This window comes from Puma concolor, chromosome B3 (assembly GCF_028749965.1).
Source record: "Puma concolor isolate L17-30 chromosome B3, mPumCon1.1.hap2, whole genome shotgun sequence".
Lineage (NCBI taxonomy): Eukaryota > Metazoa > Chordata > Mammalia > Carnivora > Felidae > Puma > Puma concolor.
Genome location: NC_141672.1, coordinates 40,729,721 through 41,292,588, shown reverse-complemented (window position 1 = coordinate 41,292,588; position 562,868 = coordinate 40,729,721). Strand labels below are relative to the sequence as shown.

The following is a 562,868-nucleotide window of genomic DNA, read 5'->3' as shown; positions in this document are numbered from 1 at the left end:
TAAAAATAAATTAAATAAATAAATAAAAAGTGATGCTAAACTTTAAGTTATTCCATATAAATACATATTATTAATAGAAGTGTCCATGCAAAAGTGTTTCATCATCAAAGAGATTTACAGGAGACTCTGACAAGTACAGGTTTCTGATAACTAAGATCAATTTACTTTCATGTGGGAAGGGTAATAATAGACCTTTCAAGTACCTTCCCAGAGCTACCTGCACAGCCCCACATTATGTTATGAGATGATAGCCTGAGACCCAGCCTTTTTCTTCTTCCTCATATCACTAAAGTGGGCTCATTATATTGAAAATACAATGTTAACATGTATTAAAGCCTTGCTTCTGCTGTAGGATACTCTTCAGACTTTGCTGGAACATCTGTGAGGGAGAGGATGGGCAGTGAACGCACAGAAAATTCCAGGACCAGACACTGCTGTAAAGTTTCTGTGAGTTGTTTGGTCAGGTAAGATGCATGTTATCCCAGAAGCTGTGATTGATGAGGTGCAAACCTATCCAACCCCTAAGAATATGAAAGAGGTGCAAGCTTTTATAGGGATTTTGGGGTTTGAAGGACTTTTATTCCCCACTTGGTACAGAATCTCTGTGTCTTATACCATCTGGTGAAAAAAGGGAACATGTAGGACTGGGTATCAGAACAACAAGCCAGCTTTAAAAAGGCAAAAATACTAGTGAAGCAGATTAAAGTTCTGGGCACCTCCCACACAGACGTACCATTTGAGTGAGATGTGTCTATGACTCCAGAAGGTATAGGTTGGACACTGTGGCAGAGAAAATAGAAGAGAATACCTTTAGGATTTTGGTCCCAGCTCTGGAAGTGGGCAGAAACCCAATATACCCCCCAAAGAACAATAACTCCTGGCAGTATACACAGTACTCCTCCTGGTAGAGTCTCTCACAAAGGGACAGCATAACATAGTAAGAATTTCCCTTCCTATCAAGCAGTGGATGGAGAATATGGTCAACTGACCCACCTCTGCCATACCTCAAACTCCTACTGTGACTAAGTGGCATGCCTATTTGCTGCAGAAGAGTACCCAGTTTTCCAGCACACTGTCTATAAATGCAGGTGTTCCCAACTCCTGTAAAGTATGTAGATCTGCCAAATGCTCCTGCTCCTATTTTTGTGATGACACCTGCAACCTGTAGAGAGAGTAAGGGAAATTCCCACTGGTATATAGATGCCTGGAAAAAGGAACCAACGAAACCAGCCAATGGGCTGAACTCAGAGAAGTTTGATGTTCAATGTGTGATGTTCGCTGGGCTACAGTCAGAGTCATAAGCTTGACTTGTGAATCCTGGCCATTAACCCTCTGCAATGATAGCTAGAAATTAACCCTATGGTTTGGACAATGGCAAGCTGAGGGGTAGATGATCCTTAATAAGTCTTTGTGAGATGAAGATATGTAGAAAGATATTTGGGTTCACCTGCAAGAGCCTGAGGCAGTCCTCACTGTCTTCCATGTTCCAGCTCATAAAGTACTGACACCTGCTGGCAATCAGGAATCAGGCTTGGGTATGGGCCCTAGCAACTGACCCTTCAGTAGTTATGCAGACTTGGTGCATAGAGTGGCCACCATAGCACCCAGCTGGGAGGGCATATTGATAAGGATGCTGGATTGCCCTTGAAATACAGTGACTTGATTAATGCTGTAACAACATGTCCTGTATGTTCTGAATGCCTGAAGCAATTGCCAAAGTTGTATGGGGCCATCCACCAGAGCTCTCAACCTATGAGGAATTGGCAGATTGATTATATTGACCCCATCCCTCAGAATGAGAGTTCTAAATATGTCTTGGTTTAAATTTTTTTTTTAACGTTTATTTATTTTTGAGACAGAGAGAGACAGAGCATGAATGGGGGAGGGTCAGAGAGGGAGACACAGAATCTGAAACAGGCTCCAGGCTCTGAGCGGTCAGCACAGAGCCCAATGCGGGGCTCGAACTCATGGACCACGAGATCATGACCTGAGCCGAAGTCGGACGCTTAACCAACTGAGCCACCCAGGCGCCCCTAAATATGCCTTGGTTTATATTGTTACTGCATCTGGCCTAACCCAAGCTATCCCCTATTGCTGCACGAACCAGGCTGCATTACGGCATTAGAGAAGCCAAGTACCATGTACAGATATCCTTATTGAATAGACAGTGATTGGGGGTCACATTTGGTAAGTCATAAAATGCAAAACTGAGCAAAGAACATCACACTGAATGGAGGTTCCATCTCCCCTACAATCCACAAGCAGCAGAATTTATAGAAAGGAGAAATACAATATTAAAGCAGCAGATTAAATTACTAACAGGTAAAATCACGTGGGCCAGATGGACTAAAGTACTGTCCCAGGCTTTAATACTTTTGAATAATCAACCAGTAGGGCCTATTGACCCATATGCCAGACTGGGGACCCCTGCTGAGACACTCAATACCATAAATGGGAGTTGTGGCAAATAGCCATTGCCCCCACCCTCACTGTGGATCAACATGCTATGCTACTAAGAACACCAAAGCCCTATCACACCTGGAAAGGCATCATCTACTGGAACTTACAATGGTATGTCCCACCAGAATGGCCAGATAGCCACCAAATGAGCCATCTCTATGCTAGTGAAATCCCTTATTGACTGTTCAGGGCATAATGTGGAAGAGGGATGAAGTATTAGAGAAGGCCATTAAGAGGACATGCCTGCTCATTGACCTGAGAGCTGGACCCAGTCAACTGGAGCCTCCTCACCCCATTCCCTGTCCTTGGAATGTAAGTTCTGTCTACCATTTCCACAGTGGGAGCCATTTTCAAGGACATGGTCTTGAGAGGTTAAGATATGGTTGAGACCCTCTGGACTGAATACATGATTAAACCTGATTAAGATATCTATATAAACTTGTTTTTTTTTTTAATTTTTAAAGAAGTTTTTATTTATTTTTGAGAGAGAGAGAGACAGAGACAGAGTTGGGTAGGGTCAGAGAGAGAGGGAGACACTGAATCCGAAGCAAGCTCCAGACTCCCAGCTGTAAGCACAGAGCTCAATGTAGGGCTCGAACTTGTGAACCACAAGATCATGACCTGAGCTGAAGTCGGACACTCAACCGACTGAGCCACCCAGGTGCCCCAAGATCTCTAAGTTGTAGTGAACAGGGACAGAGATCTACTGGTCTTGTGGCTGCCCAAGGCAACCCTTGTAAGTAAGTTCCCTTGCTTATTAAATCTGCCACCTACCAATCTGGAGTAGTTTGCCTCTTTCATTGGTCTCTTCCTGCCTTCTATGCATGGGGCCAGTTTGCAAATAAACACAATTCCACAAAAACTCTCATTGGACTCTCTAAGGGTATGAAAAAGATGAAAATGACCTTCCATCTGGAAGAAAATATTCATTGAACAGCCAAAGAATTTTCTTTAAAAAATGCTGAAGAATAATTTGTCTTTTCAAATATTAAAAAAACTTAAAAATGTCTTAATGTAGGCAGAATAGAAGAATATACAAATTATTTCTATAACTTGAAAGGGAGGCTATACTAAGCATGGCATCCAAAATTGAACCAGATTTAATATATCTATGTAAAAATTATAAACCTACAAGGAGAACAACACCATAAAGCTAAAAGGCAAGTGAAAAAGTAAGAAAAATATTTGCAACATACAATAAGTAAAAACAGATCTTTAATATTTGGAGAAATATTACAAATGAATAAAGGTTTAAAATATCCCAATCAACAAATATAATTGAGAAGTTTTCAAAGGAAAAATACAAATATAATCTTATTAATAACCAAAGAAATGCCTATGTTTAAAAATGAGAAACTATTTTTTCACCTATCAAGCTGACAAAGATTTTAAAGAATAATAATAGCCAGGGCATGGGGGGAGAATGCCCTGAGTAGAAGTAAATGAGTAGAAGTAAAAATCCTTTAGGATGACAATTTGGCAATATGTATCAATTTTCCAAATGTGTAAACCCTTTAACCTGTTCATTTCACTTCTGGAATTTGAAGGAAAACAACCTACTGAATGGAAGAAGATATTTGAAAATTACATATCAGATAAAGGATTTGTATCAAAATATATACAACTGATACAACTCAATACTCAAAAGACAAATAATCCAATTAAAAAAATGGGCAGAAGACATGAACAGACATTTCTCCAAAGGAGACATACAGATGGCTAACAGACACATGAAAAGATGCTCAACATCACTGATCATCAAGGAAATGCAAATCAAAACTGCAATGAGATATCATCTCACACCTGTCAGAATGGCTAAAATCAAAAACACAAGAAACAGCCAGTGTTGGCAAGGATGTGGAGAAAGGGGAACCCTCTTATACTGGTGGTGGGAATGCAAATTGGTGTACCATTGTGGAAAACTATATGGAGGTTCCTCAAAAAATTAAAAATAGAACTACCCTACAATTCAGGATCACACTAGTGGGTATTTACCCAAAAAATACAAAAACACTAATTCAAAGGGGTGCATGCACCACTATGTTTATTGCAACATTATTTACAACAGTCAAACTATGGAAGCAGCCCAAGTGTCCATTGATAGATGAATGGATAAAGATGTGGTATGTATATACAATGGAATATTATTCAGCCATAAAAAAGAATTAAATCTTTTCAATTATTTGGATGGAGCTAATTTTTAATTATTTATTTAATCAATCAATTAATTAATCCATTAATTAATCCATTAATTTATTATTAAGTCAGAGAAAGACAAATACCACTGACATATGACATTTAAGAAACAAAACCAATGAGCAAAGAAAAGACAGAGACAAATCAAGAAACAAACTCTTAACTATAGAGAACAAACTAGTAGTTACTAGAAGAGAGGCATGGGGGATGGGGATTAAAGAGTACATTTATCATGATGAAAAAATTAAAATGATTTTTTAAATTTTTAAAAAGAACTGCTTTAGCTGCAGGGAAAAAAAAAGAATTTGAAGGGAAAAAATTGGACAATGCATAAAGATGCTCATTGCCTCATTGTTTATAATTGTGAGAAACTGGAACCAATTTAACAAACATCAGTAGGGACTGGTTCAATAAGTTATGGTATGTATGTTGTGGAATTCAGTGCAGCCATTCAAAGGGATAACATGTATTTATTATCAGGAAAAATATTCACAAAATATTATCATAAAAAAAGAAGGTTAAAAAATAGTGTGGATAATGTGACATTTCTGTCAGAAGAAAAAAATGTGTATCTCTGTATGTAGGAAAAAAGGTCCATAAAAGTATGCACTTAGCATGAATAGTGATTATCTCTGGAATAATAACATTATAAAAAAACTTTTACTTTTGACTCCATATAACCTTAGTATATGGATATTTATTGCAATAAGTATGTATTGCTTTTATAAGAAGAAAAACAAAAAAGCTATTTCTGGGGAAAAAAAACAACAACAAGCACTCCAGATAAGGAAAATACATGAGAAAAGAATCTAAATGTCAATAAATGAACAAAGCAGAGAGAAGAATGGAGAGAAAGGTATGTGTCTGTGTGTTCTTAATAAGAATAGACTGTCTAGAACTGTGTGCCTGTAAATATTCTTAACACAGAGGGGCACACTTCAAGGGAAACTCTAGGTACTGTACCATTTCAGAAAACTTTGGGATTGGGGTAATAGAGGAGGAGGAAAGTGGGAAAGTGGAAATACTTTAAAAGTCTGATCCTATTAGGATGGGAAGAAGAATGGGAAAATTAATGTCATGGTAGGAAAAACAGAGCATCTTTATGGGGGAAATATTAAGTGTCCTGTTTATAAACAGTAGTAGAGTCATATGTAACAAAGAGAGCAGGGAAAAGATAGATAACCATTGATGAACTAAAAATGACTACAGAACTTCCAAATCATTATTTCAACTAATTGAAGTAAAGAAAAATACAAATAAATTGCAAATTTCTTCTCATATCTGTGAATTGTACATCAGCATCATACCATGACATGTTTTCATTTTACACTAAACACCTGCAGAGAGGGATGGAACCTTATCTTTTATCTTACCCCAGAAGATAAATCTACTACTTTAATTGTTTAATTCAGTTAATGTCCCAAGGGAAGGTTTAAAAGAAAGCTTAATATGAAAATGAAGAAATTAATGAACATTGTCTTTTGTTTGGGATCATGCCAATCTTGACTTTGAATAATGATGAGGTGAAAAGTATATAATTTGTTATTTTCCTACTTGTACAGATTGGCTACTTTTAATTTTCTGTTCTCTTAATTTACTTCCAAGAAACATTTAAGACTAGTACATTTGTCATATAAGTGGGTGTGGTAGGCTGAGGGGAAAAAAACCCAAAGATATATTCACTTCCTAACCCCTAGAATCTGTGACTATCACCTTATATGGCAAAAGATATGAGGAAGTTAGGGATCTTGAGGAGTTTATCCTGGATTAAACAGGTAGGCCCTAAAGGCAATCACATGCATTTATAAAATACAAGTAGAAAGAGTTTTCACAGAGACTGAGAGCAAGAGCAAGAGAGGAGAGGAGGATGTAGTGTTATTTACAACAGCCAAATTATGGAAGCAGCCCGTGTCCATTGATAGATGAATGGATAAAGAAGATGTGGTATATGTATACAATGGAATATTATTCGGCCATAAAAAAGAATGAAATTTTGCCATTTGCAACAACATGAATGGAGCTAGAGAGTATTATAACTGAGATAAGTCAGTCAGAGAAAGACAAATACCATATGATTTCACTCATATGTGGAATTTAAGAAACAAATAAAGAAGAAAAGACAAACCAAAAAACACACTCTTAACTATAGAGAACAAACTAACGGTTGCCAGAGGGGAGGTAGGTGGGGGGAAGGGTGAAATAGGTAAAGGGGAATAAGAGTGCATTTATCATTGGGGTACCTGGGTGGCTCAGTCAGTTAAGTGACCGACCTTGACTCAGGTCATGATCTTACAGTTGGTGAATTTGAGCCCCTCGTCAGGCTCTGTGCTGACAACTGAGAGCCTGGAGCCTACTTCTGATTCTATGTCTCCCTCTCTCTCTGCCCCTCCCCTGTTCACACTCTGTCTCTTTTTCAAAAATAAGTATTTTTTAAAAATTAAAAAGAAAGAGTACATTTATCAGGATGAGCACTGAGTAACGTATAGAATTGTTTTATCACTATATTATACACTTGAAACTAATATAACTGTATGTTACCTACACTGGATTTTTTTTAAGTTGGGGGGGAAAAAAGGAATGGAGAGAAGAGAGGATGTGGTGTGAAGAAGGAGGCAAAGATTGGTGAAATGCAGCTACAAAGAGAGAAGTGCCAGCAAGCTATCAGAAGATGGAAGAGACAAGAAACTCATTCTTCCCTAGAGCCTCTGGAAGTAGCATTGCACCTTCACTCAGACTTGTGGCCTCCAGAACTGTGAGAGAATACATTTCTGTTGTTTAAAGCCACCAAGTTTGTGGCTTTTTGTTACAGCAGTACTGAAAACCAATACAGTAAGCATTTGGGGAATTTCATGTAAACTATTTACTGGCTTCTTTAGACTAACTTATTGGGACAACAGTAATCCACAGAACAGGAAGGACTACTTCAAAATAATTTATTGCTTGGAAAGTTTCAAGAAACCTAAGCAGAATACCAAGGGATTATGAGACCAAGGACAAGATGGAAAGTGAGCCATCACTAAATATAGAGGGTCGAGCTAGAAGATTATGTGGATGGTTTTCCACAAGAGGGGAACTAATACTTGTTGTGAATTTACTATAAGCCAGGCACTATGCAAGGAATAGTCAGGCATAATCCAATAAGGAAAGTGGGGCCTAAAATCATGGGGTTAGTCCAATGCTATAAACTTAAATTATTTAGAGTCCTTGCTGTTTCTACTATTTTATCTGCTTCCACAAATTTTAGCTTGAGAAGCATCGCTTCCCTGAAACATCATTGTAGTCACTGATGACTTCTCTGAGAACCCTTCTCTGAGAACCACTCCCACTCCCATTCTACTTTCAGGAGTGAGCACTTTGTCTCTCACAACTTTAACAAGGCTTAGTTTAGTGAGGAGGTATTTGGCAATGGAGAATGGGAAGCAGAAGGAAGGAGTCATAGAGTCAGAACAGTCGGAAAAAAAAGAGAAAATAAATACAAATTATTACGATAAAGAACTACAATCATTGGAAAATATGAACTTTCAGAGTCCACAAAAAGGACAGACAAGGATAAAAAGTAGGTAATAAGCACAAAGGAGATGAGAGGAGGTAGGAAGAAAATTTACCTAAATGAAGGGTAAAAATTAAATATTAATATTCCAAAAAGTCAGTTCAGCCTCGATTTTAATAGCTGTAATGACAAATTATCTTACACTAATTTCACCAAAACCCAGGAATAATAGAGAAAGTAATAACAGAATACAAAACAGAAAAAGAAGAGAATTAAAATTCCATAGTTTGTGAAATATCTGAAAAAAAAAAAAAAAAGAAAAGAAAACCTCCTGTTAGAGGAAACATGCACACATTTCTCTGTCCCTAGATTTTTTTCTAAATCTATTCCCACTGTCTGTCTATGTAATTTCCTACCAGAGCTTTGCAGCTGGTCCCCACTGGGGCTTAAGCAGACTCCTCTCTGTGTTTCCATTTAAAAATCTTTATTTCAATAGGTGGGCCTAGAGCATCTGCACTTCCAAAATTACCACACAACTGATCCAAAATGATTGAAACAAAATTGGTTTCAAAAATTGCCCTTAGGCTGAAAAGAAGATGAAGGCTAACGTTTCAGACCTAAAGAAACATTTATCACAATTCTGTGGTCTGTAATAGACTTCTGTGATTGTAATAGAAATGTTGACAGCTTGTTAATTATAGAAATGCTAGTGAGCATCACTGTTATTCTTTTGAAAAACCTGACAAAAGAGTTCAGATTTTTTTTTTTTACTTAAACCAAGCCTTATAGCACCTCAACTCAAATCTCTCCTCCCCAAGAGGCTGGATTTAGTCCCATTTTCCTGTAGTATACAGCGTGATGACTCAGAGAAAGGTCTTCAGTTAACCCTGACGCCAACATTCCCACCCCCTCAAAGAAGTCCTCGAGTCACATTTGAGATTCAGGGCCTTTTTAGGGCCTGCAAGGGTATAACACTTGACAAGACCCAGAATGGTTTAAATCTCTCTGAGATCCATGAACTAGAGTGCACCTACCTCTGACAAGTCACAGCAACAGGAAGTAGCATAAGACTTTACAGAGAGCAGTTCAGATCCTCTGTGCTCAAACTCATCTGGAATTATACCATCTTCCATGGGTAAGGAAAGCAAGGTATATAATGGACAGAGGTTTGAATCTGTGTTTTAGACCTACCTCTGCCACTAATAGCTCTGTAATATGGGCAACCGTTTAACCTCTTTGATCTTCATAGTTTATTCATTTGTAAAATAGAGAAGGGTTGAGCAGTAACTTTTCAACAATTGTTGCCTGTCCCATCAATTAAACAATATAAATTCCAACATGATAGAAGGAAAACTCCACCTTTCCCAGAGACATTTCTAAGTGTAGAAGTATTCAGTCACCATAAGTATTATTTACAGTAAATTTTAAGAAGAAATAAAATTACAGTAGGCTCTTAGGAACAGATTTCAATGGTGTGGACTAAGCCTAAGGTAAAATTAAAAGGGCACTGATTCCTTTGAAAGTGCTTCAACTCCAGAATAAACAGAATTTTAGCAGGCTTTATATGTCTGTGCCTTGTTGATTATTTTGAGACCCTTTGAAGCTGGGTTTCCCAACAGTGGCACTATTGACGTCTTGTTGTGGGGGAATGTTCTGTTCATCGTAAGATGTTTAGTAGGTCTCTGGCCTCCACTGCCATTAGATGCCAGTTGTGACAACCAAAAATATCTCAGGCATTGCTAAATGTCCCCTGAAAGGGGGAGTAATATTGCTCTTTGTTGAGATTTGCTGTTTTGAAAGGTAAGATGCCATGTAAATGTATTTTTACAACACAATATTTTTATGTATGTATATATGTATTTTAAAACTATTTTCTGCTAACCAACTGGATTCTCCAACTAGCAGAATTTGGTTTTTATTAGAGGCTAATACCTCTATTTGATTTTACAGTATTAGAAGAAAATGATTATTTACTCATATAATACATGTAATCAATACATGTATGTGCCACACATACAATTTACATGAATAATGTTTGGCTCATCCCAAAGGGCATAAACAAACTTGCATTCTTTCACTTCATTAAATTTTAAAGTTTCTATGTATGTGTTAGATCTGGGATTTGAAAATGGCCAAAAATAATTTGCTGGTGGAAAAAAATAAAGTTCTAGTAGAGAAGTATGAATTAATCGTTCTTTCACTCATTCAACTAATTTTCATTACTGATAATAAAGTGTTTATTAGTGACATGCGGGTTACATTTTAAAGCATTAATCTTTCATACAAGAGCCCATTGATATATAGTCTTAAGCAAGCTATGCTGTGGTATAGTTAGTCCCATGCAGATTTAGACTTATGCCACAGAAGCAGAAGAAAGAGAAAAGTGAATTTAAGAGCATAGTTTAAATAAGAAATAGGCCTTGAAATATACTCTTTGGTTTAAATACAAATGCCTAGGATTAACCACAAACTAGAATTCGAAACAGAGTTGTATAGTCAGCCTAACATTTTTTAAAAAACACATTACTGCTAATTAATAACCACTTTCAAATGGTACATTTTCCCACATTTAAACTTATACAAATTCCCTCCACTTGACAACATATGCAATTTTACGTCATTTAAAAAATAATTGGTGAATAATTTTGCAAATAACAACAAATATACTTCAATCTCTTAAATTATTGAATTGTAACAATTTTTGCCAGTCAATCTCACAGTGCCAGGAAATCTACAAAATATTTCTTAAATGGTGTTTGTTCTCAAGAATACACAATAAAGAGGCATCTCTGTTCTTTGTTACAAGGTGCATACTGGCAGGGGAAGAATGCATGAAATAGCACAATCTACCTTGGGATCTTATTAGGACAGTAAGCACTTTAAAAGTAGGATATTGAATTAATTCTAAAATCTAAAGATTTAGACAACCAAATAGAGAAACAAACATTTCTATATTATGCATATGGTATCATCTGAAAATCACAATACTAAATATATGAATAAATGTTTGAAAGTGAATTTAATACTGTAAATTCAAAGACAGTAAAATGCTTTTTTAAACTTTCTAGATCTTAAAAATAAACCATGGATAAATTTCCCAGATCCTTTTTTATGTTATTCTCACCCACCAGCAACACACAGCTTTGAGGTCAAGGAAAGGGAAACCAAGATCTCTCCCCCAAAAGTCAAAATGAACTTACACAAAAGGCTAGGACCTCATTGTCTTTCAGTCTATGACTCTCACATGCAGCACAAATGTCTTTATCAAGGAATTCAGATGCCTCAATGACTACATTCTTCAAATCCCTGACTATGTGAAATTATGTAGGAAAGAAAACGAAAATATACCACTTATTTTACATGTGTTTGATTTAGGAAAAAGTCAAAGATAAAACAGGACAACAGACAAAACAAAACAAGAGATAAGACTGTATTGACCTCTAAGCAGCGCTCTCAGCTGGCAAACCATTCAGCAAGGTGTAACGGGGGCTCCACGTGTGTCTCTACTCTAGACGAAAATCAGAAAGAGCAAAACGAGGGGTGAGATCGATGAGCACAAGAAATCCCAGACGGAACTCTGAAGATCTCTGGTATGAACCTCACAACCTCCGGGGGTGGTGCGGGGTGAGTACTTTGCTCTGCTGCTGCCGCACTGAATAATTAAACACAGAATCTGCCCAGGGGCATTGTCTTCTACAAGCTTTTTTCTCCATATTTTTCCCTTGTGAAGTAAAACTGAGTCTTCAGAAAGCGGAATAGAATCTTTGGATTCCCAGCGAGAACCTAGCATCTGCCCAAGGCCTCCCAAATCTACTAGATGCAAACCAACCACAGAAAGTTGCAAATCTGCCCAGATAGGCCCGACGCCAGGGGCGGCCGCTGAGCTTTCTAGGTTTCCTGGTCAAATGCAAAAGAAAAATAAAGTTGGGGATGGCAAGCAGGCGGTTGCCCGGATGGTTGGTGCAAAGTTTCAAAACTGGTAAAAATCTATCTTTCCGTAAAATTAAGCAGTCAACCCTAAGGTACAACTTTCACCTGGCGCTTTAAGGGGCGGGGGGGGGGGGGGGGGTCACCGCCTTGTCCACAACGGGATTATTTTTAAGGAACCCGGCGGAGCTTTTTTCATTATCAGGGATTGGGGTGTGTGGGGGCGTATGTATTTCTTCTGTTTGTGATGAATGTATACGTGATACCAACTTTCCCAGAGGTAGTTTATTCGTTTGAGTTAATAAAATTAAACCAAATCCCCTGGGATGGAGAAGATAGGATCTTCTGACAGTAGACCCCGGCCTCTAGACACTTCTCATACCCCGAACGCCTAGCGTCCAGACAGGGAGTCTTGGAGGAACTGGGACTTTGCAACCCCTGGCCGGCGCCCTTTTCCCTCCGCTCCAGCGCAGCCAACCTAAGATTTTGGTCCCGGTTGCCTGAGAGCCCCAAACACACGGAAGCCAACGCGCCCTCTCCCCCAATATTTGCAGAACCGTTGTCCAAGAAACGGGATATTCCCATTTCCTGGAGAGTGAAGGTAGACTTGGAAAATTAACACAACTTGCTCAAGAAAACTAAGGATAAGAAGCCAGTTTCCCCCGAATTCGCAGTTTTCAAACTGTTCAGCAAAAGGGCGGGGGAGGCGAGGTCCCCTGGGTGTACCGGCAACTTCTCACCTCCAGCGGCTAAGTGCAGGTGTTGGGGTCCTCTCTGGGTTCGGGGCTGTAGGGTGTCCCAGACTTTCGGCTTCTTCCGCGTGGAAGGTGAGCGTGAAGCCATTCTGCTAAGGGGAGCCGGCAGGGGAGACACCCCGAGAGGGAAAAATAAGAAACTTCCGCAGACTGGAGCGAGGCGATTCTTTCCTTCCCTGGCCAGAAGTGCCGGGAACCACCGCCTTCCTGGGTTCCGCTTCACCCTTGCCCGATCCCCAAGGCCCGGGTTTTCTATAGTGCGTATTTTGGGCACTTGTGTTCGATGTTTCCACTAAAAGTTGTTTCTTCTGCGAATTTGGAAATCGCCCCAAGCTAGGGAAGATTTGTGCTTTGACATTATACTCACCGCCCTCTGTATTTTGCCCCTGCCCTGTCGCATTTCAAGAAAATGAACTCTTAGAAAAGAAAGCCTCTGCATCGAGGCGGCTAGCAATCTCACAGAAATGATGTAAATGGTTGCAGGGCTTCCTCCTCCCCCCCCCCCCCCCAACCTAGGCTATTTTTTTCGAGTGAACTGTGAAGATCTGTGAAAATAATATCAGGGTTTTCCGTCAGAACGAGCTTTGCCCTGCACTCAGGCGTAGCATAATCTGACCTGACACCTCCAACCATCTGTGCTATCTATCTGCCTTCTGATTTACCAGAGCTGTACAAGCCGCATACAAATTGTACTTGATACTAAAGAAAAGACAGCCGGGTCCAGTCCAGTTCGGAGGTGAATATTCCCATCTGATTCCTTTAGGGATGGACCCAACGATAGTTTTCCAGGCATTTTCAAAGGACTCCCCTCTCCCAATTATTTTCTTCACACTACACAAGCCCCTATCAAAGGCCCAGGTGAGATCATGGTTTCTTTTGACAGAGACCTCAGTAAATGGTATGATGTGGATGTCAATTGGGAATCAATAAAAGTTGCCAATTCAATCTGCTGGCCCTAAGGCAGAGCTGCCTAGAAGGCCCTTCCTCTCTGCAGGAGGGGTCAGTGCTCAGCAGCTTAGAAAGGGTTTTCTGCTCCACCACCACCCCCATTTCTGTGATTCCCCTTTCTCTACTTGTACTGAATTCCTCTGGGGCAAAAAGGCCAAGGTTACAGTTTCTATTCCCAGCTCAGCTCGAGTTAAATGTTCTAACACAGGGTAGGGCAAAATCAGCCTGCAAGAAGAGCAAATCAATATTTTTAAAAAAGATCTTTGAAATAAGCTTTTAAGTTGCTGTCCTGACCTACCCGTGACTTCTCACTCTAGATGTGGCTAGGCTGCACATTTGTTGAAGTCCATTAAACTGGGGCGGGGGGTTACTGCTGAAAAGTATAAACTTTTGGGGAGGTGCAACTCCCTTTCTTGAGTGTTTGACTTCATGGTCAACACCTGTGTTATCAGGTGTGACAGTTGTTCTAGCTCGTATTTAAAATGATTTCAGGAGGCTTTTGAAGATGGTGGGGATAGCCCAAACTGACCTCTTAACAGATCCCTGGTCCCGTTCCTTCTGCTTCAGATTCGCTTCCCACTCGGCTGCTTTGCAGCTGGAAAAGGGGAAAATGCATGCGGGGATGGATACTGGGGGGAAATGGGGTGATCTACTTCCCTCCCTCCCCATTCGTGCGCTCCCCCCAAAGTTTTCTGTTTCATTACAATTAAACTTGGCGAATTCTTGGAGGATTTCGATTTGGCCCAGTCCTCATTGTCCTCTGGAGACCTCTTGACCCAGGCAGCGCATCACTCCAAAGTGGATTCCTGTAGCACCACTGCCTCTTTTGGCAAGGGTGGGGGGCGGGGGTGGAGGAACAAGGCTGGATGAGGGTATTGAAAGGCTGCTGTTCTTGCCTTCCTCTTTCTCCCAGCCACTCTCCAGTGTTTTCCTCCTCCAGATTCTGCAAAATACTGAAGAAAAGTCCACGGGTAAACGGCGGGCGCTGTCGAGAGCGGGGAGGTGCTGAAATGACCCGGGCGCGCTGGTCGCAGTCTTGATTGGCAGAGAGAGCCAGTGACTGACAGGGGGTCTCCATGGCGCCCGCGCCGCCAATCCGCCCATACCAGTAGCGGCGCCAGTTCGCCGGCCTGCGTGCCCTAACGGAGCCGAGCCGAACCCGGGCGGCGGGGCCGGCACCTCCTCCAATCCCTCCTGCTCGCTCGCTCCCAGCCGTTGCGCCGCCGCGCTGCCCGGGTCGTGCGTCCCGGCTGCCCTAAGCCGCTTCACCGAGGAGAGCCTGGCGCACCCCGCCAGGCCCGCCGACATCTGCTGCGTGTCCGGTTCCGCTCTCCGCGCCCCCGCTGCAGTCGGCGCTGCCTCGATGTTCCAGTTGCCCATCTTGAATTTCAGTCCCCAGCAAGTGGCCGGGGTATGCGAGACTCTGGAGGAGAGCGGCGACGTAGAGCGCCTGGGTCGCTTCCTCTGGTCGCTGCCCGTGGCCCCTGCGGCCTGTGAGGCCCTCAACAAGAATGAATCGGTGCTGCGCGCGCGAGCCATCGTGGCCTTTCACGGCGGCAACTACCGCGAGCTCTATCATATCCTGGAAAACCACAAGTTCACCAAGGAGTCGCACGCCAAGCTGCAGGCGCTGTGGCTCGAAGCGCATTACCAGGAGGCTGAGAAGCTGCGTGGACGGCCCCTGGGGCCGGTGGACAAGTACCGCGTGAGGAAGAAGTTCCCGCTGCCGCGCACCATTTGGGACGGCGAACAGAAGACACACTGCTTCAAGGAGCGCACGAGGCATCTGCTACGGGAATGGTATCTGCAGGACCCATACCCTAACCCCAGCAAAAAGCGTGAGCTCGCCCAGGCAACCGGACTGACCCCTACGCAGGTGGGCAACTGGTTCAAAAACCGCCGACAAAGGGACCGGGCGGCTGCAGCCAAGAACAGGTCGGTACCTAGAGGCCTACGCTCCTTGCGCTCACCCTGGTGGGTCGGGCGAAGGCGCCCCAGGGGCCCTTTCCCAGGGCCCAGCGACTTGGATCCGAAGGAGTTGAGAGCTCAGTCTGTCTTCAGTTATGAGCCCACTGCGTTCTGGGATCCTGGGCGGGTAAGGGGGGCGGGGGGCGGGGGGAGTTCCTTCCGGGCTCTTGGTTCTCCATTCTCTCCCTCATTCTTGGAACTTAGGGGGTCGCCCCAGCCGCTGGTTCCAGTCATAAAACCAAGGCTGCATTGAAAAGAGGAAAGATTAAACATTAAAATGTGTAAACATTAAAATTCCAGCAACATTTAGGGACCCTCAAGGCCCAAAGCTAATTCTTGTCAGCCTGGGCCCAGGCTCCTATTAAGCGAAGCCTGACTTATTAGCAATGTGGCAGGTCAGTGTTGTCGTTTTAAAAGCCCAGATGCATTCTCTAATGATTTGAAAATAATTTTCGATAGACTTCTGGATGAAAGATGAGTTCTCTTTCTGCGTGGACAACTCTGCCTCAAAATAGCAAACTATAGTCAGTTGAGGTTTGTCGCTTCCTCAGCGTGTGGCTCTAAATTAGCCAAACATTTTGTCCAAGAACCCAGCCTCATCTCCCAGGACCAAATGCTCCATGCAATCCTCAGACAGCCCTTTTTGCCTTTAGCTTTGGTCCGACCGGCTTACTGTAGGGCACTGACAGGAGCGTGCGCCTGGAGGAGACGCACGATGGGAAATGGGTTCCCTATCCCGGAGCCCGATATGCCTTTGTCACCCACACTTCATTTATCTTGACAGTATTGTAAATCTCACAAAGGCGGCCAACAACCGCGAACGAACCTGTGAGCCCAGCATCTCAGATGGGGAGCCCAGAAAGGATTCAGAAGAAGGATGGGACAACTGCTGGGCTACTTGGAGAGGCGGCCAGCTGTGGAATCCTTCCTGGCTTCCGTTGCCTCACTTTTCCTACTTTAACTGCCGGGGTCTGTGGGAGATCCGCTAGCCTCTGGGCTTAAGGGAAGCAAAGCGGGGGAGGGGGGGGCAGGGGGGCGCAAGGGGAGGCTATGTTATGCGCTGTGACTGGTGTCCCTTTCCTTCCCATAGACTCCAGCAGCAGGTCATGTCGCAGGGCTCCGGGCGGGCTCTAAGGGCTGAGGAAGAGGGCACGCCCGAGGTGCTGGGCGCCGCAGCCAGCCCGGCCGCCAGCCTATCCAGCAAGGCCGCCACTTCGGCCATCTCCATCACGTCCAGCGACAGCGAGTGCGACATCTGAGCTGCCCATCCAGCACACTGGGAAACAGAATCCACTATTAAAACAACACAAAATGAAATAGGAAGGGAGGATGAGAGACCACGCAAACCCAGCGCTTCCGAAACCAGGTGGCCAGGGACCCGCGGGCTCGGGTTGCGCGTTTCCACCCGGCGGCCGGCCTGGCTCCACTGGCGCCCTCCGGCCGCTATCAAAGGGGCCCGCGGTGAGGCTCAACCCAGCGCCACGTTCTCCTTGCTTTGCTTTTTCCCAAGAATTTTACTGCAGAGATGCCTCCGGAACCCGAACTGCACGCTGAGCGCCTGTCCTGAATCTCCCGTGGGTATTTCACGTCGAAAGGACGCTGTTATATATGTATAACTTTTGCTTTGAAGTTTAAAAAAACAAAACAAAACATATATATGCTGTTTATTTACTTATTTAAGAGAGTACCTTGGTAGGTTTCTCTGTATCTTGGGAACTTGCTGTTTCTAAAGGCGCAGGGTTTCGAACAGATGGGTTCTGTGTGAAGAAGCCAAACAATAAAAACCTGGTGAGCAACCTTTCTTAATTAAGTGAGCTGCTCTCAGATTCTTAAAAAAACAAAACAAAACGAAACAAAACATTTCACCAGGTAAGCGGGGGGGGGGGGGGGGGGGGGGGGGGCCCTTGTGCAAATAGTCTCCGGAGAGTCTTCTCTATACCTTTTGCTTTCTCTGAGGTCTCCTGGTATATTTTTTTAAATGGCCCATGGTAGATTCATAACCACCTGCCCAACAAATTGTACGTTTGTATGTATATATGTACATGTGCATATGTAGCATATATTTAAACCCAGAAGTTGGCAACATGAGCATCCCCTATAAGGCAACTCCACACATCCCCAAGCACGGTTTACTATGGCTTGTCCACCTGACACTCACTTTTATGAAATGTTAGTGGCTTTCAGGAATAATTTAAGAAGCCAAACTCTGGGACTCAGTCGTGAGTCCTATTTTATAAAAATGCAAGACTATTCTGACACAGGCTCTGCAATTAGAAAGGCTTTCCATCTGCTTTTAGGCCCTCTCCCATACAAAATAGGCACCCCCCCCCCCATCATGCTAAAGTGGATATATACTACATTTAGAATTAAACTCATATTAAAATAAGACAAAAGATAGGAGAAGTTTTAATAACTAAATGAACATCTTGCTGCAGAAGGTTTTTATCAAACATTATTTACCACAAAAAGGATACTTAGATGAAGGAAAGGATGTTATGTCACATATTGAGGTGAAATAGAGGCTGCAGAGGATGGCATTTTAAAAATCTGATCTCTGTATCAAACATGAAATAAGTCATCTAGAGCTTCCTTGTCCTGCAATGGCCTCAATTAAAACTATCAAATATTCTTAGGATTCAACTTGTGCAGGCACACACACATACCAAAAAAAGAAAACTAAACAATGTCCTTGCACTAAAAAAGTAAATGTTATCCAGAGTCTCTTAAGCTTTTTTTCCTAGTGAAATGGGTTGCATATTATAAAATTTGACATTGATCTTTAAATCACTTAAGCTGAACTTCTCTCCTTGAGCTCCTCCTGACACACACACACACACACACACACACACACACACACACACACACACAGGACTCTTTTCAATTTACCTCTCTGTCCTTAGCAGATGTCCTCTGGTTCAGAAGCCTACTAACTTATTTAGGTAGAAGTGCCAATGTCCAAACCTAAATAAATAAATAAACAAACAAACAAATAAGATAAAATAAGTGAAGCCATGGAAGACAAAAAGCAATCATATGACAAGATATATGAGAGAAACCAAAGACATGAAAAAGGGTTGATTTTTGGTTTCTAAATCACTTAACCAAATTTGGCCTCATTTGGGTTTTATAAATTGTTGTCATTGTATACTGGGGCCCTTATCCAGAGAATTGTTAACAACCAAAACTCTCTTGCACAAGAGCTCTAGATGGAAGGAGTGGGAATATCTTGGCGTTCTTCGGGAAGGCAAGCAAATGCCCTTCTGTGGGTCCAGAAAGGCTACTACCATGGTAGAGCTTCCTGAAGACTCTTGTTTCCTGGAATGCCCTCCCTCCCCACCTAGTTCCTTGAATGCCAAGGAGCAAGGCCAGGACTCCTATGAGGCAATGGAAGCACCTAGAGTACAAAATTTAAGGAGGCATTCACTCCCAAGGTCAAGCAAGTACAGCAAGTGCAAGGCATCTAGGAATGAGTGCCGTTTTAAATTTTGCCCTGTAGGTGCTTGCCTTGTTTCACTGTAGTCCTGAATCTGCAAAGGAGTATTGCGCTTCAATGAAATATCAAGAGACTTCCATTCTTGTTCCCCAGACCCTCCAGACGCTAACAAAGGAGCTGCCCAGACCAGCATTTGGAGAAAATAGCAAATTTTCTCTCTTAAACTGATGTTTCCAGGTACAAGAAGGAAGGGAAAGGACAAATTAGTAAATGATGTAGAGGCATTTGAGATTCTAAGAATCCCATCCTACTCAACCAGTTCAAATGATGCCTAAAAGCAGAAGAAAATGTCCATTCTGCATTCTCAAGAAAAAAAAGGGTAACACTGATAAGAGCTAAGCTTTCTCTTTACAAATAATTTTTAAATAACATTTACAGCTTGACAAAAAAGAGAAAACCAAACAGTTATGGAGGGCTTTTTTTCCTGCTTGGGTGAAAGCCTTTAAAGTACACCTAATTTGCTTGAAGTAACATGTTGCCTAAGGATTACGTTATAAAGTAGCTATTCTGTTTCACCAATCTGTAGGTTCATTTATCTAATTTCATGTTAGAATCTTAAGGGGTGACACATTACTTTAAATATTTTTAAAACGTTTATCTGAAACCTGGTGGCACTTAACTGCTCTTGTGAGTAGCCAATTCTTTGATAATCTTGTGTTGGAAATTGTTCCAAATCATGACACAGATATTTATGTTAATTGGTCCAAAAATTCCCATGGGCAGGTATCGTAAAAATTCTCTTTTTCTAAGATTTTTCCCCCCATATCAGTTTTATCCTAGTCTAGAAAGGTTTTTTGTTTGTTTGTTTGTGTTTAATTCCAGGTAGTAGCAATGCTGAAAGTTTCCGAATTTGGAGAAATCTCCATTTGATGGGTTTCCTTTCTGTCTTCTCATGAAATTTATTTCCTGTAACAGTTTCCCCAAAAGCAATTACTCCAGCAGAGTGGAAAGAAGCTGCATTCTAACAATTCAACGGATCTGACCAATGTGAGGATTTAACCAACTCCGGCCCCTTTATCGGTTATAAATATTTCAACCACCCGCCAGTTCCACCAAAAGCGCGATGGCTCCCGCTCCCCAAATGCCGCAGTTCCTCTCTCCTCCACTTTAATGACCCACTCCTCTTGCACCCGCCGCGCTCGCCACCACCCCCCCCCCCCCGCACCGCCCCCTTTCCCTCCTCCAGTTTGTTTATAAAAATCCGGGAGGGAGGGGATGAGAGGCTGGGGTGGGGGAGGACTTGCTCTTTGTTTACATTAAACAAATGACAGGCAAAGAGCTCAATCAAAATCTTCCTTGACCCCGTTCTCTCTCCCTAATTTTAACAAAAAGGAAAAAAATATTGTATCCAAAGAGAACGTGAATGGGGCGGGAGGAGAAGAGAAGCAGCTTTTTTGCTCTATTCAGCCGGGACGCGGGAGCGCGGACGATTTCCGCTCCTATTGTGAGGCGGGGCCCGGGGGCGGCAGTGAATGGGGGGTCTGCCGAGCGGCCCGCAGGGCTGTCAGGCGGCTCAGCGTAATCAGGGCTAATGACGGTGGCCGGGAGCTCCGCGGGACAATGCGCGGGGCCGCGGGGTTTTGTCGGCCTGAATGGCTAATAGGTTTGCCTGGGGGTGCGAGGGGGGCGGTGTCGGGAAAGAGGCGGCGGTGAGGGGAGAAGGGGTCATTGTTCGCACACTGGCCCGGGCGCCGAGGCGCGTCCCACCCCGCGCGGGGGCCCGGAGCGGCCGGCAGGAAGGCCGCGGCCGGGAGGCCCCCTGGAGGTCTGCTGGGAAATGGCGGCAGGGGCGGCGGGTGCGTGGGTCCCCTAGGGAAGGCAGCCCTGAGAGAGGAGGTCGGCACGAACTTTTTTCCCCGGGAGAATTCCATAGTGCGTCCCCAGTATCGGGAAGGTGATTCCCTCCGCCAGGGTTCGAATCGCGCCTCCGTGAGGTGACAACTCCACACACCCACCTTTTCCGTCCAGCGCCCTGGGAGCTCTGAGACGTGTAGGCCGGGAGCCACTCCTATTGTTAGACTGCCTGACCCAAAACAGCTCGAGGAGAGAAACCTCTCAAAATCAAGGGGGCAGGGTGGGGGGGGGGGGCGAAGGGTTAAAAACCCAGGTGAGGCGATAAACAAACGCGCGCCACAGCAGCAACTAAGGCGCACGCTCGCCCTCGAGCCTCTGACGGCGCTACGGCGGTTCGCCAGCCTCGTGCAAGACGATGCGCCGCGGGTCTGGGCCTGCGCGGGTTGCTGCGGCGCGCGTCCGCCTTGCGTGTGAGGAGGCTGCGCGGGCAGGGTCGCCCGCGACCGGCAGCGGTAAGCGTGCTGGTGTCCCCGGACCAGGGAACGGCAGTTGTCACCGCGGGCTCTCGGCGGAGCCGCGTGAGTTGCCCAAGCGGTGACCGGAGCGCAGAGAGGCTCCATACTCAGGGAGTGGGATCTGCAGGCTCTGAGGCCTCGAGAGGGCTTTGCGAGCCCCGAAGATCCGCGGGTCAGCCGTCGGGGTTGGGGACCCACAGCAGAGCGTCCTGAGAGCCAAATGCCCGCAGCGGCACAAACTCCCGCAGGCCCCCGCTGCCACCGGAGCCCCGGACTTTCAGAAACTTGGCCGCTCCCATTTCGGCTCCTACAAATCTCCCCAGAATCATGCCGGGCAGCTCTCTATCTGCTAGGATTTATATTCCCAAACCTCTTTAGACCTACCCCAGCGTCAGGGATCGAACTGGTTTCCTCCCCACACCCCTCCTTTTCTCCTGGTTCGAAGACAAAGCGGTGTGAGGGCCACCCCAGAGCACAGCAAGCAGTTTCACGCTGTGTGCCTCTGCTCGCGCGGTTTCCACTTCCTCTGCCGACCTAACAGCCCCCCGACACCTCGACGGCTAACCGTTCGATCCTGGAAGCCGATCCCACTTCCCAGGAGTCTTTCTTGATTCAGCGGGCTCCCCACAGAGACTTCTCTACTTCCTCTTTAGCGGTCTCACAGTACCTTATCTAATTTTAACTGCTGTGATATATTTGTGCATTTGTCTATATGTTTGAATCCCCCCCCCCCAACCTCCCGCTAGAGTGTAAGCTCTTTAAGGGCAGGGATTGAATTTTATTCATCTTTATATTCCCAGGGCTGGCCTAGAAGTAGGTGCTCAATACATGTTTTTAAACTGAAATAATTAATGGATCTTCGTTAAAACCTGTCCCAAATTAGTGGAGGAGCGCTGCTAGTTCTGAGTTTATTTGAACAGCGAAAATGGCAAATAGAACCTGGACCCAGAGTTCACTTAAATACTTCAGGTTACAAGCTCTTACCTACTTGTCAGGTTCTCTGGGATGATACCCCCTCTAAGTGTATGGTGTTTTTAGAACCCTGTGGCTTGGAGTTCATAACATGAAAATTAACTTCTCACACACACATTTTTCCCAAACAGTAAGGTAAGAGTCATCTCCTTAGGTTTAGAAAATTCTATTTATTATACCCTCTGAACCCTATAAAATATAATTCCTAATATTTTTGTCTGTTATGAAAAAGGTTTCTTCTTACAAAATAACTTTCTTTGTCTCTCTCCTTCCCCCACCCCTACTTTAGTCTTGACCTACAAATTAAAACATAAACACACAAAATAACAAATTCAAAGTGTCCAATTTTAAGATCTTGGATTGGTATTCCACCTCCATGCTTAGGCTAAGGGGTGAAAAACAGAATTTTCATTACAATCTTAAATCACAAAAGCCCTGTGAAAATCCACTGGTTGCTAAACTCATCTGAATTTTAAATTTTAATGGACAGAAGGAAGTGAACTGTGTGTAATCTTGAGTTCTGATAAAGTATAGATACAGCTGCCTCTTGGAAAGTCATTTTAGCCTGGCACTCTCAGTCTGCAACCTCAGAATGTTGATTTACTATATGTTTTTCAGACTGAAGAGAATAGCCCTGAGTTTTTTAGCATGAAATCAAATATCTAAGTTTAGACTGTGCATATTAATTTGATACATGAACAGTCTGGTTGGTGGCAACTAGTTTATTATGCATTTCAAACATTTTCAGATATTTAAAATTCCTATTAAAGATTTGTCCATTCAAATTAAGTACCATTTAAGGCAGATTCTATTGCATTGGATATACTGACTTTCCATAAATTCATGATAAAGTATGCATTTGAACTAAAGGCGTATGCATATACACTAGACATCTGATCTACAAAATAATTTTTGCAGGCAAATGTGATGCTATGAGCTGGATTCATCAATTTAAAACAGACAAATAGGAAAAGGAAAACTATACTGTAAATAGCATGTAGCAATAGACTGATGCCTAAAATGGTGGGATCAAAGAGACCTTGCTAATCACTGTGGATTTGGGCAAGTCACTCAACTCTTTGAGCCTTCACTTTTACTTCTACAATATGCAGTTGATAATATCCAGGGATGTCGTGAATGTTTGCGATAAAGCACCTAGACCAGACCCTCACATATAATAGGTATTCAGTGAATGGAACTTCCCTTTTCCCATTTTTCCTGGTTAAATGCTAGGCCACGGAAATAAGCTGTACAACTCCCCTTAAAAATTGTGTTTTAATAGATGTCATCTACACATTTGGAATATTATTGAATTTGAATGCTAAATGCTGTTTTTAGAAGCAGCTCTGCTCACCACCCCTAGCAGGGAAGACCCAGTATGTTGGTTTCCCAACCTTGATAATGGGTGAACTTGTGCTAATACAACATCACTCTTTCTTAGGCTTTTAACTAGGGTTGGCGCTGCTCGTCATTATATATGAAGTTCTCCAAAGGCATTTTAGCCTATCCTGCAATTCAGGATAACCTCAAATGTAAGTATAATCACTGAAAAGATAACCTTTTAGGGAAAGTGCAAGGTCTATTTTTTTTTTTTTTTGAGGAAGAAGCAGTGACCCTGCTTTACTTATATTTACCCTGCTTTACTTATATTTATGTGGCTCTTCATAGCTAATAATGAAGTCCCTTCAGCTGCACCGTCTCACTTCCTCACAAGAATCCTGTGAGGGAAGTCAGCAGGTATGGTTTCTACCTTCCAGATAAGAAAACGGGGCTCACATTACTTGCTCAGCCACAGGACCAGGGAAGAATCCAGAGTTTGTAGGCCTTGAAGTTTAAATAATTTGGAGGGGAGGATGCCCTATAAGGTAAAGGATATAAAATTATGAGTACAAAATTGGACGTAAGAAATCACAACAACTATAAAATTTTTAAACTGAGCAAATACAACACACATTACAAAATCCAAATAACAAAATCATTTTATTAATTGTCACATATACCTCTAGAATAGTTTTTTCCCTACTTTTTTCTCCTATGTGTTCTTTGATTGCTTCTATATATGACAATAATTTTACAGTACAGTCTTGAAAGATAATTTAGTCTTTAGTATGGGTTGGTTTTTAATATTTTTATTATTCAGATTTTAGAAAAGTTTCAGTTTCATAGCTCATTATTGGCAATGCCATATGTAATTTTTTAGATTGGTATCAAATTTGGGAAAGCCTCTAGGAAGTTTCTTTCGTATGTGAACATAAGATGTGAGGACATTTTCAGTTTCCTTGAACGGTGACCCATCTTAAGTAACCTTTGCATTGACAACACTCATTAATCAGTTTGTAATCAAAGGCCTTGCATATTCGTGTTGTGACACATAAATCAACACAACAGAAGTAGGAATATTCCTACAAGACATCCCTGCACCAAAAGAGCTAGCAATAGCCTAACAATACACAGAAATGACAACAAACCATAAAAATATGTACCACTAAACCCAAACTGTATCCCCAACTCAAGTTCACTTTAGCTACCGGATAGAAAAATGACTGATTACTCCAGTGGTGCCCAGCACTAGGGGAAGTGACAAAGGGAAAATAGAAGTGCACAGAGACAGTGGTCTATTATAGTTAAATTACCTATTTTGCAAAGTTTCCAAAAATGCATGATCATGTGAGCATATTGCTAGGATCCCTCCCAGGGCCTTTGAGAAGAGGTCTGTGCAAGTAAGGTATCTTGCAACCTTGGTGTCACTTGCTTCCAGGTAATTCTGCTTCTGCACAGGCCAAGTATTTCTTTTTCTGTTTCTTTTTTTTTTCCTTTCTTTTCTCCTTCCTTCCTTCCTTCCTTCCTTCCTTCCTTCCTTCCTTCCTTCCTTCCTTCCTTCCTTCCTTCCTACCTTCCTACCTTCCTACCTTCCTACCTTCCTTCATGTCTTTCAGAACAGGCTTTCTGACTCCAGGTTTTCTTTTATCCAGGACAATATGTATTTCCCCAGAAAGTTTTTACAAAGTTTTACTCAAAAGCTGTTTTTAAAGGTGTTTCATTGATAGAGGGAAAGTGAGTTTCAGATTACAAATATAGAGCTGGCCTCGGGTAGGACTGTAAGATAGACAGGTTATCCCTTAGAACCCCACCTTTCCTTTTGAGGATTTTTCACTTTGCCTCCTTACAGGTGTCACATCCCAAACTGTCAGAAACCCTCAGTGCTCTGTACCGTCCCTTGATCAAAATCTATTCTCAGTTGTTACCAAAAAATCAGATAAGCCAATTCACATTGACATACAAATAGCTGCTAAAAGCTTAATGAATTACCTACAGATGGGGGCCTAGGAGGGTACTTACTAACTGCTAGGAGATAATCCTTTAATTCAATAAACCCAAATCACTAATGGTAACAATTCAGACATCACTAGTAAGCTAGTACAAAATTATTTTTGGTTGGAAGAGAGCCAGGAATCCTTCAAGTCATTCCATGGAAGTAGATGACTGCTTCTTGGGTCAAATAGAACCAATATTAAAAATAGAGTAAAGTAAAATAAACTTGTTGGGCCTCCAGCTTTCCCCTTAAATTGTAATTCCTTCTCTATCATTAGTTCTACCACCAAACTTTGTAAGAGAGGAAAGAGTAGTCTACATTCTTTGCCTCCATTTCTTCACTAGATACTTCTTAACTTCTTGCAATCTGGCTTTTACTGGCATTATTCCATCATAACTGTCCCCTCAAAGGTCACTCTACTGGGTCCTCAACTACTCAGCCTGTTGATCTTCAACAGTGTTGAGCATCCCTTCCTTCTAAACAGGGCCAAAATTATGTTGAAGCAAGCAAGATGCCTAAGGAGGTCCTTCTCTCTCTCTCTCTCTCTCTCTCTCTCTCCACCCCTCTCTCCCCCCTCCCTCTCTCCCTCTCTCCCTCTCCCCCTCCCTCCCTCTCCTTCTCCCCCTCCCTCTCCTTCTCCCCCTCCCTCTCCTTCTCCCCCTCCCTCTCCTTCTCCCCCTCCCTCTCCTTCTCCCCCTCCCTCTCCTTCTCCCCCTCCCTCTCCTTCTCCTCCTCCACTTTCCTCCCTCTCCCCCCCCACCCACCGTACCCCCTCAGAGTTCTACAGGTTTAGGGGTGGCATCTGAGAGTACCTCCTAAATTTTGCACAACAAATGCCTCACTTCTGAGCTTCTCACCATATTCACATCGTGGCCTGCAATTTGCTGCCTTGCTTTTGTTCATTCTGCAGGGGTAAGTAGACCTCCATGCTTTGTGCCTCCCCTGCACTCCTTCCTACCTTCTGATAGCATCACTCTTAGGAACTGCTCTTCCCAATTTGATGTTTCCAGCGGGGCTGGCAAACATAGTACCTACCTTCCCAATTCACAGCAGAGTATAATCAGCAAACTGGGCCAGTCTTTCCAAAATTTCTGAGTTGGAAGCAGAGAAGTAACTCTCTCTTTACTCTTGGTTGAAAGCAGTTAAGAATATGATGCCAAAGTTATTGACAATCATGTCACCTGTTACAAGAAGGAGCCTGTTAGGAGAAGAGGCAGAATGGAGGAAGGAGAGACAGAAAAGGCTAATGCTGATAAAGTCTTTGTATGCTATTGACACTAAAGGTAGCTCCAGTCTTGTCTATTCTGGTTTTGGTTACAGGAGTGAATATAGTACCCTCCTACTTTTTCTTTCTTTTTTAAGCTACTTTGAGTTTCTGTCACTCTCCAAACAAGACTGCTGAGATCTATCATAGAATGTTTTCGTTTTTCATCATCCCATCTCCATAGGTACCTAGATCCAAGTTTCATGGCTCAGCTCAAAGGTCATTTTCCTCCCAGGAAAATGGGAGGGTCTTCCTTGATCCATAGGATTTAACTAATCTCTCCTTTCTTTGAACTGCTGTGCCATTTTATGCATCTATCATAGTTAATCTAGCTTCATGTCTTATATCTATTACTATACTACATGTTCTTCCAGGGCAAGATCCATAATCTTTGTAATCCTCTAAGAACTGAGTGCAGGATCTTTGACACAGCAAACAAATCAATAGATTTTTGCAGAATGAATGAATCAAATGGATGAATGAAAATAACTAAAGGATGCCTAGAATCTTTATGTTTAATTTTAGGAAACTTTAGTGTGAATAATCTGAAGTTCTATAAAAATGGCCTTTTTTTTCCTAAAAGAACAATAAAAGAAGGAATGGCCCACTGATTGCTAGGGAAGATGGTGAATGTTAAAGGTACAAGTTCTTCAAAATGTGGGAAATGAGACCTATAAGTTTATATTTACTTATATCTGAATACATAAACCCTGGAATAATACACAAACAACTATAAACAGTAGTTTCAAGTTCAAGTCTGGAGGAGCAACTGAGCAGATGGGGACAGAGGTGGAAGAGAGGCTTTTCACTGTACACTTTGTATATTTTAATTTGCTTAACCATGTGAATCATTGCCTATTCAAAAGTTAAGTTAAAACTAAGTGAATAATAATAACTAAATAAAAATGTTTTATTGTAGAGATTAGCAACCTAGAAGACGAAAGCAAAAACCTACCTTCCTAATGTAATGTGCATGTAGTGATAGCACGATGGTCTTGTTTATTTTTTTTTTTTTTTTTTTTTTTTTTAATTTTTTTTTTTCAACGTTTTTTATTTTTGGGACAGAGAGAGACAGAGCATGAACGGGGGAGGGGCAGAGAGAGAGGGAGACACAGAATCGGAAACAGGCTCCAGACTCTGAGCCATCAGCCCAGAGCCTGACGCGGGGCTCGAACTCACGGACCGCGAGATCGTGACCTGGCTGAAGTCGGACTCTTAACCGACTGCGCCACCCAGGCGCCCCACGATGGTCTTGTTTAAAAAGTGAAATAGGGGCGCCTGGGTGGCGCAGTCGGTTAAGCGTCCGACTTCAGCCAGGTCACGATCTCGTGCTCCGTGAGTTCGAGCCCCGCGTCGGGCTCTGGGCTGATGGCTCAGAACCTGGAGCCTGTTTCCGATTCTGTGTCTCCCTCTCTCTCTGCCCCTCCCCCGTTCGTGCTCTGTCTCTCTCTGTCCCAAAAATAAATAAAAAGTGAAATAGCTCAAATAATTTGTATAGAAATGAAAATGATGTGGTCTGGAAAATTCTGTTAGAGATCTCAAAAAATGGAGTAAATAGCCCTGGTAATGATAGTGACATTAATGTTGAAGCTAAATTCAAAGGATTCAAATAATATTGTTTCATATTTTTTTTTAAAAGGATAACAGAAATCAGAATTCTCCATCTACTAATTAGTGTTTTTCTTTCCAGTTAAAAAGAAAAAGGTCCTCTTAGAACTTACTGAAATTTACACTTTCAGATCAGTGAATTTTGTTGTATGTAAATTATACCTCAATAAAACTGATTTTAAAAAGATGTAAAATGTTACATTGAAAGTGACCTTAGAGGCTAGTATCCAATATCTACAAAGATGTCACCAAACTCCACACCTGAAAAACAAATAACCCAGTGAAGAAATGGGCAGAAAACATGAATAGACACTTCTCTAAAGAAGACATCCGGATGGCCAACAGGCACATGAAAAGATGCTCAATGTCACTCCTCATCAGGGAAACCACAACGACACTCAGATATCACCTCACGCCAGTCAGAGTGGCCAAAATGAACAAATCAGGAGACTATAGATGCTGGAGAGGATGTGGAGAAATGGGAACCCTCTTGCACTGTTGGTAGGAATGCAAACTGGTACAGCCACTCTGGAAAACAGTGTGGAGGTTCCTCAAAAAATTAAAAATAGACCTACCCTGTGACCCAGCAATAGCACTGCTAGGAGTTTACCTAAGGGATACAGGAGTACTGATGCATAGGGGCACTTGTACCCCAATGTTTATAGCAGCACTTTCAACAATGGCCAAATTATGGAAAGAGCCTAAATGTCCATCAACTGATGAATGGATAAAAAAATTATGGTTTGTATACACAATGGAGTACTACGTGGCAATGAGAAAGAATGAAATATGGCCCTTTGTAGCAACATGGATGGAACTGGAGAGTGTTATGCTAAGTGAAATAAGTCATACAGAGAAAGACAGATACCATATGGTTTCACTCTTATGTGGATCCTGAGAAACTTAACAGAAACCCATGGGGGAGGGGAAGGGAAAAAAAAAGAGGTTAGAGTGGAAGAGAGCCAAAGCATAAGAGACTCTTAAAAACTGAGAACAAACTGAAGGTTGATGGGGGGGGTGGGAGGGAGGGGAGGGTGGGTGATGCGCATTGAGGAGGGCACCTTTTGGGATGAGCACTGGGTGTTGTATGGAAACCAATTTGACAATAACCTTCATATATTGAAAAAAAAAAAAAAAGAAAGAAAGTGACCTTAGAGATTTTGTCTAGTCATCTCCAGTCTTTTCTTCCAAGCATACTTTTATTTTGTTTTCAATTATGAACTCTCAAATCTTGAAAGATTTTGTGACCTAAATGAAGTTATATAAACCACTATGATGTTAAAAAAAGCAATAAAATTACATAGGTTTACAGACCAAAAAAAAAAAAAAAGTCTTAACCTCGTTCTACTAGTTTAAAAGTTAGAAGTCAGGTCTTTTGACGCATTTTCTACTTAGATACTAATTTATAATCACCTAAAATAGTATTCCGGGGCGCCTGGGTGGCGCAGTCGGTTAAGCGTCCGACTTCAGCCAGGTCACGATCTCGCGGTCTGTGAGTTCGAGCCCCGCGTCAGGCTCTGGGCTGATGGCTCGGAGCCTGGAGCCTGTTTCCGATTCTGTGTCTCCCTCTCTCTCTGCCCCTCCCCCATTCATGCTCTGTCTCTCTGTCCCAAAAATAAATAAACGTTGAAAAAAAAAATTAAAAAATAAAATAGTATTCCTATTAGCTAAAGGAAGCAGCTTGGGTTTTTTTCTTCTTTTTAAATTTTTATTTAAATTCTAGTTAGTTAACATTGGTTTTTGATTGATTTATAGCATCTGAACTAGTAATTTATTAGTTATTCTCTCTCACGAAGAAGCACTTTTTCTCATGAAGAAGTATTTTTACTTTCAACACCCCAATGGTATCACTGTTACAGATTAGCAAACTGGCCAGAAATCCATTCATTCATTCAGCATATATTGAGTACATAATGTGTGCAAGGCATTTGCCTCTTTCCACTCACAATAAAAATCTCTTAATCTTTTGACAGTTTAATTGTTGGTAAATGACTATCTGATAGGTAGAGATCAGAAAGGAAAACTTAGCCACATTAAACAACTTCAGATTTTTAAACCTTAATGAATTACATTATATTTTTTAAGATTGTACTATTTTTTTTAAGTAATCTCTACACCCCATGTGAGACTTGAACTTTCAATCCAGAGATCAAGAGTTGCATGCTGTACCAACTGAGCCAGTAAGGTGCCCCAATGAATTATATTCTTGGACCTGGAAAGAAAGTATTGAGGTAGTGTCTGAGTCCAGAAATCTTAGAGAATCAATGGACAATGGGAGAAGTGCCAGAATCCTGGAATGGGAAGATAATCTCCTTAGCTCAGAAAGAGGAAAAAGGGTAGATTTTAGAAACCGTAAATTGAGCCATTAGTTCTCTAGCTGCAGAGAAGACCACAGTGCAGTGCCACAAGTTACCTTATTTATTTATTTATTTATTTATTTATTTATTTATTTATTTATTTATAATTTATTTTAAAACAATTTTTTAAGGTTTATTTATTTTTGAGAGAAAGACAGCATGGGTAGGGGAGGGGCAGATAGAGAGGGAGAAAGAGAATCCCAAGCAGGCTCCGTGTTGCCAGCACAGAGCCTGATGTGGGGCTTGAACTCACGAAACTGCGAGATCATGACCTGAGCTGAAACCAAGAGTTGGAGGCTTAACTGACTGAGCCACCCAGGTGCCCTTACAAGTCACCATCTTAAGTCAACATTTTTATTCTGGACTTAGATGAAGGTTAAAAAAAGCGTCATGTTTTTTAAAGGTACAGAATTATAACTAAAAATAATAATTAATATGGATGATAGAAACAAAATTCAAGATGATCCCACTAAACTGGAATGATGGGTCAAAACTGGCAAGATAAACTTTAATATGTCTCTCCCAAACTTCTAGGCTTTAAGAACATGTAACTACAAAATAAGGTCACAGGATCACAGGTCACACTTCCACTAAATACAGTGGAAATTACAGTGGACTCAGTTGGCTTGGTTGAAGTAAGCTACCTTGGTTGAAGAAGTTCCGCATATTGTGTTACAAGTGTTTTTATGTTTTTCTTCTATGACCACCTTGTCTTGATACCACACTCTTGCTGATATATGAGACTACTTCACCAGTAGGCACAGCTGTCTCTGCCTATGATCCCTTCACTGTAACTTCTCTGGCTTCAACGAAGAAGATTCTGTTCTCCCTTTTTCACCTCCATCCATGTAGGACAGACTCCCCACTAAAATCCCTGAAGCATAGCTAATGTGAAGCCACAACTTCTGAATAAAATTTTACTTAAGAGTTAGGGGATAACAGGAAATGTAAAGCAGGAAATTCAAGTGCTACTAGAAGTGACTATTATCAGAGCCCATAATTTAGTTAATAACAGTGTGCCAAAGTTAAGCCTGGTTTTTTCCATTGTACAATGGTTAAGTAAATAGTTAACATTAGGGAAAACTGGGTGAAGCATATATATGAAATCTTTGCACTATTTTTGCACATTTTCTAAAGTTATTATAAAAAGTAAAAAGGATACCATCAGCTTTCTGGAGTCAATTAAGAAGGCTTCAGCATGTTTGTGCTTTCAGGTGGGAGTGATAGAGTGTCAAATAGACGTGTGCTTATTCATTTGATGAATCAAACTGCAAAAAAAAAGAAAAATAATTTTGCATAATTTTAATTCTCTCAATGAAAAACATTAAATTGATTTCCTCTTTCATCTCCACCCCCCCCACCCCCACCCCACACACACACCTGAAGAGGCCTTCAAAACATATCCTGTGTTAGGATTACCAAATTACCTTAGCTGAGTCACTATGAATCACCAGGGACATTCTGGTTTTTAATTTATATCTACTTGTTAATAAGGCATTCCCTAATCAATGTTTTTCAGAATTCTTTAAAATGTAGTTTCTTACTCTTGAACCTCTGCCACAAAATATACATGTTGTCTCTGAGTTACTTCTTAAACTTCTGTGACTGCTATTGCCTTCTGCATAGATTCTTTTGTTCTCCCCCTTCTATAAAAGGGGTTTAGCAGTTATCCAAGGATATCAAAGCTGCATGACTATTTTTTATAGTTTAAATTTTTAAAATTTTTTAATGTTTATTTCTTTTTTAGAGAGAGAGTGAGAGTAGGGGATGGGCAGAGAGAGAGGGTGACACAGAATTCAAAGCAGGCTCCAGGTTCTGAGCTGTCAGCACAGTCTGATGTGGGGCTCGAACTCACAGACCACGAGATCATGACCTGAGCTGAAGTTGGATGCTTAACTAACTGAGCCACCCAGGCACCCCAAGATGCATTTTACACCCCAAGATGTAAAATATGACAATAAAGACTATTTCTGGTTCCTTTTCCCCCTCATTATGTCATGTTGGAATTTGAGAGAAGTCCTGGGGACCTTCCCCATCTCAGAGAAAGTTCCAAGGACTTCCAAAGGGAGCTTACTGCTACACTCACTATTGACTAATTGGAGAGAAAGGGTGAATACGTGCAGAGTGAAAGCATTGGCAGGTATTTTGAAGGTGGAATTGGAAAAGAAAACAAGTATCCCTTTAAAGTTTAAAGTCCTCACACTTTCCTATATACTCTTAGAGAATTTCTTTGCTCTATAAATTTTTGGTATAGCAATTACTGAATTTTGAAGACAAATATCTATCATTTCTGGTTTTTGGATTATATTCTAGATAGATTGCCAATCAGATTTCTTCCTTTGATCCAAAGCCTTATTCTTGTAAGAAATAAATCCAAAGGAGTTAAAATTTAGTAAGCCTTTCAATTTGTATCTTATGGAACTTCCTTTGCAGCTAACCAGCAGGCCAAGAGAAAATACTACAGTTCAAATTAAGTATGTCAGATTCAATAGACTGTCTACTCCTCCTGTTTGCAGAATCTCTGGGCAATCATACAGACTTGGGTTACAAATCTGTTTACCTAGTATCACTACTACTCTAGTGGAGAGAACACATTTCTCAGCTGATGCATTAATCAATAATTAATTATAAAATCACAGTAAAGAGCTACACATAAAAGCCAAGGAACTTTGTCCAACTGAATTAACTTGTCTGATTTTCTGTCAATACATTCATCCTTTGTACCTGGGGCCTTTTAGTGGGGACCCGTGGCTTTACTCCTTCCATTGTCTCAAGTCTCCTGACTTCTACTCCCTCCAGCATGGGCTCTGAAGAGCTCTTGTTCAGCACTAAGGGAATCGACATCAAGGCAGCCTGTTTTCCATCTTATACCTCAGATTTGATACCTTGAGTTTGACCGTGCTTCCAAAACCAAGCCCTTGCCTTCTCTCTGGTTCTAGTGCCTTAAATACTTATCTTGATAATCTGCCCACATTCCTAGCCTCTGTACTTTACCTCAGTCTTTACTTCACTCATGCTAGTCTGTGTATTCATTCCCTATCCTATCCACATCACTTGAATACTATCCCTAAGTCCCAATCCTGGAGGTGGAACCCTATTACTAGCCGCCAATTCTCTCTAATGCTGAGCACCAAGAAGCCATACTCTGTCCACCTGGACTTCTTCCTACTGCCCACAGAAAGGTGTGCTATTCAGTCTAACCTTTTCCCCACGAGTGTGTCACCCCATCACCGACCATAGTCCCAGCCCTAACCCCATACCTTTCTCTTTCTCATATTATATTATGTCTTAAGGACAACAGCATATCCCAGATGTATCTTACATAAGTATTTCTCAAAACTATGTTCAAGGTAATTGTGCTAATCATTGCTCTCCTTCTAGTTGAGAGCACTTAAACCAAAGAACAGTATGGTCCAAAAGAACATCAAAATTTGTATGATGGTGCTGATAAAGAATAATTCAAATAATTAAATCCAAAACCTTCAAAATTCAACCTCATATAGGTAATCTTCTTCAGTTTTCTGCTGACCAGATGCTGTAAAACTATACCCAATTTACAAATGTCTTCTACAGTACTACTTTAAGGGTGGTCCCTGAAGCTTGCTTAGAAATACAGAATCTCAGACTCCCACCCCAAACCTACTGACTGAATTGGAAACTTCTGTAACAAAATCTCCAAATTTGAAAAAGCACTTTTCTAGAGTTCTTAGAACCTTAACTATTTATGTTTTCTTCAATAGCTTTGGAAAACATATAACTATTTTTTATCTTTGCACTATTCCAATTTGAAGCACCATCTCTCCCCCATTCTGTGTGGATGTGACAGGGTTGCTAATCAGTATCTTACCTCCACTCCCCATCACCACCAGGGAAGGGTGAGCCTGTGAGCCAGGCCAAGTTAACCCCAGGGAATAGTGACTGGTCTGAATGGCCAGTTTGGCAAGTTATCCAACACAGAGCAATCAATATTCATGAAATTTTCCAAATTGGAGGCCGATAGTTTTCTCTTTCCCTTTAGAGCTGAAAGTGTAGAGCAATGACACCAGCAATGACATCTGCATTGCCAGAGGCCATATTTCTGTCATAGGGAGAAATGCTCTATAAAATAGAAAAGAACAATGAGGCTGAAAGGAGAGACAGATAAGGAAGGAGAATCATGAAAGCATCATTTGAGACCCTGGATCCAGGTATGCCCAAAGTCAGATGTTCTTCAAATGTTCCTCAGTTATGTGAACAGATGAGTCTTTTTTGCATTTAAACTGGTTTGTATTGGGCTTCTTTCATTTGGACCCATGCTTCTTGACTAATACACAACTGATTGCCATAATATTTATTATTTTTTATTAGTCCAATGAGTTTATTTTCTTAATCATTTTTCCCCATTAATTTTCTAAGCTGACAACCATTTGTGGATTTTGGAGGGCTACTATAAGAGCTCCAAACTTGAACTGTTTTTCCTGATAGTATATTTATTCTACCGTCCCTTGGGAACCCCCCTGAATCTCCTAAGAACCCTCTAAAGAGCACCTCTTTCTTGTCAAAGCTGACATTTGTGCAGGTTTTTCCTCCCTGATTGGCAATGTTTCTGAATATTTTTCAAATCTTATATATGAATACTTAGTAGAGAGAACAATAGATTGGCCCATCTATAAGTGGATTCAGAAAACACTTAATGGAAGCTCCATGCATTAATTCTACAAGAAGAGCCACTGGACACATTGTAATAAAGATGAAGGATCTAAGTGATTACAGTGCTTTGCTTTCGAAAACACTGAGTGCATCCAGCCATTTTAAAAGATTGCTTCAGCTCAGATCATTTGGTAAAGCTAAAGCAAAGGAATAGAAACATTTGCCTTAGAGAACCGATTCTAACTTGTTACAGGGCAGATGTGAACCATCACGTTTATCCACTTATCCTTGGAATCTAGAGACAATAAATGTGTATATAGTGAAACAGAAGGGGATCATCTAAAATCATTTTTTTTTTCTGTCTGAAAGAGATGTAGCCATGATAACATGATAAAGCTCTTTTTTACTTGGTTTAAAAATAACCACTTCTCTGTAACACTGGAGTTAGTCTAATGTGTGAGGGGGGGAAACCCTCAGAAACACTTCCAAACCACACCCATACAGTAAGGTCATTAATAGGGCCAACAGTTCTGCATTCAACATAATTGATTTATGTAAACTGGTTAGCATTACTCTATTTCATGGTCACAGAAGCTACCTCAACCATGTTTTACGATTGTATCTTACTTGTTACAAAAAAAGCCCATAAACAGTGTTAGTGGCGATGAGGCCAATGATTCATCTACCCTGTGGTTTTATTTTTCTTTTTTTCTAACTATATAACCTATTTAGGTGGAGAAAAGGCCAGGAAGTCCTCTTATTCTACATATTCTCACTTTCTAAGGAAAAAGGAACTTGATAATAACAAAGTGTCAACCACAGGTAAATTTACAAGAAAAAAATAATAGCAATTCTGTAAATATTTTCATTTAACACACCAATAGGAGTACTTTAAAGCCACAACTTAAGGGGCGCCTGGGTGGCGCAGTCGGTTAAGCGTCCGACTTCAGCCAGGTCACGATCTCGCGGTCCGTGAGTTCGAGCCCCGCGTCAGACTCTGGGCTGATGGCTCAGAGCCTGGAGCCTGTTTCCAATTCTGTGTCTCCCTCTCTCTCTGCCCCTCCCCCGTTCATGCTCTGTCTCTCTCTGTCCCAAAAATAAATAAACGTTAAAGCCACAACTTAAGACAACATTAGTGATGTACTGTAATTATAAAGCTTCCTTCTGAAAAATTGAAAGAATTCCAACTATGTATGCATATAAAAAGTAGGAGCTTTGCAGTATCTTGTCCAGGCTTGTTACTAAGCTATACTGCCTTACATACATGCTGCACTGCCTTATATACATGTGCCCTCCAATACAGTAGCCACTGGCCACATATAACTATTGAGTACTTGAAATACAAATTTTGCTTGACATGTGCTGAAAGTTTAAAATACACACTGGCTGGGGGGCCTTGGTGGCTCAGTTGGTTAAGTGTTCGACTTCAGGTCAAGATCTCCCAGTTTGTGAGTTTGAGACCCATGTCGGGCTCTGTGCTGACAGCTCAGAGCCTGGATCCTGCTTCGGATTCTGTGTCTCCCTCTCTCTCTCTGCCCCTCCCTCGCTCACACACACACACACACACACTCTCTCTGTCTGTCTAGAATAAGTAAACATTAAAAAAAATTAAATAAAATACACACTGGCTTTTGAAGACTTAGTTCTAAAGAAATAATTAAAATATCTTATTAATACTTGTTTATATTAAATACATACTGAAATGATGATATCTTGGATATATTGGGTTAAATGAAAGATATTAATGGGCACCTGGGTGTCTCAGTCAATTAATCATCCGACTTTGGCTTAGGTCATGATCTCACTGTTTCTAAGCTCGAGTCCCATGTGGGGCTCTGTGCTGACAACCCAGAGCTTGGAGCCTGCTTCAGATTCTGTGTGTGTCTCTCTCTCTGCCCCTCCCCTGCTCACACTCTGTATCTCTCTCTCTCAAAAATAAATAAGTATTTAGGAATTTTTACTAAAAATGAAAGATTAAAATTAATTTTTACCTATTTCTCATTAGTTTTTAAGATATGGCTCTTGAAGAAGATATTTACAAATGACATGTCAGATAAAGTATTAGTATCCAGAATCTATACAGCACTTAGAAAACCACATCCCAAAAATGAATAATCCAATTAAAAAATGGGCAGAAGACATGAATAGACATTTTTCCAAAGAAGACATCCAGATGGCAAACAGACACATGAAAAGGTGCTCAACATCACTGATCATCAGGGAAATGCAAATCAAAACTACAATGAGATATCACTTCACCTGTCAGAATGGCTAAAATCAACAACACAAAATACAACAAGTATTGGCAAGGATGTGGAGAAAGGGGAATCCTCTTGCACTGTTGGTGAAAATACAAATTGGTGCAGCCACTCTGGAAAACAGTATGGAAGTTCCTCAAAAAGTTAAAAATAGAACTACTCTATGATCCAGCAATCGCACTACTCAGTATTTACCCAAAGAATACAAAAATACTAATGCAAAGGGAGACATGCACCCTTATGTTTATAGCAACATTATCTACAATAGCTAAATTATGGAAATAGCCCAACTGTCCATTGAATGGATAAAGAGGATGTGATACACACACAACACACACACACACACACACACACACACACACACACACACACACACACACACACACAGGAATATTACTCAGCCATAAAAAAGAATGCAATCTGGCCATTTGCAACAACATGGATAGAGATAGAGAGTATCATGCTAAGTGAAATAAGTCAGTCTGAGAAAGACAAATACCATAGTATTTCACTCATATGTATAATTTAAGAAATAAAACAAATGAGCAAAGCGGAGGGTGGGGAAGGGGGAAGAGAGAGGCAAACCAAGAAACAGACTCTTAACCATAGAGAACAAACTAATGGTTACTGGAGGGGAAGTGGGGCGGGGGGGAGGATGGGTTAAATAGGTGATGAGGATTAAGGAATGCATTTGTGATGAGCACCAAGTATTGGTATGGAAGTGCTGAACCAGTATTATACACCTGAAACTAATATTACACTGTATGTGAACTAACTGGAATTTATTTTTTTTATTTTTTTTATTTATATATGAAATTTATTGTCAAATTGGTTTCCATACAACACCCAGTGCTCATCCCAAAAGGTGCCCTCCTCAGTACCCATCACCCACCCTCTCCTCCCTCCCACCCCCCATCAACCCTCAGTTTGCTCTCAGTTCTCAACAGTCTCTTATGCTTTGGCTCTCTCCCACTCTAACCTCTTTTTTTTTTTTTTCCTTCCCCTCCCCCATGGGTTCCTGTTAAGTTTCTCAGGATCCACATAAGAGTGAAACCATATGGTATCTGTCTTTCTCTGTATGGCTTATTTCACTTAGCATCACACTCTCCAGTTCCATCCACGTTGCTACAAAAGGCCATATTTCATTTTTTCTCATTGCCACGTAGTATTCCATAGTGTATATAAACCACAATTTCTTTATCCATTCATCAGTTGATGGACATTTAGGCTCTTTCCATAATTTGGCTATTGTTGAGAGTGCTGCTATGAACATTGGGGTACAAGTGCCCCTATGCATCAGTACTCCTGTGTCCCTTGGATAAATTCCTAGCAGTGCTATTGCTGGGTCATAGGGTAGGTCTATTTTTAATTTTCTGAGGAACCTCCACACTGCTTTCCAGAGCGACTGCACCAATTTGCATTCCCACCAACAGTGCAAGAGGGTTCCCGTTTCTCCACATCGTCTCCAGCATCTGTAGTCTCCTGATTTGTTCATTTTGGCCACTCTGACTGGCGTGAGGTGATACCTGAGTGTGGTTTTGATTTGTATTTCCCTGATAAGGAGTGACGCTGAACATCTTTTCATGTGCCTGTTGGCCATCCGGATGTCTTCTTTAGAGAAGTGTCTATTCATGTTTTCTGCCCATTTCTTCACTGGGTTATTTGCTTTTCGGGTGTGGAGTTTGGTGAGCTCTTTATAGATTTTGGATACTAGCCCTTTGTCCGATATGTCATTTGCAAATATCTTTTCCCATTCCGTTGGTTGACTTTTAGTTTTGTTGGTTGTTTCCTTTGCTGCGCAGAAGCCTTTTATCTTCATAAGGTCCCAGTAATTCACTTTTGCTTTTAATTCCCTTGCCTTTGGGGATGTGTCAAGTAAGAGATTGCTACGGCTGAGGTCAGAGAGGTCTTTTCCTGCTTTCTCCTCTAAGGTTTTGATGGTTTCCTGTCTCACATTCAGGTCCTTTATCCATTTTGAGTTTATTTTTGTGAATGGTGTGAGAAAGTGGTCTAGTTTCAACCTTCTGCATGTTGCTGTCCAGTTCTCCCAGCACCATTTGTTAAAGAGACTGTCTTTTTTCCATTGGATGTTCTTTCCTGCTTTGTCAAAGATGAGTTGCCCATACGTTTGTGGGTCTAGTTCTGGGGTTTCTATTCTATTCCATTGGCTATGTGTCTGTTTTTGTGCCAATACCATGCTGTCTTGATGATGACAGCTTTGTAGTAGAGGCTAAAGTCTGGGATTGTGATGCCTCCTGCTTTGGTCTTCTTCTTCAAAATTACTTTGGCTATTCGGGGCCTTTTGTGGTTCCATATGAATTTTAGGATTGCTTGTTCTAGTTTCGAGAAGAATGCTGGTGCAATTTTGATTGGGATTGCATTGAATGTGTAGATAGCTTTGGGTAGTATTGACATTTTGACAATATTTATTCTTCCAATCCATGAGCAGGGAATGTCTTTCCATTTCTTTAAATCTTCTTCAATTACCTTCATAAGCTTTCTATAGTTTTCAGCATACAGATCCTTTACATCTTTGGTTAGATTTATTCCTAGGTATTTTATGCTTCTTGGTGCAATTGTGAACGGGATCAGTTTCTTTATTTGTCTTTCTGTTGCTTCATTGTTAGTGTATAAGAATGCAACTGATTTCTGTACATTGATTTTGTATCCTGCAACTTTGCTGAATTCATGGATCAGTTCTAGCAGACTTCTGGTGGAGTCTATCGGATTTTCCATGTATAATATCATGTCATCTGCAAAAAGCGAAAGTTTGACTTCATCTTTGCCAATTTTGATGCCTTTGATTTCCTTTTGTTGTCTGATTGCTGATGCTAGAACTTCCAGCACTATGTTAAACAACAGCGGTGAGAGTGGGCATCCCTGTCGTGTTCCTGATCTCAGGGAAAAAGCTCTCAGTTTTTCCCCATTGAGGATGATGTTAGCTGTGGGCTTTTCATAAATGGCTTTTATGATCTTTAAGTATGTTCCTTCTATCCCGACTTTCTCAAGGGTTTTTAATTTTTTTTTTCAATGTTTATTTATTTTTGGGACAGAGAGAGACAGAGCATGAACGGGGGAGGGGCAGAGAGAGAGGGAGACACAGAATCGGAAACAGGCTCCAGGCTCCGAGCCACCAGCCCAGAGCCCGACGCGGGGCTCGAACTCGCGGACCGCGAGATCGTGACCTGGCTGAAGTCGGACGCTTAACCGACTGCGCCACCCAGGCGCCCCTCTCAAGGGTTTTTATTAAGAAAGGGTGCTGGATTTTGTCAAAGGCCTTTTCTGCATCGATTGACAGGATCATATGGTTCTTCTCTTTTTTTTTGTTAATGTGATGTATCACGTTGATTGATTTGCGAATGTTGAACCAGCCCTGCATCCCAGGAATGAATCCCACTTGATCATGGTGAATAATTCTTTTTATATGCCGTTGAATTCGATTTGCTAGTATCTTATTGAGAATTTTTGCATCCATATTCATCAGGGATATTGGCCTGTAGTTCTCTTTTTTTACTGGGTCTCTGTCTGGTTTAGGAATCAAAGTAATACTGGCTTCATAGAATGAGTCTGGAAGTTTTCCTTCCCTTTCTATTTCTTGGAATAGCTTGAGAAGGATAGGTATTATCTCTGCTTTAAACGTCTGGTAGAACTCCCCTGGGAAGCCATCTGGTCCTGGACTCTTATTTGTTGGGAGATTTTTGATAACCGATTCAATTTCTTCGCTGGTTATGGGTCTGTTCAAGCTTTCTATTTCCTCCTGGTTGAGTTTTTGAAGAGTGTGTGTGTTCAGGAATTTGTCCATTTCTTCCAGGTTGTCCAATTTGTTGGCATATAATTTTTCATAGTATTCCCTGATAATTGTTTGTATCTCTGAGGGATTGGTTGTAATAATTCCATTTTCATTCATGATTTTATCTATTTGGGTCATCTCCCTTTTCTTTTTGAGAAGCCTGGCTAGAGGTTTGTCAATTTTGTTTATTTTTTCAAAAAACCAACTCTTGGTTTCGTTGATCTGCTCTACAGTTTTTTTAGATTCTATATTGTTTATTTCTGCTCTGATCTTTATGATTTCTCTTCTTCTGCTGGGTTTAGGCTGCCTTTGCTGTTCTGCTTCTATTTCCTTTAGGTGTGCTGTTAGATTTTGTATTTGGGATTTTTCTTGTTTCTTGAGATAGGCCTGGATTGCAATGTATTTTCCTCTCAGGACTGCCTTCGCTGTGTCCCAAAGCGTTTGGATTGTTGTATTTTCATTTTCGTTTGTTTCCATATATTTTTTAATTTCTTCTCTAATTGTCTGGTTGACCCACTCATTCGTTAGTAGGGTGTTCTGTAACCTCCATGCTTTTGGAGGTTTTCCAGACTTTTTTCTGTGGTTGATTTCAAGCTTCATAGCATTGTGGTCTGAAAGTATGCATGGTATGATTTCAATTCTTGTAAACTTATGAAGGGCTGTTTTGTGACCCAGTATATGATCTATCTTGGAGAATGTTCCATGTGCACTCGAGAAGAAAGTATATTCTGTTGCTTTGGGATGCAGAGTTCTAAATATATCTGTCAAGTCCATCTGATCCAATGTCTCATTCAGGGCCCTTGTTTCTTTATTGACCGTGTGTCTAGATGATCTATCCATTTCTGTAAGTGGGGTGTTAAAGTCCCCTGCAATTACCACATTCTTCTCAATAAGGTTGCTTATGTTTATGAGTAATTGTTTTATATATTTGGGCGCTCCGGTATTCGGCGCATAGACATTTATAATTGTTAGCTCTTCCTGATGGATAGACCCTGTCACTATTATATAATGTCCTCTTCATCTCTTGTTACAGCCTTTAATTTAAAGTCTAGTTTGTCTGATATAAGGATGGCTACTCCAGCTTTCTTTTGGCTTCCAGTAGCATGATAAATAGTTCTCCATCCCCTCACTCTCAATCTAAAGGTGTCCTCAGGTCTAAAATGAGTCTCTTGTAGACAGCAAATAGATGGGTCTTGTTTTTGTATCCATTCTGATACCCTATGTCGTTTGGTTGGCGCATTTAATCCATTTACATTCAGTGTTATTATAGAAAGATATGGGTTTAGAGTCATTGTGATGTCTGTATGTTTTATGCTTGTAGTGATGTCTCTGGTACTTTGTCTCACAGGGTCCCCCTTAGGATCTCTTGTAGGGCTGGTTTAGTGGTGACAAATTCCTTCAGGTTTTGTTTGTTTGGGAAGACCTTTATCTCTCCTTCTATTCTAAATGACAGACTTGCTGGATAAAGGATTCTCGGCTGCATATTTTTTCTGTCTAGCACACTGAAAATCTCGTGCCAATTCTTTCTGGCCTGCCAAGTTTCAAAAGAGAGATCAGTCACGAGTCTTATAGGTCTCCCTTTATATGTGAGGGCACGTTTACCCCTTGCTGCTTTCAGAATTTTCTCTTTATCCTTGTATTTTGCCAGTTTCACTATGATATGTGGTGCAGAAGATCGATTCAAGTTCCGTCTGAAGGGAGTTCTCTGTGCCTCTTGGATATCAATGCCTTTTTCCTTCCCCACTTCAGGGAAGTTCTCAGCTATTATTTCTTCAAGTACCCCTTCAGCACCTTTCCCTCTCTCTTCCTCCTCTGGGATACCTATTATGCGTAGATTATTTCTTTTTAGTGTATCACTTAGTTCTCTAATTTTCCGCTCATACTCCTGGATTGTTTTATCTCTCTTTTTCTCAGCTTCCTCTTTTTCCATAACTTTATCTTCTAGTTCACCTATTCTCTCCTCTGCCTCTTCAATCCGAGCCGTGGTGGTTTCCATTTTGTTATGCATTTCGTTTAAAGCGTTTTTCAGCTCCTCGTGACTGTTCCTTAGTCCCTTGATCTCTGTAGCAAGAGATTCTCTGCTGTCAGCTATACTGTTTTCAAGCCCAGCGATTAATTTTATGACTAGTATTCTAAATTCACTTTCTGTTATATTATTTAAATCCTTTTTGATCAGCTCATTAGCTGTTGTTATTTCCTGGAGATTCTTCTGAGGGGAATTCTTCCGCTTGGTCATTTTGGATAGTCCCTGGCGTGGTGAGGACCTGCAGGGCACTTCCCCTGTGCTGTGGTATATAACTGGAGTTGGTGGGCGGAGCCACAGTCAGACCTGATGTCTGCCCCCAGCCCACCGCTGTGTCCACAGTCAGACTGGTGCGTGCCTTCTGTTCCCCTCTCCTAGGGGTGGGATTCACTGTGGGGTGGGGTGGCCTGTCTGGGCTACTTGCACACTGCCAGGCTTGTGATGCTGGGGATCTGGCGTCTTAGCTGGGGTGGGTAGGCAAGGTGCACAGGGGCAGGAGGGGCAGGCTTAGCTTGCTTCTCCTTAGGTGATCCACTTCAGGAGGGGCCCTGTGGCAGCAGGAGGGAGTCAGATCCGCTGCCAGAGGTTTGGCTCCGCAGAAGCGCAGAGTTGGGTGTTTGCGCGGAGCGAGCAAGTTCCCTGGCAGGAACTGGTTCTCTTTGGGATTTTGGCTGGGGGATGGGCGGGGGAGATGGCGCTGGTGAGCGCCTTTGTTCCCCACCAAACTGCGCTCTGTCGTCTGGGGCTCAGCAGCTCTCCTTCCCTTTGTCCTCCAGCCTTCCCGCTTTCCGAGCAGAGCTGTTAACTTATGACCTCCCAGACGCTAAGTCGCGCTTGCTGTCGGAACACAGTCCGTCAGGCCCCTCCGCTTTTTGCAAGCCAGACTCGGGGGCTCTGCTTGGCGGCGAGCCACCCCTCCGCCCCGGCTCCCTCCCGCCAGTCCGTGGAGCACGCACCGCCTCGCTGCCCTTCCTACCCTCTTCCGTGGGCCTCTCGTCTGCGCTTGGCTCCGGCGACTCCGTTCTGCTAATCCTCTGGCGGTTTTCTGGGTTATTTAGGCAGGTGTAGGTGGAATCTAAGTGATCAGCAGGACGCGCGGTGAGCCCAGCGTCCTCCTACGCCGCCATCTTCCCTCTCTCCTGGAATTTAAATAAAACTTAACAATTTTTAAATATAAAATGTACCTCCTAGAAATTTAAATTACATATATGGTTCATATCATATTTCTATTGAACAGCACTGTTTCTATACAATATTCAGTGATTAGAAGCACAGGCCGATATCAGTTTGAAATCCAGTTTTGTGTTCTGTGACTTTAGGCAAAATACTCATTGGGGGGGTCTCAATTTCATAATCTGCAAAATAGAGTTAATAGCACCAAACTTACATAATTTTAAAGATTAAAGGAGTACTTTGTATGTACACAGTGTCTACCACATACTAAGCAGTACACACACACACACATACATACATATATATATAATGCCAGTGTATATCCCTGGTAATATAATATCCTTTGTTTGTGGACTCCAAATTTTATAATTTCACTTAATTTTAGTGATTCATTAGTGAGTGTATTAGTCTGCTCAGACTGCCATAACAAAATACCACAGACTGGGTGGCTTAAAAACTGGAAAGTTATTTTCTCACAGTTCTGGAGACTGGAAGTCCAAAAGCAAGCTACCAACAGGAGAGGTCTCACTCCTCAGCTTGCAGACAGTGCCTTCTTCATGTGTCCTCACATGATACTCTGGTGTCTCTTCCTCTTCTTACAAGGACACCAGACCTAATGGATTAGGGTCCTACCCTTATGACCTCCTTTAACCTTAATTACTTTACTAACGGCCCTATCTCCAGATACAGTCACAGTGGGGTTAGGTTTTAACACATGAATTTGAGGGTGGGGATGCAATTCAGTCCATAGCAGTAGGTTACAGGCAAATAGTTCCTTAGACACATAAGACTGAAAGCCAAAGGACTCATATATTTGTATCCATTCATAGTTCACCAAGAGGAGCATGTAGCTACCAATCCCTGAGAAATACTCATTTTAATCAATGGGATTGTTCATGGCATAAAAGGTATTTGGCAGAAGGACATGATGGTTCCCTCTAAAATTAATTTCAAAATACTTATTTGTATTTCTAAACCAGCCCAAGTTTTAAACTTGGTATGAATTGAATAACCCTGAATTTTTAAAAAAAAATATTTATTTACTTATTTTGGGAGGGAAAAGATGGGGAGAGTGAAGGGGAAAGAGAAATCTCAAGTAGCTTCCACACTCAGCATGGAGCCTGATGCAGGGCTTGATCTCACAACTATGATATTGTGACCTGAGCTGAAATCAAGATTGAGCCACCCAAGCACCCAAATAGCCCTGAATTTAATGCAACTCTAAGTCCATATCACTTCTTGGAGTACTGAGTTTAATAACTGCCTGTTGGAAAAAGTTGTTTCTTCTTATTTGTTTTAAAATTCCTTTGTCAGGAAACAATCAACAAAACTAAAAGGCAACCAACGAAATGGGAAAAGATATTTGCAAATGACATATCAGACAAAAGGCTAGTATCCAAAATCTATAAAGAGCTCACCAAACTCCACACCCGAAAAACAAATAATCCAGTGAAGAAATGGGCAGAAAACATGAATAGACACTTCTCTAAAGAAGACATCCAGATGGCCAACAGACACATGAAAAGATACTCAACATCGCTCGTCATCAGGGAAATACAAATCAAAATCACACTGAGGTACCACCTCATGCCATTCAGAGTGCCTAAAATGAACAAATCAGGAGACTATAGATGCGGGAGAGGATGTGGAGAAATGGGAACCCTCTTGCACTGTTGATGGGAATGCAAACTGGTGCAGCTGCTCTGGAAAACAGTATGGAGGTTCCTCAAAAAATTAAAAATAGATCTACCTTATGACCCAGCAATAGCACTGCTAGGAATTTACCCAAGGGATACAGGAGTGCTGATGCATAGGGGCACTTGTACCCCAATGTTTATAGCAGCACTTTCAACAATAACCAAATTATGGAAAGAGCCTAAATGTCCATCAACTGATGAATGGATAAAGAAATTGTGGTTTATATACACAATGGAACACTATGTGGCAATGGGAAAGAATGAAATATGGCCTTTTGTAGCAACGTGGATGGAACTGGAGAGTGTGATGCTAAGTGAAATAAGTCATACAGAGAAAGATACCATATGTTTTCACTCTTATGTGGATCCTTAGAAACTTAACAGAGGACCATGAGGGAGGGGAAGGAAAAAAAAAGTTTAGAGATGGAGAGAGCCAAACCATAAGACTCTTAAAAACTGAGAACAAACTGAGGGTTGATGGGGGTGGGTGATGGGTATTGAGGAGGGCACCTTTTGGGATGAGCACTGGGTGTTGTATGGAAACCAATTTGACAATAAATTTCATATTAAAAAAAATAAAGATGTTATTCTGTCCGGAAAAAAAATAAAATTCCTTTGTCAAATACTGAAGTATACCCCTAAGTTTTTGAATTTTTGAGTTTCATAGGAATTCTCCATATACATCTTAAACAGTGACTTTTGCTTGAATATATTTTCTCAGATTATATTTCTACACTCAAGATCTTTATTGTCAGCCTGTCTTCACTCAGCAGTTCTTTTATTCTCTCAATCATCTTACAGCCTTTACAGTCTTTCTACTTTGAGATTCACCATTCAAGATTTAAACAGATAGGAGTCTATACATGGGTAGGACAACATTTCCTGTTTTCTAATTTTGAGTATGAGTATGTGTTACCATTTTTCTCCTCTGAATTTATGATTTTATTTATTTTTACTTTTCTTAGTTTGGTTTTTTTGGCTGAGGCAACATATTTGGTCAAAATCTTCAGGATACAATCCAGGTGGACTCTTAAATCCTGTCCATCTGTTGGAAATCATAACTTGGAACTCATTAGCTATATGCGTCATTCCCAAATGTATTAGCTGTATACATTATTCCCACATTTCAAGTCTTATACCCAACCCATCTGACTACATCCTCTTTATATCTTCCTGAAGTTTATCAACATACATGCAGTGTTGTACAATCTAATGAGACTAAATGCCATGTATGAACTTCAAATTTTTCTATGTACTACTTTTCCAAATTATTTTGAAATGTTAAATAAATTCAAACACAGATTCTATTTCCATTTCTCTGTCTAAAGAAATGACAGTGGATTTAATCAGATAAATACTTACTAATATCAACTATATGCAAAGCATTAATAGGGATAAAGGTTAATATAATATGGCATTTACTTTTCCTCCTGGTCTAGAGGAAGCAGCCATATAAACAGCCTTGACAAGCAGAATAAAGTAGTGCCACAAATAGATTCAAGTGTTGAATAAAATATTTGTTTCCCCCAAAATTCATATGTTGAAGTCCTGTTCACCAATATGATGGTATTTGGAGATGTGATTGCACTGGGGGCCTTTGCAAGGTAATTAGATCATCAGGGTAGAGCCCTTATGAATGGGGTTGGTGCCATTATAAGAAGAGACAAAAGAGGGTTGACAAGTGAAAAATAAATGTTTGTTGTTTAAACCACCCAAGCCCATAGTATTTTTGTTATAGCAACTTGAACTAAGACATCCAAATTTGAAAACAAGAGAAATACCTTCCAACTTGGTTGAGTGAGTAAGCCTCCACAGAGTATGAAATATTTGAGCTGAGCCTGGAAAAAGAGCAGGTTTTTGATTGATACAGTCATTTGAGGACCAAGTCTACACGTAGTTCGGGAAGAAGCAAGAGTTCTTGAAGGAATGGAGCCAGATCCCTGACCACAGCACAGCCAGAAACCATTCTAGCAAGGACTTTTCTCATCATTTAAGCCAGTTTGGGCTGGTTTTTCTATTACTTGCACTTGAATTGGTATAACCATTCTAAAGCTCTCAACCTATATTTGTATATGTCAGCTAGATGTCTCCAAGTGGATGTCCCAATAACTCTTGTGTTAGCATAGGTTGTCTGAGAAGCAGATGTCAAAACAGGATTAGAGGAACAAGAGATGAATTGGGAGAAATACTAATGAGGGAAAATAGAGAAGAAGCCAGTGATACTGGGAAAGCATCAGAGTATGTACCTGTTTGTGAGGGGAAAAGGAAGGAAGGGAAGTTGAGTGGAAGAGCCCATTGCTGTGCAACTCTAAGAAATTTCAGCAAGACTGATGGAGAGTCCTCAAGGCAAAATTGCTGATTAAAGGAGGAAAATTGTAAATCTCCATGTTCAGTATTCCTACCATGCTCAGTCACTGCCTTAGAGCAGCCCATGGGAGGCAAAGCCTGGGCCTAATTGATGCAAAGGATGTCAGAGTGCCCCCAAGACATAGGGCCCTTGATCATACTAACCCCATTCAGCAGCTTCTGCTAGTTGGATTTCCCTGACCTCTACCCACCTCAGCTTCAGTTTACTCAACTGAATTCATCTTATGCAGCTCCCAGATCTCCCTCTCTTCCTGTGTTCCCTACCTTCCTAGTCAAAGCAGAAATTGTATAGTCATTCTTGATTTCTTCCTCTTCCAAAGCAAAAATTGTATAATCATTCTTGATTTCTTCCTCTTCTTCACCATTCACACCCCCAAAATACCTCCTATTGTAATGATTCTCTTGCACCCACCTGCTATCACTTGCCTAATCCAGGTTTCCATCTCTGCCTGTGCTGTTGAAGTAGCCTGAACTTACTTCTGACTTCCAATCTGGCATTATTTTCACTGTATCAAACCACTTTCAACAAGTTTATAGTTGGAAAGACCATCTAATTCATTCTTCTTCGGTCTTTGATCCACCCTAATATAATTTAGAGAATGTGATATGCCACTGTTCTTCCCAAACAAGAATTACTGTTAAATTTTTTTATACCATTGCAGAGGGTTAAGAGAATCATCTTCTGTTCAGGACACACCATTATTATTTGCCTGTGCAAGATAATCTCTGGTTTTATTTATTTAGACATTTTATTCCCATTCCCCTCTCTGCCAATAGGTAATCATATTAACATGTTTGATGTGTATCTTTTATTCACAGTTAAGCGGGGTTTTTTTTTTTGAGAGTTGAAGAGTTAATCAGTTATTAATAAAGCATTAAAAATAGCTCATTTTTCTCTAGGTGCTACATAAGGGATAATATATATGTGCAAACTTACAAAATCAATTATTAAAACCAAATGTATTTTTTAACTTAATACTTTTTAAAAAAATGTTTAATGTTTATTTATAATTTTTCAGAGATGGGACAAGAGAGGCAGAAAGAGAGGGAGACACAGAATCCAAAGCAGGCTCCAGGCTCTGAGCTGTCAGCACAGAGCCTGATGTGGGACTCAAATTCACAAACCGGGAGATCATGACCTGATGCAAAGTCGGATGCCCAACTAACTGAGCCACCCAGGCGCCCCGAGCCAAAAGTATTTTTAAAGTACTTCTGAATGAGAACAAATTCTAAGAGAAAAGTGGATTTTAGTTACCACAACCCTTTCAGAATTCTCAAGCTCTAAACATGAATATCACTCACTGGGAAGTGCAGAATGGCCTTCAGGGATTTGACAGTCTTTTCTCATCATCTCCTTATCACCAACTATGGTTAAAATCTCAGGGACTGTCTCACTCCTTTATCATTACATCTTCATATACTTCAGTGGATGCAGGTTCAAACCCACAGATTTAATTCTCAACCACCTGACTTCAGCCACCTACTTGGCCCTTCCCTCTAAATGATCCTCCCAGACACTGGCAGCTTTTGGTCTGAAATACTTCCCCCAGGATTTTTGGATACAAAGGTGTTTTGTGTCTTCACAGAGTGGGCAAGGGTTATGGAGATCCTTTGGTACCACCTGTCTCTTTAGTATCTTCCAGATTATCATGATCAATGTCAAAGTCTTACAGTGGGAAAAGCTTAAAATAAAGGTTTCCAGGTATATTGGTTTCTCCATTTTCCTGTGCTGGATCTTGCATGTGCTCCGTGTGTGTGTGTGTGTGTGTGTGTGTGTGTGTGTGTGTGTGTGTGGTTGTTTTTGTTTTGTTAGCTATTTAAGAAAATGAATAGATTTTATTTCTTAGAGCCATTTTAAGTTTACAGAAAAATTGAACAGAAAGTACAAGAGTGCCCATGTATCTGTCTTTGTCCCCACTGCCACCCCCAGTTTCAGTTTCTTCTATCATTAACATTTTACATCAGTATGGTACATTTGTTACAATTGATGAACCTAAATTGATATATTATTATTAACTAAAGTCCTTGTTTTACATCATATAGTGTGTATTTTATGAGTTTTGATGAATGTATTATGACATGTATCACCATTGCAGAAGGATTCAGAATAGTTTCACTGCCCTCAATATTCTCTGCAATCTGAAGGAAAAATAGAGTTAACCCAGTTAAAAATGAGGAGAGCAGTGCTCCATTGCAAAGACAAGGAAATTAGAGATTATTTATATCAAGTTTGAGTAAATGGAAGAAGTTAAGCATGGGGGCACCTGGGTGGCTCTGTTGGTTAAGCATCCAACTCTTGATTTGGGCTCAGGTTATGATCTCACAGTTCGTGGGTTCAAGCCCCATGTCAGCCTCTGTGCTGACAACACAGAGCCTGCTTGGGATTCTCTCTCTTCCTCCCTCTCTGCCCCTCCCCTGTGCTCTCTTTCTCTTAAGATAAATAAACAGGAAAAAAAAAAGTTTTTTAGCCTACAGTCTAAAGTGCAGGAGTAAGATAAATGAGAGACCTGGGGGTAAAAGGCAGTGGAGAGATAATGAAGATAATAGAATCTAGTGTAACTCACTGTCAACTCAACAAAGATCTAGATAAGCCCATATCTAAAACCCCATTCCACAGGAGTTTGGAAAATCCAAAGCCTTCTCTAGGATTTCATCAAATTCCTAGTAGGTTTATATTACTATGAATTTCTGCTTAATTCAGTTAAAGGATTATCACTGCCATGAGCAAGTACTGGTCCTATTCCTGCACAATGTTGACCAAGACATGGGACCAGCCCTTTCCTTTCCTTTACACACACACACACACACACACACACACACACGCATGCACACACACAAGCACGCGCATGCTGACATACACATACACACAATCACTGACTCACTCAGGTAATTTGTGTAAGCAGAAGATTTTACAGAATGTATAAGAGGGCTATAACATTGCCTTGTAAAAATTAAAGTAAATATTAGAGGGGCACCTGGGTGGCTCAGTCAGTTAAGTGGCTGACTTAGGCTCAGGTCATGATTTCACATTCGTGGGTTTGAGCTCTGCATCAAGCTCAGCACTGACAGTGCAGAGCCTGCTTGGAATTCTCTCCCTCTCTCTCTCTGCCCCTCCCCTACTTACATGCACGCTTTCTCTCTCTCTCAAAATAAATGAATAAACTTATAAAGTAAATACTAAAATTCTGATTCCTCAAAGTTCTCAGCCACTTCACTATTAGGACTTTCACCAACTTCATACTTTCATTTATTTTGACTGACAATTATTTTGTTACCTTGACTTCTGGCATGTCATGTCATTCATTAAATCTTCTCTCAGAGCATCCCCAGTAGTTTGCTCAAGTATTTTTCTTAACAAAGACCACTTTTTTCCTACTAAGAAAAACTCTAGTTCCAGTTGTTAGGATAATAAATGTTCCACCCTGCTACACAGGTTTACAGGTTTACCTTTTGTCTAAGGACAACTGGAGGTCATTGGAGGGCTTTAAATAGAGGCGTTCCTCTGAGATGTGTCTGAATGATAGACCAGATATGTTTGGGTGATAGATCACTTTGAGTGCTGTATAAAGAATGGATTGGAGGGCAGTGCTATTTGAAACAGGAAGATCATTTAGGAGACGGTGGAAGTTCTAGATAAGAAATGATGAGAATCTAAATAAGGATGGTGGCAATAAAGTGGTGGTAGGGACAGAGATGTCAATGGATACCAGATATAGTCAGGAGGAAAAAGCAACAGGACTTGAAAATTAGTTGGATACAAATTAGTTTCTAAGTCAGTTTCTGACTTAGAAAACTTATGATAACAAATACTGGAGAAGGAGCAGATATGGGGGAAGATCCTTGGCTCAGTTTTGGTCATGTGGAGTTTAAAGTGCCTATGGGATCCCTGGAGGGATATCAAGCAGACAAATGAGTGTATTGGTTTGGAGATCAGAAGAAATTTCTGGGCAGAAGATACATATTTAGGGGTAACCAGCCTATAGATGGTGATGGATGCAATTGCTTAAGAAAAGACTTTAGAGTAATAAGAGAAGAGGGCCCAAAGCAGAGTTCTAAGAATTCCAGTATTTAAGAGACAAGCAGAGGAAAAGGGACTATGAAATGAAACAATGAATAACCAGGAAAAAAAAAAAGAAAAAAGAAAATCTGAATGGTATGGTATCACAAAAGCCAAGTAGAATATTTCAGAACAAAGGGAGTATTTGAATTCTCCTGTACAGATAAATTGAAATTAAGAAAGCTTTAAGAAAGTTACCCAAAGATACACATTCATATATAGGGATTCAAACCCATATCTCTAACTGTGTTCACAATAGCTCCATCTTTGAGGGCCTCATCTTCCTCATCTATAAAACATGGAGGAAGTAGAGTTGAGGAAGGGAGAGATTGGGCTGGATAAATTCTATGATCCTCTTCCAGATCTATAGTTGTATAAATGGGGAAGAAAGTCTGGGATGGAGCATATAGCAAATCATTGATGTAGCCTTTAGTTCTTTGTTCCTTTACTCCTTATAGTAGGACAGAGCAGACATGCAATACATCTTTGCTGAACATGGGCACACAATGATTATTGCCAAAGCAAATTCATATGATGTCATTAATATCTATTAATACAGAAGGCACTAGAGGCACAGTGAAAACATCCACCCTACCGAATGCTGTTTTCATTCTTTTCCCTGTGGTTCTTACTTGGTCTGGCCCCACAGGTAAGGAAGCCTAGCATCAGCTGCATCTATTAGCATTATTATGGTGTGAAAACATGACAACAGGTTCATAAATGGGATTATTTAATATCCACAGTCACAAGGTGGCTCTGTATGTCTATAATTTGAACAATAACATGATCAGAGATTAGGCCTTGCTCCATTCAGAGTCCAGAAAGAGAGATGTTTGGGTTTAATTTATTAAGAAAAATAACCCTCCCCTACAAGCACATACTTTCTTTTTTTTAATGATTGCTTTATTTATTTATTTTAGTTTTTTATTATTATTTATTTTATTTTTTTAATTTACATCCAAGTTAGTTAGCATATAGTGCAACAATGATTTCAGGAGTAGATTCCTTAATTCCCTTTACCCATTTAGCCCACCCCCCCTCCCACAACCCCTCCAGTAACCCTCTGTTCTTTATATTTAAGAGTCTCTTATGTTTTGTCCCCCTCCCTGTTTTTATATTATTTTTGCTTCCCTTCCCTTGTGTTCATCTGTTCTGTGTCTTAAAGTCTTCATATGAGTGAAGTCATATGATATTTGTCTTTCTCTGACTAATTTCGCTTAGCATAATACCCTCTAGTACCATCCACGTAGTTGCAAAGGCAAGATTTCATTCTTTTTGATTGCCGAGTAATACTCCATTGTGTATATGTGTATATATATATACACGTATACACACACACACACACACATATGTGTGTGTATATATGTGTGTGTGTGTATATACATGTATATATATGTGTGTGTGTGTGTGTACGTGTATGTGTGTGTGTGTGTGTGTGTGTGTGTATACGTGTATATATATACACACATACATCACATCTTCTTTATCCATTCATCCATCGATGGACATTTGGGCTCTTTTCATACTTTGGCTATTGTCAATAGTGCTGCTATAAACATTGAGTGGCACGTGCCCCTTCTAAACAACATACCTATATCCCATGGATAAATACCTAGTAGTGCAATTGCTGGGTCGTAGGGTAGTTTTATTTTTAATTTTTTGAGGAAACTCCATACTGTTTTCCAGAGTGGCTGTACCAGTTTGCATTCCCACCAGCAGTGCAAAAGAGATCCTCTTTCTCTGCATCCTCACCAACATCTATTGTTGCTTGAGTTGTTAATGTTAGCCATTCTGACAGGTGTGAGGTGATATCTCACTGTGGTTTGATTTGTGTTTCCCTGATGAGGAGCAACGTTGAGCATCTTGTCATGTGTCTGTTGGCCATCTGAATGTCTTCTTTGGAGAAGTGTCTATTCATGTCTTTTGCCCATTTCTTCACTGGATTATTTGTGTTTTGGGGGTGTTGAGTTTGATAAGTTCTTTATAGATTTTGGATACTAACCCTTTATCTGATATGTCGTTTGCAAATATTTTCTCCCATTCTGTTGGTTGCCTTTTAGTTTTGCTGAATGTTTCCTTCGCTGTGCAGAAGATTTTTATTTTGATGAGGTCTCAATAGTTCATTTTTGCTTTTGTATCTCTTGCCTCTGGACATGTGTTGAGTAAGAAGTTGCTGCAGCCAAGATCAAAGAGGTTTTTGCCTGCTTTCTCTTTGAGGATTCTGGTGGCTTCCTGTCTTACATTTAGGTCTTTCATCATTTTGAGTTTATTTTTGTGTATGGTGTAAGAAAGTGGTCCAGGTTCATTTTTCTGCATGTCGCTGTCCAGTTTTCCCAACACCACTTGCTGAAGAGACTGCCTTTATTCCATTGGATATTCTTTCCTGCTTTCTCAAAGAGTAGTTGGCCATACATTTGTGGGTCCACTTCTGGGTTCTCTATTCTGTTCCATTGATCTGAGTGTCTGCTTTTGTGCCAGTACCATACTGTCTTGATGATTACAGCTTTGTAATACTGCTTGAAGTCCACAAGCACATGCTTTCAAAAGAACTTCCTTTCTGTTTGGAATACCCAGTGCAAGAGCCAAACAGATATGGATGGCCACATGTTGGCAAAGAGCCCACAGTGAGGGGAAAACAATCTCTTCCTTGTCAAATGACTCAGGCTCCCTTAACTCTGTGCATAAATCAGAGCCCAAAAATCAAGGAGATACATCTGGTCCTGTGGATTCAGTCAGTAGTTGAGTTGCACCTCAGCATTCCACATAGAGTATTTTTAAAATCAAATTTCCTAATGTAAAATTCTAAAGCTTTAGGACAATATGGTGGTTTCCCCCCAAAGTTAAGTATAGAATTACCATATGACCCAGAAATTCCGCTTCTAAAAGTGCCTAAAAGAATTGAAAGCAGGGTCTCAAACAGATATTTGAACACCAGTGTTCATAGCACCATTATTCATAGTAGTCAAAAGTGGAAACAATCCAGGTGGTCATCAATGGATGAACAGATAAACAATTAAATTAATAAAATATAGTGTATATTTATAATGGAATATTAAGAAAGGGATAAAATTCTGATATATGCTGTAGCATGGATGAATCTTGAAAACATGCTAAGTGAAATAAGACACAAAAGAATATTGTATGATTTAATTTATATGAAGCATGTAGAGTAGCCAAGTTCATGGAGACAGAAAGTATAATATAGGTTACCAGGGGCTAATGGGAGGAAGGAATATGGAGTTATTGTTAAAGGGTACAGAATTTCAGTATGGAATAAATAAAAAATTCTTGAGATGGACAGTGGTGATGGTTGCACAACAATGTGAATGTACTTAAATGCTATTCAGCTGTTATACTTGAAGTGATTTAAATGGCAAATTTTATGTTAAGTATATTTTACTACAATTAAAAAAATCCTGTGCCTACAACTTCTAGAGATTGTGTGGTATAGTGGAAAGAGGTAGTTGAGAGTTCTAGTTCTGACATTAATAGGCTATGTGACCTAAGGAAAGTCATTTAGCCTCTCCAATGCTCAGTCTCCTCATATCAAAAATGAAAAAATAATTCCTACACTGCATGGTTGTTCTGAGGTTTAGAGATAAAATATCTAAGGCATCTGGCATCATATATGATATTGAGTGGATGCTTATTAAGTGATATTTTTATGAACCTAAAGAAATGCACACCTCGGGGCACCTGGGTGGCTCAGCTGGTTAAGCATCCGACTCTTGGTTTCTGCTCAGATCATGATCTCACAGTTGGTGAATTCGAGCCCCACATCAGGGGTGTGCCCTGATGCCCAGGGGTGATGCCCCTCCCCTGCTCACTTTCTCTGTCTCTCAGAAAAAAAACTTAAAAAAATGCACACCTCAATTCAGAAAATGACATATGTAAAAAATAAATTTACTTTCCAAAATTTGAAGTTATATGCATAAATTATTTACTCTTGCCAATGACCATTTGCTAAAGAGAAACTGTTTAATATCAAAATACCTTATCCTAAACTCTAGCTTCACCATCATTTCTTATTTCTAATTTGGCCATTAAATTATAGCAGTAAAATGCTATCTCCCTGTGGGTCTGAATCTCTGAGCCCTGAGAGACAAAGGATTATTTTGTTTTTCATCTCCCTTTGGGTTTCAGCTTACTAATATTTTCGTTAAACATTTAAATATTTTGTCATTAAGTATTCAACGCTCAATTCAAAGCTAAACAAGTGGAAGGACTTAATATAACTCTTATAGTAAAATATCTGGGGTTGGAATTGATCCCTAAATTACCTGTATGCAGATATAGACATAACTTTAGGAAGATCTGCTAAGGAGAAAACAATTCCTTGTATGCTGTTTTGCAACGAACAAGAAGGTTAAAGGCAGCAAAACAGCTGTGTTCAGAGAAGGCCCCCAGTGAATTGAGGTTAAAAGGATTTGCCCTTGCAGGACCCCAGGTCTCTAATTGGGACCTTCAATTCCTGTAATCCAGAAGGATTGGGACCAGACACTTCTAGATTATTGCAAAAGCCCACAGGTGACTCATAATGAAAAAACAATTAGTGCCCCCCAACTTCAGATAGAAAAGAGGCATTTAATGAAACCTGATGCAGGCCCAGCCAGGGCAAGGCGCTTAGTGAATATTCGGCCATTAGCAAAGGAGAGGAAAGTATGTATTTCCCTCTTCAATTTTAATCTCACTAAATACCTGAGATTTTTCTTAACAGAGTACATTAATTTGCTATTTAAAGGGAATACAAAGTTGATTAGACCTGTGTTTAGGAAAGATGGTTTTCTTTGTAGCTCCACAATCTTTTAAGTAAGAGTAATAAAAATGAAGCACATCATATAAAGGACTTGAATTTCATGCACATTTGTTCTTCTAACACATAAAGCCTATGTGAGAAGTCTAAAATCTTACAAGCCATGAAACCACAAGATCAATCCAAGCAGGAAAGATTGGTATGGAAGGATGGTTCTGAAAATTAGGCTCCAAACTTACAGTGGTTCACAACCTGGGCTGCACAATGGAATCACCCAAGAAATTGTCTTATAAGTTTTTATTTTAATTCTAGTTAGTTAACAGTGTTATATTAGTTTCAGATGTACAATATAGTAATTCAACAGTTACATACATCACCCGGTGTGCTCATCACAAGTATACTTCTTAATCCCCATCATGTATGTAACCCATCCCCCCACCTCCCTTCTGGTAACTGAGAGAACTGATGTTCTCTATAACTGAGAGTCTGTTTCTTGGTTTGTCTCTCTCTCTCTTTCCTCCTTTGCTCATTTGTTTTGTTTCTTAAATTCCACATATAAGTGAAATCATATTGTATTTGTCTTTCTCTGACTTATTTCGCTTAGCATAATACTCTCTACCTCCATCCATGTTGTTGCAAATGGCAAGATTTCATTCTTTTTTACGGCTGATCTCCATGTGTGTGTGTGTGTGTGTGTGTGTGTGTGTGTCACATCTTCTTTATCCATTCATCTATCAATGGACACTTGGGCTACTTCCATATCTTGACTATTGTAAATAATGCTGCTATAAACATAGTGGTGCGTGTATTCCTTTGAATTTGTGTTTTTGTATTCTTTGGGTAAATACCTAGTAGTGTGATTGCTGAATCATAGGGTGTTTCTATTTTTAACTTTTTGAGGAACCTCCACACTGTTTTCCACAGTGGCTGCATCAGTTTGCATTCCCATCAGTGCAAGAGGGTTCCCCTTCTCCACATATTCACCAATACCTGTTCTGTCTTATATTTCTGATTTTAACCTTTCTGACAGGTGTGAGGTGATATCTTATTATAATTGTGATTTGCATTTCCCGAATGGTAAGTGATGATGAACATCTTTTCATGTGTCTGTTGGCCATCTAAACGTCTTCTTTATAGAAATGTCTGCTCATGTCTTCTGCCCATCTTTAATAGGATTATTTATTTTTTGGGTGTTGAGTTTTATAAGCTCTTTATATATTTTGGATACTACCTCCTTATTTGATATATCATTCTCCCATTCTGTAGGCTGCCTTTTTGTTTTGTTGACTGTTTCTGTCACTGTGCAGAAGCTTTTTATTCTGATGTAGCCCCAGTAGTTTATTTTTGCTTGTTTCCCTTGTCTCAGTAGTCATATGTAGAAAAAAGTTACTATGGCCGATGTCAAGAAGTTACTGCCTATGTTCTCTTCTAGTATTTTTATGGTTTCAGTTCTCACATTTAATCCATTTTGAATTTAACTTTGTGTATGATATCAGAAAGTGGTCCAATTTCTTTCTTTTGCATGCTGCTGTCCAGTTTTCCCAACTCCATTTGTTGAAGAAACTGAGGAATGTTTTTAGATACCAATGCATGAGGGGCACCTGGGTGGCTCAGTTGGACTCACGGTTCGTGGGTTCAAGCCCTGAGTCGGGTTCTGTGCTGACAGCTCAGAGCCTGGAGCCTGCTTCAAATTCTGTGTTTCCCTCTCTCTCTGCCCCTCTCCCACTTGCTCTCTCTCTCTCTCAAAAATAAATAATATACATTAAAATTTTTTAAATAAAAAATAAATAAATACCAATGCCTGAAACTCATCCATGAAGATCGTGATCTAATCAATCTGGGGATAGCCTGTTGGGATTTTCAGAAATTTCCTAGGTAATTCTAGAATGCAACCAAAGAGAAGACTACTTTTCTGAAGAAGGAGAAGGAGAAGGAGAAGGAGGAGAAAACAAAACAAACAAACAAACAAAAAAACAGGAGAAAACAATCATCTATTCCATTCAGTACCAGCTACATAGTTTCCAGGGTCCGGTGCAAAGTGAAAACGTCAGTTCTTTGTTCAAATATTATTAAGATTTCAAGATAATGACAGAGAGTGTTAAACCAAACATGAGATCCATCTAAGCACAGGGCCCTGTGTAACAGCACAGGTAACACACTCATGAAACCAGCCTTGATTTCATTCTTTACTAAACCAAATTACTGTATTTTACTTCATTTTTTTAGGATCAAGAAATATATAATCTTTTCTCAGTGTGGTGCTCACTGTGCCTCTAAGATCCCACAAATAACAAATCCATAAACAATATTATTGTTTATTTAAACAACTTGTCTTGAAAGTTCCCTCATTTTGTCAAGACTAATAAAGGCTAAGCTATAAAACCAATGTGTAGAGACATTTGGACTTGCACTTTGTATCTCCATCCACAATAGAAAAAACATTTTACCTATGAAATATTAATTCTGAATACAGGCTTCTCAGTCCAGAAAGAAAAACAAAACAAAACAAATTCCTGAGTCTGGCATACTGCATCTCTTTAAAAAACTCACTAATTTTCAAATCCCTGCCCTACACATCTGGCAGTTATCACACTACAAATTTTATTAGCCAAATCCATAGTGAAGACTCAAACTTCCAAGCCTGCATTTATTTATTGTTCTTATATTATTGCCCTTTTCTGTATAACAATTAGTGACTTTAAAATCTTGTTATAATTTCAGGTAAAACCTAATAATCAAAATAGTGTAGAAACTCCCTAATTTGAAATTTTGTCAAAATTTCCAGTCTCTTCAGGTTAACAGATCACTTCCTTTTCTTCTGCTAGGGCAGGATGTGTCCGTTTATACAATGTTAGGAGAGCCCTCTGGTGGCCAAAGTAAAATTCCAATGTGGGCAAGTTTAAATAAATGGCTAACAATAGATTTCCAGAAATGAACAATTCCAGGAGAGGCATAGATTCTGTGCCCTACCTCTCCTCACCCAGCTTATCCTCTTGTCACTGCTATTGGAACTACTAGGAGCGATCTAGGATTTGATTAGAGAGAACAAGCTGTGAAAATCAGGGTCTGATTTAGGGGGAAAAAATCCAGTCACATTCCTAGTTAGATCTCAAGATGCTCACTCATTTCACCCCAACACACACACACACACACACACACACACACACACACACACACACGCCACAGCCTCCACCCAGAAGTTCTAACCCTCTACATCCTTTTCATTTTCATTTTGCAGTGCTCCATCTGAGATCCATTTGGGTTAGTAAGCAGCCTCTTTATTTTTTTATTTTTTAATCAGTTTCCTTAAAACTATTGATCACAACTTTGTTTTTTAAATTTGAGTATAGCTGACACAAAATGTTACATTAGTTTCAGCTGTACAACTTAGTCATTGAACTTCTCTATGCATTATACTATGCTCACCACAACTGTCACCATGCAGTGCTATTACAATATCATTGACTATATTCCCTTGGCGGTGCCTTGTATTCCCATGATTTATTCATTCCATCACTGGAAACCTGAATCTCCCACTCTCCTTCTCTTATTTTACCCACCCTCCTCCCACTCCCCTCCGGCAATGTCAGTTTGTTCTCCGTATTTATAGGTCTGGTTTGTAAGCAGCCTTTTTTTTAATGCAAATATTTCTGGGGGCACCTGGGTGGCTCATTCAGTTAAGCTTCCGATTCTTGACTTTTGATCTCCCCTCAGGTCACGATTTCACAGTTCATAAGACAGAGCTCATTATCAGGCTCTCTGCTGACAGCTCAGAGCCTGCTTGGGATTCTCTCTCCCTCTCTCTCTCTGCCCCTTCCCTGCTTGCCTTCTTTCTCTCTCTCTCAAAATAAATAAACTTAAAAAAAATGTAATGCAAATATCTCTGAATTCCATAGAGACTGTATAATAAATCAATGGTTTTCAAAGTGTGTCTCTCAAACCAGCAGCATGAAGGTCACCTAGGGACTTACTAGAAATGAAAATTCTCAGGGCATCTGGGCCGCTCAGTTGGTTAAACGTCCAACTTTGGCTTATGTCATGATTTCACGGTTTGTGAGTTCGAGTCCCACATCGGGCTCTGTGCTGACAGCTTAGAGCCTGGAGCCTGTTCGGATTCTGTCTTCCTCTCTCTGCCCTCCCTCCCTTGCTCATGCTCACTCTCTCTCTCTCTCAAAAATAAATAAACATTAAATAAATAAATAAGCATGTAAAAAATTTTTAAAAGAAATGAAAATTCTAGAGTCTATCCCAGACCTACTGAATCAGAAACCCTGGGGGTGAGGGCCCAGTGATCTGTGTTTTAACAAGCCCACCAAGTGATTCTGATGCATGCCTAAGTTTGAGAAACACTGTTTTATACTATTGGTTATTGTTTTCTTCCTCCTCCTCCTCTTCTCCTCCTCCTCCTCCTCCTCCCTCCCCCTTTCCTCCTTCTCACCACCCTTCCTCCTCCTCCTCCTTCTCCTTTTCCTTCTTCTGATTTTTATTTATTTTTAATAAAAAATTGCATATATTTAAGTTACACAACATGATGTTTTGATGTACATATACATAGTAAAATGATTACTACAGTCAAGCTAATTAACATATCACTCTCATATAGTTACCATTTTACGTGTGTATGGTGAGAGCACATGAAATCTGCTCTCTTAGCAAATTTCCAGTTACAATACAATATTCTTAACTATAGTCATTGTACTTTACATTAGATCTCTAGACTCATTCAGCCTACAGAACTGCAATTTTGTACCCTCTGATCAACATTTCTCCATTTCCCCTGTCCCTGTCCCTGTCCCTGTCCCAGGTTCATCCATGTTGTGGCGAATGATGGAAACTCCTTCTTTTTAAAGACTACATTATATTTTATACTTTTGGCTCTTCTCATGAAATAAGATATTTCATTTCAGAGGTGCCCAATCTAAATGTGGTTCAAGGAGTTTGTTATAAATCCAGATAGATTCCCAGTCCCCATCATTGGATATTCCAATTCACAGTAGATCTAGAGTAGGATCCAGAAATCTGTTTTTAACAAGCATCTCAAGTGATTCTGTGTAATGATACAAAGACCATATTTTCCACATCACTGATACAGTATGTTAGACTTCAGTGGGGAGCCACAAGATGGGAAGCATTTATGATAGCATGAAGGTCCTGGATTCTTGCAAGAAGGGGGCAGAAAGGGAAGTTGGCACTGGCCAAATATACATTTTTCTTATTTTAAATGGTTTGCCTAGAGTTGGCTCCGTCTCATAAAAGCAGAAAAACTCTACTTCCTTCTCATCTCTACTTCCTTCTTATCTCCTCTCATGGCCCCTTATCTTCAAACCCCAGAAATCAAGTTGGAGTTATTAAAAAAGTCATTATAGTTTAATTGAGCTTTTGTTGGGCACCTAGAGAAACTAACCATCATATATGATCTTTTTAATAGGAATGTGTTCTGATTTACAAATATTAAAATGTTTATTTTTGAGAGAGAGACAGAACATGAGCGGGGAAGGGGCAGAGAGAGAGAGGGAGACACAGAATCTGAAGCAAGGCCCAGGCTCTGAGCTGTCAGCGAGAGTCCAACGTGGGGCTCAAACCCACAAGGTGTGAGATCATGGCCTGAGCCGAAGTCGGCCGCCCAACCAACTGAGCCACCCAGGCACCCCTGATTTATAAATATTTAAAAGAAACTTCTGGAACACAATCCATTTATAAGTTGGGTATTGGCTGACTCATTTAATATTTCATAATTTTGTCCTGAACTTACAGATATTGGAAATAGTGACTAGAAAAGTTTTACAGAGAATGAGTTCCAAATTAACATTTAATTTGATTTGAACTTTAGAACACATAATTACTGATTTATACAGCCCGAAGTTTACCAAGTAGTAGTCTTTTTATTGCTTGCTGCATCCCACAATATACAATAAAAAGCACCCACATACATTAATGTATTCATTACCTATGTTAGTGTTGTATACATCACACATACATAGTATATTATATAATTGTCCCATATAATATGCATATATTGTTACCTGTACTTTACATAACACAGTATAATGCCATATATATGTGTATATATGTGTATAATCAATTTAGGAACAAACGGTATAATGAGGTGTTATGTGGCAAGACACCGTTTTTATCACTTTCACACCAAAGAGATTAGAAAGATGTGAACATTGGATCTCATTATTCATACCACTCATTCAAAACAATATTTTGAAAGAATATCTGGCATAATTTTCATAACATATCTTACAGACTTTCCCCCAGAATATTCCAAAACTTGAATGTTAAAGTAATGTATGGCCAAATGTGGCCTGTGGATTCCAAAGTGGATCGGATGGGAGAGTGGACCAAGTTAAAGCCACTCCCTCACCTACCCTGCAAAAACTAATTCAAAGCAACCTCGTCTCCAATGAGGACAATCATTTTCTTAATGTTTGTTTATTTTTGAGAGAAAGAGAGCAAGCACACATGCAGGGGAGGGGCAGAAAGAGAGGGAGATGCAGAAACCAAAGCAGGCTCCAGACCCTGAGCTGTCAGCACAGAGCCCAACCACAGGGCTTGAACTCACAACTGTGAGATCATGACCTGAGCCGAAGTCCGATGCTTAACCAGCTGAGCCACCCAAATGTCCCAGGAAGGACAATCATTTTAATCTAAAACGGTAACCCAAAATTATTAGCCTAAAATACTTCTTTGTGGCCCTTATGGAACTCCGTTTTTACCTCTTCCCATAAGCTTGCTTCCCTCCACACCTCCTGGAGGAGGCAGACAAGTAAAGAGCTCTCCATTAACTGAGCTGGATTTTCCCTGTTTAAGAAGTTGGGTGTGACTCAGTAGGAGGAAAGCCTGTATTCCTGATTCCACCTGGCCAAGCCAACCTATCCTCCCCATGGAATGCTCTGGCAACCCCTTTCCTCTTGGACTGCATCCAGCTAACACCCCCATGTTAGAAACAACTGCTGGTTTACGCTGATCACACCCCTTAGCATTCCCAACCTAGGTTCTGTTCTGAGTGTTAAGGGTCCCCAAGTGGATATTTTAAAATGGAATCTGCTTTTTTTCCCTTGGTCTTTTGAAACATCCATAAACACCTAATAACTTTTCTTACCAGAAATACTGCAGCAATTGTAAAAAACTCTAATGCAATTCAGTACTTTGGGGCCTCCCTCTCCTGCCTCCATTCCACCCTTTCAAAAAAAGTCCTTCTATAGCCAAAGCCATTACAAAAGTTTGCCAGGCCAACCAAAAATCACAAAACAAAACAAAAAACCCAGAGCATGTAGGTAGTAAATACCATATTTCTCAAATGCTCCAGGAAAGCCTCGATAACTTTTAGTGAAAGAAAAAGCATTCCCTTTAAGATGGGGGAGGAATAGCACTTCAGAAATGAAATAGATATTTTTATTTAGAAAGTAAATGCACCTAGGAATTAAAAGCTCTAGAAGGCCTAAGAGGGTAAAGCCTAAAAACTCAGCTTTTCAGCACAAGCCAAAAATGATAGGAGACTCTTACCTGCCTCTAAGAGTGATGCGTGTTCTTGCTACAGAGCAGCAGCACCACCTCGTGTGCAAAAGCTTCTTGTTTTCTTTTGTTTCCTAAAGAACTAACTAGAAACCTACAGCCAGTCTGTACTCTGAATCACAGAGTCTTCACCAGTTTTCAAGAGAGGCTGTAGATGGAGAAAGACCATCCCTGACTTTCTCTGACAAGGAAAAAATAGTGGAAATTTGCTTTAGGCATCATCTCCAGCACAGCCCTTGTGTTGGATTTTTTTTTTTTTATCACCTGACACCCTTTTGACTGTGAGCTCCTGAGAGAAAAGACTGTTGTCCACCTCTGTGTTCCCACGGTATCCTAGCGTTTAGCCCAGGCGTTAGCACATGGCAGAGACTCAACAAATGTCTGACAAACGAAAGGATTCTACTGAAATTTTTAGATGGGACAACAAATCAGCTGGAACATCATTACTAAATGTTTCCACCACCTAGCTCTCCAGGTTGAATTGCAAAACTCACCATTAGAATTTGATCAAATACAAAAAATGAAACCAACTTTGAAATACAAAGATGTACTGATGTGACTGGAAATTTCAATGGTGGAAAATTGATTCCCAATTGACTTATGTGAAGAATAAATTATGATATAAAAGGTAATTTCTTAAATAGGTAATCTAAGCTCTAACACTCAAACAGATACACCAGAATCATCCCACAAATCCTCATGAACCCAATTACATTTCTAATTACAGTTAGAGGTATTTGGGGAAATCTTACAGTGATAAAACAATCTGAGAGCACTCATGCCTACCCAATTTCTTTCTAGGAGTCATAAATGTTCCAACACTGAGAAAGTAAATAAAACTGGTTTATTAAAAGTCACCCAGTGCATAGTTTTGCCTGATACAACAAAGAAATTACAGCCAATTCACACACACCCTTCATCTGTCAAGAACCACAGCAGTGAATTCAGCAAGCCAAAAAAACTAACAAAATTACACAGGCCTTAGCTTCCAAGAACAGTCTCGCCATCCAAAACTCTTACAAATTCCAAGGCCAGAGAACAGTGTGACTAATTCTAACTAAAATAAAAACCAGCTGCCCAAAGCACTATAGTAACTATATATAAAAACTTAAGAACAATGCTCTGTGATTTAAGTAAGGATAAAGAAAGGTACAAGGCATAATTGTAGTGAAGACAGATAAGTTTGAGAGTACCTCCAGTTTGGTTTTGATTCTCAAAAGTTCTGTTTTAACATTAGGTCAAAGGGAATATTCTCTGATGTACTGATTTCTAACCCAAAACCTTCAAAGGTGATAATCATTTTTAATGGGATTCAATGATAAAAATCATGTAGATGACATCATTACAAAGCCCTAATTACTGAAACAACACCACCAATTTCCTGGAAACAAGATTTATTTATTTCATCATGAATGAAAATCATAATCTTCATCTGTTTAACATACTTTTAGTCCATAAAGTATATGAGATTTATATAGTGGCCCTTTGTGCTTCTATAATTATCATTTTTCTGTTGAAGGTGCCAATCAAATCTTAAAAAATAGATGACTTTTGGAATTTTACAAGGAAGAAAATTTTTAAAAAGGTAGGCTTAAAAAGTAGTAGTATCTTAAAACTTAATACTTTTTGTAAGTGGGCATTTATACAATTCATGTTAAAATCATTCACAATGAGATACCACAATGAAGGAAGGTTGTACTAAGATACCTGGTGATACAGCAACCTCAAATAAGTACTTGGAGCTCCAACATGTATTGTGATGAAACACAAGCTGTGATGAAACTTTGTGTCTATTTTCTTTGAATATTTGAAAATTGAAGGCACTCTAGAAATTCTGAGGTGCTCCATAGACATTTTTTTTTTTTCATAGCAGCCCTGGGAAGTAAATTGAAATAACTAACTCTCTCCCTTTCCCAGATGAGGAAATCAAGACTCAAGGAATTTAGAAAACCTAATCAGGATCACACTAGGCAGGACTGAAATTGGCATATTTGGAGCCTGTGTTTCAGTCAAGTTGAAGGTCTCCTGTATATCTAACACTCTGCTGGGCACTGTGATATGAGAACAAAATATAAGATTCAGTTCCTGCCCACAAGAATTAGAATCTAGTTAGGAAGAAGAGATACACCTATGAAACACTTCTGAGCAAGAGATCATGATAGACACTTTCAAAGTACTTCCAACATTGCAGGTCTCTGCAGGTATACCTACACTTTGTCACCACCATCAGGATTAGTCAGAACTGATTATCTGGATGAAATAGCCCACCAGAAAACTGAGGGATTTACATTGTTCCTAATCAAACCATCTGAAGAGAAAAGTAATTCCACCAGCACTCAGTCAGTTTCGGGGACTAAGGATATCCTCTAGCTCCATGGTTGCTAAATGTTGGTGTACATAAAAAACTATAAGGGCTTTTATTCACTAAAGAAAATGTAACTAACATCTATTAACAGCTTACTGTGGGCCAGACCTTGTGATAAGCACTCTATACATATTATCTCACTTAATCCTTGTTAACAGACAAGAGAGTGAAACAGAGTTAACTTACCTAAAGTCACACTGCTAGGACTAGAAGTTGAATCATCAGACCCCAGAGTCCATGCTCATAGTCCATGCTCTACCCTGGCTGTACACTTCCATCACTTAGGAAGCTTTGGGGAAAAAAAAAAAAAACAAAAGCTGTGCTGGATCCTCCACCAAACCCAAAGAATCTGAATCTCTGGGAATAAAGTCAGAGCACTGGTTATTTTTTCTTAAGTCTTGCCCAGGTACTTCTAATGTGCAGCCAGTGTTGAAACCATAGCTATTTCATGCACCCAGAGACTCTGGGATGGGGCCTGCCATCTTTAGCTTCAACAATCAGCCTAGACAATTCCAATACAGGTGGTACACAGTCACAGTCTGAGAAAAACTAGTCTAGGATAGTGGTTCTCCAACTATAGCATCCATCCAAATTACCTCAAGGGCTTATTGACACAGTTTACTGGGCCCTACCTCCAGCGTTTCTGATTCAGGTAGTGTGGGATGAGGCCTAAGCACCTGCATTTCTAACAAATTTCCAGGTGATACTGGTGTAGGGATACCACACTTTAAGAATCACTTTGATCTTGTGAAAATCACAGAGGGAAAAGACAAGTAGATAGTCATTTGAGAAATTATGTACGTGTGTATTTTTTCCGTAGGACTCTGTTCATTCTTTCTTTTGGTAAATGTTTGTAAGTTTCCACAATGTGTCAAACACTGTGCTAGATTCTGGGACCTGAACAGGTATCTTGCTATCAAGGAGTTTATAATCTAGAATCACAATTACATGCTGTGACTGAAGAACATAAGGGTCCATGGGAACTCAAAGAAGGGAGTGCTCAATTCTGCACAAGAATAGGGAGAGGTTAGAACTAAAGAAAACTTACTTCACAGTGGCAGTAATGGTTGGGTTCAATGTTGAAAGTGAAGTAGGAGCTGCCTGGATTGACAGGATGGAGAAGGGAATTCCAGGTGGCTTTGAAAATTTCAAGCCATACTGAAGCTGGTGCATGATGTCCAAAGTAGGCATGGTAAAAATTAAGCCTGAGCAAAGAACTAACCTTGGAGGAGGATGAAAGGAGCTTAGGCTTTATCATGCAGACATTGGGGGAATCCTTGCATGGCTTTAAGATGAAGAGTAACACAGTAAGATTTTCATTTTAAAATACATTGTAGTATAGAAAATAGAGAAATGAAGACATGATCTGAGTCAGGGAGACAAGTTAAGGACAATCCAGGCAAGAGAAGATTAGAGTGTGAACTAAGGCAGTAGCAGTAGCTGTGAAGAAAAAAGAATGGACATCTTAGATTTTGTGGAGGTAAAATCAACAACAAATAGTACTCATGGCCTACAATGACTCTCAAATTTCTGGCTTAGGTGACTGGTGGACCATGTAGCTATCATATAGAGAAAAAACAAGAGGAAGAGTGAGTTTGGTGAGAAACAACAATAGTTAACAAATATGAGGTGATATATGTCAAGCACTGTGCCAAGTGTCTTACATGCTTTATCTCATTGAATCTACAAAAAACCTTGAGCAGTAAATATGATTATTTTCATTTTTAGATAAGAAAACTTAGATCGAGAGAAGTAAAGTAATTTGCCCAGGTGATATGGAGAGTAAGTGGTAGAGCTGAGCTTTGAAGCTAGGTCCATTTAGCTGCACCAGGGGTTAGCAGACCTTTTTCTGCAAAGGGCCAAATACTAAATTATTTTAGGCATCGTGAACCATATGATCTCTGCTGCAACTACTCATCTCTGCCATTGTAGTGGAAAGCTATAACCAAACATAAACAATGACATAAACAAATGGGTAACACTGTTTTACAAAAAAACTTTCCTTATAAACACTGAACTATAAATTTTATATAATTTCCATGTTTTCTGAAATATTATTATTTTGAGTTTTCCAACCATTTAAAAATGTAAAAACCATTCATTTTCCTTGGGCGATATAAAAATAGTCAGCAGGCCATATTTGGCCCTTTGGTCTTCATTTAAAAACTCTGGAGCTACTACTTCTGAAAAAGATTACTTTCCATTTTGGACTGCTGAGTTCAGAATGCCTGTGGAATGTTTGGGTAGAAATGTACTATTGGAAGCTGTGAAAATAGATCTAGATTCCAGAAGAGATCTGGACTAGAGACCTGAATTTGTGAATCACTCACATACAGGTGGCTAAACACAGAAGTTAAAAGATTGGATCGATTTACCCAGGGGAGAGCAAGTAGGGTGAGAAAGGACAGAACACAAATATGGGTGACACCAAAAACAAGAACATAGGAGAGTTAGGAAATGCAGAAGAGGAGACTAAGAAGAATCAGAGAAATAAGAGAAGAACTGGAAGAGAGTTTTGTCACAAAAGCCAAAGAGAATCAAAAAAGGAGTGGGAGTGGTCAGCCAGAGTCAGTGCAGCTGAGAGGTTAAAAAAAAGACCTCAGAACCATGAAGATTGCAAAGCATGTGGCAATTAATAGGTCAATGGTTGCCTTTGCCAAAGCAGTTTCAGGGAGGTTTTATTCTCCCTTTCATTGCAGTAGATTCTAAAGCAAATGTAAGATAAGAAAGGGAGAAAACAGGTGTAGTTTATTTTTTGAGAAAGTTGGTAGTAGCAAATGAAAGATATCAATAAGGAGGTAATTAGGGAGACAACTAGCTATCAGGATCCCAGGAAAGGGCATTTCTAAGGCAGCTCCTTCCTGTCCATTCCCACAAAGCATCTGTCTCTCTTGAGTCACAATGTGCTGGGACCTTCAGACAAGTAACTGAGTATAAGTGAAGCAGTAGCCATTCAGTCTTCCAGGGGAGTGACGTGATGTGGGGCTTCTTTACCTGTGAACCAGACTCAGGGGTGAAGACCAGAGGCAGTGGATACTGGGAAGAGCTTGTCATTTAGCAAACTATGGCTCTTGGGATAGCCTACCTTAACCCCACATGTAAGTATGCTGATCTTCCTGACTCCCAAAATCCAGGAGAGAGCCAATGGCAAGGCTAATCTTCCCTTAATTCCAAGCTAGAAAGGTAGAGAGCAGATGACCTTCTCCAGGTACCTAGGAGGGACTGGTTGCTGGGCCAAAGATCCACTTGCCTTGTACTTCCTGCATTTAAGAATGGCAACCAGGTGTATAAACCCAAGAGATAAATAATGAGCCCAAGAGGAAAAAAGAAACACCTTACCTAAGGCAATCCAGCAACCAGAAATAAGCGAAATAGGTAGGATGATTCGAATGCAAGCCTAATGACATAGACCTGCTCCTGGAGAAAGCAGATGAACACTCAAATAATCAATAAGAGTACCTTCATAAAGTAACACCACCCTCTCTGAGACCAAATGAAAGAAAGTGAGAGAGAAGGCAGATATTGACTGACAAGGTTATAAACATGAGGTGAGACATTGAAGGAGCATGTCCCTAAATGACCTTAATTGTGTGTGCATATTGACTCATTTGCAGAGAGAAGACAGTGATGGGGTAGGACACACAAAAAGCTGCAGTACAATTACACAATTATGGTGATCGGACTTCTACAAATGCAGTGTCTCCAACCTCCAGTGAGTCTTCATATGATTTTTCACCAGCAGTACTTAACAGCAAGCATATTGCTATAGAGAAGGTGAATGTATGGAATGGGATTTTCAGTTAGAAAAAAAGTGGGATTGGCAGTGAGAAAGGGTTAACAGTGCTGGGCCTATGGCTTCTAGACAAGTATTTTTCAAATCCTGGGTCACAATTCATCAGAGGATCATAAAACCAATTTAGTGGGTAATACCCATTTAAAAAAATGAAGCTAAATGGAATGGAAGAAAAAATACCAGAGTAAATCGTACTCTGTCTCAGAGTACTTTGTCTCAGTTAAGTACGTGCATATATGTATTGTATATTCAGTGATGATGTAAAAGGTAGTTTTCATAATGGGATATAGTGAAAAATTTGAAAACCACTGATCTTGTCTATACAAAAAAGGATGTTGTATTAGTCATCAGAGTTTCTGGCAAATATTCTGGTTTCCTTTCTGACAGGTACATGATAGAATTGTACTTCCCTGTACTCCTTGAAGTTAGCCATAGCCATTTAACTTGTTTTGACCATAAAAAAAGCGAGAAGAGATATGGGTTTGGATTTAAGAGCTAGTGTATTATTAGCCACATCTTTTTTGCCCTGTCCCTGCATTAGGCAATGTTCCAGATGTTGCCCCTCAATCAGCCTGCATCCCTGAATAAGGAGGCATGGAGCAGAGCCTCCAGCCAACCTACAACAGATGCATATTATAGGTAACAAATAAATCTTTGTTGTTAGAAACCATTAAGATTTGAGGCTTCACTACTGAAGGATAACTTAACCTATCCTACCTGATATAGAAGTCAAATCTAGAAGAAGATGATGATCCAAAAGAAAATGGAGGAATCAAGGAACATCTTGCACATTGGTACTCAATATGCCCTGATAGTCTATCAGAAAATAGATTGGCAAGTAATTGAGTGATAATAATAGATTCAACAATAGTGACTAGTATCTAGAAGGAAAATAGAATTGTTGGTAGAAGCCCTGAAGTGGGACTCAAGCTGCTCCTTGAAAAACGAATTGAACGGGCAGAGGAAAGTGGACCATTGAATGAGAGGGAAACAATGAGCCAAGGATAATGATAATGGCATTTAAAGCAGGGATGGGGGTGGGTATGGGCAGAGAAATGAGACACAGTACCACTGGAGCAGAGAGTACATGTTAGAAAATGCAACTGAAAAAGGAGGGTAGGATCCAATTTTGAACAGGTCTTCAAATTATACAGAAATATTTGTGATGAAATAAAAATAAGGTATGTAAGACCTTAGCACAATGTCTACTCATAACTAAGGACACGGCTTATATTTATTGCTGTTTTTGTTGACGTTGTTGTGCAAGGAAAGGCCATGAGAGATTTCTAAGAAGAGATTTGCCATGAAAGCAGTGCTTTGGGGCACCTGAGTGGCTCAGTTGTTTAAGCATCCGGCTTCGGCTCATTCACAAGTTCAGGTCCCATGTCGGGCTCTGTGCTGACAGTTCAGAGCCTGGAACCTTCTTTGGATTCTGTGTCTCCCTCTCTCTCTGCCCCTCCTCAGCTCGTACTCTGTCTCTCTCTCTCTGCCAAAAATAAATAAAACATTTTAAAGATTTAAAAAAAAAAGCAGTGCTTTAAACTAATCTTGCAGTTAGTTTTCACAGGACAGACTGAAGAAGAAACAAGTAAATATGACAAAATAAGTGAGGAGGCAGTGGTCCAGGGGTGAGGCAATGAGAGCAGAAGAAGGAAAAAACACATTCCACCATAACTACTATTTTTTTTGTCTATCAGCCACTTCTCCACATGACCACCAAGTGAACACTCATAAGAGCAAAATCTTTCCATGTTAAGAACCTGTAAAGATAGGGCTCAATAATCCTATAACACACTCAGATTATTATAGAAGTCTCTGGGGTGATTCAGAATTTTTGTGTTTTTATGAAAAGTGAGAGACCATTTATCCAACCCTTAGCTTGCTCTACTTAGACCCTGAAATCCCCAGTAGTATCCACAGTAATACCTTGGGGAGTATCCCCATTCCTCAAAAACCCTGCTTTTACAAACTCCACCCAATGCCATAGAATCTGCCTAGCATAGCAGGTGGAAATGAAGCCTGCAACTTCTGAGGAGAAGACAAAACCAGTTAGTCTCCTGGTAACATTCCCTCCCTCACTTAGATAGGGTTGCCTCCATTTCTGCCTAGGAGACAAGCATTCTGATGCTTCTGAAAACTTAGTGGCACCAAGGCCAAATGGCCTTCTTGGAAAAGTTTCTTAATTACTTAACCTCTACCAAGTAACTATATAGTGTTGCAAGTTAGAGCATGTAACTTATGAACAGTCTCTTTCGTTCTTGATGTACTGTTCATCAGGGTAATCTTGGGCAGCCTTTAAAGTATTCTATGTCTCAGTCTGCTGCTCCATATATCAGGAAAACAATCACATTCACCTCACAGGGAAGATGCAAATTTTAATTAACATTTGCAAAATACTTTGATATCATCTAATGAAAAGTGCCATACCTAAGCAAAATATAATTATAGGCAAGTTTGTCCCTATGATCCTTTGAGAGAAGAAAGCCATATAGAAGCAATAATTTGCATGTCTATCATTGTTGCTCACTCATTGATCAAATTCTTGACAAACACATATCACCATCCAACTCTCTGGTTAAGAAAGCGAGTCTTGAGGTACCTGGGTGGCTCAGTCAGTTAAATGTCTGACTCTTGATTTCAGCTCAGGTCATGATCTCACTGTTGTAAAATTGAGCCCCACGCTGTGCATGGAGCCTGTTTAAGATTCTCTCTGTCCTTCTCCCTCTGCCCTTCCCCCACTCATGCTCTCTTTCTCTTTCAAAAGAAAGAAGGAAAGGAAAGGAAAGGAAAGGAAAGGAAAGGAAAGGAAAGGAAAGGAAAGGAAAGGAAAGGAAAGGAAAGGAAAGGAAAAAAGAAAGAAAGAAGGAAAGAAAGAAAGAAAGAAAGAAAGAAAGAAAGAAAGAAAGAAAGAAAGAAAGAAAAGGATGGAAGGAAGGAAGGAAGGAAGAAAGAAATGAAGGAATAGGAAGAAAGAAGAAAAAAGTCTTTAATAACTAAAAATAAAACACATAAATTACCACATCACCTCTTACATCTTCAGCCAAGGACACATAGTCCTTTTCTACCAGACCAGCAAATCTGGGATCCAGTCCAGCTTACTAAAATACAGCAGAGGGGAAGAAAACTCTAGACCCAAAGTGGTAAATGACTTGCCCAAGGTCAGTCTGAATTTGGCCCCAGAAAGTTTTATTCCAATTCTATAGCTGTAATTCTTCTCTCTCAAAATAGTCTGAACTGATGAGTTAAGTTACCAAAAAGAATTAAAAGACAAAAAGGATATCTTTTATTTCTGGTTGGAATATCAGAGTTTTCTGAATTGGAGTTATTCTCTATGCTAACCAGGGTAAGGACTCCTGAAATGTCCTAATTACATGTAGGACGATGACTTCTAAAATAGTTTAAGTTTGCAAGTAATGTCTCTTCCATATCTGGGAAAGTGCATTTCTAAATACATAGCAGATTTCTCATATTTTCTCTGGAAGCCTTCCCCAGGCTGTTTCATAAGAAGTGGCTTGCTGCTAAAGCCCGTTCTCTTTCCTCAAAGCAAAACTCTCTCAGAAAGTTCAGCTCCTTGGCCCCAAAGATATGTACGGGCAGCGTACGGGCAGGTCTGGTAGCAAAAAATCCTCTTGAAAAATTCTACATTCTGACATTTAAATGCCTGATTTGTGTGCTCTCCCATCAAAAAGAACTTTGTGAAATATAAAGTCATTTTAAATCTCATTTGCTTATCAAAAAGGTTGTGAAAGAACTGAGACTTTGCTCTGAAAACGCCGTGATTTATAGAGTAGCTACTTAGATGCTGATGATTCATTTCCTCCAAAGTAGATATTTGTCCCTACAATAGCAAATTTCACAAGATACCTGCAAGAAAATTCTTGAGAAGGGAATTAAATTATAAGAATATTTACTTCATTTCAGTACCTTTTCTTAGATTGCAATGTATGAAACTTAAAGACACTACATTTGCTTGTATATGATAATGTAGGAAGTATCCTAATATTTAATTTTAAGTTTCTACTATAAAAATATATTAGAACTGACCAATCCCACTTTTTCCAGTAGGAAGTTGTAATAATTTTTAAGGAGTATTGAGGAGGGAGACTCTAGATGTAAAATTGCTCATTTCTAGAAAAGAAAAAATTAGGATATTCTTCCCTTGATAATCCACATAATGTGTTTTTACTTCAGTGAAATGAAAATAGCATTAATTATAAATACATTTACAGATTCCATTACTCTATTCAGTTTTTTTTAATCCTGATTAAATGGTATAATAGCCCTGAAATATACAATTGGCTCTTTATTATTTAATCCAGAGGTTGGCAGCACCAACCACAAAGCAGAGCCAACTACATCATGTCACAATAAGGGCACCATAACTTCACGCTCATGGTGAGAATCATGTATGGAGAGCAAATCTGGTAACAAAAACCAGGCTTGGAATGCATGTGGTGCCTGGTGTTGCTTTTCCAGAAAGGTTTTCATTATAATAATTAATAGCATTTTTTAAGGAGGGAAAACAGGAGAAAAGGAGCAAAAAAACACATTGTTGTCGGTGGGCAAGAGTACAAGGAATGCTATCAGGAGTGGGGGTGGGGAGAACAAAGAATGCACATAACAGAGTACATAGGTGTACAGCTTTCCTCCTGGGAACTTTACACACCTCTGCCTTTCCCAGTGCATATGTGGGTGTTACATATTTATGCTTGGGTTCAAACTGCAGCTCCACAGCAACTAGTTTTGTGACCTTGCCAAGTTACTTTACCCCACTCTGCCTCAGTTTCCTCATTTGTAAAATAGAGTTATTAGGATTTACTTCATAGTGTTGATATGATGATTAAATAAGGTGACATATGTAAAGCATTTAATGCATTGCCCAGGGCACAATAGGGCTTTTATGATTAGCTATTTGTATTATTATCATCCACATTTCCATTTCAAAACTTATTTTCAACTGGGGCAACTGGGTAGCTCAGTTGGTTAACCATCTGACTTCGGCTCAGATCATGATCTCATGGTTCATGGGTTCGAGCCCCACATCAGGCTCACTGCTGTCAGCGCAGACCCCACTTCAGATCCTCTGCCCCCCTCTATCTCTGCCCCTCCCCTGCTCATGTTCATTTTCTCTCTCTCAAAAATAAATAAATATTTAAAAATTTAAAAAAACTTGTAAAACTTATTTTCAACTAAAATATCTTTGTTATTAGAGTGAAACCAGTTACTCACATGCCAAATTTTCATTATTGCTACCATTTCTGTGGAAACATGACATCACTGATCCTCTCCTACCTCTTCAATCAACTCTTTGGAGAGCACTTACAGGACACAGACATGTCAGACACAGACATGAATAGAACACAAATCATCTGAGATAAGTACATGGCCGAGAGTCACACAAAATACTAGGCATGCAGAAAAGAAAGAGTAATTATGTTTAATTGGGGGAATCAAAGAACACTACAAAGGAAGTGACATGTGAGCCAATTCTTAAAGGAGAAATAGAGGTTTGAAGGCGAGGAAGGTGGAGAGGCAAGAGTCTACTCTAGGACATAGAACCAAGAGCCTGGGGTGAAAAGAGGAAGGGAGGAGAGAAGGGAAGTGAAAAGAAATGAGCCTAGAGAGTTGGCACCTACAGTGGAGAGCTGTGTGAGAGATAACAAGTGTGATGGGGTATGACGGTTAATTTTATGTGACTGGGACTCAGGGTGCCCAGACATTTGGTCAAACATTATTCTGGAGGTGTCTGTGAGGGTGTTTCTTGGATGACATTAACATTTGAATTAGTAGAGTAACTAAAGCAGATTGCTCTTCCCAATATGGGTGGGCATCATCAAATCAGTTGAGGGTTTGGATAAAATAAAAAAGCTGGCCCTCCCTCAAGTAAAGAGGAACTCCTTCTGACTGACTGCCTGAGGGCTAGAACGCTGTTTTTTTTTCTGCCTGTGGACTCAAGCTGAAACACTGGATTTCTTGGGTCTCAAGCCACTAGCCTTCAGACTAGAACTGCACCATCAGCAATCCAGGGATTCCAAAGTGCCAAGTGTAAATCTTGGGACTTAAAATCCTCCATAATCACAGGATCCAATTCCTCAAAAACAATTAACCAACTAACCAACCAACCAATCAACCAACCAACTATTCAATCCTGTTGGTTCTATTTTTCTGGAGAATCCTGGCTAATACATGCAGGGAAAATACTCAAGTGTCCCTATTCACGGCTCTCTCCCTTGGTTGCCTTCTGAGGACAAGTCTGTGACTGCACATGGATTCTTCAATGTGTTTCCAGGGCTAATAGGTACAACTACAAAATTAAGGAATAAAGATGGGGACAGATTGATTTATAAAAGTGCTGATATGAAGCTTCTCCTAAAGAAAACGTTCAACTCAAAGGCTAGTAAAGAGGATGAAAGAGGTGGACACAGTTTTGAGGAGGAGTTAGCAAAAAGGGGTAGGGAGAAGTGTAGCTTAGTGTGTTCCTTTAGAGAGAAAGCTGTACAAAAAAGGGTTTGGGGGAAGTTTTGCTGTGAGCTATATGTGGCAATTTTCCCTGTGCTCAAGAGGCTTCAATGAACACCATACTGCTTTCTGAAGTCAGATTCATGTTACTTTGAGATAAATCACCATGCTGAGGGAGACCTTAGGGAGGGAACATAAAGATCCAGTTTTATTTGAGCTGTTCAAAATAACCCTTCATAAAAGATAAAAATACAAGTGGAAAGGAAAATAAACTACTCACCAGAATTCCTTTTGGGAAGAGCACTGTATTAGCCAGGATAATGTAATAGATATCCAATAAATAGTGACTTAATTAAATACGAGATTTTGTTCTCTTCTATGACAGTAGGTCCTGAGATTGATAAACAGGGAAAGTAAAGCAGCTCAACAAAGTCTCAAGGTAGCCCTGCTATTTTCCTGCTCTGCTATTCACCTCCAAGGTTACCAGATGACTGCAGCCCTATGAATCAGTGTTGTCTGTTTAGCCAGGAAGAAGGAGAAAGGACAAAAGGGCACCACTGCCAGCTGAGTCTGTTCCTTTATATCAGGAAATCACAGTTTTCCCCAACGCCCCATACAGCCTATATACATCTTATTGGCTCTAAGAAAAGCTTGGGAGAGTCAATACTTTATCTGGGTTCTGTTAGTAAGGAAAACAAGTAAATAGATATTGGGTAGACAAGTGGCAGAGTATGCCACATACAAAATATTTAATTGGAATAAATATCTTGATTAATTAATTCAGATAGAGGCTAAAACCTTGAGTGCACCTGAAGGAGGACAGAACTTCCCTGCTTGAGGGGAGGAAATACTCAACTGCTCACAAAGCAGACTAGGAGAGACTGAGAAGAAGAGAGGGGAAGAGCCAGCAAGAGCATTGCACATCATGACTCCCCACTTTTGTTCTCTCCAAACCTTTGATAAAAGGGCACTACTCCTCACACCACTCCAAAAAAAGTCATAAAACACTTAGTATTAGTGGTTTCTTGTGGAAACCAGAAAGGTATGGACTTCTGCATCTAATACATCATGCACTAAAATATTACAATCCTTGGTTTGGGGAGCATAGAGACAGGGAAAATCAGAAAGAACTAAACCATCAAAAACCCTAGGAAAGGTAAATGGAAGTGCCTTATTCAACCACACATACAGCAAGCACCATGCAAAATATAAAAAACAAAACCACAAGCAAACAAAACTCACAATTACCATTATACCAACTCTCACTAGAACTACATTCCAAAGTTTAAAATCCTGCAATGAATCACTTATTTTTACTTTTTTTCAATTCTAAATCAAAATCACGAGGCATATTGATGACCACCAGCTATACCCTGTGAATGAAGTAATGTGTGTAATTTATGTAACCTCTTTTATTTGTCTAGTAATGCCCTTCTTTTCTGGATACATAAGTGATGCTTCATAATACTCCCCCAACACAAACTTTCCTGAATTTGTGTTCTACTGCAATGTGACAAATGACCACAAATTCACTGCCTTAAAACACCACACATTTATTATCTCACAGTTTCCATGGATCAGGAGCTCAGGCACAGCTTAACTGGATCCTTGGCTCAGAGTCTCACAATGCTGCAATCAAAGCATTGACCAGGCTGCATTTCCCATTTGGAGACTTGACTGGGCAAGAATCCACTTGAATCCACTGGGCAAGAATTCAGGTTGTGGGCAGACTTTATTTCCTTGTGACTGCATGACTGGGGGCTTAGCTTTTTGCTAGCATTTGACTGGAGGTCTCCTTTGATCCTAGAGGCTGGCTACTCATAGCCCTTCAACATAAGGGCTTTTTCAATATGGCTGTTTATTCATCCAGCAAAAATCTGTAGTTCCAGTCTACTAAGACAGAGGCTTATATAATGTAATATAATCACAGGAGTGTTATCTCCTCATCTTTACAATATTACATAACCTAATCATGGGAGTGACATCCAATCATCTTTATATGTGTGTGTGTCCTGCCTACACTTAAAGGGATTACACAGTCATGAAGGCAAGGAGGTAGGAATAGCTAGAGATCACCTTGGCATCTATCTGCCACATAATCCATATTATATACAAATTGCCAACCAGTGAAAATATGTCTATAGCAAGAGTTCAGATAAAAGGCCTCAAGCGTTTCTCCCTCAAATATGTACCACATATATATACTTCATAAAGGATATAAACATCCTTTGTATCATGGAGCTTAAGAAAACAGTGTGTAGAGTTAGACTCCTGGTGTGTAAAATGCCTATCACTAAATAAGTACCTCAAAATTTAGTGGCTTAAAACCATAACCATTTTATCTTGCTCATGAGATAGTGGGTTAGTATTTGGACAGGATATAGCAGAGACAGCTTATCTCATCTCTGCCCGATGTTTGCTGGGGCTGGAATGTCCAAGATGGCTCCTTTACTCATACATCTGGAACCTCAGCTAGGGTAGCTCAAATGGCTGGAGGCTGACAAGAACATCAACTGGGGTCATATTTGTGGGGTTTTGATTCTTGTTGGCTAGATTTTTCAAATCCTTTCATTTCAGAACCTCTCTCTACCCATATGACCTCTGTACATCATCTGTCCATGGGGTCTGTTTAGCAGGGGAGCTAGACATTTAACATGGGGGTTGGACTACTAGAGACAGGCCGTGGAAATAGTTTTCTTAAGGTCTGCACTTGGAAGTCCCAGAAAGTCCCTTCTGCCACATACTACCAGTCTTTATGCCTCCTATACTCTTCTTGTCTTGTTACACTGACTTGGACCTGCAATGCAATATTGAATACAAGTGTTAGTGATGTGCATATTTCTCTCATTTCTGATTTTAAAGGGACTATTTCTAATGTCCCCCTATTTAGGATGATGTTTGTGCTAGGCATTTGGTAAATATTTTTATGAGAATAAAGAGCCCCCCTTCCATTTCTATTATGAAGTGTTTATTTTTTATTATGAATGATTTTTCTGCAACCTTTGAAATAAATGCATAAATTTCCCACATTTATTAAAGCATCCTTGCAAATCTGGGATAAATCCAACTTCATTATAGTGTATTATCTTTTTAATATATTTTTTCAATTCGTGAATGTTTTAAGATTATTGTATTGATATTCGTTAGTGAAATGGGCCTGTAGTTTTTCTTTCTCATAATACGTTTCCTGGTTTTATTTTGTTTGTTATACCGGCCTTGTTAGAACAGATTGGGTAATATTCTCTATTTTTCTATTGTCCCAAATAATTTCATATTTTATCTGTTTTTTAAAAATTTAACAAAACTTTTCCATAAAAATATCAGTGCTTTCTCTATGGGAAGATTTTAACTATTGTTTCAATTACTTCAATTACTGTAATAGTCTAAGACTATTCAAACCTTTTATTTCTTCTGTTAAACTTTTTTTCCTGGGGTTTTGTCCTCACCTCTACTTACAAAATTGTTGGCATAGAGTTGTTAGTACTGTTTTCTTGTTTGTTAATCTCTACTTTGTCTTAGTTATGTTCCCCTTTCACTTATAAAATTGTATTTTCTCCCTTTTGCTCTTGATAAATCTTGTCAGCAGTTTGTTTGTGTTGTTAGTTGTTTTGAAAAATCAGCTTTGGCTTTGTTGGCCTATATTGAATCTTTCATTTCTATTTCATTTCTATTGTATTTTCATTTATGTATATATATTTATTCTTTTACCAATATCTTAAAATTGATACTTGTCTCATTAATTTGTAGGCTTTGCTAACTTGCCTAGAAGCACAATTTTTCTTGCATCCCACAGGTTTTCTATGTAGTAGTTATTATTTGCTCCCAGGTATTCTTTAAATTTCTACTTTTAAAAAATGAGTTATTATGGGGCGCCTGGGTGGCGCAGTCAGTTAAGCGTCCGACTTCAGCCAGGTCACGATCTCGCGGTCCGGGAGTTCGAGCCCCGCGTCAGGCTCTGGGCTGATGGCTCAGAGCCTGGAGCCTGTTTCTGATTCTGTGTCTCCCTCTCTCTGCCCCTCCCCTGTTCATGCTCTGTCTCTCTCTGTCCCAAAAATAAATAAATGTTGAAAAAAAAAATTAAAAAAAAAATGAGTTATTTAGTAAAATATTTTATAGATTTTAAAATATTCAGGAACTTAAATTTTTTTATGTTTTTGTAATTAATTTCTAGTTTAATTGCATTGTGTTGAAAGATTATTGTATATATGATAATTAGTCTTTGAAACTTATTGAAGCTTTCTTTTTTTATTTTTTTAAATGTTTTATTTATTTTGAGAGAGAATGCAGGGACACAGGTGTGAGTTGGGGAGGGACAGAAAGAGGGAAAAAGAGAATTCCAAGTGCTGACAGTGGGGAGCCCACTTCCAGGCTCAATTCCACCAACTGTGAGATCATGACCTGAGCCAAAATCAAGAGTCAGAGTCCCAACCAACTGAGCCACCCAGGTGCCCCTATTGAGGCTTTCTTAATGACCTAGTACATAATAATTTTTGAAAATATTGCCAAAGTAATTGATAAAATAGGTATTCTCTTATTGTTGGATACAGACCTCTACATCTGTACATTATGTTAAGCATATTAGTTGTGCTGCCACTTTTTCTGTATCTTTGCTGCTTTTTGTCTGCTTGTTCTAACAACACTAAGCACAATTGCTTGAAATCCCCCCAAGAATGATAGATTTGTGCATCCATTTCTTCCTGTGCATTTGTTTCATGTATATTGAGCCTAGTTTATTCAGTGCGTATATGTATAAAATCATTATTCACTAGACTGTCACCCTCTCCATCTCTAAAAATATTTTTTGTCTTTTTTTTTAAAAAAAAAATTTTTTTTCAACGTTTTTTATTTATTTTTGGGACAGAGAGAAACAGAGCATGAACGGGGGAGGGGCAGAGAGAGAGGGAGACACAGCATCGGAAACAGGCTCCAGGCTCCGAGCCATCAGCCCAGAGCCTGACGCGGGGCTCGAACTCACGGACCGCGAGATCGTGACCTGGCTGAAGTCGGACGCTTAACCGACTGCGCCACCCAGGCGCCCCTAAAAATATTTTTTGTCTTAAGGTCCATTCTACCTGATAATAATATAGCCACACTAGTTTTCTTGTGGCTTTTGCCCAATATGTTTTTCCATCCTTTTGCTTTGTGTGTCTTTATTTTAAATGTGTCTCTTATAAACAATATATCTGTATTTCTTTGACATAGCAAGTGATTCAAATGGCAGTATTCTTGGGGTGCCTCAGTGGCTCAGTCGGATGAACCTCTGACTTCGGCTCAGGTGATGATCTCCTGTTTAGTGAGTTAGAGCCCCGTGTCGGGCTCTGTGCTGACAGCTCAGAGCTTGAAGCCTCTTTGGTTTCTGTGTCTCCCTCTCTCACTGCTCCTCCCACCCTCTCTCTCTCTCTCTCTCTCTCTCTCTCTCTCTCTCAAAAATAAATAAACACTACAAAAAATTTTTAAACAAAAAACAAATGCCAGTATTCTTTTGTTTTTTCCCTTTTCTTTTCTTTTTCAGCTTTATTGAGGCATAATTGACAAAGTAAATTTGAAGTGTACAACATTTGATATATGTATATATTGTGAAAGGATTCTCACCATCAAATTAATTAGCGTATCCATTAGAAATATTTGCAAATCATATATCTCCTAAGGAGTTAATATCCAAAATATATAAAGAATTCATACAACTCAATAGCAAAACAGATAATCCAATTAAAATGAGCAAACAACCTATATAGTTAAGAGTCTGTTTCTTGGTTTGTCTCTCTTTTTTTCTTTGTTTTGTTTCTTAAATTCTGCATATGAATGAAATCATATGGTATTTATCTTTCTCTGACTGACTTATTTCACTTAGCATAATACACTCTAACTCCATCCACATCATTGTAAATGGCAAGATTCCATTCTTTTTATGGCTGAGTAATATTCCATTGTACATATATATACACCACATATTCTTTGTCCATTCATCAGTTGATGGACATTTGGGCTATTTCCATAATTTGGCTATTGTAAATAATGCTGCTATAAACATTGGGTGCATGTATCCCTTTGAATTACTGTTTTTGTATATTTTGGGTAAATACTCAGTAGTACAATTATTAGATCGTAGGGTAGTTCTATTTTTAACTTTTTGAGGAGCTTCTTTATTGTTTTCCATAGTACCTGCACTACTAACAATTGCATTCCCACCAATAGTATGCTATGGTCCATTTTTCTCCACATCCTTGCAAACACCTGTTGTTTCTTATGTTTTTTATTTTAGCCATTCTGACAGGTGTGGGGTGATATCTCATTGTAGTTTTGTTTTGCATTTCTCTGATGATCAGTGATGTTGAGAATCTTTTTATGTGTTTGTTGGCCATCCATATGTCTTCTTTGGAGAAATGTCTGTTCATGTCATCTGCCTGTATTTGGTTTTTGGGTGTTGAGTTTTATAAGTTCTTTATATATTTTCGATACTAACCCTTTATCAGCTAAGTCATTAGCAAATATCTTTTCCCATTCCACAGGTCATCTTTTAGTTTTATTGATTGTTTCCTTTGCTGTGCAGAAGGTTTTTATTTTGATGTGGTCCAAATAGTTCATTTTTGCTTCTGTTTCCCTTGGAAATGTGCAAACAACCTGAATAGACATTTTTCCAAAGAAGATATATGAATGGCTAACAAGTACATGAAAAATTGCTGCACATCACTATCATAAGGGAAATGTAAATTAAAACCACAATGAGATATCACCTCATGCCTATTTGAACGGCTATCATCAAAAAGACAAGAGATAAATGCTGGCGTGGATGTGTAGAAAAGGAAACCTTGTGTTGGTGGGATTATAAATCAGTGCAGCCACTATGGAAAACAGTATGAAGTATCCTCAAAAAATTAAAAATAGAACTTCCAAATGACCCAGCAGTGCCACTTCTGGAAATATATCTAAAGGAAACAAAAAACTAACTTGAAAAAAATATCCACCCCTATGTTCATAGCAGCATTATTTATAATAGCTATGGCATGGAAACAACCTACATGTCCATCAATGGGTTAATGGATAAAGAAGTTGTAATACACACACACACACACACACACACACACACACACACACGGGAATATTATTCAGCCAGGAAAAATGAGGAAATCCTATAATTTGTGACAATATGGATGGATCTTGAAGGCATTATGCTAAGTGAAATAAGTCAGACAAAGAAAGACAAATTACTGTATTATTTCATTTATATGTGGAATCTAAAAACAAAGCCCAAAAAACCCCATCAAACTCATAGAAAAAGAGATCAGATTTGTGGTTACCAGAGATGGAGAACAGAGAGAGGGAATTGGAGGAAGGCATTCAAAAGGTACAAAGATCCTAGGAGTTCTTATCACAAGTAGAAAAAATTTTCATTTGTTTTATTGTATCTATATGAGAGAATGGATGTTAACTAACTCTAGTGTGGTAATCATTTCAGAATATATGTCAATAAAACCATCATGCGATCTACCTTAAACTTACACAGTGATGTATGTCAATTATTTCTCAATAAAATGAAAAAAATTTAACATATCCATCACCTCATATATCTTTTTCTGTGTGTGTGTGAGAGCACTTAAGTTCTACTTTCTTAGCAAATTTGAATTATTGTCTTAAAGACATTCTGAGCTTTCTTTTATTATCTTTTTTATTTCTGTGGAATGTGTACTAGATATCTGTTTCATTATTAATACTGTTTATTTATTCATCTTCTCTTTTTCCTCATCATGCAGTCCTGCCAAAGATTTTTCTACTGTGTTAGTCTTTCCAAAGAACCAACTTCTGGCTTTGTTGATCCTCTCTATTTTATCTTTATTTTTTCTATTTCATTATTGTCTGCTCTTATTTTTCTTTCCTTCTATTTTCTTTGGGCTTGCTCTGCTGATCTTTTGCTATCTTAAGTTGGATGCTTAGTTTATTAAATTTTCAGCCTTCTCTCCTTGATAATATAAACATTCAAAAATAGACATTTCCCTCTGCTTTGACTATATTTAATTAATTTTGGTTTAGTATTTTCCTTATGGTAGTTCTAGGCATGTATAAATTTCCATTTTGACTATACTCTTATTCATAAGTTACTTAGTAAATACTTCTAATTTCTAAATATAAGGAAGTCATATGGGTTTAATTTTAACTTTTCATTGAAGAATAATATGCATACACAAAGTACATGTTATAAATGCACAGCTCAGTAAATTTTTACAAACTAAATACAGCCATGTCACCAACCCCAAAATCAAGGAACAGAATTTTGTCAGTATCCTGGAAGCCACCCTTATGCTCCCTTCCCATCGCTACCCCTTCCCCAAGAATAAACGCAATCCTAACTTCTAACAGCATAGATCTGCCTGCTTTTGTATTTAATGTAAATAAAATCGTACAATATGTATGTTGTTTTGTCTTCTTTCATTCAACCTTATATTTGTGAGATCATCCATATTGTTGCATTTAACTGTAGTTTGTTAATAGTCCTTGCTGCAGAATACCTCATTGTAAGAATGTACCATGATTTTTTTATCCATTCTACAACTGATGGACATTTGAGTAGTTTCTAGTTTAGGGCTGTTGTGAATAGTGCTGCTGTGAACATTCTAGTACAGGTTTTTTTTTTTGTTGAATGTATGTATGTATTTCTTTTTTTATGCTTTAAAAATAGACTTTATTTTTAGAGCAGTTTTAGGGTCTAGCAAAATTGTAAGGAAGGTAGAGAAAGGTACCCCATACCCTCCCAACTAGTACAGACTCCCTCCACCATCAACCTCCCCTACCAGAGTGGTATATTCATTACAATCAACGAAAGTACGCTGACACATCATTATTGCCCAGAGTCCATTGTTTTCATTAGGATTCACTCTTGACATTATACATTCAATGGATTTGGACAAATGTATCCACATTTGTGGATATCCACATATGTATCCAATACATTCCATATTCTGTTATAATATACACAATAGTTTCACTACTCTGAAAATCCTATGTGCTCCACCTATTCTTCCCTCCCTGCCCCCTAACTCCTGGCAACCACTGATCTCTTTACTGTCTCCATAGTTTTGCCTTTTTCAGAATTTCATGTAGTTGGAATCATTACAATCTATAGCATTTTTAGGTTACCTTCTTTCACTTAGTAATGAATGTATGTATGTATTTCTATTAGAGGAAAAGAATTGTTGGGCCATAGCTATGTGTATATTCAGCTTTAACTGATGTGGCCAAATAGTTTTTCAAAGTGGTTGGACCAATCTATACCCCTACCAACAGGGCTGGTTATTTTTTGTACTTGACTTCTAACTGAAGTGCATTATGGTCAGAAAATATGATTGGTAGACTATGGATTCTTTAAAGTTCATTGAGATTCCTTGATGTTCAATTTTTCAGAGGCTTCTCAGTGCTTGGAAATGTGCATTCTGTATTATGAAAAACTATATGCCAAAAATTTTAACAACCTAGAAGAAATGGATAAATTCCTAGAAACATATAAATTACTAAAACTGAAACAGGAAGAAATAGAAAACTTGAACAGATGGATAACCAGCAAAAAAACTGAATCAGTAATCAAAACACTCCAAAAAAACAAAAGTCCAGGACCAGATGGCTTCACAGGTGAATTGTACCAAACATTTATTTTTTTTTTTAATTTTTTTTTCAACGTTTATTTATTTTTGGGACAGAGAGAGACAGAGCATGAACGGGCGAGGGGCAGAGAGAGAGGGAGACACAGAATCGGAAACAGGCTCCAGGCTCTGAGCCATCAGCCCAGGGCCTGACGCGGGGCTCGAACTCACGGACCACGAGATCGTGACCTGGCTGAAGTCGGACGCTTAACCGACTGCGCCACCCAGGCGCCCCTGTACCAAACATTTAAAGAAGAGTTAATTCCTATTCTTCTCAAACTATTCCAAAAAATAGAAAAAGAAGGAAAATTCTCAAATTCATTCTATGAGGCCAGCATCACCCTGATACAAAAACCAGATAAAGATACCACAAAAAAGAGAACTACAGGCCAATATCCCTGATGAACATAGATGCAAAAATTCTCAATAAAATACTGGCAAACCAAATCCAACAATACATTAAAAAATCATTCATCACAATCAAGTGGAGTTTATTCCTGGGTTGCAAGGGTGGTTCAGTATTTGCAAATCAATCATTGTGACACATCACATTAAAAAAAGAAAGGATAAGAACCGTATGATCCTTCAAAGGATGCAGAAAAAGCATTTGACAATGTTCAATATCAGTTCATGACAAAAACCCTCAACAAAGTGGGTTTAGAGGGAACATACCTCAACATAATAAAGATCATATATGAAAAACCCACAGCTAATATCTTCAGTGGGGAAAAACTGACAGCTTTTCCTCTATGGTCAGGAACAAGACAGGGACGTCCACTCTCACCACTTTTATTCAACGTAGTACTGGAAGTCCTAGCCGCAACAATTAGAAAACAAAAAGAAATAAAAGGCATCCAATTCAGAAAGGAAAAGTAAAACTTTCACTATTTGCAGATGATATGATACTATATGTAGAAGACCCAAAATACTTCACCAAAAACTGCTAGAACTGATAAAGGAATTCAGTAAAGTCACAAGATATAAAATCAAGATACAGAAATCTGTTGCATTTCTATATGCCAATAATGAAGAGAGCAGAAAGAGAAAGTAAGGAAATACTCCTATTTATAATTACACCAAAAACAATAGGATACCTAAGAATAAACCTAATTAAAGAGATGAAAGATTTATAGTCTGAAAACTATAAAACACTAAAGAAAGAAATTGAAGACAACACAAAGAAATGGAAAGACATTCTATGCTCATGGATTGGAAGAACAAATATTATTAAAATTTCCATACCATCCAAAGAAATCTACATATTTAATGCATTCCCTATTGAAATACCCCACAGCATTTTTTACAGAGCTAGAAATAATCCTAAAATGTGTATGGAACCACAAAAGACCCCAAAAAGCCAAAGCAACACTGAAAAAGAAAACCAAAGCTGGAGGCATCACAATTCCAGAGTTCAAGTTGTATTACAAACCTGTAGTAATCAAAACAGTGTGATACTGGTACAAAAATAGACACATAGATCAGATCAATAGAACAGAATAGAAAACCCAGAAATGAACCTACAATTATGTGGTCAATTAATCTTTGATAATGCAGGAAAGAATATCCAATGGGAAAATGTCTCTTCAACAAAGGGTGTTGGGAAAACTGGACAGCCATATGCAAAAGAATGAATCTGGACAGTTTTCTCACACCATACATGAAAGTAAATTCAATTAGTCAATGGACTAAAGGCTTAAATGTGAGGGACGCCTGGGTGGTTCAGTCAGTTGAGTGTCTGATTCGGTTTCATCTCAGGTCATGATCTCACGGTTGGTGAGATTGAGCTCTGTATCGGGTTCTGCACTGACAATGTGGAGCCTGCTTGGGATTCTCCCTCTCCCTTTCTCTCTGCCTCTCTCTCTCTCTCTGCCTCACTCTCTCTCTCTCAGAATAAAAATCAACTTGAAAAAAATAAAATAGTAACACAAGAGGCATGTACTACTGATATGATTTGATGTGGGGTCCAGGAGCAAATGGTCAAGAAAGAATTCTTGAGATGTTTTTGGTACAAAAAAGATGGTTTTATAAAAGCACAGGGATAGGACCTGTGGGCAGAAAGAGCTGCACTGGGATTGATTATGTACTTTTAAGTTGGGAGGGGTAGAAACAAAGCAAACTTCCAAAAGATTTTCATATGTTAAAGAAGACTTACAGGATCCTAGAGGCCTGGCTATTGTCAAGCTAAGGTTGTTTTCTCCTCTAGCAAAGCATTAACGTTAAGACAGTTGGGAGTTCCTGGAGGAATGACTTACTCTGCCTGTCTCAAGTATTTGTCAATGAGCTGCAAGTTGTAAGGAAATTTAATTTTACATTTCCTTTTGCTTTTACTCTCCTCATCATTCCCCCCTGAACAATTTTGACCTTTAAATCTTTAAGGTTGCTGAGGGTACACAGTCTTATCTTCTGTAACTTCTTCTTGCTCAATAGGGGCGTAGAGCTGTCCCTCTCTAGGGGTCAACATTAGTCTGTTGGGTAACTTACATACAGGAGTTACCAAAGGCAGAGGCAGCCTAATCCAAAGTAGACAACATAAATGAGTCTCCTTGAGTACAAAGGATCCTCTGTCAACTTGAAGTTATGTCAGTGAGAGTCTCAACACCAGGTAGAAAGACATAGGAAAAGACAACAAAATATGGGGTGCCTGGGTGGCTTAGTCAGTTAAGCATCCAACTATCAGTTTCAGCTCAGGTCATGATCTTATGGTCTGTGGGCTCGAGTCCCACGTCAACCCCACGTCAGCCCTGCATGGCAGCATGGAGCCTGCTTGGGATTCTCTCTCTCTCTCCCTCTCTGCCCCACCCCCACTTGTGCCCTCTCAAAATAAATAAACATTAAAAATTTTTTTGAAAAGACAACAAAATAATAATCTTTTTATTATTATTAGAAAGAGAAGTCTGAATAAAAGACCTTTGATAGTTGACCAAAATCTTCCTCCAGTCCAGGAATTTAACCAATCCCTAAAGGAAAGAGAGGGATTTTTTAAAGTGCCAGTTTGATTATTCATCATTATTTTAGTAACCCTGTCACATTTTTGTGGTAATCTGGAGTGTATACATAACACTCTGTTTTAATAAAGCATATGTTCCTCCTTGAGCTGCAGTCAGGATATCAAGGGCCATTAGGTTTTAAAGGGCCACCTTTTGAATCTGTAGGTGACTGCATGTTTGGTTTAGGTAAGGGTGATCACTGTATGCTTGGCTAAAGTCTTTATTTGCAATTTTCATCAATAGAGGCAGCTTCTAGGACAAATATGGTTAAGGAATAAAACCATCAAGAAGCCTTCTTTGTTTTATGTCTAGCCTTAACAATATCCTAATTACGAGGAATCACTGGCAAGTGGGAGAAAACCAACTGCCATCTGCATTATCAATAGTACGATCTTAAATGTTCTATTTTTCTAAGCTTATTTTTCATTGCTTTTACTGTCTCATTTTTAGTTAACTAAGGGTTTTTCCCCTCTCACGGTGATGAGAAAAGTATAACCTTGATTTCTATACTTTTACTAATCCTTAAAATTTGAACTCACGTATTTGTTAATATCTAAAGGTAATCAGTGTGTCAGTTTTCCTCTAAACAATCTCAGAACCTTTATAATCATAAGACTAATGTTTATTCAGTGGCTGCTGTTTATTAGGAACTGTTGTGAGCACTTTACTTACAAGTCATTTAAGGCCTAAGAGGTTAAGTAATTTGCCTATGGCTACACAGATAATAAATCACGATACTGGAATTCAAACCAGGCAGTCTGGTTCCATAACTGTGCTCTTGAAGACTATGCTTTATTTAAACTGGAACTCTTGAATTAAGATTACCTCCTCATATCTTACATGCTACTCCTAGTATTTCTATTCAGTATTTTTGCTTTGCTCACAATTCTTTATTGTATTTCATACCTTCCTTTGGAGAACATTTTCCTTGATCCTGATGTAATCCTGTTAGATGTGCGTTAGCATCTGTTGAAGGTAAAAAAAAAAATCTCAGTTTTTGTCAGACGGTGTATTTACTTAATGGTAGCTTAGCTAAACTGACAGTTTTTTTCTCTCAGCACTCTGAAGATATCATTCCATTGTATTCTGGTTTCCATGTCAGAGATGAGAAGTCTGCTCTAAGTGTAATTGTCATACTCTTTGTAAGTAGGTTGTCTTTTTCTCTCTGCTTGCTTTTGTAAACTTTTTGTCTTTAGTGCTCCACAATTGATCCAAGAAGTATCCAAGTGTGAATTACTTATTGAGTAATTGGGATTCATTGTGTACCTGAATCTGAAAACGTATGTCTTCATATTTCTGGAAAATCATTAGATAGGATCTCTTGAAGAATGTCTCTCCCATTCTTTCTATTCCTGCCCTCAAGGACTCCAACTAGATGGATATTGGATCTTCTCATCTTATCCTTAGTATTTGATATTTTTACTCCCAAATTAGGTATGGTTATTTAATTAATTGATGTTTTTTCACCATGTTTCATTCATTTTTTCATATCTTGAAAACTCATTTGCATTTATTTTCTATATGTGCCTGAACATAACCTATTGGTTTGTGGTATTTGTTAATTTTTAAGAGATTCTGTATGCTAAGAAAAGATTTGCCATTGTTAGTCTTTGAAAATATATTTTAAAAATTTATCAATTTTTCTTTTGACTTCATGTTATCTTTTATAGTGCAGCTATTTTTAATCAATATATAGTCAGACCTAACAAGTTTTTACGTTATGGATTCTAAATTTCAGATATTACTTTTAAAAGTCCTTCTCCATGCCAACTCATTAAAAAAAAATCTTCCATGCTTTTGTCTCATGCTTTTATGATTTAATTTCCATTTTTAAATAGTAGATCCATTTAGAAATTATTTTGGTATAAAGAATGAAATTCATCGCAGAGATTATTTTTTTCAAATAACCAACCAATTGCCTTAAAGTATTTCATTCATCAAATAAACCATCTTTCAGCCTCCTTATTTGGATTGATTTCTGACGCTTGCTTTTGCTCCACTGATCTCTTTACTAGTACCAATGGTGTTAATTAGTATAATTTTATAATATGTTTTAAATATCTATTGGGGCTAGTTTCCCCCTGCCATCACTTATTACTCTTATTTAATACTTTAACTAGACTTACATATTATATTTTAACTAGTAACTTTAGAATTTGCCTATCTAGTTAAAAAAATCTTAGGTATTAACCACTGAATTGAAATCTCTTTCTCTCTTTTGAGATTATAAACTCCATCACATCAGGGACTGAGTCTGTCTTGTTCACTATTGCCAGAATCTAACACAAAATGCATAGTAAGTACTCAAAAAATATTTGTTGAATAAACTAATGAATGAGTGGGGCCAAAATCACACTCTCCTGTTTTATAACTCTCTGAAAATCTCATTAATTCAAGAAGAAAAAAATTTACTCACAGTTAAGCTTCTCTTCTTATTCCTGTTTCCTACTCCCTCACCATGTTGATCCTGGGATATTCCTCAGTAAACATCCCTCTGAGTCAGTTTCCCAGGCAACGTGACCTAAGACATAGAGGAATAGATGGCTTGCACACTCTCCAGGCAATACCCCATAAACACTAGTTTATTCAACAGATATTTGATAAGTGTTAGGCAGCAGAATTTCAGGTTATATTCCTTAACAAGTACTTGAAGGTCTCTTTTGCTAATAAAAGGTTTGTCCAGGGGCACTGGGTGGTTCAGTTGGTTAAGCATCTGACTTTGGCTCAGGTCATGATCTCATGGTTAGGGTCTTTGAGCCCCACATCTCTGCTGTGAGCACAGAGCCCACTTTAGATCCTCTGTTCCCCTCGCTCTCTGCCCTTCCCCCACCCTCTCTCTCTCTCACACTCTCTCTCCCTCTCTCTCAAAAATAAACATTAAAAAAAATCTGTCCATGCACTCAAGAAAACTGGTGGCCCATGGCACAAAAACAGACACATAGGCCAATGGAATAGAATAGAAACCCCAGAACTAGACCCACAAATGTATGGCCAACTAATCTTTGACAAAGCAGGAAAGAACATCCAATGGAAAAAAGACAGTCTCTTTAACAAATGGTGCTGGGAGAACTGGACAGCAACATGCAGAAGGTTGAAACTAGACCACTTTCTCACACCATTCACAAAAATAAACTCAAAATGGATAAAGGACATGAATGTGAGACAGGAAACCATCAAAACCCTAGAGGAGGAAGCAGGAAAAGACCTCTCTGACCTCAGCCGTAGCAATCTCTTACTCAACACATCCCCAAAGGCAAGGGAATTAAAAGCAAAAATGAATTACTGGGAACTTATGAAGATGAAAAGCTTCTGCACGCAAAGGAAACAACCAACAAAACTAAAAGGCAACCAAAGGAATGGGAAAAGATATTTGCAAATGACATATCAGACAAAGGGCTAGTATCCAAAATCTATAAAGAGCTCACTAAACTCCACACCCGAAAAACAAATAACCCAGTGAAGAAATGGGCAGAAAACATGAATAGACACTTCTCTAAAGAAGACATCCGGATGGCCAACAGGCACATGAAAAGATGCTCAACGTCGCTCCTTATCAGGGAAATACAAATCAAAACCACACTCAGATATCACCTCACGCCAGTCAGAGTGGCCAAAATGAACAAATCAGGAGACTACAGATGCTGGAGAGGATGTGGAGAAACGGGAACCCTCTTGCACTGTTGGTGGGAATGCAAATTGGTACAGCCGCTCTGGAAAGCAGTGTGGAGGTTCCTCAGAAAATTAAAAATAGACCTACCCTATGACCCAGCAATAGCACTGCTAGGAATTTACCCAAGGGATACAGGAGTACTGATGCATAGGGGCACTTGTACCCCAATGTTGATAGCAGCACTCTCGACAATAGCCAAATTATGGAAAGAGCCGAAATGTCCATCAACTGATGAATGGATAAAGAAATTGTGGTTTATATATACAATGGAATACTACTTGGCAATGAGAAAGAATGAAATATGGCCTTTTGTAGCAACGTGGATGGAACTGGAGAGTGTGATGCTAAGTGAAATAAGCCATACAGAGAAAGACAGATACCACATGTTTTCACTCTTATGTGGATCCTGAGAAACTTAACAGAAACCCATGGGGGAGGGGAAGGAGAAAAAAAAAAAGAGGTTAGAGTGGGAGAGAGCCAAAGCATAAGAGAGTCTTAAAAACTAAGAACAAACTGAGGGTTGATGGGGGGTGGGAGGGAGTGGAGGGTGGGTGATGGGTATTGAGGAGGGCACCTTTTGGGATGAGCACTGGGTGTTGAATGGAAACCAATTTGACAATAAATTTCATATATTGAAAAAAAAAAAAGAAAAAAGAAAACTGGTGGCCCAAAAAGAATTATTAATTCTAAATAAAATGCATCCCAACTATCACCTTTGCACATTTTCTGAACATGTATTCTATAAAATGCATCTTGCTAGATACCAGCCACATACATTATCTCATTTAATAATAGTGAGAAATGGGTATTATTTCCATTTTATAATGAGAAGTTAAAGGTTCTGAAATGTCAATGATTATCACATAGCTAGTCAGTAATCAAACCTGGTTTCAAATCCAGAACTACATGATTCCAAAAATTATGTTTCTTGCCCTAAAATCATTATGCCTCATTAAAAAAAAATCATCTAGTATGGTTCTTAAATGTTTAGATGGTTTTCTAATCCTAACATTTTCAAATCTGTCACTTTAATCAATTAATGAGTCAATAAGCATTTATTGACACTTCGGTACAGTGGGCAAAGGATGATTTTTTTATTAAAATGCTGGATCTGGGGCACCTGGGTGGCTCAGTCGGTTAAGTGTCTGACTCTTGATCTCAGTTCAGGTCTTGATCTCAGGATTGTGAGTTCAAGCCCCGCAATGAGCTCCATGCTGGGCATGGGGACTACTTAAAAACTAAACTAAGCTAAACTAAAACTAAAATGAAATCCCAGATCAGTTGGAAATTGTAGAGAAATAGCTACACCCTGGTAACTTTTATGTATTTACATAGGCCATGCAGGAAAATGCTTGAACCACATCTAATTAGAGTCTTGGTAGAATACTTTGTGATCCTTCCAGGGCATGAGAGGATAGAAGGCCTGTGAAGAGCTACTCCAAAGCCACGTCCCATTTGCTTCTCCTGAAAGGCTGTTGTGAAACAATTTCTCACTGCCTCCTGGGTTCTGATGACATTCAAGACTTTCTCCTCCATCCCTCTAAGAATAATGCAGCAGAATATAAAACCACTTAGCCATGCAGTTTAGAATTGGCTCCTCCATAAGGGGGTATCCCACAAACCTAATTGCCATCATCTAGCCCCTTTTGTTTTGGTATTGTCCTTGGTGTGGGGACAAAGACCATGGGAAACTTTTATGCTTTCACTGTCTGTACAGTAAAAAACTACCCGAATCCAGAAGTGGCTCATTGTATCTTTATGACTAAATCAGTCAGGAATTGGCCTTACCTTGTCTTGTGTGTGCTTGACAGATACTCATATTAAAAAGAGTAAAACTTGATCCCTGCCTCACATCACACATAAAGTTGATTTTAGGTGGATTGTAAACCTGAATGTGAAAGACAAAACAATAAAGCTTCTACTTTCTCAAGACTTCTTCTTTGACACATGGGTTATTATTTTTTTTAATGTTTATTCATTTTTTGAAAGAGAGAGAGAGAGAGAGAGACAGAGCATGAGTGGGGGAGGGGCAGAGAGAGAGGCAGACACAGAATCTGAAGCCAGCTCCAGGCTTTGGGCTTTCAGCAGACAGTGCAACGCAGGGCTTGAACCCACAAACCGCAAGATCATGACCTGCTCCGAAGTTGGATGCTTAACTGACTGAGCCACCCAGCCTCCCTGATACACAGGTTATTTAGTAGTGTGTGGCTTATTTTCCAAATATATTGGAATTTTCTAGCTTTCTGTTTTTTTTTGTTTTATTTTTTAATTTTTTTTTTTAAGTAGGCTTCATGGCCAACACAGAGCCCAACACAGGGCTTGAACTCATGACCCTGAGATCAAGACCTGAACTGAGATCAAGAATCCAAGGTTTAACTGACTGAGCCGTCCAGGTGACTCTCTGTTTTGTTTTGTTTTGTTTTGTTTTGTTTTTTCTAGTTTAATTCTATTGTGGTCTAAGGAACACACTAACATACTTTATAGGATTTGTATTCTAAGTTTGTTCAGGTGTGTTTTCTGGTCTAGAATATGGTCTATTTTGATGAATGTTCCGTGTGAACTTAAAAAGAATGTGTATTCTGCTTTTTTTTTTTTTTTTGGATGAAGTACTTTATAAGTGTCAATATTAGATCAAGATAATTGGTGGTGCTATTCAGTTCAACTATATCCTTACTGGTTTTCTGCCTGCATGATCTACCAATTACTGAAAGAAAGGAGTTGAAGTCTCCAACTATAATGAAGGGGGAGCATACTATAATCCCATGATTGTCTCAGTTTTTCAGTGAGCCTGTATTTCTGGGCTGAGATCTTGTTTTTTCCCATAGGTGAGACAGAAAGGCTAGAAGAGGCTGGAGTTGGGTAATTTTCCTTCCCCCACTTCAGATAAAGCTCTGGTAATCTTTTCTGTTGCTAAGTATGCCTTTGTTAAGGAGAATACACTAGATGTATTTCAAAAGGGTTGCTTTTCCCCTCCCACTAGCAGAAACATGAAGGTTTATCTTGCCTCTTCACTCTAAGAAACTGGTAGAATCAGCAAAACTGAAAGGCAACTGATGGAATGGGAGACGATATTTGCAAATGATGCAAATGACATATCAGATAAAGGGTTAGGATCCAAAATCTATAAAGAACTTATCAAACTCAACACCCAAAAAACAAATAATCCAGTGAAGAAATGGGCAAAAGACATGAATAGACACTTCTCCAAAGAAGACATCCAGATGGCTAACAGACATGTGAAAAAATGCTCAACATCACTCATCATCAGGGAAATACAAATCAAAACCACAATGAATATCACCTCACACCTGTCAGGATGGCTAAAATTAACAACTCAGGAAACAACAGATGTTAGTGAGGTTGCAGAGAAAGGGGAACCCTTTTGCACTGCTGGTGGGAATGCAAACTGGTACAGCCACTCTGGAAAACAATATGGAGGTTCCTTAAAAAACTAAAAATAGAACTACCCTGTGATCCAGCAATTGCCCTACTAGGTATTTATCCAAAGGATACAAAAATGGTGATTCGAAGGGGCACATGCACCCCAATGTTTATAGCAGCACTATTGACAATAGCCAAATTACAGAAAGAGCCCAAATGTCTGTTGACTGACAAATGGATAAATAAGATGTGTTATATATATACAACAGAATAGTACTCGGCAGTCAAAAATAATGAAATCTTGCTATTTGCAAAAACGTGGTTGGAACTACTGTGTATTATGCTAAGTGAAATAAGTCAGTCAGAGAAAGACAAATATCATATGATTTCACTCATATATAGAATTTAATAAACAAAATAGATGAACAGAGGGGAAGGGAAGCAAAAATAAGGTAAAAACAGAGAGGGAGGCAAACCATAAGAGACTCTTAAATACAGAGAGAACAAACTGAGGGCTGCTGGAGGGGTGTCAGGTGGGGGAATGGACAAAATGGGTAATGGGCGTTAAGGAGGTCACTTGTTGGGATGAGCCCTTGGTGTTATATGTAAGTGATAAATCACTAAATTCTACTCCTGATATCATTATTATACTATATGTTAACTAACTTGAATTTAAATTAAAAATTAAAAAAATTAAAAACTGGTAGAATTCCTAGAGGTGAAGCTGATAAAAGTATGAGGGCTTCCTAGGACTGCATCAAACTAAAAAGTTTCTTCACAGCTTTTGAAAATCAAAAGTATGAAAAGGCAACCTGTGGAATAGAAAAAAACAATTAAATTAAATAGAAAAAAATTCTAAAATTTGTATGGAACCACAAAAGACCCCAAATAGCCAAAGCAACCTTGAGAAAGAACAAAGCTGAAAGCATCACACTTCCTGATTTCAAACTGTACTACCCAGATGTCGTAATCAAAACGATATGGTACTGGCATAAAAACAGACACATTGACCAATGGAACAGAACCAAGAGCCCAAAAATAAACCCAGACATATACAGTCAACTAATACTTTGACAAATGAGCCAAGAAAACCCAATGAGGAAAGGATAGTCTCTTCAACAAATGATGCTAGGAAAACCAGATATCCATATGCAAAAGAATGAAATTGGACTAAGTTTGGACAATCATAAAAAAATTACTATAAACAACCGAGTGCAGATTTCTGTGTACATATAAGTTTTCACTTCCTTTGGGAGAATACCAAGAAGTTCAATTGCTGGATCATATAGTAAGAGTCTGTTTCGTTTTGTAAGAAACTGCCAACTGTCTTCCAAAGTGGCTATACCACTTTGCACTCCCACCAGCAAATTATAAGAGCTCCTGTTGCTCCTCATCCTCACCAGCATTTGGTGTTGTCAGTGTTTTAGATCTGGGCCATGTTAATAAGTATGCAGTTGTACTGTGTTGCTGTTTTACTTTGCAATTCTCTAATGACATATCACGTTCAGCACTTTTTCATATGCTTATTTGCCATCTGTATCTCTTCTTTTGTGAGGTGTCTGTTCAGATCTTTGGCCCATTTTTTTAACCAAGTGGTTTTTTTTTTTTATTCTTGAGGGTTTTTTTTAACTTTTTTTAATGTTTATTTATTGTTGAGAGAGAGACAGAGAGAGAACGTGAGCGGAGGAGGGGCAGAGAGAGAGGGAGACAAGAATCCAAAGTCTCTGAGCTGTCAACACAGAGCCCAATGCAGGGTTCGAACTCATGAATCATGAGATCATGACCTGAGCCAAAGTTGGATGCTTAACCAACTGAGCCACCCAGGCACCCCTCTTATTGATGAGTTTTAAGAGCTCTTCATATATTTTGGATAACAGTCCTCTATCACACGTGTCTTTTACAAATATTTTCTTCTAGTCTATGGCTTGTCTTCTCATTCTCTTGACAGTGTCTTTTGCAGAGCATGTATATTGCTTTTTTAAACTGAACTCATATAAGAAGCATTCCTCATACTATTATAAGAAACTTGCAATTTTATTGTGATAAAATATACATAACATAAAATTTACCATTTTAACCATTTTTAGGTATACATTTCAGTGATAGTAAGTACAGTCACATGGTTGTGCAACTATCATCCCTCTGTCTCCAGAACTTTTCATCCTCCCAAACTGAAACACCATACCCATTAAACAACAACTCCCTATTTCCTCCCCCATTCACCACCCCCTGGCAACCACCATTCTGCTTTTTGTCTCTATAAATTTGACTATCTGGGTACCTCATATACGTGGAATCATGCAATATTTGTCCTTCTGACCTTGCAATTTAACATTACAATATTGTTCAGTTAGGACATAATATTAAATACAGTTGACCCTTGAAGGGTTAAGGGTGCCAACTACCATGCAGCTAAAAATCCATGTATAACTTTTCACTCCCCCAAAACTGAACTGCCTCCTGTTGATTGATAACATAAACACTCAGTTAACACATATTTTGTATGTTATGCATATTTTATACTGTATTCTTACAATAAAGTAAACTAGAGAAAAGAAAACCATATTCATATCGTTATCAAGAAAACCATGAGGAAGAGAAAATACATTTACAGCACTGTACTGTAAAAACAATCTGTGTATAAGTGAACCAGCCTAGTTCAAACCCCTAGTGTTCAATGGTCAACAGTAAACAGAATTTATTGACTCTTTTCCTATTGCTGAATATGTCTGTTGCGGTTCTTATGTTTCACTTTAGATTAGTGTATTTATGCATTATATGTTTTATGTGACATTATATCTGTAGAACAGATTCCTAGGGGTGTAATCACTGAAAACGAAGTGTAGCAGTATTTTTAAGAATCTTCATACAGTTTTCCCACTTTGCAAAACAGTCTTATCAATTTGTGCACTCAGAAATTATGTAAGACAGTGCCTATTTCACCACACTCTCACCAGTATTATAATCTTCCCAAAGCTAATTTGGCCAGGGGGAAAAAAGCATCTGTTATCATATAGCTGTGACACTTGTGAGACTGACCAATATTCCATGTTTGTTAGGTAAACTCTCTTTTGTAGACTGTTCAGACCCTTTCTTCATTCACCTAATCTATTCTATGATTTTCTTATAAATTTATATAATAAAATTAGCAATCTTTTGTCTATCATATGTTTTGTGAATACTTTCTCAGCATGTTTGCTTTTACATTTTTATTTCTTTTTTAACATAGAGTGGTTTCCAGGAATTTTTAAAAATAGGATACAGTTAGGAGAAGGAAGAAGAATGGTCAAGGTGAACTTTAGAATTCTCTTTCACGTGTGTGACTTCACAAGACATTAATTACTCATTCCTAAGACAGTCAAATTCTCTAAGTTTTCTACATCTCAGCCAATGCTTTTGCATAATATTTAAAAGCAAATTGGCAATTAACCTTGGACAATAAAGCAATGATGTAAAATGACCTTTGCAATAAACACTGTTTAAGAGTCAGGTGGCTCCAGTCAGCACCAGCTGGAACTACTCTATAGAATAAAATGTGTATTAATCTCTGCTGTTTTCAATCCCAAATACAACTAAGGTCATTACTAATTTGTACCAAAGATTTCAGAGCAACTAATAGACCATAACCAAGATATACAATTCTTATCTTGTGAACAAAGGCCAAACAATTTGAGTTGTCACTGATTTCACTATGTAGAGCCTTATTTTTCTTTATCCATATTTTGAGAATAAGCATCTTTCCTTGGTAGGCCAGATAACAGAATTTAGGAAAGGAGAAAAAAAGACCTCAACATAGAAAATATAAAAATTATTACAATCTTGAGCAAGCCACAGATAGTCCTAGGACATTTGTTTATGCACCTGGGCATTTATGAAAACTAGAGGAAAAGAAAAGCTGCATTTGTTGTGACGGTAACACTCCACTTTGCTTTGCAAGAGGAGGGAGTCTACCATAGTTTCTCTGCCCACACCTGGTATGCAAGGACATTTTGCAAAAGAAATTAGTGAGGATGAAAATCTAAGTCACTCAAGGTCTACATGACTCAAAAGGCAAAACTGGTCTCAGATTCCTCTTCTACCCAAATTGGAGTGAAGATTATAACTCTGGGGGCTTACAAAGGACAAGATGAATGGTGCTGCCACTACCACAGTCCCCACAGTTTCTGAGATCTACGAATGTGAACCAAGTCCAAGCCAGATTTACCGCGGTTCCATAAGCCCAGGGTTACAAAGGTGCAACATTGAAATGATTTCACCTCTGTGCCAAACAAGCAATAGGAAAAGATGAATTGATTTTGTTTTGTTCTTTGTAACAACACTAAAATGTTTGTTTTTAAAGCAGGTTTCATATGAACATATTATCTTATTAATTTATTTGAACCCTGCCACCACCCTGGGAGCCAGGCACCTCTGTATCTCCCATGTATGTGAAGGTGACTTGACTATAGAAGGTATTCAATAAATGCTTTTTGAATAAATACATATGTAAGCAAAGTTCCCTCTTCAAAACTGATCACAAGAATAGGTTAGCCCTCACATCTGAAATGTAAGGAAGTAGTAGTGGTTTGTTTCTTGATAATTCTCACACACACATACACACGTGCGCGCGCACACACGTGTGCACATGCACCAACACAAAGCATGATGCGTTAAGATAAAAACAGTTAATTACACTTCATTAAATGAGTCACATCAGTTACCATGCCTTTCCTTCACTCAAACCCAATTCCACTTTCTTTTCCATTTTTATTGAGAAATAATGAACGTATACGACTGTGTAGGTCAAAGGAGTACAACGTGATGGAATGGTTTACATATACCATGAAATGATTACCATAATAAGTTCTGCTAACATGTATCTTCTTATATAGATACGGTAAAAAGACAAGAAAGGATAAAAGAAAAATAATTGTCTCCTTGTGATGAGAGCTATTAGGATTTACTCTCTTAACAACTTTCCTGTATATCATACAGCAGTGTTAGCAATAGTCATCATGTTGTAATTACATCCCTAATACTCATTTATCTTGTAACTGAACATTTGTAGATTTGACCATCTTTTCCCTCCCCTACCCCTGCCTGGTTACTATTTTTTAATTCTGTAACAAGATCTTCTGAAATGACATATTTTAAAAACTAAGTAAGCATATGGTATAGCATCTAGCCCACTGGTTATCCTTGGGTTGTGATGGGGTAATTGGACAGTGTTTGGAAGTCCAGGAGTACGACATGGTGCTCCATCAAGGTTTGTGAAGGTGATACAAGGAGAGAGGCCAGGAATCAAGATTCGAAGATCTCCTGCAGTCCTCCCCTGCTCCAAACTGGTAATTCTGGGAGCATAAAATTGAAAATGGGAGTTTACAACAACTTCAATGGGCAAAATGTGACTAAGAAAGGATACACATTTGAGAAAATCAAGGAATCTTATGTCAAAATGTGGGCAAAATAGTGTAAAGACACAAAAGTGTGTGAATGAGAAGTAATATATAATACATGACAAACAAATCCACTTCAGAATAAACAAATGAGAAGATATTAGATATTTGGATTGGATTGAGAAACTGAGACCATTGACAAAAATTACTTTGTGTTATAATTCATTTTCTGCAATACATCTTCCATGGCCCTCCTTTAATTCTTCCTCTGTATTATAACATTTATGAGTTCATCCCCCCACCTTGGGTTTTAGCTCCTCTCATGTAACCATGAATCATATATCATTGTATTCTTGGGAATGGGAACATTGAAGACTTTAAAAAATGTTTTTTCTTAAAAATAAATAATAATAAATTTTAAAACTTTTCTGTTTTTTCAGATTTTTCTCTGTACCTTTTTATATAAGGATGTTTAGTTCAAAACAAACAAAACAAGCAAACAAACTCTAGGTTTTAATCCCAATTAATTCTCTGTGAGATTTTAGGAAAATTACTTAACACCATTTTTGAGCCTTGGTTTGCATTCTCATATGATGATGACAATGGTGATGGTGATGGCTATTCATTATTTAGTTGCTGCTGTATGCCATGTGGTATAACAAATTTATGACCGATCTTTGTAGTAACCACTCAAGGTGTGTATTGTTATCTGTATTGTATAGAAGAGGACTTAGAGGCCCAGATAAAAAGTTAGGAAATATATATAGTTAATAATTTGAGAGCTAGCAATTGGACTACAAGTTCTGCCTTTAACACCCATGATACACCTTAGATTTTGCGCCCTAACACCATTTATAATATACCTACAGGGTATGTCCCAGCTCTTCATTACTCCTCTCCTTTGTGTTTTTCTAATTTGGAAGACTTTACTTTTTTTTTTTCTTTTTTAATGCTTCTACATATGTTTATTTTTTCCTTTCTCCAAATTTTTATTTAAATTCCAGTTAGTTAGGGGCGCCTGAGTGGCTCGGTCGGTTGAGCGTCCGACTTCAGCTCAGGTCACGATCTCACCGTCCGTGAGTTCGAGCCCCGCGTCGGGCTCTGGACCGACAGCTCAGAGCCTGGAGCCTGCTTCCGATTCTGTGTCTCCCTCTCTCTCTGCCCCTCCCCCGTTCATGCTCTGTCTCTCTCTGTCTCAAAAATAAATAAATGTTAAAAAAAAAATTTAAAAAAAAAGTAAATTCCAGTTAGTTAACATACTGTATAATATTAGTTTCAGGTATAGAATGTAGTGATTCATCACTTAGGTAAACACCCAGTGCTCATCACAAGTGACCTCCTTAATACCTGTCACCCATTTATACCTGGGTGTACCTGTATATACCTGTCCCTGCTTACCTCTCCTCCAGGAGCCCTCAGTTTCTTCTCTATAGTTAAGAGTCTGTTTCCTGGTTTGCTTCTATCTTCTTTTTTTCCCTCTATGTTCATCTGTTTGTTTTCTTAAATTCCACATATGCATGAAATCATATGGTATTTGCCTTTCTCTGACTGATTTATTTCACTTAGCATAATACTCTCTAGCTCCATCCACATCATTGCAAATGGCAAGATTTCATTCTTTGCCACGTATTTTTGGCACGTATTTGCCAAAAATTTGCCATGTATTTGCATCCATTGTATATATATGCCACGTATTCTGTATCCATTCATGACATTTGTGCTCTTTCCATATGGAAAAGACTTTTCTTGAAGGAATAAATAAACTTATTTTCCATTTTACATCCTGCCTTTTCTCCTGTCCCCTCCTTTTATCCTTTATCTTCCTTCTTTTTTTCTTTTTCTCTTGTTAGAATAGAAATCAAAACACCTGTGTTCCAGCCCTGGTTCAGATGCTAACTCTGTGGGTCACTGATATTTTACCCTATCAAAATAAGGTATAATAGGGTAAATATTACCCTATCAAAATAGGGAATAATAGCACCTATCCTTCTCTAACTCACTGACAGAAATATCACATAAATTCTAGTGAAATCACACATGGGATATCAATCAAGAGAAAGGAATTAGATAAATCAAAGGTATTGTTTTGATAATTTTTATCTAGTCACTAAACCATAGACTTGTCTACAAAATTAAGAAACAATTAGGAAAACCTAGAAATGAGTAAATAGGTGCAGCAAGGGAAGGGTGACAAACTCTCCAAGGGGTGTCCAAGGACCCATTATTGCCCCATCAACTTGTTTTCCTTTCCTAGTTAAAAATATAGCATTACTCAGGGCACCTGAGTGGCTCAGTCAGTTGACTATTTCAGCTCAGGTCATGATTTCATGGTTCATGGGATGGAGCCCCTAGTCAGGCTCCATGCTGACAATACCCAGCCTTCTTGGGTTTCTCTCTCTGCCCTTCCCTGATTCGTGTACTTGTGCATGCACTCTCTCTCTCTCTCTTACTCTCTAAATAAATAAATAAACAAACATTTATATATATATATATATATATATATATATATATATATATATATACACACATATAGCATTAAATAGCATTATGTAGCATTAAATATATATGTATATACATATATATACATATATATTATGTAGCATTAAATATATGTGTGTGTGTGTGTGTGTGTGTGTGTGTGTGTGTATATGATTACTCAAAACATTCTATGGAAAGCTAAGCAAAACTAACCCCAAATTGGACAATTGATCTCAGCATATGTCTGAGTTTACCAAAGGCTCTGAAGGACGATAGCCCTTTGAAAAACCAAATTATTTACAGAAACAACATTTTTCAACTTTGCTTAAAATAGGATTAGAAATAGCCCCTGCACCACCACCACTCCCTCCCCTCCAGCTTTTCTCATTCTGTTCTACATATAAAATATATTTGGGATCTGACTCTTCAGATAATATTAACAGTTCTCTAACAGTTTTTTTTTTCTAATGAGGTGGAGAGGTGTGTCCCTGCTTAGAAGTTGCTACATTGCAATTCCAGATTTCTATGGAATCCTTCAATGGAAAGTTGACCTAACTAGTAATTGGCAAATACACATCATGAAAAAGAGAAATTGTAATAAGAGGAGAAAACTAAGGCATTCTTGGCTCAGAAGTCTTAGCTACTGCCAGAATCACTCAGTATTTGCAATAAAAAAATTAAAAGCAGGGGAAAGGTAACTGCTTTCCTGTAAAAATAAACCTGCTCGTTTGTGAAACAAAACAAAACTTTGGTTTATATGAGTCCTTGCTTCTCACAGATATTATAGGTGTTAAATCTTTGTATATGCTGTAGCAGTAACACAATTATATAGAAAAGTCCAAAGGGTAAGCTCCTTTCTCTATCAAACTTACAGATGTACACTGGTGTCTCATCAGAGCTCCAGACTTTAATATTGAACTGCATTCTTGACATCACTTCCTATATGTCTCAAAGGCACCTTAAATTCAAACTCAATGTGCCCAAAAGCAAAATCATCATTTCCTTCACTCCTCAAAATTTGGTCTGCTTCCAGAAATCCCCAAGTGAATCAGTCCACCATCCATCCAGTTCTACCACTCAGAAACCTATCATGTTTGACAGCATCTTCTTACTCTACTATTTCGATATATCACCAAGTCCTGCCCATTTTACCTCTTCAGTGTCCCTCAAAACATCTGCTGTCCTTCATCTCCAACACCACTACTCCCCCCCCAACCCACTCTCACATGGACAACAGCCCTGGCCTCCAAGCACCCACTCTGTTTTTTATACATCTACTCTGGCCCCTACCAATCTGTTCTTCATACTTTAGCCAGAGTCATCATTTCAGAATACAAAACCAATCATGTCACAATGCGTATCCTGTTTAAAAATCTTCAGATGTCTCCCTGTTGCTCTTGGGATCAGGACCAAACTCCTTAGAGCCATCTACAATGCTCTGCATGATCTCATCTCTACCTACCTCACCAGCTTCTATTCAGACTGCACTCTGTCTTACTAGGGAGAGAGGAAGGGAAGTAGACTTGCTTCCAGGGCATAATCTCCAAAAGTGACAACTTTCCAACAATTTTCTTTGAGATAATTTGTTGACAAGGCAGTCATTGTGACCGATGACATAATTATGGCAAAAACAAGACAAAAAGGCAAACAGAGAAAGTATATGCTTGCTCTAAACTTGACACAGCCAGCCTCAAGCACCCCAGCACCATCCCCACCCAAAAAAACATGCACATAGATGTTATAAACCAGACTTATCTATGCTCTTGCCATCTGTGCTCAGCCATGTTTCTCCTTCCTCAGGACCTTGCAGTGCAGATAAGAATCAAACCACTGACTTGTCTGACTTCTAAGCTAGTGTACTTTCGGCCAATTCATCTTGTCCAACAAGAAGTGTTTCTCCATGTAAATTTAGACATTCTAATGACAAAACTCAAACATACCCAATATTTTTAGAAAAAGCTTAAAGTATGCTCTATTCAGTTTCTTTTCTAATGTAAAATTTCAAATGCATTGAAAACAAAATAGACAATAACCCTCCGTATGCATATCCCCCACACTCAAGAATTGTAAACATTTGCCATTATATCATCTATTCCTTTTTGCTTTTCTTTGATGAAGCATTTTTAATAAAATCTAAGATGACATATCATTCTACCCATTTTTTAAATTCTTTTTTTTTTTCAACGCTTATTTATTTTTGGGACAGAGAGAGAGCATGAACGGGGGAGGGGCAGAGAGAGAGGGAGACACAGAATCGGAAACAGGCTCCAGGCTCCGAGCCATCAGCCCAGAGCCCGACGCGGGGCTGGAACTCACGGACCGCGAGATCGTGACCTGGCTGAAGTCGGATGCTTAACCGACTGCGCCACCCAGGCGCCCCAATTTTTTAGTTATCTAAAAAAATATGGACCCTTTCTTATGTAACCATAAGGCTATTCTTATATTTAACAAAATTAACAATAGTTTTTTGGTATCATTTAATATCCAGTCTATGATCACATTTCCACAATTGTCTCAAAAATCTCTTTTTATCATTCATTTACTGTGTTTGAATCATGATCTAAACAAGGTCCACATATTATATTTACTTATTATGTCTCAAATATCTCCCTTTTTCTCCCCTGTGTCATTGGCTTATTACAGAAACCAGGTCAATTGTCCTGTATAATGTCCCATATTCTGGATTTATCTTATTCCCTGTGATACCATTTAACCTGTTCCTCTCTCCCCCTATTTCTTATAAACTGTAAATTAGTTCTAAAGCCTTGATTAGACCGAGGTTCAAGTTTTTAGCAAGAATATTTTATAGGTAGAGCTGTGTGCTTCAAATTGCATCTTATTAAGAAACTCACAGGGCTCACTGTCTCACTTTTAATTTTCTTTAATGTTTTATTTATTTTTTGAGAGAGAGACAGAATGCAAGCAGGGGAGGGGCAGAGAGAGAGGGAGACACAGAATCTGAAGTAGGCTCCAGGCTCTGAGCTATCAGCACAGAGCCCGATGCAGGGCTCGAACCCACAAACTGTGAGATCATGACCTGAGCCAAAGTTGGATGTTTGACTGAGCCACCCAGGCGCCCCCTCACTGTCCCATTTTTAATGATACTAAGTATCATTTTATTTTTATCATTATTAATGAAGATTGATAAGTTCAACAAATGTTTACCAAATACCTAGCATGAGCCAGATATATTTCCAGGCTTGGGCATAAAGAAGTAAATATAATAGCAAGGTCCCTGCCTTCATAAGCTTCCATATTTTATCATTTTAATGTTTGATCTACAGATTCTTTTTAATGTTAGTGTTCACTGTTTAATATGAATTTTATGTTTAAATCATACATATAAATATATGTATTTGTATATTTGCATGTACGTGTGTAAAATTACATACACACATCTTTTATCTATTTCTCATACTTATTAGATGTTGCCTGATTTGGGGGGGTATCTTTCCAGGCCATAACTCAAGTCCCCTTTGGTGAGAACTGGCCCTCCCCACAAATTTGTAGTAAATGGCCTGTCCCCTTGACCATACATGGTTGAATGAGGAATGGACACCTGACCGGACATAGCCAATCACAATCTCTCTTGAGAATGGTAAGCAGAGAGACACTGCAAGTGCAAATAGTGGCGTGGGTTCTGACAGATTTCTAACTTCTGGTCATTTCCTTTCCATATAACCTTATTTAATGATCAACTTCTTTTTGGATTTCATAGTCTATCTCTGTGTTTTCTCCCCCCTTTCCTTTTTTGGCTAAGCTATTCCCAGTTATTTTCTGTTACTGGCAATCAAAAGAACTTTACAACATTGACTGTGATCCAGTGTGTGAGAAAGATCAGATGTCATCGACAAATAATGTCTTTTTTTTTAGGTGAACACTTTCTTAATGCTTTTGAACGTAAGCCTTTCAGCCAGGCCTGTGTGTAAATTTAGTAAGCTGCAGCCCACTGAGTTAATTGATAGTTACTACATTCAACACCATCCCTACCAAAAAGCTGCCACCCTAGCTTGCCAAGGTGTTTCCCTTCCCCCTATGAATTCCCATCCCTACAGTTATTCTTTTTATGGAACAATAAAGATTAAAGCATTATCTTCAGATGTCAGATATGCATTACCATACAGAGGAAGTGGGATACTAAAAGGAGGACCCTAGACCTTCCCCCTTTCCTTTCATTTAACATACCTGAATAATTTATCAACTTAGCAAACTGACATCAAATTTCAATAAAAGGTACATGAGATTAGTGTCCAACATCACTAATCATCAGGGAAGTGCAAATCAAAACCACAATGAGATATTTATGCCTGTTAGGATGGCTCTTACAAAAGGATAAAAAGTGTTGGTAAGAATGTGGAGAAAAGGGAATCTTTGTATACTGTTGGTGGGAATGTAAATTGGTGCAGTCACTGTGGAAAACAGTATGGAGGTTTCTTTAAAAATTAAAAATTTTCATAATGATTCAGTAATTCTACTTTTGGGTATATACCCAAAGGAAATGAAATCAGTATCTCGAAGAGATATCTGTATCCCCATGTTTATCATAGCATTATTCACAATATTCAAGACATAGGAAAAAACCTAACAGTCTATCAACAGGTGAATGGATAATGAAAATGTTACACACACACACACACACACACACACACACACACACCCAGGAATATTATTCAGCCACAACAAAGAAAACAATCATGCCATTTGCATCAACATGAATGAAACTGTAGGACAATTAGCTAAGTAAAATAAGCCAGACACAAAAATACAAATACCGTAGATTCTCACTTATATATGGGAATACAAAAAAACTCTATCTCTTGGAACCAGAAAGTAGGAAGGTGGTTGCCAGGGGCTGGGGGTGGGGAGAAATGAGGTGGTGTTGGTCAAAGGGTACAAACTTTCAGTTATAAGATGAAGTGAGATCTACTATACAGAATGAGGGTTATAGCTAATAACACTGTACTGTAGGGGCACTGGGTGTCTCAGTTGGGTAAGCTTCCAACTTCAGCTCAAGTCATGATCTCATGGTTTGTGAGCTCGAGCCCCACATCAGGCTCTGTCTGTGCTGACAGCTCAGAGCCTGAAGCTTGTTTTGGATTCTGTGTCTCCCTCTCTCTCTGCCCCTCCCCCACTCATGCTCGCTCGCATGCTCTCTCTCTCTCTCAAAAATAAATAAGCATTTGAAAAGTAAAAAAGCATATTTAAAAAAAATAATACTGTACTGTATACTTGAAATCTGCTAAGAAAGTAAATCTTAAGTGTTCTCACCACACACACAAATAATAACTATGTGAGGTGACAGACGCGTGAATTAACTTTCTTGGCATAATCATTTCTCAATGGATATATATATTAAATCATCATGTTGTACACCTTAAATATATACATTTTAAGTTGTTAATTATAACCCAAAAAAGCTGGAAAAGTAAAAGAAAAAAGAAACAAAAGATGACAACCACAAGTGCTGGCAAAAATGTGGAAAAACTGGATCATCCATGCATTCATTGCTGGTAAGAATGTAAAATGGTATAGCCACTCTAGGAAAAGTTCAGCAGTTTATTCTAAAACCTAAACATAAAACTATCATACTACCCAGCAATTACACTCTTGAGCATTTATTGCAGAGAAATAAAAACTTATGCTAACACAAAACCTATATACAAAAGTTGATAGCAGCTGTATTCATAATAGCCAAAACCCAGAAATAATGTAGATATCCTTCAATGGATGAATGGTTAAACAAATGGTTGTAAATCCATAGCATGGAATATTATTTAGCAATTTTAAAAAGAACAAACTGTTAAAAAAACCAACAAATTATTGATAGAACAACCTGAATGGCTCTCCAGAGAATTTTGCTAAGTGAAAAAAAAGTAATCTCAGAAGTTTACATACTGTATGGTTCCGTTCATGCAACATTCTTGAAATGAAAAATTATAGAGATGAAGAACAGATTGGTGGTTGCCAGGCAGGGGAGCACTGAAGGAAAGAGAGCGTGGTTTTTAAAGGAAAGCATGATAAATCCTGTTGGTAATGGAAATGTTCTGTACCTTGATTGCATTCTGGTACTATAGTTTTGCAGGATGCTACCATTGAAAGAAGCTGGGTAAAAGGTATATGGGACCTCTCAGAATTATTTCCTATAATTGTATATAAATCTAAAATTATCTCAAAATAAAGAGCTTATTAAAAGAAAAAAATTTTTTTCAATAAAAAGAGAGAGTGAGGCCATGCCAATAATTATACCTTGAGAAGTTAGAGGGCAGGAAGGGGAAAGGGTGTTGATGATTAAAGAGTGGAGTATGAAATTCTTGTTTACAAATTATGACTCTACACCATATGAATGTTATCAGTATTCATCTACCACCAGTAATGGTGTTTGTATTGCCAGCTGATAGGCAGGTGATCCAGTTCTAAAATCCCATTTTACATTCTGCTTGATTAGAGCATTCATAGTATCAAGTGTCTAGGTTAGGTTTCCTAGGAAATAGACTCTGACATGGTGATTCGTGCAAGGCATTTTACTGGGAGTAGCCTCAGGAACATACCTGAAGGGAGTGAGGGGAACAAGTTCGGGCAGAGGAAGAAATTGATCTGTGATATAGTCACAACTGAGGTCTTAGTCCCACAGGAAGCTCTGGAGTTGAGATAGTCCTTCAGAGTTGTCCTAAGCTGAAGCAAGAGAGTCAGGCCTTTCTACTCTCTAAACAATTTTTATTTATTCATTTATTTAAATTCAAGTTCATTTACATACAGTGTAGTCTTGGCTTCAGGAGTAGAACTCAGTAATTCATCTCTTTCATGACACCCAGCGCTCATCCCAACAAGTGCCCTCCTTAATGCCCATCACCCATTCAACCTATCCCCCTACCCACTTCCCCTCCAGCAACCCTAAGTTTGTTCTCTGTATTTAAGAGTCTCTTATGGTTTGCCTCTCTCTCTGTATTTGTCTTATTTTTGCTTCCCTTCCCCTCTGTTCATCTGTTTTGTTTCTTAAATTCTACATATGAGTGAAATCATATGGTATTTGTCTTTCTCTCATTGACTCATTTCATTTAGCATAATACACTCTAGTTCCATCCATGTTGTTGCAAATGTCAAGATTTCATTCTTTTTCATTGCTGAATAGTATTCCATTGTGTGTGTGTGTGTGTGTGTGTGTGTGTGTGTGTGTGTATACATATATACCACATGTTCTTTATCTGTTCATCAGTCAGTGGACATTTGGGCCCTTTCCATAATTTGGCTATTATTGATAGTGCTGCTATAAACATTGGGGTGCATGTGCCCCTTGGAATCAGTATTTTTGTATCCTTTGGATAAATTCTTAGTAGTGCAGTTGCTAGATCATAGGGTAGTTCTATTTTTAATTGTTTGAAGAACCTCCATGCTGTAGTCATTAGATACATGCTGTGGGTCTGGAAGTTACAGGAATGAGTGCTCTGGTCATGAGGAAGGGATCTAGGCAGCACACCACAGCATCCACTACATCAAATTTCTACAAAAAGCAATGATATGGGGGGAAATGGAGGGAGCCTATTATAGAGTAAGAGATTTAAAAGGCAGGATGACTAAATGTAATGTGTGGGCTTTGCTTTGATCTTCATGCACACAAACCAACCATAAAAAAGCATCTTTGAGATAACTAGGGAAAATTTTGCATGTGGAATGAATAGTAGAGGAAATTATGTCATTATTATTGGTTTTGTTACATGTGATAATGGCATCATGGCTATGTAAAAAAAAGTCTTGCCTACTTAAGATGCAGACTAAGATAAAGGTGAAATGACATGATGTCTGGAATTTGCATGAAAATATTTCAGGAAAATAGTAGAGGAAGGAGGAATTATAACAAGATCCAAAAAATGTTGATAATTATTAAAGCTGAGTGGTAGGTCATAAACATTCATTCTGCTATTCTCTCCACATTTGCTTAAAACTCCATAATAAAAATATTTAAGGACATATAATGGGTAGTCGTGGTGTGCCACCAACCACTGCCCCCAAGCACTGCCAGATCTATTGCTGCCACTGGAGCCACAGGCTCCCTTCCATGGTGTTTCTCAAGGTAGAAAACTATGTCCAAATTTAAAATACTAGATAGGAATTTGGGGGAGAGTCTAACTCTTTAGAACACAACTAGAACTATCAAAGACTACTAAAGACAAAACTTTTTTGTATATTGTTCATCAAATGATACCCAGAGCCTAGCACACTGCTTGGCCCAGCATAGGTGATGAATAAATGTGGAAATTAAGATGCAAGAAATATTCTCTGGCTTCTCCTTCCTGTCACCACCCACCATTCCCTTAGCTTGTTTCTATCCTTTGGACTCTCTGGATTCTATTAGAATCTGTGCCCAATGGAACAGGGTCATGAGTTCCTGCTGTCTTGTTTTTGGCCTTGTATGAGCATTGGTGCTTCATATGCAACTCTTACTCTTATTCTATCATCAATAATGACCTCCTCCTCTTCAAAAACAACTCCCCTTCCAAGTGGGTGTTCCACATAAGTGAAATGTTGGAGAGGAGCAGTAATAGGTAAAACATGTTTCAGAGAAAGCAAGACAGCAGGAAGCTGGGGAGGGGAAAGCTGAGCTCTACTGCAACCGGGTAGAGAAACAGGGAGGGAAGAGAAAGGGAGTGAAATCAGGGCAGATTCACAAATTCTGAAGATCTGCGGGAAAAAGCGTCAGACTTCTGGCCAGGAACTGAAGTGTATGTCTGCAAAATATGTATAGCCAAGTAACTAACTGCTTCAACATCCCAATATCCTTTCTCTCGGCCCCATAAGAATGGTTTTCCCACACCTTCCACCCCCCTTTCCTCAGCAAAGTCCAAAATCAGCAGTCAGTGTTGACATCAATGTGCAAAGGGCTAGAGCCCCAGGTAAAACAAAAGACGCCTGCAAAAAGGCAAATGAGAAAGGAACTCAAGGAAAGTTCACGATGGAAAAATAAACACAGGCAAAACAAACATCCACAGAGAGGAGAGAGAGGGAAACCAAAAAGACAAGATCAGCCAGAAAAAATAAGAACAAAAACAATGAGAAAAGCCAAGAACAGGAAAAAAAATAAAAAAGGATGAACTAAAATAAAATACAGGCATAATCCTCCAAAGAGAAGTGTAGGAAAAGACAAGGACAGAATTAGCACTGGCGGGGTGGGGGCGGGGGGCAGGCACCGAGTTAAAAGCTTTTGCAGATTGTCTCAATCTTCACACCGTTGTGAAGAGCGAATGTTGGTAATAACCATTTTGCAGAGGTAAAAGTAGAGGCTTAGACTTTTAAGTTATTTGTCTAAAGCTATACAGATAGAAAATGGTGGAGCAGAATTTGAACACCATTCTGCTCATTTCAAAACATACATTGTCTCACAGGCTATCTATCTTAGGTTTGAAAGTATGACAAATACGACTTCTAAATTTGGTTGACCACATTCATTAGTAGTAATAACTATGTGTTCAATTGCTCCCTAATTTGGGATCATTTCTTGAAACAGATCCTGAACATTTTTATTTCGTCAAAAATATTATCCTTTACAACTCACTCAAACTCCTACATTTGATGTAGAAATCTCTCCCCTCAGAGATAAACCATCTAATTATATCCAAACAGCTAAGGTAAAAGGAGACAGCACTACCTGCACCTGTTCAGGTGACTCTAAAGCTGTTTTGTTTTTTTTTTTTACTTCCATTGAGTCCAATCTAAGAAGGCTTAAAATTACAGAGGGAAAAGGTCAGGGCCAGCAGGACACTGAAACTGTCTCCAATATGAAAACATACTTGATGCTAATGATTAGAGAGTGTGGATCTGGTGTGGGTGTGATGCATCTTATGTCCCCATTAGATCATAAGTTTCTGGAGAGCAAGTTCTCATATACTGCACCTTTATTTGTCCTTAAAATCCACAGTTACTCAAAGAGTAGTCAAATAACTAAATGAATATTGGGTGTTATAGCTTTGTGCATTTGGGCAGTGTCAAGACACCCTTTTCCTTTTGAAAAGTAAAGTTACTTTTAAATTTCATTTTTAATTCTAGGAGAGGGAAATCAGGACAATGGCTAACTTTTGGAACTAAACTAGCTTCTTTTTTAGCAAAAAGGAAAGTAGTGAAGGGGGCCCTTAGGAGATATCAGGAAGAAGTGCCAATCTGACAGCAGTCACAGGATATTGGTTCTTTATCCCTTAGATTTCTTCCCTACCAATTTTTCAGTTTGTTCCCAACCTTCAGAGTTCTTTTATATTTAGTAGTATAGGACACATAAGTAGGATACAGAGTCTGTGCAGACAAATGACTAGCAAGTCTGGTCTTCCAGTGAGAATTCTTGAGCCTGTGGAAGTTTAGATCCTTCCACAAAGAGCCCCTTCTCCAACATGACTTTACAGGCCCCTCAGATTTACTGGCTGAGCTCAGAATACAGTGTTGATTTTCCTGGTTCATAAAGCCAGGCAGAGTTCCTGTTGCCAGACAGGTGTATTTGTTTTTGAATGATAAGAACATTCACTTGCTCTCAGTTTAGGCTAATAATAAACACTTTAGACATCCTTCTAAGTCTGAAAGAGAGGAAAGAATAAAAAAAAAAAAAACTCTCAGACAACAAAGTCTGTTAATGAACTCCTATTCCTTAGAGAACATATGGCCTTGTACAAGAGGTAGGTGCTTGCTGGCTAACCTTTCTGGCAAGCAAACCCTCTGCATATTGCTTTTGAAAACTCTCTCCCATCAATAAAGGCCTGAGGTTGGTTTAAGCTAATTAAAAAGAGAGGAGATTTTGAATGTCAGGAGAAATAGAATAATTAAAACAAGAGTATATTGGCCCTAAAAAGAAACCAGAGAGAGTCAGTGCCAGTGAGGAAACCTTTTCCACCACTTTTAGCCCAGCAGGCTGAAAACATGCTGCCTGTGACAGTGGAGGTGTAATAAAATCAACAGTAGCAAAAGCAGACACAGTGAGGTAACCAGGGAAAAATACATGTAACAAAGGAAAATTCAAGAAGAATGAAAACAAAACAATTTTGCTTGTCCTTCAGACAGCTTAAAAACCTAATCCTTAAAACAAGGTGGTTTAGAAAGTGATGTACAGGGGTGCCTGGGTGGCTCAGTTGGTTAAGTGTCTGACTCTTGATTTCAGCTCAGGTCATGATCTCACGGTTCGTGAGTTCGAGCTTGGCATCAGGCTCTGTGCTGACAGCTCAGAGCCTGGAGCCTGATTCAGATTCTGTGTCTCCCTTTCTCTCTGCCCCTCCCCTGCTCATGCTCTGTCTCTCTCTCAAAAATAAATAAACATTAAAAAATAATAATAATAAATTTTTAAAAAGTATTTAGGGGTAAAGTGTCTACAACCTACTTAAATAGCTCAGAGATAGATAGATATCTAGATAGATAGATAGATAGATAGATAGATATGTGTATGTGTATATATATATACATGTGTGTATATACCTATTAACGTGTATTTAATGGTTTTGTATATAGAATGAAAGATAAGGCAAAACATGTAAATAATTTATTGAAACTTAATGGGGGAGTTGTGAGGTATTATTCTTTCTCTTTTTCTGTATGCTGAGATTTTTCATGATTAAAAACTTAAAAATATGAATAGAAAAAAAGAAAAATGGAAAGAAAGAGAAGCGGGTGGGGGAAGGAAGGAAGGAAGCAAGTCTTCCTTAAGACCCTGAAAGATGTGGGTTTAGCTGGTTTGATCATTCTGGAAACTTTAATGGTCAATAATAGCTCATAACATTACATTTTAACCATCCCATGTCCAATTATTGTAGTTTACACAATCCCTTTATGATCATCTGATACTACCTTCCCTGGACTTCTCCATGAACTTTCACAAAGAACCTTCTCTTTCAGAGTCCTCCAAAGTTTAGCTGCAAGACTCTCTACAGCTAATTACTCCATGGGTCTGGTTTGTAGATGAGGTCTGCCTTAGCCAGAGTATTTCACATCTGCTCTTTTGTGCAGTTACAGGGTATCCTCTTATTGTTGACCACCTGTGTTCAGTTAGTTAAGGTAGATATTGTTGACTGGATGACCCAGTCAGCACATGTGAAAATATGTTCTTCTGGATAAGTTCTTGTTTTCTGCATAAAATGGGCCTTTTCACCACTTTGCCCCTAAGCCTTAGCTCCTTTTTTCCTTCTGCCTGAATGGAATACAAACATGAATGATGTCTGGAACCACAGCAGCCATCTTAAGATCCTAAGGTGACCATAATAAGAATGTGGAATGGAAAGAAGAAAAAAGTCTAGGTTCCTGATGGCATCAGTGAACCACCAACCAGTCTCAACAAATAACACCCTGTAAGACTGAAACCTTGTAGAAGGGTTTTCCATAATGTGCAGCCAAAAGCATGTCCAATTGACCTGATGGATTTGCCACCTCCTAGTAGATTTGGTCCTGGCATAATTAGAGTCACTCCCAGCCTCATATTCCTCACTGATGATGCCCTAATCAGAACTTGGGCTGCCACAGGTTGTCTTTCATGTGTCACATTTTCCCCGCTGTAATGGGGGACACGTCTGAGGCTCTGAGCTTGACTGTTTTTTTCTTTTCTTTTCTTTGAATTCTTATTCTGAAAGTACATGATTTTTTTCAAATTATTGGGTTGGGCCAGACTCTTTAAGAGTAGGCAACCTTGCTACTTTTACCCCTAGAGAATTATCCAAATATTGAGCTGAAGAATGGAATACAGTCTATGAGTGCTGGTAAGTGCAGCCATGAAATCTTTCAAGAAATAAATCTTCTTGTGGCCTGTAGAAACATCTGGAGACTCTGGGAGAAGAATCCTGGTATTCTTATTAGACAGAAGATAGGGAGAAAATACATACTTTGGTTTTTTAAACTTCCAAAGAACAGTTTAAGTAAATAAGGTTCAGCTAGTAATTGGGTAGTAATTAGCTAGTAATTGTGCTAAAGTGCAAACCAAGACAGAACAACTTTCTTTATCCTTAGTCTGTAGGCCTCAGCTTTGGACTGGGCCCCAAAATGCTTTCTGTTTTGGAAACCCCAGATCATACAAAATTCAGTAGGTCTGGGGTTTGAACATATGAATAAAACAAGCCAAGTTTCCGCCTGACCTTGGCTAACCTTGAAATCGATCATTCTTCCAGTGCTGGTCTGGCTAACAGTGAAACTTGTGGTTTCATCTTGGTTTTACCACAAAACTTTGTGATGAAACACTAAGACCCACTGAGATTTGCACTTCCATTCCTGTCTTGTTTCAAAATCTTTTTGCAAAATCTGATGACTTCTATAGCATATGACTGTGTAAATCTTCAATTTCTCTTCTGTTCCACAGAAACTCAGAATGAAATTTCTGCCCAGCAACATTTTTGGAGAACCCAATGATGAAAAAGCAGAAAATGCTAAAATCCATTTAGTGTAAAATGAGGAAATTTCTAAGATATGATGCAAATCTACATGATAGTACTATTAGACCAACTATAACAACAATTCAATTTGAAAGTCACATTTGAAAAAATTTCTGGGGGTTGCATATTATGGGATAGAGTTGTTAGAGGACAGAAGCCCAAAAATTGATATATGTCCCTGACTAAGAGTACAAGAAACATATAACTGGTATATTATCCTGAAGGGTCCTGAGAAGCCAAAAATCTGAACATGCAATCATTAGCAAAGTCAAAATATGTCAATCTCATGAGCTGATTGTACCATTGTAAGTGTAAGAAGTAACATCTCCATTCTGTGTTCTGGCTTGGCATTGATGTAGGTACAGACAAGAGTGCTAAATATCATGTAATCTCGTGCAATATAGATTGTTTTTTTTATTAAGGTACATTTGACACATAACATGATATTAGTTTCAGGTGTTCAACATGATTCTGCATTCATATATATTGCAAAAATAAGTCTAGAGGCACGTGGGTGGATCAGCTGGTTAAGTGTCTGACTCTTGGTTTTGATTCGGGTTATGATCCCAGGGTCATGGGATTGAGCCCCACATTGGGCTCTATGCTAATTGTGGAGCCTGCTTAGGATTCTCTCTCCTTCAGTCCCTCTACCCCACTCATGTTATCCCTCTCTTAAAACAAAAGGCTAGTCAACATCCACAATATAGATTCTTCATTTTTTAGAAAAAAATTTAAGTAGGCTTCATGCCCAATACAGACCCCAATGCAGAACTTGAACTCATGCCCCTGAGATCAAGAACTGAGCTGAAATCAAGAGTCAGACACTTAACCGACTGAGCCACCCAGGTGCCCCTCAATAGAGAATCTTGTCAAGCACCCATCATTTTTCCATAAAATCTGAATTCCAGCACCATGGTGTTATAGTCCTGAGCTGCACATAACCAGAAATAAAAACAGAAAGCTCACTCTGCCTTGAGCCCCTTCCAAATCTGAATCCTATTTTGTAGGTTTAAAAATTTTAGCCACAAAAATCCATTAACCAACTTTGGAACAAAGGAAGAGAATTTTTGTTTTAGCCCAAAAGACTCTTTTGTGAATTATGCATGATGTTTTTCCAGTGCTAGGAAAAGGGAGCCAGGGCAGGAGAAATACGTGCCACCAGCTTCTATAAAATTCTAAAAGCAGATAACTGGTTTCATCATGTCAAGAACATACTAAAGACAATCCTTGGGTCAGTTATAACCTAAGGACCAACTTTTTTTTTTTTTTAAGAGCTTTTTATTGAACAGGTTACAGAAGAGGTTTAGCTAAAAAGACCAAAGCCCATGTCATCATCAGACTCCTCAGATTCTTCTTTCTTTGCTTCCACTTTCTTCTCCTCAGCTGGAGCAGCAGTGGTGGAAGAAGCAGGTCCTCCTGCTGGGGCAGATCCACCAGCCCTTACATTGCAATGAGGCACCCGATGTTGACATTGACCAGGGCCTTTGCAAACAAGCTTAGAAAGGTTCAACATTTATACCTGCTGCTTGAATGAGGGCATTGATCTTATCCTCCGTGACTGTCACCTCATCATCATGCTGGATGAGGGCTGAGCAGATGCAGGTGAATTCCTAGACAGAGGCCATGGGCAGGTGAGTGCTGAGCTGGCACAGTGCTAGTTGCTGGATGAAGTGAGGGCCTCACCCCAAAGCAGCCTTAGCTTCCTCGGAAGGACAGAGCACCTTAGCAGCAGCTGAGACAAGGCCCAACTTTAAACTTACTGCAAAAATGATTAAAAATTTTAAATTTCTGCAAAAGTGATTCAAAATAACCCCAGGAGGGGCACCTAGGTAGTTCAGTTGGTTAAACATTTGACTTCAGGTCTGGTCATGATCCCCCTGGTCTGAGTTCAAGCCCCATGTCGGGCTCTGTGCTGACAGCTCAGAGCCTGGAGCCTGCTTTGGATTCTGTGTCACTGCCCCTTCCCCATTCACACTCTGTCTCTCTCTGTCTCTCAAAAATGAATAAACGTTAAAAAATTAAAAAAAAAAAAGGCTAGATGATTGTCCCTTTCCAAGGGCCTCTTTCCCCCTACCTTCTCCTAGGTAACTAGCATGAAAACAATGCTATGCAATTTTCATGTCCTTCCCAAGGACCAAACTGGAAGAAACTTCATAAAGCTCTTGATAGACCAAGGTGTGTATTTATTTCTCTTAAAGAGCCATTTCTACCTTCTTGCCCTCAATGGAAATTACAAATTGTCCCAATGCTAATATAAGCCCCAGGCTACTGAGTCCATAAGTCACAGAGTCCATTAGAGTGATGCAAAGAAACACTTTTTCCCTAAGCCCCAAACAGGGAATTTGGCACCAAAACTAAAATTGATGAGATTACATATTTGGTATTGAAGCCAACTCATGGTCATAGCCAAGGGGTCCCTAATTTCCTACCCTTCTGCAAGATATAGGTATGGCCTCCTTAAGGTAAAAAGCCACCCACCAACTGCCTATGTCACCAATGTATAAAACTCAGTGAGCTCATAATATAAACAGAGAACTATTTACTATATTCTTGGCACTGGCAAGCTTATAAACAATAGCTCAGTGGAATATTTTTGCATTAGGTTTGTTTCCTGAGTGTGTTTTTCTTATAAAATCTGCGCTCTTACCCAAAGATTACATTACTCATTAGGCATTACAGCTGTCCTTGTGACCTAAAATCAAAGGGGTGTTACCTGGGCATTTTCCCAGATAATGATCAGCCATTCTTGGGTTGAGGTAGGGGAAAGTTTTTGTGTACAGCATCCAGCAGGTGGCACTCACATCCAAGGCTACAGCGAGCTTTCCCACTGGCAGAGAAATCTTTGTTCACAAAAGATTGTTCATTACAGCTCAGTAAATAAATAGTAGACAGATGGCTTCTTAATAAAAAACCATGAATTTCACTCCTAGTGTCTTCTTAAATGAAGTTTTGACATTGCATATAAGCAGGAAGCAATTTATGTGGCTTTTTTTTTTAATTTTTTTTTTTCAACGTTTATTTATTTTTGGGACAGAGAGAGACAGAGCATGAACGGGGGAGGGGCAGAGAGAGAGGGAGACACAGAATCGGAAACAGGCTCCAGGCTCTGAGCCATCAGCCCAGAGCCTGATGCGGGGCTCGAACTCACGGACCGCGAGATCGTGACCTGGCTGAAGTCGGACGCTTAACCGACTGCGCCACCCAGGCGCCCCTGTGGCTTTTTGTGTGTAAAGTAATCCGAGACTGGAAAAATTCCACACTGAAAATATAGCTTTGTGGACATTATGAACTGAATGTTTGTGCCCCCCAATATTCATTTGTTAAATTCTAATGCCCCAATATGATAGTATGTAGTGGTGGGGCCTTTGGGAGGTAATTAGGTTACAAAAGTAGAGCTCTCAGGTCACCTGGCTGGCTCAGTCAGTGGAGCAGGCAACTTTTGATTTCAGCGTTGTGAGTTCACACCCCACCTTGGGTGTTGAGATTACTTCAAAATAAAATCTTAAAAAAAAAAAAAAAGAGTAGAGCTGTCATGAATGGGATTAGTTCCTTTATAAGAAGAGGCTAGCTTCTTATAAACACACATAAGAGCTAGCTTTCTGCTCTGTCTGCCAAGTAAGAACACAGCAAGAAGACAGCCCTTTGGAAAACTGAAATATGGGACTCACCGAGAACTTGACCATGTTGGCATCCTGATCACAGCCTTCCAACCTACAGAACTGTGAGAAATAACTCTTGTTATTTAAGCCACCCTGTCTATGGTAATTTGGTCTAAGATATTTCTGTTATCCCTTGCATAATTTAGCAATATTTGCAATAGAATTAACGAACCATATGTTACTTTGAATATTAAAAAACAAGCCCAAACCATTTTGAATAAGAATGAATTAAGCAGAGAAAAACATAAAACAAAAAGATATTCCTTGCTAAATATTCTCATATAACAACAGTGCCTATGGTTGCCAAATCATGTTCACGAAGGCCCAGGAATTGTTTTGCAAAAGGGATGGAATCAGCATGATCATAGACTATGCTTAGGATATATGTACCCTTGGGTCACATGTGGTAATTATGATTATGAATCCATATCATCTCTTCCTGAATAAGCAAAATCAATAAGCAAAATCAACTACTCTATTACTTTATTAATGTAAGGGGAAGTGCAGTAAAGTCTTGTTAGCCGACAAGATCAGGTAGACAAATACGACCTAACAATGCAACTCACCACACACTTACTATGTATCACACAATCAAAAACCTGCCACATAAAGCAATGTAACCTCTACAGCAAGTGTGTGAGGCAGGTAGCACAATTATCTCCACTTTGTAGGAAAGGAAAAGAAAGTTTAGAAGCAAATTACGTAACCCACGTTAGCTTCATCTCCTCATTGTAAAATGAGAGAAAAAAAAGTATAAGCTATTTTTTAGGGCTGTGAAAATTAAATAAAAGAATCCATGTTTACTCTTACTTAGCCTTGTAAGAGTAAATCCTAAGTATGTGATTACTAATACTAGTGCTGCTGCTGCTGCTATGATCACTACTACTATTATGTCATAAAAGGATACAATGTTACATAATATTATTATACATACTATATAATTATTTCTGATGCATTGTTATAGATTGTATTAATATATATTATAATTTTTATTATGTTATAGAAGTAAGTATTTGTTCAGAGTCACACAGACAGTATGTGGCAGAGTCAGAATTTGAACTCAGGTCTTTCTGACTCCAGAACTTGAGTGCTCAGTCTAGAGGAGGCAATGCTTTTGAATGACTAAACCAGGGTAATTCTGAGAGTAAAATAACACTTCTGGAAATAGGAGATTACTTTCTTTTATGGAGAGAATATAAGAACCATCATCAGAAAACAGCCATCTCTCCAAGTTTCTCCTTCCAGATCCAAACACACACATGAACAAGCAAGTGCCTATTCTCCCCAACCCATCCTGTAGGTTAAGATGACCTTTTATCTTTCTGACGAAAATATGATACCTTAATGGTCATAGAATTACATCCTTCTCAAGGGAGGCGGGTAAGGAACTAAAATTTAATGAAGAACCACGACTGGTGTAAGCCAGAACTACTCAGCTTTGAACCAAGGTAACCACACCATAGGATGCATAGCCAAGTCTTGGTCCTGGCTTATCCAGTATCAGCAACACGACCGAGTGAGCTATAATCCAGGCATTTCAATCACAGTGGTTGGTGGTGCCAAATCATGGCATCGAGGGGCAAGTTCTCCTACTAGTAACCTTAATAAGCTGGGCGTGATTTTGAATATTTCTTGATAGGATTCTAATCCACCCACCAAGTTCGTTTCATTCATTTGCCATTCTTCTGACTGCCTTGAAATGTATATGTAAAATTGTTTTGGAGTAGTATATTTTAATATATTACACTGAAACCCCTTTCCTAGTTCATAAGGATAAAATGAATTGATTTAAATTATATTATTTTGGGGGCGCCTGGGTGGCGCAGTCGGTTAAGCGTCCGACTTCAGCCAGGTCACGATCTCGCGGTCCGTGAGTTCGAGCCCCGCATCAGGCTCTGGGCTGATGGCTCAGAGCCTGGAGCCTGTTTCCGATTCTGTGTCTCCCTCTCTCTCTGCTCCTCCCCCGTTCATGCTCTGTCTCTCTCTGTCCCAAAAATAAATAAAAACGTTGAAAAAAAAATTTAAATTATATTATTTTGGGTCTTGGATTCCCAAGATTTCTGTGTATGTCTATGTTTCAAGCTATCATTTCTTCAATACCTATCATGTATTGGGCATTATGCTTAACACTTTAAATACATTTTTGCATCATTTAATCTTCAAGTCTAAGCCAGGAGTTCTTAATTTAGGATTAAGTTCAGGGTGTCCATATATTAGATGAAGAAAAAATCACATCTATGCTTTAATTAACCTCTATTTTTTAAATTAACCTCTAAATAAAATGTAGCATTTCCTTGAATTATCACTGTAGGCAGTAAACCAAGTAGCATATCCATAGTACCTATGTCTTTGTCACCAATAGAAACCACAGATATTTTCAAGTCACATGATAGCTCTTGCAGATATCTCAAAATATGACTTATACTAGGCACTTCTTAAAAATTACATTAATTAGGGGTGCCTGGGTGACTCAGCTGGTTAAGTGTCTGACTTCTGCTCAGGTCATGATCTCATCGTGAGTTCAAGCCCCCCCATCGGGCCCTGTCCTGACAGCTCAGAGCCTGGAGCCTGCTTTAGATTCTGTGTCTCCCTCTCTCTTGGTCCCTCCCCTGCTCGCACTGTCTCTCTCTCTCTCTCAAAAATAAATAAACATAAAACTTTTTTTTTTAATTACATCAATTATTATTAGACCAATTATTGTTGATTACTATTAGGGTCTAATGGTAATTAATAAAAGATAATATATATTAGTAGCTCACAAATTTGGTAATTTTGTCAAGTATAGTTCTTTATAGCTGATTTTAGTGGTATTTATTTAAAAACATTGTTCTCAGAAGGGGTCTGTAGACCTCACAAAACTGCGCCAGGTGTACTTGGTACAAAATAGAGTAAGAATCTCTAGTCAAGGCTAATCACAATAACTCCACTTCCCCCAACCAGTGACTTGTTTATAAATTAGCATATGACCCAATTCTGACCAATCAGACAAAGAAAAATCTGTTAAAGGGAGGCTTCCTCTTTCCAGAGTGCTCCAAGAAGAGAAAGTTGCTCTGATACCTCTGGATGCAGCTGGGCCTAGATAAGATGGCTGGAACAGTTGCAACCACTTTGCAACTAACCTAGGGAGGACATTAACACACAGAAGATGGTGTCTCCAGGAGGACTGCTGTGAGAAGACTGCCTGGAGGGTCCTGCCTGGAACCTGCCCTACTGTTTGGGTTTGGGTTTTCTGATATTTGCAGCCATATGTACCTAAATTCTGCTGCCACACTTAGAGAAAAAGCCTCTCTGAGAAGGTAACACTCAAGTGGCAGGAAGGATTAGGCAGAAGAGGGGCGATCCTCAGGGTTAGAGGAACATAGTACTGAAGTATAGTGACTAAAGGGGAGGATGAAATGAGATAAGATTAGCAAAAAAAAAAAAAATCATGCAGGGCCTTCCAGGCCACGGTGAGAAGTTGAGACTTTTAAGTGTATTGAGATGCCATTGAAGGACTTGAGGCAAAGAAGCGACAAGATCCAAGTTCATTCTGGCTGCTGCTGTTTGGAGAATATACTAGAGAGGGAGTATAGCCCTGGGGAGATGTGGGGCTATTGTAGGAATGAATCTAGGTAAGAGATGATGATAACCTGGACTCTATAATGGGAATATTAATTGAAACTGTTAATCTCAAAATTTAGTTTGTGGAAGAATCACTTCTTGTATTTGTTTAAAATGCAGGTAAGGGGTGCCTGGGTGGCTCAGTTAAGTCAGTTAAGCATCCGACTTCATTCAGCTCAGGCCATGATCTCGTGGTTCATGAGTTCTAGCCCCTCGTCATGCTTTGCCCTGCCCATCCTCCCCCTGCACATGTGTTCTCTCTCTCTCTCCCCCCCTCTCAAAAACAAATAAACATTTTTTTAAAAAGAAATGATCTTATCATTCTCTGTCCCTTACATTCCTGAACATTATTCCTTCACTCAAAAAGCATCTATTAAGCTTCATCTAGGTGCTTGGCACAGACCTGGGCACTGGTCATACCAAAATAAATAAAGCATACCCTCTCTTATGATAGGTGTTTATCATTTTCCCTATCTTTCCTTGGATGCCATTCATGCTATAAAACGTAGCATTATGGAGAAAAGGAAGATCACAAAGAGAAATTAGATTCAGTAGAAAATAGAAGCAGGAGAATATTCAAGAACAAGACTTTGGAAAAATATAAACTGATGAGACTGTCCTGAGATCCTGCATGTGGATCAGGTCTTATTATGAATCACTTACCTGAACCTTAAACAAAGAACAGGCAACCTCTAATATCAGGACAGCATCTGACAACCTGAGAGCACTCCAGAGACATGTACTGAATACTCAGAAGAGAAAAGTATGTGTCTAGATTGTTTTATAAATCACTGGGGTCGAGATTTTCTTGTTGAGGGGAGGAAGAAACAAAAAGAGCTATAATGCCATCTTCTAAAGTTGTCCAAGACAAAGTCCTCAAATCATTGCATGCTGATCCCATCTGAAAGGTAGAAAATCTGAGAATCCATGAGATATTATTGGGATTTTAGCCCCAGTCCTAGACCCTTTGATGTCTAATATACTTGGCTCTCTAACTCTCTCCTGAATAAGACTAGAAGGGGTTTATTGTGAGCATAATTACTGTTTCTCCAAATAATACCAGAAATTCTTTACTAAAGGATAAATACTGAGTTGTTTCGAGTAGGCATCAAAGGTTACAATAAAGCTTTAAACACTTCTGCCAAGAGCCTTAAAAGCAACAATCATTCAGTAAGTAACAGCCTGTTCTCATGAGTTATCTAGAACCTCAAATTTTTTCCTAGCCACCCTGAACTCTTCTCTTTAAGTTTGTTTGTTTGTTTGTTTGTTTGTTTGTTTGTTTGTTTGTTTTTGAGGGAGAGGAAGAGAGAGAGAGAGAAAGAGGGAGGGAAGGAAGGAGGGAGTATTCATGCATGAACAGGGAGGGGCAGAAAGAGGGAGAGAGAGAATCCCAAACAGGCTCCAAGCCGGGCTTCATCTCACAAACCATGATGAGATCATGACATAGGCTGAAATCAAGAGTCAGATGCTTAACCAACTGAGCCACCCAGATGCCCCTCCTAACTACCCTGAACTCTTAACAAGTTGACAAACAATATGTTAGACAAGTGCAATAAAGAAAATTATGTATTGTGTACAAGTCACACTCTCAATAAACTGCCTTTGCTAACATTCTGGGCACAGCAAGGCTTTCAGGCTGCTGGCATATCTCTGATTTCAAATATAGAAATAAATTTAAAAGTATAAAAATATAGGGTGCCTGGCTGACTCAGTCCATAGAGCATGCAACTCTTGATCTTGGGGTCATGAGTTCAAACCCCACTTGGGGACAGAGTTTACTTAAAAAATTTTAAAGATGAAAATAAAATATACAAATATAGAAATTGAATCCTGGCAGCCTAAAAGCTTTATTTTACCTTAATAGACATATGGCTAACTAATAGGTGGGGAAAAGAGGATGAGGAGACTGCCTGCCTAATTTAAATTTAAATTTACAAACTATTTATAAAATTGCAGCATTTGGTTTGCTAAGTATTGTGCTTTCTGTGCTGCCAAATGGCCAGTTTGACTGGGTTTGGGTAGTTATTGTGTTTTGTTGTTCTTTTTTTTACAGAATTATGATACTAGCTTTATATAGACACAATCTTACGCACTTGGAAGAATCTGGTTTTAAAACTGTAACTGTAGCTTGTACACATGCTTATACTTCCTAGCCAATACAACTACAATTGTTCCCAAAAGATACTCTGTTTACATTGGATTTATTTTTCCTGGTTTAATACACAGTTAAACACCCATAAATTCACCAAATCTAGTTAGATAAAAATCTTTCTCTCATTACCTTATGAATATTTACTATGGTTAACACCTTCCTGGGGTGCTCTGGCAGCATTTTTGTGTAGGGTTTGTTAATGAAAAACATTCCTAGAAAAAGTCTAGAGTCACATCTAAAGACAAAGATCTTTTTAAAATTTTTGGTAATAAAAATATTGATCCTCCAAACATGAGTACTAATGTAGGTGAAATCAGTCTATACTTTTTTTTTTTAAGTTTATTTATTTTGAGAAAGAGAGAGGGAGCATGCAATGCACTGTCAGTGTGTAGTCCACTCAGGGCTTGAACCCACAAACTGTGAGATCATGACCTGAGCTGAAACCAAGAGTTGGATGCTTAACCCGTGGAGCTATCCAGGAGCCCCGCCAGTCCATACTTCTGTTATAAAGTATGTGAAGCTACCATGATGCTTTTCTGTGTAATTATGCTTTCCACTTCTCAGGGACAATCTGTCTCAAAGGGAGTCATTTAGCTACCTGAACAGTTTTCTGTTTCCACCAGCACAATCTCATCAGGAGAGATTGTGCAGGGAGATAAGGCTATCCTACGTACAGCTGCATCTAGAGTCCGAGGTCAAATCCTACTGTTAAAGCTACATTTGGCTCAAGAATCATTTTGCAGATTGCTCATTTTGTGGATTAACCATAATTCTGCACTCCTTGTTAGAAAGAAAAGCTCTCTTTATATATAACTGGTCAACTCTTTAAAATAAATGTGACCTCAATTCTATGAATTAGCTAGTGGCCATGGGCAGGTTGTTTCTGAGACAGCCACTTTTTTTAAGTTTATTTATTTATTTTGAAAGAGAGACAGAGATAGAACGTAAATGGGGGAGGGGCAGAGAGACAGGGAGAGAGAATCTCAAGCAGGCTCTGCTGTCAGTGCAGAGCCCAACTCAGGGCTTGATCCCAGAAACTGTGAGAACATGACCCGAACCAAAATCAAGAGTCAGATGCTCAACCAACTGAGCCACCCAAGTGCCCCTGAGATAGCCACTTTAAATCATACTGCCAGCAGGAGAGAGACCTTCCTGAATGGTGGTTTTCTAACTACTGCCAAATTCTCAAGGTAGAAAATCATTCCCATAAGAGTTAAATGTACATCCCTCTGCCCTTTCCCTTGCATACATCATAAACAAAGACAGTACCGAGTTTGAAATCTCATGAGAGGCTTATCGTTTTAAACCTTACTTTTATTATCATTTCTTGTATATACATGGCTACAAATTTCACTTTTTCTAAGATTTCATTCTAGGCAAATGTTCTCATTTAATTGTAACACTGAGAGCATATCTAAATATTTGGATTGATTTCTGTTGAAAGCAAAGGGGCTAGACGTTTAGCAGAGATCACTGTGGTGACATGTCTGCTTTCTATATGCAAAGTGATTGGCTCAACCAAGCAGCACAAGTCCAGAAAAGTTCACTCAATCATCTAATCCCTTCTTGCATTACATTTTTCCATTTTTAAATCTTTGGCTAATTAGAAGCACAACCTTATCATGAAAGAAAAGACGATATTTCCTCTTCTCTTTTTAATCCACCTTCATTCCCAACTGCAATGTCTCCTCCCACCAGCCTTAATTAACTACCCACTGTTGATGAATGAATCAATCGTTCAATAAAGATAGTGTTTATTTCCATTTGTAAAGACAAGTGCATCCAATCTACCTGGAATGGTTATGCAAATGAGTGCAAAAGGAAGAGATAATGAAAAAAAAAGAAAACAGGTTTCAAGAGATAACTACAGAAGTCAAATTGCTGAGAAAATAAATAAGTTACAGTGTTCTCTGACTTCTCATATGTTATGAAAAACTATGGCCATTAGAAATTCACTACTGAGGGGGCCACCTGGATCGCTCAGTAGGTTAAGTGCCTGACTTCAGCTCAGGTCATGATCTTCCGGTTGGTAAGTTGGAGCTCCACATTAGGCTCTGTGCTAAAAGCTCAGAGCCTGGAGTCTCGTTCGGATTCTCCCCCTTTCTCTGCCCCTCCCCAGCTCACACTCTGCTCTCTCTCTCTCTCAAAAATAAATAAACATTAAGAAAAAAAAAATTCACTGCTGGTCTTGTTTATTTTCTCTAAATAGCAGATCCAACATAAGACCTTTTCTGACACTGAGTTGAGACATGGATGCACTTTACCTGAGATGGTACTTCATCCTAATAATCCATTGATTTCTATAAAATCCAATAATTGATTTTTTCCTTACTAAAAAAATTTACCAGTCTGGTACTTCAAATAGATGATATATATATATATATATATAGATATATAGATATATAGATATAGATATATATTTGTACTCATGTATATATATATATACATATACATATATATATATCTGTACTTGCAGCCATTAATATCATAGTCTCAATAATTTACTAAAAATTTGGAAGTTTGTATGTTTTTCTTCCATAAAATAATTTGTAGGGGCACCTGGGTGACTCGGTTAAGTCTGAGTCTTTTTAAAATTTTTTTAAAATGTTTTTATTTATTTTGAGACAGAGAGAGACAGAACATGAGCAGAGAGAGGGAGACACAGAATTCGAAGCAGGCTCCAGGCTCTGAGCTGTCAGCACAGAGCCTGATGTGGAGCTCAAACTCATGGACTGTGATATCATGACCTGAGCTGAAGTCGGACACTTAACCAACTGAGCCATGCAGTAGCCCCAAGCATCTGAGTCTTGATTTCAGCTCAGTTCATGATCTCACAATTCGTGAAATGGAGCCCCAGCATCCAGCTCTGTGCTGACATCGCGGGGCCTGCTTGGGATTCTCTCTCTTTCTCTCTCTCTCTCTCTCTCTCTCTCTCTCTCTCTCTCTGCCCCTCCCCAGTTCATGAGCTAAATAAATAAATAGAATTTGTAGATATAATTTTTTGTCGAGGCATAAGAGGTTAAGTCAATTGAAATATGTCCAAACAGAGTCTTCAAATCTTCTCAACCATCACCTTAACAGCCATCCACAAAAAAATACCACACTAAAGTCTAGAACAGGAAGTGAAGAATAAATAGCACTTCCAGTTATGGCTGGAACATAAACGAGCATGGGGAAGTCTTAAACTTGAATTTCAGCCAGGATACCAGGATTGTTGATACCATTTCCAAGAGAACTAAAGAATATTAAGGCGAATTATGTGGTCAGAACTTGAGGTTTTCTTTCTCAGCTAAGAAATATGGCATGTTAGAACTCTCTTCACTCGATGGATGAAAAGATATAATTTCAGCGTTTAACCAGTTGGTATGCTTGGTCAAAGAAAGCCAATGCTGGAATTACAAATAATAATCTGCATCAAATTAGCCTTCACAATATAGACTGGCCTGTGAACAAAAAAAAAAAAAGAGTTATAGATTAGGCTCCAGACCTTCTTACCCACTCTTTAGAAGGGGATGCAATCGCCACAAGAATTTCCCACAGGAAACCGCAAACCCCAACACCTCTGGTACCACCTGCATGTCCTTTTGCACAAGTATTGGCCCACCCCAACTTTGTTTAATTCTTGAGAGCCAATGGGTATACAACTGTACCAAAAACCACTGAATTTCACAACATAACTTGAGACAAACTGAATCTGAAAGGCTATTTTATGGGTATTTTGCCTCCAGTCCTGCAGGTAATACAATCCCCCGTACCCCCACTGGCTAGCAGTATTTGACTCTCCTAATCCTCATTACCATACTTCTGTTGGCATACTTCTCAAGGGAAGTATGGCTGAGAGCACCAGCAAGGAAAATAAGTCTTTCTTAATCATTTGTGTTATTCATAAGAAGTGCAATGGAAGATTAGAATCAACCTTGAGTCTTGTTTGTGAGTTTTGTAAATATCCTCACAAAAATTTGGTACTTTTGTTTTACTATACTTTACCCACCTATTTTAGGTAATCTTTCAAATTCAAGTCTTCGTAAGTCCAAAGTCACACGATGATTTGGTTTTTAAAAATGGGAGGTGATCACAAATTATAGTATTTGTCATATATGTGTTTTTACAGTAAATTTGCCACCATATAATGCTAAAAACTTGAACTTTGAAAAATAGAGTATTTGTATTTCATTTCATTCCTTGTTTAGCTCAGCTAACTAGTGCTAAAATCTTCAAATTCTATAAGAAGTTTACTTATTTTTCCATTGTTTTTGGCCTTAATCAAAAGGAAAAAAAACATGCTTTCAAAAGTTGAAGGACCAGTCAGGTATCTGAAATTGACCTATAATTAAAATCATAAAATGTCATGCATCATAAAATATACTGAAAACATCTAGCATGTTATCTTCTGAATACTCCAGGAGGGCTAATTCACTTTAGCTATAACTAATTTCCAGTGGAAAGAAAGTTATATACTTCTGAGCATATTGACAAATAAGTCTTTCAGTTTCATGGAGGTTAAGTGGTTGAACAGGAAGTACTGCCTCAGCACATGTATATCAATCCTTTAGAGAAATTCTAAAATCAAGGGGCCTGGATTTCCACACTTACTTTATTCCACTATGATACATCTGTAAAGCAGAAATAAGACTCCCCTCTTTATCCAGCCTTCAAGTTCAGTCATATATTTTTTTATTTGAAATGATCTAAAGCTGATTTAGAGCGGACATGCCTTTTGGAATGCCCTGAGGACTTTCATTTCTTGAATGATATGCTAAAGCTTGGACTCTACCCAAACCTCCTTGAAGCACCCTCTGCAAAGTTTAATCTAATTTAAATTAACTTATTCCTCAGCATAAAATGCTCTTACTTCTCCTTATTTTTTTGAGTGAGCACATGGACATATTTTTGTTTCTGAACATGTAGATGCTGAAAAAATTTAGAAAGAAAAATCCCTACATATTTCTTTATTTCAGTCATGTTAAAAGCAGTGACAGAAAGCGTGATTCTGAGAACTCCTGGCCCTGGCACTATGCAAATCATTTCAGCAGCAATAGTTCCTACCAAATGTTTCTCCGATGGCCCTGAACTCTCATTTTTCTGTCCATCCCTGTCTGTGTACTGCTTACATTCAAATATTTACTTCGCAAATAAAAGTAATATTAGAACACATATTTGCCAAAAATAAGCATTTGTATGGACAAGTGCAATTCTGCGTGCATAAGGTTGAATACATGTATATAACAGAACTTTTTGGTAAATTGCTAAACATTCATCTATTCCCTGTACCTCTACCTCAAGGAAATTGTGAGTGTAATATAGGGTTTATTAAACAAACAAACAAACAAAGAGTGTTGAACTCTTCCTGAGTGTTCAGTGAGTGTATAGTGATTGACTACAAATTACCAACTTCCCTAAACTAAAAACTTAAATATGTCTAGTTTTTAGTTGGCTAGGATAGTTGAAAAAAAATGAAGATGCTGGAGCAAAAGGTTAAAGAATTGAATACAAAATGCTTCTTCCAGTAATGACAATGAAAGCACTGTGAAGGGATTGAGGTATGTGGGGATCCATCCTTTTTTTATATATTTATTAAAATTTTTTAAATGTTTATTTTTGAGAGAGAGAGAGAGAGGGAGAGAGAGCTCATGAGTGGGGGAGGAGCAGAGACAGAGGGAGACACAGAACCCGAAGCAGGCTCCGGGCTCAGAGCACAGAGCGGTCAGCACAGAGCCCGACATGGGGCTCGAACCCATGAACCGAACCCATGAACCATGAGATCATGACCTGAGCTGAAGTCCATTGTGTAACTGACTAAGCCAGGCACCCCTGTGAGGATCCATCCTTAAAGACATCTACCACATGTTTGCTTCACCTCCTCTCTGGGTTTTATTTTTATTTTTGCCGGGATTATTCCTCCTATCAGTAAATTCCAAAACAATCCCAGAAACTTCCTTCTCTGTCTTCTTTCTCTCTCATTCATTTACCCATGCAAATTTCAGCTATGCATATTACTTTCGATAATACCTGAATGAGAAAATCCTTGAAATCAGAGAAGGATATGCAATATGTCAAAATGAGCTATTCATCCCTGGTGATTATTAGAGTGTCACAAGAGAAGAAATGTACCCAAGAGGGTCCTGCACAATTCCATCTCTGGGAATTGTACTCTATCTAAAGACTCTCTGTCATTTCACCAGCCCATTCATTTACTCAAAAAATATTTATCAGGTGCTATTATATCCAGCACTGTGTTAACATCAGCAAAGCATTAAATCTTCAAAGTAGTTTCTTACTCTACACTTATGTTGACACATTTAGGTGGGCCTTAAATTCTGTACTCAGCTGAATGCTTTAGTTCCCTTCTAAGTAATTTGTCATTTTCAGCACATATAAGTGGGTTTTATTTTTCATCAATGGAATTCTACCATATATGATGGCATCTACATAAGTGTTCAAATCATGAAGAATAGAGATGACAAAATCCAAGCATTTTATATCTAAATATCATTCCAGAATTAAATTACTGGAGTTCAACTTCAGTGTTCTAGGCTCGGAGCTTCAAGAAATAAGTTTCAGCTCTGACTACCTCCAAAGGCTAATCAGGCCTTATGTCTCTAGTCTCTATTGCAGTAATTTGTGCATCTTTCAGCGTTTCAGACAAAAGGAGGGAATGGCCATGATCTGCCCTCACTGGAAACGCTAGCATCATGGGAATTTTCCCAGGCAGCTTTGTGCAACTAAGGAGGCTTCAAGCATATTATAATTATAGCTACTATTCATTAAATGTCTATTGTGCCAAGCACTTTACATTTAATACTTCCGCTCATTTAAGCTTCACGGTACCCCTGCAGTGTAAGTATGATAGCTCCTATTTTCCCTGGTGAGGATCAGAGAAGTTGGGTAACCGGTGCAAAGTCTAACCACTTGCAAGTGTGTCTAAGTGATGGATCTGCGACAATGCATCGTTCTGATTCTCACTTCTGTCACGTGTTTCTGCTTTAAAAAAAAAAAAAAAAAAAGCAGCCCACCTGCCTAGACTCCATGAAGGTTGGGGAGAAAGATGGAGACTGACAACGTTGTCTGGGAAAGATTTCTGAACTCTAGACAAAGAGTAACGACAATTTGTAAGACAACAAGTAGTCGCAGCTGTCTCGGTTAAGGAGAAAAACGCAAAAGAAATGAAGAGTATCAGAAATGCGATAAATAAAGGTAAAAATATATATATATGGGGGGGAGGGGGGAAAGCGAGAAAAACGCGCCTTTAGAGGCCTTGGGTTTACTGCCTTCTACCACCCCTGAGGTTGCGCGAGCACAGGGCGCGGTGACTGACGGCAAAGTACGACCCAAAGATTGTTGGCCGCGTGGGAGTCTGCGCGTCACCTCCTCAGCTCCCTTTTCCCTCACTACCGCCCCCCCCCCCCCCCCATCTCCCAAGCGCGGGCAGGAGCTTCCACCGCCAGTGCGGGCGAGGCCCGGAGGCAGATGGACGCTGCTGACTGATGGGGGCGGCCGAGCGCGAGGGCGCTGAGTGAGGCCCGCGCCTGGTCGCCGCTGGGCCTCAGGATCCCGGCCGCTCACCCTTCGCGGGCCCCGGGCGGGGTCGGAAGGGACACCTCCGCCCAAGAACCTCCGCCCGGGCAAGTGCGGGCGCAGAGGGTGGGCCTGGGCCTGCGCTGCGGCCCTCGGGAGGCTCTAGGCCCTGGTGCAGAGGCCGCGCTACCCGGCAGGGGTGTGTGCTAGGCCTGCAGCCGTGAGTTTCCCTCCCCACTCAGGGTTGACCCTGAAGACAGATGTAACTGTGGCGGCAGCGGCGGCCCACGTGGTCTGGAGGCGCAGAGCGCTTGGGACGCGGCGTGGAAGTTGGCCCCGAGAGGCGCCCGGGCCTCTCGCGCCCAGCTCTCTCCGTCTCTGCTCTCCTTCCCTGGCTCAGAAAGCCTGCCAGCCGCAGCCCCAACGCTCTCCTCTCTCCTCCCCCAAAGCCGGGCTCCGCTTTCCCTCCATCAACTCTAGGCCGAATTCAATCCGAGAAGGCTCCTTTGAGCTTTTGTGTTTGCTGGGGGAGATGTGGGCGCAGGAGGGATCGCGTTACAACTTTCATTTCCTGAAATGTTTGAGGGAACATCCAGGGTTTTTATCCCCCCATCAGGCCGGGCGATGGGCTCGGGTTTCAGGCCTTGTCACTCAGCTGTCACCAAACAAACGAAGCTCTCAGAGCCCTGGAGAGGGAGTGCTACCTGCTATTCATGACCCCTAGAGCAGGTGATCGCTCATGGGAAAAACAGGTAGGATTAATCATAGGGCTGTTCTCTGTTTCCTCTCCTTTTTGGCAGACCTGCCCACAGTGTGAAACCTGTCAGAAAACAAATTAACTCTTTCTTGTCCCCCAGGGGAACTAAAAAGAAATTTTCAGAAAACCCAACATGCATTTACACCAAGTGACCCAATGAGAGTTGGAGGGAACATCTATACATCTGGCTCCATTTGGCAATTTCTTAGCTTGTGGGGTTCCCATCCTAGTGGGACTTGGAACCTGAGGCAACCAGGAAAGAATGGGGCATATTCCTATCACCTGGTTCTACCTATTGAAAGGTGCCCCAGGTGTGGTCCCGGAACTTAGGTAGATTCACCTCCTTTCTTCCTGAGTGTCAGTGCAGCTGCGCTTGATCCTAGTTAAAGGAAAACCTCTACCCTATCACAAGTTTCTAAGAAACGTCTTTAAATGGGTGTTTTCCATCCCCCAGACTCTTCCCTAGTCAATCTTGTTGAGCATCCATAATGGCTCTGTATGAGAAAATCCAAACTATTTCATAATTTCCCCCATTCATTTTTATTCCTAACTTAATTTAGAAGTAATTTCTTAAAACTTCTTGCCTTAGTTGATCAAAAACAGAAAGTTAGCATATTGGTGTTCTTTGTTGTGTGGATACTGTTTAAGTGCTCCTTATTAAATATTATAATACAAGATTTAAATTATACCTTTATTTTCTATTTTCCTCTACTTTTCTTTGTCCTATATCTCTGTCCTTCTCTGGGGAAAAAAATGTTTTAATTAGAAGGAAAGAGGAAATGCGTACAGATTTGCTTCTAAGATACATAAATGTTGGAAAAGTTAACAAGGACAGTTTTGGAGCCATAAAACAGACTGGTTTTTTAAAACAGAAGTATGGTTAGGGGACTGCATTGTCATTCAGCCTTGTAGTTTTTCCGTAGAAGTTTTGTGTGTGTGTGAGAAATCAAGAGATATATCATATGTAAAAATAATCCTCTGGCTTTCTTTATGAAGATTTTGTCTGTTTATTTTGAAAACAGCCATTGGTTCCAGATTCCCAGAACTGATTTTGTTAGATTAGCTATTTGTACTCAGAGGTAGAGCCCTGAGCAATATTATTCTTCAATTAAAATCAAGAACTTGACTTTAGAAGGAAGCATGTTATGTTTATATAGCATCAGCAATGCATAGAAAATATTCACCACACATATCTGAAGACAGACAAGGCTTCGATTGTTTAAATGTTCTTTTCACTTCCTAGATACTAAGGCACTTTGACTTTCTATCTGGCTTAATTTTCTTAAGCTTGTTACCTACTTTCATTCACGGCATTCTAAATAAATACAGAGCTAATGCTTCTTCCATGTAACTATCTCCTTGACTTAGAGATAAAGGTGCCTTTTGCAAGGTATTGCAGACTATGCCACCACACTCCCCAAATGCATTTTCGGTACAGTCAACCTAAGTTTTAGTTTTTGCTCCCTTCCATCAACCACACCAGTCCCTGCCACTACTCCCCCAAACACACACACGCTGCAAAAGTTAAGGGAGCATTACTGCATACTGATGCTTACAATTTAAATATAATATCTGTGTGAGGGCTAACTAAAGACGTCACAGCTATGTGGGTTGGGTTGGGTTTGTTATTGTTTTTCACAGTCCCGTTGCCTTTTCCTCGTATTTAGATTATTTGGATAAGTGGCAAGTCAAATTAGAATTGAAGTATTGCAAAGCAGCTAAAGCCATGCCTGAAGTAGGGGAGCAAAAGAGAGAATAGTTGAGTTTGTAAAAACCACTTAATATAAATTGGAGAACACCTAAACAGTTGGTTTTACAGGCTTGCTGACTAGAACCTGCAGACTTTGTATGAGGGAAGCTGACTGACCAGGTCTGTGACACGTTAAAGAACGTTTCAATGTTCTTTAAGAACAATGTTCTTTAATGCCCTATGTTTAGTAAAAATATGTAGTCTAGGACTGTTTTTTTTTTTTCCTTTAAGATCCCACATCTATACCAGCTCAGGTCCTGAACCACCACTCCCCCCAAAACCCATGTACCTATTATAAATACACCATGATATTTTAAAAGCCATAATCAATTTTAAATCCTAAATTAAATTATTATAGCAAATTTAAATAAATTTGACTTGTGTTAATTCATGAGTGCTCCTATTGAGGTCTCCTATATCAGTCCTATAAAAGATTTATCTCTAAGTTAGAGTAGGAAGAACAGGGGACCAGTTGGAGGAAGCTAGTATGCATTTCCATGCCTTCTTACTATAGTAAGTAAAGGGCCAGAATCTTTCTACTTACCTGTCTTTTTAATGACAACCGCTAATGGCAGTGAAGAAAGGAGAGCGGCCAATATCACTTAATAGTATTTTAATTACAATTGGGTAGCCACTTCAGGTAAGCTTAAGTGTGTGTTAAATCTGAAGTAAACCTTTTTTTTCCCCCTCCAAGATAGGATTGTTTGAGGTTTGGTTTTCAGTTTTTTGGTTTTGTTTTTCTTTGTACATTTTCCTGTTTGATCCCCTGGGGGGGGGCAGATTTTTGATTTTAAGAATATTTTAATGTTATGGCAAAGGAAAACAATTAGTGAACACTTTACCAAAAAAAAAGGGGGGGGAGACTCCCAGGTAGCAAAGAAAAAGAGGGGAGAACTATGGTTCTCAGCTCTACCTGCTGAGAACGGGGTCTCAGCTGTCCATTAACAAGTTAAAAGGAAAGAAGCTGAAACTCATACTGAGTAAGAGTCCGGAGTCCACGCGCCTCAAGCAGTCTCTTTCTCTTTGTTTTTAAATGCTACTGTAGTGTTGTTTCTCGCTGTCTGAAAGGACCACAGCGTCTAAAACGCTGATTGTCATCCTCAGTGGGAGAACAGGTTTCCAATTTCATCAGCTGGACGAAGTTGTGTGTGTATACTCGGCTTAAAACACTAGAGAAAACGTGGCCTTCCCAGGGCAGCGCTTTTCCTGGGTAGACAGTAAACCAACAATTCGCCCCAGATTTTGACTCTTTTCGTTCCTGGCTGGCTCATCCATCTCTTTAGAGAGTCTTCCGGGTGGAGTCACTGGAGTCAATCAGACTGGGGAAGGGGTCACTATGATCTTGAGGGGCTCGAGCGTTCCCACCTAAGGCCGCAGAGCATACCTGCTGGCTAAGGGACTGAGCCCTCGGGTAGCCTTAGTGCGAATTGCCCCTTGGGGGCCAAAGGAGCACAGGCACTGGTTCCGCTGGCTTCCGGAGGCTGGAGGAGGGAATCTGGGAGAGTTTTTAGTGTTCTTCTCCTGGGGAAAGCTCCGAAAAAGGAGAAGTAGCTCAGAGAGAGCACATGAGCCACCTGCGACTCTCCTCACCTTAACCCTGACCCTTTTATCCATCTCAACGCCACCTACTCCACCAGAGAAGGGCGGAGTGTGAGCGGCGACAGTCTGGCCCGCAGTGCGCTTCGGGTGGTGCTTTCCCTGCTGGGGCCCCGGGCCGTACGCGGGGCAGAGGTTGATGCTGGGCCCAGGGCCACCGGCCAAGGGAGAAACGTCCGACCGGGCCCTGCCAAAGAAGAGGAGCTGTCGTCCCGACCTGCCAGAGACTCTAGAAACCAAGGCCGCTTTCCTGTGCCGTCGACCTTCTAGCGACAGGGCAGGGAAGAGACGCGCTTTCTGGCTGGCACTCCTCCGCCAAAGGCGCGGGTGAAAAGCTCAGGTCCAAAAGCCGAGGCCGAGGCCTCAGGAAGCAGAGGAGACAGAACATATCGGAAGCAGGGAACAGGCGGCGGGGCCTAGGCCGCCTCCTAAGTAGGCTCCTAGGCCCGAGGCGGCTGCCCTGGACCCGAAGCGCGGCGTCGGAGCACCAGGAAGCGTTCCCCCTGCGGCCGGGCCAGGATCCGCCTGGGACCTGGACGGCTTTATCCCGCCGCCACGCGGCCCGCTCCAACCCCACAGTGGTGCGGACGCGGCCGCCTAGTGCCTCGCCCAGAATTTAGCTCCACAGGTTAAAAAGGAGACCCGGACTTGGGCCTGCAAGGTGGCTCCGGGGTCCACAGGACGATGGCAGCTCGTTGTCCCGCGAGGCTCAGGCTACCACCTCTTTGGCCCTTCCAGGGCAGCCTCGCAGCCTCTGTTCCCAAAGCCTCGGCCGGCCGGGCCACCAGGCCCTGCGCCTGGAGATGAGCTGTGATGAGGTTCCCGGGACGCGCACGATTCTCTGTGAACTGGTTTGAGAAGAGCCTCGGCCAGGGCGGGGAGGAGGGAGCTGCGGCGCCCCGACTCCCCGTGCCTCCGCAGGACAGAGTGGCAAGAGCTGCCTCCGGAGTCTGCGGGTGGCAGGGGGGGCTCCCCCAGCGTTCTGCAACCGGAGACGCGCGGAATGGAAGCCTCTGGATTCCCGGGACCTGGAGTTCTGCCCGCAGACTTTACCAAAGACCTCCCGGAGGGGGAGGAGGTAGGAGCGAAGCCCCCCTCGGCCGCAGCCGCCGCCGTAGCCGCAGAGGCGGCGGCGGAGCAGAGGAAGGCCGGCTGTGCGTGGGTTCAGGGCCAGGTGCCCGCCCGGCCGTCAAGGTGCGGGGGAGAGGAGCGTAACGACGATCACCGCTCAGCAAACAGAGTCCGCCCATAAGCGCCAATGCCAATGCCTCTTCCTGGAAGCTTCCACTTCAGCTCGGGGTCAAGACCAAGCTGTCCTTGCCTGGAGAATTGGTTCAAGACCCGCAGTGTTCGGCCCCAGGGGCGCCTGTCTCCTTGCCTGCAGCTCGTGGGGCTCTGATGGCTCTCGAGCCCCTACTTGCTAAGCCAAAATCTCGGAACGGCCAGCCAAGTCCCTTTGCCTCCGAATAGTTAGGAAGCTTCGTTCTCAGCCAAGAGGTCAACACGAGCAGGCAGCCAGGACCCGAACAATTGTGTGTTCAGATTTAAAACGTCAAAAAAAAAAAAAAATCGCACTAGTATTTGTTTTTTCATTTTACTTGGCAAAAGGCTGTAAGGTTTCGTCCTAAAAACACTATTTATAAGCCGTTGTTCATTACTTTTGGCTATCATTAAGAAACCTGCAGAGGAGAAACGAAAAGTGGCTTTTGATTCAGTTAAACTGCGACGCCGAGAAGATAAATTGGATGTCCCTTAACAGCTGGTCCTCGAAGATTTCCTCAAGGAAAAAAAAATGTGGTTAGTTCCCCCAATGATCGCTCCGAAACGATTGCCAAGAAAACTCACAGCAATATCCAGTTTTCTCGCCTACTCCTGCTTGTCCCTGGTTTCGCCAGACTGAGCCGAGGCCGGCGGAGGGAGGCATATTGTGCAATTTCTTATTAAACACATCTGGAATATGCGCACTCTGGCTCCAGTGCCAGGGATTTTACAAAGAGTTTATGACTGTGACAGAAAATTGTCCTTTTAACGAGTTTACAAGCAGTAATCACAGGGGTTTTTACAGGACTGGCCCGCTCTGCTCCTCACCAGATCTGCAGACATTTCCAAGATTCACCAACCAAGGGAGAGGAAGTGGGCCCGGGAGCCCAGGGAGACAGATCTTCCACGAGTCTAAAATTATACCAAGCAGAGCTGGAAGAGTGGGGGGGGGGGGGTAGTCATCGGAGTAGGAAGAGAGGGCATGTAAGAAATTAAAGTAATTGGCCCTTCCTTATTTTCCAGGGAGATTTCCGCGGTGTCCTTTGAAGCCTGTCAGGGTCATTGAAAGCTATCTTTGTGCAGGGTGTTTGTTTTGGGGAGTGAATGTGAAGAATGTGCAGAGATCCCCTGTGAGAGCCCCTCCTGCAGAGGGTGGCATTTCTCCGTGGCCCAAGACGTGGAGAATAAACACCCTAGTGACTTAAATAAACACCAACTTAATGATCCAAAACACTAACAAGGGAGATTGGGACCCTGAGCTCCCAATCCAAATGATGGTCTCCCAGCGGCTGTGTGCACATCTGTCCATCACTAAGGGGGAAAAAAATGACTTTATAAGTAAAAGTGACTACAGTTAAGTACAGTGATCCTGTCTCCTTTGAACTCAGTCAAAGCTATTTGACATTAAAAAAAAAAAAAAAACCTCATAATAAGAAGGCCTAAAATTCTACCACCACCACCCCTCATACACACAACTCAGTCTCCTAGATCAGGACAGGAAAGACAGGAAAGAGTAAGAAAGAAATGAATATATTAATAGTGACACGGATGGGGAAAAAATCAAAATTATGAAAGTGTCATGTCAGAAAATAAATAGACTCTCTCTGGGGAGCAATATTTTTACAAAGCACAAGCAAGCCAATCCTGTTATCCTGAGTAGAATTTTAATAAATAATGCCATTTGTTTCACTAATTTTAAAAGCTAAATACAAAGATACATCATTTTTGCCCCAGGCAAAAATAATATGGAGCCTACACGATTACTGGGATTTTTCTGGACACTATCTCACAGCAGTGCAAAGAGCCCCTGTCCTGTTGGTCTGCTTTCTATTTATACAGGTTAATTCACAATGTTGTTATCCATGTTCGAGTCCCCCCCACCTTTTTTTTTCCCAAGCAGATATATTATTTTACTTTCACAGTTTTGTCATAAACTCATTAATACAAAAGAGCTGAGTTAACATATGGACGCTGTGGAGAAGAGCTAGTGGTAAACAAAACTGCATATCTAAATAATAAAAAAATAAATAAATACCCTAGAGCTAACTTCACTCTTTTTCTATCACATAATCAACTCAGTCACCACTCTTGGTTCAGGTGGTGGCCTTCAAAGTACCCTGCAATTCATAACCATCATTAAGTAAGAAAGCAAGAAAACTTAAAAAAAAAAAAAATAGGGCCCAATGACAGCAATACACAACTCACCTTTCAGAAACAGAATCGTACTCCTGGTGTTCTACTAAGTTTTAATTTAGACTGGTTTAGGTACAATAGAAAAGAAACCTGAAAACACATGCTGTTTTAGTAACAAATACCAGGTTGCCAGATTTGTCGCATATTTTTGCAGGCTAGAAACTAGGAACAAGAGAAACCCTTAACAGGAGTAGGCTACAGATATGAAAGCTTCAAGGGCATGAGAAGTAATGGCATTCAGGAAAGTGTTTTTGTTTTTTTTTTTCACATTGGTACATTTTTAAAGTTTGCCATTAAAAAAACCCAAGAAAACAAACAACAACCAAAAACCCCACTAAATTTGACAAAAATAGTTGTAGCACTAATGGCCACTGCTATTTCTAACTGCCTTACACAGAGAGCATTAAGACATTTAGGCACTTAGTTTTCCCCCTAATACTGTTCTTTCGTTTTAATCTACATAAAAGTGTTTAACACTAAATAATGAAAAATGTAAACTTAATTTTTTCCCCATCAAAAAAAAGTTATAAGATCATATTTTTCCTATTCACCTTAAGAATGCAAACATTTTCCTCCTGGCTGGAGGCTTTTATTTTCACTATTTTGACTTCTGTCTCTCTCTCTTCATTTCCTTTTCCTCTTCCCAAATGATTTTGCCATAAATAAATTAAAAGGAAATAAGTAAAATTCAGTTGATTTGTAATTCCCATTCACTGAAAAGAAAGAAAGAAAGAAAGAAAGAAAGAAAGAAAGAAAGAAAGAAAGAAAGAAAGAAAGAAAGAAAGGCTACTGAAGCTGGCACATGAATTGCCCAGAACCAAGACTGGGTGAGTGGGTGCTTTTGTTTGTTTGGGTTTTTTTTTTTTTTTTTTTTTTCCTGATCTCTGCACTGGGATGGGAAATGCAAGAGTTGGAGAGAAGAAGGTAACTAACTACGCTTGAGATCGCTGTTGGTTTTGAGTTTTAAAAAGATATTTGTGAAAGTCCACCATTCCTTTATGCGCAGAGAACCCCAGAAACAAGCTGCAAAAATGTTCCTGATTTCTATTTACAAGTGTCCCTAGTCACTGCTTCCAGGCCCAGTACCTCCCCACTTAAGACCCCAAGTCCACCAGACTGGAGGTGAGAGGGCCCAGCAGGGAGTCCTGGAGCTGATGCTGGTGGGCTTGCAGGCCGTGGCTGGGCTGTGAGGCCGTTAAGCCAGGGAGAGAATAGTTTGAGCTCCTGGCGTGGCCCATATTGCCCTGCAGCAGAAGTACCGAGTTCTGGTCTGGACTTTGGGGAGGTGAGAATTCTTCTTCTGAGCTGGACATGAGCGGCTTGCCCCCTTCCAGAGGAGAGAGTTGATTCTGCTTGTTGGAGGAGGAGTTATTGTTTTCGGTGTTCTCCCTGAGAAATAGAGGACAACACCATATGGTTAAAAAACAAAAAAAAAAGTAGGTTAAAAAAAGTGTGAGTGGAGGGAGGGGACCTGGCAGGAGAAGAGAGCCATTGTGCAATCAGTCATATACCCAAATGGAGGAGCTGTGCCCTCCCACCCATCCCCAAGGGTCCTGGGGTGAGTAAGGAGGCAAAGGAGACTGGAGAAATGGGAAACTACTGGCAGAGCTTGTGGGGAGCCACGTCCTTTCCTCTTCCAGATTTTAGAAAGCTAGATCAGCAGGACTTATTTGAAACACAAAAATTATTTTCAAAATTGTGTTCAAGCAGTTATTTTCAAATACCTATCAACTGGCATCACGCTTTGGAGTAATTAAGTTTGAAAATCGTCCAACAAATGGTCGTTGGTGATAAAGAAAATGATCAGAGGACAAACAGAGCCCAACGCACAGATGTTTGGGGTGAATCAAGTCAATTGTCCTGTTCCCATCTGAGGAAACAATTAAACGTCGAGTTTCCCTGCCCCTGCCCGGAGGTTGTGGTTTCAGAGGCACAGGACAGGTCATGGGAAGTGGTGTCCAGAGCGGCCCAGTGACCTGAGTAAACACAGGGAGCGCAGCCAGTCTCTCCGATTTCATCAGGGAGTGGGCCCTCGGGCCTGACTTATAGGAGGGACCTTTTGTAACTAAAGTCTAACTGGAACCAACTGTCCCCGTCCCCGCGTTAGTCGCTCAGTCCTTGGTCCCTCACAGCTCCCTCTGAACCCCCTCCCGGACATCCACAACCGTGCACCGTTTCCCAGCAGAGGAAACTTCGAGGCCCCGCGCAGCCCGAGACCGGGTGCGGCGTGCCTGGGCGTCGGTCCGGATGCTGGGTGCTGGTAAACTTCACGGTTTCGGAGCCCCGGCCGCTTCCGCCTTCAGGGTGCTGGCCCATCCTCCTCGGCCCCAGCGCTCCCCCTTTCTCTCCCCTGCCCTGTCCCTCTCCCAGGACAGCCGCCGCGGCTCAAAGTATCCAGGCTCCGTGCTTTTCCACCCGGAGGGGGAACGCAGAGGCGACATCTGCGGCCCCCAGGCTCTCAAGCGAACAAAGGAAACCCAGCCCTACCAGGCGCTCAGGTTTCCCCAAAACTCCTCGGCTTCCCGGAGCGCGCTCGCCGCCGCCGCCGCCGCCGCCTCCTCCTTGGGCTCTTCCGAATCTTGTTCGGAAACTCCAACAGCAAACGGATGGAGCCGGGCCAGGTGGCCGGGGGTGTTCGCGCGAGGAGGGCGGAGGCAGAGGCAGGTTAAAATAACATTGCCTTCTGAGCTCCAGAGAGAAGTCTGCCACTGGAGACCCCCTTCCTCAGCCGGGGCGGCGGCGCGGACCGCCAGATGGACCCGCCGCGGCCCGGGACACGCGCGAGGGAGCCCGGAGACGAGCAGTCCTTTCCGGGCTTGGGGCGCCGCGTAATGAGTGCAGCGCCAACTCTTCCAAAGCTCTCCTTTCTGTGGATTTCTTTTGAAAGACTCCTCCCTTTGTACCGCTAGTGCGGAATGAAGCGGCCACCTCTCGCCTAAAAGCCTACCAGGAGAGAGCGAGGAAAGGACGCGGCGGCAGTGGGGGCAGAGCAGATGTCTCAGGCCGGCTCCACACCTCTGGGTAGCAAGAGGAGAAAGGTGCGCGACCCTCGGCCCCCACCGAACCCCTTTCCTCGAGACACCAATCAACACTTCCCTCGTAGTTGATCTAGAAGTTCTCCCTGCACCGCCCCCCCACTCGTCGCCCCAGCCAACCAGGGAGGCACGAAAAACAAACCTAGCGCCAATATTTCCTGACACGCACACCCCAAGAAACCCACGCGCGGGCGCTCAAATCAAATGACTCCCCATCCCTAGCAAGCGATATCAGAGTTCATGAACTTTCGCTGCAGTACCGCGGAGGCCCGGGCGCCGCCCCGCGGACGGGCTCCAGCCGGCGGAGAGGACGCGGTGGCGAGTGCCAGCGGGGGCGAGAAGGGGCGGAGGGGAAAGGAAGGCTTCCCGGGGTCGCCCGAGCAGCGGGAAGCACGCCGCGTACCTTTCCTTGGCCTCGGCGGCCCGGTCTCTTTGCCTCCGGTTCTTAAACCAGTTGCTGACCTGGGTGGTGGTGAGCCCCGTGGCCTCGGCCAGCTCCCGCTTCTCACGAGGCGAGGGGTACGGGTTGTGCGCGTACCACTCCCGCAGCACACCCCGCGACTTCTCCTTGAAGCAGTAGCTGGTCTCCTCGCCGTCCCAGATGGTGCGCGGCAGCGGGAATTTTCGGCGCACCCGATATTTGCCCACCGCGCCCAGGGGCCGGCCGCGCAGCTTCTCGGCCTCCACGTAGTGCGCCTTCAGCCACAGTTGCTGCAGCTTGGGGTGGTTGTGAGGCGAGAATTGGTGGCTCTCCAGGATCTTGTAGAGCTCGCGGAAGTTCCCGCGGTGGAACGCAACCACGGCCTTGGCCTTGAGCACGCTTTCGTTCTTGTGCAGGTGGTCGCAGGCGGGCAGCGACCACAGGAACCTGCCCAGACGCTCCAGGTTCCCGCCTTGCTGCAGAACTTCGCACACGCACGCCACTTGCTCCTGCGTGAAGCCGAACGACGGCAGCATCGACATGGTTGGGGCCTGCCGAGATGCACTGCCCGGGCGCACGCGGCAGGGAGCAGCGCCTTAAAAGCAGGGGGGCGGCAGCCGCAGGGAGGGGGGCGCAGCTGCTCCTAACCCCCTCCCTAGGATTTCCGTAGGCGAAAAAGCTAATCGAAATTTAGGGCTGGGCGGCCGAGGAAGAAGGCGGAGGGGGGCGCGCTGGACACGGAGAGGCCGGCTCACTCCGCAGCCTTTTTGGGCCTCTCTGGCTCCGGCCTCCCGCCGGGTTGATGCTGCTCGTTGCCGGGGAACTTGGTTTCTGTTCTCCCCGCAGCGGCCTTAAAGCGCGCAGCGTCCCCGGCGCGCTGATTGGCTGCGGGCGGCGCCTATCCGGGGCTGGCCAGCCCGCGCGCCGCCGGGCCGGGCAGCGGGGCCGCGCCGCCCCGCGCCGCCCCGCGCGGGGAGGGCGCGGCTGTGGAGCCCGGGACAGGGAGTGGTGGGAGGAGAAGGACCGCGAGAGGTGGGAAGCGGGGTGGGGGGAGGGAGCCGCGCTGCCCAGGGGCGGGGGGGGGGGGCGGGTGTGAGTGGGTGAGCGCGTCAGGACCCTGCAACGTGAGCCCCCTCTCAGTGTCACCTAAGGGCAGCCGCGCACATCTCTGCACAAATCAATGACTCCAGACTTTAATATTCCCCTCCTCTCCCTCTATACCCCCGTCCCTGTCCCTTGCAGACTTGCCCTTTCCCGGTGAGCTCATATTTAATTACCTTAATGTTGGAATGAATAAATAATGGGTTGATGAATAGCTTATGGAACGCGATAAATAATACAAGATCAGAGCAGGGCTCCGGGCTGCAGACTCTGGAAGAGCGGCTTCTCCCCGGCTGACTTCAGCTCTAGGAGCCTAATTCCCTCTACCATTCTTCCTTTGCCCCCACTGCCCTCCAAAGGGCACAAGTATTCCCAGCTGGATAGCGCTTCCCTCGTTTTCAAAAGGCCACGACTATTTGGGACCTTGGGAAGAGCTGTTGACAGCATTGTTGCTGAGCAAATAAAGATTCTGAGGGTTCATTTGTGATTTGGTATCTTAACGTTCTATGGTTTGAGCCGGCAGGCTTCTGGACTCAGTTTCCCCATCTGCGCTGTTGCGTTTTCCGAGGCCACCTCTGCTACTGAGGAATGCCCAGAAGCTTTACTTGCTATTAGCAAAAATGCTTTGGGAACCTCGTACGAAAGGCGCTGGATGGGGTGTAAATTAAATAAAACTGTGTCCGGCTCCAATAGCTGTCTGATTGTAACCTAATCCTTGCCCTGCTCTGAGAGGGACACTGCCCTCAGAGCCAGGACGACAGCGGCTCCAAGAAGATGAAATAAAGAGGTGTGTGTGTGTGTGTGTGTGTGTGTGTGTGTGTGTGTGTGTGTGTGTGTAGATTGCAATGCTGGCCTATTTTACTGCGATAGAATGAGAGATGTCCTGCAATTTCAGCCCCATCATCTGTTATTTTGTGTATATGTGGAGAATGTTTAGTAAAACTGCACAAACAAATAAAGCTGTAATTATCTTAAGCCTCATTTGCACACCTTGTTCCAAAGCAATTATTAAAAAGATTTTGAAAACAATTAGCGTCTCTAAACAAAGATAATCTATTGTCAGTAGCTGAGACTGGCAGGAGATAAGAACAATGCTGGCAGATAAGGAGAGCAGAATGGTAGAAGGAGAGTGACTTTATAACTATACTTATCTCTGATTAGATAAGTTCAAAACAGAATTTTAAGTACACTTCAAAAATGCTTTTGATTTAAATGCACCCTCTTAGTGAATGCGAAGAACAGACTCTAGGCTCTTTAAACTTGCTTGTCTTCTTCAAATATGTTTTGAGTCCACGAGCCAGAGCCCAGCTCCACAGAGCCATTTACATATTGAGACATAAGTGGGAGAAGGAACACTGCGGAAGTTTCCCCCTATATAATGTATATATGGTTTTAAAATAATGTGCCCAGTTCAGTGCACCCTGCAATATATATTTTAAACTCATGAAGCGTTTCACCCTCCTGGCTGTCTCTCCAGAGATTCGGAGTAGAGAGAAGCTGCTTCTCCCCCAAACTCCCACACACAATGCATTTTGCATCCTTAAAAGTCTGCAGTATCCTGTGCAATTAGACGTTGGAAATAGATGCTGATATTTCATTACCTTTAGGGTTATTTTTTAAATGCATTTAATGGGTGCATAGTATTTCAAAAGAGCCCCTACCACATGGTGTGCCCAATGACTTACTTTCTAAACTGGAAGCCTGGCACGCCTGAGCCCAAGCCCATGTGTCTGGTAATTTTCCCTCGCCGTCTTATTTTAGTGCTCATGATGTTTCAGATGAAGCCTTAAGGAGCTGCAGTGTCCTGCCAGAAGGAACGTCTCTGCTTGGAATAGTCCTTATTGACATGGCAGCTGTGTGAAGACCGGAACGGAGGTTTAAACTCCGCTCTAAAAATCAGTTAATACCCTCAAGTCTGGAGCAAGTGCGCAGAATTAAAATGTGTGTGTAGGGGGTGGAGGGTCTGTAAGTACAGCCGCCTGTCTTTAAAGACAAACGGTAAGTTGAGTGTGGGGTGGACTTCATAATTAACAATTTTGTATAAGGAAATGAGGCATAGCTTGGACAAATAAGGGCAGGTATAAATTTACAGGGGAGGATGAGGAGCAGAAAGGCGGCAATTAGACACCAATATGACCACCTTTTTTTCCGCTTCCTCCAGACCTCTCTGCCCATTTCTTTTCATCTTTCTTCAAAAGGAACAAAGACGCGATAGACGTTGGCGACGACTGGGGAGACGACTGTGTGGGTGCCGCGATTGCGGGCACCGGGGTTGATGAGCTGTGGTGCTAGTCCTCAGAGGCCGCGCTCGGGCCAGCCAGCATTTCTCCTTGCGTTTAATCCAATAGATCGCGTAACTAGAAAGGAGAAGTGCTATTCGCTTTGCACCAATGAGCCTACCTGCTATTTCGATCCCATGGTTAGGGAAACCAATTGTTATAAATGTTAATTGTTGGCTCGGATATATAAGGTTTCCCAAAATGGAGCCTTTCAGTGAAAACCACTAAAAGAGGTAAAATGACATGAATTTACAAACCACATAAACCAAATGATCCATTTTAAATCGCACACAGAAAGGTTTGAGTTGTTCTAGTAACTTAAAACCTTTGCTGTCAATGCAAATCACACGAAAAACAGAGATGCGTCGGAGATTTAAAGGGAACGAGCAACTATAGCCTCTGCCCTTGCTGCTTCTCGGCGGCTCCCGAGGGTAACGCGGGTGGCGAGGGGAGCCCGACGCCAGGTTTCGGCGCTTCTGTGCCTCCTCTGTGCAGGTAACCGCCACGCGCGCACAACTGGTTTATGGAAAAGGCCAATGCACTAGTTGCTGGTGGGGTTTCTCGGCGGGATCGATATAAGGCCTCAGCTCAAAAATTTCTGTGTGGACCCCACTTGTTTCTCTTATGGCTTGGAGAGAGATGTACTGGGTCTCCCGGCCCTGCTTTCTCGGAATTCCTTTGCCTTCAAGAACCACAGCGGGGATCCTACTCTACCTACAGATACTTGGAAGGAAAGAGCGTCGAGAGGTGCTTCTTCAGTAAATTAGCGTCGTCGCTCTAGGGCGGTGAGGAGACTCCCCAAATCCTGGCTGAAGTGACAACATTCATCTTTTTTCTCCGCTTGGTCGGAAACTCCGGGTGCCCTCGACCCTTGGGATCCCGGGATCCGACGGCCAGCGCGGCGCCGCGGCGGGAGAAGCCGCCCACCTGCCTCCTGGGGGGACGCTGCTCCCCGCGAGGTCTGAATAGGCCGAGGGCTCAGGCAGGGAGATTTGCGGACCCCGAGAAGAGAAACTCAAAACCAGTCCATTAGTAAATGAGTTTTGTGTTGTCAAGGTTCTTTCCCATCCACTTGCTGTTCTGAAAAATAGATCACGTTTCGTTATCTTTAGTGGGAATCTGCAACGTGACACCGGATCCGCGCGGCCCCCGCCTCTCTGCCTCCCTCCCTTCCAGGCTCGTTCGGCGGGGCCAAGGGGAGCCGGTCGGCCTCCTCGGCTTGTTCCCGAACAATGAAGATTTGTCTGTTCCCCTAATATATTTATATATGTAAGGAGGGAGAGAGTTTTCTCCTGGAAGCGGGAAGCCGCGAGTGGAGCCTCCCGCTTCCTTGGTGAGAAAACCCAGCGCCAGCCCACGACGCCGGGAGACCGCCGCCCCCCGCCCACACCTGGACAAACAGAGCGGGCTTCGAGCCCGGCTTGCTGCTAAAAACCCTGCCGCCCCGCGCGGCTCCTGGAAATACAGGCTCCGCATTGTCCCGGGGTCGGGGAAAGGAAAGAGAGAAAGGCTAGTACTGAGAGACAGCGCTGCGAGGGAAGTCAGATTGGAGGACAGAGCTGGGGTGTGTGCCTGGGGGTTTACCGGCCCCTCTGTGTGCATCCCCCTCCGCCTCTGCTCTCTCTCGGTCTCTCTAACTTATTGTCTCTTTTCGATCTGGAAGAGGAAACTCGTTTATTTTGTGTGCCAACCTGGTCTATCATTTCTCTTTCATTCTCTTTCCTCTGCCCCATCCTCTCTCCCTCTTTTCCTCACTCTCATTCTCCTTGTCTCTTGTTTCTCTCTGTCTCTGTCTCTTTCTGTGTGTGTCTCTCTCTCTCTCTCACACAGACACACACACACACACACACACACACACACACACACACACACCCTTCTGGATCTCTTTCTTTCTCTCTCTCCGGTTCCCCTCCCTTCCGCAAGGCTCGGGGCGCCTGCGCCTGTCTCCTACTGCCGCGGACCTGAGGTTTCACAGACAGAGGGTGCTGGCGCAGGGCGAGTGAACTCTCAAGTCCGGGCAGGGGCGTCGAGCTCAGCCTGCAGACGAGCTACGCTGAGTGGTGGCATGGTCAAAAGGTGGGAGAGCCGGTGGGTAGGGCGGGAGAAGTGGGTTGGCCACCTGGAGGACAGTGGCCGACTTTAGCTCAGTTCTGAGAAGGCTGTGGCTCAGGAGCTCACCAATGTTCACATTTGACCCAGAAGATGCCACTCAACCTCGGATGCCAAACACCTTTGTAGAAAGTGAAGGAGAGTGTTGTAAGAATCCCTTCTTAAGAATTTAGGACATTCTTGTCACTTTCTCTTATTAATATCGACTTAGGGCAAATTTACCAAAAAAAAAAAAAATACCATCCGAGAGTCCTTATCTTCCATGGAATTTCCAATCAACTTTTTTTCTCAACTAATGTACATCCTGAATGCCGCATCTGTCTAAGCTAAGAAGAATTTCCTTTTGGGAGGTGAAAGCCTGCAGCTCCTCCTGTTCAGAGGAAAGTGCTAGTGACGGTAATGCAGGGTGACACTAAATAAACAGTTAGGGTGGACTGGAAAGATGGAGTTAATTATCCAGTGAGCTGCGTTTCAGCCCAGACCATCAGGGGCTGATTTGTTTTGGCTCATAGTCCGAGGAAGGAGACAAACCACTCTCTTCCATACATCTCTTAGGGATCCTGATCGCTGATGTCTCAAACAAAACAAAAACCAAAACCACTACTCAGGTATCACTATTTCAATTAAAATTTGGTTTATTACTCCTCTGCAGACTCTGCAGAAAATGTCCACTCCATTACCACCTAGCCCTGGAGAGAAGACCCAAAGTGACCCAAAATTGCACTCCCTAAATTTTTTTTTTTTTTTGGAGGCCCTTTGGTAGGGAAAGTGGACATCTAGCACCCCCTCCCCATCTCTTCACTTAAATTCTCACAATTTTATGTAACTACATGTTTATAAAAACTAAGACGTGAGCCTGGATTTCACGATGGTTTTCCTCCTCCCCCCCCCCCAAATCAGGCCTCGTGAAATTTTAGATGCAATTAGATTTATTGTTTGCGTGATTCACTGACTATCCGGTTTCTTCAGGTAAGCCTGCACTTATATATAAATCCTAGTAACTTAAAACTTCCCTCTCCCCACTTTACTCTTCTCTCCCTCCCCTCTACCTCCCTCCCACCTCCCTCCCACCTCCCCGCCACATTCTGATATTAATAATCCCCGGCTGCCCCTCTTTCCGGGTCATTACGGTACTGCTGGTCTCTAATCAATCCTAATGCGATGGCAATTGGAGTCCCTGATGACTGCGGCTCGGGTTTCTTGTAATGGCTCTACCACATTTTCCTGGACCTCCTCCTTTAACCTGAGATGCCAGGGGGACGAGTCCCTTCTCGGCTGCTGATTACTTCAAGATGTGGGGGCTGGTTTGAGCAGAAGGAGAAAGAGACACGCTCACAGCGTGGCTACCACTGTGGGCTGAGCCTCTGGGGTGAGCAAGGCGTCTGCGCAACGGGTGCCCTCACCCGAACGCCTTTTGCTACACCCTTTTTTCTTTTCTCCCCATTTTCCAGGTCCAAACTCACCCTCGCGGGCAAAGAGGAAGATTCTTAAAACGCTTTCTCTTTTCTTTTTCCTCGTGCGGAGATGCTTCATGGTCTCTGGGCCTCTACAGTTCTCAAGGGTTCCCAAAATGCAGTGCCTGCCTGGCTCCCAGACTAGGCCTGACCCTCGCTCAGAAGTGAACGCCTCTCCCCATTCTTCAGAGCCAACTCCCCTTCCTGCTGGTTATTTTCTCCCAGTACAATCCCCCCCCCCCAATTTTAGTGTACTTATCCCTAAGAAGAACAGGAGTCTTCCCCATCTTTCTCGCTGACCCTCGACGTCTATTTCCTTCCTCACTCCAGTAGTGCCTGAAACTCTCAACCCGTTCCTGATCCAAAGCTGAGGCCAATCCTGCCAGGAAGGTTCATCGCTCACAACCTTTAACCTCTACAGACAAAGGTCCAATACTTCGTTCTGGCTGGTGCCATTGGGAGAGACAACCGAGAGTGGGGAACCTCCTTCTCCCCTTTCGATAGCTCGCTCGCTTCCCCAACCCTGGTCCAGGCCCCGCAGCTGGGAGATCAGCACGTTCGCGGCATTTGTATTCTTCCATTTCTCAGCCTAAAGCCATTTAGCCGTAACCCGAGCCCAGGATAATTGCCACGTTTCTGCCGCGATACTTCTAAAAACAAGATAATGCTTCTGAATTGCGGAAGAAAGTGCTGTGGACAAATTGGGCGCTGAGCTGCCGAGATGGATCGCTTTGTTAGGGGCGGCCGGTGGTTTGTGACTCAATTAGTGCATTTCTGGGAGCTGCTTGCGCTCTGGAGCCGGGTCAGCAAGAGACCAACTACGCCTGTCTCTCCCGGGCGCAAGAAGAGTTTGGAGGGGGGGTGGGGGCGGTGAAAGTACTTCAGGCCTGTACCGGTCGGTGCAAATCCATGCAATAGGAAATGGTTTTGCATTCCAACACGAATACATTGTTTGGGTTCTAAAGGATCCGGACTTTTACCGACAGAAGCTTGACTGCCTCTGCTTCGGAATGGGCCGCGCGGCGTTTGTCTGAAGCACTAGTGCCCTGAGCTGTGCAGAAAGAAATACTGGGTGGAGTGTGCTGAGAAGGTGCCCACTCACCCATGCCCCTCTGCGCGTCTCGCCCACCCGCCTAGACCTGAATTCTGCCACAATTTTTCCAACATCTGGGCTGTAGCCCTTCAGCAACCCCGCAGGGCGAGGCTTCCAGGCAGCCCGCAGACCGCGAGGGATGCGTTTAGGGCTTGGAACAAGGCTGTAAGAGCTTTCCTTGCCTCTACCCAAGTTCACTTGCCAACCTCCCATCACCCAGCTTGCAGGCCCACGTCCACCTTTGGCGGGCCCGTCTTGGGGTCCGGGCTAAGCGACTCTGCCAGGTGCGCGCGCTTCCAAGTCGCCGCGCACGAGCGCGGAGGAGAGCTCGCAGCCCCGCCCGCTGGCAGGCAATGCCTAGCCTGGGGAGCCAGGCCTCCCTAGCGTCCAGCCGCCCGCGCCAAGAACCCCTCCCGGAGGCCACGCGGGAACACTCGGGCGCTGCGTCTACGCCAGGGACAGCTCCGCCCAGTCCTGCAGCCAGAGGTCGCGTGTTCCCGCCGGGCCATCCCCAGGCCCGGACGTGAGCAGGCCTCGGATCCCGCGGCTGTCTCGGGTTGTTCCCCGCGGCGATTGTTGGGACCCAGAGGCGTAGGGGCGTGAAGTAGGAGGGGACAGGACTGAGGAGCGCAGGGGCAAGAAGCAAGCGCGGGAAGGTCAGCGGAGCAGGGATGGGGTGCAGGCCGGCGGCGGGCGCGGCTGCAGGAGAGAGAGGGCGCTGTCTTCCTGGCAAAGGATCACCGGGCTGGCAGGCAGGAACCGAAACAAAAAAAGAAAAGAAAACCTGCCCGGCTGAGTCGCCGGAGTGAGGGGCGCGCGGCGGGGAGGGGTTAGGGTGGCAGAGCGCATATTCTCGGCCCACCACCCGGGAACCGCCTGGCCTGCCGTGGCCTTGCCAACGCCTAGTAGCCCCCAGCGGGACAGGCAGGAAAGGGAGCCTTCTTGGGTTCTTTTAGCTTTTCCCACAGTTGCCTTCCTTCAGCGCCATCCTTCCTCGGAAAACTGGAGATGTTGGGTAGGGTAGGTCGCGCTTCAATGACGATCGAAGTGTCCCCAGTTTCCCTGGCGCGAGCAGGGAGGGGAGCGAATCCGGACCCCCTTTCTCCGAGCGGAGCTGGCTTTTTCGGTTTCGTGAGTTCCATGGAAGGAAACCGGAAAACCCACCAATCTTCATTTCAACGCGCCGCCGTACCAAGTGGTCTCACGCGGTTTGGCCGCGCCTTGACCAGGAACAACCAAGAGAAGACCCTCTTATTTTACTGTCACTAACTAGACGGGACCCACACGCTCAGAGACCGGAGGGTCCGGAAGACAATTGCTATCAACCATTCCCCACCCAAACCCACAAATCTAAAAACTGGATTTCTGTTAATTCGGGAGAAACTGCTATCCCTCCATTCCAAAAGTACATACTCTGTCATCTACAAAGGCCAATGTGTTCTTGTCTTTCCGTGCTCATAATAAACTAGGCAAAGCAAACCAAAAGGATCCCAAACTGCCTCATCTTCTGTCTCGAAAGGTCTCTCTGTATTACCAGATGTAAAAAGGCCCTCCTGGTTTTTACATAGATAACCAGAAATGAACGTCTCCTTACACGTCTGCCACCAGAGAGTCTCAAGCTCCAGCCGCCATGTGTATCTCTTGGGGAGTAGCGACTCTTCCATTCCATAGCCCTTCCAGCAGAATTTAGGTGGCCCTGTAGTTCCGTCTTCGGCAACAGAGCAATTTCCTAGGAGTAACTGGGTGGGCTGCAATCCGCCTGCCTCTTCACATTGAGAAACGCTTCTCTTGTGGGAACGTCTGTTTCTATTCATCCGATTTTCTAATTTCTTTGATCAGCTTAAATATTTTCTTGGCAAACGGAAATTGACCATGCCATGAATATGATAACAACCTGCTTGGAAAAAAAGCTATATTGTTTCCAAGCAGCAGAAGAAAAAGGGGCGGGGGGGAGGAGCTGGCTGTTAGGAATGTCTGTAACAGATTTCTGCACATAACATCTCTGCAGTCTCTGAAGCAGCTTTGTGAAGCTGCCTTTTCCTTTAATATAGTTTCTTCCCTTTCTCTCCTCCCCTCAGATAAACACACACCTGGTTTCCTAAAAGTCTTTGATAGTCTTTATAAAAAAAATAGAACTTCAATAGATGCCTCTGGAGAATTTCCCTTTAAAACATAGATGAAAGGCAAGGTTAATACAATGTTCTCTTAATCCCTTTGCTTTCTGAGTCAAAATAAATATTTTCTTCTGCATATGATTGTACATCCTGCCATTTGGCTGTGGCTATAAGCAAATCGACCGGTAATAAAAGTGTTTTTGCGACCGGGTATTGAATGCAGTTCTCTTGAAATCAAGGGGATGGTGAGGGAGAGGGAGGAGTCATACTTCACAGGCAGGAGTTGGTGGGTTTCTGAAAAAGCTGCAAGAAAAGGACCTTTCACCTCTCATTAGTGATGGCATCAGTGCTCGGGCAGAGTGGAGCTGAGGTCATGTTACATATGGCACACAGTCTGCTCTGCACTTGAAACGTCAGCTTTGAAATTTTAGAGAGGGGAAAGGTCATCTTTAATAAGCTAAAGTCTGGGGCCCCCATTGCCCTCCTCACAAACTGGGTGGGTGTCCATATGCTTCAAACCTTCTGCACAAGTTTTTTTTTTGTTTTTTTTAATTTGTAGTTTTGAGCTGATTTTTGTTTCACATCTTCATTTAAGTCATAATGTTTTCAGCTGTTAATACTCCAAAGGGCCTTTCATTTTTATAGCAACTCTGTCATCTTCCCCGTTCTTTTTATGCAATCATAAAGCCGTCTGTTCTGAGTGATAGCTTTTAGAACTCAACTTCCCAGGAGAAATGAAGTGTATCTGTCCATCTGCATACATGGATCCAGACATGTGAGCTATAGGGTTACTCTTCTGAGTGGGTAATTTAGGCTTCACTCTTGTATACTACATAATTTACTGAACCTTCAAAACATTAAAACTTCCATATTATGTAAAAGCTCTGGTTTCTGAAAACTTCCTGGGTACTACTAAAATTTTTCATGCCAGTTACTGAAATCTCACATTTTATTTTTACCATGTGGGGGAAAACTCTCAAATCAGAATGTATTGATTCTTCTGTAAGGCTTAAAGCGAAGGCTGACTGACAGATGCTATAATGGTAGATACAGCACTGGGGAAAAAAGTGCTAATATCTTACTTCCTCATTCAGAAAATATTAGGAACATTTGTGAATGTTTAATCCTCAAATTTGTTCAAGAAGTGAAGTCAACCAAGCCCAAGCCACTGAACTCAACCCAGATCTCTTTGTGCCACTGTCAAGGTAGATACGAATATTTTTCTTTCATGTAACTCTGCAAGGAACTTCTCAAGAGTGAGTCGGTTCCTGAAACTTTTTCTCCATATGGACTTTCTATCCAAGAGGAGCTGCTTTGCCACACCATTAAATGCATTCCTCACTTACTTGTCTTTATATCTGTCAATGTATTTAATCTGTTTATCACATATTCCAGATTTTGGTTGTTTTTTCCATTTTTTTTCTTCCTTTACATAAAACGTATGTATTTTCTCCTTATGAAATAAACTTTTTAAATATGTTTATTTATTTTTGAAAGCGCGCGCACGTGCGAGAGAGAGAGAGAGAGAGAGAGAGAGAGCAGGGGAAGGGCAGAAAGAGGAAGAGAGAGAATCCCGGTGCAGACTCCGGGCTATCAGCAAGGAGCCCATTGCAGGGCTCAATCTCACCAACCGTGAGATCATGACCTGAGCCGAAATCAAGAGTCCCACGCTTAACTGACTGAGCCACCAAGGCGCCCCAAAATAAACTTTAAAAATATGTTTATTTATTTTTGAGAGAGACAGAGCGTGAGTGGGGAGTGGAAGAGAAAGAGGGAGACAGAGGATCTGAAGCGGGCTCCACCCTGACTGGAAAGAACCTGATGCAGGGCTCAGACTCAGGAACCTTGAGATCAAGACCCTAGCTGAAGTCAAACCCTCAACTGACTAAGCCACTCAGGTGCCCCTAAACTTTTTTTTAAAGTTAACTCTACACCCAAGGTGGGGCTTGAACTTAGGATCCCTGAGATCAAGGGTCATGTACTGTAACCGAATGAGCCAGCCAGGCACCCCTCATCCTTATAAAATAAACTTTAAAATGGAAGACAACTATGTATGATGATCATTTCAAACAGTAGACTTGATTTTTAGAAATTTCTTCTCCCGTTCTGCAATTGAAAAACATTGGAACAATCTACAAACATCCCCTTGAGCCAAATAAGGTTTCCTCATTAATAAAGAATTTAATGATTGTGATATGCAGATAGATGTTAGTTTAGTTTTGTTTCTAGTTAGGTTCTCAAAAATCCTTAATTTTGGAGAAGCGAAAATGTAAAAGAGCAATCTGCAAACTAGCAACTGAAAGTATAGATGAATAGAATGACTTCACAACCAAGGATGACATCAAGTAAATAATTTATTTCTGATCACTTTCATACATTAGGGTTTACTGCTACTAAGCTAGTGGACTTTGTGATACTTCAGCTAACCCAAAGCACTTGAGGCTTTGATGGCCCAAATGGTTTATTAAGTTCAATCAATTGAGTCAATAAAAAGTCAAGACGAAGATGAAAACACTATAGTCTTAGGGAATGCGTGTGTCTTTAGGAGGGAGGTAATGTTGTTTTTTCTGTTTGTTTGGATCTTTCTTTCCTTTTTTTTTTTTCCACTGAATTTTAAAACTTCTAAAAATACTCCAGGAAAATTTAAGAGCTGACTGTGTCACCCAGTAAGCTTGAAAAACAAGAAGTGAAATATTTCAAGAGGCAGGTTCATCACTGACAGGTCGATAATTCATTCAAGGCCCATAAAAGGAATACTAATAATTTCCACTTTTTATAGGATCCCTCACTCAAGAAACTTTAACATTTTACAAGCCTGATCTCATTCATGTTCACAGAACTTTGGGAGATATTATTCTTATTGCAAAGGGTAATTATCCCTACTAAAAAAAATATGACAGAGAGATTGTATAATTTGTCCACGAATTATAATTCAGAGACAGGGTGAAGATAAGAGCGATGAACCTCAGTTCCTTGCCAATTTAGTTTTAAAAAGCAATATTCCATAAAGAGATCAATGATTAGAGTGATTAGGATTTAGCGAGTCCTTGTAAAATATTATTCTCCTTAAGTTAGACTCTAAAATTCAGGTTCAAGATTTGTGAGAAATTTAATAAGTATCTTTAAACTATCATGAAAAAGACAATGAAACATGAAGTGGCATCAGTCCACGTGGGTCTGGTAGTTCTACCATCCTGTCTAGAAGTAAGCAATAGTTTTAGTTGGTACGAATGTCATGTGGGAGGAGACATACAGATTATAGAACCATGAGCTAATTACTACAGCTTAACTGTCCCACAGAGAAACTATTAAGTGTTCATAAACAGGGTTACAATGGAGTATGTATTCGATGCCAAGACTGGCCTGTGCTTTCAATGCTTACAGTTCTTTCTTTGACTTATTTAGGAGAATATTATAAATTCCAGAAAATTAAGGATTTAGTTAATTTTAAGGCCAGTGCTTCACAAATTTAATGGGCAAGCAAATGACCTGAGGCACTTGTAAACATTCAGCTTACTAGGTCCTACCCCTAGAGTTTCTGATTCTTTAGGGTTTTTTTTTTTTTTTTAATTTTTAAGTTTATTTCTTTATTTTGAGAGGGGAGGGGGGAGGGCAATGCAGGGGCTCCATTGTTCTTGACATCATAACCTGAGCTAAAAATCAAGAGTTGACACTTAACCAACTGAGCCACCTGGGTACCCCTGATTCTTTAGCTTTAAAGCGGGACCCTGGAATCTACATTTTAATAACCACCTTGGGTTATTTTAATGCAACTGATTAATGGACTATTCTTTGAGGATAAACATTGTCTATGCCTGAGGTAGGATCAGTAAAAAAGGAAGGTTCTATCAGCAGGAATAAAGTTTAAACTCCAAATTCTGACCTAAGTAGAATTTACTCTTCTCTGTGTAATTTCAAAAGAGGACTCTTAGATGAGGTTTTACTGGTGGGGAGGATCTTTGGGTTTCTGAAGAATTTTGCAGGAATTAAAACGTTTCCAGCTAGTAATTAGATAGAAATTGTCCTCTTTAAGAGATGCTTCTGCTGAATGTGTTAGCAGGCAAAAGACACCCAGCCCAGGAGAATGAGACAGGAGGGAAAAATCTTTGAAGGAACTCTAAGCACCAGTCATAAAAATAAAGCAAATCTCATTGGCCAAAGAACAGTGAATAGGACTGTGGCAGAAAACAAGGGGCCACTATTGCCTCTTGAATGCCACCTGGAATACCAAAAGGTTTTTAAAACATTTCTCAGTGTGCCTGGCCCCTTTAGAATAGTGTAACCCAACTGGGCCCCAATCCCTTAAGATCTTCAAGAAATGAAGACACTCTGGAGAGTTGCCACAATATGATGAAAGGAATGGAAAATAAAATTTAGGAGGAAATTAAAAGTGGCTGTTGACACTGCAAATAGTGGTCATTTGTTAGTTAGAAAGGTATAGAGGGGGGCGGTGCCTGGGTAGATCAGTCATGACCTCTGGCTTAAGTCATGTTATCCGGGTTCATGAGTTTTAGCCCTGCATCAGGCTTGTTGCTGTCAGCACAGAGCCGGCTTCAGATCCTCTGTCCCCCTGACTCTCTCTGTCCACCCCCCCACTGTCTCTGCCTCTCTGTCTCTGTCTCTCTCTCTCAAAAATAAATGAACATTTTTTAAAAAAGGTATGGGGGAGCCTGGGTGGCTCAGTCGGTTAAGCGTCAGACTCTTGGAGTCCATGAATTTGAGCCCAGCATTGGGCTCCGTGCTGACAGTGTGGAGCCTGCTTGGAATTCTTGGAGCACCTGGGTGGCTCAGTAGGTTAAGCGTCCAACTTCAGATGAAGTAATGATCTCATGGTTTGGGAGTTGGAGCACCGCATTGGGCTCTATGCTGAGAGCTCAAAGCCTGGAGCCTGCTTTGGATTCTGTATCTCTGTCTCTCTTGGCCCCTTCCCTGCTCTAGCTGTGTCTCTGTGTCTCTCAAAAATAAATAAACATTTAAAATAATTTTAAAAAGTATAGAAGGGTTTTTATAGTAAATAACACAACCACAGGGGCTCCTGGCTGTCTCAGTCGGTAGAGCATGTGACTCTTGATCTTGGGGTTGTAGATTTGAGTCCCACGGTGGGTGTAAAGATTACTTAAAAAAATATCTTGGGGTGCCTGTGTGGCTCAGTCAGTCAAGCATCTGACCCTTGATTTCAGATCAGGTCATAATCTCACAGTTTGTAAGATGGAGCCCCATGTCTGGCTCTGTGCTGACAGCACAGAGTCTGCTTGGGAGTCTCTCTCTCCCTCTCTTTCTCTGCCCCACCCCCCACTCGTCCTCTCTCTCTCAAAAATAAAAAAATAAACATTAAAAAAAATCTAAATAAGTAAGTAGCACAACCACATAAATCACAGTGTCTTGCTTACAAGAGGGAGATTAAATATTGGGAAAGGTTAACCATCATAATTAATTATTTTTCCTCCTTTAAACATCATTTGAAAATGAGACCATGGAAACATAGACTCCAGGCTCTTTGCCATTGAAGAGACCAAGAGGTCTGACACTCTAAGTAGAATCCCTCAAAAAAATGTTTTTGATGGGACAACCCCAGCTGTGCTTACACACTTGAGTGTCAGAGAACATCTGTTTTGTGTGTTTCACTATTTGCCAAAACAAGAAAGATATGAATGGTGTTAACAAAGTCACATGGAATCCATGGTTCTGTACAAAGGAGATAAAATGCCAGAGAAACATGGAGGGGATCTTCTAATTACTTGTTGGCCAAGTGGAAAGTTAGAGCAAACTGTGCTAGCTAAACTGCTTTCTCCAGTTTCCATTTGAGGCATTTCTGCTGTTTGCCCACTGCCTAGTAGGCTGCTGGAGTTCACTATAGGAAAAGTAAATATTGTCATTTCAAATAAAGAACTGTTTATTATATAACAGAACAGAAGCTGCCTTCTATTTTTGAGACTCTGCTAAGTTAATTGGGGACAGTAACCAAAGCAGTTGCCCAGGAGATGGTGTTTTCCAACAGCTACCGTCCTTCAAGCTAAACTGGGTTCATGTTTGTCCACAAAGTGGCAATCACATTGTTCTTGTCATTGAATGTTCTTTGGCTCCTGTTGGGACTGAGTAAACGGGGGCACCATTTGTACTACGTTCCCACGCAGCCCATTTGATTTCTGCAGTGAGAGCCAACCAGAAGCCAAGACAGATCTAAGCTAAGCCTGATGTCCTGCCACCATTAATGGGATTTAGCCCAGACTCTTCTCAATGAACAGGGAAAGGTTTACTTAATGCTTACTTCTACCTAACTCAGTAGTTCCAAAATTTTGGTAGATTTGGGACGGGGCTCAGTTTTCCTGGTAACTTCTCCACATCCATTTTGATGGAGATTTGTCTGCTGCCCACATTTTGAGAAACACTGGTTTAGGTGCATGATAGGGAAAAGAAATCTAGACTGGTGGTGAATTAAGATAAACACAAAGTTTGGGTTAATAAAAGAGTGTTTTTCAGGAAAAACACTTCAAACAGTTATAATGCTTTCTGTTTTCAAAGGGCTTCTTACATCTGATCCTCACTTGTGAGATGGACAAGGAAGAACAATATTATTAACTCCATTCTACAAATAAAGAAACTGAGATAATGAGTGTAGTAGTGACAGGATATGTGGTAGAATGGAGACTAGAAGCCCGAGTTTTCCTGTTTTGTTTACCCACTTGGTAGTCTCCTTTCTAGTAGGTCAAGATATGTAGATATTCCTCAAACTTTTTGATGGGTATAAGACATTTCATGAATTTAAAAAACTTATCTAACTCTTACGAATGGACATGTCTTTTGTTTCCCTCCAATCTTTTTCTTTTATAAATAATGACTCTGTGACTATCTTCACACCTTTATCTTTGAGTACTTGTGTGAATATGTCTTTACAGCAAATGGCTAAAAGTGAAATTGCTGAGTTAAAGGGTATGTATTTTATTTTTTTTTAAGTTTATTTTTATTTATCTTGAGAATGATACAGAGAGCAAGTGGGGGAGGGGCAGAGATAGAAGGAGAGAGAATCCCACACTGTCAGCACATGAACCTTGAGATCATGACCAGAGCCAAAATCGAGTTGGGCGCTTAATGGATTGAGCCACCCAGGTGCTCCAGAGGGTATGCATTTTAAATTTTAGATGTTTAGGGGTGCCTGGGTGGCTCAGTCAGTTGAACATGCAACTTCAGCTCAGGTCATGATCTCGCTGTTTGTGAGATCGAGCTGCCCCTCCCGCCAGAGTCCCGCTCTGTGCTGATAGCGTAGAACCTGGAGCCTGCTTCAGATTCTCTGTCTCCTTCTCTCTCTGCTCCTCCCCTGCTTGTGCTTTGTCTCTCCCTCTTAAAAATAAATATTAAAAAAATTTTTTTTTTAACTTTTAGATGTATATTACTAAATTGTCTTTCAAAATCTGTATCTTTTTGCATTCCCCTTGACCGTATACAATAGACTATTTTTCCTCAAATGTCCATCTGTTTTGTTTGATCTTTGCAAATCTGATTGGGAAAATGTGACTAACTTTAAAATTTTCATCTTACTATTGTTAAAGTATCGTATATTGGTATATTTTAAATTATGTCATATATATACATACATACATACATATATATATATAATTAGATAGCATAGCGTAAAAATCTGAAGTGCACAGCTCAATAACTTTTTACATAGGTATACAGCTGAGTAACCACCATCCAGATCAAGATATAAAACATTTCCGTCAAAAATACAATACAATACAATACAATACAATACAATACAATACAATACAATACAATACAATAAAACATTTCCATCACCTCAGAAAACTCTGTCTTGCCACTTCACCCACTCACCCCAGGAATAATCCTTCTTCTGACTTCTATCAGCACGAATTCATTTCCCCTGCCTGTTCTTGAATTGAATATAAATGAAATCAGTTTTATGATGTCTTCCTTCATTCAACATATCTGTGGGATTCATCCTTGTTGTTGTATATATCAGTAGTTCATTCTTTTTTGTTATTGTTTTATATTCCACTATATGAATACACTATGCATTAGTAATCCATTCTCCTAATGATGGACATTTGAATTGTTCTAGTTTTTTACTGTAATAAATAAAGCTGCTATGAACTTTCTTGAACATGCCCTTCATTGAGTATATATACTCAGTTCTCTTGGTCGTAAACCTAAAGAATTGCTGAGTCATAGAGTAGCTTTAATAGATACTGCTTAATAGTTTTCTAAAGTTACACTCCCACCAGCAGTTGTATGAGACTTCCACCTTCTCCCCATCCTTCCCGATATTCAGTGTTTTTATGCTTTTACATCTTAGATTTCCCAATGAATATATAATAGTATCTTGTGTTTTTAATTCCCATTTATTTATTTATTTATTTATTTATGTATTTATTTATTTATATTTTAGAAAGAGAGAGTGCGAGCGTGCAAGTGGGAGAGAGAGGCAGAGGGAGAGGAGAGAGAGAATCTCAAGCAGGTTCCATGCCCAGTTCCAAGCCCACCATGGGGCTTGATCTGATGACACTGAGATTATGACCTGAGCCTAAACCAAGTTACTAGCTCAACAAACTGAGCCACCCAGGCACCCCTAATGTACATTCTTCTGATGAATAATGATGCTGACCATATTTTCATATGCTTATTAGCTACTTGGATATTCTCTTTTGTGTGGTACTTGTTCAAATCTTTGCCCATTCTTTAAACTGTTGTGGGGTTTTTTGGTCTTTTTTAAAAATTTGTTTGAACTCTTTCTATGTTCTGATTATAACCCCTTTGTCAGATGGATGGATAGATAATTATTGTAGTTTGTAACTTGCCTCTTTACTCACTGGTATTTCTAATAAACAAAAGTTTTTAATTTCAATTAAGTCCAATTATGTTTTTATTCTTCTTTTATGGTTATTGTCTTTTGCATCTTATATAGGAAATCTTTGGGGTGCCTGGCTGGTTTATTTGGTAGAGTCTATGATTTTTGATCTCAGGGTTATGAGTTTGAGCCCCACATGGAGGGTAGAGTTCACTTAAAAACAACAACAACAAAAAACAAAAAAAACTTTGTCTACCCCAAGGTCAGAAGTTCTACGTTTTCTCCCCCCCCCCCCCTTTTTTTCTTTGCTGCTAAAAAGCTTTATTGTTTTCATTTGGTCCACGGCTTGGGCGAGGGCTTCAGGTGGTTAAAAAGCAGCCTAGTGGCTGCAAGGAGAGACTCAGGCACAAGCCCTGGCACCTGGGGGATGCCAGAAGGACCCTCTCAAAAGCTGCTGGGCTCCAGAGACTTCTAGTCGTGCTTGAGGGTGAACCTTTGGAAGAGATACTCGCCCAGCCCAGCGTGGGGGCCGCACAGCCCGCGGAGATTAGTCAGGTGGTCGCCCATCTTCTTGATGAGTTTCGCTTCCTCATCTGGAAAGTGATTCTCCAGGAAGTCACAGAGATGGGGGTCTGCGCGGGCAGAACCCAGGGCATGCAGATCCAAAAGGGCCTGCTTCAGCTTCTTCTCCAGAAGCAGGGCGGCTTCCATGGCGTCCAGGGTTTTACCCCACTCATCTTGGGACAGTGTCTGCATTTCCCGGAAGAGGGCGCGGCCGCCGAGCTGGTTTTGAGTCTTCAAGAGACGCTCAGGGCCCTCCCGCTTCTCCTCAGACACCTCGCTGGAGAAGTGGTCCAGGCCTTCCAGACCACGTGGTCACTGTCGAATTAGAAGGCCAAGGAGAGGTAGGTGTAGGAGGCCTGCAGATACATGTCGACCCGGAGGTTGACGGCTGCCTCCACCTCGGTGGAGTAATTCTGACGAATCTGGGAACTAGGTTGATCGGTAACGAGGAGCTAAGTTCAAAATCAGGCGTTGGCTGGCTCGGGAGGCAGAGGGTAGGCAAGAAGATGGCCCCGAAGGTTGCAAATGGAAACAAAAGTTGGAAGGTGGTCGGAGGCCGGTAGAAGGGGCGTCCCTGGGTCTGTTCCGTCCAAACACTGTTGAAGCAAGAGACAGATGCGCAGGACCGCGGGTGTACTCTCCTATGTTTTCTTCTAAAAGTTTGAATATTGTAATTTGACAGTTTGGCATTTTTATTTATTTATTTTTTCAACGTTTTTTATTTATTTTTGGGACAGAGAGAGACAGAGCATGAACGGGGGAGGGGCAGAGAGAGAGGGAGACACAGAATCGGAAACAGGCTCCAGGCTCCGAGCCATCAGCCCAGAGCCTGACGCGGGGCTCGAACTCCCGGACCGGGAGATCGTGACCTGGCTGAAGTCGGACGCTTAACCGACTGCGCCACCCAGGTGCCCCCAGTTTGGCATTTTTAATTAAAATTTTTTAAGTTTATTTATTTTGAAAGAGGGGAGGAGGAGGAGCAGAGAGAGAGGGAGAGAGAACCCCAAGCATGCTTCACACTCTCAGCGTGGGGCCGATGTGGGGCTCTAACTCATGAACCTGTGAGATCATGACCCCTGCTGAAATCAAGAGTTAGATGCTTAACCAAGGGAGCCACCTAGGTGCCCCTGGTATATTTAATTTTGACACATTTATACTTATGAGCCATTTTTAATTTTTGTATATGGTCTAAGGAAAGAGTTAACTTTGTGAGTTTTTTTTTTTTAATCCTCGTAGTTCTGGTCTCACATGTTAAAAAAATCCAAACAAACATATTTTCTTGTGCAGAATTGCATTGGCACCTCAGAGAGAAAATAGTCAATATTTTACCATAAATATGTTAGATGTAGTTTTTTGGTATTTTTGTAGATAGCTTTTGTCAGATTAATAAATTTCACATATATTCTCAATTTGCTGAGAAGTTTTTCCTGAGTGCATGTTTATTTTATCAATGAATTTTCTGTATCTAATGAGATAATTATATGGTTTTTCTCTTTTTCTGTTAATGTGGTGAATTATATTAATTATTTTAGAATGTTAAATCAACCTTGCTCCCCTGGGATGAACATACTTGGTTACTGCATTTTTAAACAATCTCTGTATTCAATTTGCTAGTGTTTTATTTAGAATTTTTGCATTTATATGCAGGAAAGATTTTGGTTTTGGCATCGGATTTATGTTAGCGTCATAAGATAAGTAAGCTGGTGTTACCTTTTGTCTAATCTCTGAAAGGGTTTGAGAGAAATTATCATTATTTCTTCTTAAATATGTGGTACAGGGGCGCCTGGGTGGCTCAGTCGGTTGAGCGTCCGACTTCGGCTCAGGTCACGATCTTGCGGTCTATGAGTTCGAGCCCCGCGTCAGGCTCTGGGCTGATGGCTCAGAGCCTGGAGCCTGCTTCCGATTCTGTGTCTCCATCTCTCTCTGCCCCTCCCCCGTTCATGCTCTGTCTCTCTCTGTCTCAAAAATAAATACAATGTTAAAAAAATTTTTTTTTAGGGGCGCCTGGGTGGCGCAGTCGGTTAAGCGTCCGACTTCAGCCGGGTCACGATCTCGCGGTCCGTGAGTTCGAGCCCCGCGTCGGGCTCTGGGCTGATGGCTCGAAGCCTGGAGCCTGTTTCCGATTCTGTGTCTCCCTCTCTCTCTGCCCCTCCCCCGTTCATGCTCTGTCTCTCTCTGTCCCAAAAATAAAATAAAAAAACAAAAAAAAACCAACAAAAAAACGTTTAAAAAAAATTTTTTTTTAAATATGTGGTACAATTTATCTTGAAAGTCACCTGGGCCTGGTTTATTTTTTATGGAATTTTAACTATAAATTCCATTTCTTTAGCATATATCAAAGTATTAGCATTTTACTTCTTTTTGTATCAGTTTTGGTAAATTGTATTTTTTGAAGAATTTGTGTACATTGTCAAATTTATTGCCATAAAGTTCACTGTGTTCTCTTAGTATCTGTAGAATGTGTAGTAACATGACATTTTGAAACTCCTAATACTGATTTTTTGTGTTTTCTCTCTCTTTTATTGACTTTTTAAAAAGATTTTATTTTAAAATAATTTATACACCCAATGTGGGGTTCAAACTCACAACTGTGGGATCAAGGGTTGCATACTCCACTAACTGAGCCAGCCAGGCGCCCCTCTTTTATTGCTTATGTTTGCTAGGAGATTATAGATCTTATTATTCCATTAAAAATGAATTTTTAGCTATGATAATTTCTCTATAGTATGTATACTTTCTATTTCATTGATTACTGTGCTCTCTTTACTGTTTCCTTTCCTTCTACTTTATTTAAGTTTAATTTGTGCTTTTTCAAGTTTTATAAAATGAAAGCTTATTGATTTTAATTTATTTTTATTTTTCTTCAAGTAAGCTCTACACCCAATGTGGGGCTTGAACTCACTACCCTGAGATCAAGAGTCACATGCTCTTTGGACTGAGCCAGCCAGGTGCCCCTAGAGTACTGCTTTTCAGCCATTCCTCTTTTTTTTTAAAATGTATTCATTAGAGGCCATAAATTTCCTTCTAAGCACTGCTTTAGCTACATCCCATAGCTTTTGGTGTGTTTTATTTGCATTATTCTTCAGTTCAAAAAAAATTTTTTTTTATTTAAGTAGGCTCCACACCTAGCATCGAGCCCAATGCAAAGTTTGAACTCGCAATCCTGAGATCAAGACCTGAGCTGAGATCAAGAGTCTGAAGCTTGGGGCTCCTGGGTGGCTCAGTCGGTTAAACGTCCTGACTTTGGCTTAGGCGATGATCTCATGGTTTGCGAGTTTAAGCCCTATGTCAGGCTCTGTGCTGACAGCTCAGAGCCTGCAGCCTGCTTCTGATTCTGTGTGTGTGTCTCTCTCTCTGCTCCTCCCCTGCTTGCACTCTGTGTGTGTGTGTGTGTGTGTGTGTGTGTGTGTGTGTGTGTGTGTCTTTCTCAAAAATAAGCATTAAAAAAAAAAAAAAGAGATGCTTAACTGAATGAACCACCCAGGCACCCCAGTTCAAAATATTCTCTAATTTCCTTTGTGATTTCTTCTTTGGCCACAGGTCATTTAGAAGTGTGTTCCTTAATTTTAACACATTTTGGGATTTTCTCCTTATATTTCTGTGTCGATTTCTACTAGTTGGAAAATATACTCTGTATAATTTCAGTCCTTTGAAATTTGTTGAGTTTTGCTTTATAACCCAGCATATGGTCTATTTTGGTGTGCTCTTGAAAAGAATGTGTATTCTGCAATTATCCGGCACAGTGTTCTCTGAGTTTCAATTAGGTCAAGTTGCTTAACAGTGTTGTTTAAATATATTTTCATTGACGATTTGGTCTTTTTGATTTTGGTTACTAGGAAATGTGTGTTAAAATCCCTAATTATGGGGACACCTGGGTGGCTCAGTTGATTGAGTGTCCCAAGTTCACCTTAGGTCAAGATCTCAGGTCAAGATCTCATGGTTCATGAGTTCGAGCCCCTGGGGCTTGAACATGGGATTCTCTGCTATCAGCACAGAGCCTGCTTTAGATCCTCTGTCTCCCTCTGTCTGTGCCCCTCCCCCACTAGCACGTGTGTGTGCACACACACTCTCAAAAATGAACATTAAAAAAACCAATTATGATTGTGATTTCATCTATTTCTCTTTTTAGTTTACTTAATTTTTGTTTCATATATACATATTTTCTTATATTTATTTTAAAAGAGAAAGAGGGGGCGCCTGGGTGGCGCAGTCGGTTAAGCGTCCGACTTCAGCCAGGTCACGATCTCGCGGTCCGTGAGTTCGAGCCCCGCGTCGGGCTCTGGGCTGATGGCCCAGAGCCTGGAGCCTGTTTCCGATTCTGTGTCTCCCTCTCTCTCTGCCCCTCTCCCGTTCATGCTCTGTCTCTCTCTATCCCAAAAATAAATAAACGTTGAAAAAAAAAAAATTAAAAAAAAAAAAAAATAAATAAATAAAAAATAAAAGAGAAAGAGGGTGGGTGTGAGTGGGGGGTTGGGGAAGAGAGAGAGGAGATAGAGAATCCCAAGCAGGCTGTCAGCACAAACACGATGCTCCATCTCATAAGCCATGAGATCATAACCTGAGCTAAAATCAAGAGTCAGATGCTCAGCCTACTGAGCCACTCAGGTGCCCCTCATGTATATTTTTAAATATTTTATATGTAAGGAATATCTATGACCAATGTGGGGCTCGTACCTACAACCCTGAGATCAAGAGTCACATGCTCCACTGACTGAGCCAGCCAGGAGCCCTAATTTTTGGTTCATATATGCTAAAGCTATGTTATTATGTCCATACAGACTTAAGATTGTCAGGTTTTCCTATTGAACCAGTGCTTTGATTATTATGAAATGTTCTTTCTTATTTCTAGCAACACTTCTTGCCTGAAAGTACATTTTGTCTTATAAATATGTCATGCCAGCTTTCTTTTTTTTTTTTTTTTTTTTTTTAATTTTTTTTAACGTTTATTTATTTTTGAGACAGAGAGAGACAGAGCGTGAACAGGGGAGGGGGAGAGAGAGAGGGAGACACAGAATCTGAAACAGGCTCCAGGCTCTGAGCTGTCGGCACAGAGCCTGACGCGGGGCTCGAACTCACGGACCGTGAGATCATGACCTGAGCCGAAGTCGGACGCTTAACCGACTGCGCCACCCAGGTGCCCCCATGCCAGCTTTCTTTTGATTAATGTTTTCATGCTATGTCTTTTTTTCACCCTTATACTTTCAAGTTATCTGTGTCTTTATGTTTAAATGTATTTCTAATGAACAACATAGTCTTTTCTGAAAAACTGACATCCACTTACTTATAATGAGCTTATTGACATAAATGGGTTTAAGTCTACCATCTTCTATTTGTTTTATTGATTTCATTATCTTTACTCTTCCTTCCTGTTTTCTTTTATAGTAATTAAGTCTCTTTTATTTTGTCTCCATTTAATTTTTGTTATTTAGTATCTTTGTAAAGAAATTACCAAATGGTATATATTTTTTCATTTTTTTTTCTTAATGTTTTACCAAATGGAAAATTTAAAATATTAAGTCCTTGGGACTACCTAGGCGGCTCAGTCAGTTAAGTGTCTGACTTCGGCTCAGTAATGATCTCACAGCTCCTAAGTGTGAGCCCTGCATCAGGCTCTGTGCTGACAGTTCAGAGCCTGGAACCTGCTTTAGATTCTTTGTCTCCCTCTCTCTCTGCCCCTCCCCTGATTGTGCTTTGTCTCTCAAAAATAAATAAACATTTTTTAAAATTAAAAAGAAGTTTTAGAGTTAATTAACATAAATATAGCAAAATTCTTAAATCTATTCCTAGGCTATTAGATTCTATACATATTTATATTAAACATTTATTTTATATATTATTTATAACATCTTTTACTTTTATGTTTTAAAGATTTTTTTTAGTGTTTATTTTTGAAAGAGACAGAGTGTGAACAGGGGAGGGAGAGAGAGAGAGAGAGAGAGAGAGAGAGAGAGAGAGAGAGAGAAAATATCCCAATAGGCTTCTCGCTGTTAGCACAGAGCCCGACTCAGGGCTCAAGCCCATGAACTGTGAGATCATGACCTGAGCTGAAATCAAGAGTCAGAGGCTTGGGGCACCTGGATGGCTCAGTCGGTTAAGCACCTGACTTTGGCTCAGGTCATGATCTCAAGGTTCATGAGTTTGAGCCCCGCATCGGGCTCTTTGCTGACAGCTCAGAGCTTGGAAGTCTGCTTTGGATTCTGTCTCCCACTCTCTCTCTCTCTCTCTCTCTCTCTCTCTCTCTCTCTGCCTCTACCCCACTTGCCCTTTCTCTCTCTCAAAAATAAGTAAACATTAATAAAAAAAAAAAGAGTCAGAGGCTTAACCAACTGAGCCACCCAGGTGTCCCTATATTTTTTATATTTAAAAACATTTGTTTTTTATTTAGATAATCTCTATGCCCAACGTGGGGCTTGAACTGACAACTGTGAGATGAAGAGTTGCATGCTCCACCGACTGAGCCAGCCAGGCACTCCTATGTTAAAAAAAACTTTTAAAATCTTCTATATGATTACTACTGGGAATCTAGAAAAGCTATTATCTTTTAGCTGGCTTCTTTATTGACCTCTCATATTTGTTGTAACTATTTTCATTATTCCCATGGATTTTCTAGTTTAACCTTAAATCATCTGCAAACAATGTTAAATGTTAAAATTCCTTTCAAATATGTCTTAGTTGGGGCGCCTGGGTGGCTCAGTCAGTTGAGCATTCAACTTTAGCTCAGGTCACGATCTCATGACTTGTGGGTTCCAGCCCCACATCAGGCTCTGTGCCTCAGAGACTGGAGCCTGCCTCCGATTCTGTCTCCTTCTGTCTGCCCCTCCCTGTCCATGCTGTCCATGGTGTCTCTCTCTCTCTCTCAAAAACAAATAAACATTAAACAAATTAAAAAAAAAAAGACAAGTATGTCTTATGTTGAACCATATGAAATTGTCAATATTTTGCCATTTTGTCCTATAGAAATGACACTTTCATATGGTTTAACTTACTGTATCTTTTCTGCCCTATATTTATTACCTTAGCTTGAAACTCTGTAATAACACTGGATAAAATCAGCAATAGAGGACCTTTGTGTTCTTCCTAATATTAATGGCAATGTCTTTTAACATTTAATTTTTTAAACAAAAATATGATGTTTAGGGCTGTGTTTTATTACATTAAGCAAGAGTTCTTCTTTTTCTGGTTTCTATAACTCTTAGGAATGTCTGTTAAAATTCATGAAATATCTTTTTGCTCTCCATAAACATGTACTTATGGATTTTTTCCTTTATTAATAGAAATTATATGTGTAGATTGCTTTTTAAAAATTTTCTTTATAATAGTTTTTAAAATGTGCTACAAGATTTACTTTATATGCTTTTATTATCATAGAGACAGTGCATATTCATGTAGCAAAATTAGAAAATGTAGAAAAGCAAGTATAGGAAAATAAAATTTTATTCCCACTATGTAGAGATTAGCAATGTTAAAATAAGTAGATTTCTCTGTGCTGACCATCTCAAATTCCATGTGAAATGTTTTAGGTCATGGTGTAATGGTTTTTTTTTTAAATTAAAAAAATGTTTATTTTTGAGAGAGGAGAGAGAGAGACAGAGACAGTGTGAGTGGGTGAGAGGTAGAGAGAGATGGAGACACAGAATCTGAAACAGGCTTCAGTCTCTGAGCTGTCAGCACAGAGCCTAATGTGGGGCTTGAGCCTGGGGACAGCGAGATCATGACTTGAGAAAGTTGAACTCTTAACCGACTGAGCCACCCAGGCTCCCCTGATGTAATGGTTTTTGATACATAACTGGATTCATTTCATTAATAGTTTATTTATAATGTACTTATTCTCATTGGTGAAATTGTTCATGGTTCTTTTTGTAAGTCATGGACATGTTTGAAAATCTGATGAAAACCTTTACCCTTTCTTCAGAACCATATATATGTGTGCATTTGTGTGACATATACACACAATTATCCATTCGGTTTCAAACACTGATGGACCTTCTTGAAGATCCATCAGGAATATTCCAGGGTCTAGAGACTCCAGCTTAAGAACCATGGTCTGATTTTCTTTTTTCTTTGCCAGGTTCTGGTATAAGAATTGAGCTAAAATTGGAAGCTCTTCTTTCTTTCTTTCTTTTTTTCTTTCTTTCTTTCTTTTTTTCTTTCTTTCTTTTTTCTTTCTTTCTTTCTTTCTTTCTTTCTTTCTTTCTTTCTTTTTCTTTCTTTTTTTCTTTGCCTTTCTTTCCTTCCATTTCCTTGCAGATTTGAAAGAATTTGTGCCTAAAGTCCTCTAAAGTAGGGACACTAATTTCTTCATCTTACCCATATAGAATCAAGTTTTATTAAATAGTTTATGGATGAAGAAAAAAGAGTTTTAAGTATATTTTCGTAAGGTCTTTAGTAACTTACAAAATGATCAAAATTGCATGAAAGGGTGGGGGAAGCTGAGGAGTGTTAAATGGTCTACACTCCGTATCTTTCATTGAGGGCAGTCAAGAGTACTCCTGATTGTTGATAAACCAAATAATAGAGACATAGCATATTAGTTAGAGTCCTAGATAGTTCCATGAGAAGGACCCAAACCAGAAGTGGTCCAAAGTGACTAACTCCCAGGCCCAGAACTATTGGTTATGGGCTGGAAGAAAGAGAGCAGAGAGACTTATACTTGTCAAACTGTACACTCCCTAAATCTGCAGGTTGAATTTTTATTTCCGTGGCCATGTTTTTTAATTTATATATTAACAAAAAGTAGAATGCCATGTAAGAAACCTATAGGATAAAATTTCAGAGGAAAATCCATGGAAATAATTATATAATTATTACCCCAGAAAGACTGATAACAGGTGGCCAAGATTTCAACTCAAGAAGCCAGAAAAAGAACAACAAAATAAGTCCCAACAAAACGGGCAGAACTAATACAGATGAGAGTAAAAACTAATAAGGGAGAAAAAAAAACAGAGAAGAATAGAAACAAATAATAAAATGTAAAGCAAGAGCTGGTTTTTCAAGACAGAGACATTTTAAAACATTAAGAGAGATATTTGTGGGGCACCTGGGTAGCTCATTCAGTTAAGCATCCGGCTCTTGATCTCAGCTCAAGTCTTACAATCAGGGTTGTGATTTCAAGCCCTGTGTTGGGAATGAAACCTACTTTAAAAAAAGGAAAGGAGGGAGAGACAGAGAGATTTGTAACTTTGATCAAAGACAAGTTTCCTAGTTTCAACAGCAGAAGAAAAGTACATTTGCCCACCTTCTGAATATGTGAGTCTTCATACATGGTTAAGACTATGGTAAAACAAAAGCAGTCTTTTTTTTTTTTTTAATTTTTTTTTCAACGTTTATTTATTTTTGGGGCAGAGAGAGACAGAGCATGAACGGGGGAGGGGCAGAGAGAGAGGGAGACACAGAATCGGAAACAGGCTCCAGGCTCCGAGCCATCAGCCCAGAGCCTGACGCGGGGCTCGAACTCACGGACCGCGAGATCGTGACCTGGCTGAAGGCGGACGCTTAACCGACTGCGCCACCCAGGTGCCCCAACAAAGGTGGTCTTTAATGCTACTTCTGTTCTCCTCTGGCATGTGCGGTTCTATAGTCCATCGCAGGAGAAAGTGGTCCCTGGCCTGCTCCATCGCACCACTAGCCACTTCTCCAACCAGAACATCAGGCATCTCCCATCACTGCTCCACTCTACCCCATTGCTTTCTTGCATCTTATGTGACAGTAGGATCCCTGTATTTTATTTTTCTGTAATAAACTGTTTTCCCAATCCTGTCCCAAAAGCTTTTAGCGTGTTCTCTTTATCCATGGTGTTGTAAAATTCCAGAATGTGTCCAAGTATGAATCTTTTTTTCTTTTTTAAATTCACCCTATTGTGTACTTAATAAGCCCTTTTAGTCTGAAGTTTTACATCTTATACCAACTCTAGGGGATTATTATTTTTCTATTACTTTTATGATTTTTTTCCTCTGTTCTCTATTTCTGGAACTCTTATTAGATACAGTTTCTTCTAGATACTCTATCTCTCTTGACAATTTTTTCCCTTGTCTTTTCTCTGTTTGGTCTTTTGCTATATGTTTCTTGCCTTTTTCTTGCATTCTTTAGATTTATGTTTTACTTTGGTGGTTGTTTTTTTTTTTTTAATTGTATTTCTTTTTTTTTAAGTACTCTCTATACCCCATGTGGGACTTGAACTCACAACACCAAGATCCACAGTCGCATGCTCCACTGACTGAGCCAGCTAGGTGCCCCTGGTGATTGTATTTTTAATCTCCATGAACTCTTCATTGTTTTCCAACTGCTCCTTTTTTATAGAGGTCTCTTCTGGTTTAAGTGGATACAGTATCCATGAGAGTATAATGCTAAGTGAAATAAGTCAGAGAAAGACAAATATCCTATGATTTCACTCATGTGTGTAATATAAGAAACAAAACAAATGAACAGAGAAACAAAAGAGACGAACAAAAAAACCAGACTCTTGAATGCAACAGAGAACAAACTCGTGGTTGTCAAAGGGGAGATGGGTGGGAGAATGGGTGAAATAGGTGATGGGTGACCAAGAGTACACTTATTGTGATCAGCACTGAGAAATAGATAGAATTGTTGAATCATTATATTGGACACCTGAAACTAATATAACACTATACATTAATTATAGCTGAGTGAAAATGAATGAATGAATGAATGAATCCAATATCTTCCCTTTTGGGACACTGACTAGAATTCCTTGTAGTTTATTATGTTTTATGAATCATCTATATTTCTACCAGCTGGGGAAGGCCTTTTGATGTTTATTTTGGTTGTTCTCACTTGAGCTACAGAATTTTTCAACCATCCATGATCTTTTGCTTTTTGTGAGTCAAGGACAGTTTGATTGACATAGGTGGCTTGGGATGGGTTTCCTGTGTCCTGCCTCTGAGTTAGAGCCAGGTTTTGTGTTTGTAGGTAGGAATGTGAATAATCATTCACTTTAGAGTGCTGGGGATATGTGGTCAGGTTGGGGGTCTCCCCAAATGCCAAAGAAAAGTGGGTCCTTCTGGTGCTGCAACCCCTATGCTGAGTTGCTATTGCATGAATACCTTACATACACTAAATTTCCAACTTGGCCTGGGGGCAAAAGACATTGCTGCATAGAAAGATAGGAGAAGGGGTTCAGAGACCAGGGCCAGCAGGACTCTGCACTTTGGCTACATCAGTCCTGATGAACGTACCCCTCTTTGGAGATGGAAATGAGGGTACCAGCACTCCATAACACCACAGACTGAGTAGGAAAGTTGTATTCCTCAGAGGAGATCCAAATGCTTTTATCTGAAGATTAGGACAAAAACAGTAACAGTCCACTATAATAGATAAGTGTGATTAACCCCATTTTATGAGTACATTTGGTGAAATACTGTGAATGAATTGTGGAGATTAGGAATGAGGAAAACATAGTAAGTCAACATAATGTAAGCAACACCATTGCTGATCACTGTGTTGATCATTGAGGGGGAAAAGCTAGAGAGAATGGTTAAGTATTTCCATCCATTTAATGGCCCACACCAGTTGGAGGTGGAGAGGAAGGGACTCTGAAGAAGAGACTCTGTAAATCATTAACATCATAGCAAAGATGCTGTAGGCTCCATTTGAGACCAACTTCCAGTTTCTGATTCACTGAATATGTTTCCCTTTTTTTTAATTTTTTTTTTCAACGTTTATTTATTTTTGGGACAGAGAGAGACAGAGCATGAACGGGGGAGGGGCAAAGAGAGAGGGAGACACAGAATCGGAAACAGGCTCCAGGCTCTGAGCCATCAGCCCAGAGCCTGATGCGGGGCTCGAACTCCCGGACCGCGAGATCGTGACCTGGCTGAAGTCGGACGCTTAACCGACCACGCCATCCAGGCGCCCCTGTTTCCCTTTTTTAAAAAAAATATAGTTTATTTATTTATTTTTAGAGAAAGAGAGAGAGAGAAAACAAACAGCAGAGAGGCAGAAAGAGACGGAGAGAGAGAGAATCCCAAGCAGGCTTTGCACTGTCAGCGCAGAGCCTGATGTGGTCTCAAACTCATGAACCGTGAAATCATGACTTGAGCCAAAACCAAGAGTCCGACGCTAAACCAACTGAGCCACCCATGAATATCTTTCCCTTTAATTGAGCATAGAGTCATCTGGGAGCTGAATGTGGCTGTGGAAGAGATACTTGGAATCTTACAAAATGTTAGGGGCCTTATTCACTCCATTTGTATTCCCGCCTTCATTTGTACAGTTCCTGTGCATTTCAAAGACTTTTCTCAGTGCTGACAGGGAAGGAAGAACTGCTAAATTGGAAGCTTTTAAACAGATCAAGATTTTTAGCATATTCCAAACATGGTCAGATTTGATGCATATAAATCTCAACCACATCACAATGTTGATGGGATCGTTCATTTCTTTTCTTCTTAGCAAAGATAACTGTCATTCCCAAACACAGATCAGACATTTAGCCCTCACAAATGTAGTAATCAAAATAGAGAGTGATCAGCTTATCCAGTTTCCCATCTGTGCTTCAGCTGTGATGTTTAATTTTCATTTCCTCCTTCCATTGACATCCTAACCCAGCCAGGGAGGTCTGATAGCCCTTTCCAGGGGATGTTGTTACTTCCTCATTCTTACATAAGAGCCGGAATTCCATTTGGAAAGAGAAATTACACTGGGCTTAATCAATAACCTCAAAGAATTAAGAGAAAAAAAAATTACCTGTTATTTGACTGTAATATGTATTTGATGGCTATGATTTGTGTTCTTGTGTTAATTGTAGGATCCTAGAATTAGATTAACTATTGTTAACATCTAAAATTGATTTAGGGGCGCCTGGGTGACGCAGTCGGTTAAGTGTCCGACTTCAGCCAGGTCACGATCTCGCGGTCCGTGAGTTCGAGCCCCGCGTCAGGCTCTGGGCTGATGGCTCAGAGCCTGGAGCCTGTTTCCGATTCTGTGTCTCCCTCTCTCTCTGCCCCTCCCCCGTTCATGCTCTGTCTCTCTCTGTCCCAAAAATAAATAAACGTTGAAAAAAAAAAATAAAATTGATTTAAATGCAAAAAGAATCAATACATGAGCTAAATGTTTAAATATCACGACACTAACAAGAGACTGAGTCTTCCACTGAATTATTCTTTTCTTTCTGCATTTGAAAACAATGCACCTATCTAGGGGAGATGAAAAAATACTGACTGTTGTAAAGGACAATGTAAATAACCCTCCATCATAAAAAGGAAGGTAGTGCCACAGGTGGTATAGCCAGGGGACAGGGGTGCAAGAGCACCTGACTTCAGGGGTCCCAAACAGACCAGGTTCAACCATTTTCTGCTGACAAAATCCAAAGTCAGAAAGACCAGTGGCAATGAAACAAGAAAGGAATTTATTTCAATGAGGCCAACACTGGGAAGACCGCAGACGAGCATCTCAGAAACTGTCTCCAAAGTGCCAAAAATACTTCCTTTCAGGTTTGTATAAGGAAAATATAGGGGAAGGTGGGTGGGTGGGTATGTAAAGGTGGGCAGTGAAGGTCAAATTGATCTTTGTCTTGGGAGCCAATCATAGATGGGGTCTTGCTGGCTCAGGGCAGTCCTTACTGCTTGAGCAAGTCGTTTCTTCCCAGGTAGGGGATTCTTTGCCCTCAAGGTCTTTCTTCCAGAAAGAAGAATGCAAATAGAAAGTTTGAGGTCAAGGGGCGGCTGGGTGGCTCAGTCAGTTAAGCCTCGGACTTCAGCTCAGGTCATGATCTTATGGTTCTTAAGTTCAAGCCCCACATGGGGCTGCTGATGGCCCAGAGCCTAGAGCCCGTTTCGGATTCTGTATCTCCCTCTCTCTTTGCCCCTCCCCTGCTCCTGCTCTGTCTCTCAAAAATAAATAAATGAAAAAAAAAAGTTTGAGGTCAAAACGGAGGCAGCTAAAGTCCTCTTTCAGTGGGAAGAATAAGGAGTAAGTGTAGCAAAACTAAAAATCTTAGCATTAAATTTGGCAAAAGATTATAGTAATTATAATTGCTAATGTTTTTGAGCACTTACTGGATGCTTGACAGTTTTTGTTCTCATTCAGTCTTCACAACAACCTTATGGAACATGTACCAAGAAGGTCTGGAAGGATCTGCCTCCACCAAGTCACAGGCTGGGTTTGTGAAAAATGATTAAAGAAGACAACTTAGATGGCACAAATGAACTTTATTTAACACTTCATGAAGTGGCAGTCTCCATTCCCAAGGGTCCAGAGAATTGCAAAGTGGAGTGAAGGTGAGGGGCTTTTATTAGGAAAAAGTATAAAGCACAAGAAAGGGGAAAATGAAAAATAAACAAAGAACAGGGGTGTTAAGTATGCAGCCCAGAGTTGGCATGGTGTTGGGGATTGACTGATTGGATGTGCTGTATTTGAATCAAGTGAAACCTTTATAAGGATGCGAAAGTTATCTAAGTTTGTTTCCTGATGTGGCATCCTGGGAAGGAGTGACTCCATCGTGGGTCTGGAAATGTATTGCAATAGGGTTGAAGCCCAGGTCTGCTGACTGCAGATCCAGATCCCTTAACCTGTGTGCTATGTTTCAACAATTGTGATTCTAGATATTCTAAACAAATGGAGTCTTGATGGATTATCTTGACAGATAGTCCAAAGACTGGTATATTCAGAAAGATATTGGAGTTGGCCAATTACTTGCTCTTTTTGTTTGTTTTTGTTTTGTTTTGTTTTATTTTTTATTTTTTAAAATTTACATCCAAATTAGTTAGCATATAGTGCGACAATGATTTCAGGAGTAGATTCCTTAATGCCCCTTACCCATTTAGCCCATCCCACCTCCCACAACCCCTCCCATAACTCTCAGTTTGTTCTCCATATTTGTGAGTCTCTTCTGTTTTTTCTCCCTCCCTGTTTTTATATTATTTTTGTTTCCCTTCCCTTATGTTCATCTGTTTTGTCTCTTAAAGTCCTCATATGAGTGAAATCATATGATTTTTGTCTTTCTCTGACTAATTTAACTTAGCATAATACCCTCCAGTTCCATCCACATAGTTGCAAATGGCAAGATTTCATTCTTTTTGATTGCCGAGTAATATTCCATTGTATATATACCACATCTTCTTTATCCATTCATCAATTGATGGACATTTGGGCTCTTGCCATACTTTGGCTATTGTTGATAGTGCTGCTATAAACATGGGGGTGCATGTGTCCCTTCGAAACAGCATACCTGTATCCCTTGGATAAATACCTAGTAGTGCAATTGCTGGGCCGTAGGGTAGTTCTATTTTTAGTTTTTTGAGGAACCTCTATACTGTTTTCCAGAGTGGCTGCTCCATCTTGCATTCCCATTACTTGCTCTTTTATTTCACTAACTTAAGTCTCAGAAACTCTCTTGTTAAATTTGATACCCTCATAATCCTAAATTTTGTTTGTTGAATTGGATTCTTGAACTCTTCTTTAGTATCTTGAAAGTTCTTAGAGAACTATTAGAATGTATATAAAGTCAGAGGCCATAGAAACATTTATGGATCTGAGTTGGGGCGCTAAACCTAGTTCAGTGTGTGTGCATGTATGGCAAGCACACGTGTGTCCATGGGAGAGTGTGTGTGTTTGTGTGTGTGTGTGTGTGTGTGTGTGTGTGTGTGTAAACACCCACATGTGAGCCTGTGTGAGGTTGCCTAGTTAGATGGAACTGGGACCAAATAAACTGTATTTAAACAGTACCTGTTTGTTTGTTTGTTTGTTTCTTTCTTTCTTTCTTGTTGTTTATTTTTAAGAGAGAGACAGAGACAGAACATGAACAGGGAAGGGGCAGAAAGAGGAGACACAGAATCTGAAGCAGGCTCAAGCGTCTGAGCTATTATCATAGAGCCGGATGCAGGGCTCAAATCCATGAGTCGTGAGATCATGACCTGTGCTGAAGTCGAAGTGGGATGTTTAATGAACTGAGCCACCCAGGCACCCCACTGTGTCCCTGTTTAAAAACATTAAGACCCTTTGGTGCAGATTCTCCTTGTTCTTTTTTTATTTTCAAGTAACACTTGTAAAGCCAAACACAGTTATGCAAATGTATGTCAAGTAGGACCCCTGAGCCCCTGGGGAAAGTGTAAAACAAGATCTTTTGTTACTTGACAAAGGCTACTCCTACCAAGAAACCCGAGGTTTGCAGAGTTGGACCCTGAAGGGTGAAGGTGGAGTTGAAGTGACTATATTTTCAGAAATTCCCAAGATCTAACATTTTCTCTTCTGTGGATCAACATTATTAGAACATCTCTGTAGGACTGAGATAATCCTTTGTTATATTTTATTTTAGAGAGAACAAGCAGGGGAGGGGGCAGAGAGAGAGAGATAGAGAGAGAGAATCTCAAGCAGGCCCCACGCTCAGCACAGAGTCCAACATAGGGCTTGACCCCACAACCCTGGGATCATGACCTAAGCTGAAATCAAGAGTCAGACAGTTAACCGACTGAGCCACCCAGGCACCCCAGGACTGAGATAAGCTTGACCAAGACAAATCCATAGGAGAGGACACCAAGAGCCCCCAGCTGTAAATTATCCCAGGTAAGAAAGTCTGATGTGGTGGCCTCATTCAGCAACCACACTCAGAGGGTGTGGGTGGTCTTGGTACAGCAGGTTGGTGAGGTTGGATGGCCCTCTCGACATTGACACCTTGACATAGAGGGTGTGCTTTAATAGCAAATGACTGAGCTTGTGTGAGGGTAAAACAACACAGTCGGTACCCTAACCCTGTAGTGTTCTGGGCTGAATACAACATTGGATGGAGTGGTTCATCCTTTCTTCTTCCAGTGATTTTAAAACTAGTTTTGTAACCCAAGCTATTGTAGTGTAAATTGCAGAAATATTTTAACACAGACTCCAACTTTCCCAAATCTGATGTTCCACTTCAGATATTCAGGTTTTGACTACATTGATGATTATGTTTTGAGTAAAATGTTCACTTTAGATGAATATATGCTTTATTTGGAAATATCTTACAAGTCTTAACATTTATTTCTTTTGAACTCGATTTGCTTTGCCAAAGATTATTTCAAATTTGGAATCATGAATTCCCACTATTTTGTCAAAAATATTTGTGTTGGATCTATTCAGAACCTCAAAAACCTCTGCCCGTGTTTTTCTATCTCTGCTGCCATGGGAAGGTCTTTCTGCAGAAGCATGTTTGCAGATGTGTTTGGGTTGTGAGAATCACCCAAATCACACTGTGAAGTAGGCAGGAGAGGGATCAGTCTTCCCGTTTTCTGGCTGAAAAGTGAGGTGGGTTATGTGACTTGAAGAAGGTCTCCCAGCTGGGCAGAAGTAGTGCTGGAACTTGAATGGCTCTTTCTGACTTTTAAGCAACAGACCCTTCCTACCCACTGTTATGTGCCGTTGATCCTTATGAATAGTTTTCTAGACTGAAGTGTGCTCTTCAAGGAGGAGGCAGATCTGGGTTCAAATCTTGAAGCTTCCACTTCTCATCTTTGGTTGGGCAAAGTACCTAACATCTGTAATCCTTGGTATCCTCGTGTTGAATGGGAAAAAACAATACTATAAATTTTGCATGGCTGTTAGGATTACGGAGCTGTAAGTTGTACAGCTGGTACTGTAGCGTTAGTGTAAGAAACACCATGCAGTCTCTCTTGATGGTCTCTAACCCTTGCAAATTTGGATATATTTACCACTAGCTTTTTATGAGTACACAAAGGACTGCAGCACTTTTTAGGTTAGCATGGAGTGATACAAAGAACTCCAATCAGTAGACTAGTTCTAAGTACCCTCTACCCCTAATAAAAACAAGGGTTTAACTTTCATTCATTCACTGAACAAATTTATTGAACATCGATTATATGGCAGGTATTGCTCTAAGCCCCAGGGAAACAGCAATAAAGAAAAAAGGCAAAAATCTCTGTCCTTACAGAGCTTACATTCTAGTGCCACTTATTATACACCAGACATTTGTTCCAGTGATCAATGCTGTGTAATTCAATATCAAAATTATGTAAAAATAATACTTGGGGAAAAGTTGGCTATCAATTATTTTGCTCCATGTGGTATTGACTGGGGTCACTCGGTCCTATTCACCTGATAGCTGGTTTAGTCTGGAGGGTCCAAACAGGCTCACTCAGATGCCTGACACCTTGTCAGGATGGCAGAAAAGCTGAACTCAATACAACCCCTCTTCCTCTCTATGTAGCTTCTGGGTCTCTCCACAGGGTAGTCATACTTCTTACATGGCAAGTGGCTTTTCTTGGAGAAAGTGGTCCTGGAGACAGACCAAGGCAGAAGTTGAAAGGCTTCTTCTGACCCAGAGTTGGAAGGCAAGAAGCATCACTTCAACTGTGTTTCATTAGTGACAGGTGAGTGCCTTTGGTCAGTGTGGGTTTAAGGGGAAGGGAATTAGATCCCACCTTTCCATGGCAGGAATGTCAAACAATCTGTGGCCATCTTTAAGATGCATTTTAACTGTATCTCATTTAGTCCTTACCACAATAACTCTATAAGGTAAGTTCTCTTAAATTATACTTGCTTTAGAGATAAGGAAACTGACACGGAGAAGTTAAGTAACTTGCCCAAGGTTGCATAGCCAGTTAGTGGCAGAGCCAGGATTAAAAAGTGGTAATGTAGGGGTGACTGGCTGGCTCAATTGGTTATGTGTCCAACTCTTTGTTTCAGTTCAGATCATGATGATCTCATGGTTTGTGAGTTCGAGCCCCGTGTCAGGTTCTATGCTGACAGAGCAGAGCCTTCTTGGATTCTTGCTCTCCCTCTTTCCTAGCCCCTCCCCTGCTCACACACACTCTCTCTCTGTCTCTGTCTCTGTCTCTGTCTCTCTCTCTCAAAAATAAATAAATAAACAAAAAAGATTAAAAAAAAGTGGTAATTTAGCTCCAGAGTTCAATGTTTTAAACATTACATTTTACTCCCTCAAATGATTCGCATTACCTTGAACAATTGTTTTTTAAGTGGCTGGGTCTCAGTTCCTCATGCACAATATGAAAGGCTAAGGACAGAGTTATTTTCCATCCCATATGCATTAGAATGGCCACTACCAAAAAACAAAAAATCAAGTATTGGTGATGATGTGGGGAAATTGGAACACTTGTGTACTGTTGGTAGGAATATAAAACAGTGCAGCCTTTATATAAAATAGTATAACAGTTCCTCAAAAGGTTAAAAAAAGAATTACCATATAAACAGCATTCCACTTCTGGGTATACATTCCAAAGAATTAAAAGCAGAGTCTTGAAGAGATAATCTGTATACCCATTCTCCTAGCAGCATTGTTTACGATAGCCAAAAGATAGAAGTAACCCAAGTGTTCATTTTTGAATGGATGAGGAAAATGTGGTATATACATACAGTAGAATATTACTCAGCCTTAAAAAGGAATGAAATTCTGACACATGCTACAACTTGGATGAAACTTGAGGACATTGTGGTAAGTGAAGTAAGTCAGACACAAAAGGGCCAATAGTGTATGATTCTACTAATATGAAATACCCAGAGGAGTCAAATTCATGGAGTCAGAAAATAAAAGGGTGGTTTCCAGGAGCTCAGGGAAGGGAGGAATGGCAAGTCGTTGTTTAATGGGTATAGAGTTTCAGTTTTGCAAGATGAAAACAATACTGGAAACGGTTGCTCAACAACGTGAATGTACTTAACACTATTGAATGGTACACTTAAAATGGTTACAGTGGGGCACCTTGGTGGCTCAGTTGGGTAAGCATCTGACTCTTGATTTCAGCTCGGGTCATGATCTCACAGTAGTCAGATCCAGCCCCGAGTCAGACTCTGTGCTGGTTGTGTAGCTGCTTAAGATTCTCTCTCTCTCCCTCTTCCTTTGCCCCTCCTGACCCCAAATAAATAAATAAAACTTAAAGAAAGAGAAAGTGAAAGCAGGGGAGAGACAGAAAGAGAGGGAGAGAGAGAATCCCAAGCAGGCTCTGCCCTGTCACTGAGGAGCCTGACACAGGGCTCAATCCTACAACCCTGGGATCAACCAACTGAGCCACCAAGGCACCCCCACCTCTTTATCCTTCAGAAAAAAAATTTTCTAAATGGTTACAACAACAGACTTCATATTATGTGTATTTTACCACAGTTAAAAGTAAAAATTTCATCTTCAACTTTTATAATTTTGTATAATTTTATCGATAACTATATCTAATATATATCCTAATATATCTAATATATATCTTATATCTAATAGAATAGTAGCTTCTTCTACTAGACTTAGAAATAAATTTGTAACAAGTATTCCAATTATGGGTTGGCACCCATACTCTCATAATTTTACAGAAAGAAGTCATTTAAATCATAAAAAAGTAGAATATATTATATAATCTCTTTTTTTCTAAACATTGAAATAATGAGTCATTAAGAAAGGTGTCTAGTGATGTGTATAGAAAGTGACTAAAATATACAACAGAATTAGCAAAGCAAACAGGATTTTGGACTCCTTACTCATCAGGACAGGCCAAAGCAAACAAGGGTATATTGTATTGTGCTGTAAAGGTCAATAAATTCAGACTTGACCAATTCGGGAGAGGCGGAGAGATGTGGAAACCAGGGCCTTTAGAACTGAGCCTCACCCCAATAATCAAACCATGGAATAGGACTCAGATGTAAGCTGTGTTTCTATTGCCTGGAGGGTGTCTTGGGGAAAAAACCAACAAACCAGGTGCTGGGTTTCAGAAAATTATTTTACCAGGCCATTTAAAGGAGAGCAAGTTTGATTTCAAGTTATAATCAGAGGATGAATATAATTGTTTCTTCAAATGACCAGAAAGCCTATAAGGAAGTATTCCAGAGGCACTAGTAAACCTCAGGGCAAGAAGGAAAAAGAAAAGGAAATGCTGGGTTTTTTTTTTTTTCTTTCAATTAAAAAAATTTTTTTCCTGGGTCACCTGGGTGGCTCAGTCGGTTAAGTGTCCGACTTCACCTCAGGCCATGATCTCATGGTCTGTGAATTCGAGCCCTGCATTGGGCTCTTTGCTGACAGCTCAGAGCCTGGAACCTATTTCGAATTCTGTCTCCCTCTCTTTCTGTCCCTCCCCTACTCATGCTCTGTCTCTCTTGCTCTCAAAAATAAATAAATATAAAATTTTTTTTTTTCCTGATTATCCAAGTAAAACATGTTCACAGGGGCATCTGGGTGGCTCGGTTCATTGTCAGACTCTTGATTTTGTTGAAGTCATGATCTCAAAGTTTGTGGGATGGAGCCTTGCCCTCTCTCTCTCTCCTTTTCCCCTCCCCACCTCTCAAGGTGGATAAGTAAACTTCAAAAAAATTGTTTTGAAAGAAAAGAAAATACAGCACAATGGACAGTTGTGATTTTGATGGCCCAGCAGCTCTTTTATTTTCTGGGTATGTCACACCAACCATCTGGCCCTAGTGGGCACTGCTGTTTTTATTTATTTATTATTTTTATTTTTTTAAGTTTATTTATTTTGAGAGAGAGAGTACGCCCACATGCGTACTTGAGCAGGGGAGGGGCAGAGAGAGAGGGAGGGAGAGAGAGAGAGAGAGAGAGAGAGAGAGAGAATCCCAAGCAGGCTCTGCACTGATAGTGCAGCACTGATGGTGCTCGATCCTACAAACTGTGAGATCATGACCTAAGCCAAGATCAAGAGTCAGATGCTTAACCAACTGAGACATCCAGATGCCCCTATTTTTATTTTTTGAGAGAGAGAGAGCACAAGTTGGGGAGAGGGGCAAAGAGAAAGAGAGAGAGAGAGAAAGAGGACCCCAAGTAGGCCCCACACTTAGCATGGAACCCAACGCAGGGCTCAATCCCAGACCCTGGGACCATGACCCAAGCCAAAATCAAGAGTCAGAGGCCCAACCAACTGAGCCACCCAGGCACCCCTGTACTGCTGTGTTTATTTTTTTTTTTAATTCTGCTACAGGGGCGCCTCGGTGCTCAGTCAGTTAAGTGTCTGACTTCCACTCAGGTCATGATCTTGTGGTTCATGGTGGTTCATGTCAGGCTCTGTGCTGACAGCCTAAAGCCTGCTTCAGATTCTGTCTCCCTCTCTCTGCCTCTCCCCTGCTTGCACTCTGTCTCTCTCTTTCTCTCAAAAATAAATAAACATCAAAAAATTTTTAAAAAATTTCTGCTACAGCATGAGGAATGTAGGCTGTGCTGACTTGCCCAACTCAAGCAGAACAGACCCTGTCACCTCCCCATGGATCTGTCTTCTTTCATTAGCCTGCTTTTCTGTCCACGGTGATTGGCTTAAGAGTAGATAACTGACCCAAGTTAGCCAATTCCATTCTCTGGTTACCACTGCCCTGGCCACTGTGATTGTGAAATTGTTGGACATGTGATCTAAAATGGCCAATGAGAATATTTCATTGGGATTATTTTTGCTGCATCTGTTTTCTCCCAATGCACCCTCCCACCACTGCACACACACACATAAAAAGAATTGGGGGAACATTCTTTATTTCTCTAGTGGCAAAACTAGAAAATGTGAATCCAGGAGCTGCTGGCAATAGAGTCATAAGGCTTGTGGAGAAGGCAGATCTGTGACCCCAATGTACAGAGAGGAACAGAGAGCAGAGATGGAAAGGAGTCCCTGGTTCCACTCAGTTCTTATAACTGGTTCAGTGAGCCAATAAATATTCTTTAAATTAAACTAGTTTGACTGGGGTTTCTGTCACTTGCAATCAAAAGAGCCCTGACTGATATATTTAAAAAAAAAAGTATAAAGAAGCAGAAAAGAACACATCCATAGTGCTACTTCTCAGTGCCAACAACTGATAATACTGTGTGATATGTACTTGTTGTCTTTTTTTTTCTTTTTGGTTTTTCATTAGATCATTTCTAGTATCATCGAAAATTTTAGTAATTATACTTTTCACAACTGGTCCCATAATATTAGACATATAGGTTATTTCCAAGTTTTTGATGCATTGTGGGCATACATTTTTGTTTGTATCTCACATTATTTTTTGGGATATGTTGCTACAAAGAGAATTACAGAGTCAAAGGGTATGAATAGTGACTTTTAAGGTTTTGTTTTTACTTTAAAATTTTTTTTCTTTAATATTTATTTATTTTTGAGAGAGAGACCGAGCGCAAGCAGGGGAGGGGCAGAGAGAGAAGGAGACACAGAATCTGAAGCAGGCTCCAGGCTCTGAGCTGTCAGCACAGAGCCCGATGGGAGGCTGGAACCCAGGAACTGCGAGATCATGACCTGAACCGAACTTGGATGCTTCAGACTGAGCCACCAGGGTGACCCCCCCCTTTTTTTGTAAATTTTTTTAATGTAAAGTTTTTTTTTATTTTTTGGTAAAAGTGATACATGATAACAAGAATTAAACAATTTAAAAGGATATGAAAATGCACAAGTTACCTTCAAGCATGTTTCTTCTTTTCCAGACCTTCTCTCCCTTTCTTTATATACATGTACATATCTTCCTCTGCCACTTTTATTTTTTTTTTTTACTTTTTTATTTTATTTTTTTTTTCAACGTTTATTTATTTTTGGGACAGAGAGAGACAGAGCATGAACGGGGGAGGGGCAGAGAGAGAGGGAGACACAGAATCGGAAACAGGCTCCAGGCTCTGAGCCATCAGCCCAGAGCCTGACGCGGGGCTCGAACTCATGGACCGCGAGATCGTGACCTGGCTGAAGTCAGACGCTTAACCGACTGCGCCACCCAGGCGCCCCTCTCTGCCACTTTTAAAGAACCTACCAAATTATGATGAAAATACTCTTGTGTACTTTGATTTTCATTATTTATTTACTTATTTTTTAATTAATATTTGGTCTATTTAACTGTCTACTAAACTACTTCTGAAGTCAGAGGACACCTTTTTTTAAAAAAAGTAAACTGTACAGGCAACATGGGGCTTGAGCCTTGAGCTCACCACCCTGAGATTGAGTCGCATGCTCTACTGGATAAGCCAGCCAGGAGTCCCAACAATATATTTTTTTAAAAACTGCATGGTAGGGCACCTGGGTGGCTCAGTTGGTTAAATGTCCAACTTCGGCTCAGGTCGTGATCTCACGGTTCGTGGGTTCGAGCCCCGCTTCAGGCTCTCTGCTGTCACTGCAGAGCCTGCTTCAGATCCTGTCTCCCTCTCTCTCTGCCCCTCCCCCACTTGTGTGCATGCTCTCTCTCTCTCTCTCAAAAATAAATAAAAATTTTTAAAAATTGCAAAAAAATTGCCTCCTTCCAATGATGGACATCTAGGCTTTTTCTAGTCTTTTGACACTACAAACAAGCCTGCATCAAATACCCCTATATGTAGGAGTATCAAAATGTGCAAATATATCTGTACAACAAATCTCTGGGGGAGAAAGTACTAAGTCAGTAGTATTGTGCTAGGCCTTGCCAAAATGTCTTCACAATTGCCATTCCAAATGAACTCCCACCAGTAATATATGAAAGAGCATACCCTCATCAAGATAATGCATTAACAAATTTTTGTTAAATAAACAAAATAGTTTTTGTTTTTTGTCTTGCCCCTGTGATCAACAAATATTAGTTTCTTTTTGTAGTTGTAATTTGACAAATTGCCCTTCCATCTGGAATTTATACCTCCATCTGTCATATGTGAAACTATTGGCCTTATTGCATCTTTATCAGCATTAAGCATCATCTTTATATTATTTTATTTGTTTATTTATTTACTTTAAGATTTTACTCTTAAATCTCTACACCTAATGTGGGGCTCAAACTCACCCCAAGATCAAGAGTGGCACACTCCACCAACTGAGCCAGCCACGTGCCCCGACATTACCATTACTTTAAATCTTTAGTAATTTAATAGGCAATAATAGTATTTCATATTAAAAGCTTGTATCTTATTCATTCATGCAACATTTATTATCCAAACACCTATAGTATGCAGATGTTCTTCTGATAACAATGGTAAGACACTGTCCTTGCCCTCAAGGAGCTTACATTTCTTTGATTACTAATGAATCTGGACACTAAAAAATGAACACTTTCAAGTTGTATTTTAAACCAGGAGTTGTACATTGTCTCAAACTTTATTTACTTACTTGCCTACTTATTTAGCATTGTCTCAAACTTTGTAAGGAGACAGGAGATGATCATTTAAAAAATTTTTAAATGTTTTTATTTATTTTTGAAGGAGAGAGAGAGAGAGAGCATGAGTGGAAGAGGAGCAGAGAGAGTGGGAGGCACAGAATCCAAAGCAGGCTCCAGGCTCTAAGCTGTCAGCACAGAGCCCGATGCAGGGCTCGATCTCATGAACTATGAGATCATGACCTGAGCCAAAGTTGGGCGCTCAATCGCCTGAACCACCCAGGCGCCCGGAGATGATAATTTAAAGATGATATTTATCATTCTGATTGGAAGTGGGATCTACAGATGTGTAGTGGAAAAGTGGCATTTTCGGACTCATTTACATAACTACTTCCATTCTGTTATGTAGAAGGGGAAGTCCATAGGCTTCAAGAAAGTGGGCTAAATATAGTGGCAGGTGCCACTAACTGACTGCCAGTGTCTACTGTCCCCTTCTTTTAGGAATAGGATTATTTCACTTTTATTTATTTTATTTTTTTTTTGAACGTTTATTTTACTTTTGAGACAGAGACAGAGCATGAATGGGGGAGGGTCAGAGAGAGAGGGAGACAGAATCGGAAGCAGGCTCCAGGCTCTGAGCCATCAGCCCAGAGCCCGACATGGGGCTCGAATTCATGGATCGTGAGATGGTGACCTGGGCTGAAGTCGGACGCTTAACCGACTGAGCCACCCAGGCGCCCCGGATTATTTCACTTTTAGTGGGGCATATGGCCACTTGCCTAGAGACTATGTTTCCCTTGAAATTAAGTATTGGGCATGTGAGTAGGTTTGGGTCAATTACATGTAAGAAGTGTTATAAGAAATAGCTTGATTGTTTCTTAGAGAGGAAGCTCCTACTCCAGACCTTTTTTTTTTCTTTTTCCTCCTGTGGGCTGGGAAATAACAGAGATTGGAAATCAGTGTTGAAGGTCACAGAGACCAACTACCAGCCTGGGATCCTGGATGAGCTGATGAGGCAGAACTGCCTCATCAGCCTACACCACTCACCTCTGGATTGTTATGTGAGAGAAATAAACTTCTGTCTTATTGAAGTCATTGTAATTTTGAGTCTCTGGAACAGCAGACTGGCCTGTATACTAATTGATATGTATACATAATGGAATAAAGTATGATAGGTACTCAGAGGCCTAAACCATTGGCTCCCCTGGCTCTCCAGCTTGCTGGGTCACACTGCTGATCTTGGGACTTGCTAATCTCTATAAGCAAGTCAGCCAATTCCTTACAATGCCTCTCTTTAAATGTATATTATAAGAGCAAGCTTTGCTCAACGGGGAAAGGGCAGCGTCTTCATCAAATAGTGCTGGGAAAATTGAATATCCACATGCAAAAAAATGAAAGTAGACTCTTACGCAAAAATTAATCCAATGTATTCAAAGCCTAAATATAAGACCCTAAACTATAAAACTCCTAAAAGAAAGGAGACAATCTTCATGATATTGGATGTGGCATGAATTCTTGGATATACTGCCAAAAGCACAGGCTGCAAAAGCAAAAATAGACAAATGGGACTATATCAAACTTAAAAACTTGTGTTCATCTGAGAGTTATAGCACAGGGAATACAGTGAATGGTACTATAATAACGTTGCATGGTGACAGATGGTGGCTGTGCTTGTGAGCATAGCACAATGTATACAGTTGTCGAATCACTATGTTGTAAACCTGAAACTAATGTAACATTGTGTGTCAACTATAATTAAAAAAGGAAAAAACCCTTTTGTTCATCAAAGAACATAATCTACAGAATGAAAAGGCAGTCTATGGAATGGGAGAAAATATTTGCCAATCATATATCTGAAAAGAGCTTAATATCCAGAATATATAAAGAATTCCTATAGGGGTTCCTGGGTGGCTCAGTCAGTTAAGTGTCCAACTTCATCTCAGGTCATGAGCTCACAGTTCGTGAGTTCGAGCCCCCCATCGGGCCCTGTGCTGACAGCTCAGAGCTTGGAGACTGCTTCGGATTCTGTGTCTCCCTGCCTCTCTGCCTCTCCCCCGCTTGCATTGTCTCTCTCAAAAATAAATAAACATTAAAAAAATAAATAGTGAAATTAGTCAGAGAAAGACAAAATTCATATGACTTAACTCATATGAAGACTTTAAGAGACAAAACAGATGAACATAAGGGAAGGGAAACAAAAATAATATAAAAACAGGGAGGGGGACAAAACAGAAGAGACTCATAAATATGGAGAACAAACTGAGGGTTACAGGAGGGGTTCTGGGAGGGGGGATTGGCTAATTGGGTAAGAGGCACTAAGGAATCTACTCCTGAAATCATTGTTGCACTAGATGCTAACTAATTTGGATGTAATTTTTAAAAACAAACAAAAAAAATAAATAAACAATAAAAATTAAAAAAAAATCCGTACAATTTTAAGGGGTGGCTGGCTGGCTCAGTCAGTAAAGCATGCAACTCTTGATCTCAGGGTTGTGAGTTCAAGCCCCATGTTGGGCTCTATGCTGGGTGTGAAGCATATGTGAGAAAAATAAAAATAAATAAATAACTTTGAAAAGGGAAGGTCATCTTTGGAGGTAGCTCAGCTACTTACTTGCTATGAACATTTAGGACAATTACTCACATCCACTGTGTTTCAGTATCCTTGTCTGCAAAACAGGGATTGGAATTATACATACTTCACAGGGTTGTTTTAATGAAAAAAGGAAGTAACACATGTAAAAGCATTTTGAAGAGTACTTAAGTAGTAAATACATACTTAATGTTGGCTATTATTATCTCCAGGTGATGGGATTATGTATGATTTTGTGTCTTCTGTTTTGTTTTCTATAGGAAATAATCTATTTTGCAATAATAAAAAGAGTGAGTTAAAAAAAATAATGCTTTTCATGATTACCATTGCCTTTGAAGTCTAAAATCCTTACTATAAAAGCTGTATCACACACCTAGCATATCCTTTGTCTCTGCCCTGCCAGAGTACTCTTAAAATATATTTTTAAAATGCAGTATTCCTTCTGGACATGCTATACATACCTCTTTTGTAGTACTTTTGCATGGATAGTTTGTATGTCCGTATCAATCCACTTAATTCAGTTCTTAGACGTTAAAGACTGACCGACCATCTTTGAATCCCAGTAATGTACCTGGCACTTGGCCTATGGATGCTGGGGTTTGCTTTAAATGAAGTAAACTGATTCAACCAAGCAGAGCTTTGGGAGCTTTTCAGGGTTCCTGATGTTTCCAGAGGCTGAAAGTGGTCCTTTAGCACAGTTTCGGCTTCAGGTACAGGAACTTGGGCCCAAATCACAAGCCTGGTCTTATGTTTATAACAGGTGCATTGTCATTGCCAAGATTTGGGCTTCATCAAATTGTCACTGGGAAGAGCAAATCTCCACTGAACATTGGTGTATTCTTTATTTGTGAAAAGAAATGGGGGGCATCTATGACTTCTGTTTACTCCAGACCTCTGGGGAGTATGCATGTAAGGTAATATGATTATCGGGCATATAAAGTAATATTTAGGATCGTATATCCAAGGTTGCACCTATTTCCTTTTCTTTCTAAAAATTTCCATGCTTTACAGACACATCTAACAGTTTTCATGGAGAAACCCAAGAAAGCCTGAAAGGAGGTATGTTAGTGTGAATTAATGAACAATTTTGGATTATAGAAAAAAATTAAAAGGACGTTTTATTTATAGACCATATAATAGCTTAGAAAATATTTTCTTGTAGGCTTAATCTGGGGATCTGCTTTGATAAACAGAGAGATACTTTGTATTTAATATTTCAATAGCTATTATATTTGAGAGTACTTCTAAGGAATTAAAAGTGTTTGATAGACTTTCACCTTAGATACTTTACATAGGGACCCAATCTTATTCATACATTTAACTTATATTGTCAATATGCACCATTTAAAATAAAGACAGGTTTTAGCCTAATTTATCCCTCCCCGAAAAAGCACAAATTCTGTATTACTACAGCTTCACTCATACTAGGAGCTCTGTATTACAATACTATCAATTTGCTACCTGATATGAAAATCTGTGCTTGTTCTTGGAAAGACAGATTCATGTTTGTTAAGGTATTAGAGTATGATTGTATAGTGAGACTAGAAGTAAGGGACTCTTTGGGTGCCTTGGGTGGCTCAGTTGGTTAAGTGTCTGACTTTTGATTTCGGCTCAGGTCATGATCTCACAGTCGTGAGATGGAGCCCTGTGTCGGTCCCAGGGCTCAGTGGAGCCTGTTTGGGATTTTCTCTCTCCCTCTCTGTCCCCCTGCACTCACACGTGCATGTTCTCTCTCAGAATAAATAAATAAAACTTAAAAAAAAAAAAAAAAGAATAAGGGACTCTTATTAGGTAAGATTGTATGTATTCTTAGAACTAGTGTGTATTCATTGGAGAGATTTTGGAAAAATCTATCAGGGATGATTAGGATAGGATACTTGATCACTTTATTCATGCAGGGGCAAGATTTCATTAATCTTTTTTTTTCCCCCATTAAATGCTAATAAAATAAATTTGCCAGGGAATGAGTAATACATCTCTACCAAGATATCCAAGGCCATCCATCCATCTTTTAAAGAACACAGTAAGAATGTACTTATTAAATAAATAAAAATGAATACAAACTTGTATTAAATTCCCTAATTTCTTTTTTTTTTTAATTTTTTTTCAACGTTTTTATTTATTTATGGGACAGACAGAGACAGAGCATGAACGGGGGAGGGGCAGAGAGAGAGGGAGACACAGAATCGGAAACAGGTTCCAGGCTCCGAGCCATCAGCCCAGAGCCTGACGCGGGGCTCGAACTCACGGACCGCGAGATCGTGACCTGGCTGAAGTCGGACGCTTAACCGACTGCGCCACCCAGGCGCCTCTAAATTCCCTAATTTCAACCAAATGTGTATTTTGGGTTTTCTTTTGGCACATCTCCTATATAGCTCACATCTTAAAAAGCAAAAAAAAAAAAAAAAACAAAAAAAAAACAGAGAAACCCGGAACAACCTTTGTTTTTCTCTGGCTAATTTTTATGGTTTCATTATAGCTAATGACTTTTCAACACAGGAATCCTCCTGAAGAAAATGTCCTAGACTCTGGATAAGATGCGCATGGGAAAAACTATGCTGTTAATATTTTTCAGAGGACCCAATAGCTCAAATTCCACTCTCTGGTCCTTGATATCCAGTAGGGAAGTGGAGCACACAAAGAAGGGAACTGGAGACATTCTCTCTTTTCCTCTGCTCATCTGTCCTTCTTTCCCTGTCCCCCAAATGAACACACACACACACACACACACCCTTGTCTGCTGCTCTTAGAAAAAGGGAACACCTTGCTCAGTTTTATTAATCTGAAAATTATCATTCATGATCACAACTTTGTTCTTTTGTATCTTTAAAAGCCTTCCTTAAAATGCAAATTCCTGAGGAGAGGTGCTGGGGGAAGCAAAATTCTGGGGGTGGGGGCTGGGCTCATCACATCTTAAAGTGTTAACCACCCACCCCAGGAGGACCACTTAAGGCACTTGGGGAGGTAGGGCAATACCTAAGAGAAGGGGAGAACCAGTGGGGAGCAAAGTAGATACAGGTGGAGAAGGTGGAAGAAAAAACCACACATGTCTCACCCAGCTCTACACCTCTAATCCTAGTATGTTACAGGTTGTTAACTCAGTATCAATTATTTTATCTTAACATTTGTAGTTCTTGGCAGGCCCCAGTGTATTTTCGTTCTGTAACTGATTTGATCTTCTTAACCTGGGTGGTGGTGGGGGGAAGGAAATGTTCTTTTTTTTTTTTTTTTTTTTAAACCCTTGTTCTTTTCTTATAGCTACATGGATCTCAAATATAAGGATACCCACCATACCCATTTCACTGGGGAAAAAAAATAGGTTTCAGAGGGTCAACTGATATCTCCCAAATCTAAAAGCTAATTAGAATCCAGATTTCCTGATGCCTAAATTCTACGTTCCATTTACTATTCCTCATAGACTCTTTAGGCATCTGCTCAGTTCAGATACAAGTAATAGGAATACATCCACAGAGAGAATATTTTTAGAAAGTGTATCTATACATAAGTATAAATAGCTTTTCTGTACATCACTGCTATTTTGAAACATTGATCTAAAAAGGCTTAGTGACTACATTTTGTGCTAATGCCCCACTTGTCTGTCAAACTTTAGCTAACCTCTATCTTCTGGAACCCAACCTCTATTTGGAAGTAAATAGAAAAAACCTTGGAGCAGTAAGGAAGATACCATAAAGAACATCCACTAATGCCAGAAGTTTCAAAGAATCACTGTCAGGCCCTAACCTAAAATGTATCCATTTATTTTTTGTGCTCTAAATAGGGATAATGCTTTAACTAGTTTAACAGTGAAGTTTCTTTTTTTTTTTTTTTAAGATTTTATTATTTTTTAAGTAATCTCTACAGCCAATGTGGGGCTTGAACTAACAACCCCAAGATCAAGAGTTGTATGCTCTGCCAGCCGAGTTGGCCAGGTGCCCCAGCAATGTAGTTTCTTAATCCAGAGCAAGTGAAATGATTTAAAGGAATGGACTGCAGAGTCACTGTTTATTCAGCACTTATTTTTTTAAGTGTCTACTATGCTTTCCTAGACTAAATGCCAGAGAAATAGAGATGAAAGTGCAGAGAAGCAAACATATAATTACAATGATGTGGTAGGTGCTACACTAAAGGAAGGTATAAATCCTTGTCTAGTCACAGAATGAGCCTTGCACTGTTCTGCTTAAGAGGGCGAGACAGAGAGCTTCCTGGAGCACTAGTCTCCCTAGTGCTTTCTAGTGAGCCTTGGAGATTGGGTAGGTGAGAAAGAACCTGGTCCCTTTGGGGAACAGTTTCATGTGGTTAGAAACATGACAAGACAAAGAGGTAGGGGCTGGGTCCTGGGGGCTTTGTATGTTAAGGGTTTAAATGGTATTTCATAGACAATGGAGACCATTAAAGGTTCTAACTGGAATGCGAGGGCTGAAATGTCTTGAATTCTGGAAGTTGCATCTAAGTATAATTGTACTATAGCCTGGAATGAGGACCAGACACTGAGATACCAAATAGGAGGCAGTTGTAATAGTTCAGTCAAGAAATGGTAAATGCTGGGACACCTAGCTGGCTCAGTTGGTGGAGCGTGCGTCTCTGGATCTTGGGGTTGTGAGTTCAAGTCCCATATTGGCTGTAGAGATTGCTTAAAAATAAAATCTTACGGGGCACCTGGGTGGCTTGGTTGGTTAAGTGATCAACTCTTGCTCTTGACTCAGGTCATGATCTCCCTGTTTGTGAGTTTGAGCCCCACATCGGGCTCTGTGCTGACAGTACAGAGCCTCCTTGGGATTCTCTCTCTCTCCCTCCCTCTTTCCCCACCTCTCCCTGCCACTTGCATGGTCTCTCTCTCTCTTTCGAAAATAAATAAAAAAAACTTAAAAAAAATAAAATCTTGGGGCGCCTGGGTGGCGCAGTCGGTTAAGCGTCCGACTTCAGCCAGGTCACGATCTCGCGGTCCATGAGTTCGAGCCCCGCGTCAGGCTCTGGGCTGATGGCTCAGAGCCTGGAGCCTGTTTCCGATTCTGTGTCTCCCTCTCTCTTTGCCTCTCGCCCGTTCATGCTCTGTCTCTCTTTGTCCCCAAAATAAGTAAACGTTGAAAAAAATAAAATTAAAAAAATAAATAAATAAAAATAAATAAAATCTTAAAAAAAAAGATAGGTGCCTCAACTATGGCAGAAACTGTAGAAATGGAAGGGCAGTAACTTATTCAAGAGACAGTAAAGGAGCATTCATGGAGACATGTAGTGATCTAGTGGGGGAGGTGGGAAGAAAGGGAGAGAAGACTCCAGAGTGAGTCCCAGATTTTTTATTTGGCCAATGGATGAATGACTGCTACTACAAATGAGGAACAGGCTTAAGGCAAAGATAATGATTTAAAATTTTCATATGTAGAGTCATAGGTGACCAGGACATTCTGAAAATATCCTTTAGGGAGCTGGATCCACCAGACTGGAGTTCAGGGCACAGGTTCAGACTGGGACAGTCATAGCAGGAAGCTGGCAGCTTTGGCTAACAGCAGGAGGCAGAGTAGACAGAAGGCTTGGAGAGCACAAAATTCTGGAGACATTTGGGGAAAAACTGCCATACGTGCTTCAACAGCTCCTGAAGTATTTCTTGTTCAACAGCTTAGGACAACATGACATAGTTTCCTAATTCCTTCCCTCCCAAGAATGGCCTCCTACAATGCCATTCTCCAAAGAATTGACATGGTGATATTATAAAGCGTAAATCATGTTATATCGTTCCTTGCTTCTCTGACTCAAATCCAAACACAGACCACTTAAGTTCTACCTGTGACCTTGCACCTGCCTATCTCTCTGTCTAGATCTGCTACCAAATGTCTTCTAGGATTAACACTGATTCAGACTCTCTACTCTTCCCCTCAGGGCCTTTGTACCTGCTGTTCCCTAGGTCTGGAATGCTATTTTTCTAGGTCTTGTGGGATGGTTCTCTCTCTTCATTCAAGCCTCTCTGTTGAAAGTTTACTTCCTTGAGACTTTCCTTGACCAATCTAATTCAGGTCCCCACCTCTACCATTCCCCATGCTCAATTTCGTTACCCTGTGTATTGACTTTATAGCACTGATCATTAAGGTACCTTTATTTACTATCTATTTTTATTGAAAGTAGTCATGTGCAGAAGTAGATTTCCATATTTATTATCTTTTGCTAAGTAAGCTCCACACCCAACATGGGGTTTGAACTCACAATCCTGAGATCAAGAGTCACATGCTCCACCAACTGAGCCAGCCAGCCACCCCACACTTGCTATTTCTTAAATATTTTTTTTAAATGTTTATTTTTGAGAGGGAGAGAGAGCGAGAGACAGAGCACAAGTAGGGGAGGGGCCGAGAGTGAGGGAGACACAATCTGAAGCAGGCTCCAGGCTCTGAGCTGTCAGCACAGAGCCTGATGCGGGGCTTGAACCCATGAACCAGGAGATCATGACCTGAGCTGAAGTCTGGTGCTTAGCCGACTGAGCCCCCCAGGTGCCCCACACTTACTATTTCTTAAGGGAAACAGGAAAAGTGGGATGGAATCATATGCTGAAAAGTCTTGAATTCCCCTTGAGGGGTTTTATTTAGTTTGCTAGATTCTGCAGAGCCACAAATGTTTGAAGTACTTCAGTGACCTGTCAAGTGTTCTAAAATATTTGTTTCGTTAGGTGTTATAAAATGTAATTACTCCACAATGCTCTGATCCTATACTCAGTGAGACACTGTTCGCTGTAACTGGCTTAACTACACAGAACATTACTAAACAAATGAAGTGAATGACAAGACTATAACAAAGTCTAGACATAATCTGAAACTAATTTGATGCCTTTAACTAGTTTTGGAATACAATTGTACAGTTGGTCCAATCTCCTTTATCCAAACTCCTCTTCATTTCAGTGTGGGAGGCATACAGAATCAGAGGTCATGTAATTTTAAAAGTAGGATCAAACTGTAGCAGGGCCAAGTCATTTACATACTCAGTGGCGCAGTTGTGTCCATAACTTTATGCCAAACCACTGGTGGACCCCACTGCAGTGGAACCAGACTTTGGCTAATGGGAATACTTTAAAGATGGATTATATCGAGCTCTTCCAGTAAGATTTGGGCATGGAAAGGTCTTTGGATCATTGAATTTAATTCCACTATACCTTATAGAGAATGAGGGTCAGATTTTGGAACACCTCAATGAATAAGACACATTCCTTTCCTTTAAGGAAGATGAAATCTAATTTAGCTCTGAGTATGAAGTACAATTAAGTGAATTGCATAATTTTATACAAAGACCAATAGAGATTGTTCTAAAGTGACTCCTATTGTCCTTGTATCTGCCAACCTATGAAATGTTTGTGTGGGTTTTTGTTTTTTCCCTCCTGTTCTCTGTTTTTCCAGGGATAAATAACTTTTTAAACACAAGGTATGTATAAATATAAAGTTTATTTAGCATAGTGTTTAGAAAAATAAGTTCACATCATTTCAGAAAACAAATAAAACACTTAATTGTCCAGGCATAAACCCCTATTACAGTACAACATACATACTTTAGATCTCTTTGGTTGGGTAATTAAGCACAGAAATGTTCTGGGACATGCTCTGTGTGCCATCACCTAACAGTGCAGTAGAGATTCTGTTACCCCACCCCATGATATACATTCTGTATAGATTTTCTCTTTGTGTAAGGCACAGTAAAACCATATTGAGTATATAACTGGTCTCCTCTAAACATACAGTACATGCAACAAAAGAACAAAAATTGAGAACCCTGAAAGCCAAGAGAGTCACATGCTACATAATTTTGATTAATAAAATGTACTGTGATATTAAATTAACATGAAATGTATCAACTAGATACAAAGTAACTGTTAGGCTCTATCATCTAAGTTCTAGGAAGACTTTGAAACATCTTTTGTAAAATGTAATTCTTTTCCCCACAAATTTCCTGAATTATTTATGTTTTTCTGATGAGATGATCTGTCAAAAACATTGTAAAAGAATGAAGAACTTCTGGCTATGTACTAATGCACACTTGCCTAACATGTAGCAGGGCAGGCTTCAACACATGCCCAGTAATCCAACTTTTGACATGCAAAATGCAAGGGCATATACAGGGAGACTTAAGGTCAGTGTGCAATTTAACTACGAATTTTTATCTATGGCTATAACGTCTACCTGCCTTTCATAACACAAGAAAGGCACTGAAACGTGTACAATTCAGTCTTTTCATTACTATAAATATACATGAGCTATAAAACACTACAACACAGGTGTTCTTGCTTGATTGAGGAACAAATGCACCTTCTCTTTAATTGATAAAACTGGTCTTTACTAGATGTAACTAAGAACTAAATGCCAAATTCTGGCGGATAGAGTGCATAGATAGCCTCACACCAAAAATCCCACAGCCAGCAGCAGGGGTTGGGGTTTGCAGGGAGAGTTTTTACCCTTATTCTGATTCCTCTTTGGGGATCATTTGAGGGTCATTTGCAGCATCTTCAAGCATTGGTTTATGTAAGAGAAATTCTGCCACATGAACTCCAAGGGTTCTGAGACTGGCCCTTGGTATTGCAAAAAACATTTGCAATTCTGTGCAAGGAGATCATGGGGTTTATCTTATTTCATTCACATATGTATGGGCTATACACCAACTGGCCCTTATTTTACTGAAGTATAGAAAAGAACAATAAGTTCTTTATAATGTGCATTGATTCTTACCTGGTATATTGTGTAGCTACCTGGAGTAATTGTAGGGGTATAATTACATCAAGTTGGGAATATGAATGGGTTTCCTAGGTAAGTCTTAAGTTTTGTGCTATTTTTCCTTTTTCTTAAGGGAAAAAAAGAGGAAGAACTGTGAATAAAACAGAGGCTTATTATATTTTTGGAAGACATATGAAACTTTTCCAGTTATATATAAAATATATATAACTTTTTAAACCTTCCCATCTCCCTGATTAGATGGGTATTTTAAAATAATGAACAGAAAATTCTTAATATCTGCAGCCATCAAGTGGAAAAACATCATTTTCATGTAAACTACACTACAGAACCATATAATTAATCTCAGTAACATGATCAGCACACACTTAAAGAAAAAAACAAGCTGTATAAGTAGTGATGGAGTGGAAGAGAACTCGAAAACACCTGACTTTGTAAAAAAAAAAAAAAAAAGAAGACAACTGTAGTTTCAGCAGTTTAAGAACATTCACTAATTCCATAAAGAAGGTGGGATCTGAGTTCTCTAACGAAACAATTGGATAGGGCTCTTCATCTATGCCTGCAAGTTCCATTTGCAATAACAACCAAGGGTAAGTAATCTACGGCCCTTATGCCACATGCTCAGCAGATGGGCACGTAGAGATCAAGAGTACACTCTTCATTCTGATCTTGAAGACAGCAAGATTGGTAATATCTTTTATGTTCAACAACTTTAAGTCATCTCTGAAGAGATCATTTTCTCACATTTCTTGCTTTGCACACACCAGAGACTTTACTCGCTACATAAATTTGCATCTTGTGCTCAGTCCTGATAAAACCTATAACCACAGCTCACAACATGATCAAGCAAGCTTCTTAAAGAAACCCCAAAAGATCGACCTTTGAACAAGACATGATAATATAGTGCAAATAATAGTCGTATGTCATAATGTAACAACTGATTCAAAACATGTAGAACTAAGTTTCACCAGGACAGAATTTTGCTCAAGAGAACTTGCGTATTCTTTGTTTAGTTTAAAATGGTTTTTATAGTCTACAGAATTCATTTTACATGGTATTCTAGGATTGGTATTTCATTGTAATGAAAAGCATCAACAATAATTAGTTGTTCATAAATTTACACCATAAACGTACATAATCACATAAGTGAAACTTAAGTTCTTCAGATTTAAAGCAACTTTGTGGTGAAAATAACCCTGTTAGATAGAAAGAGCCATCAGTGCTTCTGTTGACACTTCTGTACCTTAGTAAGAATAATAAAAAGGCCACAAGGTAAAAAGGCACATAGAATTCTATAGAAAAAATATTTAAATGAATCAGAGAGTTGCTAAATAAAGAACAAGATGTGAAAAAAAGTACCAAAATTCCAATATTGGGAGTTAGATTGCCTGTTTCAGTGTTATTAATAATGACCCTAATAGACTCCTGATAAAAATCATTACTTTTAAAATCCTACAAAAAGTAAAACTTTGTTGGAAATAACTATGTTCACTTCCTGTTCAAACAATAAAAATAAATTAAACAGTAAGAAAACATTTTTTCAGTTCATAGTGTCTGAAGTAGAAGAGAAACATATACAGCATAAATAAAATTCACTGTAATTCCTCAAATCCTTGCTTATAGGACTAATATATTTACACTCATACTGAAGTTTGTTTCAGAGTTTTTAGTGGAGTTGCAAACTTTCTCAGCCCCACTGGACTATTAGCAAGCACATTTGGAAATGTGTAGAGACAAACCAAGACTTTCACAAAAGTATTGAAAAACAGAAATGTATATATTCAAAAAATAAACCCTTAGAATAGTATGGAGTACCATGTATGCTTCTTAACCTCATCAATGCCCGTGGAGTGAAAGTAAACAAAAATAACCGTACTGTTTCTAATGCCGATGTCAGGTGGACACAGTTTTAAAGAACTATCAAGTTCCATTTAACCTTAGAGTTATATTAAGTCAGCCAAATGACACACTTTGACTTGATATATTTCATCTTGTTCCTTTGTCTCCATCTATTTAAAAGAGAACATATGTGAACAAAAAGGCTGCAGCAACGCAGTTCTACTCCTGTATATTTAACTGTGATCTTCATGCAGATCAATCCAAAGTCTCTTGAATTCATTTACTCACAAAACTAGTGTTTTCCCTGTAAATGGGAAAATGCCTTATGTCCTCAGGGCTTCGTGAAAAGATCTGCCTGCTGATGCCAAAAAAAAAAAAAAAAAGAGAGAGAAAGAGAGAAATCAAGTTTATAAGTCTTGCATATCTTCATCCAATTGGACGGTTTGGAGCTTGGCAAGCTCTTTTTTGTCTGTTTCCAGGTCTTCACAGACAGTCTCAACCATGCCCTCTAGGACATACTTGGATTTTGAGTCCAGCATCATTAAGTTGCTTGTGGCTTTGCCCTCAGAATTTGTTAAGAAATTCTCTTTTATATTAGCTACTGATTGCAGAACTAAACGATGTTCTCTGACGAAATCCTGGTGTACTGCTGGGGAGGGGTGACCCACCTGGTCCTCAGCTGTAGGAACAATTTCCCCAAGGGCACCCTGGGTCATAGGGACTGACAATAGATCTTGACCAGTAATAAGGGAGCAGTTCTGAAGAGTTGCATAGTTAGTGTTGCTGACAGATGTCACAGTAGATTTGCTTGCCACAGGTGCAGACATTGGCTGGCTATCAGCAATGTCAGGGTTTAGCTCGGTGGGATTTAGCAAGGTAGGGGGAGTCAGGGAAAAATTGTGAGTTGGGGATACATTAACTAATGAGGAGGCCAGGGGATGGAGGCCACTCCCCGAGATATTTTCAGAAGACAGGTTTGCATTTATTTGTGCATTCTGATTGACAGGCATCAACTGAGAAAATACCAGGCTCCTCTCCAAGCCCTCCTGTTTAACAGATCCTATAGTCTGGCCTGAATTAGGGACAGTGTATACCACTGCACTGGGAGCAAGAGAGCTCAAGAAAACCTTTCCTTGCTGGACTGTGGTGGACTCACTTGTAAATGTGCTCCCATCTGAAGTGCTTGAATTTACTGAAATGTTGCCTAAAAAAAAAAAAAAAAAAAAAGAAAAGAAAGTACAGATTATCGCTGATAGAACTGATAGGGAAAGAAAAAAAGACTTTTTGACACACACGATTTTTCTCAGGTTCAGTAGAATCACCTTGAGCACTCAAAACTACAGATTCCCAGGCTCTACTGAGACTCTGACTCAGTGAGTCTGAGAACAGGTGTATTTCAAATTCCCTAGTAATGCTGATGACATAGTGGGAGTGAGAAGTACTGGTTTAGAAACAAAGTATGAAAAAAAATGTTTTTCCAAGTTCTAATTTCAGTCAAGTTTCCGGTTCATTATTACCAACTTGATTTCTCTCAATCAGTTGATAGTTGTAGCCAGTTCTGCCAGTTAGAACTAGGAAACACAAATGCAAAATAAAATGCCTTTGTTTGGAACAAGTTCAGTAACTGACATAAATGGAAAAGTAGAAAATAGCCATAAAATGAGTTGCCCTGGGGCTTGAAGTTAACCATATAAACCCGTACAGACACGTTGCAAACTTTCACCAAACTAACCATAAAGTAATATCAAGTCAACAGAACGTTCAAGAGTTCTTTTTTCTTTTGTTATGCCAGTTCTGAATTTTCAGTGTTGCAGTTGATAGGAAGAATTAATGATAATAATAAACTGTACTTTTAAAAACACAGATTAATGTGAATAACTAGAGTCAATGCTTCTCTGAAACGTTTATATCTTAAGGCTCTCACTAGAATGGTCTACAGAGACCAGGAACAGGAAAAAACCAAACCAAAACAAAAGACCCCCAGAAACATAAGTAGAATGCTGAGAAGTTCAAAATCAGGTAACTCAGACAATGCAGACGAATTAGAGCCTTCCCCTCCCTCCTATCATCAAATAAAACCCTTTTCTTTTGGAGTCTTTACATAGACCCAGTGAAATGATGGCAATTATCTTGCCACTGTAAGAAAGGTAGACTTGAGGGAATTTTGTGACAGGATTATTCAGATGGGTTGTTTACCCTGATCTTGAATTAGACGTTCAGTAAATTATTATTTTGAGAAGATAGCCCAACGTTAAAAGTAATTCTCCCAAAACATTTCTCTTCTTGAATTAGAATAATTGTGATTATATTACTACCTGTATTGATAAATAAATGTTACTGGGTTGTTTTTTTATATCTTCCACTTTTTAAGCACCTTAAATGCAAAGGAATATCTTCAAACAAACTAAAACTGTATTTAAACTTTAAATTAAATGTAACCACTAGAAAGTATTCGTCACGGAAATACTGGTGTTAAAAAAAAAAAAAACATTTTTATGTATGTTTGGGTTCTTCCCTAACATGAATGTTTGTTCCAGGCCAAACAAATGAAATTAATCTGACTTAAGTATACTTTAAAATTCTTGTTGGCTGCTAAACTGTAACAAAAAACATCTGAAATAGATGTTTATTTTGTTATATGTATATATTTGTGAAATTGTTTGCCTGTGTATAGGTGAACAAAACGATAGTTATTTTTTGAGAGAACCATATATGATATGATAGGACATTTCCCCCAACAGCTATTAAATATAAATAAAACAATATCTTTGAATGTGTAGAAATTATAACACACATAAATGAAGGAGGAAAAGCAGATGTGATCTAAAACTTGATATGTAAGTATAACTGCACTTGAATTATAATAAATTTAATAATAATTTCAAAATGAGTTTAAAAAATTCAAATGAAACAGGACATAGGTGCAAAGTATAACTTTGTAATGATGGTAAGGGAAAAAAAAACACCCTTGTTTTCTCAGATTATGAAGTGAGTAAAAGATACAGATATTCTGCTTTTCCATATAAATCCTAACTACTAAAAGATAATCTATCATGTCTACACATTTTAAGGCAAGGCTGAGTATCTGTTTTTGAGAAAGGCTGAATCCCCACATGCTTTAAAGAGAATTGCAGTCCACCATTGCTATAAAGGAACGCTGCTTCCTGGACCCATCTGGTTAAACTTATGCCTTTAACTCACCCAGACAGTGCAAGGATTGACAGCTATGTCATTTGATCTTAGCTATTTTAACTGAAAATGCTTCTTCTTATTCATATTAAATGTCCCATTTTAAAAATTAGCTATTAGTTTGTAATAATTTTCTGTGGTAGCATATTTCTAGATTACACGTGGAAAGTATTTCTGCTTTTCTTCTCCCCCAATGTACATACCACAGTTTTTGCTCCAACTTTTTGTCTTTAAACTGTTATCTACTGTTTGGAAATTTCCTAAAGAGAGAAGAAACCCTGTGGTTTCTTATATTTTTGTTGGAAAGTGATTTAACTTTAATCCTTTCCATAACTTGAAACAACGAAGAAATACACGGTATGCTGCAGGAGTTTTGTGTTTTCCTACCATTTTACCTGAGAATTGATGTGAGAGAAAGTTACTCAACACTTTTTCCATTAATGCCTCAAATAAGCTGAAGTGGGTCATAGTTGTGCATAAATTGAGATTTTTTTGATAAAGCCATTTTACAGGAAGTTGATCTTTAAAGGGAGACAGTTACTTATTTTGCTTTGATAGAAATCTGGACATTCAGATTTGCTTACAGGAAGGCAAACCTGCATTCACATCCCCCACTCCTAAGTTTAAGGCACTATGCAACCTCCATGGCCATTCTCACCATTCGTGTTTCTATGTACAAAAAATGACACAGAGCCATCCAGACTTGCTTCAAGTCAGTGAAGAAGTGGCATAACAGCCTCAGGCTTCCTGAATTCCAGATCAGTGTTCTTCAGCAAACTGCCTTTAGCAAAACCACAAACACATAAAATAAGGCTAACCCACACATTTGGTGGGGGGGGGGGGGAGGGAGGGAGAGTATACATGCAGAGCAACAGACACCCTATCACATACTCATCTGGTTTTCCTTTAGGTCTGATAGTTTTAATTATAGGAGGAACATGGATCAAACACAATTGATCCAGTCTTTTTAGCTTGCTCTTCTAAAACACTCCTTGGTCAGATAGAAAATGCTTAGGTAAAGTGTACACATTCGTACCAACTGCTTGACGAATTTTGTGTTCTTAGCAATATTATTAATTTTTAATCTTAAAATGTCAAGCAATGGGTTATTTTGTAAGCACCAACTGACTTATCATATTTCTCTAATTGTAGAACTGGCAAGATTTGCTATGAACTGTATTTTTCCATTCAGATGTTAGGAAAATAAAAGCCCATCTCCATGATGCCAGGGAACCAACCAGACTGGATATTACATGGGTGTTGTGAAGAAGGAGAAACAAATCAAGGCTCTTCTGCAGCTGTGGCAGCCAATAAGGTACGTGAACAGTAACATCAATCTACAGCTCTCACCAAATGTGTCATTTACAGCAGCTGGCTAAAACATTCACTAGTGCATTATGGTACCGAATGAGACTTTTACCTTGAGAAGCTGCTACTGAAACAGAAGGCAGCTGCAGTGGAGAGAATCCAATGCTCCCATTAAGGAACTGGCTGTTTGCTCCGGAATTGGGGATCTGGACAATGCCATACTGGTTAATTTGCACTGGTGTAGTAAAAGTCACCACAGAGCCTCCATCTTGGGAAGCCACTGTTTGAATGCCTTCTCTTTTTACCTCAGTGCTGGGTATCAGCCCTGGGAATGACACAGGGGCACTGGGGCTGTAGGAAGTGGTGGCTGCGGAGTTAGCTGAAGAACTCTGGAGGACTTTGAATTCCTTCACATCCTGGGAGGTAGACCCCAGTATGTCACTCATGGATATACCATTGCTCACAATGTTTGATGCAATTTTTGGTGGGTTCAGTGACACTGTCTGTGTATTTCCCACATTTAATCCATTAAGGATAACTCCATTGGGTCCCTGAATGAAAGAATTACCATTAAGAAAGACAGGTGAAGTACTTGGTACCAAGCTTCCATTCAACAAAACTCCAGAAGAGCTTAATGATATCTTAGCATTTCCAATTTGCTGCATATACACTGGTTCCATGTGACTGGAAAGGCTGAGGTTGGTGACACTATCCGATGAACTGGAGAGTGGATGAGGAGACAAGTCCTCATGGCCCTTGCTGGATTCATCTTCAGTGCTGGGATTGCCATCTGACTCACTGCAGAGAAGGGGAAATCAAGACATTCAGAAGGTCAGAGGGATGACATTCTACCTAGTGCCATTTGTTTAGAAAACCAACCTCTAACCCCATTAAAGGTAATATTTTAGGAAAGCAGAGCAGGAAGTCTTTAGTCTTGTTTAAGTTATGAGGCCTTTCAGCAGATTCTTTTTTTTTTTTTTAATGTTTATTTATTTTTGAGACAGAGAGAGACAGAGCATGAATGGGGGAGGGTCAGAGAGAGGGAGACACAGAATCTGAAACAGGCTCCAGGCTCTGAGCGGTCAGCACAGAGCCGGACGCGGGGCTCGAACTCACGGAGTGTGAGATCGTGACCTGAGCCGAAGTCGGCCGCTTAACCGACTGAGCCACCCAGGCGCCCCATCAGCGGATTCTAACCATAAAGACAGAGAACGTGGGAAGATAAACTCTCCTATCCCAATCATTTTACCAATAATAAATTCAGGGAAAGTCCAGAGATCTGTAAGATGTAAATTCAGCTAACAGGATTTTCATAAGAATTATATATACGTTTTCATAGCACTGAAGTTATTCCTTCCTGTTAAATTATGCTGCTACCTATACCACAGGGGGGGGAAAAACCTCACTAGATGAGGCGGTCAGTCTTTCCTGTTAGGAACGCCTTCCCCTCCCTTCAAACCAATTCCGATTAGTGTGATTTTGGAAGTAAATGAAACTGCCGAAGGAGCAGGAGGTGGGAAGTGTTCAGTTTTGTTTGCCAGTTAGTTAACAAGAGATCATTTTCTCACCTGCTCCCAAACTTCTACTCCACCAGACTGACAACTCTCTCATTCAACAAAGTGGCTGTCCTTGATGTAGGAAAGGCACTTTCAACCCAAGAACTGTTATGTGCAGTCGCCTTTGAATCCAAAAGAAGCCATAGGGGCCTATTTAACATACACCATCCAGTGCCCTGGTGAGGTGGGAGGGAAAGGGTGTGGGTCACTCAGCAGCCTTGTAACCATCAGACCCCTTCCCCAGCACCCTCAGTCCTTCTGCTCCAGACAGGACTGGGTTCCTCAGCTCCCCGACTTGGGAGGAAACGCCAAATCCGGGTGAAGGGTGGTGATAGGGTTTCCCATTTGGACTGAGGCTGGGCGAGGGGGGGGGGGGGGGGGAGAAAGGGGCAGTTAGCTGCAGTTTGGAAGCTTGGTGCGACTTGGCCCTGTAGAGGATCCCCCATCCCTGCAGTGCCCGGCGGTCGGTTCGCTTTCATGCGGAGGGGAGGGGATTACCCGGGCTTTGGGCTGCGGGGCCAGGAGCGCAGAAAGCGCTTTGATTTACGAGCTGAGGCTGAGCCGCCGTCGCCGTCTGCGAGGGTGACTCACCAGGGGTGCGGGTGGGAGGTAGATCCGGAGAGGGGCCTAAACCAGGCAACTGGGCCGGGGGCGGGGGTGTGGGGTTGGGGGGGGGGGGGGAGGCGCGCAGCCGGCAGAGTGCGGCTGGGGAGAGGAACGCGCCCAGCCGGGGAGCGCAGGCTGCAGGGCAGCTGGCCTGAGCGCCACGCCCGCTCCCCACCCCCTGCCTCTGGCCCCGAGGATTCCGACGGGGCTCCAAGCGACGGGATCCGCGGCCACAAGCAGGCGCGGGGTCACCAACGTGCCTCCTCTGGGTGTCCCCGCCAGTCTGCGGAAGGATGCACGCAGGTCGCAGTGCGCGTTTTGTTTTGGTTACCGGGAGGCACGGCTCGGACACAGCGCCTCCCTCCCTGCTTGGGCTCCAGAGCCGTCGGGCCCCGGCGGGGGTGCAGGGACAGGAGCGGCAAGGGCGGGCCGCGGCGGGTGATCACCTTCGCTCGGCCGGGGCGGGCTTCCCGGCTCCCAAATTCCTTCCCTGGGCAGAACCTTCGAGCTGCTTTGGGTTCTTTCTGTCTTATGCCCGCGTGGCTTGGAGACACCATCTCTCCAGGCGACCTTCTCCTTAGTTCGCTCAACAATACACAAAACACTCCAGGTGTCTGACTCGAAAGGACGCACAATAGAGGTGGAAAACCCGATCTTTCCCACCAGTTGGGGTCAAAAACCCTGCCAGTCAAAAAGTTGAAACCCGCCAGGGTGGGCGCTGAAGGAGGTGTGGAGCTGATAGCGCCCCCACCCCTAACCGCTGTCCCAGGAGGGAGCCACGCAGGGTTGGGGGGCCGAGGAAGCAAGCCCTCCAGCCCCACTGCCCCGGCGGCTCTGAAATCCGATCCGAAGGAGTTCAGAATCAGGTTTCAAAACACGGCAGAGCCCAGCCGCACCAACACCCCACGTTGCCGCGGCCACGAAGAGAACCACAGCGGGCAGGGTGAATGATTAACTCTGTCACATAAAACCTCGACGTCCCCAACCCCCCTTCTGAAACGCCAGCCCCCATCGACACTCTCCAGCGTCCAGAGCGGCCACCGCGACCTCCAGCGCAGGCCTGGGGCGGGGAGAGGGGCAGCCGAGCCGCGGAGAGGGCGGTCAAGGAGCGCGTGCACGCGCCGGGACGGTGAGACCCGGTGGAGGTGCAGACCCCGGCCCGCCCTGGCAGCCCCGGTGGGCCTCGGGCGGCAACGAGGGCTGCCTTTCCGGCGCCTACACACTACACACGCTCCTGCGCCCCTCCAGACCCCGGGAGAGAGTGGCAACTTCAAAGCCAGCGGGATGGGGGTGGGAAACTGGGCGGCAGTGACCAGCCGAGGTGGGGGCGGGGACTGAGACCTAGGCGGGCGACCAGAAACTTCTGGGGGGAGGAGGGGGAGGGGGAGGAGGGAGGTTCCCCCGCCTCTCGCCACCGCCGTCCCCCCCTTCTCCGGGTCGGGGAGAGGTGGGGGGCGGGGAGAGGTGGGCAGCCGGACCAGGCTGGTGGGGAAGGTAAGCGCCATGTTTGCGAGCACTTGGAGGAAAAGAAAGCTGGGAAGGGGGTGGGGGAGAGGAAGGGGGAGGAGGAGGAAAGTTGGCGCTCACCTTTTGGACTGGGTCTCTGAGGGGTTCCGATCGCGCTGCCGGCGGTTCTTGAACCAGTTGCTGACCTGGGTGAGGGAGAGGCCGGTGATCTTGGCCAGGTGCCGCTTCTCGGCGGGCGAAGGGTAGCGATTCTGCTTGTAGAGCTCCTTGAGCGCGTTGCGCGACTTCTCCTTGAAACAATACACCGTCTCCTCGCCGTCCCAGATGGTGCGGGGCAGGGGGAATTTCCTGCGCAGCCGGTACTTGTCCACGGCGCCCAGTGGCCGGCCTCGGGCTCGCTCGGCCTCGGTGTAGCGCGCCTTGTACCAGAGCTGCTGCAGCAGCGGGTGGTTAGCCGACTCGAAGCTGTGGCTCTCGAGGATGCTGTAGAGCTCGGGGTAGATGCCCTGGTGGAAGGCCACCAGCGCCCGCGCCTTCAGCAGGCTCTCATTGCCACGTAGCAGGTCGCTCTGGGGCAGGGACCACAGGAACCGGGCCAGGCGGTCCAGGTTGCCCCCCTGCTGCAGCGCCTCGCACACGCAGGCGACATGGTCGGGCGAGAAGGCCAGTGGGGTCTGCGCGGCGGCGGCGGCGGCGACGGCGGCCGCGGCGTGGTGGTGCCTGCCCAGAAGTTCCGAGTGGAGTTGTACCTGATCCGCCGCCGCGGCCGCCGCTGCCCCTTCCTCTCCGCTCACCCTGGCGGCGGCGGCCGCGGCGTCCCCCGGCTCCAGGGGGAAAGGGGCTGGAGCCGGGGGGCTCAGCCCCGCCGCCGCCGCCGCGCCCCCCGCCACTTCTCGGGGCGCCTCCTGCCCTTCCGAGACGCTTTCCATCCCATTCTCCTGCTTGATGTCCGCCGCACTTGCGATCTGCCCGGTGGGGGAGGAAGAGGACATTTTTTGTTGTTTATTTTCCTCCCTCCCTCACTCCCTCGCACTCTTTTCCTCTTTCTTTCCCCCTCTCTTACTCCTCCTTCTTCGTCTCCCTCCCTCCTCCCCCCCTCCGGAAAGCCCACTCCCTCCCGCCCGGTTTCGGCTGGATCTGGCCGATCAGGTTTCCCCCCGGCCACGCAGTCACCATTAAGATAGCTGCTAGAGCAAAGTAGTGTAAAAGGATAGCTGCTTTCTGCCGTTCCCCCAACGTGACTCCTCGGGTTGCTGCATACTATATGGCACTGGCGGCCCGGCCGGCCCGGCCGCGCCACCTCATTGGCTATTTCGCATTCAGAGGGAGGAGGAGACACCGTTTCTATCCCTGTCGATCACCCGCCTCGCACTCCACCCCTTGCCTTTCCTTCTCCCCTGACCCCCAGGCACCTATACCTGAAGGGAAACACCGACATTCTTTTTAGACCGTGCTCCTGGGCGGGAAATTACCTAATGTGGCCTGAAAACTGGACAAGAGACTCTTTCAAAGAGAGTCCTTAGGATTCCAGCGGGAGGATTAATTGTGTGGCCTTAAGGTCCGGACGCCAAACTCTTAACAAAGAGACCACCGTCAAGCATCCAGGTGACAAAATTTCAAAGGAGACAATTCAGAAGCTTCTCTATGTCCCTAGTCCCCTTTCCCTCCCTTTGAGAGGTGTCTTTGTCAAGGATTTTGTATTCAAAAGGGTCCAAAATAGAATGTCACTAGGGAATGTTCCCAGGGGGAAACATTTATGGTAAATTAAAAAGGGGAAAGTGCTTGAAAATCTTAAAATAAGCTGTATAAATAGCCCACGGAGGAGACAAAAACAAGAAGACTTCAAAAAGCATTTAACCTTGACTCACCTGGAGAGCTGGCAACACAACTGTGTTGAACACGGTGCAACTAAGCATATAGAGTATTGAATCGGTGTGCTTAGCTCAGTGAGTAGGGTAAGGTGGAAGAGACTTAAGCCTTAGATTGTTATAAAGCATGAACATTTAAGTATTCTGTATGAACAGATTTTCTGTAAGTGTGTGTATAGTTCTCTGAAGGTGATACTCCTCCATTCTAAGTGCAGGTGTCTTCCAGATCAGTGCAGGATCAGCAGCCCTTTCAACAGCATAGACAGATGGAAGGCTGCCCTCTGGTTTGAGGTGAAATGCCTGGGGGTGGAGTCGACTGCTGTTTGCAGTTATGTCTCTTTCTTGGTTTGCATGAGGTCTTAACTCAAACAAGGATGAACCCACCTCTGCTTCTCTGATTTCTGTGGGTCAGTTAGGTCCACCTGCTGATGCCCTTTCTCAAAATCCAACACTTTAATGACATCATCCTAACATCATCCTTCACGGTGGCCTTGTGTTGTTTCTGCTTCCCAATTACCCAAAACTGCCTATTTCGGCATATTATAAAGCAGCTGTTTAGCTTACCTGCTGTCATGATCAACTCGGTGAGGTTTTCTTTTTCGTGGACAGGCTGCATTTTATTGCTGGTCAACCAAGATGTCATTTGATTTTGGACTTGACTTGCTTTTGTACTACCCTGATGGAGCCAGCACTGATGTCTCTGGTTGATTTGCAATTCATAGTCATAGAAAAGACCATGTGTTTTCACCCCATTGGAAATATCCAGTTAGGGATCCAGCTTTAGGACAATATCCGAGGTACATAACTTCCTTGAATTTTAAAAAAATATGCTTTTTGTTTTAGAATAATTTTGACTTACAGAAAACTCACAAAAGAGTATGGAGAGTTCCCACCTACTCTTTACCCGGTTTTCCCTAATGTTAACATTTGAGATTACAATGATATATTTCTCCAAACAAATTAACATTGGTGCAATATTATTAACTAAACTGTAGACTTTCTTTGGATTCACCAATTTTTCCATTGATGTCTGTCTTCTATTTCATAATCCAATCCAGAATACCACATGGCATTTTGCTCCTTGAATTGTTAAAGCATATTTATCGGAGCAAAGTAGACAGGATATAGTATGGTTTAGTGGAAAAAATGTGGACTTGGGGATCAGCTAGCTAGACATAGGTTTAATCCCAGTTCTGCCATTTATTAGCGACTTGAGTATAAAAAGTGCCTGGGATTGTTGTGAGGATTAAATGAGATAAGATGTGCCGTAAAGCAACTGGCATGTAATTAATCTCTGCTAAATGTTTGTTATCTTCTTCCTGATAGTGCAAAGTAGTAAACTTTTCAGTTTTATGTATCTAATGAAAATTCATTTGACTATATTATAGGGCGATCCAAGGTCAGGCCATAGGAATCTTCTTCAGGCTTATTATCAACTAAATATAGTTCATTTATTTGGAAAACTATGTATTGGGTTTTTGCATGTCTTCTGAGTGTGTCGTTTGCTTCCAGAGCACCAAGTGCAATAGATTATGTAGAAGCAGCAGTGGCCTTTATGAATTTGCAGCCTATAGCTACATTGGTATTCTATAGCTCCAGGAGGAGATTCCTGTAGAACCAGAAGTGAAATGCAACACCGGGCTCTGGATTCCTTTAGCAGGCTAAGCCCCAGGCTCATTCTGGCAGCAATTCAAAGTGGGACCGGAAGTCCTGGACTCAAACTTTGGAATGGAACACCAGACTTCAGGGTGTATGGAGTTCATCTCAGAGCACTGGTTTCAAATGATTTGTAAAATTGATGAATACTTCTACTTCCTTTGTCTGCCATGCTGTAAACACTGAGTCTGCAGTACTGATGTGCAGCCTAAAGCAGTGTTGTGATTTGGGAAAACAATTGAGGCTGGGCTTGTGTGAAGGTGAAAACCAACCTGCTTGTTTCCGTATCTTTGCCTTCCTGCCTGAAGGTAGTGATGAGAGCATATGGAAATCTTTTGCCATTTTAGTCTATTGAAGAAAATCTGGCTCAGCCCAAAATTTTACACTTTGCTTAAATATATTTTATGGTGTTGCCACCAAGAGCAGAGATGTTCTTTTTCAAGGCTGACTTTGGCCGCCTTAATAGGCGGATAGATAAAGGGAAGGCCTACATAACTGTGTTTTGGTAGGTTCTTCCTATTTCCAAAGCTTATGTACTGGTACTGTTGAGGAACTAGGTTGCAAAGTAATCTCCCAGGTACCGGAAGTGTTCTATTGTTATTTAGTCATCAATGGTTGATGATATGTAGTTAACATTTCTGAAGGATCATTCCTTTGCCAAATATTTACGGAGTCCTGATTAATAACAGGTATTGCATTAGGTACTGAAGGATAGCAAGATGAACATATTGAGGTCTCTGACCCTGAGGAGCTTAAAATATGGTGGGAGAGATAAGACACATCCATTAGGAAATACAACATAGAGTATGAGAGTGGTGAGGATAAAGAGACTAATTTTGGGAGGCCAAGGGCAATGGGGAATGGATTTTTAGCTGGGCCTTAAGGACAAGAATTTTGAGAGGACAAGGATAGAGCTCACTAGAGGAAGATTGAATGAAATGAGTAAAGCATGGAGCCATGAAGGTATGTGGTATATTTCTGAATATATTGAGTAATTCAGCATGTCTGTGTTGTGGGGTTTATTAATTGTGTGGTGGGAGATTAGCTTAAAGGGCAGGTTGGAGACAGATTATGAAGGTCTTTGAATGGAACGCTCAGTTTGCAGTGGTGCTCACGGTGGTTTGTGTACACAGTAGTCCGTGTGTAATATCATGGTCATGGTTGATTAGCCCAGGGATGGACACTTTCCCCAAACCAAAACATTCAGAATCCTCTTCTGGGGTTTTTCAAATTTTCATGAAGAAAAAAAGTTAAGGCTGGGAGAGGGAGCCTTGGATATAATGCTTGGGACTTAGTAACCAAGCTATCTGCCTGTGGAGGATGCAGATGAGCAGTAGGGAGGAGGGGACCTAGTGAGTCTCATGGGTGGTAGTGGAGGGAGAAGAGCCTGGCAGAAACAGGCAGAGAGCCTGGCAGAGTGAGTGCCAGGTTCTAGTCATCTCCCAGGTGTAGCAGCATTCTTGTCGTTTTTGTGGTGATATGGATTTCCCCGAGGAGCCAGAAAGGCCGCTTGGACTGGACTCAGCAAAAGGATGAATTTATTGGAACATAATATCAAACAACGTGAAAAACAGGAACGCAACTGGTTGTGCTTAGAGACCTGCTGTCTCATTTCACCTGCCTCTTTCAAGTTAGTCTTTCCAAGGGGCTTTCCCCAGAAAGTTGGAACCAGGGCTCCCCATAGTTCTTAATTCACCCTTTCTAGCCCCGTTAAAGAGGTTCTACTGTTTTCCCTTTACTGCCAGTTTGAAAAATATAAGGAGGATCTCTGGTTGTGCCAGTAAGGGTTATGTGTCAACCCCTAGGCCAGAGAGTCCGGATTGTGATTAGCAGGCACATTAAGAACCACTGAAGCCTGTGGGGGATGAGTTGTTTTCCATAAGAAGGGGGAGGGATGCTATCTTTAGTCTTGAGACAAAACCATAAATGTCCCCTAAGGATGGGGAAAGCCCAGCCTGGGTCCTTGGGGCTGGGAGAGAGGGTCTGCAAGAGAGAAACACTGCCCCAAGGAGGTAGAATCTACTGAGATGGGAATGCTAGAGGAAGAGCAGATTTGGGAAGAGAAATAATGGGCCAGTTGGTCCACTGTTGGGATGCTGCTGTTTTTTTTAAAAATATTTGTTTATTGGGGCGCCTGGGTGGCGCAGTCGGTTAAGCGTCCGACTTCAGCCAGGTCACGATCTTGCGGTCCGTGAGTTCGAGCCCCGCGTCAGGCTCTGGGCTGATGGCTCAGAGCCTGGAGCCTGTTTCCGATTCTCTGTCTCCCTCTCTCTCTGACCCTCCCCCGTTCATGCTCTGTCTCTCCCTGTCCCAAAAATAAATAAACGTTGAAAAAAAAATTTTTTTTAAATATTTGTTTATTTTTTGGGTGAGTGCAAGCGGCAGGGGGTGCAGAGAGAGGGGGACAGAAGATCTGATGTGGGCTCTGGGCTGACAGGCTGATGGCAGCTAGCCCGATGTGGGGCTCGAACTCCTGAACCGGGAGATCATGACCTGAGCCAAAGCTGGGCATTCAACCAGCTGGGCTACCCAGGTGCCTCATGGGATGCTGCTGTTTTAAGACATGTAGGAAACCTGATTGTTTAGTGGGTTTTACAAAGATTGAAGTTCCATTTGAACCAGAGTTCAGGTGCTGTCAGGGCTTTCCTTTTTTTTTTTTTTAACGTTTTATCCATTTTTGAGACAGAAAGAGACAGAGCATGAACGGGGGAGGGGCAGAGAGAGAGGGAGACACAGAATCGGAAGCAGGCTCCAGGCTCTGAGCCATCAGCCCAGAGCCCGACGCTTGGCTCGAACCCATGGACCTCGAGATCGTGACCTGAGCTGAAGTCGGACGCTTAACCAACTGAGCCACCCAGGCGCCCCCAGGCTTTCCTCTTGAAAGCCTTCTGATCATTCTATGTTTGTGGACCCCACGAGTAATAATGGTATACATTTTGGAGTTTCTATTATGTACGAGGCATTGTAGTAGTGCCTTCATACAAGTACCTGTCAGGTAATTTAATCATTACAGCAACCCTGTGAAGCGTAGTAAGTGGAAGAAAGTAACTGAGGTAAGTGAGGATAAGAAATTTGGCTCAAAAACCAGTCTGATTTAAGCAAAGGCCAGGTTCTTCCCATTTCATTGCTTCTTTTAGATACTACTACTGATGAGAATACCTATAGTACTGTTTAATAATGGCTAACAGTTATTGAGCTCTTATTCTGTGCTAAGTACTTTAAATGAGATATCTCATTTAATCTTTACGTTGCCCTCAATTTATGGTTGGAAAAACTGAGGCCTGAGGTCATGCAATTACAAAGTAATGAAGTCAGCACTTGAATCCAGCTCTCTTGAAGTCAGATGCCAAATCTGTAAGCTCTACTTTCTATTGCCTCTAGCTTTGTGAGAATCATGCTCATCTGATAAGAGTTCCAAGTCAGCTGTTGCTACCATTCTTCTCTTATAGTAGTTTCCAACCTGGGAAGTGGAGAAAGCTGGTAGCAATGTTTCCTTCCACAATCTTCAGTGCTTTCTTTGTCTTGATGTTAAGGTTTGGGCAAAAGGTAAAACAATTCACAAAGTGGTTGGGGGTCTCCTGTTCCAGGACATGATTAAAAGTGCCTTGTGGTAATAAACAACAATGCCAAATTAATGGATGACTTCTCAATGTATTATTGCCTAAAATTTTTATTTGCTCACTGAACATACTCACTCTTTCACTGTAAGTTTCCTGTTCTATTAAAATATATTAAGATCCTAAAAGTTGTCTTTATTTTTAGAGAGCTTCACTGTGAGTCACATGACTGGTTTGGATGTGGTCTTTTTCAATAAGACAATAGCAGCATAATAAGCCTCCAGGTCAGCACAGCATTTGTATTGCCTATTTTAGTAAACTTATTTGGTTAGCTCCTGTTAGTGAACAATGTTATGACCAAGCTGATGACATGATTTATTAGGTGAATCCCTATGTCTATGTACAAATATAAGCCCTGTGCTTATATATAAGCATATATATATATATATATATATATATATATATATATGTAGTGCTATATATAAGCCCTTTGGTCTGCTGGTTCCCAGATGTGATATCTAGCTGTTTGTCAGGTTCCTCCTCTTGTAACCCATGGAAATCCCAACTGTATTACCACACTGAGTTTCATACTGAGTTCACTGTTTAAAACAGTGGGAGTTGGGAGGTGGCTGGCTGGCTCGGTAGGGCACACAACTCTTAATCTTGGGGTCCTGAGTTTGAGCCCCATGTTGGGAGTGGAGCCTACTTAAAAAAAAGTGGGAGCTGGAATGTCACTTTTTATGTTTTTATTGAAAAGAGCAAAAGTGCTATTGAAAGTTAAACTTACCATGTGTGTACATAGCTAGTATTCATTGTATGGGTTAATTTGAAAAACTTTGCATGTCTACTTCTGATGGAATTTGGACCAGATTACAAGATGATGCTTGGCTTAAAATTTTTTTCACAGTGAACTAGTATTTGATGCTCGTTCATTTATTCTTCACTCTACTTATTCAATAAATATCAACATATCCTTGTTATGGCAATGAACATGTGTCCCTTACAGAGGGAGGAGTTTATCTAATAGATCTGTTTATAGGCTTTCTTTGCAATCCTGATAAATGCAGTGAATGTGGTTTACAACTGCCAAAGAGATTCAGGCTCTCAGATCTTACAATTGCTGAAATACAGTGTGTATGGTTGGGGTGTTGGGGGGGGGGAGTGTAAGAACCAGGTGACACCGGTTAAGCACACTTGACAGTCTTGAATTAAGTGACTCTGCAGAACAGATGCCAGAATTTAGTGAGAATCTGTAGTATTTAGGGTTGGTGTAGAGACTTTTGTTATAGGTAACTTTTTCAAACTTTTATTTGCGAACTTGTGCTTGCATGACTGCAAGTATAAAGGAGAATAGAAAGCACAGGCTTTCAAATTATTCAAAAGAAAATGCTAGTCTGAATTATTGATTATGTACACAGGGCATAAATCTTTGAAATCGTGGTAATGCTTTCCAGACAGTACAAGGTGAAATCTATGTGCCTAATTGTGACACAGTTCCTTAAAAAAATACTTCTACATGCATGGAGATGGAGCTTTGTGTACAATTTGACATTTTAATAGCTCTTCCCCGAAATCTAGGATAGTGCACTGGCCTACGGAAGCTAAGAGCAAGCCCCAGCTGCAGGACCGGAAAACTCGCGGCCGGAACGTTTGTGCTGCAGCGTCTCGCCCCGGGCCGGTGCGCATTTGCAACGGGACCGTCCCAGCCAAGTGCCTGTTGGTAGGAACCCGCTTGGAGGAGGTTTGGGGTTGCTCTGGCTGTAGCTAAAGCAGGCGTCGGGGGAGAATCCACAGGAGGGAACCGCCATGGACGATCAGGGCTGCCCCCGGTGTAAGACCACTAAATACCGGAACCCCTCCTTGAAGCTGATGGTGAATGTGTGCGGGCACACTCTGTGAGTCGGGAGACCGTGGGTTCCATGGGGGTGAAACTCGCAGGGTGGGAGGAGAGAGCTGGGAAATGCCTGGCCTGGGCTCAGGGGAGAAAAGGGCGTCGTTCGTTTCAACACTGGGGAGGAAAATGGGAAAAGGTGACGTTGTTTCTGTAAACAGACGGTAGCCCCGAGCCGCGCTGGCCTGCTTTGGACTGCAGGTTCCCAGATGTAGTACCCAGCAGGTTGTCAGGTTTGCCCATTCATAGCCGGGGTATTTCCAGGTTGTGTTGACAGCTGGGGTCCAGACATGCCGCTGGTTAAAAGCTTGGGGGATTGGAGTGTTTAATTTTACGGAAATGTTTTTATTGAAAAGGGCGAAATTGCTATGAAAACAAAATTACTGTGAATATATACTTCTATTTATTATGTAAGGTAATATGAAAACCGTCTATAAACCATTTTGTCCTGATGGAGTTGGGTTAGATTCTCATCACTAAAAGGGAGTAAGTCTAGATTCTTGGCGGTTTTGGAGATGTAATGGTGGCTGGTATTTATTGAGTGCACATTATGTGCCAGGCAGTGTTCTCAGCGCTTTACCATGAATTGTCTCACTTCATTCCCAAACAGCCCCATAAGGTAAGTATTAGTATCCTTACCATTTCACAGGGAAGGAGACTGAGACTGCTCAAGGTCCTTATTAAGTGGGCCCTACTAGAATTGGAACACAGGATGTCTGACTCCAGAACGCCCATTTTGGGGGAGGGGAGGAGAAAGAAGGAGGTTAAGTTTGTTTATTTTGAAGAATAAGTGCAGGAATTGGTCAGCATGTTTCTTGTCACATTTTTATAGTCACATGTGATTCAGTAAATGTGGTTCTATAAAGCACTTGGGATTGAAGGTGGTGTATTATGGTGAGCATATATTCCTGTAGTTTCTCTGAGGTTTCTTAGAAATAAAAGGTGATGGGTAATCTACGGTGTGATAGACTAGGTCTTTGGGTAAGCATAAATTGCATGGTCAGTTGTAGTTATAATGATTATAATAAGGTTTATTAATGTATTGGTACTTTTTTCTAATGTTTTTGTTATTCATTTATATTTGAGAGAGAGAGACAGATGGAGAGACAGTGTGCGAGTGGGGGCGGAGCAGAGAGAGAGACAGAGACAGAATCTGAAGCAGGCTTCAGGCTCTGAGCTGTTAGCACAGAGCCCCACATGGGGTTTGAACTCCCAAACTGTAAGATCATGACCTGAGCCAAAGTCAGACACTTAGCTAACTGAACCACCTAGGCGCCCTGAGATGACTTATTTTTAATTAGAAATTGCTTTTGTTGTATCCTTAGTCCTTTTTGTTTTCTCATAAGAGTTGAGAATTGTCTAAGTTATTGAGGTGCCTGGCTGGCTCAGTCAGAGTGTTACACTCTTGATCTTGGGGTTGTGAGCTTGAGCCCCGTGTTGGGTGTAGAGATTACTTAAAAAATAAAATCTTTAAAAAAGTAAGTTATTTTATTTATTTTGGTTATTTGCTAACTTGTTAGGTATAGACCACATTTTATAGTTCTTTTTTGACTTGAAATATGAACAAAATGGATAAAAGAATATAGCGTATTGGATAAAAGAAGAAACTTATGATTTTGAATTTTTTACACAGTCCCTACAGGAACTGTGGCTTTGGGCAAATTACTAACACCTTGCACTCATTTTTCTTTTTTGTGAGAGACAGAGAGCACGTGTGTGCTTGCACACACACTCATGCTAGTGGGGGAGGGGCAATGGGGAGAGAGAGAGAGAGAGAGAGAGAGAGAGAGAATCTTAAGAAGGCTCCATGCCCAGCTCAGAGCTGGAGTGGAGCCCGGCTGCAGGTTTTGATTCCAAGACTGGGAGATCATGACCTCAGTTGAATTCAAGAGTCTGTTGCTCAACCACCTGAGCCACCCAGGCACCCCTCATTTTTCTTACCTGAACAATAGAGACAGTAGCACTACCTATATTACAGTGTTTGAGGATTAAATATACAAAATATTTGGAGGTGTTTTGTAGAGTTTCTGTCTCTGTTGTCAAATATAGTATTTGTTTAATATATGTTGGTTATATTATCGTTATTACTTGTGAGTAGTATGTGTGCTAAGCAGAGATGAAATTAAAACAGGAGTCATTTGGGCTACTATGTAGGACTTGTACAATAATGATTATCTTTAAATGAATTTAAGAGACTATAAAATGTCAAAATAATAGCTTTAATTCTAATGATCTGTAATTTTCTTTTTTAAGATTTTATTTATTTTAACGTTTATTCGTTTTTTGAGAGAGAGAGCGAGAGAGAGAGACAGAATGCGAGTGGGGGAGGGGCAAAGAGAGAGGGAGACACAGAATCTGAAACAGGCTCCAGGCTCTGAGCTGTTTGCATAGAGCTCAACATGGGGGTTGAACTCCCGAACCAAGAGATCATGACCTGAGCTGAAGTCTGATGCTTAACCAACTGAACGACCCAGGCACCCCTTTAAGATTTTATTTTTAAGTAGTATCTGCGCCCAATGTGGGCTTGAACTCATGACCCCCAGGTCAAGAGTTGCATGCTCTACCAACTGAGCCAGCCAGGTGCCTCTGTAATTTTTTTTTTTTTAATGTTTATTTATTTTGAGAGAGAGAGGATGTGCCCTTGTGCGAGCAGGGGAGGGACAAAGAGGGAGGGAGGGAGAGAGAGAGAATCCCAAGCAGGTTCTGCTGCTGTCAACTCGGAGCCCGATACAGGGCTCAATCTCATGAACTGTAAGATCATGACCTGAGCTGAAACCAAGAGTCAGACACTTAACTGACTGGGCCACTCAGGCACACCTTTGTAGTTTTCTTAATATGAACTTGTTATCATGTTCTTTCTTGGAAAATGGGATTTATATATATATATATATATATATATATATATATATATATATATATGTATATGTATATATATATAAATTTATATATATAAATCCACCTTTTAAAATATTCGTATATTGGATATCTTTTATAAATCAGTGTGTATATGTCTTCCTCTTTATTTTTAACAGTTGGATGGTAGCTCAGTGTTCAGTTATACTATAATTGATTTAACCAAAAAACATTTTTTTAAGTTTATGTATGTTTTTAGTAATCTCTACACCCACTATGGGCTCAAACTCACAACCCTGAGATCAAGAGTCGCATTCCCCCTCCGACTGAGTCAGCGACGTGCCCCATTTAACCAAAATCTTTTTTTAAGTTTTTTTAAATGCTTATTCATTTTTGAGAGACAGAGACAGAGTGAGAGTCGGGGGAGGGCAGAGAGGGAGGGAGACACAGAATTTGAAATAGGCTCCAGGCTCTTAGCTGTCAGCACAGAGCCCGATGGGGGGCTCGAACCCATGAACCGTGAGGTCATGACCTGAGCTGAAGTCGGACACCCAACCGACTGAGCCACCCCGTTGCCCCCCAGAATCTTTTTGATGAATATTTTATGTTTCTGTTTTTTCACTGGAGTGAACTTGGTAGCTAGCTAGCTAGCTCTTTGAGCACTTAGGCATATTCATAAGATATAACACTCAAGCCATAGGGTAAATACCTAGTAGTGTAATTGTATGTGACTTTTAAGTTTTGATAAATATTGCCCAGTTGTTCTCAAAAAAAGGTTGTATCAATTATACTCCCAACAACAATATGGTAATTCTTTTTGCCACAAATCTTTGCTGATATTGGGCATTATTATTTTTTTGATCTTCTTGTTCTGATAAGTAATACAACATTATGGATTTTGATGTGAAATACTTTTTTTAAATTAAAACATGTTTTTAAAAAAATTTATTTATTTTTGAGAGACAGAGTAAGAGTGGGGCAGGGACAGAGAGAGAAGGAGACACAGAATCTGAAACAGGTTTGAGACTCAGCACAGAGCTCTATGTGGGGCTCAAACTCGTGAACCTTGAGATCGTGACCTGCCCTCACAGTTTCTGAGGGGCAGGAATCTGAGAGTGACTTTAGCTGAGTGATTCTGTCCCATAGTCTCTTCAGAGGTTTGCTCAGGCTGTTGTCTGAGACTGAATATCTTTTTCCAAGGTTACTCATGTGGCTCTTGGCAGGAGGGTTCATTTTCTCCCCGTGGACCCTCCTTGGGTACTCATGATGTGGGTTTTCCCAGAGTTTGTGATGAGAGAGGGAGAGAACCAGAAGCCCAGAACTTTCTATGATCTAATCACAGACATGACATTACTATCATCGTGCTGTTTTATTTGTTAATACTGAGCAGCCCTGTTACAATGTGGAAGAGTACGCACAAGAGTGTGAATACTATCAGGTAGGGATTACTGGGCCACCTGGATGTGGCTACCACATGATTTTATATTTGTTCATGTCCTCAAGTTGGCAAAGGCATTTGAGGAAGCAAGAGAGTGAGTAGGAGTAGTGATACGCAAAAGATAAGGAGTATAGGATTATGATAAGATTAATTAGGACTGCTGTTTATGGGAAAAAATACAGAAGCAGAAAGAAGTGAAAACATAATGAAAAGATCTTCCTCTCTTAATTGCTAGTAACTGAGGAAGCATATTCCCTTTTGTATCAATTCAGTCCAGCAAACACTCAAATGGATTGATTACATGCACATTAAAGATGATTGGATTCCATGTTTGTTGTTTTCCAGTTCAAGGATGAGCTTTGTTTTAATTAAAGAAAAGGAGAATTGTTTTCTTTTTTCAGGACCACCTGTTTCTTTAAGAAACAGGTCTTTCGTAGAATTCTTTCATAGAATTCTGGAGGCGTATTGAATTCGATGGATTCAGTTATATTAACTAAGTTTTTAATAATTTAATTTTTTTAAAGTTTATTTTTTAAATTTTATTTTTTTTAAATGCTTATTTTTGAGAGAGAGAGAGAGAGAGAGAGAGAGAGAGAGAGAGAGAGAATGAGTGGGGGGAGGGGCAGAGAGAGAGTGGGAATCCAGAGGATTCAAAGCGGGCTCTATGCTGACAGCAGCAAGCCTGATGTGGGGTTTGAACTCACAAACCCTGAAATTATGACTGGGCTGAAGTCGGACACCCAACTGACTGAGCCACCCAGGTGCCCCTTATTTATTTATTTTGGGTGGGGGGCAGAGAGAGGGAGTGACAGAATTCCAAGCAGGCTCCATACTGTCAGTGTAGAGCTGATGTGAGGCTCGAACCCACAAACCATGAGATCGTGACCTGAGCCAAAATCAAGAGTCAGACACTTAACTGAGTCACACAGGCGCCTGTTAATGATTTAATTTTAATCCCAACCTTTCTTGGCAAACTTGTTTGTGGAAGCTTTACATGTATTTGATTTTACTAAATCTACTTTTTTCATTTTAAACATGCATAAGACACAAAGTAGTAGAATAAAGGAACATGTCCTGATATATGAAAGTCAGTATTTTGTCACATTTACTTAAGATCTTTCTCTCTGTGTCTCTTTGCTTTTTTTTCTATTTCTATTCTCACTGATGATACTGGGTAGTTTGTCCTGAAGAGTTACTACTCTGAATTTTGCTGATTGCGTTGCTGTGGTATTGTTTAATGTGTTCCTGTATATTTTCTGTAAATTATTAGTTACATTTAGAAGCTTTATCAGATTAGGGTTGAATTTATTTATTGTTGGAAAGAATGATTAATAAGTGGTGTTAATGTATTTGTTTTAACTGAAATTCTGGGCTTATCCAGTACTTTTATGCAAATTAGGAAACAGTGCCTCCTTAGGGCAGGCAAATTAGGAAAAGGCACTCATTCTAGGTAAAAGAATTTGAAAAAAGGGACTTTGTAAGTATTGTTAATTTCTAATTTTATTCTGTTGTGGTAAGAGAACATACTCTTAATAATTTTATTTTATTTTTTTTTAATTTTTTTTTTCAACGTTTATTTATTTTTGGGACAGAGAGAGACAGAGCATGAACGGGGGAGGGGCAGAGAGAGAGGGAGACACAGAATCGGAAACAGGCTCCAGGCTCTGAGCCATCAGCCCAGAGCCCGACGCGGGGCTCGAACTCACGGACCACGAGATCGTGACCTGGCTGAAGTCGGCCGCTTAACCGACTGCGCCACCCAGGCACCCCTTAATAATTTTAATCTTTTGAAATTTTCTGAGAACTTATTTATGGTCCAGTAAATGGTCTATTTTGGTGAGCAATCAGTGTACATTTGTAAAGAATGTTCGGGGTTCCTGGGTGGCTCAGGCGGATGGGTGTGGATGGGTGTCGGACTTCAGCTCAGGTCATAATCTTGAATTTCATCGGTTCAGCCCATGTCGGGCTTGCTGCTGTCAGCTCAGAGCCTGGAGCCTACTTAGGATTCTGTGTCTCCCTCTCTCTCTCTGCCCCTCCCCTGCTTGTGCGTAGGAGCTCTCTCTCCCTCCACCCCTCTCTCAAAAAAAAAAAAAAAAAAGAATGTTCTGTGGCTGTCAGGGGTAGTGTGTTATAAATGTCAATTAGGTCAGCTTGGTTGGTAGTGTTACTCAGATCTTCTATATTACAAATTTATTTTATCTACACATTTTATCAATTACTCCAACTACATGGTGGATTTGTTGGTTTGACCTTTTAGTTTTGTTATGCTTCATGTATTTTATAGCTCTCTTATTAGGTACGTAGGTACCTATGTCTTCTTGATGAATATCTCCTTTTGTCATTATGAATTGTCTCTTGTAGTACTCTTTGTCCTGAAGTTTTTGTCTGAATTAATATAGTCATGTCAGCTTTCTTATGCTGTTTGATGGTATATCTTTTTCTATCCCTTTGCCTTCAACCAATGTATGTCTTATATTAGTAGATACTTATGTCTTCCTTTTTTACTTGGCCCAACAATTTCTTTTAAAATTTTTAAAAAAATTTTATTTTAAGTAGGCTCCACACCCAATTTGGGGCTTGAACTCGTGACTCTGAGATCAAGAGTCACATGCTCTACTGACTGAGCCAGCCAGGCGCCCTCCTGGCCCACCAATGTCTGCCTTTTGTTGGTGTATTTGTCCCTTTATATTTAATGTAATTATTGAGCTCATTGGGCTTAAGTCTACTTGTTTTCCATTTGTCTCTTTCGTTTTTTGTTCAGGTTCCTTTCTTGCCTTATTTGGACTAATTGACATTTTATTTTATTTTATTTTAGAGAGAGAATGTGCAAACAGGGGAGAGTGGCAGAGAGATGAGAGAGAGAGAGAATCTCAAACTGGCTCCATGCTCAGTGCAGAGCCTGATGTAGGGCTCAATCCCAGAACCCTGGGATCATGACCTGAACTGGAATCAACAGTCAGATGCTCAACCAACTGAGCCACCCAGATGCCCCACTAATTGGATATTTTAAAGTATTGGCCTATTAGCAATAGCTCTTTATTGTTATTTTAATATTTTTAATATTTTTTGAATGGTTTCTTTAGGTATAACAATGTATATCTTTATCAAAATCTATTTAGGGTCAACATCTGATATTCCCATTTTTCACTTCCCATTTCATACCTCACAAATGTGAACAATGTAATTCCATTTACTCACCCATCTCATCTTTTATGCTGTTGATGTATCTTTTACTCTTATATGTGATTCAGTATTGTTATTTTTACTTTAAACAGTTAGTTGTCTTTAAGGAAAAGTGGAAAATTAAGAGTCTTTAAAAACACCTTTATTGAGATGTAATTCACATACCATAAAATTCACCCATTTTAAGTGTAGAGTTCAATGGCTTCAAGTTTATTCTCAGAGATGTGCTCGCTTGCATTACCATCATCAACTTTAGAACATTTTTGTCACTTCACAAAGAAACCTGTCATCACTTAACCATCACTTTCCAAACATTCCCTTTCCCATATTGCCCCTCTAGCCCTAGGCAACCACTAATCTTACTTTCTATCTCTATAGATTTCCTGTTCTGGGCATTTTGCATAGATGAGATCATTCAATATATGGTCCTCTGTGATTGGCTTTTACTCAGAATAATATTTTTATGGTTCATCCATGTTGTAGCATGTATCAGGACTTCATTTCTTTTTGTTACTGAATAGTATTCCATTGTATGGCTATATCACATTTTATTTATCCATTCATTTGTTGATGGACATTTGGGTTGTTTTCACTTTTCAGCTATTATGAATAATGCTGCTATGAATATTCATGTACAAGTTTTTGTATGGACAAATGATTTTGTTCCTCTCAGCTGTGTACTTAAGAGTATAATTTTTGGATCATGTGATAACCCTATGTTTAACCATTTGAGGAACCGTAAGACTGTTTTCCAAAGTGGTGCACGTTTTACATTCCCACTAGCAGTATATGAAGGTTCAGTTTCTCTACCTTTTTTGGCAGCACCTGTTAGTTATCTTTTTTGAATTAGAGCTGTCCTAGTGGGTATAAAGTGGTGAAATCGTCCGTTATGTTCACCTTCTCATATACTATATTTGGTGTCCTTCTTCACTTTTTTTTTTCTTTTTAATTTTTTAAAATTTTATTACAGATGGGGGGAGGGGCAGAGAGAGAGGGAGACAGAATCTGAAGCAAGCTCCAGGCTCCTAGCTTCAGCACAGAGCCCAACATGGGGTTTGAACTCATAAACTTCGAGAACATGACCTGAGTCGAAGTTGGATGCTTAACTGACTGAGCCACTCAGGTGCCCCTTTTCTTTCCTTTGGATTATATTTTACAATTGTGATTTTATTTTGCCTAGAGAATTTTCTTTAGTATTTCTTGTAGTGCAGGTCTCTTGGTAAATGATTCTCCCAGATTTTGTTTATCTGAAAGTGTTTTTATTTTGCTTAACTGTGTGAAGGATATTTTTGCTGAATATGAAATTATAGGTTGGCATTTCACCACTTGAAAGATATCAGTGTTTTCTGATCTCCATTGTTTGTGATGAGAAGTTAGCTGTTACTCATATCTTTGGTTCCCTTTACACAAAAATCTTTTGGGGCTGCTTTTAAGATTAAAAGAAATTTCTTTTTCAAAATGTTTATTTTTGAGAGAGAGAGCGCGAGCAAGCACGTGAACGCATGAGTGGGGGCGGGGCAGAGAGAGAGGGAGACATAGAATCCTTAGCAGGCTCCAGGCTGTGAGCTGTCAGCACAGAGCCTGACACAGGGCTTGAACTCACGAACCGTGAGATCATGACCTGAGCCGAAGTTGGATGCTTAACCGACTGAGCCACCCAGGTGCCTCTGCTTTTAAGATTTTTCTCTTTAATTTTGGTTTCTGGCAGTTTGAGTATGTTCTAGATATGGGTTTTCTTTGTATTCATCCTAGTTGAGGTTTGCTGAGCTTAGATCTGTAAGTCAGTGTTTTTCTTCCTATTGGAAATTTCAGTGATTCTTTCTGCACTTTTTACACTTTCTTCTTATTTTGGAACTCCAGTTACATGTGTGTTAGACTCTTTGATATAATGTAAGTCCCTGTGGTACGACTTATTTTTCTTCAGTCTTTTTTCTCTCTGTTCTTTAGATCAGTTACTTCTATTGATTTATCTTCAATCCCATATGCTATTTCCACTCTTTTGGTAAGCTTATTCAGTATATTTTCGTTATTGCACTTTTTATTCTACAGTTTTTATCTTGTTCTTTTTTATAGTTTTCATTTCTTTTAGAATTCCTATCTGTGCATGCATTAAGACTATCTTCATTTAGTTCTTTGAATGTATTTTCATTTAATTCTGGACATACTTTGTGTTAATTCTTTTAAAATATTTATAATATATGAGGTTTGCCTGGGTGGCTCAGTTGGTTAAGTGTCCAACTCTTGATTTCAGCTCAGGTCATAATCTCACAGTTCGGGAGTTTGAGCCCCACATTGGACTCTGCACCAACACTCCAGAGCCTGTTTGGGATTCTCTCTCTCCCTCCCTGTGTGTGGTTCCCCCTGCCCACGCATGTGCTCTTTCTTTCTCAAGTTAAATAAATAAACTTAAAAAATTTTTATAATAGATGATTTTAAGGTTTTTGTTTGCTAGATTCAACATCTTGGCTATTGTAGGATTGATTTCTATCAACTGTTCTTTTTGACTCTTTTTTCTTTTCATTCTTTTCTCTATTTTGGCACATTTAGTACTTTTTTCAGTTGTAAACTAGATCATGTAGATGTTACATTTTAGAGATCCTGGAGTTTATCTTTCTCTGTGTGTGTGTATGTGAATTCTGCGGGCAATTCATTTGCTGGCTGATTACCTTGAACTTTGTAAGCTTGGTTTTAATATTTGCTAGGATGGATCTGCAGAGAGCATGGTGTGTTTCCTTACTTTAGTGCGACTTAACTTCCAAAGTTCTAATTCCTTGCAAAATTTGTTCGGTCTTGATTTTAAGCTTTGTTAGGGGAGTCTAAGAATAAGTCCTATTCTAGGATGTGATACTTACTCTTAGTTGTGGCCTTTTTGGTATCTTAGCTGGATGTCTAACGTGTTAATAAGTTGTAATGTGGTGTCTCTACTCTGGCTGGGTGGGAACTTCAAAGTGTATCCACCACTCTTAACTACCCTCTATCCCTCTTTCATCTACCGTCTTTTAAGCCTTGATTGGTTTTGCCCTGCACATGTGCAGCCTGCTTTTTTGGTCAAGGATTCATGGAGGTTTCGTACAGACTTCTGGACCTTCTGCTTTGCATTTTTCAGCTGTATCAAGTGCACTGAATTCTGATCTCTGACTCCTCAGTTTAGCACAACTACTGTGCCCTTCTCAAACTTGTTGAGAATGGCCAAGGAAATTTTGTCAGGTAGAAAACTGAGGCAATTGTAGGCTCACCTTGTGATTTACCCATTTCTGGAGATTATAGTCTTTGTGTAGTCTATTGTCTAATGCCTGCAAACAGGTGTCTCAAACATTTGTTTGTTTTCTGGTTTCTCATGGTGGGAATGCTAGTCTGGCATCAGTTACTACATTATGTTTTAAAGAAAAAGCTGGCCTTACTATATTGTTGAGTCATTTACTTCCTGTAGTCTCAGTTCTGTGTGTACGTGTCTATTTTCTTACCTCAAAACTGACAATTGCTTGTTCCTCTTTAGCATTTCTTTTGCAGTTTCTCATTTTTTTGTTACTTCAGTTTCTTCCCTAATACTTTCTAGACACTCCCCCCTTTTTTTAATGGAATGTTTTCAAGTTGATTAGAATATAATGTTGCAGAACAGCTCTGGAGAATTAATGTCTCATATGTTCTGAATGGTAATTACAATGAATATCTCACGATCATTCTCTTAATGGAGATGGTTTTTGCTTTCACTACATATATGAGTTGGTGTTCTGTGTATTTTCATAATCCAGATCTATTGAGTAACAGAAAGAATATTCAATCACAAGTTAGAAAATCTAGGTTCTGGGGCGCCTGGGTGGCGCAGTCGGTTAAGCGTCCGCCTTCAGCCAGGTCACGATCTCGCGGTCCGTGAGTTCGAGCCCCGCGTCAGGCTCTGGGCTGATGGCTCAGAGCCTGAAGCCTGTTTCCGATTCTGTGTCTCCCTCTCTCTCTGCCCCTCCCCCGTTCATGCTCTGTCTCTCTCTGTTCCAAAAATAAATAAACGTTGAAAAAAAAAATTAAAAAAAAAAAAAAGAAAATCTAGGTTCTAAGTCTTGAATTGTTCATTTGTTTGGGATAGTAATTTTTAATCCCTCTTTAATTTCTTAAAATTTGGGTAATTTAGTTAATAGTTTTGGTCTTTTCTTTGAGTTTACACCTTTTTTGGGTGGGAAGGGGCAGAGAGGGAGGGAGAGATTCCCAAGCAGGCTACACACCCAGTGCATAGATCTCATGATCATGAGATCATGACTTGAGCTGAAACCAAGATTCAGACACTCAACTGACTGAGCTACCCAAGCCCCCCGGTTTGCAATCTTTCTTAGACACTCAAAATTTCCAGGTTATTGATTCCCAGACTTACCTCATCCTAAAAATCATCTTGGGTGTCGAGTTCAATTACAAATTTCTGGGCTCCGACATAGATCTCTGAGGGAGAGACTTTGTGTTTTATACTACCTATCAAGAGAGTCTTGTACTTAAGCAATGTTGAAAAACTGTGTGTGAGTATACAACAGTGAGTATAGCAGACACGGTTACTACCCGCGTTAGTTTTATGGTGTTTGAGCTCTTCTGAGTCATTAAAAGGAAATTAGTTGTTTTTTCTTTACAAAAAACCAAAGGGAAGTTTAGAGTTATAAAAATATTCTTCGCAATTAAGGTGTGAAAGTCGGTATTATGCCATTTGTTAAACTATTTGTTGAAAAGTGCTATTAAACAAACCTGAACTCCTGAAACCTAATTGTCAACCTATTCCTGATGTAGGAAAAGGGACTTTGGGGAAGCAAATAATTTTGGTGGGTGTTTCCTAAACTTACAAATTTTTGCAAGATTAGCATGAAGGGAACAAAAAAGTTTAGGTGGTTCAAAATGCATAAATGTTTTTGTGAAGCAGCCACTAAAGAGGAAAGATCTAAGTATTAGTCCCATTAGGAAAATGTGATGTCTGGTTTGGCTGTCATGCTGAACATGGCAGCTTGTGTAAAAGTACGTGCCTCAAAATGCTGTTTGTTTTGTCAAAAGAATTGATAGGAGTTGGCAAACTCAGTTAATTTGAAATCAGAAGGAGCCTAGCAATCATCTTTTTAGTTTTGTTCTACACTTGTCCCTTTTTTCTTTTTTTAACAGATGGGAAAACTGAAGCCTATGTAAGGTTAAGTGGTTGCATTTCCCACCTGGCCAGCTCTACTTTTTTGTGTCTGTGTAAATCCTAGTTAGGAATTATTCAATTAAATTTTGATCACGTTTGCCAAATAAAATTCTTATTAATGTAATGCAACCAGATTGCAACTCAAACCCTTTTAAAATATGAAAATACTACAATACTATCAAAATCTGTTTGATACACTTAGAACAATTTTCTTTTTATATTTTTAGTTGCCAGGATGCTAGCATTAAAAAAAAAACACAAAAAAATTTAAATATTCAATAATGATTTTTTTTACCAATTCTGTATTTGCCATATCACTTTATTTGATAATGTATAAACAGTGTCATAGTATTTGGCTTTTGAGGTATACACATGCAAATTAGGAAGACTAAATGTATTATTTATACAATGAAGTGATTTGGAGGGTAACTAGTTTTATAGTATTTTACTTTGCAAACTTCATTTTTTAATTTGTATCAAAAATATACACCTGTATAAACAAATAAGTGTATTCCCTACAAAAAGACAAGAAAATGTAATATTTAATGGACATCATTAGAAATGTTTTGAAGAATTAGGTTTTCTTTCATTCACTGTTAGAATATGTAAAAAAACAGAATTTTGAGATGAAGAAAAGTGGTTGTGTACCTCATTCAATTTTCTTTAGAACACAAATATGATAGTGGCTATATCATTGAAAATTAATGAAGCCTCCATCAATATGGTGCAGTGCCTCTGCATCACTGATTTATATATATTTAATGAGTCTGCTATTCTAATTTCAGGTAACCGAAGCAAACTGCATCTAGCACTAACTCTGATTTACTTACAAACAATTCATTCCATTAAAATATAAATGTCTTGAAATCTACCAATGTTAAGTATAATTTCTTCATAAATAATTCCACAGTGTTTACTTTCAGGCTATAACTAAGTTATCTCTAAAGAGAGCATCATTTTTTATGACTGCTTCGGATAATGTTACCAAAACATGTTTTATTTGATCTTATTTCTTGTTACTGATCTGTGGAGTTGGAATAGAAAATATGGGAGAAAAAACTTAAAAAGTAGTAGAATTGTGGTGTGACATGGCAAATGTTATATTTTTGAGATCTATTGGAGGATACATGAGGAACATTTTAAGGGTATATTTTTATATTTGACATTAGGAATATAACTTTTAATATTTGCTTTTATTTTCAGTCTTATTTTAAAATGTGTATTTTGTTTATTGAAAAGATAATATTAAAAAACATTTCTAAAAAAATTAAAAACATTTCTGACAACAGAAAAATTGTATATAATATTTTTACAGAGCATTTATTTTAATTTTTACCTTTTGATTCTTGGGAGTGATTCTAGTTAGAAGTCAGTTTTATAGTCTGTGGCCATACCACCCTGAATGTGCTCAATCTCATCTGATCTCAGAAGCTGAGCAAGGTCGAGCTTGGTTAGTACTTGGAAAGGAGAAATCAATTTTATATAATGTGTGATTTTTATGGGACTGGAATTTGCTGAGCTACATATTATTTTATTAAAAAAAATGCTCCTGTTGCCAATTGAATATATATTATCATACAGTTTAATAAAATACTGTGTAGGCAGTAAAGATTCTTTATCCATATTTGTTCAATGCCCAGTCAGATCATAGTAAAGGGAATGAGTTGTTTTTAGAAAGCTGAGGTTAGTAAACAAAATTTTGAAGACAAAATTCTTACTTTTTAGGTAGTTTAAATATATTTCTAAGATCTAAAATTAGTATGTTGCAGTAATTGTCTCTGCCTTATTTGTATTGAATGTCTTATTTCTCATAATTGTATTCGGTATATCATTAATATTTAATTCCTTATGGAGGTTGATTGCAGCAAGCAATCTATGTAATGTGTTGCAACTAAATGCAAGAACATACAATTTAAAGTAGGAATGGTGTCAATAATAATAAATTGCTACAGCTAGTATATGTTTAGTGTTTATAATTCCCCCTTGGGAAATACACTATTTGTGTCTCCTGTTTGCTTTATGTATTTGGGTTTATATTATTTGGAATTAGAATAGAAACTAACATGTTATATGCTGAAGTTAGAATGTAACAAACTAGGAATTACTGAAATCATATAGACCAAGTGGATTGATTAGTAAAGTACCTCACAGAGGACAATTACATATACTTAAGTAAACACTACCATGGTGTTTTTGTTTTTGTTTTTTTTCTGTCAAAAGCAAGAGCCAGAAATAAGCTTGTGCTTTTTGACTATATTGTGTTTATTAACACTATTCCCAATTGCTGCGTTCTTTTATGGGTTTTTGGTTTCTACATTTTGCTTACCGAGAGATTTTTGGTGCAGTGGTTAAAAGCATCAACTTTGGGATCAAAGAAATTTGAGTTAAATCCTTGGGCTACCACTTAATAGTGACCTGCAGCAAAGGCTTTTTTGATTCCTAGATTCCTAAATCTTTAAAATGGTGATAAAAATAATACTGCCTGTTTTACAGGCTTGTTGTGAAGGTTAAAGAAATGGCAACTTGTTCAAAGTTTGCTTGGCATATTTGCCTGGCATATAGCAGCTAATATTTGTTAAGTACTGTTATTATGAGTGGTAATGTCAGTCTTAATGGTTGTGTAATGTTTCTGAAAAATTATAAAATAGTTGGAAATAGAGAATCCTAAGTGTGCTGAGGGTACTGTTCAAGTATAATTACAGCTAGCAGTTTATGTGCATATGTATTTACTTTTTGAAGATTAAACACAAACACAGATTGTGCTGTATGAATTTCTCTGCCACTTAGTTCATTCATTTATCAATATATTTTGGATAATTTATGTTTGAGCATATAAATATAAGTCATTGTTTTTTTCATGGTTGCAGAGTATTCCATCTTTTGAGAATGCATTAATCTATTTAGCCTGTCATATATTAATGGAAGTTTTGGTTGTTTTTGGATATTCAATATAGTTTTTCAGTGCACATCCTATCTTTGTGTAAATGCAAGTATATCTATAGGATAAATTAAAAATTTTTTTAATGTTTATTTACTTTTGAGAGAGAGCACAAGCGGAGGAGGGACAGAAAGAGAGAGGGAGACACAGAATCCGAAGCAGGCTCTAAGCTGTCAGCACAGATCCCAATGCAGGGTCCAAACCCACAAACCACGAGATCATGACTTGAGCTGAAGTCAGACACTTAACTGACTGAGCCACCCAGGCGCCCTGTAGGATAAATTTCTAACAGCAAAATGTGTATTTAAAAATAAAAAAACTTTTTTCTAACATTTATTTATTTTTTGAGAGACAGAGAAACAGAGCACGAGGGACCCGAACTCATGAACCGCAGAGGGAGGGAGTCACAGAATCTGAAGCAGGCTCCAAGCTCTGAGCTTTCAGCACAGAGCCTGACGTGGGGCTCCAACCTACAAACTATGAGATCATGACCTGAGCTAAAGTCAGACGCTTAACTGATTGAGCCACCCAGATGCCCCATAATGTGTATTTATAGTTTTAATAGACATTACCAATTTTTTTATTAGACATTACCAATTTTTTCTTTTTTCAACTTTATTGAGATAGAATTGACATTCATTAAACTGCACATAATTTAATCAGCATTGACATGTTAATAGACCCATAAAGTGATCACTACAATTAAGATAACAAATAGTTCTGTCATACCCAAATTTCCTTATGTCTTTTTGTAATCTATTCTTCCCTCTACTCCCATCCCCAAGCAACAACAGTTTTGCTTTTCCTTATAGAGTAGTTTGCATTTGCTATTATTTTACATAAAATCATATAGGCTGCTTTTTGTTTTTTTTGTTTTTTTTGTTTTTTTTTTGGTTTGTCTTGGCTTTGACGCCATTATTCTGAGATTCGTCTATTTTGTTGTGTCTGTCAGTGGTTCATTCCTCTTTATTACTGAATGGTGTTCTGTTGTATAGATATACTAGTTTGTACTAGTTAATTGACAGTTGGCTTGTTTGTGATTGTTAGTATTACAAAAGAGCTGCTATGGAGAATTTTCATGTAAAAGTCTTTGCATGGGGGCGCCTGGGTGGCTCAGTCGGTTGGGCGGCCGACTTCGGCTCAGGTCATGATCTTGCGGTCCGTGAATTCGAGCCCCGCGTCGGGCTCTGTGCTGACAGCTCGGAGCCTGGAGCCTGTTTCAGATTCTGTGTCTCCCTCTCTCTGACCCTCCCCCGTTCATGCTCTGTCTCTCTCTGTCTCAAAAATTAAAAAAAAAAAAAAAAAAAAAAAAGTCTTTGCATGAACATTTTTTTTAAATTAAAAAAATTAAATTTTTTTTAATGTTTATTTTTGAGAGAGAGAAGGAGAGAGTGAGCACGAGTAGGGGAGGGGCAGAGAGAGGGAGATACAGAATCTGAAGCAGGCTCCAGTGTCTGAGCTGTCTGTACAGAGCCAGATGCGGGCTTGAACTCATGGACTGTGAAATCATGACCTGAGCTGAAGTTGGACACTTGACTGAGCCACCCAGATACTTCTGAACATGTGTTTTTGTTTCTCTTGGGAAAATACCTAGGAGTGGCGTGTCTGGGTTATGTGGTACTTGTAGTTTAACTTTTAAAGTTTTATAGTTTTAGATTTACATTTAGATCTGTGATCCATTTGAAGTTAACTTTTTTGTATGGTGTGAGGTAAGAGGGTTCTCTTTTTGAGTGTTATTATTATTATTATTATTATTTTTCCTGCAAGGATATCTAGGGGATCTAGCACTATTTTTTGAAATGCCTTTCCTTTTTCATTGGATTGCCTTGGCATTTTTGTCAAAAATCAATTGACTAAGTAACTATGGATCTGTTTCTGAACCCTCTGTTCTGTTCCATTGACTTATAACTATCTTTGCCAGTACAGCCAAACTGTTTTAATTACTGTAGCTTTATGGTAAGTCTTGGGAAGTGTAAGTCCTTCAACTTTTTTTTTTTTAATTAGTTTTGAAGTTTATTTATTTCAAAAGAGAGCATGAACAGGGGAGGTAAAGAGAGAGAGAGGGAGAGAGAGGATTCCAAGCAGGCTAAGCACTGTCACACAGAGCCTGATGCAGGGCCCGAACTCATGAACTGTGAGATCATGACCTGAGCTGAAATCAAGAGTCAGATGCTTAACCGACTGAGCCACCCAGGCACCCTCAACTTTGTTTTTACTTTAAAAATTGCTTTGGTTATTTTAGGTCCTTTACAATTCTATATAGATTTTAGAATCAATTTGTCAACTTTTGTATAAATGCCTGTTGGATTTGGGTTGCTTTAAATTTGGGGAGAATTGCCATCTTGACAATATTGAGTATTATAATCAATAAATATGATATATTTTTCATTTATTTAAGTCTTTAATTTCATTCAGTACTATTTCAGTCTTCTGACGCCTCGAATGAAGCTGGAGGATCCACTTCTAAGCTTAATTTTGTGGCTTAGTTCTTTACTATTTGTTGGTTAGAGGTCTCAGTTCTTTCCTGTAAGGGCCTATCCTAAGAATTTCTTCACTGTCCTTACAATGTGGTAGCTTTCTTTCCCTAGAGTGAATGATTCAAGAGAGAGAGGCAGAAGCCACAATGTCATAAACTAGCTTTGGAAGTCTGACACTGTAATTTCTGCTGCATTCTATTTGAGTCCTAAGCACAGTCCGTATTTAGGGTGGAGGGGAATTAGGCTTCACTTTGTGATAAGAGAAGTATCAAAGAATTTGTGGACATATGTACAACCACATTAACCATATATCTGTATGTTCATCACTGTTGTAGCCTAAATCCAACAGAGCTCCCAATGATTCTTGCCTCCTGATATTCATGCCTTTGTGCAATTTCTTTCCAAATGGTTATCAGAGTTGCTTGTGTTATGAATTGAATATGGCAGAAGTGATGGTTTGTCACTTCCAAGGCTAGGTCATAAAAAGACTCTGCAGCTTTCTCATGGACCATTTGCTCTTGGGAAGGACAGTTTCTGTGTTGTAAGCAGCCATATAGAAGGGCTCATGTGGTGAAGAATCAAGGCCTCTGACACCTGCCACATGAGTAAGCCCTCTTAGATTCTCTGGCCCCAGCCGTGTCTTCAGATAATTGCAACCCTGGCTAATGTCTTGAGAAATAACCTGCTGCTGGATTCTTGACACTCAGAAACTGTGTGAGATAATGTTTATTATTTTAAGCTGCTGAATTTGAAGGTATTTTGTTACACAGTAACAGATAACTAATAGCAATCACTTCACCTTTATTATAACAAAAGAGACATTACCAAAACTTGTACACTATTTGAGACTCTTTTTATGATAGTGGGAATAGATTTCTAAGGGGTTCCTGTCAAATAAGCCATTGTCATTATGTAGAGAAGTGGTTCTTATTCAGAGACATATAAACTACTTTGGTTTAGAAGTAAAGTAATCTAGGGGGAATCCTGTGATACTGTTTATTGTAACTTAAATTGCAAAGGTAAAGCTTTTATTACCATTTAAGCTTTGATAATAAGGCAGAATGTTTAGTGAGAACCTTGTAAATTTCCTATCATTGACCAAGGACTTAATAAATTTTATCAAAATCCATGAAATAGCAATTTGAGTAGCTAATTCTTTATAAAAATAGTTTATTTTGTTTATAGATTTAATAAGTGATAAATACAGTGATGTTGAATCTTATATGGAATTTATGTTCTCAAGTTGTGTAAGTTAGAAATTATGTGTAGTGAAAGAATTACCTTTAATAAGACCAGAAATTGTCAGTATGGATAAATGATTTTTCACTAAGTTGAGCATAGCCAGTTTCCTTCAGCATAGGAATGATTCACTGTTTTTGCCAAACATCAGCTGAAATAATTGGCTCTTTTCTGGCATTGTATTGAAAAGACTTATTTTTCAATGCAGTCAAATTCAGTCTTCCTCTTCTTTTTTTTTTAATGTTTATTTTTGAGAGAGAGAGACAGAGTGCCAGTGGGGGAGGGGCAGAGAAAGAGGGAGACAGAATCTGAAGCAGCCTCCAGGCTCCAAGCTGATTGGAGCCTGACTTAGATTACTCCAAGCCTGATGTAGGGCCTGAACCCATAAACCGTGAGATCATGACCGCTACCAAAGTTGGCTGCTCAACTGACTGAGCCACCCAGGTTTCCCTCTTTTTTTTTTTTTTTTTTTTTTAAGTTTATTTATTTTGAGAGAGAGAGTGAGTCAGGGAAGGAGCAGAGAGAGAGAATCCCTAGCAGGCTCTGCACCATTAGCGTGGGACCCGATGTGGGACTCGAACCCACAAACCATGAGATCATGACCTGAGCCAAAGCCAGATGCTTAACTGGCTGAGCCACTCAGGTGCCCCAGTCAGATATGGTCTTATTAAGATGTTCATTCTAGGAGAGGTATTAGGAAGTGAGTGCAGCTGAGGGAACAATTGAGTGACATCTCTCATTTTATGCTCACTCTGGAGTAAAGGTATAACTGAGAGGAAAGGCTGGTGATATGGGCTGCTTTTAAAAAAATATCTTTTTGCTGAACATATAAATTTGTGTAAGTAAATGTGCATATAATATACTGCTATTGTATAATAGAATGCTTGTGAAACTTCTGCTTTTCTTTATGGGGAAAATGTACAGTATTCCATTGTGATGTTTAGATTAGACTATTTCATTTTGTGGAAAATGACATGAAAGGTTTGTTGATTTCTATAAAGCACAATATGGGAACCTGTTTATAATGAGGAGTCTATATCATTGAGAAAAGTTTCAGTTATATTCAGCCAGCACAGAACCAGCATACACATTTGTTGGACATGTATTATAGGAAGAGTAACATAAAAAAGTTTAAAATAGAACTTCTGCATTTTTGGAGCATGGTATAGTTGTCTGGAAAATTTACTGTCAGATAATGAATGTGTCTTTACTTTTGGAACATGCTTTATTGTACATGAAACTCTGAACTTATATAGCAGATAAATTACGTGATTTTTTCCCATTGCTAAAGAGTCTGAATGTTCAGAAGTGATCACTAAGACATTTCTTTAAATACTGCATTCTTATATTTTACAATGTCTTATGGATTGCTCACCATATAACAGTTAAGCCATAGGATGGAAAAATCTTGATGCCAGTAGTAGGAACTTTTTCCAGTTGGAAATCATTTAAAATAAAATTAAAGGAAGTGTAATTTTTTAGTGTTACTGGAAAGATATAATTTGACTCACTAAAGTGAGAGAACATTCATGTTCTCTTTCAGGCTCTACACCTGTGGCCTAAAGCTGTAGTCTTGTTGGGACTTTAATTATTAATACAAATGTGTGTTTTATAACATGTAGCCACGTCTACTTTAATACCATATAATTTCCTTTTAGAATGTGTAAATGCCCAAGCAAATTTTTGGACACAATCTGTTGTACTCTTTTGTATTTGGAGATAAGTGGTTTGAAAAGTATTAAGCAGTTTCTCTTCAGTTTAGTTTTGTCTTGTTTAAAGCATTAGTATAATGGTTTCCAAGGGGTGCCTAGCTGGCTTAGTTGGAAGAGCTTGCCACTCCTGATCTTAGGGTCATGAGTTTGAGCCCCATGTTGGGTATAGAGATCACACACAAAAAATAAATAAACAAAGCATTAGTATAACTGTTTGACTTGGACTAGAACTTGATTTTAAGTTGTCATTAGCTATGAATTCCCAGTGACTGCCTCTCAGATTTCACTAAGAGATCAGGCTATATGATTTATCGGTTTTAAGAAATCATGTGCAGCTTTCTGCTAATGCAGAAATTGTTCAGACATATAACATAGAGTTTCAAGAACCTGAAAATTTCCTGTTTGAAACTGATAGTTTAGAGGGTAGCTTCTTTTGTTATATCTGGAGGAATTAATGTTTAGAAGTTCACACTTATCTATTAATTTCTTACTGTCATTTAGTTCTTTCCTCATTTTTTGGTTTTCCAATTTATATCAATTTATAGACTGTATTCAAGTCAATGTGAAAATTTTATCTAAGTGCAGTTCCAAAGTTTGCAGTATTTTTGTGCATTTATTTCTTTACTGTCCACACACACGCACACACATACACACACATGCAAACATGCTAGAATGACATTTTCTGGTGGTCAGTTGAGATATGACATTGAAATGCATTGTCTGGTAAATTTTTTTTTAGAAACTATATTTTATTTAGAAAAAAAATTTTAAAGATTTTTTTTTTTTTTTTTTTTAAGTAATCTCTACACCCAGTGTGGGGCTTGAACCCACAACCCTGAGATCAAGAGTCGCTTGCTCTACTGACTGAGCCAGCCAGGTGCCCCTGAAAATATTTTTAATAGAGTGTTCCTAAGCATTTGATCCGAACAGCAGCCATGAGTTTGGGGTTTTAGGGCAAGATTTTATTTTCTAGAATATCACTCATGTTATTCCTAAATATGTCAGAAAAATATAGGAGACAAACTGCAATTTGATTTCATTTCATACTTTTCAAATATTTATACCCTTGTTATCTTAGAAATTTTGGTAATGAGTCATAGAGCTTCTCTTTCTATCCTTAACCCCAAAATATATTGAGAAAAAAGTTAGGAACAGAGAATATGAAATAGGAGAAGCTGTTCATGCATTTCCTGGGATTTAGATTTTTTTATCCTCTTCCAGGCATGCTCCAAGTCTGGTGCTTTACTTATTTCAAACTTTTTTTTTTTTTTTTAGCACTTCTTATTTATTAGGACTTGATGATCACAGTTGAATATGAGATAATCTTTGCCCTGAGGTTTCACAGTTAATGTATAGAAGGTAAACAAATAAAATGTTACGATACAGTTTGATAATTGTTATGCTCAGTGTTGTTGGAGTCATTTGAGTAACATAATTCGACAGTGGGGTGCTGGGAGTATAGTGGCACCAGCAAGTATATCACAGGATCCAAGTCAGAAACATGGTAGTCATTCTTGGTTTATATTTGTGGCTTATATCCAAGCATCACCAAGTCTTGCCCATACTGTTCCTAAATCACTTTCAAACCACGGGTTTTATAATAATTCTATTGTTTTAAAGGTTTTTTTTTTTTCTTTTTTTTTTTACTTGTAAGAGCAATTTCTACTTATTTAGATATTTTGTTAGGGGAATATACTTTCATGTGGATGTAAGTGCCCTCATTTTATTTCAGTAATAGAAAATTGAAGCCAGTTTGGATAGGGAGAAGATTGAAAAATGAAACAAATGTGTAAGATTAAAGTTGCATATAGCTTTTGTAGTTAGATGATATATGTATTCCAAGTGGATAATACAGATTTATACCTTAAGGAAAGCACATGGTCATATTAATTTGAAATTTGCACAAGGAGCATCATAGTGTATATTAACCTTGCTTTTTTCAATTAGTGGTAGACCATGAGTATTATTAGCATATACCACTTTACCTCCTTGTTAGCACCTAATATTTGTGTGGATGTTTCTCCTATTGATGAGTATTTAGAAATGTGAGGTTTCGATAGCTTTCTAAATTTTTTTTTAATAAAGTACACCAGTTAATTCCCTGAAACAGTATATGAAGGTGTCTGTTCCCTCACCACTTTTGCCCCACCAAGGATTTCACAAAGTTTATTGGTTTTGATATACTGCAGTCACACTTCTACCTACTGCATTTCATATTTGTATTCAGCAGCAAGTCTCCAATATGATTGTAAAATACAGAAATGAAGTATTTTTTCCTTGATGTTTGTGCTTTAAGCAAATGCACTGGGTCAAGTTCTAGTTTAAAATCATTTAACTTTCTGAGTAATAAAAGTCTCAAAGAACATTTAGAAATAGAGTTGTATGAAATAGCTATTGTTTGTAAGCACTTTATCTACCTCTTATTTTTGTAAAAGAGTCATATTACAATTAGTATGAGATCTATTCTTTGGGCAGCTGGAAAGCAGGACAAGGAAAAATCATTCTCCTCTTGTCCGGTAGAAAGTACATTGTGCTCTCTAGTACCAGACTTGGGTTTTTTTTTTCTTTAAAGGATAATGGATTCCACACAGGTGAGTCAGTCAGTCTTTTGTGTTCTTACCAGGTGCGTTATTGGTTTTCATGATGGCAGTCTAGGTGTTCTCATTCAGCAGCAGTTTTTGCAAATTCTCCAAAAGAGCACAAAGGAAAAAAACCCAGAGTCTCTCATGAGTACAAGAAATGAATTTCCTAAACTCTTTGGCCATTCTACTTTTTCTTGTTAGATGTTTATGAACTGTGACTCCTTTGGAAAGTGTATGTAATATATATAGGTAGTTTCTTTTTTTTACTTCATGGACCATGTGTCATGATCTATTTATTTAATTTAGAACATGAAACAAAGTAGTTACTTACAAGTTCTTTTTCTTGCCTATTAACTGGGTTGTTAGAGTGGGAAGGATCCTCTGTTAGAGAAAGTTATCCATGTCCTAGATTCTAGGAACAGGCAAGTTTAGATAGTCATCTGAGGTTACCATTTGTTTGGTATTTACTTGGCCCTGAAATCACAATACTAAAATACATTTTGGATTGTAACTAAGGAAAACATTTCAGAGTAATCTTCATGTAAGAATTCTTTGAACAGAATTCTGAGTAAAAACTATAATCTACCTGAGAGTCCTTAACAATTGAGGAAAAGAAAGTACCTGCTACTCTAAAGTTTAGGATTATCCTTTTTTCAGATTTGCAAGTTGTTTTTGTTTTCAATTGTTCACACTAAGGTAGGAGCTTAAACTATCATGGCACTGAAGAGCATATTTTATGTCCATGTTTAGTATCTACTTCAAACAGCTGGAACTTTATTTAGGTCATATTTCTTTTTTTGGTACATTTATTTTTAGGGTTATATTTTCCTTTTAAAGTTTCATTGCTTTCATTCAACAAATATTGAGTACTACTGTGTGGCAAGCATATTCATGGTTACAGAATGATACTGTCTTTTGCCCTGGTTATTAGGTTTCTTTGGTTGATGAATATAAGTCTAAAGGTTTTATGGGTTGCTTTTCCTTTTTTATATCTTTGTAAATAAGAGCTGAGTTTAAATGTATTATTTAACTTTATTTGTGTGGGTTGACGATTTTTTCCGTATATAAATAAATGGCCTATGGCTAATTGTGGGGTCAAACCATCTAGATCTGTGAGTTGATAAATCCGAATTCTGGTACTTTATATTTTGCAGCATGTTTGTTTTTTTTTTTTTGTCACATGTTCATATTTTCCTACGTTTTATTGATTCTGTTTTTCTTCAGTTTTTCTCTTTATGTAAATCATCCACTTGCTTCTCATAGCAAATTGCTGCTTCAATTTGAGTCAGTGACTTGAAGTTTGTAGTGCAACAACTGGAATCTCTTTCTTTTGGAAATCTCATGCTTAAGTCTCAGGAGAAAAAAATCCTGTAGAATTCTTTGATGTAATTATTGTCCTTTCTGGGTAAGTCTCATCTTTATGAGAAAATTTTTAATTCTTTACTCCAGTACTTTGTAATGGATTATAGTTGCTTTCAAATAGATTATCAAGAAAGGGGGAATGTGGAAAGTATTTCAGTAGATTCTTGGGTAAAATAGTTCTGTATTATGATATTCTTTAAATGATTTTCTATGAGTTTTATATATGTATCACTGAAAAATAAATTATGACTATCACTTGGTGAGAAATTTTTACTGAGCTCTGGTATCGTATAAAGCGAAATTAAAAAAGAAAATGAAACATGTTGCTTTTCTAGCCTAGTTTGTGGTTTGGTTTCTCAGTTGCTGTATAGAGATAGCTTATTCTCATGTATAGACTTTTTATTTAAAAAAAAAATTTTTTTTTTTTAACGTTTATTTATTTTTTTGGGACAGAGAGAGACAGAGCATGAACGGGGGAGGGGCAGAGAGAGAGGGAGACACAGAATCGGAAACAGGCTCCAGGCTCTGAGCCATCAGCCCAGAGCCCGACGCGGGGCTCGAACTCACGGAGCGCGAGATCGTGACCTGGCTGAAGTCGGACGCTTAACCGACTGCGCCACCCAGGCACCCCTGTATAGACTTTTTAAAGCCAAAAATAATCTGTAAATTGTCTAGTACAATTTCTTGCTTTTAATGGATGAGAGAATAGATTTTTCTTTTTTTTAATGTTTATTTGTTATTTTGAGAGAGAGATGGAGTGTGAGCAGGGGAGGGGCAGAGAGAGTGGGAGACACAGAATCCCAAGCAGGCTCCAGGCTCTGAGCTGTCAGCACACAGCCTGACGCGGGGCTCGAACCCATGAACTGCGAGATCATGACCTGAACCGAAGTCGGATGCTTAACCGACTGAGCCATCCAGGCGCCCTGAGTAGATTTTTCTTTTAAAGCTTTTGTGGCATTGAAATTTTGCAGATTCAGATTGGCCTCTTTCTCAGTTAAATTAATAAGTTAGTGAAGTTAAAAGAATAGTATCTACAGAGTTGATTTATATAGTTCTCATTGGTGCTAATGGAAATTTCTTACTGAGGTTCAAATGGACACAGTTATCACCCATTTTAATTGCTGATTTATGGATGAAATGGCTATTGTTGCGTTGCTGGTTACAGCTTTATATTTTAGTGAATGCAACAGCAGTGATAGCCTGTCATTTTAAATGAATACTTAAAGAGGAATGACTTGTGATTTTCCAGAATGTGCATATATATGTTAATTTCTTAGAATCATAGACTTTTTATGTTAGAAGAGATCTCACAGAGTGTCTAGTCCATGTTCCTATCTTATAGATGAATAAACTAAGGTACAGAGTTTTAGAATGATTTGTCTAATCTTCCATGAGTATAAAGCATTTTGTATGCTTACCTCCACTGTATTTTAGTAAAGTTAGAGACCATAATGCTCACTGACTTCAACTTTCACTTGGTTAAATTTCAGTTTATGAATGTGTTATATCATCTACTTTCCTACTTAGTGTAGGTTATCAAGCAGTGGAAACTCAGAATTCATGGTGAGTAATAATTGAGCAGAATCATTTCTGTAAACCTATCATTATCTGTAATTTAGAATTACAATGACCAGGAAGCAGTGTTAGTATAAGCATAGTTTAATACATCCATATTAATCCATCTGGCAGAATATAACATTTTAACATACCTTTTAGATCCACAGTGATGGAAAAAAATGATTAAATTGCTTATTGTCAAAACAAGGAACTGCTTTAGATATGGTCATTTAATAAGCTGTTTTGCTTCATGTAAACTAGTTTTGCTTAAGCTTCAGAGATATAGTCACATGGATTTATCTTACAGTGACAATTGTTTACTGTCTGGGTTTACGTTTAATGCAGGTGCTGGTGACAGTTTGAGATTCTTGACTCATTGCCCAGCATGGAAAATGATTGGTTTTGTTAGCTATCTACCGTACTGTCTTTTAATGTTCCCCTTTTAATGCAGTTAAACCTGACTTAATTATCCTGTCTTTATAGTGTTATGAATATTATGGTAGTGTTGTGATATACCTATTAAACTACTATATACTGTATATGTAAAGTGAAAAGTTTATATGTACATGGTATTTATTGCAGTAATGTAAAATTCAAAAATAGAAAGCAAACATAACAGGTTTATACATTTACACATTTAAATTGTACAGTGCTGTTGTAGCCTTCTTTTTCTGGAAGATGTGTTTGTGTCAGTAAATTCTTCCTTTTTCCTTGTTTGTGATTTTATGTCTGTAAAACAGTGACCAGTTGCTAAGGAAGCCTCTTTTTTCTATTTATTAGATAGTGAAGCTAATTGTCTTTTGATATTGTACTGCTTACTAGCTATCAAATAGTCTAATAAATAGGTAAAGCTTATAGCTTACTGTAAAAAGTTATAAGTTAATTGTTTGGTTTTGGAACTCATACTTTAGCCTCTTGTTTTGTGTTGAATTAACGAATGTGAAGAAGACATTAAGACATTAGACTTGATTTGAAAGTAAGATAGATTTGAGACAAATTTAGGAGATAGATTGAAAAGATTTGGTGATCCAGTGGCTATGAGGTAAGAAGAGGTAGTCTAAGATAATTCTCACATTTGGGATATTGATGATTAGGTGAAGAATGGGATTTTGAGGGGCACCTGATGGCTCACTTGGTTAAGTGTCTGACTCTTGGTTTTGGCTCAGGTCATGATCTCACAGTTTGTGAGTTTGAGCCCTATGTCTGGCTCTGTGCTGACTGCATGGAGTCTGCTTGGGATTCTCTCTCTCTGCCCCTCCCCAGCTTGCGCTCTCTCTCTCTCTCTCTCTCAAAATAAATAAATAAATAAATAAACAAACATAAAAAAATGAGATTTTGAAGATTCAGTGCATTTCCTTCTGTAACAAGGCAGGTTTGTGTCAGTAAATAAACAGGCAAATAAATTAGCAAATGGTAATAGCTGAAAATGGTGGATTTTGGAGTCTAGGTTGGTTATGAAGGGTAGTATACCTAGGAGTTAGCCTGAAATTGGGAGAAAAAGAAAGTATCAAAGTGTTGGAGGTCTGGGTGAGATCAAGGGGAGCAGTAGAGGTAATGAGGGTTTGAGAGCTGGTAATTCAGGTTGTGGCTAGGGTTTAGAATATAACTAAACAGGCGGTTACTATGCTCAGTGCTGGAGAAACTAGTGGCCAGAAAGCTAAACAACAGGCAAAAAGTATTTAAAAGAGTAAAAAAATAGAGCATTCTTTAAAATTAAGATGACCATTGGAAAACAGAGGCACAGCTAGAGTAGTTTAGAGCTGATGGCTTTTATTTACAGTTAAACTGAATATAAAAATCTTACCCTCTAGCCCATGTAACACATAGTGTTCTGTTTTAAAAATTTTTGAGCTTTGTCAGATGACTGGTTTTAGCAGAGATTGGATGTACCTTTAAGTGTAAATCTGCATCTATACAATTTAAACCTGCAATCTTATAAATATATTATTTATAATATATATTATTTCTATATGTTAAATCTTGACATACAAATGTAGAAATAAAACTTGAGAAAAAATTTTAAATGACTGTCTTTAAATTTTCCAGTATTTGTTTTTGGTGATGTTCTAAGATGATGATTCAGTTAATGTAAAAGACTTGCGTATGTTAATACAAGCTACTCCCTCCCCCCTTTTTTGGCACCCGTCTTGTTTTTCAGAATCTTTTTGAGAAACTTTCAGATACAGAACAAATAATAAATTACTGAATAGTTAATACTATTCATTATATGACTATTTGGATTTCATTTTGGGGAGGTTTATTAATATAGTTTAATAATTTAATTATTAAAAACAAATGTATTGGGTAAATTCATGTTAGAACTTAAGATATATTACAGTTGACATTTGAAACAAAAAATAAATGTTCTTTAAGAAATAGGAAATGTTTTCAGATAATATGGAGAGAGTGTGGGGAATTACAGTTCAATAATAAAAACTAATGTTTGTAGGTAAATCAAGTTTGAGAGTTTCTGTTTTAATAAGTTGTTAAGGTTTGGGTTCAGAGATCTGTTTCTCTTATAGTAAACATTTTTAATATAGGAACAGATCAGGGAAATGGTTTCCATATGCTTCTTGAGGTGTTAACAATGCACTTTTGGATTGGGAATGCAATATAAACCTAAACTACATTCTGGAAGGTGAGTGGAGGAACATTTCAATGGTAATATGTACAAGAAGCCCTTATGCTTTGTGGATTTGTGACTTTGGATTTTGTGAGTTTCTGGTACATACAAATTACTCTCCTACAAACCTGGAGTCTAACACACCTTGCTCTTTCTGGCCAGCTTATAGCCTTCATCTGGCCCAGTATTTTTTTACTACAGTTCATCCCTTTAAAATCTTTCTTAGATACCCGTGCTTTTGGGAGAATTGAGGCCAGTTTTGGGACCTAATCTAAAGGGCATAAAATATATAAAACAAAGAGAATGGCTAGGGGAAGCAAAAAAATAAAAAAAATCCAAGGGTTAAATCATCTGTCAGACCTTTCTGAGATTTCTAGTGAACCTAGAGGCAAGAACAGTTAAGTTTTTGAATTCTGACTTTTTTCCTGCTTAAGACTGAGTATATAGTATTACTAGCTGTTTAGTAAGAACTCTAAAATATATCCACTTAAAAATAGAATGATTGTCCTTAATGGTATTTGTAATTTTGAAGAGTTGCATGTTTAATACTTTTCTTCTTGGTTGACTTTTAAAAGTCTTGGTTGACCTTTAAACTTTTTTTTCTTTTTTCCTTTTTCTTTTTTTTTTTTTTGTCTTTGTAAGTGATATGATCCATAGAAACACAAAGAAAAATTCTCATAGGTTTTAGAGTTATATCTCTTAACAGGATTTTTCTAATCTTTCTGTCAGGATAAAAACAAAATCTTTCAAATGAAGGTAGGGCAAGAGGAGGATTAGAATATCCTAGGAAGGTTTTAAAAAGTACTATCATGCCTACAGAAATGCTTACTGTGTCCTAGGCATAGTATGAATGCTCTTTATTCATTATCTCATTTAATCTTTATAATAAGTCTAATTGTTAGGTACTGTTAATATCCTCTTTTTATGGATATGGGAATTGAGGCTTAGAGACTTTAAGTAACTTGCCTAAGGTAACAAAACTAATAAATGTCTCAACCTGGATTCATCTAGGTCTAATTGGTGACAAATCTCTGTTTCTAAATCACCATGCTATAATTTACTTTGCACAAACCCCTTTTGTCTTTTTCTTCTGTATCAGAAAGGGGGTCAATGGCAAGACGTGTACATTTTCAAAAAGTTACCCTAGTTCCCAAGGCTATAATGTTGAGTTTACATTAAAAAGGTTTTTTTGCATACAAAAATGTGCATATAACCTGTATAGCTTAATAAATAATAAATCAACAATTTGTTGTTATTATAATATATAATATAATCTGTGTACCTACCACCTAGATTAAGAAATAGGATATTATAAAAAAAGAAACAGGATATTATTGATAACTTTGAAGATTTTGTCCTTTTTCCTTTTTTATTTTTTAAATATTTTAATTTTTAATTAAACATTTTAAAATTTTAGATGTTTAGTTTTTTATTACGTTTTAAATTTTATTATTTTTTATTTATTTTTATTTTCTTTAAGCCTTATGCTTCATGTGGGGCTTGAACTCAAGACCATGACATCAAGAGTCTGCAGGCTCTACTGATTGAGCTAGCCAGGTGCCCCAAGTGTGTGTGTGTGTTTTTAAATAAATATCTATTCTTGAGAGAGAGAGAGACAGAGTGCAAGCAGGGGAGGGTCAGAGAGAGGGAGACACGGAACCTGATGCAGGCTGCAGGCTCTGAGCTGTCAGCACAGAGCCTGACGTGGGGCTCGAACTCACAAACTGCTAGATCATGACCTGAGCTGAAATTGGACGCTTAACTGACTTAGCCACCCAGGTGCCCCAAGTGTTTAATTTTAATTCCAGTATAATTAATGTATTATGTTATATTAGTTTCAGGTGTACAATATTGTGATTCAGCAATTCTGTATATTACTCAGTGCTAATCATGATAAATTGTACTCTTTAATCACCATCACTTATTTCACCTATCCCCCCACCCACCTCCCTTGATAACTATGTTCTTTATCATATTTCCCCCTTCTCCCATAGAGATGACTGCTGCCCTGAATTTGTGTTATAATCATTCTTCCTTTTTTTCTTTTCTTAAAAGATAGTCCTGGATCTCTAAGCAGTATATTATTTAGTTTTGAATTTTATGTAAGTGTATGTATTATATATGTGTTCTTTTTTTTTCTTTAATTTTTATGTTAATGTTTATTTTTTGAGAGAGAGAGACACACACACAGAGCCTGAGCAGGGGAGGGGCATAGAGAGAAGGAGACACAGAATCTGAAGCAGGCTCCAGGCTCTGGGCTGTCAGCACAGAGCCCAACACAGGGCTCGAACTCATGAACCTTGAGATCATGACCTGAGCTGAAGTCAGATGTTTAACTGACAAGCCACCCAGGCACCCCTCTATGCCGATAGCTTTTATGTTTATTGCTAGTTGACTATATAGTGTGTTATTATGCCATCAAAGTGTCCAACTGAAAATAAAACATTACATTAAGAGTGTATGTTATCTGTAGAAGCATATTCTAGTTGAAAGATTAGGATGAAAGACAAAGTAGACTTAAGTGTAGCATCCATTCAAATGATTAGAAGGTTCTGCCTAGTCTACTGAATTTAATGCACTGGGTTTAGGACTAGACCAAAGAAATCTGAGAATTCATTTTTATGGGCAGTAGCCCAAGGATTGCACATAGGCTTCAAGGTCTTTGCTGAACCTGAACTGATAATACTGGGTTTGATTCTTTATAAGAATCTGAAATTCATTATTTAGCCCAGTTTCTGCTTCATGCTCATTCTGCCCAGACACCTTCAGTGATTTAGTTTTGGCTGCAAATCTCTGAAGGATTTTTGGCCACAGGGTGTGATTTGACATTGAAACCTGGGACTCAAAGTGCAACTACCACCCCTTGTTAGAATGAGAGTGTATGAGAGTAAGGTAATAATAGAGTCTTGGCCCAGATCTAGCTCACAGTGGGTCTGTGTTCTCACCTGATAGTCATTTCCTTGGTTCCCAGATGTGTAATTAGAGTGGGCTTACGTGGTATTTGGCAAAATACTCAAATTGTTTCCCTGACTGATAGGATAAGGGCTGTCCTAGTAGGGTAAGGTCAAATGGAAGTCTCTAAAAACTATACCTTTCCCCATCCTGGAAAGGGCAGCAAGGGATTAACATATATTGAGGTTTGCTTTTTCTTGCTTATGGAGTCACAGCTAGCACCACTATCTGAGGATTTAACACTGTGTTTAACCCACCAATATAGTATTTTGAATATTATTGTCTCTTACCAGCAGTCCCACTTTATAGGAAAGTATATGTGACAGTGGGCCCAAGTTCATGAATCCACTGGTCCTAATTCATAGAGCTCCACTGATACTACTCTAGGTTGATACAACAGTTGTAATGGGCTCATAAAGGTGCAGCTGAGAGGTACCAGATTGGTGGTGATACTCTAAAAGAATGGGCACCATTCTCCAGGATGCTTTCTGTACCGTAAATATTAGATCATCATATGGATATGACCATTGGCTATTCCCTGTGGGTAAAATACATGGGTTCTAGAACCCAAGGATAGGAGGAGGAGTGGCTTCTCTTACTATTGTACCCAGTTATTACTTAGGGAATTTGTGCTTTCCATCCATGTAACTTTAGGCTGTTGTGAGCGTAGATTTAGGTCCTTGTTTTCAGAGGTAGAAATGTCCCACTAGGGGAGTAAGAGCTCCATTAAACTTTAAACCATACCTGCTGTTTGGTTACTTTGGATTCCTTAGGTGAAAAAGACACCAGGGAAGAAAAGGAGTCACATTCTGGCAAGAGTGATTGACTCTGATCATCATTACAATGAGGGCGGGGTAGAATATGTCTGGCACTCACGGGATCCACTTGAGTGTCTCTTGGTGCTCCCAATTCCATTATTATAGGAAATGTGTAAGTACATTGCTGTGTAGAAGGAGGAAAGGGGTGGAAAAAAATTGACTTTCTGCATTTAACTACCAAAAAAAAAAAAGTTTATGTTTAGTTTGGTAGAGGTGTTATGTATAATGCTTTGTTAAAGAATCCCCTTTCTGCACCACTGGTGAATAGGGATTGCTGAATGGGAAGAGTTGAGTCAGATCAGTAAGCCCATTCTGGTTTTCCTGGATATGTTCCCATGTAGGAGGTAAAACCAATTCTGGAAGTATCTGTGAGCTTCCATAAATAACTTTAATTTTAGCCTAATGATGGCCTTGGATTATCTGACCTCAGTAGCTATTACCTAACATCAAGTAACATCTATATCAGACCCTAAGGCCCTAAGGTTGTTAGGCACAACCTAAACAGAGAATGGTAACCAGGGGTTCAGATCTCTTAAGAGATGAGGGTCTGGGTGACATTGTTGGCAAGCTGCCTAGATTAGCCGAGGTGCTAGTAGAGGGTAGGGGAAACTAGAGTGGGATGATGAGGATCACTTATGGCTAGGAAATCAATGGCAGCATTGAGGCTGTAGTTTGTCCCTTTCTCTAGGAAGGGACATAAACATAAGATAAGTAGAATCCTTAAGAGCTGTTCCCAGCTAGGGTGAACTTATCTAAGAAGCAAGCATATTTGCATGGTATAATTTTCCCGTTCATATACTCCACACATTTTTCTATAGCATTGTTTGTGTTACTGATTTATAGAACCTCTTCGTATAGTCTGAATATTATCTTTAATGTATGACCAAAAAGTAATTTCTTTGTATGTGGTGAGTCTTTTTTAGCACTCCCCATGTAGAATTTTTAATTTTGATAAAATGAAATTTATTGGTCTCCTTTACATGGTTTAAGTTTTTTAGTCACTTTTAGGAAATCCTGCTCTGATGTCATAGTTATCTTATAATTTCATTTATGTATATATGTATCTATGTATATAGGCTTCATGCCCAGTGTGGAGTGCAATGCTGGGCTTGAACTCATGGCCCTGAGATCAAGACCTGAGCTGAGATCAAGAGTCAGACACTTAACCAACTGAGTTGCCCAGGCGCCCCTTATAATTTCTTAAATTTAAAGTTTTCAGTTTCATGTTTAGATCATTTATTTATTCATATGGAACTTCTTTTTGTATATAGTTAGTTTGTATATAAGAGTTAGGGCTCTAGGTCTGCACTTTTTCTTTCATGTAGCGAGTCAGTGATGTCTCAACCATTTATTGAGTAGTCATTCCTATCCACATTGATTTGTAATATGACTTCTTCCCTATGCTGGATTCCCATGTATATATGGAATTTTTTTTTTGTATTGTCTGTTTTTTTAACTGAAGTATATTTCATCCTTGAAGTGTGCTGATATATTGGTGGTACATGGGTCTATAGACATCTTTATGGGATGTCAATTTTACCTAAAGAACATGAAAAAAATTTTGGATAATTAAATTAGTAAGTAATTTTTAAAGACATTTTTCAATGAAAATAAATAGGATTGTATTATGGAGACAAATTGAACATTTATGAATTTTTAAGATAAAACATGGTAATTCAAAGAAATATTGACCTTCTAGGAGACCATTTGAGACTTTAAATTAAAATTTAATTTAAAATTTAAAATTTAAAATGTCCCCAGTCTTCCAGGAGGTACATTTTTCTCTGCCCTTTGAGAATACTTTGGTGGGAAAGGGTGAAAGACTACCTTACACCCTTACATAAACTCTTTTTTTCCCAAAGTGTTCTGTTTATTGATCTGTGTAGAAATTGTGAGTATTGATACCTTTGTTCTTGTGCGATTTCGATCTGGAATGTCATCCTTCTTTTGTACTTCAAGGCCATCAAATTCTTCAAGTCCCACCTATATTCAGCCTGTTTCCTGAGTCCTTTCCTGACAGTAATCCTTGATACTGGCTTTTGGTCCTTATTGGTTATTCCTTGCGTTAAGTACTAGTTTAAAAAAATTTTTTTTCTTTAATGTGTTACTTTTGAGAAACAGAGAGAGCATGAGTGGGGGAGGGGCAGGGAGCGAGAGGGAGACACAGAATCTGAAGCAGGCTCTAGGCTTTGAGCTGTCAGCACAGAGCCTGATGTGGGGCTCAAACTCACAAACCATGAGATCATGACCTGAGCCGAAGTTGGATGCTTAACCAACTGAGCCACCCAGGCACCCCTAAGTACTAGTTTTAATAGCTAAAATTTATTGAGAGTGTATTACGTGTCTGGTATATTTCTAATATTTTCCCTGTATTAACTGATATAAATCTTACCAACTTCATGAGTCAAATCAATTTTCCCCCTTCTCCAACAATCTCAACACCTGGAAGGTATTATTTTTCTTTTTCACAAGGAAATGGAGGCATAGTGAGGGTTAATAGTTTGTCTAGGGTTGCAGGCCTAGCAAATGACTAAAGAAAAGGAGGTAAAATGACTCCATTATTGATGCATTTAACCATTATGCTCTCCTCCCTTCCCAGTTGCTTAATAAATAATTAATTGTTCAAGGACTGAATCCACTATTTTGACACTTAGCCAACACAAACTTGTGCTGTTGTTTTATGGGTGTGTCCTCTTGCCTAACTACGTAGTACATCCATGAAGGTAGGGATCAAATATTATACTTTTTTATAATGTAACTTTGTACTTTAGGTAGATCCACTGCATATAATAAGTACCTGGTAGATGTTTATTGATAAGGGTCTGATAGTGACGTAAACCTTATAATTCATTGTCAAATGGATCTAAGCATTTTCATACTAAGTAGTCATCTGATGGCTTGGATACTCTAGCATCACAGATAACATTGAGATTTCCTGGTTCTGGGGCTGTGGGGCTTGGCTAGATCTGGAGAATTACATTGGTAGAAAGGTATGCCTAGGAATTAGATTTCTGGCCTGAACTTAAATTACGACCTTTGACAAGTCATTTTGGTTTATCACCTGTATAAAGGGGAAAATCTAACTTAGCCTCTATTTTTTTAATCATGGTCTTTGTATATCTTTTAAGCTTTCTGGAAGAAAAGTTGTATGCATTCAAAGTAGTATCATATTCTCATTCTTAGTTGTAATAACTTCTATACCATTATGTTGGTACATATTCAAAAGGGTGTATTATCAGCATAGCTATGCTTTTATTTTTAGAATGAGAAATTTAAGATTAAGAAACAAAGTTCTTTGTTTTGAGAGTGCATTATGAACACATGCAAGCAGGAGAGGGGCAGAGGGAGAGGAAGAGAGAGAATCTTTTTTAAATTAAAAAAAATTTTTTTTTAATTTAAATTTTAGCTAACATACAGTGTAATATTGGTTTCAGGAATAGAATTCAGTGATTCATCACATACATACAACACCCAGTGCTCATCACAAGTGTTGTCCTTAATATCCATTACCTATCTAGCCCATCTCCCACCCACCTCCCTCCATCAACCCTCAGTTTGTTCTGTTAAGAGTCTCTTGTGGTTTGTTTCCCTCTCTCTCCTCTCCCTTCCCCCACCCCCATATGTTCAACTGTTTTATTTCTTAACTTCCACATACAAGTGAAATCATATGGTATTTGTTTTTGTGACTGACTTATTTCACTTAGCATAATACATTCAATAGAGCTCTGTCCATGTCATTGCAAATGGCATGATTTCATTTTTTGTGATGACTGAGTGATATTCCATTGTATGTATATACCACATCTTCTTTATCCATTCATCAGTTGTTGGACATTTGGGCTCTCTCCATAGTTTGGCTATTATTGATAATGTTGCTATAAACATTGGGGGTTCATGTACCCCTTTGAATCTGTTTTTTGGTATCCTTTGGCTAAGTATGTAATAGTGCAGTTGCTGAATCATAGAGTAGTTCTATTTTTAGTTTTTTGAGGAACCTTCATACTGTTCTCCAGAGTGGCTGCACCAGTTTGCATTCCCACCAACAGTACAGAAGGGTTCCCTTTTTTCTACATTCTCACCAACACTTGTTACTTCTTGTCTTCTTTTATAATAGTTATTCTAACAGGTGTGAGGTGGTATCTAATTATGGTTTGTATTTCCCTGATGATGAATAATGTTGAGCATCATTTCATGTGTCTGTTAGCCATCTGGATGTCTTCTTTGGAAAAGTGTTAATCATGTTTACTGCTCCTTTCTTTTTTTTTTTTTTTTATCTTTTTGTTAACATTCATTTTTGAGAGACAGAGACAGAGTGCAAGAGGGGGAGGGGAAGAGAGAGAGGGAGACAGAATTTGAAGCAGGCTCCAGGCTCTGAGCTGTTAACACAGAGCCCGACTCAGGGCTCGAACCCATGAACCATGAGATCATGACCTGAGCTGAAGTCGGATGCTTAACCGACTGAACCACCCAGGTGCCCCAATCCTGCCCACTTCTTTTTTTTTTTTTTTTTTTTAAATTTTTTTTTTTCAACGTTTATTTATTTTTGGGACAGAGAGAGACAGAGCATGAACGGGGGAGGGGCAGAGAGAGAGGGAGACACAGAATTTGAAGCAGGCTCCAGGCTCTGAGCTGTCAGCCCAGAGCCTGACGCGGGGCTCGAACTCCCGGACCGCGAGATCGTGACCTGGCTGAAGTCGGACGCTTAACCGACTGCGCCACCCAGGCGCCCCATCCTGCCCACTTCTTAACTGGGTTATTTGTTTTTGGGTGTTGAGTTTGATAAGTTCTTTATAGATTTTGGATACTAAATCTTTATCAGATATGTCATTTGCAAATATCTTCTCTCATTCTGTAGTCTGCCTTTTAGTTTTGTTGAAGAGAGAAGGAATCTTTAGCAGGCTGCATACCCAGCACAGAGCCTGATGCAGGGCTCGATCTTAGGACCTGTGAGATCACGATCTGAGTTGAAACCAAGAGTTAGATGCTTAACCAACTAAGCTACCCAGGCATCCCTGTACCAATTTTTTAAAATGCTGAAAATAATACATTTTTACTGGGCAAAATTACTATATTCTACAAACTTTTGAAGAGATGCTGGAAGACTATGTCTTATTATTATTTGTATACTCCATCTGTCATAGAGCCTTATCATATCCTTATAATACAATATTATATATTATATTATTCTTTTTTGTTGTTTTTTTTGTTATATTATTCTTGATAGAATTAAAGTGTTAAGGAAAAGTCCGTACCATATGTAAAGTTTGTAATTATAGTGATATAGAAAAGTTAAACTGATAAGCATCAGTTATATTGAAAGGAAATTGTATGCAATTTTGGAAAAAGAAAAATTAACAGCCTTTGTAACAACTCAAGCTATCTGGAATGACCAAACTTGGAAGAAACCTTAAATATTTTATAAATGAGTATTCAAGTTTCCCCATATAAAGGACAGTTAGAACAGCAACTTATGTTTTCTGGTTGCCAATGTAGGTCTAATTAAATCATCATGTCTTTAATAAGAGACTTTTATGTGGTCAGGCATAGCTTTATCTTTTTAAAGAAATGTATTCTAGAGTACAAGAGTTATATTTGTAAGAAAAATAACTTTTTGTGGTAATTGCTGGATTTATCATTTAAGGAAGTGTATTCTAGGAAAAAAAGCATTTCTGCCTTGATCTTAAGGGATGTAGGTAGTTTTTCACAGTGCTTTCACATATGTCTCTCATTTGAGTAACATTTCTGGGAGAGAGTTAATTTAGCTATTATTGCTTTTATTGGTAAGATAATTGAAGACAGTTTGTTTTTGAAAGGTCATTTAGGTAGTATATAATTTTAGATGCTTTTGTTTGTAAATAATAGGAAACTCAACTCAGACTATCTTAAAGAATTTATTGACCTGTTACTGACAAGTACAGCCAGTAGATTAGGATTGATCCAGTAGTCCAATAGTATAACCATTGTTTTGTTTTCTTTCTGTATCTTGATTTCTGTTTTCTCTTCACAGTGCTAAGTTTGCATCTAGGTGAATAAAATGGATGCTTTCTTTTATAGGCTTAGAGGGAATGACAGAAACCCAAAAGATACAAAAACACTAATTTGAAAGGATATGTACACCCATATGTTTGTTGCAGCATTATTTACAATAGCCACATTATGGAAGCAGCCCTAGTGCCCATCGATAGATGAATGGATAAAGAAGATGTGGTATATGTATACAATGGAATATTACTCAGCCATAAAAAAGAATGAAATTTTGCCATTTGCAACAATATGGATGTAGCTGGAGAGTATAGTGCTAATCAAAATAAGTCAGAGGAAGACAAATACAATATGATTTTACTCGTATATGGAATTTCAGAACCAAAACGAATGAATAAAGGAAAGAGAGAGAGAGAGAAACCGAAAAACAGACTCTTAATTATAGAGAACAAACAGATGGTTAACAGAGGGGACGTGGGTAGGGAATGGGTGAAATAGGCAAAGGGGATTAAGAGTACACTTATCTTGGTGAGCACTGAGTGATATAAATAATTCTTGAATTACTGTATTGTAAACCTGAAACTGATAGTAATACTACATATTAACTATACTAGAATTAAAGTTAAAAAGAAAAATAAAGGGAATGATGGAAAGCTTTTTTCCTTGCTTTTCTCTCTCCTCATATCTCATTGGGACATAGTAGGTTGCTTGCTTATCCTGATTGTTAAAGAGGATTTACTGTAAAGATTTACTGATTGGATTAAGCCAGTCAGTGAGCACCTCTTGATTTGGGAGTGATATCACATTCATCCAAATTGTTGACTGAGAAATTCAGTTTTATTCGTTTATAATTGGAGAAGGTTTGCCTTGATAACTGGAGAGGCAAACAAAAGATACCTCCTCTGCGAAAGCTAATGTTAGAGTAAGAATCCAGGTTTTCATTCTTTGTTGAAAATGATAAATGAATACATAAAACTTGACCTTATTCTAGGAACATATAACTTCAGTTTCTAAAATTTTTTGATATGAAATTCATATTGCATAAAATTAACCATTTTAAAGTGAGCAATTCAGTGCCATTTTATATCCACCACCTCTGTCTACTGCCAAAACATTTTCATCACCACAAAAGAAGACCCTCTATACCCACTCTCCATTTTCCCCTCCTCTCCAGAACCTGGTAATGGCTAATCTGTTTCCTGTCTCTGTGAATTTACCTATTCTGGATATTTTATATAAATGGTATCATATAATATACAACCTTTTGTGTCTGCCTCCTTTCACTTAGCATGATGTTTTCAAGGTTCATCCAAATTGTAACATGCATCGATATTTCATTCTTTTTTATGGCTGAATAATTCCATTGTATGTATATACCACAGTTTGTTTCTCCATTCATTCATATGTTGGTAGACATCTGGGTTCTTCCCTCCTCTTGGTTATTGTCAGTAGTACTGCTACAAACATGTTTGTATATGCATTGGATTTAGTACTTATTTTCAGACCTTGTGAGTATATACCTAGGAGTGGAATTGGTGGGGAATGTGGTAATTCTATGTTTAACTTTTTGATAAACCAACAAAATGTTTTCCACAGCAGCTGAACCATTTTTCATTCCTACCAGCAATGTATGAGGGTTCCAGTTTCTCCATATCCTCACCCAGGGAGAGAGAGTGACAGAGGATATGAAGTGGGCTCTGCACTAACAGCAGCAAGCCCTGATGCAGGGCTTGAACCCATGAATTTTAGGTTAAGAATACTGCACTGTGGGCATCTAACTTCGGCTCGGGTCATGATCTCACAGTTTGTGAGTTTGAGCCCTGCATTGGGCTTTCTGCTGTCAGCACAGAGCCCGCTTTGTATACTCTGTTCGCCCCACTGCTCCCCTGCTCCCTCTTTCTCCCAAGAATAAACATTAAAAAAAAAACTGCACTGTTATTCACTGGTGTTTTATGTCGAATGAGTAGTAAATTTTGTTTCACCTTAAAGTTTCAGAAAGCTGTTTTGTACTTTGTCATAAAAATAACGCTTCATATTTGAAAATAAACAGGTCATTGTTAATATTCAGATTATCTTTAGAATTAATTCCAAAACAGCAGTGAGCAAGTGTGAAGAAATAGTTCATTTTATCTTAAATTCTTGAAGATCAACAGTGGTTTTATTTTTTTTTTTTGCCAGCTATGGTATCTTTTTGAAAGAAACAAATTTTTCTTCAAAATTTTGATAAGGTAAGCCCAGGTGTCAGCTACAACCTTACTGAGGTTTTCTTCTTCATGCTGAGTTCTAACTTCTTAGGTATTTCCATCCTTAGCATAGGTCTTTGTATGAAAAAAAAATTTTAATTCTGTTGGCTATATATATTTGAATAATTGGACAAATCACTAAGCTAGTTTTTTTTTTTTTTAATTTTTTTTTCAACGTTTATTTTTATTTTTGGGACAGAGAGAGACAGAGCATGAACGGGGGAGGGGCAGAGAGAGAGGGAGACACAGAATCGGAAACAGGCTCCAGACTCTGAGCCATCAGCCCAGAGCCTGACGCGGGGCTCGAACTCACGGACCGCGAGATCGTGACCTGGCTGAAGTCGGACGCTTAACCGACTGCGCCACCCAGGCGCCCCTAAGCTAGTTTTTATTAATGGAGTTAATAAACTTATCCTCTCATATTCTAACAAGAATACTTATCAGGGGGTGCCTGGGTGGCTCAGTTGGTTAAGCGTCCTTCTTCATTCAGCTCAGGTCATGATCTCGCCATTTGTGGGTTTGAGCACTTTGTCACGTTCTGTGCTGACAGCTCAGAGCCTGGAGCCTGTTTCAGATTCTGTGTCTCCCTCTCTCTCTACCCCTTTTTAGCTTGTGCTCTGTCTCTCTCTCTCTCTCAAAAAAATAAACATTAAAAAAATACTTATCAGAAGTAATGCTTATTTGTATTCAATGTTAAAATTTTTTTCTAGAGGTAATTATTTTTAATTATACTTTTAATGGTTTTTGAGACATACTTTTCCCATAAATACTTTTACTAGAATATGCTTATGGTGTCAGTGAAAATGGAAAAATAATGCACTAATTTTATAGAAGTATCAGAATCCAAGATGTTGGAAGTTGCTGAATAAGTGCAAAATATTATTGTGTCTGCACAATTTAAGAATTATCTGGTCAGATGGAAAAGAATTGATAAATGTAGAGATATAGCTAACAGTCATTGAACATTTACTATAAGCCAGACACTGGTTTAAATTCTTTTATATGTAATAACTTATTTCATTAAGTCGATTTTTAAAAGGCTTGAATTTTCTTTTTATTAGTGTTTGAAAATAATTGTCTCTACCATTCAAAAGTAAAAATTAATTACAAATTTAAAATATGACATGGGTTTTAAGACAATCTGAGGTATAGTTCTCAAGCTTGTCTATTATTTTATTGATTGAGCTTCTCTAGGACTTATTGGTACTTAAAATGATTAATTGAAAATGTTAATGAGCAAATGTTGGTATACTTTGCCTTCCTGAAACAAAAATGTTAAGATTATTTTTTCATAGACTTAATTTTTTTAGAGCAGTTTTACATTTATAACAAGAATTGAGAGGAAAGTGCAGAGATTTCTCACCTACCCATTATCAATATCATTCACCACTAACGTACATTTTTTTTTTTTTTACCAGAGATGAACCTACATTGACACATCATTATCACCCAAAGTCCATAGTTTATTTTAGGGTTCAATTTTGATATTGTGTATTCTATGGGTTTGGACAAAAGTATGATGACATATCCATCATTATAATACCATATAGAGTATTTTCACTGCTCTAAAAATCTGTGCTCAGCCCAATTCTCCCGTCTCCCCTCTCCCCAACCAACCACAATCTCTGATCTTTTTATTGTCTTGAATTTTGCTTATTATAGAATGTTATATAGTTGGAATCATATACTGTGTAAGCTTTTCAGATTGACTTTTTTTCACTTAGTACTATGCATTTAAGTTTCCTTCAAGTCTTTTCTTGATAGCTCTTTTCTTTTTAGTATTGAGTAATATTTTATTGTCTGGATATACCAGTTTATGTATCTGTTCACACACTGAAGGATATTTGGGTTGCTTCCAAGTTTTGGCAATAATGAATAAAGCTGCTATAAACACCATGTGCAGTTTTTCGTGTGGACATAAATTTCTACCTCCTTTGGGTAAATACCAAGGAGGGTAATTGTTGTAAGAGTATGCTTTATTTCCTTACTGATTTTCTGCCTGCTGTATCTGTCCATTTCTGACAGAACAGTGTGAAAGTCTCCAAATATAATAGTGGATCCATCTATTTCTCTTTGCAGTTCTGTCAGTTTTTGCTTCATATATATGTATATATATATATATATGTGTGTGTGTGTGTATATGTGTGTATATATATATATTTATGTATATATATGTATATATATATATATATTTAAATATTTATTTATTTATTTAGAGAGAGAATATGAGCCTGTGAGGGGTGGGGCAGAGAGAGAGAGGGAGAGAGGGAATCCCAAGTAGACTCCACATTGTTAGCACAGAGCCCAATGTGGGACTCAAACTCGTGAACGATGAGACCATGACCTGATCTGAAATCAAGAGTCAGATACTTAGTCAACTGAGCCACCTAGGTGCCCTTGTCTCACATTGTTGTCTTCTTAAAGCATTGACCCCATCATTATTATGTAATGTTCTGCTTTATCCCTGATAACTTTCCTTGCTCTGAAGTCTGCTATGTCTGAAATTACTCCTGTTTTCTTTTGATTAGTGTTAGCACAATATATTTTTCTCTACTTACTTATTTTTTTTTTTAATTTTTTTTTTTTTTCAACGTTTATTTATTTTTGGGACAGAGAGAGACAGAGCATGAACGGGGGAGGGGCAGAAAGAGAGGGAGACACAGAATCGGAAACAGGCTCCAGGCTCTGAGCCATCAGCCCAGAGCCTGACGCGGGGCTCGAACTCCCGGACCGCGAGATCGTGACCTGGCTGAAGTCGGACGCTCAACCGACTGCGCCACCCAGGCGCCCCCTCTACTTACTTATTTTTAATATGTCTTTGTATTTAAAGTGGGTTTCTTGTAGATAACATGTAGTTGGGCCTTGTTTTTTGATCCAGTATGACAATCTCTGTCTTTTACTTGGTGCATTCAGATTACTGACATTCAAATTGATTACTAATATTCTTGAATTAATATCTACTATGTTCATTACTATTTTCTATTTGTTGTTTTTGTTCTTTGTTCTTATTTTGTCTTTTTCTGTCTGTTGCAGTTTTCTAAACAATTTTTATGTCTATCTATCTGTATGTATGTATATCTGTTTAAATTCCAGTGTAGTTAACATATGGTATTATATTAGTTTCAGGTGCATAATATAGTAATTCAGCAGTTCTGTATATTAGTGTTCATCAAGTTGAATGCACTCTTTTTAAAAAAATTTTTTTAATTTTTAATTTTTAAAAATTTACATCCAAATTAGTTAACATATAGTGCAACAATGATTTCAGGAGTAGATTCCTTAATGTCCCTTACCCATTTAGCCCATTCCCCCCCTCCAGTAACCCTCAGTTTGTTCTCCATATTTATGAGTCTCTTCTGTTTTGTCTCCCTCCCTGTTTTTATATTATTTTTGTTTCCCTTCCCTTATGTTCATCTGTTTTGTCTCTTAAAGTCCTCATATGAGTGAAGTCATGATTTTTGTCTTTCTCTAATTTCACTTAGCATAATACCCTCCAGTTCCATCCACATAGTTGCAAATGGTGAATGCATTCTTAAAGCCTTTCACCCATTTCATCCATACCTCTACCCATCTCCCCTCTGGGGACCATTATTCTGTATAGTTAAGAGTCTGTTTTTTGGTTTGTCTCTCTGTCCCTTTTTCTTTCTTTTGTTCATTTGTTTTGTTTCTTAAATTCCACAGATGAGTGAAATCATATGGTATTTGTCTTTCTCTTATTTTGCTTAGCATTATATTCTCTAGGCCCATCCATATTGTTTGTAAATGGCAAGATTTCATTCTTTTTTATGGTGGAGTAATATCCCGTTGTATATGTATATACCACATCTTCTTTCTCCATTCATCAGTTGATGAACACTTGGGTTCTTTCCATAATTTGGCTATTGTAGGTAATGCTGCTATAACATAGAGGTGCATGTACCCTTTGAATTATGATTTTTGTACTCTTTGGATAAATACCTAGTAGTAGCAGTTGCTGATCATAGAGTAGTTCTATTTTTAACTTTCTGAGGAACCTCCATACTGTTTTCCACAGTGGCTGCACCAATTTGCATTTCCACTAGCAGTGCACAAGGGTTCCTTTTCCTCCACATCCTCACCAACACTTATTGTTTCTTGTGTTGTTGATTTTAGTCATTTGACAGGTGTGTGGTGATATCTCATTGTAGTTTTGATTTGCATTTCCCTGATCAGTGATGTTGAGTATCTTTTCATGTGTCTGTTGGCCATGTAATGTTTTCTTTGGTAAAATATCTATTCATGTCTTTTGCCCATTTAAAAATTAAAAAAAATTTTTTAATCAAAGAAGTATTTTTAAAGTAATCTCCATACCCAACATGGGGCTCGAGCTCATGACCCTGAGATCAAGAACCACATGCTTTACCTACTAAGCCAGCCAGGCGCCCCTCATCTGCCTGATTTTAATTGGAGTATTTGGGGTTTTTTTGGTGTTTGACTTTTATAAGTTGTTTATATACTTTGGATACTGATCCTTTATCAGATATGTCATTTGCAAATATCTTCTCCCATTCTGTAGGTAGCCTTTTTGTTTTGTTGATTATTTCCTTTGCTGTGCAGAAGCTTTTTATTTTGATGTAGTCTCAGTAGTTTATTATTGCTTTTGTTTCCCTTGCCTCAGGAGACATACACAGAAAGAAGTTGCTATGGCTATTGTCAAAGAAGTTACTGCCTGTGTTCTTTTCTAGGATTTGTATGGTTTCGGGTCTCACATTTAGGTGTTTAATCCATTTTGAATTTATGTTTGTGTGTGGTGTAAGAAGGTGGTTTGGTTTCATTCTTTTGCTTTGTGCTATGCAGTTTTCCCAACACCATTTGTAGAAGAGACATTCTTTTTTCCCATTGGGTAGTTTTTCCTGCTTTGTTGAAGATTAGTTGGCCATATACTTGTGGGTTCATTTCTGAGTTTTCTGTTCCTTTGATCTGTGTATCTATTTTTGTGCCAGTACCATACTGTTTTGATTCCTACAGCTTTGTAATATAACTTAAAGTCTGGAATTGTGATGCCTTCATCTTTTTGTTTTAAACATTTTTTTCATGTAGAGGTGCCTGGGTGGCTCAGTGTGTTGGGTCTCTGACTTCAGCTCAGGTCATGATCTCATGGTTCGTGAGTTTGAGCCCTACATAGGGCTCTGTGCTGACAGTCAGAGCCTGGAGCCTGCTTCGGATTCTCTGTCTCCCTCTCTCTCTGCCCCTCCCCCCTTGCACTCTGTATCTCTCAAAAATAAACATTAAAATAAAAAAAAATTAAAAATTAATAAAATAATTTTTTTTCATATTTATTTATTTTGAGAGATAGAGCAGGGGGAGGGACAGAGCGAGAGAGGCAGAGAGAATCCCAAGCAGGCTCCACACTGTCAGCAGAGATCCTGACGTGGGGCTTGCACTCACAAACCATGAGATCATGACCTGAGCTGAAATTAAGAGTTGGATGCTGAACCACCAGAGCCACCCAGGTGCCCTGGGACTTTTTTTTTCTTTTTCAGGGTTGCTTTGGCTATTCAAGTCTTTTGTGGTTCCATACGGATTTTAGGATTGTTTGTTCTAGCTCTGTGAAAAATGCTGTTGGTATTTTGATAGGGATTGCATTAAATATGTAGGTTACTTTGGATAGTGTAGACATCTTAACAATATTTGTTCTTTCAATCCATGAGCATGGAATATCTTTTCATTTCTCTGTGTCATCTTCAATTTCTTTCATCAGTGTTTCATAGTTTTCAGAGTACAGATCTTTTACTTCTGGTTAAGCTTATTCCTAGGTATTATTTTTGGTGCAATTATAAGTGGGATTGTTCTCTTAATTTTTCTTTTTGCTGCTCCATTATTAATGTATGGAAACAGTGCATTTCTGTACATTGTGTTAGTAGTCTGTGACTTTACTGAATTCATTTATCACCTTTAGTAGTTTTTTGGTGGAGTCTTTGGGTTTTCTATATATAGTATCATATCATCTACAAATAATGAAAATTTTACTTCTTCCTTATCAGTTTGGTTGCCTTTTATTTCTTTTTGTTGTATGCTGTGGCTCATACTTATGGAACTGTGTTGAATGAAAAGTAGTGAGAGTGGACATCTTTGTCTTGTTCTTGACTTTAGGGGAAAAGCTCTATTTTTCCCGATTGAGTATGCTTTTTGCTTTTGCTTTTTGCTTTTGGGTTTTTCCTCATAAGGCCTTTATTATGTTGAGGTGTCTTCCCTCTACACCCACCATGTTGAGGGTTTTTGTCATGAATAGATGACATGAATAGATGTTATATGTTGTCAAATGCTTTTCCTACATCTATTGAAATGATTGTGTGCTTTTTATTCTTTCTCTGTTATTGATATATCACATTGATTTGTACTTATTGAACTACCCTTGCATCCTGAAAATAAAGCCCACTTGATTGTGGTGAATTATTATTATTTTTTAATGTATTGTTGGATATGGTTTTGCTAGTATTCTGTTTAGGATTTTTGCAGCGATATTCATCCAAGATACAGGCCTGTAGGTTTCCTTTATTGTGGCATTCTTTGTTTGGTTTTGGTATCAGGGTAATGTTGGCCTCATAAAACTTGGAAGTTTTCCTTTCTTTTCTACTTTTTGGAATAGTTTGAAAAGAATAGGTATTAACTCTTCTTTAAATGTTTGGTAGAATTCATCTTTGAAGCCATCTGGTTTTGGACTTTGGTTTATTGGGAGTTATTTGATTACTGATTCAATTTCATTTTTGGTAATCAGTCTATTCAAATTTTCTATTTCTTCCTGCTTCAATTTTGGTAGTTTATATAGGTAGTTTATATAGCTTCTGGGAATTTGTTTATTTCTTCTGGGTTGTACAATTTGTTGGTATAATAATCTTTTGTATTTCCGTGGTTCAGTTTTTCTTTCTCCTCTTTTGTTTGTGATTTTATTTGAGTCCTGTTTTTTTTCCTTCCTTCCTTCCTTCCTTCCTTCCTTCCTTCCTTCCTTCCTTCCTTCCTTCCTTCCTCATTGGTCTTTTCAAAGAACCGGCTCCTAGTTTCATTGATCTATGTGTGTGTTTTGTTTTGTTTTAGTTTCTATATCATTTATTTCAATAGCTCTTATTATTTCCTTCCTTCTCCTGGTTTGGGGTTTTGTTTTTTTAGCTCCCTTAGGTGTAAGGTTAGGTTGTTTGAGATTTTCTTGGTTTTTATTATTTTTTTTTATTTTTAACATTTATTTATTTTTGAGACAGAGACAGAGAGAACATGAACAGGGGAGGGTCAGAGAAAGAGGGAGACACAGAATCTGAAACAGGCTCCAGGCTCTGAGCTGTCAGCACAGAGCCCGACGCAGGGCTCGAACCCACGGACCGCGAGATCATGACCTGAGCCGAAGTCGGACGCTTAACCGACTGAGCCACCCAGGCACCCCTTCTTGGTTTTTAAACTAGGCATATATTGCTATAAACTTCCATCTTAGACTTCTTTTGCTACATTCCAGAGATTTTGGACCAGTATGTTTTCACTGTTATTTCTCTACATGTAATATTTAATTTCTTCTTTGATTTCTTGGTTGACCCATTCATTGTTTAGTAGCATGCTGTTTAACCTCCATGTATTTATGCACTTTCTGGATTTTTTCTTGTGCTTGATTTCTAGTTTCATAGCATTTATGGTGATAAAAGATGCATTGTATGCCTTCAGTCTTTTAAAATTTGTTGAGGCTTGTTTTGTGGCCTTTGTGTGATCTATTCTGAAGAATGTTTTTTGTGCATTTGAAAAGAATGTGTATTATGCTGTTTAGGATGGAATGTTATGAATATATTTGTTAAATGCATCTGTTCCAGGGTGTCATTCAAAGCCATTGTTTACTTGTTGATTTTCTGTGTGGATGACCTGTCCATCGATGGAAGTGGGGTGTTAAAATTCCATACTATTACTGCATTATTATTGATTAGTTCCTTTATGTTTGTTTTTAATTGTTTTTTGTATTTGGGTGCTTGCATGTTGGGTGCATAAAATATTTATAATTGTTATATCTTCTTGTTGGATTGTCTGCTTTATTATTATATAGTGTCCTTCCTTTGTCTCTTGTTATAGTCTTTGTTTTAAAGAGTCTAGGGGGGCCTGGGTGGCTCAGTCGGTTAAACATCTGACTCTTGGTATTGGCTCAGGTCCTGATCTTGCTGTTGTGAGATCAAGTCCCGCATTGGGCTTCTTGCTGAGCACGGAGCCTGCTTGGGATTCTCTCTCTCCCTCTCTCTCTGCCCCCCTGCTGTTCATGCGTGTGTGCTCACTCTTTGTCAAAATAAATATATAAATTAAAAAAAAAATGAACTATATCTTGTCTGATATAAGTATTGCTACCTCAACTTTCTTTTGACATCCATTTGCCTCATAAATGTTTCTCCATCCCCTCACTTTTTGTTTGTTTTGTTTTTAATTTTTTTAAATATTTATTTTTGAGACAGAGTGACCGAGTGTGAGCACGGGAGGTGCAGAGAGAGAGGGAGACACAGAATCCAAAGCAGGCTCCAGGTTCTGAGATGGCAGCACAGAACCCAGTGCAGGGCTCAAACTCACAGACCATGAGATCGTGACCTGAGTCAAAGTCTGACGCTTAATTGACCGAGCCACCCAGGCTCCCCTCCATCTCCTCACTTTCAATCTGCATGTGTCTTTAGGTCTGAAAAGGGTCTCTTGTAGGCAGCATATAGATTGTATCTTTCTGTTTTTTTATTCCATTCTGTTACCCTATGTCTTTTAATTGGAGTGTTTAGTCCATTTATATTCTAAGTAATTATTGATTGATATGTATTTATTGCCCATTTGTTACTTATTTTGTGGTGGTTTTTGTAGTTTTTCTCTGTTCCTTCTCTTGCGTCTCTTTAATGTTTTGCTGACTTTCTTTAGTGATATACTTTGATTCCTTTCTTTTTTATTTTTTGCATATCAGCGATTTTTGATCTGGGGTTATCATTTGGTTTATATATAACATCTTCTGCATATAATAGTCTATATGATGGTGATGGTCACTTAAGTTTTAGCCCATTCTTTTTCCTCTTCTCTCCACATTTTAAGTATATGGTGTCATATTTTACACCCTTTTATTTTGTGAACCCTTGACTGATTTTTACAGATACACTTATTTACTGTTTTTGTGTTTTCTACTTTTCATACCCTTACTTGTCTTTTTTTTTTTTTTTTCACTCAGTCCCCTTTAACATTTCTTGTAGGGCTGGTTTAGTGGTCATGAACTTCTTTAACTTTTGTTTGAGAAATTCTCTCTCTCCTTCTATTCTGAATGATGGCCTTGCTGGATAGAGTATTCTTGGCTCCAGAGTTTTTTCTTTCAGCACTTTGAGCATATCCTGCTACTCCCTACTGACCTGCAAAATTTCTGCTGAAAAATCCACTGATAGCCTTTTGGGGTTTCCCTTGTTTGTAACTGTGTTCTTTTCTCTTGCTGCTTTTTAAATTCTTTCTTCTCTTCTTCCCCCTGCCCCCCTCCTCCTCTTCTTCTTCTTCGATAAAGTTTATTTGTTTTGAGAGAGAGAGAGAGAGAGACAGAGCGAGCAGGAGGGGAGCAGAGAGAGAGAAGGAGAGAGAGAGGCCCAAGCAGGCTCTGCACTGTCAGTGCAACTGTGAGATCATGACCTGAGCTGAGATCAAGAGTTGGATGCTTAACTGACTGAGCCACCCAGGTGCCCCTCAAATTCTTTCTTTATCACTACTTTTTTTTTTTTTTTTTTTTTTTTTACCATTTTATTTTATTTTATTTTTTAAATGTTTATTTTTGAAAGAGTGAAAGCAGGGGAGGGGCAGAGAGAGGGGGACAGAGGATCCAAAGCTGGCTCTGTGCTAACAGCAGTGAGTCCAATGTGAGGCTCAAACTTATACAAACCATGAGATCGTGACCTGAGCCAAAATAGGAAACTCAAATGACTGAGCCATCCAGGTGCCTACACAGCCCCAGCACCCTGCCTTTTTTTTTTTTTTTTTTTTTTTTTTTTTTTTTTTTACCATTTTAATCACTGTGTGTCTTGGTGTGGACCTTCTTGGGTTGATTTTTGTTGGGGCATCTCTGCCTCCTGGATCTGTATATATGTCTCCTTTCCCACATTATGGAAGTTTTCAGCTATTATTTTTTCAAATAACTTTTCTGCCCACTTTGTCTCTCTTCTCCTTCTAGGATCCCTATAATGAGAATGTTATTATGCTTGATGGAGTCATTCAGTTCCCTTAAGTCTATTCTCATTTTGCATAACTTTTTTCTTTCACCTGCTCAGCTTGATTACTTTCCATTCCTCTGTCTTCCAGGTTTCTGATTCATTTCTCTACTTCCTCTAGCTGGCCATTTATTTCATCTAATGTATTTTTAATTTCATTTATTGTGTTCTTCATCTCTGATTTTTTTTTTTATTCTCTTTGTTGAGGGTCTTACTGTTGTCCTCCACTCTTTTCTCATTACTCTATCAGGTATATTATTTATATCCATTTTGCTTGCATCTCTTGGCTGTGGTCCAGAGCCACAGGACCTCTGGACTTGTGACATTTAGGAGATATTCCTCTGCCTCTTCATTTTGTTTCTGTCTGTGCCTATTTCTCTGCGTTAGGAAAGTCAGCTACTTCTGCTCTTGAAAGTAATAGCCTTATGAAGAAGAGGTTTTGTAGTGCCCTGTAGTGCATCGTGTCTTGTTTCCTAGAACCTGGTGCTTTAGTGGTGTCTCCTATGTGTGTTGTGTGTGCCTGCTGTTGTGTCCTGGCCGCTTTATCCTTCAGTGAAGTGATCTGCAGAGGATGTAAAGCTTTGCTTGTTTTAGCTGGGGTTTTGTCCCTAGCTGGGGTGGAGTGTACAGTTTTAACAGGATGCACAGATTGGCCTGGGAGATGAGACCTGCGACTGCTTCCTCAGGGCGGGCAATTTTTTTTTTTTTTTTTAAATTTTTTTTTTTTTCAACGTTTTTTATTTATTTTTGGGACAGAGAGAGACAGAGCATGAACGGGGGAGGGGCAGAGAGAGAGGGAGACACAGAATCGGAAACAGGCTCCAGGCTCCGAGCCATCAGCCCAGAGCCTGACGCGGGGCTCGAACTCACGGACCGCGAGATCGTGACCTGGCTGAAGTCGGACGCTTAACCGACTGCGCCACCCAGGCGCCCCGCGGGCAATTTTAACAAGATTGTGCACCACTCTGGCTGCCAGGACAGAGGGCCCGCAGAGCTTGTTGGGAGATGTGGTGGAGGCAAGGTTTGCACAGATCTTCTTGGTGGAGGGATGGGAGGTACCGATAGCACAGGGACTGAGGCAAGCATGACCGGAAAGGGCTGATTTGTTGAAGCACGGCAGGGTGGGGCTTGTAAGCAAGTTAGGTAGTGAGTGCTGGCCTGCTTGTTCCTGTTGGTGGTTGTGTGTTAATGCTGAGGGGCAGAGGTGGAAAAAGGTGCCTGACAGCTCCTTTGTTCCTGGAGGGGTCTTCCTGTGATCCCTACCCCTCGGGATACCTCTGAGATGAGTAAATAGCTCTCACTCCATCCAGTATGCCACAGGCATTTTGCAAACTGCTGATTCTACACTGTATCTTCCCAGGCAGTTTGTAGTGTTGTCTCTTTCAGGGTGGGAACTCAGTTTGTTATGCCCTTTGGGCTCTCCCAGAACTGAGCTTGCTGATTTTTAAAATTTCTGGTTTTAGGTCCCTCTGGTTGTAGGGACCTGACCAGGAGGGGCACCTGGCTGACTCATTTGGAAGAGCATCAAACTCTTGACCAAGGGGTCTTGAGTTCGAGCCCCAATTATGGGTGTAGAGATTACTAAAAAAAAAAAAAAAAATAAAAAAAATAAAAAAATAGAACACATGAAATTTGTTTTCAAAGCTAAGTTTTATGGGGATTTGTGTTCCTGGTAGGGGCTCTTTGGTGTGATAGTCTGTTTCTCACTCCTCTTTCTGTGGGCAGCTTTCCCCCTAACCCCTAGATGTTAGCAGTTAGTTTTGCTCCCCAACATTTCTCTGCCCTTCCTATCCTATTTGATGTGGCCAAAGATCCAAAAAGCTCAGAGAACAAGGAGGACAAATGCCCCCAAAAATCCACACCTAGGCATATCATTAGCAAATTACAGAAAATTAAAGCTAAAGAAAAAATGATGCCAGAAGGGGTAAATAACATCTCACTTATGAAGGAACAAAGATAAAAATTACATTCTTCTGTACCTTTAATTATGGAGTTTGTTCTGCTAGTCTGGGTTGTTTTTTGGGTTATTTATGCTGGTGTGAGTGTTATCTAGTTACATTCATCGGATGAGGTGAGCTTAGGGTCCTCTTACTCCACCATCTTCTCAGCCTCTGTTGTGGTTTTAAATGGGCACTTTATGTGATTCCATTTTCTCTTTTTAGCACATCAGTCTTCTTTTTGTACTTTGGTAGTAGCTGCCCTAGAGTTTGCAATATACATTTATAACTAATCCAAATCCACTGGCAAAAAATACCATACCACTGCGCAGTAGTGTGAGAGCCTTATAATAACAAAATAGTTCCTCCCTCCTATTTCTTGTATCATCAGTGTCATTCATTTCACTTATATATAATCATACGTAGGCATATATACATGCATCTCTATATAGAAATTTATATAATCAAATATGTTATTAGTTTGAACTACATCTTATTTGTTAGATTAATAATAAAAATGAAGTTATTATTTTATCTTCACTTATTTTTTTCTCAAGTGTTCTTTCTTAATGTAGATCTGCGTTTCTGACTCATTATTTTTATTTCTCTAAAGAACTTTTTTAAAACACTTCCTACAAGACAGGTCTTTTGGCAAAAATGTTTTTCAATATTTGTCTGATAAAGTATTCTTTCTTCACTTTTTTTTCTTTTTAATTTTTTTCATGTTTTTTTTTATTTTTGAGACAGAGGGAGAGACAGAGCATTAGCAGGGGAGGGGCAGAGAGAGTGGAAGACACAGAATCCGAGGCAGGCTCCAGGCTCTGAGCTGGCAGCACAGAGCCCGACGTGGGGCTTGAACCCACGAACCATGAGATCATGACCTGAGCTGAAGTCCGAGGCTCAACTGACTGAGCCACCCAGTTGCCCCGTTCTTTCTTCACTTTTTTTTTTTTAAATGTTTATTTATTTTTGAGACAGAGAGAGACAGAGCATGAACCGGGGAGGGTCAGAGAGAGAGGGAGACACAGAATCGGAAACAGGCTCCAGGCTCTGAGTGGTCATCACAGAGCCCAATGCAGGGCTCGAACTCATGGACTGTGAGATCATGACCTGAGCTGAAGTTGGATGCTCAACCAACTGAGCCACCCAGGCGCCCCTCTTTCTTCACTTTTTAAGGGGAGTTTGGCAGGTTGGAGGTGTTTTTCCGTAAACACCTTAAATATTTCAGGTAAATATTTCTCTTGTATGTCTTTTTGGGAGAGAAGTTGAATGTAATGCTTATATTCCTTTATAAGTGAGATGTTATTTCCTCCCTCTGGCTTCTTTCATAATTTTTTCTTTATCTTTAATTTTCTGTAATTTGCTAATGGTATGCCTAGGTGTGGGTCTTTTGGGGGGGAATTTGTCCACCTTGGTGTTCTTTGAGCTTTTTGGATCTTTGGTTTAGTGTCTGATGTTAATTTAGGGGAAATTTTCAGTTACTGTGGTTTCACCTATTTCTTCTGTGTCTTTCCTCTCTTTCTGGTATTCTAGTTGCACATATCTTACACTTTTTGTAGTTCTACAGCCCTTGGGTATTCTGTTCCATTCAGTCTTTTTCCCTTTGGTTTTCAGTTTTTGAGGATCATACTGATACATTCTCTTGCTCAAAGATGGTTTCCTCAGCTGTATCTAGTCTACTATTAAGGCCATCAAAGGCATTCTTCATTTCTGTTACACTATTTTTTTTTAATCTCTACCATTTCTTTTTGGTTATTTTTAAAATTTTTTTTCAACGTTTATTTATTTTTTTTGGGACAGAGAGAGAGCATGAACGGGGGAGGGGCAGAGAGAGAGGGAGACACAGAATCGGAAACAGGCTCCAGTCTCTGAGCCGTCAGCCCAGAGCCTGACGCCGGGCTCGAACTCACGGACCGCGAGATCGTGACCTGGCTGAAGTCGGACGCCCAACTGACTGCGCCACCCAGGCGCCCCCTTTTTTTGGTTATTTTTTAGACTTTCCATCTGTTTATATCGCTCATCTGTTCTTGCATTTTGTCTCCTTTGTTAGGGACCTTAGCGTCTTAATTATGGTTGTTTTATATTCTTAATTAGATAATGCTAACATCCTTGCCATGTCTGGTTCTGAGCTTGCTCTGTGTCTTCCAGTTATGTTCTTTTGCCTTTTGGTGTGGCTTGTAAGTTTTTCTTGATAGCTGAACATGATATACTGTGTAAAAGAAACTGTTCTAAGTAGACTTTTAGTAATGTTGTGGTGAGGTATTGGGAAAAGGGAAGTGTTCTATATTTCTGTGATTAGGTCCCAGACTTTTAGTGAGCCTATGCCTTTGGACTGTGAAGTTCATAAGTGTTTCACAGTTATTTTTTTTCTCCCTACTTAGATGGACTGGATGGCTAGAATCAGCTACAGTTGGTAATTTACCCTCCCCCAGGTTAGTTAGGCTCTGATAATACCCAAGCTAGTTAGGCTTTGGTTAATTAGTTTCATCTGAGAAACCTTGTTGAGAAACCTTGTTGAGAAGGTAGGGTGCATTGGTGTATTTCAAAATGATTTCTTTCTCCACATCCCCTTTTACATTCAAATTATATTTATTTTATTTTTAATTTTTTTTAATGTTTGTTTTTTTTTTGAGAGAGAGAGAGAGTCAGAGTGTGAACCGAGGAGGGGCAGAGAGAGAGGGAGAGAGACACAGGCTGTCAGCACAGAGCCTGATATGGGGCTCCAACCCACGAACCACGAGACCTGAGTCAAAGTCAGACTCTTAACCAACTGAGCCACCCAGGCACCCCTCAAATTGTATTTCTTTGTAAATAACATTTATTGATCACATATAACCTGGTTCTCAGATACTTTGATTTTGGTCTCAGTACCTTTGATAGTTTTAAAAATTACTGAGGACTCCCCAAGAGCTTTTATTTATGAAGCTTTTATCTGTTAATAGTTACCATGTTGGACATTAAAATTGAGAAAATTTGAAAATGTTTATTAAAAATATAAATAATATATTTTATAAAATATATTTTCCAAAACAAAAATTTTAGAGTAGTATTGCTTTATGTTTTATTTTACTTTATTTTACTTTATTTTATTTTATTTTATTTTATTTTATTTTATTTTATTTTATTTTATTTTATTTTATTTTATTTTTGAGAGAGAGGGAGAGAGAGAGTGCATGCAGTGGAGGGGCCAGGAAGAGAGAGAGAGAATCCCAAGTAGGCTTCATGCTCAGCCTGATGTGGGGCTTAATCCTATGACCCTGGGATCATGACCCAAGCTGAAATCGAGAGTCTGATGCTCAACTGACTGAGCCACCCAGGTGCCCCAGCATTGCTTTACATTTTTGCAAATCCCTTTGTTTGGGTTAAGAGAAGACAGATTGTGATATTTGCTTCTGTAACGAATTTACATTGTCACATGTAATTTCCAATGAAGTATATGGAGATGATGTGACTTCCATAGATACATAGTTGGAAAATGGAGGAACCTATTGATACTTTTTCAAATAATGTAAATATTCTTTGGCCTACTTAGGTAAATATACATTTAGTTCCTTTGAGTCGTTGAGAAAGTGAAGGTGATGTTTTACTTAATGTAGGACCTACATTTCTGGATATTGTAGAACTAATTGAATCTGCCCTTAGCTTTCCCAAGGTAGATTTATAGAAATGGTCCTGATGGAGATGCATTCTTGGCTTGGTATCCTGGCAGTTTGTTTTCTTTAAATTCTCCAAGGCTCTGAATGCCCCTGGTGGCCATGTTGTGTTTCTTTACCATTCACATAATTGTTTGTTACGTCTCCCAGTGTGCAAGATTATTTCTGAAGCCCTTCATAAAGTTAGTTGGAGGATTTTTCTTTCAATTTCTAATTGACCTTCACTCTTGTTTCTTCAACCATATGTTGGAAGGGGCATTGAGCCTCTGCAAAACTTGGATGTCAACATCAATACTATCATCTCCACAAACTTTTTGGCTATTCTAGTTCAAAACTTCATCAGTGGCAATAAGTAGAGTCCATGTATTTCAGGAAATACTAGACTCAGGATAGTACTTTTGGAACTGTCATTGGCTTGGAGCATTTGGAGTGTGATGTGTTAATAGTGGTCAAGAGTGTAGAGTGTAATTTGTTCACCTTTTGCTGCTTATTGGCCGAGAGCTTATGGTAGTAGTATTCAGAGTGTACCTTTATTACAGTTTTGTTTCTTCTTTTCTATTTTGACCACTATATTATAAGCCTTTACGTACAAGTTGGTGTTACTCTCTTTGTATCCCTCGTAGAATGAAGGATATTGGTTTTGGGTATATTGAGTTTGAGGGAATTTTATTTTTCTAAGTAAAAAAATGTAGCTGTGGAATGTCAGATAGGAAGTGTGCAATAGGCAGTGTCTAATAGGAACTCAGAAGGTATGTTTGGGCTAAAGGTAGACACTGGGGATTGTTACTTACATCATTGTTAAGAGTAAGAGTGAAAGAGGGGCGCCTGGGTGGCGTAGTCGGTTAAGCGTCCGACTTCAACCAGGTCACGATCTCACGGTCCGTGAGTTCGAGCCCCGCGTCGGGCTCTGGGCTGATGGCTCAGAGCCTGGAGCCTGTTTCCGATTCTGTGTCTCCCTCTCTCTCTGCCCCTCGCCCGTTCATGCTCTGTCTCTCTCTGTCCCAAAAATAAATAAACGTTGAAAAAAAAAAATTAAAAAAAAAAAAAAAAGAGTAAGAGTGAAAGAGAAAATGTGGAATGTGAAGCAGACCAAGGTCAATTCTTGCTAGTTACATGATTTTAAGCCAGCTATTTGACTCCCCAGTGCTCAGTGACCTCATCTGTATAGTAAGGACAGTCATATGTACATCATAAGATGTCTAATGCATATTATCTTTGACTTCCTTCATTCTTTTCCACCCTTTTTCTAGAAAACATATACAGTATTTTTCAACAGAGCATTTAAATTTGGCTTAGGAGTTTACTGGCATGAGGGCAAAAAGGGAAATTAAATGTATTCCATGATCCTTGCTGTTTGTAAGGGGGGCACAAAAACCCATTTTGGTGGGGGGGGGGCTCGTGTTTTCTTGTCACAGCTTACTAAATTACTAGCTCTTTCCTTATCCTCTGTGTATAGCTCAATTTTTCTGGCTCAAAATGGGCTTAAATGTCCTATTTGAATTTGTGCCTTATATTATTTGCTCGTTAGTTATAAATTGTTGTGCTAAATGGTATAGCTTGTTAGTTATAAATTGCTGTGCTAAATGGTAATAGCCAACAGAAGAATGAATGGTTATTTTGAATTCTAAGACAGTGAAAAAAATGGATGAACATAATTTTTCTTTTTAATTTTGAGAATAAGCTGTATTCCCCAGAGTTTGTGGGGAGAAGTTTATAATGTTTTAACATGTGCTCTCCCAGGCCATCCCTTCTATTTTTATGGATGAATTCTTTATTTGACTCCCAAAACACTTTGTGGCAATAGTTTTTTCCCTCAAGCTTTGGAATAGATAAGATTATGAATTCCCTTTTAGGTATAAGATGATACATAACAATGTAACCTTTAGGTTACAGAAAAGTTATTTACAGGTTCTAGAAAAGTTAGGCAGCATATTTTGAGAGAAAAAATTCCCTTAATATCTAGCTCCTACCCTATAGAGTTCAGTACACATGGGTTTAAGGAATAATTTATTATAGGGATAAAATTTTTCTTTAACAGAAGTTATCACTTGTTTATCTTTCAAGACCATAGACTTCTGTTTGGAGTTGTTTCAGGAAGTCGGTGAGCTAAAGAAGAATGGAAAGTCCTGATAAAACTAGATTACTTCCAAGAAAGTCTTAAATACAAAATTTGTGATTATTTACCTTTTTCTAAGTCAGTTAATTCTATTTAAAATAAAAAAAAAATTTTTTTTTATTTGAGAGAGAGAGCGAGTGAGCATGCGAGTGGGGGAGAGGGACAGAAGGAGAGAGAGATAGAATCCCAAGCAGGTTCCATGTAGAGCCTGATGTGGGGCTTGATCCCATGACTCTGGGATCATGACCTGAGCTGAAATCAAGAGTTGGTCGTTCAACCAGCTGAGCCACCCACCCATGTGTCCCTTAATCTATTTTAATAATTACTGAAATTCTACATGGAATATAATTCCTCTTGAAAAACTAAAGGAAATAAGTCAGATAAAAAATCTTGACAAAGGAATATAAGCAGCTAACTATTGATATAAGAAAATAAAATCTAAAAATAAGTTGTTTAGGGACACCTGGGTAGCTTAGTCAGTTGAGCATATGACTGACTTCAGCTCAGGTCATGATCTCGATGTTTGTGAGTTCCAGCCCAGCATCGGGCTGTCTGCTGTCAGCACAAAGCCTGGTTCTGATCCTCTGTCTCCCTCTCTCTCTGCCCCTCCCCTGCTCACTCACACTCTCTCTCAAAAATAAATAAACATTAAAAAAATAAATAAATAAGTTGTTTGGAGAGAAAAGAAGGTGGACACCATTCTGGTTTTCAAAAACAAGAGAAAATCATAATGCTATCTTTGGGAATGGGTAATGACTGGGGATTTGGGCTTTTCCAGAAAACTTTCCTGTACTCTGAAAAATAGGAAATTTTGTATGAAAAACTTTCTTGCACTCTTGGAGGCCAAAGCTTGATCGTATACTGCTGCTTTGGTTGTTCTGTTGCCAGATGAAGTGAACTAGCAATTACCAACTTTTTCTTCTGTTTTTTTTTTTTTTTTTTTTTTTTTTTTAATATATATGACTGGTTTCATATAAAAACTTTGTAAATATGTATTTTATAAATATAGAAAAAAATTGGTCACATAAACTCTACACCTAAAGTAGTTATGTTATCTGTGGGAAGTGTGATATAGAACAGAATGAGGTAGAGTTTTCAGTTTTTTTCTCTGTATGCTTCTATCTTTGAGCTTTAAAAAGAGAGTTATTTGCGTTTTCAGCAGTTAAAATTGGGAGAGGAAGACTTATAGGAAAGTAAACTATTTTAAAAATTCTGTAATACTGTAGAAATCCTTATGATTTAAGGCAGATTTTTAAATTTTTTTTTTTTAAGTGAGAGTATGCGTGAGCAGGGGAGGGGCAGAGGGAGAAAGGGAATCTCAGGCAGACTCCTCACCCCTCACCTCACCCAACCAAGATCATGACCTGACATGAAACCAAGAGTTAGACACTTAACCAGCTGAGCCACCAGGCACCCTTTAAGGTGTATTTTTATAAATTTTTTTTTCAACGTTTATTTATTTATTTTTGGGACAGAGAGAGACAGAGCATGAACGGGGGAGGGGCAGCGAGAGAGGGAGACACAGAATCGGAAACAGGCTCCAGGCTCTGAGCCATCAGCCCAGAGCCTGACGCGGGGCTCGAACTCACGGACCGCGAGATCGTGACCTGGCTGAAGTCGGCCGCTTAACCGACTGCGCCACCCAGGCGCCCCTAAGGTGTATTTTTAAAAAATAGAGATGTAAAATTGATCATGAAACAAATAATGTAACTAATATGCAGTATGACTTTTAGAAATATTAAAGTTTTCTGTATTGCCTTGTTAAGTGAATTATCAACTGAATCTACTCTACAAGACCTTGAAATATAGAATATTATTTGTGTGTTGATAGTTTTGAGTGTTTTAGATGGCTCCTTGCTTACCAACATCTTTAGTCAATATATTTTTAAAGTGTGCTCATTTTCATCTTATGCAGTTGGATTTAATTTTCTTTAACCACAAACATTAGGGGAAATGCACCACTCCCAATCTTCTGAATCCCAAAGTGAATTTTCTGGGGATTTGTCGATCTAGATAATGACAGTTGTGATCTTTGTTCTTTCAGGATTGTTTTTCCCTCTAATATTTGATGGCACCGTTAAGATAGAAGAAATACACAAAGTCAATGCTAGTATTTTACTAGAACCAACCTTAAAAATTCTTACTACCCTGTGTCGTTCTTCTCATTTAGCTTTCTCTACAAGTCAGCCACATACCTGGAAGAAATAAACGTTTACCTTTTTCACTAGAATTTCTGTTTTCCCCTCTTACATTCATTTTTTTAAATTATGTGTAGTTTATTGAGTACTTAGTATTTGTCAGGCACTGGGGATACAGAACAATAGTCCAGATTCCTGCTGTCATGAAATGTATATTATATCCTAGTAGAGGTTACAGAAAATCAACACATAAATAATTTCAGATAATGCTAAGAAAGGAGTGATTAGGGCTGGTGTCGTCCTAACCTATGTGGAGTTTGGCAAGATTACAACTGGAGAAATGAATATCAAAATTTTTAAATATTTATAAGTTAAGGATCAAGCTACACATCCATGCTGCCCACTTCTCAAGGGCTGGCATCCTCAAGACCCAGAGGCTAAAGGAACTGTTGTTCTCTTCTACTAGCCAGCCTTTCTACTTGCTAGTCTGATTAGTAGCATGGATGACTTGGGGCAGAGCAGGGATGGTTGAGTGGTGCCTGGACCCATCAAAAACAGTATGTGAACTGATCCTGTCAACTCCCTAGGAATCCAGTACAGAGAGGTTAACCTCTTTAAGTCCTTGTTTTTGTAACTCAAGACTTTCAGGAAATTCTCAGCTCTTCCCCAGATTGCACTACCCGAGAAGAGAGCAGGGAATGCAGGTATCTGGGACACTTGGCTTAACTATGCAGTCCTTCTTGGTGGATTTGGGGCAGCCAACCTTAACTGATTAAAGTTTTTATGAGGAAACATTCCTTCTGTGATTTCTCAGGGCAGAAGTTGTGATTTTTTCCTTTCTCCGTGGATACTGTGGCACAGTCACCTTACCCTTTGGCCTGGGGCAGGGCCGGGGTGGGGGAGACCTCTTTCAGCTAGCACCTCTCCCTATTAATTCCCACTTGCTCACTTGCTTCCTGAACTTTCAAAAAAAACCTTTCTTACAAGGCTAAAAGAAAAAAAAGTCTTTGTTTTAGTGATTGTGGTATGCAGAGCCTAGGCTTCTGACCTAGGCTTTTCTTGCCTAGGTCTAGGAGTGGCACTGGAATGGAGGTGACCACAGACCGCTCTTTTACACGCCTCTTTGACTTTTTCCTATCTGCTACCTCTGAATCTGCCTAGCCCCCAACTCCATTTTTTTTAATGTTTTTTTTTTTTTTTTTTTTTTTTTTTTTACATTTTATTTATTTTTGAGAGAGTGAGCAATGAGAGCGTGAGAGCAAGCACAAGTGGGGGAGGGGCAGAGAGAGAGGGAGACACAGAATCCAAAGCAGGCTCCAGGCTCCGAGCTGTCAGCACAGAGCCCAAAGCCGGGCTCGATCTCACAAACCTTGAGATCATGACCTGAGCTGAAGTCGGATGCTTAACTGACTGAGCCACCTAGGCGCCCCTCAACTCCATTTGTTTTAATTTGTAAATTTGTTTAATGTGTAAAATGAAACTGATACCCTTTAGGATACCTATGTCAGAAAAGTAAGCTCTAAATGAAAATAAATATTTTCTAAAAGATATTTTGTGAGAGCTTTAAGTAGCAATGATTAATTTTCCTATCTCTGACTACCACCCTCCCCCCCAACCCCCGCCCCTCCATCCCCCAGGGGGAAAAAACACACTCAACCAAAAAACCACCAGAGCAAACAACAAAAAACAAACTATATAATATTGTTGTGGATTTGAGTACTGACTTAAAGGTTGTCTTGTATTTTCTCTTTCAGGTGTGAAAGTTGTGTGGATTTACTATTTATGAGAGGAGCTGGAAACTGTCCTGAATGTGGCACTCCACTTAGAAAGAGCAACTTTAGGGTACAACTCTTTGAAGATCCTACTGTGGACAAGGAGGTTGAGATTCGGAAAAAAGTGCTAAAAATGTAAATATTATTGTTTGGATATACAAAGAGGACTTTAACAATTATTTAAGTAATTGATATAATTATTTATTGATGGAAATATGGACAGTTTGGCAAGTGAATAAGTATAAATTCATCTATGCATTTGTTCAACAGAAATTAAGTTCTTAGAGAACTCAGTAATATTTATCTAGCCTTTGTTAGAGAAGTGTAGATCCTCTGGATTGATGGCTTTACAATTTATATATTTACTATATATTTTTTAATTTAGTTAACATATATTGAGTACCTACTGTGTGCAAGCACTGTGTTATGCATTTTAGGTACTAGGTGGAAATGAGTGAAATAGCTATGAACCTTGCCCTCATAAGGCTTACAGTATAGTAGTATAGGATAGCATGGAGGTAGATAATAAGACAGGCAAACTAAACAACTATGTGACTATGAATTGAGAAAAATACTATGAAGTTAGTGACAGTATTGGTGTAGGTCACTGATATCATGTTTAAATTGAGATTTGAAGGGGGCGCCTGGGTGGCCCAGTTGGTTGAGCGTCTGACTTTGGCTCAGGTCATGATCTCACAGCTCTGTGAGTTCGAGCCCCACATCGGGCTCTGTGCTGATGGCTTGGAGCCTGGAGCCTGCTTCGGATTCTGTGTCTCCCTCTCTCTCTGCCTCTAACCCACTTGCATTCTGTCTCTCTCAAAAATAAATAAGCATTAAAAAAAATTAAAAATAAATAATAAATAGAGATTTGAAAGCTGTTATATAATGTGTTGTAATTTGTTTTAATATCTATCTTTATGTATGGACATATGTATTTATTTTTAATATTTATTCATTTATAATTTAGTTTTTACTCTTTGTGAATAGTTTTGGGTTTTATTTTATCTGTCCTTTTATTAAAAATCACCTGATTATTTTTGAAGTTTAAAGAATATATATAATATATTTAATTTATCTACATATAATATTTAAATACATATTTAAATGTCATATTTAAACATATTTACTTAAATATATTTACATATATGTATTTAAATAAATATATTTACAATATATTATATTTAATATATTTAATATATATGTTTAATATATATATGATATTTTTGGTGGTGTATGTTTCAACCTAGGTCACCAGTGTTTTAGCAGCATCTTTCTAGGTATTTAATCTGTGTTACTTCCTTAATGCCCCCAGTTGCTCTTTTGTTATTTGTATTACCTCTGAGAGATAGTCTCTTTTAGATTCTTATTTTTTATTGATCCCTTATAGTTTTTCTAATTCTTTACAGGTACATTACAATATTTACAGAATTTTATGATCTAGTATTCTTTAGACTATAGTTGTCATGAAAAATAGGAAGGTGTCTTTTGAATTAATCTTTAGCTTTCTGAAAGTTAGCAAATCAATTTATAACAAGTAAATAAGGTTCCTAATTTCTTTTTCTTTATTTTCCATAAGTTTTAGAGGGATTTAACATATTTTATCTTTCTCTTTTGATTCTATTCTGTCTTTGTAGTCATAAGAATTTAAGAACGACGTTTTTGGTCTAATTACAAACATGGTGTCAAGAAAACAGTGTTTTATTTAGTAAGCAATCCTTTTCTATGTATCATGAGTAAAATAGGTAAGAAGAAACAAACTGATTAGATAATATTGAAAACAAGAGGTATGTAATGTGTTGATTTTTTTTTTTTTTCTTAAAGATACAATAAAAGAGAAGAAGACTTTCCTAGTCTAAGAGAATATAATGATTTTCTGGAAGAAGTGGAAGAAATTGGTATGTTTTTTTTTTTTTTTTTACTTTCTGTAATTTATTAATTTTTTCTAATTTACATCCAAGTTAGTTAGTACATGGTGCAACAGTGATTTCAGGAGTAGATTCCTTAAGCCCCTTACCCATTTAGCTCATTGCCCCCCCAACTCTGTTTGTTCTCTATATTTCAGAGTCTTTTATATTTTGTCCCTCTCCCTGTTTTTATATTACTTTTGCTTCCCTTCCCTAATGTTCATCTGTTTTGTAACTTAAAGTCCTCCTATGAGTGAAGTCATATGAATTTGTCTTTCTCTAATTTCGCTTAGCATAATACCCTCTAGTTCCATCCACATAGTTGCAAATGGCAAGTTTCATTCTTTTTGATTGCTGAGTAATACTCCATTGTATATATATTCCACATCTACTTTATCCATTCATCCATCGATGGACATTTGGGCTCTTTCCATACTTTGGCTATTGTTGATAGTGCTGCTGTGAACATTGGGGTGCATGTGCCCCTTTGAAATAGCACACCTGTATCCGTTAGATAAATACCTAGTAGTGCAATTGCTAGGTCGTAGGGTAGATCTATTTTTCATTTTTTGAGGAACCTCCATACTGTTTTCCAGAGTGGCTGCACCAGTTTGCATTCCCACCAGCAGTGCATAAGAGATCCTCTTTTTCCGCACCCTTGCCAACATCTGTTGTTGCCTGAGTTGCTAATGTTAGCCATTCTGACAGGTGTGAGGTGGTATCTCATTGTGGTTTTGATTTGTATTTCCCTGATGATGAGTGACGTTGAACATTTTTTCATGTGTCGGTTGGCCATCTGGATGTGTTCTTTGGAGAAGTGTCTATTCATGTCTTTTGCCCATTTCTTCACTGGATTATATATTTTTTTGGGTGTTGAGTTTGATAAGTTCTTTATAGATTTTGGGTCCTAACCCTTTATCTGATATGTCGTTTGCAAATGTCTTCTCCCATTCTGTCAGTTGTCTTTTAGTTTTGCTGATTGTTGCCTTCGTTTTGCAGAAGCTTTTTATTTTGATGAGGCCCCAATAGTTCATTTTGGCTTTTGTTTCCCTTGCCTCCGGAGCCATGTTGAGTAAGAAGTTACTGCGGCTGAGATCAAAGAGGTTTTTATCTGCTTTTTCCTCAAGGATTTTGATGGCTTCCTGTCACATTGAGGTCTTTCATCCATTTTGAGTTTATTTTTGTATATGGTGTAAGAAAGTGGTCCAGGTTGATTTTTCTGCATCTCTCTGTCCAGTTTTCCCAGCACCACTTGCTGAAGAGACTGCCTTTATTCCATTGGATATTCTTTCCTGCTTTTTCAAAGATTGGTTGGCCATATGTTTGTGAGTCCATTTCTGGGTTCTCTATTCTGTTCCACTGATCTGAGTGTCTGTTTTTGTGCCAGTACCATACTGTCTTGATGATTACAGCTTTGTAATACATCTTGAAGTCTGAGGAAATTGGTATGTTTTTGATGCTTGTACTTTTGGTTGCTACCCTATGTACTTTTATCTTTTATATGCTAAGACAACATCTCACAGAAAAATCTCTAACAAGTTTTGTTGTGATAGCTGACATTTTTTACCTATTTACTTTCAGTTGTACTTGAATCATGTTTGTTAAATAGAAGGCATGCTTAAGTAAAGGACATACTTAAGTCATAAACATTTTGTTTTAGGAAAAGTCTTATCACTTTGTATCTGGGGAAAAAAGACTGTATCTCTGTATATCTGTATGTTGATGGGGCATTAGAGTCAACACAAGTAACGAATATACAGATTTTTAAAAAATAGTATTTCTAGTAACTGTGTCTATGGTGACTAAAGCCATATGTTGTTTATCATTTATGTCTCTGTGCATACAGTATTTTGAAAATAGTCGGAAGCAGTTGACTGTTGAAGTGGCATTCTGTTTTTCATGTTATGCTTGAATCAGAGGATAGAGTAATCTTGGGGCCTTTTCTTTTGTGATTAGTCAAAAGGATGCTTTCATCAAAAGAAAGGATTGTTTTTTCTTTCTTAAATAAGATTTCATAGATGTTAAAGAGCTTCGAAGTTGTTATACTTCAATTAAAAAAAAGTTAATGTTTTTTTTTTTAAAGCTGCCATAATTATTATTACTCAATATAGTTTTGGAAATATTACCAAAATTATGGACTGTGAAGATAAGAATGAGACGTAGGGAATTAAATCATCTTTTTTATTCTTCTCTTCTCACTATACTTCTGTTATTTCATATTTAAAATATAAATATAACAAACTGATCATTCTTTAGAAGGTTTATATATGGGGAAAATTTTTAGAAAACTTAAACTCTTGAGTAATGGAGTATTCTAATGCCTTTAATTTCTTTATTAACTAAGAAAAACCCAGAGAATCTTTTTATTTCAACTGTAATTAAAACTTTTCTAAAATATCTAAGTTCACTTGTTAGGTTATAGCAAATAGCATGTACAGAATATAGCTTAAGCTTTTCCTTGGATCTTTTAATGCTTTGGAACCATTGCTTTTTTTATTTAATTGTATTCATTGCACTTTGTGTATAATGTTAGCAATCATCAGTGGCTTGGATTTTAGTTGAAAAGGGGGTGGAATTGGAAGTGCCAAGGCAAAGTAGAAAAGTTAGGATATAGACAGAGAAGATACAACCCCCAAATCTGCAAGAACTGGGAAAATGTAAAAATCTGGTTGTATGTAGATATTAAGTACAGGACAGGAAGTTGGGTAGTAAGCAGGAAGAAATCCAGCTCATGTTTATTCTGAAGGCAATGTCATTAGTCAACAGTCTGGTCAGGCAATAAAGAGAAAGGAGATTATAAATGTCACAGAGCTAGTTGAATACATGGTCACAAGTCCAAGCAGGCAGGTAAGATAATCTAAAGAAACTGATGGACAAAGAAGGTAGGGAAAGCGGGCAGGGATCTTGATTCTAGAATAAGGTTCTGGTTGAGCCATTATTTCATACACACACACACACACACACACACACACACACACACCCACACACACCCACACACACCCACACACACACCCACCCACACACACATTTAAGCTTATTTATTTTGAGAGAGAAAGAGAGAGAGTGCGCGCGGGCACGCACACACGGGGGAGGGGCAGAGAGAGAGGGAGACAGAGAATCCCTGTGCTGACACCCAGGTGCCCAAGATATTTTTTTTTTTTTATGAGATGAATTACTTTGAATATATAAATAACCTGGGACCCATAGGTAAAACCATGTTTATGTCTAGAAGTGGGAGCTAGGATTGACAAGTAAGAACAAGTCTGGATATTATGGCTTATAGGATATGTAGACCTTTCCTTACCAGATAGGAAAACTGTGGCTCGGAGCATTTAATTTGAAAGTGATTCTGCTATCATGTGTATTCATGAAAGACTATCTTCAGTTGCAGTATGTTGAAACTTTCTTGAGCCGTTGGAGTGACTGACATTTCCCAGTCCTCCCATAAAAAGTACTGATTGATGTCCAAAGCATAATGAAGATGACCCTTGTTCATTAGAAGATGTCCTCATGTACACTTTTGTACTTCTCTCACCAGTTCACTTATATACTGAGAGTTGTTTGCATTGGTAACCAAGTCTTCTTATGTTAAACTTATAATTATGTAATTTAATTAAGTAGTTCATGTGTTAGGAAAAAAATTGCAAATCTCCTGAAGCATTCTGCTTCTCAAGTTGTTTTTCCACTTTAAAAAATGGAAACTGAACAGTGTAGGTGACAGGTGTGGTTTATACAGGAAAGAAGCAGGGGTGCCTGGGTGGCTCAGTCTGTTAAGCATCTGACTCCTGGTTTTGGCTTAGGTCATGATCTCACTGCTTCGTGGGTTCGAGCCCCATATTGGGCTCTGTGCTGGCAGCATGGAGCCTGCTTGGGATTCTCTCTCTCTCTCTCTCTCTCTCTTTCTCTTTCTGCCTCTACCCACTAGCACAGTCTCTTTTTCTCTCAAAATAAATAAATAAACTTAAAAAAAGAGAAAGAACAATTAAAGAAATTAAAGGCTAGACATTGGTTGTATGTCATTAAGTTAGAGAATGACTACCCTTACTATATATGTTTTAAGTTAAAGTATTTAAGGAGTGTGTATGTGTGTTTCCCTCCCTTAACAGACTTTTGTAAATCATCAGCTACTAATCTTGATCATGTTGGATAAAGAGCAGTTCTAATTATATTTAAAGATATTGATGAAGTTTGGGGCCTAGCGTCATGGACTTACAGTTTATTTTCTGAGCTTTAGCTCAGTTTAACAAATATTAATTGTTCTATTGAACTACTTTACTTGATGAGCATATATGATCTTTGCCTTCTGTAAGTTCAGACTCTAAAGGGGAAATAATTATTTAAACTAATATTTATAATTTAATGGGAAAGTAGTACAGGCATTTATTTGTAAAGTGTTACAGGAATACAGATAAAACAATTAATTCATCATTGGGAAATAGAGGTATAGTTTGATCAGAGAAGAGGTCATATTTGAATTTGACCTTAAAAAATGGAATAGGAGTTTATCAGTGGAAAGAGGATGGAAGAACATATGTAGCAAAAGACAGAGTTACAGAGGTACAAGGGTATTGAGCATGTTGGAGAATGGACAAGTAATGTTATAGGTAGGTAGAACATGGGGAATGACCAGAAATGAGGCTTCAGAAACAGAGTAGACCTGGGTTAATGAGGGCTTTGCAAGCTAGACTGTCAGGGTAAGATTTTATTCTCTGGCTAGTAATGAGCCAGCAAGGATAGTGTGGTAGTGATGTGCAATATTGACAGGAGATCCTTGAGGCTGGGAAGCGATTTCTCAGGGGCCATTATAGCAATTTGGATGAGAAATAATGAGAGCTTGGAGCAGGTAGTTAGGGAGGGATAGATAAAGGGGATGTTTTAGAGACAGAATATTCAAGGACTAATTTGATACAGGAAGTAAGTAGAAAGAGCAGGCAAAGATGAATTAAAATTTATGACCTTGAGCAGTTGTATGGTATTAATCTAGAAAGTAAAAACTGGAGAACAGGCAATATTTTTTATTGTTTTGTTGGGTGGAGAGTGAAGCAATGAAGGAAAGACTAGTTTTAGCTCTTCTAAGTTTTGTTAGGGTGTGGCTCCACCACTTTGTTGCGTGTTATTGTTTTAATTGTTGTGGTATAAATCAAACTTCCTTTTAAAATCATGTTTCAGCAGCTATCTACTTTGTGTTTTTCTCATGCTTTCAAAGATGATCAGTTTGATGTCTGTGATACCTGTATTGGCTATGTCTGTATTAATCAAAAGTATAAAATGTTAATTTTATGGACACCTGCTAAGTGCCAGACTTCTGCTGTACTCCCATTATCTTGTATAATTTTCACAGCTGTGAGACAGGCATTTTTATCCCTGCTTAGCATATGGAGAAGAGGTAAAGGGAGTTAAGTATTGTGCCGAGGATCGCATTGCTAGTAAATACTGGAGCCAGATTTTGAACATAGGTTTTTCTGACTCTCAGAGCCCATCAAAGTGCTTGCTACTCTCAGAGGAGTTACTAGTCTGAATGCAGAATATGGGGTGCTAATTGGTGAAATAGCAGGAGCAGATAAAAAGTAGATTGGGTTCGTATTTTGAAGGCCCTTAAAGAAGATTGAACTCAGTATTAAAGGTAGAAGGGTGCTATTGAAGATGCTTTGGCCTAGAGTGAGAGGAACAGAGTTGGGAGGGAGGCTAAGGAGTACGTGTTTGAGGATTTATAAGTTAGGGATTGGCCATTTTGTTAAATAAATTTCATTATGAATCCTTTGAACATCACAAATACAAAAATTTTAAAATACCATGATTTTGAATAATGGCATAAAAATTACAATAGAAAGGGCACACATGAAGATGAACTTTCTTATGGCATTAACAATAGGCTCTTTTTTGTGGTTATGACAATCTAAACATAAAAATTCTTGTTCCTTTTGCCCCCAGGGATTATCTCAAAGGTTTGCTCTTAGTTTCATAATAAATAGATTATTCTTTTGGTTCAGGGTATGCTTATTTTGAAAGGGTGAGAAAGTCCTAAGGGCTTTAATTATAAATTCTGGATGTCAAAAAGACTTCAAAATTGTACTTAAATAACATTAAATCTTTCAGAAAATACAATAGGTTTTTTGTTGCCTTTTAATACTTGACTAAAGGCAGGTCAACATCTGAGCTAAACCAGTAACCAGATAAAGGGCCAAATGATTGTTATAGAAAATTATCTTCTATTCTTTTTTTCTCAAGGCCATTATACCAACCTGATTCATTATGACATGAATGAGACTTGCTTCATCTGAAAAGTTTTAAAAATAGTACTTTACTTTCTTTTTAAACTCTTATTTTTTCTTTTTAAAGGAAGCAATTTGTATTATTTATGATTATGATTTGTATCTATTATACTGGTATTACCTTAGTTTCCTAAATTAAAAAATGAAATAAAGAAATAGATTATTTTAGTTTTATTGGAATTCATCATGAGGTTTCTAATAAGCACAAAAAATCATATACAGATAAATTTCATTTATAATTCAATTTTACCTGTTTCTGGGTTCCATTAAATAGAAAGTTTAAATCAGTAGTATACTCTAGCTTGCTGATAAACTTTTTGTTTTCTTAAACTGCTCTAAATATTCTGTTAGAGTTCAACATAGATACCAATTTGAATACTTTTACTTCTCAGTAGATTTATAGCCATAAGAAACCAAGATAATTTTTTTCCTGTACTTTTATATCCACTTGCTTTACCATTCTGTAGAATTCAATTCTGTAATTTATAAAGGTCATCTTAATTAAATCTGTAATTATAAAGATAATTATAAACATTAGCATTGGTTTATTTTATGTATTTTTTTTCCCTCTTTTGGTAATTAAGTGTTTCTTGAGCTCTTACCAGATGGGAAGTTCCCCCTCCCCCCCTTTTTAATAGATTTTATTTTTTAGAGTAGTTTTAGAGTCATAGCCAGCAGCAAGTAGAGAATTCCTATACAGCCCCTGTCCCGCACATGCACGGACTTCCCTGCTATCAACATCTCCAATCAGAGTGGTAAATTTGTTATAATTGATGAACCTACATTGACATATCATTATTGCCCAAAGACCATAGTTTACATGAGAGTTTACTCTTGATTTTGTACATTTTATGGGTTTGGACAAATATGTAATGACATGTATCCACCATTATGGTATTGTACAGAATAGTTTCACAGTCCTAAAATTCCTCTGTGCTCTGCCTAGTTTTCCCTTTTTCCTCCCTTAACTTCTGGCAACCATTGACCTGTTTCTGTCTTTGTAGACTTACCTTTTTAGACTGTCATGTAGTTAGAATCATATTCTATGTAGCTTTCTCAAATTGGCTTCTTTCAGTTAGTAATATGCATTTAAGGTTCCTCCATGTCTTTTCAGGATTTCATAGCTCATTTCTTTTTAGTGCTGAGCAATATGGTCTGGATATACCACAGTTTATCCACTAACCTATTGAAAGACATCTTGGTTGCTTCCATGCTTTGGCAATTACAAATAAAGCTGCTATAAATATCTGTGTACAGGTTTTTGTGTGGACAGTTTGCAGTTCCTTTGGATAAATACCAAGGAGTATGATTGTTGGATAAAATGATAAGAAACAAACTGTCTCCCAAAGTGTTGTGTCATTTTGCATTCCTGCTGCAATGAATGAGAGTTCCTCACATCCATGTCAGCATTTTGGTGTTGTCAGTGTATTGGATTTTTGCCATTTTATTTATTTATTTATTTATTTATTTATTTATTTATTTATTTATTTAAAAAAAAATTTTTTTTTTCAACGCTTTTTATTTACTTTTGGGACAGAGAGAGACAGAGCATGAACGGGGGAGGGGCAGAGAGAGAGGGAGACACAGAATCCGAAACAGGCTCCAGGCTCCGAGCCATCAGCCCAGAGCCTGACGCGGGGCTCGAACTCACGGACCGCGAGATCGTGACCTGGCTGAAGTCGGATGCTTAACCGACTGCGCCACCCAGGCGCCCCGGATTTTTGCCATTTTAATGGGTATGCAATGGATGTTTTTTATTGAAGTACTGGGACTGATAAAGATGAATCAGACCTAGAATCTGCCCTCAAGGAACACTTTATTAGGTCAAATAGATATGTACATTTAAAATAATTTGGGGCACCTGGGTGGCTCAGTTGGTTAAGTGTCCGACTTCGACCCAGGTCATGATCTCACAGTTCGTGTGGGTTCGAGCCCTGCGTCAGTCTCTGTGCTGACAGTTCGGAGCCTGGAGTCTGCTTTGGATTCTGTCTCTCTCTCTCTCTCTCTCTCTCTCTCTCTCTCTCTCTGCCCCTCCCTCACTGGCTCTCTGTCTCTGAAAATTAAATAAATGTTAAAAAATTTTTTTTATAGGGTAGAAAGTGGGTAAGTGCTACCAGCATATTAGGCAATGTATTGTGGGCATTCAGGGATACAGAGATTGTACCTGCAAAGTGAGTTATGAAGAAGAGCTGGTGATTAAGCTGGGTATAGAAGGGTAGGCCAGATAAGGATATCCACAATTGTTCTTCGTTGAGGTTGGTACTAAAATATGGATCCTCTGGGAGAAGCAGTATGATCACAGGTTTGGAGGTAGGAAATTACGGGGCCTGTACAGGTGTAGAAAAAGAGCTGAATTGTGCTACCAGTGGTTTTCAGGCATTGAGAGAAGCAATATACCTAGCATTGTAGATAAAATTTTAGGCTTTAGAGTCAGATAGCCTAAGTTATAATCCTGGTTACAACATTTACTTCCTGTATAACTTGGATGTAGTTATTTAATGTCTTTAAACCTTATCCATAAAGTGTGAATAATAGTAATACCTATCTCAGAAGGTTTTTGGGAGGTTTAAGTGATGTAATTAGGCCGAACCTGGACATAGCGCCTGTCATATGTATATTGTAGATACTTGATACACACACATTATAGATTGTATTCTTCAAGCAAAATTTTGAGGAGATCATTTTAAGCAAACAAATGAAGCAAAGCCTCTCTGGTTGGAATTGTGCAATCTTTCCATTGTTTCTTGAAGAGGCTATGAGGAATCTGCAGAACTCCCAGAGCAGAAAGGAAAAAGCAATGTAAGAGATAAGGTTGGATTTTTCTTTTCTCAAGGCATTGTGGATGCAGAAGCAATGAGTGAACTGAGTGACTCATGACTGAATGACATAATCAGAACTTTGTAGGGTTAATTGGTAGCTGATTCCATTAAAAGGAAGAATAGTTAATGGGGCTCCTGGGTGGCTCAGTTGGTTAGGCGTCTGACTTCAGCTCAGGTCATGATCTCACAGTTTGTGGGTTCGAGCCCCGCGTCGGGCTCTGTGCTGACAGCTCAGAGCCTGGAGCCTGTTTCGGATTCTGTGTCTCCTTCTCTCTCTATCCCTCCCCCACTCATGCTCAGTCTGTCTCAAAAATAAATAAAAATTAAAAAAAATTTTTAAAAAAAGGAAGAATAGTTTATTCTTTTATTAATTTTTTTAATGTTTATTTTTGAGAGAAAGAGAAAAGAGAGACAGAGTGCAAGCAGAAGAGGGGCAGAGAGAGAGGGAGACACAGAATCTGAAGCAGGCTCCAGGCTCTAAGCTGTCAGTGTAGAGCCTGACGTGGGCCTCGAACCCATGAACTGTGAGATCATGACCTGAGCTGAAGTCGGACACTTCACCAACTGAGCTACCCAGGTGCCCCACGATAGTTTATTCTTTTAATAAACACTTACTCAACAACTAGAACAGTACTAAATATTGTTGAATGCATGAAGCAAGAATACTTTTAGTTTTTCCCTGTTGTCATTTGATGATATTGTGTCTTGTATTATTCAGTTCATGTGTTTAGGGGTGATCTCCCCAGTGAGAGATCTTTAGTTTCAGTTAAGTGTCTGACTCTTGATTTTGGCTCAGGTCATGATCTCAGCGATTGGTGAGATCTAGCCCTGCAGCAGGCTCCAGGCTGACTGCATGGAGCCTGCTTGGGATCCTCTCTCTCCCTCTCTTTCTACCCCTCCCTAACGTGTGAATGCACACGTTAAATAAACTTAAAAAAAAAAAAAAGAAAGGCTTCGAAAGTGTTTGATTTATTTATTTATTTAGTAAAAGGGGGAAAGGCAGAGGGGATGAGAGCACTATAGGATGGTAGAACTGGAAGAACTGGGATTTGAGGTATGCTTCAGAAATATTAGTCTGACAGCACTGTATATTACGGATTGGTTAGAGTGTAGGGTCAGATGCAAAGATTCTGGAAGTAGAAAATGAAGGCAGAGATTATTATACGTTATCTAGGGAGAAATATTATATGGTTTGGTATATTGTCAGGGCACTTTGAGAATAAGAGCAGTTTTAAAGAGATTTTGGTGGTAACTGTAGGATTTGGGAACTGGTGTTTGTGGAATGCAAAGGAGAGTGGGTCAGATGAATCAGGTGTTAAGTCTTGGTGTCATTAATGTCATTAATCTATTAACTGGTTTTCTGAACTGCACTTTGAGATGGTGTCAGCTTTTGCTGGCATTTATTTGGTTGAAACTATGGGAAGTGATGAGATTGCCTCAAGAATAGGGAGGGAGGAAAGAAGGCAAAAGCTAGAATTATATAGGTTACTTAGAGGCCAAGAAGAGCCAGAGATGGAAACAGGAAAGAGTAGTTGGAATAGTAGGAGAGAGATCAGGAGAATGTATTTAAGTTAGTCAAGAGAAGGAAGTGCCTAAGGAAGCGTAAGTGATGAATACTGTTGAGTGGCATAGATATTGAGGATGGTAGATTACTGGATTTGGTGGCTTAATAGATGACCTGTTAAATACAAGGAGTAAAATGTGAGCGATTGGCAAAGGTAGTGGAATCATACTGTATTAACTAATGGATCTCAGTTGACTTTCTAAGGGCACTTGGTAGTTTTGAGCCTCCTCCTCTGTTGTGTGTTGGGGCCAGAATGTGATTTATGGGGAATGCCTTACATTGTATCCTAGCCAGATTTCCTGGTTTACCACCATTATTATTTTCTTTTCTACTTTGTGGTAAAAAAAGGCTGGAGAAGTAGTTAGGGGCTATTGTTTCTCATTTTCTCTAATTTCTCCCAGAGTTTTAAGATTGCATATCATAGAATTGATGTTTGCTTTTGTTTTTCTACATACCTAAATGAGTCTGGGATATTAACAATGATTATGGTAATTTGATGTTCTGAAATAAGGTGGCCTTCGAGGAGATAAAAATGAAATTATGGATCAAATTGGCTTTTAGGGTATGTTTGATGCCTTATTCAACAAAATAGGTAACGCTGTGTTGGGATCCCAATATTACTTTTCAACTCTTACAGGGCTCTATAATCAAAAGTCTAGGTACTATTTGACTTTCTCTGTCTGACTTACTTCACTTAGTGTAGTACCCTCCAGGTCCATACCTGTTGTCACAAATGCCAAGACCTCATTTTTTTTTTAAATGGCTAATATTCCATTGTATATGTATATATCCCACACCTTCTCTTTCTGTTCATCTATTGACGGACATGTGAATTGCTTCCGTATCATGGCTATTGTAAATGATGCTGCAATAAACAGAGGGGTGCATACATCTTTTGAATTAGTGTTTTTGTTTTCTTTGGGTAAATACCAGGTAGTGAATTACTGTATCATACGGTATTTCTACCTTTACTTTTTTGAGAACCTTCATATTGTTTTTCACAGTTGCTGTATTAATTTACATTCCTACCAACAGTATATGAGGGTTCCTTTTTCTCTGCATCTTTGCCGACACTTGTTACTTCTTTCTGTTTTGATTTTAGCCATTCTGATAGGTGTAAGGTGATATCTCATTGTGGTTTTGGTTTGCATTTCCCTGATGATTAGGGATGTTGAACATCTTTTCATGTGTCTGTTAGCCATTTGTATATCTTCTTTGGAAAAATGTTCATTTAGGTCCTCTGCCTATTTAAACAAAATTTTTTTTACTGTTTATTTTTGAGAGAGAGAGAAAGAGAGAGAGCGCTAGCAGGGGAGGGGCAGAGACAGAGGGAGACACAGAATCTGAAGTAGGCTGCAGGCTCCAAGCTGTTAGCAGAGAACCTGATGCAGGACTCGAACCCACAAACTGTGAGATCATGACCTGAGCTGAAGTTGGATGCTTAACTGACTGAACCAACCAGGTGCCCCTCCTCTGCCTATTTTCAATTGGATTATTTGGGTTTTTTTTGGTGTTGAGTTGTATCAGTTTTTTATAAACTTTATACATTAACCCCTTATCAGATATATCATTTGCAAATACCTTCTCTCATTCAGCAGGTTGACTTTTTGTTTTGTTGATGGTTTTTTTTCACTGTGCAAAAAGCTTTTTATTTTGATGTAGTCCCAGTAGTTTATTTTGGCTTTTGTTTCCTTTGCCTTAGGAGACGCATCATATGATTTCACTTATATGTGGAATCTAAAAAAACAAACAAAAAGTGGAATCAAACTGATAAAAATAGAGAACAAACTGATCATTGCCAGTAGGGAGGGGGTGAGGGGATGGGTAACATGGGTGAATGGGAGTAGGAGATACAGGCTTCCAGTTATGGAATGAATAAGTCATAGGAATAAAAGGTACAGCATATGGAATATAGTCATTGGTGTTGTAATAGGGTTGCATGGTGACAGTTGATAGCTAAACTTGTGGTGAGCATATCATAACATTTGGTTGTTGAATCACTGTGTTGTACATCTGAAACTAATATAACATTATGTGTCAACTGTACTCAAATAAGAAAAAAAAAGAACAAGTAAAAGCAAAAAGTCAAGCAACTATTTGAGATGGTTATTAAAGGAAAGAGTGAGACAGGGCTCACTGTTTCACTTAGAGACATGGCTTAGAGCATAGTTGTTTAGGGTAGATGAAACCCGTTTATAGAACAAGCAGGAAGTAGGGAAAAGTAATTGGTGAAGGGATAGAATAGGTAATAATGGATGGAAAAGATTACAGAAGAAGCCCAGGCAGGTCTGAATTGAATTATGAAACAGGAGAATCTTAATAATATGGATTTTTCTTTTTTTTTTCTTTAAACAAAAAAAAATTTTTTTAACATTTATTTATTTTTGAGAGAGAGAGAGAGAGAGAGCATGAACAGGGGAGGGTCAGAGAAAGAGGGAGACACAGAATCTGAAACAGGCTCCAGGCTCTGAGCTGTCAGCACAGAGCCCGATGCCAGGCTCAAACCCACGGACCACGAGATCATGACCTGAGCCAAAGTCGGATGCTTAACTGACTGAGCCACCCAGGCGCCCCTGGATTTTTCTTTAGACAGGCTGATGCAAACACAGTAACATGTGGGGTAATGTGGTGGTACTTTATGATATGAATTTGTATGTACCAAAAGAGTTTCTTGTTTTTAAAATTTATTTTTGAGAGAGAGAGAGAGAGTGTGCACGAAAAGGGGAGGGGCAGAGAATCCAAAGTGGGCTCTGTGCTGACAGCATAGAGCCCGATGCAGGGCTCAAACTCATGAACTGCTGTGAGATCATAACCTGAGCCAGAGTTGGACGCTTAACTGACTGAGCCTCCCAGGTGCCCTGTACCAAAAGAGTTTTTTGGTTGTTATTCAGAGTATTATATTGACACTTTGATTTATATAGGTAAACTTAGAAGGGAGTAAGGCATTATTTTGAGTCAGAATTAATAAAAAATTATACAATTATTAAATAATTATACATTAAAAAATCTAACTCATTGAAAATTTATCATCTTTTTTTGTTTTTTTTTAATGTTTTTTTTTTTAATGGTTTATTTATTTTTGAGACAGAGAGAGACAGAGCATGAGCAGGGAGGGGCAGAGAGAGGGAGACACAGAATCTGAAACAGGCTCCAGGCTCTGAGCTGTCAGTACAGAGCCCGATGTGGGGCTCGAACCCACGGACCGCGAGATCATGACCTGAGCTGAAGTCGGATGCCCAACCGACTGAGCCACCCAGGCGCCCCTACCGTCATCTTTTTTGAACATACCTCAGTGGCTTCTCTTATGAAATAGTTTCAGTCTTAAGTTTTGGTGCCAGTTTATTCTTTACCTTCTTAGTTAATTTTTAACTGCTATCTATATCATATTTATTTATTAAAAATTTTTTTTAATGTTTATTTATTTTTGAGAGAAAGAGAGAGAGCGGGGAAGGGATAGAGAGAGAGGCAGACACAGAATCTGAAGCAGGCTCCAGTCTCTGAGCTGGGGCTCAAGTGCGAGATTATGACCTGAGCTGAAGTTGGACACCTAACCGACTGAGCCACCACGTGCCCCTATATCACGCTTCTTTACATCTAGACTATAGGGACCATTGGAATGTGAATTAAACTTGTTTTTGTTTTCTATAAATTATATAATTATATAATATTTTTTATTCTGATGGATACATTTTCTCTTTGTAGAGCACAGATTCTTTTCAGTTTTGATTCTGACTAGTATAATAGATCCCAGACTTACTCTTTGTATTTAAATAATTTAAGTAATCTTTTATGTACTTTTAAAGTTAAAATGGGGACTTTAAAAATCAAATCTAATGTGATTATGACAAACACGTATCTTAGGTTTTCTGGGGTGATTCAGAGATTTAGATATTCTGTGTGATAGTCTGATAGTCTTTGGCTCTGGAAACATAGTTGCTGAACTAGAACTAGTTTCTAAAGTAGGTATTAGGTAAAAGGACATAAATATAGCTGTAAGTAATGACAATCTGATGAATTAAGTCAGTGTGATGAATTTTTTTTATTGTTCACTCAAGATTTATATTAAAACTGTTTTTCATGTCATTGTTTCCTTTCTGATGCAGTTTTCAACTTGACCAATAATGTGGATTTGGACAACACCAAAAAGAAAATGGAGATGTACCAAAAGGAAAACAAAGATGTCATTCAGAAAAATAAGTTAAAGCTGGTTGGTTGCTAAGTATTTTCTTATTTTGCTTTAGAAATGAATGTTTCCATCTGATTCCTGAAAAGCTATCTTCCTCTAAAACTAGTTAAAATTACAAGGAATTTAGCTGAAATCTAGGCCAGAAATACTATGTATATGTATATAGTATTTGTATATGTATACATATACATATATGTGTATATGTATATGTACACACACACACACACACATATGTGTGTATGTGTATTGTGTGTGTGTGTGTGTATAGAGAGAGAGAGAGAGAGCGAGAGATGAATGGTGAGCATGCAGAGATTTAATTGTCCAACTTATACAGTTTAGCTGTCATTTTTTTAATGCTGGACTTTCCAGTTTTAGAGGAAAGCAGAGGTGATTATTTATGAGGTACTTTGTCAGGAATTTGTGATCATTGGTAAAAATGATACAAGTCATATTTGGATCACATAGCTTGTGTTTTCATCTTGTGTTTAGAGGGATTTTCTCTTTATAGTCTTAGGAGTGTTTCATTTCAGTACTTCTTTCCTGCCATAAAGTTCTCAAGGGATTGACACTGCATTCTAATTCCATTCATACCCAGCCTGCCTTCCTTAGAAAGGTGTCTCATTTCTGAGAGGATCAGTGTGACATAAAAATTACTCTCTTTGCCCAGTAGCTTTCACTGAGTTAGAAGATACATGCAAAATAGGTATTCTTAGGTAACTTGTTCCATTAGCGCCATTTAACTCATTAATAGAAGGATGTTCCTTTTAAGTGAGTACTTTTTTTCATTCAGAGCTTTGAAGTTTTCATTTATTTATTTATTTTTAGAGAGAGAGAGAGAGAGAGTGTGTGAGTGGGAGAGGGGCAGACGGAGAGAGAGAGAGAGAGAGTTTTTTTTTTTAAGTTTGTTTTGAGAGAGAGAGAGAGAGCATGGGTGAGGGGCAGAGAGAGACAGAGAATGAATCTTAAGCAGGCTCCACGCTCAGCTCGATATGGAGCTCGATCTCACAACCCTGGGATTATGACCCGTGCCAAAGTCAAGAGTCACTGAACCTACTGAGCCACCCAGGCACCCCTCATTCAGAGTTTTAAGCTAGGAAATAATAGTGAGTGTTGCAGTAAAAGAATAATCTAATTTCGGTGAACTTTTTCTTCAAATGAAAACTTGCTTGGAATACTTTGGTTGAAGTGAAACCAAACTTTTCTTAGTGGGTAGAGGGATAGGCTGAATTCCCATCTGTTCAGTCTCTTTGTAGTATACCTTAGGCATCTTATTAGAGAATTCAAGATTCCTTAGAGTAATGTTATAAAAACTTGTTGTGGATGATCGTCACTGAAGGGTTTTAAACCAAGCGATAATGTATTGTCTTTGTTAGAATGAATATAGTGGTTTCGTGGAGGTTGAATTTGAGAGAATCGAGGTTGGAATTTGTGAAACCAATGGGAAGTTATTGCAGTCATGTTGGTGGGTTCAGAGGTGACTTAAACAAGAAATGGAGAGGTGGGGATGAATTGGAGAAACAGTTTGAGTTTAAAATAGCAAGTCCTATACTGATGGATTAGGAGTAGGAGGTGAAGGCAAGGGAGGTTGACTGGGTACCGTAGTGCCATGAGGAAGAACACAGAGACCTTTAATTTTCAACCTGTTTTCCTTCTCTCAGTCCATTACCTTCTTCTTCATTCCCACAGTGTTTGATTTTTTAATGATGGCTGTTTTCCCGGTTATTCAGTCAGCTAGCTAGCCAATCAATATTTATTGAGATCTACTATGTCCAAGATGCTCATATATTCTATTTCAGTGAGAAAATTGAGGCTACCAGTTTCTCATTGTCAAAGATGATGAACTGTTGGTCTGAATCTCACTGGGCCTGTTGGCTGTGTTTGGTGTAGGCTTCTCCCTTGATAGGGAATCCCTCTTCCCTTAACTTCTCTTAACTTCTGTGGGGCCAGTCCATTCTCCTCCTCGTCTTGCTGCCCTCACCTTCCCCTTTCAAGATTAGGAGACTTAAGCTTTCCTTCCTGACTCTAAAACATGGTTCCTTTCAGTGCTTCTCTCTATGAGTTAACCCTGTATACTAATTACTCTCAAATGTTTCTGCAGCACATTGTTTTTCTCCTGAGCTTGTAGAATTTTACTATGTAATATGTATACATATATGTATATATATGTATATATGTATATATATGTATATATGTATATGTATATATGTGTGTATATATATGTATGTATCATTAATAGACATTTATTTCTTGATTATTATAGGCACTTTTTAAATTTTTTTTTTTTTTCAACCTTTATTTATTTTTGGGACAGAGAGAGACAGAGCATGAACGGGGGAGGGTCAGAGAGAGAGGGAGACACAGAATCGGAGGGACACAGGCTCCAGGCTCTGAGCCATCAGCGCAGAGCCTGACGCGGGGCTCAAACTCACAGACCGCGAGATCGTGACCTGGCTGAAGTCGGACGCTTAACCGACTGCGCCACCCAGGCGCCCCTATAGGCACTTTTAATTCAGCATTCCAGAGCTGAATTTTTAAATGTTTACCATTTGTTTCTCTTGCATTCTTTATCCGAGTGTTCAAGCCATATCTGGTCTGTCTTCCTATACTGTTGATAGTCTCTCCCCATCATTTTTCAAACCTGGTTCCTCCTCTAATTCTATTATTACCTTATTTAGGGCTCTCATCATTTCTTATCTGGGTATCGAAGTGTTCTTCTAACCAGTTTTCCTGTCTTCAGTTATGATCCCATTGGTCTGAATACTTCACTGCTTCTAATCATCTTTCTAAAGTTATCCCTCAGATTTCCTTAATGACACAGATTTCCTTAGTATGGTTTGATGGATGCTCCATGATTTGTCCTCTGCTTTCCTTTCCAGTTTTATCTAGAGCTTTCCCCCACCCCCATACTTCATGACTTGGATATACTAAGCATTCCAGCTTTATTCATGTCTTTGCACCTTTGTTTTCTCTGCCCATATAGCTGTTCCACTCTCCAATGGGGGTAAATACCTACCGTTTCAAGTGTTTGCCTCAACCTCCTAGGTTTCTGAGAGCCACTGAAATAAATTACTAAAAAAGGAATTTAGAGTCTAGAAGTCTGAAATTAAGGTATCATCAAGGTCATGCTTTCTCTAAATGCTCTAGGGAAGAATCCTTCCTTGCCTCTTCTAGCTTCTGGTGGTTGTCAGAACCTTCAGTACCACTCTGATCTCTACCTTTGTCTCCACATGGCCTTCTCCCCTGTGTGTCTGTGTCTGAATTTCTAGTATGACCCCATCTTAATTTGATTATGTCTGCAAAGACCCTATTTCCAAATAAGGTCATTTTTACATGTACTAGGGGTTAAGACTTCAACATATATTTGTGGGGGGGGGGGGATACATTTAACCCATAATACTCCCTATGAAATCTTTTCTTTCTCTGTGTGTCCTTTTATCATTGCAAGGAGAATTTACCACTCTATCAATTCTCTTTTCACTGTATCTTGTTACACTTAATTGATTCTATGGCACTATTTTACTATGTGGCTCATCTTTTTCTGCTTCTATGCCTCTAATCAAGTAGTTCACTTTTCCAGCCTTCATATCTCAGCCCCTGAATTTTTACATTTATTCCTACTAATCCTTCTAGATGAAGTTTGAATTCTCTTCTCCACTGGGGGGCCTGAATTAGAGTAGCGACCTTGGCAATAGAGAAGGAAACATTTGTAAAATTATAGGGAGCGATGCTAATAGGATGTAGAGACTGATTTAATTTAAGAGGAATGGGAGGGAGAGAGGGAGTAAATAGAGCTAAATTTGCAGTTTCAAATGAAGTTGATTGAGATGTAGGTGTGCACTTTGTGGACACAAGGAATATAGGTGTGTGATCACTTTGGGAGGCCAGATGCTAAACTTAATTTTGGATATAGTACTGAGTTTGAATTGTTGGTGAATCATCTTTTTGGTTGAGAACTTTGTTTTTTGGGAGTTTAATGTGTGAACTAAAAAAAAATCTAGTAAAGGGTTTTTAAAAAAATTTTTATTTAACTTATTTTTTTAATTTACATCCATGTTAGCATATAGTGCAACAATGATTTCAGGAGTAGATTCTTTAATGCCCCTTACCGATTTAGCCCATCCTCCTTCCCACAACCCCTCCATTAACCCTCTGTTTGTTCACCATATTTAAGAGTCTCTTTATGTTTTTGTTTTTTGTTTTTGTTTGTTTTTTTTAATTTTTTTTAACGTTTATTTATTTTTGAGACAGAGACAGAGCATGAATGGGGGAGGGGCAGAGAGAGAGGGAGACACAGAATCAGAAGCAGGCTCCAGGCTCTGAGCCATAAGCCCAGAGCCTGACGTGGGGCTTGAACTCACGGACCGCGAGATCGTGACCTGAGTTGAAGTTGGACGCTTAACCGACTAAGCCACCCAGGCGCCTCTCTCTTTATGTTTTTGTCTCCCTCCCTGTTTTTATATTATTTTTACTTCCCTTCCCATGTGTTCATCTGTTTTGTAACTTAAAGTTCTCCTATGAGTGAAGTCATATGATATTTGTGTTTCTCTGACTAATTTCACTTAGCATAATACCCTCTAGTTCCATCCACATAGTTGCAAATGGCAAGTTTCATTCTTTCTGATTACCGAGTAATACTCCATTGTATCCATATACCACATCTTCTTTTTTTTTTTTTAAATTTTTTTTTCAACGTTTTTTATTTATTTTTGGGACAGAGAGAGACAGAGCATGAACGGGGGAGGGGCAGAGAGAGAGGGAGACACAGAATCGGAAACAGGCTCCAGGCTCTGAGCCATCAGCCCAGAGCCCGACGCGGGGCTCGAACTCACGGACCGCAAGATCGTGACCTGGCTGAAGTCGGACGCTTAACCGACTGCGCCACCCAGGCGCCCCAACCACATCTTCTTTATCCATTCATCCATTGATGGACATTTGGGCTCTTTTCATACTTTGGCTATTGTTGATAGTGCTGCTATAAACATTGGGGTGCATGTGCCACTTTGAAACAGCACATCTGTATCCCTTGAATAAATACCTAGTAGTGCAACTGCTGGGTCATAGGGTAGTTCTATTTTTAATTTTTTGAGGAACCTCCATACTGTTTTCCAGAGTGGCTGCACCAGTTTGCATTCCCACCAGCAGTGCAAAAGAGATCCTCTTTCTCCTCATCCTCGCCAACATCTGTTGTTGCCTGAGTTGCTAATGTTAGCCATTCTGACAGGTGTGAGGGGGTATCTCATTGTGGTTTTGATTTGTATTTCCCTGATGATGAGTGACGTTGAGCATTTTTTCATGTGTCGGTTGGCCATCTGGATGTGTTCTTTGGAGAAGTGTCTATTCATGTCTTTTGCCCATTTCTTCACTGGATTATTTGTTTTTTGGGTGTTGAGTTTGATAAGTTCTTTATAGATTTGGGATCCTAATGCTTTATCTGATATGTCATTTGCAAAGGTTTTCTCCCATTCCGTTAGTTGCCTTTTGGTTTTGCTGATTGTTGCCTTCGCTTTGCAGAAGCTTTTTATTTTGATGAGGTCCCAATAGCTCATTTTTCCTTTTGTTTCCCTTGCCTCTGGAGACGTGTTAAGTAAGAAGTTGCTGAGGCCAAGGTTAAAGAGGTTCTTGCCTGCTTTCTCCTCAAGGATTTTGATGGCTTCCTGTCTTATATTTAGGTCTTTCATCCATTTTGAGTTTACTTTTGTGTATGGTGTAAGAAAGTTTTCCAGGTTGATTTTTCTGCATCTCTCTGTCCAGTTTTCCCAGCACCACTTGCTGAAGAGACCGTCTTTATTCCATTGGATATTCTTTCCTGCTTTGTCAAAGATTAGTTGGCCATACATTTGTTGGTCCATTTCTGGGTTCTCTATTCTATTCCATTGATCTGAGTGTCTGCTTTTGTGCCTGTACCATACTCTCTTGATGATTTCAGCTTTGTAATACAGCTTGAAGTCCGAAGGGTTTTAAATATTATTTTAAATATAAATATATTTTTCTCTGAGGTGTCTGCTATTCATATATTTGTGATGCTCAAACCTATTATGCTCTCTTCCTCCGTTCTGCATTTACCTCAAGGTGCCATAAATTCTCAATGTTCTGTCAAAGTAAAAAAAAAAAAAGAGCTTTAAAATAAAGCCATTTAGATTTTACTGTATTTTTCATTCATAAGAATGAAAGAACAAAGACTATGTATAGTATTGCTTTTAAGCATGACTTTAAGTTGGAATAAATTTCAGAACCTGGAATTATTTAATATTTCCGAGGCACTCCATAAAAGGAGAATGAGTAGAACTATAGTTCATTCTGTTTACATATTAGCTTTGAATTTTGAATTTTTCAGTGCACAAAGAAGACTTGAAATTTATATGCTTATGTTAGAAAATAATTTCAGTTTTTTGCAACATGATGATGTTTGGAATTCTAGCATCATAAAGACTTATTTCAGCTTAGGGAAAAGAAGCTTAGGACATTGATAACTTTTCATTACCTAGAATGTTCTGGAAATTGTTTCTATTAAATAAGTCAGTCCTTTCAATGGAGTGTTTCAATTGGTAGTTCTGTATGTAGATTGTCTCTGTTGTTTTTATTGGGTTTTGTTTTTGTTTTTCTTGTTAAATCCTCTAAAATGAATTACTCAAAACTATCTGTAATAATGATCAATAAATAAATTCTTTATTAAACACATTTCCTACAGCTCTGCAACTGAGTGAAGTGTACTTGTTTAGGTGTTAGTTAAATGATAGGTGTCATTCTCTTTCATAGTGACATGTCCATGTGAAATAATAAAATGAACTCTAGTTCCTGCAGAGTAGAATTGCTGCTCTATTAAACTCTTAAGTGACTAGTATGTTTTATGTATCCAGAAAGTGTCGGAGTGCAGTAAAGGATTGATTTTGGTTACTAAATTTATTCCATGCTATATATAAATATTTCTGTTTTAGACTCGGGAACAGGAGGAATTGGAAGAAGCTTTAGAGGTAGAAAGACAGGAAAATGAACAAAGAAGACTGTTTATTCAAAAAGAAGAACAACTGCAGCAGATTCTAAAAAGGAAGAACAAGCAAGCTTTTTTAGATGAACTGGTATGTAATAATGCTAAATGTCTTGAACAAATCATTAGTATTCAGAGTTTATTTTTCCTTTTTATTATGCTGGATAATGGCATTTAAATGGCATTTTTATTGGCATATTCAGTGCTGGTGTATTCAACTTCTATTCCTTTATTAAAAAAAACCCATTTTGTCAATATCCGTTTTATTTTTAGATGAAAGAGCAATGTAACTGATGTAAGGCAGTGTACTATTAATAGGTTATTTATGTTTTTAAGCTTACTGATGAAAATGCTTTGTTTTTAAGGCAGTTTTCTCCTGATTAACACTGGCTTTCTTATAACTAGCCCATTTTCAAGTGTTTTAGCTTCATGTGAAATTTATAGTGATTCTATTTACTCTGTGAGAACTATGTTTCATATTTTTGCATGAGAAAGAATGTATTTGAAAGAAATGGCAGTGTTTTGCAAATTGTGTTTTCCAATAATTAGCTCCTCAAGTAGTCATCATTGTTAGATAATAGCAGTAATAATAACTAAGGCTTCGGAAATGTTTCACAGATTTGACGGTATATTATTTGATGCTTATAACCTAGGGTGATAACATAAAATCACAGTAGAAATCGTCCTTTCCAGGAAAGTCTTTTGCATTCTTCCCTTTCCTTTTCTGTCCACATAATTAATTTCTATGTAGTGGTAACATACTTTAATTCATCAGTCTAGTTGATGTGGTATTTGTAACTCTATGATTAGGTAAATGTGTATGTGTATATTTTTATACCATTCTTTTGGCCAAATGTGAGCTGACCAGGAATAAAAAGAGAAAACAAGATAATTAAATAGAAGTAGGTGAGAAAGTAAGGAAAAGTAAGAGTAAGGGCATTAATGAGGCTTAGATAGAAAATGTGTTTCATAAACCCTATCTACTTTGTGTAAGTGGAATGTAAATTTGGTTCTAAAAATAAAGACAGCATATAAAATAGAATATATTTTTCTTAGTGATTTCCACTAATTTTTCTTGAAATCATTGTCAGTTGTGCCTTTAACAGTTGAAATGACACATGTGTTTTACCTTTTTTTGTTGACATGAATTTTGTGAAAATTGAAAACTTTAAAGAATGAATTAGTAAATACTGATGTTCTAATTATTTTATTGAAAGGTTCTTTCCCCCATCATTTTATACAAAGAGGGACATACTTTTCCTTGGTAATGCTTCTCCTTTATACAATTGATTGAATGAATTCAAAATAGAACTTAGACATGAAATGAAAATATACTTTAATATTTAAAAAATATTGCATCTAGTATAAAGAGATTTTAGATATAATTTTGAGGTTAGCTGGCTCTGCATAGCAATTATTCTTTGCCTATATTTTTAGTCCTCAAAGTAATGTTTTGCTGCCTCATTGAGTGCTATTGGCATGACGCTCCCCTTTAATTCAGTGGGGCATGAAGCAAGATGTAAAACTGCCAATGTTGTACATTGTGTATAACCTGGAGTTAATATTGGTTTTTGTGAGACCTCCCCCCAAACTCCCTGCAACTTCCTGTTTTCTTCACCTGCAAGTCATTATTGCACATACTTTCTTCACTGTTTAGAGCATGTAACATGGTGGTTAAATAAAAGTTAGAAATTTACTGTATTCATTAGACCAATTAATTACAACAGATTGTTTTTAAATATCAGTACATTTTGTGAATTTTCGGTTTCCTAATTTTATTTTTAAAAATTCTCTGTTACTTTAATTTTTAAATGATCATTCATTGTTTCTGTTAAAATGTTAATGTATGTTTAGTTCTTATTGACTAATAGAATTATTAAATTTCTTTTTATCTTCCTGAATCCTTAATAAGTAAAAAACACACTTTGTTTCTTTTTCTATGTATATTCGTGTGTTAGATTCTATGAAAAAGATAATATTGGCATTTGTAAATATGTCTAGAAGCTTAAATCTTAGAATTGTTCTCTGGATCTAATTTAGGCAACAAGCACTACGTATTAAGAATTTTTTTTCTCCTGTTTTTGGGTTTGATTCTTGTGCTAATGGTCACTCTTTAACCTTTAAAAAGCATTACATTATACTGTATGTGACAGATTTTAATGTTATGGTCTTAATGTTTATGACTTAGCATTTACCATAATGTTGCCTAAAAAGTCCATTTATTTAATCCTAACTGTAAATTCAGTTTTTTTTTAACAGTTTGGAAAAAGATTTTTAAACAGGTCCTAACTTATTAAATCTTTTTATATTCCTGTTTGAAAATTTTTTTCAGTTTATGTCTTAAATTTTGTTAAGGGCTAATACTGTCAAAATGCAGTAGCTGATCTTTATTAGAAATATTGTTTGCCAGATGGCTTGCTTAAAGTCAGTTAAAATAATCTTTAAAAAGTGGTCATTATAAAGCTTTTAATGAGTATTACAGGCAGTCTTATTAAAATTTCTTTAAATATTAAACAGTATACCTTCAGGCAATTAATGAGGTTTAGAGAACCTTTCAAGATAACCTGGAAAGCTAAGAAAAATGAAATAACTTGCTAAGGCTGAATCTGCATTTTATGTATTCTTGAGAGCATGTATATTCCCATAGTTTTTTTTTTTTTTACTCCATTGATTGATTTTGTTGTTGTTAGAGCTCCTGTTTAATTCTCTCTTTTTTTTTAAATGTGTATTTACTTTTTGAGAGAGAGAGAGAGAGAGAGAGAGAGAGCGAGCGCACGCAGGGGAGGGGCAGAGAGAGAGGGAGAGAGAAATCCCAAGCAGACTCTGCACCATCAGTGCAGAGCCCGATGTGGGGCTCAAACTCACGAACCTTGAGATCATGACCTGAGCTGAAACCAAAAGTTGGACAATTAACTGCCTGAGCTCCTGTTTAATTCTAACTTAACTTTCACAAAGATTTTCAGGCTTCAAAGTTTTGAGTGCTAAAATGGAATGAAGCAGATTTGAAGTAAATTGTATGCCTTAATGTCAAAATTGGTTTTAGATTCCTAGAATGTTTATTTTTTATTGAATTTCAGCTGTTTTACCAAGGCATTTAATGTTCAGGGCCTTTTATGTGAAAGTGAAACCAGGATTAAAACAGGCCCAAGTATTGATTAGCAACTTTTTTGAAGTGAGCCCACTGTCTTGCGTTTACATAAGGACTTTCACTTAGAGTAAATACCAGGTATGGAAGAGTATTTGAATTCACTTAGAGTATAGATTGAGGAGAAATGCTAAGAAATTTAATTTTCTTCTGTTAATTTTTACATATGAAAAGGCAGTAATGGGTTTTAAAAGATGTTTTGGTCCACAGTCCATTTAAATTCTCTCTTAATTTTACGTTTAACTATAAAATTCTTTTTTTTTTTTTTTTAAATTTTTTTAACGTTTATTTATTTTTGAGACAGAGAGAGACAGAGCATGAACGGGGGAGGATCAGAGAGAGAGGGAGACACAGAATCAGAAACAGGCTCCAGGCTCTGAGCCATCAGCACAGAGCCCGACGCGGGACTTGAACTCACGAACCGTGAGATCATGACCTGAGCCGAAGTCGGACACTTAACCGACTGAGCCACCCAGGCGCCCCTTAATTATAAAATTCTTAATGAACATCTAGAATAGCTGCAGGAATTCACAGCAATACTGTTGCTAATGCATAACTAATGCTTTATTGCAGAGTATGAAAGGTGTTCAAGTATATTCTCAATAGTATATGTTTCATTCATTCTCCTTTATTATTTTTTAAATTAAAACAATTTTTTAAATGTTTATTTTTAACAGAGAGAGTAAGTGGGGGAGGGGCAGAGAGAGAGGTAGACAGAGGATCCAAAGCGGGCTCTGTGCTGACAGCACCGAGTCTGATGCAGGACTCGAACCCATGAACTGTCTGTCTGAGCCGAAGTAAGATGCTTAACTGACTGAGTCACCCATGCGCCCCTTTAATTTTTTTTTTAATTTATTTATTTTTGAGAGAGACAGAGTATGAGCAGGGGAGGGGCAGAGAGAGACACACACACAGAATCTGAAGCAGGCTCCAGGCTCTGAGCTGTCAGCACAGAACCTGATGTGGGGCTCAAACTCAGAAACCGGGAGATCATGACCTGAGCCTAAGTTGGACACTTAACTGAGTGAGCCACCCAAGTGCCCCTATTTTCCTTTATTATTGCTAAAGGCCCCAAGGCTATATTTTATAAATAAAATTTGTGTTCTTCCATTTAAAAAATTTTAATCTTTGTAACATTGCTCTTGCAAAGCACTTCTGTTACCAAGTCTTGAGGTACAGATTTATTCTAGGACAATTCTGCTGAAATAATTTGCTTTTTATTTGAATTACTTCTGTACTATAGACTTAAAAAAGTTCCTTTAAATATATTAGCTACCTTTGTGCCTAAAAAATTGTATAAAGTTGTTAGATTTGGAAAGAAAATTAGATTCTGCTATATGTTTACTTTCATGCGAGGGAATGTTTAACAATATAGTCTTTTCAGGATTAAGTTCTGGGTTGTTATTTTAAAAATCTCTAGGCCATTTGAAAAATATGTCTGTTTTCATAGATAGCCTTGGTATAGGCTCAATATCTATAGGTATAGATAGAAATGTGTTTGTAATCTTCATTTTTGTTTACAGATATAAAGTACTGTGTGTATATTATCTCCTTCCTTATGCATGTGTTTCTGTGTTCTTATTTAACTGAAAACTCGGGAAGGAAAAAGTCTGGATACGTTTAGTTTAGACCTTAGTTCCACAGCATGTGGAAGAACATGTAAGAGAACTTCATGTTAAACAGGATAAATGCATCTGCATATAAGAATTACTATCATTGCTTGTGTCATTCATATGTATATATGCAGATTTATGTAAATAGTAGCCCTCTTTTAGTGTCAATATAAGGTATTAAAATAAATATTTGCTATCATTTTGTCAATTAAAAAAATTTAGACTTAATTTCTAAAAATAAGTTCAGTAAAGGAGAGAATATATTTTTGGTTGTACTTAACAATCGTTCTATTGTGCAAAACAGAACAAGGATCATTTCCAAACGGCCTCAGGTGAAATCTAATGGGAAACAATTTCAAACTGGTCTGAATTCACTGGTAGAAGAATGTGTCTTAGATAAACATCTGATCTACGTTATAGTACTTTGTATTACTCTTTTTGTGATTAGCTTTTAATTTTTTTTATTTTAATAAATATGGTTGGCTTTGCTAGATGAAATAAGACCCTATTGTCTTTAATGTGGATTTTATAAAAATACTTTTTTGCAGGTTATTTTGATTTATGAATCTCAAACAGCCTTTTCTTATTATGGAATGTTAAAATTTTTTGTGAAGTGTTCTCCATAAAGTGAATATTTAGGTTGACATCAAGTGCCTATGAAAGGGCATAATTTAAAATGAAAGACTTGTTGCTCATTAGTTTTTCCTTTTTAACTTTCATGTTGCACTTTAACTTTTCTTACAGGAGAGTTCAGATCTCCCTGTTGCTCTACTTTTGGCTCAGCATAAAGATAGATCTACCCAGTTGGAAATGCAACTTGAGAAACCTAAACCTATAAAACCAGTGACATTTTCCACAGGCATCAAAATGGTAAGCTGTATTTTAATGGCTTGTTTGAAAGATATATTTCAAGGATTGCAGTTTATAATTTTATATTGATTTTTACAGATAAAGTAGAAGGTTCAGATGTTTAAGAACAGTATTTGATCTAGGCTAGTCATCTAGAAACATGAATATGTGTAGTGTAAGGAAAATGGAAAGTAATAAATAATTCTCAAAGTACATGACACTGTTTTGTTGTACATGATACTGGGTTTGTATATTTTTTTCTTTTTCTACATAAATTTTAAGCTTGTAGTGTAGGAAAACATTCTTAAAAGAAAATACAGCGTTCTGGTTTCTCATATGGCATGTAAGAAGCTTGGATGTTGCCAACTCATAATAACAAGTCAAAAGCTGAGCATAGTGAAAAATCAACAACTTTTCTTAGATCCATAAATGAAGAGAGATCAAAAGGCAAACCGCTGCCCTCAAAATTAGAGAGATCAACAGAGAATACAGTGTTTCACAACTTATCAGGGCAGTCACCTCACCAGTAACCAGTGCTCCTATAGGGAAATCTGATTATAATTGATAAATTGTTGGAGGCTCAGTGTGGACAACTCTGAGAGTTTAAAACTCCATGGAGGAACCAGTCATTGAGGGCCCCCACACTTTTTTGTGTGTTACCTCTTGCACCTCTACGAGATTCTCTAGTGAATATTAGAGAAAAATCCCCTCTTGTTTCTGGCAGAGGAAAGGGAAATGGAACAGTTTTGAAATATACCAATGCATTCTATTCTTAATAAGGCCTACCCTCAGGAGAAACTATTTCATCAGAGCCTAAACTGCTGGAGTTTATCAGAACCTACCTGATGCAGGGGAAGGGAAATACTCAATTCCAGCTGCTCAGGTCTTCTGTGTGGGAGAAGGGAAATAACATAACTTCAGCCCACTCTAACCATCTTGCCCCACCTAAGAGGAGGAGGGAGGGACTGAGAAGCACATGTGAAGTTCATAGTCTAGAGGCACAGGCTCTTTAAAAGACTGAGACCTAATCATAGAACTATAAAATGTGCTACCAACCCCCACACCTCACCACCACATTGCTTAAGTCCTATTTGTAGTAGTTCCTTTCTTCCAGTCCATCATGCCTTAGCTATCAAGAAAAAAAAATGATAAAACATACTAAAAGGCAGAAAACAGAGTTGGAAGAGACAGAGCCAGCCTCAGAACCAGGCTTAGATATGGCAGGGATGTTGGAATGATCAGACTGGGAATTTAAAACAATTGTGATTAATATGCTAAGGATGCTAATGGATAAAGTAGACAACATACAAGATCAGATGGGCAGTGGTGAGGAGGGGGATGGAAATTCTGAGAAAGAACCAAAAAGAAATGCTAGAGAAAAAAACACTAACAGAAATGAGGCATACCTTTGATGGGCTCATTAATAGATTAGATACCCCTGATGAAAGAATCTTTGAGCAAGAAGATACACCAATAGACTCCTTGAAAACTGAAAACCAAAGAGAAGAAGACTTGAAACAGACAAAAAAGCAGAACAATATCGAAGGACTATGGGATGACTACAAAAGTATACCACAAGGGCGCCTGGGTGGCTCAGTTGGTTAAGCGTCCAACTCTTGATTTCTGCTCAGGTCATGATCTCACAGTTTGTGAGTTTGAACCCCATGTCAGGATCTGCACTGACAGTGCAGAGCTTGCTTGTGATTCTCTTTCTCTCTCTCTCTCTCTCTCTCTCTCTCTCTCTCTCTCTCTCTCTCTCCCCCCCCCTCTCTCTCCCCCTCTCCCTCTCTCTCTCTCTCTCTCTCTCTCTCCCCCTCTCCCTCTCTCTCTCTCTCTCTCTCTCTCTCTCTCTCTGCCCATCCCCTGCTTGTGCTCTCTCTCTGGCTCTCTCTCAAAAGAAAAAAGAAAAAAGAAGAAAAAAGTTGTATCGCTTGCATAATGAAAATACCAGAAAGAGAAGAATGAGAAAAAGGCACAGAAGAAATATTTGAAATGGTAACAAGTGAGAATTTCCCCCAAATTAACACCAGAAACAAAACCTAAGATCCAGAAAGCTCAGAGAACACTAAGTAGGATAAATGCTCAAAAAACTATGCCCAGGCATATCATTTTCAAATTACAGGAAATTGAAGATAAAAAATCCTGAAGCAGCCAGAGGGGGGAAAATACCTTACCTATAGAGGAGCAAAGACAAGTATTATATCTGGCTTCTCCTCAGAAACCACACAAACAAGAAGAGAATGGTGTGTAATATAAGATGATGAGTGAAAAAAACCACCGACCTAGAATAATGTACCTTGCAAAATTATCTTTTAAAACTGAGTCAGGATGCCCAGGTGGCTCAGTCGGTTGAGCGTCCAACTCCTGGTTTCAGCTCAGGTGGTTTGATCTTGTGGTTTGTGAGATCGAACCCTGTATTAGGCTCTGCACTGACAGCGTGGAACCTGCTTGGGATTCTCTATCAGCCCCTTCCCTGCTAGCGCTTGCGTGCGCTCTCTCTCTTTCAAAATAGACATTTAAAAAAAAGTGAAGGAGAAATAAAGGTTATCAGACAAACTAAAAAAAAAGGAATTGTTTGTCAGTAGACCTTCCTTGAAAGAAGTGTTAAAAGAAGTTCTTTTAGAGCCAAGGAAAATGAAATAGGTCAGAAGCTAAGATGTAAAAAAGGAAAGGAAGAGCATAAGAGAAGAAATAAGGCAGAATAAAAACTTACATTTTTGTTCTTATTCTAACAGATAAGTCTAATAGCAATATTATATTTGAGTATGTTTGTTTATGTGTGTCTGTATATACACACATGCTTATATATAAGTGCAATGAATGACAGTGGTAATGCAAGAGACAGGAGGAAGCAATTAGAATTATTTTATTATTATATTATTATGAGGCACTCACAGCAATGTTTCCCTCCCCAACTGCCCATTCAGCTGATTTTTGATTTTTAAAATTGCCTATCTTGTTTGTCATATGTGTGCCACCAATTAGATTATAAACATCTTGAGGGCAGAGGCTGCATATTTTAACTTTCATTTTATATGATCATGAGTATGTGGGTACTTGGACAATATAAAATATTCATAATTCATTTTAAATTTATAAATTTAGGAAATAACACATTTTCAAATAATGTGTTACTAGGTGTGTGTGCGTGGGTAAGAGATTTCTTTACTCTTTCTGAGTTTGTTTCCTCATTGGTAAAGCTGAGATAAATTTCACTTTATATGATTGTTTGGAAGATTAAAACGTATGTATAAAGTGTTCACTAAGTGCAACTTTAATGTTATCAGTAGTGTTTGTTTATTATAGTTAAATATCTAAGTGAGTTACATTATAATTTTATTACATTGTGTAATTAGGTAGTACATATTTTAGGATTCTTGAATTTGAGGGAATTTTATGATATTTTTGGCATTTTTATGCTTCGTAAATCTGTGGTGGTGCTGTGATCATAGTGTTTTTTTTTTTTTATTTTTAATTTTTTACATGTTTATTTTTGAGGGGCACCTGGGTGGTTCAGTCATTTAAGCATCTGACTCTTGGTTTCACCTCAGGTCATGATCTCACAGTTTGTGAGTTTGAGCCCCACATTGGGCTCTACACTGACAGCACACAACCTGCCTGGGATTCTCTCTCTCTCTCTCTCCCTCTCTCTGCCCCTCCCCTGCTTGCTATCTCTTTCACTCTCTCTCAAATAAATAAACAAAAAAAATAAATGTTTATTTTTGAGAGAGAGAGGCAGAGAGAGAGGGAGACGCAAAATCCAAAGCAGTCTCCAGGCTCTGACCTGTCAGCAGAGTGATGTGGGGGTCTCCAACTCAGGAACTGCGAGATCATGACCTGAGCCAAAGTTGGACACTTAAATGACTGAGCCAGGTGCCTACTATGATCACAGTGTTTTAAAGCTCTTTAAAATTTATTTGTTTGTTTGTTTGTTTACTTATTTATTTATAAAATGCTTACTTATTTATTTTGAGAGAGAGAAGAGAGAGAGCGAGTGGGAGAGAGAGAACCTAATACAGGGCTGGAACTCATGAACTGTGAGATAATGACCTGAGCCGAAATCAGGAGGTGGGATGCTTAACTGACAGAGCCAGCCCAGGCACCTAAAACTTATTGTTTTAAACAATTAAAAAATTTTTTTTAAATGTTTATTTATTTTTGAAAGAAAGAGAGACAGAGCACGAGTAGGGGAGGGGCAGAGAGCGAGGGAGACACAGAATCTGAAGCAGGCTGCTGGTTCTGAGCTGTCAGCACAGAACCCGATTCAGGGCTTGAATTCATGAACGGTGAGATCATGACCTGAGCTGAAGTCGGCTGCTTAACTGACTGAGCCACCTAGGTGCCCCTAAAATTTATGTTTTAATTTGTGTATAGTAAAGGTCATTCTTTGTGGTATACAGGGTCTTGACAAATGCACACTGTGTATCTACCTCTATAATCATAATATAGAGCAGTTCCATCACCCCTCAAAATTCCCTTCTGCTACGATTTCATAGTCAACCCTGTACCCCTAAACCCCCTATCTCTGTCTCTGTTGTTTTGGATTTTCCAGAATGGCATATAAATGGAATCATACATATAGGCCTTTAGGTCAAGTTTTGTTAACTTAGCAACATGTGTTTGAGATCATGCATGTTGTTGTTGTTCCTTTTTGTTGAGTGATATATCATTTTATGGATATACCAGTTTCTTTATTCATCAGTTGAAGGACATTTGGGTTTTGTTTTTGTTTTTTAATGATTACAAATGAAGCTGCTACAAACTGTATGCTACAACATACAGTTGTGTGCATACAGTTGTGTGTGTACATAGGTTTTCATTTCTATTGGGTAAATACTAAGAATGAAATTGGTGACGTATGGGGTATGGGTATGTTTAGTTTTGTAATAAACTGTCAAACTGTTTTTCAAAGTGACTGTGCCCGTTGGCATTCCCACCAACCTTGTATGAGTGTTCTAATTGCTCTGTATCCTTGCCAGTGCTTGGTATTTTGAGTTTTAAAAATATTTTAGGCATTCTAAACAAGTGTGTAACGATTTTTCATTATGGTTTTGACTAGTGATGTTGAGCATCTTTTCATGTGTTTGTTATCAGTGTTTCATTTGCCCTTAGCATTTACTTCAACACTTTAGGTATTTTTTCAGATAAGGTTGTGGCCTTATTATTTATTTTCTTTTTTCTTCCCTCTTTTACAATTTTTTGTTTTGTGAAATGTAATGTAAATACACAAAAGTGCACAGAACCAAACTATATAGCTCAGTGAATTGTCACAAAGTTAACATCTGTGTAACCATCATAGGGGTAAAAAAAAAAAGATATTGTCAATGTTCTTGAAGTCCACCTCATGACCCCTTAGATTTGGTCAGTACCCTATTCTTTTTCCTCAAAGAAGTCACTCACTCTTCTTTTATGGCAGTTCCTTTCTTGGTTTTATAAATAGCTTTTACATCTAAGCATGTATGTCTTACCTTCATTAATATTGTGTCTGTTCATTGTTATATTTGTGAGATTCATCCATGTTTTTGCATATAGCTGTAACTTTTTTCATTTTCACTGCTAGGTAATGTTCCATTGGAGGAATATACTATTTATCCATTCTGTTGTTGCTGGATGTTTGGATTCCTTAGACTTTTTGGTATTATGAATTATGCCAATGTTTTTATATATGTTTCTTGGCATACATGTACACATTGGTTTGGTGGCTATTTATCTGGGAGTAGAGTTATTAGGTGATAGTGAATATGTATATTCACTTTAGAAGATACTACTAAATCATTTTCCAAAGTGGTTTTTACCAGTTGTATTTCTGTCAGCAATATTCTTGTTATTCCATATTCTTGTCAACATTTGGGAGGTTTTTGTCTTTTCCAGTTTTACCAATTTGGTGGGTATTTACTAGTATATTATGATTCTTTTTTTTTGTAAGCTCCATGCTCAATGTGGGGCTTGAACTCACGACCCTGAGATCAAGAGTTACATGTTCTACTGACTGAGCCAGCCAGGTACCTTGTGTTTTGTGATTCTAATCTGCATTTTACTTTGTTGATCACTAATGACATTGAGTATTGGCTATCCTGTTTTCTGAAATGCCTGCTCAAGACTGTTGCTCATGTGTAGGAATTCTTTTTATGTTCTAGATTTAAGCCTTTTATTAATCATATGTGTCGTAGGAGCTGAGATTAAATTATTTGCTAGATTGATCACCTGGTTGGCTCGGGTGGTGGAGCATGTGACTCTTCATCTCTTGTGAATTCAAGTCCCACGTTGGATATAGAGATTACCTAAAAATAAAATCTTAAAAAAAAACTATGCGTGTGTGTGTGCGTGTGTGTGTGTGTGCGTGTGTGTGTGTATCTATACACACACATACTGTCTCTCAAGGGATAGGGATTCTTGGTTGTGTGATTTCAGTGGTAGCATTTGCGATCTGTTGCATGCCTTCATACTGTTCCAACTTGCTGAGAAGTAAAAGTGTTTCCTTTTACCTGTCCCCCCTGCCCCGCAAAAACCCCAGAAAGAGTTTAAGAAAAGACCAGAGTTTTTTTTTTAATGTGGCTTGTTTGTTTTCACTCTCTTGAAGGTGTCTTTTGATGTCTTTATTGATTTACTTTTTTATTATCCACCTGGAATTGATTTTTTTTTTTTGATATGATGTAAGCATTAGCTTGTTGAGATTCATATAACTTAAGTGTGTGATAAATACCTATTGTTGTTTATTATAACAATTCAGCTTCTGGTTCAAAGGCAAGGTGAACATTTTAAATGATGTTTTTTATGTGGATTTATTAATATTACTGAATGGGGTGATTGACACATAATGTAGATGGAAATCCAGTGTTGATGTAGTTGAGTGCTTTTATACTCTTTGGAAAAATCAATCCTAAAATGCGGGATGAAAAGTAACATTTATTGAGCACCTATATCCCAGGGGCTGATTTCATTGAACACATGTTGGTAAGGATGCCAACATTGCTTAAGACTTTGTGACTTACGATAGTTCTTTTTAATAAAAGTTGTCGTATTTTGTTTTTATATTTCCATGAAATAGATGATAGTCTTATTTTTGCAGATGTGAAAACTGAGTCTGTCTCAGAGAAGTTAGATCACATATAAAAGATGACACCTGAACTCATTCTCTTTGTATTATACCTCATTATTTAATTAATGAGACTATTAAAAAAACCAAAATTTATAAATTCTACTTCAAGTGTCTTTCTGATTTGAAGAGAGCTAGGATTGAGTTAATTGCTTGTAATAGTGGGCTGATTATTTGGACTGGGTAACATAAAGGACAGGAGCCAGCACAATGACCTTTTCCTTTCCTGATCTGCTCTACTTCAAGAAAGTCCAGCACAACAAATGAAGTCAGATACACTGAATTTGGAGAAGGTCCAAGGAAGACATTATAAATGTGATTGAGAGTTTTAGAAATAGAACCTTTGAGATGTGACTGAGAAGACAAAATTTATTTAATAAACCTAGAGAAAGATAAAGGATTAAAAATTGGCATAAAATAATGAGTAAGAAATGAGAATTTAATTATTATGTATTGAAATATGTAGAGTTGAGGCTGTCAGGGAAGATATTTTGGCTAGGGATGTTCACATAATATTGTGCCTGATGTATTCTTTGAATTTTATGTCCTAGGAATTAAACTCTCAGTTGGTGGGGAAGTGTTAAGGGTAGGATCTTAGAAAGATAATTTATAAAATTTGTGACTTGACTTTCTTAAATAATTCCACTTAATCACTGTCTAATGCGTGAATAGGAGAAACTTCATTTTATATATTTGTTGTCTTTTTTATGGTGATAGCTTTGAACTCTTTTTTTTTATGATTTCATTTTTTTTAACTAATCTCTACACCCAACATGGGGCTCCAACTTAAAACCCTGAGATCAAGAGTCACATGCTTTACTGACTGAGCCAGCCAGGTGCCTCTGAACTTTTAAAATGAGATTTCCAAATTTGTTTCTCAGTTACTTCTTTGTAATTTGTTTCACGTTAGTTCTTTCAATTTTATTGCTTCAAATCCCAGCAGTATAACTTTAGGGTCTTCTGTTTCATCTTCATTTCACAAGTAATTCTAATTTTTTCCCCAAATGAATAGATATGGCTGCCATTCCTGATTACATCATTCTGACTTGAGCCTATGAACAGACTTAAAAAATAAAAACAGATTTTTGCCCCCATTTGTTACTAATTAGTGTCATTAAATATTCATACAGAAAATCTACAGATTTAAGTAACTAAGTCCTAGTCGTTTGGGAGGGTGGAAAGACACATTGGTCGTGTCATAAAAATAGGAGCCGGAATCGAAGGCTGGGATTCTAGTACTTTTTCAGACAGGATGGTGTTCTAAACTTCACTATGTGTTTGTATGCAAACTGGAAACAAACTGAATCACAAAGATAAATTAAGAGTTATTTTTAAGTATAGCTTTTGGTTCTTTATGGATGATTACTGGTGTGTTGTTTAGGGGAATATGCCACCCATTGCCAAAGGGGAAAGCTGTTTGAGTATTTTAACCTTAATGTTTAAAAACATTTATATTATCTATGGGTGAACCAGATCAGAGCTCATTTGTAATATTAATTGGCTTTTCTGAGTAGTATTTAGCTATTTATATCAATCATTGTTTATTCTTCTGAACTCATTTGAAGATTAAACTCTTCGTTAAAATATGTTAAAGAAAATTAATATCCAGTTGTATCTGAAATAAAACAAATTGTACTGAGTGGTCAGTTTTGTCCTATAAAGCCATAAATTAATGCCAAACAGTTTAACTGCTTTACCATTTTGCCTAAGAAAGGAAAACAAAGCTTGACCAAATATTATTAATTGTATTTTTAATATACATTTTGCACTTATGCAGCAAATCAAAGTGTAGCAGCCAAAGAAGTGATGTATCTTTTATCAAGTCTTGTAAAAATGCAAGTAGTACTAGAGTACTGTTTATATGTTTTCATCTTTAAATGTGTCTTGAAATTATAATTAGCATTAAAAAGTCTTACCAGTTGTTAGGCATTATGAAATCCATACATAAATGAGTAAGCTATTTAGCTAGGCGAGTATGAAGTGATTATTTTCTCTAAGCATTTAAATGTCTCTAGCTATTTTATGTTATTTTGATAAAATTGTAGTTCTATTTTTCACCATAGATATCTTTGAATCAGAGTTTATATGTAAGCATATAGAAGTTCTATTAGTTCAGTCATATTTTAAAGGAAATACAGGTTCTTATAAGTTAGAATAATCCTATGGTGAGTACTTTAATAAACCTTTTTATAAAATAAATAGTTGCTTGTGATTAAAATTGTAAATTCACATTTTATTATTTTAGAATTTTTAATTAAAATTTATTTTAACGTTTATTCATTTTTGAGAGATAAGAGAGAGACAGGCATGAGTGGGGAGGGACAGAGAGAGAGAGGGAGACACAGAATCTGAAGCAGGCTCCAGGCTCTGAGCTGTCAGCATAGAGCCTGATGTGGGGCTCAGACCCACAAACTATGAGATCATGACCTGAGCGGAAGTCAAATGCTTAACAGGCTGAACCACCCAGGTGCCCCTTTTTAATTTTTTTTTCAAGTTTATTTATTTATTTTGAGAGAGAGATAGTGCGAGCTGGGTAGGGGCAGAGAGAGAGGGAGAGAGAGAATCCCAAGCAGGCCCCATAACTTCAGCATGGAGCCAGATGCAGGGCTTGAACCCACGAACTGTGAGATCATAACCTGAGCCAAAACCAAGAGTTGGCCACTTAACTGACTAAGCCACCCAGGCGTCCCTAGAATTACTTAAAATGGGTTGTCCTTATAATATCATTATTAGGGGTTCAAACTGTGGCACCTCTATAACATACATACTAGCTGATATGACCTTGGGCAGATCATTTAAATCATTAAAACCTTAAGTTACTCAGTTTGTTTTTTTTTTTAATTAAAAAAAATTTTTAGAGTTTTTAAATTCCAGTTAACCTACAGTGTAGTAGTAGTTTCAGTTGTACAGTGTAGTGATTCAACACTTCTATACAATTTCTGGGGCTCATTTCAGCAAGTGCACCTTAATCTCCATCACCTACTTGACCCATTCCCCCACCGACCTCCCCTCTGGTAACCATCAGTTTGTTCTCTATAGTTAAGAGTCTGTTTCTTGGTTTACTTCCCTCTCTTTTTTTCCCCCCTTTGTTTTGTTTCTTAAATTCCACATAGGAGTGAAATCATATGGTATTTGTCTTTCTCTGACCGACTTATTTTGCTTAGCATAATACTCTCTAGCTCCATCCATGTTGTGGCAAATGGCAAGATTTTGGTATTTTTTTTAAATGACTGAGTAATATTCCATTGTGTATATATACCACATCTTCTTTATCCATTTATGGACACTTAGGCTCTTTGCATAATTTGGCTATTGTAGATAATGCTGCTGTAAACATTGGAGTGCATATATCCCTTGGAATTAGTGTAGAATTGTTGAGTATTTTTTGAAATAATTACATAAAAGTCTTAGAGTGCCTGGTTCATTGTAAGTATAAATGGGTATAGATGTAAGTAAACACTGTAATAGGCCAGTAAATTTGGATGGCAGGTAGGGTTTGTGACTTGTTTAACTTATACCATTTATTTTTGAGTAGATATTTTACTTATAGACCCCCAAATGCCTTTAGAAACCCTTTTTTATATTTCTATATTTCTGGATAACATTTCAGTTATACTGTGGATATATAAGAAACTGAACTATTTAGTGTCCATAGTTGGGAAATACTTAGAATGAACTGATTATATATTGTGAGTTTTATATTATATTCTTTCTCATACCTTACTATGGTGAGGGAAAAATATAGTTAATGCTCAAGCTATTGATGATAGAATTTATTACAGTGGTTGAATTTATTCCAGGAAACTTGTCTGCTTGTCTGATGATCTGGACATGAGCATAATAGGGAGAAATAATGAATCAGGGAGTTGTGAGTTATATCAGTTATTTTAATTGTTATAGGAACAAGTTAAAATCCGTAGGATATAAATAGTGGGAAGCTTTTGTTTTTTAATCTCAGTCTGGAAGACTTTTTAGATATGTGAAAATGTGGAAATATTCTTAGCCTGGAATGCAGAAACAATGATTTCCTGGTTGAGTTAATGTATTCAACAAACATTTTTCTGCCATGTTTTATGCACTTTATTTTGTATTGCTCTGTGTCATGAGACACATTTTTCAGTCCTACAGATAGTTTTATCAAGTACCAATCAGTCTATCACAATAAGATTTTATCATGTACCTATTACATCTGTAAAGCAATCTTAGCTGTTGGTGTTGAAGATACAATAATAAAAAGAAGGAAGATGTGATTAAAGCAGTCCCTGATTATTATTTCACTAAATCCTTACAAATATCCTGCAAGGTTGATAGTGGTATTGCCATTTATGAGGAAACATGATGACTCATAAAATAAATCACCCTAACTCATAATTCTGCTAAGTGGAAGGGCTAAGATTTAGACTCAAGCAAGTCTGGCAGATTCCAAGTGTTTTCTGCTACTCTATACCTGAATGGTCCTTGTTTTCCAGAGGTTGAATTTTGAAGTGGGAAGAGAAAACGAACATGTATAAAGAAACTGTATGGTATTGTTTCTAAGTACAGTGAAGCTTTCTACCAAGGGACCCAAATTAAATAAATCCTTGTGGAATATGGCAAACTAGAATTGAGCCTTGAAAAAAGCAAACGTTAAGAAAGATAGAAGGGAAGAAGGAAGGCATTCCATTTTTAAAATGTGTGTGTGGAAGCATTCTGAGCAAAAGAATGAAAGGAGTGAATTTAACAAAGTTCATTCTGCGGTTCCCAGCCAGGAATTTTCTTCTGATGAACTTGCATAGTAATTTTTAAATGCATGTCTTTTCTTTGGTCCTAAGAGGTTATGCTATGAAATTTAAATACCTAGAATTATTTTTACATGTCAGTAAGAGCTCTTTACTAATAATCAGTTGAATAAGTTAAAGGTTACTAAAATTGATATTTGGAAATGCTGAAATAAATCCATTTTTTGTTTGCTTAGGACTATGATACAGTAGTTTCCTGAGAAGTCTAGCTGCCACAAATATTTGGTAGTCTTACAAGGCCACATCTGCACATGTGCATGACCAAATAATTCCTGCACTGTTTGTCAATGTGATACTTTAAATTTTTAGTTAAGCAGATTTATTTTCCTTTGTAATTTTATCACTGCATGAACGGTATTGTCCTGAGCTAATTGTAGCGTTCATCTTACTTTTCATCTAATAATATTTGTAGGAACATTACTATTAGAACTATAAATGTTTATTCATTTTTGGGAGAGACACAGCATGAGCGGGGGAGGGGCAGAGAGAGAAGGAGACACAGAATCCGAAGCAGGCTCCAGGCTCTGAGCTGTCAGCACAGAGCCTGATGTGGGGCTCGAACTCACGAATCGTGAGATCATGACCTGAACCGAAGTCAGATGCTTAACCAACTGCCACCCAGGCGCCCCAAGAACTATAGTAGAGAAGGAAATAATCAACAAAATTAAAAGGCAACGAATGAAATGGGAAAAGATATTTGCAAATGATATATCAGACAAAGGGCTAGTATGCAAAATCTATAAAGAACTCACCAAACTCCACAGCCGAAAAACAAATAATCCAGTGAAGAAATGGGCAGAAAACATGAATAGACACTTCTCTAAAGAAGACATCCAGATGGCCAACAGGCACATGATAAGATGCTCAATGTCACTCCTCATCAGGAAAATACAAATCAAAACCACACTGACATACCACCTTACACCAGTCAGACTGGCTAAAATGAACAAATCAGAAGACTGTAGATGCTGGAGAGGATGTGGAGAAACGGGAACCCTCTTGCACTGTTGGTGGGAATGCAAACTGGTGCAGCCACTCTGGCAAGCAGTGTGGAGGTTCCTTAAAAAATTACAAATAGATCTACCCTATGACCCAGCAATAGCACCGCTAGGAATTTACTCAAGGGATACAGGAGTGCTGATGTATAGGGGCACTTGTACCCCAATGATTATAGCAGCACTTTCGACAATAGCCAAACTATGGAAAGAGCCTAAATGTCCATCAACTGATGAATGGATAAAGAAGTTGTGGTTTATATACACAATGGAATACTACTTGGCAATGAGAAAGAATGAAATATGGCCCTTTGTAGCAACATGGATGGAACTGGAGAGTGTTATGCTAAGTGAAATAAGTCATATAGAGAAAGACAGATACCATATGTTTTTACTCTTTCGTGGATCCTGAGAAACTTAACAGAAGACCATGGGGGAGGGGAAGGAAAAAAAAAAAGTTAGGGAGGGAACTAAACCATAAGAGACTCTTTTTTTTTTTTTTTTCATAAGAGACTCTTAAAAACTGAGAATAAACTGAGGATTGATGGGAGGGTGGGAAGGAGGAGAGGATTGGTGACGGGCATTGAGGAGGGTACCTGTTGGGATGAGCACTGGGTGTTGTATGGAAACCAATTTGACAATAAATTTCATGTTAAAAAAATACTATTAGGTTTTTCTTTTGTTGATCATTTTGTGTTAGGTTATTCCTATGTAATTTTACTTGCTATTTTGTTCATCAATTTATTTCTGTCACAGACTCTTTTTAGGTTAGAATATAATTTGCCACACCTCCTGGGTGTTTGAAAACCAGGGGTTATGAAAACCAGGGGTTCATTTATTTTTGGATAATCTCTTAACTTTGTTAATATACATAATTGATGGATAACTTATAATACACTCTCATTCTGTCAGTTCCCTTTTTCTTGTTAACATTTTTCTGCACTAGAAGCCCGTCTCATCTTTTGCTGAGAATGCTTCTGCACCTCCTCCAGCCCTCCAATGGGGAATGGTAGAGTAGAGCTAAGAACTTACATTGCTTTCTTCTGTTCCTCTTCATCAGAGCTTTTCCCAGATGCTGCCATGGCAGCTTTGCAACTTCTACCCAGCCCCTCCGTTGGTTTCAGGGTGATTTAGGATTCATAACTCCTAGAAGCTTGAGCTTAGAGGGGTTAGATATTTTTAGGAGGACAAAGGGCTTTTTAACTGTATCATAATTTAAATAAAATTTTGTGGCCTAGTAAAGCATCATAACATAGCTGGACTTACTAGCAAACATATGAAAGACCATTTCTTTAGAAGTTGGGAAATTCCTGGGGCACCTGAGTGGCTTAGTTGGTTGAGTGTCTGACTTTAGCTCAGGTCATGATCTCACAGTTGGTGGATTTGAGTCCCACATCGGGCTCTGTGCTGATAGCTCAGTCTGGAGCCTGCTTTGGATTCTGTGTCTCCCTCTTTCTGCCCTTCCCCGACTCACACTCTCTCAAAAGTGAAGCAAATGTTAAAAAAAAAAAAAAAGTTAGGAAATTCCTGTAGGATTTCTAGTGCTTTTCCCTCTTTCATTCCTGATACTGGTAATTTATATCTTCTCACTTCATTTCCCTAATCATTCCTTTTTTTTTAAATTTTTTTTTAAAGATTTTATTTTTAAGTAATCTCTACAGTGACCATGGGCCTTGAACTTACAATCCAAAGATCAAGAGTTGTGTATGCTCCACCAACTGAGCCAGCCAGGTGCCCCTTCTCTGATCATTCTGACTAGAGGTTTATCAATTTTCTTGATCTGGTCAGCAAACCAGTTTTTTACTTTATTGATTTATTTTTCTGTTGTTTTCCTATTTTCCACTCCAGTTATATTTACTCCTTATAATTTGTTTCATTCTCCTTAATTGGGGTATAATTTGTTCTACTTTTCTAGGTTTTTTTTTTTTTTTTTTAATTTAAGTTTATTTATTTATTTTGAGAGAGAGAGAGCGCGCGAGCATGTGCAGGGAAAGGGCAGAGAGAGAATCCCAAGCAGGCTCTGCTCTGTCAATGCGGGACTTGACAAACTGAGATCATGACCTGAGCTGAAATCAAGAGTCGGACACTTAACCGACTGGGCCACCCAGGTGCCCTACTTTTCTGGTTTCTGAAAGTAGAAACTTAGATGATTGATTTGAGACTTTCCGATTTTTTGACATTTAATGGTATAAATGTTCTTTTAGCATTGCATCACACACTTTTGACATGTTATCTTGACAGTTTGAGTCCTCTGAGGCAGTTACAAAGATGGGTTTAAATGTACAAGAAATGTGTTAGGGAAAATACCTGTGAGAGAAAATGAGGCAGCTGTAAGAGACTGAGACAATCATCAGATGGTTTTGTGGGTTTGACCCAAGTGAAAAAAGAAAACCTGTTGGGTAGAATTGTCTCAGATTACCGTATATTTCTAAGGAAAGTTTGGCAAGGCAAGTTGGGAGTTCTGAGATTTCTGGCAGAGGAGGCTTGCATCTCCTAACTATGGAACTGCCTTGGTATTCCTGCCTCACTCAGTCATTGGCTAGAGGCCCATGGAAATCAAAGCCTTAGTGCAAGTGTGGAACTGGATTTCAGAGTGCAACAGTTGGGACTCTTCCTCCATTTTGCTTCTGCAGTTGGGAGATGAGAGGTGCATGCATGTGGCCATCACAGTTGTGTTTTCATTTTCATTTAGTTCAAATCATTGTGTGACTTTGTTTTTAACTTCTTGCTTGACCCATGGGTTATTTAGAAATGTGTTGTGGGACACCTGGGTGGCTCAGTCGGTTATTAAGCGTCCGACTTCAGCTCAGGTCATGATCTTGTGGTTCGTGGGTTCAAGCCCCGCATCAGGCTCTGTGCTGACAGCTCAGAGCCTGGAGCCTGCTTCAGATTCCCTTTCTCTCTCTCTCTCTCTCTCTCTCTCTCTGTCTCTCTCTGTCTCTCCGTCTCTCTCTGCCCCTCCCCTGCTCTTTCTCTCGAAAATGAATAAACATTAAAAAAATTTTTTTTAAATGTGTTGTTTAATTTCAAATATTTCCAGGTTTTCTAAATACTTTTTTTTTTTTTGCTATTGATTTGTAGTTTAATACCCTTGTAGTGAGAGAACATGCTTTGTGTGATTTTAGACATCTTTGACGCATTGAGACTTTTTCTGTAGCCCAGAGTATGGTCTATCTTGGTGAAGTTTTTTGTGCACTTGGAATGATTTGTATTATGGTCTTTGGCAGATCATTCTGTAAATGTCAGCCAGGTGAAGTTAATTGATATTGTTAAATCTTGTTTCCTCATTGATTTTTTTCCCCTTTTCTTATTGAGAGAGCAGTGTTGAAATATCCCAGTATAATTGTGTATTTTAAATAAATCAATTTTGCATTATGTATGTTTAAGCTCTGTTTTTTGTGGCATAGACACATAGGATGGTTATGTCCTTTTGATACTTTCACATCTTTATTGTTATGAAATATCCCTTTATTCCTGGTAATATTTGTTCTAACTACTATTTTTTCTTTTCTTTTTTTTTTTAAAGTAGTTTTTTTTTTTTTTCAACGTTTATTTATTTTTGGGACAGAGAGAGACAGAGCATGAACGAGGGAGGGGCAGAGAGAGAGGGAGACACAGAATCGGAAACAGGCTCCAGGCTCTGAGCCATCAGCCCAGAGCCTGACGCGGGGCTCAAACTCACGGACCGCGAGATCGTGACCTGGCTGAAGTCGGACGCTTAACCGACTGCGCCACCCAGGCGCCCCACTTTTCTTTTTTTTTTAAGTTTATTCATTTTTAAGAGAGAGAGAGACAGCACTCGAGTTTGCGCATGAGCTGGGGAGGGGCAGAGAAAGAGGGAGAGAGAGAATCCCAAGTGGGCTCAGGGTAGATCCCGATGCAGGGCTCCATGGACCAGACTGTAAGGTCATGACCTGAGCCAAGATCAAGAGGCGGAGGCTTAACCAACTGAGCCACCCAGGCACCCCAGTAACTACCACTTTTTCTGATGTTAATATAGCCACTCTAGCTTTTTTGATTGGTGTTTTCATGGTATGAGTTGCTTTCTTAATGTGTACAGTTGGATCTTGGTTTTTAATTAAAACTGACAGTCTCTCTTTGCTTGTTGTGTTAAGGTAATTATTGATATGGTTGGTTTGCTTTAAATTTACCTTCATCAAATTTGGAAAAATTTTGGTGATTATTTCTTTGTGTATTTTTATTTTCCTCCCACCCAGAATTTCAATTGCATGTAAGTTATAGTGCTTGATATTGTTAGTTCATCAGTGCTTTGCTGATTATTTTTCTAGTCTTATTTCTTTGTGCTTTAGTTAGCTACTGTTGCTCTATGCCTTCAAGCCTTCAAGCTATGCCTTCACTGATTTTTACCTTGCTAGTGCCTAACCTATTTATTCCACTTGTTATATTTTTCATTTCAGGTAGTATATGTGTTATTTATTTTTTATTTACTTATTTTTTAAAGTTTATTTATTTACTTTGAGGGAGGCGTTGGGCAGAGAGAGAGAGAGAGAGAGAGAGAGAGAGAGAGAGAGAGAGAGAGAGAATCCCAAGCAGTTTCCTTACTGTCAGCAGTGTGGAGCCAGATGTAAGGCTCAAACTCACAAACTATGAGATCATGACCTAAGACAAAATCGAGAGTTGAATGCTTCAGTGACTGAGCCACCCAGGTGTTCTTTAGGTAGTATGTGTTTTAAATCTCTATATATGTCATTTGAATCTTTTGTCTTCCATTTCTCTCATCATGCTTATGTTTTTCTCTACTTTCTTAAACATGTGGAACATATTTATAATAGTTATTTTAATGTCATTGTCTGCTAATTTCATTATCTGTTATTTCTGTGTCTGCTTCTATTGACTATTTTCTCCGAGTATGGGTCATATATTTTTGCCTTGTTTTTGAATACCTAGTAGTTTATAGTATCCCATTAAATATTTTCAGACTTTGGGGTTGTAGCTAAATTACTTATAATCTGTTAGATCCTTGCAAGGATTATTTTTAAGCATTGGTAGGGCATAGAAGACTTCAATATTAGGCTAATTTAGCTCCACTTTCAAGTTAATTTACCATTTTGAGGACTATAGTTGATGCTTCATGTATTGAGGTCTTTTTAACTTATTTATTGGGAATATGAACTGTTCTGATAACTGTGAGCTTTGGAAATTGTTTGACCTGTTGGGTTCCAGGTTATTTTCTTGGCCTTGAGAAGTTTATACTCTGTCATGATCATATTAATACCCAGGCATAAATTAAGGATATCACTTTGTAGATTTCTAGAGGAGAAGTGGCCAAATTACAACACTCAGGCCACGTTTCACCTACCACCTGTTACTCTAACTAAAGTTTTATTGGAATTTATGTACTGTCTTTGTTTGCTTTCATGTTTTAATGAGTTGAGTAGTTATCACAGAAATCATATGGCTTGCAAAGCCTTAAATATTTATGTACCCTTTACAGAAAACATTTGCTGACTCCTGCTTTAGAATTTTCTCTCTGTGTAGCATTTTCCTCTCTAGTCACCTCCCCTGGAAATTATAGCCACTGTGCCAGCCTCGAAGTCTGATCTCAGTCTGCTTGATTCCCCCATTTTACTTGGGTTCCCTTCCAGATATCATGGCTTCCAAGGGGTCTCCATGCAGTAAGCTGGGACAATATAGGGCTCACCTCATTTGCTTCCCTTTCCTTGGAGATCATAGTCCTGTACTGTCTAATCGTCAGTTTATAAAACCATTGATTGTTACGTTTTTTTCAGTTTTCTAGTTGCTTAAGGTGGGGAATGGGCGAACCATTACTTATTATAAAACGGTCAGATGCAAGGAAAGCAGAATAATATTTTGAGATTCATTCATGTTATTTTTGTATATCAAGAATTAGTTATTTTTTATTGCTATGTAGTGTTCTATTTGAATATATCAGTTTAGCAATTCTTTTATTGATGAATATCTGAGTTGTTTGTAGGTTTTGATATTAACAAAGCCGCTATGAACTTTCTTGTGTAAGTTGTTTTATGAACCCATCTTTTAATTTCTCTTTGGTCAATATATGAGTGAAATTGCTTGTTTGTGGGGTTATTTGTTAATTTTAGAAGAAAGTGTCAATTGTTTTCCTGATAGTATTTACATAGTTTTATACTGCCACCTATAATATGAGAGTTTGGATTGTTCCACTTTTAGCCATCTTTTAATGCTATGAGTGTTTTTAATTTTAGCTATTTTGGTGGGTGTTTAATGGCACCTTGTCATAACTTTAATTTGTTTTTGAGGATTTTTTATTTGTTTGCCTTTTTATATCTCCTTTTATGATGTCTCTTCATATCTTTTGTCCATTTAAGTAATTGGGGTGTTTGTCATTTTATTATTGATTTGTAAAAGGCTTTAAAATATGTTGTATACAAGTCTTTTGTCAGATATCTAACACATTTCTCCCAGTCTGTAGCTCACTTTTTCATTTTCTTTTTAAATTTTTTTTAACATTCATTTATTTTTGAGAGAGGGAGAGAGAGTGTGAGCATGGGAGGGGCAGAGAGAGAGGGAGACACAGAATCCAAAGCAGGCTCCAAGCTCTGAGCTGTCAGCACAGAGCCTAATGTGGGGCTCGAACTCATGAACTGTGAGATCATGACCTGAGCTGAAGTTGGATGCTTAACTGACTAAGCCACCCAGGCACCCCACTTTTTCATTTTCTTAATGGTATCTTTGATGAGCTGAAGTTTTTATTTTTAATGAAGTGTAATTTATGGAATTTTTTTCTTTTAAGGTTCTTTTTGTATCTTATATAAGAAACCTTTTACTGCCCTAAAGTCACAAAGATATTCTCTCTTTTAAAAGCTTTAGAGTTTTTCCTTTTACAGATATGTCCTTGATCCATCTTGGATTAATTTTTGTGTATGGTGTGAAGTAAGTGTTGAGGTTCATTTATTGCATATGGTCATCCTCTCATTCTAACACTATTTGCTTAAAAGACTTTCTCTATTGAATTGCTTTACACACATTTGGTGCCTTTGTTTATAATTAATTGTTTGTAAGTAGGGTCTATTTGTGTTCATTCTATTTGGTTCTCACAACTCCTATCTTGGTTACTGTAGCTTAAATTTTATTTAATTAAATTAGTTTATTTCTTTTTATTTTTGGGGGGGGGGCACCAGGAGAGGGAGAAAGAATCTTAAGCAGGTTCCACGCCCACCATAGGGCCTTATACAGGGCACAGAGCTCAATGTCACACCCATGAGATCGTGACCTGAGCAGAAGTCAAGAATTGGACGCTTAACTGACTGAGCCACCCAGGCATCCCCTTGGTTACTGTAGCTTAATAGCAATTCTTGAAGTCAGATAATGTAAGTCTTCTAGCTTTGTTCTTTTTCCAGATTGCTTTCTGTAGGTTCAGAATTTTAGGATCAATTTGTTAATTTTTACAAAAAGGCTTGGCCATATTATGATTGGGATTTTGTTGGTTCTATAGGTCAATTTGGGGAGAATTGAGATCTTAATAATATTGAGGCTTGCAGTCTATGAATTTGGTGTATCTCTTTATTTATTGAGAGCCTCATGAATTTATCTCAGCAGTAATGTTTGGTTTTTAGTAGTTGACATTGCACTTACTGTCAAATTTGTTCCTTTTATATTTTATATTTTTGGATACTGTTTTTGAGGAAATAGTTATTTCAGATTTCATTTTCCTATTGCTTACTCCTAGTGTGCACTTTTTATACTGATCTTGTATCTTGTGCACATTTTACTTATTTTTAGTAGGTGCTTTTAGGTATTTTTAGGCAGTCATGTCATCTGCATGTAGAGACTGTATTACTTCTTCCTTTCTGCCTTTTACTTCCTTTTCTTGCCATATTGCACTACCTTGTTCCCCACCCGGTGGAGGGAATCATTTAATCTATCAGTATTATAGATTATATTAGCTGTAGAATTAGCTGTAGTGCACTGAAATTTTAAAAAGTTATGAGTGGGTGTTGAATTTTGTCAAATGCTTTTTACGACATCTTTTGAAGAGTTTTCTTCTTTATATTGTTAATGTGGTGAGTTAAAAAATTGATTCATTTTCAAAGTTAAATTACTTCATGCTTGTGATAAATTCTGTATGGTTATGATTTGTATTCAGTTTGTTATTCAGTTTGCTATTATTTTTATTAAGGATTTTTGTGTCTGTATTCAGGAGGGTATTAGTTGACTGTTTTCTTTGCCTTTAGATGTCTTTGTCTGTGGTATCAGGGTAATACCATTATTATACTGATAATGTTTTTACCAGTAATCTCTACAATGGTTTTGTTAGGGTGTTTGGCCTCATTTTGAAGTGGGGTCTCTTACTCTGTATTTTGAAAGAATTTATATGAAATTGGCATTATTTCTTCTTGAATGTTTCAGATTCACTATTGAAATCATCAGGGACTTTTAATTTTGTTCATATGTAGATTATTGGTAAATTTGATTTTTATGTGAATCTGAAGAGAAACCAGAATATAATGGTAAATTTACTTTTTAAAAAGATACAAGCTATTTGAATTTCTGGGTTTTTTTTGTAAATTTCATTTTTTTCAAGGAATTTGACCATACATATCATCCAAGTTACATCATATTTATTGACATCAAGCTGTTTATAATAATCCCTCAAAATTCTTTTAATGCCTGTAAGTTATAGCGGTAATCCTTAAAGAATTCCTAGTAATCTAACTTGTATTTTGATCAGTCTAGCTAGAGGTTGTTGATTTAGTCTGTGAGCCATTTTTTTTCTTAAACAGGATTATTGAAGTATAGTTTACATACAACAAAATTCACTTGTATTCAGTGTACATTTTAATGAATTTTAGGGATATTAAAGAGATGTGCAGCCACAAACCGGTTTTAGAGTATTTCATCACTCCAGAAATATTTCTGTGACAGTTTGCATGGAATTCTTGCTCCCACTCCCAGCCCCAGGAAACCACTCATCTGCTTTCTGTCTCTATAAAGTTGCCTTTTTTGTACCTTTTCTGTAAATGGAATTATACAATATATAGTCTTTTGAGTCTAGCTTCCTTACCTTAGCATAATGTTTTTATGCTAAGCACATGGATTTTTATGTTAGCACATGACTTTGTCTGGCTTTAGAATCATGGCAATATTGACCCCATAGACTGAGTTGGAAAATATTCTCTTCTGTGTTTTCTGGAAGAATTTGTAAAGGATTGGTATTATTTTTTTGTTAAATGTTTGATGGATTTCACCAGTAAAGCCATCTGACTTTGGCTGGTCGGCCGGTCGGCCGGCCTTCCTTCCTTCCTTCCTTCCTTCCTTCCTTCCTTCCTTCCTTCCTTCCTTTCTTCCTCTTTTTCTCTCTTCTTCCTTCCTTCTTTTTCTCTCTCTTCTTTCTTTCTTCCTTCTTTCCTCTTTCCTCTTTCTCTCCTTCCTTCCTTCCTTCCTTCCTTCCTTCCTTCCTTCCTTCCTTCCTTCCTTCCTTCCTTCCTTCCTTCTTCTTTATGTCCAAGTTAGTTAGCATGTAGTGCAACAGTGATTTCAGGAGTAGATTCCTTAATGCCCTTTTCCCATTTAGCCCATCCCCCCTCCTACATCCCCTCCAGCAACCCTCTGTTTGTTCTCTGTATTTAAGAGTCTTTTATGTTTTGTCCCCCTCCCTGTTTTTATATTATTTTTGCTTCCCTCTTATGTTCATGTTTTGTATCCTAAAGCCCTCATATGAGTGAAGTCATATGGTATTTGTCTTTCTCTGACTCACTAATTTTGCTTAGCATAATACCCTCTAGTTCCATCCACGGAGTTGCAAATGGCAAGTTTCATTCTTTTTGATTGCTGAGTAATACTCCAGTGTGTGTGTGTGTGTGTGTGTGTGTGTGTGTGTGTGTGTGTGTGTGTGTATGCCACATCTTCTTAATTTGTTCATCCATTGGTGGACATTTGGGGTCTTTCCATACTTTGGCTATTGTCGATAGTGCTACTATAAATATTGGGGTGTGCCCCTTTGAAACAGCACACCTGTATCCCTTGAATAAATACCTAGTAGTGCAGTTGCTGGGTCGTAGAATAGTTCTATTTTTAAATTTTTGAAGAACCTCCATACTGTTTTCCAGAGTGGCTGCATCAGTTTGCGTTCCCATCATCAGTGCAAAAGAGAGCGTCTTTCTCCGCATCTTCACCAACATCTGTTGTTGCTTGAGTTGTTAATGTGAGCCATTCTGACAGGTGTGAGGTGGTATCTCATTGTGGTTTTGATTTGTATTTCCCTGATGATGAGTGATGTTGAGCATGTTTTCATGTGTGGATTGGTCATCTGGATGTCTTCTTTGTAGAAGTGTCTATTCGTGTCTTTTGCCCATTTCTTCACTGGATTATTTGTTTTTTGGGTGTGGAGTTTGATAATTCTCTATAGATTTTGGGTACGATCTGACTTTGGCTTTTCTTAATGGGAGGATTTCTAAGTACTGTTTTAATTTCTTTACTTGGTATAGATCTATTCAGACTTTTTCTTTTCGTTTTTCTTTTTTCTTTCTCTTCCTCCCTTATTCTCCTCACTCTTTCCCTTCTTTTAGTAATTTCAGTCTTCCTAGGAATTAGTCAGTTTCATCTAAGTTGAATATTTCTAGGGTCAAGAGAGATCTTTCCTTTTTCATTTCCTATTGTGGTAGTTTGTCTCTTCTCTTTTTTTCCTTTGGTCAGTGAAGCTCACAGTGTGACATTTTTGTCAATATTTTCCAAAGAACCAACCTTGTTTTTATTGACTTTTTTTTCTATTGTTTTTCTGATGTCTATTTTAGTGATTCCCATTTTATTTTATTAATATAATTTTTTATTTTTATTTTTATTTTGAGAGACAGAGGGTGAGTGGGGGAGAAGCAGAGAGGAAGGGGGAGAGAGAGAGAGAGATTCCTAACCCTGCTCTGTGTGGTCAGCACAAAGAGCCTGACATGGGTCTCAAACTCATGAAACTGCAAGATCATGACCTGAGCTGAAATCAGGAGTTGGACGCTTGACTGAGCCACCCAGGCTCTGTTGATTTCTGTTTTTGTATTATCTCATTTCTTTTACTTACTTTGGGTTTACTTTGCTCTTTTTTGCTAGTTTCTTAAGGTGGGCACTTGGATTATTTGAGAGTTTTCTTCTTTTCTAATATGGGCATTTAAATATATAAACCTGTGTACTGCTTTAATTGCACTAATATGTCGTATTTTTATTTTTATACATTTGAAAACCTTTTTCTTTGTTTCTTTTTGTCTTTTAAGACTGTTTTGTCATTAGGGTAGCTTCTCTGGCTCTCTCATGGTTATTGATTCTATAGTTTATCTTGTTTCACATTTTTTCTTTCAATCTATTTTATGCCTTTGATTCTAAGGTGTGTTTCTTATAGGCAGCATATAGTTGGATCTTATTTCTCCAACTTGACAATCTTTTCTTAATGTAATTACCAGTATGGTTTGATTTACACCAGCCATTTTGATATTTGATTTCTGTATATATCATAGTCCTTTTTGGTCCCCTCTTCTTGTTTATTGCTTCCTTTTGTGTTAAATAGACATTTTTTTTTTGGTACACATTGTAATTCTTTTTTTACTATGCATATTTTTTGCTATGCATATTTTTTGTTACATTTTAGTTGTTACAATATGTATCTTAATTTATTATAAACAACTTCATATTATACTAATTTAGTACCAGTAATATTGAATCTTTGATAGATTAGGTCTCTTTCATCTTGTACACTGTTATTGTGGTATATGTTATGTTTTACATTACAAACCCAACCATATAATCTTACCATTTTTTTGCAGTTATTTTAAAAATCATTTAAGAGATGAAAAGAGGAAGAAATATTTTCATTGAGTCTTTTATATGTACTGATGTAATTACCTAAAATTGTTCCTTATTTCTTTGTGAGAATTTAAATTATTGCCTGCTATCATTGCTTTGTGGCTTGAAGGACTTTTTTTTTTTTTTTTGAGTTTGGGGAGGTTTATTAGTTTTCTAGGACTGCCCTAACCAAATACCATAAACTTGAGTGGCTTAAAACAACAGAAATCAAGTCTGACAGTTCTGGAGGCTTAGAAGTCTGAAATCAAGGTGTTGGCAAGACTATGATCTTTCTGAAGGCTCTAGGAAAGAATCTTTCCTTGCTTCTTCCTAGCTTTTGGTGGTTCCTAGGAATTTTGGGATTTCTTTGCTGGTAGCCACATCACTCCAGTGTGTGCAAGTGTTTTCACATGGGTTTCTTAAAGGACTTCTTTAGGTTTTTGTTTTGTTTTTCTTCTTATTTTTCTTCTTTTTTTCTAACAGCATGTTTACTAGCAACAGTTTTTGTTTATTTGGAAATACCTTTTATTTTGTCCCTGTTTTGTTGGTTAGTTTATTGGGGAAAAAAACAAGTCTTAGTTGACACTATTTTTCTCTCAGCACTTTGAATACATCATTCCACTGTATTCTGATTTCCATGACTTCTTTCTTTCTTTTTAAAACAAATTTTTTTTAATGTTTGTTTATTTTTGAGAGAGAGAACGAGTGAGCGAGTGAGCACGGGAGGGGCAGAGAGAAAGGGAGATTGAATCTCAGTCAGGCTCCAGGTCGGGTCTTAAAGCTGTCACCGCAGAGCCTGATGCAGGGCTCAAACTCAGGAACCACAAGATCATGACCTGAGCTGAAGTGAAGTTGGACGCTTAACTGACAGAGCCACCGAGGTACCCCTGATTTCTGTGATTTCTAATGAGAAGTCAGTTGGTAATCTTTTTGGGGTTTCCTTGTATGTAAGGAGCCCTTTTTTTTTTTTTTTTTTTTTTTTTTTGCTGCTTTCAAGATTTTGTCTTTCTACATTTGTAGGGCTCATTAGAGCTTCAACTTTCCTAACGTTATCACCTGGTTTTTTGGCTTTAGGAGTAAATTTAGAAAGGAGAATTCCATAGATTTTCATTGTGTTTTAAAAATACTTATATCCTAAACTTATTTTTTATATGTTTGCCTTTTCCTCAAGTTTTCACAACTTTGTAATTCAAGGAATTGGTAGTAGTGTTTTCATTTTTTTTTTCTTATTTCATGTTGTGGCATTATGTACTGTTGTTTTCAGATTTTCCTCCTGCCTCATGAGATTTTATACCCATAGACCTATACATTCTTATTTTCCATATATTTGTCAGATAGAAATCCCATGTTTAAAAATAAGGCTTATAGTAATACAAAGTATTGGCTTTTCTTAAGGAATATCTAATTTTGTATTTTCCTCTTGATGAATATTGAATGATAAACTTTAAGGCTATGTAAAAGACACCAATAGTTTATTTGATATTTGTATTGAGGCATGTATTAGTCTCTTTAGGAATTTATGTTCATAAATGTTTAGCTCTGGGCTCTGTCATTGTAACAAGTAACATCTAGGACTAGATACCCAATGAGTATCTTAATTTTGCTGTGTTATACTCTTAGAAGTATTACGGTCAGCAATAAGCAGGCATCAGAAAGAAGGAAAGCGGGACAAGGAAAAGAAAAAGACTAAAACTAAAAAAAGACGGCAGGGTAATAAAAATAATAAAATTTCTTAAGCATTGTTTGTTTTGGATAGTTTTCTTGTTAAGCACATGGAAATACTTTGCACATTTGAGAATTACTGACTTCCTATATGCTATTTTTGAGAAACAGCAAGTCATTCATATAATATAAACACAATTATGATTATTTTGCTGGAACTTTTTGTATCTGGGACTTACTTTTTTTTTAATGTTTATTTATTTATTTGGAGAGAGAGAGAGTGAGAGAGCGAGCCCAAGCAGGGAAGGAGCAGAGAGAGGGAGAGAATCCCAAGCAGGCTCCCCACTGTCAGCATGGAGCCTGATGTGGAATTCTATCTCATGAACTGTGAGATCATGACCTGAGCCAAAATCGAGTTTGATGCTTAACTGAGCAAGCCACCCAGGCACCCCTAGGCTTACTTTTTCAAAAGATAAGTAATGGTGACTTTTTTCACATCAGATTATGACAATATATTTGGAGGATCATAAACAAATTTAAATTGAATGGTGCTAATGCAAATAAATGGTAGACATTCATTCAAAACTTTTTGACTATTTGTAACCTTGATGAGTTATATTCTGCTCTAAAAATGAATGTTATTAAATAGGAATGGACTTTAGGATGCATCTTAAGTCAGTAGAGTGAATTTTGAAATGCCTGTGGTGCTAGATTTCTATATTTGTAGTCATATTAAAAGATACTGTAATTGAATAGTATTTTATATCATTTAATATACTTGTATATAAATATGCAGTATGAATGAATATTACTAGTCCTAACTCCCCCTTTTTTAACAGCTATTTTCTGTAAGCCCAGCAGGAAACCAGGAGTCAGAGTGAGAATACAAGCTTTCAGATTCTTAGTTTCATTTCTTTTTTCATTTCCAGTGTCTCTTCACTTAAACATGAAAAGTAGGAGAGAAATGGATAAAGACAGAAATGAAAGAAGAAAAAGAATTTGTTATAAAATGTAATGTTAGACCTGAACCAACCATATTGTTAGTGGTAGGCATTCCAAATTGCCCTTGTGTATGCTTAGGTTCTTGAGTGAGGATTATTGATAATGCTATGGCTCTGTAAAATAGTCTTTTTATTTGTGTATTATTGATTTTAGTTTTAGAAGTTAGAGCCATAAATGTAATTGCCTATTTGTGATGCAAAGCCTGTTACCTTGAAATGGTGAAAGAATGTTGCATACTTTTTCACTGCTGTTACCAGTTCTAGCAAAATTCCATTATGTTTTATCAAAGGCTATCAGACTTTCCCCTGTGTTGTATGTAGTAGCAAGTTGCACTTTTCCAGTAAGAGCATTTGAGTTGAGAAAGTAATAGGGAGTAATTGTAGCTTCCTGTCATTCTGTTCAGTGTTACAGAAAGTGCCATTTTTTTATTGCCTTTTTACAAAAGATAGGCAGGATAGCAGTGTGATTAGGGATAGATAAGGGTTTTAATGTCAGACTGAGTGGGTTCAAATTCTGGCTCTGTGAGTTAATGCTTCTAGGACATAGGTAAATAACCTTATTCATTTGGAATAATAATAAACCTTATTCATTGGAATATACCTTGCAGTGTGGCATTTTTAACAATGAAATGAAAATAAGCTCAGAAGATTTTTTTTATTTATTAAAATAATTTTTAAAAATGTTTTATTTATTTTTGAGAGAGAGAGAGTCCTAGTGGGGGTGGGGCAGATAGAGAGGGAGATGCAGAATCTGAAGAAGGTCTAAGCTGTGAGCTGTCAGCACAAGCCCGGCATGGGGCTCGAACTCACGAACTGTGAGACCATGACCTGAGCTGAAGTCGGATGCTCAACTGACTGAGCCGAAGTCGGATGCTCAACTGACTGAGCCACCCAGGCGCCCCTCACAGAAGATTTTTTGAATGAGTTTCTTAGATATTATCAATTATAAAAACAAACTCTTTTCCAGATCTAATTTAGTAGTTCTTCCATAGATTACATAGTAGATGATTTTTTTTTTTTGAAGTGAGGAAGCTGACAATAAGAAAGTAAAGGAGGAGAATGATTCAGTGACTAATTCCAAATATAAGGTAAATCTTAGGACTAGATATAGAATTGCCCAAAATTTTAAGCAGTCTAAAGACAAAGGGAGAATCATCTATTCTAAATTATAAATAGGCTATAGGAAGTAATGGTATACTTCATCAAAAAGTATTAATGACTCTAAGTCACTGAAGGATGACTCAAAGATAATTTCATTTTGCAGATAAGGAACCCTAAAAGTAACTGTATTCTTTATTGATTCACATTTTATATGAATTTCTATTGAGCAGATATTGACTGGCGAATATATTAAAAAAACAAACTTTGGTCTGGCCATCAGTTGGAATTATTGGAAGCAGAAATCAAGAATTCAGATTGTTTGGGTGCTTGGGTGGCTCAGTTGGTTGTGCATCCAGCTTTTGGCTTTGGCTCAAGTCATGATCCCAGAGTCATGGGATTGAGCCCTGCATTGGGCTCTGTGCTGAGTGTGGAACCTGCTTGGGATTCTCTCTCTCTCCCTCTGCCCCTCTCCCTTGCTGCCACTCTCTTTCTCTTAAAAAAAAAAAAAAAAAAAAGAAAAAAGGCAGAGTAAGTCGTCAGGTCAAAGCCTTAGATCAACTCATAGTGAAGAAACAATCTGGTGTTTTCTTTACTAAAATAACTGTAGATTAAGAAGCTTCCTAAGTATTTATGAATTTGTGTTTTCTTTTTTTTTAATGTTTTTATTTATTTTTGAGACAGAGCATGAGCAGGGGAGGGGCACAGAGAGGGAGACACAGAATCCGAAGCAGGCTCCAGGCTCTGAGCTGTTGGCACAGAGCCTGATGCGGGGTTTGAACTCATGAATTATGAGATCATGACCTGATCTGAAGTTGGATGCTTAACCAACTGAGTCACCCAGGCGTCCCTTAAAGATTTTTTTTTTAAAGTTTATTTATTTATTTTGAGAGAGCATGAGTTGCGGCGGGGGGTGGGGGGTGGGGGTGGGGTGGATAGATTACTATTAATATAGTGATAGATGTCAATTCATTTTTCTCAGAACATAATCTTTCTTCAGTAAGAATCATGTATTCTTGAAAGTCTGACACAAAGAAACTGAAGAGAAGAAAAGTTCTAATTTAACTTTTATAAAAAATATTAATATTAATATATGTGTAGAATTTTATCTTTGTCCTTTATATTTCATCTCTCCATTTATTTAGGTGTGTACTTTTATGCATTTGTTTGGGTCCAGAGGCATATTTATAGACTATTTTATTGCTTTGTCCTATCTTTGTACATGTGAGGTGTTTAGCCATTGACAGGGATATTGAAGCAGGGATTAAAAAATCCAGTGACTGCTAAGACTGGATGTGATCTTTAACATCCTGTCTACTTCTGAGATTCTCTGAATTTCATTTATAGACACTTATGTTTTGCCCAGGCTTTCTATCTTCCCTTCCCAGTCCTTATCATGGTACTCCAGTGGAGTCTTGGGGAAAAAGTTAATGCTTGTTCAGAATCTGTTTTTTTATGTAGGAAAATATGAAGATGAAAAAATTTGGCCCAGGTAATTTGTTGACACTTATTAAAAATACAAAAACAGTAAGCAAAATATAAAATGATGAGTGAATATTTCTTAGCCCATGACTTTAACCGGCAACTGCTGTTTTGTATTTTGTTCCAGAAAAAAAAGTTTTACAAGTGTTCTTTTTAAAAGCAATAATAATCTAATAAAAACCAGATGTCCACTAAGCAAAATCATGCAATGCAATTTCTTTCCTCCTAACACCTTAGTGATATCAGGAAGTTTTGATTGCAGTGAGATGCAGGTTGGTGACTTCAGATCAGGGGAGCACATTAGGAGTAAGTTCAAGTGGAGTGTTTCCAATTAGGAGCTTAGTATTACAGTGTTGCGGGCACATATAATACCTGGGAGAAGCACTGGGTTCGGGGTAAGAGTGCAAAAGGCAGAATGGGAGAAGTTAAATTTCAGTGATTTAGAATTTGTGCCTAAGGCCAGGATTGCGCCCAGAAAAGATGAGATAAACTTTTCTTTGTTTTCTCTCTTAAATTTCTCCCAAGGCTCAAGACTGAATTTATAATTAGATGTGATAATTAATGTGTTTTATGTATTATTAGTTTAGGTTTTGTTGTTTTTTTTTAACCATCATTCACAACTTTGTTTTTGTAGGAAGATGTTTTGAATTCTAACTTCTAGGCCAACTTTTGTTGGATTACCATTCACGTGTTGATGATTGCCTGTGGTGATTTTATGTGGTAATAGTGACTAAGAGATGGTGCCAAATAGTCCTCATCTTCATGAAGATGATGATACAGTAGTAGTAGAAATAATAATTGGTAGCATTTTGTAGACCCTTGACTCTCTGTCCTTTAAATACATTTTATTTGATCCTTTAAAATAATTTTACAGATGAAACTTGCTTAAGGTAGAGCTGGGATTGGACTCTTTAGACTCCAAAGCCCATGTATTTAACATTGGTTTTTATAAGGGGGCACATGATACGGGGAATTTAAAACAATAGGGTGTTAATAGGCAGATAGCATGTGTGCTTGCATTCTTTTCTAGAAAAATGAGATATAGATGGGAAAGCTGTTATAGCATAAAGAACCACAATAAATGGAGACTGGGATTGTTCTTACAGCTGCTTTAAGTTATTTGGACATTAAACTGGGTTAACCTGCTTGATATTGCCACTATGGGTTCTTTGGATGTTACTTTTAATTACAATTTTGACTTAATCAGGAGTAGTTTTGGAGGGGCACCTGGGTGGTTCAGTCAGTTGAGCATCCCAACTCTTGATTTCAGCTCAGGTCATGATCTCACAGTTTGTGGGATCAAGCCCCCTGTCAGTTTCACAATGACAGTGTGAAGCCTGGTTGGGATTCTCTCTCTCCTCTCATTCTGCCCCTCCCCACCCTCTGCTCTTTCTCTTTTTTCTCTCTCAAAATAAATAAATAAACATTTTAAAAAATGAGGAGTTTTGGATATTATGGAAACTGTGAAGCCCCACATGCATTTCAAAATGAGTTAGAGAGCTTAGGCATTTAAGAAATACCACCAGTGTTGACATAGTATTAGAACATTGTGTAAAATCAGGTCTTGAGACATTTTTTACATATTTGATTCATCTTTTATAGTTATTTATATTGATTTTTATGTTGCCTCATGTGGTGTAGATTAATACAATGAATTAAACTGGTTAGTAATTTTCTTGCATGCTAATATATCTATTTAAAGATGTAATGCTTGCAGTAACACTTAAAATTTAATATAATTCATCTTTTTCTGAAAGATTATATATTTTGAGAAAAAATGTTTTGTTTCAGTGATGAATAAAAAAATGTCCCAACTCATAAACTGCTACTTGTCTGCCCTAGACAAGGAGAGAAAGTATTAGGGATATAAACTGTTTGAAACATCTTTTCTTAGAACTGCAACAACACGAATATGTTGCTTAAAATGTTAAACTTTAGTGAAAGAAATTCTTATTTAACTCTTCAGTTATGTTGCCTTTACAAAATAAATTTGGTTACATCTCTGAACATGTCTGTTTCTCTCACTGTCAAACCCCTTATTCCTACAAATGTATCAGATCTTTTTCACCATTAAAAAATCAGTTCAGTAGTCAATTAAAAAAATTTAATTTTAGGGGCGCCTAGGTGGCTCAGTCCATCGAGGGTCTGACTTCTGCTCAAGTGATGATCTCATGGTCCGTGGGTTTGAGCCCCGCATTGGGCCCTGTGCTGAATGCTTGCTCGGAGCCTGGAACCTGCTTCAGATTTTGTGTCTACTCTCTCTGCCCCTCCTCCACTCATGCTCTGTCTCATTCTGTCTCTCAAAAATAAATAAATGTAAATTAAAAAAAAAATTTTAATTAATTTTATTTTTTAATTAATTTTTTTATTCCAGTAAAATACACATAATATTTACCTTTTAAACCATTTTTAAGTGTACAGTTCAGTGGTATTAAATACATTAATATTGTGGTACAACAATCACCACCATCAGTCTCCATAACTCTTCCTTCTGTAAAACTGAAACTTTATGCCCATTAAATGGTACTCCCGCCTCCTCTATAGGTGTAACAGACTTTTTTTAAAAATTGTTTTTATGCTTACTAGTAATGAAAAAATGAAAATTCAGAGCAAGGAAATATTCACCTGAATCAACATATTTTAGTTTCCTTTATGTTAAGCAATTAGCTGATAAGCTAGTTTGAACCTGACTTCCAGGATAGAATACTTTTTGAGGTTATATTAATTTCTTTGTTTTCAACAAGGGCAGTCTTGATGATAGATCAATTAGCAAGTCCTGAAGAATTAATGTAAATGGTGTGGTAATTCCTGTTATAAGAGATACTTCTTAGAACTCATGAAACTCCTCCTTCCCCCAGGGTATCACATCTACTGTTGAATTGAGGAAGTAGCCTGGCAGAGTCCTGTGTATCTGAGCTCAGTTCAGAATTGTTTAGAATGGGAAGTGTTTTTAAAGCACTATGGAAAGCTAATTAAAATTGAACTTTGAAATAAAGAAAACGCAAAACAGTGTAAAAGTAAAGGTTAATGTTTTCTCTCAAATGTTTTTAGAAGATCTATGAGAGTACTACACTTTTTAACCTGTTTTCTTAAAGTATAGATCATTGAAGACATATTTATTACTTAATTGCACTGACTTTGCTAAAACAGCAAGGCAGGTAATTATCTTTAGGTCTGAGTATTAGAAGTATTTTTTTTTTTAACATTTATTTATTTTTGAGACAGAGAGAGACAGAGCACGAACGGGGGAGGGTCAGAGAGAGAGGGAGAAACAGAATCCGAAACAGGCTCCAGGCTCTGAGCTGTCAGCACAGAGCCCGATGCGGGGGCTTGAACTCACGGGCTGCGAGATCATGACCTGAGCTGAAGTCGGACGCTTGACCGACTGAGCCACCCAGGCGCCCCAGAAGTATTATTTTTGAATAATATTAAGAGACTAAATTTAATATCTCTTAGTACATATGCTTTGTGTGTTGTTGGCTTTTTCCTAACGTAAAATGAATCTCAATATGCCGTATGATTGATGACAAATAAGAAACTCTGCAATTAAGAGAAGATCTGTTTATTTAAGAACTCTCAAAGGCTGTAAAAGATTATACTTGGCTATATGTGAAGGATAAATGTTGTGCAATAATGCCCCTGAGTTCCCCTTTTATAATAAATCTCAGCTGTGTGTTCAGCATAAGGGCTCAGTGCCAAAAAGAACAGGTTCAACTTGTCTGTGAGGATTTGCACCACAGTAAAGTGCACAACTGCTTTTGTAGAGGTCACTGTAGAGGTCACAGGCATGTACAGTTGAATGAAAGCAACTTTAAAAACATAGTAGAACAGATAGTGTTAAGATTCAAGAATCAGTGTTAATTTAAAACATTAAAAGGGGAGAAAATCATAAGAATCCTTACGTACATTTTTCACTTTATACGTTTTCAAATGGATTTCAAACAATTTCTTTGGCACCCTGGGCCAGCATATTTTAGAAGAACTTCATGAACACTTTAATAGTAATTGTCCAGACTTGGAAACATTGAGTATTTTAATGTTTGTTAATGTCTGAGCAGTGCTCTGAACAGAGTTCATATAATAAAGGTAGGATATGACCATAGTAGAATGAAGTGTGTGTGTGTGTGTGTGTGTGTGTGTGTGTGTGTGTGTGTGTGTGTGTGTGTGTATGTGTGTGTATGTATTGGGGGTGGGCGCAGAGGAGTGTGGGTAAATTCTAATGAAAATACAGATGTGATCTAAAGGAGAATGCTTCCAAGGGTTGTATTTCTCCTCAGCTTATTATTGAGAGATTTAAAATTAACAACAACAACAACAACAACAACAAAGAAAATGCTGTCTTATATGACTCATTCCCTCCAGATATCTCACAAATACTTTCATATATTTGTGGTAAGTAGAAATAACTTAGAAATAGCAGAAATAGCAGGCAGAGAGACTATAGGACCCATGACTCCAGCCGGTGCAAGTTTTAAGTTTAGTATAATGAACACCAGAAAATGATAAAACTAAGTAATTACATAGATGCAGAGCTTACCTAGAATTGTGTTTTACCCAGAGTTGTATTTGGTCATAGAGTGGCTGTTTCTTTTTTTTCTTCTCCTTTTTCTTTCTCTTTTTTTATTTAAATGTGATGAAAATGGCAGGCAGCCATTGTTTTCAGTATTGAGATTAATTAGTAATCTGTTGGAATATGCTTCAGCAAATGCAGCTGATTGGCAGTAGCACCTGTCTCAGCAACTGGTAGAATGTTCGTGCTTTCATCAAGCCTGTAATTTCCAGAAGGGCTTCAAAGCTGTGTTCATTAAAGTCTCCCATACTAATCACTTTCTTTGTCCTCTGGGGCACTTTTACTAAATGTACCTTTCTATTTTTATTTATTTATGTATGTATTTATGTATGAAGGTTATAAAATAAAGTTAATTTTTTAAATTTAAAAACTAAAATGATGTGATAGTCTGTGTACTATTATATTTGTGGAACCATCATTTATGCTTAGTGAACACATAATGTTCCCAGGTGAAAAATTTACAAATATTGTGATTTCTGTGCATTGCTTTTGTAATTCATATCATAAACATAAAACATATCTGCCAATTATGAAAAATTATGTGTTAAAATATAGTAAAAATGTGATTTAAAGGATGGATTATTATAGTCAGCTTTCTAGGAAGGTAGTTTATTTCTACATTGTTAGGAAGTATTCTTTCTAGTTGAAATAGTCTTTCTGGTTCACATTTCAAAATATATTTAATTTACATGGATTTATAGACAAGGCACCAATTTGTATTGTTGTTTGAGAAAGGTAGTATTTTTGCTTATTATGAAAAGAAGTATGAAATGCTGAGAGAGTATTGAAAAAGGATGAAGAAAAAGCTAAAAAAATATGAAGCACATATTTCAGCACAGGTGAAAGTTATGTCATTCTAAATGTATTATGGAAAAAGTGAACATGAATATTTTCCAAAAGTAAAGTTATATGTTTTAATGAACTACGGTAACTTTCATTTAAAAAGCACCTATATACTGGGGCATCTGGGTGGCTCAGTCGGTTAAGGGTCTGATTTCAGCTCAGGTCATGATCTCATGGTTTGTGGGTTCAAGCCCTGAGTCGGGCTCTGTGCTGACAGCTCAGAGCCTGGACCCTGCTTTGGATTCTTTGTCTCCCTCTCTGCCCCTCCCCTGCTTGCAGTCTGCCTCTCTTTCTCTCAAAAATAAATAAACATTAAAAAAAATTTTAAAAAGCACCTATATGCCAATATTTTTTAAAAAATGAGCACTTCCTAATTTATGTTTCATAAATATAAAGACATATTGTTAACTGCTTGAAAGTAGAATCAGTTCTGGTGGTGTATCCTTTCTATCATGTCTTCACAGTGCCTAACATCCACTAAATGTTTGGATAAATAACTGAATTTTCATATTGTAGTCCTGCAGTAGAAGAGTGCTTGGTGGATTCTGGCAGTATAGAGTTTAAAATCTGGGTAGCTTACTTGGCCTCCGGAAACATCAGTTTCTTTTCCTGTAAATAGGCATAATAAAACTTATTTCAAATGTATATGGAGTGCCCAACCCAGTGCATGGCATATGGTAGATGTTTAGTAACTATTTCTGTGTCCTTTGCATGGAACCCCGCTGCTAATAATCACATTCCGTATCTGTGTGACTTTAGTAAAAAGGCAAAACTGCAAGTGAAAAGGGATTCACAGAATCCTAAACATTCTATTCTATTCTATTCTGCATTTAGAAGGTAGAGCTACAGGTGCCTGGCTGGATCACCTGGTGGAGCATGTGACTGCTGGTTGGTTCAAGCCCCACGTTGGTTGTGGCGATTGCTTAAAAAATATATATATATATATATATATATATATATATTTATATTTATATTTATATTTATATTTATATTTATATTTATATTTATATTTATATTTATATTTATATTTATATTTTATATATATATTTTTTAAAGAATGTAGATCTAATTGCATGGTGGTTTTTGTGAAGGTAGCGGTGGTGCTGGTGATGGTAGTAGTGGTGTGTATTTGAGGAAGGTAGATTGGGGTGGTTAGGGTATTCACAGCATTTGTTATTTCCTTTTAGAACAGAAGGAAGCATAAAGTCAGTTCCAGCTTGGCTAAGTCTTTTACTTATTTTCCACAATGGGAATGGCACAGTAACTATTCATTCTGTAGTTAAATGCCCTCACATAGCACCAGATGTGTAATGTGGTTTTTGGGGAGCATGACTTGGAGTAGGGGATTGGAGTGAGTGGGATGGCCTGGGTCACTACAAAACATTTGTTCATTCATGAAGCAAGCATTCCTAATATGTACCAAGCACTCTACTAGGCACAGAAGGTTTAGTTCTAGATAAAATATGATCTTTTGAATTATTCAGTCTCTATTTTGGTATAAAGAAGCTTTCTGCTACCTTTTCACTAAAAAATATTTCTGCTTCAGAAGACTAATAATGGTACTATGCGATACTTTTTGTTTTACTAATATAATAATACTAATATTTGTAGAGAACTCTAAGCAACTTTCTTCTTTTATTACATTCAGAAAATGTAGACTTACGTGTAAGTTGTCATTATTATTGGTTACTTAAAAGTTCACCTAAAGTGCCAAGATAAGATTTCTTTCTGGAAACTATTTTTGTAATTACTAAAAGTAAATGAACTAAAATGCTATATGCCTGAAAAGTTTTAAAAATTTCTGGCAAATTCTGTTTTTCTTAAAATTAATGCAGACTCTTTTAAGGAGGCAGGTTTTGTCTCACCAAATAGTCTCCTTGATGTTTTTCTTTTCTGATCTTTTTATAGAAACAGATATGATTTGCTGGACACTCTGTCCTCTTGGCAATGAATGGTAGTTCAGTAGCAAGACAAGCATCAGAGAAAGAATGTAAAAATAATACTTTTCAACACTGCCTCATTTATCAGTGGCTAAGGAAAAAAAAAAACCTGGAACCACAAAAATAAAACAAAATAAAGTCTCTTCCTTAGACCCTACTTTGTTTTTTAAGCTACCACCATATCTATTTTCATTTTATCTTATGATTTGATGAAAATAATAATCATGTTTCCTCAATGTTTCAACTTCTTCAATCCTCATTCTTTCCTCTATCATTTATATTCTGGCTCCTACTTTTGCTACTGTCCTGAAGCTGCTCTTGGTATTGAAATTCCCTTCACTAGAAATGCTCTTTCTTCCCTTCCATTTCAGCCCCATTTGGCCTTCATAGCCCATCTCAAATGTCATTTTTTCTCCATGAATTCAATTGAATGAACATTTAAATACTTGTCATGTTCAGCCAAGTCGTATCATATCATATCATATGTACATTTAACTTATTTGAATTCAACTGAAGTTGAAAACAACACAAAACTGGGAGAAAAATAGCAAATAATTCTTCTTTCTTCAGTAAAAAAGAAAAAAAAAATTAAAACAACATGGTTGCCAAAAGCAAGCCAACTGCTTTTTCTGGTTTTCCATAGAATACATAGTAATCTATTCCAGTGCTGGAGGATTATATACAGCGATTACAATATGAATACAGTAATGGATAGTTTACTTTATGGACTACTTAAAGGATTTTTTGAGAGGTTATTTTGACCAGCTTTTGCCTTGATTCTGCTGTTAGAACCTAATCCCTGTGCAAGATGTGACTTCACTGTTAACAGCTTCGTTGAACTTAGTTACACCACTTAGTACCCTTCTAGATGACACATTTGGACCTCTTGGATGTTTTAGGTATAGAACTATCTGAGGCAGAGATGACTAGCTTAGTTCCTTTCCTGCCTTTATCTTTGCATTTTTCAGGAGATAAATTTGTATGAATGTAGTTATAGTCAAAACAGATTAAAGCATAGGGAGAAAATACTATATTCCTTTTGTATTTCATGTTCATCTATATAGCTTGAGATCCTTGACTTTCTGAAAACTAATGACATATATCCACGAGTATATTGCTGAACTTAGTTTCTATATAAGCCATAGTAGTTCTATACCAATACAAAGGGGTTTATAGAAATGCTTTTTAAAAAATACGCAGAGCTTGGTTGTAATTATATTTGAGATGCTTTAATGGCATCAATCTTTTTTATAGATATTATTGCCTAATTTTCTCCCATTTTAAATTTCTAATATGTTACATTTTATTTTTAAACTTCTTTCTCAATGAATAGTTTATAGTTGTGAACAATAAGACACAAAGGTACAATAACAAATACACAAATGTATTTGTGTAACAGTAACAATTCAAAAATAGAATTGGTATATTATTATTATTATTATTTGTTAATGTTCATTTATTTATTTTGAGAGAGAGTGTAGGGGAGGGGCAGAGAGAGAGGGAGAGAGGGAGAGGGAGAGAGAGAGAGAAAGAGAGAGAGAGAGAGAGAGAATGAATCCCAAGCAGGCTCTGTGTTGTCAGTGCAAAGCCAGATGTGGGACTTGAACTCAGGAACCATGAGATCATGACCTGAGCCGAAATCAAGAGTTGTATGCTTAACTGACTGAGCCACCCAGGCGCCTGTAGAATTTACATATTATTAAAGGATGTTTTTCTGTGTGGTAATTTGAACACTAAGTACTGTATGTTGTAGTGAGGGGATTGCAAATGACTTTAGTTAACAAAGCCTTAAAGTAATTCCACTGTAGTGAACAGATTGTGATGAAGTTTCCGGAGCCAGTGTGACAGAAATTGTTTTGGAGACTTGGCTTCGCCAAGTAAGGATGTAACTTTTTTAGGACCATTTGCTTTCCAGTGATGAACAAGAAGCTTAAGCCTAGCTAGATATAGAAATTCTTCTTTAATGTTTTAAAGCATGTCTTACATATTTGAAAGGAACTGATCATCACTAAAGAACTAAAAAACAATGGTGTTATTCCTAGTGTATTCAGGATGAAACTTCTTCCATACTCTGGAAAAGCCTGCTTTTTTTGAGAAGGAAAATTTTGGGAAAAAAAATGCTAATTTAACTACTAGGCACCATACTTTAAAAGACAAGGAATGCTCAGACAGGCTGATTTGTGGGAATAATCCAGCATTAGAATGCTTAAAAGAGCAAACCATAATAATTTTTAGAAAAAGTTATGTTCTGCTCATTACAAAGCATGCATTCAGAAAGGGATTGTAGTCTCCTGATTCTAGTAGAGACTTGAGAATTGGGATTCATGCTTGTTTTTTTCCACTGGCTGTTTCTCTGGTATATTTAGAATCAAATTATTTTACATTAAATTTGGGGAAAATTCTTTTTATTTTTATGATACATTATGAGGTAGTGGTTTATTTCCACTTAGTGGTTATGAAATCATAGCAGGTTAGACCTGGAAGAACATCTAGTCCACCCCCAGTTCACCCCCTCACCCCACCCCATCCCATTTTAGATTATGACAATGAAACTGAAAGAAGTTGCATCACCTCAGTTCATTTTAGTTTGGAGGCAGTCCCCCCCATATATATTTATATATGAATATATAATTATTTCTTACCATGCAGGGTCTTGTTCCTTACTGGCCTTAATACTGTTTATTGTAAATTTTGAAAGAAATTAGAGAAAGACATATCTATGGGGGAAAATGAATTGTACTTACCATGAAATTATGTGCTACCAGGAAGTTATTACTGTGCAGCTGTTGTGGTGATGACAAGCTAATATCACCCTAGAGTGATCAGAACAGCATAGTATAAAAATTGCTCTGCTTGCTACTCAAAAAAATGAAAAGCAACTGAATTACCAAAAAAATATTATTAGAAGGAGCAGCTTGAAAGCAGTGCCAGGCATATTCTTTAAGTATTCTCTATGCCATTATAAAATTCTGTGAGTACACACCCACCCACCACATAATTAAAAAATAGATCTACATCCATATACAAATGCATATGTATATATACACAAATGGAAAACATATGCACATATGTGCACATATATATTTAAGTTATTAGGACATTTACCAACATAGAAACAGTATTTCAGAAAAAAAAAATGATTTTCTGGGAAGTCTCCTACAGATATTTTCTCTAGAAATTATAACCAGAATTGTAGTGGTTTAATGCTCTGAGAATACTGAAATATTCTGGTTTTTAATTCTCTTGAGCAGTGTGACACATTCTATAGGATTTGATAAATTTAATATGTGAAAGGACTCAGTTTATGAAAACAAACATCACTGTCATTGTATTCTTTTTTTCTTTGTGGTTTGTTTTTGTTTTTGTTTTTGTTTTTGTTTTTTTTGGCATTTAATGATTCAGAGACTTAAAAGTAGAAGGCAGAATCTCATTGAAAAGTTACTAGAATGTAAGCTACCTGAGTGCAGGACTTATATCTGTTTTGTTTACTGCTGTACTTTTTAATTTTGGACATATAATTAGTATTCAGTATTTGTTATGTGAATGAATGATGATTGCAACAGGATACGACAATAACCTCTGAAATTTTGTTAAAATGAGTTCTTAAGTGGCTAGAAGGTACATTTCCAGCCTAGGGATAAAAAGCATCCACAACCTCTAGAATGAGTATGTGAAAGAAAACAATATTAAGGTGTGGAAATGTAGAGATGTATTGCTTATGTAACTTCATAGTATATGTGATTAACAAAATTTCAATTGTTTATGCTTAGTGAGAGCATTCTTAAATTTATAGACTATGGACACCTGACTTCTCTTAGTTTTCCTAGTGTTCATACTACTATACCATATGACTGTTCACATGCCCTTTTATTCATTCATTCAACAAAATATTGAGTAGCTCTTTGTTGCCATGCTGTGTGCTGTAGACATGGCAGTGAACATAGGCCCTTATGGTCTAATGGGGGAGACAGATGTTAAACAGCTAATTATTCAGAGTTTATCAAGCTTACTGGGTTTATTAGCAAATATGGTGAAGATGAGGCTAGCCTGGCAAGTCAGTCATTTAAGCAAGACAAAAATTAAGAGAGTTCTTAAAATTGTGTTAAAGGCTTTTCAGAATCATTTAACCTATCATACTAAATTGCTAATACTTAATGAATACCTCTTATATGGTACTTAGCAGAGAATTGTATATTGGTTTATATGAAAGGGTATTCTCATTTTTAGTATTTTTTAAAGTTTCTATTTTAATTCCAGTTAACATCCAGTGTTATATTAGTTTCAGGTGTATGATATAGTGAGTTAACAATTCCACGCATCATGACAAGCGCACTCCTATGTTTTTTAGTATTTTTATTATTGCTTATTTCAGGAACCTATATACTAATGATTACTAATGAACTATGTCTGTTGCTGTTATTTTTCTTAGAAAATAATATATTTTCTTTAGTGATGTTATTCTAAATGGTTGCTGCATTGTAAAAGTGTGTGTGTGTGTCTCTTTTAACATAATGACCAGAAGTTCCTTAAAGTAAAAATTATTTTCAGAGTTAATTTCTTTTCTTTTTGAATGGATTCCAGAAATCTAGAGCATAGTAACTTTTTATTTGGAATGAAATCCTGATTTTGGAGTTAGCACAAAAGGTAGTCTATACTTTTCCTTTATTTTAGGAGAAAGCATAATGATAATATTTGTAGTGTATAGATGATCTAACAGTTAAGTTTTAGTAAAGTGTAAACTATTTTCATAATAGACTTGAAATTTGCTAAGTAAGAAAAGTTAAAGAATATACTTCAAATTAATACTTAAGTTACAGCCATGTATAATTACCTTGGTCAGCATCGCTTTTCAAATGTTTGTATATTTTTCTGAATGGGAATAAGCTGAATTTTTGAAAATCGTTCCATGTGTGCTTATATTTTTGGCAAATGATTGAAATATGATATAGGGCTCTCAGGTATATCTTAGAAGAGAAACAGGGGCTCCATTTTGTTATTCTAGGGGAGTAAAAACATTACTTATGCTATTGAATGTAGATTTGCATGGGTTTTCCCCCCTGAGTGTAGTGGATGTTACCTTAGGTTATATAATTCACTGTGGCTCTTCTCACTACATTTTTACCCTCCATGCCTCATTTATTTATTATTTATATGACAACAACAACAAAAGTTGGAAAGGCCCCAGTTTCGTGTTGTACACTTGAAAGTCAGCAAAATGTACTTGATTACTTAATGTGGGTGTTTTTCAAGACATTTGCCTCCCCCAAATCTTATTTATTCTCATGACTTGTCCATTGCTTTGATGAGAAAGATAGCAGAATTTCTCTTGGGTTTCTTTTGTATTTTTAGCTGCCTTTACTGATAATTTCTACTTGGATATTTCGTAGTCAACAATGTTGAACTGATTTGAACCACCATCTTTTTTTCTTATTGAGAGAGAGCATGAGTGGGGGAGGAGCAGAGGGAGGGAGAATTTTAAGCAGGTTTCATGCCCTGTGTGGAGCCCGATCATGAGGTCTCATGCCAGTGAGATCAACAGTGAGATGCTTAATGGAATGAGCCACCCAGGTGCCCCCCACCAGTGATTCATTTTAAATGTACAGTTCAACTGATTTTTGTATTTATTTGCAGTTATTCTAAATTCACACTCGTAGTCGCCCTCAGTCATTAATCTACTTTCTGTAGATTTTTACCAGTTTCTGTAGTTTTACCTTTTTTGGACATTTCATGTAAGTAGAATTGTACAACATGTAGTCATTTGCCTGGTTTCTTTCACTTAGCATAATGTTTTTGAAGTTCATTTATGTTGCAGCATGTATCAATATTTTATTCTTTTTTGTTGCTGAATAGCATTCAGCATATTTTATTAATATTGTGAGTTAATTTTTATATCATATGAATGTACCTCATTTTCTAACTCATTCACCAGTTTATGGACATGTAGATTATTTCCACTATTTGGCTACTATGAATAATGATGCTAGGAATATCTTGTGTCTTTGTGTGGTCATATGTTTTCATTTCTCTTGACTGGATACCTATTATTATTACCTATTAGTATTACTAATACTAAGTCAAAGTACATTATTTGTAAACTGAAGAAAAAATGCTAAACTCACTTCCAAAGGGGTGGCACCACTATACACTCTCCTTAGCAATGTGTGAAAGGATCCGGTTTCTTCACATCCTCAGTAAAACTTTTTATTATCTATCCTTTCGATTATAGCAAATCTAGTAACTATGAAGTAGTATTTCATTGTGGTTGTAATTTGCATTTTTCTTAAAGATTAATGATGTTGACCATCTTTTCACGTACGTATTAGCCATTTGTGTATCTTCTTTGATGAAATGTCCATTAATTCAGATGTGATATATCACTGGAGCTTCATGTAGTTAGATTTCCTAATCTGATAATTTAGAGTCATATCATAACTGTTTTGGTGGAAATATCACGTTCAATTACCATTTTGCATCCAAACTTTTCGAGACTTTTTTGCCTCCAGTCACTTAAAAAAAACCCCAACACTTTCCTTGTAGGACTTGCTAAGACATTTTCTCTGTTGGTGACTTAATTTTAATTTTAATTTTAATTTTAATTTTAATTTTAATTTTAATTATGTCCATGATTTGTCCTGTAAATTCTTCCAGCTTTAGATCTGAGAAACTTGGCATCTATCTCACACCAAGTATTTTTGGGGAAAGATTGATTGAACATTACAAGGTTAAGTTGTGCATCATTTATGAATTTTGTTTTATCATTCTCATGGTAAACAATTATCACAGGGTAACATTTATTGTTCTCTAAATCGCATAATTAAAAAGAATCCTCTTTGACCCTGTGTTATTTTGACCATATTTCAGTTATTAGGGTTTGTAGTAAAATTTATTTTTAACTATCTAGGATTTACTTATTAATATCAAACTTTTAAATTGAGCAACCATGATTATATTGTCTAAAAATAAGATATTAAAAGGTTGTGTTGTATGGTAGAACCCATATGAGATAGGAATTAGGAGATTTGACTCTTACTGTGTGACTTTAGGAAAATTTATGTTTTAGCTTTTTTATTCATAAAATAAGGAAGTTAGGGGAAAAGAACATAGGCTTTAGAATCTGACAGGATTGGCTTCTGATACTCAATCTGTCATTAATACTGTGTGACCTTGCTAAGTCACATATCTAAACCCCTGTTTCTTATCTGTAAAGTAGGAATAATAGTATTTATCTCCTAGAACTATTGTGAATACTAATGAAATAGTGCATTAAAAAAAAGCCCTTATGGGCACCTGGATGGCTAAGTGGCCAACTTGGACTCAGGTCATGATCTTGCTGTTTGAAGTTGAAGCCACACGTCCAGCTCTGTGCTGACAGCTCAGAGCCTGGAACATGCTTTAGATTCTGGGTCTCCGTCTCTCTCTCTGCCCTTCTCGTACTCCCTCTCTGTCTCTCTCTCTTGCTCTTTCAAATATAAATAAACATTAAAAAGCTAAAAACAAAACAAAACCCTTAGGCCAGTGCCTGGCACCAAGTAAATAATGTTAACTGTTAATATTACCAGTTGATCTTTCATGTGCCTACCAACTTGCAGAGAAGATTTTAGATTATATGATTTCATAACTTTAGTAACTTGGGCTTTATTGCTGGTATTTAGTGAATGATTAAGTATGTTTCCTACTGTAATGACTTAAGAGAGCCTGTCTCTTTTGAATATTATTTTTTTTCTGGAAAGTGTTCTAGCTCTTGAAAATACCCATTCTGTATCATCTTTTCTGGGCATTACACTGATTTATAAAATGAAAATGGGAGTAATAAAGTAATCTGTGTTACTATGTTAGTGGAACTATAATAGGTTCCTTCTTTAATTCTTACAGTTTTTCTTTTTCTTTCTTTTTTTTTTTTTTTTCCCTCCTAACCTAACAGTGTGACGTTAATACTGGACTTTTTGTATCAGATGGCAGGAGAATTTAGTACTTGGCAGGTTATGAAGAAGACACTTTGAAACAGGAATGTCAAAATGCCACTTAAAATGTTCCACTTGGGCAATCCTCTTCTTAACCTGTGTAACCCCCTGTACTTAGATTCATTATTCAGAGATTGGATTACTGTGAGATAGTATAAGATTTCGCTTGACAGTTTCATGTTTGTTTAGAAAGGCTCTGAAACATATGGAGGTTAAGGGTTAAAATAATGTTAACAAAGTTTTCTAGGTATTTCACTTCTTTTTTTCCTGTGTATTATTCTAGCCAGGTAAATGAGTAAATCAGAATATCTAAAATGCATTTTTAAAAATTATGGTAAAATATGCACGACATAAACTTTACCATTTTAACTCCTTTTAAGTATATGGTTATTGATATTAAGTACATTCATATTGTAGTGCATCCATCTCCAGACTTTTTCAATCTTCTCCAACTAAAACTTCTGTACCTATTAAATACTAACATCCTGTCTCCTTCCTGCCTCACCCTAACTTCTGGCAGCCACCATTCTACTTTCTGTCTCTATGAATTTGACTACTCTAGGAATCTCAGGTAATTAGAATCATACAGTGTCCTTTTGTAACTGGCTTCTTCTTTCTTCTTCTTCTCCTTCTCCTTCTCCTTCTCCTTCTCCTTCTCCTTCTCCTTCTCCTTCTTCTTCTTTTCTAGTTTATTTTTTTTTAATTTTTTTTTTAACATTTATTTATTTTTGAGACAGAGAGAGACAGAGCATGAACAGGGGAGGGGCAGAGAGAGAGGGAGACACAGAATCGGAAGCAGGCTCCAGGCTCTGAGCCATCAGCCCAGAGCCTGACGTGGGGCTCGAACTCATGGACCGCGAGATTGTGACCTGAGCCGAAGTCGGACGCTCAACCGACTGAGCCACCGAGGTGCCCCTTTTCTAGTTTATTTTTATTTATTTTGAAAGAGGGAACAAGCAAGGGAGGGGCAAAGAGAGAGGGAGACAGAATCCCAAGCAGGCTCCATGCTATCAGCACAGAGCCTGATGTGGGGCTCGAACTCCCAAACTGTGAGATCATGACCTGAGCTGAAAGTCAAGAGTTGGATGTTTGACTGAGTCATGTAAGTGCCCCTGTAACTGGCTTATTTTACTTAGCATAATGTTTTTAAGATTCATTCACGTTTTAACATGTGTCAACGTTTTTAACTTTTTAAGGCTGAATAATATTCCATTGTGTGTATATGCTACATTCCGTTTATTTATTCATCCATCAATGGACACGTGGGTTGCTCCTACCTTTTGGCTATTGTCAATAATGATGCCATGAACATTGGTGTACAAATATTTGTTCGAGTTCCTGCTTTCACTGCTTTTGTATATATAGTCAATAATGGAATTTTGTTGGCTTATATGATAATTCTATATTTAATATTTTGAGGAATCAACATCCTGTTTTCCATAGTGGGTGTGCCATTTTACCTTCCTACCAGCAATGCACAAGAGTTCCAATTTATTTACATCTTTGACAAAACTTGTTATTTTCTGTGGTTTTATTTATTTGTTTTGGATAATAGCCATCCTTAATAGTCATGGGTGTTACATGGTATATCATTGTGGTTTTGATTTGCATTTCCTTAATGACTAGAAATGTTAAGCATCTTTTTATATGCTAAATGGCAGTTTGAGTCCTTTGCCAGTGTTTGGGGAAGAACTTTTGAGGTTGCGTTGTCAAAGAAGTTATTAATACCTGACAGTAAACTAACTAGGGTGATGCTACATGGGATTAAACTTTGTTGAAAAGAAAAACCACAGGTCACATGCAGATGTCTTCAGTGGTTGTTTCTCACTGCCTCAGTTGCACTTTATCACTTTTAAGTCATAGTTTTTACTTTTTTTTTTTTTTTTCAAATAAAAGAGAAATGTACTGTGTATCCAACTTAGTAACTTAGGAGAAAAATAAAGGAAACTAAGGGAGGTAACAACAGAACTAAACTATAAACTAGAATATGGTGGGATTAATAACTGCAAGAGCTCGTTTTTATTAAAAAGCTAGGAATTAAGTTGTTGAGAACTATACAAAGAAAAAATAACTAGAGTTAGAATCTGAAAACATGGACTATATAAAAAAATAGGGATTTTTAAAAATTAGAATCTATGTTCAAATGTATGATAAATCTCAATGTAATGATTTATATAGCTCAGTGGTCTTTAATTTTGTATGCTTGTAATTAAATACAGTCCTTTTATTTTAGTTAGTCAGTAGTTATTTCTTTTCAGAAAAATCCTGGATGTTTCATTCAACTTAGTTTTTACTACAGAATTCTCTCTATGTGTGTGTTTGTGGGGGCGGGAGGTATAAGTAACTATCATATCCACACATTTGGTAAGTAAGTTTTTTATTTCATTTTAAAGACTTAAGAGAGTAGAAATTTATGTGGCAAAATTTTGTGGGGAATAATTTAATTAGTGTTCTTGCCTAATTAGGGCTTTCAGTAAAACACTGAGTACCAAAATTGTCAAAGCTGTATCATAAAAATAGGAAAATATGAGGATGGACTGTACTTATATATGTGCAGAATTCTACCATTGATAGTGAATAGATATATACTCTTTAAGGCTAAATTTGAATTTATTATTATTTTTAATTATTTTTAACTTTTTAAAATTTTTATCTATGTAAATATAATTTATAGTCAGATTGGCTTACGTACAACACCCAGTGCTCATCCCAACAAGTGCCCTCCTCAATGCCCATCACCCATTTTATTTTTTTGAGAGAGAGTGTGCATGCAGCATGTGCAAGCGGGGGAGGGACAGAGAGAGAGAGACCGAGAAAATCCCAGGCAGGCTCCAGCTGCTCAGCACAAGAGAACTCTGAGATCATGACCTGAGCCAAAATCAAGAGTTGGACGCTTAGCTGACCAAGCCACCCGGGAGTCCCAATGCTAAATTTGAATTTAATGATGGATTTGGTTTTCTTCTTTTAAATCATGTCAATTACCATATGTTAATTATATAATGTGAGTTTCAGTAATATAATGAATTGTACCCATGAAATAGCAGAGTTAATAGATAATATTTTTAAAGTAAGGAATTTAGTCTACAGATAAATAGTAATATGAAAATAATATTAAAAGATATTGCTCTAATTCATTTTTCTAACAGGGTCAGCATATTTCATTAGCACCTATTCAAAAGCTTGAAGAAGCTCTATATGAATACCAACCACTGCAGATAGAGACATGTGGACCACAAGTTCCTGAGCTTGAGATGCTGGGAAGACTTGGGTAAGTGTCTAAGAACTTCTCATTGAGGAGCTGATTTTAGGGCTTCACTGTAGGTACTATTTTTAAATTATGCTTTAAAAAATTTTTTAGATTTTGAATTTATAGAACTGTACTCTTCTGCAAAAAATGAATGGTTCTTAATACTAAAGGTACACATTATTTTTTCTGTGGTTTTATTAGGTCTTTTGAGTTAAGATTGGATTATATTAGTTCTCTTTTTAGTGATGTCGTTGGCAGTCATACTGAAGTAGCTGTTCATTTTCAGCTCACTGTGTATTTTTTTTTTTTTTTTTTTTTTTAGAAATAGGGGCTTAATTTAGTCGTTAGTAAGCCAGTAAAAATATGAGAGTTGTGACCTTGCTATGAAAAAGAGTAGATTTACTCATTGTCTGTTGTTTACAGCATAAGTATATTTATGAGAAATGAGCCACAAAATATATTTAGTCAAAAGGTATAATGTAGGGATGGCCCAGTGGCTCAAAAGCCATACTATATGCATCTGTTTTGGAAATGAACCTGGGATTGTGACTCTTTTGAGTGATGGATATGATCATAGTCTGTGTCAGTGAACCAGGTGGGTATCTACAATATACTTGAAAAGTGTAAGTACAGACTTTGTTGGATGGAACAAATCCATGTCCTGGTCTGGTTTCTCAACCTAAACTTTTGAATGAAAAGAAGACTCAGAAACCATTGCTTCTTAACAAAATAAAATAGTGTAAAGAATATAATGTGAGGGGAGCCTGGGTGGTCATTCGATTAAATGTCCAACTTTGGCTCAGGTCATGATCTTACACTTCATGGGTTTGAGCTCCATATTGGGCTTTGCACTGACAGCTGAGCCGGGAGCCTGCTTTGGATTCTGTGTCTGTCTCTCTCTATCTTCCCCTCTCCAACTTGTGCTCTCTCTCTCTCCCTCTCTTGAAAATAAATAAACATTAAAAAAAAAAAAAAAAGAATGTAATGTGAAAAGAAAGTAATAGGTTCAGCGACACCAGGTGATTAAAAAGTAATTAAAAAAGAAGACCCCTCCAGTCACCTGGGTGGGTCAGTCGGTTCAGCCTCCGACTCTGGATTTCGGCTCAGGTCCTGATCCCAGGGTTGTGGGATTGAGCCCCACGTCTTAATCTGTGCTGAGTGTGGAGCCTGCTTAAGATTCCCCCCTCCCTCCTCCTCCTTCATTCTCTCTGTCTCTGTCTCTCTCTCTCTCTCTCTCTGTGCCTGTCTCTACCCCTGTCCCTTGCTTGTGCTCTCCCTCTCTCTCTAAAAAAAAAAAAAAAAAGACCCAAAAAGCAAAAACAAGATAGATGAAACAGATAATAAAACCTACATACAAAAAAAAACACAAAAAACAGAAAAAACAACAAAAAAAATCCCTACATGTATCTTCAAAACCAAAATCTTGAATGTGACGCATAGTATTTTACATATGAAACTGGAGGCTCAAAGGTCAAATTACTATTAAAATGGTAGATAATTTACTAATCTGCTATTTAGTAGATCTTAATATTTTCTTTAGTTCTGTATTCTCTTAAGGTCCTACATCTTCCAAACATGAAGCCAAAGGGATGTGAAACAAAACCTAAACCCCTTTTGAGTTTAAGATAAATTTGTCAAATAATTGGCCAAAATTGAAGCTTGAGACAGACAATAATAGGTCTCATGATGTAAAAAGTTAGTAATAAAGATGTTGGTTTCTTATCTTTTATTGGGTTAGCAAGTGCCAGAATTCTAGATCTCAAAATAAATTTTTAAAAAATCTTTATTTTTTTTTTAAAAATTTTTTTTTCAACGTTTTTTATTTATTTTTGGGACAGAGAGAGACAGAGCATGAACGGGGGAGGGGCAGAGAGAGAGGGAGACACAGAATCGGAAACAGGCTCCAGGCTCCGAGCCATCAGCCCAGAGCCTGACGCGGGGCTCGAACTCAAGGACCGCGAGATCGTGACCTGGCTGAAGTCGGACCTTAACCGACTGCGCCACCCAGGCGCCCCAAAAAATCTTTTTTTTAATGTTAGTGACAACAAAGTATGTAAAGTAATATTCCTTTGTTACAGGGATTTGCATTTTCCAATAGTTTTGTCATCAAAATTACATTTGAAAGATTATGGAAGTAGGCATGCATAATGAGAATGCACAAGTGAAATGGATGAAAACAGTACAAAGGATAGTAAGAGAGAAAAACTATTGCTGTAATGTTCTTACAGTATACATGAAGTGGTATAAGAGTATCTGGAGATAGATTGTGATAAGCTAAAGATGTTTAATATAAACCCTACAGCAATACTAAAAATGTTAGAAAAAAAAGAGGGATAGTCAGTAAGTCACTAGCAGAGAAAATAATGAGATCATAAAAATACTTAATTAATGAAGAGGAGCACAGGAAAAGAGGGTGGCAAAAAATAAAGATATGATACAATTAGGAAACAGCATAGTAGTGGATTTAGTCTTAACTATGTCTGTAATTGCATTACATATAAATGATCTAGGGGGCGCCTAGGTGGCTCAGTCAGTTAAGCATCTGACTTTGGGTCAGGTCATGATCTTATGGTTCATGGGTTTGAGCCCCGCTTCAGGCTCTGTGCAGACAGCTCAGAGCCTGGAGCCTGCTTCGGATTTCTGTGTCTCCCTCTCTCTCTGCCCCCTCCCCTGTCCATGGTCTGTTGTGTGTGTGCGCTCTCTCTCTCTCTCTCAAGAATAAATACACATTAAAAAACATCTTTTTAAATGACCTAAAACAGTACTATCCAATACAACTTTCTGATGTGATAGAAATATTATGTCTCTGTTGTCCAAAATAGAAGTCCTCAGTTTCATATTTCTACTGAGCACTTGAATGTGTGTAGCGCAGTTGAAGAATTGAATTTTAAATTTTAATTCAGTTTGTTTGTTTATTTATTTATTTTTAATGTTTATTTCTTTTTGAGAGAGAGACAGAGAGACAGAGCACCAGCAGGGGAGGGGCAGAGAGAGAGAGAGGAAGACACAGAATCCGAAGCAGGCTCCAGGCTCGAGCCAGCTGTGTCAGCACAGAGCCCAAGGCGGGACTCAGACCCACGAACTGTGAGATCATGACCTGAGCCAAAGTTGAACGCTTAACCAACTGAGCCACCCAGGTACCCCTAATTCAGTTTAGTTTAAATAATGATGTATAGCTAGTGGCTCCCATATTGGATAGCACAGGTCTAAATATTCCACATAATAAGCAGAGATTGTCAGATTGCATTAAACCCAAGATTTACTATATGTTTCCTACAAGGAACTGACCGTTATATGTAAAAATACAGTTTCTCTGAGCTTTCCAAGTTTCTCTGTACTTTCTGGATTTATAATTTGTTGTTTTTCTTTTGTAAATATCTCAACCATTTATTCTTCACAGATTTCTTTTTTTCATTAAAGGATTTCTTTCTCATCTTGCTATTTTCATAACTAGTATTTCCATAACATTCCTTTTTATAATTTTCACCTCTTTTCTGAAATCCCCTGTTTCTACATGTTCTCTACCTTTTTCACTAGATCCTTTAACTTAGTAATCATGTTACTTTAAAGTGCCTCTTTGATAGTTCCAACATCTCTGGGTTTGGTTCTGTTGACTATTTTATTTTATGTCGTGATGATAGATTTGTTTTTCCTGTTTTCTTGTGTTTATTGTAATTCTTGTTTGAATATTGGATAATCTGTGTGACAGAACAGAGACTGAGATAAATAATATTTATGCCTGAAAATATTTATGTCCTGTTCTTCTGCCAAGGCATTAGTGTAGGGAGTTAAGCATTAAGTCTGTAGTTTGATCTTAGTTTGGGTTTTATTGTTGATTCAGTTGATGTTGATAGGCTTCATATTCTTCCAGTTATAGTCTGTTGCCACTTTGTGCCTAGTGTGAGGCCTGGGGTGCTGGAGGGATCTTTTCAGTCTTCTTGCTCCACTCTTAGCTCTCAGCAGGTGCTGCCAGCCCGAGCCCCATAGGAATTCTCTCTTGGGTTCTCTCTCCCCAGCAATAGACTACTTCTTCTCTTTACTTGGAATAAGTTTTGTGGTGGGAACAAGGGGGTTTCTTAGTTCTCCTGTTCTAACTTTAGCCTCAAGAGGTCTTACTTGCTGGAACCTCAGAGTGGTGCTTTCTTGGCGTACCTATCTCTTTCCTGAGGCAAACAACTTTTATCTTTTATTTCAAAGTGCAGGTGTGTTAGCTATTCCTTTCCCAGCTCCACAACTAAACAGTAGGTGTTGATAGGGATGGGAAGGCTTGGGTGTAAGGCAGTTTTCTCTTCCTCCCGCAATCTCTGCTTTGCATCATTGTGTTAGCACAGGTACAAATGGGTTTTCTGCCTTTCCTCAGTGTTTGAAGGCTTTTCCCTGTGTCACCACAGAGTTGAGGAGGGTGGCCATAGGTTTTCTACTTCTCCCCCAGTGGCAGCCAACCTTTGCCTTTCCCAGCAGCTGAATTCTGGCTGTTTTTGTTTTTGTTTTTGTTTTTGTTTTCTTAAAGTTCATTACCTCTAGCATTTAGTGTTTTATTTTTGCCGATTCCTACTGGGTTTCTGCAGTGGAATATCCTCATCTTCCTCTTATAATGTGTTATTTTTGGTGCTGCTGCTATATATACACGTGTGTGTATTTAACTAACCCCATTAGAAATCTGTGTAAAATAGATGTAAAATAGATGTAGCTTAATTAACTGCTTTTTCTCTTTGTTTTGAGTAAATTGTTAAATTTAGTAAACTTTGGCAACTCTTCTGATTGTTTGGAACCCTTTTTGATTTCATTTTGTCTTTGTCATTATGATTTAGATTTTAAAATGTGGGGTAAGTGTTCTTTTAAAAAATTAAAAAAAAATTTTTTTAAATTTTATTTTTTAAAATTTACATCCAAGTTAATTTGCATATAGTGCAACAGTCATTTCAGGAGTAGATTCTTAATGCCCCTTACCCATTTAGCCCATCCCCCCTCCCACATCCCCTCCAGTAACCCTCTGTTCTCCATATTTAAGAGTCTCTTATGTTTTTGTCCTCCCTCCCTGTTTTTATGTTATTTTTGCTTCCCTTCCCTTATGTTCATCTGTTTTGTATCTTAAAGTCCTCTTACGAGTGGAGTCATATTTGTCTTTTTCTGATGAATTTTGCTTAGCATAATACCCTCCAGCTCCATCCACATAGTTTTAAATGGCAAGATTTCATTCTTTTTGATTGCTGAGTAATACTCCATTGTATATATATGCCACATCTACTTTATCCATTCATCCATCGATGGACATTTGGGCTCTTTCCATACTTTGGCTATTGTTGATAGTGCTGCTATAAACGTTGGGGTGCATGTGTCCCTTAGAAACAGCATACCTGGGGGCGCCTGGGTGGCGCAGTCGGTTAAGCGTCCGACTTCAGCCAGGTCACGATCTCGCGGTCCGTGAGTTCGAGTCCCGCGTCGGGCTCTGGGCTGATGGCTCAGAGCCTGGAGCCTGTTTCCGATTCTGTGTCTCCCTCTCTCTCTGCCCCTCCCCCGTTCATGCTCTGTCTCTCTCTGTCCCAAAAATAAATAAATGTTGAAAAAAAAAATTAAAAAAAAAAAAAAAAAGAAACAGCATACCTGTGTCCCTTGGATAAATACCTAGTAGTGCAATTGCTGGGTCATAGGGTAGTTCTATTTTTAATTTTTTGAGGAACTTCCATACTGTTTTCTAGAGTGGCTGCACCAGTTTGCATTCCCACCAGCAGTGCAAAAGAGATCCTCTTTCTCTGCATCCTCGCCAACATCTGTTGTTGCTTGAGTTGTTAATGTTAGCCATTCTGACAGGTGTGAGGTAGTATCTCATTGTGGTTTTGATTTGTATTTCCCTGATGATGAGTGATGTTGAGCATTTTTTTCATGTGTTGGTTAGCCATCTGGATGTCTTCTTTGGAGAAGCGTCTATTCATGTCTTTTGCCCATTTCATCACTGGATTGTTTTTGGGGTGTTGAGTTTGATAAGTTCTCTATAGATTTTAGATACTAACCCTTTATCTGATATGTCGTTTGCAAATGTCATCTCCCATTCCATTGGTTGCCTTTTAGTTTTGCTGGTTGTTTCCTTCACCGTGCAGAAGCTTTTTATTTTGATGAAGTCTCAATAGTTCATTTTTGCTTGTGTTTCCCTTGCGTCCGGAGACATGTTAAGAAGTTGCTGCAGCCAAGGTCAAAGAGATTTTTGCCTGCTTTCTCCTTGAGGATTTTGCTTCCTGTCTCACATTTAAGTCTTTCATTCATTTTGAGTTTATTTTTGTGTATGGTGTAAGAAAGTGGTCCAGGTTCATTGTTCTGCATGTCGCTGTCCAATTTTCCCAGCACCACTTGGTGAAGAGACTGTCTTTATTCCATTGAATATTCTTTCCTGCTTTGTCAAAGATTAGTTGGCCATATGTTTGTGAGTCCATTTCTGGGTTCTCTATTCTGTTCCATTGATCCGAATGTCTGTTTTTGTGCCAGTACCATACTGTCTTGATGATTACAGCTTTGTAATACAGCTTAAAGTCCGGGATTGTGATGCCTCCTGCTTTGGTTTTCTTTTTCAAGATTGCTTTGGCTATTCGGGGTCTTTTCTGGTCCCGTACAAATTTTAAGATTGTTTGTTCTAGCTCTGTGAAGAATGCTGGTGTTATTTTGATAGGCATTACATTGAATACATAGATTGCTTTGGGTAGTACTGACATTTTAACAATATTTGTTCTTCCTATCCAGGAGCATGGAATATTTTTCCTTTTTTGTGTGTCTTCTTCAATTTCTTTCATAAGCTTTCCATAGTTTTCAGTGTATAGATTTTTCACCTCTTTGGTTAGATTTATTCCTAGGTATTTTCTGGTTCTTGGTGCAATTGTAAGTGGGATCAATTCCTTTATTTCTTTTTCTGATTGTTGGTGTATGGGAATGCAACTGATTTCTGTGCATTGATTTTATATCCTGGTACTTTGCTGAATTCATGGATCAGTTCTAGCAGTTTTTTGGTGGAATCTTTTGGGTTTTCCATATAGAGTATCATTTCATCTGCGAAGAGTGAAAGTTTGACCTCCTCCTAGCTGATTTGGATGCTTTTTATTTCTTTGTGTTGTTTGATTGCTGAGGCTAAGACTTCCAACACTTCGTTGAATAACAGTGGTGAGAGTGGAGATCCCTGTCTTGTTCCTGACCTTAGGGGGAAAGCTCTCAGTTTTCCCCATTGAGGATAATATTAGCTTTGGGTCTTTCATATATGGCTTTTATGATCTCGAGGTATTCTTCTATCCCTACTTTCTTAAGGGTTTTTCTCAAGAAAGGATGCTGTATGTCAAATGCTTTCTCTGAATCTATTGAGAGGATCATGTGGTTCTTGTCCTTTCTTTCATTGATGTGATGAATCACATTGATTGTTTTGCGGATATTGAACCAGCCTTGCATCCCAGGTATAAATCCCACTTGGTTGTGGTGAATAATTTTTTTAATGTATTGTTGGATCTGGTTGGCTAATATCTTGTTTTTGCATTCGTATTCATCAGGGAAATTGGTCTATAGTTCTCCTTTTTAGTGGGGTCTTTGGTTGTGGAATCAAGGTAATGCTGGCTTCATAGAAAGAGTTTGGAAGTTTTCCTTCCATTTCTATTTTTTGGAACAGCTTCAAGAGAATAGGTGTTAACTCTTCCTTAAATGTTTGGTAGAATTCCCCTGGAAAGCCATCTGGCTCTGTACTCTTGTTTTTTTGGGAGATTTTTGGTTACTAATTCGATTTCTTTACTGGTTATGGGTCTGTTCCAATTTTCTATTTCTTACTGTTTCACTTTTGGTAGTTCATATGTTTCTAGGAATTTGTCCATTTCTTCCAGATTTTCCATTTTATTGGCATATAATTGCTCATAATATTCTCTTATTATTGTTTTTATTTCTGTGTTGGTTGTGATCTGTCCTGTTTCATTCTTGATTTTATTTATTTGGGTCCTTTCCTTTTTCTTTTTGATCAAACTGGTTAGTGGTTTATCAATTTTATTAATTCTTTCAAAGGACCAGCTTCTGGTTTCATTGATCTGTTCTGGTTTTTTTGGTTTTGATAACATTGATTTGTGCTCTAATCTGTATTATTTCCTGTCTTCTGCTGGTTTGGGGTTTTATTTACTATTCTTTTTCCAGCTCTTTAAGGTGTAAGGTTAGGTTGTGTATCTGAGATCTTTCTTCCTTCTTTAGGAAGGCCTGGATTGCTATACATTCCCCTCTTATGACCACCTTTGCTGCATCCCAGAGGTTTTGGGATGCGGTGTACCATTTTCATTGGCTTCCGTGTACTTTTTAATTTCCTTTTTAACTTCTTGGTTAGTCCATTCATTCTTTAGTAGGATGTTCTTTAGCCTCCAAGTATTTGTTATCTTTCCAACTTTTTTTTTATTGTGGTTGATTTCGTGTTTCATAGCGTTGTGGTCTGAAAATATTCTTGATATGTTCTTGATCTTTCTGTACTTGTTGGGGGTGGAGAACGTTCCATATGCACTGGAGAAGAATGTATATTCCGTTGCTTTAGGATGAAGTGTTCTCAATATATCTGTTAAGTCCATCTGGTCCAGTGTGTCATTTGAAGCCATTGTTTCCTTGTTAATTTTCTGTGTAGATGATCTCTCCATTGCTGTAAGTGAGGTGTTGAAGTCCCCTACTATTATGGTATTATTATCAATGGGTTTCTTTATGTTTGTGATTAATTGATTTATATATTTGGGTGCTTTCACATTTGGAGCATAAATGTTTACAGTTGTTAGGTCTTCATGGTGGATGGACACCTTAATTACGATATAATGCCCGGGTAAGTGTTCTTTATATAAGGTATTACCATATAGTGTTTGTACTTTTCCCAAGTTTTTCTTACCTGCAGTCTTATTTGAACCTAAATAAAGAAGGCTGGATCACTTTTTTTTCTTTTTCTTTTTCTTTTTCTTTTTCTTTTTCTTTTTCTTTCCTTTTCCTTTTCCTTTTCCTTTTCCTTTTTCTTTTCCTTTTTCTTTTGCTTTTTCTTTTGCTTTTGCTTTTTCTTTTTCTTTTCTTTTTTTTTTTTTTTTTGGTAGTGGTGGTTGGGGGACTTTCATTAGCCATTGACTATTTATAATATAGTTAGTTCCAGAATTCTCAAGGTAGATTTTTGCTGCTCTCAACAGACTATACATATATTTTATATCCATAACAGTTAAGAAGGCAAATTTTTTTGATTACAAATAAACATGTACGTATTTAAGTCAGTAGACCTTGACTATAATATTTTCTCTTTTTTTCCTAAAAAAAGTTTTTTCCATGTTTTATTTATTTTTGAGAGAAAGAGAGACAGAACATTAGCAGGGGAGGGGCAGAGAGAGAGGGAAACACAGAATTCAAAGCAGGCTCCGGGTTCTGAGCTGTCAACACAGAGCCTGACGCAGGGCTCAAACCCATGAACCATGAGATCATGACCTGAGCTGAAGTTGGATGCTTAACCAACTGAGCCACACAGGCGCCCCTATAACACTTTCTTTTAGCCATCTGTGGCTAAGTAGTGCAGGAATTTCTAGATCATCAACAGTGATGTCAAAATTGCTAAGGAAGCATTGACTTTTCCTTGATATAGAACTATTTACCTGTGAAGATAGAATTCACTCACAGCTCTTCAGCCTTCTACCTTGAGAAAGGGATTGAATTCCATACAGACCGCTTTAGTTTTTGGAGCCAGGATTTGCTCAAAAGCTGTCTTTTTGGTGATGTTATAACCTCATACAAAACATTTGCCAAAAATAAACTCTAAATTGATTTCTTATGCTATTAGTTCATTTCTTTTAATGTAGTTATTATTTGAAGCTATATGCTATCTTATTTTTTTCATATTAAAGAAAGCTTTATAAATCTAAGAATATATTTTTACTTACTCTAACTTTCAGAAACATTTAGAGACAAACTGAAGAATTTTTTCTGTGAAATGACTTTTCAGAGAATTATTTGGTATCCTCAAAGGTGCTGCTGTTAGAGTACAATATAAACTTAAGTTGACTAAAGGTGTAATAGTTACACATATGTCCTAAGAGTTGTCCATGTCTTGTATCTACTAAGCCCTGTGTATCCCTTTACTACAGTGGGCGCTCCCACTTCCCCCGGTCCTCTACCTTCTACTCTTTTTATTTTTTTTTCCTACTACAACAAAATTTCCATTTTATATTACGTTATCCTATAGAGGAACAAGTTCAATTCTTCTAGAGGCAAATAAAGAATAAACTAACTCTTTTATTTCTATTTTCTTATATCTGCTTTGAAATCTGTATGACTTGGTGAAGTTAAGAATGGTATACTTTGTAGTTTCACTTTAGTTGGTGCAAAAATATGGATGCAGGCTCTTTCAAAATAATCTTATTTTTTAAAATTTTTGTTAATGTTTATTTATTTTTGAGAGAGAGAGACAGACAGAGCACGAGCAGGAAAAGGTCAGAGAGAGAAGGAGACACAGAACTGGAAATGGGCTCCAGGCTGTGAGCTGTCAGCACAGAACATGATGAGGGGCTAGAACTCAAGAGCCATGAGATCATGACCTGAGCTGAAGTCAGATGCTTAACCTACTTAGCCACCCAGGTGCCCCCCAAATAATTTTAATTATATATTTTGGGAATTAAGTGATATAAAGTCTTGGGAGCCATTGTGTCTCCAAAGAATTATATATTTTTTTCTCACGTGTAACTTTGATAAAGGATGAAATCAAAAGTACATTGCCATGAAGTTTTTAGTGGTTTTTACTAGGGTCTTTTCTAGGGTTAAATTTGAGAAGCAGAAGAAGAATAAATGAAAAATTTTCACTCAGGAGAGTATTATGAATATATAATTATATTTCACCTTGCACTGGTAGTACTCTTCTTGTTTGCTCAAGGCAATATGTAAACTTGTTTATTAATTCTGTGCCAGTGGGAGAAAGCATTGGGAAAATTTAACTGCTAATTGCAATTCCCTAGACAATGGCTATAGTGGTTAGTCTAGTAGTCTCATTGATTGGCACTCTGAGATTGTCTTTTTAATAATCAACTGGATTTCTAGTTAATATTTTACTACCTTCCACCCAAAGAAGAGTTATTCCCTTAACTGATATAAATTATGAGTGCTTATCAGTTTTATTCTTCAGTTTCTAATTATTTAATCAAATCTCTCTACTGTTTTAAGTAGATGGAAGTGATTTATTTAACATGAGTTTTTCATTCATGAGGTTATTACAAAAATAAAACTAGTTTTATAAGATAAAATGCGATCTTTAAATAAGATCTGTTAACACAACTGATATGTCTGTGCTGTCAGTTATGCTAGGTTTATTTTTTTATTAAAAAAATTTTTTTTAATGTTTATTTAGTTTTTGAGAGAGAGAGTGCAGTGCAGTTGGGGGAGGAGCAGAGAGAGAGGGAGACACAGAATCTGAAGCAGGTTCCAGGCTCTGAGCTGTCAGGACAGAGCCAGATGTGGGGCTCGAACCCACGAACTGTGAGATCATGACCTGAGCCAAAGTCAGATGTTCAACAGACTGAGCCACCTAGGCAGCCCTATTTTTTATTTTTTAAAGATTAAATTTTTTTTTTTAATGTTTACTTACTAATTTTTGAGAGAGGGAGTACCACCGGGGGAGGGGCAGAGAGAGAGACAGAGAGACAGAGAGAGAGAGAGAGAGACAGAATCTGAAGCCGGCTCCAGGCTCTGAGCTGTCAGCCCAGAGCCTGACGCGGGGCTCGAACCCATGAACTGTGAGGTCATGACTTGAGCTGAAGTGGGAGACAACCAGTTGAGCCACCCAGGTGTCCCTGAAGATTTTATTTTTAGGTAATCTCTGCACCCAATGTGGGACTCAAACTTATAGCCCTGAGATCAAGAGTCACATGCTCTACTGACTCAGCCAGCCAGCCAGGTGCTCTCAGTTATGATAACTTTACAAAACAGATTTAAAGTCTGATGGTTTAATATCTTGAGTCCTTCCTCATCAGATGCTAAGCTTATTTAGCTATTATTACATAACCAATGGTGAAAAAATTTGTGATAGTAATAATAGTATTGAATTGAGTTAGTTAACTAGAAAGTTTTTGTTTGATCTCTGTGAATACCTGTCAGTTTTGTTTTCTTGTGTGGCCATAGACTATGTTGATAAAACCAACCTACCAAAAGTAACTGACCTGTTAACAAATCATTACTATTGGCAAAGTAATTAAAAGTTTTTGTTCTTGAGGGACTAGGATAGGTTATAGTCCCTAGAATAGAAGACCTATCTTCACAGTAACCTTGGAGATGCTTTCATGACCATTCTTTTGGTCTTAAAAATTGTTTGGTTTTTTTTTTCAGTTGATAAATTGGAACTTTATATATCAAGACTTTGAGATGAGGCATTGAACGTATTCTATCAATTTTTTTGTTATAACACTGTCACCCTTTTTCTTTTTTTTCTTTACGTTTATTTATTTATTTTGAGACTGAGAGTGAGCATGAACAGGGGAGGGGCAGAGAGAGAGGGGAGAGAGAATCCCAAGCAGGCTCTGCACTGCTAGCACAGAGCCTGATATGGGGCATGAACCCACGAACTGCAAGATCATTACCTGAGCTGAAGTTAAGAGTCTGAGGCTTAAGCAACTGAACCACCAGGCACCCCTGTTTCCCTTCTTAAGCATTTCTTCTTCTTCTTTTTAATGTTCATTTATTTATTTTGAGAGAGAGAGAGAGAGAGAGAGAGAAAGAAAGCATAAGCAGGGGAAGGGCAGAGGGTTGAGGGAGAGAGGATCTGAAGCAGGCCCTGGGCTGACAACAGAGAGCTTGATATGCGTCTTGAACTCACTAACCGTGAGATCATGACCTGAGCCTAAGTGGGACACTTAACTGACTGAGCCACCCAGGCAGGTGCCCCTTAAGCACTTCTCCATTGCTGTCATAGAAGAGTTTTTAATATTATCAATCTGGTCATGTCTCTCTGTCATTAATATCTTTCAGTGGCTCATCATCACCCATACAATCTGACTCCTGTCTTTGTAGTCATAATACCCTGCCCCCTCATACTTGGTGTTTCTTAAGAATCTTATTGTTTCTCACACATTTTTGTGCCATTGCATGTGCCATTTGCTTTCCTTAGCATCTTACTACTGTCTTTGTATTTGTGGCACAGTCCTCCTGGTAATTTCTTTTCCTCTTTTCCTCCTATGCATGAGTTGTCTGTTTATTCTTTGTCTTCTTTTTTACTGGGGTAATATTGTTTTCCTTATTTATTTAAATGAGTCAGCTGTATAGTAAGACTATTAACCCTTGAAATTTAAAATTTTATTTTTTAACCTTATATTGTTTATGATATGAAATAGTTTTCATCTCTAAGCAGTAAAATGTATTGATGATGTCCTGTTAGTTTTCCATTTTTCTTCTACTAGGTCCTAAACCAACATAGAACTTTATATATATTTATATTCTAATACTTGTGTAGCTTCAATTTTTTATCTAATTACTTAATTCATCTGGAATTTATTTTTTGTAAGGAGCTATAAAAGAATCTTTATTTTTTTTCAACATGGTAAATCAGTTGGCCCAGACCAATATATTCAATAAGACTTTTTTTTTCTACTGATGTGTTTTATTAATATACTAACACTTTTTCTCCGCTACCCTTTCTTTTCCATTAATCTGTGTTTCAGTATTTAACAGTACCACATAATTATTAACTTAAATTCATGATATGTTTTAATATTAAGCTATGCATTTTTTTTTCTGTTGCTGTGTATCAAATTAGTGCAAATTTAACATCCATTTTTATCTCATTCGTTATCAGTGTCTGTGAGTCAGTAGTCTGGGCATGGGTTATCCAGAACCAAGTAATTCTGGTGTCACGTGGTTATAATCAAATGTCAGCAAGTGCTGTGGTTCCATGTAAGTGAGGCTTGTGGGGGGTGTCTTCCAAGCTTCTTCATATTATTGGCAGACTTAGGTTCCTTCCAAATGTAGAACTTATGGTGGTTTTCATCTTCGATGCCAGCAAGAGAAAATCACTTTGACTCTTTCTTTTATTTTTATTTTTATTTTTTTTATTATTTTTTTAAAAATTTTTTTTAACATTTATTTATTTTTGAGACAGAGAGAGAGAGAGAGAGCATGAACAGGGGAGGGTCAGAGGAAGAGGGAGACATAGAATCTGAAACATGCTCCAGGCTCTGAGCTGTCAGCACAGAGCCTGACATGGGGCTCGAACCCACAGACCGTGAGATCATGACCTGAGCCGAAGCCGGCCGCTTAACTGACTGAGCCACCCAGGCGCCCCGACTCTTTCTTTTAAAGGCTACCTATCTGATTAAGTTTGGCCCACCTAGATAATTTCCCTTTTTTCTTATTATATTTTTTTTAATGTTTATTTTTGAGAGAAAGAGAGAGAGAGAGAGAGAGAGAGAGAATGTGAGTGGCGGAGGGACAGAGAGAGGGAGACAGAATCCAAAGCAGGCTCCAGGCTCTGAGCTATCAGTACAGAGCACTGTGTAGGGCTTGAACCCACAAACCATGAGCTCGTGACCTGAGTCAAAGTTGGATGCTGAGTCACCCAGGCACCCCTAATTTCCCTTTTCATTAACTGACAGTCAACCTGTTTGAGATCTCAATTACATCTGCAAAATCCCTTTTGCAGTATAATTTAATCTCAGGAGTGAAATTCATCATATTCACTCATTGAGAAGGAGTTGTGCAAGAATGACATAAGGGAATCTTGTAGGCCATTTCAGAATTTTGCCTATCACAGGTGGGACAAGTCTTCCTTTGCTATTTATCTTTTTCAAAGTATTCTTAGAATTTTAAAAAAATGTTTTATTTATTTTTGAGACAGAGAGAGACAGAGCATGAGCAGGGGAGGGGCAGAGAGAGAGGGAGACACAGAATCCCAAGCAGGCTCCAGGCTCTGAGCTGTCAGCACAGAGCCCGATGTGGGGCTTGAACTCACAAACCGCAAGATCATGACCTGAGCCGAAGTCGGACACTTAACCGACTGAGCCACCCAGGCGCCCCAATTCTTAGCATTTTTATACATTTATTCTTCTAAGTAAACTTTGTTGGCCAAAGCAGCAAATCATTGTATAATTCTTTCAAGTTTTCTGTACATTTGAAAATTTTTACAATAAGATATTGTGAAACAGGTAATCAGACAAACCAAAACCCATCAATAGCTTAACTAAGACATAGCCATTCAACTCATTCCTTAGATAATAATCAAGCACCACTCCTTTTGGGATTTTATTTGGAATTGCTTTAAACTTATAAACTGATTAGAAAAGAATGGGCATTTGAAATCTATTGAGTTTTCATATATCTCTCTTAGAAATTAATTTTTGTTATACTTGTGATGCTGTTATAGAATTATTTTCATTATGCTTTCTGATTCTTTTTTTAAATAAAAAAAATTTTTTTTAAATATTTATTTTTGAGAGAGACTCAGAGCATGAGTGGGTGAGGGGCAGAGAGAGACACACACCCACACACAGAATCCAAAGCAGGTTCCAGGCTCTGAGCTGTCAGCACAGGAACCATTGTGGGGCTCGAACTCATGAACTGTGAGATCATGACCTGAGCCAAAGTCATGCGCTTAACTGACTGAGCCAGGCGCCCCTCTGATTCATAAATATATTTTTAAAAAAAAATTTTTTTTCAACGTTTTTTTATTTATTTTTGGGACAGAGAGAGACAGAGCATGAACGGGGGAGGGGCAGAGAGAGAGGGAGACACAGAATCGGAAACAGGCTCCAGGCTCTGAGCCATCAGCCCAGAGCCTGACGCGGGGCTCGAACTCACGGACCGCGAGATCGTGACCTGGCTGGAGTCGGACGCTTAACCGACTGCGCCACCCAGGCGCCCCAATAAATATATTTTTATTTTGTATCTAGTTGCTTTACTGAACTCTAATAATTTTGTTCTATTAGGTGAGTATCTGGGGTTTATTTGGAAGTAAATCATCTGAAAAAATGAATTTTTTCTTTTAAATGCTCTAACTCTGACTGCAGTTTTTAAAATATTTTATTGAATTTGGCTAAAGCTTCCTAACTTGGTGTTATCTAGTTCTGATAACTGCAGTTTCTTATTTTTGACGCTTCAAGTGTTTAATCATTAAGTATCATATTGACTATTTGTTTAAGTGATTTTTTTCTTACCATTTTGGAGAAGCATTTTTAAAAATCACATTGAAATTTCTGTTTTTTGGTCAAGGTCTTTACCTGTCGACCTATTATACATGGATTGTCAAAAAATGGAGGAAAGGTGTATGTTTTCTTTGTTTTTGATGCTGTCCTCCTAAGTTTAAATGTTAGTTTTATAAAATCTTAGGGACATCAGAAAATCAAAGAACATGGAAAAATAGGAAAGTCACAGAAAAAACTGCAATATCTCTGTGCATAAAATATATGATATATGTTTTATTTGGTTATAATTATGAACATATTACTAAATTAACTTTTTTTCCCCACTGACTATGACAACAAAATGTCTTTAAGTATCTGTTTTTCTTGGCATTTGAATTAGAAATCAGCTCACACATCTAACATGAACCTTTATGCTTAAAGTTCTAGTCTGGCTCTAGTCTGGTAAGTTTTAAATCTTTTTTATGCAATCATGGAAAAAAATATGTTTCTGCTTGAAGCAGTTGTCAAACAAGCTTCTTTCATCGACAGTCAGACACAGGGCAGCTGAATGAGGCTGTTTAGTCTAGAGTAAATGCTCATGAGATTACAAGGTCACTGAGGAAATGTAATTATGCAGTTGATTCCAGAATAGTTTTTTTATAGTAAGAACTTTAAAAGTATTAAATCATAATATTAATTATGGATATATATATCTAAAAATCAATCTTAGAAAGAAAAGAAGCACTACATAAATGAAATTTAGTTTAAATAATAAAACTATAATTAAATTATTACAACAAAATATAGTTTTAATTCAGATTTTTCTAGGACCCTAAAAAAGCAAGTTCAAGTTACTATTGGAATTTGGTCAATTCTTCCCAAATCATTATAAAATTCAGAAGACTCTGTATCTCTATATATAAATGTTTCCATTGGGAAATGAAACCTCATGGTATTTAGCTCATGTTAATTGCAAAAACAGTTTGTTATTTAATAGTTCCGTGAGTTATGGAGCACCTTCTGTGTACCAGTTACTCTTCTAGGTACTGAGAAAACAGCAGTGAACAAAAAGGAGAAAACACCTACTGTCATTCTATTGGGATGAAGCCAACAATAAAAATACACTAATGAATTGATTAGATGGTAGTATTTTGAGGACAAATACAGCAGGATAAAGGGATATGTAGTGATTGGAATAGAGTGCTATTTTTACATGGTACTGATGGAATCTTTTGTAGAAAGATATTTGAACAGACGTGAATTAAGCAAAGAAGCCAATCATGTGATATCATCGAGAGAGTCAGAAGGAACTGTAAGTGTAAAGGTCCTGAGGTGGGAGTCTACATGAGAAGGAGAAAGTAGGCCCGTGTCTGGAGCAGAGTGAATTGGGGAATGGTAAATCAGAGTGGTAGCAAGTTTTTATGTAAGGAGGCAGGCTGGGCCCAGTTAGATTGTGTAGGATTTTTAAGGTAATGATTTCTAAGACTTGGGCTTTAACTTTGAAGGATATGGGAGGTCGTAAGAGAATTTTGAATGCAGGTGTGTCATGTGACTTACATTTAGAAAGGTTTATTATAGGAGAATCGATAGAGTGAAAACAAGAAAGCTTGCAGCAGTCCTGATTAAGATGGTAGTGCCTCATACTAACATGGTAGCAGTGTAGTTGCTGAGAAAATGGTCAGATTATAGATACAATTTTGATATGGAGACCAAAGAATTTTTGATAGATTAGATGTAGGGAGGTATAAAAAATTTTCTGAGCAACAAAGCTGCCATTTACTGTGATAAGGGAGAGTAAGGGAGGGATTCTTTGAGTCAGCATAGTTGTCAATTGCTTTAAGTTATTTATCAAATAATCATTGTTTAAAAATATTTCTAAAAAATGTTTCCAAAGAGGCTGCAAGAGTTGGAAAAAAACCTTAGAGATAACTCCATGCAATGTCTCCTCTTTTGTAGGACAGTGAGCTGTCTTGAGTCCACTATAGACAAAAGAGGCCAGAGAAGAAAACTTTTGTGCGCATAGCCACATCTCTGGTTCGTGCAAAGCTAAGACTGGATTCTTAGTCTCTTAGGCTACTTTTTCTCTGTTGTACCACCTACCTTTACCATATACAGAGCTTTCAAAATCTGAATGAGCTTTATTTTTATTTTGCTTTTAGATCATTATAGTTTCAGATAGCATATTAAGGAGAGTGAATTCAAATTATGTAGTCTCAAAAAACAATTATTCTGTTCTAAGCATAAGCCAAATTCTAGTTTCCATTCTGTGTTTTGTGCATGTGTATGTGAGAAAAATAGGATTGAGATGGGCAAAGTAACTCACAGGCTTTTGTGTTGGAGCATAGGTAAAAGTGACCTGATAGTGGGGGTGTAGCAAGGGTGGGGCATAAGCAATAGTTCGTCCCAGTGCAGGCAGTTAGGGGTTCCATTGTCTGTAGAGAATTTAAAAAATAATAAAACCAGTTGAAAGTCAGTCTACTTTTTTTTTTTTTTGTCACCACGTACTAGCAGTCTAAGCATTGTCCATTTTCAAATACTCCTTCCTTAAAAAATATCTTTTGTTGGTTCAAGTTCTAAATAGTCGCTGTTGTTACTTTTGAATTTCATAGTATGTATGTAAACTTTCAATTAGCACATCTTTATTTTTTGTTTTTTAATAACACTGTATTGTACATAGTTAATTCAGAGAACTCCCAGTTTTATAGTCAGCCCTATGCTCCACCCCCCACCCCCCCAATATCTAATACCCATGTGCTCAGCTCTATTTAGCCTCATTGAAGAGTGAGTCTGTAAGGGTTTAGAATCCTTCCAGCTTTTTTTCTGGCAAAATTTTTATATCCATCTCCCCTGTGGTGCTGTAAGTTCCTGAGTAGTAGAATTGGAATAAACTTCAAATAGATAAATAGATATAGCCCAGTGATTGTAAAGATGAAAAAATAAAATGTAAGTTCTTGGAGCATTTATTTGTGTTTAAAAACCCTTCAACCAGGGTGCATCTGAAGGTTGCAGCTAGAATCAATCCTAAAGAAACACAGACATGAATAGTATTATAATTTCTGGAATTTATTTTGAAATAGATATTTTATGAAACTCTGTCAAAGTCATCCTTATCATTAAGATGTTTCCTGTTTGGATCTATTGCTTCAGGAAAGAAACTGGAAATTAAAATTAACAAAACATATTCTTCATCGATTAAGCAAAGATAAACTTTTTAATTGAAGTATAATCAACATACAGTATCCTATTAGTTTCAGGTGTACACCATAGTGATTCAATATTTTTGTACATTACAAAGTGATCACACAATAAGTCTAGTTACCATCTGTTTCCATGCAAAGTTATTACAGTATTATTAACTGTATGGTCTGTGTTCTACATTACATTCCCATGACCTATTATAGGATTAAGGAAAGGTAAATTGACAAATCTGGTTTTATTACATACTGAACAGGAATATATGAAGATCAGTTTTAATGAATTCATTGACAACTTTGGAGAAGTCAGAGCTCAAAACAAAGTATTTTGAGTTCATTACATTTTCAAAAATTGATATAATTAATAGGTATTTTAATCTGTAACTTTTTGGCCTCTTTTGTGATGTGAATTTTATTTTTGTTTTACATTAGAAATTTTCTACTGGCATAATTATGTGCACAAAGTCCAATAAAAGAAAAATCTCACTATCTATGTTCACTTTCTGCATTGTTATTCCCATTTCGTGATCATTACAGAAAATAATTTTGTTGTATAGGAGAGTAGATGTGGTAAAAAATGATCTGCTCTGCTTATCCAATATGCTAGGTGTGCAACTGACTGATAAGAGTTGGCCCTGAGGATGGGATCCTGTGTCGTAGGTTTCTGTCACACCAAAGCATCAATTTAGTTATAAAAATGAATTTCCCATATTTGGTCTTATTGTTTTCAGAAGAATGTGGAGACTTAGATTTTGTTTTATTTGAGGCAAATTATTATTCAGAGACAGATTGTATTTGCCAATAATTTATTTAAAACAGGTTTATTGTGGAAATTATAATTTATAATGTTTCACAAGCCAATCGCATATAGGATAATGTCTCTTGGTAAGCCAGTAAAGAAATACTCTAAGTCAATGATAGATTAATTACACTATTGTTTCAGGCAAAGGAGAGGTGAAAGAAATGAAGCCCAAATTTAGTTGAGGTGTACCTTTCTATGCATTGGTTCTCAGTAGAGTCAGTCTTTCCAGCTAAAAGCTGGGGTATCAGCTGCTGGCGTAGGTCCCTTGCTGTTGGAGCATGTAGCTAGTGGGCAATGGCTCTGGTGTTGGCAAGCATGGCGGGCTGCTCTGAAGGTTATCACTCTAGGGACCTGTACACTGTTTGCACCACTGTCTATGAGGAGTAGCTTTGCCAGAGCAGGAACAGATGTCTCTTCCCTTCCTGGGAGTGCTGCATGGTTTAATACCATTGCCAACCAAGAGAAGCCTGGTTATGGCAGAGACAAGTGTCTCAAGATCTCTGGAGAGTTTTTGGAACAGAGCAAGCTTGACCAGACTGAACACCCTCAGTACGGCCTCGCAGACTCTTGGTATTTAAAGTTTAAATGTTCATTACATCTTAGCTGCTCTTCAGTATGTTACTGTCAGTAAGTCTCCAGCAGTGCCTATCAACAGTTGAACTACTGAGCACTTAACCAACCACAACAGGTGTCTATGACAACATCCTGACACAGCTTCCTCAGTGCAAACAAATTCACCCTTAGATCAAAACCACTTTACTTAAGTCATAAACAATTGAATTTGAAATCATAACAAACCAATACACAACAGATTTGGAAAAAAAGTAATGGTCAGGAATTAGATCCTACTTAGATTAAAAAACTGTGGTTGTTGAATCTGGAAAACAAATGGCTGTGCTTTGAGGGAGCAGAATGACTATGGCTGATTAATCATTTTTTAGTTTATGAAAGATTTTTTAAGGGAATACTCTTTTGAAAAGAAAATTGCCAATGGGATGGTAAAATGTGGATCAGATGACCAGGCAGGATTGGGCTCTTCATGCTGAAATATTTCCTTGTAGGAAAAGATGCTGATTGGTTCTGTGTAGCTTTGATATTTATTTACTGAGAACAAGATGCTATTTCAGGTAATTTTTCAAAGCCAAGTGAATTGTCGTTCTTGAATTCTATATACCTCAACATAACTTTTTTGACTCTGCCCAGCTTCTAAATCTTAGCTTATTGTTGTCCTATTTGTGTATTTTTTAAGCTTATTTATTTATTTATTTATTTATTTATTTATTTATTTATTTATTTATTTTGAGAGAGAGTGAGCGAGCGAGCACAAGTTGGGGGGGGGGGGGGGGAGAGAGAAAATCCCAAGCAGGCTCTGTCTGCATTGTCATTGCAAAGCCTGACTTTGGGCTGGATATCACAAATTGTGAGATCATGACCTGAGCCAGAATCAAGAGTCAATAGTTAACTGACTGAGCCACCCAGGCGCCCCTACACTTGTCTCTTAACATCCTAACGTGAGAAATAAAGATTTAGCTGTCTACAACTCCTTCCTTCCCTATCCAAATTTCAGTTCCCCTGTTGTGTCTCAAAACAGTTATATCACCATTTTTATATTGAATCAATATCCACTATTTCCATGGTGAATATGTAAATATTATTTTCAGCTGAGCCACGTATAATACAGTGATTTTGTTTCTTTAGATTTCTCGTAATGATTGTCTTGCCCTTTTTTTTTTTTTTTTTATCTTCAATTTTTTCTTTGGACTTAATCAGCATCTTGCTTACCTCATCAAACCCTAAAATCATGTTAACTTTTCTGGGGCTAATGGGCATGAAAACAAAATAGAATATCACCATTTGTCAGCCTCTTGCCTGCCTCAGCAAGTCCTAAAACCAACTTAACCAGTCTGGGGCCAATAAATATGGAAGTAAAATAGAATAATCACTCTTCACTTTCTTTTAACCTCCTTACCCAGTGTCGATGGCACTTCAGTGCTGTTTTTGTTAATACCTTAGTCTTCCCTGCCCTTGTGCTTGCCTGTGTTACAGGCATGCAGCCTATCTGCTTTGCTGGTTTATGATGAGTAACATCTGGGCTTGTGGGATTGCTGCTTTCTAAATCTTTAAAAAAATACTCTGCCAAGGAGTGATGAGCTGTTTTTAGATTTAGAGAAAATTTGGTCAACCTTTAAGGCAAAAGCTTTGAGTTTTACCTCAAACTGAATTTAGAAAGAATTGAAAGTTAGGGAGCCAGAAGCAGTAATATTTACTTCATTCTCCTATTTCCACCCCTCCTTCTAAGAGAAGAGGATGAAGAAAGATTCAGTGGCCAGGACTTGCTAGTGAGAGACGGGAGTCTTCCCAGTTGTAAGATATATTTTTGGACAGCTCTGGTCTCCCAGCAAATGAGTCAGTTAACAGAAGGGTATTTCTTGCACATCTATGGTAACTTTTCTATGAAGCTACCATTTTTAGGAAGGCTTAGTTGTTATCTTTATCCTCTCATTTGGTTGAAATTAACACATATAATCTGATGGTGGCCCCATCTGTTTCTGGAGTTTGCTAACTGGTCTTGGTGAATTTTATTTATTTGTTGCAGAATAATTTTACCAGTACCATCTTAACTCTCAGCTTATACTTAATGTTTAAGAATGATATATTGAAGAGCTATATTATTAGTGTTTTCAGATTGTCAATTATGTCCAGCATTTTAAAAAAATGGAAGAAAATAGAAAGTAAACTAGCCAAGGACATTGTACTTAGTAAATGTGAGTATTGTTTTGTGATACTCTTGTTTCAGTTGTATGTGCGTGTGTAGGTACATTTGTAGTGGGTTTTCATGTAAAGTATATTTACTAATTATGGTAAGAAAAGTTTGAGAAATGCTGTTTTAAGCTCAGAGCACACAGTAATAGAAGTGACTAAAATATTTATGAAGTCTAATAAACATATTTTTAAGATCTAAGGGAAACTATCTATGGGCATACATGAGTATAGCCTCTGATTTCTTCTATCATAATGCTTTATAGAGTTTCATCAGTTTCCAGCCCTCTTCTTTTTTTTTTCAGCTCTCTTTTTATCAGGAAAAATAGTCATCCCCAGTTATCATCTAGGTACAATGGACCCTTTTTATTAAATAATTTTAAGTTATTTTGTGAATAATTTGCAGATATAAGAATAAACGAATAGTGGAAAACAGCTTTATTAGAAAATTTAAAGAGATTAAAGCATAGCACAAATTTTAATTTCATATATTCTTGGTTTAGAAGGTATATACACCCCAAATTGACATCATTCTTTGAGAGCAACTAACCACTGATCAGTGATCATGTATGAAAATGGAACATATCCATCTTGTAAATATTGAATCCAGCTTATCACTGCTGGTTCAGCTTGCATTTATATTGTCAGAATGCAAATACGTCAATAATAAGTTCAAGCCTATTATTCTTTCTTTCTCTTTGTTTCTTTCTCTCTTTGTCAAAATTAAATACTTATGAAAAAAATGCCTTGTAATTTGGTTCAAGAGAGGACCACCATCTCTTTTGCACTATAAAATTACAAAAGGTTCTCATTTTTAGATTTATAAATGGCAGCTAGAATGACCGATAGTTCATTTCTACATCATAATTCTCCTTCCTTCTATATATTTGTATATGCACCAGCCTATTACATTTATACACTTAAAAACTGTAGCAAGTAAATTATTGTACATGAACATCAAAAATAAATGTTGACACACATTCTTTCAGAAAATGACAGATAGTCAAAGTTTTTCTCTCATGTTTTTTATTGTGGAAAGAAATCCATCCTGTTTAATGACTGAATGAATGAGAATATAATATTTCCTTTTTGTCCTTAAAAATATACCCTTGGGTGGGCGCCTGGGTGGCGCAGTCGGTTGCGCGTCCGACTTCAGCCAGGTCACGATCTCGCGGTCCGTGAGTTCGAGCCCCGCGTCGGGCTCTGGGCTGATGGCTCGGAGCCTGGAGCCTGTTTCCGATTCTGTGTCTCCCTCTCTCTCTGCCCCTCCCCCGTTCATGCTCTGTCTCTCTCTGTCCCAAAAATAAATAAAAACGTTGAAAAAAAAATTTTTTTAAAAATATACCCTTGGGCGCCTGGGTGGCGCAGTCGGTTAAGCGTCCGACTTCAACCAGGTCGCGATCTCGCGGTCCGTGAGTTCGAGCCCCGCATCAGGCTCTGGGCTGATGGCCCAGAGCCTGGAGCCTGTTTCCGATTCTGTGTCTCTCTCTCTCTCTGCCCCTCCCCCGTTCATGCTCTGTCTCTCTCTGTCCCAAAAATAAATAAACGTTGAAAAAAAAAAATTAAAAAAAAAAATATATACCCTTGGGTGACTGCAGATGGGCATCAGGAATCCCTTTTGGGTTGATGAAAACGTTCAAAAATTGGATTGTGGTGTTGGTTTTACAAATCAATTTACTAAAAATGATTGAATTGTTACAGTTAAGAACATACTGGTAATTCACTGATTTTTGAATTTGAGAAAATTCTTGGATTCTTTTATTAAAAAGATTTTTAAGTTTATTTATTTTTGAGTGAGAGAGAGAGAGACAGAGCATGAGCAGAGGAGGGGCAGAGAGAGAGGGAGACACAGAATCCCAAGCAGGCTCCAGGCTCTGAGCTGTCAGTATAGTGCCCAACACAGGGCTCAAACCCACGAACCGTGAGATCATGATCTGAGCTAAGTCAGACACTTAACTGACTGACCACCCAGGTGCCCTTCATCTCGGATATTTTCAAAATCCTCTTAAAAAGTGATGTAAAAAAAGATGGAGGGGCGCCTGGGTGGCTCAGTCGGTTGGGCATCTGACTTCGGCTCAGGTCATGATCTCACAGTCCATGAGTTCGAGCCCCACGTCAAGCTCTGGGCTGACAGCTCAGAGCCTGGAGCCTGCTTTGGATTCTGTGTCTCCCTTTCTCTCTACCCCTCGCCTACTCATGCTCTCTCTCTGTCTCAAAAATAAATAAAAACATTAAAAAAAGATGGAATCATTTGGAAAATGTTTGATGAAAACTGAAGATTGATATGATAGTTGTGATTTATTTATTATTCTTCAGTTGATACCATCATTCTTTCATTCATTATTTTAGTTTTTTTGTTTTTTTAGCATTGTAGGGAAAAATTGAGATAATTCCTAGAATGATAAAACAATAACATGTTTCTTTTTTTTTTTACATGTTTCTATCTATAGTAAAAATAAGGTCAGTAAGATTCCATAATATTAATAGTGAACATACATGGTAATATCATTATGGCGATTTAGATTTAATTTTATTCTATTTTAAGCAGTTTTACTGAGGTATAGTTGACATGCAGTAAACAGCATATATTTAAAGTACACAGTTTGCAAACTTCAACATCTGTGTAAAATCAATGTGTCATCCTCAAAAGATTGCAGTTGTCACTTTGTAATTTCTCCTTCATACCTCTTAGCCAACCACCAAGAAAGTAGTCATATACTTTATTGAGCCATATGAGTTCTTTATATATTTTGGATGTTTACCCCTTATTAGATATGTGATTTACAAATATCTTCTTGTATTCAGCAGGTGGCCTTTTCATTTTGTTGATGATTTCCTTTGCCATGGAGATGCTATTGATTGATTGATTGGGCATGTGCATGTGCTGGGGTGGGGTGGGAGGAGCAGAGGGAGAAAGAATCTTAAGCAGGTTCCAGGCCCAGTCCAAATCCCATTGTGGGGCTCCATCTCACAACGGTGAGATCATGACCTAAGCCAAAATCAAGAGTCAGACACTTAACTGACTGAGGCACCAGGCACCCTTGGAGAAGCTTTTTAGTTTGACATAGTCCCATTTGTTATTATTGCTTTTGTTGCTGTTACTTCAGGAGTCAGATCCACAAAGATACTGCTAAGACTAGTGTCAGGGAGCTTACCACCTATGTTTTCTTCTAGGAGTTTTATGGTTTCTGGTCTTACATTCAAGTCTTTAATTCATTTTGAGTTAATTTTAGTTATAAATTAGTGGTTCAGTTTCATTCTTTTGAATTTGGCTGTCAATTTTGCCCATTTCTTTATTGGATTTTTTTTCCTTCTTTAAAAAATTTTTTTTTAAATTTTTATTTATTATTGAGAGAGAGAGAGAGAGAGAGAGAGAGAGAGAGAGAGAGAGAAAACATGAGTGGGGGAGGGGCAGAGAGAGAGGGAGACACAGAATCCGAAGAATGCTTCAGGCTCCAGGCTGTCAGCACAGAGCCCAATGTGGGGCTCGAACCCACAAATTGTGAGATCATGACCTGAGCCGAAGTCAGACACTCAACCAGCTGAGCCACCCACGTGCCCCTGGATTTGTTTTCTTACTGAGTTTTGAGAGCTTTGTATATATGCTGTATTCAAATGTTTCTATATTCTGTTTATCAGATGTATAGTTTGCAAGTTTATTCTCCTAGTCTGTAGCTTGTTCTTTTTAATCTCTTAAGTGTTTTTAAAACAAAAATTTTAGTTTTGATGAAGTCTAGTTCATTAATTTTTTTTCTTTTATGGATCATGCTTTTGGTGTTATATCTAAGAAATGTTTGCCTAATCCAAAGTCAAAATAATTTTCCTGCCTTTTCTTCTATAAGTTTTATATTTCTGTAGTTAACATCATTTAGCTATGATGTAGCTATAAAAGTTTAGCTATAAAAATTATCATTAATTTTTATATATGGTAAGTATGATTTGAAGTGGGTTTTTTTTGCATTTGAATATTGAATTATTTCCACACTATTTGTTGAATAGACTATTATTTTCTCCACTGAGTTTCCTTTTTACCTTTGTCAAAAATCATTTGCCCGTATCTGTGTAGATCTATTTCTCAGCTCCATTCTCTTCCAGTGGTTTGTTGATCCTGATACCAAAACTATATTGCCTTGATTGCTTTCTGAGAAATCTGCACATCAGGACTTCAGTTTATTATTGTTTTTACAAAGTTGTTTTGATTGTTAGGTTCTTTGCATTTCTATGTAAATTTTAGGGTCAGTTTGTCCATTTCTATAACAGAGACTGTTGGGATATTTTTTTAAAATAAACTGTTATTTTAGGGTTGCCTGGGTGGCTCATTTGGTTAAGTGTCCAACTCTTGGTTTCAGCTCAGGTTCAGTTCATCTCCTGGTTTGTGAGTTTCAGCCCCACATCGGACTCTCTGCTGACAATATGGAGCCTGCTTGGGATTTTCCCATTCCCTCCCTCTCTGCCCGTTCTGGGATCCCTCTCTCTCTCCAAATAAATAAATAAACTTAAAAAAATAAACTTTTATATTAGAACAGCTTTGGATTTACAGGAAAACTTCAAAGGTCATATAGACAATTTGTATATACCTCACATGATTTCTCCTAATAACACCTAACATTAGTATGATATAATTGCTGTAGATAGTGAAATAATATTGATGCATTTTTATTAATGTCTATACTTCATTCTTAATTATTCTTCATTAGTTTTTATCTACTGTGTTTCTATGTTCCAGAATCTCATCTAGGGTACGACATTACATTTAGTAGTCATGTCTCCTTAGGGTCCTGTTAGCTGTGACAGTTTTCTCAGACTTTCCATGTTTCTGATGACCCTGATAGTTTTGAGTAGTGGTCAGGTATTTTGTCGCATGTCCTTCTATTGTAATATGTTTAATGTTTTTCACATGATTAGACTAGGGTTATATGTTTTTTAAGGCAGAGATAAAATACCATTTTCATTACTTCATATCAAGGGTACATGCTATCAATATGTCTTAATACTGTTGGAGTTAACCATGATCATAAGGCTGAGGTAGTGTTTTCAGGTTTCTCTGTAAAATTACTCTTATTCCCTCTTTCTCCATTTCTCTATTTGGAAGAAAGTCACTATGCACAGACCATACCTAAAGAGTGGGGACTTGTGCTTAACTTTCTGGAGAGTATTGTATCTACATAAGTTATTTGGAATTCTTCTGCATGGGAGATTTAACTCTTCTTCCCCATCTATTTATTCAATCTTTTGTTTTTTCTATCACTAAGGACTCATGAATGTTTGTTTATACTTTGGATTATAAGCCAGTGTTGGCTTGACGTGTCTTAGTTGGCTTTGGTGTCCATTAGCCATTCCCACATCATTGTGCTTTTTTTTTTTTTTTTTTTAAGTATTTATTTGCTTTCTGGCACTACAAGATGCCTCAGGCTCATCATGTATATTTTCTGATCCAGTTCTAGAATCAAACCTTTCTTTAAGAAGCCCCGGTTTCTTGGGGCGCCTGGGTGGCGCAGTCGGTTAAGCGTCCGACTTCAGCCAGGTCACGATCTCGCGGTCCGTGAGTTCGAGCCCCGCGTCGGGCTCTGGGCTGGTGGCTCAGAGCCTGGAGCCTGTTTCCGATTCTGTGTCTCCCTCTCTCTCTGCCCCTCCCCCGTTCATGCTCTGTCTCTCTCTGTCCCAAAAATAAATAAAAACGTTGAAAAAAAAATTAAAAAAAAAAATAAATAAAAAAAAAAAAAAAAAAAAAAGAAGCCCCGGTTTCTTTTATTAGAGAGATGTATTAGAAACTAATATTTGTGCTGTAAGTATGCTTGTACTACTGGGGTATAATTGCTTCTAAGTTCTACCAGAAGTTTGGTCACGATTGTTTTAAATCAGTAGACCAATTTGGAGTGAATTGGGTCTATTTTAATAATAGAATCTTCTGATTCAGGCACAAGGCATATTTTCCCATTTATTTAGGTCGTCTTTAATTTTCTCTCACCAGTTTCAGTGTACATGCCTTGCTTGTATCAGATTGTATCTATTTTATAGATTTGTATCTATTTTATATGTATTTTAAAAGTTTTTGTGTAAATTCCAGTTAGTTAGCATACAGTGTAAGACTAGTTTCACGTGCACAATGTAGTGATTCAACACTTCCCTATAGTACCTGGTGCTCCTTACAAGTGTACTCCTTAATCCCCATCACCTATTTAACCCATCCATCAACTGATGAATGGATAAAAAAGGTGTGGTATATGTATTTTAGTGCTATTATAAATGGTATTTAAAAGTTTTTTTTTCAATTTATAATTGCTTTCTTCTGGAATGAAGAGATATAATTAAATTTTATATGTTGATCTAATAGCTTGCAACCTTACATTTAGTGATAATAGTTTTTTATGGAGTCCATTGGATTTTTTTTGTGTGTAAACAATCATGTCATCTTCAAATTCTCGTATTAGGAACATAAAAATTTAGGATTTATTGGCCTCTTTATCATTATGAAATGATTCTCTTTATTTCTGGTAATATTCTTTGCTATGAAATCTAGTTTGATATTAAAATAGCCATTCCAGCTTCCTTTTGACTAGTGTTAACATGGTATGTTATTTATATTAACATGTAATGGGTTTTAATTGTTATTTAAAGTGAATCAATAAATATTTTCTAATTTTTTAGTTTTAATTTTTAATGTAGAAAATATAGATACATATAAGCTAAACAAAAGCTCTTTAGGAGTCCTCAGTAATTTTTAAGAGTGTAAGGAGGTCCTAAGATGAAAAAGTTTGAGAATTGCTGATCTGTTTTCTACATATGTTTTTCATTAGATATGTAGCTTTTATAGTAATCTTTTATTTACTCATTCATTTATTCATCAGATGTTCATTAAGCCCAATTTATTTTTAGGAAATAAAAGTATATAAGACCGGTTTTGGTCAGCAAAGAACTCGATATAGAATTGAGGGATATAATGGTATATAAATAAGTAGGACACAATATATTATATGAGATATATGCTCCCATAGTGTCACAGTGGCTGGCACAAGGTTAAGTAGCATAGATTTAGTGTGAAATATACCTGGCTTCAAATCCAAGCTTTGTACCTTAGTCATGAGAACTTAACCTCACTGAACCTTACTTTTCTTAATTGTAAAGTGGAGTTGATAATAGAAGCTATCTCTCAGGATTGATTATGTAGCTTAATTTATAGTACTTAAGACATAGTACTTTTAGTACTTAGAAAACATTCAATAAATGTTAACTGTTATTTTTTAATAGGAATGGTTTTATGGAGCAAGGGAGAGGTAGAGGTTTCATCTGGCTTTAGAGAGAAGGGAAGGTTGATGGAGGTGGACTCTTGTTGAACTGAGTCTAATTTTGGTTGGCCAAGATTGTGGGCTAGTTAACATAAACAAAAGGAATGCCCTGCACTAGCTGGGATTACATACTGTCTCCATTTGATGAAAATCATTGTGATTAATGAATATCACCAGGATGATGAATTACTGTTCACAGGAATAATGTCATCTGTTCCTCTGTTAATTTATTAAACATAGATGTAGTAATACCAAACTATTTTTATTTTTTAATTATTATTATTATTATTATTATTTTAAATGTTTATTTTTGAGAGAGAGAGAGAGAGAGAGAGAGAGAGAGAGAGAAAGCATGTGTGAGCAGGGGAGGGGCAGAGAGAGGAAGACACAGAATCCCAGGCAGGTTCCAGGCTCCAAGCTGTCAGAACAGAGCCCAACGCAGGGCTCAAACTCACAGACGGTGAGATCACGAGCTGAGCTGAAGTCAGAGGCCCAACCGCCTGAGCCACCAGGTGCCCCTAATTTTTATTATTATTTTTTTAATTTTAGAGAAAGTGCAAGTGAGGGAGAGGGGCAGAGTGTGTGTGTGTGTGTCTGTGGGGGGAAGTTGGGAGGGAGGGAGGGAGAGGGGCAGAGAGGGTGGTGGGAGAGAAGCTTAAGCAGGCTCCATGCTCAGTGTGGAGGCTGACATCCGGCTTGATTCCACAACCCTAGGATTATGACCTGAGCTGAAGTAAGAGTTGGATGCTCAACTGACTGAGCCACCCAGGTGCCCCAATACCACACTATTTGAGGTTTATTGTCACATAAATCTTTCAGTGTAGAGATTAAGAGAACATACTCTGGAGATACACTGCCTGGGTTTATTAAATACTGGGTTTTTCATTAATTAGTTCCCTGGGCAGTTTACCAGTCTCTCTGTGCTTTATCTCTTCATTTTCAAAATGAGGATAATATTAGTGCTTATGTCATGGAATTGGGAAGATTAAATGAGTTAATAAATGATAAATTCTTAGAATAATATTTGACACATGTAAGTACTACATAAATGTTAGCTATTTGAGTGATAAATGCTACCATTGGAGTTAACATTCATTACTGGGAATATTGCTAATATGTAGTGAGCTCTATAAATACTGAACTTAAACTCATTTTTAAAAAATGGGTTTTTGAGAGAGAGTGCGCAAGTGTGAACGGGGAAGGAGCAGAGAGAGGGTGGGACAGACGATTCAAAGTGGGCTCTGTGCTGACAGCCGTGAGTCCATTGTGGGGCTCTGACTTACAAACCATGAGATCCTCACCTGAGCTGAAATCGGACATTCAACTGAGGGAGCCACCCAGGCACTTCCTTAAACTCATTTTTAAAGTTTAAGTTCAGTTTAATTTGTTGATGGATTTGGTTTTTCTTTCCCATTATGATTGTCAAGTTGCATTTTCAGGCCAAAGATACTTTGATAAAAAAAAAAAAAAACAATGTCAAATTATGTAGCCTGGGTCATTTACTTGTTCTGCATGATCTGTATCAATTTAATTCTTTTTTAAAATTAAGTTTTATTTTTAATCTAAATACTGTTTCATTTCTACAGTCTCTATTGTTTATTAAATGTAATGATTTTCAAAGACCTATTAAGGATAATCATACCCTTTTTTAATCCAAGTTTGTAGACAAATATTAATATTTATAATTTACACATACCATACCAATGAGAATTATTTTCTAGTCACTGTTGTATAACAGAAGTAGTCATCAACGAATGCTTGTTCAAGACTTAAGCAGATAAGGAAGAAGTGAGATGACTATGCTAGTAGATCTTTGTCATTTATTTTTTGCTTGTAGTTCTAAAAAAAACTTAATGAAAAATGTTAAGTGTTTTTAGAGGCAGCTTTGAGTTTTGTAAATAGTGATTTTAGTAATAAAATGTAGAGCAAAATTAATTATTTATATTCACATTGGGGATAATATGTCTGTGCTTATATGAAATGAGGTTCTTTGAAATCATCAGCAAGAAGAGTCTCTCTTTTAATTATATGTTGGCTAGCCTGTTAATTGAAGGTATTGTGAAATGTGCAATCACTTACTAATTCTTCATTTTTTTGGTGGGGACTCAGGATAACAGGTTAGGATTCAGGTAATTATTTTGAGAGGTGTACCTTGGAAGATTCATATTCTCTTAAAAACCACTTTCAAGTATAGATAACTTAATTTTCTTTAGATGTGTAGAATTGTGTTTCTGTAAAATAAAAGGAGAAATAATCTGGAGATTGAGTTGTTAGGAAATTATTAGACATGTGTAGCTTGGTGACTCTTTTAACCTTTCAAATGTAAAACATGTTGGTTCTTGTGCTAAAGAACCTTCTAATTTATAGTTAACATATTCTATGATTGTAACCTAGGTCTGTTTTCTTTTTCTGTCTTTTTATTAACTAAGATATAATTCATGCTTTTAATTTCCCTAAATCCTTCTGCTATGAATTTTCTAACTAAATTAGTCATCAAGTGTAAAAAACATTAGATTTTATGTAAGCTTTAAAAATTGTCATTCACTCCTATTTTCAGAAAGAATAGAAATTATAAAATTTAAATTTGAAAGAAAATACATATAATATGTGAAAACAAATAAGCTTTTTGTTTTCTAAGAATCTCCTCCTATCATCTTGGAGTCACATGTAACTTTCTTAAGAGCTTCTATTAAAATAAATTGAAGTTCATGAAGTTATCCCCAATATAAAGGTAATGTATGTTCTTTATAGAAAAAACCTAACAAAAGTAAACAGAATGTTTTTTTTACCACTGTTTACCAATTTTCTATTATCGAGTTACTGTTTTTTTCATTATGCAAATAATAATAGGTCATAAGAGGTCTCTATTTTTGGGAAATAATTACTCAAACCTTTTGTGCTTTTTTCTTAGCATTTTATCACCTAAATGTTGATTCTTTTCATCCTGATTTGGAAGAAGCCCATGTTACCACTCCTCAAACAAATATCCAACAAGTGAAAACCAGAGAGTTGGGTCTGCTGGTGTAGACTCAATATATTTAAGCTTTGCTTCTATTAATATTCAATTGTTCTAACATAATAAGAATGACCAAAGTAGTCATTATTCTGATTTGAAGGTAATGTTGCCATGTTCTTTTTGTTTCTCTGTATAACTGGTTTTAAATCTAAAAGCATAAATCCTAAAGAGTGGGAGTGGAAAAACAGGGATGGTTTTCATTTGCTACAATTTCCTGTGAGACATGGCTCTAAACAAGGCCCATATTTACACAAGACAATATAGTTTTACATACAGTGGTGTATTCAGCACATTTTGAAATTCCTTAACCAGTCACCTGTATTTAATACTTTCTTGGTAAATGTGTTTAATAATGCTGGGTGAAATTTGAAATAATTTTTAAATAAATTTACAGTAGAAACACCAGTTAAATCAACCTTTTGGTAGTAAATGTCGGAAAAAAATTAATTATTTTTGCTGCCACTGCAAAATCAATTGTGTAACTGTTCTTTTTAAACTGACTTTTACATTACTAAGTTCTAAACACTACACTCCTGTAACTTGTCAGAAGCAGGTTTGGGTTAATAGATATTTTCAATGATGTAATGGGAACTTTTGGCAGTAAGTCAGAATATAATGGACTGTGATTAATGTTTTAATAAGTACTTTTCTATTGCTCATGATGTAAAGGAGAAATAGTTTCCTGCTTGGATTGATAGGAGAATAGCAGGTGTGCATATAGTGTTTTTAAAAAAAGAGAATATTTTTCTTAGAATAGCATTAGTGTTTTTTTTATGGTTAAACTTCATTATCATAGGAGATGCATATGTTACCACAGAAACCTGCAATTGATTTAGAAAAATACAATTAGGAGATGATTACCGATTGCCTAAATTAAATCTTTTAATTTGTAGCCTTTGTTTTCTTATGTAGCTATAACTTCAAGTCTGTGTAGTTTGATACTATTTCTTATTATAAGTTAAAGGAAATCAGGGATTTGCTTAAATCATAGGACATGTGAGTTCTATGCCTCTTTGTTTCTAAAACATTCAGATTGTTCAGAAATGAGAAAAGTTTTTTTTTTTTTTAAGTTTGAAAGTTTTTCTCTTAAGGCCAGGAAGTACAGATTGATAGTCAAATGGAATAGTGATCATGTGAGAATTCTCCATTGCAAAGGGCATAAGTTCAGCCTATAAACTCAATGAAGTTCAGAAGTTTGGGAAGTTAAACCCAGGAGATTTTATGTCAGACTTGGAATCTGAGTAAGTGAAGACAAACCAGAAGAAATACTGGTGTGCCAGACATGAGGGGTTGGCTTACAGTTTTTTGGTTCTTTCATTTTTCTCAGTTTAATTTTGGCAACTTATATGCAGTTAAGTATGTGTTTTGTTATAGGTAGAGTCCTCAGGCTCAAAAGATATGTTCCATTGGGAATAGTATTGTACCACTGCAGATACCCTCTGCCCTATGTTTGTCTTTGAAATACATGTAAAATTGCATATTCCAAATGTGTACTTTTCTGAGAGAAAGTTCCTAATTGTCATCATAGTCTCAAAGGGATCCTGATCCCAGTAAGGGATCTTGAGTGGTGGGTGGTTCTCAAACTTTGGCATACATCAGAATCACTTGAAGGGTTTACTGAAACACAGATTGCTGGGTTCTACCTCCAGGGTTTCTGATTCAGTAGGACTGGAGTGGGGCCCAGAATTTTCATATCTAACAAGTTTCCAACTGATGCTGATGCTGTTGATTGGAGAACCACTGGTTTAACTTTGGTAAATAGCTTTCTAGGCCCTTTCCTATATTCATGTATAGTGTATATTTTACAAAAACACATATGCTAGGGCACCAGGGTGACTCAGTCGATTAAGCATTCCACTCGGTTTCAGCTCAGGTCATGATCTCATGGGTCATGAGTTCGGGCCCCACATTGAGCTCTGTGCTGACAGTACAGAGCCTGCTTGAGATTCTTTCTCTTCTTCTCTCTTTGCCCCTACCCCATTCGTGCTCTCTCTCAAAATAAATAAACTTAAAAAAATTTATTTAAATAAAAAAATATTAAAAAAATAAAAACAACACTCCCCCACACATATGCTATATTATTTTGTTACCTCTTTTAACTTACTATGTTTTTTACTATCTTTCCATAGTTATCCATAGCATCGTTTAAAGTATTCCATATCTTGGGGCAACTGGGTGGCCAGTTGAGTGTCTGACTTCAGCTCAGGTCATGAACTCGTGGTTCATGAGTTTGAGCCCCGTGTTGGGCTCTGTGCTGGCAGCTCAGAGCCTGGAGCCTGCTTTGGATTCTGTGTTTCCCTCTTTCTCTGTTCTTCCCTTGCTTGCACTCTGCCTCTCATTCTCTCTCTCTCTCTCTCTCTCTCTCTCTCTCTCTCAAAAATAAGATTAAAAAATAAAAATTATTCCATATTATAATTTATTTAGCAATTCTATATTATTTATATCATTTTTGATTGCTTTCATAATGAATAGATCTTTGCTAAATTTTTGTGTTAACTTTCCTATTATTTCATTAGTAAAATCTTTAGATTGAAGGATAGACGTGTTCCTAAGGTCCATTTGAGGCTTAATGATTTTTCACATCTGGCATGTGAACATTTAATAAATAAAATGACCACCACTTTAAAAGAGACAGAAGAAATATTAAAACAAAAAAGTTTGTTTCAGAAAACAAGTATTTTACCTTTCATTGGCTCATCTTTTTAATGATGAAAACTAGTTTGACCAGTAGATTTTTCTAAGTTAAAATCATTTATGTCAGTATTTGTAACCATAATGAAATTTCCAAGAGTAATAGTTGTTTTTTTTTTTTAATTTGAGAAGATAATACCATTTTACTTTATTGGTATATTACATATATACACAATTTATATTGTATAACAATTTGCACAAAAAATTATATTACTAAGCTTCTGCCAGTATTAAAGAGCTGCTCAAATTCAGTGCCTGTTCTTTTTTTTTTTTAATTATATTCCATGCCTTGAAAACAGCAAAACTGTGGTATACATTATAGTGCGAAAGTACTTTTTTCTATTTAGTGTTATAGTAAGAAAAATTAAATTAAGATTGTTTTTGAGTGTGCGAATAAAACAAAGTACAGCAGCAACACATCTCCCTCCCCCCAGTCCATCATCTTTCCGTGATTTCAGTTACCCGAGGTGAACCACAGTCTGCATGCAGATGATCTTCCTTCTGACTTACCATCAGAGGGTCAGTAGTAAGTAGCCTAACGCTGTGGCACAATGCCCGTCACTACCTCACTTCATCTTACCACGTAGACATTTTATCTCACATAATCACAAGAAGAAGGGTGAATGGTACAATAAGATACTTTGAGAAAGCGACCCACAGTGACATAACTTTTACTACACAACTTTTATTAGTTGTTTATCTCTTAATGTGCCTAATTTATAAATTAAACTTTATCATATGTGTGTGTATATGTAGGAAAAACATAGTATATATAGGGTTGGGTATTATCTGTGGTTCCAGGCATCTGCTGGCTGACTGTATCCCCCCCGTGGATAAGCAGGGGGGATGGGGAGGGGGTGGGGACTACTGTATTCATTCATCTGCTTTTAAAATGAGGAAATAGGGGCGCCTGGGTGGCACAGTCGGTTAAGCGTCCGACTTCAGCCAGGTCACGATCTCGCGCTCCGTGAGTTCGAGCCCCGCGTCAGGCTCTGGGCTGATGGCTCGGAGCCTGGAGCCTGTTTCCGATTCTGTGTCTCCCTCTCTCTCTGCCCCTCCCCCGTTCATGCTCTCTCTCTCTCTGTCCCAAAAATAAATAAAAACGTTGAAAAAAATTAAAAAAAAAATAAAATGAGGAAATAAGAATGCATATTAAATCTCTCTGCTATATTGTAAGGCCATCCTGACAGACACCATCCCCACCCCTGACTTTCAAAACAAAGTACTAAATGCATATAGAAAAAAATAATCTGCGAGAGGTTCAACGGATGTGATTACTGAAAGGTGTCTAACACTGTGGATCTTGGATAAAGCAAGCCAGGGAATGGGGAAGGGAAAGAGTTGACAATGGGGACACAAGTTGAAGCAGACAATAGATCAAATAGTCTGTCCTGTTACATCACTTGTTTCTAGAACACCTGTCTGTAACACAAATTAATCATATGTGAATGGTAAATAGGGGAATTATATTTATAAAATGTAAAAGTCATTTTGGTTCACCCATGATTTTCCCCAGTAGGTAAATGTGTTATATTACCTAGTAGTAGCAGCTGAACTCAGATATACAGATACATTCCCACAGATGAATGCATGCAGAAGAATGCCACAGAAGAATGAATAAAGTACTACTATCACCATGTTCTTCCTTTTGGCTTAGTTTTGCCATGCATTCTCTCTTGGAAGTGCTATTTTTGGAGTTCTCCACAATTTTTGTGCATTTGCCCTTGTTTTCATGATTTGACAACCTTACCGCTTTCTTACAACTCTTTCCCATCAAATTACATTTATTTCTTCCTTTTTCCTAAAACATATATATACTGCATTAACCATTTATTTGGAACTTAACCAGCCTTTTAAAATAAAGTATGCTAATACTTTTGGGAGGCTTACTAATGTTTTTGTTAGTGCTTTTGATTATGAATTTTGCATAGGTTTTGTGTGGACTGCCTCAATCCTGTTTTACGTCTAATTTTAGGTATGCATTTTGGTAGAAATGTGAGGTCTTTCGAGAGCACTTATCACAGAAACTCCAGCACAGAGATATAGGCGTTTGGTTCATTGAGTCAGAGTAGGCTTAGTCAGAAGTAATTCAGCACTTGGAAGTGCTCAGTGTAAGAGGAGATCTTTTGATGGGGATGCAGTCTTAATTATGGACTTGAAGCACAGTGCTGTTGATTTGGCCCTCTTCTCCATTTAGAATCCCCTGGCATTTAAAAGGTCTTCCCCAGTTATGAGATAAACTCATCACCCCTGTTCTATCTACAGAGAGTTGCCAATTTACATATTCAAAAACAGAACCTTACCTTCTGACCTGATGTGGGACTTTTCTGAGATACAATGTCTTTATTAGAGGGTGTCCTTTGCTTGTCTCTGGAAAAGGCACTTACTTAGGCCTAGACATAAAGCCCTAGACATAAAGTCCTAGACATGTACTCTCTATGATGTTCACTCATTTGGTAAATTTTAGTGTACTGCCACTAAAGACTTAAAGCCATTAAAGAAAACCCACAACACTTTGTTGAGGTATAATTTACATACTGTAGAATTCACCCATTTTAAGTATATGATTCAGTGAATTTTGGTAAGTTTACCAAGTTATGCAGCCATTGCTACAATCAAGTCCTGATTCATGTATGTATGACCAGTGTGGTCTCATAGGGCCCCATACTCAGAAAGGGGCACTTGGAGTGTAATGCTTTGTGGTCATCATCATGAAATTCTTAATAATCTTATCTTTGAATTTGTGTTTTGTAAGTAAAGTCTGATGGGACAATAGAGCATACCTTAGTGGGCTTGGAGCCACATGCACTTGCCTCTGCAACATGTACTTGGCCATCTACTTACTCCCTGCCCCTGTTCAGTTCCTGCTGCTACTGCCACCCTCAGCGGGGCTGTGGACACAGGAAAGTTCAGGACTCGATGTGCCCTGCATGCCTGGGAGGGTCTGCACTCATTCAGTGAGTATCCTCATGCCTGAAGGATGTTAAATAGCAAATAAAAAGTGTTATGACAGGTCTAGAAAGATAACAGAAGAAAGGGGAAATTTTTTTCTTTTGAGCTTTTTTTTTTTTTTTTACTGAGCCCGACCACAATCCTGTGTTAGAACTTTGCTATCATCCCAAAAAGATTCAGTATGCCAGCTTACAGTTAATCCCCATTTCCCATCCCCAGACATTTTTTCCCCTTGTTGTCTCTATAGATTTGCCTATTGAGTGAGACATTTCATGTAAATGTAATCATACAATATGTGGTCTTTTGTGTCCGACTTCTTTCATGTTTTTGAGTCCATATTGTAGCATATATCAGTATTTCATTTCTCTTTGTTGCTGAATGATACTCCATTATATGGATATACTATATGTTATCTAACTGTTATGTGTCTTATCCATTCATCAGTTGATGGACTTTCGTTGTTTCTGCATTTTGGGCATTATGAATAATGCTGATACAGACATTCATATGTAAGTCCTTGTATGGACATATGTTTTCATTTTCCTTGTTTATGTACCTAGGAATAGGTATAGGAACTGTTGTCCAAAATGGCTATTCTATTTAACATTTCCACTAGCATGAGTATTCCTTTTTTCCAAATCCTCAGCAACGTGTGTGTGTGTGTGTGTGTGTGTGTGTGTGTGTGTGTGTGTGTGTGTGTGTGTAGGGTAAAGGTAGGGGTCAGGAAGAGGTGGGCGGGCTTCTATTTAGATTTCAAAAAGATGCAAAATGTTCCAATCCCCAAAATAGAATAAATTTTTGAGAAACTACTGTTCTTTTTCTCTGGTATGTGCATGGTCCAAAGATAGTATTACCTGTCATTTTGATTGTAACCATTTTAGTGGGTAACAAGTATCCCAATGCATATTTAATCTGCATTTTCCTGTTGACTAATGATGTTGAAAATCTTTTTTAATGTTTGTTTGTTTATTTATTTATTTATTTTGAGAGAGAGCACAAGCAGGGAAGGGGCTGATAGAGACAGGAAGACAGAGAATCCTAAGCAGGCTCCATGCTGCCAATACAGATCCTGATGCGGGGCTTGAACCCATGAACCGTGAGATCCTGACCTGAGCCAAAATGGAGAGTCAGATGCTTAACCTACTGAGCCACCCAGGTGTCCCTGAACATCTTTTTATATCCTTAGTAACAATTTAGAGATTCTTTTTTGTTGAGATGTCCATTCATATCTTTTCCCTATTATAAACTTTGGCCATTTGTCTTACTAAGTTATAAGAGTTATTTATATATTCTGATACCAGTTCTTTGTTAGAATCATAATTTGTCAATTATTTTCTCCCAGAGTGTGGTTTGTTTTTTCATGTGTTAATGATGTCTTTCGAAACATAAATGTAGTAGGGGTGCCTGGATAGCTCAGGTGGTTGAGCATCTGACTCCTTTGGCTCAGATCATGATCCCAGGTTGTGGGATGGAGCCCCACGTCAGGCTCTCTGCTAAGCTTGGAGTCTTCTTATGATTCTCTCTCTCTGTGCACCTTTCTCCTACTTGTATGTGCTCACTTGTTCTCTCTTAAAAAAAAAGGAATATAAATATAGTTGAATTTTTATCAAGTCCAGCTTACCAGTTTTTTTTTATTTCATGGATCATGCTTTTGGTGTCATATCTAAGGCAACTTTGCCCACCTGAAAGCCATGAAGATTTCCTCCAAGGTTTTCCTCTAAAAGCTTTTATAGTTCTAGTCTTTACATTTAGGTCTCTGATCTATGTCAAATTAATGTTTTTGTAATGGTGTGAGAAATAGGTCCAAGACCATTTGTTTGCACACACACCCAATTGTCCCAGTACCATTTATTGAAAAAATTATCCTTTCCCTATTGGATTCCCTTTAAAGCCATGTGTTTTCCATACCATCTTCAGTAATTTTTACTGTAAGCAGACATATATGATTGTTGAGTCCTGAAATTTTTCTTGACCTAAGGGATATTGTCTTTTCTTGTCTTTGAATTCCATTTTTGTCTTTGAACTTATTTGGAGTAGTAATAGTGAGTCTTAGAGGTGTATATTAAGTTTGAGGAATGTTGAATTTTTAAAAAAAAATTGTTAATGTTTATTTATTTTTGAGGGAAGGAGAGACAGAATGTGAGTGGGGGGAGGGGCAGAGAGAGAGAGGGAGACACAGAATCTGAAGCAAGCTCCAGGCTCTGAGCTGTCAGCACAGAGCCAGACGCAGAGCTCGAACTCACAAACCATGAGATCATGACCTGAGCTGAAAGTCGGACACTTAACCAAGTGAGCCACCCCGGTGCCCTGAGGAATGTTTAATTTTAAATGTGAAAACTGTAAGGGAACATTTCACATCTTTGCTGTCAGTTTATAGTCAAATCTTAAAGTAAATATTTATTATTCCTGTACTGGATCCAAGAGGGTCTCTGATTTCTAAGCCAGAAAACATTTCAATGGGAACCAGCTTCTTTCAACCTCAAACACCTGACCTTCTGATGCCAAAAGGCTTGAATTTTGTTTCAGTCTTCAAAATAAAATGTTTGCATTCAGAGGTCAGAAAAATATACTATGCCTTGGTAAAGCAAAACTGGCTCCCTTAATTGCTTTTCCAGATCAAAAATTAGAGGTCATTGAGGCAGTGTTTAGTTTTGGCTGTTACAAATTCTCTCATCAGTTAATTCCAGAGAGTTTGCTTAAGACATCCTCCTTCAAAATCCTTATTAAAGATTCATCTTCCTTATTTATCTTTTTCTCATTTTTTTCCTCTAGAGTGTAAGTTCTTCTAAGTCTGGGAATATCTCCTTCTCATTTTTGTTTCTTTTTTTTTTATTTATTTTTTATTTTTTTTAACACTTTATTTATTTTTGAGACAGGGAGAGACAGAGCATGAACAGGGGAGGGTCAGAGAGAGGGAGACACAGAATCTGAAACAGGCTCCAGGCTCTGAGCTGGCAGCACAGAGCCCGACGCGGGGCTCGAACTCACGGACCGTGAGATCATGACCTGAGCCGAAGTCGGCCGCTTAACCGACTGAGCCACCCAGGCGCCCCTCATTTTTGTTTCTTAACCTCATCCCATGGTGCCTTGAAGGCACACACATTTCTGAAATGACTTTTGTAAAGAATTATTTATTTAATTGCTTTAATATCATACGAGGTGCAAATTGGTAGTGTTCTCTTCAAGGTCTTCAGATCTGTAATCCTAAACACATTTGCAGTATGTTATCTTTAAGGTTTTTAGGCCAATCTTGTCTGCTTCATAAACTATTTTCTATGTTCTGAAATAGTCCTAATAGCATAAGAATGATCTTGACATAACTTTCCTATAAAATCATCTGAATCATCTTTCCCTGAAATGACTTTTTAGACTGAAGAGGATTTGAGAGCTATAACAGAGAGAGGCATGATCGTGCCAAATGCCAAGATTATTCTTCTTTTGGAAGCGTATTAAGTATAATTGTGCTGGGTCCTTAAATTGTGAATTCTAGTCATCCATGGTTCCTTCCTTAAGGGCTGACATCTGCAGATGGAGACTGTCATGTAAACAAGTGTATCGTTATATGGGAGAGGGTCAAGGAAGGCTTCATAGAGATGGTGGCATTTTAGCTCCATTTTAAAGGATAAATTTGAGTCGGCCAGTAGCGCGCATATACCATTCTATTTGGAGGAGAAGGAGAGAAATTTGAAAGAGTATAGTGCCTTGGATAGAAATGTAAGTAGTTCAGTCTGACTAGAGCATGGGGTTTGTAACAAAAGTGACAAGAAACTGAGTGGGATTCCAGATCATGAAGAGTCTTACTTGCCATATTAAGTATTTTGGAGGATACACATTTCCCCCTTTTTACTTCTGTGTGTCTTAAATCAGGGTTGAAAAACCACTGTTTATTTCTGTTCTCTCCATATGGGCTTTGGACCATATGGTTTTTTTTTTTTTTTAAATATATTTTTAAGCAACCTCTACACCTAATATGGGACTTGAACTCAGAACTCTGAGATCAAGAGTTGCATGCTCTGTTGACTGAGCCAGCCAGGTGCTTCTGGACCACACACTATTAGTGATAGGGAGTTGTTGAAGAACTTTTAATAGGTGACGTATTCAGATTTCTATTTTAGAAAAATACTTCTGAAGGCAGCAATGTGAATGATGTATTTGAGTAGGCTGAAATAAAAAAGAGCCCAAAACAGGTCTAAACAGGGAGGATGGAATTAAAAGAATGAATTCAAGAGAGATTTAGGGATAGAATTAATAGGATTTGGCAACTGACTTCATGTGAAGAGTAAGGAATAGGCTAGGAAAATACCAAGGGTTTTGGCTTGGGTGCCTGCCCAACCCTGTGAAGACTTTCGTAGAGGGAAGGCCTCCTTCAGTGCTTTGCATGGCCCACAGAATATGACACTTGGACACAAGTCTTTATGTGTGAGAGCTGCAACAAGCATCAGAATGTTCAGGCAGCTGTTTCAGGCTTTATTTCTCTCTGTTCGCTCTCGTTCCCTGCTGTGTCAAGTGCAGCTGCCACTTCCTTCTGATTCACCACCGCCACTTGCCACAGCTGCTGGGCTGGACAAAAGTAGGTAGACTGTAAGAACTTCTGGGAAAACAAAGCCCATTGTAGCATTGGGTGTAATTTCAAATTTTGTATTCATGGTACTTCTCCAATTTTTGTCTTAGTGTCCTTTTTTTTTAAAAACAATCTGTGTGTATCTTAGGCCTAAATGTTTTATTTAATAACGCTGACACCTTAATGTCTGTGATTTAATCAATGTGGGTGAACACTACTACTAACATTAAAGCTCATATATAGATGTGCCTATATATATATATATATATATATATATATATATATATTTATTTATTTATTTATTTATTATGAATATATATAATTTAAAGCATATATTACAGCTGTGGAGTTGCTGTTAGAGTCTGAGAAGAATTGCTTAGTTGTCAAGGTAAAACATTTTTTAAACATTCTAAAAGTCAGTTTTGAAAAACAGTGGTGAATTAATTATGTACTCTCTTAGGTGTACAGCTAACTTTAAATTTATATAGCCATTTAAATCTTTTGTTCAGTGATTTTGGGAATTAAGCATGCTATTTCTCCATAGGATAGCTTGTACTTAAATATTGCCTTTTATAGAATGTTTAGACTTCTTACTAACTTTTCTCCAGTCCAAACTTCATACAATGGGGATATTAGTTTTAAACCACTTGATGTTTAATTATCAACTTTTTCCCCCTTAATATATATCTTTACTTTTGCTTTGTATAAGCCCCTTGGGATTTCCTATCTAGAGAAGTAAAACCTCTTTTTTAAATTTTATTTTTTTCTTTTTCTCTTCATCTTATCTTTATTCTGCAGTTGGTAATCTGTTTCAGGAAAGATCTCTCAAAGACCATCTTTAGGTTTATCATTCTATTTGGCTATGCTTGTTTGTAATCTAAGATACAGTTATGTCATTTTTGTAAAATTCACTGTCAGTGGCACAAAATATTTTATTGTATCAGGTTAACGTTCTTCACTTGACCTCTACCTTATTCTTCTGTTTTCTTAATATGGAGAACAATACCATCTTCATTGGGTGACCAGAGCCAGTCCCCATCATGTTCATATGCTGAATGATCTCTTTGGATCATCTGATATATTTCTACATGTACAAGTTTGTGTTAGTGTTTAAAAAAAAAATCACAGCTTCATTTGTTTGAAACAAGTTGAACCTCTCAGTATTAGTTACCATCATGTTAATGTTAATGTTCTGGTGATCAGTAGGTTGATTAATTGCCATTCTTTTTTTTTTTTTTTTAAATTTTTTTTTTCCAACATTTATTTATTTTTGGGACAGAGAGAGACAGAGCATGAACGGGGGAGGGGCAGAGAGAGAGAGGGAGACACAGAATCGGAAACAGGCTCCAGGCTCTGAGCCATCAGCCCAGAGCCGGACGCAGGGCTCGAACTCGCGGACCGCGAGATCGTGACCTGGCTGAAGCCGGACGCTTAACCGACTGCGCCACCCAGGCGCCCCTGCCATTCATTTTTTAAACATGTTTTACATTGTAGTTGACTTGCAATTTACATTAGTTTCAGGTGTATAACAGTGATTTGATGATTCTATAGGTTATGTTATGCTCGTCACAAGCGTAGCTCCCATCTGTCACTATACAACACTATTACAGTATCATTGACTGTATTATGTATGCTGTGCCTTGCATCCCTGTGACTTATTCATTCCATAATGGGAAGCCTGTACCTCTAATCCCTTTATCCGTGTTGGCTATCCCCCACTTCCTCTCTGGCAAATCAATTTGTTCTCTGTATTTATGGGTCTGTTACTGCCTTTGATTGTTTGTTTTGTTTTTTTAGAGCCCAAGTATTTGTCTTTCTCCCTCTGATTTCACTTAGCATAATACCCTCTAGGTCTATCCATGTTGTTTCAAATGGAATTGCCATTCATTTTTAATTGTAGTTTTATTTTCCATAACTTATTTGATAGATGATATCAAATAGGAAAAAAAAATGATAGAGAATCTTTTCATTTTATGGACCCAACTGCATTATTCATTTTGCTTCCTGCTTTGTAGCCTTATGAAAGACAGATATTTTCAGACTGGCATGATATTGGTTCCAGTTGCACATGGGAAAAATGAAGTTTTCTTACCAAAAGCATGCAGACACTTTCTTTTAGTACTAATACTTTGCCACCCAGTGACATCAGGAATGTATTATTACTTAACAGGAAATGACTTCTCTCAAACAAGTTTTATTAAAGTCCTATTACTTTTTTTCTTATGTTAAGTGCAGTCTGAAATTAGACTGACAAATTTGTTTTGTATTCATTCGTGTTTCTTAAAATGTGTTTCATTTTTTTTTGCATAAAAAAGTACTTTTCAAGAGAATAATATTTAGTTTCTCTTTTTCATTGCAAAGCTACAACAACCTTAAATTATGCCATAGTGTTCAGTGTTGGTTCATCATAAACTGGCTTGCATCCCAGAATTGTAATTCCACTTAGCATAACATTTCATTTCATTTTTAAGAAGAAGTTACCATTTTTAGAAAATTTGAAGGTTTTTTTTTTTCACCATAGAGATATGGTTGAATAATGATTAATACGCTTCGAGGAGATGCCACAGTAGAGTGTGCAGTTATTTCAGCTATTTGTTTTTTGCTTTTCATTCTTCTTTCTTTATTTTTTTAAATTTTAATATTTACTTATTTTTGAGAGAGAGAGCAAGAGAGGGGCAGAGAGAGAGAAACACACACAGAATCCGAAGCAGGCTCCAGGCTCTGAGCTCTCAGCACAGAGCCCGACGCAGTGCTCAAACCCATGGACCGTGACATCATGACCTAAGCCGAAGTTGAACGTTTAACCTACTGAGACACCCAGGTGCCCCTTTTCATTCCTCTTTAAATGCTAGATACATTTTAGTCTATCCCTTTAGAACATAAATTATAAGGAATTAACTATTAGGGATGCTCGGGTGGCTCAGTTGGTTAAGTGTCTGACTTCAGCGACAGTCATGTCTGCGAGTTTGAGCCCTGTGGTGGGCTCTGTGCTGATAGCTCGGAGCCTGGCGCCTGCTTCGGATTCTTTGTCTCCCTCTCTCTCTGCCCCTCCCCCACTCACACTCTGTCTCTCTCTCTCAAAAATAAATAAACATTAAAAAAATTGTTTTAAAAAAGAGGGGTTAACTATTATATGTATATATGATCCCTATGTTTAATCTCACATATTTAGGAATCTTAGTCTGCACTATTGATACTAATTCCTAAGACAGTTAAGTACATTGTATAGTTGTTTAACTGTGCTCTGGCATTTATCCTGTGCTCTATCATTTATCATTTTAAAAGCCATGTTCAGAGGTCGTGTTCGTTTCTGAGTAGCTAAATATTAGTGATTTTGCATCACAATTTCAAACAGTATGTTGTAGTCTATTTTCTGAAAATTTGATGTCATAAATATAGTAATCTTAAAAATAAATCTTTGAAGATACATAAATCACTTTGTAAATAGTAAAAAGATACAGTGTAGAATAGTAGTTGTGAGGAGGGTTTTTGGACTTATATTGCCTGTTTTTAAATCTTGGCTGTGTTTTTGCTTGATTTCAATAAACCTGGTCAAGTTAGTTAATCATTCAGTATTCAGTGTCTTTGTTTCCTCCTTTATAAAATAGATATAATCATAGCACCTATCTTAAAGGGTTGTTTTGATTAAATAATATATGTAGGGCCCTAGATTACTGACTGGGAGAATATGAAAATACAATATGGAAAGTCTATGTTTGGAATCTGTTTGTATTAGGTATACTGTTTTTAGATCTATTGAGTTTTCCTACTTTTCCTTTCTCACCCTTCCTAATTTGATCAAATAAGGGTATCAATTCAATGATAAATGGTTGTAAGGCCATTCTTCCTTATAGTTTTGGGGTTAGTTAAGTGTTAGCATTTGCTTTCTAATTATTGAAATGTATAGTTTATCTTTGAGGAAAACTGCTATGGTTTTGTAATGTTTTGAAATAGATAAAGTGGCAGGTGAGAAGTTTTGTCCCAATGATTTCATTTGTGCTGTTAACAAAACCCTGGGGGAAATCATAGGTAAGAATTTAAGGAACGTAGAATTATCAGTAAATACCACTACTGGGTATTTACCCAAAGAAAACAAAAACACTAATTTGAAAGATAAATGCACCCCTATGTGTATTGTGTATTTCAGCATCACTTATAATAACCAAGATACGGAAGCAGTCCATGTGCCTATCCATTGATAAGTGAACAGAGATGTGTGTGTGTGTGTGTGTGTGTGCGTGTGCGTGTGTGTGTGTGTGTTTGTGCAGTGGAATATTACTCAGCCATAAAAACAATGAAATCTTGCCATTTGCTGCAACGACATGAATGGACCTAGAGAGTACAGTGCTAAGTGAAGTAAGTCAGTCAGAGAAGGACAAATACCATATGATTTCACTCATGTGGAATTTAAGAAACAAAAGAAATGAACAAGCAAATTTAAAGAGAGATAAACAAAAAATCTGACTCTTAAATACAGGGAATAAATTGGTGGTTGCCAAAGGGTAGGTGGGAGGGGTGTAATAGAGAATCATGAGTACACTTGAATAACACTGAGTAATGTATAGAATTGTTGTATCATTATATTGTATACCTGACACTAATATAACACTGTATGTTAATAATTCTTCAATTAAGAGGGGTGCCTGGGTGACTCAGTCAGTTAAGTGCCTGACTTCGGCTCAGGTCATGATCTCGTGGTTCATGGGTTTGAGCCCTGTGTCTGGCTCTGTGCTGACAGCTCAGAGCCTGGAGCCTGTGTCTCCCTGTGTCTGTGCCCCTCTTCTGCTTGCGCGCACGCTCTCTCTGTCTCTCTCTCTCTCTCTCAAAAATAAATAAACATTAAAAAAATAATTCCTCAGTTAAGAAAAATGAAAAAATAACTATGATAGCCCTGAAACAATAACTTAAGGAACAGTGTGAAGAAAAAAGGTGAGGGTGTACAGTTGACAATTCCCCACTTATTTGTTTAATGACAGTTTTAGTTGTCGGAAGAGGAGATGATACTTCCTTCCTTTGTTATTTTAATAAAAAGCAGAATCACAGCTAAAACATGGATTTCAGCAATCCAGTAGCTTTTGACAGTCTGCAACCCTCCTCATAAGTTTGTTGTGTTCCCTTGTTTACTTCCCTGCTCTAGAGCTGTGCTGAGATAGTACTTAAAGAAGCTCTGTCCTGCCCGATGGTACCTTGGATGTATAAGTTTGTCACTTTTGTTCGTTCCCCCAAAAGTCTTCTCACATGTTCTTGAAGATTTAAGGGTTAAAAAGGAAGGATCATATCACCTACTTGAAACTATGGTCTTGTGTCACTCTGTTGGATTTACATCTCTCTCTTTTGCTTTTTTCTCTTTCTGTTACCTAAAGAAGTTCCTTCCCTTACCTCGTGGGAGGCCCTTACTCTCACATTTAAGTGCTGTTGGGTAGGGCATGTGTTTTACCTTTTTTCTCCAGTGTATCAAGGGTTTCTGTTTAAGCAAATAAAGAGTACAAACAAATAGAGTAATGCTTTGCCTGAAAAAAATCCTAGTGGAGTAGAATTTTCTGTACCTTAGTACATTTTTATTTGTGTTTATTAGTTTTTTTTGTTTTGTTTTTGTGCATTAGGTGGTAAGAAAATTAAGGCATAGGTTTGGGGGAGGCAGTGGAGTTGCCATGGTTAGTAAGTTCTAAACCTTACTGTATCATGTATTAGTTATAGAACATTTTACAAGTGGCTTGACCTCTCTAAGTCTCTGTTTCCTCAAATCTAAAATGAGGAATATAATAGCTTCTTTGTAGGGCTGTTGTGTGGAGCAAATGGGATAAGACTGTTAAGGGGCTTAGCACAATACGGAGCATATAGTAAGCCCTTAAGCAATGATGACTGTTCTTGCTGTTGTTATCACCACCACCACCGTCCAGTTCTCCTGCTGTACTTACTGCAATTAGATAGTCATCTTCTTTAAAAGGAAAGCATTTGGTTAAATGCTTTAAGCATCTACTCTTTGATACCAGCAAAAAAATATGTGTGCCAAATTATCTTAGGTTATGATGTAATAAGAATATGTAGTTCTGATTTGGAAAAACCAAATTGTATACTGTTTTTTTCTGGTTTTTCACTTGGGTGTTTATTAAAGTCTTATAGTTTATCATATATATTGCAGAAAATTTAAGTGAATTTTAAATTAATCTCAGAAATCATCTAGGCAATTGTTATCTCTTCCCTATTCCCCCCCACTCCCCCCTCCCTTTTTTTTTTTTTTTTTTTTTATCCAGTTAGGACCACTATATCTAATAAAACATATTCTGTTGAAGAGGAAGGATTGTTTGTGTTACACAGTTGGTGGCTACTTTCTAGGCAGGTGCCTTTTTTTTTAAACATTGCAATTAATATTAAAATACTTTATGTAAAGTACAAGAATGTACTTCTATGTGGCATTGATGAAAAGTTGGCATTTTGGTTCTTAGTGATATTCACTTTGCATTAGTTTAAGGAAATAGAAACTTTTTCAGATGTGTTGCTGTTATTCCCTTTAATCATGAAGTAGTATCTTCTTTTATTTTTCTGTATTTTTAATTCATTTAACAAATACTGGGAGTGTATTTGTGGATACATGGTGTATTTGACATTGTGAAAAATTCAAGGATATATTAGACCTGGCTTCTGCTCTCAGAGCTTTCAGACTAGTCACATAAGTAAGTAAGTAAAAGAAAAACTGGAAAGTGAAGAGAGCCATGAGAAAGTAAATAAAGAGTACTCTTGGGGTTCAGAGAAGGGAATGAGGAAGAGGAACTAATTTTGAGCATACAGAGTCCTAATTCCTAACATGGAATACCAAATACACCTGCTTTTTGCCAGACACTGTATTAGGCATTTATATTACATTAATCCATTTCACAACAACCCTACGATGTGTAGGTAGATTATCACTGTTTTATAGTTAAGGAGACAGGGCTTAAAGATAATTTGTCAAAGTCACAGAGCTTTGGAAATAAGATTTAAAGCTAGAATTGTCTGATTCCAAAGTTTATATTCTTTCTATTCTTTGGAAGAGATACAGGTAAGCTTACAAGTTTTTTTCAGGAATCTCAACTGGAAATAGGTAGATTTTGGCATGCAAAACTGAGAAAGTTAAGGGAAACCAGTAGAGCATAAATGGCAAACGTCAGTATTGAAGCTTGGATGCAGAATTGCTTGCAGAAAAGGGAATAGTGGAAGGTAAGGTACAAAAAGGTTGGAATTCGATAGTGTCAGGTTGAGGAATTTGAAATTTACTAGTCTTGGAATACCACCAATCTTATGGTTAGTACTGTTTTATAATATGGAGGTAAGTCATCCTTGTATTTATTTCATACTGCTTAGTAGAAGATTTAGAGAATATGGGGAGGCAAGGAATGAATCATAGGATTTTATAGAAAAAAGGGACCTTAGACATCATTTCTCTCAAAAATCATTAGAGACAAAGAAATTGAGGTCTCAAAGGGTTATGATGTGTTGAAACCATTGAGTGCAGTGAATTAGAGTTGTATCCAAGGGTGAGAACAAAAATATGAAGAATAAGTTAACATTCTTTGATTAAAATAAGTTTTAAAAACAAGTGAGAAAGATGAAGAGAATGGTACTATTTCAAGCAGGCATGCTATCATTTGCTTTACTTGGTAATTTGAAAAGTAATATATACTTTGATACAAGGTTTAATTCATTGATTATTTTCAGGAAGGAATCTAGGAAGAAGAGGTAAGTTTGTTTACATCGGTCTCATATTATCACCGCTCCTTTTATAATTCATAAGTTTCTTCTCTGTACATATGTTATAGCATGGAGAAGAGAAGCAAAGCAAAAGTAAAGCAAAAAAATAAAAGTAAAATCCTAAATGCTATTTTTTATGTTGTTTACAACTCTGTTCATTTTGATTCCTTTTTGTTTTCTCTTTTAAACCCAACAGATGTTATTAGGTGGTCAAAAATAGGTACCAAAACAGAATGGCATGAAAAGAGAAAATGACAAATGATGAAGAAATGCCAGGAATAATACAAATCAGAGTAGGAGGAGAAATGAGAAAGCAGTATATTCTATATCATAGATTTTTGGCCCTCACAAATGTTGCTGTTTTCAAACTGTATAGGATACAGTTATTAGATTTGAAAGTTACTGTAAAGGAGAAAGTTTACATTCAAGATTTCTTATTTATCTGAATTCAGCGACTAGATAGACTAATAAGATATCTAAAAGGATGCCCTTAAAAATTGAGTTCTTCCTTATTCTTTCTCACAAGTCTCTTCAACATTACAAAATGTGAAAAAGGGTCAAAATTAGAATAGATTGAGAACCTCAACTTTTCAAAAAAATATTTAATGTGAGTTTTGAACTTGTAATTTATTGCTTCTGTTGAATAATTTAAACTCTATGTAGTTTTAAGAGCATAATGCAACTTTTGCCACCTAGTGATAATATTTGAATTATTTCTTTAAAATTTTCCAGGAAATGCCTTTGTTAAGTACTGATAATTTTACAATATTCCTGTTAGTTTCATAGTATATAGAAATTTTGTTTTATTTCTGGTTTTTATAGTATGTAGTACATGGTGTGATTGTTTTATGTGATGTTTAAATAATAAACAATATTGAATTTAACAAGTCAAAACTTTGTTCAGTTGTATAACTGCTTTATATCTCATTTGAAAATATTTCTCTGTCTGGTCCCTTTTCCCTTGATCTCTTAGTTCCTGTGATTTGGGTAATACAAATGACTAGGATACTCTCAGTAAAATAGTTTAAAATGTAAAGTTACTTTTTTGTAGCTAGAATGATGAAGCGAAACTTTGTTTCTCTTAAAGATTTCCATTGTTAAAACGGGCGCTTGGGTGGCTCAGTTGGTTAAGCATCGGACCTCAGTTCAGGTCATGATCTCATGGTTCGTGAGTTCACACCCCACGTCAGGCTCTGTGCTGATAGTTTAGAGCCTGGAGCCTGCTTCGGATTCTGTGTCTCTCTCTGTCTCTGCCCCTCCCTGACTAATACTCGCTCTCTCTCTCTCTCTCTCTCTCTCTATCAAAAATAAATAAACATTAAAAAAAAAGATTCTGGTAAGGTATAAAAGCATTATATTATTTAATTACTCACTTCGTTGAGTTTGAAAAACAGCATAGTATTTTTAAAAGTCAATAAATGAAAGCTGCTTCTGTATTTAAAGGTAGGGAGTGGTTGTTCAAATTTTCTTTCCACATGCCACTAAAAACTTCTTAAGCTGATGAAAATACTTTTAGGGGAACAGACTCATAATTAGAGTGATTTGTGTGATTGAAATGATTGTTATTAAATTGTCTGTCTTAAAGAGTTCAGCCAAAATGGTACATCTGTCTTCATTCAACAATTGCTACTTATTCTTAATCCACTAGTAACAGTATACGGAAACTGGTTATTCTGGATATTTTCTATCTTGTTCTCAAGCAGTGACCAGAAGCAAAATGCTATAACTTGTTGAGGACTTATAAGCTTTATCATCAATACCAAAATCAGATCGATGTTGGCCTAATCAGTTGTAGAGTGTTGGGAAGTGGAGCCGTGGTGTAATTCCTCACCTTTTTTTTTTTTTTTTTTTTTTTTACCCCAACCTGGGCTTTTTTAGTTTTAATTAAAATAGTGCTATTTAAATAGTAGTCCTGCAGTCCTGGCATTTGTTTTTCTACCAGCACTGCATAAGACAATCTGTGACAACTGTCAAAATATTAAGATTTTTTTTTTTGGCTTGATTTGGATACTTAAGAGTCTCTGGTTTGGGGCTATTTTCTTTTCTTTTTTTTAGATTTTATTTAAAACCAAGTTAGTTAACATGTAGTTATGGTTTTATGTGTAGAATTTAGTGATTCATCATTTGCATATAACACCCAGTGCTCATTTCAACAAGTGTCCTCCTTAAGGCCCATGACCCATTTAGCCCATCCCCTCACCCAACACCCTTCTAGCAACCCTGTTTGTTTTCTGTATTTAAGAGGCTCTTATGGTTTGCTTCCCTCTCTGTTTTTATCTTATTTTTCCTTCCCTTCCCCATGTTCATCTGTTGGGTTCTTAAATTCCACATATAAGTGAAATCATATGATATTTATTTTTGACTTATTTCACTTAGTATAATACATTCGAGTTCCATCCATGTTGTTGCAAATGGCAAGATTTCATTCTTTTTCATTGCTAATATTCCACTGTATATCTACACTACATCTTCTTTATCCATTAGTCAGTCTGTAGACATTTGGGCTCTTTCCATAATTTGGCTATTTTTGATAGTGCTGCTATAAACATTGGGGTGCATGTACCTCTTCAAATCAGCATTTTTGTATCCTTTGAATAAATACCTACTAGTGCAATTGTTGGGTCATAGGGTAGTTTTGTTTTTAATTTTTTGAGGAACCTCCATACTGTTTTCCAGAGTGGCTGCCCCAGTTTGCATTCTCACCAGTAGTGCAAAAGGGTTCCCCTTTCTCCACATCCTCGCCAACATCTGTTGTTTCCTGAGTTGTTGATGTTAGCCATTCTCACAGGTGTGAGGTGGTATCTCATTGTGATTTTGATTTGTATTTCCCTGATGATGAGCATCTTTTTATGTGTCTCTTAGCCTCTGGATGTCTTCTTTGGACAAGTGTCTGTTCATGTCTTTTGCCCATTTCTTCAAAGGATTATTTGTTTTTTTGGGTGTTGAGTTTGGTAAGTTCTTTATAGATTTTGGATGCTAACCTTTCATCTGATATGTCATTTGCAAATATTTTCTCCCAACCCATCAGTTGCTTTTACTTTGGTTTCTTTGCTGTGCAGAAGCTTTTTTTTTTTTAATTAAAAACATGTTTTAATATTTATTTCTGAGAGAGAAAGAGAGAGAGTGAGCATGTGCACATGTTGGAGAGGGGCAGACAGAGAGGGAGACACAGAATCCAAAGTAGGCTCGAGCTCATGAGCTGTGAGATCCTGACCTGAGCTGAAGTCAGACGCTTAACTGACTGAGCCACCAGGCACCCTGCAGAAGCTTTTTTATCTTGATGATATGGAGCTATTTTCTTGTATTTGTATTTATATTAGATGGAATTTTTAAAAAAATCAGCTCATTTTTATGAATAAAATAGTAGGCAAAAATTTGCAGTATCAGAGATCACCATGTCCATTACAATTTATTTTAGGAATAAAATTTTTTAATGTTTATTTATTTTGAGAGAGACAAAGAGAAGAAATGCATGCAAGCAATCAGGGGAGGGGCAGAGAGAAAAGGAGACAGAGAATACCAAGCAGGCTCCATGCTGTCAATATGGAGCCCACCTCAGGGCTCAATCTCATGAACTGTGAGATCATGACCTGAGTCAAGATCATGAGTCAGACGCTTAACTGACTGAGCCACCCATGTGCCCCTAGAATTTAATTTAAAGGGTCACCTGGTTAGCTCAGTTGGAAGACCTTGTGACTCTTAATCTTGAGATCATGAGTTTGAACCCCACGTTAGGAGTAGAGATTACTTAAATAAAACTTGAAAAAAAATTAAATTTAAAACATTCTTTTAAAAACACATATGTAATAACAAGGGGAAAAATACCAAAGTCCTAATTGAAATGAGGTTTTTAAGGCAGATAAAATTTCACTGTTCACATCATAAAACATAAATAACTAAGTACAGTAAAACCTTGGTTTGCGAGCATGATTCATTCCAGAAACATACTTGTAATCCAAAGCACTTTATATCAATGTAAATTTTCCCATAAGAAATAATGGAAAATCAGATGATTTATCCCACAACCCAAAAATATCCATATAAAAATGAATACAAGACTGTAATATAATACAAAATAATAAAGAAAATACAAAACATAAAATAAATTAACTTGCACTACCTTTGAAAACCTTTGTGGTTGGTGTGAGAGGAGGGTTATTGTGTGGGATGACTTTCAATATCACTAATGGAATCACTGCTATCTATTATTGGCTCAATGGAGTCTTTCTGCATGGGGGCTATTGTTTTTTTTTATTTAAAAAAATTTATTTATTATTTATTTATTTATTTATTTATTTATTTATTTATTTATTTATTTTAAATTTTTTTTTTTCAACGTTTATTTATTTTTGGGACAGAGAGAGACAGAGCATGAACGGGGGAGGGGCAGAGAGAGAGGGAGACACAGAATCGGAAACAGGCTCCAGGCTCCGAGCCATCAGCCCAGAGCCCGACGCAGGGCTCGAACTCATGGACCGCGAGATCGTGACCTGGCTGAAGTCGGACGCTTAACCGACTGCGCCACCCAGGCGCCCCTTATTTATTTTTTTAACGTTTATTTATTTTTGAGACAGGGTGAGACAGCATGAACGGGGGAGGGTCAGAGAGAAAGGGAGACACAGAATCTGAAACAGGCTCCAGGCTCTGAGCTGTCAGCACAGAGCCTGACGTGGGGCTTGAACTCACGGACTGCGAGATCATGACCTGAGCCGAAGTCGGATGCTTAACCGACTGAGCCACCTAGGAGCCCCTAAAAAATTTTTTTTAACGTTTATTTATTTTTGAAGGAGAGAGAGAGACAGAGTGTGAGTGGGGGAGGGGCAGAGAGAGAGGGAGACAGAATCCGAAGCAGGCTTCAGGCTCTGAGCTGTCAGCACAGAGCCTGACGCAGGCTCAAACCCACAAACCGCGAGATTGTGACCTGAGCCGAAGTTGGACGCTCAACCGACTGAGCCACCCAGGGGCCCCTACAGGGGGGCTATTGTGTATGCTTACATGGATGTTGACTGTAATACAGTATTAATAAACTCTTGTCATATACTGTATTTAGTGTAATTGGCAATAAGGCAGCAGAGGAAAGGGTCTATATCTGCAGGCAGCCTGACCTAGAGTGAAGGAAAACATTTCCAAGCTTACTCTTATATGGAAAAGCAACGGACCATCCATAGGTGCTTTGAAATGACAAAAATACACCAGTGCCAGTTGTGGGCACCTTCCAGAATTCTGAAAAATCACTGATTTCCGCCAAACACTGCAATCTGAGACCGAGCATCAAGCATGGGAGATGGTAACCCACAATTCCACAGCGAGAGAGGAGCCATTGCCTCAGTTGTGATCATGTGATGTTCTGCATCATGTACTACTCGTTATTGCAAGACATTGCTTGCTTATCAAGTTAAAATTTATTAGAAATGTTTGCTTGTCTTGTGGAACACTCACAGAACAAGTTACTTGCAATCCAAGGTTTTACTGTACATGCTATCCTTCATTATCCTTAAGTAGAAAAATAATAGGAGCTCCTGGGTGGCTCAGTCGGTTAAGCGTCAGACTCCAGCTCAGGTCATGATCTCATGGTCTGTGGGTTCGAGCCCCGCGTCGGGCTCTAAGATGACAGCTTAGAGCCTGGAGCCTGCTTTGGTTCTCTGTCTCCCTATCTGCCCTTCCCCTTCTCATGCTCTGTCACTCACTTGCTCTCTCTGTCTCTCAAAAATAAATAAATAAACTTTAAAAAATGTTTTAAGAAAAATAATAAAATAATTATCATCTGTTTATTCATCTCATGTTAATATTGAAAGGTTTTTGTCATGTTATTCAAGGAGCACTCACAGGAGAGAACCTTAGTACTTTTCATAAAGCTGATGGGAGGCACTGGGGAGGAGGTTGTCTGCAGACAGGGTCCATGGCAGCAGCAAGACATCTCTTTACCTTCTTTATTAGTAAATCTTCCATGCATATAGGAGTCAGGGTCATGGGTAAACTTTGGTGCTTTTACCCACATAATAATCCCAGCAGAAACTCTGTCATTGCTCTTACAGAGCTCTGAATATTCATTAGTTTTTCGTAATCCCAAATATTCCAATTTTCACTTGTTCCTGAAATTTATAACCTTGATTATCAGTATTCAACATTTATCTTTCTACTTTAAGTTATTTATATTAAGGATAATTAAGTTTTCAAGATTTTAATAGCATAGAATGTAGTTATAAATGAGATGCCACAAATAAATTTTTGTTAGTAATTTTTAACTGCAAATATAATAGCCTGATTACCTAAGATGCACTAAGTGAGAAGCCTGTGATTTCAGAAGGCCATAAATTCCAAGGACTGAGCTCGTTGACTCTTTTGATTCCTACTATTCCAAATGGTACATATGACACTTTTATAAACAGTGACCTCACTTAAATACAGTCTTTCCCTACTCTATACTGAATATTGTAAAGGCCCAAAATAAAAATTTGGTAGGTTTGGGAAATGCTTTCTCCAAATGTAGTCCTTTTTTTTAAAGTTGTGATTTAAATTCTAGTTTTAAATATTAGTAATATTTAACTATTAGGGTAATACTCACTTCAGGTGTACAATATAGTACAATATAGTGATTCAACACTTTTATATATCACTCAGTGCTCATCACAACAAGTGCACTCTTTAATCCCCATTACTTAACCTATCCCCCACCTAGCTCCCCTCTGGTAACCATTAGTTTATTCTCTGCAGTTAAGAGTCTTTTTCTTGGTTTGCCTCTCTCTTTTTTCACCTTGAGATCATTTGTTTCTTACATTCTGCATCAAAGTGAAATCATATGGAATTTGTCTTTCTCTGACTTACTTTGCTTAGCATAATACTCTTTAGCTCCATGCACATCATTGCAAATGGCAAGCTTTCATTCTTTCTTTATGGCTGAGTAATATTCTCTTGTGTGTATACACCACATCTTCTTTATCCATTCATCAGTCAGTGGACACTTACTTTGGCTGTTTCCATGATTTGGCTATTGTGAATATTAAGTTATTTATTGATAGATACTGGTTTAACCTGCTGCTATTGTAGATAATGCTGTTATAAACATAGGGGTATATGTATCTTTGAATTAGTATTTTTGTATCCTTTGGGTAAATACCTAGTAGTGCAATTGCTGGACCGTAGAGTAGTTCTATTTTTAACTTTTTGAGGAACCTCCATACTGTTTTCCAGAGTGGCTGCACCAGTTTGGATTCCCACCAACAGTGCAAGAGGGTTCTCCTTTCCCCACATCCTCACCAACAAGAATCTTGTGTTGTTGACTTTAGCCATCCAAATGTCCTCTTGAAGTACTACCTGCAAAGAAGTCAAAGATGATTTTATTTTAGTAGTATGATTTAAGCCTTTTGTAGAGATACTAATAAAAATTCATTTCCTGGGGGTAAAACGGCAACAGAAACACTAAATGGCAAGTAAGTAGCATATATTTTAAATTGAAATAATAATTCAGAAGGGTATATTATTGTTTTAATCTTTTACTATGTAGGGCAAAAATAAAAAAGAAATAGCTATATTTTTGGGTTTTTTTTTAATTGAGATAGAGTACGAGTGGGGGCGGGAGGCAGAGGGAGAGAGAGAATCTTAAGCTCTACGCTTAGCATAGAGCTTGACGCAGGCCTTGATCCCACAATTGACTTGAGCCAAAATCAAAGGTTTGGATGTTTAACCAACTGAGCCACCCAGATACCCCTGGTTGTTTTTGTTTTTGTTTTTTAATGAATTACTATTTGATATCTGTGCTAGCCAGAAGTCAAATTATGAATACTTTGTTTGGACACATCGGTATACCTTTTCCCTGTTCCCTTTGAAGTAGTAGTCCACATGAATTGCTTCTGCCAATGAAATAAGAGTTAAAGAGTGAAAGCTTTCATGGCTGTGTAAGTTTCTTTGTATTCTCTTCCTCCTGGTTTAGTAATCTTCGAAGCAATTGAGGTGGGGTCTCCACCAAACTGGGTCCCTAAATGACTATGATGAGTGGCACTTCCCTTTGTGACCTACATTAGACAGATAGTGTTAGTTAGTTAGTGTTAGTAAGCAATATGCCTCTGTTATATTAAGCCACTGAAATTTAGGGATTATTCATTACTACTGCAGAACTGAACCTATCCTAATTGGTAACAATGCTTTTTTCAATAGAATTCAGTTGTAAGACACTTGATTACAGTAAATATTAAATTACTTATTTATTGACAGATATGGTTTTAACCTGCTGCTAGTCTCTTATTTTGTCATTTGACTTTCCATAATTTTTTTTTAAGATTTTAAGTAATCTCTATACCCAGTGTGGGTCCTGAACCCACAACCCCGAGATGAAGAGCTGCATACTCTACCGATTTGAAGAGTTGCAGGCACCACTTTTTGACTTTCCATAAATTTATGTTAATGGAATAAGAACCATGTGTGTTTGTAAATCAACATGTGTGATTCTTCCAATGGATGTTGAACATAGAATTCACCTTTGAAGTTTAACTGCTGTAGATCTGTGAGCCACTTTATAAATTGCTACTGGAAATACAGTAAAACCTTGGATTGCAAGTAACTTGTTCTGCAAGTGTTCCACAAGATGAGAAAACATTTCTAATAAATTTTAATGTGATAAATGATGCCTTGCAATATGAGTAGTACGTGATGTCAGTGTCACATGACCAGAAATGAGCCAGTGGTTCTCTCTCTCTCTCTCACTCGCTTGCTGCGGGATTGTGGGTGCTCATCGATGCAATGTCACATTTCCTCAAAATCCTCTAAAGGAGGCAAAAACTAGTGTCATTGGATAGGTTTCTTGTTAAAGTTGCACAAAAAGAAAAAGAGTCCATTGAGCCAATTGAGCCAATAGATAGCAGTGATTCTGTTATTGATAGTGAAAGTCGTCCTACACAGTAACCCTCCTCTCACACCAGCCATGAAGGTTTTCAAAGGTAACTGCAGGTTAATTTGTTTATTTTTCTTTATTATTTTGTATTCTATTCCGGTATTGTAGTCATTTTTATATGGATATTTTTGGGTGGTGAAATGAATCATCTGAATTTCCATTATTTCTTATTGATACACAAGTGCTTTGGATTACAAGGATGTTTCGGGAACAAATTATGCTCTCAAACCAAGGTTTTACTGTAAGTGAAAACTAACTGACTAAATGTGCCTTCATTAATAGTAATACTGTTAATATAATTTCAGAGCACTTTACATTTTCAAAGCACATCCTCTCATTTGATTCTTAACTACAGTCTTGTGAAAAAAGCAGGACAAGTTTAATTACTATTAACATCCATTTTACAAGTGGGGAAGCTGCTACAAAGCCATTTGCTTTAAGCCATATAGCCTATAGGCAACAGAATTAGAATGTCACCTTCTGGCTGATCTTTCAACTATTTGTTTTTGTTTTTCCTATCTTCTTATTAGGATCAATTATATATACAGCCATTGGGTGGGGGGAGTGGGGAGGGGGTGAGAAGTTTTCATTTACTTCATCTTTTTATTCCCAAACAATTCTGTCAGAAATATAAAATTATCCAAAGCAGATAAATACGTTATATTCTCAATTTGTGTGTTTCTAGGGATTGTCCATATCATCTAGGTTATCCAGTTTATTGGCATATAGTGGTTGATAGTTTTAATTGCATCTTTTTGTCAGTCTGGTTAAAGGTTTCTCAATTCTGCTAAGTTTTTCAAAGTACCATTTGTTTTCATTGATTCTCTTTTTTGTTATTGTTCTCTGTTTCATTTATGTTTACTCTAGTCATTATTATCCTTAATTTTGCCAGCATTAGGTTTAGTTTGCTCTTTTTCTAATTCCTTGAGGTATAACATTAGGTTATTAATTAGAGATCTTTCTTCTTTTGTAATGTTATAAATTCCCCTTAAACACTATCTTCTCTGTGAGGTGGGGGTGTCTTGATCGGATGGGGGAGTGGCAATTGGATGGTGGGGGTGGATGCTCGCGGCAGGAGCAGTGAAACAGTTCACCAAGGCAGAACAAGAGAGAGAAACATTTATTGAATACACTACTTACTAGGGAGCAGCAGGCAGGACAGCAAAAGAGAGGCTGTCATGGAGGAGGCCGTGGTGAGGGTCCACAGTTACAGGGAGGAGTAAAGGAGCGAGGGGATGCATGGAATTTTCCCTGTTTTGTAATCTTAGGAACTGTGCCTGGTTGTAATTGGTCAGTTAGGACCTATGGCTATTTTGAGGTGGGTTACTTAATGAGCCTGTTTGCTTTTAGCTAAGTGGTAGTCGCCGTGGGCCTTTGCCTTGCTCAGGTTTCTGTTGCTCAAGCCTGTTGTCCAAAACCAGCCTCTACCTTCTCTGTATCCTAGAAGTTTTGTGTGTTGTTTTTTCATTTTCACTCATCAATAAGTAAGGGAAATTTTCTAATTTCCCTTTTGATATCTTTTTTGACCCATTGCTTAAGTGTATTGTTTAATTTCCACATATTCATGTATTTTGTATTTTCCTTCTTCTATTGATTTCTAGCTTCATTCCATTGTGGTCAGAGAGGATGCTTTGTATGATTTGAGTTTTCTAAAATTTACTGAGACTAACATATGCTATGGCATAACACATGTTCTATCCTTGAGAGTGTTCCATGTGCATTAAAAAGAATATGTATGTATAGTCTCTCCCTAACTTTTCCCTCCCAGGTTTTAGGTGGTCTATCTTATGTCTCATCTGTAACTTTTCCCCTCAAGTAGAGATGAGTACCTTGTGTTGGTCCTTCAGGTAGCTCCCAGACAGGATAGAGCAGACCAACACAATGATTTGCTTATAATGTCTGCTCTGGAACAGGAACCATGGCTCCATACAGGGAGGTGGGCTGCGGATCAGGGGAGGGCATGGGGCAAAGGCAAGTAAACATGCCACAAAGCTTTCCTGCTGTTTCTAGGTTGCCTTTTTTCTTGATTCAGCATTCCCTTGGTTGCTGTAAACCTTTAGCTACTTTCCAGAGTTCTGACAAAGTTGGTTCTGACAGTTTTTGCTTGTTTTCAGTGTTTCTGTGGAGGAATGGAAGTCTGGAACTGCCTTCTCCACCATATTCCTCATGTCCTGGATATCACTTTCTGGATAGTCTTAATCAGGTTTCCGTTACCCCTCTTAGTAGGGCAATATCTGTTATCTTGGGCAAATTGGAGCTTCTCTGAGCTTTGATTTGCTTTTTATAAATTGAAGATACTCTCCTTTCCTCCCCTGTTTCCTCCTTCACTGGGTTCTTGTGAAGATCAAAGGAGAAATTGAACATGAAAGTATTTTTGTAAAGTTAATTTAATTGTATAATCTGTTGATGTGGAACCTGATCAGTGGCTTATTTTCTTTTGTTATTGAAATATGAATCATCAAAAACCATCAAGTAGAAATAAGTAAACTGGGAGCTCTGTGAATCTATTCCACATATTTTGTCAGCAAATTATGGTTACTGCAGAACATGCATATTTTTTGGATCACTGAAGACTAAAATGCTTGCCCTTGAGCAAAGAAAGAAAAGGAAGCAAACTAAGGGAAAACTCATTATCACTAAACTTCTTTTGGTCTTTTGTAATCAAATCTGAGTTTAAATATTGCTAGTTACCTAGACTATTAAAGCATAAATTGATTAAAATGCTGTGTAGTTTTCTGCATCTTAGACATCATTCTTAATTTTCTTTATTTCTTTATACTTGTGTAAATTTCCATTTTCTTGACACAAGACCCAAAGACATTCTGTCAACCACTGGAAAGTATTATTCTCTTAGAGGAAAACACAATAGGATTGAGACGATGGGCTGTAGACATATTTGTACCGTCTGACTGTAGTGTGTTATTGCTTTTGTTGTTTAAAAGACTCTGTATGCAAATTAAGAGCATGATGTATTTTTTGGAGAAAAACATATCCTTACATTATTTTTCTACTTAATGTACTTCTATTATAATGCAGCAGTGTTAAACATCTTTATTACATAATTGCTACAGTACTTTAATGTTTGACATTTCATGGTCTTGATTGTTTTATGAAATATAATCTTATGGAGAAATACAGAATTATTCCTTAGACATACTTTACTATATTCAATCCCTGAATATTTCTAGTGTATGTTAAGTGATTTGCCATCCTCTTGAAGAACTCCCCTCACTCGTGCATTCTTGTTTTATAGCTAATTAAATGTTTGGGTTTTATATATATTCACTGTAACACATTGACAGACATTTCAGTAGATTTACATTATATGGGAGTCCATTCTATTGATTTAAGCATACTATGCCATTTTTAAAACATTAAATTTGAGAGCTAAAGCTGAACTAAAGTTTCTTGTTTAGATAGTATCTGAAGTGTTTGCCCAAATTAGCCAACATGTAACCATTTTTTAACTTTGCAGGATATATTTGTTTATACAAGCATAAAACCTGATTTTCTTCTGATTCCTTAAGAATTACAAAATTCCATAAGAATTACAAAGCTACAAATTGTCCAAATTCTGGTAAGCCAGACACTTCAATTTTGGTTTCTAGAACTAATAATTTTCTGTGAGAAATTATCTCTGGTTTTCTGACTAGTACTGGGAACCATTTTATTTTCTTAACAATTCATGGAAAAATATATAAGGAAGACTCAGAGTGTTCACACAAAACATAGCTATTAAGGAGTTTAGTTAAGTCTTTGTTCACTGTAAGGGAATAAATGTTTAGAAAATTCTTACTGTAAACATGATTATAACAGTTTCCCAAACCCAATAAAATAAATATTTGGTCAGCTAATGAAAAATTCAGTCAGTGCAATTAAGCAGCTAATGTGAAGACATGAATCAGAGTTTCAAAGCTACTAAGTACCACTTACTATCATCATGTAGGCTCAAGTGCTTTCACTCATCAAGTCTCAGCAGTGTACTTTCTTGTTCAAGGTAAACTTCATTAGGAGTAAGGATATTTCCAAATTATAGCCTCCCACTGTGATCAGAAAGGTGTTTTTTGCAATAGGTAGCACTTTAATTTTTAAAAATCCATCTTCTGAGTCTATAATGTGTAATAACAAAACTTATTATGTAAGATAGCAGTCAGGTGCTTTGACCTCTGTTTAGAGCTCTTTGTCGAGAAAAAGACAGTGGATTTTTATATGGAGGAATTCTAAAAATAATTTAAATAAGAGTCAAGATCACACAAGTGTTTTTAGGTTTCAATTATATTGTGACAGTATATGACATTTACATACAGAGAGTAGTTGGAAATTTAAAAAAATACATGGAATGTTAAATTTGAGTACGGCTGAAGAAACTCATACAACTGAGCAGATTGGAGCTACTCAGGAATCATTTTGTGCATGTCCATTGCTGACTTCTCTCCTTTCCCACAATGGCTTTCCCAGATCACCACTCTTAAATCTCACTCCCACTTGCCCTCTTTTACATTTAGCAGCTAATCTTTCAACCCGCTACATAGAGAAAATGTAAGTATGAACTTACTGTCTCAAAAGCCACACCCTAACTATAAACTTATCTTTGCAGCCATGGTTAACTCTTTTATGTCCCTCCTTAGGGGCCAGGGGGCCTATCGTGCATCTGAGGCTGATCCTGCTATCTCTGTTCTGGGGCTGCTTTGCCCTTCAACTCTGGGATAGCACACCATCAAGTTGGTCTCTACCCCTTTCAGATGTTCTCTTCTGCCCTGAAACTTTAATTTGCCACATGAACATATTCAAATTTCTGTCTTGAAACAACATATTCATCACTTCATCGATCCTGAATCTTCCTCTAACTACTGCAAAGAAGTTTTATGCTTGCTACCTCTACTTCCTTATTTCTGATTAATTTCCTAAACTTAGTACAACTCGACTTTTATTTAGAATCTGATTTTGCTCATTCTCCATTTGACTTCCCAATTACAAAATTTGGTGGATTTCTTGTCTTTATGTTATTTTACCTCTTATTTCTCAAACTGTGTCTTTCATTTGCTTTGTGACACTACTGCCTTTTAGTTTTCTTTCATCTTCTCTCAGTTCTCCTTAAAAATTTTTTTTTTGGTGAACTCTTCCTTCTCTCCTAATAAAGTTGTTATTATACAACGTTCTTCATTGATCTTTTAGTCTCATTCAGTATTGATTACCTGCTGTGTGCTGGGCTGTGTCGTAGGCACTTCTTGTACGTTGTTCTTGATCATTTACAACAACTCTGAACAGCCACGTAACTTTGAGTCTATTACTAAGGGGTAGTCAGGATTTAACACCAAATCAGTTTGATTCTAAAGCTATATTAATAATGTTTTTCAAACTTTTTAAAGAAACAGAATAGTTTTAAAAAAATCTTACTTAGGTCCTCAAAATCTAAAACAGATGCTTTATAAAAAGTGTGTTACAGTCGAGGTGACAGGTCCATCTTGGCCCTCCTCCCCATTCTGCCCTCAATGATGCCCTAAAGGCACTTATTCAGAACCCAAGGACTCTGGGAAAGTCTGTTAAAAACGTACAGTGATTTAGATTAAGTCCTAAGCCTGTATTAATTTTCCTTGTTTTAAACTCTGATTTCCAACTCCATCTTTCTACCTGTATGTTTGACAAGTACCTAATTTTTTTTTTTTTTTTTTATATCCCCAGTGGGAATTGGCTTCTTTGTGAAACCTCCTCTAACTATTGCACATCCTGTTGTGGTGAAACTTGGCTAGCCTAGCCAAACCTGGGAGTTGTTAAAGATTTCCTCTTGCTTCTATCTCACCTGTAATTAGATAATTAAGGTCCTTAGGGTCAGAGCCCCTAGAGGTGCTCATAGTCATTTACTTTGCTTTCTTTTCATCCTCTCTTTCTTCCAATCTATCTTTCATACAAAGATTTCTACAGTTAAGTTCAGATTGCATTACTCATCTACTAACATTTTCATATGTGTCCTTTATTTTTAAAAATATTCAAGGCATATAAGGCCCTTCAAATTCTTCTCCTTCCTAGAATACCCTCTTTGCCTCTTTATCTGCATGGCAAATTATTATTCTCCCTTCATATATCAACGTCTGTCTTCTGCACTCTCCTTTCTTGAGGCTTCTAGGTCTCTTATATTTAAAAATTGCTCATTTTCCCGTCTTTCTTCACACTAGACTTTGAGCTACTTGGGAAGAGAGACTGTTTTCTCATTTAGCACCTAGCATAATACTGGTACATAGTAAATTTTCAAGACATGTTCATTGAATAGATTAATAAAAATTTTTAACCATTGTTTGGAATCAGCTACTTTATCTGTTTTATCTGTTAATGAGGCAGTGAGATGAGATGGTTTCCAATGTTCCCTTCCAATTTTAGGAATCTGCATATTTTTTCCTTGCTGTACTATTTATACTGTCTACACACTATTGTCATTTATTTTATAAAACATTTAAAATTTATTTTCAGTTTTATTTTATAAAACATCTAAAATTTATTTTCAGTAACCATATGTAGGATTGATTAATCTTAAGTGCATCTTAAAAGGATGGGGTATTATCCCCTTGGTATTTATTTTATATCATTTCAGTTAAAATTTTTCCTATCTTTAGTTCTAATAATACATTAGTTTTTACAAATGGAGATCAATTAGGGACAAAATTTATCATGAATAATTTTAGTCTGGATTTGGCTTCTTGTTCACTTTTTGCTGACACATACCCAAAGTATGATCCAGAGATGAGAAGACTGGTTTATTTTATAAACTTTGGAATGGCAGGTAGAAATACATTTTTTCCCCAAAAGGTAGAATTCAAGAAAACAGTATAGTTCTTTTCTTTCTTTTAACCTTTTAAGATAATAAAATAAGTCTAAGTTTTTAACTATAAAGAATTTTTATAATATTGAAGCACATTCTGTAAATTTAAACTTTTAAAAACTTCTCATTTTCAAAACAAGTCATATGTAACTGATTAGAATGTGTTTTTATTTAAAATATTATACCAGCATGTGCAGAGTCATAACGCATTGCCAAAAAATGTAGTCTGGAAGCAAAACAGAAAACTGAAAATAATGCTATAATTTTTTAAATAAGAGGAAAATATTTTCTTTACACATGAAGGTTTTGGACCAAATGGTATTTAACCAACTAACTGACTATTAAAGCATTCTATTGTAGAAAAGCTTCATTTTTGGTAAAACTGATTGCATTAGTATATTACTTATGATAATGAGCATGGATTATTTTTTTCCCAAAGCAATGCTGTGATTTAGCTTTTGGAAGAAAGTGCAACTTTTCTGTGGGCTTAAGTATCAAAAATGCTTCTTAAAAACTTCAAATTATTATGCATTAAACCAGGACTCTTGGAGCTTTTTCAGATTTTACTGCTTATAGTCACCGGGCCCTTGAGTAGATATTTTATGAACCTGTTTTTACATGCTAGAAAATAGAATTTTTCATAATTAGGAGAAAACATCAGGTATTTTATCCCCTTGACTTTGTCTTTGCTTGTTATTGTTTGCTTTAGAGATTTATCTAAGTTATTGACATGATTCAGATTCCAGTGTATGAAATAGAGCTTTTGAGAAGGTGCTTTGAATGGAAAAATAAATATCTTACAAAAGATCTTGCTTTGGGTGGGTCTAGTTCTGTTTGAATTTCTTGTTTTTCTTTGCCTTCATAGCTATATTCCATTATATTACATATCTTTAAGCATAAAATTGGTTAACACACTGAGAGGTTAGCTTTGAGACAGACGATGATAAAATCTCAAGGCAATTTTCAAATATACGTATTTAAGAAAATACTCATATTGGGGCGCCTGGGTGGCTCAGTTGATTGAGCGTCCCAACTCTTGATTTCAGCTCAGGTCATGATCACAGGGTCATGGGATCCATGTTGGGCTCCATGCTGAGCATGGAGCCTGCTTAAAATACTTTCTTTCTCTCCCTTTCTTTCTCCCCCCGACTCTCTCTCTCTAAAATAAAATTTATAAAAAAGTACTCATCTGTGTTTCTATTAAAGAAAAAGAAAATACTCGTTTATGTTTAAAGTCATTTTACACTACGCATTATGTCCCATTTCTGTTATTATTATAGGCACCTTCTGATTTCCAGGAAATCTTTTTATATTCCTCAGTGACTGATATGCAGTCTGTCTTCCATTCAGTTTTATGCTATCTTCCTTTGCAGCTTTATAATTTGTGGTGATAACTCTTTTCATGTCCTCTGTATTTTTATTTGCCATCTTTTATGACCATTCTTTAGGTCTGTATCTTAACTAACCAGAATTTTTATGTAATTAAAAAAAAAATTGTGTATTCTCTGCTTATATAAGGATGATTTTTTTTTTTTTTTAAGTAATGACTGTTTAGTGAGTAGATATTTATCTTGCTATCAAGAAACTTACCTGACAAGGGAACATATGAGGTTTATAAATAGTTATGGTACTTACGAGGGAGGTAAAGATAAAGTGCTATGCAAATTCAGGGGAGCAAATAAGTTATTCTACCTGGGCAATCCAGAGGGGGGTGGAATCTAAGAAAACTGTTAAGTATTTCAAACCGAGAGAGGTACAGGGAGTAACCAGAATTAACAAATGTTATTTTCAGAAGTCTAAAGGTTAAATCTTTTTTTTTTTTTTTGAACAAAATAAACACCTCATCAGGCTTAACCTTACACTTCGTCTTGTCTTTTCCCTGTTGTTATTGTTACCAGTTTGTGGTAGTAATGGTAGTGGCAGTGGGTTTTTTCTCATCTTTATTCCTTACATACCGCTCTTCCCATTGGGATTTAATTTTCTTCTTGAAATATCCGGTAGTGGTTCTTTCCATTTGTCTCCTTTTTAGCTCTACATTCTTCCTTCTTTGTGTTTTCCTCCCATAGTTTTCCACTCACTAATTTTTTCTCCGTCTCTGGATAACCAGCTGCCTAACTTGTCCATTGAGACTTTTATTCTAAGAATTCCTGTTTCACTTTTTTTTTTTTTTTTAAGAAAGTGCTTGTTCTTTTCCTATTGTTGATTTCTTGTCTTAGGGCATCTATTTCTTTACTCATTTCTTCTACCATGAGATAAATTTTTTTCAGTTCCTCTTAGCTGTGTGTCTGGGTGTGGTAGTCCTGTCATTGATCGTGTTTTCTGACTCTTTAATAAATGAGGCTCATTCCATTCTTTTTTTTTTTTTTTTTAACTGTGAACTTCTTTTTAGTGGGTATTATATTCCTAGGAGCCTTCCTTGGATTGTGAAGGCATACTGATAAAGAGATTTTTTTTGCTTCAGCCAAACTCCTGTTGGCTTCACTGAATCTGGAGGTATTGTTTTTAATTTCTTGGAGATGGAACATACTTGGATATTGTGATTTTTTATGTGTGATTCTTTTCTATCCATGTCCCTAGACTTTCTTGTGACTATCCCAGGCCAGTGAGCAGAATATTCCTACCAGTTGTTTTATAGGTGATCTTCTGAACTTAAGGCTCTGCTCATGCTCTGATTTTTGAGCTCCTGAATAATTTCTGGCACCTGAGAGTTTCTTTTCTTGCCTTTTTTTTTCCCCCTTAAGGTTTATTTATCTTGAGAGAGAGAGAGAGAGGTGTGGGGGGTGGGGGGAGAGGCAGAAAGAGAGGGAGAGAGAATCCTTCTCTGACAGCATAGAACCTGACATGGAGCTCAAACTCACAAACCATGAGATCATGACCTCAGCCAAAATCAAGAGTCGGACGCTTACCTGACTGAGCCACCCAGGCGCCCCTCTTTTCTTGCTTTTAAGCTTGGTTTATTTTACTTTTTTTGTTTGCTATACTGAATATAACATTTCTGTGTTGCACAGTTAAGCTTCTCATGTCTTTGTTCAGAATTAAGAGATTGACATTTGTAGCATGGCTTTGGAAGACAGACAATGGTGAGGGCATTCCAAGATAATGAAATAGCATGAGCAGAGATACGGAGTGAGTAGTTATGAGGCTTTCATAGAGAAAAACTGAACCTCATGGTTGGCTTACATTCAGGGTACATGGAGATTATTAATAAGAAATATGTTTATAAAGGTGGGTTGGAATCAAGTGCAGTAAGCCTTGAATGGTAGGCTAAGGAATTTGGACTTTATTCTACATATAGCAGGCAGCCAGTGCATGTCTATTTGTATGAGAGTGATGCAGAGCTTTGCCTTAGGAAGATTAGTTTGATAACCATGAATAGATTGGAATGGAGAGAACATACTAGAAATAGGGTAACCGATTGAGAGAGTATTAACTGTAGGCCATGAAAGAGGTTTAAAAAAAAAAGAGCTAAGATTAGGTAACAGCAGCAATGAAGATGATGTGAGAAGTAAATAGATGTTTGTAGAGAGATACTGTGATGTAGATTTCTCATTGGTATGCAGGGGGAAGAGGATTCAAGATGACTCTAGAAGTATGTTGAAACTATTAAGAAACACAGACACAGGGCTAGGTTTGTAAAGGAAGATGAGTTCGGTTACGAAAATTTAAATTTGTAGTTCCAGTGGGACACCGAGTATGAAAGGCCACTCACGCAGATAAAAATGCTTGGGCTATAAGTAAGAAAGAAGGGCAAAAGACCAAAAGATAAGATTTGTAGGTTTAGTACGACAGAGTTGATAAATGAAGTCAGACATTTCAGAGATAGAGTCAAGAATAGGAGAAGACTTGGGGTGCCTGGATGGCTCAGTTAAGCACTCAACTTCAGCTAAGGTCATGATCTTGCGGTTGGTGGGTTCGAGCCCCGCATTGAGCTCTGTGCTGACAGCTCAGAGCCTGGAGCCTGCTTCAGTCTGTGTGTCTCTCTCTATCTCTGCCCCTCCCCTACTCAAACTCTGTCTCTCAAAAATGAATAAAAGTTAAAAAAAAAATAAAAAAAAAGAATAGGAGAAGACGATGCCATCATAGCTGCAGAGGGGACTCGTGGAAATTGCAGTGTCTGTAGCAGGAGGTGCCTGCAGGGTTGTGGGGTGGTGGGCTTGGTCTCTCCCTGCATGCGGCTCTGCTCCAGCCCAAGCCATGCTTCGGGAGCCCACTGAGGGGTGTGAGCCAGGATCCTTCCAAGTTACTGATGAGCAGGAATAAAATTGGAGGACCAGACAAAACTGATAGACTATGCTCCATCCCTAAGGAAAAGCAACACACTGTAAGTGCAGGAAACATAACAAGCTTTCAAACCATGCAAAAGAAAGAAACTTAGGCAAAATGACAAGACAGAGGAATTCTTCACAAAAGAAAGGTCAAGACTAAATCATAGCCAGGGACTTGCTCAAAACAGATATAAGCAATATATCTGAACAAGAATTTAGAACAACAGTCATGAGACTACTAGCTGGGCTTGAAAAAAGCATAGAAGGCACCAGAGAAATCGTTGCTGCTGAGATAAAAGACTAAAAACTAGCCAGGCTGAAATGAAAAATGCTGTAACTGAGGTGCAAAGCCAACTGGATATAGTCACAGTGAGGACTGAAGAAGCAGAGGATACACACACACACACACACACACACACACACACACACACACACACTGGAATATTATTCAGCCATCAAAAATGAAATCTTGACATTTGCAATCACGCGGATGGAACTAGAATGTATTATGCTAAGTGAAATAAGTCAATCAGAGAAAGACAAATACCGTAGATTTCACTCATATGTGGAATTTAAGAAACGAAACAGATCAATATATGGGATGGGGGAAGAGGAGAGAGGGAAACAAACCACAAGAGACTCCTAACGATAGAGAACAAACTGAGGGTTGATGGAGGTAGGTAGGTGGGGGATATACTAGATGGGTGATGGGTACTAAGGAGAACACCTGTGATGGGTACCAGATGAATGTAAGTGATAAATCACTGAATTCTACTCCTGAAACCAATATTGCACTGTGTTAACTAACTGAAATTTAAATAATAGCAAAAAAAGAATAGGAGAAGGTACGAGGTAAACCAAGAAGGACGAGGTAAACCAAGAAGAAAACTAGTAATTAGGAGCCAAGTGGAAAAGAGAAGTTTGAGGAGTCTGTGTGAAAGCAGTAGGAGTGTGGTCCAAATTATAGACATTCTTATGGAAGTCACAAGCTAAGAGCATTTTATAGCTGGAGGCTGTCTCCAGATAAAGAGAGGTAGAGGAAGATGTTGTGGGGGATGAGAACAAAGAAATGTCCATTCAATGGTGATGAGAGTCAAAATGCAGGATATTAGAGTGGAAATAATGTAGCAATTTAACTTTTGAAATAAAACGTACTAGAGTGTGCTAGTATTTGTGAAATACAGATCTGTGCATATATGTTTATGTATATATAAATGTATTATATATATATATATATATTTATATATACAAATTTCCCCATTTGTCTTTTCATATGAAGGTATTGGCATCCTTGGGTTATTCTAGTGTCCTGTGATAAAAGATGAACAAGCAGGACTACTCCTTATCTTTTTCTCTTTTTTTTTTAACGTTTATTTATTTTTGAGACAGAGAGAGACAGAGCATGAACAGGGAAGGGTCAGAGAGAGAGGGAGACACAGAATCGGAAACAGGCTCCAGGCTCTGAGCTGTCAGCACAGAGCCCGACGCGGGGCTCGAACTCACGGAGCGCGAGATCATGACCTGAGCCGAAGTCGGCCACTTAACCGACTGAGCCACCCAGGCGCCCCTACTCCTTATCTTTTGACTAACGTAAAAAATATAAACAAAACCTCCACTTGAATCTTTATAATTAGGGTACAATGAAAGGGGGGACAGAGAGGGCAAAACTATTAAATATTGTTGAAATAGATGTGGGAAGAGACAGGAAGGTCACAGAGTTGGGAAAGGAGAGGTACATATTAATTAGCAGAAAGTAAAGCACTTTGGAAATTTGGGCTATTGTGAGAGTATACTTTGTATTAATAGTATCAAAGAGAATATGTAGGATGGTCAGGGATATATACTTTATTGAATATCTGTTCTTTGCCAGATGTAATATACACATTTTCTTGTTTACTCCTCTAAAAAATACTATGAAGAGGTATTGCCTCCTTGTTTCTTTTGCAGATGAGGAAATAAGGATCAGAAAAATTAAAGCACTTTCCAAATCATGTTTGTAATTGTTCAAGGAGAGATTCAAACCTAAGTGTATGTTTCCAAAGTCTTTGTCCTTTCTACTAAACCATGATGTCTTTATGTATTAATGTGGTGGTACAGTGAAGAAAAGGGAAATGATGATACAGGAGAGAGGACTGAGGTTGTTTATAGTTAATTTAGACAGTGCACTTAACAAAAACCCACACCAGTGGGGACAGTTCTTCTGCAAATTTAGGGGGTGCTTAACTAACTAACATTGGACAGAGAGAAGAGTTGGATTTGGTTTATCCATCTAGGCTGTTCCCTTCATATTAGCTACAGAAGGCTCAGTATGTTTCATTCTGAAGTCAAATGCTCTACCACTGAGCTATGTCCCCTAGTGTGTTTCATTCTGGTAAAGAAATACAAATCTGCAGCAGCATTATGGGGAATATTCTAGATTATCAGGAATTTGGCTGAGGTCTCCTTGACCACTTAACCAATTTCATCTGCCACTTTGTTTTTGCTGCTTTAGTAGATCAGCTTTTTAACCAGTACTTAGGCTTGCTGTTTAGATGTGTATTCTTCAAAGGGTTCTTTGCAGATAAATCTGATTTTACTAACTTTCCCGATCTTAAATTAATGTATTCACCTTGCTCATAAACCAGAGTCCACTAAAACAGTACAGAGAACAATATGAATGTAACATATTGCAGTGTTAAACATATTTTAAGATAAATTATAATTAACATGAATTATTGCAAATGGAATCAAAGTAGTAATATTTTATGAAACTAAGGCCAACTAAGAGTGGTTGGTTTTACATGCAGATTGTGTACTGGATTAATGGCTATGCTCTTTGTACTACTTTTTAAAAAATATTTCATACATAGAAAAAATATATGATACATAATTTTACAAAGAGTAATAATAAAACAATTGCTGAATTTTTCCCATTCTTTTTAAAAAATTATTTATTTTGAGAGAGAGAGACAGAGTGGGGAGGGGCAGAGAGAGAGAGAGGAAGAGAGAGAATCCCAAGCAGGCTCAGCACTGTTAGCACAGAGACTGATGTGGGGCTCAAACCCACAAACCAGGAGATCATTACCTGAGCTGAGATCAAGAGTCAGATCCTCAACCGACTGAGCCACCCATGTGCCCCTTTAAATTTTTTTTTAAGTTTATTTATTTTGAGAAAACTAGGACAGAGAGAGAGAGAGAGAGAGAGAGAGAGAGGAGAGAGAGAATCCCAAGCAGACTCTGTGCTGTTAGTGCAGAACCAAATGCAGGGCTCTATCCCATGAACGGGGAGATCATGACCTGAGCTGAAATCAAGAGTTGGGTGTCTAACTGACTATGCCACCAAAGTACCCCTAATTTTTTCCATTCTCATTGCTTCTCCCTCCTCTACTCCTTCAGGTTCTGTATTTTGAATTCCACTCATTAACTTAGGAGATGGAGCATAACCAATGCTGTAGAAGTCCTCTCTGCATGCATTCTTCTTCTCTTTATTGTTGTCCCACCTCAAATCAGAGATTCAGTCACCCTGAAACTGCTGATTATCATTTACTTGCTTTGTTTACAGTTTGGTCATATCTATACATTCCATGTGTACTTTGCATTTCTGAGCTTTATATGAATGAACTGTGCTCTTCATATTTTCTGTAACTTGCTTTTTGTCTTTGCTTTTACTTAGCATTGTTTATGAAAGTCAGCAGTGTTGATACATGCAGTGAAGCTGTATATCCTTTGTTTCCACTGCTGTACTCTGTTCTACTGTGTAAGTAACAATTTGCCCATTCTTCTGTCAGTGGCTATTTCAGTTGTTTCTTTTGTTCTTTTGCTATAAGAAACATTACTGCTATAAATACCATGAGGAGGCCCTAGATGGAGAAATCTAATAGGTTTCACATCTCTGTCTCTGCCATTATTCTTAAAATTACAAGAAGGAGTCAGACACAAGTAGCAGGTTCTAACACCTTTCCAAGTGGCTTAACCTTCCTTGATTCTACCTTCTTTGAAAATCTAGGGGAAGAGAGTGCATAAGGCATTAGTATGGAGTGGCAACATTTACCACACCTGAACACACCCTTCACTTCAAAAAATATTAGCTTCTGTATTAGTGAGGTTGTCTAGAGAAATAGAACCAGTAGGAGGGAGAGAGGGAGGGAGAGAGAGAGAGAGGGAGATAAAAGAGATTTATTATAAGTATCAGCTCATGTGATTATGGAGGCTGAGAAGGCCCATGATCTGCTGCCTGCAAGCTAGAGATTCAGGAAAGCTAGTGGCGTAGTTCAAAGGCCTAAGAGAGAACCAATGGTGTAGGTGCCAGATCAAGTCTAGATGCCAGTCTGGAGCTTTCAGGACAAGAGAAGATCGATGTTCCAGCTCAGTCATCCATAGGAAATTCAGTCTTTCCCCACTTTTTTGTTATTCTCAGGTTGTCAACAGATTGGATAATACCTACTCCTGTTGGGTAGTTCACCAATTTAAATGCTCATCTCTTCCAGACACACTCAGAAATAATGATTTACCAGATAATCTGAGCATCCTGTGGCCCACGCAACGTAATTTTATGTTTACACATAAAATTCACCACCATTTTTTTTTTTGTTTTTTGGCATATTATATATATGCTGTTGTTCTCTAGGCCTCTGCCTTAGGCCCTCTCTTCTCTCATTCTTTCCTGTCTCCTTAAATATTAGCACCTACCTGATGGTTTCAGATACCATCTAAATAGTGATGACTCCCAAATTGTTACCTTCATTCTATAATTTTCTTCTTAGCACTTGGCGCATATATCCAGCTGCTATATCCACTCATGTGTCTGTTCTATAATCACTTCAGACTTAACTCCAAAATTAAACGAATGATCTTTCCCTTCCCTTCTCTCCCACACCAATTTGTTTCTTTTCCAGTTTTCCATTGCCTCTGTGAGGGCACATTCCCTGTTCCACATGACTAGATAGCTGGAAGTTGACTTTGACACCAGTTTCTCCTCCCCTCTTCTCTTGCTCCCATATTATCCACTCACTCAGTTGGCTTTTAAATATCTCTTAAACCAGTCCTTTTTTTTTTTTTTTCTTTTTTTTGGTTATTACCACTGCTACCACCCTAATTTAGGTGCCATGATCTTAAGCCTGGAATAGAGAAGCAATCTTCTTAGGAGTCTCTCTCTAATTGACTCCTGCTTTTTTCCCATCCATTGTACAGTCAAAGTAGCTTAAATAACCAGGTTCCTAACAGTAACTTTTCAGTGGCTCCCATTGCCCTTTGAATAAAATTCACAGTTATTAGCATTTCCTATAAGGTCTTCTTTTGGATAATTTCTGCCAGCATCTCCAGCCTCATGTTGACCTGGAGCCACCTTTCCCCCATGTTCTCAATATGATGCCTTGCTGCTACATTCTTCCTGCACTGGATTGCTGCTCTATTCCTCTTGCCTTGCTAATAACTAACTCTTCCTCATCCTTTGGGTCTGAATCTGACTGTCCTTTCCTTAGGGAGACCTTTTCTGAACTTGTTCATACTGGCTTCCTTTTAATCTACACTGATAGAGCCCTGACTTTCTCATTCATAATATCCATTATTTAACATCTTTTTTTCTCTGCTGAATTATAAGGTCCGTGAGAATATGGAGTCTGCTCTCTGTTTTATTCTCAGAGTTGCTTCAATACCTGGCATATAGTAATTTGCCTGGCACTCAGTATACCTGGCACTCAGTAATTTGTTTTAATTTTTTGAAGAAGGAATACACTGCATACATATAAATTTCTGCATTTTGTCTGTCCCACCTTTGGGGAAAAATTACCATCCTGGTTGTATAAAGTTATGATGAAACATCTGGTATACGTCTGTTACACGGAATTCACAGTAAGAAATTACATTAAATAAGCCAGAATGAGGCACTAGAATTTTTAGGAACTTATCAGAAATTAGGGGCTCCTGGGTGGCTCTGTCACTTAAGCATCCAACTATTGATTTTGGCTCAGGTCATGATCTCATGGTTTGTGAGGTCAAGCCCCATGTTGGGCTCTAATGCTGATAGTGTAGAGCCTGTTTGGGATTCTCTCTCTCGGTCCCTCCCCCGCTCAGTGTCTCTTTCTCTATCAAAAATAAATTTAAAAAAAAAAAAAGGAAAATCAGAAACTAGGATATTTGTTTTTATTATCTCTACTATATTTTCACCACAGAAGTGACACCTGTCCCTCACTGGGACATACAAAATCTATATATGATTTGTTATTTTTATGACTGATATGATTTGTTATTTTTAGATTTTTCATGAAACTTTGCCTTCCCTTCTCTCCTCTGGTTATTTTGAATAAATTCATAGGAATGAGTATCATAATGTTTTAAGAATCAGTAAGTAAAAACATTATTTATACCATTTACCTGCTTAATCTCATTTAAGCATTTAGAATAATACTGAAATTAGCTAAACATATTATAACTGAGACAAACATCTTCTTACTTTGAGGAGTCTATTTAAGATTTATCAAAAATCATTTGATATATATGGCCATCCTTTATTATCTGTTTTCATGGCTCTATTCGACTATATCTCATAGCACCTGATTCCTGAGATACTCTTGTATTTATCTGTATTCTACAGATGGAATCTATCCTTAGCGTTCTATCATTTGATATATCCAGAACTACCAACAAAAATTGATCATAGAATATGTTACACTTAGGGGCGCCTGGGTGTCTCCGTCGGTTAAGCGTCCGACTTCAGCTCAGGTCACGATCTCACGGTCCGTGAGTTCGAGCCCCGCGTCGGGCTCTGGGCTGATGGCTCAGAGCCTGGAGCCTGTTTCCGATTCTGTGTCTCCCTCTCTCTCTGCCCCTCCCCCATTCATGCTCTGTCTCTCTCTGTCTCAAAAATAAATAAACGTTAAAAAAAAATAAAAAAAAAAAAGAATATGTTACACTTAAATAGCTATATCTTTTATGTGTTCAGTCACTTACACTCAAATCAAGGAAGTGTTCCTTTCACTTTGTAGTTACATTAACTCTCAGTAACAGCTACCCTGTCCTAAAAATGCCTAGTGTGTTATTTGATAGCATTAAATTGCACACTTTACTTTTAGTTATAATTCAGAAAGGCTTATTTGAGCAATCTGTATTCAGCTGTACACTTGGGCACCATGTGGCTTTTAATTTCTAAATCTGAGCTTTGCTGTTCAGATGGTCTCAATGTCTGGGATGAATTGGTTACTAGATTTCTAAGTGTATAGTATAAATTTGAAAATAGCTTTAATAGTTAGTTTATTCAATTTGTGTTCTCACATGCAGGTTAGATAATGAAGTGAAGAGTACTATCATGATTATGGAAGTTTGTTATATTTTGGTTGGAGTTCATGAAGCTTTGTGTTTTTATAATCAAACTGCCCTCAGAATTATGGACAGTAGTTCTGACTTGGATTGCTTTCCTCATTTATGTTAGAATATATGATTGTCAGTTTCCCTGTGTAGACAGTTTGTCTGTTATTCTGACATCATGGTTGGGTTAGGGCACCTAAGCACTAATTTCAGTTTTCAGAATGTTGCTGCTTTTTAGTGATAATTGAGTACACTATTGCTCTGATTGTTTTTAAACCTATTGAGATAGACTTCAGGTTGTTCATGTAAATCTTTTATAGCCTTGGCTGAATTTCTTATAAGAGCTCTTGGTCTCGACAGCTGAGATCAGCTGGTTAATGTCTCTTAATGGCACTTAGATTTGAATTTTGTAGGCTGGGAGGCAGAAATACTTGGAACTGGTCTGTTTGATGCACAGTGCCTTTAAATTCAGGTTTACAAATGGGCCCACTTGTGAAAAGAAGGTCTTAGGCTCTAGAGTTCACCCCCTTTCTTAGGAAAGGGAAACACTATAGAGTTAAAAACTTGGACTTTTCTTTTTTTTAACTGCCCATTGGGCCTGGTAATTTGAGGTAAAGGAAACTAATATGAACTTCACATTTTAATTTCAATTTAAATTTCAAGATTCTTTGATTCTCTAGAGCCAAAGTGTTTCAAGGGTTTTCATGAGGAGGTTATGACTGGAGGGGAAGAGTGCTGCCTCTCGGTCTTGAGTGACAGCCCCTGCCCTCTGCCCCTAGCTGAGGACTCAAAGCATTGTTGAATAGCACTAAAATGAGCTGAGTCCAAGACTTTAGCCAGATGGTCGATATAGGGCTTTTAAAGGAAGGGAAATAGTAAAAGAGTAATCTCAGAGGAACTCTCTTATGTTAAAGGACTGAGTAAATGAAGTCTTTCTGAAGCTAAGTGTAAATTATACCACCTTCTTTGGGAGTAGAAGCTGCTAAATGTAACAGAAGAAAATGACAGTGTAGGAAATCAAAGTTCAGGAACAAACTTTCAAGTGTGGTTTTTGAATGCTTAATCCTTTCTTACTCCTCTCACAGGATCCACTGCCTCCTTTTCCTCCCCCTCCTCCAAAGTCTGTTTGAAAGGGATTTTGATGGGTAATGGCAAAGGAAAGCAACTTTAGACACAGTATAAATTAGGGCACAAGATGCCCTTTGTACAGGAATTATCTTAGACATGCTTTTGAAAGCATACTTTTTTTTAGTCTTATTAAGAAAATAATCAAAGGTATGATTTTTAAAGCTTTGAGTTTAGTCTGCTTTCAGTAAAAATAAGGTATAGATACCAAAGTAAGCAAACCTCTTTTTTTCTTTCCTGGTTTCTGCTTATAAGATTTACAGGTATTTAAAATAAACCCATGAAAAACAGAAATACTGTCCTGGGATTGGCTAAATAGTCAGAGCAATTACCTCCAGGCTCCAAACTCCAACTGAGCTTGACTTTTAGAAATAAATTTGGCTAAGACTTCTTCCTCATTCTGTTATATAAAGGTGTACATGAAATGATACTGACCTTTGCCAGAAACCCCAGGAATCCTATTCAGTGATGTACTTGTAATGGTCATGAAAGAATTAAAACAACACAGATGGGGATTAATGTGAAAAAGCAGGCAAAATGCTAAATTCGCATTGTGTGGTTTCAGCGTGTCAGATCCTTTACAATACTTTGGTGTACCACAATAATTAAAGGGTTTAAGAACATTAAGTTAAAATACCTAGAAAATAAAAGCCCACAGTTGAGTACCAAGAATGAATTATGGTTTTTTTTTTTTTAAAATTGGAATTAATGTAAGTTGCCATGGTGAAAATAGATTGAAATATTTAACAGTAACTATTTTGTGTAGCCCTAGAGATCAAAAACAGTAATGTAAATAACCAGGTCTTTAAAGAACTATACTCACAGACATGTTTAATGTAAATGATTGCTAGAAGGGAAGTGTATTTTCTTCAGTGCTATGCAAAGAAATTTTAATTGACTTGATTTTGGCAGTAAGAATCTACAACTTAGCATTAATAACTAAAATTTTAAAATGTTTGTTCATTGCTCTGGATTATGACTGTTCAAGAAATCCTATTTTCGAACACTAATTAATCATTTTAAATAAACTTTTTTTACACATTTATGGCATCAATGAGTATGACTGTTTATTACATTTTACCTATAAAATGTTGAACTGTTTTATATACTCTTTATGGAAACAGTGCACAGTCATAAATTAAAAGATGCAACTGTTTTGGATATTTTACTGGTGGTCCTGTGTTTTCCTGCCAGCAGTGCAGCTGTTTCAGGTTTCTCAGGATAACATATAAAAAGCTGTATGTACACTTCAAGTTTATGCTTGAATTGCCAAGCCAGAAATGGTATGACTCAACTTTCCCAGAAGCAAGTTGTACCAAAATGTGATGAATCAAAACAACTAGTTGCACAGCGGTTTCTATTACAGCTATGAAAACCAATTCTCTTCATGATAGTTGGCTTCTTAAGGTTGACAGACATTCTCCGGTGGTACCTGAATTTTGCCAGGAGAGAACAGCCACTGGATCGAAGACTGTCCTTTTCTTTCGAGGGTCTGAGGAAAGGAAGGTTAATACAGTAGTGTCTGGGATATGGATAAAACTTACCTGAAACTTGTATCAGGAACGGAACATTTCATTTCCAAGATACTTGTAAAAATATTACTTATTTGTGTGATGGTTTTTGAGATCTCTGTGGAGAGAAATGGATTTTATGCTGTTCCAGGTTGATTTTTAGACTTCTGAGGTGACTTACCTAATTTACATCATTTCTGATGCATCACAGTCTTAACAGTGGACATTTTATTGTGTCCTGGGGTGAAATAAGCAGATATTTCTTCTGTCCATGTGGTAGGTTTGGTGGGTGAATCCCTGTTTAAATCCCATGGGACATAAGGTTCTATCAGGAGTTTGACAATGACTGTTTAATAACAGCCTCGAAAGTGGGATACATTCACCAACGTGCAGAAGATGGATACAGGGAGAAAATATTAGAACTTTGGTTGAAATATTTTTATCTCCTTTGAATATTCATACATATTTTATAATATCCTTCTATATTAGTATGTTATATAATTATTCACTATATATTAATGCATTAAGTACATAATTTATAAATAAGTATACAAATATTGGAAATGCATGCTCAAATATTTTTACTGCTATAAATATACTATCAAAAAGTTTGTAGATCATTGCTCAGTAAATATTACCTTTCTCCTTCTGCTTTCCCCTTTCACCCTTGGCAGAGAAGCAAAGAATTGAGTTAACACCTTGATTTGTGGTAGTGTGAATAAATTATAGCCAATTCCAGGAGCTTATGTTGCGTCTTACTTTGGCCACTTTTTCTCTTTGGCCTCTTATATTGCCATATATTTTTTAATCACACAACCTTATTAAACATGGATACAAATGAAAAACAGACTTGTTATTATGTTAGAAATAATAAGTTGCTCATGCATCAAGACTTTGACACACAGGAAGTTTGAATGAATGAGTAGAAAAGTTTCCAAGTTATTAAAATGTTCTGGTACCTGATTTATTCATTTGCCATACCCGTAATTCTAAGGTGGGTGAAGCTCCTTTACTTCCTGAGGCCTGAAGAAACAATGTGGTTTCTTAAACTAGGCATTAAAGCAAAGCTGGAAATATTTGTTTTCCAACGATGCTGTTAGTCATGCTAACAAGTTGACCTTCTTTGTCTAGGATTGTCCCATATTTTAGGCTTGTTTGTCTACCTTTACCAAGGTAGAGAGTTTTAATTGCTAAATAATATACGTATGATTGGAGAAAAGTGGTTTCTGTTACACTGTCTTTTGAGACAGTTCAAAAGACTTCTTTATTTACTAATTGGGACATTCTGTTGAAATCAGGCTTTCAGAGATTTCTCATGTGAGGAAGGAGACAATATATTTTTGTAATACTGAAGTAAATTTGAAGTAACTAGTATATTTTTCAACCCTCCTTCATTTAAGTATTTGTTTCAGAATACATTTATGCAAAACATTCAATATTTATGCAAAATATTAATACAATAGTATTATGATACTATGTATTTATTTATTAAGAGTATGTCAGAAGGAGAATAGCAGTGAGGTACCCAAACAATAGCCAACAAGACAAGTAATTTCTAAAAATTGGGAACAGTGAAGGATGCCTGGGTGGCTCTGTCCTCTAAGCACCTGACTCTTGATTTTTGGCTCAGGTCATCATCTCACAGGGTCCCTGAGATCCAGCCCGGTGTCATCGGGCTCTGCGCTGTCACCCTGAGCCTGCTTGGGACTCTCTCTCCCACCCTCTCTCTGCCCCTCCCCTGTGCGTGCTCTCTCTTTCAAAGTAAATAAGTAAACATTTAAAAATTGGGAACAGTGGGCATTTTAATCGCCAGTATTATTTTTGAAACCTCCTTGAGAGCTGTTTTAAGATCTTAATGTAATTTGCTTTACAATAAACTCAACAATTAAACGAGTTTAGGCGCTCTCTATATATAGTTGGTGAGTTTCCTTTTAAAAAATAGTAATGCATTTAGAATGTCTGAACATTTCAGTCTCAGAATTCCTCTTTAAAATTTGCATCAGTTTTACTATTGCTTTTAAAAATCTTACCAATTTATATATGCTTTCTATATCAATGCTACACTTTTCGTTTTGTTTTAGGTATTTAAACCACGTCAGAGCTGCCTCTCCACAGGATCTCGCTGGAGGCTATACTTCTTCTCTGGCTTGTCACAGGGCGCTACAGGATGCATTCAGTGGGCTTTTCTGGCAGCCCAGTTAACCTTTATTTCTTCTTTATAAGATTTGGACCTTGGAGCCGAACCAGGGAACTAGCAAAAGTAAAGCAGACTTGTAAAAGTATAGCCAAATGCAGCTGCACCACAACAGTCCCACCACATTAGCAGCTGTGTTAAAGTATTTATAAGAGAAAATTTCAGAACTAAGCTGAGTAATATAGTGGACAAATATATGTGAAAAAGATTTATTTTTTACTTCTATTTTTCTGAGAGGGATTGAAGCTGTAAACTTCATCTGATGGAAGATATGAATAATTCACCTATGTATGCTTGAGGTTGACAGACTTGTAAAATCTTTTTAAAAATAAAGCTAGACTTTATATTAAGTTTTGTGGTTTTTCTCTTATTACAGTGTTTTACTTGAACACATTTTAAAATGCCATTTTGAATACGACATTTAGTGTTAATATCCAAGTCTATTATTTCTTCTCATAAAATGTTCCTTCCCCCCTCCCCCAATGTTCTTAATACTAGTCCAGACAAGTGGATATATTTCCTTCTACCAGCAGGTTGTGGCAAGTAAAACTTGACCTATGATAATGCCGTTCTCTCAATTTTAAGGACTCAGTGCCTGTTTTGAGCAGTGGAAAGTGAGACAACCTCGATCAAGGTATTATAGTTCCCAGCTGTGAGCCACACTTAGGATAAACCAGATGAGAGTATTAACCTGCTTTAATGACAAATTCAAAGAAATAAGTTAATAAAATTTAATACCTAAATGGCACCTTTCACTTCAAATGTGAGCTCATTTTATGATGAAACCTTGGAGACTGGAATGGATACATTTTAAATGAAATTTCCCAGAGTAAATTGCAGACTCTGATATAGTTTCTGTTGAAACTTCAAAGGCTTTTGGTATACCCAGGATTTTGCTTAGAGTTGGATGTGGACAGGACAGATATTTGTAGCATCTCAACCTTACACGAGTCTGTTACATAGACCACTGGGTACGGGACATACTTTCTCAAGGAAATTAAGGGATTTCCTATCAAATGTCCATCACAACAGATGTTAATTTCATGGGAGGAAAGTTATGTGAAACAAGATTTGTGGTTACATTAGGGTGGAATATCCTTATGTAACAACTCCATCTTATTTGACTAAGCAGGTCAAAATATTAATTATAGAGGTATATCTTTATCTTTACAATAGACCCTGGAAGAAGTTTAAACTATATGGATCCATTTATATGTGGATTTTTTTTGTACAGTACTGTAAAAGTATTTTTTCTTCCTTATGATTTTCTTAACATTTTCTTTTCTCTAAGCTTACTTTATTGTAAGAATATAGCGTATAAAACATATACAAAATATGTATAATTGACTGTTATGTTTGTTATGGCTTCTGGTCAACAGTAGGCTATTAATAGTTAAGTTTTGGGGGGAGTCAGAAGTTATATGTGGATTTTCCAATGTGTGTATCAGGGGCTGGGTAACAGTGCCCCAACTCCTGTGTTGTTCAAGGGTCAACTGTAGTTCTAACTATCTTTGATAACAGAAAACCAAGGCATCAAATAATTGAGTAGGCTAAGATAATATAAACAAGTTAATAAAAAGCTAGAATTGAAACCTTTTTTTAAAGTCTATTCCTATCTATACTCTATCAGGCTGCATCCTGATTTTCATATCTATCAGCATTCTCCAAATGAGGATTAGGGTTTTAAGTACAGTCTATAAATCTGTTCAAAGAATAGTGAGAACATTGGGCTTACGGTTAAGGCTTTGCTGTACTCAGCTGCCAAATTACAGTATCCAGTCTTCACAAAAGAAACACTATTACTTGTTCTTAGTGCCTTGTATAATGTATTTAAATGAACTAATTAATAGAACAGTTCAAAGGCTTTCGAAACTTTTTTCAAACCTACCTTATTGTAGAAATTGCCTGCATCTGATTTGGCAAATAAATTGAATTCCAAAACCTTTATATATTTGTAAATATTTTGCCCTTACTATTGCCATACCTTGTTCAATAGGCCAAATAAGAAGTTGCTAACTAACCCTATTAGATCAAAGGGAATGGTGAAAGGTAACTTATTGACAATTCACTAAATAACAAATATTCTGAATTAATGAGGTTATCCCCTATCTTCCTAGTGATTTCCTCTTTCAGAGACAAAATGCTGTACAAATCTTTCTTCTACATGAATTAAGTCTTTTAACATTGTACAACACTAGCACAGAAACAATAGCTAGCAACTACTGAGCGATACCTATGCCCCAAGCACTGCATTTCATGCACTGTGTATTATCATCTAGTCTTTACACTGCTAGTATTATTGTACCCATTTTAACATATGGAGAAGCCAAGGCATAGGGAGGTTAACTAACTTGCCAAAGGTCAATACAACTTAAAAGTAGCACAGTGGATTTGAACCCAAGTGGTCAGAAGTCCATGCTCCAGAGATGACTGTCAAACTGCCAAGCTTATAAACAACAGCTGTGTAGAATCAAGTTTGAGTAGTCAAACTTCCTAAGACTTCCAGGAAGTTTTAAAGATGAAGTGTCTAGTTATTTTATGGTATATAAATGACATCAACTTAATAACCTTGTTTATATCCTTGGGAGAAATTCATTATGTAGAACATGATTTGACTATTAACTACCTTCCTTTGGGAAGCAGATATTAATGGTATTGAATATGGTTTACATCATGGTCGGGATGCACTATTAGTATTTAATTTCATTTAATAAATATTTGATCTAATTCTCTTAGATGTTATCTTTAGGCTGTCAACTGGTGGTCAGGTGATCATTTCAAAATCCAATTAAGGTGGCAGAAAAACTTGTCAAAAGGCTAACAAAGTTGAACAATTGTATGGGCATCTGGGTGGCTGTCAGTTAAGTGTCCAACTTCGGCTCAGGTCATGATCTCAGTTTGTGAGTTCAAGCCCCGTGTTGGGCTCTGTGCTGACAGTTCGGAGCATGGAGCCTGTTTCCGATTCTGTCTCTCTCTCTTACTGCCCCTCCCTCACTCATGCTCTCTCTTTCTCTCAAAAATAAATAAATGTGGGGGAAAAATTTTAAAAAGATGGATCTACTGAGCTTTCCACCTGTCATTTTCTAGTGGACATCAAGAGTTCAGTTACCAGGTATCCCATTAAAAACTTTAGGATGGGGGGGCGCCTGGGTGGCGCAGTCGGTTAAGCGTCCGACTTCAGCCAGGTCACGATCTCGCAGTCCGTGAGTTCGAGCCCCGCGTCGGGCTCTGAGCTGATGGCCCAGAGCCTGGAGCCTGTTTCCGATTCTGTGTCTCCCTCTCTCTCTGCCCCTCCCCCGTTCATGCTCTGTCTCTCTCTGTCCCAAAAATAAATAAACGTTGAAAAAAAAAATTAAAAAAAAACTTCAGGATGGGCCTAAATTTAAATAATGAAATAATTGTACATTCACTTATCCACTCTGAGGGAAAAGGGGGGAGGGGTTAAAATGTTAATAGAGGCTTTTAAGGATTCCATTTCCTTTACAATTATATACTGCATATTTTGTCTAAGGGGTGACTAAATAGAGGCAAGAATCTTACCACTTTACATGTATGAATAAGAACATCATTTGTACCCATAATTAGTATTTACAACCTAGTATGTCAATGTACAATACTAGGAAAAAAAAATCCCATTCCTACTTGCAAATTAAAATTCTCTTCACCTAGAGCAGAGGGCCAACTATGGACCCCTGGCCAAATCCAGCTGGTGCCTGTTTCTGTATGTTCCATGAGCTAGAATTGTCTACATTTCTTAAGGTTGAAAAAAGCCAAAATACATACTTTTTAACAAGTAAAAAGCATAAAAAATTCAGATTTCACTGTCCATAAATGAAAGTTGTTTTGGCATATAGTGCATGTATTGTCCATGGCTGCCCTGGGGTACTACTATGATGGAGTTGAGCAGCAACACAGACCTTATGGCTTGCAAAACCTAAAATACTATCTGGTTCATAACAGGAAGCATACTGACCCATGACCTACACACTCCTCATTTGGAGGGGAGGGAAGAAAATTAGAAGTCCCAAACTGAATTAACCCCCAAGGTCTTGCAGAGGATAGTTTTGGTTGATTTTCAGAATCAATTTTCAGTGTCTTTAGATAAGGGATGAGGGCTCTAATTCATTACTTTCCTACACTTTTTACCATTTATCGCCTTCACCTGTTTATATTACCTACTTGCTTCTGAAGGCATCTGAGTTTGTAATCAGTGATTTAGATGAGTGGTCCTCAAACCCTTCTGTAAGGCCAGACAGTAAATATTTTAGGCTTTGTGATAAAATAAGTTAGCACACTGTTTTTAATGAACAAAATTCAAAATATAATTGAGTGTGTCTAATTACATTGTAGCTCAAGAAGAGCTCCTTGTTCCTTTAATTGGGGTTCTAAATATTTCCTATCAAAATCAGTTGTAAATGATTACCTGTTATATAGTTATCTGTGATGAGATTTAAAAATGTCTTTTTTTACATAGATATATACTACCAAATACTGGCACCAATCCAGAAGCATACGATTTTAATTGGGTATATTCATCACTTGGAAGGTATTTGTAGAACTCTATTAGATTCTTCCCTTGATACCTGCCTTTTAGCATGTCATTACATAGCACATTAATCACTTCCAATTGAACATTAGGTAGAAGCTCAATTATGGTAAATAGATTTTGAAATATGTAAATTTCCTTTGCATTTTTGCCAAGGTCTGAAAAAATGCTGAACACAGAAAATATCTCTACTGCTAATTTGAAAGTGGAAATCTTGTTTGTTTTAGTTTTTGACAGCATGAGAAATGTGGAACAAAAGGTACTGTGATTCAAATGTCTGTTGAAATGACTACCGCAGTTTCACATTAAAGTTGTTTGCTTTATAATTATAGGTTAAAACCTTTAAGAAATATTATCAAGTCATTAGCAAAAGCTAATAATGAATTTCCAGAGCCATTCAGTGTTCTAGAATAATGTTTAAGAGTGGTTCCTCTTGTTAAGAAAAATTTCAGTCTTGACCTTGAACTCGAAAAATTGCAATCAGGGGCACCTGGGTGGCTCAGTCGTTTAAGGGGTCAACTTCGGCTCAGGTCATGATCTCGCGGTCCGTGAGTTCAAGCCCCACGTCGGGCTCTGTGCTCACAGCTCAGAGCCCGGAGCCTGTTTCAGATTCTGTGTCTCCCTCTCTGACCGTCCCCTGTTCATGCTCTGTCTCTCTCTGTCTCAAAAATAAATAAACGTTAAAAAATTTTTTTCTTTTAAAAGAAAAAGAAAAATCGCAATCAAACTTGACAATTACTAAGCAAATCAAACTCATGTGGAACAAGCCAGATTCAGATTCAAGTTCAATTTCTGACAAAAATTAAAGGACTTGAGGGTGGTTAGGAGCCATGAAAGCAAATGAAACTTAGTATTGACACCACTAGTTCAGTAACACATGGCAGGTTCAAATATCTTCTGCAGGGAACTTGCTGGTGAAGAAAGGAGTGAATAACCACAGGTTTTACCAAGCTCTGTATATTTCTCCCAACTAGGTCTTTTTTTTTTTTTTTTTTTTATATGTTTGTTTATTTTTGAGAGAGTCAGAGCATGAGTGGGGGAGAGGCAAAGCGAGAGGGAGACAGACACAGAATGTGAAGCAGGCTCCAGGCTCTGAGCCATCAGCACAGAGCCCGACGCGGGGCTCGAACTCAAACTGTGAGATTGTGACCTAAGCCCAAGTTGGACACAACTGACTGAGCCACCCAGGCTCAGGTCTTTTTCTACTTCACGTATCTTTTACCACCATCAGGTGTAACACATCATAGCAGATTCCACTTCAGGTTGTAAAGAATTGTTTTCTCAACTTCTTTAAAAATACTCACCCATAGTTGTTCCGTGCAGAGTATTCATAGAAGCTTAATTCTTCAGCAACTTCAAACTCAGCACTGATGTCTCAAATAAATAAGACCTGAGCAGTAGTAGTAACATCTATCAACTCATCAAGAATCAGACTCATTTACCTTTTTAATTGACTTGATTTTGTTCCCAGTGTCCCAAACTTTTTGAGCAACTGTTTTTTCCAAAAGGCCAACAAACAATCTCAAACAATTTTACTTTCCCTGGATACATTTCTTTGGCTGCTGCACTCAAATACAATTAACTCGCCATCAGTAAATGGCTTTCCTTGATGGGGTTACGAGAGTCCCTTAGAGACTTATTTCAGTTGCACCCTCATTTTCATTTTTTATTTTGTGAAGAAGTTCTGCTCATTTGAGATATTTCTAGATTAAAGTTCTAGTTTTTCTGACAGTTGCTTGCCTGTGAGTGAAATACTAGATGAATGCTTCTATTGGTAATGTCAACATATATTGTATTTTAGCTCAGGTATAGATTCTTTGTTATCTAATTAATTATCAAAATAATTGACACTCCACTGTGCCTTCAAAGCACATTAGAAGTCCAGTTTTCTTGTTTTGAAAGGATGGCTATACACTAGTAATAATAATGTATTTAAAGCTTGGTGATTTATATGGTATTCAAGATGCTGTTGAGGTACAACCACGTCACTGCGATGTGCCGTGTGCTGAGCAGCAGTAAGAACTGAGGAGAATCACTTCCTGTCCGTGTTGTAAACTACTCAACTCTGCTTTAATACCATAAAAGCAGCCACAGACAGCATGTAAACAAACGAGCATGATGTATTCCAATAAAACTGTATTTATGGACACTGAAATTCAAATTTCATACAATTTTCATGTCACAAGATTTCTAAAATTCTTTTTCGACCGTTAGTATAAGAACCATTCTCAGGTCATTTATTTGCCGTACAAAAACAGGTGGTAGGCTAGATTTGGCTTGTCAGGCATGGTTTACCATTCCTGATCTAAATAATTTCATTTTTTATTACTAGTTTAGGGGTACTTATATAAAATTTAGGCATACTCTCCAACTGGGGATCACTGCAAAGTGATTGTTAGCAGGCAATTATCCCACCTTCAAAAACTATTTTCCCAGGAGACAGTCAATATTTAAATATATGTATCTAATACAAAATTAGACATAATTTAGATTATAAGATTATAATCTAATTATTATCACTTAGATAAAATAGACTTATTTAAATTTTAATTTGATAACTTGTAACAGCAAGGGTAAAATATAAGTGTTCAGTACTAAAATGAATGCTAAAATTTTATGAAGTCATTATATTTTATTACATAAAGGTCTAATGGGGAGATGGAGAAGACATTTCCAATGAAGTGACTGAAGCAATTTGAGTTTTTTCTTCTGAAAAGACTTTATCTGTCTTCTGGCGTTTAAGAGGTGGGTCGTCCTGATTCTCTGCAACAAAGCCAAAAAACCCGTTATTAGGTAAGAGACTTAACATTGGAAAATACCTTTAAAAAGCAAACAATATAGGCATTTTAAAGATTCTGAATACTCAACGCATACATAAAATAGTAACATGACTGCAGATTTATTATTATAATGAAATAACCTTCTGCTAGACTGAATAGTGTGTATGTCATACTAAAATTCGTAAAATTGCGAGAAACCAGTCACAATTGAGTGGCAAAGAATCTTGAACCGAAATATCTAACTAGAATTAGTTTAACCTATTTCCAAATTTAATAAATATTAAAAGCTACATGAAAAGTATTATAGTTTACATTTAATTTCCCAGAAATTGCTCACCTAGAGTTAGGGTCTGGTTCTTGTAGAGCACAGCAGCAGGAATCCGAAAGGTGATACATAACATTTCCTTGTTAGGGGCTACATTTCTTACTAGGTGAACTGAACTGCATGCCTCCAAGGAAATGCCTAACACAGCCCCAGCTCGCTGCTGAACATCCTTAGCAGGATTAGGGTCTTTGGAAAAGCTGTAACAGTGCACTATGGGAAGGAGCTCAATGCCACATGGCGGCCCATCTAAAAGCAATTTGAAAACACTGAGAAATTCAATAGCCTTTGCTGGCAAGTTCATGACAATGTGCACAGAGTGTTTTCTTTCTTTTGACAGTGGTCCCAGCTGCTGCATTAACTCTTCTCTGACTGGTCCTTGAAGGAAGTCTTTCCCATCCAAGTTAAAGACTTTCACCTTTTGGTCCACTTTGTTTAATTTACAATTGTGCAATAGCCATTTATGGGATTCAGGATTGAGATCATTAGCAAATACAGTGCAATTTTTCTTTGCTACTGGAATGGCAAAAGGCCCAACCCCAGCAAAAACATCAAATAGCACATCTCCAGATTTGAGAAGTTCTGTGATACGACTGTGTTCTGTAGAGAGACGAGGATTCCAATAGACTTTCGAAAAATCAAATTCATAGGTGTAGCCGTTTTCTCGAACCTGAAAAAGGTATCATACCTTGGTTAACCTGTTTAGTTTTAAATTCCAGCCATGGACACTGGATGGGTATGCCCACACATTTAAATTTAGGAGCAAATAACTGCATTTTAATTAGAATTCTGGTGTTTATGCTATTCTTGAAGCCAGTTAACACCCCGCATTAGACTTTGACCTAAGAAAAGTCCTCTCTTTAAAGCCAAATGACTCTCCGTCTCATTCTACCCGGTCATAAAGTGGTTCCCAAATCACATAAGGCATTTTTCAGACAGGCCAATTGACTGGCTTAATCCTACTCTATTTTGTCACCTGACAGAGAGGGAAATAAACCTATAATTTGAAACAACACAACACATATCTTCATGAGGACTAACTGAAGTTGCAGACAGCATTCCCCTCAGCAAATAAGCTTCCTTAATTTTCAGTTTGTAAGAGGGAGGCATGACAGATGTATCTTGTACTGGGGCACCTGTGTGGCTCAATCAGTTAAGCATCCAACTCTTGATCTCAGCTCAGGTCACAACCTCACGGTTCGTGAGATCGAGCCCTGCGCTGGGCTCCGCACTGGCAGCATGAAGCCTGCTTGGGGTTCTCTTTCTCCCTCTCTCTCTGCCCTTCCCCAGCTTGTGTGTGCACGTTCTCTCTCTTGAAATAAATAAAAAACATTAAAAAAAATCTTGGGAAAGAAAAGACGTGCCATGTACACATTGGATTTTGAGGTATTTTACTATGTTTTTAGACAGTTACTTGGATTTTGCAAGGTTCATATCTACAAATTTTAGCCAGTGTATAGAACAAATCCTTCCCCTACTTTCTCTTTTCCCAAATTTGAGTTTTCATGGATTAAACTAAATATATTTAGTGAAGCTAAGTCTTGAAATTTAAAATTTTAAGACTTTGTGCCATTTTTGGGGGGAACGATCATAAGCATGTTAGAAAATAGAAAACAAAACTAAAATTACAGTCATGTAATGTGACCTCAGCCTTCATTTTAAGCCCCTTGTTTTAATGGATGAAGAATCAAAAGGCCAGAAAAGTTCCTAAGTTCTTTTTTTTTTTAAAATTTTTTTTTTCAACGTTTATTTATTTTTTGGGGGACAGAGAGAGACAGAGCATGAACGGAGGAGGGGCAGAGAGAGAGGGAGACACAGAATCGGAAACAGGCTCCAGGCTCTGAGCCATCAGCCCAGAGCCTGACACGGGGCTCGAACTCAAGGACTGCGAGATCGTGACCTGGCTGAAGTCGGACGCTTAACCGACTGCGCCACCCAGGCGCCCCAAAGTTCCTAAGTTCTACAAATCTGAGATACATCTTCTATATTCTGCCTTCATGGAATATTTTGCTTTCAAATTTGTGTAAATATGTTTTCCTTCCGACCACATCAGATGCTCTGGCCACGTTAAGGCTCCAGAGTTGGAAATGTTCCTTCATTATTCTGCTAACTAAAACTCTCTAGATCTATAACCTGGAAGGTCTGAATATGTCTTGGGATGCTTTTCCTGAAATATCCTTCCTACTCCCCCTTTTTAAGGTGAAGCATAGTACTACTTTTAAAAAATTAGACTTTAAGTATCCTTCTGATTTTACTCATACTGTCTTTCAACCTAACCCACTCAACATTACTTTCAGCCCGATTCACTCTCAGGAATCTTTTTACTCACAATAGACACAGAAAGTACTTATGCTGCTTGAGCTCCTAAAATTAAATGTGATTCTGTTTGTAGTAAAGAAATTATAGGGGCGCCTGGGTGGCGCAGTCGGTTAAGCGTCCGACTTCAGCCAGGTCACGATCTCGCGGTCCGTGAGTTCGAGCCCCGCGTCAGGCTCTGGGCTGATGGCTCGGAGCCTGGAGCCTGTTTCCGATTCTGTGTCTCCCTCTCTCTCTGCCCCTCCCCCGTTCATGCTCTGTCTCTCTCTGTCCCAGAAATAAATAAACGTTGAAAAAAAATTAAAATAAAAAAAAAAAAAAAAAAAGAAATTATACTGATTTTTTGCATTTACTTTATGGTATAAATGTTAAATATAAAATATATCCTAAGAACAAACTTCAGTTGACTTAAGAAATCAATCAGAAGCCATTTAAAAAATTACAGAAGTTTCTGAGAACTTTTAGATCTCTGAGAAGAAGGAAGTATCCTAAAGGGCAGTACCAAATGAAGAACAAGAATCAGTATGCTGAGATAAGCATGGATACCAGCAAAGCACTCACATTCAAATCCTACTTGCCAGATCAGACCCCACACAATACACACAAGCAGTAGGCCGTGGACGTTATACAGGGAAAGATCATGCATGGACTCTGGAGTCAGAAGCCTGGCTCCAGAAATCCAGCTCAGTCATTCCTTGTTACTTTATCTGCATAAAGAGAATATTAGAAACAACCACCATTATATTTACCCAAGGGATACAGATGCGCTGTTTCGAAGGGGTACACGCACCCCAATGTTTATAGCAGCGCTATCGACAATAGCCAAAGTATGGAAAGAACCCAAATGTCCATGATGGATGAATGGATAAAGAAGATGTGGTGTATATATATGTGTACACACACACACTGGAGTATTACTTGGCAATCAAAAAGAAAGAAATCTTGCCATTTGCAACTATGTGGATGGAGCTGGAGAGTATTATGCTCAGTGAAATTAGCCAGTTAGAAAAAGACAAATATCACATGATGTCACTCATATGAAGACTTTAAGATACCAAACAGATGAACATTAGGGAGGGGAAGCGAAAAGACAGGGAAGGGACAAAACATAAGAGACTCTTAAACAGAGAACAAACAGAGGGTTGCCGTAGGGGCTCTGGGAGAGGGGATGGGCTAAAAAATGGGTAAGGGGCATTAAAGAATCTACTCCTGAAATCATTGTTGCACTATATGCTAACTAACTTGCATGTAAATTAAACAATAAATAAATTTAAAACAAAACAAAATAACCACTATTATCTTGTGGGCTTCTAAGGATTTGTTATATTTAAAACATTAGCTCAGGCCTAATAGTAAGTATGTAGTAAATGGTGTTTTAATATTCTGTTACAATTAAATTATGGAGAAATAATTTTATACTTAAAATATTCACCTAAATCTATGTGGCCCAGAATCTTAAAAAAGAGTTATTTTGCATAAACTCTCCTGGGTTTTATAAAGTCCTGTTTAAGAGAAAGAAGTCAGCGAGAGAAAGACAAATACCATATAATTTCACTCATACAGAATTTAAGAAACAAAACAGATGAACATATACGAAGGCAAAAAAAAAAAAAAAAAAAAGCAAGAAGCAAACCATAAGAGCTTAAGTCTCTTAACTATAGAGAACTGAGGGTTGCTGGATGGGAGGTGGGGGGTGGGAGCTAAATGGGTGATGGACATCAAGGGGGGCACTTGTTGCGATGAGCACTGAGTGTTATCTGTAAGTGATGAATCACTAAATTCAACACCTGAAACCAATATTACCCTATTAGTTAACTAACTAGTATTTAAATAAAAACTTGGAACCAACAAAAATACATCTAACATCTTAAGAGTGGACTTTGTTATTAAAATTTTTATCAAGTTATGGAGAGAAGTTAACCTATTTCCTAGCTTGGGTACAAAATTTCACATAATATTAACACATAATTATCTAAGACTTTTAAATCAAAAAAATGTTTATATTATCCAGCACTTCAGAGGATTTTGGGGGTAGAGGATGAGAAAGTGGTTTACCCCAGGAGTCTCTTCCTACATATTAAAAATATTTTTTCTTTGAAATAGGTTTGTTTTGTTTTTCTTATAAAAGAAATATGTGCTCCGTAGAAGAGTATAAAAATGAGAACAAAGGTCACTAGTAACTACTATATCAAATAAAAATATGCCCACTGTTAACATTCTGATATATGTGCATATTTACATACATATTTAGTTAAAATGGAGCTATGTATATATATACTACTCTACAACTGGTGTTTTTGTCACTTAACCTATCACTGGGCAATTTATTTTAGTAAGTGTGGAGCTCAGTAATCTATAATGATGGGGTATTTCATTGTGTTGTTATACCAAAATTTAATCATTCTCTGATGAACATTTAGGTTGTTTCTATTCCTTTGTAGAACCTGGTACATACACATCACTACAATTTTCTCCAATCATATCCTTGAGATAACTTCCCGTAAATGGAATCCTAGGTCAAAGGAGGTACCTATTCAAAATGGCAATTTTTACCATATACTCTTCCTGAATATTTGTATCAAATTTGCACTTCCATCAAAAGGATATATAAATGCTCACATTCTCACATACTCATCAATATTGGGTTATTATAAACTTTTAATCTTTGACATCTATTCTGGTTCTAAACATTAATCTTGATATAATCTGTACCTAGGAGACAATAAGATATTCCATACCTTGGTCATCATGTTCTCCTCTCCAGACAGCACTTCCATTTGGAAATTTCGGTACGTATTATCAATGTTATTGATTTTATTTACTGCTGAGGTGATTCCTGGATTTTTGTCAATCATAACTTGACCTGAAAGATGAGAATTCATAAATATTGCCAATCGGTTGCAAAATAAAACTGAAAATATAAAATGGAAATAAACTGTATTTCTTTTGGTTATAGACAAAAGTTGCATCTAGTGTGTATATCGTGACATGCAATTCTAAAAATTCAGTGGATTAGCAAAGTTAATTAATGTCTGCCAGCCTCTAATACAAAGACAAAAAAACATATGGGTACACAAGTTTTTATTTATTTTGAGAGAGAGAGAGAGTAAGCGAGCTAGTGTGCGCATGAGCAGTGGAGAGGCAGAGAGAGATGCAGAGAATCTTAAGCAGGCTCTGCACTAACAGTGCAAAGGTAGGGCTCAAACTCACAAAGTGTGAGATGAAGATGTGAGTTGAAATCAAGAGCTGGACACAACCGAATGAGCCACCCAGCCACCCTATAGGGGTACATTTTTAAAGAAAAATTTTTGAGGAGTTTCAGTCTATCTAATAGTTTTCCTTTTTTTTTTTTTTAAATTAAATCTCAAACGGACCAATACACAACAATAAGCAAAAAAGTAGACCATAAGGTAAAGAACAGAAAGGAAAAGTATAAGGACCATTGCAACAAATGATCTCTAAAATCACCAGCCTGTTCCCACTGACCTAATCAAATGTCTGCTTTACTATGTACTTAAAAAAGATGCCCCCACTTTGGAAATACATACCAGTAAAATAAGTTTTCAAATAAAAGAAGCAGATTATTTAGTCTTATCTAAGTAAAATGTTCATTTAATTAAATTGTTCTTTTTGTCAAATATTTGCCAGAGCAGAAAGAGCTACAAATAAAATACACCAGAAATGGTATATTGATGCCCTTTACTTAAAGTCTACTTTTTTGTTAGCGCTTAAAAAAATTGTAAGAATCTAGATGTCATGTCATTGCATAAAGAAAGATAACTTGATTTGTAAGCTGGTAAAAAGTGCTCAATAATACAAACATGCTGATATATAACCAGAATTTGTCCAATTTCTTTTTGATAATTAGATACCTGATTTTGAATATGACTCTAGCCAATCATTATTCTTATCCTGTTCTGCTTCAGGTATCAGAAATCAATTTTTAAGGTATAATAGTTTGAAATGAGGAATGAAATAAAAAAAACAAACTGAAAGTCTATAGCAAAAGCTTTAAAATTACCACTGGATGAAAATGCTTCACTTTTAATCTAGGAGGGCCCTGAATAAAATAGGGATGCCAAAAGGGATGTTTTGAGTTCTGACAGGCGATGACTCATACATAGCAAAGCTTATCTTTGCCATTTGTACCCAGGCATAATTATAAAGATCTGCTTAATTATTTATTGTGTTATCGTTGTGCATTATCAGTCCCTTTCATCAGTAAAAACAAAGGAAATGCATAATAGCATATTTCTGAAATCCTAATCATACAAAATACTGAGAACTACATTTTATTTTATTTAAAGCATGAGAGTGCAAGCAAGCTGGGGAGTGGGGCAGAGGGGTAGGAAGAGAGAGAGGAGGGTGGGGTAGAGAGAGAGAGAAAGAGGGAGAGGGAGAGAGAGAAAGAGAGAGAATAGAGAGAGAGAATATCCCAGGCAAGCTCCATGTTCAGCATGGAACCTGACAGAGGGCTTGATCCCACGACCTTTGGGATCATGACCTGAGCTGAAATCAAGAATTGGACAGTCAACCAACTGAGCCACACAGGTGCCCTGAGAACATGTTAAAGGTGAAAATAATTCTCAAAAGTTCTGACAATTACTCTACATTAAAAAGAAAAAAAAAAAAATCTGGAGAATACACGGACATCAAATATTTGTGTAAAGACAACTGCAATCCTGATTAGTCTTCTACTTCTTTCTTCTCCCAAAGGATAAAGGACCCAGGCTCAAACTTGGGCTTACAGAGATACAACAAACAAAAACATTATTTTTTTTTTAATGTTTATTTTTGAGAGAGGGATTGAGAGAGAGAGACGGAGCACAAGCCAGAGAGGGGCAGAGAGAGGGAGACACAGAATCTGAAGCAGACTCCAGGCTCTGAGCTGTCCGCACAGAGCCTGACACGGGGCTTGAACTCATGAACCATGAGATCATGACCTGAGCCGAAGTTGGACGCTCAACTGACAAGTGACCCAAGTGTCCCCAGAAGCATCATTTCTAAATGACTAAGGGCACTAAAAAACAAAGTATGGTGCCAGACATATAGAAGAGGCTCAGTCAGTCGAATCAAAGCATGAATAAACAGGGTCTTGAACTTTTGATGGTAAACACTCAAATTTAAGAAACCTAGAATTCAGCATAGTCCTGAGGGTCTAATAACTCCTATGTACCAAATGACGAGGTGCCAAAGAATTCTGCCAAAGCAAAAAATTTGAGTTTAATCTATGCTTGTATATTGTGTACAGAAAAGCCTGAACTGATTTTTAGAGTTTGCTATCACTCTGGAGAGAGTATTCCAAAATGGCTTTCAAAAGAGAGGGTATGTAGCTCAAGATGCAGCTTAAAATTAAATGGTAACATGTCCTGCTTCTGTAATTTGACATTTAAGAAAGTCATTTTAAGAACTAAAATGAGAACCTAATTACTTTCTAGCACATAAATATTATTACTAAGACACACCTACCAATTAAATGCTTGAAAGGTAGTTGATGATCTCGAAGGTTCAGGTGGGCAATATGTCCAACTCTGCTAAATCCTGAAGTCACATCTTGACCTTCAGGAAGCACAGCTCTCAAGATTTCTTCTGACTTAAAGTTTTCATAAGTGAGTTCCAAATTATATTTATGTATCTGTGGACTGACATTAAGCTGCTTTAAAATACTGAGTTCTGCTCTCTCAAAGGAACCATCAGTAAATATTTTATAGGGATCCAACATAACTAGTCTACTTTCTTCATCTTCTGGATCTTCAATTACACGTTTTATGCCTGGGCGCTGCAGTGCTGCCCTTTTAAGGGATCGCATCAATTTATTGACTATTTCTTTCCTCACTTTAAGTACTGGGATGGTGACTGTCTTTTTAAAAGCTGTTCTATCAAGTTTTGTCATTCCTCGAACATTAGAGGGTGGTGAAAACAATTCAGAGTCTCTCTGGTTTGTTTCTATTTCAGTCATGGTGGAGAATCTTCTCCTTTGATCCAGCAAGAAAATACCAGGTGCTCTGCTAAGTTTCTGTATCTGTGACGTCCAAGCAAGTGGAGCCAATGATTCTGATTCAGATATTCTACAGGTTTCCACTTTGAAAAGTATTCTTGAGAATCCAAATTGCCTCCATAAGTTCCTAAAAAAAAAAAAAAAAAAAAAAAAAAAGGATGCACTTTAAAAAAACAAAAACAGGAAGATACAAACTTACATGTTCACAACAGGTTAAGAATAAAAAAATCTAAATTCTATAGTTTTAAATAACATGCTAAATGCTGACTGGTGTGTGAGAAGTATACTATCTTTTCCATGATATGTTGTCTTTTATAAAAGTAGTAAATAATAAATTTGCACCTTAACCCATCTGCTGCCAGGACAAGGGCTTAGTGACCCATCAGCCTCCCTACAGTCAATGAACCTCTCCACCCACAATTTTCTACAGAATAAGTTTGGGATTGGAAGGCTGACGTTTGACTTAAACGATCCATCTCTAAATGAAATGGTCATTATATTTATGACTTTACCAATGGCAATATTTACTAGGATACTTATGGGTGCTTATTACATCAGAGGCTGTGCTACATGCTTTACACACATTATCTATCTTGGGAGGTGTGTGGTTATCACATCTTTATTTTGTAAACGAACAAACTAAAGGTCAGAAGTAGGTTAATTCATCCAGTCTCGCTTCTGTAAGTGGCTGCGCAGGGATTAAAAACCAGGTCTGTCTGACTGACTACAGAGCCTGTATTCTTAATATATTGATTGGTATGTTGTTTGTCTTTAATGCTTCACTACCCCAAGTCCTGTCTATAACTTGAGGTTTCAGTATTTTGAGGACTAGGGCTTTGCAGAGTTCTATGTCCATTCCATTAATAGTATCAGATATTCACTTTGCCTTCTAGAATACCAAAGAAATAATTGGAAGGGGAGAGGACCCTGCCCCAGAACCCCGTGAAGCAATTCTCAAACTTCACAGTCAGGGTTCAAGTTTGGTCTAGCAGTTCCCCAGCTGCGTGATCTCCTAATTTCTTAATCGGAGTCTCGGTTTCCCACATGTAAAATATGGCTAAAGGCTCGATCAGAAAGCTTCTGAACAGATAAAACACATTCCTTCGCACCCAGTACTAGGGCCCAAGCTCAGCACCCGGGCGGTGGGTGACCTCGCGACCTGCGCCAAGAAGCGAGTGGCGGAGAGCAGACCTTGGAGGACGGGTACTACCACCTGACCCTCAGCCTCTCGGATCAGGGGCACTGCGGTCACCACTTCACCAACGTCACCATCCCAATTCCCGGCGCCGCTCGGCGGTTGACTCCAAGTCTAGACCCCTCACCTCATGCTCTGGTGCAGCTCGTAAGAGAGTCGCTCGTGGAAGGGCTGGCCCTCGATGACATCATCACGGTTCGCCACGGAGGGGCGAGCGTCATCAGAGCCCGTCGATTCCCTTCTTTCTTCTCCGCCCCGGTCGGTACGGGAACCCGGAAGGGCCGGGCTCCCCGCCCCGCCTCCCGCGCGACTATTGACTGGAAGGCTGGGGTAGGAGCTCGCAGATGGACCTGGTTGTCGGCCAGCGAGCAGCATGGAGGCGCCCTGGGGGATCGGCAACGCCGAGCGGAGCTGGTACCTCTCGGCCCAGCAGTCCGAAGAGGCGGAGGCGGAAGAGTTGAGCCCGTTGCTAAGCAACGTAAGTTTCCTCGGGAAGCTTCTGGGTGCTGCAGGCCTCCGGCCTTTTTCCTGAAATGCCTGACAGATGAGACCTGGAAAAGAAGGAGGTGCGGGTGCTGCACGGGGAGAAGGGAGAACCTGGAGCCTGACTCTTGGGGGATGGGGCCCAAAGGCAGGAGCCAGACGCAGATGAGACCCAGCGAGTGCATGAATGTGATTGCAGCGCAACATGCCCTAGAGAGAAAGTAAAGGCGCGGGCACAGGTGGAAGAGGTGCAGCACCATTTGGAGGCTGGGGACCTGACTGGAGGAGCAGCCCTGCCGTTATGTAACTCAGTGCTGTCTGTTAGTGTCTTTGTCGACTTCCTGTTCCCTCCAACAGTCTTGTGAGGTTTTTGCCAGAGTCACGAGATTTTTCTTCCCTAGACTTAGTCATTGGGTGCCTGGAAACCTCATACAGAGCTCCTTAGCGGTGAAGGAGTAGAGGTGGCCTGGTAATGAGTACATAGCACTTCCCTGACCCTAAAACCTGTGTAAGGGGGGCCCTCGGCTTTTTAACTCAAGTCCCTGGACTGTAACAGTTTCTAGGACTTCGCTCACAAATGCTGTTTTGGCAGAGGGTGTTTCAGGGGTATCCTCGGTAGAGCAACGTGTATTGCTTCTGTTTATTGTATCGTCATTGCAAGGTATTCCCGACCATCCTTGCATTTGAGCTGACTGAATTCATTAAATATACAGAGATTACTTTTGCAGTCCTAGTAATTGGGGAGTAACCATTGTCTACAGGAGCCCCAAGCTGACTCAGGATTTCTTCAGTAATCACATGAGCTGAGGCCTTCTCTCCCTCGTCTCTGTCCCACCCCATTCCTATCCTATCTTCATCTTTTGCAGTCACAAGGTTAGTCATGGTTTTTCCTGAAGCCTGTCTGGCCTCTGTACTGGTGGAGATGATCTTCCTAGGAAACAAGATTTTTCTGGCACTGCATTAGTGGGAGGTGGGAAGGGAAAAAAGGAAACCAGTGCTGCTTGAGAAATTAGTGTCACACAGTGCCTGTGGATTGCAGGAGTTCTCCATAACTTGTCATTCATTTCTTGATGAAATCTGAACTTCATCTAAACACTTAACACTGTTAAATTTGTGTGCTTGCAGGAACTTTACAGACAGGGATCCCCAGGTGTTTCATTTGGTTTTTCTGTGTTTAATTTGACAAATGCCATCATGGGAAGTGGCATCCTTGGTTTAGCTTATGTTATGGCTCATACTGGCATCCTTGGATTTAGGTGAGTTTTTTTCTTTATTTCTCCCCCCCCCCCCCCATTTTGATAGTACACTGAGAAGCAAAGAGGCCCCAGAGCTGGCGTTATACAATTGCTAGTTAAATCATTTCTGGAGGTTTAGCATTTTCCTGCTACTTATATATTATTGCTACTCTGTAGTTTGGAGGGATGCTATATAATTTGTATTTTTTATCCAAAAGTGGGACTAATTTTTAAAAATGGAAACTTGACCCATGCTTGTTTATGATAACATTAAGAAGTGGCTGTTGTTGTGTCACGTTGGCCAACGTGAATTAAAGTTTATCAGCTATCAGATTACTTACAAATAACAATTTTGTGAGTGGAAAACACATAATCTTTTCATTTCTCTCCATCATCTCCTGTCCTCCAGCTGTTAGGTAGTCTTATTTCCCTGAGTCTAGGCATGTGTTCTGTGCCTATTCCTTTTCATCTAGACTCAACTCATATGCCAGTTGGCTCAAAATAGGAGACATTCTTGGCTTTTCTGTGTTTCCATAGTACTTGTCTATTCATTCTGTTATTATAATGTGTTGTAATGATTTGTTTGCAAGTTAGTTTCTCTGCTAAACTGAAATCGTTTAGAACTAGACCTAATCCTTAGCATTTAGCAAGTTTGTTTATCAGTAGAAGCAGACCCATTTTACCAGGAAATTTAAAATGAATAGTCTCATTTAGGTTTATTTTCTGCTTTTATTTTGAATTTCTTGATAAGCGAACCAACTTTTAGGTAACCCAACTTCCTTTTATAATGAGATATATGCACAAACTTTCATAATTTTTTTATTAAAAAAATTTTTTTTGAATGTTTATTATTTTCGAAGGCGAGAGATAGAGCATGAGCAGGGAAGGAGCAGAGAGAAAGGGAGATACAGAATCCAAAGTGGGCTCCAGGCTCTGAGCTGTCAGCACAGAGCCGGACACGGGGCTTGAAGTCACAAACCATGAAATCATGACCTGAGTTGAAGTCGGTCGCTTCAACTCACCCAGGCACCCCCATAATTTTTTTTAAATAAAAAAATTTTTTTTAAGTAGGATCCACGCCTAAGTAGGGCTTAAACTAACCCCCCCCCCACCCCGAGATTAAGAGTTGCATGTTGTACTGAGACAGCCAGGTGCCCCTCATAATTTTTTGAGTTTTTATTTTATTTCCAGTTAATATACGGTGTTATCACTATATTGCAGTGATTCAACACTTCCTTTACAACACCCGGTGCTCATCACAACAAAATGCTCCTTTTTCCCCATCACCTGTCTCACCCAATGCCTACCGCCTCCCCTCTGGTAACAGTTTGTTCTCTATAATTAAGAGTCCATTTTTGATTTCTCTCTCTCTCTCTCTCTCTGGTTTGTCTCGTTTCTTAACAAACATTCAGAGTTTTAAAACTTCAAAACTGTATGTGACATCTTAGGCAAGACATAATTATAGGACTTATTTTGGGTTCCCTTTGAAAAAAATCACATCTTGTACTCCAGGGTCTTACATGCAGATGTATACCACGGAACATGCCCTCATTGAATCATATCACATTTGCCATTTAGTGATACCAGACTGTTATTTTGTGAGGCTTCAAGTGTACCTCTCAGTTTTGCTACTTAATAACAAGTATTAAGTGGGCCAAAAGTAACTTTTGGGGTACTCCACTAGAGCCAGCTTTCTAGAAGCTTGTTTGTTAGTATCTTCCTGAAAATAAGTAGGAAATTATGCATGTTGTCTCTTTTACCACTTTCAGTAAAAGAATCCCAATTATTACATCGTCTGCACCTTTTCAAATTGTGTCATGAACACATCAACTGTGTTAACTGCATTTGTTGGGTTTGGTGGATGTGTGTGTTTAATGCTAGGAAATGCAGTCTTAATTCAGTTTTATAGATGAAGGTGGGGTACAATCTTTGGAAGAGAAGAGACAGAGGGAAGGAAAAAGAAGACAATGACGGGGCGCCCGGGTGGCTCAGTCGGTTGAGCATCCGACTTCGGCTCCGGTCTTGATCTCTTAGCTCGTGGGTCTGAGCCCCGCGTCGGGCTCTGTGCTGACAGCTCAGAGCCTGGAGCCTGCTTCAGAGTCTGTGTCTCCCTCTCTCACTGCCCCTCCCCCACTCACACTCCGTGTCTCTCTCAAAATAAACAAACATTAAAAAAAGAAAAAAAGGAAAAAGAAAAAAAAAGACAATGAGATTCCACAACCAAAACCTCTGTTTGGATTTAAAATAGGAAGAAATAGTTATAAAAGGGAAGTATTGCAAGATCACTGAATGGCTGAACCAGCAGTCAGCAGACAAGAGTGCCGAAGGAGGAAATTTGTTTTTGTTTCAAATAAAGTTGGTTTCTTTCTAATTTTTTATTTTTATTTTTATTTAAAAAAAAATTTTTTTTCAACGTTTATTTATTTTTTTTGGGACAGAGAGAGACAGAGCATGAACGGGGGAGGGGCAGAGAGAGAGGGAGACACAGAATCGGAAACAGGCTCCAGGCTCTGAGCCGTCAGCCCAGAGCCTGACGCGGGGCTCGAACTCCCGGACCGCGAGATCGTGACCTGGCTGAAGTCGGATGCTTAACCGACTGCGCCACCCAGGCGCCCCTCTTTATGACTTTTTAAAATTTAAAAGCAGTATATTTTCATTTAAATAAAATTCAGTAAATGCAAAATAATATTTTCTTTCTTTAGTGGCCACAATCCAACTCTAAGATCATCCCTGTGAACCTTTGAATGTGAAAAAAAAATGGTTTTTTAAAGAGATACCTCAGAAAAGAAACTTGTGTGGGGTTTGACCATGTCCTCTTTTATATTTTAGTTTCTTGCTGCTGATAGTTGCTCTCCTGGCTTCCTACTCAGTTCACCTCCTGCTAAGTATGTGTATTCAGACAGGTGAGTAAAAATACTCTGAGTCATTTGTTGAAGCAGCTCCTTGAGATGGGAACCACATACAGGATTCGATGTCTCAAATTTAATTTCCAGTAGGCATGCATTATTATTAGATAGGGTGGTTGAAATGGAGAATTTCAAAAGACCAAGATACCCAGTCCTACGGAAGTATCCAAGGACAGAATGGAAGGAAGAAACTTACCTCCCTTTCTCTATAGCACACAGCATAGTTTTCTAGGTTAGGGTAGATTAGTGGAGACACCTGAAAAGTGTTCAAAGGATCCAAACCTTATACTATGGGGAAGCAGTGGACAGGTGTTCATTCTGATTGTTTTCTCTTAGGGTGACTATTTCCCCAAGGAGAACGCCTCTCTAGATCTACTCTTGTCTCCGTAGGAGGCAAGGTCACTAAACCTTGCATTTATTTAGATTGTTGTATATTTTCAGTTGCAAGTCTGGAATAAGATAGTCTTTTTGAAAATGACAGATTTATATGCAATTAAAACAGAATAGATATTTATACATATTTTTCCATTTGGACTGTAATTCATTCATGTATTAAGTTCTTTTCAGTTGCAATAAGTAAAAGTATATGAATTACAGAACTGCTTTAATAAGGCTTTTCTTTTGGCATTAACAAATATTCTGTATCCATCAATCCTGGTCTTTTTATCTGTCTAGTCTCTTTTATGTTTGGATTAGGTCAGTTTTGATGCCAGATCATGAGTTTAATTCTTCTTCTTTTTTTTAATGTTTATTTATTTTTGAGAGAGAGACAGAGACAGAGTGCTAATGGGGGAGGGGCAGAGAGAGAGGGAGACACAGAATCTGAAACAGGCTCCAGTCTCTGAGCTGTCAGCACAGAACCCGGCATGGGGTTTGAACCCACAAATGGCAAGATCATGACCTGAGCAGAAATCAAGAGTCAGACACTTAACCTACTGAGCCACCCAGGTGCCCCATCATAAGTTGAATTCTTATGTGAGTGAATTCACTGTGCTCTATCAGGTTTTGTTGTTTTCAGACTTTAAGAAGCAAAATAGATACATGAAATAGACAGTGGGATTATTCTGGCTGGAACAGGTGAGAGAAGCCCAAAGGTATTTCTTGAGAATTTTAAGACTCTTCCAAGCATAGTCCTAAATCCACAACTCTACTCTATTTCGTCCGTCTATGCAGCAGACATATCTGCAGATCCTTTTGTAAGTGATTTACAAACCACGGGGCTTCTAAGTCCAAGAATCTGAGGTGGGACTTAGAAATATGTTTTTAAAAGTCCTCCAGGTGATTCTTCTGCAAAACTGGTTTAAGTTCCACAGCTATAATTTGTATCAGTGCCTTTGGCCATCCAACCTGCAAATGTGTGCCTTTCTTTCAAGGGTATTGGGGACGGTGCAGACAGATAAAAAGACCAGGAAAATGCAATATTAATCTGAAAATACAAGTTATTCATAAAGCATCCCAAATTCAGAAATAATAGCACTAAATAAGTGTCATTGTAAATCCTGCTGAACTTGACTGGAATTTTAATGACCTATTTTAAAATTTTTCTTCTCTGTGTGAAAAGATTTATTTACCTAATTGTTAGTTTTTAATTTTTTTAGTTTTTAACATCTTAATAGGGTTATTTTATTTTTTTGTTATGGATTCTACTGAAAGAGTAATATGTTAGTCAACTGTGGCAATTATGTCTTCATTACACTTTATTAATTTCACTTATTTGGAAATAATATTCAATTTAGATTTCTGAGTACTGCTGATTTTTTTTCTCCTTCACTTCATCTATATTTAACTTCAAAATTCTGACACTGTCTGTTGTTCTTTTCTGTAACTTTAGGGCATATGAAACTGAAAACCTGTTTCCTTCTCTCTTTTCTTTTTTCCTTCATTTTTGTAGCTTACTTGGTCCATGAACTAGCTTCTTCATGGTTCTTCATATGCATTGATGCACCTGTCTTTCATTGATTGAATTCCTTCAGTCGTTGTAAAATTCTCTATGGAGGTAGGCTTTTTTTTTTTTTTTTTATTAATACACACATACACACATAAAAGACTGGAGAATAACATGTAGCTAAATTTTCTTCTCAGTGTTTTGGACCATCATTAAGGAGTATTATGCTCAGATCAGATTCATTGGTCAGAGAAAGGGCTGTCGTAAATCTTTACAAAATAAATTCTTCATTTATTTGCCTGGAGTGCGAGAGAAATTTTCATCTTTATAAAAGTAAAGGATTTCTTCACATGAAATTCTGCTGTTTTGGATTATATATAGGGTTTGAGGTCTATGAAGACTTTTTTGGGGAACTGAGGTAGCATATAAGGTACCTTAATCTCTGTAGCCTTAGTTTATCATCTGTAAAATGATAATGATAATGCTTTCCTTTGGGATTATTGTGAGAATGAAATACAATAATGTATATAAAATGCCAAGTCCTTGGTCAGTGCTAGCTTTTATTATGAGTTCTCACTGATGCAGAACCCTTGAAGATTGCAAGATGTACACACTTCTGCCTCAGAAACAGTGGCGTATTGTGATTCTTTGGGGAAACTTATCTGCTCAGGGAATAAACCCATAGGTCCCCTCCTCTGATCTCCATATCACTCTAAGCAAGAAGGAATGACAGTTGTAGAACTTACCATGCCAGGACAGAGCATGAGCAGGTGAAGGGCAGAGAGAGAGGGAGACCCAGAATCTGAAGCAGGCTCCAGACTCTGAGCTGTCAACACAGATCCTGACGCAGGGCTTGAACTCACGGACCAAGAGATCATGACCTGAGCCTAAGTCAGACACTTAACCAACTGAGCCATCCAGGCACCCATGATCTCTTTTCTTTTGAACTCACTCTAGGGCTCATGGTGACCCTAAAATTTATATTCTTAGCCTGGATCTCTTCCCCTGAATTTCAGTCTCCTATACAACTGCCTCCATGACATCTCCACTTGGATACTACTGTATGTCTCAAATTGACCAAACTGTCTGTTTTTGCAAATGCCAATCTATACCTTCCACTGTTTTCTCATCTAAGTAGATGATAGCATCTTCTTTCTAGTTGCTTAGGCCAAAAGTCTTAGAGTTACGGTGAACTCATTTTTTCCCTTCATACTCCAAATGGAAGCTCCAAATGTGAGGAAGTATCCATTCTATACATTTGAAGGTAAAATATTGACACAACATATGAAGACCATGATGAAAAGGTGTAGAGGCTACCATTTGATCCAGTAATTGTACCACTTGGTATATACCTAAATGAATTGAAAACTTATGTTGACACAAAAACCTGCACATGATGTTTATAGCAGTTTTATTCATAATAGCCAGAACTTAGAAGTAACCAGTTGTCCTTCAGTACATGAATGGATTGTGTGGTCCATTCAATGAAATGTTATTCAGTGCTAAAAAGGAATGAACTATCAGGCAATGAAAAGATATGGAGGAACCTTTGATGCATACTGCTAAGTGAAAGTAGCCAATCTGAAAAGGCTACATCCTATACAATTCCCTCTATTTGATATTCTTGGAACACCTGGCTGGCTCAGTTGGTAGACCATGCAACTCTTGATCTTGAGCTTATGAGTTCAAGCCCCATGTTGAGTGTGGAGCCTAGTTTTTAAAAAATGGCCAATGATATGATATTCTAGAAAAGATAGAACTATGGAGACAGTGAAAAGTCCAGTAGTTGCCAGGGGCTAGAAGAGAAAGAGAAATGAATAGGTAGAGCACAGGGAATGTTGGGGGCAGTGAAACTATCGTATTACACTATAGTAAAGGATACATGTCATTATTTACTTGTCAAAACCCATAGAATGTACAACACCAAAAGTAAACTCTATGGACTTTGGGTAATGACGTGTCAGTGTAGACTCATCAGTTGTAACAAATGTACCACTCTAGTGGGGAATGTTGATGGTGGTGGAGGTTGGGCATGTCTGGGATTAGGGGGGATGTGGGAACTCCCCATACTTTCTACTCAATTTTGCTGTGAACTTAAAACTGTTCTTAAAAATAAAGTTTATTTAAAAAAATTAAGTAACAAACTCAGAGGAAAAGAGGAAACAGATAATACAGAGACCAGATGAGAATTTAAAAATACTATATTTAATAGCTCTAAAGAACTAAAAGGAGATAATGCATTCTTGAAACAAGGACAGGGAGTTATTTAAAGGGTATAATAGAAAATACAAGAGTCCTAGAAATTAAAAATTAAATTTAAAAGTAATTTATTATTTGAGTTGAAAGAGCTAAGGAAATTCTTTAGGCAGGGGGATGAGAGGAAGACAAGGAACTTGAAAATGGGAGAGAAAAGATAGGAAAATAGAGGATCAGTCCCAGAGGTTCAACATGCAAATAAGTGGAATTCCATAAAGAGAGAAAAGAAAAAATATAATGGTAGAAAAATATCAACAGAATAATACAAGGAAAGTTTGTTTAACTGAAGGAAATTAGTTCATAGATTGAAAGTATCCATTATAATACTTGTAAAATAATTCATACCAACACACATCTTTGTGAAAAATCAGAAACCCAGAAAATATCCTAAAAGCTTTCAGAGAGGAGAAACAAACAAATTTCCATACAATGAATCAAGACTGTAATAGCAAATAGCTTTGCAGGAGACACTATAAATAAGAAGACTATAAAACAATACCTTCAAAATTTGAAAGGAAATTACTTCAGTATAGAATTCTATACCCAGCAAAACTATCATTTAAGTGCAAGGGTAGTATAATAACATTTTCATACATGCAAAGACTCAAAATTATCTCCTGTGCACTTGTACTTAATTAGCAACAGAGTTTGCCATTTACCAAACTTATGTACTATCAAAGAAATAGGGAATTTAGCACAGAAGAGAAGTAAAGGGAATTCTCAGGACAACTGAGCAGCTGATCTAAGAGCTACCTCCAGATTGGAGTAGTTTTTTTCACAAAGGCACTGTCAGCTTTCCAGGCCATGCTTGCCTTCAGGATTATAAACATGATGGAAACCCTTTTTCTTTTTCTTTTTCTTTTTCTTTTTCTTTTTCTTTTTCTTTTTCTTTTTCTCTTTCTTTTTCTTTTTCTTTTTCTTTCTCTTTCTCTCTTTCTCTTTTTCTTTTAATTTTTCTTTCTCTTTCTCTTTCTCTTTCTCTTTTTCTTTTTCTTTTTCTTTTTCTTTCTCTTTCTCTCTTTCTCTTTTTCTTTTAATTTTTCTCTTTCTCTTTCTCTTTTTCTTTTTCTTTTTCTTTTTCTTTTTCTTTTTCTTTTTCTTTTTCTTTCTCTTTCTCTTTCTCTTTCTCTTTTTCTTCTTTTTCCCCTTAAAAGAATCCCTTTCTCATTTGTCTGTATGGCTCTAATTTACACTAACAGCACCTGAGTAGGTCAGCAGTCAAGCCTGGTTGTCACAAAAGTCTAGGAATCAAATACCAGAATATTGAAACAAAGTATTAACAAGAGAAATAAAAGAAAGAAATGGATTAGGAAATTGTGGAGATTAAGGGAGTTAAAATCAAGAGAAGTTGATGTCGGAATGTGAATAGTAAGAGAGAAGGAGATGTCTAAGGATATCTCCCAGATTTCTGTTATGAGCCACTGGATAATGATAGTGTCCTTAAATGGAGGTAAGAACACAGCAGGAGGCATTGATTCAAAGTAAAAATGAGTTCAGTTTTGGATAGGTGGGCTTTGAAGAACATTTGACCCTTGAACAACACAATGGCTTATTCATCAGAGCAACCAACTCTTGATTTCGGCTCAGGTTATGATCCCAGGGTCATTGGGATTGAGCCCTGCATGGGGCCTCATACTGAGTGTGGAACCTGCTTAAGATTCATTCATTCTCTCTCTCTCTCCCTCTCCCTCCCTCTCTCTCCCTTTCTTTCCACCCCCTCTCTCTCCCTCTCCCTCTCTAATGTTCTCTCCCCTCCCCCTCTGCCCCCTACTCTGCTCATGCTTGTTTTCTCTCAAAATAAGAAAAATAAATAAATATGGACTAGATACAGTAAGAGCTCAGAGGAGGGAGTGATTTGTCTTGTCTGGGTTGGGTGTTGAGGGTCACTAAATATTCCTGAAGGACTGAACTGAAATTTGACTAGGAGACAAGGCAAGAGAGAATATTTCATATACAAAGGTACATACTACATATTTTATTCAAGATACCAAAAATAGTTTACTATTACTTGTGCATGAGGTACAAAAGAGAACAGATAGACAAGTGTCACACCCTAAGGAATTTGGAGTTTTTGCTGAGCCAGTAAGAAGCAACTGAGGTGGTTGAAAAGAGTCCAGGAAGATCCTGGGATTCACTTCTTATTGCCTCCAAAGAGAATTTTGGTCCCTCCTGGAGCCCACTGGGAAAGAGAACAGTCTACTAACTTCCTCTTCCTAAAGTAAGGTTATAGTGCTTTTATGAGGATTTTAATTCTTAGCAATGATGAGGATATAAATGAGGGGTAAATGTCTCCTTTGTGCTCCCCATTTTTTTTCTTAAACCCTTTAGAGCAACGATTCTAATAACTGTCCGTTGCGACACCTTCCTTGAAAAAAAAATTCTAAATGCTCCCTTTTACTATCTGAAATGAAATTCCTGTAGGTATTATACCTCACCTATGGTGCACTGATTACTTTGTAACTCTGAATAATACATTTAAATTTTTATTTTTGTTCCATGGAGTTTAGATCGTGTCCCTTGACTCTCTGCCATGTTATATATTAGCGTGGTGTCCTTTCTCTCACCTGTCATCTCCTATTTCATACTTTCCATATTTCCCTGCTACACCTTTGTATTGTCAAGGTTGATAGTATTTCCTTTCTGTTTTGTAATCACACGTAAGGCATTCATGCTTTATCTGTAAGATAAGTCTAAAAGTTGAAAACTAATGAATAGCACTTATAGGATAAGACTGTGTTAATGTTGTTCACAGCAGGGCCAAGCAGTATATTGGGGCCCTAGAACTTTCTCTACACATGCAATATGACAACCTCTGTGCCATTTGAAAGGAGAATGTTTCTAGTATTCTAACATTCTGTTTGCTTTTTCTGCATTGAGTTCTCTGAAATCATGCCACATTTAGTGGGTAAATTGACATTTAATTACATATTGAAAAAGATCAGAAGTAGTGATACAGGGGTACCTAGGTGGCTCAGTTGGTTAAGCTGCCAACTCTTGATTTCAGCTCAGGTCATAATCTCAAGGTTCATGAGATGGAGCCCCGCATTGGGCTCTGCATTGACAGTGCAGAGCCTGCTTGGGAGGCTTTCTCCTTCTCTCTGCCCCTCCCCCACTCCCTGGTGCACCCATGCCCTCCCTCATTCTCTCTCTCTCTCTTTCAAAGATAAATAAACTTAAAAAAAAAAAAAAAAAAAAGAACTAGTGATACAGTTGCATAGTAGACACTCAGTAAATGAATGACCTGCACAACACTATTAGGGAGAAAAAGGCAAGAGGAAAATGATGGAAAGCACAAGAAAGAAAAGAATTTCAAAATAATAAGTGCATTGCAAATGGCCAAGTTTCTGAAAGTTGAACTGTATTTGAATAACTCATGTCCCTCAATCCAGATCCAAAGATAATATTGCTGCTGCTGAAACTTGGGCTTTGTACTGTAACCAGAGTTTATTAATTGTCCTATTTCATTGAGGAAAAAATGCAAAGCAGACAGAACACTGGAGTAACTAGCTGGAAATATTCCATGACTTTATGGGAAGCAGCTTTCCAAATGATTCGTGTGGAGGCCAAACTCTTGGTCTAGCCAAAATAGCACTAAAGTGTGCCTTGATGGTACATTAAAGAAGAAATTTTCCCCCAATTTACTTGTTAAGATTTACAGCCTTTCTGCCTCCTCAAAACATAGCATTGATTTCTTTAATATCAAAAAATAATTTCCTAAAATAGATTGCTAATGACTGCTTTCAGTTATTTACTTAAGGAGGATTGGGCCAAGTACTGCTTATATGGTTTCCTGTAAAAGACTGAATTAATTTTATAATTTTCATAATTAATGTTATTCCTATTTTGTAGAATATGCTACTAATATGACTGGTCATTACCACATCTTATTTTGATATCTCTTAAAACATTTTCACTTTATAAATAAGATATTAAAACATCGATCATATGAAAGAGCAGAAAAATGTACCTTATTTGTAGACCAAATGGTAATAATTAAATTACTAAACACCAGAGAAATTAAAAGTTGCAGCTTAAATAAACCTTATCAGATATTTAGTGGAGAAAATGAAACTATTCAGGGGGGTGGGGGGTATGGTTTTTAAAATTCCACCACTCCATTACAGTCATTGTAGAATATTTGAATTCCTACCCAAAACAGTAAGATAAAGAAGACTACATAATCATTGTTACCAGTTTATAATTCATTCCCTTCTTTTTATGTTTTTTACTTTATAGATCATATTCTCATCCAATTGTTTCAGTCAATATTGACATTTTTCATGTTATAAACATAGTTTTTAATGGCTACATATTACTCTATCAGGTATAATTAACTGTAATTTAACCACTTACCATCGTTGAACATTTAGGTCATTTTTTTTTTCAGTGTAAACCTTGCATATAATGTTTTGTCTTATTTTAGGGTTATTTCCTAAGATGCAAAAACTCCAAGGGGTCCAATGTTATATTTTAAAGGTCCATTGTTCAAACTGCATTCCAAAAGTCACACCAGTTTACACTGTAACCAGCATCTTAACTGCCCAAATGCCAGAACAGAACTTTAAGAATATTTCACTAGGGTTGTTTTGGTTTATCAGTTGAGATGATCCAGAAAACCATCAAAAAGAGAATGTGTAGAGATAAAGCACTTGGCTGACTGTGTACATATTTTAGTAAAGCCTCAATGTTAAGCCAGAAGCCATTATTCATATCCGTGATGTCTTAGACATGGGAAAATGCTTCTAATTTTTGCAACATAAAAGAAGTATGATGACAGTGACAAAACGGAATGGCTAGCCAGACATGCTGATCTGAAAGATAGAGTGAGGATTTGAACATTGTACTCAGTTTCCATTTAGACGTCTCAGTGTTTTTCACTCTGAATTTGGGAGTTTGCTGTATTTAGACATATTTTTGTAAAACTAGAAAGTAACAGAGAGCAAGTTTGAGATTGCTAAAATGTATGTCACTACTGTCAGAGGTTGCAATTACATTTATCTTTATTGAGCTATTAGTTTGATTATATTTTCTGTAATAATAAAGGTTGTGTTGTAATATAAAAATTAAGAATAAGTGTTTAATTCATTTAGGTAATTAAAATACAAATTCTTTTTGGAGTCTTACAGTGTTACAACTTTTGCTTATGGGAAAGTTACTTGCTTTTCATGTTTACTAAATATGCAACCTATACTTGTTTTCCGCTGTTCAAAAGTGAAACAAACCTTAAACTTTTCGATCAGTATCGTCTTGATAACTTGCTCATTGACCGAGAAACTCTACATAGGTCATTCTAAAAGCAAATTATTCAATATATTCCCATTTGTGACACTGAAAAGCCTCTTTGCTTTAAATTCTTAGAAGGGAAGTTTTTCTTAAGAAAGAACGGATAATTTTAACTATAACATAAAAGAAGGGTGCTAAAATTGAACAACGATGTTCCTTTAATCTCATGCTTCAGTGAGAGATCAGAGCCCTTCTGGAGACTTGGTTTACATACACATAATATTGAACCAAATTACCTTCTCAATGTCAAATTAGATAGAAGCTAACATTTAGATAGTTTTTCTGGTTTAATATATATACACCTAGACTTTGGAATGTTAAAGTTAAGGAATAACCCTATATAACATTATAAATATTTTAATAATTTGTTTAGGAAAATTAAAACAAACTAGTAAAGATTTATTGATAAAGTAATAATTTTTGTGATGCGATACCCTTTAGAATATGTTTATATGGAAAAAAGAATTTTGGCATTTCACATAGGAGGAAAATTTTCCAGTTCTTAGTTTTGTAACTCTGCTTTTTAATTTTTATGTTCTAACATATATCCAAAATCTACCCATGTGAGATTATTGTAGAAGTCTTTCATTGTTAAAGCATAAAAGTTCCTACTTATACACATTATATATCCCAAGTTCAAAACTAAATTCTTTGTTCACTGTGTTTAGCAGTCTGAAAATAGATGTAAAAAAAAAACAGCTGTGACATCTAAAAAGTTTCTAAATTCTTTGATCAACTCTGATAATAGATTAAAATTAAAAATTTTAATTTTGCAATTAAAAGTGTTTAAGTTTTTGTTCTTAATCAGTACAACTTATTTTTTCAACACTTTTATTTTCTTTCTGATTTTGTAGTCATAACATGTAAAAGTCATACATGGTTTTTAAAACACTTAACCTTACACACCTGGTGGTCTTTGTGTATAAAAGTACAGCGGAACTTTTTGTTAGTGACAATCGAAAGAAGACTCGTGTGTGTCTTGAGAGAATATATTAAAACTTGGTTTAAGAAATGATGAGCCCGGGCACCTGGGTGCCTCATTTGGTTAAGTCTGACTCTTGATTATAGCTCGGGTCATAATCTCACGGTTTGTGAGATCAAGCCCCTTGTGAGGCTCTGCACTGACAGTGTGGAGCCTGTCTGGGATCCTCTCTCCCTCTTTCTCTGTGCCTCCCCAGCTCATGTTGTCTCTCTCAAAGTAAATATACTTCAAAAAAAAAAAAAAAATGCTGAACCATGTCTTTGACTCAATAGGAGATGTTGCTGTACCAAGACTTAACTATCTGCCAGTCTGCTTCTTTTTAGTGTAAGCACTATAGAATTAAGCACTTTTCAAACTATAGGATTACACAAATGTTTTTACTTCTCTTATTTTTACTGGTGGTGTCATTAGTTAGAACATGAAACTATATAGGCTAAGGACAAATTTGGTTCTTTTTTGAGCCGTTTAATTTTCATCTTTTCTGTGACCACATTTCTTGAACGTGTGGACTGAAAATGTAATTTTATACCCTTTATACCCTTTTATGATGAAAAGAGAAAGTGTATGCCCTATTAATGATGGGTAAGAAAAAGTTGAAGGTCTCGGAAAGTATGATAGAACTTTCATACTTTATCTAACCTTATTTACATATGCAGTTTTCAGAAATGATTGCCAATGAAAACCTACTCTTGGTTAGTGTAGTATGCAAATAGTGTGTAGGGAAAAGAGAGGTTCTTCTCTTTTTTTAATGTTTATTTTTGAGAGAGAGAAAAAAAGCAGGGATGGAGCAGAGAGAGAAGGAGACAGAGGATCCGAAGCAGGCTCTGCGCTGACAGCACAGAGCCCAACATGGGGCTCGAATCCCAAACTGCAAGATCATGACCTGAGCCGAAGTCAGACGCTTAACCCACCAAGTCACCCAGGTGCCCCTCAGAGAAGTGGGGTTCTTCTTGAGTAATTAGTGTGTTTGAACTAATGCAGCCTGGGAGGTGGTCAGATAACCTTGGGATTTGCTAAGTTCTACTTATTTTAAGAAGACTCCATCCTTAGAGACTGTAAGTTGTCAAAAGTCCCTCAGAAGTGGTTACTTCTGCTTTAAATTTAGTGTGACCATCCAGTAGCTATAAGGTAGTAGTGGAATAGCTTCCTTCCTTCCCTTTAAAACTTGGCACACAAATAGTTTTGTGTAAAAGTAAAAAATTTTAATGTCTCTTCACAGCTGTGACATCTTATGAAGATCTTGGACTCTTTGCATTTGGATTACCTGGAAAGGTAATTTTTTTTTCTTTACTGTCTCCAAAATCTATACAGGCATTTTTTCCCTTCCATTTCTAATTAAAAGAGACAAATATATCCAAGAGAAAGAAATTCAAGGGAATGAAAGGAAATGAAGGAAGACAGAATGGTGGGAACAGGAAGAGAGAGAGAAGGAATCTCTCTTTCTATGTGCTTCTGGAATCGATAAATTTAACACTTAAATCTATTTTTCACCCTAATGAAGGAGAGGGGTGATGTGAATAATTTTAAAATTGTAACAATGACCTGTTTTAAGTTTTTTTAAATTAATTTTGGCAACATTAACTAATCTTCATAAACATAGGGAAAAAAAGAAGCATAGAATTAATATTATAGCATGACTATAAAACTAATCATTAGATTATATCATTTATAAGCTGAACAATGCGAAAAGATTATATAGCTATTCCCTCTTTTATAGGTGAGGAAATTAAGGCCCAGAGAAATGAAGGGGCCTATTTGTCCACAGTTACTTAAAGCTAGTATGACGTTGTAGAACTTCAGACTCTAAATGAACTGCTCTTCTTCCTCAGAATAGAAATAACAGCAATATTAATTGGGCATTGACTTGTGATAGGCATATTAAACTAAACTGAGAGGTAGAGAAAACAATGTCTTCTTCCACAGATAATCAGGAGTTAAATATTTTTGTTAGTTCTGTAGTACTTTATTTCTGAAGATCTATCGTACTTCGAAAACCCATTTTCATGTGGGTTGCAAATAGGACTTTTTCTTTCCATTGCCAATCTGTTGTTTATGTTTTTTGTTTGTTTATTTTGTTTGTAATCTTAAAGGATACAGTATCTGTAGATGGCCAAACCCACTTCTAAGAAGTGAAAATGGGAGGAAAAAGATCTAGCTATGTAACAGGGGAAACAACCCTGGATTTACATTCACATTAACTTTGTTCTTAACATACAAAAGGGAATATCTAAATCATGCTATGTAGCCTCATAGTTTGGACCGCGTCTTAACAACCTGCAACTTGAACAAAATGAAGAGTATGTTACTTTCAGGTAAAGGGTTTTGTTAATCATCCTAGTACCAGTTTCTCTTTCCTAAAGGTCGGGATGTTTGGTATAGTCATGGTCAGTTTCCTGCATCCACTTTAACCAAGCGAGAAGAAAATGTTATTTATGTAAGAAAACTCTTATTAATTTAATATGATCTATAAATATGACTCTAAGCATTATCACTGTTATTTCACTCTAGTATTTCCTGCATTCCTTGAATAGCAGCAGAGTCTAAAAAAGCATGGACTATTGGGAGTCCCCTTTTCCTAAAACTCTAGATAGTTGCATTATCATTATGTATGCACTCAGTCCTTAGTAGGCAGGTACATAGAAGATTCTCTAAATGAGGAGTTGTTGTTTGTTTGCTTTTTTTATATTTCCTCTCCACCTCCACAATTGGGTTCAAACTTTCCTATTTCCTTCTTTCCAGATATGATACAGATATGGATATGACATAAGATAACATTGCTCTGAGAATTAAATATTTTTAAGTTTTTTGGACTTTTTAAGAAAGATTTTCAAAATTGTCTATAAATCCATTTATATGCTCACCAAACAAATATTTATCAGGTCAATACCATCCGCCATGCACTATACTGGTATACTAGTAGGCTATGAAGACCTACATAGGTAGACAGACATACTGACTTTCTAGATCTTAAGTGCTTAAATGCAGCCAAAAATGGAAACATAATCATGAATAAGTTGATATTCTTTTTTTGAAATATATTAGTAGAAATCCAAATTTCATGTATGACTGACAATAGATACAAATTGCATATGAGAAATAGTGTGCAAAAGTTCAAAATAGCCTTTTCACAAATAACTGTGAGGTTTTGTAATTTTTAAATGGGTTGATACACAAACTTTCTTGTGGACATGTTAGAGTGGCAACTACTACATCTTCAAAGACACCTCTCGTTAATCCTGCTCTGTGAACCCCAAGTCCTCTAGGGTTTCCAGGATAGGCAAATGCTGTGCCACTGTTGGAATTTCTAGTAGAGGTGAGTCTGAAAGGTGATCTGCTCCCAGTCCATGAACTGAGTTATCCTACATAGCTAGTCCACTCTGAGCATACATTGGGGGTACAGATCCACCAAAATTCATGTGATTGAAAGGCCCAAGTGGAAGCAGAATGTTTCATCATTTGCTCTGAGTACATCTGATTACTAAGAATAGATAAAATGTCTAGAGTTCCCCAGGAATCTCATCAGAATCACAAGTCATCAAGCCCTACAAGCTGAACTTAGTCCTTAGGCATATTTTGTTTGGCTTAAATTTTTTTTATGTTTAACTAATTGCCAACTAAGAGTTATGAAATTTTGAAAGAATTCAGTTTCTGACTTTCCTTGAAAAATTAAGGGAATGGAGAAGATCTAGCTACATCGGATTCACTTTCTCACATGCCAACAACTGGCCAGAGCTGAGTAGTAGTTGCCCCATTTTGAAAGGGGAGGAGTTCTCCGATAGACTGTGGTCTTCACAACCTTCTGTTGTCTTACACTGAGCCCGCTCTATATTAGTGAATTTGAAATAGTTTGCTTAAAATTTCAGGTCTGGGATGTGTGGGCTCTAGAGTTTTCTGCTCTAGACTTTTTCTGGGACAGGATGTCCCAGGCCTTGGTGTATGCCAAGCCGGCACACTCAGAAGACTAAATCATTTCCTTTTATGCAAAACAGCATCGGCCCAGCACACCTCAAGCTGTCGCAGTCTACCTCTTAAAGCAATGTCACGTTCTACCTACTAAAGCAGTGAAAAGGGGAGAAGGAGACCAGATAGATTTAATTTCAATTTTTTGGTACTTTGATAACCACCAATTACTAGCTCTTTAACACTTTTAACTGTTTGAAAATGACTGCCAAGAAAATTTTCAAAAGCATTCTTTATAGTAACCGTGGAACTATTAAAGAAAGGCTTTTTATGTGATGATAATTCGTTTTATGTATTACAAATGGCTGACAAAATGTATTCTTTTTGGTTTCTCTTCACTCAACCTCTACATCTGTTTTTTTTAGTAATAGTTGTTGGATTTTAATAAAATACTGATCCTTTTCTATTATTTCTTTCATCTTCTGAATATATTTGTTCTTTCATAGATGGTGGTAGCAGGCACCATCATAATTCAGAATATTGGAGGTAAGCAACTGAAAGTGAACTGCTTGTGCATAAATGCGTTGGAAATGATTTCTTCGTTTTGGTTATTGCCCGACTATGGGTCTAGCTGGGAGCCTGAATCTCTGCAGACATAGGTATCTTCAGAAACCCTCAGTGTTGTCCTCATTTCTCTCTCTCTCTCTCTCTCTCTCTCTCTCTCTCTCTCTCTCTCTCTCTTTTAGATCCTTTTTATTTGCAGGCCTTAGGGGACAATAGCTTCTAAATTTAGTTTCAGGTAAACCCTTAATTTAAATTCTTGTTATTGGGTCTGCAGCACACCTCTAAAGCATTGACTTTCTGTTAGTTGCTATAGTTGTAAGACACAATTTGGAAAACTCTTCAGATGATTCTAAACTATTTCCCCTCTACTTTTGTCCTAATTACCCCATTGGCAGATACTGCTTCAGAGGGAGTGATGTTTCTTGGGCTGTGAACAATCCGGGGTAGACAAGCAATATCGTGTTACAACCAAGAAATTTAAAATGACAAGGTAGTTTAAAAAACAAACAAACCTGAAACAAATAAGAACCATTCTCACATTTACCTTGTATCTTGTTTTCATTAAAAAAGACCCCAATAATTGGGGTGCCTGGCTGGCTCAATTGGTTAAGTATCTGACTCTTGGTTTTGGCTTAGGTCATGACATCACGGTTTGGGAGTTCAAGCCTTGTGTCAGGCTCTGCCCTGACAGCTTGGAGCCTGCTTGGGATTCTCTCTGTCCCTCTCTCTTTCTGACCCTCCCCCACTCACACTGTCTCTCTCTCTCAAAATAAATAAACTTAAAGAAAAAAATCCCAATATTGAGAACCATGTAGAAATGAAAGTTACTGTTAATTATAGACAGTTACTGACTAAATGTATTAAACATTTCAATCCAAAATGGAATATTTTCTGTCCCTCATTATTCTGTCTGATTACTAAGAACCATCACATTTTGTTTAGATTAGGTTGAACTATTGTTTGCATTTTATGTAGAATTTTCAATCCAGGAATTTGGATCTAAATTTGTGACCCTGCCAAAATGCCTGCTGTTATATTCTTGGTATCCTTCATTTTGATCCTTTCCTTGTTCTCTAATCTTGTATCTAACTATTATTGTACATGATATATTTTAGCACTTGTTATTAGATATGAAGTTATTTCTGTGTATGCTTTTCTCCCTTACTATATATGTGTGTGTGTGTGTGTGTGTGTGTATGTATATATATATATATATAATCTTTATTTTTGAGAGAGAGGGAGACAGTGTGAGCAGGGGAGGAACAGAGAGAGAGGGAGACACAGAATCCGAAACAGGCTCCACGCTCGGAGCTGTCAGCACAGAGCCCAACATGGGGCTCGAACTCATGAACCTCAAGATCATGCCCTGAGCTGCAGTCAGATGCTTAACCAACTGAGTCACTCAGGCATCCCTCCCTTACTATATTATAATCTCCTAGGGCGAGGACTATCTCTCATTTCTTTTTGTATTCCTAGAACCTAGCACAATACCTGGGGCATGATAGACCTTTGCTGAACTGAACAGAGCTGAATATTATTTGTATGAGCTATGTCCAAATACTTTTTAATATTCTATATATATTTATCAAGAAAAAGAGAAAAAGGAATGGTGAGCTAAACTACTCATTAGCTTTAAATATTTGAAAAGCTGAACAAGAAATTAAAAGAAAAATGTTCTAGAAAAAGAATCTCCTAGAAAGGATTCTTGCATCTGGTAACAGATAAATCATTAATTTTCTCAACTCTAAGTATGTTGATTTGCTTACTTGCTTTATATTATAACCTTTTTTAGAAAAAAGTGAGAGGCAGTCACAGCAATTTTTGATGTCCCTCAAATTCAGCAAAGCGGATAATGCTGCTTTAGTTTTTAGAATAATATCCTAATGATTTTCTTCACCTTGGCTAAAAGTTTATTTATTGAAAGCCCACTAAGTAATAACTGAAACATATTTCTAGAACTGTTTTCTGTTGTCTTAGCCAGATATGCATAAATCATTCCTTTGTTATAATAGAAGTCGAAGCTTGCTCTTGTGAGCAGATCACTGGGTTGGAAGTCAGGGGCCTTGGATTCTGTGCTCTGGCTCACTCACTCTCTTGGCTTCAGTTTCTTCTTAAATTGCTATGGGAATAGGATGGGAAACTAGGAGCTTATTAAGGTCCTTCTCACTCCAAAATTCAAATTCCACACTTTGGGAGGGCATGTTAACTCCTTCAGAATATTGAAATATTTTTATTACAGGTAAGTTCAGTAGGAGGGTTATACTTGGTTCAAAAGATGACTTGGTCTTTTCTTAGGTGTCTCTAACAAATCTGCAACTATCACTCTAAAAGCTTTCGTGGATGTTGTTATCAGAAAAAGGGAGTCTTGGTTTTTCAACTACCTGTCAGGGCAGCTGCTGAGCCTCTGGGGTTAAAGTCTAGGAACTCTGGTCTTAAGAAGTAGTTTTTTCATGTTTTTTTTTTTTTAAGTTGTATTTTTTTTTTAACATTATTTTGAGATAGAACGCACGCGAGCGCATGTGCGCTTGCCTGAGCTGGGGAGACCAGGGGAGAGAGAGCGAGAATCCCAAGCAGGCTCTGTACTGTCAGCCTGAGTGCAACGCATGGCTCAAACCCACCAACTAAACAGAGAGATCGTGATTTGAGCCAAAACCAAAAGTCAGATGCTTAACTGACTGAGCCACTCAGGTGTATGTTTTTGATTGATGCAAGTTGGTTCTGTGGAAGTCCTAGACGAGTACTTACTAGATTCTGTATGCTTGAGAAGCCCAGCATACTTATCCGGGAGGTTCTTTACTATGTTGTGCATATGACTTATTTAATGTTATTTCCTCAAACTGGATTTTGCCTTTCTCTTTGTCAATTAGAAATATGTTGGATATTTATAAGATGATATGAAGTATATAGCATCACAGATAGAATTTTTGTACTTACATGCCCATCTGCATGTAATTTGGTTCCAGTAGCATTTTCTGAAAGATAGGATGATAATTATTGGTATAAATGGCTGAGTTTTTGTATTGATTATTTAGAACTGAAAAATGACTATAATAGATCCTCTCTAGATCAGACATTCTACTACACATTTTAGTTGTACTTACAGCAACTCTTCAAGGGAGATGATGTTATCCTCATTTTACAGAGGAAGAGGTCAGTGTGTAGAGGGAATAAATAACTTGCTTACATTTACCCTTTAATAAAGCTGGGACTCAACTTCACTCTCTCTACTGCTAAAGACTTTATTCTTTCTGCTGTGATATAGTAAGTGTTTGAAAATCTGTGAAAATACTAAATGTTGAGGATTTTTAAAACTCCTTGGGGATAAGAGCTATGTGTTTTCATTTGTTTTCCTAACTTGACCTAATTTCTAGTAGAGAAACCCAATAAATAATATTTGTTGAATTTTAAAAGTTCTACTTAAAAGCCTAAGATTTTGCCTCAAAGAGACCATTTTATATACTACATTAATGATAGAAAGAAATTTGAAAGCCCAGAGAATGATTTGTAGATTAGAATTATATAAAAATTAAAAGGCTGAAAGTATTGAGAGTTAGATCTTATTTATATAAAATAGAATTAAAATATTTTGAAATCTGTTATTTTGAGGTTAGGTAATCATATTTTATTTTATTTTATTTTATTTTATTTTACTTTTACTTTTAAACATTTATTTATTTTTGAGAGACAGAGACAGAGCATGAGCAGGGGAGGGGCAGAGAGAGAGAGGGAGACACAGAATCCGAAGCAGGCTCCAAGCTTTCAGCACAGAGTCTGATGCGGGGCTTGAACTCACAAACCCTGAGTTCATTACCTGAGCCAAAGTCCAGCGCTTACTGACTGAGCCACCCAGGCGCCCTGGTAATCATATTTTAGATTAATGCTTAACTCTTCTAGTCTTTGTAACATTTAAACATTTTTCAGTTTTCTTAGGATTCTGTGCCCCTGATGAATCTATGAGAAATATGGAAGAGGGAGATCTTTAAAGTCAAAATGATCATGAATTGCCCTTTTTTTAAAAAAAAAATTTTTAACATTTATTTTTGAGAAAGAGAGAGCATGAGTTGGAGAGGAGCAGAGAGAGGGAGACAGAGAATCTGAATCAGGCTCCAGGCTCTGAACTGTCAACACAGAGCCCGATTATGAATTGTTCTTGATCAATATTTGTTACATGGATGTGTCAGTAAAGACCCAGCGTATCCCCTACATCTCTTTATTACATAAATCCAAGTAATTTGCTCATTCATTTGTGTTCTTAGTATCTAGCATATAATAGACATTTCATAAGTAATATTTATTATGGGAAAAAAGGAAGGAGTAAGAGGAGGGAGAGAAGGAAAAGCCAGCGGCCTGGCTTGGTGCTTCTTTAGGAGGAAGAGAATTGATCAACTGGCAAGAGGGACCATGGAATATTATAAGTGAGGATATAGCTTCTTTAGGAAAGAATTTACTGTCAGAAAACCTCTTTCCCCCAGGATCAATGAGGCACCAAGTATTAGTCACAGGGCACTGATGTAGTCTAACAAATTGATTGGAAAAATATAGTGTCTTTGAATAATTTCTAAGGTTTAGAAAAAAATGTGACTCACTAAATATAGCACTCTTGTTCTAAGCTTTTGGAAACCTTTGCCTTTGGAATATGGAAAGCCCTCCAGTAAAATACTACTTCGAGGCAATTCCTTATCTCCTCCCAACACTAATGAATTCAGGGCCTGAAACAGGCCCCAGCAATAGCCCCCGGCTGGCCATTTCGTCAGGAGCTGGAGTGACATTCACTCAGAGTCATTGCTGCTGGGACGCAAAGTCGGTAAAGAGACATCTGGAAGTTTTAATATTTAATGCTAGTACCGGCAAGAGAACTCTGGCTTAGGGTTTGAATTTGGTGGGCTACTAGTAAAAAAAGGAGTAAGAACTGTAGTGGCAAATAAATGTAGGTAATTTCCACATAGTCCTTCTAGCATTTTTGCATTATGAGATTCTTTTCCTAAAAACCAAAGTAAGTAGTTTCACATTCATTTGAACTCTCAATATAGACCACTTAGTAGGCTAAAATATTGCTAGAAATCAAACAGTAAACCCCAAGTCATTTTTAGTCAAGCCAGAGAAAGTCCTGTGGACTCCTAGAAGTGCATGATAAAGTGAAGTTAGTTGATGTTTTTTCTGGTTTTGTATTTCAGTCCTCTCAAAGTGTGGAAAGGTAAGTGGCTCCAAGGAGTACGTTAAATCCTTACTTTGCTCTTTATAAAATAAGAAGGACCACTATGGCTAGCATATTCTTTATTTAGTTCTTTAAAGCCCCAATTCCTTAAAGGAGGTTAAAGATTGAATCACTGCTACATACTGTGAAAGGAGAACCTAAACATTAAGTAGTCTTACTGAAACTTCCTGAAAGTGCTAGAATGATCCAGATTTTCCAGTCTGGCACAGGCCCTACAAACCTACAAGACCAACAGTCTTGATTAACACCTCAGTTTGACAATCTGTTTTAAAAGAAACCCCACAGCCCTTGTTTGTACTCAAACAGGACAATTTCTAAATCTCATCGTCAGAAAGGTATAAATAAGATCGTTTTCAGTTGAGATCTATAAACATTTCAAAGTCTCAGTATTTGTAAAATTCATGATTTAATGTTGGATAAATTAGAAGCTATTTATTTTTATTTTCTGCCTGTATTTTTGTTTTTGTAGGATGATGAACTCATTTTAGATGTACTAGTTTGTATTGTCCCCTGGGAGACTGGGATTGGACGTGCTGTTTCAACGCCATCTGCTGGTCAGCTCATCTGTGGACATACTACAGCTTTTTTGAACCTGAACAGTATGTCCAGAAATTCTGGAAAGCACTGCCTTAGAATAGGAAGGATATAGGAAATTTGGAAGGAGTTTTTTTTTTTTCATAAATACATACTTTGACAAAATTTACTGGCAACATGTCACTTTAAAAAGGTTTTGAAAGTAGTATATTTCTTAGTAATGATTTTTTAAAAATTATTTGAGTGGATAGTGGTATAGTGGATGCATAATATTACATTAGTTTCAGGTGTACAACTTTAAGTGATTTGACATTTTTATTTTTTTATTTTATTTTTTTAATTTTTTTTAACGTTTTATTTATTTTTGAGACAGAGGCAGAGCATGAACGGGGAAGGGGCAGAGAGAGAGGGAGACACAGAATCAGAAGCAGGCTCCAGGCTCTGAGCCATCAGCCCAGAGCCCGACACGGGGCTTGAACTCACGGACTGCGAGATCGTGACTTGAGCTGAAGTCGGACGCTTAACCGACTGAGCCACCCAGGCGCCCCAACATTTTTATATATTATTCTGTGCTCACCACGAGGGTACCTACCATCTGTCCTGTTATATTGCTCTTACAATATCTTTGTATTCATTATGTATTCAGTGTATGTATTCATTATGCCATTTATACCCATGACTCACTGAAGTTCAGTTAGAGGATTTTAGAATAGTAAATATTCTGGTCCCATTGTGTTCAAATTTGAGATCTTGATAAATGATAATGATATACATTTTCTTAGGGTTATGGGAGAAAATTTCCTCCATGTATTTTGATTTCCATTTGTGTACAAATTAAGGAAATGACATTTTTCAGGATTTTAGAAAAAGAGATTGTATTGTGTACTGTTTTGAGTGAGGATAGCCTTTCAGTGGCATTTGGACATTTAGGAGGAATACTGGGTTAATAAGACATGTTGAATAGAATAAACCAGTTGCTATCCATGACTAAAAACATGTTTGAAGTAAAATTGAATCTCTCAGACGGAAAGGCAAACTTATTATTTCCTCCCATAGTACATCTGTTTAGGGCTGGCTGACTAATCCTTTGAGAAGTTGCTGAACTTCCTCCAAGTGCTGAAAACCTAATTCTGTTTTAAAAATAGCTGTATGTAATCTTATCTTCATACGTGTATTTTAAGAGTTTAACAAAAAGGATAATTATTTTTACAACTAATGATTTGTTAGACCTAGATTCCAGTTGAGGCTTTCTTTTTTTTCTTTTTTTCTTTTTTTTTTTTTTAAGGAGTCCTGGGAAAAGTAGTCCAGAAGAATACAGGGTTTTTGGGAAGAGAGATTGGTCTGTTGTTTTAATTTTTTTTTTTTTTTTTTTTTACATTTCAGTTTGATGTTAATATCTCAAATATGTGAGAATAGGAGACTTTCTCCTGTGGATTACAATAATAGCTGTAGATGCATTAGAATCATAGAATCATGCAACAGGGTCCCTCATGAAACTCCTTAGCTTGTCTGAGAAATCTTGTACTAATAACTCTACCAAACCAGCTACAAAGCTGAAATAAATTACATTGAAAATACGTGTCAAAGTATCAACCTAAGTGTTTTTAAAATCAACCTAAGTGTTTTTAAAACTTCTAACTAATTTCTTTGAACTCCAGCATTCATAAGCAATTTGTAACTGAAATGCTCATGACGGAAGAAAAAATAATTCTAGGGAGTGGTCCTTTTCATAGACTACCCTTATTTTTTCTTTCCTGTGGTGGATTCTTCTTCACTTTGCTCCTGCACTTTTCCATAATAGTTAATAGTGCAAATTTCTCAAGCCAGACTGGCTGTTTATACCATTACCACCTTGGGCAAGTTACTTCTTTGTGCCTCCATATCTTTATCTGTGAAAGAAATACCTCACAGCTTTGTGGTAAAGGTTAAATGAGGAAATAACTTGCAGATCACTTAGAATACTGGCCAACATGGTATAGGCATCCCAAACCCAAAAGTGTTCACTGTTCTCATGGTTCTTCTCTCACAGGTCTCTTTCCCCTGTTCTGTATTTCTGGCATCTCTTCCTTCAATGTCCATGTTCCCAGCTCATGTGTTTCTCTTTTATGATTAGAGCAACCAATATTAATAGCTTACTACTTGCTATTGTCTAGTCAAATTTTACCCTATTTTAGTCATTTCTTAATATAACACTTGGTTCTCCGCATGGTTTTCAAAGAATACTTTCAACTTCTGTGTTTTGATTGGGTTGACAGATTTTTTTATTTCCTTCCCAGGGCAGTTTCCATTGAATGAGTTCTATTAGTTATGTTTAAAATGAAGGAGAAAAGAATACTTAGTTAGTTAATGTGGTAAAACTGAGTGATTTGTAATGGCTTGAATACCTGTCATCAAGGTATGTCTTTTAGCACCAATTCTGGCTTGGTAGTGTGGGGGCCAGAATCACTTAACTATAACCATGGCTAAAATGGATGACCCTGGTACAGCTATTAATTTAGAGTACAACATGGTATGTCTTGTATTAGGAGTCTATGCTATGTATGGATGTCAGCAAAAATCATTTACAAATTCTTGCTTATGAACTGTCTCTAAGATAGGTCTTTAAGCACTTCCTTATGTCATTAATAGAAGACATGAGACAAAAGGTGTGGCAGGCAGCTGTTTGATCTAGTGAACCTTTTGGTTATAAACAATGGATGTATGAGCTCTCCTGTTGATAATTATATCTTTAAAACTTTATTTTTTATTGAGCTAGTTGTCCTTTTTATGTGAATCTAATTAAGATGTATTTCCTAAGTTAATATATATTTGGTAGTCTGTTTTGCTTCTTCTCTGTATTATATATAATATGTTAAGGTGGTAGTCCTTGCATGGAAGTTTACTTGTGGTTAGGAAAAAATAATGAAGGCAGTGAAAAGGATAGTGTCTTTGTTTTCCTTGCTTAATCATGGGGGCTTTTCCTCATCAGGAGCTCTGTGGTTTTGTAGCTCTTAAAACAAACACCAGCATTCTCTAAGAAAGAAGCAGTATTTACATGTTGTATTATATCTTGTATGCTGAGATCTCTTTTTGAGAGAGAAACATATGTTTGGTGAGTTCATGTTTCTTGAAATATACATGATTCTTCAGACTGGAATGTAATGAAATAGGACTCCCATTTGAAAACCAAAGAGTTAAGGCTACAATAGAGGATAAAAGTGATCAAATGATTAGCCAGGGGCTAATAGAAATTCTGGGAAGAATGACAGATTGTGTATTAGAAAGAAATATGATATCATATTCATTGAAGCTTTTACAACTAAAGATCTAAAAGAAATAATAGAAAATTACTGAAAGAGATGAATGTCTGAAACTTTAGAAACGCACGTGGTGTTGGATTAATCCAAGCAAGAAAGACTGATGGGCGGATAATAAATTACAATTGTATAGGAAGTCTGCATTCCTTGTGTTCAAGGTACTTTTGTCTCTTTTTTTTTCCTTGCAAGATATATTTAAGCAGCTTGCCAGTTGCAGAAAATTCAGCTCATGATTTTCATCATCATACCATATGTGTATGATTCTTTGGAATAGATAAAGTATTATAAACAAGACCCCAAATCCTTGAGTGAAGGAGGTTAATCTAAACCTTCCTTCTGTTCTGTGCCAAATTGATAGCATTTTTCCTTTTGAATGAATGATACAGAACACCTTTTCACATACAATCAGTTGCAATGCCCCAAAACTAAAAGAGTTTGAAGAAATGTCCTGTACTTCTGTTGGGCAAAAAGCTATACTTCAACAACCATACTAATGCGGGAAAATAAATAGTCATAAACTGGAAAATGTGTGTATACATAATGAATTTTCATTGAGGAGAAGTGAGTATTTACTTAGCTGTTCTAAATTTTATTTTGCCATGGGTACGTTACTTTACTAAAAAAAATTGTGTATGTGTGTTTGCATGTAATTATTGTCTATCTTCATATAAATTTATGTACAAAATAGTATATTTCCTTTTTTTCTTTCTCCAGTCGTCACATAGTACTGTAATAATTGTGGAGAAGTTCAGCTACGTTTACACATGTTGTTTGAGAAAAATGCATTCTTCTTTTTAAACATTTGAGCCTTTTAATCAATTTTTCACCAGATTTTTACCATTCAGACTTGGCATTCATTTGTGTTCTTAGTTTTTGTAGGTCCAAGGAGAAAGTAAAATGTTTCCTGAAATATAAATAAGTAATAAAATTAACGTGCGTACAGAGTACACTCTTTATTCTTCTTGGACATACTCTTGTTGGCCCTTTTTTAATATACACTTAATCTCTGGGGGAAAGAGAGATTATTACTCTGTTAAACTGAAGTTCTGACTCTAATCATCTGGGTTTCTATGTACTTAAACATGTAAGCTTAAACTCAAGTATTTACATATAAATGAGTTCTATGTTCTGTAACCATATTAAAATATTTCCTAATATATGATGGAAGGTTTATAGGATTTTTTTTATAGCTGCATCAGAAATGGGATCATTATTAAAATGCTTTAAAAACTACTTCTTTCTTGGATCCTGTCAGATCAAATGTAAGAAATAATGCTAGCTTCAGGTTTTGATTACATAATACAGATGAGCTCTGTTAATAAAATGGAATAAAAGTTGTACGTTTTGTCCATTTAATATGCTTAGCACTTACCACTGAATCTTTTCTAATTAGTTTCAGAGGACAATTAAAAATGTAACTCATTATGCACTTTATTTTTATTTTATAATAACGTGAATAATGTGTTGGGGGGAAGCAAAGAAATGGAGAGGAAGGGAGTGAGACTTCTTTGGGTGTGGGGGGGGGTCTCTCTCTAGTACCTATCAAACTCCTGTTTCTGTATCAGTTGTTGCTAAACTAACCTCTAATGCCTTGAACAGGATTGATAACATACAAACGTGTGCAAAACATCAAAAAATTTTTCATTTATAAATTCCCTGTAATTAAGACCCTTCCTTTTACCTAAATAGTTTGTCTTGGGTTTGAAATGTAAACAAAGCATCTATAATGAGCTACCAGTTATTCTCTACACAGTTATTTATCTCCATTCCTGGCGTGTATATACCTTTGGGATAATGCAGTATGAGTTAATCTTCCACATGTTGTCAAAGCCCTAATGGACATCTGTGTTTCTGTATAAATTATTCTTTAAATGGTTAAGAAGTATAGAATTCTAATAGAAACTGTTTTTATGTTTTTTTGCAGCTATGTCATCATATCTTGTAATTATTAAAACAGAGCTTCCTGCTGCTATTTCAGAATTTTTGTCAGGAGGCCATACTGGGTAAGAAAAACTATTTCCCGTTGTGTCCATTAATTTATTAATTCAATAAGTATTTATTCATGATATGGCATATTAGGCAAAGACAGGAAGGAACTGTTTCTTGGAGAAGAAAAAAGGAGAAATTTCTTCTTTTGATGAAAAAATGAGGTGGGGAATGGGGGTTAGTGGAAAGTCCTGCCCGTAAAGGTCTTAAACAAAGGAGGGGAGTGGTTAATACTACTGTCGCTTTTCAGCAAACCACAGTGATAAAGTTACAGCCACACTTGTGAATTTCTATTCTAAAGCAGGGTTTGAAAAAGTAAATGGTTTGCAGGGATTTAATTATTTCATTTCCTGTTTTTTAACAATACTATAAACAATACTAAACCACAGTATACTTCCTTTCTCCCTTATTTAAAAAATACTGGGTTCTAAAGACTATTGACTCATCTCTTTTTATGGGAAAAAAACAATTCTGTTTTTCCTTGCACAGGAAAAGAAACTTTGCGAAGAATAAACTCGAAAAGACAGAATAAATTCTTTTAAATGTCATCAAGTTATTTCACATAATTTCTAAACCATAATACAAAAACCTATCAGACTTTTTGATGTAATTATTTGGCTGTTGTGCTCTAATATGTGAACTTGTTCTGGACTGAAAGGCAAGTTTTCAAAATTAACTTTTTAGCTTTTGCAACTCGGCTTCCATGAAAAAACTCTACTTAGACAACTGCAAATACATATTTATAAGGAAAGTATGGTGTACTTCAGATCTGAATAGGAATCGAAGTCCCGCATGATTTTTCATCACCAGAAACTATTGTGCCTTTGTGTAGTACTTTACAGTTTATAGGGTTTCCACATTCATTATCACATTTGGTGTTCACAACTGCCTCATCTACAGCTTTATCTAGTTACTTTTACATTTTATGCTCTTAGTTTGATGAACAATTGCTATAAGAAATAGCTGTGTTAAATTCACTTTTGCATCGCTGTGAAAATAATGAGGACAACTTCTGTTACTCAAAAAAATTCTATGTGACAGGTTTATTTTAAGGTTTAGGGCTAAGAACTCAAGGCCATGAGAAGTAGAATCAGGAATGTTAGACTAAGAGTAAGGAGACATGTTCTATCCATGTGACATTCAATGACCTCAAGAAGTTTTACTTCTTTTGGGCATATGACTTAATTCTGTGGTTTGGGTTTCTTCACCTGGCTTAATGGGGGTACCAGTGTTCTTAAGAACAACTTCTTAAGAAAGTTGTTGATATGATCAAACAAGATATTGTATATACAAATGCTTTTTGTAAGCTGATAGCATAGTGTAAATGAGGGGAATTAAGAAATTCCGTAATGTTGTGTGTCAAATATACCCGCAATTAAAAATAAAGAAATTTCAATAATAATAACTACATGAAAGGTGAATTTGCCCTGTTTGCTCTGCCAGGAAGGTCAGAGTCAAATTTGAATGTGTTGCATAAACTGTTAATCCTAATAGTTGTCACATGTGCTTTGCCTTCTTCTTGCTCCTGAATTTGGTGACTTCTGTTTAAATTTTTATTGTCATATGTTTTTGTGGAAAGAGAAGGGATAAAAATGTATATAAAATTACAGAAGGGGCGCCTGGGTGGCGCAGTCGGTTAAGCATCCGACTTCAGCCAGGTCACGATCTCGCGGTCCGTGAGTTCGAGCCCCGCGTCGGGCTCTGGGTGGATGGCTCAGAGCCTGGAGCCTGTTTCTGATTCTGTGTCTCCCTCTCTCTCTGCCCCTCCCCCGTTCATGCTCTGTCTCTCTCTGTCCCAAAAATAAATAAACATTGAAAAAAAAATTAAAAAAATAAAATAAAGTTGCAATTTAAAAAAAATAAAATAAAATAAAATTACAGAAATAATTAAGGTAGCATAAGACAGAACTGCCACTAAAATTTAGGTCTTCTTTCTGTAAATGCGATACTTTTGCCATAGCTTCAATTTAAATCAATTGCAATTTGCTTGGGATTTTTTTCTGGTTTGTCTAAAAAAAAAAAATAATAAACTCCCATCTTATTCATCTTAGTGGAAAATTGATTACAATGGTATTTTTATATGTCAGAAATCGATTTTTAAAGTTTTTTTTTTTTTTTTTTTCCAACGTTTTTATTTATTTTTGGGACAGAGAGAGACAGAGCATGAACGGGGGAGGGGCAGAGAGAGAGGGAGACACAGAATCGGAAACAGGCTCCAGGCTCTGAGCCATCAGCCCAGAGCCCGACGCGGGGCTCGAACTCACGGACCGCGAGATCGTGACCTGGCTGAAGTCGGACGCTCAACCGACTGCGCCACCCAGGCGCCCCAGAAATCGATTTTTAAAGCTATACTTCAAAATACTGTGGCCAGTTTGTATCATCTCGGTTTTGGAAAATTGCACATCTCTTGGACAGCCTCATCTTGTTGTACATGAAATGTACATTTGCTTACTTTGGACTTCAGAATTTTGAAGAACATTAATAAGAGACTATATTAGTTGGTCAGAATATAGATAAATCATTAATCTTTAAAGCTTGATGCTGTAAAATAATTAAGAAACAAATGTTATGGTAATTAACAACTGTCTAGGGCAGTGTATTTTAAAAGTTACATAGCAGTATTTCTTCTGAGTCAATATGATATTGATATGCTTTTATTTTAGGGTTTGACAATAAATTGCAGTTAAGGCTTTTCAGGTGTGCTTATTTTCTGTGAGATTTGATGTACCTTTGTGAAATATAAACCTCTAAAAAGATGTTATCAAAAAGAAACCGTATGTTCACAATATTCTGATTTCAAAAATTACTGTTAGAAGTCAGAAACTATAATACTTAATCCCAAACTTGTATGAGGCATTGGTATTTTTCACAGAATAATTTATATTTTAAAAATCTATGGCTGTTAAAAGTTGGAAGCTCTCTGTTAACATTTAATGATCTTGTCAGGGGAATATGATTGACACAATTAAGTTGTCTTGCATTTGAGTTACATAATTGATATGGGATGTGAGTAAGATCCTAATTCAGAACATATGATACTCTTGTTCCATTCCATTCGAGAATGAAATTAAAGCAACTTATAAATAAATCTGGTTTTCATTAAAATATGGAAAAAAGCATCTGCATGCCAAAGCATTTGCAATACAGCTAAGGATTTAAACTCTATATTTCATACTTGGAACATTTTTATCATATAGGATTAAATCCACAGATCAAACAAGTTTTTTAGGAAGTATAAAACTTTTTACTCTAATTCTTTTGGCTTAAAGGAATGTATATTTAGATTACAGTAGGAAAACAGGGGTTCGGTTAGATAATTCTTTTTCCCCCTTAGGAAAAAATTTACGGTTAGTATATTCTTCTAAAATTTTGATTTATAAAAGATGCTTATTTAATAGGTGCTTTTGGAGATTATGTTTTACTGGTTTGTATTTCTCAGGCTGGGTTTTATTTTGCAAGTTTAATCACCTCTGTTCTTTGGAAACTATCCATCGCCAAACACAATTCAGTTGACTGTGACATGCACATCAAATCTAAACTAACTTTACTGTGCATTACTATATTGCCTTATGGTTGAATGGTAAAGAAAAGTACTATATCTGCAATTGGCTTTATTAATGTACCTTAATAAGAAATGATTAACCAGTAGCCAAGCCAGGGATAGAGAAATTATATTTTGCAATAAAGTTTTATTTGTTTGTTGGTTATTTATTTACTTTGAGAGAGAGAGCTTACGCCAGCAGGGGAGGGCCAGAGAGGAAGGGAGAGAGATTCCTGGACTATCAGCACAGAGCCTGCTGTGGGGCTCGATCTCACGAACCGTGAAATCATGACCTGAGCCGAGATCAAGAGTTGGACACTGAATTGACTGAGCCACCCAGGCACCCCAATAAAGTTCTTTTTATATCAGGAATTTAAAATCCAGTCCTGTGAAGAGGACAGTTTAAAGGAAAGCACGTTCTGAGAAAAAGGAGGCAGTATCTGAGGCATGGGTTAGTCTGCACTAACATACCATAACTGTGATTCTGAGGGACTGCTGGGAGGAGGTGACATTGTCTTTAGTCCCACAGTTAAGTGCTTTGGGCAGTCTCATGGCTTTTGGACATGAGTGAATTGTGGTCTGATATAGTTGTAATACGTTGTATAAGTTGTATAAGTTACAAACTTCAGGACTTAAAGTGTTCCTTTATTCTTACGCAAGAGAAAAGAGTCTTTGGTCCTAAAGATTAATATGCCCTCTGCACAACTCCACCTTCATGACAGTAGGAACAGCAGAACTGTCAGATGGAATCTGCTTTGGTGCTCCTTTGGGTCTTTTTTCTCCTGACACTGCAGTGGTCTGGGTCTGATATTGGGTCCCAAAAGGAGCGTGGTTTTAGGCAGAGAGCCCTGGGCTTTTTGCTGTTTTCAGAAATTTGGCGGCCAGGTGTTCCTCAATGAGGGGTATTTTGATGTTCCCATTTTGACACTTGAATTCAAGAGTGACTAGAAGAGGAACATGCCCAATATCATTTTGTATTCTTTTTTTTTTTTTTTTGACATTTATTCCTTTTTTGAGAAACAGTGTGAGTGGAGGAAGGACAGAGTGAGAGGGAGACACAGAATCTGAAGTAGGCTCCAGGCTCTGAGCTGTCAGCACAGAGCCCTACACGGGGCTTGAACTCATGAACTGTGGGATCATGACCTGAGCTGAAGTCGGACGCCTAACCGACTGAGCCAAGCAGGTGCCCCGTCATTTTGTATTCTTAATATGTGTGCTCTTAGGTCCTCCTGCATACAGGAATTGAGAGGCATGTGCAAATGCAGAGAGCACATCTTTGGGTCCATTAGTGCTAGAAATACTTGCGCATAGGTTTTTGGGTTCTGACACATGCATTTCCTAAAGACATGAATTAGAGTGAAAAAGGGAAAGGTATCATCATGGTGCTATTTCTGCTGCCGCTCCTTCTTTTGCTCTGTTTAAGAGGAAGTTGCTGGCACCCAACAATACCCGGGAAAGATACGTTACAGAGGACTTCCTCTTAAACCAGGGTACAAAAGGACACAGTGCATGATGAAGTCCGTGTCGGAAGCCAGGGGTGGAAACCCATGTAGAGGAAAACCTTTTCTTTCTTTTTTCTTAAACTGAGATATAAATAACCTATGACATTGTATACATTTAAGGTGTACAACATGTCAGTACACTTCTGTATTGCAGTGTGATTACCACAGTCGTGTTAACTAACCCCTCCATCATGTTCTATTAAAGATCTACTCTCCTAGCAACTTTCAGGTATACATTATTGTTCACTACAATCAGAAGGCTGTACATTAGATCCCCAGAACTTATTCATCCTCTAATTGCAAATTGTACCATTTAACCAACATCTCAGTTCCCTTGCCCACCCCCACCCTCACCCCTGGTAACCACCATTCTACTCTGTTTCTGTGAGTGTGGCTTTTTTTGATTCTACAAATAAGTGATAAACGATAATGATCTTTTTTCTGCCTGACTTATCTCACTTAGCACAACACCCTCAGAGTCCATCCATATTGTCACAAGTGGCAAGATTTCCTTCTTTCTCGTGGCTGAATAATATTCCATTATTCCATATGTATATTATATATATGGCATATTATGTGTGTGTGTATATATATATATATATAGATAGATACATATATACACACACATATCCCACATCTTTATCCATTCATCTACTGACAAACTCTTAGGTTGTTTCTATATCTTGGCTATTGTGAATAATGCTGCAATTAATATGGAACTGCAGCTATCTTTTCCATATCCTGTATTCCTTTGGATATATCACCCGGAAGTGGCATCGCTGGATCATATGGTAGTTCTATTTTTAATTTTCTTAGGAACGTCCGTACTATTTTCCATAATGGCTGAACCAATTCACATTCTCACTAACAGTACGCAGGGATTACTTTATCGCTACTTCCTCACCAACACTTGCTATTTCTTGTCTTTTTGATACCCATACTAACAAGTGTGAGCTGATATCTCATTGTGGTTTTAATTTGCATTTCTCTGAAGATGAGTGATGTCGAGCTCCTTTTCATATACTTCTTGGACATTTGCATGTCGTCTTTGGAAGAATGTTCATTTCCTCTGCCCAGTTTTACATTGGATTGTTCATTTTTTTTTTTTTTTTTTTGCTATTGCTTTGTATGAGTTCTTTATATAATTTGGATATCAACTCCCTACCAAAGATATGGTTTCCAAATATTTTCTCTCATTCCATAGATTGACTCTTCGTATTGTTTGTTGTTTCTTTTGCGGTACAGAAGAATTTTAGTTTGATGTAGTGCCACTTATTTCTGCTTTTGTTGCTTCTACTTTTGATGTCATGTCCAAAAAATAAGTGCCAAAACCAATGTCAAGGAGTTACTTTCCTATGTTTTCTTGTAGAAGTTTTATGGTCCGATATTACACTTAAGTCTTTAATCCATTTTAAGTTAATTTTTGTGAGTGGTATAAGATAGGGGTCCTTTTTATTTTTTATGTGTTTATCCAGTTTTCCTAGCACCATTTATTAAAGAAAATTTTTTCCCCATTGAACACTCTTGGCTCCCTTGTCAAATGTTAGTTGGCTGTATATGGACACAGAGTTGTTTCTGGGCTCTGTTATTTGTTCTGTTGGTCTATGTGTCTATTTTAAGCCAGAACTATGCTATTTTGAATGGTATAGCAGCTTGGTAGCATAGTTTAGGATCAGGAAGTGTGAGTGATGCTTTGTTTTTTTCTCTCAGGATTGCTTTGGCTATCTGGGATCTTTTGTGGTTCCATACAAATTTTAGGATCTTTTGTTCTGTTTGTATAAAAAATGTCATTGAAATCTTGATAGGGAATATGTTAAATCTATAGATAGCTTTGGGCAGTATGGACATTTTAACAAATTAATTTTTCCTATCTATGAACATGGACAGGATAGCTTTTCATTTGTGTCTTTAATTTCTGTCATCAACGTATTACAGTTTTCAGTGTATTGAATTTTCACTTCCTTGGTTAAATTTATTCCTACATATTTTATTGGTTTTGATGCTGTCATAAATGGGATTGTTTTCTTTATTTCTTTTTCAGATATTTTGTTGTTAGTGTATAGAAATGTAACTGGTTTCTGTAAGTTGATTTTGTATCCTCCAACTTTACTGAATGTGTTGATAGTTCTAACAGTTTTTTGGTTGAGATTTCCTGTGTATAAAATCGTATAATCTGCAAATAAAAACAGATTTACTACTTCTTTTCCAATTTGGCTGTCTAGCTAGGACTTCCAGTACCATGTTTAAAAAGAGTGGTGAGATGAGGGGGTGGGGGGTGCCTGAGTGGCTCAGTCGGTTGGGCGTCCGACTTTGGCTCAGGTCATGATCTCGCAGTTCATGAGTTCAAGCCGAGCATGGGGCTCTGTGCTGACAGCTCAGAGCCTGGAGCCTGCTTCAGATTCTGTGTCTCCTTCTCTCTGCCCCTTCCCCACTCATGCTCTGTCTCTCTCTGTCTCTCAAAAATGAATAAACATTAAAAAACATTTTTTTAAATAAAATTTTAAAAAAGAAAAGTGGTGAGATTGGGCACCCTTGTGTGGTTCCTGATCTTAGGGAAAAGCTTTCAACCTTTCCCTATCGAGTATGATGTTAGCTATGGGTTTGTTGTGTATGGCCTTTATTATGTTGAAGTATGTTCCTTTTATACCTAGTTCATTGAAGCTTTTATTATAAAAGGTTATTGTATTTTGTCAAATGCTTTTTCTCATATGTCGAGATGATCATATGATTTTTATCTCTCATACTATTAATGTGCTGTGTCACATTTATTGATTTACATATGTCCTACCACCCTTGTGTTGCAGGGATAAATTCTACTTGATCATGGTCTATGATCTTTTTAATGTGCCACTGAATTCAGTTTGCTAATATTTTTTTGAGGATTTTTGCATCTGTATTAATCCGGAATTTTGATGTGTAGTTTTCTTTTTTTTGTAGTATCCTTATCTGGCTTTGATATTAGAGTATTCTGCCCTTGTAAAATGAATTTGGGAGTGTTCCCTTCTCTTCAGAGTTTTGGAAGAGTTGGAGAAGAATTGACATAAATTCTTCTTTAAATATTTGGTAGAATTCATCATTACAACTATCTGGTCCTGGGCTTTTCTTTGTTGGGAAGTTTTTGATTACTGATTCATTTTCCTTATTCATTAGTGCTCTGTTCGTATTTCCTATTTCTCATGATTCAATTTTGATGTATGGTTCTAGGAATTTGTCCGTTTTCTTTTCTTTTTTCTTTCTTTTTTTTTTTTTTTTAATTTGAGAGTGCAAGTGGGAGAGGTGTAGAGAGAAAAGGAGAGAGAGAACCTTAAGCAAGCTCCACGCCCAGGGCAGAGCTGGACGCAGGGCTCAGTCTCATGACTATGAGATCACGACCTGAACTGAAATCAAGAGACGGATGCTTAACCAACTGAGCCATCCAGATGCCCCTATCCATTTTCTTAATTTAACAGGCCAGTGGGAGACTTTAGCTACATAGTAGAAAAAGAAGATGCATTTTCACTAACTGGGAATTCTGAGAGCATCTACCATATGATTTGGACAAATAATCCCTATTGTCTTTGATACTCTAGCTCCCATAATGGCATGAATTTTACTTTGTTACTATTGTGCGTGTGTATATATGTGTATGTTTCAGTGAAAAATGATTACAGGAAATTTAGAAAAGGCAGATAAAAAATAAAAATCATGCATAATACCATCTCTTACCTAATCATGGTTATTTCATTCCCTTTTAATTTTTCTCAAGCTTTTTTAAACATAGTTAATAACCATATATTTTATACTTTTATCATTTCCATTTCACTAAATTGTCTTTTTTTTAAAGCTGCATAATATTCCACTGAATATGCTGTTAATTGACCTAGTATTTTCTATTGTTAAATATATAGGACTTCCTGCCAGCTTCTTAATATTATAATAATGTTATATTCATAGTTTCATGCACATAGAATTCTTTATATTATAGATTATTTTCTTAGATTACCATATTTTTATTGTTTTTACTACATATTGTCATTGTTTTTCCAGAAGTAGTAGTAATTGACAAGATCACTAGCAATGCGTGAAAGATCAACTGTGCCACATCCTTGAATATTGTTTTTAAAATAATTTTACTAGTTTAATTTCAACAGCCTCATTTGTATTTCTTAAATTAGCACCAGAGATTGGATTTTTCTTTGTGTGTATTTACTAGTTATACTTCTTGCATGAATTGTTTGTCCTTTACATACTAAAGTGAAATCTTTACTATTAAATTCTTGGGGCATTAACTCTAACGTTTTAAAACTTATACACGTGTATTTTATATTAGAAAATTGAAACCCATCTATATGTAAACCAGGAGAAAATAAAAATTGCTCATATTGCTACCACATAGACATATCTGCTTCTGGTATTTTAAATCTGTCCTTCTGACCGTTTTTTTTTTTTTTTTTTTAATGTTCATCCAATTTTCTTAAGTAATCAAATACATCATCACACACTTTTAACTTGCCTTTATTTCATTTACTATGCTAATGCCTTTATATGAAAAATATAGTACTTTTTTTCCTGGTAATTCATGCTCTTTCTTGATAATTTGAAAAATATAGAAAACTGTAAAGAATAAAAATTACTCATCATTCTATCACCCAGAGATGATGGCTATCAATAGGTTGTAGTTCCTTTCCATTTTTAATGAATCTATCCTTTCCTCAAAATTGCTATCATGCTATATATATTTATGATGTTTACTGAGTATTCATGCCATTATTATACTTACAAAAATTTCTTTTTTGAAATTGTTCCCTAGTCACATAATTTGTTTTAGAATTGTCATGGTCTTAAGGGCACCTAGGTGGCTCAGTAGTTAAGTGTCAAGCTCTTGGTTTCTGCTCAGGTCATGATCTCACGGTTCATGAGTTCAAGCCTTGCATGGGGCTCTGCGCTGACAGTGCAGAGCCTGCTTGGGGTGCTCTCTCTCTTTCCCTCTCTCTTTGCCCCTCCCTTGTCTCTCTCTCAAAAAATAAATAAACTTAAAATTTTTTTAAAAAAAATTGTCATGGTATTAGATGTTTGTTTCTGATTTTCTGTATTTTTTTATGCAGTTTTTACCTTCACCAGTTTTGTGCTTACCTTGTCACTCCTCACCAACATTGACTATTATCTTACTTTTAAATATTTGCTAATTTGGTGGTTGAAAAATGGCATCTCATTATTTTGATACCTTTCTTAAATGAAGATTCATTAATAAGAATAATAGAATTTCACTAGAACGTATTTTACTAAAAGGAAGTAGACTTTTCTTAATGGGTGGTTGTAATGGTTGTGTGTGTGTGTGTGTGTGTGTGTGTGTGTGTGTGTGTGTGTGTAAACACAAACAGTGGATTCCTGTGCCTAAAATAGGACTTTTTTTTTTTCTAATAGGTCTTGGTATCTTGATGGACAAATACTACTAATAATCATTTGTGTTGGCATTGTGTTCCCTCTTGCACTTCTTCCTAAAATAGGTAAGTCTTTAGAGAAGAGAACATTTTTTTGTTTGGAAGAGAGAGAAGATAATGTTAAGGGGTTTTTAAATTTCACAGTACTACATTTTTAGCAGAAGGGTGGTAGTGGTGAATAATTTTGAACTCGGACTTATTTTAGGTTGTTCAGCCTTCAGCCTTGCCTAGTTAGCCCATTACTTGGTTTGCAGTAGTATTTTGTCTGCCCTACTAAAATAAAATCTTTACAGCGGAACATTAAAGAGCAGCCTTTCCTTACAGTGTACCATTAGTGGTAAGCCTGTTCCAACTCTGCTGTACAGAGCTGCATAAATGATCTGTGACAGATAGTTGGAATGTTGTTATTCTCAGCCCTAAGCCCCAGATACCAAGCACTGTAATAGAAAACATGCCCAAGATGTATAGCTTTTGCTGTACGTTAGGAACACTTTCCTTATAAATTGCTTTTTATTTTACTGTTATTTTACAGGCTTTCTTGGCTACACAAGTAGTTTATCATTTTTCTTTATGGTGTTCTTTGCTGTTGTGGTAAGTTTGAAATAGAGTACATTGCTTATCTCCTCACTAAAATTGAACTTACTGTGTCAATGTCTTCTTTTTTCTTCAACTCTGTTTTCTGTTAGAGTTTTAGTTCATTGTGTTATTTAAAAAGCCCTTTAGGCCACAAAATTATTTCCTTTGTTGTATCTCTTTTGAAGAGGCTGAGCTAAAGCCACAGTTCAACTTCGGTATCTCTTTTGGTTCACTAGAGAGGAGAGCACACTGATTGTGTTAAAACCTAAGATGAAGTCTAGTTCTTTATGTAGGTGCATGTTTCAGTTTATTTCCATATAATGCTGTGTGTGTATGTGATTGAACTCTCCCTTGCTACTGAAAGATGAGTGAAAGGAAATGCTACCCAAATGAGCAACAACACAGTATACCAGTAGTTGAGCCATATTATAGAGCCATGGTTTCAAGCTATCACAACAATCTAGGAGGCATTTAATTTAGGTTAAACTGTCTTCTGGGATACGAGGATAAAACAACTTTGGATTATTTAAATGAAGAGGAAGTGACCCTGGTTTTAGTGTCCAGAAATAGTTATACTTCAGTGGATGCTCTTAAAACTAAAATACTCAAAAGCGTTTTCATTTAATCATTTGTTGAATTTATCAGCGTTAAAAATCATTGCCCTCCCTCCCTCAGATTGTCTGACTTGTATCTTAGAAGTAAATGAACTGAACACAGACTCTTTTCTCCCTCAGTTTAATTGAGATACAGTTGACATACAGCACTAAGCTGAAGGCGTACTGCATAAAGACCTGACTTACATATATAGCAAAATGATTACCACCACAAGTTTAGGTAACATCCATGAACATAGACTTCTTAGGCTCCGCACTGAAAAGGGAAACCACAGTTATTTTCACCATAAGTGGATTTTTTTTTGCAGTGGTACTTTATTAATTTTTTGAGTATAGTTGACAAAAAGTGTTACATTAGCTTCAGGTATACAGCATAGTGATTCCATAAGTTAATACATTATGCTATATTCACCACAAGTGTTAGTACCATCTGTCACCATTCAACACTATTATAATATCATTGACTATATTCCCTATGCTGTACCTTTTATTCCCCGTGACTTATTCATTGCTTAACTGGAAGCCTGTATCTCCCACGTCCCTTGACCCGTGTTGCCCATCCCCCTCCCCCCTCACCTCTGGCAACCCTCAGTTTGTTCTCCGTATGTATAGGTCTGATTCTACTTTCTGTTTATTCATTTGATTTTTTAGGTTCCACCTGTGTGAAATCATATGGTATTTGTCTTTTTCAGTCTGACTTATTTCACTTAGGAAACTACCGTCTAAATCTATCCATGTTGTTGCAAATGGCACTATCTCATCCTTTTTTGTTGCTGTGTGATATTTCATTATGTACACACACAACACCACATCTTCCTTATCCATTTGTCTATTTGAATATTTATGTTGCTCCCATATCTTGGCTATCGTAAATAGCTCTGCAGTAAACGTAGGGGTGCATATATCTTTTCGAATTAGTGCTTTTGTTTTCTTTGGGTAAATACCCAGTAGTGGAATATTGGGTCATATGGTATTTCTATTTTTAATTTTGGGGGGAACCTCCATACTGTTTTCCACAGTGGTTGTACCAATTTACGTTCCCTTCAGTGCCTGAGGGTTCTTTTTTCTCTACATCTTCGCCAACACTTGCTATGTATGTCCTGTCTTTTTGATTTTAGGCATTCTGATAGGTGTAAGGTGATATCTCACTGTGATTTTGATTTGCATTTCCCTGATGATTAGTGACGCTGAGCATCTTTTTGTGTGTCTATTGGCCATCTGTATGTCCTCTTTGGAAAAATTCAAGTCCTCTGTTCATTTTTTAAATGGATTATTTTTTTGGCATGAGTTGTATAAGTTATTTACGTATTTTTGATATTAACCCCTTACCACATATATCATTTGCTAATATCTTCTCCCATTCAGTTTGTTTTCTTGCTGGTTTACTTTGCTGTGCAAAAGCTTTTTATTTTGATGTAGTCCCAGTAGTTTATTTTTGCTTTCAGTTCCCTCGCCTTAAGAGACGTGTCTAGAAAAATGTTGACGTGGCTGATGTCAGAGAAATTACTGCCTATGTTCTCTTCCAGGAACTTTATGGTTTCAGGTCTCACATTTAATCCTAAGTAGAGATCTTTAATACATTTTGAGTTTGTTTTTCTATATGGTGTTAGAAAGTAGTCCACTATCATAATCTAATTGTTGAGAAGTATCTACAAGGTTAGGAATGACCTATGTATGCAAATGAACATATGGATGTGAAAGAGAATCAGTCTAGATAACATTGAATTTTTTCCTCACAGATAATTGGCAATCCAAGCATTGCATAGGTAAGAATAATTTGGTGTTTATAGCCGATAGCTTGAAGCATGTGAAATGTATTGATACAAGATGTCTATTGTAGTTTTCACAGTATTCATTTCTGGCAGGTACTCTTAAATTCGGTGCAGATTTCTTACTGTAGCAGTCATATGGAAATAATACCGTTTTTCTGCACTTATTCTAACGTTTTATAAACCATCTGCCCAGATTTTTACCTGTGAGCACAATTTAAATTTGATCTGCAATGAGACAATGAAGATACTGTACACCTTTTTTTAATGCTCCTTCTAAGTGTCATATTTATTTTAGACTTTCTAAATAATTAGGTTTTGAAATACTAGTGGTTAGGGAAAGGAAGCCTGTATATATTAGCTCAGATTTTTTTGAAGGGTGTCAATGATTTCATTTATTATTTTTGTCAATTTGTGTTTGTAAATCTATATAATATCTATATTACATTTTTCAAAAAAAAAATCAGCTCAGAAATCTGTTTCTTAAATTACACTGCCTAAATAATGTAGGTAAAGCTTGCAGTCTTTTTAAAAAAAATCTGATCAAAGCCAGCTTTAATTTTTTATCCTCACACTTAAAAGGTTATCTGATGGTTACCGTTTACCAATCCTAGCATTGGTTACTAGATAAGGAATCTTGAGGTAAATTTATCTTGTTTACCTAATGTTCAATTTCTGTCAGTTTATTTTTTTAATGTTTTATTTACTTTTGAGAGGGAGAGAGAGAGACAAAGCGCGAGTGGGGTAGGGGCAGAGAGAGAGGAGGACACAGAATCTGAAGCAGGCTCCAGGCTCAGAGCTGTCAGCACAGAGCCTGATGTGGGTCTCAAACCCACGAACCATGAGATCATGACCTAAGCCAAAGTCAGATGCTTAACCCACTGAGCTATGCAGGTGCCCCCAGTTTCTATCAGTTTTAATATACACTGGGTGTAAATAGCATTACTGACGATTTTGTATGAAATTCAGTCTCCTACACATCCCATGGAATCATGGGATAGAATCAGGAGACTCCACCTTCTATGTGAACCTCAGTGGTATTTTTATTTGTAAGAGAACCTTCTTACAACAGGTTTATTTAATTCTCCTAAAAGTGGTGGCATTCTTTTAAACAATTCTTTCAGAAGCAGCAGTTACATAAATGGAATATTGCATTAAACCTAAAAATGTTGGCCCTGGTTAACTTTATTATTCTGCATATGATCATGATAAAGGATAAGGATATTCTTCACATTTCCAAGCAAAATCCAATTTAAAAAGCTTATTCTTACCAAACCCCTAAAAACAGCCATTTGAGGGGAAACCAGCAGGGCGTTGTATCACCCCAGTGAAGTGTAGGTTTCATTACACGCACCTACAGACCCACGTGGCTACCTTCTGCATTCTACTTTTACAGAATTTATTTTACACCTATTATACCAAACAGCATTTTTTTTGTTTGTTTTTTTCAATATATGAAATTTATTGTCAAATTGGTTTCCATACAACACCCAGTGCTCATCCAAAAAGGTGCCCTCCTCAATACCCATCATCCACCCTCCCCTCCCTCCCACCCCCCATCAACCCTCAGTTTGTTCTCAGTTTTTAAGAGTCTCTTATGCTTTGGCTCTCTCCCACTCTAACCTCCTTTTTTTTCCCCCCCTTCCCCTCCCCTATGGGTTTCTGTTAAGTTTCTCAGGATCCACATAAGAGTGAAAACGTATGGTATCTGTCTTTCTCTGTATGGCTTATTTCACTTAGCATCACACTCTCCAGTTCCATCCACGTTGCTACAAAGGGCCATATTTCATTCTTTCTCATTGCCACATAGTACTCCACTGTGTATATAAACCACAATTTCTTTATCCATTCATCAGTTGATGGACATTTAGGCTCTTAGGCTCTTTCCATAATTTGGCTATTGTTGAGAGTGCTGCTATAAACTTTGGGGTACAAGTGCCCCTATGCATCAGTACTCCTGTGTCCCTTGGGTAAATTCCTAGCAGTGCTATTGCTGGGTCATAGGGTGTATCTATTTTTAATTTTTTGAGGAACCTCCACACTGTTTTCCAGAGTGGCTGCACCAATTTGCATTCCCACCAACAGTGCAAGAGGGTTCCCGTTTCTCCACATCCTCTCCAGCATCTATAGTCTCCTGATTCGTTCATTTTGGCCACTCTGGCATGAGGTGATATCTGAGTCCAAACAGCATTTTAAACACCCACATATAAACTCCCTAATAAGATAAAGCAAAGACAAAAGTGTTTATCTTATTAGAAACAAGATACACCATCACTTACAGTCTTCAAACATTATCCTTCTTTGACTTTCATAATTTGACAGTGCATTTATGGAACAATCTGCAGACAACTCATTTTAACAGACAAATTAAAGAACACTTTTAAGCAGACATGACTGTCCTAAATTGTTTATTAGGTAAGAATTTTACAAACATGACCTACATTAGCAGTAATGGTGGAGCTGGGGAATATTGTGTCTCCTCCATGCCGCACAGCGAGAGCCACTAACTGTGGTGGAACTTGTGACCCTTTCCAAGGCCATATCTCTCGTGGCCTCAGATGTCAGCTCTCATGTCTCCCTGTGCTTGTGGACTGGTTCGGCGATCCACTGGTGTCAGGATTCTCCTGAGAGCTTAACGGAATGGATCAATGAAGGTAACCTCAAAGAATTTGTATGTGGAATCTTCGCCAACCCAGTTAGAATTCAGGACTCTCAGAGCCCCACGGTGGTCTAGCCACACATCTGCAACCGACTAAAGGCTTTGGGCCAATCTTGGCCGGTTAGCACCGTGATGGCCAGGCTTGCCCTAGGTTGCACCCTTAGGAACTGAGTGTTTGCAACCACTGTGGCGCACACGAATCTGATATATGACATAACCTTGCTAGGTCTTGTGCCCAGTCTGGGGGCTTTATCAGGCTGGATTGGGTGAGGGCCCTGTGGACCGCAGAGAGCTGGCCATACTGCCAGCAGCGCACCCTGAGAAGAAAGCTCATTACAGCAGACTGCTCTTCTCCATACATCTCCTGGATGTACTTGTAAGCACCTGTCTTGGCTGATCTTTGAGCTGATGCCTGCCGCCAGACAGAAAGCAAAACTATGGCCTTGTCTGTTGTCCCAGATCCTTATTTTGCATAAAAATTTAACATAACATTCTGCCTCCCTGAAATATCTAAACTTTTTAAAGTCAGTTTTATCGGCTCCGAATGACAGTAACTAGATGGATCGACCTTTTTGGGTCCATTTTAGAAAACAAACGGATTGCCATTTTTTCCAAAAGTTCTGTCTTGAGTAGAGATAAGTATTCTAAGTAGTATTTTAGTAAGCCATTAATCAAAATAGAAAACAATTTGGATGGCTTTTAGTCAGAAGCTTTGCTTGTTGTGAGCACTGAGTGAGGCATTATAGACTTGTGGATGCTGTTCTTAAGGATCTGTCACTCTTGTAAGAAAAATTAATGGGAAAACAATAGAGAACAATGAAGACAATATATAATTGAGTATTGATTTATTTGCTTCAGAATAAGAATTGCAGGAATTGAGAGAAGAGAAGGAAATTAAACTTGAGCCTTGAAAGGTGGAAAGGACTTGAAACAGAGAAAAGGAAGGGTCTTTTGTGCCTGTGAACTTAATCCTGTCTTTCCCTTTGTCTTTCTAACCCCTGGAGTTACCTTCTTACCATGTTGTACCTTCAGCCTGAGCAAGGGCTCCCTGTCACTGTTGTTGGGTGTCTATTCTCGTTCTGTACTTCTACTTTGTAGGACAGCACACCTCACCATCCCACCATGTAGGCTCAGACTTGGGATAGGTCTCTACTGGGAAATTAGCTATAGTAGCTCGATTTAATATTAATAATATAAAGCCAAGCTGCCAATGATTTTTTTTTCATTAATTAGAAATTCATTGAAAATGAATGAAAAACTCATTATATTGTATTTTAGAGCATTGTTATGAGATGTTTTGATTTGCAAGCCAAGTAATAAAAGCTGATGAAATAAATGAGATAGCTCCCATTCCAACCTTGTCGAAGTACTTGGTACACAGGTGTTCAGTACATGGTTGCAGTTGCCACACACACTGTTAGTAAGGGGAAGGTGTGCGGTGCTGAACTTGGGGTAGGGCTGCGGACAGAGACCAGTAGCCACCATGCTGCTCAAGCTCCTATCCTACCCCATCCTCATCTTTTTTTGAAAATGTATCAGAAAAAAAAGATGTGAAATTACTGCTTTTGATTTTTTTTCTTTCCTCTTGGTAAGTTGACCACTACGTAGTTGTATTCCATATTGAAAACTTACCGAAATATCAAAAGCAACTTGCTTAGTTTACCCTTTTATTTATTTTTTCTTGGTGAGGGCTTGAGTTCAAAGCAATTCTTTAGTTCACTATTAACTTTATCCTAAAAGTGTACATTGTCCTTAATTTGTTTTATCACTACATAAAATTTTGTTTGAATAGGGTAAAATCCCAAACTAGATAAATACCGAATAGGAATAGTATTTACTTACTGGTCTCCTGCAAAAGACAAATGCTTCCTTTATTCTCCCTTGCCCCTCTGTATGCTGGGTTTCAGCCTGGAGCAAATATTTGCAGAGTAATTGCGTGCCCTGAAACAGCCTCAACAATGGTAATGTCGACATGTCCACAACTATAGGTCTGGAGCATGATGGCCACAGTCCAGAGTAAAATCCTGAGATACTTGCATTGGTTCTTTCTGAGAGGCGGCATCCCTCTGGATTTCTTTTAATTAAAAAAAAAAAAAAAAAAAAGAATTCTTTGTACCAGCTGGAGTTCAATAGCTACGTGCTGTTACTCTTAGCCAGCTTTATCTACATTTATGAAAAGTAATACAAGTCTAAAAGCAGCCAGGAGGATGGTGCTTCTGAATCAGGAATCCCTGAACTCCTGCTTTGTATGGGGTCTCTCCTTATTTCTGTCTGTGGCCATTTCCAGAACTGGTATTAATATTTCTCTATCGCTACTGATGCCAGGTCCACAAATAACCATAGTCTTATACCATTGTCACTAAAAGCATCATGTTCCCATTTTGAGTACTTTTTTTAATGCCTTGATGCTATTAGAGTTTTGAAAGTTGACACGAGAGTACTCAGTCTTTAAGGGGGGAGATCCCCACTAAACAGATATGCATCACCCCCCTTTCCCTCTCACAGTAGGCAGCCATGTTAAGTGACAACCCATTCTAACTGGGAAAAGATCATAGAAGCAAAGAATCTTCTGTTAGCTATTAGTTGGGATGGAGTTCATTTAATTGAAGTAATGCTGACTTGTTTGAAATCATTTTCTTGTCATGAATTTCATAAGAAATAATCTTGAGTGTGGATTCTATTTATTCTTGCAGGTAATAATTAAAAAATGGTCCATCCCTTGTCCTCTGCCATTAAATTATATAGAACAATCTTTCCAGGTAATAGTTTACATTTTCAGTTTCTTCCTGTTTATTTTAAGCTAAAAAGAAAAAAAAAAAAAACAGAGCAAGAATGTTTTTTTTCCTAATTAATGAAAAAGTAATGGCTGTATTGCAATTTGGAACTTTGTTTTGAAATGTTTTTATTTGAAAGCCTAGTAATAGTAACTACATCATTTTTGTGGATGAATTTGGACTTTTAATGACTGTTGGTTTCTCTTTTTCCCCTGTATCCTCTTAAACAGATTTCAAATGCTACAGATGATTGTAAACCAAAGCTCTTTCATTTCTCCAAAGAGGTGTGTAAGTTATTAACAGATACTTTTGGTTGATTTTTCACATTTCAAGTTTTAAGAGATTTGTGTAACAGGGTCTCTTAGGTCTTTGTACCTGTAGCTAATTAATTTTCATGAAAGTGCTAAGTATAGGGTTGCCTACCAGAAGAATAATATTATTTAACACAGGGTGGCCCATTATGAAACAGCCACCTTTTTTTTTTTTTTTTTCTTTTTTTCTTGGCATGCCTTTAAATGGAGCCTGTTTTAAATGGGCCACTGCCTAAAAGAACAGATTTACCCAATGTCTGGTCTGGCCAATAAGGTCCTCTGTGGATACAGACTTCCTGTTGCCTTCTGGACTTGTAAAGCTAAATAGCCAATTATATCCAAAACTCCTCCCCTGTGAGTAGAACCTTGGTCTGTAGCTAAACAGCCTCATCATTGGACCAGCAGTTGAGTGCTGCCAATATATCTTCGGGCTGAAATTCCAGAGTTGAAATTTATGATGCTTAGAGTGGAGACTAGCAGATCAAGTCTCCTTGCTATCTCTAAGAGTCTTAGAATCCTGGAAATATCTGCAAAAGCCCCTGAACATCAGCAGAGGAGACAGGAACTGTGATCTGGAGGTCTCTCCTTTACTGTTCTAGAAGAGCCCAAAGTCCTCCCTGTTGCTGCATGTTTCTTCATCTACATTTTTGTATTATGTTGAAATCCAAGTCCCAGGTACTAGAATCCCCTCCACTCTTAAACAACTCTTATCAGTGAAGCATGTTGGTGTGCTAACTGCTCCATGCAGAATTTTCTTTTTAATCCCTAGTTTTTCTATGAAAAAATGTCTCTCTGGCTCCACAAAGGAGATTACTACATCCTTTACATGTTAAAGGCCATCTGCCTTAAAGATCCAGGTAGGGTAATTGACAAACCAGGAAATTGAGCAATATATGAAAGAGATTTTGTGAATTAAACTCTCATTCCCCTAATCCAAGCTCAGGAAATGCTACAGCTCTCCTTCCTAGCTCCCTTCAGGTATTTTAGGAGGCATTATATACCAAGATAGTTCTTCAGTCATCTGGAACGCTTGCTGAAGAGCCTAAAGTTAGAAAAAATTTTAAAGTAGAAAAGAGAAAGTAAATCGCCATTAATTTTATAAAGATGGCATTTTCATTTAGATGGTAATTTGTTTGCTTTATAACTTCCTCAGACTCTTAAGTGTTCTAATTTAAAAAAAAAACAAAACAATTATGTTTGTATATTCCAATGGATCTTTAAGAATTTGTCAGTCTAGAATATATCATGTTCATTCCCAATGAAAGAGACCCTAGTTAAAATGCAAAGATGGGATTAATATTTTCAGTATTCCATTCGATTCAGTTGGTGGTGTGCCAACCGTGGTATAGAAGCCAGCCAAGAATTTTTCTGGCTAGCACAGGCTGTCTAACTATTAAGTGAAACATTTGTTGGTGACCATACTTGTGTCTCTCTTTAAAAAAAAAAACAAACAAAAACACAAAACATCCTTTTTTAAGAGATGATTCATGAAAGATGAAGTAAATTGAACCAATTTGATTTTTTTTGGAGACCTGAGTTTATTGTCAAATGAAGTAGTGGTTTAAACAGTGGCATTTACTAATTTGATCTTTTTAAATTCTTTTTCAGAGTGCTTATGCCATACCTACCATGGCTTTTTCATTTCTCTGCCATACCTCAATATTGCCCATATACTGTGAACTTCAAAGGTACCATAGAATTCTGGAATCTTTTAAATGTATTAAGTATTTCTTTTTACTTTTTGGACTTTCAGATCGAATGACATTCTCCTTTATGAATCCTCTCTCTCATCGCTGGATTCTCAGTGTTAGTTTTTTTTTTGTTTTTTTTAAGACTTTATTTTATTTTCTAAAAATTTTTTTTAACGTTTATTTATTTTTGAGACAGAGAGAGACAGAGCATGAACGGGGGAGGGTCAGAGAGAGAGGGAGAAACAGAAGGCTCCGCTCTGAGCTGTCAGCACAGAGCCTGATGCGGGGCTCGAACTCACAGACCTGAGATCATGACCTGAGCTGAAGTCGGACGCTTAACCGACTGAGCCACCCAGGTGCCCCAAGACTTTATTTTCTTTTCTTTAAAAGTTTATTTATTTTGAAAGAGAGAGATAACCAGCAGGGGAGGGGAAGAGAGAGAATCCGAAGCAGACTCCATGCTGTCTGCACAGAGCCTGATGTAGGGCTTGATCCCATGAACTGTGAGATTATGACCTGAGCTGAGATAAAGAGTCGGCTACTTCACCAACTGAGTCACCCAGGCACCCCTCTTTTTAAGTAATCTCCACACTCAACATGGGGCTTGAACTCACAACCCTGAGATCCAGAGTCACATGCAGTACTGACTAAGCTAGTCAGGTGTTTGTTTAAAACAAAACAACAAAGAGTTAGTTTGGTCCTACTGAAGAATGTTTCCTGACTTCAAGCTGTATCACAAAACTGTAATCATCAAGACAGTATGGCACTGGCACAAGGACAACCCAGAAGTGGACGCACAAATGTATGGCCAACTGATCTTTGACAAAGCAGGAAAGAATATTCAATGGAATAAAGACAGTCTCTTCAGCAAGTGATGCTGGAAAAACTGGACAGCAACATGCAGAAAAATGAACTTGGACCACTTTCTTACACCATACACAATAATAAACCCAAAATGGATGAAAGACCTAAATGTAAGACAGGAAGCCATCAAAATCCTTGAGGAGAAAGCAGGCAAAAGCCTCTTTGACCTCAGCCACAGCAACTTCTTACTCAACATGTCTCTGGAGGCAAGGGAAACACAAGCAAAAATGAACTATTGGGACTTCATCAAAATAAAAAGCTTCTGCACAGTGAAGGAAACAATCAGCAAAACTAAAAGGCAACTGACAGGATGGGAGAAGACATTTGCAAATGACATATCAGATAAACGGTTAGTACCCAAAATCTGTAAAGAACTTATCAAACTCAACACCCAAAAAACAAATAATCCAGTGAAGAGATGGGCAAAAGACATGAATAGACACTTCTCCAAAGAAGACATCCAGATGGCCAACCGACACATGAAAAAATGCTCAACATCACTCATCATCAGGGAAATACAAATCAAAACCATATTGAAATACCACCTCATACCTGTCAGAATGGCTAACATTAACAACTCAGGCAACAACAGATGTTGGCAAGGATGTGGCGAAAGAGGATCTCTTTTGCATTGCTGGTAGGAATGCAAGCTGGATGCAGCCACTCCGGAAAACATTATGGAAGTTCCTCAAAAAATGAAAAATAGAACTACCTTACAACCCAGCAATTGCATTACTAGGTATTTATCCAAGGGATACAGGTATGCTGTTTCGAAGGGGCACATTTCACCCCAATGTTTTTGGTAGCACTATCAACAATAGCCAAAGTATGGAAAGAGCCCAAATGTCCATCGATGGATGAATGAATAAAGAAGATGTGGTGTGTATATATATATATATATATATATATATATATATATATATATATATATATATACATACACACACATACATACATACACACACACAATGGAGTATTACTGGGCAATCGAAAAGAATGAAATCTTTCCATTTGCAACTATGTGGATGGAACTGGAGGGTATTATGCTAAGCGAAATTAGTCAGAGAAAGACAAATGTCATATGACTTCACTCATATGAGGACTTTAAGATACAAAACAGATGAACATAAGGGAAGGGAAGCAAAAATTGTATAATAACAGGGAAGGGAACAAAAACCTAAGAGACTCTTAAATATGGAGAACAAACAGAGGGTTACTGGCAGGGATGTGGGAGGGGGGGATGGGATAAATGGGTAAGGGGCATTAAGGAATCTACTCCTGAAATCATTGTTGCACTATATGCTAACTAATTTGGATGTAAATTAAAAAAAATAAATTAAAAATTGAAAAAAGGAAAAAAAAATGTTTCCTGGGAGCAAAATCTTTGTGCAGTAATTTCAAATCAAAAATTCTAGTATATCGTTATTAATGAAGTAGTTCTTGAATAATTAAGGAATCCTCTTGACTAGCTTGGTTGATATTTGTTTCTTTAGATATAATTCAGATCATAGTTTCTACTTTTGCCATTTTTGTCTTTTAGCCCTTCAAAGAAAAGAATGCAAAATGCAACCAATACAGCAATTGCTTTAAGTTTTCTCATTTATTTTATATCTGCACTCTTTGGGTACCTCACGTTTTATGGTAAGTATATTATTTAATTATCAGTGACAAATTGTTCTCTAGTTGATCTCACACCTGAATATAGACTTTGTTTCCGCCTTTTGTTAGTAAGTTAATTTAGGCTGCTAAATTCGGTGTAGTACTGTAGTAGCTTTATGGGCCTTAAAAAATTGATTTTCTTTCTCTTAAAAATATGGATCAAGTTCAAGATTAATAACTTCATATAAAAAAATTTTAACACCTAAGTAAAGCCAAAGGCTTAGGGACATTGCTGTCTTTCTACAAGAAACAAATGTGCAATCATGATTTTATTTTCTAAGAATTCAATATTTTGGAATCTAGTTTGGGAGGTTGGGAGAATCAGTCATCTTAATTGCAAAAGAACAACTTGAGAAAGGGAAGAGTTTTACACTGGACTGTAGTTGTACACTTAGATCTCAGAGATCTTTGCCTTCACACTTAATTTGCACAATTTGGCATTGTACGTTCTATGATACCTTTCCCCCCCTTAAATTTGGTAAAAGGATTCTTTTAAATTCTTAAATTTAAAAAAATTAAGTAAATTTTTATTTATTTTTGAAAAATTGTCTGCTTGGAATGTGTTTTTTTTCTGTTCTAAAAAGAACCTAAAGAAAAAGTAAAACTTAAAAGTCCAGAGTAAGAAAAAAAATTGTAGGCTCTTTTGTTTAATCTGGAAACCTATTTAATTTGCAAACAAACCCATTATAACAAATTGCACTCAATTTGTCAATTCTGGAATACACTTTTCAGCTTATGAGTGCTTTTATAACAGCTCTTCAAGTAAATGGCTGTTATTACCCTGGTGATATTTAGCTGTTATGACTGATTTTATGGTTGATAGCCTTGTGCACATGTTTCAGGTTTTAGACATCCATGATTACTTCTAATGGCACTTTGCTTCTCTCCCAGAGTTTTTCCAAGTCTGACAAGTTTTTGGATGTTTACTTGCACAGCTACCTTTACTAAACCAGCTACCTTTCCTAATCCCAGTGGAAAGAGTATGGATTTTGAAATCCAACAAATATGGTACAAATAACTATTCTGCTCTAACTAGCTTGAACAGGACACTCACCTTGTAATCTTTTCATCTTCTAATCTGTAACAGAAAATTGCATAGAGTTTTATTGAGGAGGAAATGAGTTATGTCTAAAATGCCTATTATAGTATCCGGCACATAGCAGCCTTCCACAAAGGAGAGCTACTGCTGATCGTTACTGTTATTATTATTGTCATTATTGTTATAGTCATTTTATAATTTCAGGTGCTCAGTTTTTCAGCACTGTACTTCTCACTATCTTTAATGAAATTTAAGTTAAATATCGTAACTTAATAGTATAATGTGTATGCTCTTGAATTATATGAGAAAATTATAATTGTTCTCTAGTCCCTTTCCTGCTATCTCTATGCTGTTTTAACAGTAAGAAAGGCCATTCATTAATCTAAATCTGCTCTTGCATTTTATATTGATGGAGGATAAAAATGGTAGAGCTCTGTGTACACCATCAGGAAAAGCATCATCTCCAACACGAGTATGACACCCTGCTGGATACACTACAAAGAAAATTAAGGCAGATGGATAAGTTTTTTGATCATGGCTCATAAAACAAAATTCTTGAACTATATAAGCTCTAGCTTTGGTGTTGGGTTTGTAAGTTTTTGCACAGACTTGAGCCCGGTAAGACTTCTCTAGAATAATAAGATACTGTAGCAAGCTCTCTGTTGAGATTGAGCAAAACTTAGTATAGCAGATTAGCTGTGTATTTTTCTTTTTTTTTTTTTTTAAATTTTTTTTTTTTTTTTAACGTTTATTTATTTTTTTTGGGACAGAGAGAGACAGAGCATGAACGGGGGAGGGGCAGAGAGAGAGGGAGACACAGAATCGGAAACAGGCTCCAGGCTCCGAGCCACCAGCCCAGAGCCCGACGCGGGGCTCGAACTCACGGACCGCGAGATCGTGACCTGGCTGAAGTCGGCCGCTTAACCGACTGCGCCACCCAGGCGCCCCTAGCTGTGTATTTTTCTAAATTAAAATTGTCACTGGCGCAAATACTACTATATTTAGGAATCTTCAACATTGAGAAAGAGTCCAAAAAATGACCTCCTTTTCCTCCTTAGGGATAGTTATCTGGAAGAAGCCTCAAATGGCCTGCCAATCTCCAGGATAGCTGAGGAATAGTTATATAAATTGCCATGAAATGCTGTATTAAATTATCAGAAAGCTTACATTGAAGGGAAAGTGGAAGAAGGATGGATGCTAATACATTTATTGAGCTAACGTTTCCTGTGTAAATGCCAGGTATCTTATATACATTGCTTACCTTAATCCTTACAGCAACTCTACAAGGTATAGGTTCACATAGCTTGAGCAATTGGCCAGATACTTGCAGCTAATGAATGATGCATTGGGATTTGAATCCAATTCTGACTGTCTCCAAAGGTAGTGCTTTTATTACTATGTGCCCTCCTCAGGAATTATGCTAGAGAACCCAGATTTCCTTCATCCCAAGTTTTTGTCGATTATCTTTTGGAAGAACCTGGCTCACTTAAGCTCCAGACATATCTATATATCTCTGTCTACTTACCTACCTATCTACTGATCTATTGTTCCATGAACAGAGAGGCGAAACATTTTCATTATGTAAATGAAATATTTCCTACACAGGGATTGTCCTTGTTATCAGGTAAAGCTGTTATGTTGTCTCCGACTTAATGCACCGCAAATTCTTCAGACTGTCCACATTTTATCTAATGGAGAAATGCACATCTAAGAAAAATCTCATTGTAGGTAGGTGATAGAAAGAATGATATAAAAGTAACTCCTTCTCCAAAGACCAAAGAAGATTCAGATATTGATTTTTCTGTTCACAATAGCTTTTGGGGGGCTGTTAATCATCACTAAGGAGCATCTTTTTTGGTATATTTCTGTTGAGATATCGGTAACTCTCATTCTTATGGAGAGAAATCACTGAGCAATTATCAAAAGGGCTAGTCACAAATTAAGGCCTTGAACTCATTTTGTAAATGAGCAGCTGAAGCCCAAAGAAGTGAAGTGACCTGTTAACAATATTTGTAGTAGCATGTCTCCTGAATACTAATCTAGTAATCTTTCTGCTACTCTGTGGTAATCTTTCTAAACTTCAGATGGTTTGACAATGTGTATTACACAAGACAGCCTCCTGGCTTAATAGCATATATAACTTGCAGAGGTCCTTGCTAAGATTTATAGAGATTTGTCTGAATTCAGAGAAGTGTGTTGTACTCTATCCCTCACATATGTTAAGAACACAGAATTGACTGGTTCGGAAGAAATGTTTTCATCCTGGGAAAGGAGAAAGTGGATATGTAACAGATATTTTGAATTTATAATCTAGCTCTTCTGACTTCTGGAGCTGCTTGGGATCCTTTTATCCAGTGCTCCCAAGGCTTAGTTAATATCTAAATTTTGTCAGATTACAGGGACCTATAAGTATGTACCTAGATTAATAATATTGGCTCTTTACAGACGTTACGGCATTATAAGGTGAGGAAGAAAAAGTGTTCCTCTGGGGAGCCAGGCCAATGCCCAAATGTCGCATAATAACCAGACCATTTTAAAAGTCTACAGAATTGTTAAGCAGTGTTAATAGCTCATTTTCATGATTCAAAAAGTAGAAAGAAAATAGTTTGCCATATTTTTTCAAAGACTTGCGAATATCTCAGACTTGGAAATAGAATCCGGCTTTCCTGGCTCTTCTTAATCTCTTACTTAGTCCATTAATCTCCTATTGTGTAAAGAAGTTGTTTGATACGTTAGATAATTGGTTTTTCTCCCTTTTCCATTATCACTAGTCTAGTTCAGATTCTCATTATCTCTCAGTGATTATGACAGTAACCTTCTAACTCTTATTTCAGTTTTGGGTATCTTTTTCTTCCTGCTTGGTTCAGATCCTAGTACACCAATCTTCATAAGTCATTGCATCTCTGTAGCCCACCAGATTGAGTACAAACCTCCTGAACAGCTCTGTTACTGGGTCTTAAATGCATTTCTGGCCTTATCACCCAATACTCTCTCTGCTCTACAGCACATCCTGTTTAAGCCACTGTAAGTACTTACTACTACTAGACTGCTCATTTTCTCAGATGCATATTCTCTGTGCTACTTCAGGGCTTCTGCTTATGTTACTTCTTCCTCTGAGAAAGAATCTCTTTCTCCACCCATACATTAACTCATTTATGGCCCTCAGTAACTCCACACATCAAAATATTAGTGTCCCATTTTACAGATGTAAGAACGAAGAGACTCAGAGAAGTTAGGTTGCTAGTAAGTAGAGGAATTTGAACATCAGTCTGTGTGGTCCCAGAATTCAAGACCCTCTACCTTCCTGCTCTTCACTCTATCATGATGACTCTCCCCAAGCCTCCCTGTGTTTCCTCCTTCCTCCATATCAAAGTCATAGTTACCTGTCCCTATTCACAGTCGCTCTTTGTTTAGAACAACTACTGCCACGTACGTGTATATCTGTGTTTATACGCTTTCTATTTTATGTGTATATGTTCATCTCATTGCTCCTTTAAATATTAAGTTCCTTGAAAACAGAGGTGTGTTTGTTTTTTATTTCCTCCAAAGCATCTCTCTGAAAACATATTACTCTCCAGTTTAAAAAGCACCGTCTATTTTGGGGCACCCGAGTGGCTCAGTTGGTTAAGAACCCAACTCTTGATCTAAGTTCAGGTCTTGACCTCAGGGTCATGAGTTCAAGCTCCGCGTAGGGCTCCACACTGGGCGTGAAGCCTACTTAAAAATAAAAGACAGTATTCTATTTTAAGTACAGACTGATCTTTCACTACAAGGCAGGACATGGAACGTTCTTGAGAACGCTCAATCTTCGTACCCCTCGTCTGACTGGGGGCGCAGAAGACATTGGGAAAATGGAAGACTGACATGGAGCAAAGCATGGTCAGCATGTACAAATTCTGTCACTGACTACCACTGGCTTGCTGAGTAAGCCATTTCCCTACAACTACATTTTCTTATGAAAGAGGAATTTACAGGTGAAATGTTGATGAAACAGACAACATGTACAGAAGTGTAAGATTCTAGAAAATGTTGCGGTATTGAGGAAAGGGTATTGGCTTTGGCACCAAAAAAAAAAGTGGGTACTCTTTTAGCTCTTCGAGCTCTGCCCCTTTGTGCTGTGTGATCTTGGGCAAGTCCATTAATATTTTTCAGCCTAGCTACCCTCTTAATTGTTATAAGGGTACACATGATACCCTTTCAATGATACATGTGAAAACACCTTACAAAACAAACAAATGTTCAAGACCTTTGGATTATGGAAAAGTTCTCAAGTTATATGTATATATATAGATATATATAGATATGTATACGTATATATGTATTTTCATGGTCATAATTTTAGAAGTTCTGCTGATTTCTAGTTTAATTAAAAGAAAAGATTATACCTTTAAAGCAGATATTTAACTAATGTCTCTATGTTTCAAAGGCTAGGGAAAAGGCCAGAGATGGATTTGGTACTGAGAATCCAAAATTTGTTAAGATCCATTTGTGCAAAGTAAAATAGTTTTGCTGTTATTGACATCATAGTAGTTTATAATGTGATCCTTATTATTGTTTTAATTTACAGACAAAGTGGCATCAGAATTACTGCAAGGTTATAGCAAGTACTTGCCACACGATGTTGTTGTCATGGCTGTGAAGCTATGCATACTATTTGCTGTGCTTTTGACAGTCCCTCTAATCCACTTCCCTGTAAGTACTCTTAAAGGTCTTGTTGCTTAATGTAGCAGCTCCCTGATATGGCAACGCTAATTCTTTGCAGACTGGAATGTTTGAATCACATCTAGTCTTGTATATCTTATTCATTTGTCAGGTAATTGATCAAAGACCTCATACTTGCATATGGCCCCATGAAGGCACAAAAATAACAGTGAACCACTAAGCTAATTTGTGCTTTTTGAGATTTAGTTTAGATTTACGCTCTCCCACAGCATTGTTTCCAATTTAGAGACTATGGTTCTTCTAAAGTTTGGGGTTTCCCCCCCTCCTTTAATTCTGTGTTCTGTTTTCACAAGAATGTGCATGAAGAAGCAAAAGTCAAGTCAGCAAAAATAAGCTCGTTCTGGTTTATTGTAGATTTATTTTCACATAGACATTCTAATTTAATCTTAGTCAAAATATTGTATTTGCTTGAGAATTATAATTAAGGGGCAGAACAGATCTTCATTCTGTATTTAGTTGCCATATGTAAGAATCTTAAGAATTTCTGAGAAAATGGAAACAGAGGCTTGAGGTATGAATGTTTCTGCATGAATGTCTTGAATCCCTCAACAGCAAGTTCCCGAAGAACTGGGCCTTCAAGATTTTTGGCCCACTTCCTGTGTAGACTGCACAGCCAGGAGGGCAGCGGTGGGGGGTAAACATTTGTGGGGTATGACTGCCTGCTGCTCGCCTTGGCAGTGGGAAGTGTCATGAACTAGTTTTCATATTTACATGCTATGAAACAGATAATATAAAATAAAATAGTACATGGTGTTTCTTTACCATAGCATGAGTCTTTTTTCTTTTCAAACCTTTTGTTCTTCTCTCTGTGAGTTTAATGAAAATGATTCTCTGAGATTTCATCACACAGTGTTATCGTTGGTCATTTTGAAAATTATGCAACCTAAAGACATTGAATGTGAACATTTCTTCAAGAATTAAAGCAAAATAATTTTTTTTTAATTTTTTTTTAACGTTTTATTTATTTTTGAGACAGAGAGAGACAGAGCATGAACGGGGGAGGGGCAGAGAGAGAGGGAGACACAGAATCGGAAACAGGCTCCAGGCTCTGAGCCATCAGCCCAGAGCCCGACGCAGGGCTCGAACTCACGGACCGCGAGATCGTGACCTGAGCTGAAGTCGGCCGCTTAACCGACTGAGCCACCCAGGCCAAAATAATTTTTATTAAGCTCACTCAGAAAGGTGTATTTCTTAGTTGATTTGTCCTAAACACTTTATAATAATCGTTTATACTGTATTTTTTAAAAATCTAAATGGTGTAGGGATGTCATGCTTACTATACTGTACCTGTGTTTCCCTAAGCAAGTATGTTGGCTTTGCTTAAATCTCTCTGCTTAAATCTGTTTCTTTTTCTGTTATACAGGCAAGAAGAGCTTTAATGATGATGTTTTTCTCCAATTTTCCATTCTCATGGACTCGCCATTCTTTGATCACTCTAGCACTCAATGTTACCATTGTTTTACTCGCAATATATGTTCCTGACATTAGGAATATATTTGGTGTGGTTGGTAAGTTTTCTATTTCAAAAAATCCATGTAACAAAATAGATCAAAATTGTCATCCGGCCCCACATCTGAATCTGGCAATATCCTCTTTTTTTTTTCTTGTTTCCCCTCCCACTTAAAGGTTCCAGTACATCAACGTGTTTGATTTTTATATTCCCAGGACTATTTTATCTTAAACTTAGCAGAGAGGATTTTCTCTCATGGAAGAAACTTGGGGTAGGTTACCTTTTATTTCTTTTAATAATTCTATTTTAAGAAATAATTTGTCATTTTGTACTTGAGTAGTTTATCTACATCAAGAAAGTTCATGTATTTTGAACTATAACATACATTATTGAGGAAGGTGGAGGTTTAAAATACTCTAATTGTTCTTTATCTTTTTTTTCCCCACAGGCTTTTGTTTTGCTCATCTTTGGAATTTTGGTTGGGAATTTTAGTTTAGCAATAATCATTTTTAATTGGATTAGTAAATGAAACAAATATTTTCCCACTTCTTACAAAGAATAATTTACCTCTATATGCAAAAAGGAATAATTCTGTAAAGCACCTTTGATGAATCCTTTTTATATGGGTAAACATTTTTATAAACATTATTAACAGAAAAGCAGAACAAAATGGGAATAGGTAGCGGAAAGTGGATTTATAGCAGTTTTAATTAACATAAAATTCAAAATGTTCTTTGATATGTTAGGTCAACCTTTGTATTTTTTTAAAAATTAATAGACTTTATTTTTTAGGGTAGATTTAATGTTTACAGAAACATTGAGCAGAAGGTACAGAGTTCTCATATATCCCCTGATCCCCAACACACCCATAGTTTCCCATATTGTTGAAATCTTGCATTCATGTGGTGCATTTGTTATACTTGATGAGCCAATATTGATACAGTACTTGTAAAACATTTTTTAAGTCTGTTGATTTTGAGAGAGAGCAAGAACATGAGCAAGGGAGGAGCAGAGAGAGAGAGAGAGAGAGAGAAAGAATATCAAGCAGGCTCCGCACTGGCAGCACAGAGCCTGACACGGAGCTGGAACTCACAAACCAGGAGATCATGACCTGAGCCAACATCAAGAGTCAGACACTTAACCGACTGAGCCACCCGGCTACCCCTTGATACAGTATTATTTACTAAAGTACATAGTTTGCCTGAGAGTTCACTGTTGATGCAAGCATTGGCAACCACTGATCTTTTGACTGACTTCATAAAAACTGTGAGCCTTTCCCTGTGAGCCTTTTCTAGGATGTCATATAGTTGGAATTATATATTATCTAACCTTTCAGGCTGGCTCTTTCACTTAAACAAAATGCAGTTAAGTTTCCTCCATGCATTTTCATATAGCTCATTTCTTTTTATTATTGAATAATATTCCACTGTATGGATGGGCCAGTTTGTGTTTTCATTCACCTGTTGAAGGACCTCTTCCTGGCTTTCAAAGTTATGAATAAAGTGTGTACAGGTTTTTGTGTGGATATAAGTTTCAGCTTTTTTGGGTTAATACCAAAGAGCACAATTGCTGCATCATACGGTAAAAATATGTTTAGTCTTATAAGAAACTGCCAAACTGCCTTCCAAACTAGCTGTAATAGATTACATTTCTGACAGCAGTGAATGAGAGTTCCTGTTGTTCCATATTCTCGCCAACATTTGGTGTTGTCAGTGGTTTGGATTTTTGCCATTCTAATGGGTGTGTAGTTATATCTCATTGTTTCAATTTGCATTTCCCTAATGACATAATGATGTGGAGCATCTTTTCATATCCTTATTTGCCATCTGTATATTTTCTTGGGTGAGGTTTGGATCTTTTGCCCATTTTTTAAATTGGTTTATTTTCTCACTGTTGGCTTTTAAGCATTCTTTGTATATTTTAGATACCAGTCCTTTATCAGATAATGTGTTTTGCAAAAATTCTCTCCCAATCGGTGGCTTGCCTTCTCGTTCTCTTAACAGTGTTTATCACAGGCAGAAGTTTTTAGTGTTATTAAATGTATAGAGTCAATCTTTCATTTGTTTGTTTTTTAAGAAATCAGTGTATTGGCTTTATATACAAAATTGAATCTTAGCTGTGGGTTAATGTTGTCAACATCAATCACTAATAACAAAACTGTGGGATTATTTCATTTGGTCTTTTGCCCTGCCTCCCAATCTTCTCTAAGAAACTTTTGTGATTTTCCTGTTGTTCATTATGACATAGAGCTGTGATGATTGACTGTGGATTTGGAAGTTCTCTGAGCTTTCTCTTTTGTCACTTAAACACGTGACTTTCTAGTTGGCAAACAGAGACAAATAGTGACGATTTATATCAAGTTTTGTGCAGAGGTTATAAATCATTGTTTCCCATTGATGTGGCTTACTTTTGGTTGGAAAGCACAAGCTAGATCTCTTCTCCCCACGAGTGCTCTTTGTGAAAGGCACCTTGTTAGCAGCCTACCAAAGCCAGGGTGTATCGGTGAAAATGTAATGCTACCCCTGTGCACATGTAAAGTAGGGGATTGCATGCAAAGCACCAATTTGCATGAATGGAAATACACACTTTTGCAGGTGCCCCTTTGCTTCCTGCTTAGGAAATGGGCAGAAAAATTGACAACTGAGCTTCCCTTTTGAGTTAAGATATTTCTTTGGCAACTTTGGATCAGCATAGTATAATGGAAAAAGTCTAAGTTTGAGGGTTAGAAAGACTTAGATTCAAATCTCAGTGAGTTTAGACAAAGTACTTAACCTCTCCAAGCCTCCACTTTCATATAGGTATTAAATGGAGTTAATACCAATTATACAGGGTTGTGTTGAGAGGATTAAATGACCCTGTATAAATTAGGTGCAGACCAAAACAGGCTCTTAGATCAGATACTTATCCCCTTTCCCCCATCCCTTCATCTGGACCAGTAAAATAAGTTTGCTTTCAATCAGAGACAGGGAATTTCTTCGTCTTCCATCTTGTACAACTAATATGTTTAGAATCTTTCTCTAGCCTTCATTCACAGGGGAACTGGCCCCATGTGCACTCTTTTTCATGTTTTGCCACAGTTCTGCCCCAGCTGTGCTCTCCTACTAATGTCTTCCTGAAGCTGGGCACTTAGCATGGTCCCAGGGGCACAGCCAGGCATGGCTTCCCCTGTGGCTTCAGGTCAGCCAGAGCCTACCAATCTGATAAGCTAATTCTTGTACCCTCTTTTTCTGTTTATGAAATTATAGATCCAAACACAAATAGGTGTTCAGCTGCTTACATAAATCTAATTCCAGTAATACCAAAATAACACTAAATCTGCAACAGATGCAAGGATGCCCTGTGGGGCAAATGTTAAATGTGATGACAGCTGGGCATCAGTTAATACATTTGTCACCTGCTCATGGGATAGGATCATGAGAGGTTTGGCAAAGGGACAAGTAACATATTGAACATAAAACTTAGTTAATATCAAGAGATAATATTTGTGGAAGTGTTTTTCTTTTATTTTACTTCAATATTCTGCCTTATCTGGTTGCCTCTTCGGGGTCACAGCTTTCTCTATGAGTGTGGAGGAAGCTAATAAGATGGCAGGTAAGAGCAGTGTCCCCTTCACTAGGATTACCAAAAACCCTTGTTCAAGTACTCCGCAACATTATTCCTGGGAAATATAGGCCCTCGCATTATGGGCTTAACGTTCATAATTTATTAGGTAAGAACTTTTTAAAATAAAACTAAGTAAAGTACAAAATATATACTTTTCTAACACTTGGAGACTTGTTTGCTAAATTAAAAAACGAAGTGCTGAGAATATAAATTACTTTCGTATGTTGAAGGTGAATGTTTAAATTGTACCTTTTTTTTTAACGGAATGTTTACTCATGAGCTTAGCATTTAAATGGTTAAAACAAGCCTTTGAAGTTAACACTCCATTAAGATGAATGGGGGTAATTCACACCTCTGCTGGTGCTGTATTATTTCAGTCTGGCTGCGGAGAAAACAAGACGGGAGTAGGTTGATTTACTGTGTGAAGGCCCTTTAAACACCCAAGGTCTGGAAATCTTTGTGGGTTTTTTTTGCCTTTCCATCTAGAAGCAGAATCTGAAATTCAGCACAATCTGGGTATAGACCTGGTCTTGAAAGTACCATACATTCTCTACTGTGGCAATTCCTAACTCGCATTTGATGGGTAGCTTGTTACCAGATCAGCCCAACCTCTCTGGCTTTGTTTGTTCCTTTGTTCCTTCTCCCGTGACACCTTTTAAATTTAAGTTTGGTACCTTGGTAAATTCACCAATGGAAAAGCAGAAGCATACCATCCATTTTCAGGTAAACTTTACACATGCCTTTAAATGGTTATCAGCTAATCACGGGCCTTCTTGTGCTTCTAAAAACATTTTTACCTTTGCAAAATCTCATCTTCTTTATTTGCCTGTATATAAACCTGTAAGACCGTTTTTCTTCTCCCCTGTTTGGGGGGTGATCTCTGATGTGAGCAGAGATCAGCTAGGAAAGATTCATTTCTTTCTCCATGTGACCTTTGGCACCAGTACTCTTCTGTATTTGAAATGTGTACCCCCCCCATCCCCCGCCATTTGTGGAAGTGCTATAGCCATCTGACTCTGAAACATTTTAGAGCCTAGGAATAAGGTTATGTGGGCACAAATGAAATGGCGAGCACTGTATGAGATGTTAATGAATTTGGAAGATCTCTTTTTAAGGTAAACGGATTTTTCTCTTCTCCATTCTTGCCCTGTGTATTTGCCGGATCAGGTTACTAGATAATCTGTGGGTAGCTGGGTGTGGGGTCTCTCGTGCTGACAGTGCCAGTAGAATATATAGAGATGGAAAATAGATGCTAGAAACAAAAGGACTCGAACAGTTAATTTTAACCTGATTTTCTTCTTGGCATGTTGACAGTACTCTCTCTGACTTTATTAGAATTAGCCCTATTGAAAAAAGACTGTGTTTCCTGCCAATTACTTTGCCTAAAACTTAGGTGTCATAATTTTTGGTCTTAGAACTTCTCAGAACCTGATATAGTACTGAAACAATTGTTTTTCTAATTTAAGCACACAATTTGTTCATTTTTCTACATTATCCTCCTGTAGTCTTCCCTTAATGAAGAGGGAAAAATAAGAAAACAAAATTTTGGTGAAGGATAAGTAAAGATATTGTGGATATGGCTTCCTCATTACAATCACTCTTCCTGAACAATCTGATCTATGTTTTTACTATCATGATCCACTGTCCTAGTTTGTGAGGCTGTCCATCAAGATGAGCACTTATGAGGAGCAGGAAGACTCATCTTGCCTGGTGGCCAGGGGGACAAGTTTTTTCGCCTGTGTGACAAAGGAAAGGGGCAGAGAGGGAAATTGAGTTGCCAGGGGAAAAAAAGACAAGTGGATGAAAAGGCATTGTCATATGGGATGGTATAAAGAAACAAGACCTCCAGAGAAATGTTTCTCACTGTTTGAATTTGTGTGTGTTTTGTCTTCTACTGATCAGTGGATCAATGCACAACACAGGCAAAGGGGCTGGCTAATTCACTGAGTAAGTATTTACTGAGCACATAATACACACTAAGAGTTGCACTAGGCCTAAAGTTGTGAAGTTAAATAAGACCCCTGAATTTCTTGCCTGAAAAAAGCTCAAATAAAACTTGGAATTTTCTGATTGAACCTTTTCAAGATGGCCCTGGTAATGCAACTGCTTAACGCAAAGGAAAACATAGATTAAGTCCTAGCCTCAGCAATTAAACAATAAAATGAAATAAAAGGCATCTAAATTGGCAAAGAAGATGTCAAACTTGCACTTTCCGCAGATGATGTGGTACTCTGTCTACATGGAAAACCCAAAAGACCACCAAAAAACTGCTAGAACTAATACATGAATTCAGAAAAGTTGCAGGATATAAAATCAATGAACAGAAATCAGTCGCGTTTCTATACAGTAATGAAACAACAGAGATATCAAGGAATCGATCCCATTTAAATTGCACCAAGAACCATAAAATACCTAGGAATAAACCTAACCAAAGAGGTAAAAGATCTGTATGCTGAAAACTATAGAAAGCTAATGAAAGAAATTGAAGAAGACACAAAGAAATGGAAAAGCATTCCATGCTTATGGATGGGAAGAACAAATATTGTTAAAATGTTGATACTATCCAAAGCAACCTATACAAATGCAGTCTCAATCAAAATATTACCAGTATTCTTCACAGAGCTAGAACAAACAATCCTAAAATTTGCATGGAACCACAGAAGACGCCGAATAACCAAAGTAAGGTGGAAAAGAAAACCAAACTGGAGGCATTGCAATCCCAGACTTTAGCCTATACTACAAAGCTGTAGTCATCAAGACAGTATGGTATTGGCACAAAAACAGACACATAGACCAATGGAATAGAATAGAGAACACAGAAATGGACCTACAAATATATGGCCAACTGATCTTCAACAAAGCAGTAAAGAATATCCAATGGAAAAATGACAGTCTCTTTGGCAAGTGGTGCTGGGAGAACTGGACAGCAACATACTGAAGAATGAAATTGAACCACTTTCTTACACCATACACAAAAATGAATTCAAAATGGAGGAAAGACCTAAACGTGAGACAGGAAAGCATCAAAATCCTAGAGGGCAAAATGGGCAACAACCTCTTTGACCTCAGCCGCAGCAACTTCTTACTTGACACGTCTCCAAAGCAAGGGAAATAAAAGCAAAAATGAACTGTTGGGATCCCATCAAGATTAAGAGCTTCTGCACAGCAAAGGAAGCAATCGGCAAAACTAAAAGGCAAACAACAGAATGGGAGAAGATATTTGCAAATGACATAAAGGGTTAGTATCCAAAGTCTTTAGAGAACTTAGCAAACTCAACTCCCAAAAAAACAAATAATACAGTGAAGAAATGGGCAGAAGACATGAATAGACACCTCTCTAAAGAAGACATCCACATGGCCAATAGGCACATGAAAAGATGCTCAATGTCACTCCTCATCAGGGAAATACAAATCAAAACCACATTGAGATACCATCTCAGACTGGTCAGAGTGGCTAAAAGTAACAACTCAGGAAACAACAGATGTTGGCGAGGTTGTGGAGAAAGGGGAACCCTCTTGCACTGTTGGTGGGAATGCAAACTGGTATAGCCACTCTGGAAAACATAGTGGAGGTTCCTCAAAAAAATTAAAAACAGAATTATCCTATGTCCCAACAATAGCACTACTAGAAATTTATCCAAGGGATATAGGAGTGCTGATTCGTAGGGGCACATGTACCCAATGTTTATAGCAGTGCTATCAACAATAGCCAAAAAGAGCCCAAATGTCCATCACCTGATGAATGGATAAAGAAGATGTAATGTGTATGTGTACACACACACACACACACACACACACACACACACACACACACACAGGAATACTACTCAATGATGAAAAAGAATGAAATCTTGCCATTTGCAACAACATGGATGGAACTAGAGGGTATTATGCTAAGTGAAATAAGTCAGTCAGAAAGAAAGATATCCTGTGTTTTCACTCATATGTGGAACTTGAGAAACTTAGCAGAAGACCATAAGGGAAGGGACGGAAAAATAAATTACAAACAGAGAAGCAAACCACAAGAGACTCGTAATTACAGAGAACAAATTGAGGGTTGATGAGGGTGGGGGTAGGGGGTTTGGGAGCAGGGAAGATGGGTGATGGGCATTGAGGAGGGCACTTGTTGGGATGAGCACTGGGTGTTTTAATTGGCAAATCACGGGAATCTACTCCTGAAGCCAGAACTATGCTGTGTATGCTGTATGTTAGCTAACCTGACAATAAATTATTTAAAAAAAAAAGAAAAGGAAAACATAGATCTATATCTATAGTTTCATACATTTATGGAGAGAGAGACTTTTTTTTTTTAAATAAAGATTCTGAAGTCCTATTTACTTGTGTTCAAATCCCAGCTCTACCTCTTTTGTCTAATTTTGGACAAGTTTTCTTTAATCTCTGAAGACTTTCATGTTTGAAGACTATGTTTTCTCTCAACCAGGGGAAATACACCTTATTTCCCCAAGTTATTTAACACGATATTTGGGGAAAGTTTGAGTATGCTGTTAAGCACTGAATTGAATATATATAGTTTTATTACTTGACTGTTCCTCAAATCTCATATCTCTTTTCCCTTCTCTACTTCAGCCATCTAGTCAGCGGCCTGATCAGAAAATAGTGTTCTAGAAATAATCCGGATCAATGTAGTTTATTTTCACTACTGATGTATTCTTCCCTAGAAAAATAAGTTCTAGTTTTGTAATAATGTCAATTCCTCTGATTTTACCTCAGCTTTTTCACAATGACTTTACACTTTAGGCTTGTAAAGTACATCATCAGTAAAAGCCCCAGGTCTCTTTTAGGTGAACTGCCAGATTTCTAGGTCTTTTACTATTAATTTTATTTTTTTTTAATATGAAGGAATATATGTTATACACACACACACTTGTTATCTATTTTTTATCTATCTAAATTTTGCCTTGTTAACTTTAGTACATTCTTCCAGCCATTGAGATTTTTTTTAAGTTTTGATTCCAGTGTATCATTGTTCCCTGTTTTTTGACATCCTGTGTTATCCTGCCATTTCTTTATCCCATTCACAGATAAAGATGTTCTGAAAGACAAAACTAACTACAGAGCCCTGCAGCCCACCACTAGAGGCTTTTCTTCCAAGTTGTTACTAGTCCCCTTCTTGGAAAAAGTTGCCATAGTCCTGTAGTGTCATCTAACATGCATTTCTTCAGTCCTGAAAGTGTCTCCAAGTCAGTAGGTACAACCTAAATTCTCACCTATTTCCCATGTGTCCAGTTGTCCTGGGATGTTTCTGCTTAGATGCTGCCCAGTTACCTAAAGTCGACATATTCAAATCTATTCTCCTCCACAGTTTTCCCCTGTCAGCGCACCTCATGCTCTAATCTATCCTTCCAATCAGTTTTCTTGCTTTCATTCCTGCAACCTGCAGTCTGTTTTCACACTGCAAAAGTGGTTGTTCAAAAATGTAAATCAGATCACGTCACTACTCTGCTTAATTTCCTCCAAGGGCCTCCTATGTCATTGAGAATGAAATCTGTGCCATGGCCCACATGGCTCTATTTGGTTTGTACCTACGTATTTCTCTGACCTCATCTCCCATCAGTCTTTGACTCTTCTCCGTTGTACAGACTTTCTGTGCCTTGAACTTGTCCCTGTGTGCTTACTGCTTTTCCTAGAGAGAACATCTCTCTTTGAAGACTCAGCTCCTCATCACTCAAGCCTCAGCTCAAGTATCACCAGCTCAGAGACGTCTCCTGCCGACCACTTGATGTACACAAGCAGCCTGATAGCGGTCATGCTTGATAGCTTCAGGCCCAGTTGTACAGGCCATCCCTGGAAGTCTTGTTTGTTGTCTGTGTCCACTAGACCACAAGTTTCTGAAGAAGTGGGACTGGTCTGTTTTGCTCATCACTAAATCCTTCGAGCTCAGTATGGTACCTGGTACTTGGGAGGGACTTAATAAATATCTGTTGAATGAATGCATAAATCTAACAGACTGTGTATATCTTTTCACTCTTTACCCCCGATCTGTCAGCACATCAGTTCTTCCTTGGACCTGTCTCCTAAGTGTGCTTTTATCCTGTCTCCAGCCTCCTGCCAGCTCCTGAGTCTTAGCCTTCATCTCTTTGTGCCTGGATTGTGACAGTTATGTTCAACCCATGCTGCTCTTTAAAATCACTTGGGGAGCTTTCAAAATGGCAATGATCAGGCTCCACCCCAAACCAATTAAATCAGAATCTCTGGCAGTGGAGACCTAGGCACAAATATATATTTTTAAAGCTTCCCAGATGATTGTAGTGGGCAACCCCTGGATCTCTGCATTAGCCTTCTGACAGTTGTCTATCTTTTGGTTTATTTTGTCTGTTTTGTCTGCTGATCTTGGAATCCTGCTTTCATAATATGACTTCCCTGCTCAAGAGCCTACAGTGGCTCCCTGCTGCCCACCACATTAATTCCACATTTCCGTGCATCATCTACTAAACTATTTCATCCTTTTCTCTTGTAGCTGCATTCTGCAGTACGCTGAAACTGTCTCACTGGCGCTTGATTTACCTTTCATTACCCTGCTTCTCCATTTTTACTTCCCATGTCCTCTCCCCACTCCAGCCTCTACGTACACACCTGGACTGTCCTTACTGCTCTCCTCTACCTATCCAAACACTTCCCATTTCTCAAGGCCCAGCTCACGTTCCGCCTTGTAAATACTGCATTCTCTACTCCAACTTATCTCTTGTTATCTAGATAATTATTCTGGTATGTGTCATTAGTACCATATAATATATTTCCTACTTTTTTATAAATTGCTTTATGTTCTATTTTTTTTCAATATATGAAATTTATTGTCAAATTGGTTTCCATACAACACCCAGTGCTCATCCCAAAAGGTGCCCTCCTCAATACCCATCACCCACCCTCCCCTCCCTCCCACCCCCCATCAACCCTCAGTTTGTTCTCAGTTTTTAACAGTCTCTTATGCTTTGGCTCTCTCCCACTCTAACCTCTTTTTTTTTTTCCTTCCCCTCCTCCATGGGTTTCTGTTAAGTTTCTCAGGATCCACATAAGAGTGAAAACATATGGTATCTGTCTTTCTCTGTATGTTCTATTTTTTGATTGGTAATATTAAAATTTAATTGGTACAAATTCAAAATTAAAAAAATTGCCTCCCTGCAATGTCTGTCCCAAGCATCCAGTTTTCCTCATTGGAAGCAACCACTCTTACGACTTTCTGTATCTTTGCAAATATATGTTAAGCCTAGTTAACTATGTATATAGAACAAACATAGACACACACAAATGTTGGCATACTATGCACAATCCTCTACATCTTGACTTCTTTTTACTTAGAGATATTTAAAGATATGTATAAACACATCATTTCAATTGTAAAAAAAAAAAAAAAACAACACGGAACAGGTAATCTGCCCTCTAATAAACCTTTAAGTATACAATACTATTGTTAATTATATGTATATTGTTATACATACAGTAGAACTCTAGAACTTTTTCATCTTGCATGACTAAAACTCTATGCCCATTGAACAAAACTCCTCATTTTCCCCTCCCCCCATCCCTGGCTACCATCATTTTACTTTCTGCTTGTATCAGTTTGCGTTAGTGGAATCATGCAGTATTTGTCCTTTGTGACTGGCTGTTTCACTTAGCATAGTGTCTTTAAGTTTCATGCATGTCGTAGCCTATGGCAGGATTTCCTTCTTTATTAGGGCTGCATAATACTGCATTGTATTACCACAATTGTATATACCACAAGTTCTTTATCCATTCATCCATCTGTGGACACTTCAATTGTTTCTCTCTCTTGGCTATTGTGGATAATGCCGTAATAGACATGCTAGTACAAATATCTCATTCAGTTATTTTGGATAAATACGAAGAAGTGCAATTGCTGGATCAAAGGGCAGTTGTAATTTTTTTTTTAATTTTTTTAACGTTTATTTTTTATTTTTTTATTTTTGAGACAGAGAGCGACAGAGCATGAACGGGGGAGGGGCAGAGAGAGAGGGAGACACAGAATCGGAAGCAGGCTCCAGGATCTGAGCCATCAGCCCAGAGCCCGTCGCGGGGCTCGAACTCCCAGACCGCGAGATCGTGACCTGGCTGAAGTCGGACGCTTAACCGACTGCGCCACCCAGGTGCCCCAGGAAACTTAAGTTTTAAAAGGAACACTGAGCACTGTGTTGAAAACAGGCCATGGGAGAGGAAAGCTGCAAAGGGTATGCACATTTCAAATTTTGGTAGGTATTACTAAATTGCTCCCCATTAAAGGTTTTACCAAGTTACGCTTTCACCAACAATGTAATAATTGCTCTTTAAATTTTGTGGTGTTATTTGCTTTTCACTGCTTTTAAGCACCTTCTTTCCCCAACTCGGTTGTAATTAACCCCCAAAGAGAAACCATGTCCTGCACATACTATATTGGCATGTACACACTCCTAATACCAGAAGTTCACTTAACTGGCGCTCAGTAAATATTTGTTAAATCTTACTTCATTGTGTGTTTAGGGAGTTTCCTTATGGCTTTAATGAATGCCATGAGAAAGTTGTGTCCTTTACGTGGGTGCTATTCCCAGGAGAGGAGGTGACCTGTGTGTGTGATGTTCTGAGAAGAGATGCCATCCACTACTACTGCTCTTCCAGGATTTTGTTATCATTGTTTAGGTCAACCAGTCGTGGATCTATTGTGAGGTTTGTTTAGTTTGAATAATTGAGTATAAGGACCGCAGCTGATGCCAAACATGTGTCCAGTACCCTTCATATCCTAAAACATCATAGATAATACATTTTTATACCATTTAGTATAAATTATCTAAATAAAAAGCTCTATTCCATGAGTTTTCCCCAACTTTTTATTATCTAAAATTTCAAGCATACATCTAAATTGGAATAATATGCCCATATACCCACCACTGAAATTTAACATGTGGTTCATATTTGTTTTGCTACCCACATATGTATTTATATATATGTAGCAAAACAAATATGAATAAGTGTTATATAATGTATAAAAATACATATAAAAAAGTATTTGCTGAATGATTTGCAAGTGAGTTGCTGATATTCCATTGAGTGGTAAATAAAGCTGAAAATTAGTTTTAAAAATACCACCTTCTGTGAAAAAATCTATTTTAAATGTTTCACAACCTTTCTCTCGCCCCCCCCCCCCCCAAGTTATAGTTCCTTCTCCCAAAGGATAAGTAGCTGCTTGATGGCATCTTTTCCTCAAATGCCAAAAGACTTCTATCCCTGTAAGAACAAGGTTTAAGGGAGGGGAAGTGACTGGCACCCTAAATTTCTTAGGGGGCGCCTGGCTGGCTCAGTCGGTAGAGCATGCAACTATTAATCTCAGAGTTGTAGGTTCAAGCCCCACGTTGGGTGTGGAGATTACTTAAAAAAAATGCAATCTTAAGAAAAAAATTTCTCTTAGGGAAGAATCTTTCATGTCTTTGTGTGGGAAACTATCTTGATAAGTCATTGGGGATGAAAGGTGAGACCCTATATGGTTTCACAACAGTTCACTAAATGCCTGTGAATTGTATAATTTAAAATGGTTCATTTTATATGATGTGAATTTTACCTCTGTTTTTTTTTTTTTTTTTTTTTAAGAAGGTGAGACCTTATGAGAATGGGTTGGCAGGAGAAGAGGAAGTTGAAGAAATATTTAAAGTACTCTTTGTAAAAGAGAACGTGGATTTGGGAGTTGAGAAGCAGAAGGAAAGAGGCAGCCGGTGCTAAGCCAGTGGTGGGAGTCTGGAGCCTGTGAGTAAAAGTGGCTGAAGGGTGTTTTAAGAACAGAAACGTCTAATATTCGGTTTTAACTTGCCTGCCTCTGTCTCCTGAAACCAATAAAAGCTATACACAGAAATGCCTTGTGTGAGCATGTGTGTAAACCTTTCCCTGGAGCCACATGGGGCAGAACAGGAATAGCGTATGTGCTAGCCAGGCGAGCCAGAAAGCTCAGAAAAGTAGACTTCAAAACCAGAGATGACCAGAAAAAACGTAAGCCCCTGCTTCCTCTCAGAGATGGTTGTGAGACCGTCCCCCCATGAAGATGTGATGGACCCAACCTTGCTTGGCCCTTACAGTGAGACAAGTTAGGTTGCCCCCTCAGTAGCACTCTAATGTCCTCTTATTGATCCAAGGTCTGTCTTGACTAGTCTGCAATTGGGCCTGTAGAGAAATGCCTCTCTTCTGTTATTTTTTTAAATGTTTGTTTATTTTGAGAGAGAGAGCACGAGTGGAGGAGAGGCATAGAGAGAGAGACAAAATCCCAAGCAGGCTGTCAGTGGAGAGCCGGACACAGGGCTCAATCTCATGAACCGTGAGATCATGACCTGAGCCAAAGTTGACTTAACCAATCGACTGAGCCACCCAGGCACCCTGGAAATAGCTCTTTTTTTTAAATTTAATTTAATTTAATTTTATTTTATTTTATTTTATTTTATTTTATTTTATTTTATTTTATTTTATTTTATTTTATTTTATTTTATTTTTTTTAAACGTTTTTAATTTATTTTTGGGACAGAGAGAGACAGAGCATGAACGGGGCAGGGGCAGAGAGAGAGGGAGACACAGGATTGGAAACAGGCTCCAGGCTCCGAGCCATCAGCCCAGAGCCTGATGTGGGGCTTGAACTCACGGACCGCGAGATGGTGACCTGGCTGAAGTCGGCCGCTTAACCGACTGCGCCACCCAGGCGCCCCAATAGCTCTTTTTTAAAGACAAAAGATCAGACCTTGAAAAAAGTAGATCTTGAGGGCCGGGGACAGCTCTGTGCTTTTCCCTTTAAAGGCATCTCCTTAGGTTCTCTAGAACCAAGGTTGGTAGTTCAGAGACTGGACTCCCAGAACTTCTAGCAAGCTAAGGTGCTTTGTGTTTGGGATCAGAACCCTTTGACCCCACTTCTAGTTAGATGGTAAAAGTAGGAATCAAAGGGAGTGGGGCCTCTAGGGCAGGGCACCTCCATGAGGAAAGAATGAAGACCATTTTTGTAGTTCCCTGGTTCTCTTACTCAGTTCTCTGTTTATATCTGAGAGACTTTGATATTTTAAATGAATGGGAGGTTATCAGAGTCATAAAATAATGTAACAATCATGAGCAAGCCCTTGTATGTATGGACCAGGCATCAGGCTGAGCACATTATCTTGTGTCCTCTGTAGTAGATAACAGTTATATTCCCCCATTAACTACATTAGAAATTAAAGTTCAGGAGTGCCTGGGTGGCTCAGTCAGTTAAGCATCTGATTCTTGATTTCGACTCTGGTCACGATTTCACAGTTTGTGAGTTCGAGCTCTGTGTCAGGATCTGCACTGACAGTGCAGAACCTGCTTGGGATTCTCTTTCTCTCTCTCTCTCTCTCCCTCCCCTGTGCTTGCTGTCGCGCGCACACGCGCGGTCTCTCTCTCTCTCTCTCAAAATAATCTTTAAAGAAAAGTAAAAAAAAAAAAAAAGTTATGAAGTTAAAGCACTGGCCCAAGATCACACATCTCAAATGTAAACTTAAGTACATCAAGCTGTTAGAGTTTTGTTTTTTATTTTGTTTTGTTTTGTTTTTGTATAAAAACATTCTCATAGTAGATACATAGTAAACACCAACTGTATAGAAGTCTGCTTTATTCATTGAAATTTTGTACCTAAGTCTAAGTCTGTTCTGTCACACCAGCCAGACAGCATTTGGGTTCACTCTTTGTCCTCTGAGTCATGGTCTATTGCCACAGCATTATTCCTTTTTGTTAAAAGTATTTCAGAGGAAATTCCCTGCATAGGTATATGGACTTTTGGTAGAGCAATAATGTTTTCCAATATTTGTCAGCCAGACTTTGAGAAAACATGGATCCCTTGAAAAACAGTGTTAGAAATCCAATTCTGCATTCTGACTCTCTACAGAAATAATTTTTAAAAATCCAAATAAGCTCAGACCATCAACATTATGATTTAGTGTTTTCCAGACTTCGGATTTCTTTTGGATCCTTAGACCTTCAAAATAAATTTTGGGGAAAGTCATGACATTGCCAACTTTTTATTTTGCAAATTGATCAAGGGCATTAAGAAAAAAACTTGCCACTGTCCTTTAATATAAAAAAAGTAAGGAAGATCATAATATTACTATATAAATATAGTAAAGATACAGTTCCTTTTTTTTTTTTAAGTTTATTTTGAGAGAGAGACAGTGTGCTAGCAGGGGAGGGGCAGAGAGAGAGAATCCCAAGCTGGCGCTGTACTCAGCTTGGAGCCTGATGTGGGGCTCAAACCCACAAACCAAACCAACCCATCAGATCATGACCTGAGCTGAAATCAAGAGTTGGATGCTTAACTGACTGAGCCACCCAGGCACCCCAGAAATACAGTTCTTTAAATTCAATAGGTCTATATTTGTTAAAAACTTGCCATATATTCCTTTTTAAAAATTTTTTTTAAGTTGGCTTTCTTCCCATTAATTGCTGATCCTAAACTCTGGAAGGGAAAAACATCTGAGTAATCAATTCCTGGTTTACAAATTCACACAATTTTGCCAACATTTCAGCATTTAGGAAAAATAACATTTCTCCTATAAAACTTCATAGGTTTATATGTTATATCGAGAGTTAATCAGTAATGATTATACCATGATAATATTTGCATTTCACAGGGAAGCAAAATACTTGGATACTCCCCATGTCTCTGTCTAAAGACTTGTCATTCGTTTGCATTCAAATAAATTCTTTGCTTTCACTCATCCAGAATAGTTCTCAACTTATTAGCTAAACCAGACTAAATAAATAGAGTTGCATTCATGCATTTTAATGTCAATGTAAAAATGGTTTTCCCAGGTTTTTTTCTTTTCAATCAAATCCCCTTCCCCAAATGTCTAATCATTCCCAGACTCAGTTACTTAAACTTTTCACAATGTTGTCACTTCTATAGTAAAACAAAGAGAAATTTGCTTTCAGTAAGTCAGAGAGCCATACTCTAGCAACTTAGAACTTTATTCTGACAAGAAAGTTTTTAAACTCCATCTCCAACCTCATTTGTGACTGGATGATCTTGTCTGTCACATAGGTACATGGCATTTTTCTCTATCCATAGTAATTGTTCTTTAGTTGGTGAATCACTCCTGGAACTTACAATCCAATAGTGGCAAACTGTATGCAATAACTAGGATTACAATTCCTGAAGGACAGGGTTTGGCCATAGTGCATGCCATGTGCACACGAGACTACAGTGGGCACCAATTAGAAGAATGACATAGCTCAGTGAGTAACAGGAACATTAAAACCTCTGCTAGACAAATTCATAGGGATGAAGGCTCATTGCCTTCTGGATGAATGGGAAGGATTTTGTGGAGGAAGTTAACAGCGGAGTAAAATTGCAGGAAAACCAAAGGAGGGATGAAAATGGGAGGAAGGCATTTCCACTTGGAAAGAAAAATAATAAATGTGCAAGAAAGTGAAAGGTATATTTTGAAATGACAAAAATTTTTCCAGGAGTAAAGATGTAATGAACAGTTTGAGAAATAAAGCTGAAGGGTAGGATCCTGGTTGTAGAGAATTCTGGATGCCAGGCTGAGTTTAGAACTTTCAATCAAACAGAAGTTAAGGTCTTGGTTGAAGGCCTTTGAACAAGGCATGCTCAAAAATGGTGATAGATATTAATTGCCTCTCTGCATTGACCATCACCATCATCATCTTCCAAAAGCTATATGAAAGGAAGCACTTTCAACCTTCAAGAGCTGGTCATCTCAATATTCACACTTAATTTATTCCAAAGTTTCAGCTCTAGGGGGCATGAGGAACTTTTTCTGGAGTTGTGGGAAATACCTCATGCCTCAGATTCTATTAAGACCCCTGGCATCTTATGGAGCTCCCCATGAGTTCCTGCCTCCATACTTTTGCACAAGCCATTCATGCTGTTCTCTTTCCAGAGTTTTCCAAAACTCCAAAGTTTCTCCTCTTCCTCAAAACCTAACTCAATACTTTCCTCTTCTGGAAGGACTTCTAAGATTGACTTCATGAAACTATTTGCTCCATTATTCAGGAAATCCATTCTTAACGTCTTGACGCTACATTTAGTTTCTTTAAATTAAATGAAATATGCAAATTCATGTATATTTACATCTAACCACTCTGTAATAGCCTTTAGGAAAGATACTATGTCTAACAGCCCCTTTATATCCTCTGTCTGGAACCTGCCTCTCATCCCCACCCCACCACACCCAACTTCACAGAACAGTGCAGTGCACTTGGTGAACATTGACTTTGCCCTGAACAGCACAGGAATTCTTCAGAGCTGAAGACCTATAGGATCTGTGGAGTGTGGGTTTTCACCTCCCTTGGGCACCAGCTTCTTTTCACCAGCATGTATAGATCTAGAAGAGTACCCACCAAGACAGAATTACTTCATAAGCCTTCTTTCTATCTTCAATGTTTCCAGTTTCTATGGACCTCTAGTTTCTAGTGATGATGGGTATGTAAAGCATACTGTTAATAACCTGGAAATGGGCACCACAAACAGGAAGCATTAAAAAAATAATAATAGGGGCACCTGGGTGGCTCAGTCGGTTGAGCGTCCAACTTCGGCTCAGGTCATGATCTCGTGGTTCGTGGGTTCGAGCCCCGCATCAGGCCCTGTGCTGACAGCTCAGAGCCTGCTTTGGATACTGTGTCTCCCCCTCTCTCTGCCCCTCCTCTATTCATGCTCTGTCTCTCTCTGTCTCAAAAATAAATAAAAACATTAAAAAAAATAATAAAAACAAGGTGCACCTGGATGGCTCAGTCTGTTAAGCGTCCAACTTCAGCTCAGGTCATAATCAAGTGGGATCAAGTTCGTGAGTCTGAGCCCCACATTGGGCTCTCCACTCTCAGCACAGAGCCTGCTTCAGACCCTCTGTCTCCCTCTCTCTGCTCCTCCCCAGCTCCCACTCTCACTCTCTGTCAAAAATAAACATTAAAAAAATAAAATAAAAATCCTCTTAATTTTACCTCGGCTTAATTTCTTCCTAACTCACTTCTACCCTTCTCAGACCTATGACAGTCGATGGTAGGTCACATACACACCTAGCTCCATCCCTCCAAATTTTTCTAGTAATCTCTAGAGGCTGTTTGTCCTGTAACCTGCTGTGAGCAGAGGCCCGGCTGTGGGAATCTGTGATACCAGATGGACAAAGGCACACTTGTATCCCTAAGCGCCGGTGCAGTAGAAATCACAGCACCTGAGGATTTGTGGCGGGCTCTCTTCCTTGGAACTTGTGCCCTCAAAAGATGTGTCTTAGGCGACCTGCCCCACACGCATCAGTTTTGACGGTCTCCAACTGCTGCTTCAGACAGCTTCAGAGTCCTTCCTCATGGATGCAAATCAAAACAGAGTTCAGAATCAAGTCTGGGAATCAAGTCAGAATGGAATGATTTGCATGGGGGAGGCTTTGTCACTGAGTGAAGCCAGCCAAATTCCCCAGGCTCCCCAGCCCTCCGGAAATAAGCTTTACAGGGCCTGGGGGCCCCAGGCCCAACGGGGTGGGTGTGATTTGAATATTCACTGCCACAGCTGCTGCACCCCAGCGCTGGTCCCTGCCATCGGTTTCGCTTCATTTTACTGCCTCAGAATCCCCCCGTGCATGTTAGTGGTTAATACAGCAGCCAGGAGACGCCAGACAGCTCTCGGCACCTGGTTCAAATTTAAGGCTCATTTACACATGATGTCACACACGCATTGTCAGCGCAAGGGAGGTCAGGATGGTTCATTTTGGGAAGGTTTGCATTGTTGAGTCTTTACAACACTCACTGCTATTAATGTTTTAACCATCTGACTTGGATTTCGGTTTTCTGGCATGAGGTAATCCCAGGCAGTAGATTTATATGCTGAATGGGAAGCCAGCAGTGGTGGCTAATCACGCTGGTTTGCAGATCTGCACCTCTGGAGCCTTGGGATGGAATTAGAGGGCCACATGGCATGTAGCAAATCATGGAGGTTTTGAGCAGAAGGGGAATTAGGCAGACCTGGAAACAGGGGCTGTGAGGGGGGTGGTTGCCTGAGGTGGGAGGCTTGACTGAAGAAGAAGAAAAACCAAAATAAGTTGGACAAGGGTCTAAGCCCAGAGGCCATAGGATTACTCTCATTTGGCCAGTGGTTTGGGTCATTGCTTGACCCATCCTTTTGTCCGCCATCCACCGAAATTCCAAAGCCCCCTTCCCAGGCCCGATTCAAGTTTCTCATATTCTGCAAAGCCTTTCCTGACCACCCAGCCCATGGTGATTTCTCTCCTGAATCCCTAAGTACTTTTGTGCATAAATTAAGACAACTAACAATTACTGAGGATTGAATTTGTGCTGCTAGTTCATTTTACTCATAACGGCCCGATGCCAAAGGCACTGTTGTTTCCACTGTACAGATGATGACATAGCTTCACAGAGATGAAATAATGTGTCCAATTTTAGAGCTGATAAGAGTCAGGATGGAAGACCGATTCCAAAGCCCAGTTCTGAACCACTGAAGTAGGCTACATAACTATGAAGCAATGCTACGTCGCCTGTAGCGTTTAGCATGACATGGGGGAGACAGTGAGTGCCTCAGGGAAATGCTGCAGAGGAGCCCATGGTAGTGTTGTCCAATGCCTCACATGCACGTGTCATCTCTGTTTCCTGGCTGTAAGTCATTGCATGGCAAGGACCATCACTTAGGCTTTCCTGAACCCCCTGACCTCCTAGCACAGCGGCACCCCAGGGTATGGTGAGATGGATGGATGGATGGATGGATGGATAACTTCCTTTACTTTCATCTATGCTGTGTCCTACATAAAACATTAAAGGTTGAGATCTTTAGGTAATCATCCCTATCACTTGCTACTGTCCCCTGGCTAAAACAATAAAACGGGTCTGCCTATTATATCTCCAATAAGAGTCTCCTTACCTTACAGGAAGTTCAGAGTATGACCTTCAGTCCCGCTGACTGCTTTGATTTTGATTCTGGGCCAAGGCCTACTGCCATGGGTTACCCCCCACCCAGGGGGCTTTTTCATTCTGAGTCTCTGTTTCAGTCAAGCAAACAAGTATTACAATGGGGATAACATGATGGCAATGCACTTAGGGGCACCTAACCTGGGCCTCACAGTCCAAGAAAGGGTTTTGGGAGTGCATGGCCCTCTTGAAGAGTAAGTAAGAGTCAGTCAGTGAAAAGGAGCGTGAGGGGTGCTCCAGGCAGAGGGAGCAGCATGGATAAAGGCCTAGAGGTATGATCACAAGCACCCATGAACACATCTGCACTCAGTGACTGAGAGGGCTCTGAGGAGAGGGTGGAAACCCAGGTCATACCTGCCCCTTCTTTGCTGCCCACTTCAGTAATGCAGATGACACTCTTGACCCCAACCCTAGGAAAGACGTCTCTAGAGACTTTTCTTGGGAAATGTCTCCTCAGAATGACCCTAAAGATTTGGTTGTCTTCTCAGAGTCTCTCACCTTTGAACATACCTAGGAATAACTGAAAAACCAGGCAGTAAATCGCCATTGCTTCAGAGCAGAGTTTAGTGTTCAGTTTGCAAGCCATACTATCTCATACTTGCCCCTCCACCCTTTCCCATCCTGCTCAAGGCCAAGGAGGTAGACACCTGTGGGCTATGTCAATGGGTTCCCTTGCCTCTGGCTTCCTGTTGGGTTCAGCCAAAGAAAGTTACCCATGGGAGGTCAGAGAGGGGTGGACAGTGATGTCAGGGTAATTATTCTGTCCATCCTGTCCTTGCCAGGCCGTGTTGGCTACACCTGTCTATCAAAGGCACAACTCCTGTCAGGTGGCCATCTCCATGTAGCCATCCTTTCCAGGGTCTTCCTCTTTGACCCTCCAGTCATAGGGTAGTAATAACTACCCCTCCCTCATTGTTACTAGCTGTTAGGGGCTAAATTGTGTCCTCTCCAAAATTTGTATATTGAAGCCCTAACCCCAGTACTTCAGAATATAACTGGATTTGGAGATAGGGCCTTTGAAAAGGTGATTAGGTTAAAATGGGGCCTTTAGGTGGGCCCTAATCCAATCTCACTGGCATCCTTATAAGCATAAGGAATTTGGACAAAGAGACACTAGGAATGCACATGTACAGAGGAAAGACCACAGTAAGAAGGCACCCATCTGCAAGCCAAGGAGAGAGGCTTCAGAAGAAATCAAACCTGCTGACACCTTTATCTTGGACTTGTAGCCTACAGAACTATAAGCAAATACATTTCTATTATGGAAGCCACCCAGTCTGTGGTATTTTGTTATGGCGGCCCTAGCAGACTAATACACTGGCTGTGAGGGCACTTCACTGTCCCTTGGTGATTTCCTTAAACCTTGCTTATTACACTGTATGGTTTCTTCACTGCACTTTCCTTTTGAGCACATCATCTGTTTCTTGTTTCCTGACTGACAGACAAGCTTAGACTCCAACAGGAGGGCTTAGTGACAAAGGCGAGAACGTAGGTTGTTGAAAGCAGATCCCACGTAAAGGTGTCTGTGACTCCCTCCGTGTGTGAGCACACTGGGTCCTCCAGTGCTACTCCAAGAGATTTCTTCTCCTAAAGAGCTGAGTGACTGTGTTTTAGTCACTCCCTATGAGCTTTGATTTTCCTCCCTGTAAAGCATAGATAATGAAATCTAACTCTGTAGGGGTATTTTGAGGTGAATGTTAGATGCAAATATGAATTAACTGAGAGTCTCAAACCCTACAAAGAAACCAAGTCCTTTTGTATTGCATTCTGTGAGCAACTTCATTAATATGCACATAACTAAGGTATCTTTGGAGGCAAGAGAGTGACTTTCACTATGGACTACCCTGAGGGAAGAGGGAGAGGCTCTATTTGCTCAGCCGCCCCTATTAGCTCTTCATTAAAAAGAAAGAAATCAGCTGTCCCTTTCCAGCACGGATACAGGCCCCATACAGACAGCAGGTGAGTGTGTGCTTCTCTTTGCCCTGTCCCTCATTTTTGTTAGAGACTGAAGTTGAATGAACCCACTGGAGACCAGAGCAGCTCAGACACCTATAAAGGTACACAGTATAGAGTAGGAACAGATTGTGTCTTTTGGATCTCATTTTCCATTTCCAATAAGTGCGGCTTCTCAACCATTATCTTCACCTGCAGAAGCTGAAACACTCTCTGCCGCTCCCAGCCCTCAGCTGCAAAGAGGTTGCTCCTGGCATTACGCGTGGGGATGCTGCTAGAATGGGGGCCGGTCCCAGCCTCCCAGATCGCACCCACGAGGGGACCAATAGGCACTGGAGGCTGAGACAGAGTCTGGAAAGCAAAGGGACCCAGGAGGCTGCTTGTATCCTCGTTTCCCTCTCTCCAAGCTGGACTGTCTACTGACCCTTTCTGGTGTGGGGCTAAAGACCCCAGCTTCTAGCTCACCACAGAGTAGGGCTGTCTGCTGGAAGGAGGCTCTCTCCAGGCTGATGGGAGCATCTTTGAGTTAGTGTCTTGTTATCTCCGTTCAGTCCTCATCAGCTGTGACTGTCACTGAGGCATTCTTGTGAGTATGGAAAGCATATTGAGGAATGTAATGGCCTTGTGGGCTAGCAGGTGAGAAGAGAATAAAAAGCTCAAGATGTAGACATCTAGGAGAAATGTCACCTCCACTCTGATTAAAGAAACAAACAAAAAAACTCCAGACAAACTACAGGTTTACTCCTTTTTTTTTTTTTTTAAATTTTTTTTTTCAACGTTTTTTATTTATTTTTGGGACAGAGAGAGGCATAGCATGAACAGGGGAGGAGCAGAGAGAGAGGGAGACACAGAATCGGAAGCAGGCTCCAGGCTCCGAGCCATCAGCCCAGAGCCTGACGCGGGGCTCGAACTCACGGACCGCGAGATCGTGACCTGGCTGAAGTCGGACGCTTAACCGACTGCGCCACCCAGGCGCCCCTACTCCTTTTTTTTTTGGACCCATCTGAGAGCTGAGGTTACAGGGTAAGCAATTAGCCTCAAATCTAAGGATCATTGGGGCCTGTGAAGCACAGGCCATGAGCCCTTGCTTTCCTGGGTGCAGATCTGACCAACAAAAGTCACCTGGAATAGGTAAAGAATTAGTGGAGAATGAGTGTGGGCTGGTGAGGGAATGTGGAGCCCCTGGGGACCACATATATATACGGGTCTGCACTTTTTGCAGACTTTTCTCATAGAAAAGACTGACCAAAGTTCTCAGAATCTCTCTGTGGGGCAGATCTGGGGAAGGGGGGTGGGGGGGGGGCGGAAAGGCCACTACAGAGAGCCATGAAATGATCCCTTCCCCTCCTTGCCCCTTCTGGAACAAAAGCCTCAATCTGAAGGAGAAAGGACAAAACCTTTTCCTTACAGCACCGATAAAACTGAGGGAAGGAAACAGAAAAACAAAAACAAAACCCTTCCACCCTAACCCAGCGGCAAGAGTTCAGGAAACGAAAACTAAATCTTTATCGGCCACAGATGCATTCTACCAGAAATGTTGTTCTTCAAGCAGAACATGTATCTAAACAAAGATATGAAGAGCACTGAGAACTGAATAATTGAAGGTAAAATGAAATACATTAAAATTTTTTCAATTGTTCTAAAAAGACATGACAAAAGTGAACATAGTAGCAATGTATTCTGTGTGTTTAAAAATGCTGTTAATATGGTAGAAGACGTAGTTTTTTAAAGTTTATTTATTTTAAGAGGAGGTGGGAGAGAAAGAGTCAGTGCACGTGTATGCATGAGCAGGGGAGGGGCAGAGAGAGAGGGAGAGGATCCCAAGCAGGGTCTGTTCAGCGCAGAGCCCAACATGGGGCTCAGTCTCACAAACCGAACTGTGAGGTCATGACCTGAGCTGAAATCCAACCTGAGTTGGACACTTAACTGACTAGGCCACCCAGATGTCCCAAAGACATAATTTTTAATATTTAATCCATTTTGCTTTCCCACAATAAACTCCATTTATTTATGATTTTTATTATTTTTCGCCTGAAATTTCCAATTTTTTAACATCGGCATAAGCAATTTTATCCATTTATAATTTACTTAGTGTTTATTCCCTGTAGTCTTTTTATATATTTCTAATATTTTTAAAAGGATTTCTGCATCAATGTTCATGTGGGATATTAATAGTTTTTTAAACTGTCTGGTTTTGGTGTCAGGGTAATGCTGGCCTCATAAAGTGAGATTTGTTACCCTCTCTTCTATTTTTTAGAATCTATTGCCTATAACTGGTGCTAATTTCTTTTCTAAATGTTTGATAGAATTTTCCAATGAACCCGTCTGGATCTTTCTTTAGGTTGTTTCTTTATTGTTGAATATTTCAGATGTTTGTAAGTATAATCCAATTCCAGCAGTTTGACTATAACGTATCTTGGTGTGTTGGCTTTTTTTTATTCATTTGTATTTATCCTGCCTGGGGTTCTCAGCATGATGTCTTCATTATTTTGGAAATTTTGACAACTATCTTTTCAAATATTTCTCTGTCTCGTTTTCTTTTTTTCCTCTTTTGAGAATTCCAGTTAGAGTGTTTGATACTGTTCCAGAGTTCTTGGATTATCTGGGCTTTTGTTTTTTTCTCTTTGTTGCAGTTTGGTTATTTCTATTGACCTACCTTCAAGTTTACTGTTTCTATCCTCAACTGTGTCAAATTTATTTTTGAGCCCATCAAAGGCGGTCTTCATCTTTACTATGTATTTTATTTCTGACATTTCTACTTGATTCTTATGGTTTTCATCTCTCTGATAAAATTTTTGATCTGTTCATACACATTCATCATTTCCACTAAGCCTCTAATATATTAGTTGTTTTAAAATTCCCTATTTGCTAGTTCTATCTGGATCATCTCTGAGTCTGGTTGTGTTGATTACTTTGTCCCTTGACAGTAGGTTGGGTTTTGTTTTTTGTTTTTTTTTCTTGCTTTTTTATGTTTCTCCTAATTTGTGATTGATGCCAATGCTGCATGTGGACCAGCTGAGGTAAATACTATTTGTGCCTGGAAATGGACATTTACCTTATTCTGTTAGATTGAGTGAATATAGCAGGATTTGAGCTGGGTTTGGTGTTTTCTTGATTTTGTTTTATTTTGGGTTTGCTATGGTTATATTCAGCACATGACCAGATTCAGATTCTCTTAGGATTACCTTATGTTTATGGTCATGACTGGGATATCGGAAGATTTTTCCTCCGTGTTCTTTCTTCCGCTCATTTCAGCCTTCACTTTGTATCTCTGCCTCGGAAAGGTTCCTTCTCCATGCTCTTTCCCCCAGCCTATGGGGTAGATGGCTGTTACACTTGTTACTGGGTGCTGGGGAGTGTGGGTGGGTGGGTTTTGTCCTGGTGCAGTCCCAGGCTAGCCCTATACATGTGGGTCTCAGAAGTGGGGCTTTCTCAGAAATTCTGCCCTTCCTTCCTGTGGCATTTGAACTTGGGCTGGCCTTTTGTCTTGGGCAGGAGAGCATGTCCTCTCTCTCTCCCACTGATAAGAGATTTCTTATAGGATCTTGGGCCCAGGACTGTTTCCTGCCCTCTTTCCAGGTGTAGAGGTTTTGTTTTGGTCTCTCACCCTTCTCCCAGCTGCAATGGATCTTCATCTATGCCCCAGTGCAACACAGTTTACTGCCTTTCCCCAGTGGCTTAAGGGGAAAAGAGTCTAGGTGTAACTCTGTGCCTTTCTCTTAGCTGTTGCTTCCCTTCCCCAGGCCTGCACCACAGAGAGCTTATTTGGCCTCATGCCCTGCTTTCAATCCTTTCTGAAGCAGTGGGTGGAGGCCTATGAAGAAGAGCCTGTAAGTTGGGTGTGACGTCTGCTTGTATTTGCAAATTGCAGGTGCTATACTTTCATGCTAGCTCACTTTTGGCCTTTGACAATTTATTACAATTTTTAGCTGAAAAATAATTCTTTTTGATGGTACCTGGTGTCCCTTTTCACATACTCAACCAGAGAAAAGTGCTTACTTATGTCCCATCTCTGTTTGGAGGCGCTGTTTTTCCATAGATTTCAGGCTTTTTAATTCTCTATGAGCTTAGCTTTCTGGGGTTTAAGGACATTTATGGTTTTATAGTTTATCTGACTTTCTGTGGTTGTGAGGATGAGGGAGGCACTATTTTCAGCTTTCTACACACTAGGCAAAAATGGAACTCATGGTTTCATATCTAATCATATACCCTCTCTTTCCTCTTCCTTTCAAAATCTTTCTTGGCTATTCTCATGTACTTATTCCTTTAAATACACTTTAGAATCATTTTGTCAAGTTTCTCATCTCCCAACCTCTCCAGAATAAATTCCTTTCTGATTGAAATGGTGTTAAAATATGTAGACTAATTTGGGTCCCAGATAGTGTCAAAACCCCCATCCCCACGATCTGAATGTGGCAGCCAGAGCAGGCGTTGTGATCAGAAGGGTCCTCAAAGGCCAACCTGCCTTGAAATTTTGCCCATTTGCTCTGGTGCCTTCAAATTCCAGCATTAGAGGTAAGAGAAATACTTCAGGCTTCTTAAGGGGTTAAGACGCACGCAGTTTGCCTTGGAAGGACTTGTTAATAACTAATTTGCAACCATCACACCACTTACAAACTAAGGCCATGAAACTAGACAGAGTTTTGTGTGATTGGAGTGAGGCTGTGAATGTGTGTGTAAAGAGGGGAAAGGGATTCTGTCAAGGACACGGGAGCTGGAAGGGAAATTGCTGAATCTGGAACGGAGTGCTCCTGAGTAGTTGAAAATAAGGACATTAAACCTTTCAGTGGAGAGGGGCAGTGAGGGAAAGCCCCTTGTCCATCTCCGTGGCCATCCCGCTTCAATATGGCCACCAGAGACAGGGCAGATGAGGCTCCTCAGAGCAACTGGGCATGACTGGGCAGCAAGGACTATCTAGAGGGTGTGGTGGAGGCAAGAGTCCTCCAAGAGGAACCAGCAATTATCACACCTATGGATTTGTGCTCCCAAGGCCCCTGCAAATAGGAATCTCTTGGAATCCTATGAAACAAACCATCAACAGTTTCAGAAAGAATTTTCCAATAGGGGAAATAAAGAAAAAAATTCCAAAAAAGAAAAAAAAAAAAACCTTGATGTGTTCCACAGACTGCTTTAGAGAAAGAAGGGATGATGCACTTCAATAAGACATGACGGTCCTTGGTTGACCCGGGACATTTCACAGACCAGAAGCCAAGGAACGCAGGCGGCATGGACGCCCACAGACAGGCCTTGGTTTTGATTTTTCAGATGCACAATTTTTATAAATGAATATTTAATCTTTAACCAACTCCAGCACCTCATCAAGGAGGGGCCTGTTCTTTGCCAAACCCTTCCGGGGGAACCTGCTGGGGTTGGGCGTAGGTGTTAGCGAACATTTCCCAGCGTTCTCTGATGGGGAAATATTTATTTTGTAACACTCCTCCACGCCCCCAAACACAATTATGCGACATGTTTTATATGGCCATGGGGATTTGGACTAAGATTTCATATCCATAATGTACCCTAATATTGAGAAACACATTTTTTAAAGTACTTTTTTTCTTTGGCGTGGGTAGGGTGCCGCATCCTGGAACGCTGGGGCTTCAGAGGAATTTCTCTTCAACCCTGAGACCAAATAGTTTGGGGACACATGAGACTGTGTTTGGTTTGAGATCTTGAATCCTGGAAGGTCTCCGAAGGAGGCGAATGGGTATGTGAAATAGTTATTAGTTACTGCAAGCTGATTTCACAAGGGCCTGTAAAAATATACATTTTCCATCTCTAAAGCTGTTACGCCTTTTCTAAAGCTGCTACTTTCTTTTTTAAACAAGAAAGCCTTTCCGCAAAGTCAGTTTCTGCTCTTGGAGGGATAACATTTAGAGCAAGGTATAAGGGACCTTTGCCAGAATAATTCCCACTTATGGCAAAGATCTCCAAGATCTTATTTGGACATGCCGATGCTGGCACAGCCCCTGCTCTGTGGACACACACCACACGCATCCAGCAACCATGGGAAAGCCGGCCGCCCTGCGAGGCAAGGCTGCAACATTAATATAAATCACATGTTCTAAAGGGTGAAATGCGATTATCTGCTACAAGTAGGCTCTGTCAGGAAGAAGCCAGAGGAATGGCAACAGCATGTTGAACCGAAGCCAGTGAAGGGCTCCTAGCCCTTTTCATTATCTCCTTTTATGTATTAGAATATATCCCTGTGAGCACCTTCATGGCTTGGGTGCCAGGACCCCATGTCCCCGGCCCAAGATGAGTTTATGAGCAGAGGGATCATTTATTTACATGGCTGTTGCATCTGGAACACGTGGCAGTTCGGGGATTTGGAATCACTAGAAAGAAGGATGGAGATGTGTTGTGGCCAAAGACAAAACTCGGGCTAATGCTCCTAAGACCAACCAAAGGGCCTACGTATTAACTAGGCTCCTGCTGGTAGTTCTGTTAGGAAGGACTATCATTCGTCACTAAAATAAGACCTTTTATTAGAAGACCATTGTTTTTACATAATAGTAATGCAATGAAATTGGTCAGAGGGGGATAAGTTTTATGTATGTACAAGCAAAAATATACTAGCAAAAATCAAATCATCTGACAAATACAATGGGACCTATAGAAATGTAAATTCAAATATTGACACATTGATCCACGGTCCGTTCAGCATATTTGGTTTGAGGAACTATGGTAGAAGGCATAGTTACTAGTCATAGTATCTGCTTCATCAGCTTAAGAAATACCTCCCTCCTCCCACATATTATTTTCTCTTCATAATTTATTACGATGACTTAATCCATCCACCTCTAAACCAATTATCAGCTCCTGATTGTCACTGTGTAAAAACTAGTACTACTTGATATCCTTCTTCTCAACTCATGAACAGTGATAGTTCCTTTTAGGTGCCTACATTTAGGTTGATCTCCAAGGTAGAAAGAAAAAGTGATTCTGTTGTTTTGGAATTTGGAAACGACTTCCCATGTTTATCTCCGTTGGGACTTTCACAATTTTACAGCTTTTTATCACATTTTCTTTCATCCTCATCTTTCCAGGAAAATGAGAACTTTTTTTTTTTTTTTGGCTGCATAGAAATTATTCCATTTTCTTGACCATATTATTATATTTCTCTGGATCTTCTCCAGCTCCATTTTGGCTTCCCAGCAAAGAGATGTTTTTAAAAAGCACTTATTTGGGAAATAACATCAACATGGTTTATTATTTTTCCTGCTTCATTAAACACCAGCTTGCTGTACTAACAGCTGTTAGTAAAGCCGAAAGTTAGTTAAGAAAGTAAATAGTTTCGTTTAAAAATAGAAGTGTTGACACAGGCATAATGTATTAATTTGCTAATCCTTTTGGGACTCACACACACATAACAAATTTTGTACACCCTCCTAGAACTTCCGAAGATCCAAGGCAGTGATAGTATTATGTACCCACCCAGAGCTATCAGTCAGTGATCAACAATTTGGTACATTACGACTCTATTGATACGTTTATACAGATAATATGACTGTGGAGTGTGCAAGTTAATTATAGGTTCCCACAATTAAACAGCTGGAGAAAACGCCCATACATTATCTAGACCAGTCCCATATTCCTAGATTTGGCAACACCTAAAATAGCCAAATCAAACTGTCTTGTAACTCACACTTTTACTGGGCACTGACTGCGGCCAGAGCTGTGTCAGTTATCAGAGGCAGAAAGATCAGAGGGGCCTGGTTGTAGCTATGAAAGTAGGGTGATGCTGGGTTTGCCGAGCCGCTGGGTTTGCTTAACAACGGGGTCACTGAGGGGATTGATGCACTGATATCTTTGTGTTGCTGAGAGAAAGGCCAGGCACACAGTGAACGTTGCCCAAGTTATGGCCTAAGCTTCAACATTTTCACTTTGTTTTCCTAATCAGAAGGAAATGGCCTATGTAAAAATAGCTGATGAGCAGTGCTGTACTGGATGCATGAATGGAGACTGGGGGGGCCCAGAAAAGGGCGGCTTGGGACCGGTCCTGGGAAGAGTTTTAATTTGTGCCTTGGAAGTTGGAGAAGGTTGAGGAAGAGCTTTCCAAGTTGGGGGAACAGAAAGTACTAACCAGACTTGTTCTTGCTTCATTTTGAGGCATTTTCCCCATGTGCAGGGCTGGAAAAATCGAGAACATGGATGAGAGATGAAGAATGCTTTTTTTTTGAAGCGTGGTAAATCATCCATAAGAAAACTTCCCTTCCAGGCTGTAATCTGCCCAGTCCCCCTTTTCTTTCTTCGGGAGATTCATTTTCATCTTTTCTTCCTCTTTGTTTTTTTTTTTTTAATTTTTTTTTTTTTTTAACGTTTATTTATTTTTGGGACAGAGAGAGACAGAGCATGAACGGGGGAGGAGCAGAGAGAGAGGGAGACACAGAATGGGAAACAGGCTCCAGGCTCCGAGCCATCAGCCCAGAGCCTGACGCGGGGCTAGAACTCCCGGACCGCGAGATCGTGACCTGGCTGAAGTCGGACGCTTAACCGACTGCGCCACCCAGGCGCCCCTTTTCTTCCTCTTTGATGGAAAGGCAGCTGGGAAGAGCATTGGCAGACTTACAAAGTAAACACAGTATGTTTGCCTGACTCCCCTGCCAGTTCTCCCTGTGCTCACTGATCTCAGGCTTCCACCTTTCGGAGGAAAAGGAACTCATAAGCTCATTCTCACAGGACTCTCCTGGGCTTGGGTGCTCCTTGCATCCTCATGGCAAACTTTCGGAGAATGTTTTTTTTTTTTTTTTCTTTTTTTTTTTCAACGTTTATTTATTTTTGGGACAGAGAGAGACAGAGCATGAACGGGGGAGGGGCAGAGAGAGAGGGAGACACAGAATCGGAAACAGGCTCCAGGCTCCGAGCCACCAGCCCAGAGCCCGACGCGAGGCTCGAACTCACGGACCGCGAGATCGTGACCTGGCTGAAGTCGGACGCTTAACCGACTGCGCCACCCAGGCGCCCCTCGGAGAATGTTTTAATGCCGAGGTTCCTAGACCAGTGAGATTTCCAAAAATTTTGGCAGCCTCTGACAAAGTGCTAACTTCTTATTTTGCTAAGTGAGAACATTAAACAAGAAAACGAATTCCTGCCTAATATCATCCATACCTTCTAAAAGAAAGCCTACTTTGACAACAAATAGTGGAAAGGGGAGTCCTTTCCATGGAATGTAATTGGTTTATGACAAATCAACTACCTTTATTTTGCCACTGACCACGGTGGTCATTTGGGAAGCATGGTGCCAATGAGAAGGGATGAATACCTGAGAGTGGGAGGCCAGACACCCGCAGGGGCCGAGTGGAGACAGACAGAGAGGGTCTTGGTTTTCTTGGCTGTTCTGCCTTCTATTTCCACCATCGGATCTCCGTGCCTCGGGAGGTGGGCCTCACTGGCCTCCAGTTCATGGCTGTTATGGGAACCCAGACTTGGTTGCTAGGATTGACTACCCAGACCATCAGGGTCAGGAATTGACCTAAATGGACCCATCGTTAGTGAAGGCCGGCTCAAAACTCCTTCGTCATCCTCCCTGTTTCAAAACATTGTTAAAACCCATGCTTGACCGTGGCCCAGGCCTTAGAGAACACATTAGTTCTAAATGCCTATTCAAGTTTAGAAACTTTCACTGCACCAAGGGAGGTTAATGTGCTTAAAATATTAGACTTTGACGTAAATGTTGTTCTGAAGATAACTGTCACCTTTGAGGCACCTGGCACTTCAAGCCAACTTGGGACGCGTCAAGTGTCAATAAAGTTTGATTAATTGCAGCAGCCATTTCAGTCCACTATGGGCAAGGTCACAGTGCTAGCATTAAGGAATAAAATATGCAAAACCTGCATTTCTATTTTTGGCCATGCTCTGCAGCGTGGTTTCTAGAATAAATTGCCGTTGCACAGCAGGATTCAAGGAAACAGTGCTGACGGCCTCACTCTTCTTGCGTTGTGATCCAGGGAAAGATCAGCCTGCTGCTGACATGTGTCCTGAATGAAAAATGGATTCCAGGTAGAACTGTGACTCCTTACAATTTACTGGATCTTGCTCAACAGAAATCTACATGAGTATTTATAACTGCTGACTCCCTTTCAGACACACTCCAAATTTATTATTCTTCAAATTGAATTGGTTGTAATCACTGATTATGGAAACACTGAGCAATTTCAAGGCAGGCTGGGAGGAAAGCTTTGTCACCAGATTCTGCATTAAATTCTGCCTCTAGCTGTGTGCCTTTGGCAATGATTTAATCACGTCATTGTCTGTACTTTCACATCTGTGAAATGGGGAGATACAGCTTGCAATGCAGAATTGTGACAATGAGAATAACTGTTCAGTGCCCGACACATAGTACACTCTCAACAAATAGTTCTGGCAATTATTATCAATAATTTTTAGCGGGGGGTGGGGGGGGGAAGAAGTTCCTTTGGCATTTCCTTCCCCATCTGGGACAGGGGTGCAGTGTGGGGGGGATGTGGTCTCTTTCGTGGTGCCTGCTTCTAGAAATGTTTCCTCCTGCTGCCATCACACAGAAGAAAGACAGTATCATTCGTGGGTGCCGTGAGGAAGTGTGTGAGCTGTTCTCCTTGCTCTCGAAAGTCCAGGGCCCTCACCCACAATGCCTATGCTGTTAGTGATTATTCACATGCATGTGTGTCTTTCAGTGAGGTTGAAAAAACCCTTGAGTCATTTTGCATGTCCCCCAGCAGGGCGCGAAGCAAATGCTGGTTGGTTGGCTTTGGACGCCAGGTTAGCGAAAAGTAAATAGGGCTTGGATGAACTCAGGGACAGCTAAAGCAGTTCAGTGAATAACTCCCTTTTCTGTGACCATTCCTGCCTCTTGCTCACTCCATTAAAAGACTGAGTAGGCTGCCTCTGCTCATCTAAACCAAGTTCAAATACCGAGACACCAAAGAATCATCTCCTATTTAATATTAAAGTTCGCCTCTGCTGTAGTATTGCACTTTGTAAACACTCGGCACTCAATAAATGCTGGCACACAGATGGAAGCAGCGAGGCCAACCAGCTGGTCTGAAAGTACTGACTGCCCAGCTCGCAGAGCGCTGGCTTCTGGTGGGGAGAGGTTTGCCCAGCTTTCGAGTCTTGGTGTGTGGCAAAGCTCCTGGCTAAGCCCCACACCCCCCACTTAGCACATGTCAATCTCCTGTCGTCCGTGAAAGAGCCTGTTTTTCTCCCTGCTGGGCCCCCCACTTCTCTGGGATTTCCTCAGTGCTGTCTGTCCAAGTCTTACTGCTGCTGGAGGTGTTGCTCAAGAAACTCTGGACGGAAAAACTAGTGGGCTCTAGGCTAGGCATGGCTACAAATTCTTCACCTTCCCAGCAGCCCCAGGGGGTTTCTTCTTACCAGGACAAGAGTGAGTCTCATCCTCAGAGTCTCTGAAATCTGGCCAGCCGAAGCCCCTGCCCTCCTCCCTCTGGCACAGGCCAGCTCTTACGGTGTCCCCACCCATGAGATTTCAAGGAGTCTGAGGAATACGAAGGGAACGGAAGGATGAGGGTATTTTCTCCTGAAGCTCAAGGTTTCCTCCCCTGGATATTGGCCTGTGTGCCCAGCCTGAGTCACAGCACTAAGCTCACCCTGTCCAGTTTGCTGGTGCGTTAGTTCATGGCAGCTGTGATCGCAAATAGGATCAAATCGTGCAGTTTTTAATGCTGTGTAATGCTGCTATGAAAATGGGCTTAACTGCTTTTCAGTATGGTCATTATGACTCTCTTAACTTCCCTTCCCCATGAAACCTTGCATGAGTCATGGCTGGAGAATTTCACTCCACCCCACTACCCCAAAAAGCAGAAAGGCTGGCTTCCTGGGGTTTCTCTTCCTGGCAGTAAACCTGGTCGGTCGTCCCTGCAGGACTGTTACAACTGATCCAAGGTTATGGTCAGGGGGCCCATGACCTGGCAGGGGTGGGGGTTCTCCTTACCAGCTCACTCCCCATCCAAGAGGAAAGGCGTCCGCTACAGATTTCCCATTTGGAGGAGATGGGGGATGGGAGAAGACCCCGAGGCCTGCCAGTCACAAAGGGGGCTGCCCTGTGAAATCCTGCCTGGCTTGGGTCTTCCCTTCCCAAACTCGAGTCTCTTTTCTCTTAGGGTCGGTCGGGCTGATTTAACTCTGAAGGCCGTAAACTCCCGCAGGCCTCTGTATTAGCTTGTGAGGAGTGCCGTTAACAAAGTGCCACAGACAAGGCAGCTTAAGTAGCAGAAATGCATGGTCTTGCAGTTTGGAGTCTGAAAGTCCAGAATCAAGGGGTCGGCAGGGCTGCTTCCTTCTGAGGTCCATCCTGAGGAAGGACATGTCCCAGACCTCTCTCCTTGGCTTGTCGGTGGCTGTCTTCACCCAGTGTCTTCACATCATCTTCCCTCTGTGCGTGTTTCTCTGCCCGAATTTCTCCTCTTCATTAGGACACCAGTCAGATTAGGGCCCATGCTAATGACATCATTTGACTTAATTATCCCTGAAACATCTCTCCAGGTATGACCACATCCTAAGCAGCCTTCAATGTATGAATTTTTGAGGGGACACAGTTCAGCCCATAACAGCCTCCTAAAGCAAAGTTTATTTTAAGGATACTCATGGCCCTGAGTTGGGCCAATGGGAGTGGTCACTGCGATGAGTTTTTCCTTTCTCCATCTCTCTCTGGCCTTTCTATTCTCTCTGGGTGAAGTCAGGTTTTTCTTTACACACACTCCTAATACTGCTTTGTCTCTCTTATAGAATTTACTGGTGCTGTAATTATATGGTATGAAGTTATCTAGTCCCTGTCTACCTCCACACTGGACTGGAGGCATCAGGTGAATGATAGTCTTGTTCTTTGCAGCCTCCCCAGCTCTTGACCCAGGCCTGGCAAATAAACGTACTCAGTTCCAGTCATTAAATGTCTCCCCCTCTTGGTGTTTCTGCTCCCCTCTCTCACTCCTTTTTTTAAATGTATATTTATTTTTGAGAGAGAGAGAGAGAGAGAGAGAGAGAGCGCATGAGTGGGGAAGGGGCAGAGAGAGAGAGAGAGAGAGAGGAAGACACAGAATCCGAAGCAGGTTCCAGGCTCTGAGCTGTCAGCACAGAGCCCGACGCAGGGCTTGAACCCACGGACCATGAGATCATGACCTGAGCCGAAGTCGGATGCTTAACCGACTGAGCCACCCAGGCGCCCCAAGCAAATTTATTTTCAAAAGAAACGTGGTGTCACAGGTTTGATATTCTACTTACAGGTTTCAGTGAATAGATGATAAACACATAACTATTAAAAGTTTGTGTACCCGTTAAAGTTCTCTCCTGAACCACAGGTGGCCTACTTGTCTTGCTCACGTCCCAGAGGCGGGTAGTCTACCCAGCTTAGCTAATTGTCTGTCAGGTCATATCAAATAGGGTCCTCTTGGCTGTAAGTAACAGAAACCCCAGTGAAGCTGACTTAAACAATAGCGTTTACTACCTAAGGCAACTGGAATTCTGGAATTATAAGCGTGAAGACTGGCTGTTTCAGAGGCTCAGAGACAGAGCCTCAGAGACAGAAGTTCTTGCCACCTTTGTGTTAGTAGCTTCCGTGGTGGTTGAACTTCTGGCTGTAGCAAGATGGTGGCAGTCGCTGTAGCATCCCATTGACGCACGGTGTACAGAGAACTAGGGAGATTGTCTTTGTCATTTTCTTTCTCCTAGAAGTTTCCCAGCAGACTTTCCTATAAATTTCATTGGCTAGAACTGAGTCACATGTGCATTCCTGGGAAAGGGAAATGGAATGACCAGGAAGTTCCTCTGGGCTAGAAAGGATTTTGAGGTGATGGCCACAGTGTTCATCACACATGCCAATGATTAGCCTATGGACAGGTTGTCATCGAGGCAGGTGCCCACTGCTGGTCCTTTCAGTGACTACCCCTCGTCCCAACCCAGCCTAGGTCAAGGGCGAACAGCTTCAACCAGAGGAGGGGCTGGGATAGCACGATAGATGCCACAATTGACACATCTGTGCTCTCCCTTCAGGTGACAGTCTCTGTGCCTTCAAGCTCTGCCTGGCCTCAGGCTGAGCCATCAGCTTCCAGAATGATGCTGCCTCCTCCCTAATTCCCCCATACTCTGGCTCAGAGCAGACCTGAGCAAACAGAGCCAGCACCCACCCCACCTTGGCCCCTGAATCTGGGAAGAGAGACTCTGCCCTGAGTCTGCTTTTGATGGGGCTGGGCCAGACCCGCAGGGCTCATTTTCTCTGTCTCCTGCTAAATTCCCTGGCGGCTCCTCAGCTGTCAGGTTGCCAAGCCCCGAGCGTCTCCTGGCTCCATCTGCAGCAGGAAATGGGCCTGACAATTGTTCTTCCAGAGCCGGTGATTTTTCAGTATGTATTTGTGCGGATCCCACCCACACTTCATCTCTAAAACCCAGCTTGTATTCAGCTCTGATTTACTAAGCACGTACTACAAGCCCAGCTTTGTACTCAGCACTACAGGGGGCGGGTGCAGAGGAAGCGGGCTGACACGCTCTCTGCTTTGGGGCTTATACTCCAGCCATAGCGACAGCCACACACTTGGAAAGTGAGATCACCAGCGAGTGATCGGTTTGGCTACAGGTCATATACACGGTCCAGATGAAAAATGCCCTGTGGGTTCCAAGGAGGGCAAGATAAACAGGGGCAGGTTGTGTGCTCATGATTCTGTCTGCCCCCTACTCATGCCCAGAGCCTCTCTTTTCCCCACTGGGTGCCCTGGGACAGACTGCTGGAGACCACATTGACTGGCCCCTTGCCCCCAGCTTCCTGGTGGGCTTACCCGGAGAGCCACAGGCAGGGGATGGGAGGGCAAAAGGAAAGTGAGGCCTGGGATTTATTCCCCTTGCTTCTTCCCTGTCTTGTTACGATTCTGGTTTGGCTGGTTCCTCTAAAGCCACAGCTCCTGTAGAGCACAGGATGATATGGCTTGCTGCTAATGCTTGGTCCCTGGGTCCCTTTCTGGTTTCCCTTTGCCTCTCCATACCTCTGAAGACTGTCCCTTTATTCTTCAGAGTTCCCTTGAGTGTGCTGGGATATGGACTAGTGAACCATCTTAAGAAATATCCTCAAAGGAGCACAGCCTATAGCTGGGCTTCTGGGGAGGGGCTGAAGTTGGGTAAGCAGAGAAGAGAAAAAAAGGGGCTTTCTGGGGGAGAACCGATGGAACAGAGGCACCAGGGAGACATTGTCTAGATAGCGAGTAAAGGCTGGAAAACAAGGTGGAGGCTTCTCATGGAAGACCTTGACCAGCAGGCTGAGAGACTTGGCCTTCATATCTTGGGTGACATGGAGCTACTGGAAGATTTTGACCTAATGGGACAAAAATTTGACTGCATTATGAATGTTTGTTTTGATTTTGCTTCTACTTTTTCCTTGGTTTTGATTTTGCTAACAGCTTGTGTTTATTAAACACTTACTGGTGGGTTGAATTGTGTCCACTCTAGAATTCATATGTGGAAGTCCTAACCCCTGGTACCTCACAGTGTGACCTTATTTGGAGACAGGATCTTTAGAAAGGTAATCGAGTTACAACAAAGTCATTCAGACAGGCATGGCTGGTGTCCTTATAGGAAGGAGCGGTTTGGACACAGACGTGCGTGGAAGGCAGACGGTGTGAAGGGACGTAGGAGCAGCCGGCCGTCTACACATCAAGGAGAGAGGCTTGGGACAGATTTCCCTCAGAGTCCTCGGAAGGGAGCACCCCTGCCGATGCCTTCCCCTTGGACTCCCGGCCTTTAGAACTGTGAAATAGTTTCCGCTGCTTGAGCCACGTGGTCTGTAGCTCTTGCTGTAGCAGCTCCGGCAAACAAATCCAGTCACAGCGTGACAGGCACGTGGGCACAAACAGTGAGGTGCTGGGCCTGTTCTCTCAGCTGCCCCACCTCGCAGGCCATTCCTCTGGCCCTTCTCTGTCTCCGCAAACTTGCATTCTGGCCTTAACACTCAGAGCTCAGATGCCCTTCCGTGGTTACCAACATACTCATTTATTGAGTGCTTATTACATGCCAGGTGTTCTTCTAGGGTCTGGAGAGACCAAAGAGATGAAATTCCTTACCGTCCTAGGGCGCATTGGATGTCTCTGCGTTTGTTTCTTGCCTGTCTCTAGCAGATGAGCAGCTCCCTGAAAGCGTGACCGGGTCTGTGGTGTGCATGACACTCGAACGTCTGTGGAATGAATGAGAATGAACTATGGCGAAAACACTGACGTTCTTGCCCGAGGTCAGTCAGCGAAGGCCAGGCCCCAGATGTTGCAAATTAGACAAGCTAAGCCTTTGGATGGTTCTTGTCAACTCAATATCTCTTGTCAAACCATAGAGGCAAGGGACTTAGAGCATGAAAAGGGATGAGCCACTTTACAGTCCTTACTGATGCCCATAGCTCCCAGTTGTTTGGTGCAGTTGCTGTGACTCAGAGGGCACATAGACTTTCTGTGGAATGTCCATTTTGGTTTCAAGCACATCCAAATACCCAATCAGCTTGAAAGAACTCTGACCTCTCTCTAGGCCAGCCGCACCCCAAGGACCTCTGGCAACTGCGTGAGGATCAGGGCCCAGTGGTATCTGATGTGGTAAGCTGCTGGTTTGATTTAAAGCCCCCAAATACAGATTTTCGGCTGCATTCTTTATTAGAGGCAGGAAGGAAAAGGAAAGAAGTTATTACCTTGCCGGAGGCCCAAGAAGTGGAACAAAGAAGGCAGATTCTAAATGCTGAGAGAATCCTTCACCCCATGTCTTGGGAATTCTCACAGACCTCCCCCGCCACCCC

The 562,868-nt window shown here is 38.5% G+C and overlaps 6 protein-coding genes, 3 long non-coding RNA genes and 3 pseudogenes across 22 annotated transcripts; 5 read left to right on the top strand and 7 right to left on the bottom strand.

The window, feature by feature from the left end:
* Positions 1-14,844: 14,844 nt before the first annotated feature.
* Positions 14,845-17,554, top strand: SIX6 (SIX homeobox 6). 2 transcript variants are annotated; one of them, XM_086709612.1, is made up of 3 exons: positions 14,845-15,711; positions 16,529-16,713; positions 16,835-16,986. In XM_086709612.1, the coding sequence occupies exons 1-3, from the start codon at positions 15,140-15,142 to the stop codon at positions 16,876-16,878; spliced, it is 801 nt and encodes a 266-aa protein (XP_086565738.1). In that variant the 5' UTR covers positions 14,845-15,139; the 3' UTR covers positions 16,879-16,986. The 2 variants fall into 2 exon arrangements, with proteins under 2 accessions (XP_086565738.1, XP_086565739.1); XM_086709613.1 differs by lacking the exon at positions 16,529-16,713 and having other exon boundaries at positions 14,849-15,711; positions 16,835-17,554.
* Positions 17,394-21,474, bottom strand: LOC147579926 (uncharacterized). Its single transcript, XR_015252332.1, has 3 exons — positions 21,193-21,474; positions 18,631-18,705; positions 17,394-17,501 (listed from the first exon to the last, which is right to left on the bottom strand). It is a non-coding gene; the product is annotated as an uncharacterized LOC147579926 (long non-coding RNA).
* On the top strand, positions 20,755-72,156 carry LOC147579925 (uncharacterized). Of its 3 annotated transcripts, none has more exons than XR_015252330.1 (4): positions 20,755-20,840; positions 23,960-24,050; positions 71,308-71,405; positions 72,028-72,156. It is a non-coding gene; the product is annotated as an uncharacterized LOC147579925 (long non-coding RNA). The 3 variants fall into 3 exon arrangements; XR_015252331.1 differs by lacking the exon at positions 20,755-20,840 and adding an exon at positions 20,927-21,002; XR_015252329.1 differs by lacking the exon at positions 20,755-20,840 and adding an exon at positions 21,395-21,609.
* A 47,928-nt stretch (positions 72,157-120,084) lies between these two features.
* Positions 120,085-120,596, bottom strand: LOC112856388 (large ribosomal subunit protein P1 pseudogene; annotated as a pseudogene).
* Positions 120,597-120,931: 335 nt separating this feature from the next.
* Positions 120,932-122,608, top strand: LOC147579924 (uncharacterized). Its single transcript, XR_015251848.1, has 2 exons — positions 120,932-121,022; positions 122,468-122,608. It is a non-coding gene; the product is annotated as an uncharacterized LOC147579924 (long non-coding RNA).
* Positions 122,609-142,783: 20,175 nt separating this feature from the next.
* SIX1 (SIX homeobox 1) lies at positions 142,784-147,661 on the bottom strand. The gene is made up of 2 exons (XM_025919623.2): positions 146,768-147,661; positions 142,784-144,718 (listed from the first exon to the last, which is right to left on the bottom strand). Exons 1-2 carry the CDS (start codon positions 147,325-147,327, stop codon positions 144,424-144,426), a joined length of 855 nt encoding a protein of 284 aa, XP_025775408.1. The 5' UTR covers positions 147,328-147,661; the 3' UTR covers positions 142,784-144,423.
* An 18,376-nt stretch (positions 147,662-166,037) lies between these two features.
* LOC112855793 (ferritin light chain pseudogene) lies at positions 166,038-174,346 on the bottom strand (annotated as a pseudogene).
* A 26,908-nt stretch (positions 174,347-201,254) lies between these two features.
* Positions 201,255-213,772, bottom strand: SIX4 (SIX homeobox 4). 3 transcript variants are annotated; one of them, XM_086709601.1, is made up of 4 exons: positions 213,690-213,772; positions 212,637-213,481; positions 209,000-209,685; positions 201,255-205,594 (listed from the first exon to the last, which is right to left on the bottom strand). In XM_086709601.1, the coding sequence occupies exons 1-4, from the start codon at positions 213,690-213,692 to the stop codon at positions 204,798-204,800; spliced, it is 2,331 nt and encodes a 776-aa protein (XP_086565727.1). In that variant the 5' UTR covers positions 213,693-213,772; the 3' UTR covers positions 201,255-204,797. The 3 variants fall into 3 exon arrangements, with proteins under 3 accessions (XP_086565727.1, XP_086565728.1, XP_086565726.1); XM_086709602.1 differs by lacking the exon at positions 213,690-213,772 and having other exon boundaries at positions 209,456-209,685; positions 212,637-213,621; XM_086709600.1 differs by lacking the exon at positions 213,690-213,772 and having other exon boundaries at positions 212,637-213,618.
* MNAT1 (MNAT1 component of CDK activating kinase) lies at positions 212,444-445,722 on the top strand. Of its 3 annotated transcripts, none has more exons than XM_086709610.1 (9): positions 212,444-212,543; positions 221,176-221,317; positions 284,385-284,537; positions 286,224-286,297; positions 301,065-301,168; positions 308,083-308,223; positions 313,635-313,760; positions 362,096-362,217; positions 445,260-445,722. In XM_086709610.1, exons 3-9 carry the CDS (start codon positions 284,413-284,415, stop codon positions 445,378-445,380), a joined length of 813 nt encoding a protein of 270 aa, XP_086565736.1. In that variant the 5' UTR covers positions 212,444-212,543; positions 221,176-221,317; positions 284,385-284,412; the 3' UTR covers positions 445,381-445,722. The 3 variants fall into 3 exon arrangements, with proteins under 3 accessions (XP_086565736.1, XP_086565735.1, XP_086565737.1); XM_086709609.1 differs by having other exon boundaries at positions 212,445-212,543; positions 221,176-221,492; XM_086709611.1 differs by lacking the exons at positions 212,444-212,543; positions 221,176-221,317 and adding an exon at positions 246,282-246,464.
* A 6,315-nt stretch (positions 445,723-452,037) lies between these two features.
* Positions 452,038-462,801, bottom strand: TRMT5 (tRNA methyltransferase 5). Of its 2 annotated transcripts, none has more exons than XM_025919773.2 (5): positions 462,657-462,801; positions 460,806-461,461; positions 458,075-458,199; positions 453,036-453,690; positions 452,038-452,681 (listed from the first exon to the last, which is right to left on the bottom strand). In XM_025919773.2, the coding sequence occupies exons 1-5, from the start codon at positions 462,659-462,661 to the stop codon at positions 452,566-452,568; spliced, it is 1,557 nt and encodes a 518-aa protein (XP_025775558.1). In that variant the 5' UTR covers positions 462,662-462,801; the 3' UTR covers positions 452,038-452,565. The 2 variants fall into 2 exon arrangements, with proteins under 2 accessions (XP_025775558.1, XP_086565729.1); XM_086709603.1 differs by lacking the exon at positions 462,657-462,801 and adding an exon at positions 462,526-462,644.
* Positions 462,802-462,868: 67 nt separating this feature from the next.
* SLC38A6 (solute carrier family 38 member 6) lies at positions 462,869-537,101 on the top strand. 6 transcript variants are annotated; one of them, XM_086709605.1, is made up of 16 exons: positions 462,875-463,007; positions 464,138-464,268; positions 467,077-467,150; positions 478,779-478,831; positions 481,966-482,005; positions 492,993-493,071; positions 503,501-503,583; positions 504,050-504,108; positions 511,829-511,894; positions 512,140-512,193; positions 513,829-513,908; positions 516,316-516,416; positions 522,041-522,165; positions 523,559-523,703; positions 523,822-523,916; positions 536,846-537,101. In XM_086709605.1, exons 1-16 carry the CDS (start codon positions 462,903-462,905, stop codon positions 536,969-536,971), a joined length of 1,416 nt encoding a protein of 471 aa, XP_086565731.1. In that variant the 5' UTR covers positions 462,875-462,902; the 3' UTR covers positions 536,972-537,101. The 6 variants fall into 6 exon arrangements, with proteins under 6 accessions (XP_086565734.1, XP_086565731.1, XP_086565730.1 ...); XM_086709604.1 differs by having other exon boundaries at positions 536,843-537,101; XM_025918850.2 differs by lacking the exon at positions 536,846-537,101 and adding an exon at positions 524,094-534,624.
* LOC112855041 (large ribosomal subunit protein eL15 pseudogene) lies at positions 508,869-510,620 on the bottom strand (annotated as a pseudogene).
* Positions 537,102-562,868: the final 25,767 nt, after the last annotated feature.

Coding starts and splice junctions, on each gene's coding strand:
- TRMT5 (XM_025919773.2), bottom strand. Junction 453,691..458,074: donor AGGAGAACATGATGACCAAG/GTATGGAATATC, acceptor TACCTTTTTCAG/GTTCGAGAAAACGGCTACAC. Junction 452,682..453,035: donor GAACCAGACCCTAACTCTAG/GTGAGCAATTTC, acceptor GCTTTGTTGCAG/AGAATCAGGACGACCCACCT.
- SIX6 (XM_086709612.1), top strand. CDS start 15,140: ATGTTCCAGTTGCCCATCTTGAATTTCAGTCCCCAGCAAGTGGCCGGG. Junction 15,712..16,528: donor GCGGCTGCAGCCAAGAACAG/GTCGGTACCTAG, acceptor TTATCTTGACAG/TATTGTAAATCTCACAAAGG. Junction 16,714..16,834: donor TTCCTACTTTAACTGCCGGG/GTCTGTGGGAGA, acceptor TCCTTCCCATAG/ACTCCAGCAGCAGGTCATGT.
- SIX4 (XM_086709600.1), bottom strand. CDS start 213,508: ATGTCCTCTTCCTCCCCCACCGGGCAGATCGCAAGTGCGGCGGACATC. Junction 209,686..212,636: donor TCAGAGACCCAGTCCAAAAG/GTGAGCGCCAAC, acceptor CCTTCTCTGCAG/TGAGTCAGATGGCAATCCCA. Junction 205,595..208,999: donor TTCAGTAGCAGCTTCTCAAG/GTAAAAGTCTCA, acceptor TTTTTTTTTTAG/GCAACATTTCAGTAAATTCA.
- SIX1 (XM_025919623.2), bottom strand. CDS start 147,327: ATGTCGATGCTGCCGTCGTTCGGCTTCACGCAGGAGCAAGTGGCGTGC. Junction 144,719..146,767: donor GCCGCCGAGGCCAAGGAAAG/GTACGCGGCGTG, acceptor TCTATTTCTCAG/GGAGAACACCGAAAACAATA.
- MNAT1 (XM_086709609.1), top strand. CDS start 221,404: ATGGACGATCAGGGCTGCCCCCGGTGTAAGACCACTAAATACCGGAAC. Junction 284,538..286,223: donor CGGAAAAAAGTGCTAAAAAT/GTAAATATTATT, acceptor TTTTTCTTAAAG/ATACAATAAAAGAGAAGAAG. Junction 286,298..301,064: donor GGAAGAAGTGGAAGAAATTG/GTATGTTTTTTT, acceptor TTTCTGATGCAG/TTTTCAACTTGACCAATAAT.
- SLC38A6 (XM_086709604.1), top strand. CDS start 462,903: ATGGAGGCGCCCTGGGGGATCGGCAACGCCGAGCGGAGCTGGTACCTC. Junction 467,151..478,778: donor AAGTATGTGTATTCAGACAG/GTGAGTAAAAAT, acceptor GTCTCTTCACAG/CTGTGACATCTTATGAAGAT. Junction 504,109..511,828: donor TGGTGTTCTTTGCTGTTGTG/GTAAGTTTGAAA, acceptor TTATTCTTGCAG/GTAATAATTAAAAAATGGTC.